Below are 576,716 nucleotides of genomic sequence, written 5' to 3'. Positions count from 1 at the left end.
AAAACCATTTACTTCTGACAACCCCTACACTTTCCCCCAATCACCTTAAAATTATTGTCCCTCATAGGAGAGCATAACTTTTTGAAAGGAAAAGTCTTCTTGTAGGGTAAATGCACTGGCTGTCCGCTTTATCTCTGCCTCTCATCAACGTGTACATCTCTATCAAGTCACCTCTCATCCTCCTTTACTCAAAAGAAAATAAGCCCTAACTCTTTTTAACTATCCTCATAGGACATGCTCTCTGGTCCAGTCAACATCCTGGAAAATCTCTTCTGCACCTTCTCCAAAGCCTCCACATTCTTCCTCTAATGAGGCAACCAGAACTGAACACAACAGTCATGTGGGGACTAACCACAGTTCCCTTCCCTTTGAATCAAGAGATCTTCCACCATTGTGGCCTCTACCCCCGAGAAGAAAGTCAGATCTTGATGATCATTCTCCATGGTCGCTATGATGTCAGAGCTGACCTGAGGGTGAAGGAAGATGGAGGGACAGGGTGGTGGACAGAGGAGACATTATTCTCCTGTGTAACTGGGTGTCTCCATGCAATAGTCTGCACCAATAGACCTTTAGCCCACAACTACAGTAAGAGGCAGTCAGTGTCAAAGTTATTTTATTATCAAAGCATATGTGTGTTTCTATGTATTACCAAGACCCCTCCAGGCCCTTACAAGAGAAATAAAGAAATACAACTGAATTTAGTGAAAACTAGAGATGAACAAACACTGACAAACTGCCAAAGTGCAAAAGAGGTTCAAAGTTCAAAGTAAATTTATTATCAAAGTGCATATAAGTTACCAAATCCTATTCTGAGATTTGTTTCCCTGTGGGCATTCACAGTAACTACAAAGAATCACAGTTAAATCAATGAAAAAATACACACAACGACTGACAAACATCTAATGTGCAAAAGAAGGCAAACCGAGCAAACACATCAAAAAATTATGATATTAATATATAAATAAATTGTAATGAATACTAAGAACATAAGTTGTAGAGTCCTTGAAAGTGAATCCATGGACTGTTGAATCAGTTCTGTGTTGAGATGTGTGTAGCTACCCATGCTGGTTCAGGAGGCTGGTGGTTGAAGGGTGTGGAAGGGTTCTGAACCTGGAAGTGAGGCACCTAGGATTCCTCTACCTCATGCCCAATGGCAGTAGAGAGAAGAGAGCATGGCCTAGATAATGGCGTCCTTGATGATGGATGCTGCTTTCTTGTTGCAGCACTAATAGAATCATAGTCAGAGAACACTCCAACTCAGAAACAGGCCCTTCAACCCATCCAGTCCATGCTGAACTATACATCTGCCTGGTCCCATCGATCTGCATCTGGACCATAGCCCTCCATACCCATTGGATCCATGTAGCTATCCAAATTTTCCTTAAATATTGCTAGCAATTTGTTCCACACTCTCCCCAGCCTCTGAATGAAGTTCCTCCTCATGTTCCTTTTAAACATTTGACCTGTCACCCTTAACCCATGAACTCTAGTTCTAGTGTCTCCTATTCTCAGTGGAGAAAGCCTGCTTGCATTTATCCTATTAATACCCCTCATAATTTTGTAAACCTCCATAATATCTTCCCTCGATCTTTTATGCTCGAGAGAACAAAGTTCTAACCTGTTCAGACTTTCCGTATAACTCAGATGCTCAAGTCCCAGTAACATCCTTACAAGTTTTTCCTGCACCCTTTCAAACTTATTGACGTCTTTCCTGTAGGTAGGTGACCAAAACTGCACTCGATATTCCAAATTAGACCTCACCCATGTCTTACACAACTGCAACATGTGCTGCTATGTGCTGAAACCATCCAGCACATAGCAGCAGGGTGCAAGATGCAGGCAGGGACAGCATACGCTGAACAGTTAAACCAAGTTGCAGGAATTGTGTACAGGAACATCTGTGCTGACTATGGATTGGACTCTCCCAAGTCCAAATGGGAAACACCCTAGAAGGTAGAGGAGAATGAGAGAGCTAAGATCCTGTGGGACTTCCAAATACGGACTGTTAAGCAGGTACTGGCCAACCAACCAGACATGGTAATACTGGACAAGGAACAGAAGAAAGCAATAGTAATGGATGTGGCAATCCTGAATGTCAGCAACATTAGGAAGAAAAAATATGAGAAGCTGGAGAAATACCAGGGTTTGAAAGAGCTGATAGAAAGGATGAAGGTTTAAGCCAGAGTAATCCCGGCGGTGATAGGAGCACTTGGAGCTGTGACATCTGGACTGGGAGAGTGATTCCAACAAATCCTAGGAACAACATCTGAGATCTCAGTCCTGAAAAGCACCCTACTAGGAACAGCAAGGATATGCCTAAGTCATTTGCACAGTACTGTAGTCATTTTATGTATTGAACCATACTGCTGCAAAAAAAAACTTTCATGAAATATCTGAGTGATGATAAACCTGACTCTGATATAGGTCTGTATTGTGGACAGAGATTGAGAAGGTGCAGGGAGAGGGAAAACATGGTTGGGAAAGGGCTTAAGTAGGGGGGAGGGAGCAGGAAGCACCAGAGAAACATTCTCTAATGATCAATAAACCAATTGTGTAGGATCAAATGACATTGCCTGGTGTCTCAGGGCTGGGTGTCTGCACCCATACCACCTCCAGCCCTGCCTCTCCTTCTCTGCCACCTGTCCCACACCCCTCGCATGGCACTCCACCCTCAACATTCCCAACATCCTTTTGCTCCTGCCAGATTTACAAACTCGCTCTCAGCTCCACGCTGACAAATACAGTACTATGCAAAAGTCTCGGGCATCCTAGCTATATATATGAGCTGAAGACTTTTTCACAATGTTATGATTATTAATTTGCTTATTATTATCACATGTACCAAGAATGAGTAAAAATGCTGTTTTGCATCTCTTCCATTCTGATTATTCCATCGAAGTAGTATAAAGGGAAAAACAATTGCCAAAAGCAGAATAGAGTGTTTCAGTTACAGAGAAAGTGGAGTACACGTATAGTAGTGTAATGGTTAGCACAACGCTTTAAAGCATAAGCAATCGGGGTTCAATTCCCACCGCTGACTGTAAAGAGCTTGTACGTTCTCCCTGTGATCACATCGGTTTCCTCCAGGTGCTCCGGTTTTCTCCCACATTCCAAAGGCATACAGGTGAGTAAGCTGTGGGCATTCTACGTTGGTGACACTTACGGGCTGCGCCCAGCGCAACTTGAGACTGTGTTTGTCTTTGATGCAAATGACGTATTTCATTGTATGTTTTGATGTCTCGATGTACATGTGACAAATAAAGCTAATCTTTATCTTTAAGGTCGACAACAAAGGTACAGGCCACAAAGATCTATGGTCTGGGTGCAGGTCCATGGGATGAGGTAAAATAATACTTTGGCATGTTCTAGATGAGCTGAGGGGCCTCTTTCTGTGCTTTAGTGCCCCAGGACTGTGACTATGATTATTGACAGTGTCGGTGAACTCTTTGGTTATGTTGGCTGTTTTCCCAATTCAGGCAGTGTAGACAATGCAGATGAGTGAAAATCTATAACCAGCAAGGATGCAGGCTGTAGACCAGTGCTTATCGAGCAAAAGGCACAGCCATAATAGGTTGAATGTTCAAAGTCAAAGTTGTGTTTATTTATTTATTTAAACCAGGGTTCCCAACCTTTTTTTTATGCTATTGACCAATACCATAAAGCAAGGGGTCCATGGACCCCACATTGGGAAATCCTGATTTAAAGATACAGTGCCCACCAAACCAGCTACTTAACCCTAGCCTAATCACAGGAGAATTTACAATGACCAATTAACCTACTAACTGATATGTCCAGGACTGTGGGAGGAAACCAGAGCACCCGGAGTAAACTCACGCATTCTTGAGGAGAATGTGCAAACTCATCCCAGAGAGCGTCAGAATTGAACTCAGAACTCTGACACCCCCTGAGATGTAATGGTGTTTCGCTGACCACTACGTCCTGGTGGCACCTAATATTACCAAATAAACAAGTGCAATGAAATGCTTACTTGCCACAGCATCACAGACACACTGTGTGAAATAAACAGTATGCTCAAGAAAAGCTGAGACTAAATATAAATTAAACACAAGTTTTACCAGCAAGACACAGTTAGAATAAAAATAAAATAAATGCGTTTTAGTGCAAAGTGATCAAAGTGATGTAGTGATTAGGGTTGTGCAGATTGGTTCAGGAAGCAACCGGCAGAAGGAAAGTAGCTGTTGAACCTGGTTGTGAGGGGTCCTCGGGCTTCTGTACCTCCTGAACGATGGCAGATGCAAGAAGATAGCTTGGCCCAGAAGGTGGGGATATTGGCACCAGGCCAGTTTGAAAAGATCAAGGTGTTGATGAGGCCCAGTTCAGGACGGGCCAGTTCAGTTCACTGCTCTGCTCTGAATTGAAGTGTGCAGGGCAGGGCAATCTTGGTGGACTTCAGTTCGGAACGCTATTGCTTGCAATTATTGCTCACCTGATTAGTTTTTTTCTCTCTCTCTGCTCATTGGGTGTTTGACGTTCTTCTTTCTTATGGTTTTTTTTGGGGGGGCGTTCTTTGTTTCATGGCTACCTGTTAGGAGACAGATCTCAAGGTTGTATGAAGTATCCATTCTTTGATAATAACTGTGCTTTGAACTTTGAACTTTAGAAACATAGCAACCAGCACAACCTCGGGACCTACTGGGGGCAGCCCGCAAGTGTCACCACACATTCTGGCGCCAACATACTGTGCCCATAATGTTCAGCAGAAGTACATGGAATGAAACAAAACAGAACACAGCAAGCACAAAACTCCTACGCATGCTACTAAGCAATGAGGCAACTGGAACAGAGTACTTCCAACAGTACATCTGTAGAAAGTTGCTGAAGCTTTAGGTGACAAACTGAACCTCCTTAACCTCCCAAAAGAAGCAAAGACTCTTATGCAATTCCCTCGTGAATGGCCACTTTCTCTGACAGCAATGGTCTTTGATTGATTTGCCCTCTAACACTCCAATGGTGGTTACTACTGTGAAATGGTCAAACAGAACTCCTTCGACAGCATATTTCTCATGAGCTCGTTGAATCTACAAATTAGGTCGAAGGTGCCAACACTTGTCACACTCTCTTCTCCACAACCTAAGCCCAAGATGGATTTTTTTTTTTGCTGCAGGGAAAAATGAGTCAGATTTCTAAACTGCAATGAGCTTAAATTAAAATAATCATCTGACGTGGAGCACCTGCCAGATCCATGCTTTCAAATTTCACCAGAAGCACTCGTGGGTGCTTCTGACACTCAGTAAGAATCCAAGCTATGCTCTTACGCTAAAGCAGTGTGTGATGTCTTGGGTAAGCAAATTTAAAATATTGTTTGCATATTTTATCAAAGCAACAGAATGCAGATAGTGGGTTGCACACCCACCGTGCATTGTTCACAGCTTACATTAATCTTATCCATCCTTCAACAGAGACATCAGCTTTAGAGTCTTTGACCTTGGCAGGAAGAAAGCAGGAGATGGAGCTGAGAGGGATAACAAATTGGTTGTAGACGGGTCATATTCTGCATGGAGGTTGGTTACCAGTGGAGTGCCTCAGGGATCTGTTTGAGACCCCTACTCATTGTGATTTTTATAAATGACCTGGATGAGGAAGTGGAGGGATGGGTTAGTAAATTTGCTGATGACACAAAAGTTGGGGGTGTTGTGGATAGAGTGAAGGGCGGTCAGAGGTTACAGCGGGACATTGAAAGGATGCAAAATGGGGCTGAAAAGTGGCAGATGGAGTTCAACCCAGATAAGTGTGAAGTGGTTCATTTTGGTAGGTCAAATACAAAGTATAATGGCAGAATATAGTATTAATGGTAAGACTCTTGACAGTGTGGAGGACCAGAGGGATCTTGGGGTCCAAGTTCATAGGCCACTCAAAACTGCTGCATAGGTTAACTCTGTGGTTAAGAAGGCATACGGTGCATTGGCCTTCATCAGTCGTGGGATTGAGTTTAAGAGCCGAGAGGTAATGTTGCAGCTATATATGACCCTGGTCAGACCCCATTTGGAGTATTGTGCTCAGTTCTGGTCACCTCACTACAGGAGGGTTGTGGAAATCATAGAAAGGGTGCAGAGGAGATTTACAAGGATGTTGCCTGGTTTGGGGGGCATGCCTTATGAGAATAGGTTGAGTGAACTCGGCCTTTTCTCCTTGGAGCGACAAAGATGGGAGGTGACTTGATAGAGGTATATAAGATGACGAGAGGCATTGATCATGTGGATAATCAGAGGCTTTTTCCCTGGGCTGAAATGGCTAGCACGAGAGGGCATAGTTTTAAGGTGCTTGGAAGTAAGTAGAGAGGAGATGTCAGGGGTAAGTTTTTTTATGCAGAGAGTGGTGAGTGTGTGGAATGGGCTGCCAGCAATGGTGGTGGAGGCGGAAATGATAGGGTCTTTTAAGAGACTCAGATAGGTACATGGAGCTTAGAAAAATAGAGGGCTATGAGTAATCCTAGGTAAGTTCTAAGGTAAGGATACGTTCAGCACAGCTTTGTGGGCCGAAAGGCCTGTATTGTGCTGTAGGTTTTCTATGTTTCTAAATCAGATGATGCAATGACAGAGCAGACTCAATGGGCCAAATAGCCTAATTCTGCTCCTATTGTCTTATGGTCTTGAAGCCAACACTGCACTGATGTACTGGCAGGTCCAAAGGGCTAGGAAAAACGTCCCACTCCAATGTCAAGCATCAAAGGAGAAATGAATCACCTACTAGCTAGCTTCCTTCCCCTCCACCCATCTTTTTATTCTGGTGTCTTTCCCCTTCCTTTTGAGTCCTGGTGAAGGATCTCGTCCCGAAACATCGATTGTTTTTCCATTTTCATAGATGCTGCCTGACCTGCTGAGTTCCTCCACCGTTTTCCAGTGTCCTGCTGCAGATGAATTGAAAGCTAACTGGTCCATCTTAGATCGACTCTGCCTGCCTTCCCACAGTCAGAACATACAGAAAATGAAAAAATTGAGTTGCAATGATCTAGAACAACGAGATAACGCTGGAGTCTGGAGCAGCAAACTATCTGATGTAGGAACTCAGTGGATCAAGCACCACGTTTGGCTGGAGGTGGTGCTGGTGGAGAAGGATTGTCAAGGCTTCCTGTTGATAGAGTGGACGTGATGAGGATGTTTCTTATGGTGTGAGTTCAGGATCATTGGGCATAGTTACAGACAAGAGAATGTCCCTTTAGAACAGAGATATGGAGAATTATTTTTAGCAAGAGGGTGGTGGACCTGTGGAATTCATCGCCACAGATGGTTGTGGAGGCCAAGACATTGGGTATATTTAAAATGAAGGTTGACAAGTTCTTGATTAGTAAGGATGTCAAAGGTTACATGGAGAAGGCGGAGAATGAGGTTGAGAGGGATAACAAATCAACCATGATGGAATGCCAGAGCAGACTCAATGGGCTGAATGGGATAATTCTGCTCCATGCTCTTCTGTCCATGCTAGTATCTTTCCTATAATACCAGGTGCTCTTATCTCGTAAAGCAGCCTCATGTGCGGCTCCTTCTGAAGATCCAAATCAACAACATCTCCTTTTTCTACCCTGTGTGTTATTTCCTCAAAGAATTCCAACAGATTTGCCATGTTGACTTTCCCTGTTTTATCATGTGCCTTCAAGTACCGCAAAACCTCATCCTTAGTAATGGACTCCAACATCGTATCTTTCGGGTTTCATTATTTGGGGTCCTGATTTAAAGCAACATAAGGTAATGTCATCACTCTATAGAAGTATTGTGGAGGATGGGAGGCAACTTTTATGATGGACAGGTCTAATTGGTTTCTTAAAGTTGTCATAGTCGGAGGAGGTAGTGGGGATCAGCTCCCACTGCCCATTAAATGCTCCCAACGGCGTATGTCTCAACTAGCCTCTGACGACCAAGATCAGATCTTGGTTTTCACGTGTGGCCTAGCCACTTGGCCCTGAGGAGCCATTTCTACTGACAGGAGAAGGGGCAATGGCAGGTTACCTCAAAAACAGTCGCTTCAGGCAGATGAGGCTTGTCAGCCACACTTAGCAGCTCATCTAGGAGAAGGAACACTCTGATCTCAAATCACTCCTGCCTTGTAGCTATACCCACTCACGGCGAAGGCTTTGGGAATAAACACCAAGGAAACGTCTAGAGCTGGAATCCCTATGTTGACTGACAACTCACGCGACACCGCTGGTGCTAAACTGTATCAGTCTCTGCCGTTCCTTTGGATTCATTAGCTGTGTGGAGAGGAGGAGCCTGCTATTTGGGCGGCACCTTGCTCTACACATATCAACCCTGACCAACGGACGGCCTCAGAGACAGGTCTAATGGAGAAAACTTTAAAGTGTGAAATGGGCTGTAGGAAATGTTGAGTAGGTCAGAGAGTGTAGAAGAGAGAGAAAAAAAACAGAGACAATTTACAGATGTGTGACCTGCACAAGACTCATAAATTCATTACAAACAGAGAAAGCAAGTTCTGTGGAACAAAAGATGAGATCTAATTTGGAGTATTCTGTGCAGTTCTCTTCACCTACCTGCTGGGAAGATATCAATAAGATTAAAAAAGTGCAGGGAAAACTTACAAGGATGCTATCAGAACTTGACCTGAGTTATAGGGAAAGGTTGAATAGGTTAGGACTTCTCTCTTAAGCGAAGGAGGTTGAGGAGAGATTTGATAGAGCTATACAAAATTATAAGGGGTATAGGTAGGATAAGTGCAAGCTGGCTTTTTCCACTGAGATTGGGTGGGACTACAACAATAAATCATGGGTGAAGGGTAAAAGATGAATATTTAAGGGGAACATGAGGGGAAATCTCTTCAGTCAGAGGGTGGCAAGAGTGTGGAATGAGCTGCCAGAAGAGGTGGTGGATGCGCTTACAATTTCAACACTTGAGTGAAACTTGGGTAGGTACATAGATGAGAGGGTTATGGTACGCTGTGGTCCAGTAGCAAGTTAAAGGGACTAGGCAGAATAGTAGTTTGGCAGAGACTAGATTGACTGAAGGGCCAGTTTCTGATGCTGTTGTGTTCAATGACTCCATGACAAGAGGTTCTTCAGATTCCAGAAATCCAAAGGAACACAAACAAGATGCTGGTAGAACTCAACAGGTATGGTCCCCGAATTTCCCGGGACTGTAGAATTTGAAGTTGAGTTCCAGGGATCTCAGAAACAATGTTGTCTGAGTGACACGTTTTGGGCAGAATACAAAGTTCAAAGTAAATTTATTATCAAAGGACGTATATGTCACCATATACAAACCTGAGATTCATGGTCTTGCAGGCATACTCAATAAAACCATGGTAGAATAGTAACCATAATGAAAGACCTCGCCAACCTGGGCATTCAACCAGTGTGCAAAAAGGCAACAAATTGTGCAAATACAAAAAGAAGGAAATAATAATAATAATAAATAAATAACCAATAAATATCAAGATCATGAGATGAAGACTCCTTGAAAGTGAGTTCATGGGTTGTGGGAACATTTCAATGAGGAGTAAGTGAAGTTGAATGAAGTTATCCCCTTTGGTTCAAGAGCTTGATGGTTGAGGGGTAGTAATTTTTCCTGAACCTGGTGGTGTGGGTCCTGAGGCTCCTGTACCTTTTTCCAGATGGTAGCAGCGAGAAGAGAGCATGTTCGGGGTGGTGGCGGTTGCTGATGATGGATGCTGCTTTCCTGTGACAACGCTCCGTGTAGACGTGCTCAATGGTGGGAAGGGCTTTACCCGTGATGAACTGCGCCATATCCACTGCTTTCGCTAGGATTTTCTGTTCAATGGCATTGGTGTTTCCATACCAGGCTGTGAATATCCACTCTCCTATGAAGCAGTGTAAGTGAGAGTTCACGCTACTGAAGGAGCTGTCAAGACTTTGGCTAAACTCTTCATCCACAGGGTAGTATCCATGATACTATGCCAGTCCCTCAATATTGCAGCCTGAAAAATGTTCAGACTATTCCTGAAGATATGGCTGGAAGATGGACGTCAGTGAATCAACTGATAAAAAAGATGAAGCTATATGTGAATGTCTAGTACGATAAGATAGTGGGCTCTTGGCCTCACGGTCTCCCATGTTATGACCATGCACTTCACTGAATACCTGCACCATGGCTGCTACACATTATTTTGCATTCTATACATTATGCATTATACTACTTCAATGTGCTGTATAGTGAATTCAAAGTTCAAAGTAATTTTATTAACAAACTACATTTGTGGCACCATATACAGCCCTGAGATTCATTTTCTTGCAGACATACTCAATAAATCCATAATAGGGTAATAGTCTTAATAGAATCAATGAAAGACCACACGAATTTGGGCATTCAGCCAGTGTGCAAAAACAAAAAGAAAGAAAGAATAATAATAAATAATTAAGCAATAAATATTGAGAACATAAGATGAGGAGTCCTTGAAAGTGAGGCCATAGGTTGTAGGAAATCTTAATGATGGGTCTGGTAAAGCTGAGGGAAGTTACCCCTCTGGTTCACAAGCCTGATGGTTGAGGGGTAGTAACTGTTCCTGAACCTGGTGGTGTGGGTCCTGAGGCTCCTGTACCCTCTTCCTGATGGTAGCAGAGAGAAGATAGCATGTTCTGGGTGATGGGGTCCCTGATGATGGATGCTGCTCTCCTGTGACAACGCTCCATGTAGAGGTGTTCAATGGTGGGAAGGGCTTTACCCATCATGAGCTGGGCCGTATTAACTACCTTTAGTAAGATTTTCCATTCAAGGGCAACGGTGTTTCCATATGAGGCTGTGATGCAACCAGTCAATATACTCTCCACCACACATCTATAGAAGTTGGTCAAAGTTTTAGATGTCATGCTGAATCTTCTCAAACTCCCGAAGAAGTAGAGGCAGGTTGATTAGTATGAACAAGCTTTTCACTGTATCTCGGTACATGTCATATTAATAAAGCATTTCCAATTCCTTTACATCAGAAGCAATTTGTTGTCTTGTTTGAACACTCTGTAATTTACAGGCAGAAGGCAGGAGAATAGAGTTGAGAGGGTAGATAAATCAGCCACGATGGAGTGACGAAGAAAACTCCCTGGGACAAATGACCTAATATTGCTCCTGTGTCTTATGGTCTTATAGATAAAACCAAATCTTCTCAGATGCGAAGAAAGTACATTATGCTGATCAGACAAGCTCCAGTTTAATGACAAAATTCTCCTCCTATGTCTAATATTGTTATAGCCTTCCATCTTTCAGCACAAGAGCACAATTATGAGTACAGTGTTGTACAAAATATGGCCTCCCAGTGTGTTATACAGAATGGACAGCAGTGCAAACACCCATTCTCCCTCGGCCTGTGGGGTTTAGACTAGGTTGCTAGACAAATGCTGTTCTTCTTCAGTGGGGATAAAGCATGACACAGCAGGCCACTCAGAGAAGTGATTTAGCCTTTTTGTCTGTGCCAGCTCTGCAGAGACCAATTCCAGCAGACAACTGGCTTCAGGAACTCAGCATCTGTGGGAGGAAAGGAATTGTCAACACTGCTTACCAAAACCTTGTGTAAAACTTTTTCATTCTATGGCTCTACCCACTTAAATCAGGGCAGAGTCCTGATGCACCGTTGTAAGACCATAAGACACAGGCCTCTCAATATTCGACAGGCTTCAGTGATATCGCTCCTCATTCTTCTAAATTCCAGTAAGTACAGGCCCAGAGCCATCAAACACTCCTCATATGTTAACCCTTTCATTCCTGGGAAAATTCTTGTGAACCTCCTCTGGACCCTCTCCAATGCCAGTAGATGCTTTCTTAGATAAAGTGCCCAAAACGGGTCACAGGTACAGTCTGACCTGTGCCTTACAAAGCCTCGGCATTACATCCTTGCTTTTATCTTCTAGTCCTGGACTATAAAAGGAAGGAAGGGGGCAGAACCCAGAATAGGAAGGTGGAGGAAGTGGAGAGAGTACAATCTAGCTGGTGATGGGAGATCAAGTGAGGGAGAAAGTGGGTGGATGGGTGGTGGGGTGGTGAAGCAAGAAGCTGCAAGGTGATAGGTGGCACAGGTAAAGGGCTGAAGAAGAAGGAATCTAATAGGAGAGGACAGTGGACCATGGGAGAAAAGGAAGGAAGAGGGGAATCAGAGGGAGGCAATGGGCAGGGGAGGAGAAGAGAGGGGATGAGAAAGTAACCAGAATGGGAAATGGAAAAAGAGAGAAGGAGATTTGGGGAGAAATCAGTAGAAGTTAGAGAAATCAATGTTCATGCCACCAGGTTGGAGGCTACCCAGATAGAATATGAGATGCTGCTCCTCCAATCCTAGAGTGGCTTCAACATGGCAGTAGAGGAGGATGTGGACCGTCATGTCGGAATGGAAATGAGATTAGGAAATCAAATTGAAAATGAATGCTGGATGTCAGGAATAGCAGGAGCTGGATTGAAAATAAAAGGAAACATAGGCCATCACAACCATAGACTTTCCGTGGAGCCTGAGTGCCCTGGAAGGCAGGCAGCTGAACGGGGTCAGCGATTACACTCATGAGTATGCACATTCCAGCTCATTAGTGTTTCGTTGTGGTTGTATTTAACTCCCGTCCTCTCATTTTAGTCTTTTTGAGTCTTGACCAAAGCACATTGACGTCAGTGCGCCTTGCTTACCTTTGTCCTTCATCTGGGACAGGAGACTACCATTTAGACTGACACTGTGAAGGAATGGAATTTAAGTAACTTCTTCCAAGCCACCGTGTCAGCGTTAGCTTTCAATTGAGAGCTTTAGTTAACAGCCCTGTTGGCCTGAAGTTTATTATTTTTCTTTTTGTCCTGCACAGTTCTTATTAAAATTCAGTGAACTGTCCGTCTGCTTCAGTATTTCTCCCTCTGCACATGGGCCCTAACTGCACACCAGTGTCAACAGCAGATATAAAGAATTGGCAGGACATTGGGGAGTAGAAATGTCAAGAAGAAATTATGAGGGCAAAGAAGGGGAGATGAATAGTTGTTGGCAGACGAGATTAAGGGAAATCCCAAATAATTTTATAAGTGTATTTAGGACAAGAAGCTAACCAGGGAAAGACTATGGCCTACTAAAGACCAAAGAGGCAACTTGTGCGTGAGGGCAGAGGAAGGAGGTGTGGTCTTAAGTGAAGACTTCACCTCTGTATTCACTGAGGATGATACTGTAGTCAGAGATTTCAGGGAAAGGGATGGTGAAATTCTAGAGCATCTTGTTATGAAAAAGATGGGATTAGATGTCTTTGCAGATTTAGAACATACTATAGAAAATTGCAACGGTGTGACAAATATTTAACCAGTTCTAAGATGGATAACCTACTTTAAATTGGATAAATTCTGATATTTTGAAGAAGTGTATCCCAGACTAATTCGGGAGGCAAAGGAAGAGTTTGCTGGAGACCTGATGATGATTTTTAAACCTTCAGAGCCACAGGAGAGGTGCCAGATGAGTGGAGGAACAAAAGTACTCAAGGAAGGTTCAAAGTCCAAAGATAAAAGTTCAAAGTAAATTTATTACCAAAGTGTATAAATGTCAGTATATACAACCATGACATTCACTTTTTTGTGGGCATTCACAGTAAATACATGGAACACAACAGAAGCAATGAAAGATCACACACAACAATCAATGTGCAAAACAAATCACAAACTGTGGAAATACATAAAAGTAGAGAGAGAAAAAGAAGTAACAGTAATAATAAAAATAACATTAAACAAAGAGAAAGATGCAATAGAATACAAAACAGAACAGCAATACAACCAGTGGATGAATAGGAAACCTCATATCTATGATATCTTCCATGCTCTTTCTAGGGACTGATGGTTGTCCTCATACCTGATGGTAACGTCAACTACAGCAGCTTTCCCTCTCTTAACAAAGATCGGGTCTGGCTTCCATAATGATCCATGCTCTGTTCTAATATGAGGTTCGACCTCATATCTGGGGTATCAACAAGCAGAGAAAAGAGATCATAGTGTGATAAAGGGAAAACTTTCGACAGAATTCACAAGGGTGAAAAAAATCTGCCAAGCAGAACTCTATAATAAAATTATAACAAAGGCAATAAACACTTTCACTATAACCATATTAACATTTTCTTTTGGCATAATATCTTGATCCAAAACTGAATTGGAAAATTTACAAAGAAAAATAAGAAATGGAATGACAAATTTTAGAAAAAACTATGTATAGTTGAATGCACTTAGCTTAACACTATCCAGGACAGAAAGAGAAGAGGAATAACAGACATAAAAAATGAACACAATAGTCAGATAAAACTTCTAAGGATATGTTTTCATCTACAAAAACAGGATTCAGCACTCCACCTGATATGAAGTACACACCACTAAACTTAAATGAAAGCACAACCCAGAAAAAATGAAGAAATTATCACTATGGAAGAGGAAGTTAACTAATGGAAGAGCATGACCCCCCCATGGAAGACAACCCCATGATCTCAGCAGACTAGCTGTAGACAGGGATGCACAGAACGCCTGGCTCAAATTTGGAAACCTCTTCCCAGAAATAGAAGGGTTCCTTGTGGCAGTACAGGACCAGCTTGTTACTACAAAAATGATCATAATAAAAGGCCAACTAATTCAAGACGATAAATGCAGAAAGTACCAAATGAAACCCCAAACAATCCAACACATTAGAAGATCCTGCAACAATTTAACTGAAGCTGCTTACTAACCCAGGCAAAATCAAGTGGGAAACATCATTCACCAAACTCATAAAAGAAACCATACCTTGCTATAAATACAAAGCTAATCCGGTTTTAGCATCAGAGTCCCACAAATTATATTATGACTGAATCCATTATACTGATAGGACAATCCATGATGATTGTCTGGATATATAATCCATAAGACCATAAGACCACAAGATATAGGAACAGAAGTAGGTCATTCGGCCCATCGAGTCCGCTCCGCCATTCAATCATGGATGAACAAGATAAACAAGATGGATAAACAATACAGGATAAACAAGCACAGTATCATAGTTGTTAGCACAATATTTTATACAGTATAGGCAATCCATGTTCATTTCCTACCGCTATCTGTAAGGAGTTTGTACGTTCTCCCCATGACCACTAGGGTTCTCTCCGGGTGCTCCAGTTTCCTCGCACAGTCCAAAGACGCGTTCAACTTGAAATCTGATAGGGAGAAAGTCTGACGCAGCAGTATTTCAGCGGAGTAAGGGAAATTGCAGTGGTATGAGAGAGGAGTTGGCCAAAGAAAATTAGAAGGAGCTGCTGGCAGGGATGTCAGCAGATCAGCAATGGCGTGCATTTTTGGGAAACATGAGGAAGATGCAGGACATGTGTATTCCGAAAATGAAGAAATACTCAAATGGTAAAATAGTACAACCGTGGCTGACAAGGGAAGTCAAAGCTATTGTAAAAGCAAAAGAAAGGGCATACAACAAAGCAAAAATTAGTGGGAAGATAGAGGATTGGGAAGCTTTTAAAAACCTACAGAGAGCAACTAAAAAAACCATTAGAAGGGAAAAGATGAAATATGAAAGCAAGCTAGAAAATAATATCAAAGCGGACAGTAAAAGTTTTTTAAGTATGTTAGAAATAAAAGAGAAATGAGAGTGGATATAGGACCGCTAGAAAATGAGTTAGGAGAAATAATAATGGGGGACAAGGAGATGACTGATGAACTAAATGAGTATTTTGCATCAGTCTTCACTGTGGAAGACACTAGCAGTATACCTGATGTTGTAGTGCGTGAAGGAAGAGAAGTGGGTGCAAGTACTGTTACAAGAGAGAAGGTGCTCAAAAAGTTGAAAGACCTAAAAGTACTTAAGTCACCCGGACCAGATGAACTGCACCCTAGGGTTCTAAAAGAGGTAGCTTTAGAGATTGTGGTGGCATTGGAAATGATCTTGAAAAAGTCATTGGACTCTGGCATGGTGCCGGATGACTGGAAAATTGCAAATGCCACTCTACTCTTCGAGAAAGGAGGAAGGCAAGAGAAAGGAAATTATAGACCAGTTAGCCTGACCTCAGTGGTTGAGAAGATGTTAGAGTCAATTGTTAAGGATGAGGTGATGGAGTACTTGGTGACACAGGACAAGATAGTAAGAAGTCAGCGTGGTTTCCTTCAGGGGAAATCCTGCCTGATGAACCTGTTGGAATTCTTTGAGGAGATTACAAGTAGGGTAGATAAAAGGGGATGTAGTGGATGCTGTGTATTTGGATTTTCAGAAGGTCTTTAACAAGGTGTCACACATGAAGCTGCTTACCAAGTTAAGAACCCATGGTATTACAGGAAAGTTACTAATATGGTTAGAGCATTGGCTAATTGGTAGGAGGCAGCGAGTGGGAATTAAAGGATCTTTGTCTGGTTGGCTGCCAGTGACTAGTGGTGTTCCGTTGGGGTTGGTGTTGCAACCGCTTCTTTTAATGCTGTACATAAATGATTTAGATGATAGAATAGATGGCTTTGTTGCCAAGTTTGCAGATGATACAATGATTGGTGGAGGGGCCGGAAGTGTTCTTTCTTTTCTTTTTAAATCTTTTTATTGAGTAAGTATACAAAAAAGGTAAGCCATATAAACATTAATACAATGTTAAAGTATAATAAAATTCCAAAAGATAACAATACCAAAAAGAAAATACTACAAACAATGTAATTTAAGCATAAGAAACCAAGATAACATAATAGTATACTAGATTTTATATATATCAATGGAAAAAAAGAAAAAAAAAACCCCAAAAAAAAAACCCACCGTGCAACTAACTAAAAGCAAAGCAAAGCAATGGGCTAACTTGAAACCAAACAGAGTTAAACTTAAAATCACGTCCTCAATCCCGACCTCCATTAAAACAGTGAAAAAAAAACAAGAAGGGTAAATATTACATTAAATGAAAATATCGAATAAAAGGTCCCCAAATCTGTTCAAATTTAAATGAAGAATCATAAAGGTTACTTCTAATTTTCTCCAGATTCAAACATAAAATCGTCTGAGAAAACCAAAAAAAGGTAGTTGGAGCATTAAGCTCTTTCCAATGTTGTAAAATACATCTTTTCGCCATTAAAGTAAGAAATGCAATCATTCTACGGGCTGAAGGGGAAAGATTACTAGAAATTTTAGGTAGTCCAAAGATAGCAGTAATAGGGTGAGGAGAGATATCTATATTTAATACCTTAGAAATAATATTGAAAATATCTCTCCAAAAAGTTTCCAAAGTAGGGCAAGACCAAAACATATGAGTTAAAGAGGCTATCTGCCCCGAACATCTATCACAGAAAGGATTAATATGCGTGTAAAAACGCGCTAACTTATCTTTGGACATATGTGCTCTATGAACCACTTTAAATTGAATTAGGGAATGTTTAGCACAAATAGAGGAAGTATTAACTAATTGTAAGATCTGCCCCCAATCATCCACAGAAATGGTAAGCCCCAATTGGAAGTGTTAAGGAAACAGGTAGGCTGTAGGAGGACTTAGACAAGTTAGGAGAATGGGCAAGAAAGTGGCAAATACAATACAATGTTGGAAAATGCATGGTCATGCACTTTGGTAGTAAAAATAAATGTGCAGATTATTTTCTAAACAGAGAAAATCCAGGAACCTGAGAGGAAGAGGGACTTCGGAGCCCTTGTGCAGAACACCCTAAAGGTTAACTTGTGGGTTGAGTCGGTGGTGAGGAAGGCAAATGCCATGTTAGCATTCATTTCAAGAGGTCTAGCATACATGAGCAAGGGTGTGATGCTGAGGCTTTATAAGGCACTAGTGAGGCCTCACCTTGGGTATTGTGAGCATTGTTGCCACATACAGCTGTGGAGGCCAGATTGTTGGGTGTATTTAAGGCAGAGATTGATAGGTTCTTGATTGGACATGGCACCAAAGGCTAAGGGGAGAAGGCCAGGAACTGGAGTTGAGACGGAGATAGAAAAAAAGGATCGGCCATGATTGAATGGCAGAGCAGACTCGATGGGCCAGATGGCATAATTCTGCTCCTATGTCTTATGGTCTTATGATGTACCGGTTAGTAGGTTAATTGGTCATTTCAAATTGTTCCATGATTAGGCCACGATTAAGTTGCAACATGGTTCAAAGGGACAGAAGGGCCCACTCTGTGCTGTAGCTCAATAAATTAAAATCACTTACTTAGTAGAAACAGCCATTCCAAACACACATAACATACAGAAATCAATAAGTGAAAAACACCAGAGATATGCTGAATTAAAAGACTTCGGAACATAAACAGGGTATAAACTGTCTTGATAGTAATATCTACAACTGGAGTCATCCCAAAGTCACTACACAATAGCTTAAACATAACCTACCCAGCAATTTTATGTAAATCTCCAGAAAGTCAGAATACTGAACACCTCTAGAACAGTCCGAAAGTTCGTAGTAATTGAGAATTGAGTGTGCTTGGCTATGCCCACACCTCAGATTTCATCAACTTGAGCTGAAAAAAAAATACAGCAATAATAATGATAAATAAATAAGCAGTAAACATTGAGGACATGAGATGAAAAGTCCTTGAAACTGAGTCCAGTTCAGTGGGAAAGATTCAGTAATCTGATGGCAGAGGGAAAGAAGTTGTTCCTAAAACATTGAGTGTATGTCCTCAGACTCCTGCCCCTCCTGCTGGCTACAATTATTGTCATGATTATGAACAAAACCATTAATTTTTGTATGAATCATATCTCTCATACTCATCTTCAAACCACTAATGTAAATAACAAGCACCTACTCCTGTAATAGGTCACAGGTCACCGGCTTCAAATCAGAAAATAAACTCTCCACCATCACTCTCCACTTTCGATCCTTATATAGAGGGTTCATAAACCAATGAACACTACCTCACTTAATAAGTTATTTAAATAGTTTGTATTGTAATTTGCAGTAACTTTTCTACGTATTGCACTGCTCCACAGCTGCAAAACTACAGATTTCATGACATATGCTCAGTAGCCACTTTACTACGTATCCTCCTTGTTAGTACAAATATTTAATCAGCCAATCATGTGGCAGCAACTCAATGCATAAAAGCATGTAGACATGGTCAAGAGGTTCGGTTGTTGTTCAGACCAGACGTTAGAATGGGGAAGAAAAATGTGACTTAAGTGACATTGTACACAATCAAGAAACTCACCAATGCCTCGTCTTTCTGAGGAAGCTGAAGCGAGCTGGACTATGCACATCCGTACTCACGTCATTTTACAGATACACAGTGGGGAGCATCCCGACAAGCGGCATCACTGCATGGTACAGAAACTGCACCACGATGGACAGGAAGGCTCTACAACGGGTAGTCAAAACCGCCAATGCACCAACAGCACCAGCCTACCCGCTATCAAGGTCATATATACAGAAAAGGGCCAATAACATCATGAAGATTCCCACCCACCCTGCTCATGGGCAGTTTGTCCCAATCTCACCAGGGAAGACACTATGTAATATCCATGCCAGGACCACCAGATTCAAAAAGTTACTTTCACAAAGTAGTAAGACTGACCAACACCTTCAACTACTAATCTACCCCATCACCACTAGAAACATAGAACATAGAAACATAGAAAACCTACAGCACAATACAGGCCCTTCAGCCCACAATGCTGTGCCAAACACGTACTTACTTTAGAAATTACCTAGGGTTACCCATAGCCCCCTATTTTTCGATGCTCCATGTACCTGTCCAGGAGTCTCCTAAAAGACCCTATTGTACCTGCCTCCACCACCATTGCCAGCAGCCCATTCCACACACTCACCACTCTCTGTGTTAAAAAATTACCCCTGATAGTGCCTCTATACCTATTTCCAAGCACTTTAAAACGGTGCCCTCTTATGTTAGCCATAAACTTCATCACTTCCATTCAGAGTCACTTTATCACAAGATCATAAGACAAAGGAGCAGAAGTAGGCCATTCAGCCCATTGAGTCTGCTCCGCCACTCCACCATGAGCTAAACTATCCTCCCATCTAGTTCCAGTTTCCAGCTTTTTCCCCACATCCCTTGATACTCTGAATAATTAGATACCTATCAATCTCCTCCTTAAACACCCTCAATGATCGGGCCTCCACAGCTGTATGTGGCAACGAATTCCACAAATCCACGACCCTCTGGCTAAAAAAATTTCTCCTCATCTCTGTTTTAAATGGGTACCCTCTAATTCTAAGACTGTGGCCTCTTGTCCTGGACTCACCCACCAAGGCAAACAGCCTTTCCACATCTACTCTGTCCAACCCTTCCGACATTCAAAATGTTTCGATGAGATCCCCTCTCATTCTTGTATACTCTAATGAATACAGTCCAAGAACTGACAAACGCTCCTCATATGTTAGCCCCTGCCTTCCAGGAATCATTCTCGTAAATCTTCTCTGAACTCTCTCCAACATCAGTACATCCCTTCTAAGATAGGGGGCCTAAAACTACACGCGGTATTCCAAATGAGGTCTCAACAGTGCCCCACAGAGCCTCATCAACACCTCCTTACTCGTATACACTATTCCTCTTAAACTGAATGCCAACATAGCCTTCGCTTTCCTTACTGCCGATCCAACCTGGTGGTTAACCTTTAGGGTATCCTGCACGAGGCCCCCCAGGTCCCTTTGCACTTCCAATTTATGAATTTTCTCCCCATATAAATAATAATCTGCCCAATTATTTCATCTTCCAAAATGTACAACCGTACATTTCTCAACATTGTATCTCATCTGCCATTTCTTTGCCCACTCTCCTAAACTGACCAAGTCTCTCTGCAGCCTTTCTGTTTCTTCAACACTTCCTGCTCCTCCACCTACTTTGGTGATATCTGCAAATTTAGCCATGAAACCATTTAATCCATAATCTAAATCATCGACATACGTTATAAAAAGAAGCGGCCCCAACACCAACCCCTGCAGAACACCACTGGTAACTGGCAACCAATCAGAATAGGATCCCTTTATTCCCACCCTTTGCTTTCTGCCTATCAGCCAATGCTCCATCCATTTCAATATCTTTCCATGGGCTGTCATCTTATTAAGCAGCCTCTTATACAGCACCTTATCGAAGACCTTTTGAAAATCCAAATACATAACATCCACAGCCTCCCCCTTGTCAATCTTATTTGAGATTACCTCAAAAAATTCCAATAGGTTGGTGAGGCAGGATCTTTCCTTCATGAAACCATGCTGGCTTGGGCCTATCTTGTCATGCACCTCGAGGTATTTCATAACCTCATCCTTGAGGATCGACTCCAATAACTTTCCAACTACCGATGTCAGACTAATAGGTCTGTAATTTTCTTTTTGCTGCCTCCCTCCTTTCTTAAACAGCAGAACTACATTTGCGACCTTCCAGTCCTCCGGAACCATGCCAGAGTCTATTGATTCCTGGAAGATCATTTCCAATGCCTCCACAATCTCCAAAACCACCTCCCTCAGACCTCGTGGGTGCACCTCATCCAGTCTGAGAGACCTATCTATTCTTAGTCCATTTAGCTTCCCAAGCACTTCCTCAAGTAATTTTGACTGTACTTAATTCTATTCCCTGAGACCTCTGGCTATCAGTTATGTTGCTAATGTCTTCCACTCTGAAGACCAATGCAAAATATTCATTCAGTTCCTCTGCCATCTCTTTGTTTCCCAGTATAATTTCTCCATCATCATTTTCAATCGGTCCTATATCTACCCGTGTCACTCTTTGACTCTTCATATATTTAAAAAAATTCTTAGTATCCTCTTTTATGTTAATTGCCAACTTCCTTTCATAATTCATCATTCCTGGGATGGCCGGACTTTCATATGATGAAAGACTGGATCGGCTAGGCTTATACTCATTGGAATTTAGAAGATTGAGGGGGGATCTTATTGAAACGTATAAAATCCTAAAGGGATTGGACAGGCTAGATGCAGGAAGATTGTTCCCAATGTTGGGGAAGTCCAGAACGAGGGGTCACAGTTTGAGGATAAAGGGGAAGCCTTTTAGGGCCGAGATTAGGAAAAACTTCTTCACACAGAGAGTGGTGAATCTGTGGAATTCTCTGCCACAAGAAACAGTTGAGGCCAGTTCATTGGCTATATTTAAGAGGGAGTTAAGTATGACCCTTGTGGCCAAAGGGATCAGGGGGTATGGAGGGAAGGCTGGGACGGGGTTCTGAGTTGGATGATCAGCCATGATCATACTGAATGGCGGTGCAGGCTCAAAGGGCCGAATGGCCTACTCCTGCATCTATTTACTATGTTTATATGTTTTTATGTTAATGAGAGAGGTCAGAGGAGAATGGCCAGTCTGGTTCAAGCTGGCAGGAAGGCGACAGTAATTAAAAAAAAACACATGTTACAACAGTGATGTGCAGAAGAGCATCTCTGAATGCACAACATATCGAACCTTGATGTGGATGTACTACAGAAAATGACAAACATACACTCAGTGGCCACTTTATTAGGTACAGGGGGTACTTACTTAAGAGATACCACATAGCAACAGATCCTTCCGGCCCAGTGAGCATGTGCCACCCATGTGAACAATTAACCTCCTACCCTGTACAGCTTGGGATGTGGGAGAAACCCGGAGCACACGAAGGAAATCAGTGCTGTCACAGGGAGAATGTACAAACTCCTGACAGACAGTGATAATAATTCTGATTCTGGTCAAGAGTCAGAGGATTTGAAGGGTTCTGCAGTGAGAAAAAAATAATCCGAAGGGTAGTTGAAAATTGGATCCTACTCAGTGTGTGTGATGTTTAAGAAGTGTCTTGCCAACCACTTGAACTGCCGAAGCACTGAAAGCCATGGACCAAACCTAGATAAAATGGGATTTGTGGAGATGATTTTCAGCGTAGTGTCAGTAGGCCAAAAAAACCGTATCTGTATTCATGCCTCCGTCCTTGACGTCTTCCCTAAAATATTCTGTACAGGACACTCTTGTCAAATCCTACCAGACAAATACTCAGCTGACCTTCATTGCTTGTATACATTTGGCTTTGCTTGTCAAACCCAAGGATTCTCCACAGTTTCTCAACAGTTCCAAAGCTCAAGGTTCAAAGTAAACTCATTCTCAAAGCACATACAGTGTACCTGACACCTGAGATTCATTTTCTTACAGGCATCCACAGTAGAACAAAGAAATACGACCGAATCAATTAAAAGCTACACACAAAGACTGACAAATAATCAATGTGCAGAAGACAAACTATGTGACTACAAAAAAAAAGATAAATAAATAATACTGAGAAGATGAGCTGTGTAGTCCTTGAAAGTGAGTCTATAGATTGTGGAATCGTTTCAGAGTTGAATTGAGTAAATTTATCCTTGCTGTTCCTGAATCTGGGCGGTGTGGGACTTAAAGTTCCTGTACCTCTTTCCTGATGGCAACAGCAATAAAGTGGGGTGGTCTTTCCTCGTGACAGACTGGTCTCTCTCCACCACTGTGTCTCTGCAGGCTTCATTGATTGTTGAGTATGAGCCTTTTCTCTATTCTCTGCTGGGATTTCTCACACCACTGCCAGCTCTTGCGACGGTGAGTCTCACGTTCCCATGGTACATGACTTCCTCTGGATCCATTGGTGACATTTGCCTCCACAAAGATTAAACGGTCCGATTCACCTTGAGTGCGGCATGTGCTCCTTTCCGAGCGTGAGCCCTTACACCAGGGGCTCTTGATGGTGGAGAGCATGAGAGAAGAATTGAATTGTCTGCCTACTGTGTTGACAGATAAAAGAATTTGTGCAAGCGAAAAATTATATCACTGGAGTCCAGGAGAAAGATAATAATTGAGTTCCACCTTCATATTTTGACAGTAATGGATTTTGTGATTAATGGCCAAAACACCCTTACTTTCATATATTTGTATTATTAGCATGCTTCATAACAGAACCAATCAGAAACTGGTTTAAGCTAGCAGTACTCAGCACAGGCTCATAGTCAAAGAAATGCAGTGAAAATGTCTTTAAAAGTCTTGCATTTGAAGAGGTTTATACTTCTATTAAAACAGGTGAATATTCACTATGTAATTCGACACAAATTGGAAAATCATCTGAATTACTTCACTCAGTGTGTCGGGGTATGATGGAGCAGTGACGGACTTACCAGACCGGCCAGATGCCTGAACTACTGCTCCCAAGATATGCATCCAAATCCTAGCAGAGCAGCTGGGAAGCTAAAGCTCTTGTAATTAAATAAATCCGGAGGAATGTGCTGGTAAATAGTAATAATGATGAGCAGCCACATTTTTGTAAAGTGTTGTTCGGGAAAAACAAATCATTATCTGGTCTGGTCTAAATTCGCATCAAGGAGTCTTAAATGCATGGAAACAGTCTGTTTCATCCATTTCACCCCATGCTGATTGTGTCAGCCAGAGAACTGGTCCCATCAGGCTGCATTTGGCCCACTGTCCTCTAAACCACTCCTAACTATGTACTTACTGAAATGGCTTTTAAAGACTGCTGATGTGATTGCTTCAGTCACTACTTCTGGCAGCTCATTCCAAATATGCATCATCCTTTGTGTGAAGAAGCTGCCCTTTTAAACCTCTCGGGACTGACCTTAAACCTATGTCCTCTTAGTAATATTAACCTTATTTTGTCAAATGTAGATCAAAATATTAAAACCTACTGTGAAATGTGTTATTTGCATCAGGTCAAGGATTGTGCTGAATGGCTAGCAAGTGTCACGATAATTCCAGTGCCAACATAGCAACTCACTGACCCTAACTGGAATGTGGGAGGAAACTGGAGCACCCAGAGGAAACACAGAGAGAACAGAAAACTCTGTACTGACCGCAGTGGGAATTGTACCTGATACTGTAATCGCGCTACGCTAACCACTATTCTACCACGGCTGGTTTTAAGCACCGCTCCCTGGAAGAAATATACTACGCGCTTTCACCCTGTCATTGCCCAAACCACCTGGGCCAGCGTAAGTTTTTATGTTCTTTAACCATGAACTTTACTTTGCTAGAAGGAAAATGATGATTAAACAGGTTTTACAATTTCAGACGGATACAGGACAAGAAACTGCAACAAAATAGAGAGGATGGTTGTACACAGTCTTTTTCAAATCAAGCACTAGAGGACAGAGGAAATATTTCATAGGAACCTGAGGGGCAACCATTTCACACAAAATTCAAATTCAAGTTTATTTGTCATTTAACCATATATAAAGACCCATGAATACAGCCTAATGAAGCAGTGTTCCTCTGAGATCAAGGTGCAAAACACAGTACCAACAGTCACACACAGCGCAAGGCACATATAAAACATATAAGATAGCAAACACAGAATCACACACAGAAATATATACATAGCTCAAGTCACTGAGTGACATGTCCTATAAACTGATGGTGCGTGCGTGTTATTGGCAAGAACAATCTGTTCTCAGCAGAAGGCAGGTGGGAATCTGGGTTGGCATGGACCATTTGAGCGGTTTGAATCTGCACTCACTGACCACTTTATTAGCTACCTCCTGCACCTAGTAAAATTGTCACTGAGTGTGTGTTCATGGTCTTCTGCTGCTGTAGCCCATCCACTTCAAGGTTCAACATGTTGTGTGTTTAGAGATGCTCTTCTGCACACCACTGTTGTAACGCGTAGTTATTTAAGTAACTGTCAGCTTCCTGTTACTTTAAACCAGTCTGGTCATTCTCCTCTGACCTTTCTCATTAACAAGGTGTTTTCACCCACAGAACTGCTGCTCACTTTGCACCATTCTCTATAAACTATAGAGATCTGTTGTGTGTGAAACTCCCAGGAAATCAGCAACTTCTGAGATACTCAAACCACCCTGTCTGGCATCAACAATCGTTCTACAGTCAAAGTCACTTGGATCACATTTCTTCCCCATTCTGATGTTTGGTTTGAACAACAATTGAACCTGTTGACCATGTCTGCATGTTTTTACACAATGGGTTTCTGCCAGATGATTGGTTGATAAGATATTTGCATTAATCAACAGGTGTACAGATGTACCTGATGGAATAGCCACTGAGTGTATATCTCTAAAATAATGATTGCAAGGGTATGTAGAGAAGATAAGAAGCAACACAATGAACTGGATTGTCCTTGCACAGATTTGCAGGGCGGGATCAATAAAGTATGACTATGACTATGACTATTGGTATTGACTTATTATTGTCTTATGCTAAGATACAGTGAAAGCTCGTCTTACATACATATCAATCGTTGCACAGTGCAGTAAGGTAAGGCAATTAACACAAAATAAAGCTACATGGGAAGTGCAGTACAGGTAAATGATGAAGTGCAAGATCATAATAAGGAAGCTTGGTGAGGTCAAGACTCCACCTCATCATACAACAGGTCCATTTAAGAGTCTGAATACGGTGGAATAGAAGTTACTTTTGAATCTGGTTGTACGTGCTTTTAGGCTGTTGTTATCTTCTGTCCAATAGGAGAGGGGAGAAGGTAGAATGCTTGGGGTGTGTGGGACCTGTATTTAGCCAGATGCTTTACTGAGAAAGTCAGAAGAGTATATATAATGGATGTAATGGAATTAAGGAACACCATAAGTCAAATGGCTCCCTTTGTTATTGAAACTTCCTGTCAATCTAACCGGCAAGCCCTGAAGATTGTAAATAAATCAGAAAATAGTGGCAGCATCTGTGGACCATTGGACTGTACAACTTCAGAGCAGATTTGGCTTATTCAGTCTGCTCTGCCATTCCATCATGGATGATTGTATGTTTCACTTTAACCCCATTCTCCTGCCTCCTCCCACAACCTGTGACACCCATACTAATCAAGAACAGATCAGCCATCTGTGAGAATGAATTCTACAAGTTCACCATCCTCTGGCTACAGAAATTCCTCATCTCTGTCCTAAAGGGACACCCTTCTATTCCAAGGTCATGAGCTCCTCCAGTCTTAGATTCCTCCACTCTGTCTAGGCCTTTGAACATTCAATAGATTTCAACAAGATCCCCTTTAATTCTATTCAAGCTCATTCTGACAGCCCAGTCAGTGGCAGGATCAGGCCACAGTGACAAGGTTTCTCGCAGGTCGGTGACATTTGTTTAAAAGCACAGAAGGGACAAGCGGGGCGGCCATTGATGGGTGTCGGCCAGTGATGATAGTAGGAGTGTTGGGCTTTGGCTCAGAAGAGGGATTGGCCCTGGGTAAGTTTCTGTTCCGGTTCCATTGTTTTTCTCTTTTACTATAGTTAGTGTAGTGAATGGCTGTTGTGTGTCCTTCATGCGGGATGTTGGGAGCCCTGGGAGACCCAGACTCTCCCAGGGCACTATATCTGCATGAAGTGCATTCGGCTGCAGCTCCTTGAAGACCACGATAGGGATCTGGAACAGCAACTGGATGACCTTTGGCTTGTACAGGAGAGTGAGGAGATCAATCGATCAGAGTTACAGGGAAGTGTGTGGTGTGTGGCCAAGTGGTTAGGGCATTGGACTAGCGATCTGAAGGTCATGGGTTCTCAGCTGAGGCAGTGTGTGTGTCCTTGAGCAAGGCACTTAACCACACAATGCTCCAATCTGCCCAGCTGAGAATGGGGACCGGCAAAAATGCTGGGGGTTAACCTCACGATAGTCTGGCGTACAATCCGCGGGGGAATCTCGTACTGTCAGTCGTTTCATGCCACAGAAACTGGCATAAGCACCGGCCTGATGGGGCTTGTGACAGACTTTAATCTTTTCTTACAGGGCAGTGGTCACCCCGAAGTTGCAGGAGGCGAGTAGCTGGGTGAATGTCAGGAGAAAGGGAAATGTCAATAGGCAGTTAGAACAGAGCACCCCTGTGGCCATTCCCTTCAATAAAAAGTACACCGTTTTGGATGACCACCTGGGGATTGACATGGAGACTGAGTTACAGGCACTGAGCATGGGTCCGTGGTGCAGAAGGGAAAGAGGGAGAAGAAAGGAGCAGTAGTGATAGGAGACTCAACAATCAAGGGAACAGACAGGAGATTCTTTGGACTGAACAGGACACCCGAATGGCATGTTACCTCCCAGGTACCAGGGTTAGGGACGTCTCAAATCACGTCCACAACATATTGGAGAAGGAGGGAGAGCAGCCAAATGTCTTGGTACATATTGGTACCAATGACATAGGAAGGAAAAGCAAAGGGGTCCTGAAAAGAGAATTTAGATAGCTAGGTAGAAAGCTGAGAAGCAGGACCTCCAGGGTAGTCATTTCTGGATTGCTGCCTGTGCCACATTCTAGTGACGGTGGAAACAGGATGATCTGGCAGATAAATGCGTGGCTGAGAAGCTGGTGAAAGTGGCAGGGCTTCAAGTTCTTGGATCTTTGGGATCTCTTCTGAGGGAGGAATGATTTGTTCAAAAGTGACGGGTTGCACCTGAACCCAAGGGGGACCAATATTCTCGCGGGCAGAGCTGTTAGAGCTGTTGGGGAGGGTTTAAGCTAATTTGGCAGGGGGGTGGGAACCAGCAGGAAGGGATTCAGAAAGGGCAGACAGATGACTGTCAGGAAGGGCAGGCAGATAATAGGACATAATTGCAGCCAGCAGGATGAGTATCACTGCATTAGGGATGCAGAATCAAAAACGGTAGCAGATACAGCACTCAAGTTGTTATATCTCAATGCACGGATGATCTTACAGGTCATCAGGTATGATGTTGTGGCCATCACTGAATCGTGGCAAAAGGACAGTTGTAGGTGGGAGCTAAATGTCCAAGTTACACATTGTATTGGAGGAATAAGAAGGTAGGCACGGGAGGGGAGGTGTAAGGCTGGCGTGCTCTGCTAGTAAAGAATGGCATCAAATCATTAGAAAGATGTGACATAGGATCAGAAGATTGAATCCTTGTGGATTGACTTGAGAAACTGCAAAGGTAAAAGGACCCTGGTGGCAATTATATACAGGCCTCCCAACAGTAGATGGGATGTGGACCACAGATTACAACAGGAAATGGAAAAGGTGTGTCAAAAGGGCAAGGTTCTGATAGCCATGGGAGAATTCAACATGCAGGTCGTTTGGGAACATTAGGTTGAAAATGGATCTCAAGAGAGTGAGTTTGTTGAATGCCTATATGATGGCTTTTTAGGAAAGTTTGTCATTCAGCCTACTTGGGGATCAGCTGTACTGGATTGGGTGTTATGTAAGGAACCAGAGGTGATTAAGGAGCCTAAGGTAAAAGAACCCTTAGGGGACAGTGACCACAATATGGTTGAGTTCGACTTGAAATTTGATAGGGAGAAAGTAAAGTCTGACGTAGCAGTACTTCAGTGGAGTAAAGAAAATTACAGTGGTATGAGAGAGGATTTGCCCAAAGTAATTTGGATAAAGATGCTGGCAGGGATGACAGCAGAGCAGCAATGGCCTGAGTTTCTGGAAAAATGAAGAAGGTGCAGGATAGATGTATTCCAAAAACAAAGAAATACTCAAATGTCAAAATAGTACAACCGTGGCTGACAACAGAAGTCAAAGCACATGTAAAAGCAAAAGAGAGAGCATACAGTGAAGCAAAAATTAGTGAAAATACAGAGGATTGGGAAGCTTTTAATTGACAATATTGACGAATTGACAATAAACTGGACTGGTCAAAGAACACTGAGGCTGTCTACAAGAAGGGTCAGAGCCGTCTCTATTTCCTGAGGAGACTGAGGTCCTTTAACATCTGCCAGATGATGCTGAGGATGTTCTACGAGTCTGTGGTGGCCAGTGCAATCATGTTTGCTGTTGTGTGCTGGGGCAGCAGGCTGAGGGTAGCAGACACCAACAGAATCAACAAACTCATTCGTAAGGCCAGTGATGTTGTGGAGATGGAACTGGACTCTCTGACGGAGGTGTCAGAAAAGAGGATGCTGTCCAAGTTGCATGCCATCTTGGACAATGTCTCCCATCCACTACATAATGTACTGGGTGGGCACAGGAGTACGTTCAGCCAGAGACTCATTCCACCGAGATGCAACACAGAGCGTCATAGGAAGTCATTCCTGCCTGTAGCCATCAAACTTTACAACTCCTCCCTTGGAGGGTCAGAAACCCTGAGCCAATAGGCTGGTCCTGGACTTATTTCCTGGCATAATTTACATATTACTATTTAACTATTTATGGTTCTATTACTATTTATTATTTATGGTGCAACTGTAACGAAAACCAATTTTCCCCGGGATCAATAAAGTATGACTATGACTATGACTATGACTATGACTAAAACCCTACAGCGAGCAACTGAAAGAATCATTAGGAGGGAAAAGATGAAATATGAAATATGAAAGTAAGCTAAAAACAATATCGAAGTAGATATAAAAGCTTTTTCAAGTATATTAAAAGTAAAAGGGGGCAGGTGAGGTCTGGGCCTGACGTCCCACTCATCCAGGGAAAGTGTACACACAATACATTGCCCCTCCTTTCCCAGTGTAGTGATCGCCGTGTGGTCACTGTCTGGTCTGTTAGGCAGGAGGCCACTGCAAATGGCCTCTCCTACATTACTGCGTCCGTAGCAACACCTTCTCGTCGGTGCCCCCCCGTTTCCACCGAGCTTGCTATGTCACGGCGTGACCGAGTGTCCAGCGGTGTAACTGGATGGGTAGGTTGGGCTCGTTGGCCTTGGTTGGAATTGGCAGCCAGCCTAAGAGAAGGACATCTCTGAATCCAAACCCAGGCAGGTGGGGCTCGTTAGCCTTGTCAGGCCATCCACCTCGGAGAAGGACACTCCGACGTAACTCCTACGACCTAAAGACCTCGCTGTCACTGTTCCAGCTTGCTAGGCTATGGCAGACGAACCCCAGGTGTACAGGGTGGGGCCAGTACCGCGCACACTGCACTCCACCTAAAATACCATTGCGCAGCCTGAAGGCCATGCCCACGTCTATGACAATCCTCCCTGACTTTCCCTTGCAGCCGCTGTGGCCGGGCCTGCCTGTCCCGTGTTGGCCTCGTCAGTCGCCAGCGAACCTGCAGCAGGCATGAGCAGCCCCCTTCTTAAATCTTCATTCGTGAAGCCAAGCCATGAATGAAAAGTAAAAGAGAGATGACCATAGATATAGAAACATAGAAAACATAGAAATCTCCAGCACATTACAGGCCCTTTGGCCCAAAATGTTGTGCCGACCATGTAACCTACTCTAGAAACTGCCTAGAATTTCCCTATCGCATAGCCCTCTATTTTTCTAAGCTCTATGTAAGAATCTCTTAAAAGGCCCTATTGTATCCGCCTCTACCACCTTCACTGGCAGCGCATTCCATGCACAAACCAGAAATAATAGCAGGGGACAAGGGGATGGCAGATGAACTAATTCAGTTTTTTGCATCATTCTTCACTGTGCAAGACACTAGCAGTGTGCCTGATGTTGAAGGGTGAGAGGGAAGAGAAGTGAGTTCAGTAACTATTACAAGGGAGAAGGTGCTCAAAAAGCTGAAAGACCTAAGGCTACATAAGTCATACGGACCAGATGAACTGCACCCTGGGGTTCTGAAAGAGATAGCGGTAGAGTTTGTGAAGGCATTAGTAACGACCTTTCAAAACTTATTGGACTCTAGCATGGTGCCAGGTGACTGAAAAATTGCAAGTGTCACTCCACTCTTTAAAAAAGGAGGAAGGCAGGAGAAAGGAAATTGTAGACCAGTTAGCCTGACGTCAGTGGTTGGGAAGATGTTCGAGTCAATTGTTAAGGATGAGGTTATGGAGTACTTGGTGACAGAGGACAAGATAGAACAAAGTCAACATGGTTTCTCTAAGGGAAAATCTTGGCTGACAAACCTGTTGGAATTCTTTGAGGGGATTACAAGTAGGATAAATAAAGGGGACACAGTGGATGTTGTATATTTGGAGTTTCTGAAGGTCTTTGACAAGGTGTCACACATGAGGCTGATTGCCTAGTTAAGAGCCCATGGCATTATAGGAAAGTTACTGGCATGGTTAGAGCATTGGCTGATTGGTAGGAGGCAGCGAGTGGCAATAAAAGGATCCTTTTCTGGTTGGCTGCCAGTGACTAGTGGTGCTCCGCAGGGGTCGGTGTTGGGACCACTTCTTTTTATGTTGTATTATCAACAATTTAGATGATGGAATAGATGGCGTTGTTGCCAAGTTTGTAGATGATACAAAGATTGGTGGAGGGGTAGGTAGTGTTGAGGAAACAGGTAGGCTGCAGAAGGGCTTAGACAGATTAGGAGAATGGGCAAGAGAGTGGCAAATGAAATACAATGTTGGAAAATGCCTGATCATGCACTTTGATAGTCGAAATAAATGTGCAGACTCTTTTCTAAGCAGAGAAAATCCAAAAATCTGAGATGCAATGGGACTTGGGAATCCTACTGCAGAACCCCCTAAAGGTTAACTTGAAGGTAGAATCAGTGATGAAGAAGGCAAATGCAGCATTAGCATTCATTTTAGGATGTCTAGAATACAAGAGCAGAGATGTGATGCTGAATCTGTATAAGGCACTGGTGAGGTTTTTCCTTGAGTATTGTGAACAGTTCTGGGCTCCTCGCCTAAGAAAAGATGTGCTGGCATTGGAGAGGGTTCAGAGGAGGTTCACAAGGATGATTCAAGGATTGACAGGGTTATCGTACAAGGAAGGTTTGATGGCTGTGGGCCTGTACTCACTGGAATTTAGAAGGATAGTTGGGGGGGGGGTGGGGGACTCATTGAAACCTTTCAAATGTTGAAAGGCCTTGACAGTGTAGATATAGAAAGGATGCTTCCCTTGGTAGGGGAGTCTAGGACAAGAGGGCACAGCCTAGGATAAAATAGAATAAAATAGTAATTTTATTCCTATTTCACTTTAAAATAGAAATTTGGAGAAATTTCTTCAGCTATAAGGTGGTGAATTTGTTGAGGCCAGGTCATTGGGTGTACTTAAGGCAGTGCTTGATCATTGCAGCATCACACCCTGGACATCACCGGTTCCAACACCTTCCTCCTGGTAGGCGCTTTAGATCACTGTATGCCAGGACAAATAGGTACAAGAACAATTTCTTTCCGTATGCCATCAGTCTTATGAACACTTGAATTTTAGTCTATTATAAATCAAGTCCACCTGTACATACACAGGTATACCTCATTGTATATAGTTCACGATTATTTGCACTATTGTTTTGTTTGCTCTTTGATTCTGTACAGCGAGAGCTCAGGGAAACCGGCATCAAATTCCCCGTATGTGTCCACATACTTGGCGATAATAAAGGATTCTGATTCTGATAGGTTCTTGATTGGACATGGTATCGAAGGTTTCAGGGAGAAGTCTGGGGAGTGGGGCAGAAGAGGGGAGAAAGGGATCAGCCATAATTGAATGGAGGAGCAGACTTGATGGGCCAAATGGTCTAATTCTGCTCCTATGTCTATGGTCTTATTGTCTTATTCCTGTAAGAGAGAAGCAGAATGAATATTGCAGGGCCTTTTCTCAGAGTTCTGAACTTGTGGCAATCTCTTCTATTTTGAAGCAATACCCATCCTTAACAGTAGCTGCAAGCAAAATGAGTTTGCACAGAGCTGTTTCTTTAGCCCACAGATCAGCTGGAGCATGTTAGCAGCAGTGCAGAAATGTACTCATAGCATCAGATGACTCATAAATTTGACATCAGCAAACTTCAGGGATTCGTTTTATCAACTGCCTCCTGTTTAATGAGTACGTGTAAGATAGTGATCTATCTGAACATTGAAATTAGTTTCCAAATAAAGAATCATAATTCAGTGCTACATAGTACTCATCACGGACTCATCAAAGAGGGGAGATTTGATAGAGGTATTCAAACGATTTGTTTGTTTGTATAATCGACTACACAAAAGCATTTGATAAAGTGAAGCACAATAAGTTATTTGAAATATTACAGGAAACTCTAGATATAGATGTGAAAGACTTCTGCCTAATCAGAAATCTGTACTGGGAACAAACTGCCGCTGTAAGAATAGATGGAGAGGTGAGTCAGTTTACGAAAATCAAGAGAGGCGTTAGACAAGGGTGTGTTTTCTCCCCTGATTTGTTTAACGTGTACAGTGAAACAATATAACAAAAAATAAGAGACATCTTGGGAATCAAAGTTGGTGGTGAAAACATCAATAATTTTAGATATGTGGGTGACACTGTGTTAATTGCAAGTACAGATGAAGAACTGCAAAACTTAATTGATATAGTTGTTGAAGAAAGTGCAAAAATGGGTCTATCTATCAATCGCAAAAAGACAGAATGTATGGTGATATCCAAAAAGAAGGAGAATCCTAACTGCAGGCTGAGAATAAACAGGGAAGACATAAAACAAGTACAGAACTTTTGCTACTTAGGAAGCTGGATGACATCAGATGGCAGGTGTGACATGAACATCAAAAGAAGAACAGGGATGGCAAAAGACACCTTTACGAGAATGAAGAGTATACTGACCAACACCAAACTAGGCATGACAACCCACCTCAGAGCACTGATATGTTATGCTTATCTAGTTATGTTATATGGTTCAGAATGTTGGACAATATCTAGTAACATGAGGAAACCAACTGAAGCAGCAGAGATGTGGTTTTTGAGGAGGATGCAAAGAATATCATGGACGAAACGAACATCTAATGAGGATGTCATGAACAGAGCAAGCATAAAAAGAGAAATAACGTAGGAGATCATGAAAAGGCAACGTGACTTCATTGGACATGTGATTAGGAAAGAGGAGTTAGAATGCACGGTAATTATGGGAAAGATTGAAGGGAAGAAAGCAAGAGGAAGACAAAGACAAATGAGGATGGAGACAGCAGCCAGAGAACTGGAAATGAATACCAATGAATTGACCCACTTGACCCGAAACAGGAGTGTGTGGCCCATGGCAGTCAAAGCTGAAACTGGGCACGGCACCTGATGATGATAATGATGATGATGATTCAAAACTATGAGGGGTAAAGATAGGGTAAATGCAACTTCTTTTTCACTGAGCCTGGGTGAGACTACAATTAGAGATCATGTGGTGAGGGTGAAAGGTGAAACTAGCCATGACAACCCGCCTCAGAGCACCGAAATGTTACGTTTATCCAGTTATGTTACATGCCTCAGAATGTTGGACAATATCTAGTGAACAGTGTAGATGTGTGTTGGACAATAACACGTGAATGAACTTCTTCATTTAGGGGGTGATGAGGTTGGGTAACAAGTTGCCAGCACAAGTGGTGTTGTGAGATCAATCTCAAAGGTTCGAAGGTTCATTTATTTTTAAAGTATGTATGCAGTATACAACTCTGAGATTCCTCTTCTCCAGATAGCCACAAAACAAAGAAAAACCGTGAAAGTCAGTTCAGAGAGAAACAGCAAACCCATCAACAGGATCGTCAACCCTCCTTTCCCTGCACAAAATGCAACGAGGACATCAGCCCCCACATCCCCCTTCCTCCACACAAAAAACAATAAAGAATGGTGAAAACACAGATATAAAAACTATAAAATTGAAAAGAAGCCCATAGACTGCAGTCCAAAATCCATACACAGAACCCTCAGTAACATTTACCAGCATTATCAACAGAGAGAGACTTCGGACACAGCAATAGGCTGCACAGGCTTCCTCTGTGACAGCAGAGTGATCCCACTAGCAATCAGAAGGCAGGTAGTCAGTGCTCGCCCTCTGCATTCGCCTCAATGGTTCAATCATTGTCATCACTTCCATCAGCGAACAATAGAAGATTTAATTGGTGAAATGGAGTTGAACATTGGCTCACGCTCTATCTCGTGGTTTCTTCACCTCGAGGTTCATGCCTGCTGCCTCCTGAAAGCTTCTTGGAGACAGCAAAGTGCTGGGTCACTGAATCTATCTCCAAACTGGAAATTACAGGCTCCAGCAGTTCCAGAAACACATTCAGGATGAAAAACGGACATAAAAGAAGTGAAATAAATGGGTTTGTGGTTCATCCAGAAGATGGCGACCAAAGGATTGTTGTACGCAGGCACCATTTTGACCGGATTTCAACATTTAAGAGAAATTTGGATAGGTACGTCAATGAGAGGAGTATAGAGGGTTATGGTCCAGGTGGAAGTCAATAGGGCACAGATTAGTAGCTTGGCATGGACTAGATGGGTCAAAGGACCTGTTTCTATGCTGCAGTGTTCGGGGACTCTAAGACTACTCCTGTACGTGACCCTACAGTACATATATCCCAGAGTACAATCCTTCCATTGATAGTTAAGTAAATATAATGGCTTCAATAATTTTGCAATGCATGTAAGTTACTTAGATAAAGGAATGAGAAATACAACTGCAAAATTTTTCGATGACACACAATGATAGAAAAGTAAATAGGTAGTGAGGTGAATATAAGGATGTTACAAAGGGATAGAGATAGGTTCAGTGAGTGGGCAATAATCCTGCAAGTGGAGAATAATGTGGGAAATGTAAAGTTGTCTGTTTTAGTAGAAAAACTAAGCTTTATCTAAATTTCGAGAAATTGCAAAGCTCTGAGGCACAGAAGAATCTGGTTGTCTTTATACATGATTCACCCAAAGCTAGTATGCATGTAAAGTAAGTAATTAGGGGAATTAAAGAAAGTTATCATTTATTGCAAGGAAATCAAATATGAAAGAAGACGGGTTATGATTCAATTATATGATGCATTGGTCATAGAGCCACAGAAAAGTATGGCACAGAAACAGGCCCTTCTAGTCTATGCTGCAACCATTTAAACTGCCTACTTCCATTGACCAGCCCCGGAACCGTAGCCTTCCATACCCTACTATCTATCAATCTATCCAAACTTCTCTTAAACATTGAAACCCGGTTCACATGCATCACCTGTGTTGGCAGCTCATTCCACACTCTCACAATGCTCTGAGTGAAGAAGTTTCCCCTCAGTTCCTCTTAAACTTTTCACCTTTCACCCTTAACCCATGACCTCTAGTTGCAGTCCCACCCAACCTCAGTGGAAATGCCTGCTTGCACTTACCATATCTATACCTTTCATAATTTTGTATCCTCCATCAAATCTCCCCTCAATCTTCTATGTTCCAAGGAATAAAGACCTGACCATTTCAATCTTTCCATTTCTATTTAGGTCCTCTAGACCAGTCGGAAAACACAACATGAGTTTATTCCCTTCTAATTTCTGGAAGCCTGTAATTGCATTTGGAAGCAGTTTGGAGAAGGTTTATTCATTTCTGGAATAGATAGTTTGTCTTATAGAGCCATAAGCCAGGACAGAAATAGGAGCATCAGCCTAACTGGTCCATGTTGACCAAAATATCCCATCCATGCTAGTTCCATTTGCCAGCATTTAGCCCATATCCTTATAAACCAGGGTTTCCCAACCTTTTGCTTGCCATGGAGGCCTACTATTAACCAAGGGGTCTGTGGACCCCTGTAATAAACCTTTCTAAACCATATACCTCTCTATCTGCACCTTGACATTCATTATTGTACCTGCCACAAACATTTTCTCTGATAGCTCACTTCATTTATATCGTGTCTTAAAAAAAAAGTTGCCTCTCAAGTTCTTATTAAATCCATCTTCTCTGACTTTAAGCCTATGACCTCTTGACCTTAGTATTGGTTTTGGTTTATTATTGTCACATATGTCAAGATACAGTGAAAAGCTTGTCTTGCATACTGTTCATACAGATCAAATCATTACACAGTACTTCGAGGTAGAACAAGGTAAAACAATAACAATGAAGAATAAAGTTAAAAGCTACAGAGATAGTGCAGTGCAGGTAAATAGTAAGATGCAAGATCATAATCAGGTAGATTGTGAGGTCAAGAGTCTATCTTGTTATACAAGAGGTCCATTCAAGGGTTTGATGACAGTGGGACAGAAGTTGTGTTTGAACCGGGTAGTATGTGCTTTCAGGGTTCTGTGTCTTCTACCTGATGAATGAGTGGGGCCTTTGATTATGCTGGCCGTTTTACCAGGGCAGTGAGAATCATACAGAGACTCCATAGAGGGGAGGCTGGTTGCCATGTTGGGCTGACCTGTGTCCATAACTGCAGTTTCTTGCAGTTACGTGCCGAGCAGTTGCCATAGAATGCTTTCTATGTTGCATCGATAAAAATTGGGAAGGCCTGACGTGGACAGGCCAAATTTCTCCAGACTATTGATGAGGTAAATGCATTGATGAGTTTACTTGGCCGTGTCATCTACATGGCTGCACCAGAGCAGGCTGCTGGCGATGTTCACATCTAGGAGCCTGAAGCTCTCAAACTTCTCAACCTCAACTCCACTGATGTAGACAGGAGCAAGTGCATCACCCACCCTCCTGAAGTCACTGACCAGCTCATTTATTGACATTGTGGGAAAGACTGTAGCCATAACACCATGCCACTAAGCTCCCTATCTCCTTCCTGTACTCCGACTCATCATTATTAAGGATGTGGCCCAGGCTCACTCAACTTCTCTCTATAAGACATGTTCTCTTGTCCGGGACCGTCCTGGTAAATCCACTCTTCCCACTCTCTCATCCTTCCCATTCAGCAGGGTGGTGGTTAGCACAACACTTTACAGTACAGGTGACCTGGGTTCATTTCCCACCGCTGCCTGTAAGGAGTTTGTACTTTCTCCCCGTGACTGCATGAGTTTCCTCTGGGATACTCTTACTCCCTCCCACAGTCCAAAGATATACTGACTGATCATTGTAAATTGTCCCATGATTAGGCTAGGATTAAATCAGAGAATTGTTGGGCAGTGTGGCTCAAAGTCCCGAAGGGCTTATTCTGTACTATAATCTAAATTAATAAATAAACAAATCTACCTCACAGACTCCTGAGGTTTACCTTTACTTTCAAAGGTCAATGTACAAACAATTTCTAATAAGTTCATTCCTCCGATGTATCCAAGACATCTTCAAGGAACGGTGGCTCAGGAAGGCAGCGTCCATCATTAAGGATCCTCAGCACCCAGGACATGCCCTCTTCTCATTGTTACCATCAGAAAGGAGGTACAGAAGCCTGAAGGCACACACTCAATGATTCAGGAACAGCTTCTACTCCTCTGCCATCCAAATTCTGTCTGGACATTGAACCCATGAACACTACCTCGTTACTTTTAAAAATTTATTTCTGATTTTTGTACTACCTATTTTTACTTAACTATTTAATATACATATTATAAATACTGTAATTCAGTTTATTTTTTCTATGTTTATTATGTATTGCGATGTAATGCTACAGCAAAGTTAACACATTTCACATCGTATGCCACTGATAGTAAAACTGATTCCAATTCTGATTCTAAAATTATTTCAAATATCACTCAGGGAATGATTTCCACAGACATCAATTGAAATCATTCCCTGAAAAGGATATTTCAGGTCGACAGGCTGGTGAAGAAGGCTTTTGGCACAACGCCTTCATCAGTCAGGGCACTGGGTGGAGAAGTTGGGATATTATGTTTCAAGTGTAGAAGATATTGGAGAGACTGTATTTGTTCAGTTTTGGTCACCTTGTTCCGGGAAAGATACCATTAAGTTGGGAAGAGTGCAGAGGAGATTAGCATAGATCCCAGGACTTGACGGGCTGTGTTATGGAGAGAGGATAAGCTGATTAGGACATTTTTCAATGAAGAAAAGGAGATTGAGGAGTGTGTAAAATCATGAAAGGATCACAGCAGTCTCTTTCCTCTCTCAGTAGCCTGGGATAGATCCAATCAAGATGTTCTAATCTATAAATATGAGACAACCTGCAGATGCTAGAGATCCAAAGCAATTCGCACAAAATACTGGACAAATTTAGCAGGTCACGTAACATCTATGGAAAAGATAAACTATCGACTTTTCAGGCCAAGACATTTCATCAGGACTGGAAAGGAAGGGCAGAAGTCAGAATAAGAAGGTGGGAGAAGGGGAGTCCTGAATGGTAGTGAGGGTGCCTGCCTCTACACCTCCTACCTCATTGTCATACAGGGCTCCAAACAGCCCTTCCAGGTGAGGCGACACTTCACCTGTGAGTCTGTTGGGTTCATCTACTGTAATAGTGCTCCCGGTGTGGCCTCCTGTATATCGGTGAGACCCAAAGTAGATTAGGAGACCACTTCATTGAGCACGTTCACTCTGTCCAACACAAAAAGTGGGATTTTCCGGTGCCCTCATATTTCAATTCTACTTTCCATTCCCATTCCGACATGTCAGTCCATGGCCTCCTCTACTGCCACGATGAAGCCACACTCAGGTTGGAGGTGCAACACCTTATCAGACCATAAGAAAATAAGATAAAGGGGTAGAATTAGGCCATATGGCCCATCGAGTCTGTTCCACCATTTCCTCATGGCTGATCCAATTTTCCTTTCGGCCCCAACCTCCTGCTTTCTCCCCATATCCCGTCATGTCCTGACCAGTCGAGAATCTATCAACCTCTGCCTTAAATGTACATAAAGACTTGGCCTCCACAGCTGCCTGTGGCAAAGAATTCCACAGATTCACCAGTTCCTGGCTAAAGATATTCCTTGTCATCTTTGTTCTAAAAGGAAGCTCTTCTATTTTGAGACTGTATCCTCTGGTCTTACACTCTCCCAGCACAGGAAATATCCTCTCTGCGTCCACTCTATCAAGGCTTCACCATTCAATAAGATTCAATAAAGTCACCCCTCATTCTTCTGAATTCTAGTTAATACAGGCCCAGAGTCATTAAACGCTCGTCATATGACAAGCCTCTTGTAATTTGTAGACAAAGTCCTTGCTACAGTTTGGTGGGGGTCTCAGTGCAACTCTCAACAGGGTCATTTTACTCTTACAGAGCCTTAGCTCTATCCACAGTGATCAACACTTCTAACCCTATTTCACCTTTTTCTAATGAGATGATTTCATTTTTTTACCAACAGAGGAATGCTGCCCCCTCTGCCTTCCTGCCTGTCCTTTCAATACAATGTGTATCGTTGGACATTAAGCTCCCAGCTATAATTTTTTTTCAGCCATGATTCAGTGATACCTGCAACATCATATTTGCTAATCTGTAACTGTGCTGAAAGTTCATTTACCTTATTCCATGTACCGTGCACACCCAAATACAACACCTTCAGTACTGTATTCACCCTTTTCGATTTTGTCCACCTTTTTCATTGCAACTCATCCTGTTGACCACAATGTTGCTCTATCAACAGCCTCTCCTCACTACACATTGCCTCAGTTTGTAAACCAGCTACCTCATCTTCAGCACTATCATTCCGGTTTCCGTCTGGGTATCCTCCAACCTGATGGTATGAATAATGATTTCTCAAACTTCTGGTAATTGCCCCCCCCCCCCCACTTTCCATCACCATTCCTCATTTCTGTTTCCTTCTCTCACCTTATCTCCTTACCTGCCTATCACCTTCCTCTAATGTCCCTCCCCTTCCCCTTTATTCCACAGTCTTCTGTGCTCTCCTATCAGATTTCTCCTTCTCCAATCCTTTATTGCTTTCATCAATCAACTTTACTTCACTCGTCCCCCCTTTCCCGGTGTCACCTATCATTTTCCTCCCCTATGTCCCCACTATCTTATTCTGACTTCTTCCCCCTTCCTTTCCAGTGCTGATGAAGGGTTTCCATCTGAAACGTTGACTGTTTACTCTTTTCAACAGATGCTGACGTCCTCTAGAATTTTGTGTAGGTGTATAAATTTTGATTTCCTTGCAAAGGTTGCTTATCCGATAATCTGTGCCTGTGATGTTGCTGCAAATAAGTTTTTCATTGCACCTCTGATAATATATATGACAACAAACTCATCTTTGACTTTGACCTTGAAGCCTCCTTGTACCATGACAGTTCTGGAGCAGGGGCTCATTGTCTCCTTATATTTCTACTTCTGATGTATATATGTCTACACTGGGAGTATGGTGGGTCGAATTAATATTGCCACTGTTTATTATTAACACATTGAGTTTCAACACTCCTGTGAGACTTTAATAGCCAACAATTTGCAGAAAGGGTTCAGGAGGATGTTGCCAGGGCTCAGGGGACGGGGTTACAGAGAGAGGCTGAACAGGCTGGGATTTTATTCCTTGGTGTCTAGGGGAATGAGGGATGAATTTACAGATGTGCATAAAATTTTGAGGGACATAGAGTAAATGCACATTGTGGGAGCCATCTACCTATTTTATGTCTGTCTGTGTTGTATTTTGTGTTGGGCGTTTATTATGGGTAATTCGTCACGTGGGTTGGAGCGTGGTAGAAGCAAAGTCTATAGTTACATATTCATGCTTTGTCTTTGTCTTGGGTCAGTTTTAGTCTGGTTAGAGCAGGGGATATTTTATCCTTGATCACTTAATGCTAATGCTTACATCTGTTTGAACACACTTAGACATCTTACATTGTTATATCGCTAATTTTAGTTTCATTAGTTTTTGTCGTTACAAATTTGTTCACCTTTACTGGTTTCTGAATAGTCTATGAACTCACGAACATTACCTCAATAATTTTTGCTCTGCTTATTTATTTTATATGTATAATTCTAACTGTAATTTGTAGTAAGGTTTATTTATTGCACAGTTCTGCTACTGCAAAATGACAATTTTCATGACATTTAATAGAGCTTTAACCATTGGAAGTTTGAGAAGAGATGATTTCACTCAGGTCGACCGCCCAAGTAGAAAAAGGGAGCAGTGGGTTGTGGCAGCATAATTGACCAGCAGCCAACCCGCATTTGGAATTGATTACCAAGAGGAAATTAAAGGAAGGCAGGGGCAAGCGCAGCGGCTGTCGTCAGAGTGGACAGAGTCAGAGTGGTGATCTTGAGGTTTCAGCTCTTCGAGGCTTCAGCGAAGAGAGGCTTCAATTAGAGAAAGCAAAGGAAATAAAAGCTCTAAGTTAAGTTTTACTTTCCTTCCCTTCTTTATATCTGCTCAGCTAGGATAGTAGAGATGCCAGGCGGGATAGTGGAATGCTCCCCTTACGGGATGTGGGAAGGCAGGGAAACCCCCAGTTTCCCTGACAATTACAGCTGTGAGAAGTACATCCAGCTGCAGCTTCTAACAAACTGCAATAAGGAGTTGGAGCTGGAACTGGATGAACTCTGGTTCATTCGGGAGGCTGAGGGGGTGACAGGTAGGACATAGAGAGGGGTAGTTACACACAAGGTGCAGGGCAGAGGAAACTGGGTGACCATCAGGAAGGGGAAAGGGGTTATGAAGCCAGAGCAGAGTACCCATGTGGCCATCCCCCTCAACAACAGGCATATCACTTTTCATACTGTTTGGGGGGGGGGAGGGGGAGGTTTGACCGAACAGAGGAAAGTTACAGTAGTCAGGTCCCTGGTTCAGTGACTCAGAAGGGAAGGGGAGAAGATGCACGCTGTACAGATAGGGGATTCATTAGTTAGGGTAACAGAGAGGAGATTCTTGAGGCAAGAATAAGATTCCTAGATGGTATGTTGCCTCCCGGCCATCAGGACCTAGAATATCTCAAATCGAGTCCACAGTATTCTTAACTGTGTGGGCGACAGGCAAAGGTCTTGGTTCATAATACCATAAGACCATAAGACAAGGGAGCAGAAGTCGGCCATTCGGCCCATCAAGTCTGCTCCGCCATTTTATCATGAGCTGATCCATTCTCCCATTTAGTCCCACTCCCCTGCCTTCTCACCATAACCTTTGATGTCCTGGCTGCACAGATACCTATCAATCTCTGCCTTAAATACATCCAATACACTCATGTAGGTACCAATGACATGGGTAGGATGAGGTTCTGCAAATGGAGTTCAGGGAACTAAGTGCTAAATTAAATGGCAGGACCTCCAGAGTTGTGATCTTAGTATCGCTACCCATGCCACACACTAGTGATGCCAAAACTCGGAAGATCATAGAGTTTAATATGTGGCTAAGGAGTTGGTGTAGAAGGGAAGGCATAGATTTTTGGATCATCGGGCTCTCCTCCAGGGAAGGTGAGACCTGTACAGAAGGGATGGTTTGCACCTGAACTGGATGGGGACTAATATCCTAGCAGGAAGGTTTGTTAATGCTGCACGGTGGGGTTTAAACTAGAGTTGCAGGGGCATGGGAACCAGAATGCCAGAACAGTTCGTGGAGAGGTGTAAGACCTCAGACAGTCAGGGGTCACCAGGTTGAGCATGGTGCAACTAATATCCAAAACTGAAAACTGCATATATTTCAATGCAAGAAGTATCGTAGGAAAGGCAGATGAGCTCAGACCATGGATCAACATCTGGAATTATGATGTTGTAGACATTGGTGAAACTTGTTTGCAGGAGGGGCAGGACTGGCAGCTCAATATTCCAGGGTTCCTTTGCATTGGATGTGTCAGGACGGGAGTGATTAAAGGTAGAAGGGTGGTGTTGTTATAGTACGTGATTTTAACTTTCCACATATTGACTGGGAATCTCATACAGTAAAAGGACGAGATGGGATAGAGTTTGTCAAACGTGATCAGGAAAGTTTCCTTCAGCAGTACGTAGAAGACCAAGCAAGAGAGTGTGCGATACAGGATCTGCTATCAGGGAACGAGACAAAGCAGGTAACAGGTGTTTGAGTAGGCGAACATTTTGCATCAAGTGACCTTAATGCCAATAGTTTCAAAGCAAATATACAAAGAGGTAGGTCTGGTCCATGGGTTGAGATTCTAAATTGTAGAAAGGCCAATTTTGATGTATTAGAAATGATCTGGCAAGTATGGAATGGCACAGGTTGTTTTCCAGGAAGCCTGTACTTGAAAATTGGGAGGCCTTCAAAAATGGAATTTGGAGAGTAGAAAGCTTGTGTGTGCCTGTCAGAATAAAAGGTAAAGATAACAAGTGCACGGAACCTTGGTTTTTCAAAAGATATTGAGGTCCTGCTCAAGAGGAAAAAAAGAGGTGCATAGCAGGTATGGAGAACTAGGAACAACCAAGATGCTTATGGAGTATAAGAAATGCAAGAGAACACTTTAGAAAGAGATCAGGAAGGCTAAAAGGCAGCATGAAGTTGCTCCAGCAGACAAAGTGAAGGAGAATCCTAAAGGATTCTACAGGTATGTTAAGAGCAAAAGGATTCCTAGGTACAAGATCAGTCCTCTGTGAAACCAGATTGGTATTCCATGTGTGGATCCAAAACAGATGGGGAGATCTTAAGTACATTCTTTTCATCTGTATTTACTCGGGAGATGGACACAGAGTCTATAGAGCTCTATAGGCAAAGCAGCATCAACTTTATGGACCCTGAAAAGAAGAGTGGATAAATCCTCAGGGCCTGACAAGGTGTTCCCTCAGACTCTATGGGAGGCAAGTGCAGAAATTGCCAGGGCCCTAGCAGAGATGTTTAAAACATACTTAGCCACAGGAGAGGTTTGAGAGGATTGGAGGATAGCCAATGTTGTTCCGTTGTTTACAACAGGCTCTTATCAGAGAGCAAGAAATTACAGGCCAGTGAGTCTGACATCAGTTGTGGGAAATTTATTAGAAGATATTCTAAGGGACCAGCTATATAAGTATTTGGAAAGACATGGACTGGTTAAAGATAGTCAGCATGGCTTTGTGTGTGGTAGGTCATGTCTAACCAGTCCTATAGAATTTTTTGAGGAAGTTACCGGGAAATTGAATGAAGTGGATGTTGTCTACATGGTCTATAGTGAGGCATTTGACAAGGACCCACAGGGGAGGCTGGTCAAGCAGGTCCAATTGCTCAGCACTCAGGATGGGGTAGTAAATTGGATTTGACATTGGCTTTGCAGGAGAAGCCAGAGAGTGGTGTAGAGGGTTGCCTCTCCTACTGCAGGCCTGCAACAAGTGGTGTGCCAGAGGGACCGGTGCTGCGTCCATTGTTGATTTCATCCGTATCGATGATCTGGATGATAATGTGGTTAACTGGATCAGCAAATTCATGAATAACACCTAATAGAGGGTATAGTGGACAGAAAGGAAGGCTCTCATGGCTCACAGAGGGATCTATATCAGTTGGAAAAATGGGCTGAAAAAATGGCTGATGGAACTTAATGCAGACAAGTTTTGCATTTCGGTAGGCCCAACCAGGCTAGGTTTTACACAATGAATGGTAGGGCATTGAGGAGTGTGGAAGAACAAAGGGATCTGGGAATACAGGTACATAATTCATAGAAAGAGGTATCATAGGTAGATGGGGTCATAAAGAAAACTTTTGGCACATTGGCCTTCATTTATCAATGTATTGAATATAGAAGATGGGATGTTATATTGAAGTTGTTAAAGAGGTTGGTGAGGCCTAATTTGGAGTAATGTGTGCAATTTTGGTCATCTACCTGCAGGAAAGATGTAAACAAGGTTTAAAGAGTGCTGAGACAATTTACAAGGATGTTGTCAGGTCTGGAGGACCTGAATGATAAGGAAAGATTGAATAGGTTAGGGCTGTATTCTTTAGAATATATAAGATTGAGAGGAGATTTGATAGATGTATACAAAATTATGAGGGGTATAAATACAGTAAATGAAAGAGAGTTTTTCCATTGAAATTAGCTGGGACTAGAACCAAAGGCCTTGGCTTAAGGATGAAAGGTGAAGAGTTTAAAGGGAACATGAGGGAAAACTTCTTCACTCACAGAGTCATGAGAGTGTGGAAGGAATTGCCAGCTCACATGGTATATGAAAGCTCAATTTCAACACTTAACTGATGTTTGGATAGGTACATGGATAGTAGGGATATGGAGGGTACAGGTCATTTGGAGTAGGCAGTGTAAATAGTTTCGGCATGGATTAGATGGAACGAAGGGCCTGTAGTTCTCTATAACTCTGTAATTCTATAAGGTTATTGAAAAGCACAAGTCAACAGATGGATACAAGGACATTTCCAAGTTACCGAATATCCCTTGGAGTACAGTTAAGTCAATCATCAAGAAATGGAAAAAATATGGCACAGCTGTACACCTGCTTTGAGCATGGTTGTCCTCAAAAGCTGAGTGACCATGCAAGCATTGGAGGCTACCTCAGTAAATATATTGAAGACAAGGTTGGGATAGATCTTTGCACAGAAGGGAAATTAAGGGTTATGTGGAAAAGGCAGGTAGGTGGAGATGAGTCCATGGCCAGATCAGCCATGATCTTATTGAATGGCAGAGCAGGCTTGATGGGCCAGATGGCAGACTCCTGCTCCTATTTCTTATGTTTCTTATGCTAAGGGGACTAGTGAAGGAGGCCACCAAGAGACCTATGACAACTCTGGAGGATTTACAAACTTCAGTAGCTGAGATGGGAGAAGCTGCACATATAACCGTTGCCCGGGTGCTTCACCAGTCACAGCTTTATGGGAGAGGGGCAAGGAGAAGTTCACTGTTTAAAAAAACTCATATGAAATCTCAGCTACAGTTTGCCAGAAGGCATGTGGGAGACTCTGAAGTCAGCTGGCAGAAGGTTCTATGGTCCGATGAAACCAAAATTGAGCTGTTTGGCCATCAGACCAAACACTATGTTTGGCGTAATTCAAGCATCGCACATCATCAGCAACACACCATCCCTACTGTGAAGCATGGTGGTGGTTGCCTCATGTTGTGGAGATGCTTCACTGCAGCAGACCCTGGAAGGCTTGTGAAGGAAGAGGGTAAAATGAATGCAGCAAAATACAGTGAAATGCAGTCTGCAAGAGAACTGCGACTTGGGAGATTTCTTTTCCAACAAGACAATAACCCCAAGCATGAAGCCAAAGCTACAAAGGAATGGCTTAAAACAATAACATTTTCTTTCTCTCTTACTGTACCATTTAAACAGCTGTGGTGTGTTCTTTGTGCCGGATGTTGGAGAACTGGGAAATCCAGAGTCTCCCGGGGAACTACATCTGTGTGAAGTGCATCCGACTGTAGCACCTTGAAGACCGTGTTAGGGATCTGGAGCAGCAGCTGGATGAATTTTGGCTTGCACGGAGAGTGATGAGATAATCGATCAGAGTTACAGGGAAGTAGTCACCCCGAAGTTGTTGGAGGCGAGTAGCTGGGTGACCGTCAGGAGAAATGGAAATAAGGCAGTTAGAGCAGAGCACCCCTGTGACCATTCCCCTCAGAAACAAGTATACCGCTATGGATACTTTTGTGGGGGGAATGACCTCCCAGGAGAATGCCACAGCGACTGAGTTACTGGCACTGAGCATGGGACCGTGGTGCAGAAGGGAAAGAGAGAGAAGAAGGGAATGGTAGTGATAGGGGACTCGATAGTGAAGGGAACAGACAGGAGATTCTGTGGATGTGAACAGGACACCCAGATGGTATGTTGCCTCCCAGATGTCAGGTTCAGGGACGTCTCGGATTGTGTCCACAACATTTTGGAGGGAGAGCGGCCAGATGTTTTGGTACATATTGGTACCAATGTCATAGGAAGGAAAAGCAAAGAGGTCCTGAAAAGAGAAGTTAGAGAGCTAGGTAGAAAGCTGAGAACCAGGACCTCTCAGGTAGCAATTTCTGGATTGCTGCCTGGGCCACGCACCAGTGAGGGTAGAAACAGGATAATTTGACAGATAAATGTGTGGCTGAGATGTCCCTGATGCAGGGGGCAGGGCTTCACATTCTTGGATCATTGGGATCTCTTCTGGGGGCAGTATGACCCGTTCAAAAGTGATGGGTTGCACCTGAACCCAAGGGGAACCAATATTCCTGTGGGCAGGTTCATGAAAGCTGTTGGGGAGAGTTTAAACTGATTTGGCAGGGGAATGGGTACCGGAGTGAAGGGGCTTAGGACAGGACAGATGGTAAAAAAGTAAAGAAAGCATACCGTCAGACTGTCAGGAAGGGCAGGCAGGTGATGGGACTTAGTCACAGCAAACAGGCTGAGTATCCGAACATTAGGGATGCAGAATCAGAAAGGATAGCAAATACGGTGCACAAGGTGTTGTATCTAAATGCGCGTTGAATAAGAAATAAGGTGGATGATCTTGTTGCACTATTACAGATTTCCAGGTATGACGTTGTAGCCATCACTGGATCGTGGCTGAAGGATGTTTGTAGTTGGGAGCTGGGAGCTGAATATCCAAGGTTACACGTTATATTGGAGGGATAGGAAGATAGGCAGAAGGGGTGGAGTGGCTCTACTGATAAGGAATGGCATCAAATCATTAGAAAGATGTTGTATAGGATCAGAAGATGTTGAATCCTTGTAGGTTGAGTTAAGAAACTGCAAGGGTAAAAGGATGTTGATGGCAGTTATATACAGGCCTCCCAACAATGGCTGGGAGGTGGACCACAGATTACAACAGGAAATAGAAAAGGCATGTCAAAAGGGCAGTGTTATGGCAGTCATGGGATATTTTAACACGCTGGTTGATTGGCAAAATTAGGTTGGTAACGGATCTCAAAAGAGTGAGTTTGTTGAATGCCTAAGAGATGACATTTTAGAGAAGTTTGTCATCGAGCCTACTAGAGGATCAGCTATACTGGACTGGGTGTTATGTAATGAACTGGAAGCTGATGTAGCAGTATTTCAGTGGAGTAAGGGAAATTACAGAGGTATGAGGGAGGATTTGGCCAAGTAATTTGGAAGGAGCTGCTGTCAGGTATGTCAGCAGATCAGCAATGGTGTGCATTTCTGGGAAAATTGAGGAAGGTGCAGGACATATGTATTCCAAAAATGAAGAAATACTCAAATGGTAAAATAGTACAATCATGGCTGACAAGGGAAGTCAAAGCTATTGTAAAAGCAAAAGAAAGGGTATACAATAAAGCAAAAATTAGTGGGAAGATGGAAGATTGGGAAGTTTTTAAAAACCTACAAAAAGCAATTCTAAAAATCATCATAAGAAGAGAAAAGATGAAAATTGAAAGCAAACTGGCAAATAATATCAAAGTGTATAGTAAATGTTTTTTCAAATATGTTAAAAATAAAAGAGGAATAAGAGTGGATATAGGACTGCTAGAAAATGAGGCAGGAGAAATAATAACAGGGGACAAGGAGATGGCTGATGAACTAAATGAGTATTTTGCATCAGTCTTCACTGTGGAAGACACGAGCAGTATACCTGATGTTGTAGTGTGTGAAGGAAGAGAAGCGGGTGCAGTTACTATTACAAAAGAGAAATTGCTCAAAAATCTGAAAGACCTAAAGGTACCTAAGTCACCTGGACCAGATGAACTGCACCCTATGGTTCTGAAAGAGGTGGCTTTAGAGATTATGGTGGCATTAGAAATGAACTTAAAAAAATCATTGGAATCTGGCATGGCGCCAGAGGACTGGAAAATTGCAAATGTCACTCCACTCTTTAAGAAAGGAGAAAGGCAGCAGAAAGAAAATTATAGACCAGTTAGCCTGACCTCAGTGGTTGGGAAGATGTTAAAGTTAATCGTTAAGGATGAGGTGATGGAGTACTTGGTGAAACATTTCAAGGTAGTACAAAGTCAGTATGGTTTCCTTCAGGGAAAATTCTGCCTGACAAACCTGTTGGAATTCTTTGAGGAGATTACAAGTAGGATAGATAGAGGGGATGCAGTGGATGTTGTGTATTTGGACTTTCAGAAGGCCTTTGACAACGTGCCACACATGAGGCTGCTTACCAAGTTAAGAGCCCATGATATTACAGGAAAGTTACTAACATGGTTAGAGCATTGGCTGATTGGTGGGAGGCAGCGAGTGGGAATAAAAGGATCTTTTTCTGATTGGCTGCTGGCGACTAGTGGTGTTCTGCAGGGGTCGGTGTTGGGACCATTTCTTTTTATGTTGTATATAAATGATTTAGATGATGGAATAGATGGCTTTGTTTCCAAGTTTTGAGATGATACGAAGGTTGGTGGAGGGGCAGGTAGTGTTGAGGAAACAGGTGGGATGCAGAAGGACATAAACAGATTAGGAAAATGAGCAAGAAAGTGGCAAATGAAAAACAATGTTGGAATATGCATGGTCATGCACTTTGGTAGTAGAAATAAATGTGTGGACTTAGGAGTCCTTGTGCAGAACACCCTAAAGGTTAACTTGCAGGTTGAGTCGGTGGTGAGGAAGGTAAATGCCATGTTACCATTCATTTCAAGAGGTCGAGAATACGAGAGCAAGGATGTGATGCTGAGGCTTTATAAGACACTGGTGAGGCTTCACCTTGAGTATTGTGAACAGTTTTGGGCCCTTCATCTTAGAAAAGATGTGCTGGCATTGGAGAGGGTCCAGAGGAGGTTCACAAGGATGATTCCCGGAATGAGAGGATTATCATACAAGGAACGTTTGATGGCTCTGGGTCTGTACTCACTGGAATTCAGAAGGATGGGGGGCGGGGGGGGATCTCATTGGAACCTTTTGAATGTTGAAAGGCCTAGTCAGAGAAAATATGAGAAGGATGTTTCCCATGGTGGGAGAGTCTAGAACAAGAGGGCACAGCCTCAGGATAGAGGGGCACTCTTTCAAAACAGAGATGTGGAGAAATTTCTTCAGCCAAAGGGTGGTGAATTTGTGGGATTTGTTGCCACATACAACTGTGGACCCCAAGTCATTTTGTATTTAAAGCAGAGATTGAAAGAAGAATGGGGAAAAATTGGAGTGTCCAGATGTGCAAAGCTGATAGAGACCTATTCACACAGACTCAAGTCTGTAATTGCTGCTAAATATATATCTACTAAATACTGACTTGAAGAGGCCAAATAATCAATTATTTTATGTTTTATATTTGTAATTGATTTAGATTACTTTGTAGATTTCTGTTTTCACTTTGACACGGCAAAGCCTTTTTCTGTTGACCCGTGTCAAAATATCCAAATTAAATCCGCTGTGATCCAATGTTGTAAAACAATAAAACATGAAAATTTCCAAGGGGGTGAATACTTTTTGTAGGCACTTTAATCACAGTGACGCTTGTGGGCTGTTCCTAGCCCATCTCACTGTATTGTTGCCTGAACACCTCATCCCTCCTCTCTGGCACCTCAACGCTCTACTTTCTGCCCCCAGCAACTCTTTCCCCCCCTTTGATCCCAGCTCTATTCCCTGATATTTCTTCACCGTTCCCTCCAAACTTCCTCTCTCTGAGGCAAAATGTTCTGTTCTCAGCAAGGGCCTTACCTTTGATCCCCTCCACCCACACCTCAGTTAGTTCTGCGCCAGCCACAATGCTGAGCACTTCTTCAGTTGCCTCCGTCTGCAAGCTCACTTCTTTGGCAAGGATTCCACACCACTCACCAACGGCCTGTCCTGACTCCAACCCTCCTCCTCTTCTTGGACAGCTTGCTCCGGTTCGCTGCCTGCTCTGGATCTTTTCATCTCTAATTGCCAGTGAGATATCAACCGGCTCGACCTCAGCACTCCTCTCTCCTGTTCGAACCTTACCCTCTCTGAACGCACTTCCCTCCACTCTCTTTGCAGCAATTCTAACCTCACCATCAAACCCCCAGACAAACGGAGTGCTGTTGCATCAGAGTGGATTGATCTCTACCTTGCTGAGGCCAGACAGCAACTTTCAGACGCCTCCTCATACTAGTCCTTTGAAAAGGACTCCACTCCAGATGATCAGACCATTGTCTCCTGCATCATCACCAGCCTCATCAGCTCTGGAGATCTCCCATTCATTGCCACCAACCTCATAGTTCCTTTACTCTACTCTGCTCATTTCTACCTGTTACCCAAGATCAACAAACCTGACCGTCCAGGTAAGCTCATTGTTCTTCTCTGCTCCTGCCCCTCTGAACTCGTGTCCACATAACTTCAGTCCATTTAATCCCTCTTGGTTCAGTCTCTTCCCAGCTACATCTGCAACTCTTCACATGCTCTTGATCTCCTTAACAACTTTCAGTTCCTTGGCACTGATCACCTCATTTTCACCACTGATGTCCAGCCCCTATACATTTCTATCCCCCATCAAGAAGGCCTTAAGTCTCTCCACTTCTTTCTAGACAACAGACCCGACCAGTTCCCCTCTACCAGCACCCTCCTCTGTCTGGCAAAGCTAGTCCTCGCCCTCAACAATTCCTCTTTTGGCTCTTTCACTTTCTCCAAGCTCGTGGTACAGCCCAGGGCACTGGCATGGGGCCCAGCTACGCCTTTTATTTGGCTACAAGGAACAGTCCATGTTCTAAGCCTTCCCTGGTAATGCTCCCCAATCCTTTTTGCACCACATTGACGACTGCACTGGTGCTGCTTCATGCTGAGCTTGACAATTTCATCGGCTTTGCCTCCATCTTCCACCCTGCCCTTAAATTCATCTGGTCCTTATCTGATAACTCCCCCCACTTTCTTGATCCCTCTGTCTCCACTTCTGGAGACAAACTGTCTTCCAATATCTTTTATAAACCTACTGATTCCCATGGTTATCATAACTATACCCCTTCCCATCCTGTCTCCTGTAAAAATGTCGTTCCCTTTTCTCAGTTCTTTCATCTCCACCACGTCTGTTTCCAGAATGAGGCTTCCTGTTCCAGGACATCCTTCTTCAAAGAACGAGGTTTCCCTTTCTCCTCAATTGTTGCTGCCCTCAGTTACTTGTGCTCCATTCCAAGACATCTGCACTCACCCCATCTTCCTGCCATTTTAACCAGGATAGAGATTCTCTTGTCCTCATCTACCATCCCATCAGCCTTCACATCTAACATATCATTATCTGCAACTTCTGTCATCATCAATGGGACGCTAGCACTCTTCACTTTCTGCAGGGATCATACCTTCTGTGATTCCCTTGTCCATTTGACCCTCCCCTCTGGCATATTTTCCTGTAAGTTGCCGAAGTGCTACATCTGCCCATTTATCTCCTCCATCACCTCAACTTAGGACCCAAACAGTCCTTCCAGGTGAGGCTACACTTCACCTGTAAATCTGTTGGGGTTATCTACTCTATCTAATGCGGTCTCTTCTACGTTGGAGGCACCCCCAACAAAGATAGGGGACCCCTTTGTTGAGCACTTCCACCCCACCTCCAAAAAAAATGGATTTCCTGGTGGCCAACCATCTTAACTTCCTATCCCCATTCCCATTCCAGCATGTTGGTATATAGCCTCCTCTTCCGCAATGCTGAGGCCTCTCTCAGGTTGGAGGAGCAACACTTCATATTCCATCTAGGTAGCCTCCAACTGATTACTCCAACTTCTCACAATTTTCCCCTTCCTCCTTCCCTTATCTTCCATTCCCCACTCTGCCCTTTGCCTTATCCTCACCTGCCTATCACCCCGCTTTCCTCCCTGGTAGCCCCTCCTCCTTTCCTTTCTCCCATGGTCCAATGTCCTCTGCTATCAAATTCCTTCTTCTTCAGCCCTTACTTTTTCTACCTGTCACTTCCCAGCTTCTTTTTTTACACACTGTTTATTTATTTTACATATATACAGAATATATATATATATATTTATTTCTCATTTAATTTGTAGTATATTTTATTTACTACACAGTACTGTTGCAATTGCAAAACAACAAATTTCATCACATATGTCAGCCACCCAAATCACCTGTCTTCACCTTCTAGCTTGTCCTCCTTCCAACTTCATATTCTGACTTCTTCCCCATTCCTTTCCAGTCTTGATGAAGGGTCTCAGCCCAAAAGATCAGCTGTTTAGATAGATAGATAGATATACATTATTGATCCGGAAGGAAATTGGGTCTCGTTACAGCTGCACCAACCAAGAATAGAGCATAAATATAGGAATACAAAAACCACAGACAATCAAACAACAATATGCAAACTATTCCAGGTGGAAATAAGTCCAGGACCAGCCTCTTGGTTTATTCACTACCATAGGTACCGCCAGACCTGCTGAGTTCCTTAGCATTTTGTATGGGTTGCTCCGGATTTCCGGATTCTACAGAATCCCTTGTGTCACTGTAATGTTTGATGTACATTTGACTAATAAGTCCAATCTAGAATCTTGATATGGGCCAAACTTGTGCAAGTGGGACCATCCAAGGTGAGTACCTTGATTGACACAGACTGCATGGGCGAAGGGCCTGGTCCCATCTATTAATTTTATGATTCAAATGTGTAGTAATTATAGGTGAGATGGGTTTCATTTTTTCAGGGACAGTATACATATGTGTCATCCTTAACTTTCTAGAATTACTGGAGCCAATATACACACAGTGATGACTTTATTGCATGCCTCCTGTACCTAATAAGGTGCCCTCTGAATGTATGTTCATGATCTTCTGCTGCGGTAGCCCATCCACTTCAATATGTTGTGCATTCAGAGATACTCTTCTACGCACCACCGTTGTAACGCGTGGTTATTTGAGCTGGTTTCCTTCCTATCAGCCTGAACCAGAGTGAGAATTCCCCTCTGACCTTCTCATTAACAAAGTGTTTTCAGGCACAGAAGTGCCACTCACTGGATGTCATTTTTTGTTTTTTGCACCATTTGCTGTAAAGTCTAGAGACTGCTGTGTGTGAAAATCCCAGCAACTTCTGAGGTACTCAAACCATACTGTCTGGCACCAACAATCATTCCACGGTCAAAGTCACTTAGGTCAGATTTCTTCCTCATTCTGATGTTTCGTCTGAACAACAAATGAACCTCTTGACCATGTCTGCATGCTCTAGTGCGTTGAATTCCAATCGCATGACTGGGTGTTTAGATATTTGCATTACTGAGCAGTTATGCAGGTGTACCTAATAAAGTGGCCACTGACTGTAGATCAATTGGTTAACGCCTCAGTCAGATTCAGAGTCTCTGTCGCCCCAGTGCCTAATTACTTTCGATGGCGAAGTTCACTATGTTTGCCTTTCATTATCCCCTCTTATTATTAGAAAATGGCCTCATTTGTAATGGGGAATCTCACATGTAAGATAACATTACCAGGCTAATGCGGTACGGCCTAACCCAATGATTTGGAAAATCGTCCTTTTCAATAACACATGCACTTTCATTCAGTCTTTTTTTAGTTTTTTCCCATATGGTGAATCTATCAGCTGCCTTTGCTTTCATAGTCGCCCCCATTGCTTGCTCTCATTAGTGTGAACAGCAGGAAGTGAATGAGACATTCTGCCAGCTGAGCTCTGAGTGTTAACCCTTTCAGTGATTCCACCTGTACCGTACACTCAGTAGCCACTTTATTAAATGCATCCTCTACCTGATAAAGTGGCCACTGGGTGTATTTCTGCACGCTTGTGCTCTTCGGCTGCTGCAGCCCATCTTCCTCGAGGGTCAACGCAGTGTGCGTTCGGAGATGCTCTTCTGCACATCACTGTTGTAACTCGTGGCTATCTGAACTTTTGTCGCCTTCCTGTCAGTTTGAACCAATCTGACCATTCTTCTCAGACCTCGTTCGTTGACAGTGTGGTGTTACCTGCAGAAGTGCTGCTCACTGGATGTTTTCCGTTTCTCACACCATTCTCTGTAACATTTTTTTAATGCCATGGACCCTTACCATTGACCGAGGTGTCTGTAGACCCCAGGTTGGGAACCCCTGCTCTAGAGATTGTTGTGCATGAAAATCCCAGGAGGTCAGCTGTTTCTGAGATACCCAAACCTGCCTTGTGTGGCATCAATAGCCTTTCCACACTTAGTCAAAGTCATTTGGATCACATTTCTTCCCATTCTGATGTTTGGTCTGAACAACCGAACGTCTTGACCATGCCTTCATGCTATAGGCATTAAGTTGCTGCCAATTGATTGGCTGATTAGATATTCACATTAATGAGCAGGTGTACCTAATAAAGAGGCAACTGAGTGATTGTCAATGCAGATCAGTTCAGTTGGTGAATAAGAGCAAGGCCACTTTAATGCTCCTCAATGCAGTGGAACATATTTTTCTGCTGCCCAATATTGATACCCCCATTGATTTCAACTTTCACATTTTCAATTAACCCCCAACATTCATTGTATTCTTGAAGTTTATTCTTTCACTGAAACAACACACAAAATGCTGGAGGAACACAATAGGCCAAACCGCATCTGTAGAGGGAAATAGACAGATGTCATTTTGGTTTGATACCCTTCTCCGGGGTGGGAAAGAAATTGGCGAAATAGCCAGAATAAAAAAGGCTGGGATGGAAAGGGTAGAGGAAGAACTGGTGGTGATAGGTGGATCCAGGTGAGAGGGGATTGATAGACAGGTGAGGGAGGGGGAGGAGGACACTGAGTATGAGGTATGAAGGTGACAATGGACTGAGAAAGACGGAATCTGATAGGAGAGAACTGCAGACAATGGAATATTGGGAAGGTGGTGTGGAATTATCTGGAGGAAGGAACATGTGGGTGATGGGGAGGACAGGAATATGGAACGAGATAGGGTGATGGGGGCCAGAGTGATAAGGCCTACCTTGAAGATATTTTCCACCAGATTTCTGGCACCTGAAGTCTCTTGCACCTCTTTGTTATTCACATTATGTAGCCAGCAGTATTCATCCCTAACAGCCCTTGGGAAGGTTGCAGTGAGCCATCATCATAAACTGCTGGTGTCCTTCTGGTGGGGGTGAACTAAAGGGTCTTGAAGTTTGCAATGCCAACAGCCAATGCATCTGCTAGTGTCATAGAGACATACATCATAGGACCAGGCCCTCAACGTTATGTTTGTGGTACTGGGAAGCTGGATGGCCGTGGAAGCTGGGTATGCTGCAGGGGTCAGTGCTGGCCCCACAACTGTTCACAATATACATTAACGATCTGGAAGAGGGGACCGAGTGTCGTGTATCTAAGTTTGCTGATGATACTAAATTGAGTGGAAAAGCAAATTGTGCAGAAGATACGGAGAGTCTGCAGAGAGATATAGATAGGTTAAGTGAATGGGCAACGGTCTGGCAGATGGAGTACAATGTTGGTAAATGCAAGGTCATCCACTTTGGAAGGAAAAATGAAAGAGCAGATTATTATTTAAATGGTAAAAATTGCAGCATGATGCTGTGCAGAGGGACTTGGGAGTACCTGTGCATGAATCACAAAAGGTTGGTTTGCAGGTGCAGCAGGCTATCAAGAAGGCAAATAGAATGTTGGCATTCATTGCTAGAGGGATTGAATTTAAGAGCAAGGAGGTTATGCTGCAACTGTACAGGGTACTGGTGAGGCCGTATATGAGGTACTGAGTGCAGTTCTGGTCTCCGTGCTTGAGGAAGGATATACTGGCTTTGGAAGTGGTGCGGAGGAGGTTAACCAGGTTGATTCCAGAGACGAAGGATTAGACTATGAGGAGAGATTGTGTCGCCTGAGACTGTACTCACTGGAATTCAGAAGAATAGAAACATACAAAATTATGAAAGGGATAGATAAGCTAGAGTTGTTTCCACTGGTAAGTGGGACTAGAACCAGGGGACATAGCCTCAAGATTCAGGGGAGTAGATTTAGGATGGAAATGAGGAGGAGCTGCTTTTCCCAGAGAGTGGTGAATCTGTAGAATTGTCTGCCCAATGAAGCAGTGGAGGCTACCTCAGTAAATATATTTAAGTTAAAGTCAGATAGATTTCTGCATGGTAGGGGAATTAAAGGTTATGGGGAAAAGGCAGGTGGGTGGAGATGTGTCCATGGCCGGATCAGCCATGACCTTATTGAATGGCGGAGCAGGCTCAACGGGCCAACTCCTGCTCCTATTTCTTATGTTCTTATGGGTAACACACATGAGAGACAGAGAGGTGAGGAAATGTGCTGCTCAGATTACTCTCTCATATTATGTTCAGTACATAACACCCAGGGAAGCTTGACGGGAGTCTGTAAGGGACAAAACATGAATGGAGTGGAGTGGTGGTGGTCCAGCATGTCTGACGATGACAGGAAACCTGTGTAAGAGAGTTTTTAAAGTGGAAAGACCATTGCACTGGGGTATTTTCACTCTCTCGTCCTCAGAAGTACAGGTCCAGTCGTACGAACAAGCATCGCAAACTGGGGTCTTCCTTGGTTGCAGAGGATGACCATAACGTCTTCTGTGCCCTCTCCATGAAGTGTGGCCGAACTGCCTGCTTGGCTGTTGGGTCTCACTGTAGATCTCATCCGCATAGTCTGCCAGAGCTGACTTTGCGTGCTCGGACAGGCCTGTCCCTATCTCACCAGGGTATAAGATAAGAAACAAAATATACATGAACACATAACATTACAGCCCACCAACCTTGCTCTAATCAGTACCATTAGTTGACAAGCTCCACAGTGTAGACCGAGCATTGTGGAAGGAAGGACAACACACTTTATTGTTCTACCTACACTGTACCCTTCTGTAACTGTACCACTGTATTCTGCATTCAGACCCCTCCTGATTAGATCACTGTACTTGGTAGGGAATGATCTGCCCGGTTAGCAGACAGACTGAAGCTTTTCTCTATATCTCAGTACCTGCGACAACACTAAGCCTATGTCAATGTGTTGAGTAACACACACATAATGCTAGAGGAACTCAGCCATCTCTGACTCCCCGACTGACACACTGAACAAGGTTGGAGTTGACAAGGACGAGAACGGAGGACGGATAGCGCTCAGCGCAGTCTGCCTGCATTTCACCGGTCTTCCTCGCACTCTCGCTAGCTGCTGTGGAGCGAAAGAGCAGGAGCCTCGAGATCCACATTGTCAGGATTGATCGGCGAGACTGTGGATTTGTTTTGGGGGACCTTCAGGTTCATGTTGCATGTGTTCCTAGTTTTAGGTTGCTCTTTCTTTTTACTATTTTTGAGTGGTTTGACCGGGGCGATCAATGTGACTGGACCAAGATTTGGAGAACAATGGCTCTGTGTCCAACATTGGCACTGCGTTGAACTAGACTGAACACTACTGGACTCAAAGATTGATTGTTGATTTTCTATGTGTTGGTTGCTTGCTTTTTGCCATTTGCACAGTTCATTCTCTTTTTTTTCACGTGTTGGGTGTTCAGTGTTTTCTTGAATGGATTCCTTGGTGTTTCTTTGTTTCATGCAGAAAGACAAATCTCAGAGATGAATTTTGTATACATACTGTGATAATAAATGTAATTTGAATCTTTTGAGTCTTTGGGTCTGTGGAAGAGAATAAACAGTCAACATTTCGGGCTGAGACCTTTCATCAGGACTGGAAAGAAAGGGAAAAAATGTCAGAATAAGAAGGTTGGGGGAGGGAAGGGTACAAGCTAGAAGATCACAGGTGGGTGGGAGGAGGGGTGGGGTGCAGAAAGAAGCTGGGAGGTGATAGGTGGTAAAAGGAAAGGGTTGAAGAAGAAGGAATCTGATAGGAGAGGAGCGTGTACCATGGAAGAAAGGGGAGGAGGATGGAAAGCAGAGGGAGGAAGTAAGCAGGTAAGGAGGAAAGGAGGAGGGAGAGGGTAACCAGAATGAGGAATGGGAGAAGAGAGAAGGGGAGGGGGAGAAATTAGCGAAAGTTCGAGAAATCAATGTTCATACCAGTATGTTCCCAAGATGGGATGCGTGTGACCAGGAAATATGTTGCAGGGTTCAGAATTCCTGAACACACGCTGGCTTTATCCTTCTTGTTGCAAATCTGAAATACAAAATTGAAACAATCATGAGAGCCCATTTGGGTGGTTGAAAATCAAAGTCAAGTTTAATGCACAAGTACCTTTATGCACAGGTGCAATAAGCAACTTACTTGCAGTAGCATTACAGACACATAGCATCATATCAGCAGTAGGAGAGGTTCGGGTTCAATCCTGACCCCAGTGCTGTCTGTATTCAATGTAAATTTATTATCAAAATATGTATATCTCACCATATACTAATCTGAGACTCACTTTCCTTCAGACATTCATAGCAGAACGAGGAATAGAATCAATGACAAGCAACCAGTTGGCAGAGGAAGAAAAACTGCAAATACAAATAATAATAATAATAATAATACAGTGGATTCCAGTTAATTGGTCCACTGGTTAATTTGGGCTGCTGCTTAAAGAACAAAAACTAATCAAGAAAATTGCCTGGATTTCCCTGCTTTATTTGGGACATTATGCTGCTTAATTGGGACAGGAATGGTTGCCAAAATAGTTCCAATTAATGTCAGTGGCACACACATGTGTAGCCGTTGGACACTACACCATCTTAAAGTGAACAACTTTTAAATGGCGTCTGTTCTCTGTGTTTGCATCAAAAAACAGTGATCTTTGTCACTGATAGTTAGCAAGAAGTAAGCAGTAAGACAATTCTGAACTGCTTTGCTCACCGCGGTTTCAAGCATTCAGGCTTGGAGATACCAGAAACAACCAGGAGTGCAAACTTTACTTTATACTTTATTGTCGCCAAACAATTGGTACTAGAACGTACTATCATCACAGCAATATTTGATTCTGCACTTCACGCTCCCTGGATTACAAATATTAAATATTAAAAATAGTTAAAATTAGTAAATATTAAAAATTTAAATTATAAATCATAAATAGAAAATAGAAAAATGGGGAGTAAGGTAGTGCAAAAAAACTGAGAGGCAGGTCCGGATATTTGGAGGGTAAGGCCCAGATCCGGGTCAGGATCCGTTCAGCAGTCTTATCACAGTTGGAAAGAAGCTATTCCCAAATCTGGCCGTACCAGTCTTCAAGCTTCTGAGCCTTCTCCCGGAGGGAAGAGGGACTAAAAGTGTATTGGCTGGGTGGGTCGTGTCCTTGATTATCCTGGCAGCACTGCTCCGACAGCGTGCGGTGTAAAGTGAGTTCATGGACGGAAGATTGGTTTGTGTGATGTGCTGCGCCGTGTTCACGATCTTCTGCAGCTTCTTTCGGTCTTGGACAGGACAACTTCCATATCAGGTTCTGATGCACCCTAGAAGAATGCTTTCTATGGTGCATCTATAAAAATTAGTGAGGGTTTTAGGGGACAGGCCAAATTTCTTTAGCTTTCTCAGTAAGTAAAGGCGCTGGTGGGCCTTCTTGGCAGTGAACTCTGCTTGGTTGGACCAAGTCAGGTCATTTGTGATATTGACCCCGAGGAACTTAAAGCTTTTGACCTGTTCCACTTGCGCACCACCAATTTAAATTTGGTCATGTGGTCCGCTCTCCTTCTGAAGTCAACAACCAATTCCTTTGTCTTGCTGACGTTGAGGGATAGGTTATTGTCTTTGCACCATGCCACCAAGTTCTTAATTTCCTCTCTGTAGTCAAACTCATCATTACCCGAGATACGGCCTACAATTGTGGTGTCATCAGCAAACTTATATATTGAGTTTAATGGAAACTTGGCTACACAATCATAGGTGTACAGTGAGTACAGCAGGGGGCTGAGTACACAGCCTTGTGGGGCACCGGTGCTCAGAGTGATTGTAGAGGAGAGCTTGTCCCCTATTTTTACAGCCTGGGTCCTGTCTGTGAGGAAGTTGAAGATCCAGCTGCAGATCTGAGTGCTAAGGCCCAGGTTCCGGAGCTTAGGAATCAGTTTATTTGGAATGATGGTATTAAAGGCAGAGCTGTAGTCAATGAAAAGGAGCCTTACGTATGCGTCTTTATTCTCCAGGTGTTCTAAGGAGGAAGGTAGGGCCAGAAAGGTGGCATCTGCCATTGACCTGTTGCTCCGGTAGGCGAATTGCAAAGCGTCGAGGTTGACCGGTAGGCTGTGGTTGATGTGTGCCATAACCAATCTCTCGAAGCACTTCATAGCTATTGATGTCAGAGCCACAGGTCAATAGTCATTCAGGCATGCCACCTTGCTCTTCTTCGGCACTGGGATTATCGTTGCCTTCTTAAAACACGACGGGATCTTAGACTGAAGCAAGGAGCGGTTGAAGATGTCAGCAAACACTCCAGCTAGCTCGCTTGCACAGGCCGGAGAACCAGTCCCGGGATGCCATCTGGGCCCGTCACCTTCCTTGGATTTATCTTCAGGAAGGCCTTTCTAACGTCCTCCTCGGTGACGATGAATCTCGTGCCACCAAGTCCAGTTCATCTAGAGGGAGCGGGACGATCCTCTTCTGTTCAAATCTTGCGTAGAATACGTTAAGTTCGTCAGGAAGAGAAGCGCCACAGTTTTTGATATTTCCAGCCTTTTCTTTGCACTCAGTGATTTCACTTAGACCCTGGCATAGTCTACTGGCATCCCTTTGGTTAGTCTGGGCTTCCAACTTGGCTCAATATTGCCTCTTGGCGCCCTGAATGGCTTTCCGGAGTTCACGCCTGGATTCCGTGTAGCGACTGGTGTCCCTGGACCTAAAAGCCACAGCTCTTGAGGTCTCCGCGGTCACTTCCATGTGATCGTCTGCTCTGGAGAGGTGCTGGTTGGAATGGGCCGTGTCTCCAAGCGCTCCGGCACGGTAGCGGACCGCGGGTCTCCGGGAACGCGGGGCGCCTCGTTGGTCGGGTCCAGGTGCGGTCCGGAGTTTAAGAAGCAGTTCTGGCGCGGTGGTCTCCAGCTGGGTCAGTAGCTTCGCCAGGGTATTGTTGATCTTTATCTTTCTAAATTGGAGGTTTAGAAGGGTTCCTTGGGTATAGGACAGTGGAGGGAGCAGTTTGCTTGGGAGAGCATGCACGAACTCGCCAGTTACCGGCACCATCTTTAACGTATATGATGATTTCACTATTTCAGTGTGTTAGGAACTACGAAGAATTTGAAGGGGTCAACAATCATCTTACAAATTACAATGAAAATGAAGATTTGGAGCATGCAATTTTCAATAGCATTGTATGAAGGCAATCCATTATCTGTACTCAGTGTAGGCACTGATTTTGTTCATTGTGTGCACTGGATGAATTCCTCTGACATCTATTAGAAACTAATACACAGCTGTATAGTACTGTAGTAGTGTTCTAATTTGTTCTGTATTGCATTTAAATACATAATTTGTTACTCAGTTTGTCTTTTTTATACCCTTTTAACTATTTCCATGAAAACAGCTAATTAGAGCAGCCACTTAATTAGGCCAAAATGTACTAGTCCCAAAGGGTCCCAATTACGCAGAATCCACAACAATAATAGTAATTAATAAGTAAATAAATAACTCTGAGGATGAGAGTTGTAGAGTCCTTGGAAGTGAGTACATAAGTTATGTTAATTAGTCGGTTCAGAGTTGATGTGAGTGAAGTTATCCATGCTGGTTCAGGAGCCTGATGGCTGACGGGTAAAGACTGCTCCTAAACCTGGTGGTGTAGGACCTGAGGCTCCTGTACCTCCTTCCCAATGGTAGGAGCAAAAAGATAGCATGGCCTAGATGGAGAGGTTCTTGACCTTGGATGCTGCTTTCTTGTGGCAGCGCTCTTTGTAGATGTGGTCAATGGTAGGGAAGGCTTTTCCTATGATGGGCTGGGCTGCATCCACTTTTTTCTTTTGCAAACTTTTCCTTTTTTTTTGGCATTTTTGCTTCCATACCAGGCCTTGCTGCAACCAGTCAGGAAACTCTCCACTATGCATATATTGAAGCTTGTCAGAGTTTTAGATGACATGCTGAATCTGCACAAACTTCTAAGAAAATAGAGGTGCCGTGTCCTTCTTTGAAATGGCAGTTACGTGCAGTTCCAGGACAGACCTTCTAATATGGAAAAGCCAAGGAATTTAAAATTACTGACTCTCTCCACCTCAATCCCATAATGAGGACTGACTCCTGGATGTACTGATTCTTCAGCTTTTGGTTTTGTTGATATTGAGTGAGAAAGGTTGTTGTTGTGGCACCATTCAACCAGACTTTCAATCTCCCTCTTGTGTGGGGTTTGCACCCTCTTCCTGCAACACAACTGGTTTCTCCTGGGTACCCTGTTTTCCCTCCTCATCCTACAGAAATATGCAGGTCGGTGATTATTCAGGATCAGAATCAGAATCAGGTTTATTATCATCGGCATGTGACGTGAAATTTGTTAACTCAGCAGCAGCAGTCAATGCAATACATAATCTAGCAGAGAATGAGAAAAAAATAATAATAAATTAAATTAAACATAATAATAAATAAACAAGTAAATCAATTATGTATATTGAATAGATTATTAAAAAATGTGCAAAAAAACAGAAATAATGTATATTAAAAAAAGTGTCGACTCTGTGTTGCTTTTGCTCGTCTTGTATCAGCGCGATTACAAGGTAATGTCCAAAGCTTCAAAGTCCATTCAGGAATTGGATGGCAGAGGGGAAGAAGCTGTTCCTGAATCACTGAGTGTGTATTTTCAGGCTTCTGTATCTCCTACCTGATGGTAACAGTGAGAAAAGGGCATGTCCTGGGTGCTAGAGGTCTTTATTAATGGACACTGCCTTTCTGAGACACCGCTCCCTAAAGATGTCCTGGGTACTTTGTAGGCTAGTGCCCAAGATGGAGCTGAATAGATTTACAACCTTCTGCAGCTTCTTTTGGTCCTGTGCAGTAGCCTCTCCATACCAGACAGTGATGCAGCCTGTCAGAATGCTTGCCACGGTACAACTATAGATGTTTTTGAGTGTATTTGTTGATATGCCAAATCACTTCAAACTCCTAATAAAGTATAGCCTCTGTCTTGCCTTCTTCATGACTATATCAATGTGTTGGGACCAGGTTAGATCCTCAGAGATCTTGACACCCAGGAACTTGAAGCTGCTCACTCTCTCCACTTCTGATCCCTTTATGAGGATTGGTATGTGTTCCTTCGTCTTACCCTTCCTGAAGTCCACAATCAGCTCTTTCGTCTTACTGACGTTGAGTGCCAGGTTTTTGCTGTGGCACCATTCCACTAGTTGGCATATCTCACTCCTGTACACCCTCTCGTCACTACCTGAGATTGTACCAACAATGGTTGTATTGTGGGCAAATTTGTAGATAGTATTTGAGCTGTGCCCAGCCGCTGTGATTTCTAGTTTTGCTGGTGCGTGATGTAATCCAGGAGGAGTCATGGAATCCTACAGCACGGAAACAGACTTTCTCATGCTGGTCCCACTCGCTGCTCAGGAGGTTTACTCGTTTCTGCACTGACCTGAACTTGTGGCCTGCAACAAATGGGCTCCTCAATCAGCTGCAGTGATGACTGACTTTCACGGCTGAGGAATCACTGTCATGAACTTCAGTTCTGAATGTTATTTGCTTACTTTTATTGTTTGCATGATTTGTTTTTTTTCTACAGGTTAGCTGTTGGACGGTCTTCGTTTTTTAAATGGGTTCTATTGGATATCTTTGTTTGGTGACTGCCTGTACTGAGATGAATCTCAAGGTTGTACATAGTATACATACTTTGATATTAAGTGTACTTTCAGCTTTGAACTTTTGGCCCAACCAGTCCATGCTGACCAGGATACAATCCAAGATAGTCTGATTTGCCAGCATTTGACCTGTATGCCTTGAAATTTTTACTATTCATGTACCTGTCCAAGTGCCTCTAAAATATTGTAAACGTCCCTGCCTCAACCACTTCCCCTTGCAGCTCATTCCACATACATACAGCCATCTATGTAAAAAAAAAGCCCCTGAAGCTCCTATTGAACCTTCCCTCTCGCCCCTTAAACTTATGCCCTCTAGTTCATAATTCCCCAATCTTGGGAGGAAGAAACTGAGTACATTTGTTTATCGCTGCTCCCTCATTCTTTTATACATCTCAATAAAATAAAGAAGTTGATAGGAATGTGTGGAGAACATGTAGAAATGTAGTCGCCTCATTATAGGAAGAATGCAGAAGCTTTAGAGAGGGTGCAGAGATTTACCAGGATGTTGCCTGGCCTAGAGAACATGTCTTATGAGAAGAGATAGAGCAAGGTAGGGCTTGTCTCTTTAGAACAGGGGTTCCTAATCTAGGGTCCATGGACCCCTCTGTTAATGATAGGCATCAATGGTATGAAAAAGGTTGGGAACCCCTGCTTTTCGTAACTTGATAAAGTTGTGCAAGAGGCACTGATTGTGTAGATAGCCAGAAATTTGTTCCTAGGGCAGATGTGGCTCAAATGAAGGAGCATAATTTTAAATATAAGGAGAATATCAGCCTTGGATTTATTTACACGCAGAGTGGTCAGCCTGTGGAAAACTCTGCCAGGGCGGTGGTAGAGGCAGATACATTAGGGACATTTGAGAACCTCTGTCATGAGCCCTGTGACTTGCTGTAGAGCAATGAGCTTCTGGGGTTTTTGAGCATCTACATTTGCTAATCAGTGCCTTAACTAGAGTTGTTAAGCCCTTGTGTTTTCAATTTGATCTTGTCAAGTTAATTCTGACTGGCACGTGTTTCCCGCAGACTATGATTATTTCAAGAGATCTCCCATTCAGTGACTTGGTGGGGTCATTGTGTCAGAGAGGATGAATTCTCATGGTGTCTCTTAGTCGCCCCTCTAAGGTTCTGATTCCAATGCTTAACCTCTTGTTTCAATCTCTTCCTGGGAATCCTGCCGTTCCTCCACACCTGGGTCCAATACTTTGTGGGTGTTCCATGACAGAATGATCTCACTAATATGGACCCAGCAGAGGTTCAGAGCTTCTCCAGTCTGTGTTCCAGACTTTTTCCAAGGTTCTCTAAGTCAACAGGGTTCATAAGGTATCCCATGTTGTGCATTTTTTCTGAGTTGCATGCTATGTTTTCAAGTCAAATGCAATGTTTCTGATCTATATGATCTTGCTATGCTTCCAAGTGAATTGCAATGTCTCTCAGCTATATGATCTTGCAATGTTTCCAAGGCATATGCTTTGTTTCCAAGTTATATGTTATGTTTTGAGGTCCAGGTCTGCCTTGTATTTTTTCAGATCTGCCTCGAGAGCTCCAGATCTGTTCCAGATTTACCAGCCCTGCCCCAAGCAATCTGCCTCACGTTTTTCAGATCTGCCGTCAGAGCAGCAGATCTGTTCTGGATTCAGCAGCGCTGCCTTGAGCACCAAGCTTGCCTTGTGTTTTTTCAGGCCTGCCTCAGGAGCATCAGAGCGCAGCCTCAAGCTCCAGGTCTACCTTGTGTTTTTCAGACCTGTCTTGGGAGCTCGCTGGGACGTCCAGTGCCGGCCTTAGTGCGGAGGGGGGCACTGTCATGAGCCCTGTGGTTTGCTATTCAGCGAAGAGCTTCTGGATTCTTCAGCAACTGTATTTGCTAATCAGCTAGAGTTGATAAGTCCTTATGGTTTTGGTTTAACCTTGTCAAGTTAACTGTGGCTGCCACATGTTTCCCACTGTCTATGAGTATTTAAGGAGGTCTCTCATTCAGTGCCTTAATGAGGTCATTGTGTCGGAGAGGGTGAATTGTCTCATGGTGTTACTCAGTCACCCCTCCGAGGTTCTGACTCTGAGGTTTAACCTTTTGTTTCCATCTCTTCCTGGGGATTCCAGCTGTTTCTCCGTACCTGGGGTCAATCCTTCATGAGTGCACCATGACCCTCTTAAATGGATGAAAGAAAATTAGAGGGCTATGTGGGAGGATTGGGTTAGAATGCTCTTTGTTCATTTCCTGTGCCGCTTGACGTGGGTGATCATGGTCTTTCCATCACCATGATTGTTCTTGGCAAATTTTTCTACAGAACTGGTTTTCCATTGCCGCCTTCTGGGCAGTGTCTTTACAAGACGGGTGACCCCAGCCATTATCAATACTCTTCAGAGTTTGTTCGCCTGGCTTCAGTGGTCACATGACCAGGACTTGTGAGCCTAGGTAGTTCTAAGGTAAGGACATGCTTGGCACAGCTTTGTGGGCCGAAGGGCCTGTATTGTGCTTTAGGTTTTCTATGTTTCTATATGCATCAATTGCTCATATGACCATCCACCACCTGCTCCCGTGGCTTCACGTGACAGCAATCGGAGTGGGAGGGGTGCTAAGCAGGTGCCATCCCTCACCCAAGGGTGACCTGCAGGCTAGCGGAGGGAAGGTCCACCTTACACCTTCCTTTGGTAGAGACGTGTCTCCACCCCACCACCCGACATTGATCTTAGAGTAGGTAAAAAGGTCAGTACAACATTGTGGGTGGAAAGGCCTGCACTGATCTATGTTCTATGACTCCACATTAAAACTCTGTAGCACTCCATCCATCCTTCACATCCACGTCAGCCCGTGACTGCATGGATCAGAGCTTCAAGCTAAGACCTCTATGTTCTAGAAGTCACCCAGGCCCTGAGATTCAATCACTAATCCTAGGTTAATTCCAATTATTTCATTTTCCTGAAAAGCCCCCAAGATTCCAACACTCACCATTGTCTGTCCATCTCTGTCGTGTGCAATTTTTCACTGATTCTATTGTTTTTCTTCTATTTAATGTGGACGCCCGCAAGAAAGTGAATCTCAGGGTTGTATATGGCGACATATCTGTACTTTGATAGTAAATTTACTTTGAACTTTGAGCACCTACACATTAGGGGCAGTCTACTGTAGAAAATTAACCTACCAGCCTTTGGGATGTGGGACAATAGCTGGAGCACCAGGGGAAACTGACACACAATCACAGAGAGGACGGGCAAACTCCACACAGACAGTACCACAGATCAGGAATGAACCTGAATCTGTGAGTTCACAGTTCTATGATCTGCACCAGTGTGCTCTCCGGAGATGTGGTCCAACTGAACTCAAATTGTCCTTAACTTGATTAAGAAGTGGCAGGATTTCCTTCAGCGTCGGGCAAGGGATTGGAATTCCTCCCCTCCTGGCCTTTTAAATTCCTCCTGATTTCCACCGCTCCTCCGTCAGCACCAGCTGCCAGTATCCTAAGCTCAGGAAACTTGCAGAATCAGGTTTAATAGCACTGTCATATGCTGTGAAATTTGTTGTTTGTGGCAGGCGTACAATGCAATACATGATTTAAAGAATTGTATATTATAGAAAGAAATATCTACGGCCTTTTCTCCTTGGAGTGACGGAGGATGAGAGGTGACCTGATAGAGGTGTGTAAGATGATGAGAGGCATTGATCGTGTGAATAGTCAGAGGCTTTTTCTCAGGGCTGAAAGGGCTAATACAAGGGCATAGTTTTAAAGTGCTTGGAAGTAAGTACAAGGGGGATGTCAGGGCTACGTTTTTCACATAGACAGTGGTGGGTGTGTGGAATGCACTGCCAGCCACAGTGGTAGAGGCAGATACAATAGACTCTTAGGTACGTGGAGCTTAGAAAGACAGAGGGCTATGCGGTAGGGAAATTCTAGGCAGTTTCTAGAGCAGGTTTCATGGTCAGCACAACATTGTGGGCCAAAGCGTCTGTAATGTGCTGTAGGTGTTCTATGTTCTAATGTGTGGGCATGTGGCCAAGTGGTTAAAACATTCAACTAGCGATCTGAAGGTCAAGAGTTCAAGCCCCAGCTGAGGCAACGTGTTGTGTCCTTGAGCAAGGCACTTAATCACACATTGCTCTGTGACAACACTGGTGCCAATCTGTATGGGTCCTAACGCCCTTCCCTTGGACAACATTGGTGTCGTGGAGAGGGGAGACTTGCAGCATGGGCAACTGCTGGTCTTCCATACAACCTTGCCCAAGCCTGCGCCCTGGAGAGTGAAGACTTTCCAGGCACAGATCCATGGTCTCGCAAGACTAACGGATGCCCCAATGTTCTAAATAAGCAGTGCTAAATGAGAGTAAAAGAAATAGTGAGGTAGTGTACATGGATCCCTTGTCCATTCATAAACCTGGTGGCGGAGGGAAAGAAGCTGTTCCTAAAATGCCATGTGTGTTGTCAGGCTCCTGTACCTCCTCTTTGACAGTAGCACTGAGAAGAGGGCGTGTCCTGGGTGGTGGAGGTCCTGAAGATGGATGCTGGTTTTTTTTGAAGGGTCACTGTTGGTAAACGCCCTCAATGCTGGGGAGACTAGTGTCCATGATGGAGCTGGCTAAGTTTGCAACTTCCTGCTGTTGAGTCTCGGGTTGTATATGGTGACACATATTTACATTGATAATGAATTTACTTTGAACTTTGAACTTTTCCCAATCCTGTGCAGTGGCCCCTCCACACCAGATGGCGATGCAACCAGTTCGAATGCTCGCCACAGTATATCTGTAGAAATTGACGAGTGCCTTTGGTGACACAACAAGCCTCCTCAATCTCCAAATGAAACATAGCCCCTGTTGAGCCTTCTTTGTAATGTTGAGTCCAGGATAGATGTACAGAGATGTTGAGAAATCAAATCAAGGAAGATTGTGCCGGGAAGGGAGTGGGGTCAGCCCGTAAGTGTTTGCCACACTTCCAGCTTGCCCAAAACTTACTAACCCTGACCAGGATGCCTTTGGAATGCAGACGGAAAGAGCAGCACCTGGAGAAAACCCAGTAGCAGACAGTGGCAGGAATTGAACCCCAGTCGATGTTCGCTGGTGTTGTCAAGCGATTGTGCAAACCGTTCTGTTATTGTGCTGCTCACAGAGCAATACCTCTGACCAAACAATTGGCCGTTAATCCTGACGGCTCTTCAAGACGTTCTCGTAAAATACAGCTTGGTAACAGTTCTGTGAAGTGCTTTGAGACATTTTATTGCATTAGCAGGACTTTATGGAGGCAATTTGTTGTTTTGAAGAATAAAGTGTCTGTTAATACTGCTAAATTGTATTTTCACACTAAGTTAATTGCAGCTATTAATATTACTGCCCATGTGGAACATATCCAATTAAACCAATAATGAAGTCATTAAAATTAAGCTCAATAAGAATGTATCTTCTGCATTTTGAGCTCTGTTTATGTTTATAAGTCAAAACGCACTTGAATTAAAATCTCTTCTTTAATTCATTGTAGGAATATGAATGTTGCCTGCAGGACCAGGATAAAATATCATCCCTAACTGAAGAGGTAGTTTTATAACACAACGCCAGAGGTCATTTGGGATTCTCAGCTGAAGTCCCCTGTATCCAGAGATTGAGGAGGTGGTGGTGGCCTCCAGCATTCTATGGTGGTTGAGGTTCAACTCCCGTTGCTGTCTGTAAGGAGTTTGTACGTTCTCCCCCTAACCACGTGGGTTTCCTCTGGGTATTCCGATTTCTTCCCACAGTCCCAAGAAGAGATACGGGTTAGCGTTAGTGAGTCGTGAGCCTGTTACGTTGGTGCCGGAAACATGGCGACACTTGCGGGCTTCTGCCAGCGCATCCTTGGACTGTGATTCAGAGAAAGCAAAGTTGTTCTATCAAGTTACACCATAAACAAACCTGTCTGTAACCCTGGAGAAAGTCAGCTGCATGAACCACTGCTCTCCTGGTTCCTGGTTCCATCTCTGTCATTCTCTAGGCAGCCAAAGAGCCACTTGTAAAGGTTAGTCTACCAGCTCCCACTCTCTCCATCTCTCTCCCTTTCTCTCTCTCATTTGCAGTCCCACACTCTTACTTTCTATCGCAAACACGAGGAATTCTGCAGATGCTGGAAATTCAAGCAACACACATCAAAGTTGCTGGTGAACGCAGCAGGCCAGGCAGCATCTCTAGGAAGAGGTAATGTCGACGTTTCAGGCCGAGACCCTTGGTCAGGAGCTTTCTCTGAATCACAGTCCAAGGATGCGCTGGCAGAAGCCCGCAAGTGTCGCCATGCTTCCGACACCAACTTAACAGGCTCACGACTCACTAACTCTAACCTGTACCTCTTCCTTGGACTGTGAGAAGAAATCGAGACACCCAGAGGAAACCAACGTGGTTAAGGGGAGAACGTACAATCTCCCCCTCTCACTTTCAAATCTCTTACTAGCAGTTAGTCCTGAAGAAGGGTCTCGGCCCGAAACGTCGACTGTACCTCTTCCTAGAGATGCTGCCTGGCCTGCTGCGTTCACCAGCAACTTTGATGTGTGTTGCTTACTCTCTACCTCTCACTCTCTCTTCATCTCTCTTTCTATCTATCTTTCTGTGCCCCTCTCTCACTCTCTCTCTCAGCCTACTTTATGTCTTTAATCTCTCCCCCCCCCCCACCTTTCTCTTTCTGTCTTGAAAGCAAATTTTCCTCAATGTTTTAGAAACAGCTTCTTAGCCTCTGCCAACAGATTTCTGAATGGACAGTGAGCCCATGAACTCCAGCCCCTTGTATTTTTGCTCTCTTTTCACACCACTTGTTTAATTTTATATAACACCAGTGCCCAATGGCTGTAAGACTGACAAGCCAGCCTCTGCGGTCTCCCAGAGGAAGAACCAGTCATCACAGCAGCAGATGTTCGGCAATGGGTCACGTGTATGAAGATCTGGACATCACCAGGGCCTGACATGATCCATGCCTACTGGCTGAAAAAACTAATAGCATTACATACACGGCTGGCAGCTCAAATGAACCAACTGCTTGAAGCAGACTCCCACCCTAATGTCCCTCAAAGGACAAAAGTTTAGGGGTAACATGAGGGGGAACTTCTTTACTCAGAGAGTGGTGGCTGTGTGGAACGAGCTTCCAGCAGAAGTGGTTGAGGCAGGTTCGATGTTGTCGTTTAAAGTTAAATTGGATAGCTATATGGATAGGAAAGGAATGGAATGGGCTGAGTGCAGGTTGGTGGGACTAGGTGAGGGTAAGAGTTTGGTACAGACTAGAAGGGCCGAGCTGGCCAGTTTCCGTGCTGTAATTGTTATATGGTCATATGGCTAACTTAAGGAAGGACTGTAGGCATAATGAAGGATCCTCTCAAAGGATCAACACCATCAAACTATAAGCCTATAAGCTGTCTGTCAACAACATGGAACCTCCTATCAGGCATCACAGCCAACAAGCAGAAGGAACGTGTGCGGTAATTTCTGAGCTCGACTCAGAGAGGGATCGGTAATGGAACCAGAGGCTTCAAGCACCAGCTATTGGTCGGCAAAGTAGTCATGCAAGACTCCGGCAAGACCAGGCAAACCAACCTAAGCACAGTCTGGATTGACTACCAGAAAGCATACGACTCAATGCCCCATACATGGATCCTGGAATGCCTGTTTCTGTGCTCGGTCAACAAGACACTAAGGACCTTCATCAAGAACTCAATGGGCCATTGGAGGGCAATGCTAGAGGTTAACTTAAAACCCATAGCGCAAGTGACCATCAGATGTAGATTATACCAAGGTGGTGCACTATCCCCACTGTTGGTCTGCATGGGCTTGAACTCCCTCAGCCAGATAATCTCAGAGAGTGGATATGGGTCCAGGTTCGAGAGTGGAGTGACCACCAGCCACCTCCTGTGCATGGATGACATCTAGTTGTATGCGAGAAATGAAAGAGACGTTGACTCACTAATCCACCTGTCAGAGGTGTACATCAGGGGCATCGGGATGTCATTTGGACTGGAAAAGTGCAGCCAGATGGTAGTGAAATAAGGCAAACTCACTGCTACGGGCAGAAGTTCCCACTTGCTTCAAAAAGGCAACAATGCCAAAGAAGAATTACATGGGCTGCCTTAACGACTATCGCCCGGTAGGACTCACATCCACAGTGATGAAATGCTTTGAGAGGTTGATCATGACTAGACTGCCTCAGCAAGAACCTGGACCCATTGCAATTTGCCTATCACCACAATAGGTCAACAGCAGACGCAATCTCCATGGCTCTTCACATGGCTTTAGACCACCTAGACAACACAAACACCTATGTCAGGATGCTGTTCATCGACTATAGCGCAACATTTAATACCATCATTCCTACATTCCTGATTGAGAAGTTACAGAAGTTACAGAACCTGGGCCTCTGTATCTCCCTCTGCAATTGGATCCTCAACTTCCTAACTGGAAGACCACGGTCTGTGCGGATTGGTGATAACGTATCCTCTTCGTGATCAACTCTGGCACACGTCAGGGGTGTGTGCTTAGCCCAGTGCTCTAATCTCTGTATACACATGACTGTGTGGCTAGGCATAGCTCACACACCATCTACAAATTTTCTGACGATACAGCCGTTGTTGGTAGAAACTCAGGTGGTGACAAGAGGGCGTACAGGAGTGAGATATGCCAACTAGTGGAGTGGTGCCGCAGCAACAACCTGGCACTCAACGTCAGTAAGATGAAAGAGCTGATTGTGGACTTCTGGAAGGGTAGATGAAGGAACACATACCAATCCTCATAGAGGGATCAGAAGTGGAGAGAGTGAGCAGTTTCAAGTTCCTGGGTGTCAAGATCTCTGAGGATCTAACCTGGTCTCAACATATTGATGTAGTCATAAAGAAGGCAAGACAGCAGCTATACTTTATTAGGAGTTTCAAGCGATTTGGCATGTCAATAAATGCAGTCAAAAACTTCTATAGTTGTGCCGTGGAGAGCATTCTGACAGTCTGCATCACTGTCTGGTATGGAGGGAAAACTGCACAGGAACGAAAGAAGCTGCAGAATTTTGTAAACCTAGTCAGCTCCATGTTGGGCACTAGCCTACACAGTACCCAGGACATCTTTAGGGAGCGCAGTGTCTCAGAAAGGCAGCATCCATTATTAAAGACCTCCAGCATCCAGGGCATGCCCTTTTCTCACTATAACCATCAGGTCCGAGGTACAGAAGCCTGAAGGCACACACTCAGTGATTCAGGAACAGCTTCTTCCCCTCTGCCATCTGATTCCTAAATGGTAAACACAAATTAATCTGCAGGTGCTGGGATCTTCCAGTAGCCACCCCTGCTTCCCACTCCCATTCGGATATGTCCATACATGGCCTCCTCTACCTCCATGATGAGGCTAAACTCAGGTTGGAGGAGCAACACCTCATATACCATCTAGGTAGTCTCCAGCCCCTTGGTATGAACATAGAGTTCTCCAACTTCCAGTAATTCCCTCCCCCTCCCTTCCTCCATCCCTATGTCACTCTGCCCCCCCCCCAGCTGCCTATCATCTCCCTCATGGTTCTGCCTCCTTCTACTACCCGTTGTGTTTCCCCCTATTCTTTCTTCACCTTTCCTGCCTATCACCTCCCTGCTTCCCCTTTATCTTTCCCCTTACTGGTTTTTCACCTGGAACCTACCAGCCTTCTCCTTCCCACCCTCCCCCCACCTTCTTTATAAGGCCTCTGCCCCTTCCCTCTACAGTCCTGACGAAGGGTTCCGGCCCGAAACGTCGACCGATCTTTTCCACGGATGCTGCCCGACCTGCTGAGTTCCTCCAGCGTGTTGTGATGATTCCTAAATGGACTTTGAAGCTTTGGACACTACCTCACTTTTTTTTGATATACAGTATTTCTGTTTTTGCACATGTTTTAATAATCTATTTAATATACATAATTATTTACTTGTTTTTTATTATTATGTTTTATTTTATTTAATATATTATTTCTCCCTCTGCTCGATTATCTATTGCTTTGAACTGCTGCTGCGAAGTTAACAAATTTCACGTCACGTGCCGGTGATAATAAACCTGATTCTGGTTCTGATCCTGAAGACTGAAGGAGTCGAGTTATCTGAAGGCCACATACCAGACATACAGGACAGCTACAAATACCTGGGGATCCCACAGGTGCATGGAAGCCACGATGAGGATACAAGGAAGTCTGCAACATCGAGGTACCTCCAAAGAGTGAGACAGGTCCTAAAAAGCCACTGAATGGGAAGAACAAGATCAGAGCCGTCAACACATTCGCACTGCCGGTCATCAGATACCCAGCCGCAACAGTGTGCTGGCCCAGGAACGAATTGGAAGCCGCTGACATTAAGACCTGGAAACTACTAACTATACATGAAGGATTCCATCCAAAGTCCAACGTCGAGCAACTGTACACCCGCCGGAATAAAGGAGGACAGCGACTTGGAAGTGTGCAGGTCACAGTCCTGGAAGAAATGCAAAACATCCATGAGTATATCAGGATGATGGCCCCTAAGGACGACCGGCTAGGAGAATACTGCTGACAACAGGCAGGGATATGGAAGTGGAAGTGGGTGAAGCAGAGCCAGAGGACCAGAGGCCGTGGCAGGATAAGCCACTGCACAGGATGTACCATCGCCAGATATCAGAGGTGGCTGACATAAGAAAGTCTTACCAATGGCTGGAAAGGCAGTGCTGAGGGACAGCACAGACCCACTGCTCATGGCTGCACAAGGGCAGGTGCTGAGCACCAGAGCAATAGGAGCAGGGGTCTATCACACCAGACAAGACCCAAGATGCAGACTGTGCATGGAATACACTGAAACCATCAAGCACATAGTAGGAGGGTGCAAGATGCAGGCAGGGACAGCATGCGCTGAATGGCATAACAAAGTGACAGGAATTGTGTGCAAGAACATCTGTGCTGAGTATGGATTGGACTCTCCCAAGTCCAAATGGGAAACACCAAAGAAGGTAGTGGAAAATGACAGAGCTAAGATCCTGTGGGACTTCCAAATACAGACTGATAAGCAGGTACTGGCCAACCAACCAGACATGTTAATACTGGACAAGAAACAGAAGAAAGCAATAGTATTAGATATGGCAATCCGGAATGACAGTAACATCAGGAAGAAAGAATATGAGAAGCTGAAGAAATACCAGGGCTTGAAAGAGCTGATGGAAAGGATGTGGAAGGTTGAAGTAATCCCGGTGGTGACAGGAGCACTTGGAGCTGTGACAGTTGGACTGGGAGAGTGGCTCCAATAAATCCAAGGATCAACATCTGGGATCTTGGTCCAGAAAAGCGCACTTCCGGGAACAACAAGGATACTGTGCCGAACCCTCACACTCCCAGGGCTCTGGGTGAAGACCCAACATTGAGGGGGAAATACACAAGCACACCAACTATAAAGGGTGAGGGGGGAAATAAATAAATAAATACATACATACGTACATACATACATACATACATACAATTATGTGTATACATAACAACAAATTTCATGACATACGTCTGCAATATTAAACCTGATTCTGATGCTGATTTCCAACACAGCAATATCAGCTAGATCTCCACAGCTACTGGTCCAAGATCTCCACCATCTCTGGACACTCCTATTCGCCATTTGAACTGTCCACTACTCCTCATCACTTCCAATCACCTGCTCAACCATTTGCCCAAGGAAATCCTGGCCTGTGGAATGGTCAGGCTGGAATTACCGAGGAAGACTTGAATTTCCGACTGCCCCGACTTATATCCAGGGTTAATCAGAACATGCACCGATGGCATATGAAGGAAATTACAGCAATCTATGTCGAACTGAAATCTCCAGCATTTGCAAATTCACTCTAGTTATCAAGTTTTCAATATCAGATTTTCCATTAGTAGAGATTACCTTTCGTGTAATGAATGATAAATTTGTCTCAGATGGAGAGAGCTGCCTGATAAAACACGTTAATACATTTCATTCCAACACTGATACCAAGGGCCACCTCAGGCAGAATCTCATCAAAATTACGGCCATTTGGGAATCCTGCAGAGATAAAATGAAGGCAGAACTCTGTTCAATAAAGTTCAGTGAAGCAGAAAAAGTTAATAACTTTCCCCTGTGTTTCCTTCCTATAGGTGGTGCAGTAGTGCCACCTTTCTCCTCTCCTGGTTTCTCCTTTTACCTGCCAGCTTACCACCCCACCTTCTTATTCTGCCTTTGATCCCCTTCCATTCCAGTCCTGATGAAGAGTCTTCGTCTGAAACATAGGATGATTGTTCTGCTCCATTGATGCTGCCTGACCTGCTGAGATCCTTCAGCATTTTGTGTGTTTGGTTATGCCTTCACTTTATTTTAGGATAATGGGAGACTGTTTTGCTGAGCAACTATGCTCCGTCCACCAGAACAAGCTAGATCTCCCAGTGGCCACCCATTTTAATTCCACTTCCCGTTCCCTTTCTGATATGTCCATCCATGGCCTCATATTGGGATAAGGCCACACTTGGGTTGAAGGAACAACACCTTATATTCCGTTTGGGTAGCCTCCAACCTGGTGACGAACATTGATTTCTCAAATGTCCAGTAATGTCTCCACCAACCCCGCCTTCATTTCCCATCCCCTTGTCCCTCTCTCATGTTATCTCCTTGCCTGCCCATCGCCACCCTCTGGTGCTCCTCCACCCCCCTCACCCACTTTCTTCTTTCTTCCATCATCTTCTGTCCCTTTCACCAATCAATTTCCTAGCTCTTTGCTTCATCCCTCCCCCTCCAAGTTTCACCTATCACCTGGCATTCCTCTCTCTTCTCCCCCCACCTTTCAAATCTACTCTCAGCTTTTATTCTCCAGTCCTGCCGAAGAGTTTTGACCTGAAATGTTGACTGTACTTTTTTCCATAGATGTTGCCTGGCCTGCTGAATTCCTCCAGCATTTTGTGTGTGTGTTGTTCAGATTCTGTCACTGTCTGTAAGGAAAATTAGATTAGATTAGATTAGATTAGATTATGGGGACATGCAGTCCTCTTTTATTGTCATTTAGTAATGCATGCATTAAGAAATGATACAATTTTCCTCCGGTGTGATATCACAGAAACACAGGACAGACCAAGACTGAAAAACTAACAAGAACCATATAATTATAACATATAGCTACAACAGTGCAACAATACCATAACTTGATGTAGAACAGGCCATGGGCACAGTAAAAAAGTTCAAAGTCTCTCAAAAGTCCCACATCTCACGCAGACAGGAGAAGGAAGAAAACTCTCCCTGCCATGCCCGACCACAGTCCAACTCTGAGTCGTCCGAAAACTTAGAGCTCCGATCAGCCCTCTGACACCAAGTACCGAGCACCATCTTTGCCAAACGCTTCGACCCCAGCCTTGGTCGCCAGCAGCAGGCAAAGCCGGGGATTTTGGGGCCTCCCCTCCGGAAATTCTTGATCGCACAGTAGCAGCGGCAGCGAACTGGGCATTTCAGAAATTTCTCCAGATGTTCCTCTGTGTTTTTCACGTCTGTCTCCATCAAATCAGTATTGTGCACGGCATCCTACTTACAAATACGATATAATTTCACCGGAGAGCTGCGCACACTGTGTCGCGTCGCCATTTTCTCTATGACCACATGGGTTTCCTCTGGGTGCTCTGGTTTCATCCCACATTCTAATGATCTACGGTTAGTAGGTTAATTGGTCACATGACGGTGAAGACAATATGAGTGAGGTTGATGTTCTGGAGCATGTTGATATTAAGGGAGAGGAGGTGTTGGAGTTGTTAAAATACATTAGGACGGATAAGTCCCCGGGGCCTGACGGAATATTCCCCAGGATGCTCCACTAGGCGAGAGAAGAGATTGCTGAGCCTCCAGCTAGGATCTTTATGTCCTCACTGTCCACAGGAATGGCATCAGAGGATTGGAGGGAGGTGAATGTTGTCCCCTTGTTCAAAACAGGTAGTAGGGATAGTCCAAGTAATTATAGACCAGTGAGCCTTACGTCTGTGGTGGGAAAGCTGTTGGAAAAGATTCTTAGAGATAGGATCTATGGGTATTTAGAGAATTATGGTCTGATCAGGGACAGTCAGCATGGCTTTGTGAAGGGCAGATCGTGTCTAAGAAGCCTGATAGAGTTCTTTGAGGAGGTGACCAGGCATATAGATGAGGGTAGTGCAGTGGATGTGATCTACATGGATTTTAGTAAGGCATTTGACAAGGTTCCACACGGTAGGCTTATTCAGAAAGTCAGAAGGCATGGGATCCATGTGTGTTTGGCTAGGTGGATTCAGAATTGGCTTGCCTGCAGAAGGCAGAGGGTCGTGGTGGAGGGAATACATTCAGATTGGAGGATTGTGACTAGTGGTGTCCCACAAGGATCGATTCTGGGACCTCTACTTTTCGTGAATTTTATTAAAGACTTGGATGTGGGGGTAGAAGGGTGGGTTGGCAAGTTTGTAGACGACACAAAGGTTGGTGGTGTTGTAGATAGTGTAGAGGATTGTCGAAGGTTGTAGAGAGACATTGATAGGTTGCAGAAGTGGGCTGAGAAGTGGCAGATGGAGTTCAACCCAGAGAAGTGTGAGGTTGTACACTTTGGCAGGACAAACTCCAAGGCAGAGTACAAAGTAAATGGCAGGATACTTGGAAGTGTGGAGGAGCAAAGGGATCTGGGGGTACATGTCCGCAGATCCCTGAAAGTTGCCTCACAGGTAGATAGGGTAGATTAGAAAGCTTATGGGGTGTTAGCTTTCATAAGTCGAGGGATAGAGTTTAAGAGTCACGATGTAATGATGCAGCTCTATAAAACTCTGGTTAGGCCACACTTGGAGTACTGTGTCCAGTTCTGGTCACCTCACTATAGGAAGCATTAAGATCAGAGATTAAGGGAACTAGGGCTTTACTCTTTGGAGAGAAAGAGGATGAGAGGAGACATGATAGAGGTGTACAAGATATTAAGAGGAATAGATAGAGTGGATAACCAGCGCCTCTTCCCCAGAGCACCACTGCTCAATACAAGAGGACATGGCTTTAAGGTAAGGGGTGGGAAGTTCAAGGGGGATATTAGAGGAAGGTTTTTTACTCAGAGTGGTTGGTGCGTGGAATGCACTGCCTGAGTCAGTGGTGGAGGCAGATACACTAGTAAAGTTTAAGAGACTACTAGACAGGTATATGGAGGAATTTAAGGTGGGGGGTTATATGGGAGGTAGGGTTTGAGGGTCGGTACAACATTGTGGGCCGAAGAGCCTGTAATGTGCTGTACTATTCTATGTTCTGTGTCTGTAGTTGGGTGGCATGGGCTCGTTGAGCTGTTAGATCCTGTTACTATGCTGTATCCATAATTAAAAAGAATTAATAAAGAGTAATGCAATTTGTAGTCAAATCTGTTTGAAGTGTGCTCGCTAAACTGGGAACTAAGACTGCTTGCTCATTCCAACAGAACCTTAAGACAACTTCACAGAAACGGATTACCACAGTGCACTGGCAGAGTCAGAACAAGAAGGTGGGGTGAAGCTGGCAGGTAATAGGTGTAATCAGGTGAAGAGGAAGGTGGATGAGTGGGTGATTGACACCGCTATGCCATCCACAGGAAGGAAACGCAGGGGAAGATCATTAATTTCTCCTTCACTGCTACAACAGATTGCCTGCTCCCTACCAGGTCCAAGTTCAAGTTCACATTCAACCGTACACATGTACTGTATATTGCCAAAAAGAAGCAATGTTCCCAGCGTGGGCTCCACGGCCCCTTTGCTTAATGGGATTGGTCCACGGCACAAAAGAGATCGGGATCCCCTGCTCTAGGCCGAAGTGCACAACACAGAACAGATATAACTCACACACAACATATAAAGCAATATTACCACAAATTAATTAACAAATAATAAGGTGCATTTTTCACACATGTAAAAAGTAAACAGTATAATGCCAGCGGTGCTTCATACGTGAGGAGATCTGGGTGGTGCCATACTTCTGTACAAAGGAGATAATTGTGGGGAGGTTTCTGTCATAAACTATCTTACACAACAAACAATGACTGCATTTTGAAAGTATTTCCTTTGTCTGTAATGATCAGATATATAAAACCTCACAATTCCTCCTCAATGTGCAATAAGCTTTCTTGCAGTTAGTGGCCATAAGACATAGGAACAGAATCAGACCATTCGGCCCATCTTGGCTGATTTATGATCCCCTCAACCCCATCCTCCTGTCTTCTCCCTGTAGGCTTTGACCCCCCGATTAGTCAGAACCTATCAACCTCCGCTTTAAATATACTCAATGACCTGGGCTCCACAGCCGTCTGTAGCAAAGAATTCTACAGATTCACCATCCTCTGGCTAACGAAATTCCTCCTTATTTCTGTTCAAATGGAACATCCTTCTATTCTTAGTCTGTGTCCTCTGGTCTTAGACTCCTCCACTACAGGAATCATCCTCTCTTCGTCCACTCTATCTAGGCCTTTCAATATTCAATCGGTTTCAATGAGATCCCAACCCTCTCATTCTTCTAAACTCCAGTGAAACTCAGGGGACATCAGGCACTCTTCATGCATTAACACTTTAATTCCTGGGATCATTCTCCTGAACCTCGACTACACCTTCTCCAATGCCAGCACATCCTTTCTTTGCTCACAATACTCAGACTGTGGTCTGACCAATTCCTTATAAAGACTCAGCATAACATCCTCTTGAAATTAATGCTAATATTGCAATTGCTTTCCTTACCATTTCTGACAACCCCCCTATATTTTATTCCTTAAAATTATGTCCCCGTGTATTATCTTGTTCTGTACTGGGAAAAAGTCTCTGGCTGTCAACACGATCTGTGCCTTTTATTATTTTGTGCACCCCTATCATGTCTCATCTCATCCTCTTCCACTCCAAAGTGTAAAGCTCTAGCTTACTTAACCTAACCTCATAAGACTTTAACTCTAATTCAGGCAGCATCCTGGTAAATCTCTTCTGCACCCTCTATAAAGCTTCCACATCCTTCCTGTAATGAGCGACCAGGACTATACATAGTATTCCAAGTCTGCTCTAACAAGGGTTTTAGAGAGTTTGAGCATTACCTCAAACATGAGAAAATCTGCAGATGCTGGAAATCTGGAGCAACACACACAAAATGCCGGAGGAACTCAGCAGGTCAGGCAGTGTCTATGGGAATGAATAAACAGTTGATATCTTGGGCCGAGATCCTTCATCGGGTCTGAAAAAGAAGGGGAGAAGTCAGAGTAAGTGGAGGGAGGGGAGGAAGAATGGCAGGTGATAGGTCAAACCGGGAGACAGGGAAGGGTGAAGTAAAGAGCTGGGAAGTTGATTGGTGAGTGAGATAATGGGCCGGAGAAAGGCATAGGGCATAGGAGAGGACGGAAGACCATTGAAGAAAAGGAGGGAGGAAGGAGATAAGGTGAGAGAGAGAAACAGGAATGGGGAATGATGAAGGAGAGGGGGATGTACTTACCGGAAGTTAGAGAAATCAATGTTCGTGACATCAGGTTGGGGGCTACCCAGACAGGATATAAGATGTTGCTCCTCCAAACTGAGTATGGTCTCATCGTGGCAGCGGAGTAGGCCATGGACTGATATGTTGGAATGGGAATGGGAGGTAGAGTTAAAGTGGGTGGTTACTGGGACATCCCTCTTTCCCTAGCAGGTGGAGCGTAGGTGCTCGGCCAATTTACGTCAGATCTCACCAATGTATAGGATTCCACACCAGGAGCACCGGATACTGTAGATGACTACAACAGACTCACAGGTAAAGGGTCGTCTCACCTGGAAGGACTGTTTGGGGCCCTGAATGGTAGTGAGGGAGGGGGTGTAGGGGCGGGTGTGGCACCTGTTCAGATTGCAAGGTGGGAGATCAGTGGGGAGGGAGGAGTGGACAAGGAAGTCACGAAGGGAGTGATCCCTGTGAAAGCAGAAAGTTGGGGGGAGGGAAAGGTGCTTGGTAGTGGGATCCCGTTGGAGATGGTGGACGTTATAGACACGGAGGCTGATGGGGTGGTAGGTGAAGACGAGGGGAACCCTATCCCTGGTGGGGTGGCGGATCGATGGGTTGAGGATAGACATGCACTTTTTAAACAGAGGCATGGCGGCATCAGTATTGTAATGATTAAATTGCCAGTCTTGTTGAAGCCGTGCCTGGGTCTGCTGTCATTGGAGAGAGTCCAGAGGAGGTTTACGAGGATGATGCCGGGAATGAAGGGGAATGTGTGGGGAAACCCACACACCCATGGGAAGAATGTACAAACTTCTTACAGACAGTGTCGGAACTGAACTCTGAAGTTCGACTCCCCGAGCTGTGCTAGCCATTATGCTACTGTGGGGCCTTATACCAAATTGTATATCGTTTTCACCCCAATTGCTCAAAAAATTATGACACAGCATTTCAATTTAGAATAAGATTTAGATTTGTTCATTAATCATGTGTGCATCAAACGTACAGTGAAACGTGTCATTTGCATTGACAATCAACATAACGTGAGAACGAGATTGAGGCAGCCCATAAGTGTTGCCACACATTCTGACGCCACCATAGCATGGCCACAATGGTCAGCAGAACAACACAAGCAACAATAACAGTAAAACAAGCCCCTTTCCTCCTTCCCATCCCCGCAATCACATACACAGACAACCCTCCAACTCTAGGACAGGGCCTATAGCCTCCAATGAACCCACCTCAGACACGCAGATACTGGACTTTGGCTATCAGGCCTTAACTTCAGGGCTTCCAACTGACTTTCGGGCTTCGATTTTCAGTATCAACCCCAGGACTCATTGATGACAGGCCCCAGGCTCCAGAACTCAAACTCTGGATTTGCCAATGATAGAACCCCAAACTCCAGGCCTCGAGCTCTAGACTTTAGTCTTCCTTCCTCTCTCCTGAAACCTATGTCCTGTGGTTCTAGACTCCCCTACTCTGAGACAAAGACTATTGACCTGTGTACATCCCTCATTGTTTAATGACAAGATCACATGAAACAGTTACTACACCTCCACAGTTTTGTAAATAAAAGTGTAGATGAGGGCCAATCAACATGAACACTTGGTTAGTGTTTTTCCCTAGGCAGGTACAATGGTACAGAGTAATGCTCACTGGCTGGTTTCCATGGGCTAGAAGCATCAGTGGATGTTGCATTGGTCAATAAAATATTGATACTGATGTACCAATAGAAGTTATTGTTCGTCAGTTTTCAAAGCTAATCTCTTAAGTAGCATTCTTCAATGAAGCCGACAACCTATATTCTTCAGAATCAGAAAATTGTTTATTATCACTGATGAACTGTATGTTGTGAAATTTGATTTTTTGTGTGTGTGGCAGCAGTAGAGTTCAAGACAGAGACACAGATAGAACATTGAGCAGTACAGTTCAGGAACAGGCCATTTGGCCCTCAATGTGTGCTGATCCAATTAAATTAGTAATCCAATGGGCAATGCAGCTTCTCCCCTCTGCTTACACAACATCCATGTCCTTCCATTTCCCTCACATCTAAACATCTCTTAAGAATTTCCAATGCTTCTGCCTCTTCTGCCACCCCGGGCAGCACATTCCAGACTCCCAGCTCCTCACATCTCTTTGAATTTATCCCCCCTCGCCTTAACTGCATGTCCTCTGGTAATAGACATTTTAATCTTGAGAAAATGATAATGTCTGTTCAACCTCTTGTTATGGCACATGCTTTCTAACCCTGGTAAACCTCTTCTACACCCTCTCCAAAGTCTCGACATCCTTCCTACAATGGGGTGACCAGAACCGTATGAAATACTCCCGATGCAGCCTAACTAGAGTTTTATAAACTTGCTGAATTTGAATTCAATGCCTCCACAACTCTACCTTCATCAAACACCCTTGTCACCTTGTTAAAAAAAACTCAATCAAGTTAGTAAGACATGATTTGCCCCACACAAAGCAAGCACACCAAGTGCTTTCTTAGCCAACCTATCAACCTGTGTAGCCACTTTCAAAAGCTATGAACTTGTCCTTAACAGTGTAATGTCTCTTTATATTTGACCTACCAAGATGCAACACCTCACATTTGGCCAGGTTAAACTCTGTCATTTATCTGCTCATATCTGCAGCTGATCTGTATTCTTTGCCAAGTCTTCTAAACTATTCACAACACCACTAACCTTCATATCACCTGCAAACTTACTAACCAACCAATCTACATTTTCATCCAGGTCATTTATATACATCACAAACAGCAGAGGTCCCGGTACAGATCCCTGCAGAACACCACTAATTACAGAACCCCAACTAGAATAAGTCATTCTATGGGCAAGCCAGTTCTGGATCCAAACAACAAATTCATTATTGATTCCATGCATCATAATCTTCTGGATGAGGGACCTTGTCAAATGCCTTAATAAAATTCACTGTAGACTACTGTTACATGCTCAAGGAGATCTGTTTTTTTTTGAGAATGCTGTAATGGTCTTTTGGAGGTCACCTGATGTGATTTTCCTGCCGATGTGAGGTAACGTGAAGACATGTGCCCCCGTGACTATATAAGAGTCGACTCAGGTGATGCAGTAGGATTCTTAAGTTTGTAGATTTCCAGGTAGAACGTGTTGTGCCTCCGTTTCTGTTGCGTGTTTGTTTTTGTGACGCAGTTTCATTTTTAAAATGGTTGTGCGTTCTGTTGAAAGATTCCATATTATTTGGACTGGAAATTTGTGGCTGGATGTGCTAATTTACTCAATTCCAACAGTTGAAGGAAGAGTGAAGAATTTATCGAAGGATCGAGAGAAGTCGGCATTGTTTGGCAGTTTAATAAAGCATCGACCTTATTGAGTCTTCATTGGAGGAGTACCTGCATCGAGATAACTCTTGCCAGAAAGAGCAAGGAGTTCATGCAAAAAGGTGCTCTCTCTCTCTCTCTCTCTCTCTCAAAGAATTTAAGGTCAGTTGATTTAAACTGTTTATTTTCGGCATCGTGAATCCTGTGAAGAGAACTGGCAGGAAAGTTGCGTCTGTGAAGAAATCCTTCTCCAGAGAAGTCTCTCCCAATTGAACGTGTAAAACTGGACTTTTGAAGTTATCGCTTTAAGAACTGTTTTCGCATTTAACGCTTTAAGAACCAGAGCCGAGTGGCGAGTTGGTGAACGGCTGCATATCTGTTAACTTCCGGTTAAAGTTTTCCTTTGTTTTTTTTTTCCTTATCATTTATACGTGTTTAATAAATGTTTGGTTGTTTTTATATAACCTGTCTCGATTGATATTCATTGTTGCCGTTTACGTAACACTACATCCATACCTCTACCTTCATTAATCACCTTGTCACCACATCAAGAAGTCTCGATCAAGTTAATAAGACACGGCTTGTCCTGCACAAAGCCATGCTGCCTCTCCCTAATTAACAATAGTTATCTAACTAGTCATAAGTCCTGTCCCTAAGAATTTTCTCCAGTAACTTCCCTGCCACCAACATGAGACTTGCTGGTCTATAGTTTCCAAGATTATTGCCGGTTCCCTTCTTATTGTCTGATTACTGATGGAAAGTTGTACGTATTCAAGACCGGTTCTCCTTTCCAGTTAATGACATTAATGGGATCTTGTTCATGTATTCAGAGTGTCTGTAAGTCAGGCATTTATAACATAGCAACACACACAAAATGCTGGAGGAACTCTGCAGATCGGAAAGCATCTCTGACAAAGAGTACAGTCGACATTTCAGGCTGAGATCATTCTTCAGGGTTGAGAAGGAAGGGGGAAGATGCCAGAATAAAAAGGTGGGGGGAGGAAATGGAGGATTGCTAGAAGGTGATAGGTGAAGCCAGGTGGGTTGGAAAGGTCAAGGGCTGGAGAAGAAGGAATCTCATAAGCGAGGGGAGTGGGCCATAGAGAAAGGGAAAGAGGAGGAATAGAGGAAGAGGGGAGGGGGAGGGAAATTTTTACTGGAACGAGAAATCAGTATTCATAAAATTAGGGTTGGGGATTACCCAGATGGAATATAAGGGGTTATTTCTCCACCCTGAGGGTGGCCTCATCTTGGCACATGGACTGACATGTTAGAATGGGAATGGGAATTGGAACTAATATGTCTGGCCACCAGGAGGTGACACTTTTGGTGGATGGAGCAGAGGTGCTCAACGAAGCGGTCCCCCAATTTATGACAGGTCTCCCGAATTTAGAGGAGGCTGTATCGAGAGCACTGGACACAATAGAGGATCTTCTTTCCCTTTTCCCCTTGGCCCACTCTCTTCCCCTACCAGATTCCTACTTCTCCAGTCCTTTATCTTTCCAACTCACCTGGCTTCACCTATCACCTTCTAGCTATCCTCCTTCCCCCCCCCCCACCACTTTTTTATTCTGTCATCTTCCCCCTTCCTTTTCGGTCCTGAAGCAGGGTCCCGCCCCAAAACGTTGTCTGTTTACTCATTTCCATTGATGCTGCCTGACCTACTGAGTTTCTCTGGCATTTTGTGTGCGTTACTCTGGATTTCCAGCATCTGCAGATTTTCTCTTATTCGTGACATAGGATGTTGAGGACCAGGCCCAGCCCCCCATGTAAACCAGCCTGCCCTCCAGAACAGTACAGCACAACCTTCTCCAAGGATCATCAGCTTGTCGTGGCGGAGAGGCTAGTGAGTTCCCGTGATCCTGTCTGGAGCTTAGCTCCTGGTAGGGTCCCCCAAGGTGGTGAGGCCAAGTGGGAGGTTCCAGACTAACTACGCAATCCAGCTAAGACCTCAATGTGGAGCTGGTAGAAGATGGTGACATGTGAAATCGGAGGACGGCTGCAGCCATGAAGGGTCCGTGCCACTGGACTCTGAACCTGATCTGTAAAGGACCATGTGGTGACCCATGCATCAGCTTTCAACATTAGACAAAGTCACACACAAGGGTTCTCCAATAAGGGACAAACCCCTTGGGAGAACATCATACTCGACTTGAGTAAATACTAAAGCAGCATATTGGCCCTTCGGCCCCAGATATTGTACATTTTACCTTCTCCAAGATCAATCTAACATTTCCCTCCCACATAGATTTCCCTTTTCCGTTCATCCACTTGCCTATTTAAGAGTCTCTTAAATGCCCCTAATGTTTCTGTCTCTATCACCATCCATGGCACTTACCACTCCCTTTGTGCTTTCCATATCCCCCCATACTTTGCTTAACTAACATTAAAATTAGGCCTCCTCGTATCATTCATTTCTGTCCTGGGAAAAAGTCTCTGGCTGCCCACACTTTTATGCCCACACTTTTTTGTACATCTCTATCATGTCACCTCTCCTCCCCTAACTTGCTCAGCCTATCCTCATAAGGCATGCTTTCTAATGCTCGCATTATCCTGGTAGGCTTCCTCTACACCCTCTCTAAATCTTCCATTTCCTTCCTATAATGAGGTGACCAGAACTGTATACAAAACTCCAAGTGTGGTTTAACCAGGCTTTTATAGAGCTTAAAAGCCCTAGAGCTTAAAACCTCAATCTTTCCTCAAGATATATTCTTTAATTCAGGCAGTATGCTGGTAAATCTTCTTTGCACCCTCTCTAAATCTTCCACATCCTTCCTATAATGAGGTGACCAGATCTGAGCACAATACTCCACATGTGGTCTAAGGAGAGTTTTATGGAGCTGCAACATTACCTCATGGCTCTTGAACTCAATACCCCCAACTAATGAAGCCTAACACCATATCAACTTGCACAGAAACTTTGAGGGTGTCATGCTCCAGTCCGTAAAGCCCACATTTTGGTTCATGGTCCGGTCCATTGTTCCTTATTCCAGGTTTTTCGGTTTTCTCTTGTTCTGTTGGGTGCTCTAATTGAGGCACCTGATTCTCATTTTGGGCTGGCTACATAACTAGCTCCTGGGTTCAGCTTCATTTGCTGCAGGGGCACAATGATTCTCACCCTGCTAAAGGAGTGTTGCAGGAGTGCTGGGAAAATGGGAGGTTTCAGAGGGATACCTTTAGTTGGGTAGGGAATGATATCGCGAAAGAATGCGGAGTGTTTGATCTGAGGATAAGTCCTTCAGTAGTTTATCCGGTTGTAGCTCTATGGAAGCTTGTATGGCCTGACATAGACTGGCATTTGTTAGAGGTAAAAAGGAAAGAAAGATATAAAATAGATTTGGTAAATGCATTTAACTGTCATGTGATGGAAAAGTATAGTAATTATACTCACATTTATGCAGATGGTGCTAAGGAACTTGAAACAGGAGTGACAGGGTTTGGGGTGGTTATACCAGCAAAAGAAATTGGAATCAGCAGAAGAACATCTAATAAGTTAGGAGTGTTTACAGTAGAGATGCTGGCGGTGTTGGTTGCGTTGCAATGGGTGCAGAAAGCCAGACAAGCCAAAGCATTGATATGCTCAGATTCATCTTCAGTTCTAGCAAGTTTAAGGTCTTTTCACACAAACAGTCGGCAAGATGTACTTTATGAAGTCCTTCAGTTAGTTACAAGAATTGCAAATCAGGGAGGTCAGGTAAAATTTCTATGGGTTCCAGCACATGTAGGGGTGAAGGGGAATGAGAGGGTGGATGAGTTGGCAAAGAGGGCGTTAAAGAAGGAAAATGTGGAAATGCACATTAGTATCAGTAAAGCAGAGGTTAAGTGTGTAATCTGGGAAAAAGTCAATCGAATATGGCAAGAAAGGTGGGACAGGGAGGGGAAAGGGAGGCATTTATATCAAATACAAAAGAGTGTTGCAGTTACTAGGGTAGTAATGGAAACAGAAGAGAGGAAATTGTGCGGACTAGGTTAAGGCTGGGGCATTGTGCATTAAACAAAACATTGAAAATGGTAGGGAAACACCAGACAGGATTGTGTGAGGAATGTCAGGAAGAGGAGTTAGTAGAACATGTAGTTTTTGTGTTGCAGGAAGTATGGGATACAGAGAGAGATGATGAGAATTAAATTAAGGGAGTTGGGGGTGCAGGAATTCACATTAAAATGGTTGTTGGGCATGGGTGAGAGAGCACAAGTCCGGGTATTTTTAGTGTTTTTAAGGGGTACAGGAGTTTTTTATAGGATATGACGGATAAACGGGAATAGGGTACAAGGATGGTCAAAGATGGGAGGGTAAAGTGTAGGATTGTGCGTGTGTGTGTGTGTGTGTGCGTGCACGACTGGGTGAAGGGATTTAGAATATATGTCTAGTGCACATTCCGGAGCAGAGGGTGGCGGTAATGTACCATTAAGCTGGATGCCAACCGCCATAAAACAAGATACAGACAGACAGCTTCATTTGCTGGACTGGTCCCTTCCCTTCACCTTTCTCATAAAGCCTTGCCTGTAACCTTGCTTGTGTCCATACCTTTGCTAGGTAGGTCTGGCTGTTTGCTGTTACCTAGTGTTGGGAACTGTCTCTGTGTCCGTGCCTCTGTTAGGTAGGTCTGGCTGTTTGTTGCTACCTTGAGTGGAGAACTGTCTCTCAGTGTTCTGTGTATGAGTCCTGGTCCTATGTCTTGCCCCCAAGGAGGGGTCCTGGCTCTGTGTTCCATGTCTCTGTGTTCCTGTTCTCCCCAGACTGAGGCCCAGCTTCGGGTTCTCATCCTGTCCATATGCCTTGTCCTGTGGAGGAGTTTCCTGTCCAGTCCTGTAGCCAAGTCCAGTTCTGCAGTCACTTCTTGTCCTTGCCTAGATCTGCAGTCTGAGCTAGAGTCAAGACCCAGGTTCTGGATCCCTGTCCAGTCTCTGGCTCGAAGTCCTAGCCCAGGCTCCTAGTTCCTTGTTCTTTGTCCTGGTTCTGCTTTCCTAGTCAAGTCCTAGCCTAGTCTTGTCCAGGGCCTGTCAATGTCCAGCATCATTTCTTCCCCACTTCCCTCGCTTTCTTGACAAACCTAGTCCTGTTCCTTGTACTTCAGTGCCTGTGTCTTGCATTTGGGTCTGCTCCCATTGCCCCCATTATGACAGAGGGATCTATGGATGTGTACCCAAAGTCCCTTTGTTCATTCACATTGTATTCTGCATTGAGGTGTGACCTTCCAACAATCACGGAAATCTTCTCTGCAAGGCCCTGAGGACCCACTGTTCCTCAAAAATAGTCCTATGGTCTCCTGGCAGGGTGGGCTAGGAATGGGGAAAACATGGTCTCCCCTCGTAAAAAGAAAACGCCCTCAGTACTGCAGTGGAGTATCAGCCAGTGTCGTCAGGAAATGGTTTCTTTTGTGGTTACCAAGGGAACAGCAACGAATGATGAGTGGGATTAGGTCGGGGGAGGAAGATCAGCAAAGAGAAACGTGTTGGGAAGCCTAGACTGGAAACTGTTTGCATTAAGGGACTCACTTGGGCCCCACAAAAGGAGAGGGACGACAATGGATGATGAACAAAACTAATTGTCCTTCTCTCCAGTTCTGCGTATTGCTTGGCAAGCAGCAGCCTCTGGAAGTTAGTACAACAAAACCCAATGTAATATTAATATCAGGTCGGAGGTCCCACATGAGTTCTAGCTTTTTAATGACTGTCTGGCTTGCTTAATTGGTTTGACAGATTGTCAGGCCAAGCTCACATTACACCAAGAGCCCTGGGTTAGTCAGCTCCAGCCTCTTTCTGTTAGCCCTGTGCTGTGCATTGTTTGCATTGTGCCTTGTAAAACATGGAATGGGGATTCAGGAATGTCATCAAATCTTCTGCAGTAACCCAATGTTGCTATTCGTCCTGGAGTCTAATACCCCCGGACCATGGGGAATTGGTACATTGTATTCATTAGAGGCAACTTGAAAGAAGTTTTCAATTAAAACCTTTTTTCTTGTATAGTAAGACAACTGTTCATTAAGGAACCATCAAATCCTCGGAGAAGCCCAAAGAGATCGCCAGTCAGTCATGTCCTTACTCAGAAATGTTTCCTCAACACTAGTTCTCCACAAGGTTGCGTCCTCAGCCCCCCCCCCCCACTTTACTCTCTGTACAGTCATGCCTGTGTGGCCAGATGCTGCTCAAACTTCATCCTCAAGTTTGCAGATGATACCACCATAGTGCATCATATCTCAAATAATGATGAGTCAGAGTGCAGGAAGGAGATAGAGCTTAGAAACATGGCTTCATGACAACATGCTTTCCGACAATGTCAGCAACACAGAAGAGCTGGTTATTGACATGAAGAAGGGAGCAGTTCACATGCCCCCTGCCTACATCAATATAGTTGAGGTGGAGAGGATTGAGGGCTTCATGTTCCTGAGAGTGAGCATCACCAATAACTAGTTATGTTCCAATTATATGGACACCATGGCCAAGAAACCTCACCAATGCTTCTATTTCCTCAGCAGGCTTAGGAAATTCAACAACACTGATCACCCTTACCAAGTTTTATTGCTACACCACATAGGAAGCATCTATCATGGCTTGGTATGACAATTACTCTGCCCATGACTGCAAGAAACTACAGAGAGTTGTGGATACAGCACATCATGGAAACCAACGTTCCCTCCAAGTACTTCATCTAAACTTATTGAATCCTCAGTAATGCATATGGCAAAATCAAACCCACCCATGCCATAGATTCACTAAGCACATCTTCCCCTCTCCATCCCTCTCCGCTTTCCCCAGAGATCAGTCCCTCCGCGACTCCCTGATCCGCACGTCCATCCCCACTGATCTCCCACCCGGCACTTATCCCTGTAAGCGTAAGTGCTACACCTCATCTCTTGCAACCATTCAGGGCCCCAAACAGTCCTTCCAGGTGAGGCAACACTTCACTTGTGAGTCTGTTGGGGTCATCTATTGCATCCGGTGCTCCCGGTGCGGCCTCATCTACATGTGAAACCTGACACAGATTGGGGGTCGCTTCGTCGAGCACCTCCGCTCCGTCCACCACAACAGACAGGATCTCCCAGTAGCCACCCACTTCAGCTCTGCTTCCCATTCCCACTCAGATATGTCCATACATGGCCTCCTCTACTGCCATGATGAGGCTAAACTCAGGTTGGAGGAGCAACACCTCATATACCGTCTAGGTAGTCTCCAGCCCCTTGGTATGAACATAGGATTCTCCAACTTCCGGTAATTGCCTCCCCCTCCCTTCCTCTATCCCTATTTCACTCTACCCCCTCCCCCAGCTCCCTCATGGTTCCGCCTCCTTCTTCTACCACCCATTGTTTTCAGGGCTATGACGTCAATGCTTCCCCTCCCCCACCCCTTTGCCTTTCAAATTACTGGTCTTTCAACTGAAGCTACAAACATTCTTCAAATCCTTCCCCACCTTTCATTCTTCAGTCCTGACGAAGGGTTCCAGCCCGAAACGTCGACTCGTCATTTCTAACTGATGCTGCCCGACCTGCTGAGTTCATCCAGCATACTGAAAGTGTTGCTTTGATCACAGCATCTGCAGATTACTTTGTGTTTACCATAGATTCTCTCTTCCCTCCCCTCCCATCAGGCAGAAGATACAAAAGTATAAGAGCTCATACCACCACTCTCAAGGATAGCTTCAACCCTGATGTTAGAAGACTAATAAATGGTTCCCTAGTATAATAAAGTGGACTTTTGATCTCACATTCAAAGCTCAAGGTAAATTTATTATCTAAGTATGCAGAGTATATGTCACCATATTTTATGCTGAGACTCATTTAGTTCCAGGCATTCACAGTGGAACAAATAAATACAATGCAAAACTATACACAAAGACTGACAAGCAACCAATGTGCAAAAGAAGAACAAATAATAATATTTATAGTAAATAATATTGAGAATATAAATTGCATAATCCTTGTAAATGGATCCATAGATTACAGAATCAGTTCAGTGTTGAGGAGTGAATTCATTCATGCTGGTTCAGGAGACTGATGGGTGAACTTGATCGAGGTATACAAAATTATGAGGGGCATAGATAGGCTAAGTGCAAGCAGGCTTTCTCCACTGAGGTTGGGTGGAACTACAACTGGAGGACATGGGTTAAGGGTGAAGTGTGAAAAATTTAAAGGGAACATGGGGGAAACTTCTTCACTCAGAGGGCTGTGAGTGTGTGCCATGAGCTATCAGCACAAGTAGTGCAAGCTATCCTTGTGCCAGGTGGTACGTGCTTTCAGACTTTTGTATCTTCTGTCTGATGGGAGTGGGGTGAAGAGAGAGTATCTGGAGTGGGTGGGATCTTTGATTATGCTGGTGCAGGAAGTGCAGACAGAGTCATGGAGGGGAGACTGCTTTCTGCTATGTGCTGAGCTCTGTCCACAACTCTACTTCTCTTGTATTTACAAGCAGAGTAGTAACACTTTACTCTGCAATATGTTACTGTTTCCCCTTGTACTACCTCAGTGCAGGTTGTAATGAAATAATCTTTATGCAAGACAAGTATTTCACGGTACCTCGGTACATGTGACAATAATAAGCCAATTTACCAATTGAAGTTCACCCCTCGGTTTTCTCTGCTCCAGGGAGTACAGCCCCAGCTTGGCAATTTCTACCAATTGCCTTTTGACCTTGACATCTCTGTAAGTGGTTAAGTGCGAGGGATGCAGCTACAGGGTTGGGCCGGACATAATGAATGCATTTGGCACGTGTAATGAGGACAATTTGTTGCTGGGTCCTCTGCCAAGTTATGCAAACGTGTTTGTACATCTATATCACCCTGCCTTAATCCCCTTCTGGGACTGAACTGGCCCTGAAATGAGATTGAATATCCTGCTATTCCCATTAAATATCACACCATTCCACATTGCTCTGAAACACAAGTGTGGTACCACTCTGGTTAAATTGTTGGACTGACTCCTGAATCTTCAACCTCTGACCCAGAGATAAGAGTCCCATAGGCCATCAGACGTGGGAAGAGAATCAGGCCATTTGGCCCATCGAGTCTGCTCCACCATTCCATTATGGCTGATTTATCATCCCTCTCAACCCTGTTCTCCTGCCTTCACCCGGTAATCCGACACCCATACTGACAAAGAACATAACAAACTCAACTTCTAATATATCCAATGTCTTGGCCTCCACAGCTGTCTGTGGCAATGAATTCCACAGATTCACCTCCCTCTGGCTAAAGGAATTCTTTCTCATCTACATTCTGAAGGGACATCCTTCTATTCTGAGACTGTGCCCTCTAGTCCGAATTCCCCCACTGTAGGAAACAACTTATATAGGCCTTTCAATATTCGATAGATTTCATTGAGATACTCCCCCACCTCATTCTTCTGAACTCCAGAAATTACAGGCCCAGAGCCATCAAACATCCTCATATGTTAACCCGTCCATTCCCAGAATAAATCTTATGAACCTCCTCTGGACCCTCTCCAATACCAACACATCTTTTCTTAGATAAGGTGCTTAAAACTGTTCACAATACTCCAAGTGCGATCTGACCAATGCCTGATAATATCTCAGCATTACAACCTTCCCCTTATACTCTAGTCCTCTGGAAATGAATGTAAACATTGCATTTGCCTTGCTCACCACCGACTCAACCTGGAAGTTAATCCTTAGAGAATCCATCATGACAACTCCCAAATCTCTTTGTACTACTGCTTTCTGAACTTACTCCGTTTATAAAATATGCCTTTATTCTTTCTACCATACATTCCCCCACACTATATTCTATCTGCCGCCTCCTTGCCCATTCTCCCAATCTGTCTAAGACCTTCTCCAGGCTCCCTGCTTCCTCAACACTACCTGCCCCTCCACCTGTCTTTGTGTCATTAGCCAACTTGGCCACAAAGCCATCAATTCCATCATCTAAATCGTTGACATATAAGTTAAAAGAAGCAGAACACCGCTGGTCAAGAGCAGCCAACCAGAACAGGTCTGCTTTATTCCTACTCTTTGTGCCCTGCCAGTTAGCCAATCTTCTCTCCATCTGGAATCTTTCCTGTAATACCAAGGGCTTTATCTTACTAAGCAACCTAATATGTGGCACTGAGGCACCTTCAATTACTCCAAAAGACTGAGGTTTGGTAAAATACTGAAAGGCTTTTATTCGCTGTACAATACAACCTCCACAGTGAGTGTCTGCCCCCGGACTGAGGGGAGAGGGGCAAGGCGAACACCTTTATACAGGACTCTGTGGGAGGAGCCACAGGGGCAGTCAGCAGAGGGGTGTATCCAGACAGATAACCGAGTTACAACATATATACATGGTTTACCACAGGCACCTGGTCCAAGGCCTACCAAAAATACAAGTAAACAACATTCACTGATTCTTTTTTGTGTATCCTGCCTGTTATTTCCTCAAAGAATTCCAATAGATTTGTCAGGCAAGATTTCCCCTGAAAGAAACCTTGCTGACTTTGGCCTATTTTATCATGTGCTTCCACGTAAACCCTAACCTCATCCATAATAGAATATAAGAGGCGGAGATAAGTAGTTATGGCACCCAATAGCGACTCCTTTGCTTGCATCTTCAAAAATAGTTCTATTTCATCTTTAATATCTCTAATTTTCCATTTCAGGGTTCTTTTGAAGACCCTGACCTGGAGTTACATGCTGACTACAGTTCTTTGTGGGAATGGGACCCGATCTCGGGGTTCCACAATTGGCCACTATTCACCATGCCAAAGTCTCGGCCTAAGATTTCAGCATGGATTCAGAAGCCTGGGATCTCAAGTAACTGGAGACGGGCGAATCAAGGGTCGGTGTCGCCACAGGAGACCCGCGTGTCGTTGGGGGAGTTGGAACATCTGCTGTGTGCCTGGAGACCCGGGATCCTCGCGATCTCCAGGCACAGAGCTCGAAAAAAGCGACGTTACGGACTTTTAACATCGTAAACCAGCAAGTTGTTTGTTATCTCTCCCGCTCATTGGAAAATGGAGTCACCTCTTTCTCCCTTATTAGGAGAGAGAGAGCCTGCAGCATGAATAATTATTGGGTGAACAATGTAGTCTTTGGGGTAACTGTAAGTCTGTGTCTTTGCTATTGCTTTGCTCACGCTTGAGTGCTGGTAGTGAGTGTGCTTTATTTTTGCCAGTAGGGGGAGGGGGATTGTTGCTTGTTGCCGCTTACACGCGAGAGGGAGAAGAGCTGGGGGGGTGACCTTGGGGTTCTAACATTTAACTGTCATTCATTCTTTGGGGCACTCCTCTGTTTTTCGTGGATGGTTGTGTAGCCCCCCCCGGCCACCCTCAGGATCACTCGGCTCGCTGTCGTCTAGGGAAACAGCCTCGGCCCCGCCAAACTGGGTAATTAGTTTGTGTGGATGCTGTGTGAGGTACCCCACCCCGCCCAAATAACAGACAATACACCAGATGCAATTAAATGATTTACAGTTTATAGATATTACTGGAACTATATAATTAAAAGAGAATAAAATATAAAAGGAAAATAAAAGGCGCCACACTTATCAAAGTTCAATCTCTTCGTGCACAAAAACCGTTGGAGCTCAAGGACCTTCTTCTTCACCCTGCGACCCCCTCGGACCACCTCGACCGGCCGCCTGGGACCAACAACGGTGGTTGACCAGACGCTCCACACGAGTCCGTCTCCGTCTCCTCGCCGAACGTCCCGCCCGGGGTCTGACCCCGTTAGCGGACTCACAGCACCTCGTCCATCCTCTGCCTCGCTCTCCCGCCTTCTGCCCCAAAACCCCGCGCATACAGTATCTTCAAATACACCAAAACCATAACAACTATCCCAATTGGTTAATAGCGCTCTCTTATCAGACTCTAAAGCAAAAACAAACTGTTAGCGCAAACTTTCTCAGTGTTTAACACAACAAAGCCGCATTCCCCAGATTAACATAACAAAGACGCCATTTTAATTAGCCTCCGCAGTAAGATAAAAATCAAAACCCCCTTACAGTTGCGAAGAAAAAACATTTCAGGATGTATATTGTATACATTTCTCTGACATTAAATTGTACCTTTGAATAGAAAAACAAAGGATGTAATGTTGAGGCTTTACGAGGCACCGGTGAGGCCTCACTTGGAGTATTGTGAGTAGTTTTGGCCCATTATCTAAGAAAGGATGTGCTGATATTGGAGAGGGTTCAAAGGAGGTTCACGAAAATAATCCTGGGACTGAAAGGTTTATCACATGAGGAGCGTTTGATGGCTCTGGGCCTCTACTCACTGGAATTCCAAAGAATGAGGAGGACAAGACTTAGACTGGGATGCAATTTGGGATAATGCTGCCGGTGCTTCGAGAAACCCAAATCATCGGTATATACACTTGAAATGTTGTCATAGAGCATATTTAACACCGAGAATTAGACATCAAATGGGACTGGTTCCTGACCCACATTGCTCATTTTGCCCCCATGGAACTGTTGGCTCTTTTATACATATTGTATGGGAATGTCCAGGGATTTTTGGTTTGTGGGGAAGGGTTATCAGTACTTTTACAGAACTAACAGGGGTACAATTACCAATGGACCCCGCTGTACATCTTCTAAATGGTGACTCCCACCTTTCCGTTACGGAAAAAACATGCAAAGTCTGGCTGGCAGGCCTGACTGCAGCTAAGAAGATTGTAGCCCAGCGTTGGAAACCTCCCCGTGATATTTCAAATATTCACTGGCTTCGGAGATTTTTGGACATTTCTTACCTGGAACTTTCATCAGCAAGAGTAAATGATGCACGACCAAACACAATCTTAATGTGGACAAATTTGATATCTAACTTAAAACATCTCTTGTTAAAATAGGAATGCTTTGTGTATGCAGTACTATTCAGTTGGTTGGTGGAGGGGAGAGGGATGGGGGGGGAGAGAGGTGGAGGGGGGATGGTGATGAAGGTTGGGGGGGTGGCTGGGTTAAACAGTCAAAATGTAATTGGCAATTGGTTGTATTGAATGTAATTTGTTGGTGTTGCAATAAAAAATTAGTAAAAATCAAGAATGAGGGGGGAGGATTTCATGGAGTGGATGTGGAGAGGATTTATCCTATGATGGGGGAGTCTAAGACCAGAGAATACAGTATCAGAGTACAGGAACTTCCAATTGGAACGGAGATGAGGAAGAATTTCTTTAGCCAGAGAGTGGTGAACCTGTGAAATTAGTTGCCACTGGCAGCTGTGGAGGCCAAGTCATTTGTTATATTTAAGACATAGATTGATAGGTGCTTGATTGGTTAGGGCATGAAGGGATATGGAGATTGGGGCTGAGAGGATGAAATGTCAGAGCAGTCTCAAATGGCCTAACTCTGTTCCTGTATCTTATGGTCTTATAGTGGACTACAACATCTTCGCAGCCACTGAGGGCAGGCTAGCTGGGAGTGGTAAACGGAGTGTGCGGTCAGAAACTTGGTGCTTATAGAAGCTGATGAGAATGAAACTGAACTGGCTGAGGATAAGATCACTGTTAAAATAGGTGGTGGAAGTTGGGAGCGGAGTCAGTGAGCCATGGGGCCTGTTTCTGCACTGTATCCCTCTGTGACGCTCTGAGCAACCAGCAGCTGCAGACTGACTGAGAGGCTAGGAGCCGCTCCACAGCCTGCCCTCGGGTCACCAAATCGTGGACCTTCGCAGGCTGGAAGCAATCTGTCACGTCTCACATTACCACAGCCTGTAGTACAGGGTGTTTACTCAGTCTCTGCAGTACACGGTGTAAGATGGATAAGTACACATGGTGCTTTATGAGAGGAGTATATCTTTCCCATTCCCCGGGGTTGCTCTACAGATATTGATATTGGCATTGGTTTATAAAGATTAGCTTCATTTCTCACATGAACAAACAAAACGGTGAATGTGTTTTCAGTGAACAGTGAACGTCAATGACCAACACAACCCAAGGATTGTGCTGTGGGCAGCCCACAGGTGTCACCACGCTTCCGGCATCAACATAGCATGCCCAAAGCTTACTAACCCTAACCCCTACATCTTTGGACTGTAGGAGGAAACCAGGGCACCCGGAGGAAACTCACACAACCATGGGGAGAATGTACAATCTTCTTACAGACTGCAGTGGAATTCAACTCAGGCGACTGGCAGTTATTTTAACTGCTGTGCTACTGTACTACCCTGTATTATTGTCTCACGTAACAAGGTGCAGTGACAAACTTGCCGTGTATACTGCTCATACAAGTAAGATTATTACACTGTGCATTGAGGTGGAAGAAGTTAAAACAATGACGGTGCAGAATAACATGTAACAGTTACAGGGGTAAGCACAGTGCAGGTAACAATGAAGTGCAAGATCACAACAAGGTAAGTGCAGGGATATGTGAACACAATCCTGAGGAGAGCAGGAACTCTTCACTGGACCAGGGAACGAGATCAGGGTGGAGACACGAGAGCATGAGAGACTACAGACACTGGAATCTGGAGCAACCATAAAACTGTGGAGGAACTTGACAGGTCAGGCAGCAACTGTGGAGGGAAATAGACCATCAGACATATGAGGAAAATTAGGCAGAATCGACTTTGTTCCGCTATCTGATTATGGCTGATTCATTTCCTTCTCATCTCCATTCTATTGCCTTCTCCCCATAACTTTTTAATAAAGAATCTATCAACCTCTGTCTTAAATACACCCAATTACCTGGCCTCCACAGACGCATGTGGAAATGAAATCCACAGATTAACAACCCCCTGGCTAAAGAAATTCCTCCTCATCTCTGTTCTAAATGGACACCCTTCTATTCTGAGTCTGTGCCCTCTGGCCCTAGACTCACCCATTGAGGGAACATCCTCTCCACATCCACTCAATCTAGGCCTCTCAAATAACCAGTTGACATTTTGGATTTGGAATTGGTTTATTATTATCACATGTACAGGTGAAAAGTTTTCACTTGTACAGTGAAAAGCTTGTCTTGCACACTGTTTATACGGATCAACTTATGACATAGCACACTGAGCTAGAACAGGTGTTCCCAGACTGGGGACCACAGGCCCCTTGGATAGTGGTCAGGGTCCATCGTATAAAAAAGGTTGGGTACCTGTGAGTTAGAATAAGGTAAACCAATTAACAATTGAGATTAAAGTGTAAAAGCTGCCAAAAGAGTGCAGTGCAGGTAAACGATGAAGTAGAAGATCATAACGAGGTAAATTGAGGGGCCAAGGGTCCATCTTATCATACAAGAGGTCCATTCAAGAGTCTAATAACAGTCGGGTAGAAGCTGTCCTTTAACCTGGTGGTGCACTTTGGTATCTTCTGCCCAATGGAAGAGGGGAGAAGAGAGAAGGTCCGGGCTGGGTGAGGTCTTTGGTTATAAGCTGGCTGCTTTACTGTGGCACGGAGAAGTGCAGACAGAGATTGAAATGTACTTTTTGTGTGGAACAGTGTCTAGTTAAATAACCAACCTGTAAGGATCATTTTGAGTTGCTGGAACGACTCTTGAATGAAAATTAGCAGCACTGTTTGTTAAGTATAAAGGAGATCTGTGGGGTATGTTTTTCACACAGAGTGGTGCGTGCCTGGATTGTGCTGTCAGTGGTGGTGCTGGATGTAGATTCGACAGAGGCATGTAAGGGGCTGTTGGGTACGCTCTTGCATACGCAGAGAATACAGGGGCATGAGCCTTGTTAGGCAGAAGTCGTGAGGTTAGTTTGGCATTTAATTAGTTCAGCACAAGATTGTGGGCCGAAGGGCCTGTCCCTGGGTCATACTGTTCTAAGTTCTATGTGTTTTGTCAGCCCCCAGCTCTGCTTTGGTTCACTCTTTTTCTCGGCGTCTGGTTTGATCCCAAAGGTTTTTGGAGGATACAAATGAAAGTGACTCCTGATTCCGCCAGTCAGGAAGTCCCAGACCCTTACGATCTTCTGAGTAAAAAGAAACCTATTGGCTCTGATTCCTAAATCCCTGGCCCCTATTTGCCTGAAGCCCTCTGTTGGTTTGGGTTGACTGTGAATGTTGTGTCTCTGCTCTCTACATGGCATGCGACCCAGCGCAGTATGATATGGAGAGGAAGCTGTTGCCCATGTAGCAGGCTGCCACGACCCTCTGAATGAAGAGGTTTCCCTCATGTTCCCCTTAAACTTCTCACCTTTCAGCCATAAGCCATGACCTCTGGTTGTATTGCCACCCAACCTCAGTGGAAATGTAAAATCACTAGGGGTAGAGTTAAGAAGCTACAAGGGTAAAAATGCCCTAATAGGAGTGATACACAGGCAGTGTCACGTGACCGGCAACAATGAATATAGAAATGAGTCAGGTTTTATAAGCAAATAAACATTTATTAAACTCTGCTCAAAATTAGTAAAAAGATAAACAAACGAAAACCTTAACCAGAAGTAAATTGCTATGCAGCCATTTAACAAACCGTCAAACTCAGTACTAGTTCTTAAAGCAGTAAATGTGAACACAGTCTTAAAGTGGTAAATTAGAACACAGAACGGTAAATTTGAAAGTCCAAGAGATTTATACAGTCAATTAGGAGAGACTTTCCTGAAGTAAAGAATTCCTTGAAGACTCGACATTACTGCTGATCCCTGCCTTGTCCGCAGGATACATGGTGACAGAAATTAAACACTGACACTGGTAGTTTAAAGGCACTGACCTTTTTCCTCCATAGACTAGATACTGCACAACCTTTTCCGCTGCTTTTAGCAGAGGTTATCTCATGCAGATCACTCTTACTTGAACAAATTCAATAATGGTCGATCATCTCCAAAACCGCCCAGCACCTCCTTCAGGTTCCCATTTTCACTCTCTAATACTACTGAAAAGATACATCAACAAACCTGGCAGCAATTGGTGAAACTACCGGCCCAACACTTCTGTACCTTACAATAGATAGTAAAACTCCGTTTTAAAACAAAACTGCATCATAAAAAAATTACGCAGCAATACGGAGTAACTGACCAACTAAACTTAAAACACAACTGGGAAAACTAACTGCGTCATCAGGGGTCTACCCTGTTGAGAGCAGGTCATCATGTGACCTCACATTGGCGGGAAATTTTACATCATGTGACCTCTGCAAGACCATTACATCATCCTCATAAGGCAGTCACAAGACATCCATGAGGTATGTAACACCAGGATGTGGGGTATAAATTTCAATAGGAAATAGAAAAAGCATGTTATAAGGGCAATGTTATGAATTTCAATGTGCAGGTAGATTGGGAAAATGAGGTGGTTGCTGGATCCCAAGGGAGGAAATTTATAGAATGCCTGGACTAAGTGTGTAACTATAGGAGGGGACTATGTTGAAAAATAAATGTACTAGGTTTTCTAAAGTTGATTCCTTCTGCCTTAGGCCATGAACTTATCAATCACCCCTCGTATTCTAAAGGGAGGATGAGGCAACCATGGCTGACAAGGGAAATCAAAGACAGCATTAAAAGGTCAGGAGATCAAATAGTTGTGTGAAGTTAGAGGATGCTGAAGCTTTCAAAATCCAACAGAAGGCAAGTGGAAAGGCCATAAGGAGAGAAAAAATGAAATATGAAGGTAAAATAGCTAATAATATAACAGAGGAAACCAAAAATATTTTCAGATTTTTTTCAGATATATAAAGAGTAAAAGAGAGTTGAGAGTGGATATTGGGCAGGAGAAGTAGTAATGGTGGACAAGGAAATGGCAGATGCACTTAATATGTATTTTTCGTCAGTCTTCAGGATGGAAGACACTAGTAGAATGCCAGAAATGCATTTGTGTCAGGAGGCAGAAATGAGTGTACTTGCTGTTACTGAAGAGAACATAGATAAGTAACCAGGACCAGATGGAGTACACCCACAGGTTCTGAAAGAGGAAGCTGAAGAGTTTGTGGAGTCATTAGTAATGATCTTTCAAGAATTATTAGATTCTGGAATGGTTCCAGAGGACTGGACAATTTCAAACGTCACTCCACTTATTAAAAAGGGAGGGAAGCAGAAGAAAGGAATTTGTAGGCCAGTTAGTCTGACCTCAATGGTTGGGAAGATGTTGGAGTGCATGATTAAGGATGTTTCAGGGTACTTGGAGGCACAAGATGAAATAGGCAAAAGTCAGCATGGGTTACTAAATGAGAAATCTTGCCTGACAAATCTGTTAGAATTCTTTTGAGTAAATAACAGGCAAGATAGACAAAGGAGAGTGAGAGGATGCTGTTTACTTGTTACACAAGGTGCCACACATGAGGCTGCTTATCAAGATAAGAGCCCATGGTATCACAGAAAAGATTCTAATATAGAAGATTGGCTGGCTGGCGTGAGGCAAAGATTTGGAATAAAGGAAGCCTATTCCATTTGGCTGCTGGTGACAAGTGGTGTTCTGCAGATTCAGAATTGGGACCGCTTCTTTTCATGTTAAATGTCGGTGATTTTTGCAGATAATACAGAGATTGGTGTCGGTGCATGAAGTGCTGAGGAAGCAGGGAGTCTGCAGAAGGACTTGGACAGAATGGAGAAATGGGCAAAGAAGCGGCAGATGGAATGCAGTTTCAGTAAGTGTATGTCATGAACTTTGGCGAAAGGAATAACGGCATTGACTATTTTCTAAATGGAGAAAATTCAATAATCAGGGGTGCAAAGGAACTTGGGAGCTCTCACGCAGGATTCCCTAAAGGTTGAGGCAGTGGTAAGAAAGACAAATGCAATGTTAGCATTCATTTTGAGAGGACTAAAATAAAAGGAGCAAGGATGTAATGCTGAGGCTTTAAAAGGCATTGGTCAGACCGCACTTGGAGTATCATGAGCAATTTTGGGCCCCTTATCACAAAAAAAGATGAGACCATAAGATATAGGAGCAGAATTAGGCCATTTGGTCCATCGAGTCAACTCTGACATTTCAACATGGCTGATCCAATTTTCCTCTCAGCCCTAGTCTCCTGCCTTCTCCCCCTAACCCTTCATGTCCTGATCAAACAAGAACCTATCAATCTCTGTCTTAAATATACAGTATGTAAAGACTTGGCCTCCACATCCACCTGTGGCAATGAATTCCAGATCCACCACTCTCCGACTAAAGAAGTTACTCCTCATCTCTGTTCTAAAAGGACGCTCCTATATTCTGAGGCTGTGTCCTCTGGTCCTAGACTCACCCACCAGAGGAAACATCCTCTTCACATCCACTCTATCAAGGCCTTTCCACATTTGATAGCTTTCAATCAGGTCACCATTCATTCTTTTGAATGCCAGTCAATACAAGCCCTGAGCCATCAAATGCTCTTCATATGTCGAGCCATTCAATCATGGAATCATTTTCCTGAACCTCCTTTGAACCGTCTCCAGTGTCACCACATCCTTTTTAAGATAGGGGGCCCAAATCTGCTCACAATACTCCAAGTGAGGCTGCACCAGTGCTTTATAAAGTCTCAATGTGACATAATTGGTTTTATATTCTAGTCCTCTTGAATTGAATGGTAACATTGTATTTGCCTTCATCACTATCAACTAGATCTGGAAATTAACCTTTAGGGAATCCTGCACAAAGACTCCCAAGTCCCTTTGCATCTCAGATTTTTGAATTTTCTCTCCATTTAGAAAATATTCAACCCTTCCATTTCTTCTACCAAAGTGCATGACCATACACTTTCCATCACTGTATTCCATCTACCACTTCTTTTCCCACTCTCCTAATCAGTCTAAGCCCTTCTATGGCCTCTCTAGTTCCTCAAAACTACCTGCCCTTCCACCAATTTTCATATCATCTGCAAACTTTGAACCAAAGCAATTACTGTAATACCATCATTCAAATCATTGACATAGAACATAAAAAGAAGTACTCCCAACATAGGCCCCTGTGGAACACCACTAGTCACTGGCAGCCAACCAGAAAAGGCTCCCTTTATTCCCATTCTGCCTCCTACCAATCAGCCACTGCTTTATCCATGCTAGAATCTTTCCTATAATACCATGGGATCTTAACTTGTTAAACAGCTGCAGATGTGGCACCCCGTCAAAGGCCTTCTGAAAATCCGAGTACACAACATCCCTCAATTCTCCTTTGTCTATCCTGTTTGTTATTTCTTGTCAGGCAAGATTTTCCCTTGAGGAAACTATGCTGAGTACAGCTTATTTTATCATGTGCCTCCAAGTATCCTGAAACCACATCCTTAACAATGGATTCCAACATCATCGCAACCACTGAGGTCAGACTATATGGTCTATAATTTCCTTTCTCTACTTTCTTGAAGAATGGAATGGCATTGATAATTTTCCAATCTTCCGGAACCATTCCTGAATCTAGTGATTCTTGAAAGATCATTACTAATGCCTGCACAATCTCATCATCAACCTCTTCCAGAATCCTGGGGTGTACACCATCTGGTCCAGGTGACTTATCTTCCTTCAGACCTTGCAGTTTTCCAACAAGCTCCTCCCTAGTAATGGTATCTTCACACACTTCTGACCCTTGACACTCTCAAACTACCAGCATACTGCTAGTGTCTTCCACAGTGAAGACTGATGCAAAATACTTATTCAGTTCATCTTCTATTTCCTTGCTCCTTCCTTACTATCTCTGCAGCATCATTTTCCAGTGGTCCAATATCCACTCTCACCTTCCTTTTACACTTTATACATTGAAGAAACTTTTGGTATCCTCTTTAATATTAATGGCTGGCTTACTTTCGTATTCCATCCTTTCCTTCTTAATGACTTTTTTGCTTGCCGTCTGATGGTTTTCTAAAGCTTCCCAATCCTCTATCTTCCCACTAGTTTTTGAGCCTTCTCTTTGGCTTTTATGTTGGTTTTGACTTCTCTTGTTAGCTATTGCTATTCTACTGTCATCCCTTCTTTTGCAATCAATTCTGGCCAACTCCTCTCTCACGCCTCTGTAATTCCCTTTACTCCACTGTAATAATGATACATCTAGCTTTAGCTTCTCTTTCTTAAATTTCAGGGTGAATTCAAGCACATTATGATCACTTCCCCTCAGGGTACTTTTGCCTTAAGCTCTCTATTCAATTCCAGTTCATTGCACAATAACTCAACCCAGGATAACTGATCCCCTTGTGGGCTCAACCACATGCTGCTTGAAAAAGCCATATCATAGGCACTCTAGAAATTCCCCTCTAGGGATCTAGCACCAAGCTGATTTTCCCAACCTTTCAGCATATTGAAATCTTCCATGACTATTGTAACGTTGCCCATTTGGCAAGCATTTTCCACCTCTCATTGTAATTTGTACACAACAAAATGTGCTGGTTTTGGAGAGGGTCCAGAGGAGGTTAATGAAAATTATTCCAGGAATGAAGGGGTTAACATATGAGGAATGTTTGACAGCTCTGGCCCTGTACTCCGAAGTTTAGAAGAATGATGGGGTGGGGGGGAATCTCATTGATACTTGTCAAACATTGAAAGACCTAGATAAAGTGGATGTAACCAATTTCCCCCGGGATCAATAAAGTATGACTATGACTACTATGTAGAGAGGATGTTTCCTATCCTGAGAGAGGCTAGGTTCAGAGGGTGCAGCCTCAGAATAGAAGGATGTCCATTTAGAACAGAGATGAGGAGTTTCTTTAGCCAGAGGGTGGTGAATCTGTGGAATTCATTGCCACATATGGCTGTGGGGGCCAAGTCACTGAGTATATATAAAGCAGAGGTTGATATCCTGTTGTTATCCGGATATGGAGTAGTGGATACAGCCCATTCCAAAGCCTTCCCCACCATGGAGTACATCTACATGAAGCATTGTCACAGGAAAGCAGCATTCATCGTCAGGGACCCCACCACACAAGCCATGCTCTCTTCTGGCTACTACCATCAGCAAGAAGGTGCAGGGTCCTCAGGACTCACACCACCAGATTTAGTAACCCCTCAACCATCAGGCTCTTGAACCAGACTCAACTTCACTTGTCCCATCAGTGAGCTGTTCCCACAACCTATGGACACACTTTCTAGACTCTTCATCCTATGTTTTTGATATTTATTGCTTATTTATTATTATTATTATTTTCTTTTGCTTCCTTTGGTATTTGCACAGTTTGTTGTCAGTTGCATACTGACTGCCCACCCAGTTGGTGTGGTCTTTCATTGATTCTATTATGGTTATTGGGTTTATTTAGTATGCCCACAAGTAAATGGTGAGATAAATGTATTTTGATAATAAATTTATTTTGAACTTTGTTAGGTTCTTGCTTAGGTCAGGTGTCAAAGGTTACAGGAAGAAGACAGAAGTATAGTGTTGAGTGGGATAATAAATCAGCCATGATGGAAGTCTGAGCAGACTCAACGGTACGAATGTCTTAATTCTGCTCCTATGTCTTTTGGTCTTATAGTATTATGACAGACAACAACAGGCCCACCCAGCATCGGTCCCTGTGGCACAACCCTAGGCACAGGCCTCCGGTCAGAGAGACAACCATCCACTACTACATTCTGGGTTCTCCTATGAAGCCTGTGTCTAACTGAATTTACTACTTCATCCTAACCCTTGTGAGAAATGCGCTGATCATTAAATGGAATATAGGAAACCTACAGCACAACACAGGCCCTTCGGCCCACAAAGCTGTGCCAAACATATCCTTAGCTGAGAAATTACCAAGGGTTACCCATAGCCCTTTATTTTTCTGAGCTCTACATACCTGTCCAGGAGTCTCTTAAAAGACCCTATCATATCCGCCTCCACCACCGTCGCCAGCAGCCCATTCCACGCACTCACCACTCGCTGCATAAAAACTTACCCCTGACATCTCCAAATCTTTATGTTTCAGAGAAGGAGACACAGAGTTAATGTTTAAGGTTGAAGAACAGATTTCCAGCAGCTTCAGTCTTTTCATAATCATTAGAAATAATGACCAATAAACTGCTGGATTCTCATCAAAATCACATCTGTTACTCTAATGTCCTTCAGGAGAGGGTAATCTCCATCCTTGTTCACTCTGGCACATCTGTGACCAACTACGCAGTTGAATCTGAAACAATATATCATGCCACATATAGTCATAGAGCAATACAGCTGGGAAACAGGCCTTTCGGCCCAACACAGGCATGCTGACCATGGTGCCCACCAAGGCAGTTCCATTCCAAAGTTCAAAATTCATCTGCCGTTTCTTTGTGCCCCATTACTACCTCTCCAGCATTACTTTTCAATGGTCCAATATCCACTCTCACCTCTCTTTTGCTCTTTATATATACGAAGAATCTTTTGGAATCCCCTTGGATATTATTGACTATCCTACCTTCATCTTTTCTCTTCTTATGGTTTTTTTCAGTTGCCTTCTGTTGGTTTGTAAAAGCTTCCCAATCTTCTAACTTCACATTAATCAACCACAGGAAAATAAAAGAATACATTAGAACCCGTGAAAAACCATACCTATAAAGGGAGAGTCCCTTAAAGTGAGTCTACAGGCCATGAAGGCCGTTCAGCACTGAAGCAAGTGAAGCCATCTACACCGGTCCAGGAACCTGAATGTGGTAAAGCTTTTGCTCATGTTTGTCCCAGACCCCTCTGAACCCCTTCTTACCACGCAGCTATCAAAATAACTTTTAAATGTTGTTATTTTACTTCAACTACTTCGTCTGGCAGCTCTTTCCATATACACACCACCCTCTGCATGAAAAAGTTTCCTCAGGTCCCTTATAAATCTTTCTCTCTCATCTGAATGCTATGCTCCCACATTTATAGTCTCCTTTTCCCTAGGAAAAAGTCTATTCTCTGTCTTTTGTGATTTTATACATTTCTGTAAGATCATCTCTCAACCTTTTCTATTCCATGGAATAAAATCTTAGACTGCCCATCCTCTCCCTTTAACGCCGGCTCCCAGGTCCTGACAGCATCCCCGCAAATCTTCTCAGCGCTCTCTCCATTTTAATAGGTCATTCCTATAACAGGTAAACAGGTTAGTTGGTCATTTGAACTTGTCCTGTGATTGGGCTGGGGTTAAATATGTGGTTGTTGGAAGGTGCGGCTCGTTGGGCCGAGAGGGCATGTTCCACACTGTGTCTCTAAATCAATAACTGGACTTCATATGGTTTCCAATCTGGTGGCAAAAACTATCAAACATCTAGTAACCACTCCCCCTTTACCCTTTTCCCCTTCTCTCACTCGTCCTGATCCAACTGATCCTCACCACCTTATCCCTTTCCCCTCCTCCACCCGCCCATCACCCACATACTCTTCGCACTGGTTGTGCTCCCCACCTCCCTCCCTTTATTCCACGTTCCACCATCCTCCCCTATCAGATTCCATCATCTTCAGCCCTTTGTCCCTTCCACCAATCACCTCCCAGCTTCTAACATCATTCCCACACTTCCCGCCCGGACTTTCATCCCGCACTAACTAGATCTACCTGTTACCCGCCAGCTCTTCACCCACCTTTATACACTCACTATTTCCCATCTTTCATTCCAGTTCAAACGCTGCCTGCCCACTATTCCCCCCAGCTCCTCTGTCTCTTGCAAAGGCAACAGATACATGGGAAATCCATCGATGACAGTCCCTCTCCAAGTCACAATCCGATGGAGAGGTTTATTGCTGGCTTTTCAAACGCACTGGTTCAGGTGCTGAAGGTTCAACACATCAGTGCTGTGGAGAACCTTCACCAGCAGGACCACGGCAGACCGTCTCCACATTCTCATTAGGGATGGAGCAATGAATTTTGGCCTGCCTGAAAGCACCAAGGATATTGCAGTGTAGTGGTTAAGCTATCAGACTAGAAAGCATAAGGCATTGAATTAGGAATGTGGTAAAAATCCCATCTGGGACAGGTGAAAATTTAAATCAAGGAATAAAGTTAGAATGCACAGTATGGGCTCTTTGGCAGCCTATATAAAACTACTCCATAATCAGTCTAACCCTTCCCTCCAACACAGCGCATGACCCTTCATGTTGAGGGCAGCACATTAACCCAGCAGTGAGCATAATGCTTTTAAAATACCAGTGATCCGGCTTCAGTTCTGCCGCCATCTGTAAGGAGTTTCGGTGTTCTCCCCGTGACCATGTGGGTTTCCTCTGGGTGGCCTGCTTTCCTCCCATGTTCCAAAGTCATATCGGCCAGTAAGGTCTATTGATCACTTGGGTGTAATTGGGTGGTGCACAGGCCTGTGACCATACTGTGTCCAAATAAAGAAAATAAATGTCCACTCTGTAAGTGGACGAGTAAGTTGGAGATTTAATGGAACCCAATTAATTAGTATATTTGGGGATTTGAAAGCAACTTTAAATTTGAGAAGTACTTCTATAGATGTACCATGGAGAGCATTCTGACAGGCTGCATCACTGTCTGGTATGGGGTGGGGCGGGGGGGACTACTGCACAGGACCAAAAGAAGCTGCAGAGGATTGTAAGTTTAGTCAGCTCTGTCTTGGGTACAAGCCTACAAAGTACCCAGGACTTCTTCAAGGAGCATTGTCTCAGAAAGGCAGCGTCCATTATTAAGGACCTCCAGCACCCAGGGCATGCTCTTTTCACACTGTTGCCATCAGGTAGGAGGTACAGAAGCCTGAAGGCACACACTCAGCGATTCAGGAACAGCTTCTTCCCCTCTGTCATCCGATTCCTAAATGGATATTGAACCTGTGAACAATACCTCACTTTTTAAATATATATTATTTCCGCTTTGCACTATTTTTAATCTAATCAATATACATATACTGTAATGGATTTACTTATTTATTTTTACATTTTTTTTTCTTCTATATTATGTATTGAACTGCTCCTCCTCGGTTAACAAATTTCACGACAGATGCCAGTGATAATAAACCTGGTTCTGTTTTGGAACTTTTTCCCATGGAGGCTGGTGGCTATCAGGAACAAGCTGCCAGAGGAGTTGGTGGAGGCAGCTACAGCTACAATGTTTAATTAGCATTCCGACAAATGCACAGATAGGAAAAGCAGAGACAGAAATAGGCCAAATGCAAGAAAATGGGATTGCTAGAGACAATATCATAGAAGGCATGAATGAGGTGAGACATGAGGGCCAGATAATCAATGCCCTCTGTGTGAACAACCTATCCCCACAAATTCTCAAATATATTGATTAATAGAGATCCATTAAATCTCCAATATATTTATTGATTGTGATCAAGGGTGCTTTTGGCAAGGCCAGAATTTATTTATTGCCCCATTCTATGATTCGAAATAATGTGTTAGAATCTTGTTTTGAAAGGAATTGTGCAAAGATTTCTCCTACGTTGCAGATAAAATTTATTCCTTCGGTCTTATAAATAAACCAAGTGTGGTTCTCTCTCTGAAGTTGTTACCATGGAAGTTCTGATGACAAAGTGGAAGAAGGTGAGGGGGAAGGGAACAAAAATCACACTGATGGCTTTGACAGCCTGGCATGTTTGTCACGTAAATGTATTTTTAATTTTTTGGTGATTTCAAAGCAGGTCTTCTGATGTGGAAGAACAGGGCATGCGTGGTTCCTGCTGGTGTAGGCATTAGTCCTGGACTGGAAGTGCTCTCCTGTCAGATGGACTGCCTTTCCGTCCAAAGCAGATAACACAGGAGCAAAGGCAGGGAAGGAGAATGGGAGGAAAGGACCAGAATGGATAACAGAACTATAAATACGCATTCAATTTATAGAGCTGTGTTAAAATGGAAAATGTAGGTCTCTCAACAGCCCCATTGAATTTGAGAGGCTGGGGTTGGAAGGGAAGCTGAAATCTGGCATCTTAATACTAATAACTTCCTCCGTTATTGTTTGGTTATTTTGCTTTCCACAGGAATGATGTTGAGTGAGTCCCAGCCCACAGACTGGAAACAGAGAATGGAGAGAAATAGTCAGAGGAAGGCCAGCGGTCGGAGAGGCAGCACTGCCACCTAGGGATGGGAGCTGAGCAGTGCAGTGCCCTGGGTCTGACATTGAACCCCCAAGCAGGAGACAATCTGATGGAGGAACTCCAGACTATAATTTTACGAGATTAATCTTGGAGTAGACTAAAATGTCAGCAGAATATTGCGGGCCAAAGGGCTGCACTGTTCTATGTTCCATGGCTATGAGAAACAGCTCCTTATAATGAAAGTAGGGCCACAATCAGAAGGTAGTTAACTTTAATATATTGCATTATACTATATTGTTACTAATAATAGTATATTATAATGAATATATTATTATGCCGGCTGGTGGCGTAGTGGCATCAGTGCCGGACTTTGGAGCGAAGAGTTCGAATCCAGCTGGCTCCCTCCCTTGCACGCTTTCCATCCGTACTGGGTTGAGCGCCGAGCTATCCCGATGACTCCACTCGGAGTTAAAGGCTTTCTTCTTCGTCTTCTATAATTAATATATTAGATGCAATATTAAATTATAAATAGTATAATCTTAAATTAATGTGCACATAACATATTGTAAAAATATAATAAATTATTTATTATATATATTAATTAATTAATAATCTAATTAATAATTAATTATTACAATGAAATACATTATGAATATAATTGCCAACCTCTTATGCAACCATTGATGTAACACCTGCGATTTTACCTCTTTCTGTGCAGTGCTCATTTGAAACAGTGATTCACCTGTGCCTCGTCCAGTTCAGCACACAGCTTCTGAAGCCCACATTGTAGACCGGCATAATCATATTAATCATATTGAATGGAGAAATCACATCTACGAGTTGAATAGTCTTACCCTTTATATTTCAGTTTGGTCCACTGTTATGTGGTCAACCCAATTTCCCATTGTCCACTACACTCAGTTTTGCAAGTTCTTTCTTCATAAGGTCCTATCCTACCAAACATCAATTTCTCAAACTTTTGGTAACTGCACCCTCCCCCCTTCACCATTCCCCTTTCCCATTTCTCTCTCTCACCTCATCTCCTTACCTGCCCATCACCTCCCTCTGGTAACATACATCAAAGTTGCTGGTGAACGCAGCAGGCCAAGCAGCATCTATAGGAAGAGGTGCAGTCGACGTTTCAGGCCCTCTGGTGCTCCCTTCCCCTTCCCTTTCTTCCATGGTCTTCTACTCTGTCCTATCAGATTCCCCCTTCTCCAGTCCTTTAGCTCTTTCACCAATCAACTTCCCAGCACTGTAATGCACCCCTCCCTCTTCCAGTTTCACCTATCACCTACCACCCTGTAATTCCTCCTCTCCTCCCCCCACCTTCTTACTCAGACTTTGCCCCTTTCTTTCCAGTTGTGCTGAAGGGTCTCTGCCTGAAACGTCGGCTGTGCACCCTTTTCCATGGATGTTAGCTGGCCAGCTGAGTTTCTCCAGCATTTTGTCAGTGCTGCTTTGGATTTGCAGCATCTGCTTGTGTTTGTTTTTTTTCACCCAGAGGGTGGTCCGTACGTGGAATGAGCTGCCAGAGGATGTGGTTAAGGCTGATACATTAACAACATTTAAAAGGCACTTGGAAAGCAAAGGTTTAGAACAATGGCTCCCAAACTGGGACCACGGACCCCTTGGTTAATAGTGAGGAGCCATGGCATAAAAAAAAGGTTGAGAACCCCTGGTTTAGAGAACTGTGAACCAAATGTGGGCAAAATGGGCTAATTTAGATAGACATCCTGGTTGGCCTGGACCCATAGAACCAAAGGAACTATTTGCCTGTGATTGCATCTCTGTGATAGAGTACAACATAATGATTACCTTAACAACCAGCAGAATAATCAGGATCAGAACATGATTTACTATCACTGACTTAGATGCGTGGTTTACTATTTTTTTTTGTTGACAATTGTTTTGTTGACAATGCAGTAACGGGGAGTAAAGGCCAAGTAAGAAATAAATGGAAACAGAAAGATGTACCCACAGATTTTCGAAAGAGAAATGTTGCAGGTACTTGAAATTGTTAAGTCGAAAATTGAGCCATGAGGGTTGCAGGGTCCCAGATCCGAATCCGGATCAGGTTTACTATCACTGACAGGGGAACAGTGCAAAACATTTTTTAAAAATACTATAACTTACAATAATATAAACAAAGAAATAAATAAATAGTGCAAAAGAAAGCAAGGTACTGAGGTAGATGGAAGTTCAAAATTCAAGATAAATTTATTATGAAAGGAAGTATACTGTACGTCACCATATACTACTCTGGGATTCATTTTCTTGCAGGCATTTACAGGAAAATAAAGAAATACAGATGAATTAATGAAAAATGGTGAGCAACGAAGGGTGACAAACAGCTGACGTGTAAAAGGAGACCAATCCTGCACATGATACTGTGAACATGAGATGCAGAGTGCTTGAAAGTGGGTCCAAAGGTTGAGGAATCAGTTCAGTGTTGAGGTGAATGAAGTTATCCACGCTCTGTTCAGGAGCCCGGAGGTGCTAGGGTAATAATTGTTGCTGTACCTGGTGGCGAGGGACCTAAGGCTCCAGTACCTCCTGTATGAAGTGATATTCAAAGTGAGCCAAAGTAAATTTATTTTCAAAGTACGTACATGCTACACGTACTACTGTGAAATTCATTTTCTTGGAGCCATTTAAATAAAAATAAAGAAATACAACATTGATGAAGGGTCTCAGCCCGAAACATCGACTGTACTCTTTACCATAGATGCCGCCTGCCCTGCTGAGTTCCTCTGGCATTTTGTCTGCATTGCTCGGATTTCCAGCATCTGCAGATTCTCTCCTGTTTACAATATTATTTGCTGTTCTACTGCAGCGATACAGTGCAAGATGCAACATTTGCTATAAGTTACAAAAATAACTAAATAATGCAAAAGACAAATAACGAGGTAATGTTCATGGGTTCGTAGACCATTCCAAAATCATGCTGGAGGGAAGGGAATAATGGTCGGCTCTCCTTGCTTTTAATGTTTGTATGTCACACATGGTAGAGGATACAGGAAGATATTGTTTTTCTGGCTGGATAGATTGAGACTATAAAATCATCAGTGGGCTCAAGCAGGATGGTCCACTGTGTGTGTATGAAAAATCTCACATTTAATTGACTTGTCAATAGTCATTTATCAGTCTTTCATTCAGTAAAAGCAATGCAAACATCAGTTCTCTACTCATTCTGCAAGGTTCCAGCACCTGCTTCATCCTTGTGTTGCCATCGTGTGGCTGGAAGATGTTACTGCATCTCTCACATCTTAAATTCAGAGCATTTTCTTATTTTTTCAGTACTGTGCAAAAGTCTTAACACATCTATGTAGCGAGGGTGCTCTGGCAGTGTGTGGGCACGTGGCCAAGTGGTTAAGGCATTGGACTAGTGACCTGAAGGTCGTGAGTTCGAGCCCCAGCCGAGGCAACGTGTTGTGTCCTTGAGCAAGGCACTTAATCACGCATTGCTCTGCGATGACACTGGTGCCAAGCTGTATGGGTCCTAATGCCCTTCCCTTGGACAACATTGGTGTCCTGGAGAGGGGAGACTTGCCGCATGGGCAACTGTTGGTCTTCCATACAACCTTGCCCAGGCCTGCGCCCTGGAGAGTGAAGACTTTCCAGGCGCAGATCCATGGTCTCGCAAGACTAACGGATGCCTTTACTTTGGCACAGTACTGTAGTAATTTTATGCATTGCACTGTTCTGCTGCCACAAAAAAAAACAAATATTCTGATATGGGTCTGAGAGTGGGAAAGGGGCAGTGAGAGGGGAATCATGGTTGAGAAGAGGGGGAGGGAGTGGGAAGCACTAGAGAGACATTCTCTAATGATCAACAAATCAATTGTTTGGAATCAAATGACCTTGCCTGACTTCTCAAGGCTGGGTGTGCCTGCAACCGTGCGAACATCCACCCTTGGCACTCCTCCTCTGCCACCTGTCCCACACCCCCTCACACGGCGCTCCAACCTCCCAACATCCTTTGCTCCCCCCAGATTTACAAACTCGTCTCCACTCCACATTGGCAAATACAGTACTGTGAAAAAGTCTTCGATGCACCAGCTATATATACTGAATATGCCTAATACATTTGCCTAATCTACTGTAGAAATATAAAGCTGAACAGGCCCTTCCTGCCCAATGAGCTGTGCTGCCCAGCAACCCACCTATTTAACCCTAGTCTAATCACAGGGCAATTCACAATGACCAATTAACCTACCAACCGGTACGTCTTTAGACTGTGAAGGGAACAGGAGCACCCAGAGGAAACCCATGCGGTCACAGGGAGAACGTACAAACTCCTTACAGACAGCACCAGAACTGAGCTCCGAATTCCAAAATGCCCTGACTGTCTTGCGAACCACCACGCTACCACAGCCCCACTTTTGGATTTGTGGATTACGAAATTAACCAAGAACAGGGATTGCAGTGGAATTCCCATCAATTCTGGATAATTTATGTCACCAAATGGTCAGGTGTGGACTCTTTCTGCTTCCTGACTGTAATTTTCAATCCAGGGTTGGTGTGTGATGCTGTTTATGCTGCTGTCAGTCCTCCTGTTTTCCCTTATCTAACTCCATGTCACCCAGTGCTCCCTTCCCCCTTATACACCAGTCAAATCAAACCAAAGTACATTTATTATCAAAGTATGCATAAATTATACAACCTTGAGACTCATCTGCTTACAGGCAGCTACTAAACAAGAAACCTGAAAGAAAAACAAACACAAGGAATTCTGCAGATGCTGGAAACTCAAGCAACACACATCAAAGTTGCTGGTGAATGCAGCAGGCCAGGCAGCATCTCTAGGAAGAGGTACAGTCGACGTTTCAGGCCGAGACCCTTCATCAGGACTAACTGAAGGAAGAGTTAGTAAGAGATTTGAAAGTGGGAGGGAGAGGGGAAGATCCAAAATGATAGGAGAAGACAGGAGGGGGAGGGATGGAGCCAAGAGCTGGACAGGTGATTGGCAAAAGGGATATGAGAGGATCATGGGACAGGAGGCCCAGGGAGAAAGAAAAGGGGGAGGAGGGGAAAACCCAGAGGATGGGCAAGGGGTATAGTGAGAGGGACAGAGGGAGAAAAAGGATAGAGAGAAAAAGAATGTGTGCATATAAATAAATAATGGACGGGGTACGAGGGGGTTGTGGGGCGTTAGCGGAAGTTTGAGAAGTTAATGTTCATGCCATCAGGTTGGAGGCTACCCAGACGGAATATAAGGCGTTGCTCCTCCAACCTGAGTGTGGCTTCATCTTGACAGTAGAGGAGGCCTAGAATAGACATATCAGAATGGGAGTGGGACGTGGAATTAAAATTTGTGGCCACTGGGAGAGAGTGCTTTGTTCACCTCGGCCACTCCCAGTGAGAGTGAGTTCCATGTCCCCACCACTGTTTGAGAAAACTGGTTAGTTCTGAATTCCCCAATGGATTTCTTGGTGACCCTTTAATACTAACTTACTATTACTTATATGAACACTGGTATGTCACCAAAGACTCTTGCAAGTTTCTACAGTTGTATGGTGGCGAGCATTCCGAATCACCACCTGCTCGGGTGGTTCCAATGCACAGGATTACAAGAGTTTGCAGAGGGTTGTAGACTGAGCCGTCTCCGTCATGGGCTCTAGCATTCCCACCGTCAAATTCATCTTCCAAAGCCAATGCCTCAAGAAGGCAGCATCTGTCACTAAGGACTCTCACCATCCAGGACCTGCTCTCTTCTCAGGGAGGAGGGACAGAGGCCTGAAGATTCACACTCAGAATTATAGGAACAGCTTCTTCCCCTCCGCCATCAGAATTTTGAACTGTCCATGAACACATGAGTGCCACCTCCTTCTTCAGGGAAAGGGGCCGTCCTTTCTCCACCATCAACCCTGCCCTCACCCGCATTTCTTCTATTTCCCACACGTCTGCCCTCACCCCATCCTCCTGCCACCCCACCAGGGATAGGGTTGTCCTTGTCCTCACCTCCCACCCTACCAGCCTCTGCATCCAGCACGTAATTCTCCACAGCTTCAGCCATCTCCAATGGGATCCCACCACCAAGAACATCTTTCCCTCCCCCCCACTTTCTGCTTTCCACAGGGATCGCTCCCTACGCAACTCCCTTGTCCATTCATCCCTCCTAGCGCCTACCCTTGCAAGCAGATCAAGTGCCACACCTGCTCCTACACCTCCTCCCTCACTACCATTCAGAGCCTCAAACAGTCCTTCCAGGTGAGGCGACACTTCACCTGCGAATCTGACATGATCATCTACTGTAACTGCTGCTCCTGGTATGGCCTCCTGTATATCGGTGAGACACGACATAAATTGGGATACTACTTCGCCGAGCACCTATGCTCCGTACGCCAGAAAAAGCAGGAGCTCCCAGTGGCCACCTACTTCAATTCTATTTCCCGTTCCCATTCTGACATGTCAGTATATGGCCTCCTCTACTGCCACAATGAGGCCACACTTAGATTGTCATCTTCCTTCACCATTCCCCCTTCCTGTTTCCCCCTCTCACCTTGACTCACCTGCCCATCAGTTCCCCGTGTTCCTCCCCGCTTCTCTTTCTTCCACAGTCTTCTGTCCTCTCCCGTCAGATTCCCCCTTCTCCAGCCCTTTATCTCTTTCACCTATCAGCTTCCCAGGCCTTTATTTCACCCCTCTCCTCCCGGTTTCACCTACACCTTGTACTTCTTCCTCCCCTTCCCCCACTTTCTTAAACTGACTTCTCATCTACTTTTTCCAGTCCTGATGAAAGCAATCAATCTGAAAATTTGACGGTTTACTATTTTCCACAGATGCTGCCCAGCCTGCTAAATTCCTCCAGCATTTTGTGTGTGTTTCTTTGAATTTCCAGCATCAGCAGATTGTTTCGTCTTTTGTACTTCCTCACTATTCCTTACTTGCACTATTTATTAATTTTTGTAACTCATAGTATAGAGGTCATGGGTTAAGGGTGAAAGGTGAAATTTTAAGGGGAACATAAGGGAAAACATCTTCAATCAGAGGTGGTGAGAGTGTGGAACAAGCTGCCAGTGGAAGGAGTAGATATGGGTTTGATTTTAATGCTTGAGACAGGTACATGGATGGGAGGGGATTGGAATTCTGTGGTTCGGGTGCAGGTTGATGGGACTATAAGATTAAATGGGTCAGCATGGACCAGATGGGCCAAAAGGCCTGTTTCTGTGCTGTACTTTTCTATGACTATAATTGCTTTATGTATTGCACTGTGCTGCTGCCACAAAACAACAAATTTTCATGACATATGTCAGTGATATTAAACCTGATTTTGATTCTGACGACCTTTTGCTATGCTCTTTTCCTAAACGTTTCCTGAAAGTGAAAACATCCTCTCTGCAAAGACCCTTTGCAATTTGACTTTTTTTTAACGTTAATGCTCAGCTTTATTTCTCAGAAGGAAAATGTTCCAACCTGTTCATTGTTTTCTGATCTCATATACCTCAGTCTTCTCCGTATCCTTTCTCAACATCTGGATTCTTTCTATAACACAATGAGCAGTAACGTACGCATCACAGTTCCAGCACAAATTTTCCAATTTCCAATTGTATTGTTCTTGGTCTTGATTTGATTATTGTCTCAGGCCCAAGATACTGAGAAAACCCTTCATTTGTGTGCCAGCTACACAGATCATGGCCAACATAAGCACATCAACTTATTAAAGAAGAATCAAAATCAGAATCAGGTTTATTATCATCGGCATGTGTCGTGAAATTTGTTAACTTAGCAGCAGCAGTTCAATGCAATACATAATATAGAATAATAAATAAATAAATAAATACAATGTACATATAATGAATAGATTAAAAATTGTGCAAAAACAGAAATAATATATATTTTAAAAGTGCGGTAGAGTTCACATGATCAATGTCCATTTAGGAATCGGATGGCAGAGGAGAAGAAACTGTTCCTGAATCACTGAGTGTGCGCCTTCAGGCTTCTGTATCTCCAACCTGATGGTAACAGTGAGAAGAAGGCATGTCCTGGGTGCTGGAGGTCCTTGATAATGGACGCTGCCTTTCTGAGACAACACTCCCTGAAGATGTCCTGGGTACTCTGTAGGCTAGTACCCAAGATGGAGCTGACTAGATTTACAACCCTCTGTAGCTTCTTTCAGTCCTATGCAGTAGCCCCTCCATACCAGACAGTGTTGTAGCCTGTCAGAATGCTCTCCACGGTACAACTATAGATATACTTCTCAAATTTAAAGTTTATTAATGAGAGTGGTCTGTGGAGAATGGTCAGGCTGATTCATGCTGCAGGAAGGGAACAGTATTTGAAATAACACCATGTTTCAACAATGATGTGCGGAAGAGCACCAGAAGAGACCTGACGAAGGGTCTCGGCCTGAAACGTCGACTGTACCTCTTCCTAGAGATGCTGCCTGGCCTGCTGCGTTCACCAGCAACTTTGATATGTGTTGCCCGAAGTTTGAGAGGAGGGGATTTCACCCAGGTCCACTTACTGTGTAATTAAAGTCATCGGCAGATCGCAGCAGCTTATTTGAGCTCTGACCAGTGAACAGTCCGGACATTGGAAGTTTGAGAGGAGGGGATATCGCTCTGTTCCACTGACTGAGTAGAGAAAGGTAAGAGCAGGTCACGGCTGCTTATTTAAGTTCTGACCAGCGAACAATTGGTGTTTGGGATTGATTAGCAAGAGCAAATTGAAGGAAGGGAGGGGCACGTGCAGCACCCATCATCTGAGTGGACAAAGTTAGAGTGTTGATCTTGTGGCTTCCGTGAAGAGAGGCTTCAGTCAGAGAAACCAAAAAAATAGAAAAGCTCTAGGTTAGTGACATCTGGTCTGTTAGGGCAGTCGAGATGCCAGGCAGGATAGATGAATGCTCCACCTGCGGGATGTGGGAAGGCAGGGAGACCTCCAGTGTCCGTGCTGACTACAGTTGTGAGAAGTGCATCCAGGAGTTGGAGCTGGAACTGGATAAACTCCGGATCATTCGGGAGGGTGAAAGGGTGACAGATAGGACATATAGAGAGGTAGTTACACCCAAGTTGTGGGACACAGGAAACTGGGTGACAGTCAGAAAGTGGAAAGAGGTTAAGGAGCCAGTGCAGAGTACCCCTGAACAGCAAGTGTATCACTTTGGATACAGTTGGGGGGTATGACCTAACAGAGAAAAATCACAGCAGTCAGGTCTCTGACACTGAGTCTGTCTCTGTGACTCAGAATGGAAGAGGGGAAAATAAGTGAGAATAGGGGGAGACTTGTTGGGGGAACAGACAGGAGACTCTGTGGGAGAGAACAAGATTCCCAGATGGTATATTGCGTCCTGGGTGACAGGGTGCATCACGTCGTGGATCGAGTCCTCAGCTTTCTTAAGTGGGAAGGTGTAGATGGTGAACAGCTAGAGGTCATGATCCATGTAGATACCAATGACATGGATAGGACGAGTGAAGAGGTTCTGCATTAAGTTGGGTGCTAAGTTCAAGGGCAGGACCTCCAGGGTTGTGATCTCAGGATTGCTACCTGTACCATGTGCTAGTGAGGCCAGAGCTAGAAAGATGATATAGTTTAACACCTGGCTAAGGAGTTAGAGTGGGCATGCGGGATAAGATTTTTGGATCACTGGGCTCTCTTCCAGTGAAGGTGGGACCCGTACAGAAGGAACAGTTTGTACCTGAAATGGAGGGGGACTAATATCCAAATGGGAAGGTTTGTTAATGCAGCACAGTGTGGTTTATACTAGAGTTGCGGTGGGGGGGGGGGAGCGGTGGTGGTGGGAAGCAGAATTCCTGTTGTTTACAGTTAGTTCAGAGACAGCTGTTGGTAAAACCTCAGACAAAGTCGGGAATCAAAAGGTTGAGCCTGGTGTGACTAATGTCCTGGGGTGCATATCTCTCAATGCAAGAAGTATGGTAGGAAAAGCAGATAAACTTGGGGCATGGATCAACACCTGGAATTATGATGTTGTAGCCATTAGTGAGACTTGGTTGCAGGAGGGCAGGACTGGCAGCTCAGTACTCCAGGGTTCCATTGTTTTAGGCATGACAGAATGGGAGGGATTAAAGGAGGAGGGGTGGCAGTATTAGTCAGGGAAAAGGTCACTGTAGTTCTCCATCAGAACAGACTGGAGAACTCATCTAGTGAGGCGTCATGGGTCAAAATGAGAAATAAGAAAAGTACGACCACATTAGTGAGGCTGTATTGCAGATCACCCAAAAGTCCACAGGAGTTAGAGGGAGAAATTTGTGAAGAAATTGCACACTGTTGCAAGAAACATAAGGATGTTACAGTAGGAGATTTTAACTTTACACATATTGATTGGGAATCCCATACTGTGAAAGGACAGAGTTTGTCAAATGTATCCAGGAAAGTTTCCTTCAGTATGTAGAAATCCCAGTGAGAGAGTGTGCGTTACTGCATCTGCTGTGAGGGAATGAGACAGAGCAGGTGACAGAAGTTTGTGTCGGGGAACACTTCACACCTGGTGACCACAATGCCATTACTTTCAAAGTAAATATGCAAAAAGGTAGGTCTGGTCTGCGGGTTGAGATTCTAAATTGGAGAAGGCCTAATTCTGATGTTATCAGAAATGATCTGGCAAGTGTGGATTGGGACAGGCTGTTTTCTGGAAATGGTGTACTTGGTAAGTGGGAGGCTTTCAAAAATGAATTGTGAGAGTACAAAGCTTACATGTGGCTGTCAGAGCAAAATGTAAAGATAGCAAGTGCAGGAAACCTTGGTTTTCAAGAGATATTCAGGCCCTGGGTAAGAGAAAAAGGGGTGCATAGCAGGTATAGGTAAGTAGGAACAAATGAGGTGCTTATGGAGCATAAGAAATGCAAGAGAACACTTAAGAATGAAATCAGGAAGGCTAAAAGAAAGCATGAGGTTGCCCTCGCAGACAAGGTGAAGGAGAATCCTAAGGGATTCTGCAGATATGTGAAGAGTAAAAGGATTGCGAGGGACAAAATTGGTCCTCTGGAAGACCAGAATGGTAATCCATATGTGGAGCCGAAACAGATAAGTGAGACGTCAAAGGAATTTTTTGAGTCTGTATTTACTGGGGAGATGAATACAGAGTCTATAGAAGTGAGGCAAAGCGGTATCAAATTCATGGACTCTGTACAGATTACAGAGGAGGAGGTGTTTGCTATCCTGAGGCAAATCAGGGTGGATAAATCCCCAGGGCCTGACAAGGTGTTCCCTTGGACCCTACAGGAGGCAAGTGCAGAAACTGCAGGGACCTAGCAGAGGTACTTAAATCATCCTTAGTGAAGGGGAGGTACCAGAGGACTGGACAATAGCTACCTGTTGCCCCACTGTTTTACAAAAAGGCTCTAAATATAAACCAGGAAATTGAGCTGATGAATCTGACATCAGTTGTGGGAAAGTTATTGAAAGATACTCTAAAGGACCTGGTATATTCATGTTTGGATAGACATGGACTGATCAAGGATAGAGAGCATGGCTTCATGCATGTTAGGTCATATCTAACCAATCTTAGAGTTTTTTGAGTAAGTTACCAGAAAAGTGGGGCAGTGGATGTTGTCTGCATGGGCTCTAGTAAGGCATTCGACAAGGTTCTGCCGGTCAAGAGAGTTCAGTTACTCAGCATTCAGGGTGAGGTAGTAAATTGCATTAGATATTGGCTTTATGGGAGAAGCAAGAGAGTGGTAATAGAGGGTTGCTTCTCTGACTGGAGGCCTGTGACCCATGAAAGGGATCAGTCATGGGTCCTTTGTTGTTTGCCATCTCTATCAATCTGGATGAAAATGTGGTTAACTGGATCAGCATATTGCGGATGACACCAAGATTGGGGGTGTAGTGGACAGTGAGGAAGGCAATCATGGCTTGCAGAGGGATCCGCATCAGCTGGAAAAATGGGCTGAAAAATGGCAGATGGAACTTAATTCAGACAAGTTTTGCACTTTTGTGGGACTACCCAGGGTAGGTTTTACCCTGTGGATGGTCGGGCACTGGGTGGGGAGTGTGGAAGAAGAAAGGGATCTGGGAATACAGGCACATAATTCATTGAAAGTGGTGTCACAGGTTGATGGGGTCGTAAAGAAAGCTTTTGGCACATTGGCCTTCATAAATCAATGTGTTGAGCACAGAGATGGAATGTTATGGTGAAGTTTTATAAGACATTGATGAGACCTAATTTGTAGCATTGTGTGCAGTTTTGGTCACCTAACTACGGGAAAGATGTAAACAAGGTTAAAAGTGTAGAGAAAAATTACAAGGATATTTCTGGGTCTGGAGGACCTGAGTTATAAGGAAAGATTGTATAGGTTAGGACTTTATTCTTTAGATTGTAGAAGATTGAGAGGAGATTTGATAGAGGGAGGTATAGAAAATGAAGGGATATAATGCAAGAGGCTTTATCTTTAGAGGTTGGGTGGGTCTACGATCGGAGGTCATGAGTTAAAGGTGAAAGGTGAGAAGTTTAAGGGGAACATGAGGGAAAACTTCTCACTCAGAGGGTCATGAGAGTGTGGAATGAGCTGCCAGCACGTGGTGCATGCAAGCTCAATTTCAACGTTTTAGGTGAGTTTGGATTGGTACATGGATAGCAGGGGTATGGAGGACTATGGTCCCGGTGCAGGTTGATGGGAGTAGGCAGTTTAAATGGTTCCAGTATGGATTAGATGGACTGAAGGGCCTGCTTCTGTGCTATACTTCTCTAGCTCTGAGATACAGAATGAACCTAATATAGTGGGCACTGAGTGTAAATGCCAACCTTTGTCAATTTTTAAAAGCAGAGTTTTTTCCCCGCCAATTTTAAAATGTTATTTGTACATCATGACCTGCTTTGTGTACTTAATTAAAACATTTGTAAGAACACTTCATATTTCATAACAGCATAGGAGGGCATTTGGCCCATTGAGTCTGTGACACCTCATGAGCTAGTTTTCCATGTAAGTTATTCTACCCTTATCCCCATCACTTCCCACCAGATTCTATCAGTCACCTGCATACTAGGGATACATACATTTACTTTAAAACTACCCCTCCCTCGTAAATTGTTGGGATTCTGGGAGGAAATCAAAGCATCCAAGATCAGAGGAAATCCAAATGGTCAGAGGGAGAGGGGACAAGCTCCATACTGACAGCTCCAGACTTCAGAATCGAACCCTGGTCACCAGAGCAGTGAGGGCAACAGTTCAACCAGCTGCACTGCTGTGTTCCCTGTATTTATTCAATTTGCAAACTGGGATCCAACAGAACATAGGGAAACAAAACTAGTTGGAGATATATAGACTTACACAGAAAGGAAACAGGCCCTTCAGCCCAACGTATCCCTGCAAGCCACATTTCCTTTACCCACATTTGGTCCATATCCCTCTAAACTAAGGGTTCCCAGCAAACCCCTCAATTAATAGTATGAGCCCATGGCATTAAAAAATGGTTGGCAACACTTGGTCTAAACCTTTCCTATTCAAATAGCTGTCCAGATGCCCTTCAAACATTTTAATTGTTCACACTTTTACCCCCTCCTCTGGCAGCTCGTTGCATAGAGCCAACCCCCTCTGTGTGAATAACTTCAGATTCAGGCTTAGATTATTTATTGTACGTATATCGAAACAGATAGTGAAATGCATGGTTTGCGTTAACAGTCATCAGCGGCCTAAGGATGGGCTGAGGCAGACCGCAAATGTTGCCACACATTCTGTGTCAGCATAGCACGCCCACAATGCTCAGCAGAACCACACAGAGCACAACAAACAATAAAACAACAGCAAAACCAGCCCATTCCTCCCTTCCACCCCTGGACAGTCCTCTCCTCGAACTCCAGGGCAGGCATCCAGGCCTCATGTCTCCAGTCTACGGCCATGAGATTCAACTTCCAGACTTCAATTCAACCTTTGGACTCTGTTCTTCGGTATCAACTCCCGGATTAGACGATGGCAGGACTCCGAACTCCAGGTTTGAGGTCCGGGCATGCTGACTGACCAACCCTCGTGCCATCTCATGTCTCCTGATTGCACGCACTCATCTGATCGGAGGACCCACCCGACCTGGAAAAGCTCAATATCCACGGATGCCCTTCATCACCCATTCACACATCACTGGACTTCAAGTGCAGAATGGAGGCATAGTCTCCAGATATCCTTGTCACCCATTGACATCACTTGCCAATCAGGTCCCTCTTAAATTTTTAAGGTTGCACCTTAAAATTATGGCCAGTGGTTTTAGATTTCCTGATCCTGGGAAAAGCTCCAAGAAACGCAGATAAAGCCGTTAGAGAAAGTGCGAAGAGAGGATTGACTATCAATTGCAAGAAGACCAAATACATGGTTGTCACAAAGAAAATAGAAATATAGAAATGCTCAACGAAACAAGCAAACCTGGGAGTTCAATTACTTGGAGAGCACGATAACATCTGACAGTAGGGCTGATGTTGAGTTTAGAAGGATTGGGATTACTAAATGCACACTCAAGCATTTGAGCAAGATATAAACAATAACATCAGTTCTATGGGTATGAAACTCATTGTGTTGCAGTGCTACATTCATTCCACTCTAACATATGGAAGCAAATATTGAAAAATATCAGAACAAGATAAGGGAGACTCGAAGCTGCAGAAATGTGTTTTTTGACAAGAATAATGAAAATATTGTGGAAGGACAAGAACAAATGAGGAACTGTTGTGAAAAGGTGGAAAACGCAGAGAGATGATTTCATCAATCAGGAAACAGCAGCTGCAATTTCTGGGACGTGTACTGAGGGGGAAATAAAACTCAAACATCTTGCAGTGACGGGAAAAACTGATGAAAGATAAAGTCGTGGTCGACAGTGCATGATATTCATGAGCTACATCAAGGGATAGACAGGTAAAGGTTTTGAAGAGCTTATTAGAATTTCTCAGATGAAAGACAGGTGGATGACCATGAGCATCCATGTCATAATGATGATGGTGAACTCTGCGGGGCGGGGGAAGACTCTGACCATCTACCGTGCCTGTGTCTTTATAAACTTCTGTTCGGTCACTCCTCAACCACCTTCACTCCAGGGAACAAACCCCAGCCCATCCAATCTCTCAATATAGCTCAGGTCCCACCATCCCAGTGTCAGCCTATGTCTGGAAACTCATCCTCTACCTCGGCAAAGGAAGTGGCAGATGTAGGTATAATGGCAATGTTTGAAAGACATTTGGGCTAGTATATAGATAGGAAAGGTTTACAGAGATATGGGTCAAATACAGTCTATCACATGGAAAGCCCTCCTCACCATTGAGCACATCTACAAGGTGTGCTGCCACAAGAAAGTAGCATCCATCTGGGTGCCACATCACCAAGTTCAGGAACAGTTAATACCCTTCACCCGTCAGGCTCTTAAACCAGCATGGATAACTTCACTCACCTCAATACTGAACTGATTTCACAATCATCAATTCACTTTTGAAGACTCTACAACTCACATTCTCATATGAATGTATGTATGTTTTATTTGTTTGTTTATGTACTTATTTATTTTTATTATAATTTTTTGTAATTGCACACTTTATCTTCTTTGGCACATTGGTTGTTTGCAAGTCTTTGTGTGTAGTTTTTCATTGATTCTATTGTATTTCTTTGTACTACTGTGAATTCCTGGAAGAAAATGAATCTCAGGGTAGTAGATGGTGGCATACAGTATGCATACTTTGATAATAAATTTACTTTGAATTTGAACTTTGAACTTTGATAGCCTTCTCTGCTTGGATGATTCAGATGTTCTACTGGACACGTCTTAAATGGTGTCAGTGACTCTGCTTCTGTCGCCCTCTCAGGAGAGTGTCCCAGGTTCTCACCATTCTCTTGGTAATAAAGTTCCACCTTGGATCTCCTCCAAGTCTCTTCCCGTCCACACAGTGGAATCAATGGTAAGGAAGGGCATGTTAGCATTAGTTTTGAAAGGACTAGAATATAAAAGCAAGGATGTAATATTGGTCAGGCTGCACTTGGAATATTCTAAGCGGCTTTGGGCCTCGTATTGGCATTGGAGAGGGTCCAGAGGAGGTTTACAAGAGTGATCCTGGGAATGTATGAAGAGCATTTAATGGCTCTGGGCCTGTACTCACTGGAGTTTTGAAGAATAAGGGTGGAATCTCATTGAAACCTATTGAATATTGAAAAGCCTGGACTGAGTGGATATGGAGAGAATGTTTCCTATAGAGGGAGAGTCTGGGGCCAGAGGGCACAGCCTTCAAATGGAAGGATGTCCCTTTAGAACAGAGATGAGAATACATTTCTTTAGCTCAAGCATGGTGAATTTGTGGACATTATCACAAATGACTGTAGAGGCCAAGTCATTGGGTATATTTGATAAGTTCTTGATTAGTCAGGGTGTCAAAGGTTATGGGGAAAAGGCAGGAGAATGGGGTTGAGAGGGTCAATAAATCAGCCACAATGAAATAGTTGAACACACTTGTTTGGCCAAATGGCCTAATTCTGCTCCTATGTCTTATGGTTTTATGGTATGTCCTCCTGTCTGATCTTCTGGTACAGGCAAAATTTGCTTGCACTCTATTGATATACCTCATAACTTTATACATCATTCATGTCTCATCTTAACCTCCTCGGCTCCAGGGGGAACAGGCTCAGACTTCCCAGTCCCTTCTCATAACTGAACTGTTCCGTGCCAGGAAAAACCCCAATGAATCTCCTCTGCACTCTCCCCGGCACTATCACAGAAAACAGAACAGTACTGCACAGACCAGGCCCTTCAGACCAGACGACAATGCCGTGCCAACCTTTTAGCTTGCTCTAAGATCAATCTAACAATTCCTTCATACATAGCCATCCATGTGCCTATCAGAGTCTCATAAATATCCCTAATGTATCTGCCTCTACCACCATCCCTAGCAGCACGCTCCATGCACCCCCACTCTCTGTAAAAACCTGACTCTGACATCCCCCTCACCCCCATACTTTCTTTCAATCATTTTAAACTTATGCCCTCTCATACCAGCCATATCTGCCCTACTGTCTGTCCACTTTATCTATGCCTTTTATCATCTCGTACAGCTCTATCAATTCACCACTCATCTTCCTTCACTCTAAAGAAAAAAGCCCAAGCTCACTCAACCTTTCCTGGTAAATCTCCTCTGTATTTTCACTAAAGTTTCCACATCCTGTGGTGACCAGGGCTAAACACAATACTACACATGTGGTACAACCAGCGTTTTATAGAGCTGCAAACTTGCTCATGGTTCTTGAACTCAATCCCCAACTAATGAAGGCTAACACACCATACCACCCTATCAACTTGTGTGGCAATCTTGAGGGACCTATGGATGTGGACCAAGTTCCTTCCCTTTGCCACAGTGCTCCCAGTCCTGTGATCATCACTTCCTACAGCACGATGCACAGAACTGCATGTGTTGCTGTAGCTGAGGTCTAACCAATGGTTTAAATAGACGGAAAGCAACCTTGTTATTTTGCACCCAAAGCATCCAGCCCAAGCAGGATAGCTGGCCAAGTACTAAAGACCTGTGTTGATCAGCTGGCTGGTGTGTTCACTGAGATCTTTAACCTCTCGCTTCGGCAGTGGGTGGTGCCCACACCTGCTTCAAGCAGGCTTCAATTATACTGGTGCCCAAGAAGACTGCGGTGACCTGTCTCAATGACTATCATCCAACAGCACTTACATCCACAGTGATGAGATGTTTTGAGAGGTTGGGGATGAAACATATTAACTCCTGCCTGAGAATCAACTTGGATCCACTCCACCGGAGCAACAGGTCCACAGCAGATGCCCTCTCACTCGACCCTGGAACTTCTGGACAGCAAAGGTGCATATATCAGGATGCTCTTTATTGACCACAACTGAACATTCAAAACCATCAACCCCTCAAAACTAATCAATAAGTTACAAGATCTCAGGCTCAATGCCTCCTTGTGCAATTGAATCCTAGATTTCCTGACGCAGACTCCGGTCATTTCAGATTGGCAGCAACATCTCCTCTAGGATCTCCATCAGCACAGGTGCACCACAAGGCTGTGTGCTTAGTCTTCTGCTCTCTGGTTGAATTCCCTACTTGGGCGTTCTTTCATTGATTCTGTTATGGTTATTTTTCTATAGATTTATTGAGTATTCCCACAAAAAATGAATCTCAGGGTCGTATATGGTGACATATATGTACTTTGATAATAAAATTTGCTTTGATCTTTGAAAGCTGGCAACCTATGTGGGTTCCTAACCATGTTACCTACCTGCATTGCCAACTGCAAGGATCCAGGGACCTGCACTCCAAGAAGCCTCTGAATCTTAATGCTCACCCTACCAACCCTAGTGTATCACCTAGCCTTTTAGTGGTTCCAAAACAATAGACAATAGGTGCAGGAGTAGGCCATTCAGCCCTTCGAGCCAGCACCACCATTCACTGTGATCGTGCCTGATCATCCACAATCAGTACCCTTTTCCTGCCTTCTCCCCGTATCCCTTCACTCCGCTATCTTTAAGAGCTCTATCTAACTCTAACTCTAATGTTTCCATTCACATTTGTTTGGATTCATAGAGATTTACAACAACACTTTGGCCCATTGTGTCGATGCTGTGCCAACTCTACATACCGAGGTCAGTGTTAATGGACTGGATGGTCTTTTCTTCATATAGTTATGGAGTACTATAGCAAAGAAACAGGCTCTTTGGCCTATCTAGTCCTTGCTGCATGATCTCCTAGCTAACCCCATCTACCTGCATCCAGATCATATCCCTCCAAACCTCCTCATCCTAACTTGTCTTAGAATTTAAGATTTACACATACAATGGCATGCAAAAGTTTGGGCACCCCTGGTCAAAACTTCTGTTACTGTGAATTGAAAGACTCTTAGCTGGCTACAAGAAGTGTTTACAAGCTGTGATACTTGCCAAAGGGGGTGTTATTAAGTACTGCCATGCAGGGTGCCCAAAATTTGGCTTCGTGCCCTTTTGAAACTGTAAAAGATGAAAATGAAAAAATAATCTTGCTTAAAATATTTAAAATAAGAAATGTGTCATCTTTAACTTTATGCCTTTTGGAAATCAGTTCATCTTTTACTCGCTTAGCTGTTCACAGTACCAGAAATTTTGACTGGGGTACCCAAACTTTTGCATACCACTGTATGTATATATAGCTAGGGTGCCTAAGACTTTTTGCAGTGCCGTATTTGCCCAAACAGAGTAGAGTACGAGATTGTAAATCTGGTGGGAGCAAAGGTTGGTGGGAATAGCAAGGGTCGAGTCCCACAGGTGGCAGAGATGGAGTGCCAGGGGTGGGGGTGGCACAGGTTCAGACAAACCCAGCCCTGAGACACCAGGCAAGATCATTTTATTCCAAACAATTGGTTTATTGATCATTACAGAATGTCCCTCTGGTGCTTTCTGCTCCCTCCCCTCTTCCTTCTTCTTTTCCCAACCATGATTCCCCTCTCCCTGTCCTCTTTCCCCTTTCAGTCCACAATGGAGACCCATATCAGAATCAGGTTTATCATCATGCACACTTGTCATGAAATCTGTTTTTCCTTTGCTGCAGTGGTACAATGCAATGCATAAAATTACTACAGTACTGTGCAAAAGTCTTGGGCACCCTAGATGATTGATAAGTTCGTGGCCTAAGGTAGAAGGAGTCAATTTTAGAAAACCTAGCATACTTAATTTTCAACATAGTCCCCTCCTACATGTACACACTCAGTCCAGCGGTCGTGGAGCATACGGATCCCTTCTTTGTAGAAGTGGTCCACAGCAGGGGTGGTTGATAAGTTCGTGGCCTAAGGTAGAAGGAGATGAGTTATACAGCTCTTGTTACATGCACGTGCAGTTTAACTCTTTGAGTGAAAATGCAGAAAGTTTGAAGTTAGTAATTCATCTCCTTCTACCTTAAGCCACGAACTTATCAATCACCCCTGCTGTGGACCACTTCTGGAGGTCCAAGATGCTGACTTCTACAAAGAAGGGATCCGTATGCTCCACGACCACTGGACTAAGTGTGTAAATGGAGGAAAAATAAATGTGCTAGGCTTTCTAAAATTGACTACTTCTACCTTAGGCCATGAATTTATCAATCACCCCTCGTGTGTGCCTAAGTATTTGCACAGTACTGTATATGTTACATCACATCTGCCCGCAACTTATTCCAGACTTGCACCACCCTCAGAGTGAAGAATTTCCCCCTTGGATATCTCACCCTTCACTCTAAACCTCTAGTTCTAGTCTCTCCCAATCTGAGGGGAAAGAGCCTTGTTGATTCTTCCCATGTACTCTCCTCATAATTTTACATATCTCTATCAAGTCTTCCATCTTTCTCCTGCACTCCCTAATGATATGATACTCACAGACAACCTGTGATAATATTAGACAGAGCAAATGTACTTGGCTCATGTATTAGTTTCCTTTATATGTTGGCAAACACTCATCAGCCAATGAAGTTAGTCCATCATTTTAGTTGGTTGTGAAGTGACAGTCTGTTTTGATTTCTCAAGCTGTTGATTCTAGCTTTTATCTCATTGGCAACTGCCACATCCAAAAATGGACTGGCATCAGCATTGAATAAGCCATTTTTTGACCTAATCCTCTCATCAATTCAAATTAACCACAGCACCTCAAACTATTGGGAGCAATTTCGGTCCCCATATCTAAGGAAGATGTGCAGGGCCCAGAGAGGTTTTCCAGAGGAGTTTCACAAAAATGATCCCAGGAATGAAAGAGTTAACCTATGAGGAGAACTTGATATCTCTCAGCCTGGAAACATTAATGTAATCGTGAACAAGGCATGCCAGTGGCTCAGCTTCATTGGCAGTTGAAGGGGATTTGGTATGTCACCAAAGACTCTAGAAAATTTCTATATATATACCATGGAGATCATTCTACAGGTTGCATCACCATCTGGTGTGGAGGGCCACTGCACAGAATCAGAAAAAGCTGCAGGAAATTGTTATCTCAGCCAGCTTTATCATGGCCACTAGTCTCCCCAGCATCGGGGACATCTTCAAAACGGTCAAAGTTAATTTATTATCAGTGTGCATCTATGTCACCATGTACAACCTCAGATTTGTCTTCTTGCAGGCATACTCGGTAAATCCATAGTAGAATAATAACCATAATAGAATCAATGGAAGACCATACAAACTTGGGTGTTCAACCAGTGTGCAGAAGACAACAAGCTGTGTGAATACAAATAGAGAGAAATAATATTAATAAATAAATAGGCAAAAGTATAAAGAACATGAGATCCTTGAAAGTGAGTCCATAGGTTGTGAGAATACTCTAATACCTCTAGAAGGAAGCCTCTGTCATTAAAGGCCCTCACAATCTGGGACATGCCCCCTTCTCATTTCTACCATCAGGGAGGAGGTACAGGAGCCTGAAGGCACACATCGTTGCTTTATGAACAGCTTCTTCCCCTCTGCCATCAGATTTCTGAACAGTCCATGAAACCATGAACACTACCTCACTAACAGCTGCTGGAAATCCAAGCAACACATATAAGGGTCCATGATGTTTCTGAATGTGTCCACAATATCCTAAAAAAGGAGGGTGAGCAGCCAGAAGTCATGGTACATATTGGTACCAATGGCACAGGTAGAAAAAGGGAGGAGGTCCTGAGAAAAGAATACAGGGAGTTAGGAAGGAAGCAGAGAAGCAGAACCTCAAGGATAGTAATCTCCGAATTGCTGCCTGTACCACACGACAATGAGGATAGGAATAGAATAAGGTAGCAGATAAACGCATGGCTGAAGAATTGGAATGGGGGCAGGAATTCAGATTTCTGGACAGTTGGGACTTCTGGGCCAGGTAGAAGCTGTACAAAAGGGATGGGTTGCACTTGAATCTGAGGGGGACCAATATTCCTGTGAGCAGGATTACTAGAGCTGTTGGGAGTGGTTTAAACTAATATGGCAGAGGGATGGGAACCAGTATGATAGAGCTGAGGATGAGTCAGCAGGTTTAGAAGCAGATGATTGGTATAACATGAATATAAGAAAGGACATGTCTATGATTGGGTACAAATGCGAACAGAACGAAGAGTTAGATTGTATCACAGAGGCAAAATTCAAAAGGGCGAAGAATGCGGGACTGAAGGTGCTGTACTTTAATGCGTGTAGCATTCAGAATAAGGTGGACAAACTCGTGGCATATTCAGAGATTGGTCTGTATGACGTTGTGGGCATCTCTGAGTCGTGGCTGAAAGAAGGCCATAGTTGGGAGCTTAACATCAAAGGATATACTTTGTATCAAAAGAACAGGCAGGAAGGTATAGGTGGTGGTGTGGTTCTGTTGGTAAAAGATGGAATTACATCTTTAGAAAGAGGTGACATAGGGTCGGAGAATGTTCAATCTTGGTGGCTGTTAAGAAACTACAAGGGTAAAAAAGTCATTAATAGGCCTCCAAATAGTAGCAAAGATGCAGGGTTGAGGTTGCAAAGGGAGCTGGAGAAGGCATGTAATAAGGGTAATGTCACAATTGCAATGAGGGACTTCAATACACAAGGGGGATTGAGAAAATCAGTTTGGTGTCAGATCGCAGGAGATAATTTATTGAATGCCTGTGAGATAGCTTTTTAGAGCAGCTGGTGTTAAGCCTACTCGGGGAAAGGCTATCTTAGATTTGGTGTTGAGTAATAACCCAGATCTTATCAAGAAGCTTAACGTAAAGGAGCGTCGGCTTGTAGACAGAAGGCAAAGAGTGGTTGTAGACGGGTCATATTCTGCATGGAGGTCGGTGACCAGTGGTGTGCCTCGGGTATCTGTTCTGGGACCCCTACTCTTCATGATTTTTATAAATGACCTGGATGAGGAGGTGGAGGAAAGGGTTAGTAAATTTGCTGATGATTCAAAGGTCGGTGGTGTTGTGGATAATGTGGAGGGCTGTCAGAGGTTACAGCAGGACATCGATAAGATGCAAAACTGGGCTGAGAAGTGGCAGATGAAGTTCAACCCAGATAAGTGTGAGGTGGTTCATTTTAGTAGGTCAAATATGATGGCAAAATATAGTATTAATGGTAAGACTCTTGGTAGTGTGGAGAATCAGAGGGATCTTGGGGTCCGAGTCCATAAGACATTCAAAGCTGCTGCACAGGTTGACTCTGTGGTTAAGAAGGCATATGGTGCATTGGCCTTCATCGACCATGGGATTGAGTTTAAAAGTTGAGAGGTAATGTGACAGCTATGTAGGAACCTGGTCAGACTCCAACTGGAGTACTGTGCTCAGTTCTGGTCGCCTCACTATAGGAAGGATGTGGAAACCATAGAAAGTGTGCAGAGGAGATTTACAAGGATGCTGCTTGGATTGGGGAGCATGCCTTATGAGAATAGGTTGAGTGAACTCGGCCCTTTCTCCTTGGAGTGGCAGAGGATGAGAGGTGACCTGATAGAGGTGTATAAGATGATGGGAAGCATTGATCGTGTGGATAGTCAGAGGCTTTTTCCCAGCGCTGAAATAGCTAACATAAGAGGGCACTGTTTTAAGATGCTTGGAAGTAGGTACAGAGGAGATATCAGGGGTAAGTTCTCTTACACAGAGAATGGTGACTGAGTGGAATGGGGTGCTGGTGGCAGTGGTGGAGGCGGACATGATAGGGTCTTTTAAGAGACTCCTGGTTAGATCCATGGAGCTTAGAAAACTAGAGGGCTATGAGTAACCCCAGGTAATTTCTAAAGTAAGTACATGTTCGGCACAGCATTGTGGGCCAAAGGGCCTGTATTGTGCTGTAAGTTTTCTATGTTCTATGAACCCTCAGGAGGCAGTGATCATAATATGATTGAATTCATACTGCAATTTAAGAGGGAGAAGTGTAAGTCATATGTATCAATGTCACAATGGAATTAAGGGAATTATAGGGGCATGAGAGAAGAGCTTGCCCAGGTGGATTGGAGAATGATACTGGCGGGGATGATAGTAGAGCAGAGATGGCTGAAGTTTCTGGGAATAGTTCACAAGGCACAGGATAGATATGTCCCACAGAGGAAGCTATTCTCAAAAGGTGGAGGTAGGCAATCATGGCTGAGAAGGGAAATCACGGACTGCATAACAGCCAACAAAAGGGCATATAAAGCAGCAAAAGTGAGTGGAAAGCTAGATGATTGGGAAGCTTTTAAAATCCAACAAAACGCAACTAAAAACCTATCAGAAGGGAAAAGATGAAAAATGAGGGCAAACTAGCCAATAATATAAAGCAGGATACGGAATGGGTTTTTTTTGGTTATATAGAGAGTAAAAGGGAGGTGAGAATTGACATTGGACCACTGGAAAATGATGCTGGTGAGGTAGTAATAGGGACAAAGAAATGAAAGATGAACTTAATGAGTATTTTGCATGTTTCTTCACTGTGAAAGACACTAGCACTGTGCCAGGGGTCTGTGAGTGACAGGGAGCAGGAGTGAGTGCCATTGTTATTACAAAGGAAACTCAAAGGGAAACTCAAAGTTCTTAAGGTGGATAAGTCAACTGGACCAGATGGACTACATCCCAGAGTCCTGAGAGAGGTTGCTGAGGAGATAAAGGATGCATTGGTCATGATCTTTCAAGAAGCACTTGATTCTGGCATAGTCCCAGAGAACTGAAAGATTGCAAGTGTCACTGCATTCTTTAAGAAGGGAGGAAGGCAAAAGAAGGAAACTATAGGGCAGTCAGCCTAACCTCAGTGGTTGGGAAAGTGTTGGAATCTATTATTAAGGATGAGGTTTGAGGTACTTGGAGACTAATGATAAAATAAATCAAAGTCAACATGGTTTCCATCAAGGGAAATCTTGTCTGACAAATCTGTTGGTGGTCTTCAAGGAAGTAACAATCAAAGTGGACAAAAGAGAGTTAGTGGATATCCTTTCCTTGGATTTTCAAAAGGCATTTGATATGGTGCCACAGATGAGGCTGCTGAACAATTTAAAATTCTATGGTATTACAGGAAAGATACTGGAATGGATAGAGGAATGGCTGACGGGCAGGAGACAGTGATTGGGAATAAAAGGGGCCTTTTCTGGTTGGCTGCCGGTGACTAGTGGTGTTCCTCGGGGGTCAGAATTGGGACCGCTGCTTTTCACAGTGTCCGTTAATGATTTGGATAATGGAATTGATGGCTTTGTGGCTAAGTTTGAGGATGATAATTAACCAGAAGGTTAATTTGCATGTTGAGTCTGTGGTAAAGAATGCAAATACAATGTTGCCATTTATTTCAAGGGGAATAGAATATAAAAGCAAGGAGATAATGCTAAGGCTTTATAAGACATTAGTCAGGCCGCACTTAGAGTATTGTCAACAGTTTTGGGCCCCGTATCTCAGAAAGGAGTAGTCATCGGAGAGAGTCCAGACGACATTCACGAGGATGTTTCCAGGAATGAAGATGTTAGCATATGAGGAGTGTTTGACAGCTCTGGGCTTGTATTCACAGGAATTTAGAAGAATGCATAGGGATCTCATTGAAACCTACCGAATAATGGAAGGTCCAGATAGGGTGGATGTAGAGAGGGCGTTTCCTGTGGTCGGTGTATCCAGGACTAGAGGGCACGGCCCAAACTTGAAGGGCAACCCTTTATAACAGAGTTAAGGAGGATTTTCTCTCGGCAGGGAGTGGTGAATCTGTGGAATGCTGTGCCACAGACCGCGGTGGAAGCCAGGTCCATGGGTATATGTAAGGTGGAAGTTAGCAGGTCCGGCAGCATCCGTGGAAAAGATTGGTCAACGTTTCGGGCCAGAACCCTTCGTCAGGACTGTAGAGGGAAGGGGCAGAGGCTCTATAAAGAAGGTGGGGGGAGGGTGGGAAGGAGAAGGCTGGTAGGTTCCAGGTGAAAAACCAGTAAGGGGAAAGATCAAGGGGTGGGGGAGGGGAGGCAGGGAGGCGATAGGCAGGAAAGGTGAAGAAGGAATAGGGGAAAACACAATGGGTAGTAGAAGGAGGCGGAACCATGAGGGAGGTGATCGGCCGCTGGGGGAGGGGGCAGAGGGACATAGGGATAGAGGAAGGGAGGGGGAGGGAATTACCAGAAGTTGGAAAATTCTATTTTCATACCAAGGGACTGGAGACTACCTAGACGGTATATGCTGACAATATCCAAGTGCGGCCTGATTAGTGTTTTATAAAGCCTTAGCATGATCTCCTTTCTTTTATATTCTATTCCCTTTGAAATAAATGCCAACATTGCATTGGCTGCCTTTATCACAGACTCAGCCCATAAATTAGCATTCTGGAAGCCTTGCACAAGAACTCCTGATTCCCTCTGCACCTCTGATGGTTGAACCTTCTCTCCATTTAAATAATAGTCCACACTATTATTCCTTTTACCAAAATGCATTATCATACATTTCCCAACACTGTATTCCATCTGCCACTTTTTTTGCCTATTTTCCAATTTGTCTAAGTCCTGCTGCAATCACATTGCTTCCTCAGCACTACCTACCCCTCCACCTATCTTGGTATCATCCGCAAACTTTGCCAAAAGCCATCAATTCCATTATCCCAATCATTGATAAACAATGTGAAAAGTAGCGGTCCCAAAACTGACCCCTGAGGAACACCACTAGTCACTAGCAGCCAACCAGAAAAAAGTCCCCTTTATTCCCACTCACTACCTTCTGCCTGTCAGCTATTCCTCTATCCCTGCCAGTATCTTTCATGTAAACGCCATAGGTTTTTAATCATGATCAGCAGCCTCATGTGTGGCACCTTAACAAATGCCTTCTGGAAATCCAGGTAAATGACATCCACTGCCTCTCCTCTCCTGCTTGTTACTTCCTCGAAAAGCTCTAACAGATTTGTCAGGCAGGATTTCCCTTTACAAAAACCATGCTGACTTTGATTTATTTTGTCAATAGTTCAAGTACCCCAAAACCTCATTCTTAAAAATAGACTCCAACACCTTCCCAACCACTGAGGTCAAACTAACCGGCCTATAATTTCCTTTTTTTTTGCCTTCCTCCCTTCTTAAAGAGTGGAGTGACATTTGCAATTTTCCAGTCCTCTGGGACCATGCCAGAATCAAGTGATTCTTGAAAGATCATGACCAATGTATTCAGTATCTCTTCAGCAACCTCTCTCATGACTCTGGGATGTAGTCCATCTGGTCCAGGTGACTTTGAGTTCGCCTAACACTTTTTCCTTTGTAACAGCAATGGCACTCACTCCTGCTCCCTGACACTCATGGACCTCTGGCACACTGGTAGTGTCTTCCACAGTGAAGAATCATGCAAAATGCCCATTAAGTTCATCTGCCATTTCTTTGTCCATCAATACTACCTCACCAGCATCATTTTCCAGTGGTCCAATATCAACTCTCACCTCCCTTTTACTCTTTATATAACTGAAAAAACTTTTAGTATCTGCTTTATATTATTGGCTAGTTCGCCCTCATGTTTCATCTCAAAAAAGCTTTTTTAGTTGCCTTTTGTTGGATTTTAAAAGCGTCACAATCATCCAACTTGCCACTCACTTTTGCTGCTTTATATGCCCTTTCCTTGGCTTTTATGCAATCTAATTCCCTCCCCCTCCCTTCCTCTATCCCTATTTCACTCTGTCCCCTTCCCCTGCTGCCTATCACCTCCCTCATGGTTTCGCCTCCTTCTACTACCCATTGTGTTTTCCCCTATTCCTTCTTCACCTTTCCTGCCTATCACCTCCCTGCTTCCCCTCCCTCACCCCTTTGTCTTTCCCCTTTCTGGTTTTTCACCTGGAACCTACCAGCCTTCTCCTTCCCACCCTCCCCCACCTTCTTTATAGGGCCTCTGCCCCTTCCCTCTTCAGTCCTGACGAAGGGTTCCGGCCCGAAACGTTGACTCATCATTTCCACGGAAGCTGCACGACCTGCTGAGTTCCTCCAGCGTGTTGTGAGTGTTGCTTTGATTCCAGTGTCTGCAGATTATTTTGTGTTTATCTTAACTTCCCTTGTTAGCCACAGTTGCCTTCCCCTGCCATTTAAAAACTACTTATTCTGTGGGACTCTCTTATTCCTGAGAGAGGGTGCAGAAGGAGTTTATACTGGGATGCTGCCTGGACTAAAGAGCATGTGATAGAAGGAGAAAGTGGACAAACTTGGGTTGCTTTCCCAAGGGTGGTGTGGAGACTGAGGGGAGACGGGACATAGGCAAAGGGTTAGATTAGATCTGGATCTCGGTCAGCATGGATCAGTTGGTTCAAAGCGCCTGCTGCAAAGCTGTATGGCTGTAGATTGCACAGTACTGTAGGAATTTTATGTATTGCACTGTACTGCTGCCATAAAACAAAATTCACAAACATGATTAAGTCTGCAGATGCTGGAAATCCAAAGCAACACACGCAAAATGCTCAAAATGAACTCAGGTAGCACCTGTGGAAATGAATAAACAGCCAACGTTTTGGACCGAGGCCCCTCTTCAGGACAGGACGCCAGAATAAAAAGGTGGAGGAAGGGGAAGGTGGATAGCTAGAGGGTGATTGGTGAAGCCAGGTGGGTAGAAAGGTAAAGGGTTCAAGAGGAAGAAATTGGATAGAAGTGGGGAGTGGACCATAGGAGAAAGGGAAGGAGGAGGGCATAGGTAGGTGAGGTGACAGACGTGAGTGATGGTAAACCTGATTCTGATATGAGTCTCCATTGTGTACTGACAGTGTGAAGGGGAATCACGGTTGGGAAAAGAGGAAGGGAGACGGAAGGAGCAGGATGCACAAGAGAGGCATTCTGTAATGATCGATAAACCAATTGTTTGGAATTAAATGATCTTGCCTGGTGTCTCAGGGCAGGGGGTGTCTGTACTGGTGCCACCTCACCTCCCCGCACTGCCCCAGCACCCCTTCTCTGCCAGCTGTCCCACACCCCTCCTGTGGATCTCCACCCTCGCCATTCCTAACATCTTTTGCTCCCATCAGATTTATAAATGCAAACATACAGTATTGTGCAAAAATCTTATGCACCCTAACTATATACAGTATATGTGCACAGTCATCTATTTCTCTCTGGAGACTCTGCAATTTTTGGTTGTATTGCAGGATTATTTTCTCATGACTGTTTGCCAACTTGGTGAGAAAGAGTTGGAGGAGATTTTAAGACTTGTTAGACTAGAGTCCAGTGTCCAACTTTTACATCAACTGCAGTCATCCTGACTGCCGTTATGTTTATTAAATTCCAGGGAATCCTGAGGGATGGGAGTGGTGATATGAGATGGTAACAGTGTCCAGCTGCTGTTGGCTTCTGTCTTGCAACGAAGTATATAGAATTTGCAAGTTCCAGAGGAAATTCCATCTCTCCCCCACACTCTATCTTCCAAGAAAATGCTCCTTATGATTACAGCTAAGGCGTTGGGAATGGAATTCCCAGCGGCATGTCCTCCTGGTCAGCCTCCTTGCTGGCAATGGGAATTTGGAAGATTGACCAGTTGGTTCTTAGCCATGGCTCAGGAAGTCACATGTTCTCCTCCAGGTCAAAGCCTAAGGCATCAAATTCCAGATTTGTTTCTCACGATAGACAAAGAAGCCACTCGGTCCATCAAGTCTATCACAGCTCTCAGAGCAATCCCAGCAGTCCCATTCCGCCCATTCATTTTCCTATATCAATTCCCTGGCATAGAGCAGTACAGCACAGGAACAGGCCCTTTGGTCCACAGTGTTGCGTCAGACTAATCAAACTAATGGTTAACTGCCTTACTGGACTAATTCATTCTGCTAACACAAGGTCCACATCACTCCATTCTCTGTATGTTCATATATTGTATTTCTGTATGTTCATGGTCTTCTCCTGCTGTAGCCCATCTACTTCAGGTTTTGATGTGTTTTGCGTTCAGAAGAGCTCTTCTGCACACTACTGTTTTAATGTGTGATTATTTGAGTTACTGTCACCTTCTTGTCAGCTTGAAACAGTCTGCCCATTCTTTTCTGACCTCTCTCATTCAAGAGGAAATTTTCACCACAGAACTGCTCCTAACTGATGTTGTTCTGACTTGCGCACCATTCTCTGTAAACTCGAGAGTTTGTTGTGTGTGAAAATCCCAGGAGATCATCAGTTTCTGAGATACCCAAACCACCCCGTCTGGCACCAACCATCATTCCACTGTCAAAGTCACTTAGATCACATTTCTTCCCCCCACTCTGACATTTGGCCTGAACAACATCTGAACCTCTTGACCATGTCTGTGTGCTTTTATGCATTGAGTTGCTGCCACATGATTGGCTGATTAGATATTTGCATTAACCAGCAGATGTACCTAATAAAGTGGACACTGAATGTATGTTGTGATATTTGTTTGGCATCAGCAGTACAGTGCAATACTGCAAATAGACTATGAATTATGATTGGAAATACACACAGTATTAAAAAGATAAATACGTAGTGCAAAAATAGTGATGTAGTGATCATGGATACAGTGTCTGTTCAGAAATCTGATGGCAGAGGGGAAGAGGCTGTTCCAAAAATGTTGAGAATGTAACTTCAGGCTACAGTACCTCCTCCCTGATGGTAGTACTGAGAAGAGGACATGTCATGGGGAATGGGGGTCCTTCATGTTGAATGCCGCCTATTTGAGGCAATACCATTTGGAGCTGTCCTTGATGGTGGGAGGCTAGTGCCTGTGATGGAACTGGCTGAGTTTACAACACTCTGCAGCTTTTTCTGATCCCATGCAGTGGCCCGTCCATACCATTCTCTGTGCTAAGAACTTGTCCCACATATCTCCTTTAAACTTGTTCCCCTTCACCTTAAATGCATGCCCTTTAGCGTTAGAGATTTCTATGCTGTGAAAAAGATGCTGGCTGTCTACTCTGTCTGAGGCTCTCCATTGGTTGGGGTGGACCATGGATGTTGAATTCTAGGTGTCTACATTGGATACACAAGCCAGGGCAGGACAATACGGAGAGCAAGCTGTTACTCATGTAGCAGCCTCCCCCTCTCCACATAGCTGATGAAACCAAAGGAGACCAACAGAGTTTGGCAACAGTGACATCACAGGAGATGCCAGTCACCACTGAATTCAACGTACGACTTCCGAATTCCAGCTGTGGAATTTTCCTCTGGTTTTTCTCCAGAAGCCATGAGTGGCTACAACAATGGTTTGAGATCAGAGTTTTCCTTCTCCTAGATGAGCTGCCAACCACAGCTGACGAGCCCCATCTGCCCAAAGTGACTGGTTTTAAGGCACCAGTAAATCACCTTTGTTCCTCCTCCTGTCGGTGGAAATGATTCTGCCTGGCTTAGTAGTTAAGCCACACGTGAGGGCCAGGAGCTGGACTTCGTTGTCAGAGATGCACGCCATTGGGAGCATTTAACGGGTAGTGGGAGCTTGTCCATATTAACTCCTTCAGCTATAACAACCTTAAGGAACAACTTAACGTTCCATGTGTTTCTCTGCCTCCCATAATCGTATGAAGTTCCCGTAGTTGCTGCCACTCTGGAGAATATAATTCATGTTTGTTCAGCTTCTCTTTATAACACCTTCCCTCTAATCCAGGCACCATCTTGGTGAAAATACCATCCTCCTGATCCTCCATCCAACCATGTACAGTACGGCAACTTACCGCCCAGGCCATCACAGGTGAAGCTCTCCCCACCATGGAGCACACCTACAAGGAGCATTGCCACAAGTAAGCAACAATCACCATCGAGAGCACCCACCATCCAAGCTATGCTCTCTTCTCACTGCTGCCATCGGGAAGGTGAACCACCAGCTGGGCACTTACACCAGTGCCCAGCTTAGAACAAATTTTTACAGCAATCATGCAGAAAGCATGTATTAGTTGTAGTCACACCCGGGCTACATAATGTTTCAAGCTCTCTTCTTGCTGCTGCCAGCAAGCAGAAGGTACAGGAGCCTTAGATCCCACACCACCAGTTTCAGGAACAATTATTACCCTGCAATCATCAGGCTCCTGAACCAGACTGGATAACTTCACTCACCTCAACACTGAACTGATCCACAACCTATGGGCTCACTTTCAAGGGCTCCACAACTCGTGTTCTCAACATTATTTATTTATTTGTGTTTTTTTTTTGTATTTGCACATTTGTTTTCTTATGCACATTGGTGCTTGTCGGTCTTCGTGTGTATTTTTTCATTGATTCTACTGCACTTCTTCGTTCTACTGTGAATGAGCCATAATAGAATGGTGGAGCAATGATGGGCCAAATGGCCTAAATCTGTTCCTACATCTTATGGTGATCAGTCATCTCCCCCTCCCATCTTTGTACCAGCTAATTCCATTCTCCACTCTCAGTCCTGATGCAGCGTTTTGACTCAAAACATCAGAAAATGAATCTCTGGGTCGTATATGGTGACATACACATACTTTGATAATAAACTTACTTTCAAATTTGAATTTAAAGCAATTAAATTAATGACGAGGATGTGAGGAAATCCACTTGGATTTAGGAAGACACCCAACCACCAGATGGATTTCTGAGTTTCCACTGATACTCACAGTGCTATACACATGGAGTGCCGCATTGTCAGCGGAGTCATCTGGCCATCCAAACTTTGGACTGATATCCTGCCTGACCCTTTAGGTGGATCTAAAAGCTCCAGAGAACTAGCTCAAAGGAGCACTGGATTGCCTTCTGGTTGTCTGACCAGTTTAAGCAGACAGAAAAGCACTTGAATGGGCAAGACATACAAAGCCATGGACTAAATGCTGCTAAAATGTTCCAGTATTAATGAGGATCAGCTTGATTCACCCTATGCATCTACATGTACAACTTAGTGACTTGCAGTGGAGTTTGAGGTGTTGAAGCTCAGGGATTTTTGTCTGCGGGCTCTGCGACTGTTTTGCTCAGCTGCGTGATGAACTGAGGCCGTGGGCCTGCTCCAGGCTTCGTGTCTGCGGACTCACTTTCGTTCAGAATGCTGTTCACTTGCTTATATTGTTTTCACAATTTGTGCTTTTGTTTCTCTCTCTGCACTTTGGGTGTTTGTAAATATTTTTATGGGTTCTTTTGTGTTTCTTGTTTTGCGGCTGCCTGTAAGGAGACAAATTTCAAGGAGGTATACTTTGATAGAAAATCTACTTTGAACATGCGACAACAAACTCAACGGTTATAAAGAGTGACGTAAAATAAAGTTAGAAGTACAGATTCCATAATATTATTCCATAATAAAAAGTGCAAAAGTACATGAAGACGAGCATGTATTTACAGTGTACAGTGCAATGACAAGCAATGAATTGCAAAAGGATATTGATTAGTTAACAAGATGGACTGAGGAATGGTATATGGATCTCAACTTAGATAAGTGTGATTTGATGCATTTTCGACAATGAAACCAGGGCACTGATGAGTGTTGTGGAATGGAACAACACGTGCACAGTTCACTGAAAGCAGCCAGGGAATTAGACAATGTGGTGAAGGTGTTCAGCATGCTGTCCTTAATCACTCAGTTCATCGAGCCCAGGAGTAGTGAGTAGGAAGTGTCTAGCAGTAGGGACATCACACTCAGTGGCCACTTTATTTGGTACACTTGTTCGTCAATGGAAATATCTAATCAGCCAATCGTGTGGCAGCAACTCTATGCATAAATGCATGCAAATATGGTCAACAGGTTCAGTTGTTGTTCAGACCAAACATCAGAAGGGGAAGAAATGTGATCTTAGTGATTTTGACCGTGGAATGCTTTTGGTGCCAGATGGGGTGATTTGTGTATCTCAGAAACTGCTGATCTCCTAGGATTTTCACACACAACAGTCTCTAGAGTTTACAGAGAATGGTGCAAAATTTTTTTTAAAAATCCAGTGAGTGGCAGTTCTGTGGGTGAAAATATCAGAGGAGAATGGCCAGACTGGTTCAAGCTGACAGGAAGGCGAGAGTTACTCAGTAACCACACTTTACAATAAATAGTGTGTACAAAAGAACATCTCTGAATGCACAACACATCAAAGCGTGAAGTGGATGGGCTACACAGCAGAAGACCATAAACATACACTCAGTGGCCACTTTTTCAGGTACAGGAGCCACCTAGTAAAGTTACCACTAAGTCTATACAGTCACAGAAGTTAATACAAGTAAGAAAGCAATTAACTATACTTCCTTTAAATATAACCCAGAAAATACTGGAAGGTCTTCAGAAAGAGAAACAGAATTAATGTTTCAATTTGAAGACCCTTTGTCAAAACTGGGAACATTGATTTTGGCATTAGGAAACTATTTGAAGTAATTCATTATCTTATTGTAAGACCTGGGAATTACGGTTATCTGGGAATTCAGAAGAACGTGCTGAAGAAACTGATCTGCTGGAGGAACTCAGCAGGTCAAGTAGCATCTGTGTGAGGAAAGGAATTACTGATGTTTTGAGTCAAAACCCTAAATCAGGGTGGAGAGTGGAGAATGGAATTAGCTGGTACAAAGGTGGGAGGGGGAGATGACTGATCACTATAAGGTATAGGAGCATAATTAGGCCATTTGGCCCTTCAAGATTGCTCCATCATTGTATTATGGCTGATTTATTTTTCCCTCTCAACCCAATTCTCCCCTTTGACAGCCTTACTAATCAAGAATCTATCAACCTCAACTTTAAATACAACCGATAACGTTGCCTGCTCAACTGTCTGTGGCAAATAATTTCACAGATTCACCTCCCCCGGCCAAAAATATTCGTCCTCACTTGAAGTGGCAGGGTTTCAACCTGAAGTATCGATAGTTCTTTTCCTCGCACAAATGCTGCTCGACCGACTGAGATCCTCAGGCAGTTTGCATGCTTCTCCAGAAACCAGTAATTGTGTGTCCTGTGTCAGCATGAACGAGGTGCTCACCGTGACGCAGAAGACGTGCACTGAGCCACAACAAACAGCAGGGGGCAGTGTTGCCCCTTGATCGATGGTCGGACTCCACAGCTGCTGTCACTGGGAATCAGAATCAGGTTTAATATCACTGACATTTGTCATGAAATATGTTATTTTGTGGCAGCAGTACAGTGCAGTACATTTTTAAAATTATGATAAAAAATATATATAAATTAAATTAAATAAGTAGTGCAAATAGAGAGCAAAAGAAATGAAGTGGTGTTCATGGGTTGGTCATTAAGGTGATTCACAGCGTTACCTCAGCCCAAACCCCAAAAGGAAAGACGATAAAACATTGCGCCGAATTGCCTAATTCTGCTCCTTCGAGACGGCTCTACCATTCCATTGTAGCTGATGTATTATCCCTCTCAAGCCCACTCTCTTACTTCTCCCCATAACGTTTGATGCCCCGATTAAGCAAGAACCTACCAACCTCTGCTTTAAACGTACCCAATAACCTGGCCCGCGCAGAAGTCTGTGGTAATGAATTCTACCGATTCACCAGTCTCTGGTGAAGGAGCTATTCCTTCTTCTCTATTCTAAGTGAACATCCCTCTATTCTGAAGCTGTGTCCTCTGGACATAGACTTCCCCATTCTCTGCACATTCTCTCTATCCATGCCTTTTAAGATTTGATAGGTTTCAATGATATCCCCCCCTCATTCTACTAAACTCTAGCAAGTAAAGGCCCAGAGTCATCTAATGATCCTCATTTGTTAACCCTTTCGTTTCTGGGATCATTCTTGTGAACCTTCTTTGGACCTCTCCAATGCCAATACACCTTTCCTTAGATAAGAGGCCCAAAACTGCTCCCAGTACTCCTAGTGCAGTCTAACTAGTGCCTTATAAAGCTTCAGGATGACATAATTGCTCTTATATTCTCGTCCTCTTGAAATGAATGTCAACATTGCATTGGTCTTCCTTACAACCAACACAACCTGCAAGCTAACCTTTAGGGAATCTTGCATGAGGATTCCAAAGCCCCTTTGCACTTCTGATTTTTGAATTCTAATATATGCCCTCTCTTTTGCTTTAATGATGTCTTTGACTTCCCTTGCCACTGATGGTTGCCTCATCATCTCTTTAGAATATTTCTTATCCTCGGGATGTATCTTTTCTGTGCCTTCCGAATTTCCTCCAGGAACTCCAGCCATTGCTGTTCTGCTATCATCATCCCTGCTAGTGTCCCCTTGCAAACTACTTTGGCCAGTTCCTCTCTCAAGCCTCTGCAATTCCCTTTACTCCACTCTATTATTGATACATCTGATTTTAGCTTCTCCTTCTCAAACTGCAGGGTGAATTCTATCATATTATGATCTCTGATGCTAATGGTTCCTTTACCTTAGGGTTCCTAATCAAATCTGAGTCATTACATAACACCCAATCCTAAATTGCCTTTCCCCTCATGGGTTCAACCACGAGCTGCTGGAAAAAGCCATCTTGTAGGCGCTCTGGAAATTTTCTCTCTTGGGATACAGCACCAACCTGATTTTCCCAATCTACCTGCATATTGAAGTACCTCTTGCCCTTTTTTTACATGCTTTTTCTGTCTCCTGTTGTAATTTGTAGTCCACAGCCTGGCTACTTTTCAGAGGTCTGTATATAACTCCCATCAGGGTCTTTTTACCCTTGCAGTTTCTTAACTCTACTCACAAGGATTTTACATCTCCTGATCCTATGTCACCTCTAAGGATTTGATGTCATTTTTACCAACCACAGCCACCTCACCCTCTCTGCCTACCTGACTGTGCTTTCAGTACAATGCGTATCCTTGGATGTTAAGCTCCCAATCATGATCTTCTTTCAGCCATGACTCAGTGATGCCCACAATGTCATAAACACCGATCTCTAATTGAGCTGTAACATCATCTACCTTATTCCATATACCGCGTGCATTCAAATATATCACCTTCAGTCCTGTATTCATCACCTTTTTCAATTTCGGCCCCCTGTTACACTTTTAACTCGCCCCTTTGACTGCAATTTTGCCCTTTCATCTGCCTGTCCTTTGTCACAGTTTCATTACACACTGCATCTAGTTGTTTATCAACTGCCCCAGTGTCAGCCCTATCACTCTCATTCCCAAACCACTGCCAAATTAGTATAAACCCTCCCCATAAGCTCTAGCAAGCCTGCCCAGAGGGATATTTGTCCCCCTTGGGCTCCGATGTAACCCATCCAATTTGTCCAGTGGATACCTTCCCCAGAAGAGATCCAAGTGATCTATAAATCTGAAACCTGCCCCCTGCACCAATCGTCAGCCACGAATTCATCTGGCAAAACATCCTATTCTTACTCTCACTGGCACGTGGCACAGGCAATGATCCAGAGATTACTACTCTGCAGGTCTTGCTTTCAGCTTTCTGTCTAACTCCCTATATTCTCTCTTCAGGACCTCCTCCCTTTTTCTACCTACGACTTCCGTCTACTCACCCTTCCCCTTTAGAATGCTGTAGGCCCAATCCTAGACATCCCTGATCTTGGTACCTGTGAGGCAACATCTGGGTGTCTTTTTCATGTCCACAAAATCTGCTGTCTGCTCCTCTAATTATGGAATCCCCTATCACTACCCCACTCCTCTTCTCCCCACTTCCCTTCTGAGCCTCAGAGCCAGACTCAGTGCCAGAGACCTGGTCTCTGCGGTCTTCCCTGGTAAGTCACCCCTTTCAACAGTATCCAAAGCTATATACTTATTATTGTGGGGAACGGCCACAGGGATACTCTGCCTTGGCTGCCCATTTCCCTTCCTTCTCCTGACCATCACCCAGGTACCTGCCTCTCACAATTTGAGTCAAAGGTTATCGAGTTGCAGCTCCAATTCCTTAACATGGTCTCTAAGGACCTGCAGCTCAATCCACTTTGTGCGGATGTAATTATCAGGGAAATAGAAGGTCTTTCAGAGTTTCCACATCTCGCACTAAGAACATATCACTACCTCCAGACCCAGTCTTAGTATGCTGTTGTGTGCTGGGGCAGCAGGCTGAGGGTAGCAGACACCAACAGAATCAACAAACTCATTCGTAAGGCCAGTGATGTTGTGGGGATGGAACTGAACTCTCTCACTGTGGTGTCTGAAAAGAGGATGCTGTCCAAGTTGCATGCCATCTTGGACAATGTCTCCCATCCACTACATAATGTACTGGTTGGACACAGGAGTACATTCAGCCAGAGACTCATTCCACCGAGATGCAACACAGAGCGTCATAGGAAGTCATTCCTGCCTGTGGCCATCAAACTTTACAACTCCTCCCTTGGAGGGTCAGACACCCTGAGCCAATAGACTGGTCCTGGACTTATTTCCTGGCATAATTTACATATTACTATTTAACTATTTATGGTTTTATTACTATTTAATTATTTATGGTGCAACTGTAACGAAAATCAATTTCCCCTGGGATCAATAAAGTATGACAATGACTATGACTATGACTACTAACAGGAAAAACAATACTTATTAAAAACTTACTTAGAACCTCTGCCTGTGGTTGCCCAAGCCTGTTGAACCAAAGCGTGACCACTCTAACACTGGCCCACTCACACAATGACTGCTCTCATAATGGCTGCACTGCTTACACTTCTCTTCTTTTATTGACCCTCTGCTGATTGCAGCCCACTGAAAACAGCCAAAAGCATCCAAGCTTTTTAAACCTTTCCTGCGTCACCAACAAATGATCTCTCGCGCTAATTGCAGTCCACTGAAAAAAATGGTGAAGCTTACCATTAGCAGTCGGGTCCACAATCAGGAAATAAAACAGGTTTAGGATTGTTGGTGGAGCAGGCAGGAATCCATTCAAAAGTGAAAGTCAAGTTTATTGTCGTATGCTCAGGTAAAGGAGAGCTGTATTTTAAAGATTAGCTCTTGCTTGTCACATGTGCATCTACGCACCATTTGTGTCCAGGACCAACACAGTCCGAGGATGTGCTGGGGGCAGCCCGGAAGTGTGGCCACACATCTGGCACCAACACAGCATGCCTACTACTTACTAACCCTGACCCGTAAGTGTAGGGAGTGTTGGAGGAAACCAAAGCAGCCAGCAGTCACGGGGAGAACATATAGGCAGCAGTGGGAATTGAACCCCATCGCTGGTGCTGTAAAGCATTACACTTACCGTTGCTCTGCTATGCTGCCCCCTGCTACTGTGTTGCCCTCTACGCTACTCTCCCATCCTCAATGCCACTGTGCCACCCCGTACACTAACATGCCACGAAGGGAAGTAGCTGTTCTTCAACCTAGTGGTGTGGGACTTCAGGCCAGATGGTGGAGATACCTGATGACAGACATTGCCTCCTGTAGATACTATTGATGGAGAGAAAGGATGTGTCTGTGATGCCTTGGAAGAATCCACTGCCATCTGAGCTTCTTGTGTTTCTACGCATTCGAATGACTGTACCAGACTATAACAATCTAAACGATGAGAGATTACAGAACTCCGAGACTGGTTGATAATCGTCGTCATCGTGGCTATCCCTCGAGGTCGAGGATGATAGTCTTCATTCTGAAGAAGTGGCCCGCAGAGCGAAGACGCCTGTGCGTGTATTTGTTTAATGTGTACTTGATGTTGCACTCCAAGAAGCACATGGTACTTCACAAATCAACCAACTGATTCCAATGGCATGGAAACCACGACGATTGGAGCCGATGGATTTGTTGCAGCCTTCATTCGCCTTCACAGCCGTTCAGTTCAAAGTAACTTCATCCATCTGTTCCACCGTTGAGGTCTTGGTTGGATTGTTCTTTGTCAGGGACCTCACCCTCGACCTTACCGCCATGGGTGACCCTACCAGGAGCATAGCTCCAGACGGCATTGCTCTCGGGATCACAGGACCACACCAGCTTCTCCACCACGACAAGGTGACAATCCATGGAGAAGTGGTTGATAATGATAAAATACTGAAACAGGCCCTTCAGCCCAACTTGTCCATGCTGGACAAGATGCAAACCAAAGCGAATCCTCTTTGGCTGTGCTTGGCTCACGTCTCCTCAAACCTTTCCGACCAAGCTCCAGCTCCGGTTTATTGTCAGCCAACCATGCACACGTATACAGCTAAATGAAACACTGTTCCTGTGGGGCCAAGGTGCAAAACACAGTGCCTGCAGTCACACCCAGCACATCTAGTTACGATCCCGCACACACAGACACAAAATAATACCAGCACCAGTACCTGAGTGGCCTGGCCTGAAGATTCGCAAGGTGGCATAAAGTTCGAGGTGCATAGTCATAGTCATACTTTATTGATCCCGGGGGAAATTGGTTTTCGTTACAGTTGCACCATAAATAATTAATAGTAATAGAACCATGAATAGTTAAATAGTAATATGTAAATTATGCCAGTAAATTATTAAATAAGTCCAGGACCAGCCTATTGGCTCAGGGTGTCTGACCCTCCAAGGGAGGAGTTGTAAAGTTTGATGGCCACAGGCAGGAATGACTTCCTATGACGCTCTGTGCTGCATCTCGGTGGAATGAGTCTCTGGCTGAATGTACTCCTGTGCCCAACCAGTACATTATGTAGTGGATGGGAGACATTGTCCAAGATGGCATGCAACTTAGACAGCATCCTCTTTTCAGACACCACCATCAGAGAGTCCAGTTCCATCCCCACAACATCACTGGCCTTACGAAGTGCACGCTTACATAAGACTGAAAAGAAGCAGTCATGTAAGTATGTGAAACAACAGCAATAAAAGCGGAAAAGCGATCAGTCCAGGATGAGAATGTGTCTGTGAGCTGAGGAATGCGGTGGGGGTGTGAGGGGAAGGGCATTCAGGCAGGGTGTACACGTGTGCTGGGTGGCGGCAGGGTGTTAAGAAGTCTTAACAGACTGGGGGAAGAAGCTGTTACCCAGCCTGACAGTTCTGGTTCTTATGTTGCGATACCGTTTACCTGACAGCAGGAGGTCGAAGAGATTGTGGGAAGGACGGGAAGTGTCTTAGACAATGCTGGATGCACTAAGTATGCAACTCTTCTGTAGGTCTTAAATGGGGCGAGAGAGACCCCTATGCTGTTTCAGCTGTCCTCACACTCTCTGTTGCAGGGTCTTGTGATCTGATGCATTGTATTTCCCATACCAGTCTTTTAAACCTTGTTTATTTATCTGCCACAAGTACTATGTCTGGCAGCCCATTCCATGAATACGCCACCCTTTGTATGAAGAAGTTACCCCTCAGGTCCCTTTGAAATATTCCCTCTCTCACATTAAACCCGTTCCCTCTCGGTTTGGTTTCCTTCTCCTGGGGAAAACCTGTGTGCATTCAGCCCATCCTTGCCTCTCATGATTTTATACACTTCTGTATAGATCACCCCAAAATCCCTTATACTGAACACAATTACGTCCTTGCACTAAGCCTAACCCTAATGCCCAACAGGTCACCTCAGATTCAGAGAGATCTTAGTGTGCAGTTCACAAGAGGCTAGGATTCAGGGACCGCATGTAAATTGATAGCTGACAGTGTGCTGAAGTGTACTGGAGATGCCAGATTGCAGATGCTAGGAGCCAAATCAGTAGATGCTGGGGAGTCTAAGACCAGTGGACGCAACCTCATAATAGAGGGACATCCATTTAGGACAGAGGTAAGGAGGAATTTCTCTAACCAGAGAGTGGTGAATCTATGGAATTTGTTGCCATGGACAGCTGTGAAGGCCAAGTCATTGGGTACATTAACAGCAGAGATTGATAGGTTCCTTCTTTCTTTTCAAATCTTTTTATTGTTCTATTATACAGAAAAAAATAACATGAGTACATCGAAGTAACAACACTTACAATGTCTCAAAACAGACATTATGATCCAATTCTTCCAGTCATCCCCACTCTCCTGCCTTTTCCCCATACCCTTTAATGCCCTGGCTAATCAAGAATCTATCTATCTCTGCCTTAAATACACTCAAAGACCTGGTCTCTGCAGCCGCTCATGGCAACAAATTCCACAGATTTACCACCCTCTGACTTCTTCTCCTGCCCCGTTCCTTTCCTATCTGCAGGCCTTCACCTATCGCCTTCCAGGTAGCCTGTTTCCTTTCTGGCCTCTCCCCGCCTCCTTTCCAGTTCAGAAGACGAGTCTCGGCCTAAAGCGTCAACTGTTTATTCATTTTCATAGATGCTGCCTGGCCTGCTGAGTTCCTCTAGCATTGTGTGTGTGTGTTGTTCTGGATTTCCAGCATCTCCACACTTCCTTATGTTTCTAGTTATTTGTACAATATGTTTTATAGGATTTCCTTTTTTTTGTATTTTTATTGCATTCTTTATGTTTATTGTGTTTTTTAATGTTGTACTGGATCTGGAGAAACAAACATTTTGTTCTCCTTTACACTCGTGAACTAAAGAACAACAATAAGCCATCTTGAATCTTCAAAACACGGTAACTGAAGAAGACGGCATCTGTCATGAAGGAAGCTCACTCTTCAGATATACGCTCTTCTCATTCCTACCATCAGGGAGAAGGTACAGGAATCTGAAGATCCACACTCAATAATTCAGAAACAGTTCCTTATCCCTCCACAATCCGATTTCTGAACACTGTCTCCCAATTCCTTTCTTTTTTGCATTATTTATTTATTTTTGTGGTTTATAGCACATTTGGAAAGCGGTGAAATGATCGGACAAAGTCAGCATGGATTTGTGAAAGGAAAATCATGTCTGACGAATCTCATAGAATTTTTTGAGGATGTAACTAGTAGAGTGGATAGGGGAGAACCAGTGGATGTGGTATATTTGGATTTTCAAAAGGCTTTTGACAAGGTCCCACACAGGAGATTAGTGTGCAAACTTAAAGCACATGGTATTGGGGGTAAGGTATTGGTGTGGGTGGAGAATTGGTTAGCAGACAGGAAGCAAAGAGTGGGAATAAACGGGACCTTTTCAGAATGGCAGGCGGTGACTAGTGGGGTACCGCAAGGCTCAGTGCTGGGACCCCAGTTGTTTACAATATATATTAATGACTTGGATGAGGGAATTAAATGCAGCATCTCCAAGTTTGCGGATGACACGAAGCTGGGTGGCAGTGTTAGCAGTGAGGAGGATGCTAAGAGGATGCAGGGTGACTTGGATAGGTTGGGTGAGTGGGCAAACTCATGGCAGATGCAATTTAATGTGGATAAATGTGAAGTTATCCACTTTGGTGGCAAAAATAGGAAAACAGATTATTATCTGAATGGTGGCCGATTAGGAAAAGGGGAGGTGCAACGAGACCTGGGTGTCATTATACACCAGTCATTGAAAGTGGGCATGCAGGTACAGCAGGCGGTGAAAAAGGCGAACGGTATGCTGGCATTTATAGCGAGAGGATTCGAGTACAGGAGCAGGGAGGTACTACTGCAGTTGTACAAGGCCTTGGTGAGACCACACCTGGAGTATTGTGTGCAGTTTTGGTCCCCTAATCTGAGGAAAGACATCCTTGCCATAGAGGGAGTACAAAGAAGGTTCACCAGATTGATTCCTGGGATGGCAGGTCTTTCATATGAAGAAAGACTGGATGAACTGGGCTTGTACTCGTTGGAATTTAGAAGATTGAGGGGGGATCTGATTGAAACGTATAAGATCCTAAAGGGATTGGACAGGCTAGATGCGGGAAGATTGTTCCCGATGTTGGGGAGGTCTAGAACGAGGGGTCACAGTTTGAGGATAGAGGGGAAGCCTTTTAGGACCGACGTTAGGAAAAACTTCTTCACACAGAGAGTGGTGAATCTGTGGAATTCTCTGCCACAGCAAACTGTTGAGGCCAGTTCATTAGCTATGTTTAAAAGGAAGTTAGATATGGCCCTTGTGGCTACAGGGGTCACGGGGTATGGAGGGAAGGCTGGGTTCTGAGTTGGATGATCAGCCATGATCATAATAAATGGCGGTGCAGGCTCGAAGGGCCGAATGGCCTACTCCTGCACCTATTTTCTATGTTTCTATGTTTCTATAATATATTTATGTATTGCACCATACTGCTGTTGCAAAACAAAAATGTCAGTGATAATAAACCAGATTCTGATTCTGTTTCAGGGGCTTCCTGGGCTCAAATTACCAGCAGTGTTTCTGCAAGGGTGAACATAGTTTGAAGTCACTTCATCAGCAGGCATCGTTCCCTCTATCTTTTTTACAGCTGCACAGTCTAACCTTTGCTCTGAGCGGGACATATTTACTCTGTCTGTAAACTGCACGGATTTTACATTAACATTTGTTCATATGGGATGCAGGGTTTGAGGGTCGGCACAACATTGTGGGCCAAAGGGCCTGTAATATGCTGTACTATTCTGTGTTCTATGTTCATTTGTTATGTGCCTTGTCGTATGACGTGGACGATCATGGTATTTCCATGACCACGATTCCTCGTGTTAAATTTTCCAACAGAAGTAGTTTGCCTTTGCCTGCTCCTAGGCAGTACCTTCACAAGACAGGTGAGCCCAGCCATTATCAATACTCTTCAGAGATTGTCTGCCCTGCATCACTGGTCACATAAGCAGGACTTGTGATATGCAGCAGCTGCTCAGACGACCATCCATCACCTGCTCCCATGGTTTCACGTGACCCTGATTGGTTGAGGTGGGGATAAGCAGGTGTTACACCTTGCCCAAGGGTGACCTACAGGCTAGTGGAGGGAAGGAGCACCTTACACCTCCTTTGGTATCCCCTCCCCGCCACCAGGTATTAACATTATATTAAAGAAAATTCCACTTGAGTGGTAATAAAGGCTATGTGTGTGGGAGCATTTCAGTTACCGTGTGGCTGCACACCTGCACAGTTTAGAGGGAACACAATGGGACGTGTGCTAGGGAGCCTTTCCTAGGAAGAAACTACTAAACGTGAGTCTTTACGTTTTCCATCTATCAGCTCCCAGCTTCTCAGTTCATCCACCTTCTCCTACCCACCGACCTTCCCCCTCAATCTGATTTTAACTCTCACTTTGTACCTTGTACTCCTTCCTCTTCGCCCCACCCGACCTTCTTATTCTGGCTTCTTCCCCGCCCTTTTCAGCTCTGATGAAGGGGCTTGGCCCCAAACGTTGACTGTTTAGTCATTTCCACAGATGCTACCTGATCTGCTGAGTTCCTCCAGCATTTGGTGCGTGTTACTCTGGATTTCCAGCAACCGAAGAATCCCCCGTATTTACCAAACGCGGCGGATTTTTGAAGTGGGAGGGGGCTGGAGAGAGGGAGGGGCCGCCGCTAATCCTAAATGATTTGACTCTCCGCTGTATTCATCATTTGACATCAATGAGTCGGCGCCTTTTCGAAATCCCAGCCCACTGAACCTATTCAACGAAAATCCACAGAGAGGCGCAACGCATTGGCGCAAGTTTTTGTTTTTGTTCGGTGAAGAAAGGCTTCCAAAGTTCACAAACTACCAAGAAGTTGGGCGGACAGTTTGAGGTGGCGTGCGTGCTTTGGAAAGAGAGAGGGCCGGGTTTCTGGCCTCTGGCCGAGAGAAGGTGGGATTTTGGTTGTAATAAACGCAGGTTGGACGACCGATTCACCCCCTTTCTCCCCTCCACTCTCCCTCGCAACCTGTCGCATCCGTCCGAAGGACACGCCAACCTGCACAAGGGAGCCAAAACAGTGAAGATGGAGCTGGTCAGAAGGGATTGAGAAAGGAACGAGATTCTGCTCGGGACAGGAGAAATAAAGAGAGAAGCCTGCCAGCAAACCGAACACCCCACCACAAATCCCTGGATTTATACAATGGGAAGCAGGCGCTTAGAGTTCCTCTGAGCTGACCCGGATTGCCCCAGCGAGAAATTAGAGGTACGTTTTAATTTCAGTCTGGCTGCAAAAACAAGATAGGCAGTGTGATTCCCTCTCTACCTTCGGCTCTCACAGACCCCCCCCCCCCTCTAATTGCTTTCTTTGTCGTAAAAATCCCCTACATTCTCTAATCTGAGAACAGCAGCTACACAGTTAGAAGGAGGGAGTCTCTTCGTGATAATAAATTGCTGGCTTGTTTATGTTTTTTTTCCACGCTGTTAATTCCAGACTAAATTGTTCTAAATCCGCAGTTTGACACATGTTACGGAATGTGCCCTTTCACAATATTTGTACCGAGAATATGGACCCCCACGCGATAGCTTATTTCTCTGACCGACAGCGCTTTTTTAAAAAAAAATCAAACGATTGTGGCGACTCTTATTAAACGGATTTAGGAACAAACTTAACCCATTCGCGCCCGCGCAGGAGATCAGGCTGCGTAGAACCAAAACTGAGGAGCGGTTTCCGCGTTCCCAGTTGATCGAAAGTTCAAGGTAAACAACATGAAAGTTGCAGTGTAGTCTGATTGTGAACTTCTTCTCAAATCGAGTCGAGCAGGCATTCTTCGTCCCCGTCGAGGCTATCTTAAAAAGGCGGCATCCATCATTAAGCACCTCTATCATCAGAACATGCCCTCCTCTAATTACTGCCTTTAGAGAGGAGGTACGGGAGCCTGAAGGTACACACTCAACATTTTGGGGGCAGCGTAACACACTCAAAGTGCCGGAGGTACTCAGCAGGTCAGGCAACATCTATGAAAAAGAATGAACAGGTCTCGGCCCGAAATGTCGACTGTTTACTATTTTCCATAGATGCTGCCTGACCTGCTGAGTTCCTCTAGGACGTACGTGTGTGTGTGTTACTGTGGATTTCCAGCATCTGAAGATTTTGTCGTGTTTGTTTTAGGATCAGCTTTTTCTCCATCACCGCCAAATTCCTGAATCTAGGAACACCACCTCACTATTTTCTCAAAGTTGCTGGTGAACACAGCAGGCCAGGCAGCATCTCTAGGAAGAGGTACAGTCGACGTTTCAGGACGACCTTCGTCAGGGTCTCGGCCCGAAACGTCGACTGTACCTCTTCCTAGAGATGCTGCCTGGCCTGCTGCGTTCACCAGCAACTTTGTGTGTTGCTTGAATTTCCAACATCTGCAAAATTCCTCGTGTTCACTATTTTCTCTGTTTCTTTCTCTCTGCTTTGTGTGTGTGTGTGTGTGTGTGTGTCTCGCTCTCTGCGTCTCTCTCTCATATATACTACATATATGTACTGAAATTGTAATTTAAAGTATATTTTACGTCTTGCGTTATACTAGAGCTGCTAAGCAACAAATCTCACGACATATGCCAGTGATGGTAAACTTGATTCTGATTAAATGTCATTCGACCGTCAGGTGTGTGTGTCCTTTCAGCACAGAGAGTGGGAACTTGAAGTCTAAGCTGAGACGGCAGTGCAGGGCGGAGAGTTGCTGCTGTGTTCCAGTGACAGTGACTGTAGGTTTCATGAGCTGTTGTGGTTCTTCTGATAGGGATGAGAACGGTGCTCTGGAAATGCAATGCTTAAGTCAATCAGTTTCATTAATACGGGGGGGGGGGAGACTCGTCTTCAACTCTTGGGTAATTAGTTTGATTTTGTCCCATGCACCAAGACAGTTTTAATCAGTTTTACATGGCATCCGTGCAGAACACTCCATTATAACCGTGCATTGAGATAGTACAGAGGGGAAAGCAATTAATGAATTCAGAATAGACACCCAGTGGCCACTTTATTAGGTACACCTAATGCAAATTTCTAATCAGCCAATCATAAGGCAGCAACTCAATAGGAAAAAGCATGCAGACATGGTCAAGAGGTTCAGTTGTTGTCCAGACCAAACATCAGAATGGGGAAGAAATGTGACCTCGGTGACTTTGAACATGGAATGATTGTTGGTGGCTTGAGTATCTCAGGAATTGTTGATCCCCTGGGATTTTTATGCCCAACAGTGTAGGGTGGGGTGGGGAACATCCGGTGAGCAGCAGTTCTGTGGGTGAAAACACCTCGTTACTGAGGGAGGTCAGAGGAGAATGGCCAGGCTGGTTCAAGCTGACAGGAAGATGATGGTAACTCAAATAACTATTACTTTACAACAGTGGTGTGCAGAAGAGCATCTCTGAATGCACAACACATTGAACCTTGAAGTGGATGGGCTACAGCAGCAGGAGACCACTAAGAAATACTCCACCTGTACTGAATAAAGTGGCCACTGAGTGTAGTATTGCGATGCAGGTAAACAAAGAAAATGTGTAAGTTGCAAGGAGGCTGATTAGGAAATTAAATTCACCTTCACAAGAAATTCTGCAGATGCTGAAAATTCAGAACAAGACACAAAGTGCAGGAGGAATGCAGCTGGCCAGGATGCATCTAAGGAAGAAACAGTCAACCGTTCTGTCTGAGACCCTTCATCAGGACTGGGAAGGAAGGGGGAAAGAGTCAGGATAAGAATGTGGTGGGGGAGGGCAAGGAGTTCATCTTTTAATTTGTGTGAGGTCCATTCAGATGTCTGATGACAGTGGGATAGAAGCTGTCATTGAAACTGATGTACAGTGATCTTGAGCTTTTGTGTTTTGTGCACAATGGGAGGGGGCAGAAGATGAGCTAACTGGACTGGGAAGGGTCTTTGATTATCACAAAGTGCTGGACGAACTCAGCAAGTCGAGCAGCATTTATGGAGGGGAATAAACAAGATGACGTTTTAGGCTGAGCTTTGATTAAACTGACTGCTTTACCAAGACAGTGGGAAGTGTAAAGAGAGCCTATGGAGGGGAGGCTGGTTACTGTAATGTAATTCTGTATTGCAATTCATTCTCTGGTATCGTGTTCTCTTGTCCCCGTCTACCCGTGGTTAGATTACAGTGACCAGTTTAATCTGTCAGTGTGCGCCTCTGTGGGATGTGGGGAGAGACCAGAGTACCAGGGGAAATGTTGCGGTTCTGGGGAAGAGCGTGCGGACAGCACCGGAGGTCAGGGTCGAAACTGGCACAGGGAGGCAGTAGCTCTTCATATTGCATCATTGTAGTTGCCTCCTGGTGGGTAGGTTTGGATCTCACACTTGTGATTAGACTATAAAACCAACAGACAGAGCAGCAGAATTAGACCATTCGGCCTATCGTGTCTGCTCCATTCTTCCATCATGGTTGATTTATTAACCCTCTTAACCCCATTCTTTTGACCTTTCCTTGTAAAATTAGATGCCCTTACCAATCAAGGGCCAGTCAATCTCCGCCTTAAATAGACCCAATGATTTGGCCTCCATAGCTGTCGGAGGCAGGGATTTCCACAGATTCACCACCCTCTGGCTTAAGAAATTTATTCTCATCTCTGTTCCAAATGGATATCCCTCTATTTTGAGGCTGTGCTCTCTGGTCCTAAACTCTCCCACTATAGAAAACATACTCTCCACATCCACTTTTAACTAGTTCTGTCAATATTCAAACAAGAGAATATCTGCAGATGCTGGGAATCCGAGCAACACACACAAAATGCTGGAGGAACTCAGTAGGCCAGGCAGCATCTAGGAAAAGAGTACAGTTGATGTTTCAGGCTGAAACCCTTTGGCAGGCCTTTCAATGTTCGATAGATTTCAATGAGACCCCAACTCATTCTTCTAAGCTCTAGTAAGTACAGGCACAGAGCCATCAAATGCTCCTCATACATTAACCCTTTTGTTCCTGTGATCCTCTGGACCCTGTCCAGTGCAAGCGCATCCTTCCTTGGATAAGGAGCCCAGAACTGCTCACAGTACTCTTGAGTGAGGTCTGCCCAATCCCTTATATACTCTCAGCATTACATCTTTCCTTTTAATCCTGCTGTATACTGCTACAGAAGAACAGTGGTGTGCTGATCTAGGAAAGAGGAGACTTGAAAACTTCTCCCTTTTATTTTTGTTCAGTGTTGACATGCTATGAATAGAAGTGCCCATGTTTCCACTTGGTTTACTGTGCTGTGTGACCTATTGACTGCAAACACAAATTTGCTTGGACATAATTAATGTTTCTCTGAAGGATATCCGCCCCATGGAGCCAGATTTCTTCTGGAGGATAGTCGGGTCAAGAGGAATGATCCAGCAATAAAGAACATTCGGAAGTATACACTAGGCCAATTAGTTGCTGAAGGATGATAAGGCAGGTTAATATTTCTGCTGGATCTTGTGTATGCTTTGAAAGGACTGCAGGCAAAATGTTAACTTGCCAGATCTCCTGATGGCTACTTGGATGGTCATTCTTGTTAGCGGGGCTACTAGTGATTGGAAACACAAGAGACAGCAGATGCTGGAATCTGGATGTAGAACGAATACAGATTGCTGAAGGGGCACCTTGGTAGCATGGTGGATTGCCCAATGCTGTTACGGCTCGGGGCGTCAGAGTTCAGAGTTCAATTCTGGAGCTGTCTGTACTAATTTTGTACATTCTCGCCATAAATGTGTAGATTTCCTCCGGGTGATCTGGTTTCTTCCAACAGTCCAAAGATATACCTATTAGTAGGGTAACACACATCAAAGTTGCTGGTGAATGCAGCAGGCCAGGCGGCATCTCTAGGAAGAGGTACATTCGACGTTTTGGGCTGAGGCCCTTTGTCAGGACTAACTGAAAGAAGAGCTAGTAAGAGATTTGAAAGGGGGAGGGGGAGATCTGAAATGATGGGAGAAGACAGGAGAGGAAGGGATGGAGCCAAGAGCTGGACAGGTGATTGGCAGAAGGAATATGAGAGGATCATGGGACAGGAGGCCCAGGGAGAAGGAAAAGGGGGAGGGGGGAAACCCCAGAGGATGGGCAAGGGGTATAGTCAGAGGGACAGAGGGAGAAAAAGGAGAGAAAAAAAGAATGTGTGTATCAAAATAAATAACGGATGGGGCTATACACACATTCTTTCTCTCTCTCTCTCTCCTTTTCCTACCCCTCCTGTCTTCTCCTATCATTTTGGATCTCCCGCTCCCCCTCCCACTTTCAAATCTCTTACTAGCTCTTCCGTCAGTTAGTCCTGACGAAGGGTCTCGGCCTGAAACGTCGACTGTACCTCTTCCTAGAGATGCTGCCTGGCCTGCTGCGTTCACCAGCAACTTTGATGTGTGTTGCTTGAATTTCCAGCACCTGCAGAATTCCTCATGTTTGCCCATTAGTAGGGTAATTGATCATTGTGAATTGTCATGTGATTAGATGACTTTTAAATAGGTGAGTTTCTGTGTGCTGTGGCTAGTTGGGCTGGAAGGGCCTGTTCCTTATTGTATCTTTAAATAAAATAAACTTTCTCTGTACTCTTTCAGGCTTTTTCATTTTTTTTCTGAGATCTGTGCTGCATCACTAAATAGAAATAAATAAATAAAATTAACTCAGCAGGTCAAACAGCATCCCTGGAGGTAAAGGGATGTTCAAGGTTTCTGACTGAGTCCCAATTGCGGGGTCTTGACCTAAAACCTTCACCGTTTCTTTCCCATCCACAGCCTCTGCTTGACCTGCAGAGTTCCACCATAACTTGTTTCTTTTTTCTCTCTGCACTTTTTATTGGCCTTCCCCAGTTATGTTTCTAAGGTGATGCTTTTTAGTGGGCACGTGGCCAAGTGGTTAAGGCATTGGATTAGCGACCTGAAGGTCGTCAGTTTGAGCCCCAGCCGAGGGAACATGTTGTGTCCTTGAGCAAGGCACTTAATCACACATTGCTCTGCCACGACACTGGTGCCAAGCTGTATGGGTCCTAATGCCCTTCCCTTGGACAACATCGGTGTCGTGGAGAGGGGAGACTTGCAGCATGGGCAACTGCCGGTCTTCCATGCAACCTTGCCCAGGCCTGCGCCCTGGAGAGTGAAGACTTTCCAGGCGCAGATCCATGGTCTCGCAAGACTAACGGATGCTTTTTTTAAAATAAATTGCTACATGTTAGACTGCCTAGATTCCAGTTCAGGGAACAAGTGTTCAAAGTACATTGATTGCCAAAGTACATACTGTATGTGTTACCATGTACTACCTTGAGATACAGTGGCTTGCATGATTTTTAGCTGAGAAAAAAATCAGTAGAATTTATAAAAAAAAAACCATAGACAAGCAAAGACTGACAAATACCAACATGCAAAAGAAGACAAACTGTTAACACGAGTTGAAAGAGAGTCTGCAGGTTGTGGAATGAGTTTGGAGTAGTGGTGGATGAGATTATCGCAGTGGTTTAGTAGCATGATGCTTGTAGGGTAATAACTGTTCTTGACCCTGGTGGTGTTGGACCTGATTGCAGTAGTGAGAAGAGACGATGACCGGGAGGCTGGGGGTCCTTGATGGTGGATGCTGCTTCCTTTTGGCATCGCTCTGTGTAAATGTGCTCATCTGTAGGGAGGGCATTGCCTGTGATGGACTGGACTGGGATGTTCTCCTAACTGCGTATGATGGGTTAATTCTCTTCCCTGGCAGATCGGTGAACAAGGCTGACCTTTAATGGTTGAGTTGAGGTTCAGCTTACTGTCATTCAACTGTACACACGTATACACCGCTAGACGAAACCTCGTTCCTCTGGCACCAAGGTGTAAAACACGGTACACATTGCGCATACAAGCACATAAAAAAAATTAATACAGCACCATAAACAGACAAAGATTATTCTGCAGATGTCCAAAGTGCCTATACAACATATAGTTAAATATACAATGTGTTATTGCTACTGAATATGTGCACTGGGGGTGGTAGCAGGTTCTTCAGAAGTCTCATAGCCTGGGAGGAAGAAGCTCTTACCTAGCCTAACAGTCCTTGTTCTCATACCGCTGTAGCTTCTACCTGACGGCAGTAGGAGTCAAAGAGTTTTGAGCTGGATGGAAGGGGTCCTTAACAATGCTGAGGGCTCTGTGAATGCAGTGCTTCTGTTATGTGTCCTGGGGGGTGGGGGGTGGAAAGAGACCCTGATGATTCTCTCACCAGTCCTCATAATCCATTGCAGGGTCTTGCAGTCAGACATCTTGCATTTTCCACAGCCGACAGTGATACCGCTGGTCAGGTCTCTGTTGATGGTCCTCCAGTAGAATGGGGTTGTGTCTCAACCTGAAGCGCTGACTGTCTATTTCCCTCCATAGATGCTGCCTGACCTGCTGATTTCTTCTGTTGAGTGTTGGTCTAGATTTCAGCATTTCCAGATTGATTTATTTAGGTATCGATGTACGTACTGCAGATACGGCATGGAATAGGCCCTTTCAGTCCAATGAGATACACTGCCTAGCAACCGATCTACTTAACACTAGCCTGATCACTGGATAACTTACCATGATCGATTAACCTACGAACCAACACGTGTTTGATCTGTGGGAGGAATCTGGAGCACTCGCAGGAAACCCACGTAATCCTGCTCTGGGCCGGCTGGTGACGCAACGACATCGGCGCCGGTCCCGGGAGCGGAGGTTCCTGGGTTCAAAACTAGTCAGGTCTGCTCCCGAGTATGCTTTCCATCTGTGCCGGCTTGAGTGTGGAGATCGCAACTCGACCTCGTACAATAAAGGGAAAATACTATGAAAATGTCTGTGTGAGGAGTGGTGTGTCACACAGTCTCTCTCTCACTCCGCGCCTTGTATAAGCCATGAAAGAGACATCATCACGGATGGACGCACAGACACGCAGGCACATGCCAGAAAAAAAGAATCAGAGTCAGGTTTATTATCACCAGCATGTGTCGTGAAATTTGTTAACTTATCAGCAACAGTTCAATGCAATACATAATATAGAAGAAAAAAAAGATAAGTAAATCAATTAAACATATATTGAATAGATTAAAAATTGTGCAAAAAAACAAATAATATATACTAAAAATGTGAGGTAGTGTCCGAGGGTTCAATGTCCATTTAGGAATCGGATGGCAGAGGGGAAGAAGCTGTTCCTGAATCGCTGAGTGTGTGCCTTCAGGCTTCTGTATCTCCTACCTGATGGTAACAGTGAGAAAATGGCGTGCCCTGGGTGTTGGAGGTCCTTAATAATGGACGCTGCCTTTCTGAGACACTGCTCCTTGAAGATGTCCTGGGTACTTTGTAGACTGATACCCAAGATGGAGCTGACTAGATTTACAACCCTCTGTAGCTTCTTTCGGTCCTGTGCAGTAGTACCCCCCTCCCCCCCCATACCAGACAGTGATGCAGTCTGTCAGAATGCCCTCTGCGGTACAACTATAGAAGTTTTCGAGTGTATTTTGTTGACATACCAAATCTCTTCAAACTCCTAATGAAGTATAGCCACTGTCTTGCCTTCCTTATAACTGCATCGATAGGTTGGGACCAGGTTAGATCCTCAGAGATCTTGATACCCAGGAACTTGAAGCTGCTCACTCTCTCAACTTTTGATCCCTCTATGAGGATTGGTATGTGCTTCTTCATCTTACCCTTCCTGAAGTCCTCAATCAGCTCTTTCATCTTACTGACGTTGAGTGCCAGGTTGTTGCTGTGGCACCACTCCACTAGTTGGCATATCTCACTCCTGTACGCCCTCTCGTCACTGCCTGAGATTCTACCAACAATGATTGTATCATCAACAAATTTATAGATGGTATTTGAGCTATGCCTAGCCACACAGTCATGTGTATATAGAGTGTAGAGCAGTGGGCTAAGCACACACCCCTGAGGTGCACCAGTGTTGATCGTCAGCGAGGGGGAGATGTTATCACCAATCTGCTCAGATTGTGGTCTTCCAGTTAGGAAGTCTTAGGATCCAATTGCAGAGGGAAGTACAGAGGCCCAGTCGATGAATAGCATCCTGTCATAGGTCACGGGGAGAATGTACAAACTCCTTACAGAGGACGCCGGGATTGAATTCAATGCCCATAGCTGTAAGAGTGTTGCACTAACTACTACACCACCGTAGTGCTCTTGTGTCTCTGTTTGGTGGCTGTCTCATAACTTTTTAAGTCAGCCTGCTGGCAGTTGGCATGTGGTGAGATTTAAGCTTATGACTGAGGGAGAATATTTGAGCTTTTCCTTTAAATGTGCTTTGCTGGAATGCAATCGGCCCCAAACCTTGGAAATGACCTTCACAAAGAGGATAATAGCACAGGTAATCAGAACACGAGATTCTACAGTTGCTGGAAATCCAGAGCAATACACTTAAAACATTGGAGGAACTCAGCAGGCCAGGAAACATCTATGAAGGGAATAAACAGTCAATGTTTCGGGCCAAGACCCTTCGCCAGAACATGATGTGGTGTCTCAGCCCGAATCTTTAACTGTTTGTGGCAAAGTTTAATTCAGGAAAGTAGGTTGCATTGGAGGCCTGAGAGAAGAGGCTTTAGGGAGGTAGTTCCAGTGTGTGGTGACACAGTGAGGCAGACAATGAGGGAATAAAGAGGAGGTGGGAACTAGGGAGGGCAGAGAACTGCCAAGGCTCTACAACCTGAGACAAGACAGGGAGAAGTAGAAGTGGAAACCAAAGAAATGTTTGATGGCAAGGATAAGAAATTTATAATTGAGCTGTTGCTCAATCAGGAACACTTGTCTTTTTTTCGGGCAATCTCATGCTTGAGATGAACTATTTATGGCTTCTTATTTTAATGTAACTAAGATGCCTAATGTGCTTTGTGGAAGGCAATCAGCTGCAAGCCCCAGACCCAGGTGTTTGATGGCTCTGGGCCTGTACGCTGGAGTTTAGAAGAAAGAGGAGAGGAGGCATCTCATTGAAACCTAATGAAGGCTGAAAACCCTTGAGGGAGTGGATATGTAGAGGATGTTTCCTATAATGGGTGAGTCTAGGACCAGACGGCACAGACTCCGAACAGAAGGATGTTCCTTTAGAATGGAACTGAGGAGGAATTTATTGAACCAGAGGGTGGTGAATCTGTGGAACTCATTACCACCAACAGATGTGGAGGCCAAGTCATTGAACGCGGAGGTTGATAGGTTTTTGATTAGTAAGGTTATCAAAAGTTACTGGGAGAAGACAGGAGAATGGGGTTGAGAGGGATGATAACTCATTCATGATCAAATGGCAGAGCAGATATCCGATGAGCCAAATGGCCTAGTTCTGTTCCCACATCTTAATAATCCTATGGTGAATCTCTCCGATCCAGGATCTCAAACATGTCTCCTGGAGAGCTGGTGGCTGAGGGGTGGCAGTCTCTGAACACAGGTTGTCCCTTTAGAACAGAGAGGAGGTGGAATTTCTTTAGCCAGAGAGTGGTGACTCTGTTCTGCCCATGGTGGTAGTAGATGCAGACTCATTAATGACATTGAAGGCATTTGGACGATAGAAAAATGGAGAGGCACATGGAAGGGAAGGGTTAGATTGATCTTAGAGTAGGTTAAAAGGTTGGCAAAACATAGTGAGCCAAACTACCTGTACTGTGCTGTACTGTTCTATGTTTTGTGCTCAGAAAAATAAGTCTTAAAGAAGTTTTTTAAAAAATCTTTTTTCTTTGACAGTACCTCATGATCAAGGATGTCTGTCTTCCACTCTGGGAGTGGAAGACTTGGGCAGACATCAAAGAAGAGACATTGGATAAGCCTGAGCTGTTTTCTGTGGAGAAGAGAAGGCTGAGAGGGGACCTTATGAAGTTTCTCAGATCATGAGGGGCACAGATAAGCTGAACAGTTACAGCCTCTTTCCCAGGGTAGAAAAATCAATAACTAGTTTTATGGTGAGATGGGGGGGGGAGGGGCAGGAAATTAAAGGTGATCTGAGGGGCAGGTTTTTCACACAAGTGGTGATGGGTTTATGGAATGAGATGTCAGAGGAAATGGCAGAGCTGGGCTCAATTCCATCATTTAACAGACATTTGGACAGCTGCATGGATGGAAGTGGGGGATGTAGGCCAAATGTGAGTAAATAGGATTAGCTCAGATAGTCCACGGCAACAAAGTTGTCTAAGGCCCTGTTTCCATGTTGTATAACACCATGACTCCAGATCTACAGTGGCTAACATGACCAATGTGGGACCTGCAGATCCTAATGCAATTGGGTACTCGATAGGGGCATCGTGTTTATGTGGTGGTGTACTTCTCAAAGCCGAAGTTGAGTTTATTGTCCAATGCACAAATGCAATGAAAAACATACTTACTGCAGCATCGTAGACCCATGTGTCAGAGGCACTGTCAAGAAAAATACATTAAACATCATGCAAGGAAGATCACAACTTAATACATCAAAATGGTCATGGTTTTACTGAACTGTAGTGATTAGGGTTTTGCCAATTGGTTCAAGAACTGAATGGTTGAAGGGAAGTAGCTGTTCTTGAATCTGGTTGTTTAAGAACATCTTCAGGTTTCTGTACCTCCTGCCCAGTGATAGCCGCTGGGCTTGTTCGTGTGTGTGTGTCTTCCTGATGCATGACCTCAGGTTCTCAAAGCCATTTGGAATGGTATAGCACTATTTAGGGAAGTTTTGAGTCATGAATAAATGGGAATGGTTCTTAGTTTCAAAAATAACATCCCTGGAATGTGCCCTCCATTCTCCTGGTAATCCCATACTGGGGTGGCACTCAGTGATTGTTTTGAGCATCTACCCATAGAAGCCTTGATATTGGGAGAGAGCTCAGGAAACATCCTGTCCACATCCGCTCTTTCTGGGCCACCATGACCCCTTTGAGGTTGCTCCAACCAGTAGGAAGTTCAAGATTGAACTTGGCCAACACTCCACTTTCTTGTCTGATCCCCAAAACTCTCAACTACCCTAAAGTCCAAGCAAACTCATCTTGAAAATATTTGGTGACTCCACCAAATGGGCAAAATTAGGCCATTCGGCCCATCAAGTCTGCTCCACAATTTCTTTATGGCTGATTTCATTATGCCTCTCAATCCCATTCTCCTACCCTCTTCCCCGTAATCGTTTATGCTCTTACTGATCACAAACCTATGTACGTTGTTTGAGCTTGAAGAGATTTACTACAATTTTTTCTGTCGTTGGACAGGGCATCTTTCCCGGTCTGGACGAGACTCAGGGTCCCTCTCTGCTGCCTGCAATGAGTGATGGTTAATGGGGCCTCCTGAGCTCAACTGTCGCTGATGCTTAACCTCGATGGTCAGAATGGATCAGGAGAGTGAAGTTGACTTGTCCAATCTCGCCATAACCCCGCTCTGGCGGAGGAGAAGGTCAACTCCCAAGTCGCCCGTCACCGGCTCTTTTAATCATCGGACTAAGACGAGGCCTTCTTCCTTGCAAGCCGATGGCGTCACAGTGACGGACTTCCCGCTCCACGGTGGTGTGCCCACTGTCCACACCAGTAATGGGAATATGGTAACATCTCCCAATGGCCAGCCCTTGCCGCAGATGCAGACCTCCACCCACTCACTTCCTGTGCCCGAAAAGAACCGCCCCATCCTGAGCACTAACAGTGCCGTCTCGTTGAAGAATGGCACCCAGCAGATCATCCCCAAAGACCTGGCGTCGGGAGTCAAAGTCAAGAACCACAGCCTGAATGGCCACAGCCGGCAGTTCAGTGCCAGAAACCGGAGAGTGCAGAGTATGCTGGAGACACCCAGTGCTCCTCTGGTGCCCAAACTGGACTTGGACGGAGACACTGACCCCGAGCCGGACAGTCCTGGACAGCTGTGTCGTGGCCTGAGGTCCACCTCATACAGAAGGGCAGTGGTTAGTGGCATTCATTTCGACAGCGCATTGAACATGAAGGCGAACAACCAGAGGTCCCAACTCAGCCTCAAGACCGTGGTCGAGGACAAGGAGAAATTCTCCTCATGGGGCAAAGTGAAGGTAAATTCTTGTTTGAGACAATGAATTAATAATACATTTTTTTTTGTTTTAATGGTCAATAATAGGTTGTGAAAATCTGGAAATCTTTCATTTGCCTTCATTTAGTGAAATGTAAAGTTGTGTAAATACAGTATTTAGTGTATATACAAGTTATATACAGAACATGGAACAGCACAGTACAGGCCTTTCAGCCCACAGTGTTGTGCTGACCCTTTAACCTATGCTAAGATCAATTCCCTCCATTTTTCTTTCATCCTTCTGGTTACCCAAGAGTCCCTAATGTATCTGCATCTACCACCACCTCTGGCTGGGCATTGCAGGAACATACCACACTTAGTGCAAGGAAAAAGCTAACTCTAACCTCCCCTAAATAATTACCTCCAATTGCCTTAAAATTATGCCTCGTTGCATTTGCCATTTCTGCCATGTAACAAAAATCTTTGGCTGTCCATTCTATCTATGTCTCTTTGAACCTTGTCCCTAATGTTTTTGCCTCTACCTCTACCACTACCTCGGCAGCTTCCGAAAAGATTGGTTCAGGATCAGAATTAGTCTTATTATCCCTGACGTTATCTAGAGAAATTTGTTGTTTGGCGGCTGCCGTGCAGTGAAAGAGGTAACTATTTCTATAAGTTAAAATAAAAAATAAATAGAGCAAAAGAGGAATAGAAACATAGAAACATAGAAAATAGGTGCAGGAGTAGGCCATTCGGCCCTTCGAGCCTGCACCGCCATTCAGTATGATCATGGCTGATCATCCAACTCAGAACACTGTACCAGCCTTCCCTCCATACCCCCTGATCCCTTTAGCCACAAGGGCCATATCTAACTCCCTCTTAAATATGGCTAATGAACTGGCCTCAACTGTTTCCTGTGGCAGAGAATTCCACAGATTCACCACTCTCTGTATGAAGAAGTTTTTCCTAATCTCGGTCCTAAAAGGCTTCCCCTTTATCCTCAAACTGTGACCCCTCGTTCTAGACTTCCCCAACATCGGGAACAATCTTCCTACATCTAGCCTGTCCAATCCCTCTAGGATTTTGTATGTTTCAATAAGATCCCCCCTCAATCTTCTAAATTCCAATGAGTATAAGCCTAGTCGATCCAGTCTTTCTTCATATGAAAGTCCTGCCATCCCAGGAGTCAATCTGGTGAACCTTCTTTGTACTCCCTCTATGGCAAGGATGTCTTTCATCAGATTAGGGGACCAAAACTGCGCACAATACTCCAGGTGTGGTCTCATCAAGGCCTTGTACAACTTCAGTAGTACCTCCCTGCTCGTAAGGTAGTGATCATGGATTCATGGGCCATTCAGAAATCTACTGGCAGAGGGGAAGAATCTATTCCTAACGTACTGAGTGTGTGTCTTCAGGCTCCTGTAACATCGTCCCCGATGGTAGTCATGAAAAGAGGGCAGGCCCCCGATGGGAAGGGTCCTTCATGATGGACGTTGCCTTCTTCAGACACTGTGATTTGAAGAATTCCCCAATGGTGAGAGAGGAAGTGGTTATACCCCTGATGGAGCTGGAGTGGGTACACCGCCCTCTAGAGCCTCTTTTAATCCTGTGTATTGGTGCCATTCAATGGAAAATTTCAGTCAGGAGACAGTCAATTGAAAATCTGACTGCAGGCAATAGGAGTTTGCCTGTGGAAAGTTACATAAACAAAGAGATGAACACAAGAGGCTGAGGCTGGAATGGTGAGAAAAAGACTGGCTGCTGGAAGAACTCTGCAGGTCAGGCAGCATCTGTGGAGGGAAAGGGGTAGTGGACATTTTGGGCTGAGACCCTCCATCTGTACTAGGTGAAGGGTATCCACCTGAAACACAGGTTGTCCATTTCCTTCCATAAGATGCTGCCTGATCTGAGTTCCTCCAGCATTTTGTGTTCATTGGATGTATTATTCTTAGACTTTTGTCTCCAATGCCCATCATCTCCAGCAAATTTTTTTTATTCTCCACATGACTCCATCCCTCAATGGCGCTCACCACATGAAAAGACAGCCCATCATTAGATTTTATTTATTAATCACATGTATGTTGAAACATGCTGTAAAATCAATAATGTTAACAACCAACACAATCTGATGATGTGCTAGAGACAGTCCGCAAGTCTTGCCACACATGCTGGTGCCAATGTAGCGTACCCAACATAGACAATAGTTGCAGGAGTAGGCCATTCGGCCCTTCGAGCCAGCACCACCATTCACTGTGATCATGGCTGATCATCTACAATCAGTATCTAGTTCCTGCCTTCTCCCCATAACCTTTGATTCTGCTATCTTTAAGAGCTCTACCCATCTCTTTCTTGAAAGCACCCAGAGACTTGGCCTCCACAGCCTTCTGGGGCAGAGCATTCCACATATCCACCACTCTCTGGGTGAAAAAGTTTTTCCTCAACTCCGTTCTAAATGGCCTACCCCCTATTCTTAAACTGTAGCCTCTGGTTCTGGACTCACCCATCAGCAGGAACATGCTTCCTGCCTCCAGCGTGCCCAATCCCTTAATAATCTTATGTTTCAATAAGATCCCCTCTCATCCTTCTAAATTCCAGTGTATGTTCAGCAGAACCAGCTGCAGCCAACATACACCATGCAACAATAGATAAACCAGGGTTCCCAAACTTTTTTGTGCCACTATCATTAACCGAGGGATCAATGGACCCCAGGCAGGGAACCCCTGAGCCCGATTTCCACTCCTCCAACAACACATACAGATGGTCCTCCAAGCCCAGGGCAGGCTGCATCCTGGCTGTCGACCTCCAGACTACATCCCCAGACTTACAGACCTAGAGCTTTGACCTCCAAATCTTCATTGCTTCTTTAAAAGAGAAAGATGTTCTAGGATGCTTTGGAAGGAGGATAACAAAGAATTGTCAACAAAAGGTTATAAAGATGAGAATTATCTGTTATATGAACATTGAAGCTAGTTGAGTGCTGTCGCAGCAACAACCTTGCACTCAAAGTCAGTAAGACCAAAAAGCTGATTGTGGACTTCTGAAAGGGTAGGCTGAGAGAACATGAACCAATCCTCAGAGAGGGATCAGAACTGGAGAGAGTGAGCGATTTCATTTTCTTGAGTGTCAAGATCTCTGGGGATCTAACCTGGTACGACATATCGATGCAGCTATAAAGAAGGCAAGATAACACCAAATTTCATTAGGAGTTTGAGGAGATTTGGTTTGTCACTTAAGACACTCAAACGTCTATAGATGTACAATAGAGACCATTCTGACAGGATGCATCACTGTCTGGTATGGTGGGGTGGGGGACTACTGTACATGAACAAAAAAAGTGATAGAAAGTTGTAAACTTAGTCAACTCCAACTTGGGTACTATCCTCCCTAAGGACTCCCCATCGCCCAGGACATGCCCTCTTCTCATTGTTACCATCAGCTAGGAGGTAGAAACTTCAAGGCACACACTCAGCGATTCAGGAACAGCTTCTCCTCTGCCATCTGATTCCTAAATAGACATTGAACCCAGGAACACTATCTCACTTTTATTATGTCTGGTTTTGCACTATCTTTATCTAACAAATTAATATATATATATATTTAACAGATTTCACGACATATGCTGGTGATATTCAATCTGATTCTGAAACATAAAGTGAAATACGCCAATGACCAGTACACTTGGGATGCGCTGGTGACTGCCCACAAGTATTGCTGTGTTTCCAGCAACAACATATCATGGCCATAACTGGCTGACCCTAGCCTGTACATCAGGGGTCCCAACCTTTTTTGCACCACGGACCGGTTTAATATTGACAATATTCTTGCCGACCGGGAGGAGGGGGTGTTCAAGTGGGGTTAAACTCACCTCAACATGTCTTTTACTTTCTCACTCCAAAATAAGGGACAAAAGTAGCAGTCAAACCCGGGACACTTTATCCCAGGAAAGACTACCATGACCATGAAGCCTTGCGCGGGCACCTGTGTGCGCATGCGATGTGCGCATGCGCGTACGTGCCGATTTTTCCCCACAAATCGGTTTTGACTTCATCTTCCTGACTATACTGTACATACATTATTTCTACTTTGTATAGACTGTACTTATCATCATTCCTGCTTTTACTATATGTTAGTGTTACTTATTTTCGGTTTTATGTGTTATTTGGTATGATTTGGTAGGTTATTTTTTGGATCTGGGAATGCTCAAAAATTTTTCCCATATAAATGGTAATTGCTTCTTCGCTTCACGCCATTTCAGCACGAAAGGTTTCATAGGAACGCTTTCCCTTAGCGGGGGAAATATGGGACAAACCAATTTAGCCCAATATACGGGATGTCCCGGCAAATACGGGACAGTTGGCAACCCTATGTTCAAGTTCAACAGTGCGTGACAGGGAATGAGGAGAGGTGCAGCTGACTCATATCATTTCCTCACGGTCCGGTAGCACCTGCTTTGCGGCCCGGTACCGGTCCACGGCCCAGTGGTTGGGGACCACTGCTGTACGTCATTAGAATGTGGGGGAAAACCCGAGCAGTCAGAGCAAACCCACGCAGTCATGGGGAGAAACATGCAAACTATTTACAGTAATCGGCAGGAATTAAACTCAGTCCTAAAGCTGGTACCATAAAATGTTATCTTACCCACAAAAGCTTGGTGTCCATAATTTTAAGGGGTCTCTTGAAGAACTGACAAACGGAGTGACAGATACTTGGGGGGGAATTCCATGGCTTGGAAGCTAAAGATGTGGACACCAGTGGGAAAGTTAGCAAGTGATCAGTTGGTTGGGATTGAAGCATTTCAGATCACTCTGAGGATGATTGGGATGGTGAAGATTAGAGATAGAAAGTGGGGAAGAGAGTTTTGGAGGAGTCACAAAATGAGGGAGAGAACTTTAAATTTGACTGTCGCTGGAGAAAATGTGGGATTATTGAACGTGGCTTCTCCGAGGATTGTCACCTTGTCATAGTGGAGAGGCTTGTGAGTTCCTGAGATCTTGAGATCTGTGTTGGTAAGGTCAAGGGGGAGATTCCTGGCAAAGAGTGATCTGACCAAGACCTCAACAGTCTGGTAGAAGATGCTGAAACATCACAGTGGCAGTGAAGGTGGAGGAAGGCTATAACTGTGATGGGTCCCCAGTCATCTTACCTCTGGACCCTGACCTCAATCCATGGTGGCTGCCCATTCGCCAGCCTTCCCGAGTTAGACAATGTCATGCACAAGCGTTCACCAATAGGGGAACAACTGCTTAGGAGAGCATCATACTCAATTTGAGTGATCACACAAATGAATGTAGGGATAGGAAATAAATGAGATATCTCTCTTCCCAACCTTCTCTTTTTGCCATTATTTCCTTGTCTCTGCTCTTATTCATTTCCAAACTCTTAATCTCCCCCCTCACCCCCCCGCCAACTGCAAGTTAAAATGGGCATCCTGCTTTTATTAGCTGAAGGAACCATGTAAACTAGTAATGTTCATTGATGTTCATTAACCACTAGTAATCTGTGGAATTCTCTGCCGCAGGAAACAGTTGAGGCCAGTTTATTGGCTATATTTAAGAAGGAGTTAGATATGGCCCTTGTGGCTAAAGGGATCAGGGGGTATGGAGGGAAGGCAGATACAGGGTTCTGAGTTGGATGATCAGCCATGATCATACTGAATGGCGGTGCAGGCTTGAAGGGCTGAATGGCCTACTCCTGCACCTATTTTCTATGTTTCTATGTTCCCGCTCTCCACTCCACCTCTTCTCTGGCACTTTGCCCATTGGAGAGCTTAAGACTGAGCATGCTTGAAACAGGCACTCCGCAAGAGAAAGTTAGTTCCCAGAATCCTTCCTGAGCCATCACCCACTGTTATTCCTCTTCATCTTCAATGTGAGAAACCCTGGATTTCGCCACGTTTTCAGCTGTGCCCTTTGCAAAGGGGTATTGCTGGAGGCAGCCTTTTTGCAATCTGAAAGGAAAGAATCTACCCTCTTCAATCCGGACAGAAAGTAGTCAGAAGCAGTGAAGATGCCACGATTAGCAGAACCATGGGTTGAAAAGAGAGAGAGGATAAAGGTTGTCACATACAGTACTGTGCAAATGTGTGTTGCTCTGGTCACTTCCTTTATATGGGATTTAAAATTTAATCTGAATCAAGGGTAAAACAAAGGACAAGGGTAAAATTCAGGCTAGTTACTTCTGATTGTACAAGGGAAGCCAAGTTTATCAAGAGATTTGTGTCTGGCTTTGGAACCAACTGAACGTATTTCAGTTTCATCTTCATTTAGTTTTAGGAAAGCATTGTTCATCCATTTGTTTATTGCAGTCAGATAGGAAGTCAGAGAAGTCGGTGTTATCACCATCAGGCTCAACGGAGATGTATAATTGTGTGTCATCTGCATAGCGCTGGAAATCAAGTTTATGTTCTCTAATGATGCCTCCTAAGGGGAGCATGTACAAGGAGATGAGCAGGGGACCAGGACAGCCTCCCTGAGCAACACCAAAATCTACATTGAACCTCGGTCTCCATCAGAGACAAAAAAAATTCTCTCTCAGATATATGAACACCATTTAACAACCAAGAGAAAATCTGCAGATGCTGGAAATCCAAGCAACACACAGAAAATGCTGGAGGAACTCAGCAGGCCAGGCCACATCAATGGAAAAGAGTATAGTCGACATTTTGGGCCGAGATCCTTCAGCAGGACTGGAGGGAAAAAAGATGAGGAGTCGGATTTAGAAAGTTGGGGGGGGTGGTGTGGATGGCGGGAAGGAAAAAACACAAGGTAATAGGTGAAACTGGGAGGGGGGAGAGGTGAAGTAAAGAGCTTGGAAGTTGATTGGTGAAAGAGGTACAGGACTGGAGAAGGGGGAATCTGATGGGAGAGGACAGAGGTCCTGGAATAAAGGAAAGGGGGAGGAGCTCCTGAGTGAGGTGATGAGCAAGTAAGGAGATCAGGTGAGAGAGGGATAGGGGAATGGGGAATAGTGAAGGAGGCTGGTAGGGGGGGAGCATTACCGGAAGCTCTAGCAATTGGTGTTCATTCCATCAAGTTGAAACCATTGAAGGGCACTCCCAGAGAGGCCAACACAGTTCTCTAGGCGATCTAGGAGAATGTTATGGTCAATTGTGTTCAGGGCAGCACTCAGATCTAAGAGAACTGGAACTGAGACTCTGTTGGCTTCATTGCTGAGCCTAAATTCACCAACAATTTTGGTAAGGGGCAGCTCCATGCTGTGACATGCCCTAAAACCTTTGTAAAACTTTTCTAGAATATTGTTGTTCAGATAGCTGTTGAGTTGGTTGAAAATGAACTTCTTAATAATCTTGGCCAGGAAGGGGAAGAATTGATAAATGTCTGAGGTTGGCTTGTACCTCACTATCGAAGTTTGGCTTTTTAGGTAAGGGTTTGACAGCCACAGTTTTGAAGACAGCTGGAAATCTCCAGTATCAGGGGATGTGTTAATAATTTTTCTAACAGAAAAACACTATTAAGAGTTGCTAAAAAGTGTGGTGGGGCAGGGTCAATTTGGCAAGTAGACTGTTTACTCTTTGTCAAAATCTTAGAGTTCTGAATCAGAAACACTTGTAAATTTTGACATGGTTGCATCCTTTTCAGAGATTGTATATAGAGGTTATCAGTATCTGTAGCTATGCCCTCTTCTAGATAAATATATGCTATATCTTACATAAAACGGAGGGCTGTGGGAGAGGGAAGGGTCAGATTGAGTAGATTGCAAGGTCAGCACAACATGGTGGGCCGAAGGGCCTGTACTGTGCTGTTCTATTCTTATGAAAATAATTTCTTTATCTCTAATTACACTTTACAGATATGGTTAATCCCGGGGTAAAATCCTCCTGTTTTACCAACTTTAATCATAATATAGTAACAGATGTATACCAGTATTTTCAGAAGCTAGATTGCATTGACATCAGGTGGAAATGAATTTCAATGTGTATGTGGTATTGAATGCCATGTGTAACACAAAAACGGATGATCGGTCTTACAGAAGCCATCAAAAAAGTTTATAAAGTTTTTGTTTTATTTTTGTCTCACTGAGGTACAATAGTACAGATCAAGTCTGTCACTGGATAACATGGGTATAGTACTACTGGGGGCAGGTCTGTCACTGTATAAACTGGGGTACAGTCCCACTGAGGACGGGTCTATCACTGTATAACACTGGGGTACGGTACCGGTGGGGACAGATATGTCACTGTATAACACGGGTACAGAACCAGTGGGGACTGGTCTGTCACTGTGTTACACTGGGGTATAGTACTGGTGAGGATGGGTCTGCAACTATATGACTCCGGGGGCTGTTGTGATTAAATTGAACCACACAGAAGCCATAGCTGGAAAATATAAAAGTCTTATTCACTCAGATGTTCAGGCGAACCCCGTGTTGCAAGAATCAGGTATATTATTACTGATGTACATTGTGGAATGTGTTTTGTGGCAGCAGTACATAGAAAGGCATACAAATTTCTGTAAGTTACAGAAGCTAAACTTTGCAAAAGAGGAATAACACTATATAAAAAACACTGGAGGAACTCAGCAGGTCGGTCAGCATCTGCTGAGGGGAATAAACAGTCAACACTTCGGGCCGAGATCCTTCATCAAGACTGGAAAGGAAGGGGACAGAAACCGGACTTGTAAACACAAGGATAACAATAAATAATTGGCTATAGTTTCATTGGCTATATTCACCTACTTTAACACTTTGAGTATAATTCGGTAACTGAAGGATTACATATTCACAATGGTAGCATATCCCAAATAGCTGAACCGTTTTGAATAATCAATAGGAAAACTGTTCAAAGAGCTTCTAGTATAGACACTCAAATCATACCCATTGGAAATGGTCCAGAGGAAATTCACGAGAATGATTGCAGGAACAAAAGGATTAACATATGAGGAACGTTTGATGGCTCTGGGTCTGTACTTGTGAGTGTTTAGATGAATGGGAGGAGGGGGGTCATCTCATTGAAACCTATCGAATGTTGAAATAAAGTAGGTATGGAGAGGGTATTTCCTATAGTGGCTCAGCCTAGGAACAGAAGGCACACCCTCAGAGTATTTAGAACAGAGACCAGGAACTATTTCTTCAGCCAGAGGGTGGACCTCTTCCTAGAGATGCTGCCTGGCCTGCTGCATTCACCAGCAACTTTGATGTGTGTTGCTGTGGAATTAATTGTCTCAGACGGTTGCACTGGCCAGGTCATTGGGTATATTTAAGGCAGAGGTTGATAGGTTCTGAATCAATCAGGGTGTCAAAGTTTACTGGGAGAAGGCAGGAGAAGGGTTTGAGAGGGATAATAAATCAGCCATGATGGAATGGTGGGGCAGATCCCTTTTGTCCAGTGGTAACAGATGATTCCCTTAATATGCAACCAGCCAGAATAGTAAAGAACAGAACAAAACAGAGCGGCCCTGAACTGAGCATTAAGTAATAGGGATGTCCCTTTAACAATGTGTGAATATAGGGGATGGTCACCTAATACCTTCCCTGACCTCATTCTGAAGATTTCAAAAGCCACCAATTAACAGGGCCATTTATTATTGTCTTCACCTGCCTGGATTCAGTGGGGTGGAATTGGGATGTTCCACACCCAATGGTTGGTTTTAGTCGACTTAATTTATCTGTTGGAGGCAAATTGTGAACGGGTTTTATTTCCTGAAAGCTGGTTCTCATTTTAAATCGATCCATAATTATGTTCTCCAATATTCCAGATTAATTCCAAACAGGAACACTGCTGTTTAACATGGGTAGTAGACCGGTGGGGACAACTCTGTCCATGTTTAACACTGGGATACTGTGACAGACTACTACAGTCGACCTTCACTAATCCGACTACCTGTAATGCGGTTCCTTCGATAATCCGGCACTGAATTCAAATTTTCTGTGCAACTGTAATTTCAAGTTTCCCGGGCTACCGTACCAATCTGCTGTGCGTTGTTTTGGTTGCGCTAGATCTGTTCACCTGTTGGTGCGCTCTTGTAAGCACAGACAGGCGATTCCTGCTTGTTTTCCTGCATTTATTATTATTACTGGCTCTTTTTTAGCCCCGATTATGGCCCCAGTGGGTAAAAGAAATGCACCTCAGAGCGTAGGTGTTCAGCAAAACGATCTCCCAGTCTGCGTTGGGTCTCGCCAATTTATGTAAGGCCACATCGGGAGCACCGGACGCAGTATATCACCCCAGCCGACTCACAGATAGGATCTCCCAGTGGCCGACCTACGCTCTGTCCACCAGAGAAAGCAGGATCTCCCAGTGGCCACACATTTTAATTCCATATCCCATTCCCATTCTGACATGTCTATCCATGGCCTCCTCTACTGTAAAGATGAAGCCACACTCAGGTTGGAGGAACAACACCTTATGTTCCGTCTGGGTAGCCTCCAACCTGATGGCATGAACATTGAATTCTCTAACTTCCGCAAATGCCCCACCTCCCCCTCGTACCCCATCCGTTATTTATTTATATACACACATTCTTTCTCTCTCTCTCCTTTTTCTCCCACTGTTCCTCTGACTATACCCCTTGCCCATCCTCTGGGTTTTCCCTCCCCTCCCCCTTTTCCTTCTCCCTAGGCCTCCTGTCCCATGATCCTCTCATATCCCTTTTGCCAATCACCTGTCCAGCTCTTGGCTCCATCCCTCCCCCTCCTGTCTTCTCCTATCATTTTGGATCTCCCCTCCCCCTCCCACTTACAAATCTCTTACTAGCTCTTCCTTCAGTTAGTCCTGACGAAGGGTCTCGGCCTGAAACGTCGACTGTACCTCTTCCTAGAGATGCTACCTGGCCTGCTGCATTCACCAGCAACTTTGATGTGTGTTGCAAGAAAAATTGCTATATTTTTTTTGCTGATAGTGGCTCAAAGAAACAGATGTGTGTAAGAAAAACAACGAAAGACGGAAGAAATTCGGAACTAGATAAAGTGCTGATAACGTGGTTTAATCTTTGTGTAAGCGAAGGTGTTGAACTATCTGCAGATACGGTGAAGGAACAAGCAAAAGTGTTTCATGAGGAACTAGGACTAAATCATGAGTGTGACTATAGTGAAGGCTGGCTTCATCGGTTCAAGCAGTTCAGGCTTACAGTTCCGTGCAGTGTATGGTGAAAGAAGTTTAGCAGACAAGGAGGCAGCAGCAGAGTTTGTTGAAGAAACTGTTGTGCCAGTTTCAGCACCAGTTCCTGATACTTCACTCATTTTTCAAGATGAAGATGTTGATGATCCTGACAGCCCCACCCTTGCAGACATGTAACTTTGCCTGAAGGTATATTAAACGTCTCACTTTAAAAGCGGAAGTGCTCAACTTTTCTGTCTGAGTTAATTCCTGTACATTTACCTGTACCCTTTATTTTATCTGTGCCTGTACAGTATATTACTATTAAAATTTCACTTGCTACTCATTTAATATTTATGCTTCATTATTATCTAACTTGTACTGATTTACATGATATTTTTAAGGTATGATGAGGAGATTAGCTATTGCTTAATGTGATCCTTCTGTAATTCGGGTATTTTCACTAATTGGGAGAAAAAGAAACCCGATGCGGATTGGGGGACCACTTTGTCGAGCACCTCCACTCCATCCGCCACAACAGACAGGATCTCCCGGTAGCCACCCACTTCAACTCTGCTTCCCATTCAGATATGTCCATACATAGCCTCCTGTACTGCCATGATGAGGCTAAACTCAGGTTGGAGGAGCAACACCTCATATACCATCTAGGTAGTCTCCAGCCCCTTGATATGAACATAGAATTCTCCAACTTCCATTAATTCCCTCCCCCTCCCTTCCTCCATCCCTATGTCACTCTACCCCCTCCGCCAGCTCCCTCATGGTTCCGCCTCCTTCTTCTACCACCCATTGTTTTCAGGGCTATGACGTCAATGTTTCCCCTCCCCCACCCCTTTGTCTTTCAAATTACGGGTCTTTCAATTGAAGCTACAAGCATTCTTCAAATCCTTCCCCATCTTTCATTCTTCAGCCCTGACGAAGGGTTCCAGCCCGAAACGTCGACTCATCGTTTCTAACTGATGCTGCCCGACCTGCTGAGTTCATCCAGCGAACTGAAAGTGTTGCTTTAATCACAGCATCTGCAGATTATTTTGTGTTCACTAATCGGGAACTCCTCAGGTCCCAATGGTGCCGGATTATAGAAGGTCAACCTGTAATGTACCTCACTGTTATACTGTGTACTCTTTCTGTATAACACTGCAGTACAGTACTGGGGGGAACGGGTCTATCACTGTATAACAATGGGGTACGGTACCGGTGAGGAAGGGTCTGTCACCGTACAACAATGGGGTATCGTACTGGTGGGGACGGGTCTGTCACCGTTTAACAATGGGGTACCGTACTGGTGGGGATGGGTCTGTCACTGTATAACTCGGGTACAGTACTGGTGGGGACAGGTTTGTGACTGTGTAACACTGGTACAGTACTGGTGGTGTTGGGTCTGTCTCTGTATAACACAACGGTACAGTACCGGTGGGGACGGGTCTGTCACTGTATAACATGGGTACTGTATCAATGGGGATGTTTCTGTCACTGTATAACACTGGGGTATAGTAGTGATGGGGATGGGTCATCTTCACAATAAATGGAAATGCAATCTCACTGGCTCCCCACTCGGCCTTGGATCACCTGGTCAATGGTAATACTGATGTCTGTCTGCTGTTTATTGATTACAGCTCAGTGTACAACACAACCATAACCTCAGTTCTTATCAACGAGTTCCAGAACCAGGGCTTCTGTACCTTCCTCTGCAACCGGTTACTTGACTTTCTCACTGCGAGACCACAATCTGTGCAAATCGGAAATATCATCTCCTCCTTGCTGACTATCAACACCGGCGCACCTCAAGGATATATGCATAGCCCACTGCTGTACTCTCTCTACACCCCTGACTGTATGTCTAGGCACAGCTCAAACACTATCTAATAGATTTGTCGGTACTATTGTCGGCAGAATTTCAAATGGTGATGAGGAGGCGTATAGGAATAAGACGGATCAGCTGGACAAGTGATGTCACAGCAACAACCTTGCACTCAACATCCGTAAGACCAAGGAATTGATTGTGAACTTCATGAAAGGGAATTCGAGGGAACACACACCAATTCTCATTGATGGACTGGAATTGGAAAGGGTGAGCAGATTCAAGTTCCTGGGTATCAACTTCTCTGTGCATCTACCCTGGGCTGAACATACTGATTCATTTACAAAGAAGGCACAACAGTGGCTATTTTATCATTAGGAGTTTGAGAATTGGTATAGAAACATAGAAACATAGAAAATAGGTGCAGGAGTAGGCCATTCGGCCCTTCGAGCTTGCACCGCCATTTATTATGATCATGACTGATCATCCAACTCAGAACCCCGCCCCAGCCTTCCCTCCATACCCCCTGATCCCTGTAGCCACAAGGGCCATATCTAACTTCCTTTTAAACATAGCTAATGAACTGGCCTCAACAGTTTGCTGTGGCAGAGAATTCCACAGATTCACCACTCTCTGTGTGAAGAAGTTTTTCCTAATCTCGGTCCTAAAAGGCTTCCCCTCTATCCTCAAACTGTGACCCCTCGTTCTGGACCTCCCCAACATCGGGAACAATCTTCCCGCATCTAGCCTGTCCAATCCCTTTAGGATCTTATACGTTTCAATCAGATCCCCCCTCAATCTTCTAAATTCCAACGAGTACAAGCCCAGTTCATCCAGTCTTTCTTCATATGAAAGACCTGCCATCCCAGGAATCGATCTGGTGAACCTTCTTTGTACTCCCTCTATGGCAAGGATGTCTTTCCTCAGATTAGGGGACCAAAACTGCACACAATACTCCAGGTGTGGTCTCACCAAGGCCTTGTACAACTGCAGTAGTACCTCCCTGCTCCTGTACTCGAATCCTCTCGCTATAAATGCCAGCATATGTCACCAAAGACTCTTGCACATTTCTACCATGGAGAGCATTCTAACTGGATGCGTCACTGTTTGTAAGGAGGGGGTTATTGCATAGGACTGGAAAAAGCTGCAGAAGGTTGAAAGCTCAGCCAGCTCCATCATGGACATGAACCTCCCCGGCATCAAGGACACCTTCAAGAGACAATGCCTCAGAAAGGTGGCATCTATTATGAGGGACCCCCATCACCAAGGACATGCCCTCTTCTCATTGCTACCATCAAGGAGGAGGTACAGGAGCCGAAAACAGACACTCAGGGTTTCAGACAACACACACAAAATACTAGAGAAACTCAGCAGGCCAGGCAGCATCTATGGAGAAGAGTACAGTCAATATTTTGGACCAAGACCCATCAGCTTGGATTTCCAGCATCTGCAGATTTTCTCTTGTTAATGTTTCAGGAACAGCTTCTTGTCCTTCACCATCAGATTTTTGAATGGACAATGAACCCATGAACACTTCCTCAGCATTTCTCCCCTCTTTTTGCACTACTCATTTTCTTTATTTTAATATATATATACTTATACTTTAGAGTATCTGTTACTGTACTGCTGCTGGAAAACAACAAATTTCACCACATATGCTGGTGATATTAAACTTGATTCTGATCCTGTAGAGCACTGGTGTACAGTACTGGGACAGAACATGTGTGATGGTGGTGCTGGTTTGGCAAGTGGAACAGTGAAGGGCGGTGTCTGGAGCAGCCTAAATAATGGGGTTTGTTTCATTAACACAAAAGCATGTTTTCTGTGAGCAGCCTTGGAAGCAGTTTGGGCTGTAAAACAACCTTTGTACTACCTGATATAAAGGATGTCGTGGGACAAGTCGGCTGTTTCCCGCCATCCTGCCCTGTTGTTATTACAGAGCGTGCATCTCCTGCCTGTCCTCTGGCCATGATCACATTACTCTTCCTGGGAGTTCACTGTGATCAAATTGGCCCCAACTCTTTCTGTATTGAAACAGTGACGACACAAAGGAAAGATGTCAATAAAACTGAGAGAGTACAGAGGAGATTTACTAAGATGTTGCCTGGGTTTCATCTCCTAAGTTACAAAGAAAGGTTGAACAAGTTAGGTCTTTATTCTTTGGAGCGTAGAAGGTTGAGGGAGGACTTGATAGAGGAGTTTAAAATTATGAGTGGAATAGATACAGTTGACATGGATAGGCTTTTTCCATTGAGAATGAGGGAGATTCAAACAAGAGGACATGAGTTGAGAGTTGGAGGGCAAAAGTTTAGGGGTAACATGAGGGGGAACTTCTATATACTCAGAGAGTGGTAGCTGTGTGGAACGAGCTTCCAGCAGAAGTGGTTGAGGCAGGTTCGATGTTGTCGTTTAAAGTTAAATTAGATAGATGCATGGACAGGACAGGAATGGGGGGTTATGGGCTGAGTACAGGTCGGTGGGACTGTTTCCGTGCTGTAATTGTTATATGGTTATATACAAACTGCTTTACTGTTGTAAATTGCTTAGGCATTCTCATGGATGAGAATGTTTCTATACAAATGCAAATCTTCAAAGTTAAAAGTAAATTTATTGTGAACGCAATAGAAAGGAAGGACATAAACTGGGAAGATGTGGAATCGATATGGGTAGAGCTGCATAACACTAAGGGGCAGAAAATGCTGGTGGGAATTGTGTACAGGCCACCTAACAGTAGTAGTGAGGTCGGAGATGGTATTAAACAGGAAATTAGAAATGTGTGCAATAAAGGAACAGCAGTTATAATGGGTGACTTCAATCTACATGTAGATTGGGTGAACCAAATTGGTAAAGGTGCTGAGGAAGAGGATTTCTTGGAATGTATGCGGGATGGTTTTTTGAACCAACATGTCGAGGAACCAACTAGAGAGCAGGCTATTCTAGACTGGGTTTTGAGCAATGAGGAAGGGTTAATTAGCAATCTTGTCGTGAGAGGCCCCTTGGGTAAGAGTGACCATAATATGGTGGAATTCTTCATTAAGATGGAGAGTGACATAGTTAATTCAGAAACAAAGGTTCTGAACTTAAAGAGGGGTAACTTTGAAGGTATGAGACGTGAATTAGCTAAGATAGACTGGCAAATGACACTTAAAGGATTGACGGTGGATATGCAATGGCAAGCATTTAAAGATTGCATGGATGAACTACAACAATTGTTCATCCCAGTTTGGCAAAAGAATAAATCAAGGAAGGTAGTGCACCTGTGGCTGACAAGAGAAATTAGGGATAGTATCAATTCCAAAGAAGAAGCATACAAATTAGCCAGAAAAAGTGGCTCACCTGAGGACTGGGAGAAATTCAGAGTTCAGCAGAGGAGGACAAAGGGCTTAATTAGGAAGGGGAAAAAAGATTGAGAGAAAACTGGCAGGGAACATAAAAACTGACTGTAAAAGCTTTTATAGATATGTAAAAAGGAAAAGACTAGTAAAGACAAATGTAGGTCCCCTACAGACAGAAACAGGTGAATTGATTATGGGGAGCAAGGACATGGCAGACCAAATGAATAATTACTTTGGTTCTGTCTTCACTAAGGAGGACATAAATAATCTTCCAGAAATAGTAGGGGACAGAGGGTCCAGTGAGAAGGAGGAACTGAGCGAAATACATGTTAGTAGGGAAGTGGTGTTAGGTAAATTGAAGGGATTAAAGGCAGATAAATCCCCAGGGCCAGATGGTCTGCATCCTAGAGTGCTTAAGGAGGTAGCCCAAGAAATAGTGGATGCATTAGTGATAATTTTTCAAAACTTGTTAGATTCTGGACTAGTTCCTGAGGATTGGAGGGTGGTTAATGTAACCCCACTTTTTAAAAAAGGAGGGAGGGAGAAACCGGGGAATTATAGACCGGTTAGCCTAACGTCGGTGGTGGGGAAACTGCTGGAGTCAGTTATCAAAGATGTGATAACAGCACATTTGGAAAGCGGTGAAATCATCGGACAAAGTCAGCATGGATTTGTGAAAGGAAAATCATGTTTGACGAATCTCATAGAATTTTTTGAGGATGTAACTAGTAGAGTGGATAGGGGAGAACCAGTGGATGTGGTATATTTGGATTTTCAAAAGGCTTTTGACAAGGTCCCACACAGGAGATTAGTGTGCAAACTTAAAGCACACGATATTGGGGGTAAGGTATTGATGTGGATAGAGAATTGGTTAGCAGACAGGAAGCAAAGAGTGGGAATAAACGGGACCTTTTCAAAATGGCAGGCAGTGACTAGTGGGGTACCGCAAGGCTCGGTGCTGGGACCCCAGTTGTTTACAATGTATATTAATGACTTGGATGAGGGAATTAAATGCAGCATCTCCAAGTTTGCAGATGACACGAAGCTGGGCTGCAGTGTTAGCTGTGAGGAGGATACTAAGAGGATGCAGGGTGATTTGGATAGGTTGGGTGAGTGGGCAAATTCATGGCAGATGCAATTTAATGTGGATAAATGTGAAGTTATCCACTTTGGTGGCAAAAATAGGAAAACAGATTATTATCTGAATGGTGGCCAATTAGGAAAAGGGGAGGTGCAACGAGACCTGGGTGTCATTATACACCAGTCATTGAAAGTGGGCATGCAGGTACAGCAGGCGGTGAGAAAGGCAAATGGTATGCTGGCATTTATAGCGAGAGGATTCGAGTACAGGAGCAGGGAGGTACTACTGCAGTTGTACAAGGCCTTGGTGAGACCACATCTGGAGTATTGTGTGCAGTTTTGGTCCCCTAATCTGAGGAAAGACATCCTTGCCATGGAGGGAGTACAAAGAAGGTTCACCAGATTGATTCCTGGGATAGCAGGACTTTCATATGAAGAAAGATTGGATGAACTGGGCTTGTACTCGTTGGAATTTAGAAGATTGAGGGGGGATCTGATTGAAACGTATAAAATCCTAAAGGGATTGGACAGGCTAGATGCAGGAAGATTGTTCCCGATGTTAGGGAAGACCAGAATGAGGGGTCACAGTTTGAGGATAAAGGGGAAGCCTTTTAGGACCGAGATTAGGAAAAACTTCTTCACACAGAGAGTGGTGAATCTGTGGAATTCTCTGCCACAGGAAATAGTTGAGGCCAGTTCATTGGCTATATTTAAGAGGGAGTTAGATATGGCCCTTGTGGCTACGGGGATCAGGGGGTATGGAGGGAAGGCTGGGGCAGGGATCTGAGTTGGATGATCAGCCATGATCTTAATAAATGGCGGTGCAGGCTTGAAGGGCCAAATGGCCTACTCCTGCACCTATTTTCTATGTTTCTATGTCAAATATGCTCTACTGAGATTAATTTTCTTGCGGGCATTTGCAGTAAATGCACAACAGAATCAATAAAAAACTGCACACAAAGACAAAAACAACCTACATGCAAAAGGCAACAAATTGTACAAATACAAAAAGGGAAAAAAACAATAATAAATATTGAGAGTGAGTTGTCGAGTCTTTGAAAGTGAGTTCATTGCTTGTGGTATCAGTTCAGTGAATTGATCCACACCGGTTCATTTTCTAGTGCACTCTGCTCTTTGTTCATCTTCTCCATTCAATAACTGCAGCATTTCCATTGACCCTCTGAGAGCATTTCTGACTCCAGTGTGTACATTTGTAGATGATACCACTGTAGTGGGCAGTACCTCAAATAATAATGAGTTGGAGTACAGGAATGCGACAGAGAGCTTTAGTAAGATGGCATCAAGAAACAACTTTCCCTCAAATGTCAGCAGCACAAAACAGTGGGTCATTAACCTCAGGAAGGAGCGGGGAGGGTGAGGGTTTGATGCACATACTCTTATCTACATTAACGGTGAGCTTCAAGTTCCTAGGAGTGAGTGAACATCGCCAACTGTCTGTCCTGGTTCCACCACATTGATCGGACGACCAAGAATACTCACCGACTCAAATATTTCCTCAGGAGGCTAAAGAAATTCTTTATGATCCCGTCGACCCAAACTTGTGCACCACAGAAAGCACCTGGTCCAGATGCATCACAATTTGGTATGTCAATTACTTTGCCCATGACTACTAAAAACTGAAGATAGTTTGGGCACAACTAAGCACATCCAAGAACCAGCCTCCTCTCTATGGATTCTGTATAAACTGCTTTCTGCCTCAGTAAAACAGCCAGCATAATCAAAGACCCCACCTACCCCAGGCATTCTTTCTCCTCCCCTCTCCCATCAGGCAGAAGATACAAAAGCCTCAAAGGACATCAGGCTGAAGGACCGTTTTAACCCCATGTTATAAGCCTATTAAATAGTTCCCTTATTATTTATGATCACTGCCTGATACGCCGCTGATGTTTAGGGTAGCAATGCAGGTCCTCCATCTCTGACCGTGTTCAGGGCTTCCTTCTTCTCAGGAGCTTCCTCTCGGTAAATGGTTCTCTAGTCAGATAAAATTAATCTCACAAGCTATCTTGTACTGCACTTTCTGGTCACCTACCTACGGGAAAGATGTCAATAAGACTGAGAGAATACAGAGAAAATTTATAAGGATGCTGCCAGAACTAAAGAACCTGAGTTATAGGGAAAGTTTGAATAGGTTAACACTTTATTCCCTAGAGCATAGGAGAATACGGGGAGATTTGATAGAGTTTGGGTGAGACTAGAGCTAGAGGTCATGGCTTAAGGGTGAAAGGTGAAATGTTTAAGGGCAACATTAGGGGGAACGACTTCACTCAGAGGGTGGTGAGAGTGTGGAATAACAGCAGAAGTGGTGGATGCAGGGTTGATTTCAACATTTTGGGGAAGTTTGTACAGGTACATGGATGGGAGGGGTATGGAGGGTTGAAATGCAGGTTGATAGGTCTGGGCAGATCAATAGTTTGGTATGGACTAGGTGGGCAGAATGGCCTGTTTCAATGGCTCTGTCTGGCTCTTGCACTTTATTCTGCATTATTAGTGTTTTGCCTTGTTCTGCTTCTATGCACAATGTAACAATATGATTTGTATAAACAATATTCAAGACAAGCTTTTCACTATATCTTGATCCATGTGACAATATTAAACCATTTCCATTATCCTGTGTGGTGGAGTAAGCTATCATCGATCCCGAATACTAACCATCGTTTTCTCTCCTTTTGTGGAAAGGAACAAGAAAAGAAGCAACTGACGATCCAGGGCCCATTCGACGGAAAAGGTAATTGTCAGTCTTTGTTTGTGTGTGGTTTTCCATTGGTCCTGTGAGTGCCCGCTGGGAAATGAATCTCAGGGTTGTCTATGTGTTGGCGCTTGGCCAAGTGGTTAAGGCGTTCGTCTAGTGATTGACTGAGGCAGCATGTGTGTCCTTGAGCAAGGCACTTAACCACACATTGCTCTGCTGTGACACTGGTGCCAAGCTGTATTGGTCCTAATGCCCTTCCCTTGGACAACATTGGTGGCGTGGAGAGGGGAGGCTTGCAGCATGGGCAACTGCTGGTCTTCCATACAACCTTGCCCAGGCCTGTGCCCTGGAAACCTCCCAAGGCGCGAATCCATGGTCTCATGAGACTAACGGATGCCTATATGGTGACATATACATACTGTACTTTGGTATTTACTTTGGTCATTGAGACACTTCAGTGATTTGCCCTCCCAGCACTTAAACCAGTCAAACTTTGCACAAATTGTTCTTGCAATCCTCATCCTTTTATTACCATTTGGAGCCAATGCCAAAGATCTGAGTTCCTCATTTGTGGACACACCAGTGCCACATAAGCGTTCGCGCTCTCTCCTTGCTGCTGCCATCGAGTGGGAGTACAGGACCCTTCAGGTCCCACATCACCAGCTTCAAGAACAGGTACTACCTTTCAATCATCAGGCTCCTGAACCAACGTGGGTAGCTTCTCTCACCTCAACACTGAACTGATTACACAACCTTTCAGCTTTCTAGGATCCAACAACTCATGTTGCCAGTATTAACTGATCTATCTGTCTATATTTGCACAGTTTGTCTTCTTTTGCACATTGGTTATTTGTCAGTCTTTGTAGTTTTTCAATGATTCTATCGTACTTCCTAGTTTTACTGTGAATGCCTGCAAGAAAATGAACCTCTGTGTTGTATATGGTAACATGTACATACTTTGATAATAAATTTACTTTGAATTGGCAGTCCCACATTTTGCATGGGGCCCAATTTCTCACGGCAGAAATTGAGGAGAGTTGGTTAATGATTGTTAACCGAGTAAATGCTAAATGCCGAGTAAATATAGCTGAGCTGATATACTACTGCAGTGCTAAAGGAGAGTTGTAGTGTCACGGGTAGTATCCTTTAGAAGACATGTTCAGCTGCTGCTCTCTCAGAAGAACCCATTGCAACATTGTGATCATAGAAATTTGCCCTTGTGATCAGAGGGTGGAGAGTATTTGCTCTCACTCAAGGAGAATTGATGGGCCGGATGGCCTGAATTCTGATCCTATCTCATGCTCATGTAACCTTACGCTACAGCAGCAATTGTTGCTTTGGAGTTGCGGGAACTTACAAAGATTAGCTTTATTTGTTGTGTGCCCATCGAAACGTACAGCGAAATGCATCACTTGCATCAAATTAAATCGGCCAGGATTGCGCTGAGCAAGTGTCGCCACACTTTCGGGACCAACGTAGCATGCCTATAATATACTAACGGCAATCTGAACATCCTGAAACCCACGCGGTCAATGGGAGAATGTACAAACTCCTCACAGACAGCAGCGGGAATTGAACCCTGACTGTAGAACGATTGCACTAAATTCTCGGTTACTGTGCTGCCCCAGAACTACTTTTGTACTCTGCAATAAGGGAAGATTGTAACATTGGAGCTGAGAGTTGCTGTTCTCCTTGTTGTAGGAATGACAGAGAGAGAGAGAGAGAGAGAGAGAGGGAGGGAGAGGGAGAGGGAGAGGGGGGAGCGAGAGAGAGAGAGAGAGAGAGAGAGAAAAAAAAACAAAACACCAACCTGTCTGACAATGTAGGTTTTGACTGACTCTGATCAAGGTCTCTTTGAGGGACTCCTGCTGTCGCGTGCATAGTTGTATAGTGGGAGGGGTGGGGTCAGTGCTTCTGCTGGGTGCATGTAGCGGGGGGTTGTGAGGATCGATACTGCTGCTTATGCAAAGGGAGGGTGAGGGGAGGCTTCGGTGCTTTGATCTTTCTGGATTTCATTCTGTGGGGTTTCTTGTTGCGTGGATGCCTGTGAAGAGAAAGAGTTTCAGGTTGTTTACTGTGTACATTCTCTGATATTAAAATGAACCTTTGAATTTGACAACCCATGTCACATCTGTAAGCAAAGCTGTAAAGTATTTTGGGACGTCCACAGAGATATGTACTGAATAAATGCTTGTTCCTTTTGATCCTTAGAAGGCCAGTAGGGTTCAAAGTTCAAAATAATTTTGTTATCAAGGTATATATATGTCACTATATAGAGTACAACCCTGAGATTTGTTTTCTTGCGGGCATATGCAATAAAGCTATAGATTATTAAGTGTAATAGATCTATGAAAGACCACACTAATTTGGGTACTAAAAGACATCAAACTGTGCGAATACAAAAAGAAATAATAACACTAATTATCACGAACTTGAGATGAATCCTTGAATGTGAGCCCATGGATTGTGGCTAAGTGTTAATAATGTGGCTATAAGAAGGTAAGACAGAGGAGCAGAATTATGCCATTTAGCTTATTGTGTCAGTCATTCCCTCGTGGCTGAGGTAGACCATAGGGGCATATAACTGGAGCATCAGTATCCTTGCGGGAAGGTTTGCCAGTGCTGCTCCGGGGGGGGGGGGGTTTAAACTAGATTTGCAGGGGGAGGGCAACCAGAGTGTTAGAGCAGATAGTGAGGTGGAGGAGGATAAAGGTCATGTGAGAACGCTTGCAGGATGTTATGGATAAATTTGTCCTGGTGAGGAAGATAAAGAATGGTAGGGTGAAGGAACCATGGGTAACAAGTGAGGTGGAAAATCTAGTCAGGTGGAAGAAGGCAGCATACATGAGGTTTAGGAAGCAAGGATCAGATGGGTCTTTAGAGGAATATAGGGTAGCAAGAAAGGAGCTTAAGAAGGGGCTGAGAAGAGTAAGAAGGGGGCATGGGAAGGCCTTGGTGAGTAGGGTAAAGGAAAACCCCAAGGCATTCCTCAGTTATGTGAAGAACAAAAAGATGACAGGAGTGAAGGTAGGACCGATTAGTGATAAAGGTGGGAAGATGTGCCTGGAGGATGTGGAAGTGAGCGAGATCCTCAATGAATACTTCTCTTCGGTATTCACCAATGAGAAGGAATTTGATGACAGTGAGGACAATATGAGTGAGGTTGATGTTCTAGAGCATGTTGATATTAAGGGAGAGGAGGTGTTGGAGTTGTTAAAATACATTAGGACGGATAAATCCCCCCGGGGCCTGACGGAATATTCCCCAGGCTGCTCCATGAGGCGAGGGAAGAGATTGCTGAGCCTCTGACTAGGATCTTTATGTCCTCGTTGTTCATGGGAATGATACCCGAGGATTGGAGGGAGGCGAATGTTGTCCCCTTGTTCGAAAAAGGTAGTAGGGATAGTCTGGATAATTATAGACCAGTGAGCCTTCCATCTATGGTGGGAAAGCTATTGGAAAAGATTCTTAGAAATAGGATCTCTGGGCATTTAGAGAATCATGGTCTGATCAGGGACAGTTAGCATGGCTTTGTGAAGGGCAGATCATGTCCAACAAGCCTGACAGAGTTCTTTGAGGAGGTGACCAGGCACATAGATGAGGGTAGTGCAGTGGATGTGATCCACATGGATTTTAGTAAGGCACTTGACAAGGTTCCACACGGTAGGTTTATTCAGAAAGTCAGAAGGCATGGGATCCAGGGAAGTTTGGCCAGGTGGATTCAAAATTGGCTTGCCTGCAGAAAGCCAATGGTGGAGGGAGTACATTCAGATTGGAGGGTAGTGACTAGTGGTGTCCCACAAGGATCAGTTCTGGGACCTCTATATTTCATGATTTTTATTAATGACCTGGATGTGGGGGTAGAAGGGTGGGTTGGCAAGTTTGCAGACAACACAGAAGGTCGGTGGTGTTGTGGATAGTGTAGAGGATTGTCGAAGATTTCAGAGAGACATTGATAGGATGCAGAAGTGGGCTGAAAAAGTGGCAGATGGAGTTCAACCCAGAGAAGTGTGAGGTGGTACACTTTGGAAGGACAAACTCCAAGGCAGAGTACAAAGTAAATGGCAGGATACTTGGTAGTGTGGAGGAGCAGAGGGATCTGGGGGTACATGTCCACAGATCCCTGAAAGCTGCCTCACAGGTAGATAGGGTAGTTAAGAAAGCTTATGGGATGTTAGCTTTCGTAAGTCGAGGGATAGAGTTTAAGAGTCGTGAGGTAATGATGCAGCTCTATAAAACTCTGGTGAGGCCACACTTGGAGTACTGTGTCCAGTTCTGGTCGCCTCACTATAGGAAGGATGTGGAAGCATTGGAAAGGGTACAGAGGAGATTTACCAAGATGCTGCCTGGTTTAGAGTGTATGGATTATGATCAGAGATTAAGAGAGCTAGGGCTTTACTCTTTGGAGAGAAGGAGGATGAGAGGAGACATGATAGAGGTGTACAAGATATTAAGAGGAATAGATAGAGTGGATAGCCAGCACCTCTTCCCCAGGGCACCACTGCTCAATACAAGAGGACATGGCTTTAAGGTAAGGGGTGGGAAGTTCAAGGGGGATATTAGAGGAAGGTTTTTTACTCAGAGAGTGGTTAGTGTGTGGAATGCACTGCCTGAGTCTGTGGTGGAGGCAGATACACTGGTGAAGTTTAAGAGACTACTAACAGGTATATGGAGGAATTTAAGGTGGGGGGTTATATGGGAGACAGGGTTTAAGGTTCGGCACAACATTGTGGGCCGAAGGGCCTGTACTGTGCTGTACTATTCTGTGTTCTATGTTCTATCGAAATAGCTCCATGATCCAGTTGGGTGAAGAGAGCTAAAGAAACATTGCAAATATTTGTTTGTTCACTATGTGCCATGACGTATGACATGGGTGATCATGGTCTTTTCATGTCCTTGATTGTTCTTGGCAAATTTTTCTACAGAAGTGGTTTGCCACTGTCTTCTGGCCAGTGTCTATACATGACGGGCAACCTGTCTTGAGACGCTGCCTCTTGAAGAGGTCATCGGTGGTGGTTAGCGTTGTGCCCATGATAGAGCTTGCTGTGTGTGAGTTATGCTGTATGTATTGTGTTGTGGTCTGGTGTCCTGAAGAGGGGTATCGTCCAAAAACATTGACTGTTTATTCATTTCCATAGATCTGCCTAACCTGCTCAGTTCCTCCAGTAGTTTGTGTGTGTTGCTTTGGTCTGGAGGAACATTGTTTTGTTTGGCGGTATACATATTTAAGGTTGTAATGACAACAAACTTGAACTTGACCAACCCTCTGCAGCCACTTGGAATCCTGTGCAATTCAGTTTCAAAATGTAGCAGCATTACCGTCTTTTGCAAACAATATGTATGAGCAGGCTGTTGTTTATATTGGAGCTAGTGACCCTTCAGTCTCCATGGCAGAAGCCCCTAACTGTGAATGTCTCACCAACCAGTGACGACCTGTGTCAGGTCCAAGAAACAGGTACTCTGTGTTCCCTTCCGTAGAACTCACACAGGAAATTCAGCAATGACGAACTGACGTATACACACTGGACACACATCCAATGTTGGCAGCAAGTATCAATTTGTTCCTTATCATTTGATTAATGCGGGTTTTAAAGTTCCTCTTACAATGACAGCCTTTATTACTGCTGATAACTCGGTCTCTTTTCACACTTCTCACGCTCTTAAACTTTTCGATGATTTTAAGTTCCCTGGCCCCCACCGCTTTATTTTCACCATGGATGTCCAGTCCTTATATACTTCCATCCCCCATCAGGAAAGTCTCAAAGCTCTACGCTTCTTTTTGGATTCCAGACCTAATCAGTTCCCTTCTACCACCACTCTGCTCCGTCTAGCGGAATTAGTCCTTACTCTTAATAATTTCTCCTTTGGCTCCTCACACTTCCTCCAAACTAAAGTTGTAGCTATGGGCACCCGTATGGGTCCTAGCTATGCCTGCCTTTTTGTTGGGTTTGTGGAACAATCTATGTTCCGTGCCTATTCTGGTATCTGTCCCCCACTTTACCTTCGCTACATCGACGACTGCATTGGCGCTGCTTCCTGCATGCATGCAGAACTCGTTGACTTTATTAACTTTGCCTCCAACTTTCACCTGCCCTCAAGTTTACCTGGTCCATTTCCGACACCTCCCTCCCCTTTCTAGATCTTTCTGTCTCTGTCTCTGGAGACAGCTTATCTACTGATGTCTACTATAAGCCTACTGACTCTCACAGCTATCTGGACTATTCCTCTTCTCACCCTGTCTCTTGCAAAAACGCCATCCCCTTCTCGCAATTCCTCCGTCTCCGCTGCATCTGCTCTCAGGATGAGGCTTTTCATTCTAGGACGAGGGAGATGTCTTCCTTTTTTAAAGAAAGGGGCTTCCCTTCCTCCACTATCAACTCTGTTCTTAAACGCATCTCACCCATTTCACGTACATCTGCTCTCACTCCATCCTCCCACCACCCCACTAGGAATAGGGTTCCCCTGGTCCTCACCTACCACCCCACCAGCCTCCGGGTCCAACATATTATTCTCCGTAACTTCCGCCGCCTCCAACGGGATCCCACCACTAAGCACATCTTTCCCTCCCCCCCCTCTCTCTGCATTCCGCAGGGATCGCTCCCTACACAACTCCCTTGTCCATTCGTCCCCCCCATTCCTCCCCACTGATCTCCCTCCTGGCACTTATCCGTGTAAGCGGAACAAGTGCTACACATGCCCTTACACTTCCTCCCTTACCACCATTCAGGGCCCCAAACAGTCCTTCCAGGTGAGGCATCACTTCACCTGTGAGTCGACTGGGGTGATATACTGCGTCCGGTGCTCCCGATGTGGCCTTTTATATATTGGCGAGACCCGACGCAGACTGGGAGACCGCTTTGCTGAACATCTACGCTCTGTCCGCCAGAGAAAGCAGGATCTCCCAGTGGCCACACATTTTAATTCCACATCCCATTCCCATTCTGACATGTCTATCCACGGCCTCCTCTACTGTAAAGATGAAGCCACACTCAGGTTGGAGGAACAACACCTTATATTCCATCTGGGTAGCCTCCAACCTGATGGCATGAACATCGACTTCCGCTAAGGCCCCACCTCCCCCTCATACCCCATCTGTTATTCATTTTTATGCACACATTCTTTCTCTCACTCTCCTTTTTCTCCCTCTGTCCCTCTGAATATACCTCTTGCCCATCCTCTGGGTCACCCCCGCCCCTTGTCTTTCTTCCCGGACCTCCTGTCCCATGATCCTCTCGTATCCCCTTTTGCCTATCACCTGTCCAGCTCTTGGCTCCATACCCCCTCCTGTCTTCTCCTATCAATTTGGATCTCCCCCTCCCCCTCCAACTTTCAAATCCCTTACTCACTCTTCCTTCAGTTAGTCCTGACGAAGGGTCTCGGCCCGAAACGTCGACTGCGCCTCTTCCTACAGATGCTGCTTGGCCTGCTGCGTTCACCAGCAACTTTGATGTGTGTTGCTTCAGTCTCTTTTTGTTGCTTTCTTTTTGTTAACAGGAGAATTAAAAATGATTCAATCATAGAATCATAGAGAGGGACAGCACAGAAACAGGCCCTTCAGCCCATCTAATCCATGCCAAAAACTATTTAAACTACCTGCACCGGGACTATAATCCTCAATACCCCTGCCATCCAAACATCTTTTAAACATTGAAATTGAGCTTGGCTGCACCACTTGCACTGGCAGCTCATTCCACACTCTCATGGACCTCTGAGTTGAGAAGTTTCCTGTCATGTTCCCCTTGAACTTTTCATCTTTCATCCTTAACCTATGCCTCTGGTTGTAGTCCCACCCAACTCAGTGGAAAAAGCTTGCTTGCATTTACCTGTCTATACCCCTCATAGTTTTGTTTACCTCTATCAAATCTCCCCTCAATCTTCTTTGTTCCAAGGGATAAAATGCTAACCTAATTCAATCTTTCCTTATAATTCAGGTTCTCCAGACCTGGCAACATCCTTGTAAATTTTCTCTGTACTCTTTCAACCTCAGTTACATCTTTCATGTAGGTAGGTGATCAAAACTGTACACAATACTCCAAATTAGAGTCTTTTTTTAAACAGCGGGGCAACATTGGCTATCCTCCAATCCTCTGGTACCTCTTCTGTCACTAAGGAAGATTTAAATATCTCTGTTATGTCCCTGGCAATTTCTGCACTTGCCTCCCATAGGGTCTGAGGGAACACCTTGTCAGCTCCTGGGGATTTATCCTCAGGATAGCAAACACTTCCTCCTCTGTCATCTGTACGGAGTCAATAAGGTTGATGCCACTTTGCCTCACTTCTGTAGACTCTGTGTCTGCCTGAGTAAATACAGATGCAAAAAATTATTTAAGACCTCCCCCATCTATTTGGCTGCACATATAGATCACCATCCTGGTCTTCCAGAGGAGCAATTTTGTCCCTTGCAATCCTTTTGCTCTTAAAATATCCGTAGAATCCTATAGGATTTTCCCTCACTTTGTGTGCTAGAGCAATTCCATGCCTTCGTTTAGCCCTCCTGATTTCTTTCTCAGCGTTCTCTTGCGTTTCTTATACTCCATGAGCACCTCGTTTGGTCGTACCTGCCTGTACCTGCTATGCACCTCCTTTTTGTTTCTCTCTTAACTGGTGCCTCAACATCTCTTGAAAACCAAAGTTCATTACACTTGTTATCTTTACCTTTTATTCTGACAGAGACATATATGCTTTGTACTCTCAAAATTTCACCTTTGAACGCGTCCCATTTACCAAGTACACTTTGCCAGAAAACAGCCTGTCCCAATCCACACTTGCCAGATCATTTCTGATACCATCAAAATTGTTTTTTCTCCAATTTAGAATCTCAACCCGTGGACCAGACCTACCTTTTTGCCTATTTACTTTGAAACTAATGATCACTGGGTACAAGGTGTTCTCCTACACAAACTTCAGTCCACCTGCCCTGTCTCATTCCCAAATAGCTGATCCAGTATTGTACGTTCTCTCATTGGGACTTCTATGTACTGATGAAGGAAACTTCCTTTAACGCTTTTGACAAAGTCAATCCTATTTGATCCTTTTACAGTACGGGTTTGCCAGTCAATACGTGGAAAGTGAAAATAACCTCCTATAACAACACACATCAAAGTTGCTGGTGAACGCAGCAGGCCGGGCAGCATCTCTAAGAAGAGGTATAGTCGACGTTTCGGGCCGAGACCCTTCGTCAGGACTAACTGAAGGAGGAGTTAGTAAGAGATTTGAAAGTGGGAGGGGGAGGGGGAGATCCAAAATGATAGGAGAAGACAGGAGGGGGAGGGATGGAGCCAAGAGATGGACAGGTGATTGGCAAAGGGGATATGAGAGAATCATGGGACAGGAGGTCCAGGGAGAAGGAAAGGGGGGGGGGGACCCAGAGGATGGGCAAGGGGTACAGTCAGAGGGACAAAAAGGAGAGGGAGAGAAAGAATGTGTGTATATAAATAAATAAGGGATGGGGTACGCGGGGGAGGTGAGGCATTAGCGGAAGTTTGAAAAGTCAATGTTCATGCCATCACGTTGGAGGCTACCCAGACGGAATATAAGGTGTTGTTCCTCCAACCTGAGTGTGCCTTCATCTTTGCAGTAGAGGAGGCCGTGGATAGACATATCAGAATGAGAATGCGATGTGGAATTAAAATGTGTGGCCACTGGGAGATCCTGCTCTCTCTGGCGGACAGAGCATAGGTGTTCAGCAAAGCGGTCTCCCAGTCTGCGTCGGTTCTCGCCAATATATAGAAGGCCCCATCGGGAGCACCGGATGCAGTATATCACCCCAGCCGACTCACAGGTGAAGTGTCACCTCACCTTGAAGGACTGTCTGGGGCCCTGAATGGTGGTAAGGGAGGAAGTGTAAGGGCATATGTAGCACTTGTTCCACTTACAAGGATAAGTGCCAGGAGGGAGATCAGTGGGGAGGGATGGTGGGGACGAATGGACAAGGGAGTCGCGTAGGGAGCGATCCCTGCGGAAAGCAGGGGTGGGGGGAGGGAAAGATGTACTTAATGGTGGGATCCCGTTAGAGGTGACAGAAGTTACAGAGAATAATATGTTGGACCTGGAGGCTGGTGGGGTGGTAGGTGAGGACCAGGAGAACCCTATTCCTAGTGGGGTGGCGGGAGGATGGAGTGAGAGCAGATGTGCGTGAAATGGGGGAGATGCGTTTGAGAGCACAGTTGATGGTGGAGGAAGGTAAGGCCCTTTCTTTAAAAACGGAAGACATCTCCCTTGTCCTGGAATGAAAAGCCTCATCCTGAGAGCAGATGCAGCGGAGACGGAGGAATTGCGAGAAGGGGATGGTGTTTTTGCAAGAGACAGGGTGAGAAGAGGAATAGTCCAGATAGCTGTGAGAGTCAGTAGGCTTATAGTAGACATCAGTAGTGCCTCGGCAAGGTAGAAGTCAGTATGCCAGACTACTTGGCGGGTTTAATAGTAAGGTTAGGATTAGTGCAGAGGGAGTGGAGTCCTCCAACGGGATCTCACCACTAAGCACATCTTTCCCTCCCCCCCCCCCCGCTTTCTGCAGGGATCTCTCCCTATGTGACTCCCTTGTCCATTTGTCCCCACCATCCCTCCCCACTGATCTCCCTCCTGGTACTTATCCTTGTAAGCAGAACAAGTGCTACACATACCCTTACACTTCCTCCCTTACCACCATTCAGGGCCCCAGACAGTCCTTCCAGGTGAGGCGACACTTCACCTGTGAGTCGGCTGGGGTGATATACTGCATCCGGTGCTCCCAATGTGGCCTTCTATATATTGGCGAGACCCGACGCAGACTGGGAGACCGCTTTGCTGAACACCTACGCTCTGTCTGCCAGAGAGAGCAGGATCTCCCAGTGGCCACACATTTTAATTCCACATCGCATTCTCATTCTGATATGTCTATCCACGGCCTCCTCTACTGCAAAGATGAAGGCACACTCAGGTTGGAGGAACAACACCTTATATTCCGTCTGGGTAGCCTCCAACCTGATGGCATGAACATTGACTTCTCAAACTTCCGCTAATGCCCCACCTCCCCCTCGTACCCCATCCGTTATTTATTTATATACACTCATTCTTTCTCTCTCTATCCTTTTTCTCCCTCTGTCCCTCTCACTATACCCCTTGTCCATCCTCTGGGTTTTTTTCTCCCCCTACACCTTTTCCTTCTCCCTGGGCCTCCTGTCCCATGATCCTCCCATATCCCTTTTGCCAATCACCTGTCCAGCCCTTGGCTCCATCCCTCCCCCTCCTGTCTTCTCCTATCATTTTGGATCTCCCCCTCCCCCTCCCACTTTCAAACCTCTTACTAGCTCTTCCTTCAGTTAGTCCTGACGAAGGGTCTCGGCCCGAAACATTGACGGTACCTCTTCCTAGAGATGCTGCCTGGCCTGCTACGTTCACCGGCAACTTTGATGTGTGTTGCTTGAATTTCCAGCATCTGCAGAATTCCTCGTGTTTGCGCTCCTATAACAACCTTATGTTTCTTGCAACAGTCTGTGATCTGTTTACAAATTTGTTCCTATAATTCTGGCAGACTTTTGGGTGGTCTGTAATCTAGCCCCATTAACGTGGTCATACCTTTTCTAAAATTTCATTTCCACACATAACGCCTCACTAAATGAGTTCTCCAGTCTGTCCTGACACAGCACTGCTGTGACACTTTCTCTGACTAGTAACACCACCCCGCCTCCTTTAATCTGCTGTCTCCTTTTGAATTTAACTAGTCCCACTCCCTTTCAATAATTAATACATTTTTCAAGGACCTTACGACACATATTCTTAGTATTATTCTCGTAATAACATGCACAGAACAACATAGAACATTGCCTCACAGGAACAGGCCTTCTGGTCCACAATACTATATCAAACAATTAAATTAATAATCAAATGGCCAACTAAATGTCTATATCCTTCAATTTTCCTCACATACACGTGCCTAACTAAACAGATCTTAATTGCTCATAATGTACCTGCCTCTTCCACCGCCCCAGGCAGCACATTCCAGGCAGCCACAGCTTTCTGTGTTTAAAAAAAAACTTGTTCCTCACATCGATTTTGAAATTACCTCCTTTCACCTTAATTACATGACCTCTGGTATTAGATATTCCCTCTAGGAAGAAAGATACTGTCTGTCTAATTTGTCTATGCCTCTCATAATTTTATTAACCGCTATCAGATCTCCCCTTAGCCTCCGTCGCTCAAGAGAAAACAACCCAGGTTTGTCTAACCTCTCTTTATAACACAACCCCTCTAAACCAGGCAGCATTCTTGTAAACTTCTTCTGCACAATCTCCAGAGCCTCAACATTGTTCTTATAATGGAGGGACCAGAACTGTATGCAAGAATCCAGAAGCAGCCTAACTAGAGTTTTATAAAGCTGCAACATAACTTCCTGACCTTTGAACTCAGTGCATTGACTAATAAAGGCAAGCATTCCATGGGCGTGTGGCCAAGTGGTTAAGGTGTCGGTCTAGTGATCTGAAGGTCGCTAGTTTAAGCCTTGGCTGAGGAATCGTGTTGTGTCCTTAGCAAGGCACTGAACCACACATTGCTCTGCGACGACACCGGTGCCAAGCTGTATGGGTCCTAGTGCCCTTCCCTTGGACAACATCAGTGGTGTGGAGAGGGGAGACTTCCAGCATGGGCAACTGCCGGTCTTCCATACAACCTTACCCAGGCCCGCGCCCTGGAAACCTTCCAAGGCGCAAATCCATGGTCTCACGAGCCTAACGGATGCCTATAAGGCCTTCTTAACCACCCTCTCAACCTGTGTAGCCAGTTTCATGGAGCCATGAACTTGGATCCTAAGATCCCTCTGCTCAGCACAGTGCTAAGGGTCTTGCCTTTAACAGTGTACTGTCTTTTTACATTTGACTTACCAAGGTGCAATACTTCACCTTTGTCCAGATTAAACTCTCATCTGCCATTTCTCTGCCCATATCTGTGACTGATATATATCCTCCTCTATTCTTTGCCAGTCAGTCATCTACCGTGTCCACACCACCACCAATCTTCATATCATCTGTAAACTTGTGAACTCACCCATCTACCTTTTCACCCAGCTCATTTATATACATCACAAACAAGGAGTGCCCAGTACAGATCTCTGTGGAACATCACTAACCACTTACCTCCAGCTAGAACAAGTCCCTTCTACCTCCACCCTCTGTCTTCCATGGGCTGTCCATGAGGGACCTTGTCAGTACTAAAATCTATGTAGGCAACATTCTCAGCTTTCTCAATCACTCACGTCAGCACATCAAAATAAAATCAATCAAGTTACTAAGACACAGCTGGCCCCTCACAGAACCGTGCTGGCAATCCTTAATTAGGCCGTGGCTTTCCAAATGCAAAAAAGAAGGTACCTCATGTCCCTAATAAAGAGGCCACTGAGTGTATGTCTATGGTCTGCAGCTGCAGTAGGCGATCCACTTCAAGGTTTGACACATCGGTGCGCAGAAGAGCATCTCTGAACGCACAATGTTGTAGCACATGGTTATTTGAGTTACTGTCACCTTCTTGTCAGCTTGAACCGTTCTGGCATTTTCCTCTGACTTCCCTCATTAACAAGGAGTTTTTTTCCCACAGAACTGACACTCACTGTTTTTATTTTTGTTCTTTGCTCATTCCTCTATGAGCTCTAGAGACTCTTGCGAAAATCCCAGGAGATCAGCAGTTCTGAGATACACAAACCCTGCCTGGCAACAGCAATCATTCCATGGTCAAAGTCACTTTGATCACATTTCTTCCCCATTCTGATGTTTGGTCTGAACTACAACCGACTCTCTTGACCATGTCTGCATGCTTTTATGCATTGAGTTGTTGCCACATGGTTGGCTGATTAGATACTTGCAGCGATGAGCAGCTGTACTTAATAATGTGGCCATTGAGTGGCATGCATTTTAAAATCTATCATTGAATCTGTTTGGACAGATCATACCAACTTGTTGCATTAAGTAAGTTACCTTCATCTCACCAGATTCTTGAGGCATCGCAGTGTGAAGATGTCTTCATTGGTTGGAGGGTTGTGCTGTGATTGATTTGGCATAGTAGAGTTCTTGGCTAATGTCTCTTCCCCTGGCTAAAGGTAATTACATGAGCTATAGAGAGTCTTGGCTAACGGCTTGACAAAAACTAATACACTCCCGTCATCTGGGCGCCAAGCCATAGTCTGTGTTAACAACCTTCCTTGGTCTCTCTACCTCAGCTTCATAATTCTTCACTCGTTCAAGATTATTGTCATTCAACCATGTCTACCGGCAAGCTAAACAATGTTCCTCGGAGCCAAGGAACACAACACGGTAGTTATAACTCATATGCAACACACAACGTAACATTACCTCAAATAAAGTTACAAATAATAAGGTGTATTTATGACACAAGTTAAAAAGTGAACAGTATTACAGTATCACTTTGTATATGATGAGACCTGGGCCATGTCAGGAAGGAGCTGTTTCCCATCTTAGCACTTCTTGTCTTAATGCTGCAGTACCCCCTGCCTAATGGCAGGAGGTGAAAGAGATTGTTGGATGAATAGAGGGATCTTTAACAATGCTTAGGGCCCTGTCAGAAGAGAGATGCCGATGATCAGCAGACTTCGCAAGGCTTAGAATCGTGTGTGATACAGCATGGTAAAATGTCAATTGGTCCAACTCATCTACGCTGACCACCGTTCTCACTGAACTGGTCATTTGCTTGCATTTAGTTCATTGCCCTCTTAAAACTTTCCAATCCATGTATGTATCAAGTTGCCCTTTGAATGATAAACACAAGAGATTCTGCAGATGCTGGAAATCTTGAGCAACACACAGAAAATGCTGGAGAACTCAGCAAGTCAGGCAACATCTGTGGAGGGGAATAAATAGTTTTCCTTTCAGGAGGACTGGAAAAGAAGGGTCTCAGCCCAAAACGTCCACTCTCTTGAAAATTGTCCTTGTTATTTACTGAAACCACATTTTCTGGCAGCTCCCCCACCTTCCATGTGAAGAAGTTGCCCCTCAGGTTCCTTTCAAATCTTTCCGCACTCACCTTAAACATAACACCAAGAGACATGAGAACAAGGTGAGACCATTCGGTCCATCAGGTCTGTACTGCCTTTCAATATTTGATAGGTTTCAATGAGATCCCTCCCCTAAGAAAGTAGAGGAGCCTTAAGTCCCACACCAACAGTTTCAGAATAGTTATCACGAGGAATTCCGCAGGTGCTGGAAATTCAAGCAACACACATCAAAGTTGCTGGTGAACGCAGCAGGCCAGGCAGCATCTCTAGGAAGAGGTACAGTCGACGTTTCGGGCCGAGACCCTTCGTCAGGACTAACTGAAAGAAGAGCTAGTAAGAGATTTGAAAGTGGGAGGGGGAGGGGGAGATCCAAAATGATAGGAGAAGACAGGAGGGGGAGGGATGGAGCCAAGAGCTGGACAGGTGATTGGCAAAAGGAATATGAGAGGATCATGGGACAGGAGGCCCAGGGAGAAGGAAAAGGGGGAGGGGGGGGAAAAACCCGGAGGATGGGCAAAGGGTATAGTGAGAGGAACAGAGAAAGGAGAGAGAGAGAGAAAGAATGTGTGTATATAAATAAATAGCGGATGGGGTACGAGGAGGAGGTGGGGCATTAGCGGAAGTTAGAGAAGTCAATGTTCATGCCATCAGGTTGGAGGCTACCCAGACGGAATATAAGGTGTTGTTCCTCCAACCTGAGTGTGGCTTCATCTTTACAGTAGAGGAGGCCTAGAATAGACATATCAGAATGGGAATGGGATGTGGAATTAAAATGTGTGGCCTGTTATTACCTGTTAACCATTAGGCTCCTGAGCCCATTTGGATAACTTCACTCACCTCAGTGCTAAACTGATTCCACTACCTATGGGCTCACTCTCAAGGACTCTGCAACTCATGTTCTCGATATTATTTAGTGCTTTTTTGTTCATTATTTTTGTATATGTACAGTTTGCTGTCTTTTGCACGTTGCTTGCTTGTCCGTCTTTGTGTGTAGTTTTTCATTTGTTTCTTTGTATTGACCGTGAATGTCTGCCAGAGTCAGTCTCAGTGTAGTATGTGGTGACATTCTGTATGTAAACTTTGATAACAAATTTACTTTGTTCTATGTTCGATGATATTAGAGTAAGTCGTGAAATGTAGAATTTCCTTAGAACTTCTCTGTTCATTAGTTGTAAATGTATAGATGGGCCGGGGTGGAGGGAACAAGAAGAATTATGTGGGAGTGATAATTTGATTAATGAAGACTTGCCCAAAGCTGAAAGGAAGTTAAAAGGTTGGCACTGGGAAAGTAATGGGGAGGGTAGCCCACGGGTGGGGGGTGGGGGGGCATCTAATTGAGTAAGGTGATCACGTGAGGAGATCTCTCTGATTTATTCACTCCGAGTTGGCAGCCCTAGGCCAGGAAAGCTGCCTGAGTGTTGCCATGGCGCTAAACCTTCTTTCATTTAAATGAGTTCGCAAGGAATCAGATTCAACAGACTGTGGAAATGACAATTGAACATTGCTAGTCCTAACACTCCTGGGTTTGTATCTTTCCTGGGTGCGAGAAGTCTTTTTTTTCACCTTGTTTTTTAAACTTGTAAAAATCTGGATGTCGGGGTGCCCCAGCAGAAGGAGGAGTGGAACTCATGTTAAGCGAGGTAGCATACTCACCACTGAATTATCAGCTCCAGAGACCTGTGAACGTAAACTTGGCTGACAGTCCAATACAGTATTGACGGAACACTATGCTAGCAGAGATGTCATCTTTTAGCTAGGATCAGTAAGCCAAGGATCTGTTTGCCCTCTGAATGGGAGGTACAGTAAACTCTTGGTGGTCTGCGTTGAAGTGGGGCAGGGTCACAAGACATCGCAGATACTGGAGTCTGGAGCCACGCCACCAGATGCTGGAGGAACTCAGCAGGTCAGGCAGCATCTGTGGAGCGGGGGGAGGGAAGCAGAGAGTCGATGCTTTTAGATCGATACGCTTTATTCAGACTGTAAGATGGAGGGGAGATGGTCAATTAAAAAACAGGTCGTGGGGGAGAGGTGAAACAAGCTAGCAAGCAGTAGGTGATAGGCAGATGGGGGGGGCGAGAGGTAAGAGTGATAAAGACTGGCAGGTGATCGATGGAGGTGACAATGTGTTGCAGATCGTAAACACGACATCCTGCCGATGCCGGAAATCACGAGTAACACACACAAGTGCTGGAGGTAGAGCAGTGCAGTACCGTGGTGGTTACCACAGTGATTTATCGTGCAGGTGACACGGACTCAGGTCCCGCCACTGCCCGTAAGGAGTTTGTACATTCTTCCCCTGATCCTGTGGGTTTCCTCTGGGTGCTTCAGTTTCCTCCCACAGTCCAACGTCGAACTGGTTGGTAGGTTAATTGGTCATTGTAAATTGTTCTGTGATTAGGCTAGAGTAAATCGGGGGGTGGGGGTGTTGCTGGGCAGCGTGGCCTGAAGGACAGGAAGGGCCCAGTCCGCACTGTATCTCAATAAATAAACACAGCAGGTCAGGCGGCATCTGTGCAGGGGAATTAACAGTCAATGTTTCAGCAGGTCAGTCAGCCCCTGTGCAGGGGAATAAACAGTCGATGTTTCAGCAGGTCAGTCAGCCTCTGTGCAGGGGAATAAACAGTCGATGTTTCAGCAGGTCAGTCAGCCCCTGTGCAGGGGAATAAACAGTCGATGTTTCAGCAGGTCAGTCAGCCCCTGTGCAGGGGAATTAACAGTCAATGTTTCAGCAGGTCAGTCAGCCCCTGTGCAGGGGAATTAACAGTCGATGTTTCAGCAGGTCAGTCAGCCCCTGTGCAGGGGAATTAACAGTCAATGTTTCAGCAGGTCAGTCAGCCCCTGTGCAGGGGAATTAACAGTCAATGTTTCAGCAGGTCAGTCAGCCCCTGTGCAGGGGAATAAACAGTCGATGTTTCAGCAGATCAGGCAGCATCGGTGCAGGGGAATAAGCAGTCGATGTTTCAGACCAAGACCTGTCATCAGGAGAATAGAATCTCATACAAAAGGAAGGCAAAGCTTGTCAAATAGGGGAATGGACACAGGATGAAGTGTGTTGGACATTTGGACTGTAGGAAGGCTTTTCCTTGGTCAACTATTTTTCATTCCAATAACATCTCTGGCAAAACAATTGACAAGTCATTATCATGTTGATGGGAGTAGGGGGCTAACTAGCTATGTGCAGATTGGCTATGGAGTTTACCACCCTGCATCCCTGATTGCTTTTCAGAAAAATTTATTTGCTTTATTTAGAGATTCAGCGCGGGAACAGGCCCTCTGCCACAGTGAGCTGTACCGTCCAGCAGCCCAGCTATTTAACACTAGCCTCATCACAGGACAAATGAGCTGTACCGCCCAGCAGCCCAGCTATTTAACGCTAGCCTCATCACAGGACAAATGAGCTGTACCCCACAGCAGCCCAGCTATTTAACGCTAGCCTCATCACAGGATAAATTGCAGTTAACTTACCAACTCGTATGTCTGTGGGCTGTGGGAGGAGACCAGTGCACCCAGAGGAAGCTCACGCAGTCTTGGAGAGAACCTACAAACTTCTTAGAGATGGTATTGGTATTGAACTCCAATTTCTAGAACACCCTGCGCTATAATAACGTTGGGCTAGCATGCATAGATACATGTGAAGTTTATGCACCTGTCTGCTACCAGGCAGTAGACTCCGATGCATAAAGACAAGAACGGTCTGGATGGGGAAGCAACTCTTTCCCTCAGGCCATTAGGCTTCTGAACGTTCTGCCGCATCGCTTTTGAAGTGTCACCGGATAATTTGTACAGCACCTTAACAATATTTAATTTATGCACTTTACTTTGTTTATCTAATGACTAATTCTTACTTTCCGAAGTTATTGTGTGTTATATAGCTACTATGTGTACGACTCTGCTTTAGACCCTGGCTCGGAGAAATGTCGTCTCGTTTGGCAGTATAGTGTCCTTATAGTTAAATGGCATAAACTTGACTTGACCTGAAGTGTTGAATCTGTTAAAAGTTGCAGTCCAAGTGCATTTCATTCTGTCTTCTAAATACCCTTTGATTTGCTTGCAGAAAATGCGGTTCTATATCAGAACTATAAGGAGAAGGCACTGACTCTGAATAACGGGGACTCGGATGAAGATTCAGATCAAAATGTCCAGTCAGAGGAAAAGATTGTTGTGCAGTTTAAGCCAATTCGCTCTTCCTGGAGCCAACTCTCTGTGGTAGGAGGATTAAACTTAACTCATCATTGCTGGTGAATGCCAGAGTCCAACAGCAAAAAATCAGCCCTTTGGCCCAACTTGTTAGTGCTGACCAAATTAGTCCCATTTGCCTGTGTGTTTGGTCCATATCATATCCATGCAGTTCATAGAACTTTTTCAGAAGTTTTTCCAACATTTGCTCATGTACCTGCCTCTACCCCTTGGGTCCCAAACCTCCAGGTTCAGGAACAATCATCACCCTACAACCATTGGGCTTTTGAACTGGTGAGGGAAACTTCACTCACCAGGACTCCAAACTGATTCTGCAACCTGCAGACTCACTTTTAAGAACTCTTACAAATCAGTTCTCAGTATTTTTTAATGTATTTGCACAGTTAGTCATCTTTTGCACATTGGTTGTTTGTCAGTCTTTGATTATAGTTTTTCAAAGTTCAAAGTACATTTATTATCAAAGTATGTGTACATTATACAACTTGAGATTTGTCTGCTTGCAAGCAGTCACAAAACCTTCATAGAGTCTATTGTGTTTCTTTATTTCCCTGTAAATGGCTGCAGAAAATGAATCTCGATGTAGTACACGGTAACATATCCAAAATTTGATAATGTATTTACCTTGAACTTTGAACTTCTGGCATATAATCAACCAGCTTCTGTGTGGAAAATGTTGGCCCTCAGTTTCCCTTTAAATTTTCCTCCTCTGTGCCGTTTATTTTCTTCCCAACAATTCACCTTCTCTATGCCCCTTATGTCAGCACGGTCGCGTAGTGGTTAGCACAAAGCTTTTCAATACTAGTGACACGGGTTCAATTCCCGCTGCTATCTTGTAAGAAGTTTGTACGTTCTCTCCGTGACCACGTGGGTTTCCTCCCACAGTCCGAACACCTACCGTTAGTAGGTCGATTGGTCGTTATAAATTGTCCCATGATTAGGCTAGAGTTAAATTGGGGGGGGGTGGTTGCTAGGCAACGCGGCTTGAGGAGCCAAAGGGGCCTGTTCCACCCCTGTATCTCATGAAATAAATAAATCTTGCTTGTGCCTTCTATAAAGTCAGAAAGATTCATTATGGAAAGAGGCCCTATGGCCTATTGAGCCCCAAGTTGACCATTAACAGGCCACTAACTGATCCTGTTTTTATTCACCCCACGTTCCTGTTAACTCTCTCCAGATTCCACCCTCACCTGTGCAGCAGGAGCGGTTTACAGAGGCCAGTTAATTTGCCAACCTACAAAGTCAAAGTTAAGTTTATTGTCAGGTGCACAAGTGCAGTGGAAAACTGACTTGCATCAGCATCACAGGCACATCCTAATCAGAGACCGGGGCATCGCGGTAGAGTGGTGGTTACCATAACGCTTCACAGTGCCAGCGCCCGGGGTTCAGTTCCCTGTGCTAGTGCAAAGTGATCAAAGTCGTCACGGTGTTGCTGTTCTGGGGAAGGGATTAGCGTGGTGTGGGACTTGAGGGGTCTCTGGTTCCATCCTGATGGCAGCTGCGAAAAGGTGGGCTCCTCAGATGATGAACGTTGCCGGCTTGAAGCAGCATCTCCTGTAGTTGTTGAGTGGAATGGCTGAGTCCACTATTCCTTGCAACCTCCTGTAATACTTCAGCTTGAAATTGCCGGACCAGACCGTAATGGAACCAGTCAGTAACTTTCAAAATTACAACTACAGAAGTCTGTTGGAGTCATCGGTGCCATGTTGAACCTCAAAGCTCAAAGTAAATTTGTTAACAAGATACATAGATGACACCATAAACAACACTGAGATTCATTTTCTTGCAGGCATCCTCAATAAATTTATAATAAAATATTAACCATAATAGTGTGGGCACGTGGCCATTGGACTAGCGACCTGAAGGTCGTGAGTTCAAGCCCCAGCCGAGGCAACATGTTGTGTCCTTGAGCAAGGCACTTAATCGCACATTGCTCTGCGACGACACTGGTGCCAAGCTGTACGGGTCCTAATGCCCTTCCCTTGGACACCATTGATGTCGTGGAGAGGGGAGAGTCGCATCATGGGCATCTGCTGGTCTTCCATACAACCTTGCCCAGGCCTGCGCCCTGGAGAGTGAAAACTTTCCAGGCGCAGAGCCATGGTCTCACAAGACTAATGGATGCCTTTAATTTAACCATAATAGAATCAATGAAAGACAGCACCAAACTGGGCATTTAACCAATATGCAAAAGACGACAAACTGTGCAAATACAAAAAGAAAGAAATATTAGTAATAATAATTAGTAATTAGTAGTAATAATAATTAGTAATTAGTAATAAATAAGCAATAAATATCGTGAACAAGAAATAAAGAAACCTTGAAAGGGAGTCCATAGGTTGTGGGAACAGTTCATTGAGGGGGCAAGTGCAATGTTGTGCCGGTTGGAAAATGGACCTCATTAACCTGATTGCGTGGATGTGTTGGACCCATGACAGGTCATCTGATATGTGAACACCCAGGAATGTGACCCTACTAAGCTTCACCATTTCCAATCCCCAGTGTAGGGTGTCTTATGTTCATTCTCCTTCCCTTCCTGAATTAGAAAGACAGGGCTTGGTTACAAATCCTCAGGCTCTTATAGAGAGTAGACTTGGGTTATTCTCTATCTATCTGTAAGCTGTGCATCCAATTGGAATTGTCCCAAGTACTGAGACATAGTGAGGAGTTTTACGCGATATCCAAGCAGAACATTCCTTCTGCAATTACATCCAAGTAGTAATCCATGACTGTGTGTGTTTCCTCCGGGTGCTCCAGTTTCCAAAGATGGACTTCTTAGGGTTAGTGAGTTGTGGGCATGCTATGTTGGCACTGGAGGGATGGTGACACTTGAGGGCTTCCTCCAGCATGTTCTTAGACTGTGTAGGATTTGAATAAAACAACGCATTTCACTGTATCTTTTGATATATTTGTGACAAATAAACCTAAATTTAAAAATCTTTAATCTTGTAAATGAGAACTGCGTGCAGAATATACTATTACAATTACAGAGAAAGTGCAGAGCAGGTTGGCCAAGTGCAAAGGCCATGTTGAGGTCGATAGGGGGATCAAGAGTTCATCTTTAGATCCAGCGTGGATAACTTCACTCACCTCAACTCGGAACTGATTCCACAACCTATGGGCTCACTGACAAGGACTCTAGAACTCATGTTCTCCATATTATTTATTTATTCATTTACACAGTTTGTCCTGTTTTTGCAGATTGATTGTTTGGCAATCACTGTGTGTAATTTTCATTGATTCTATTGTATTATTCTGTTCTACTATAAATGCCTGCAAGTACATGAAACTCAAGGCTGTATATGGTGACATATAGGTACTTTGAGAATGAATCTCCTTTGAACTTTGAGCTTCGATCTATGGCATATGATAAGTCCCTTCAATATAGTCCTTCAGCAGGATTGATGATGTTCTTGATTATTTATTGACATATAGCGTGGAATAGACCTTTCTGGCCCTTTGAGCTGCTCTGCCCAGTTATCCCTGATTTTATCCTAGCCCAATCATGGGACAATTTACAATGACCAATTAACCTACCAACTGATAGGCCTTTGGCCTGAAGGAGGATAGCGGAGCACCCGGAGGAAACCCATACGGTCAAGGGGAGAATATACAAACTCCTTACAGGCAGTGGTGGGAATTGAACCCCAGTCACCTGTATAGTAAAGTGTTGTGCTCACCACTACCGTACTGCCCGACGCCTATAGGTAGGTGCTCTCAAGCTTTTGCCCGATGGAAGAGTGGGAAAAGGGAGAGTGATTGGGGCGGGAGGTGCTCCTTATTACACTGGACAACAATTTTTTTCAGAAGTGTAGCTTCCTCAGATTTATTTTGTGGCTATGATAGACTACTTGAAGCTGAACACAAATATAATTTCAGACTACTTGTATCACATAGAAATTTTCAGGAACAATAAATTGACTTTTAATGTGTTTAATTGCATGAGGGTGCTGACCCTTTGCAATAATTCAACTAAGCTAAAAGTGTTTTGTTAATGATTTTTGTTTGTACTCTGTGTCTGAGGCTTCTTGCTAAGTGTCCAACATTAATCAGCCAGCATTGATGGATTCCAGTTGCCCTGATACAGTTTCTCCATGACCGCAATATCCTGGTGAATCCTTTCCCCACACTCGTCACTGTCAGCACCAAGATTTGCAGGGAGAAAGTCTGAATTGGAATGCAGAAAATGAGTCTTTAGTGACATGTTGCATTTCATGGTTTTCTGTGCTTGAAGCATATTGTCAGCCAGCTGCACATATTTTGGTGCTCTGTAGCTGCCAAGAAATTTTTCAGTCATATCCTTGAATGCCTTCCATGCGATTTTCTCTGGTCCCACTAGAAGTTCCTCGAATTGTCTGTCATGGATGACCTGTTTGGTTTGTGGACCAACATAAATGCCTTCCTTAATCTTGACAACAGTTATTCTGACATGAATTATGACTTGAAATTTTTTAAAGTGGCGATTTCAAAATTAAAATGGTGCGTAATAGGGAAATTTCATTGTGATTTTCATGATGAGCAGTCCAAAATCCAGAAGATACACCCAAAAGTATTCAGGAAGCAAAATCTTTGTTATCCGGTGTTATATTGGCTGTTTTCCTGAAGGAATGGGAAACACTGTCAGTGGCCATTTTACTATGTACCTCCTGCACCTAATGAAGTGGCCACTGGGTTATGTTCATGGTCCTCTGCCTCTGTAGCCCATCCACTTCGAGGATCGTCGTGCTATGCATTCAGAGAAGCTCTTCTGCACACGCTGTAGTAACACGGGACTATTTGAGTTATTGTCGCCTTCCTGTTAGCTTGAACCAGTCTGGCCATTCACCTCTCACCTCTCATTAACAAGGCATTGTCGTTCACAGACTGCTACTCACTGTTTCCTTTTATTTTTCACACCGTTCTCTGTAAAATCTTGAGACTGTTGTGCATGAAAATCCCAGGAGATCAGCAGTTTCTAAGACACTCAAACTATCCCATCTCGCACCAACAATCATTTCACAGTCAAAGTCACTCGGATCACATTTCTTCCCCATTTTGATGTTTGGACTGATCAACAAATGAACTTCTTGCAGTACACACAAAATGACGGAGGAACTCAGCAGGTCAGGCAGTATCTACAGAAATGAATAAACAGTCAACGTTCCGGGCTGAGAGCCTTCTTCAGGACTGGAGGGGGGGAGACACTTGAACAAAAAGGTGGGGGAAGGGGAAGGAGGATAGCTGGAAGGTGATGGGTGAAGCCAAGTGGGTGGGAAAGGTAAAGGGCTGGAGAAAGAGAAATCTGACAGAAGACAAGAGTGGAGAAAAGGAAGGAAGAGGGGCCCTGGGGGAGGCGATAGGCAGATGAGAAGTAGTAAGAGGCCAGAGTGGGGAATAAAAGAAGAGGGCAGGGTTTTTTTTTAAAACTGGAAGGAGAAATTGATATTAATGCCATCAGATTGGAGGCTACCTAGATGGAATACAAGGTATTACTGCCCCACTTAGAAGAAGTCTCAGCAAACTGTCGACCAACCCATTGCTGGACACAATCTTTCAATAGACATTGTTTATAAACCCACTGATTCCCATGGTTATCTTGACTATACCCCTTCCCAACCTGTCTCTTGTAAAAATGCTATTCCCTTTTCTCAGTTCCTTTGTCTATTCCCAAGAAGTGGCCTTCCTTTCCAGGACATCAGAGATGTTCTTCGTCTTCAAAGGACAGGGTTTCCTTTCCTCCTCCATTGATGCTGTCCTCACCCACATCTCCTCCATTTCATGAACATCCGCGCTCACCCCATCTTCCCGCTGCCTTACCAGTGATAGACTTCCTCTTGCCACCATTCCACGATCCTCTGCATCTAGCTCATCATTTTCCACAACTTCTGTCACATCCAAATGGATTCCACCACAAAACATGTCTTTTCCTTCCCCCACTCTCTGCAGGAATCTGTCTCTCCATGATTCATTTGTCCCTCCCCACTAATCTCCCTCCTGGCACTTCTCGCTCCGAGTGGCTGAAGTTTTACACCTACCCATTCACCTCCACCCTCTCCTCCATTCAGGGCCCCAAACAGTCCTTCCAGGTGAGTCAACACTTTACCTGTGAATCTGTTGGGGTTGTCTATTGTGTCCAGTGCTCCCAATGCAGCCTCCTCTACATTGGTGAGACCCCTCACAAATTAGAGGAATGCTTCGTCGAGCATCTCCATTCCATCCGCCAAAAGCAGAACTTCATGGTGGCCAAACAACTTAATTCCTATTCCTATTCCAGCATGTTGGTCCATGGCCTCCTCTTGTGCCAGGATGAGGCCACCCTTAGGGTGGAGGAGCAACACCTTGTATTCCCTCTGGGTAGCCTCCAACCTGATGGCATGAATGTCATAAAAAATACCTCCCCTCCCCTCTTCTTCTATTCCCAACTCTAGCCTCTTCCTTCTTCTCACCTGCCTATCATCTCCCCCGGGTCCCCTCCTCCTTCCTTTTCTCCTATGATCCACTCACCTTGCGTATTACATTCCTTCCTCTCCAGCCCTTTATCCTTCCCACCCACCTGGTTTCACCTATCACCTTCTAGTTATCCTCCTTCACCTCCCCTTCCTTTTTATTCCGACATCTTCCCTCTTCCTTTCCAGTCCTGAAGAAGAGTCTTGGCTGGAAACATCAACTGCTTATTCATTTCCATAGATGCTGCCTGACTTTCTGAGTTCCTCCAGCATTTTGTGTGTATTGCTCTGGATTTCCAGCATCTGCAGACTTTTCATGTTTATGATTAACTGAATCCCTTTACGAGTCTGCATGCTTTTATACATTGAGTTGCTGCCACATGATTGGTTGATGAGATATTTGCGTTAACGATCAGGTATACGGGTGTATCTCATAAATTGGCCACTGGGTGTAAAGACAAAGTTAATAAATCTTCAAGTCCCTTGCAGTGATGCAGTAATACTGTCTGCAAATCCATTGGAGGACTAAATGAACCAGTTCCTATATCCTAGTCTAAGATTAAAGAGACCGCATTACACCATGGGCCAAATGGTCCATATTGTGCTGTACTGTTAACCTCTCCCAGGCCAGGAAAATACACAAAGATCAATTGATATGGTCCTCTCAGTATGAATCACAAGGTAACATATTTCATACTTTGATAATAAATTTACTTTGAATTTTAAACCACTCCTCTCCGGTTTTGTAATGAAGACTTTCTTATCAAAGACTGATCAGAAAGGGCACTGACTAAAAGTAGAGAGAGAGAGAGAGAGGGAGGAAACTCGTTCTACTGTTTGTGGGAATGAGTATATGCATGTAGGTTGTACTTATGAATTTAGGAATATGAGAGCCTATCTGGATGTACAGTGATACTCACAAAATGCTGGAGAAACTCAGCAGGCAGGCAGCCATTTTTGGAGGGGAACGGATAGTGAATGTTTTAGTCTGAGGTCCATCGTCAGGACTGGAAAGCAAGGGGGCAGAAGTCAGCATAAGAAGGTGGTGGGAGCCAGAGGAGTACGGACTGGCAGGTGACAGGTGGAAACAGGTGAGGGGGAAGGTGGATTGGTGGGTGGGGAGGGGGGAAGATGTGAAAAGCCGGGAGGTGATGGGTGGAAGACGTAAAGAGTGGAAGAAAAGGGAATCAGAATCTGTTTTATTACCACTGACATACAGTATGTCATGAAATTGTTGTTTTGTGGCAGCTGTATAGAGTAGTACATATATGGATCATGATGCATCCATTTCCCTCCCAGGAGGTGGCAGCTAAGAGGGAATTAGATCAGCCATGATGTAGTGATGGAGCAAATTCGAAGGGCCAAAAGGCTTAATTCTGCTCCTGTATTTTATGGTCTTATAAAGAATTGCTATACTCTAGGTCCCAATGGAAATACACATTTAACTCCAATAGGAGAGGACATGGAATGGTTTCACATGACCCTGTTCTGGGGGCGAAGCAGGTGCTACACCTTGCCCAAGGGTGGCCTGTAGGCTAGCAGAGGAAGGAACACTTTACACTTCCTTTGGTAGAGACGTATCTCCACCCCACCTCTGCAATGTGCAGTCATTGTTACCAAAGTATGTAAACGTCACGATATACTATCCCGAGATTCATTTTCTTGTAGGCATTCACAGTAGAATAAAAACTTGTTGTAGTAATATCCTTCCAAAGGATATTAGAGTGAAGACTCCACACTCACACACACTCACTCTCTTACGCTCACACACACTCTACTGGAAATGTAGGCAGAAGCTCCCTGTTATGGGGAGAGGCAGGAGAATCAAGTTGGGGAATATAAATCTGCCATGATCTGAGTATTACGGTGGAGTAAAGGGAATTACAGAGGAACTGGCCAGAATTGATGGAAAAGAACACTGGCAGGGATGACGGCAGAGCAGCAATGGCTGGAATTTCTAGGAGTAATTCGGAAGGCACAGGATGTATGTATCCCACAGAGGAAGAAGTATTCTAAAGGTAAAATGACACAACTGTGGCTAACGAGAGAAGTCAAAGCCACTATAAATGCCAATGAGAGGGCAGATAATAGAACACAGATTAGTGGGAAGTTGGAGGATTTAGAAGCTTTCAAAAATGAACTGAACACAACTAAAAAAAATAGTTGAGAAGGTAAACATGGAATACAAAAGTAAGCTAGCCAATAATATTAAACAGGATACCAAAAGTTCTTATCAGATACGTAAAGTATAAAAGAAAGACAAGAGTGGATATCAAATTGCTGGAAAATGATGCTGGAGAGGTAGTAATAGGGGACAACAAAATGGCAGATGAACTGAATAAGTCTTCACTGTTGAAGACATTAGCAGTATGGTGGAAGTTCCAGTTGTTAGGGGGCATGAAGTGTGTGAAGTTACCATAACTAGAGAGAAAGCTCTTGGGAAAATGAAAGGTCTGAAGGTAGATAAGTCACCAGGACCAGATGGTGTACACCCCAGTGTTCTAAAAGAGGTGGCTGAGGAGAACATGGAGGCATTAGTAATTTTCTTTCAAGAATCTCTAGATCCTAGAATGGTTCCAGAAGACTAGAAAATTGCAAATGCCACTCTTTAGTCAGCATGGTTTCCTCAAGGGAAAATCTTTCCTGACAAATCTGATGGAATTCTTTGAAGAAATAACAATCAGGATAGACAAAGGAGAATCAGTTGTGTACTTGGATTTTCAGAAGGCCTTTACCAAGGTGCGACACATGAGGATGCTTAACAAGCTATGAGCCCTTGGTATTACAGGAAAGATTCTAGAGTGGATAAAGCAGTGGATGATTGGTAGAAGGCAAAGAGTGGGAATAAAGGGAAACTTTTCTGATTGGCTGCCAGTGACTAGTGGTCTTCCACAGGGGTCTATGTTGGGATTGTTTTTTTACATTATATGTCAATAATTTGATGACAGAATTGATGGCTTTGCAAAATTTGCAGACAATATGAACATAGGTGGAGGGGCAGGTAGTTCTGAGAAAGTAGATAGGCTAAGAAGGGCAGACAGATTAGGAGAATGGACAAAGAAATGGTGGATGGAAGATAGTGTCAGGAAGTGTACAGTCATACACTCTGGTAGAAGAAATAAAAGGGTTGACTATTTTCTAAATGGTTTAAAAGTGCAAAAAACTGAGATGCAATGGAACTTGGGAGTCTTTGTGCAGGTTTCCCTAAAGGTTAATTTGCAGGTTGTGTCTGTGGTGGGAAAGGCAGGTGCAATGTTAACATTCATTTCAAGAGGACTAGAATATAAAAACAAGGATGTAATGTTGAGACTTTAGAAAGCACTCAGAGTATTGTGAACGGGTTTGGGCCTCTTATCTCAAAAAGGATGTGCTGAAATTGGAGAGGGTTTATTGGAGGTTCACGAAAATCATTCGGGATTGAATAGTTTGTCATATGAAGAGCATTTGATGGCTCTGGGCCTGCATTCATTGCAATTCAGAAGAATGAGGGGTGACCTCATTGAAACCTATTGAATGGTGAAAGGCCTTGATAGAGTGGGTATGGAGAGGATGTTTCCTATGGTGGGAGAGTCTAAAACCAGAGGACACAGCCTCAGAATAGAGAGTTGTCCTTTTAGAATGGAGATGAGGAGCTTCTTTTCCCAGAGAGTGTTGAATCTGTGGAATTCTTTGCCACAGGCTGCTGTGGAGGCTAAGTCTTTACGTATATTTAAGGCAGAGGTTGATAGATTCTTGATTGGTCAGGGCATGAAGAGATACGGGGAGATGGCAGGAAATTGGAGCTGGGAGGAAAATTGGATCAGCCATGATGAAATGGTGTAGCAGAGTTTATTGGCCAAACGGCCTAATTCTACTTCCAAATCAGGAGTTTGTATCGCCAGATCAGCTGAAATGACAAGCTGACTTCAAGACTACCTCCACACTAGACCGGATAAATCCGTAACAGAAGCTTTTTCTCTTTGTTTTGACCCTCCGTCCACACTGAAATGGCGTTGTCCTCCCCCGAAAACGGAGCTTTTCAGAAACGCTCTCCAGAGTGAATAAATCTGAAAATGCCTAATATCCAGCCTAGTGTGTACGGGGTAACTGGCTATTTTTAAAACTGCAAACAACAGGAATTCTGCAGATGCTGGAAATTCAAGCAACACACATCAAAGTTGCTGGTGAACGCAGCAGGCCAAGCAGCATCTCTAGGAAGAGGTACAGTCGACGTTTCAGGCGGAGACGTCCAGCTCTTGGCTCCATCCCTCCCCCTCCTGCCTTCTCCTATCATTTTGGATCTCCCCCTCCCACTTTCAAATCTCTTACTAACTCTTCCTTCAGTTAGTCCTGACGAAGGGTCTCGGCCTGAAACGTCGACTGCACCTCTTCCTATAGATGCTGCCTGGCCTGCTGTGTTCCACCAGCAACTTTGATGTGTGTTGCTTGATTTTTAAAACTGCTGTCATGACATGCCGGAACAAATGGTGGTGGCTGCGCGGCGTTTCATTGTTTTCTTAAACACAACCTCCAACACCACAACATCTGACAACAGATGTGTAACAGCCTAATATAACATTGTATGGAAATACAAGATAACACTGATGCAGACATGTTTTATACATTTAACAAGGTACTTTATTAATGTATTGCTTGTGCAAATATTCAGTAGATCCAATCGTCACTTCTGCCCAGTAACTTGTTTTATTGCACATGTTAAATACAGCAAAGTAATACACAAAGACATGGCAAAAGTAAAGGCTAACAAATGAGGTAACAGCAAATTTCACTTTTGCCCAGTAACAAGCCTTATTGCATTTAGTTGTAGCTGTTGTCCCTTTCATCGGTGAAGAGACTATGGCTGCAGGAAATGTTTCTGGACAAACGCGCACCAAGTATACCATTTCCTCGTCGCTTGTTTTCTGTGTGTCCTGCGAGTGCTCAATAGGAGGAGATTCGCCCAAATATCCGTTTTAATGTGGACAGAGATATTTTCAAAAACGCCTGGTGTGGACGCCTATCGTTTTTACGCAAAACCGGCGTTTTCAAAATTATCCGGTCTAGTGTGGATCTTCCTTTTCTGCTGCCTATTTCCGACTGTGAATAAATTATTCATTGACACCCACTGTGCTAACGTGCCAATTTCACTTAGGTGGCAATCAGTCAACATTCACTTCCCGCCCTTTGTACTTTCTCTTGCTTTTTATGACCATGTTAACGTGCCTGGTATTGGAGATCCATTCATGCCCAACATGCTATCCCTGGGAATCAGAATCAGGTTTAATATCACTGGCGTATGATATGTGTTCATTGTCCATTCAAAAATTCTGAGTACTTGTAAATTCCCTGTATCCCAAAGACAGTTTGAAGATAACTGAAAAGATTAAGGATCATAAGGATTAGCTTTTTTTGTCATTTTTACACTACTGTGCCAAAGTCTTAGGCACGTACAGTATATATATATAATATATAGGGAGAGGGGAAGAGTGGGAAGCATCAGAGATACATTCTGTAATGATCAATAAACCAATTGTTTGGAATCAAGTGACCTTGCCTGATGTCTCAGGGCTGGATGTTTCTCTGCACCCCTGGCATTCCTCCTCTGCCACCTGTTCCACACCATTCCCGCTGCGCTCCACCCTCGCCATTCCCAACACCCTTTTCTCCCGCCAAATTTACAAACTAGCTTTCCGCTCCACATTACACAAGTACAGTACTGTGCAAAAGTCTTAGACATCCTTGCTATATATATGACTAGAATGTGGGAGCACCTACAGGAAACTCACACGGTTGGGGGAGAATGCACAGAATCTTGTTAGAAGGCGCGGGGGTTGAACCCTGATTGGTGCTCACTGGTGGTGCGAAGTGTTACTCTAACCGTTACGCTACTGTACTTGCCTGGTAGGCGGTAAGGTGACGAGGAGCTTCAAAACTAGTTGATCCTCTCAGTTTAGCAATTTTGCTCATTTCTCTGGGAATGAATGGCCGTGAATCTTAAGCAATGAATGGCCTAATTCTGCTCCAATGCCTCATGGTCTTAACACTTCCTCGCAACTGCACAACAATCAAACCTGGTTGCAGGGGCTTGAGCTGAAAGGAGATTCATATTCATCCTTTCTTGTTGCAGAGTAGGTCTTTCAGTCCATCAGGTCAATGCCAGACCTCAAGCTCCTTCCCATTCAACTAAGTTCCAGAGGACCTCAGTGGGTCAAGCTGAATCTGTAGAGGGAAATGGGCAGTGAGAGATCCTCCCACAAACTAAGGAAAAATCTCCAGATGCTGGAAATCCTCAGAGATTCTCTGCTACCCATCTGTGTTAGTGGCAGCTTCCAGCAGCCATTTAGTGCTCTGGTTTCTTCCCACCGTCCAACGATGTGCTGGTTGGTAGGGTAATTGGACATTGTAAATTGTCCTGTGGTTAGGCTAAAGTTAAATTGGGGGTTGTTGGGCAGCATGGCTCGAAGGGCCAGAAGGGACTATTCTGCACTTTACCACAATCAATCAATCAATTAATTAATTAGCACGTCTCTGGAATGTGGGAGGAAACAAGAGCATCCGAGCCAAAGCTCCCCACAGAGAGTGCTGGAGTTCAGAATCAATCCAAGGTTAACGGGAGCTGTGAGAGAGCTCACATGAGGAGATGCCACAGGGAGGCACAGTCATTACTAAGGACCCTCACCCGTCTGGGTTATGCCCTCTTCACATCACTACTGCTGGGGAGGTGGTCCCTGCCAACACCCAGGTCTCATGAAGTGCCAGTAGCATCATACTTCTGATTCTGAGATACTTCCTGCGGACGCGCTAGGACACATCATCAGTGATGTAACCCGGGATCCTCGGGTGTTTCGGGTCCTTCATCATCACAGACACCCTCACCCAGGTGAGCCTCTCAGGGTTGATCAGTCCCTGGCTTGCGTCCCAGTTGCATTCATCCACAGATCACTCCTCTTGATCCATCACAATCTGGAGACTCGCTCGGCAGCCTCTGCAATGGCCCTGATGGCCCGTTTCTTTGCAGCCCCCAGAATGCCAAGGGGAGAGTAGCTTCCCATCTTGTGTCATAAATGTACATTATTATTTGTTAAATTATTTCCAGTAGTATTTATTTATGTGCTGTTTGTGAGTTATACGTACTGTGTTTGCACCTTGGCCTGGAGGAACGTTCATTTGTTTGTAAGTATACATGTGTATGGTTGGAATGACGATGGACTTGGATTTGGTACAGGAGCCTGAAAGTACACACTGAATGTTTTAGGTGCAGCATCTCGCCCTCTGCCATCAGATTTCTGACCGCCTCGATATTCCTCTTTTGCTCTGTTTATACATTTTTGTAAATTTTAGGAATTTTTATGTTATGCTTTGTGGTGCTGCCACTTGACAACAACATATCATCAAACATGGAATACTTTGCACAATATGCGCCTTTCAGTCCATAAATGTTGTGTTAAGGTAGTATTAGTACAAATGTAAACCTCACAATTGATAGCGTCATAGAGAATCAGCTTGTGTCTGGCAACAGGTATCGGAATCAGTTTTATTAAAATTAATTTTATTAATTGGTTCTATGCCTCCATTTTGATGACAAGAAGCATAGACTGAGTGGACAGCCAGAGACTTCTTCCCAGATGGAAATGGCAAATACGAGAAGGCATAAATTAAAGGTGATTGGAGGAAAGTCTAACGGGGATTTAACCCCGTTAATTGTTATTAGAAAATTTTCTACAGAAGTGTCTTGCCATTGCCTTCTTCTGAGCAGTGTTTGTAGTGTGTGTTTTGCAGCCAGGTCTTTTCAATTAACACATTTAGATGAATAAAATCATAATATATATGAGCAGAATTAGGCCATTTGTACCATTGAGTCAACTCTGACATTTCATCATGGCTGATCCATTTCCCTCCCACTCCCAGTCGCCTGCCTTCCCCCCGTACCGCTCACCGTTACAGTGGTATATGGTGCCACTCAGAGCTGCAGTGCTTCATAACCAATGCAAAACATTTTGAATGACCTTGTAATACAGGTTTAGGGTCATGGGTTCTGTTTGCAAATTTTGTCTGAAAATATGCCAAAAATCATTTGTTACAGTAACCATACCTTCACGGTGTTCAAGTTTGAGCTTAACTTTATTGTCATTCAACCATATTCATGTATACTGTCAAATGAAATAAATTTTCTTCAGGAAAAGGGTACAGAAGCATCAGGACTAGGACAGCCAGACTGGGTAGCAGCTTCTTCCCTCAGGCTGCGAGACTAATCAATACCCTGTCACCACTGAGGTCTCGTCACTAGGACAGAATGCTGTTTACTGTTTAGCCATGCTGCATGCATTTTGAATTATATTTTATTAACTTATGGTAATATTTTGGTTTACGTGCTGTGTGTGATATATGTTTTATAGGTGCACTGTGGTCTGGAGGAATGTTGTTTTGTTTGGCTGTATACCTGTACAGTCAGATGACAATAAACTTGAACTTGTTCCTCCGGACCAAGGTGCATAACACACACAACTGACACAACAAATAAAGTAATATTACGACAAATAATTTACCAATAATAGGGTGCATTTACGACACAAGTTTAAAAGGTAAACAGTATAACAACATGCTTCATGCATGTTGAGACCTGGGTGGTGGCAGGGAGTTCAGTAGTCTCACGGCCTGGGGGAAGAGACTGTTTCCCATCCCAACAGTCCTTGCCCTAATGCTGCAGTATCTGCTACTTATTGGTAGGGGGTCAAAGCTATTGTTGGACAGATGGGAGGGATCATTGACAATGCTAACGACCTTGGTGTACACAGCGCTCCTGATAAAAATCTCGGATGGGTGGAAAAGAGACCCTGACAATCCTCTCAGCGGTCTTCACAATCTTTTGTCGTGTCTTATGCTCAGATGCCTTGCAATTCCCGTACCAGACAGTGATGCAGCTGACTCCTGACAGTGCTCCTGTAAAAACTAGTTAGAATGGGGAGGGGTGGGGGAGCCTCACACAACTCCATGTGGAAGAAAGATGTTCCCCTCTGCCGTCCTCACTATCCTTGGGGTCAGATGCCTTGTAATGGATGATATCAAAGTGAATGGCATCAAAAACAGATAAGAATGATAAGAAAGAACGATTAAGATAACTAATAAGAGAGAAAGAGAAGCGATCCTGCGGATGCTGGAAATCTGGAACCACACACTTACAAAAAGCTGGAGGAACTCAGCAACATCTATGGAGGGAACTGGGAAGTTGATATTTCAGGTTGGGCCCCTTCATCACTTCTGGTTTAAGATGGCACTAGTGAACCCCAGTGACTGCTGGCCGCTGACTGATGAAACAAGGAAAACATAAATACTTTGTTAATCACAGTATTCCTGGCAAGCGATCATCGCAAGTAACTTCCCTTTGGATTTGAAGGCAGTTCAATGTGACAGAAGCAAGGCAAGGTGAGGTGGCAGGCCTGTCACCAGGAGGGAGGAAGACCCAAGGTTTGATTGATTTAAGCACCGTGCTGAAGGCTCAGGTGAGGTGGCAAGGCCCAGGCACAGAGTGTACTGATTCGAGTGAACGCAAATGTTTGGATGGAGACCTAAGCACAGGGCTGTATTCGAAAGGTCAGTTTCAGGCTGAATCAAGGCAGTGAAGTCCGGTTGCCAGAGCAGATCAGGATGATTGAACTCGATACCTACATGGAGATTTAAGCACCGGGCCAAATGGCAAAGGTTGGGTAAAGGTCGAGTCAGGGTGGTGGGGACCAGGCCCCAAAGTGTATCGAGGTGGGGACAAGGCCCTGGAGCGTATCGAGGTGATTGAACCCGAAGTTTGGACATCGATTTAGGTGCTGGGCCAAACTGAAAAGGTCAGGATGTCGGGGCCTGAGGCGAGGGCGAAGGTGTGTATGCACTGTACATCAGAATTGATGCAATTATGAAGAAGGCACGTCAGCAAGTCACCCTTGGGCAAGGTGCAGCACCTGCTTAGCCCCCCCGACCAGGGTCACCTGAAACCATGGGAGCAGGTGGTGAATGGTCTGGTGCACATCACAGGCCCTGGTTATGCGACCACTGATGCCAGGCAGATGATCTCCGAAGAGTATTGATATTGGCTAGGGTCGCCCACCTTGTAAATCCACTATCCAGAAGAAGGCAATGGCAAGACACTTCTGTAGAAAATTTTCCAATAACAATTACAGTCGTAGACGATGATCACCTACATCATACGACATGCCACATAATAATGATGACCATGGAGAACATTCTAACTGGCTGCATCACCATCTGGTGTGCAGGGGCCATTGCACAGGATTGGAAAAAGCTGCAAAGGGTTCTAACCTCAGCCAGCTCCATCATGGGTTTCAGCCTCCCCAGCTTCGATGACATCATCAAAAGGTGACGCAACAAAATGGCTGCATTCATTATTAGCCCTGGCAGGATACTTGGTAGTGTGGAGGAGCAGAGGGATCTGGCGGTACATGTCCACAGATCCCTGAAAGTTGCCTCACAGGTGGATAGGGTATTTAAGAAAGCTTATGGGGTATTAGTTTTCATACGTCGAGGGACAGAGTTTAAGAGTCGCGGGGTAATGATGCAGCTCTATAAAACTCTGGTTAGGCCACACTTGGAGTACTGTGTCCAGTTCTGGTCACCTCACAATAGGAAGGATGTGGAAGCATTGGAAAGGGTACAGAGGAGATTTACCAGGATGCTGCCTGGTTTAGAGAGTATGCATTATGATTAGAGATTAATGGACTAGGGCTTTACTCTTTGGAGAAAAGGAGGATGAGAGGAGACATGATAGAGGTGTACAAGATAATAAGAGGAATAGATAGAGTGGATAGTCAGTGCCTCTTTCCCGGGGCACCACTGCTCAATACAAGAGGACATGGCTTTAAGGTAAGGGGTGGGAAGTTCAAGGGGGATATTAGAGGAAGGTTTTTTACTCAGAGAGAGGTTGGTGCGTGGAATGCACTGCCTGAGTCAGTGGTGGAGGCAGATAGACTAGTGAAATTTAAGAGACTACTAGACAGGTATATGGAGGAATTTAAGGTGGGGGGTTATATGGGAGGCAGGGTTTGAGGGTCGGCACAACATTGTTGGCCGAAGGGCCTGTACTGTGCTGTACTATTCTATGTTCTATGTTAATGACCCCCATCACCCAGGATGTGCTCCCTTCTTATTACCCTCAGAGAGGAGGTACAGGAGCTTGAAGACACATGCTCAACATTTTAGGAAGAGCTCCTTTGCCTTTGCCATCAGATTTCTAAATGGAAAATGAACCAACCCACAAACACTGCCTCAGTAATTTTGACTCTTTTTGCAATATTCCTTTACTGTTTGTGTCAAATTTCACCACATACAGTATGTCAATGATAATAAACCTGATTCTGATTCAGACTTTGAATTTAAGAATATTATGGCAGCTTGTTTGAATGTGGAAGTGGTCTGTAAATCAGCAGTTCATAATCCAGTGGTGTCTTTTTTAAGAAGTGCCGCAGATGAGTAGTGCAAAATCCCACAAGCTGGCATATAGTCAAACAACACAGAAACAGCCCAGTGAGTCTGTGCTCATCATAAACCAAGTCGGTTACACTGATCCTGTTAGGTTCTCCTGCCATTCCCACCAACTTCTCACAGGTTCTGCCTCTCACCACTCACTTACAGCCTGTCACCTTTTCTACCAATCACCTCTCAGATTCTTACTTCATTCCCTCCTCCCTCACCCACCTACTTCCCCCTCACCTGCTTTGTCCCATCCCCTGTTAGCTTATACTCCTCTTCACCTCCTCCTCCTTATTCTGGCTTCTAACTTCTTCCTTTCCAGTCCTGATGAAAGATCTCGGCACAAAACCCTGACTGTCTATTTCTCTCCATAGATGCTGCCTGACCTGCTGAGTTCCTCAGCATTTTGTGTGTGTTGCAATGAACTTTTAGCATCTGCTGGGGCCATCTATTGTGTTTGGTGCTCCTGATGTGGTTTCTTCATTGATGTGGATACAATAGGGTCTTTTAAGAGACTCCTGGATAGGTACATGGAGCTTAGAAAAATAGGGGGCTATGGGTACCTAGGTAATTTCTAAAGTAAGAACATGCTTGGCATAGCATTGTGGGCCGAAGGGCCTGCATTGTGTTGTAGGTTTTCTATGTTTCTATGAGACCCATCGTAAATTGGGAGACCGCTTCATCGAGCACCTCCATGCCGTCTGCCACAAGCAGGACTCCTTGGTGGCCAAATATTTTAAATCTGATTCCCATTCCAGTTCTGACATACTGGTCCATGGTCTCCTCTTGTGCCAAGGTGAGGCCACCCTCAGGGTGGAGGAGCAACACCTTCTGTTCTAACTAGGTACCCTACAACCTGATGGTATGAATATAGACTTCTCCATTCCGTGAACAACATTTGCCTCCCCCCCCCTTCCTGTATTCCCCACTCTGACCATTACCTTCTTCTCACCTCCCTCTGGGTCACCTCCTCCATCCCTTTCTCCTGTTGTCCATTCTCCTCTCCTATCAGATTCTTTCTTCTCCATCCTTTGCCCTTCCCCACCCACCTGGCTTCATCTATCACCTTCCAGCCGCCTCTTTCCCCTCCCCTCACTGTTTAATTCAGGCACCTTCCCCCTTCCCTGTCAGTCCTGGAGAAGGGTCTCTGCCCGAAACGTCGGCTGTTTATTATTTTCCATAGGTGCTGCCTGATCTGCTGTGTTCCTCCAGCATGCAGAGTGTGCGTTGCTCTGGATTTCCAGCATCTGCAGAATTGTTTATTCCCGACCTTGACGCTGCCTGACTTGCTGAGTTCCGCCTGCAGTTGTTCACTGTCACCACACTGGTCTCTTTTGTTAACTTCATTACTTGCATTAGAATTTTCCCAGCCACTGCTTAAACACATGCCTCTGTATGAGTGGTCTGAACCGCCAGATGCTGATCCCAGTAACTTAACGACCACACTAGCAAAACTTATTATACGAGGGCGCATAGCAATTGAACGCACTTGTTTTAAAGATAAACTATTCATTCCTGTGTCTTCGCTCTCGGCCAGGAGTTGGCAGCCATCTGTGAGCGGGCTTTGCGGTAGCCATGACAACCGGGAGGAGGTGAGCTTTGAGGAATTGCAGATCTTTCTGTAACATATAGTAATACTAGGAGATTAAGCAGAGGCTGACTGACACAGGAGTCTTCTGGTTCTTCAAGACGTTTCCTAGTTTGCCTATCAGGAGCCCGTGTCAATATGTCAATAAACATATTTATGCGGCTTACACGACAGCAATGAGATGCTAATGGATAAAGTAACAATCAACCACTCACATAATGTTTAATGTGCTTGGAAAAGAGTGGAGAATTCTTGGCAAGTGTGTAGGTCGGTAGGCAGGGAGAGTTGGGCCTTAATTTAATTGCGCCAAACGTTCAGCTGCCCCGGGATTTTCTGAAGGTTACCGCGAAGGCTGGAGGTTAGTTGTGATTTTTTTTTCTCCGTCTCTGCGAGAGAGGGAGATTACATAAAAAAAAAGGCCGTTAAACTGTGGTGCGGACGGTTCGGTCGGGAGCTACGGGCGTCTATGTGGGAGCTGGAGTGAGAGACAGCGAAGCGGACTGAACACGTACAGCGGGGAAGACTAGACAGGCATCCCGGCCATCCCCATGCATCTTCTCAACGCGTCTTGCCCTGACAGGTAGTCTGGCTATCAGTTCCACCACTATTGGAAATGAGGGCAGCAAAGAAGGTAAGGGTTTTAAATATCCTCTGGTTTTTTTTTTCCTGATGTGCACGGACAGTATTGGTAGAAAGTAAATTAATGCGGGGGTGGGGAAGGTTCAGATCATCCATCCCCGATCTACTAAACACGGAAGTCGCCTCATTAATCTTCTTTAGTAACTGTCGCGATGGGGCTGTGAAGGGCAAAGGCTGCAAAAAGATTTGACGCCCTGTCTTCAGCAAGGTAAAGGCAGAGAAGGGTCGCGTTTTCAGTCTCGCCAACGACCAGCACAGCATTTTTCAGGAGTTCTGAATGCGGCAGATTAGCCATTCAGGCCAGAATTGAGGAGAGATTTTTACCCAGCTGATTTACCCAGTGTTGATTTTTAAATCTCAGAGGGCTAGAGAAACTAAGTTGCTACCGACACTCAGTAGCCACTGTATTAGGCATCTCCTGTACCTGATAAAGTATCCGCTGAGTGTGTGTTTCTTGGTCTTCTGTTGCTGTAGAGATGCTTTGCTACACACACTGTTGTAAAGTGTGGGTATCTGAGTTACTGTCACCTTTCTGTGAGGTTGAACCAGTCCAGCCAGCCGATCTCCTCTGACCTCTCTCATTAACAAGGTATTCTCACCCACAGAACTGCCAATTACATCATGGTTTTTGTTTTTCGCACCATTCTTGTCCGTGAAAACCCTAAGAAATTAGTTTCTGAGATGGTCAAAGCACTCGGTCGAAGTCACTTAGTTTACATTTCTTGCCCATGCTGATGTCCGGTCAGAACTACTGAAACTCCTGTATGCTTGTATGCTTTGAATTGCTGCCACAAGATTGCCCAGTTAGATATTTGCATTAAGAGCAGGGGTGCAGGTGTACCTAATAAAGTGGCCCCAGAGTGTAGGTTTGAGATGGATTTTAGTGGATTTCTGGAAAATGAAGGAATTAAGGGAAATACTTTCGGTGTCTGCGATTAGCCACTTTGGACTGTATGTTGGGAGAGGTACAATGGATAGAATGACCTTCTCCCGCTTCTGTTTCTTATGTGTCAATCAATCTATATTTTAAATGAGTGGAGCGTAAATTGTGTAAGAAGAGATTAAAGTTTATGACTCACCAGCAAAATCAAAGTCAAGTTTATTGTCATACTCACCAGCACAGTACTGTGCAGAAGTCTTAGGCACATAGATATAGCCTGGACACCAGAGACTTTTACACAGTAATTTTATGTATTGCACTGTACTGCTGCAAGAAAAAACAAATTTCATGAGATATGTCAGTGATGATAAACCTGATTCTGATATGGGTCTCTATCGTGTAAGAGGCAGGGAGAGCAAATCATGGTTGGGAAAGGGGAGGAGCGGGAAGCACCAGAGAGACTTTCTACAGTGATCAATAAACCGATTGTTTGGAATCAAATGACCTTGCCTGGCGTCTCAGGGCTGGGTGTATCTGTACCCACGCCACCTCCCCTCCGCCCTGGCACTCCTTCCCTGCCACCTGTCCCAGACCACTCCCGCGGCACTGCACTCACTATCCCAAATATCCTTTGCTCCCGCCAGACCTACCAATTTGTTCTCCATTCCATGTTGACAAATACAGTACTGTGTAAAAGTCCTAGGCACCCTAGGTATGTATATGTGCCTAAGACTTCTGCACTGTACATGTATACTCTGGTGGGGCCGTATGAGCAGCTGGTGCATATCACAAGCCCTGGTTTTGTGAACATTGATGCTTGTCAGACAGTCTCTGAAAAGAACTGATAATGGCTGGGATTACCCGTTTTGCAAAGACACTGCCCAGAAGAAGGCAAAAGCAAACTACTTCTGTAGAAAAATTTGCTGAGAACAATCATGGTGACAGAAGGACTGTGATCGCCCACATCATACAACATGGCACATAATGAACAAATAGAAACATAGAACTAGAAACACAGAAAACCTACAGCACAATACAGGCGTTTGGCCCACAATGCAGTGCTGAACACGTACTTATTTTAGAAATTACCTAGGGTTACCCATAGCCCTCTATTTTCTAAGCTCCATGTACCTATCCAGGAGTCTCTTAAAAGACCCTATTGTATCCGCCTCCACCACTGTCACCGGCAGCCCATTCCACACACTCACCACTCTCTGCATAAAAAAACTTACCCCTGGCATCTCTGTACCTACTTCCAAGTACCTTAAAACTGTGTTAGCCATTTCAGCCCTAGGAAAAAGCCTCTGACTATCCACACGATCAATGCCTCTCATCATCTTATACAGCTCTATCAGGTCACCTCTCATCCTCCGTCACTCCAAGGAGAAAAGGCCGAGTTCACTCAACCTGTTTTCATAAGGCATGCTCCCCAATCCAGGCAACGTCCTTGTAAACCTCCTCTGCACCCTTTCTATGGTTTCCACATGTACATGTATGCACAGGTGCAATGAAAATCTTACTTGCAGCATCACAGGCACAGGCACAAACACAAGCACAAATTAAATACAATTATTATAAGGAAAAATACAATTAGAACAAATAAAGCTTTATTGTTTAATGTTGTCAAGATGGTCGTAGTGTGCTATACTGAGACAGTGACTAGGGTTGTGCAGCAGTGAGAAGAGAGCATGACTTGGGTAGTGGAGGTCCTTGATGATTGAAGCTGCTTTCTTGAGGCAGTGCTCCTTGCAGATGTGGTCAGCGATGAGGAGGATCTGAACTGTATCCAGCACTTTCTGCAGACTTCCCTGTTCTTGGGCATTGGTGTTTCCATACCAGGCTGTGTGCTTTCAACAGTAGCGCTGTAGTTGTTGGTTTAGAGTGTGCAGTGACATGCCAAAGCAAGGTACATCGCACCCTTTCCCATTGCGGTTCATGGTCTCTTGCTGTGGACAAACCGGCTGTTCTGATCGACTCTCGGAGAATGTGCAATCTTTGTGTGGAGAGCATCCAAGGCCAGGTCTGAACCTGTGCCATTGGAATGGTGTGGTGACAGCACTAGCTGCTGCACCACTGTGCCTATGTAGGTCGTATTGTGCTTTACTGGGGCAAAGTACCACAGCAAATATTTCCCTGCCAGCATCTGTATGAGGGGCAGAGATAAGGTAAATGCAAGGAGGCTTTTTCCACTGAGGTTGGGTGAGACTCATCCAAAAGGTCATGGGTTAAGGGTAAAAGGTGAAATGTTTAAGGGAAACATGAAGGAGAACTTCCTCACTCAGAGTGTGGTGACAGCACAGAATGAGCTGGCAGCGGAAGAGGTAGATTTGGGTTTGATTTCAACATTTAAGATACATTTGGATCGATACATGGATGGGAGGGTATGGAAAGCTTTTGTATGGGTGTGGGTCAGTGAGACTAGGCAGATTAATGGTTCAGTACAGAGAAGACAGGCTGAAGGGTCTGCTCTGAGGTGTAGCGTTCTATGACTATATAAGTATTTGACCCCTTCTTCCAGTCACCTAAGGTCTCAGCTCTGACAGTGCTGGACTCCCTCAGTGCGGGACCTGAAATCTCAGCCTGCATTATGCACTCTGACCTCTGGGGGGAAAAAATCATTGGATGGATTAGATTAGATTAGATTCAACTTTATTGCCATAACTCTTTATTGTATAACACTTGTGGCTGTGTTTTTGGTAACACACTTAACTCTGAGCAGGAAGATTTTATCTTCAAGGTCTTATGGCAGCACGGTGGCATAGCAGTCAGCATAATGCTTTGCAGCAGCATCTGTATGTTCTTCACATGACCATGTGGGTTTCCTCCAGGTGCTCCAGTTTCCTCCCACATTCCAAAGGCGTACTGGTTAGTGTTGGTAAGTTGAGGGTGTGCTATTCCAGAACTAGGGGGCACAGTCTCAGAATAGAGGGATGTCCATTTGGAATGCAGATGAGGAGGAATTTCTCTAGCCAGACGATGGTGAATCTGTGGAATTCAATACCACAGGTGGCTATGGAAGCCAAGTCTTTGGGTGCATGTAAGGTAGAGTTTGATAGGTTCTTGTTTAGTCGGGGCAGGAAAGGTTACAGGGAGAGGGCGGAAGACCGGAATCGAGAGGGAAATGGAACAGCCACGATGAAATCGCGGAGCAGACTCGAATGGCCTTATTCTGCTGCTATGTTTTATGTTGGTGCTGGAAACATGATGACACTAGTGGGCTGCCCCTAGCGCATCTTTGGACTGTGTTGGCCATGACACAAACAACACACGTTTCAATGCACGTGTGACAATTAAGGCCAATCTTTATTTAAATTAAACTCAATTTGTTTGTAATTTTCATATGTACCAACTACAGTGAAAAACTTGTCTTGTGTACTGTCCATACTGATCAATTAATTACATGAAGCACTGTATTAGGAGCAATGAACAGATCTGCGGAGAGCAATTTGTAATGAGTCACCACAGTCCAGCATCATCTTCACTAACATCTCAAACCCAAAAGTCTTCTGGCTCAGAGTTGAGTGTCTTACCAACCAAGGCTCAGCCTGCAGGATTTGGGCCAAAAGACCATAAGACAAAGGAGCAGAAGTAGGCCATTCGGCCCATCGTCTGCTCTGCCATTTTATCATGAGCTGATCCATTTTATCCTATTTAGTCCCACTGCCCCGCCTTCTCACCATAACCTTTGATGCCCTGGCTATCAATCTCTGCCTTAAATACACCCAATGACTTGGCCTCCGCTGCTGCCCATGGCAACTAATTCCATATATTCACCACCTTCTGACTAAAAAAATTTCTTCGCATTTCTGTTCTGAAAGGGCGCCCTTCAATCCTGAAGTCATGCCCTCTCGTACTAGACTCCCCCATCATGGGAAACGACTTTGCCACATCCACTCTGTCCATGCCTTTTAACATTCGAAATGTTTCTATGAGGTCTCCCCTCATTCTTCTAAACTCCAAGGAATACAGTCCAAGAGCGGACAAACGGTCCTCATATGTTAACTCTCTCATTCCCGGAATCATTCTAGTGAACATCTCTGTACCCTCTCCAACGTCAGCACCTCCTTTCTTAAATAAGGAGACCAAAACTGCCCACAGTACTCCAAGTGAGGTCTCACCAGCGCCTTATAGAGCCCCAACATCACATCCCTGCTCCTATACTCTATTCCTCTAGAAATGAATGCCAACATTGCATTCGCCTTCGTCACTACTGACTCAACCTGGAGGTTAACTTTAACGGAATCCTGTACGAGGACTCCCAAGTCACGTTGCATCTCAGAGCTTTGAATTCTTTCCCCATTTAAATAATAGTCTGCCTGTTTATTTTTTCTGCCAAAGTGCATAACCATACACTTTCCAACATTGTACTTCATTTGCCACTTCTCTGCCCATTCTTCCAACCTATCCAAGTCTCTCTGCAGACTCTCTGTTTCCTCAGCACTACCGGCCCCTCCACATCTTCGTATTGTCAGCAAACTTAGCCACAAAGCCATCTATTCCATAATCCAAATCGTTGATGTACAATGTAAAAAGAAGCGGCCCCAACACAGACTCCTGTGGAACACCACTGGTAACTGGTGTTACGTACCCCGTAACTGGGTTGCCAAACCAGCAGAAATGGATCACTCAGTTGAAGTCTGGATTACTAGAAATAAGAAAGTTTTATTAAAGAAACAAGCAACACAGTAATCGAAAGGATAATAAATGCAACAGTTCAGCAATGATAAACACACATGTGCACAGAATTAAGATAACAGGATCAACCAAGCTCTATTGTTGTCTAGGGGCAAATGACCAATTTCAAAGTGACACGAAGTCCAGTTCAATTTAGTTCAGTTCGCAGTAATCGTTGCCATGGTGATGGACAATGTGGGGGGAAGGAGAGAGAGAACAAGAACGACTGATCATTCAAAACGGCTTCCACACACAGACCGGCGATATTGCTCACAAGCAGCTTTCGGGCGGGTCCTTTGTGATGTCACCTGAGGTCACCGACTGTGACCCCTCCTCCAGATGCGGTCGATCCTCTGCAGTGAACCTGGCACCCAAGCGAGGGCGGACACACATCGGGTTCCCGCTGATCGTACCTTTCCACCCTGTGCGTCTAAGGCTGATCCCGCGATCAGCCGTCCAAGAGCTTTCCACTGACTTGTGAGAGGCGCACCGCTTCCAGGGTCTCGTTACCTCGGGGTGTCGTGTGTGTCTTGCCTTAGCGAACCTGTCCCTTTTTATCCCCCTGCTGGGGTATCGCCTGTCCATCATTTCAGACAGTTCAGGGTTCAAAGGGGGGAGCCGCTCTAGACAGCTCTCTCTCCCGTCCCTTCATTACACATCTCCAAATCGCCTGTCCATCACTTCAAACAGTTCAGGGTTCAAAGGGGGAGCCGATCTTGACAATACCCAGACTGATGGCTCCTTCATTAACATCTCCAAATGCTGCTTCATTGTGTTCCTTATCTCTCCCTCCCCTTAGGACAGGTGGCAGACCAACTGCTGATCACACAGGACAGCTAACATCTATGTGTATTCTTGTCACACCGGCAGCCAACCAGAATAGGATCCTTTTATTCCCACTCTCTGTTTCCTGCCAATCAGCCAACGCTCTATCCACGTATGTAACTTTCCTGTAATTCCATGGGCTCTTATCTTGTTAAGTAGCCTCATGTGTGGCGCCTTGTCAAAGTCCTTCTGAAAATCCAAATATACAACATCCACTGCATCTCCCTTGTCTAGCCTACTGGTAATTTCCTCAAAAAATTGTAATAGGTTTGTCAGGCAGGATTTTCCTTTAAAGAATCCATGCTGAGTTCTGCCTATCTTGTCATATGCCTCCAGGTACTCTGTAACGTCATCCTTGACAATTGACTCCAACAACTTCCCAACCACTGACGTCAAGCTAACAGGTCTATAATTTCCTTTTTGCTTCCTTGCCCCCTTAAATAGCAGAGTGACATTTGCAATCTTCCAGTATTCCGGAACCATGCCAGAATCTATCGACTTTTGAAAGATCATCGCTAATGCCTCCGCAATCTCCACAGCTACTTCCTTCAGAACACGAGGGTGCATTCCATATGGTCTGGGAGATTTATCGACCTTTAGCCTATTCAGCTTCCTGAGTACTTTCTCTGTCGTAATTGTGACTGCGCACACTTCTCTTCCCTGCCACCCTTGAGTGTCCGGTATCCTGCTGTCTTCCTCAGTGAAGTCTGATGCAAAATACTTGTTCAGTTCCTCTGCCATCTCCTCATCTCCCATTACAATTTCTCCAGTATCATTTTCTATCGGTCCTATATCTACTCTCACCTGTCTTTTACTCTTTATATACTTGAAAAAGCTTTTAGTATCCTCTTTGATATTATTTGCTAGTTTCCTTTCATAGTTAATCTTTTCTCTCTTAATGACCTTCTTGGTTTCCTTTTGTAAGGTTTTAAAAACTTCCCAATCCTCTGTCTTCCCACTAATTTTTGCTTCCTTGTATGCCCTCTCTTTTGCTTTAACTTTGGCTTTGACTTCTCTTGTCAACCACCGTTGCATCCTTTTTCCACTGGAAAATTTCTTCTTTTTTGGAATATACCTATCTTGCACATTCCTCATTTCTCGCATAAACTCCAGCCACTGCTGCTCTGCCATCTTTCCCACCAGTGTCTCTTTCCAGTCGACTTTGGCCAGTTCCTCTCTCATGCCACTGTAATTTCCTTTACTCCACTGAAATATCGACACATCAGATTTCGGCTTCTCTTTTTCTAATTTCACAGTGAACTCAATCATGTTATGATCACCTCCTAAGGGTTCCTTCACCTCAATCTCTCTAATCACCTCCGGTTCATTACACAATACCCAATCCAGTACAGCCGATCCCCTAGTGGGCTCAACAACAAGCTGTTCTAAAAAGCCATCTCGCAGACATTCTACAAATTCTCTCTCTTGAGATCCAGTGCCGACCTGATTTTTCCAATCTACTCGCATGTTAAAATCCCCCACAATTATCATAACACTGCCCTATTGGGTATGCCTGGGCAGTGTTGCCCTATTGGGTATGCCTGGGGTAGTCTACAAAGTGGATGTTGTGACACCATTGGGCAGAAGATCATTGGAATTATTCCCAATGTCATGGCCATCATTTAATCCTCCTCAACTGCTCAACTTTTTATCACTGTAGAATTATGGGAGCTTGCTGTGCAGAAATGGCCACCACACTCCCTATGATGCAACCGGGACCCCGTTTTAAAATATTTTTAAAGACTGTAAAGTGCCTCGGGATGTCCTGGAAGTGATGTGAAAGTGCCTCCCACTAAACCACAACCAACCTCTCAGCAGAGTGGAGAACCTGTGGGAAGGATGGGACTAGGCAGATTAATAGTTCAGCACACACTAGATGGGCCAAAGAGCCTGTTCTGTGCTGTAATTTTCCATGACACTATGACTCTAACTCTTTGGCCCTTTCCTCCAGCCACCCAAGGTCTCACCTTTGACAGTGCTGGGCTCCCTCACTGTGGGCCCTGGAATCTCAGCCTGCATTATGACCTCTGGAGAAACTCATGGAATAATTCTTGAGGCTGTGCCTTTGTTGGAGTGATGTAGTAATAAGATGGAGCAGTATTAGGCCATTCAGCCCATCGAGTCTTCTCCGCTATTCCATCATGGCTGATTTATTATCCCTCTCAACCCCATTCTCCTGCCTTCTCCCTGTACACTTCCATGCCTTTACTAATTACGAACCTGTTACTCTCTACTTTAAACATATCCAATGACTTGGTCTCCACAGTCATCTATGGCAATGAATTCCACACATTCACCTCCCTCTGGCTAAAGAGATTTCTCCTCATCTCTATTCAAAAGGGACATCCATCTATTCAGAGGCTGAAGCTACCCTGAGAAAAAGATTTTGTGCATTGACCATGTCTGTGCCTCACAAGATTTTATACACCTCTTTAAAATGACAGCTTATTTCCGTATGAAACAGTGAATGAAGTCCCAACCTAGTTAACTTCTCTTCAGGCCCTCGATTCTCAGTAACATCCTCATGAAAATCCTCTGCACTCTTTCCAGCTTGATGGTACCTTCGTGATCACAAAGTGTCCAGAACTGAACATAATATACCAAATGTGGCCTCACCAACATCTTGTACAACTCTGACGTGACCTCCCAGCTATCACGCTCAGTGACCTGACTGGGATAGGCTAGAATGCCAAAAGCATTCTTGACCACCCTGTCTACCTGTGACATGACAGCAGACAAGGAGATAACACAGTTGAGTTTTTATTAGGTGGGAGCAGTTTCAATTGGCACATCCAACTGGGAATTGCATAAATTTCCAAGTGGGAATAATTGTGGGTTTGTGGGGAAATATCAAGGAGCGTGAGACCAATAGACTAGCTTGCTCTCAGAAAGCTCAATGGCTCAGTTGGCATGGCAACCTGCTGTGACATGTAATTCTATTTCCCCATTATCTAGACAGAAGCTCTTTCTCCCTCAGAGTGATGTGAAAGTGCAGCCCAGAGAGGGGAATGAAAGACCGAGCATGAATTTGAAACACATTGGGGGTGGGTGAAGCTCTTTGTAGGTCGAACCTAAAGGCAGAGTACATGGTTAACTGTAGAATTCTTAGCAGTGTTGAGGAACAGTGGGATCTCTAAAACTTTGACAAACTTCCATAGATGTGTGGTGGAGGGTATATTGATTGGCTGCATTACAGCTTGGTATGGAAATATCAATGCCCTTGAATGGAGAATTCTTCAAAAGGTAGTGGATATGACCAGTCCGTCAAGCCCTCCCTACCATTGAGCGTATCTAGATGGAGCACTGTCACAGGAAAATAGCAACCATCATCAGGGACATTACCATCTAGGACATACTCTCTTCTCACTGCTGCCATCAGGAAGAAGGTACAGGAGCCTCAGGTCACACACCAGGTTCAGGAACAGTAATTACCCCTCAGCCATCAGGTGCTTGAACTAAAGGGAAGAACTTCACTCAACATCACTTGCCCCATCATTGAAATATTCCCTCAACTCACTGTCAAGGAATCTTCATCTCATGCTCTCAACATTTATTGCTTATATATTTACTGTTATTATTTCTTTCTTCTTGTATTTGCACAGTTTGTTGTCTTTTGCACACTGTACACCCTGTTGGTGCAGTTTCTCATTGGCTCTAATATGGTTTTTGGAATTATTGAGTATGCCCACAAGAAAATGAATCTCAAGGTTGTATATAGTGACATATGTATACTTTGATAACAAATTCGCTGTGAACCATCAAAGCTGCTGCACAAGTTAATAGGGTGATTAAGAAAACATATGGTGTGTTGGCCTTCAAGAGCCATGAGATAATGTTGCAGCTCTATAAAACTATGGCTAGACCACATTTGGAGTATTGTGTTCAGTTCTGGTCACCTGTTTACAGGAAGGACGTCAACACTGGCACACATCAAGAATGTGTGCTTAACCCACTGCTCTACTCTCTCTACACCCTGTGTGGCTAGGCGCAGTTAAAACACCAACTGTAAATTTCCCAAAGACACAGCAATTGTTGGCAGAATTTCAGATGGTGACAAGGAGGCTTGCAGGAGTGCAATAGATCAGCTGATTGAATGGTGGTGCAACAACAAACTTGCACTCAACATCAGTAAGACCAAGGGATTGATTGTGGACTTCAGGAAGAGGAAGTCAAGGGAACACACACCAGTTCTCATCAAGGACGTGGAAAGGGTGAGCAATTTCGAGTTCATGGATGTCGACATCTCTGAAGGTCTCTCCTGGGCCCAACATATTGCTGTAATTACAAAGAAGGCACGATAACGACCATATCTTATTCGGAGCTTGAGAAGACTTGGTATGCAACCAAACTCTCTCCAAAATTTCTAGAGATGTACCGTGGAGAGCATTCTCACTGGTTCCTTCACTGTCTGGTATGGAGGGGCCGCTGCACAGGATTGGAAAATGCTGCAGGAAGTTGCAAACTCAGCCAGCACCATTATGGGCACCGGCTGCCCCAGCATTGAGGACATCTTCAAAAGGCCATGCTTCAAAAAGGTGACATCCATCATAAAGAACCTCCATCACCCAGGACATGCCAGGGCATCAAAGGGTATGGAGAGAAGGCAGGGGCGTGGGGATGACTGGAAGAATTGGATAAGCCCATGATTGAATGACAGCGACAACTCGATGGGCCAAGTGGTCTGCTTCTGCTCCTATATCTTATGGTCTTATGGACATGCCCTTTTTTTCATTGCTATCAATGAGGAGGAGTTCAGGGAACCTGAGGACACACATTCAAAGTTTCAGAAACAACTTCTTCCCCTCTGCCATCTGAATGGACTAAGAATTCATGTTCACTACCTCACTATTGAATTTTTTTGTTCTCCTTTTGCATTACCTATTTAATTTTGATTTATATTTCTTATTGTAATTTATATCTTTTATTATTATGCATTGCAATGTGCTGGTGCAATGAAACAATTTTCATGACATTGGTCAGTGATATTAAACCTAAATCTGATTGTGATTGTGACTCTGACTTTAGAGAAGATGAAGAGATTTATCAGGTGCTGCCTGAATTTGAGAGCATATCTTTTGAGGATAGGTTGAGAGAGCTAGGGCTGTACTCTTTGGACCGAGGAGGATGAGAGGTGACAGTGGAGATGTATTAGACGGCAAGAGGCATAGATCGAGTGGATAGACAGAAGACTTTTTTCCCAGGGCAGGAATGGCCACTACATGTGAGCATAATTTTAAGGTGATTAGAGGAAAATATAGAGCGGGTGTCAGAATAGATTTTTTACACAGAGAGTGGTAGGTGTGTTGAGTTCTTTGCCGGGAATGCAGTAGAGGCAGATACACTCTTAGATTGGTACTTAGATCACAAAAACAGAGTTATGTGGAAGTAAGGGTTAGACTGTTCTCAGAGTAGCTTAAAAGATTGGCACATCTTCATGGGTGCAAGTTCCTGTAGTGCGCTGTACTATTCCACGTTCTGTGGCTGTTGAATGGGACTTTGGTTTCCCAACGAGGATCGCCCACCACTGCTAAGGAAGCATTCTGGAGAGTGCACACTGACTCTTAACGGCTGCAGTGTGTACCAGCGTTCTGACATTCCACACATTCTTCCCAATCAGGCCACTGGGATTGCCTCGGATTCCCTGGGGCAGGTGTAACTCCAGGACACTGGCAAATCCTCTCATGAGACGGCCAAGTCTGTTATTGCTGGCTGCGAGTGTTTTTCTGAATCTTTCTGGGCAAGTTCTCCCGAGCTCTCTGTGATCCTAGTTGCGGCACATTCACAGCTCTGCTACCTGGTTCAAGTAGAGTAAGCTGTTTTGTGTGGATATCTCAGCTTGCTATCAGTGACAGGTCCCCGCCCAACACCAACCTCCAGCTCCTGTGCTCAGGAGACAGCGAGTGTGCAATCAGTTGCCAGCGGAAGTGGTGGATGTTCAAAGTCAAATTTCAACGTAAATTTATTATCAAAGTTGGAACAGTACTCTGTAAAGTTCTTAGACATGTATATATAGCTAGGGTGCCTAAGACTTTTGCATAATAATGTATTTGTCCATGGGGAGTGGAGAGTGAATTTGTAAATCTGGCGGCAGCAAAGCTTGTTGGAAATGGTGAGGGTGGAGCGCCGCTGGAGAGGTGTGGGACGGGTGGCAGAGAAAGAATGCCAGGGATGGGGGTTGGCATGGGTGCAGACACACCCAGCCTTGAGTCACCAGGCATTTGATTTGAAACAATTGGTTTATTGATCATTACAGAATGTCTGACTGGCGCTTTCTGCTCCCTCCCCTCTCCCCTTTTCCCAAATCACGATCCCCTCTCCCTGCCCCCTTCACACTCTCAGAACACAATAGAGACCCATATCAGAATCAGGTTTACATCACTCACATATGTTATGAAATTAGTTTTTTTTTTGCAGCAGCAGTACAGTGCAATACATAAAATTACTATAATACTGTGCTAAATCCTTAGGCTTGTTATATATGTGCCTAAGACTTTTGAATAGAACTGTATATGTCACCATATACAATCCTGAGGTTAATGTCTTGTGGGCATACTCACTAAATCCATTGAATAATAACCATACCACAAGCAATTAAAGACTAAACTAACATGGTTGTTCAACCAGTGTGCAAAAGGCAACAAACTTTGCAAATACAAAATGATAGAAATAATAATAATAAATAAGCATAAGTATTGAGATGATGCGATGAAGATTTGAAAAGTGTGTGCATAGGTTGTGAGAATATTTCAAAGATGGGGCTTGAGTGAAGTTATCTTCTTTGGTTCAAGAACCTGATGGTTGAGGGGTAATAACTGTTCCTGAACCTGGTGGAGTGAGTCCTGAGGCTCCTGTACCACCTTCCTGATGGTAGCTATGAGAGGAGAGCATGTGTTGGGTGGTGGGGGACCATGCTGATGGATGCAGCACTCCTGCACCAGCACTCTGTGTAGATACGCTCAGTGGTGGGGAGGGCTTTACCCGTGATGGACTGGGAAGTATCCACCAAGTTTTAAAGGATTTTCCAATCAAGGGCTTTGATGTTTCCATTCCAGGCTGTGGTGCATCCAGGCAATATACTCTCCCCTACACAACTATGGAAGTTTGTTAAAGTTTAAGATGTCATATCACATCTTCACAAACTCCTAAGGAAGGAGAGGAAGAAGAGGTTTGATTGCAACATTTAAGAGAAGCTTGGATAAGTGCATGGATGGGACTAGGTGCAAGTTGATGGGACTGGGAAGAATAATATTTTGGCACTTACTAGATGGGCTGAAGGGCCACTTTATGTGCTGTATAACTGTATTAGGATAGAATTTCACATTTCCTATTTCTCAACCATCTCCCCTATCACCTCCACTCAGAGCTACAAACCATCATTCCAGATGAGGCAACATTTCACCTGCAAAGCTGTTGGGTCATCTACTGTATCAGTGACTTGACCTAGATTGGGGTTCCACTTCCTTGAGCACATTCCCTATGTCCATCACAAAAGGTGGGATTTCTGGATGTCTCCCATTCCAAACCAACTTCCCATTTTCATTCAAATATGGCAGTCCTTGGCCTCCTTTACTGCCAATTGAGGCACACTTGGGTTGGAGAGCAACACTTTATATTCTGTCTGCAAGATCATCAATTTGTCTAACTTTCAGCAATTAACTCACTCCTCCTCCTCCATTCCCTGTCCTGTTCCTTACCCCCTCACCCCATCTACTCACCTGCCCATCACCTCCCTCTGGTGTCCCTCCTCTTTCCCTTTCTTCCATTGTCCACCATGTGGGAGGAGGGGAAGGAGTAAAAACTGGCAGGTGAGAGGTGAGACTAGGTGAGGGGGAAGGTGGGTGAGTAAGGAGGGGTGCAGTTAGAAGCTGGGAGTTGGTAAGTGGAAGAGGAGAAGGGCTGAAGAAGAAGGAGGCTGAGAGGAGTAGAGAATGGATCATGGGAGAAAACGAAGGAGGAGGGGAACCAGACTGGAGCAATAGAGAAGAGAAGGGACGAGAGACAAACAGAGAATGGGGAATGGAAAAAGAGAGTTCTAAACTCCAGTGAGTAACAGGCGGAGGGAACTACAGTGGCAAGAGAGAGTACTTGGCCAGAATTGATTGGGAAAAGAACATTGGTGGGGATGACGACAGAGCAGTAATGGCTGGAATTTCTGGAAGCAACTGGGAAGTCACAGAATATATACATGCCAAAGAGAAAGAAGTATTCTAAAGGAAAGATGACACAACCGTGGCTGACAAGAGGTCCAAGCCAACATAAACGCCAAAGAGAGGGCATATAACTGAGGAAAAATTAGTGAGAAGTTGGAGGATGGGAAGATTTAAAGACCAACAGAAGACAACTAAAACAGCATTAAGAAGGTAAAGGTAGAATATGAAAGTAAGCTAGCCAATAATAATAAAGAAGATACCAAAAGTTTCTGCAGATACATAAAGAGAGTGGCTATCGGAACACTGGAAAGCGATGCTGGACAGGTAGTAATGGGGGGCAACGAAATGGCAGATGAACTGAATAAGTATTTTGCGTTAGTCTTCTCTGTGGAAAACTCTAGCAGTATGATGGAAGTTCCAGGTGTCAGGAGTCATGAAGTGTGTGAAGTTACTATAACTAGAGAGAAGGTTCTTGGGAAACTGAAAGGTCTGAAGGTAGATAAGACACCTGGACCAGGTAGTGACACCCCAGAGTTCTGAAATAAGTGGCTGAGGAGATCATGGAGGCATTAGTAATGATCTTTCAAGAATCAATAGATTCTGGAATGGTTCCAGAAGACTGGAAAATTACAAACGTCACTCTACTCTTCAAGAAGGGAGAGAGGCAGAAGAAGGGAAACTAGTTAGTCTGACATCAATGGTTGGGAAGATGTTGGAGTCGATTATTAAGGATGAGATCTCATGGTACTTGGAGGCACATAATAAAATAGGCCATAATCAGCATGGTTTCCTCATCAGAAAATCTTTCCTGACAAATCTGTTAGAATTCTTTGATGAACTAACAATCAGGATAGACAATGGAGAATCAATTCATGTTGTGTACTTGGATTTCTAGAAGATCTTTGACAAGGTTCCACTGATGATGTTGCTTAACCAGCTATAAGTCCATGGTATTACAAGAAAGATCCTAGCATGGATAAAGCAGTGGCTGATTGGCAGGAGGCAAAGAGTGGGAATAAAGGGAGTCTTTTCTGGCTGGCTCCCGGTGACTAGTTGTGTTCTACAGGTGTCTTTATTGGGGCTGATTCTTTTTACATTCTATATCAATAATTTGGAAGATGGAATTCATGGCTTTGTTGCAAAGTTTGCAGACAATATGAAGATAGGTGGAGGGAAAGGTACTTTTGAGGAAGTAGAGAGGCTACAAAAGGACTTGGCCAGATTAGGAGAATGGGCAAAGAAGTGGCTGATGGAATATGGAGTCGGGAAGTGTATGGTCATGCACTTTGGGAGAAGAAATGAAAGGGTGGACTATTTTCTAAATGGAGAGAAAATGCAAAAAAAACGGTGGTGCAGAGGATCTTGGGATTCCCTGACGGTTAATTTTCAAGTTGAGTCTGTGGTGAGGAAGGTAAATGCAATGTTAACATTCATTTCAAGTTTACTGGAATGTAAAAGCAAGGATATAATGTTTGGGACTTTATGAAGCACTGGAGTATTTTGAGCTGGTTTGGGCACCTTATCTCAGAAAGGATGTGCTGAAACTGGAGAGGGTTCAAAGGAGGTTCACAAAAATGATTCCAGGAATAAATGGCTTGTCCTGTGAAGAGCATTTGATGGCTCTGGGCCTGTATTCACTACAATTCAAAAAAATGAGTGATGACCTCATTGAAACCTATCAAGGCCTTGATAGAGTAGATGTGGAGAGGTTGTTTCCTATGGTGGGAGATTCTAAGACCAGTGGACAGAGCCTCAGAACAGAGGGGCTTCCTTTTAGAAAAGAGTTGCAGAGGAATTTAGCCAGCGAGTGGCGAATCTGTGCAATTCTTTGTCACAGGCAGCTGTGGAGACCTACTCTTTATGACAGAGGTTGATAGATCCTTGATTGGTCGGGGTATGAGGAAATTTGGGGAGAAGGCAGGAGATTGGGACTGAGAGGAAAATTGGATCAGCCACGATGCAATGGTGGAGCAGACTTGATAGGCTGAATGACCTAATTCTTCTGCTATGTCTTAATTTCCTATGGTCTAAATAGGAATCTGTAATAAACAGAGGGGCATACATTAACAGAATAGAAACAGAGTCGTACATCATGGTCACAGGCTCTTTGGGCCAGCTTGTCCACACTAATTGTGATTGATAAAGTAAATTCAGAAGATTAGTTTCACCCAAAGAATGACCTGTCTCCCTTTCTTCTTGCTACTATGTTCGGGTGGAGGGTTCAGGAGTCCTGGGTCTCTCACTGCCAGGTTTGGGAGCAGCTGTTGCTCTGTAGCCATCGGGTTCCTGGACCAGCTTCACTCACCTCAGCGCTGAACTGGTTTCGTGGCCTGTAGTCTCACCTTCGGGGGCTCTGTGGCAAACAGTCTGTGCATTGTTTATTCACTTCTTTTATTAGTTGCATGATTTTGTTCTTTTTTTTTCCGTCTTGGTTGTGTGTGGTTTCTCGTGGATTCTGTTCTGTTTCTTTTTTTTAGTGGATGCCTGCAAGAAGATGAATCTCAGGGTTGTACATGTTTTACATACTGTGAATGCTGAACTTTGCTGATTCAAAGTTCAAGTAAATGTATTATCAAAGTACAATCCTTGTGGGTATTCACAGGAGATTGTTTGAAGGGATGGTACGGGTAGAGGACCTCACCAAATTTATCTGTGTACTTGAAGATCTGTACCTGCTGCTGGATCAGATTAGAGTGGGGAACTATTTTTCAGTCAGCACGAACATGATGGCTGAGTGGCCAGGTGCATCATAGACCATCGGTGGTTCCCTGATACTTTGTGAACTGGATGTTAACTAAATGGTGAAAGATTGCAGCAAGCTGTTGTGCAGTGGGACTTGTGAGTGCTTGTGCATGAATCGGGAGAGCTTTGTTTCCTGGCGCAACAAGTTTTCAAGATGTAATGTTGACCTTCATTGCCAGAGAGATTGAGTTTAAAAGCAGGGATGTTACGAAGCATCTGTACAGGATCTTGTTGAGTCCACATCTGGAGAAATGCATGCAGTTCTCATCTTGTTACTTGAGGAAAGAGAAGCTTGCTTTGGAGATGGTACACAGCAGGTTCACCAGTTCTGGAGATAAAATGAGGGGATTAGCCTATGAAGGGGTTAGTGTCCATCATTAGGGAACCCCTCAATCCAGTCAATGCTCTCATCTCACTTCTGCCATCAAGAAGGAGGTACAGGAGCCTTAGGTCCAACACTGCCATGTTCAGAAACAGTTACTACCCTTTTACCATCAGGCTCCTGAACCAGAGTGGATAATTTCACTCACCACAATGCTGAACTGATCCCACAACCAATGGGCTCACTTTCAAGCACACTACAACTCATGCTCTCAATATTTTTTAATGTTTTTGTATTTACGTGAATTTTTGTTTTTTTGCAGTTTGGTTGTCTGTCTTTGTGTGCAGTTTTTCTTTGATTCTGTTGTGTTTCTTTATAGATAATGTGAATGCCCGAAAGTAATGAATCTCAGGGTAGTTATATGGTGATAAACACAGCGCTGTGCAAAAGTCTCAGGCACGTATAGATAGTGAGGGTGCCAAAGACTTCTGCGCAGTACTGTAGTAATTTTATGCACTGCACTGCACTGTACTGCTACTGCAAAAAAAAACAAATTTCATGACGTGTGATGATAAAACTGATTCTGATATGGTTCTGTATTATGAACTGAGAGTGGGAAGGGGGAGGGAGAAGGGAGTCATGGCTGGGAAAAGGGGAAGGGAGAGGGGAGGGAGTGGGAACTACCAGAGAGACATTCTGTAATGGTCCATAAACTAATTGTTTGAAATCAAGTGACTTTGCTTGGTGTCTCAGGGCTGTGTGCACCTGCACCACTCCCCGCCGCTGGCACTCCTCTGCCACCTGTCCTGCACCCCTTTGGCGGTACTCCACCCTCGCCATTCCCAACATCCTTTCCTCCCGCTAGATATACAAACTCGCTCTTCATTCCACGTTGACAAATACTGTACTGTGCAAAAGTCTCAGGCACACACATATGTGCCTAAGACTTTTGCACAGTTCTGTATGTACTTTGATAATAAATTAACTTTGAACTTTAAACTTTTGAATGAGGAGAGATTGAGTCGCTTGGGACTATGCTCCCTGGAGTTCAGAAGAATGAGAGGGGATCTTACAGAAAGATATTCAATTACGAAAGGGATAGAGAAGGTCGAGGCAGGGGAGTAGAGTTAGGACAGCAATAAGGAGAAGTTGCTTTTCACAAGCAGTAGTGAATCTGTGGATTTCTCTGACAGGGAAGCATTAGAGGCTACCTCATTAAATATATTTAAGACACAGTTGGATAGATTTTTGCATAGCTGCAGGATTAAGGGTTCTGGGGAAAAAGAAATTAGGTGGAGTGGAGATCATGACCAGATCAGCCATGATCTTATTGAATGGCAGAACAGGTTTGATGGGCCCAATAGCCACTGCTGCTACTGTTTCTTATGCTTAAGGACAGGTGCTGATTAATTAACCACATGTTGAAAGACAGGATTGGCTTGAGGGGCTGGACAGCCTCTCCCCGTACCTACTGCAGAGTGTATTAGTTAAGTTCTTGCCTCTGATACAAGAGCAGGGAGACAGTTCACCGAGCCGAACATCACACCTCCCATCGGGATACCTTCAGAAGAAGCAGAAAGAAAATCTCCGGTCTCTAACTAAATATGTAGCATATCAGTTGGTGCAACACTGTAAGATTTGGGTTCAATTTCTGTTGCCGTCTGCAAGAAGTTTGTGCGTTCTCCCCGTGAATGTGTGGGTTTCCTCCGGGTGCTCTGGTTTCCTCCCACACATATGGTCAGGGCTTGGCTTAGTGAGTTGAGGGCATGCTTTATTGACAACACTAGTGGGCTACCACCAGCACATCCTCGGACAGTGTTGGTCACTGTCGCAAATCACACATTTCACTGCACGTTTCGATGTACTTGTGATAAATAAAGCTGATCTTTAATTTATCAAAAACTGAGGCACTGGCCAAACCTCCAATACAAGTGCCTTGAGAAGGATCAGCGGGAAATTCTCTGGTCTCTCAGTAAGTATTTATCTCTCCACCGATATCAGAAATACGGCAATCTGGCCATTTCTACACTAGGGTTTGTTGAACACAGATCAGCTGACATGTGACCTTTATTTTCCAGTTATCCATCTCTGCAACTTTATTTAATTTTCTTATTTATTTAGAGATACAGCACGGTAACAGGCTCTCCCAATGAGCCCACACCGCCCAATTACATCCATTTGGCCACATAATCTCCTAATCCATACAGTTTTGGGATTTGGGAGGAAATCGGAGCACCAGAAGAAACCCACGCGGTCTCGGGGAGAACTTACAAACAGCCGTGGGAATTGAACCCAGGTCGCTGGCACAGTAAATACGTTATGCTAACTGTGCTGTCCCTTAACATACTAAAATATTTTAGTGGATCTACCTTCTCTGGACTTCTTTAGATCACATCCATTGTGAGTGGCAGTTTAAATGGTTTGGCACGAACTAGATGGGCTGAAGGGCCTGTTTCTGCGATGTACTTTTCTGTGGCTCTATGGAAACACTGAAAATGTATGAAGATGAAAGACATTGTGTAAATATAAACTATTACTTAATTTGGTCATCTCAAGACGGCCTGCTATAACAAGTAATCCCTGTAAGTTCCTCAATACTGTGAAATGCCAGGAGCAGAGTGCCAGAATTTTTCCCATTCCTATCCCTGTGGAGTTGCAGCCAACTGCACGTCACCTCAGCATGGACGTTGTCAAACCAGGGATTTATTTTGTTCTGTCTGCCTAGTTCAGTACATAGCAACCAAGTCAAGTAGGGACCTTTGATCTTTGAACTGTAACCTGAGGAAATTAATCGTAAGAATGGAACACATGCACCCCTCTTTACACAGGAAGATATCCTGAGGAATGAGCTGTGACAGATGTCTTGGCAATATCCAGCAGTGTCATACCTAAGTATTAAGCTCTAGAGAAAGTTCTAGAGTGTAACTTTGAACAAATATTCAAATAAAATGTATTAATAATCCAACAGTACTATAAACAAAGTATATAGTTATATTGCAGCTTTATAAAGCTCTTGTTAGGCCGCAGCTGAAGTATTGCATACTATTGTGGTTGCCCCATTATAGCAATGACATCGAGGCTTTGGAGAGGGTGCAGAAGAGGTTTACCAGGATGTTGCCTTGATTGGATGATGTGCTATACCGAGAGTTTGGACAAACTTAGTTTGTTTTCTCTGAAGCAGTGGAGGAGGTTTATAAGGTTATGAGAGGAGACAGACAATATCTTGTTCCCAGGGTTGATAAGTCTAATAGTATCATGCTGTCATCATCATGTGTCATAGCGTATGATGTGGGCGATCGTGGTCTCACGACCATTATTGTTCTTGGCAAATTTTTCTGCAGAAGTAGTTTGCCATTGCCTTTTTCTGGGCAGTGCCTTTACAAGATGGGTGACTCCAGCTGTGATCAATACTTTTCAGAGATTGTCTTCCTGGCGTCAGTGATCGCATAGCCAGGGCTTGTGATGTGCACCAGCTGCTCATACGACCATCCACCACCTGCTCCCATGGCTTCACATGACCCTGATCGGGGGGCAAAGCAGGTTCTACACTTTGCCCAAGGGTGACCTGCAGACTGGCAGAGGGAAGGAGTACCTTACACCTCCTTTGGTAGAGATGCATTTACAACCTGTCACCCAATTCTATAGGGCATACATTTACTGTGAGAGGAGGTAACTTTAAAGGAGGTGTAAGGGGCAAGTTTTTTTTTTCACATAGAGATTGGTGGGTGACTGGAATGCACTGCCTGAAGTAGTGGTCAAGGCAAGTATTGGAGGCGTTTGAATAGGCACACGAATGTGGAGAAAATGGAAGAATATGGACATTTGTGTTGGCAGAAGGGATTAGTGTAGATTGGGGACTATTAAGAGGCATAGATGTGGGAAAAATGGAAGGATATGTGAAGGATATGGATAGGCAAACTGGTCAGTTTAGTTGGCCATTAGATTCAGCACAACATTGTGGGCCGAAGGGCCTGTTGCTGTTCTGTATTCTCTGTTCTATCTAAAGTAGAAGTACATGATGTATTTGGTCTGTGGTGGGAAAGCTTTTGGAAAAGATTCTTAGAGATAGGATCTATGGGCATTTAGAGAATCGTGGTCTGATCAGGGACAGTCAGCATGGCTTTGTGAAGGGCAGGTCATGTCTAACAAGCCTGACAGAGTTCTTTGAGGAGGTGACCAGGCATATAGATGAGGATAGTGCAGTGGATGTGACCTATATGGATTTTAGTAAGGCATTTGACAAGGTTCCACACGGTAGGCTTGTTCAGAAAGTCAGAAGGCATGGGATCCAGGGAAGTTTGGCCAGGTGGATTCAGAATTGACTTGCCTGCAAAAAGCAGAGGGTCGTGGTGGAGGGAGTACATTTGGATTGGAGGATTGTGACTAGTGGTGTCCCACAAGGATCGGATCTGGGACCTCTACTTTTCATGATTTTTATTAATGACCTGGATGTAGGGGTAGAAGGGTGGGTTGGCAAGTTTGCAGATGACACAAAGGTTCATGGTGTTCTGAATAATGTAGAGGATTGTCAAAGATTTCAGAGAGACATTGATAGGATGCAAAAGTGGGCTGAGAAGTGGCAGATGGAGTTCTACCCGGAGAAGTGTGAGGTGGTACACTTTGGAAGGACAAACTCCAAGGCAGAGTACAAAGTAAATGACAGGATACTTGGTAGTGTGGAGGAGCAGAGGGATCTGGGGGTACATGTCCACAGATCCCTGAAAGTTGCCTCACAGGTAGATAGGGTAGTTAAGAAAACTTATGGAGTGTTAGCTTTCTTAAGTCGAGGGATAGAGTTTAAGAGTCACGGGTAATGAGGCAGCTCTATAAAACTCTAGTGAGGCCACACTTGGAGTACTGTGTCCAGTTCTGGTCGCCTCACTATAGGAAGGATGTGGAAGCATTGGAAAGGGTACGGAGGAGATTTACCAGGATGCTGCCTGGTTTAGAGATTATACATTATGATCAGAGATTAGGGGAGCTAGGGCTTTACTCTCTGGAGAGAAGGAGGATGAGAGGAGACATGATAGAGGTAAACAAGATATTAAGAGGAATAGATAGAGTGGATAGCCAGTGCCTCTTCCCCAGGGCACCACTGCTCAATACAAGAGGACATGTCTTTAAGGTAAGGGATGGGAAGTTCAAGGGGGATATTAGAGGAAGGTTTTTTACTCGGAGAGTGGTTGGTACGTGGAATGCACTGCCTGAGTCAGTGGTGGAGGCAGATACACTAGTGAAGTTTAAGAGACTACTAGACAGGTATATGGAGGAATCTAAGATGGGGGGTTATATGGGAGGCAGGGTTTAAGGGTCGGCACGACATTGTGTGCCGAAGGGCCTGTACTGTGCTGTACTATTCTATGTTCTATGATATTTACAGGACAGTTTTTAGAGGAGTATAAGATGATAGGAGGTATAGATAGACTGGACAGCCAGTGCCTTTTTCCCAAGGCGGATGTAGCTAAAATGAAAGGGCTTAATTTTAAGGTGATTGGAGGAAAGTATTGGGGAGGTAGGTTTTTTATGCAGAGTGGTGGGTGCATGGAACATATTGCCGGGTGGGGGGGGGGGTGTTGGGTGTAATAGAGCCAAATTCATTAGACATTTAAGAGACTCTTAAAATAGGCACATGGATGAAATAAAAATAGGAGGGTTATGTGGGACAGAAGCATTAAATTGATCTTGGAGTAGTTTTAAATGTCATAGGTTGAAGGCTGTATGTACTGTACTGTATGTTCCAGCTACTTGTGGAACTTAGGATCCAAGTCCATAGCTCCTTGAGAGTGGCCACACAAGTTGATAAGGTGGGGAAGAAGGCACAAGGCATGCTTTCTCTGATTTGTTGAGGTACTGAGTTCAAAAGTCAGGGAGTTATGTTGCAGCTTTATAAAACTCTGGTTAAGCCACATCTGGACTATTATATTCAGTTTTGATCACCCAATTATAGGAAGGATGTGATGACCATAAGACATAGGAGCAAAATTAGGCCATTTGGCCCATCAAGCCTGCACCACCATTTCATCACAGCTGATCCATTTCCCTCTCAACCCCATTCTCCAGCTTTTTCCACATAACCTTTCACGTCCTGACTAGACAAGAATCTATCAATGTCCGCCTGAAATATACCAAGTGATTTGGCCTCCACAGCCACCTGCATCAATGAATTCTACTGACTCACCACACTCTTGCCTAAGGAAATTCCCTCCTCCTATTTGCCCTAAATGCATGTCCTTCTGTTTTGAGGTTATGCCCTTGAGGGGATGCAAGTGAGGTTTACCAGGATGCTGTCTGGATCCAAAGTTGTGTGCTATAAGAAGAGATCGGACAAATTAGGGTTTTTTTTCCCTCTGGAGTGGTGGAGGCCAAGGGAAGATTGGATAGAAATTTGTATGAGAGGCATAGATGCACTCAATGTCCATTTTATTAGGTACACCTGCTCATTAATGCAAATATCTAATCAGCCAATCATGTCACAGCAACTCAGTGTATCAAAGCATGCAGACACGGTCAAGAGATTCAGTTGTTGTTCAGACCAAACATCAGAATGGGGAAGAAAAGTAATCTAAGTGACTTTTACCTAGAATGATTGTTGGTGCCAGATGGGGTGGTTTGAGTATCTCAGAAACTGCTGATCTCCTGGGATTTTCATTCTCTAGAGTTTACAGAGAATGGTGTGAGAAACAAAAAACTTCCAGTGATTGGTAGTTCTGTGGGTGAAAATGCCTTGTTAATGAGAGAGGGCAGAGGAGAATGGCAGAATGGTTCAAGCTGACAGGATGGTGACAGTAACTCAAATAACCACACGTTACAACAGTGGTGTGCAGAAGAGCATCTCTGAACACACAACACGTTGAACCTTGAAGTGGATGGGCTACAGCAGCAGAAGGCCATGGACATACACTGAGTGGCCAATTCAGTAGGCTCAGGAGGTGTAATGCCAATAATGTAGTGTAGGTATCTATTGAGGATAGCTGTTATCTTTTAATCTTTTATCTGTTAAATGTCTAATACTAGAGGGCTTCCATTTTGTATAAAGTTAAAGGAAGTGTATGGGTCAAGTTATTTACACAGATGGTGGTGGATGCCTGGACTGTGCTGCCTGGGGTGTCAGATACAATAGAAGCATTTAAGAGGCTGTTAGCTGTGTACATACATGTACTGATGCTTCTGGACACATCTTTAGCGATGTTCCTGGAATCATCGGGTGTTTCGGGTCTTTCAACATCACACAACCTCCTCCAGGTGACCCAGCCGGGGCTGATCAGACCCCAGCTTGTGCCCAGGTGGCTAGCTACTTATGACTCCATGGCTCCCCTCTTTTGAGCCACAGCCATCTTGAGGCCCTCTCTGCTGCATCGGTGGTACTGCGGATGGCTCTCCTCTTCCTCTGTCCCTCGATGCCCAAATTGCTGAAGGCTCGAACTAAGGAACAGGCTGCAAATCCCCTACAACCAACCTCCACTGGGAGGCACCTCGCTCTCCATCCAGCCTGCTGACATTTGCTGCTCCTGCCTGATGTTGTGGGTCCTCAATGCTGTTTGGTTCTTTGAGTAAGGTGTTTTGGAGCCTTCCTTCTCCTCTTCTCCGAACCGTTCAGCTGTGATACTGACAATAATTGTTGTCATGGATGGAGCTTCCTATCAACCTCTCCCTTCGCCGTTGCCTCCAGAATTTGGTTAACATCTTCATCAAACTGCTTCCACAGTGAAGTCATGTTAGCTGCAGGCTATTTGATCCGCCTCCTGTTAGACTTCATGTTAGAGGGATTAGTTTGCAACACTTGGACGTTCCGGGCACTATGGGGGACTCCGGGTCTGGCCCCTCCTTCATCTCACCAGTTTGGTTACCTGCGCGTTGTGCTGCTCCTGCTCCCGCCAAGTACTTGATCCTCACTTGGTGGATCTTCAAGCCGCGATCGTTCTTGCAGATTTTGCCACATGCACACTGCTTCCATTGTCGTTTGTTCATTGCCTGGGTCTGATGTCATTATGTCCATCTGACTGGGTGCTCCTCCTCCTCCCATCTCGGGCACCCCTGGGCGTATCTTTCCCTTAATTCATCGTAGCTTTTGTGGGGGTCCTCCTCTCAGAGGACACAGATTGGGTTGCCAGCCCGTTCTGCCCTGGTTGCCGTCTCTCCGGGCTGTCACTGACTCTCCAGTCGTCACCACTCTTTTCGCGGTTGTCACCCAGTCTTTCCTGGTTGTCACTGATGAATTCAGGGTGTAAGCTGTGTCCATACATCTATTGATGCTTCTGGACACATCTTCAGTGATGTTCCTGGAATCATCAGGTGTTTCGGGTCTTTCAACATCATACAACCTCCTCCAGCTGACCCAGCCGGGGCTGATCAGACCCCAGCTTGTGTCCAGATGGCTAGCTACTTATGACTCCATGGCTTCCCTCTTTTGAGCCACAGCCATCTTGAGGCCCTCTCTGCCGCATCGGTGGTACTGCGGATGGCTCTCCTCTTCCTCTCTCCCTCAGACATATGAATGTGCAAGGTATGGAGATGAATAGACATTGAGAAGGCAGAAGGGACTAGCTTAGTAACTAGTATTTAATTACTAGTTTAATTAATAGACCATACCCATTTTGAACCGAAGGGCCTTTTCCTCAGTTGTACCCGTCCATGTTCCATCTTCTAAATCACTAAACTGGGCATAGAAGATTCTGCAGATGTTGGAAATCCAAAGCAATACAAAGATGGTGTTGGTGAAGGGCAATCAAAAATTTGATGGTAGAGTGAAGAAGTTGTTGCTAAAACTTAGAGGGTGAGTCTTCAGGCTCCTGTACCTCCTCTTCAATGATAGCCATGCAGATAGGTTTATCACCCTTTACTGGCAGCAGTCCTTTGACCTGGAGTTCATTGCCTGGAATGCTGCCCACAAAACTTTGCTAAGATTTAATTTGCTTCTTCCCTAAAAATCATGCTGTCATCAACTCCCGTCCCTATTATTAATGTAGATAATGTGGGAAGTGCTTAACTTTCTAATGGTATAGTTCAGAAAAATGAAAATGGCATCACAGGTAGATAGGGTTGTAAAGAGAGCTTAAAGAGAGAGAGAGGGTTGTAAAGAGAGCTTTCGGCACATTGGTCGTCATACATCAAAGTATTGAATGCAAGAGTTGGAATGTTTTGTTGAAGTTGTATAAGATGTTGGCAAGGCCTAATTTGGGGTATTGTGGAAAGTTCTGGTCATCTGTCTGCAGGAATGACGTCAATAAGATTGAAAGAGTGCAGAGAAAATTTATGTGTGTTGCTGGAACTTGAGGATTTATAGGGAAAGATTAAATAGCTTAGGACATTATTTATGGGAGTGTAGGAGAATGAGAGGAGATTTCATAGAGGTATACAAAATTGTGAGGAGAAAAATCAGGTAAACACAAGCAGGCTTTTTCCATTGAGGTTGGGTGAGACTAGAATGAGAGGTCATAGATTAAGGGTGAAAAGTGAACTGTTTAAGGGGCACATGAAGGGGATATTCTTCACTCAGAGGATGGTGAGAGGGGTGCAACAAGCTGCCAGCAGAAGTGGTGGATTCAGGCTTATTTCAACATTTAAGAGAAATTTAGATAAGTACATGGTTGGAAGGGGTATGGAGGACTATAGACCCAGTGCAGGTCGATGGGACATGACTAAATAATAGTTTGGCATGGACTAGTTGGGTCGATGGGCCTGTTTCTGTGCTGCAATGTTCTGTGACTCTATGACTAATAGAATATTTGGAAATAAACCTTGCAACGTTTGTCTTTCAGGTGAGGAAGAGTGGGATTTTACAGACCGTCAGCCAAGAAGAGAGGAAACGACAGGAGGTACATTTCACTCTTTGGTTGATAGTTGCCTCCCACATGGAACATCAAGGCAATAACGATCACAAAATAGTATATATTAAGATGGAGATTTAAGGGTTATGAAAACCAGGCTAAAAGAATGGAGAAAAGCTGATATTAAGGCAGTAAATCAGAAAGGTGAAATGGACAATCATGGGAAACATTTGAACTGGTGTACAGGGGAATCATTCTGCTAAAAGGCGGCATGGCAGCATTGGGATTAGAGTAATGCCATTAGTGACAGTGACGCAGGTTCTGTTCCCGCTGCTGTCTGTAAAGAATTTGTACATTTCTTTCATGGCCATGTGGGTTTCCTCCAACATTCCTAAGATGCAAGGGTTAATTGGTCACATGGGTGTAATTAGACAGCATGAGCTTTGTGGGCAGAAGGGCCTGTGGCCGTGCTGCATCTCGAAACTAAATTAATCGTCATAGTCATACTTTACTGGTCCCAGGGGAAATTGGTTAAATGAACAAAGAACAAACATAATGAATGGTCTTGAGCCTCCAAGAAGGAATAAAGAAATAAGGATGATTATAAATGTAGAGAGTCCCCGATTAGAGATACTACAACGATATCAGGAGAGAGCAAAAATAAAAGATAGGATGATAAAGACAAATAATAAAATTAATATACCAATGAACATAAACCGTAATTGTGAAATGTGTAGCAAAATGCTTCAAATGAATTCAGAAGTGAACTATGCTGGAAGTATGAAATAAAATAGAGTTGTTATAAGATAAATACGAGGTAGGGATAAGAATGGGGCCATTAAGAAGTAGTTAGATTAATGCTCCCTTTCAGGGATTCTGCAGCTCATGTTCTGTGTGATACTTTGCTTTTTTATTGTTCGCATAATTTGTTCATTTTTTTCATACATTGGGTGTTTGAAGGTCTTTGTCGTATGGGGGTTTTTAATGGGTTGTATTGTGTTTCTTTGTTTTGTGGCTGCCTGCAAGAAGACAAATCTGAAGGTTCTATATAGTATACATACTTCGGATAATAAATGTACTTTGTACAACAGGAATAGAACATATTGTAGAACCTAGAACATTGAGCATTACAGCCCAGTTCAGGCCCTTTGATCCACAATGGGGTGCCGACGTTTTCACCCACTGTAAGATCAATCTCACCCTTCCCTCCCACATAGTCCTCCATTATTCTTTCAACCATGTGCCTATCTAAATTCCCCTAACGTATCTGCATCTACCAGCACTCCTCACTCTGTGTAAAAAAGACCTACCTTTGACATCCCCCGCTGTACTTTCCTCTAATTACCTTAAAATTATGCCCCCCCACCCCGTATTAGCAATTTGTTATTTTGCTTTAGTGTTTACCGAGGAGATGTGGGCAGACTGGAAGTGCTTGTTAACTTCAGATGTTCACCAGGAGATCCTCTGAGGAATTTTAGAAGAAACATCTTTCTCCAATGAAGGGATCAAAGTTCGAAGTAAATTTATTATCGAAGTATATATATGTCACCCTATACAACCATGAGATTCATTTTCTTGTGGGCATTCATAGTAAATAACACAATAGAATCATTGAACAAACAAAGAAACACAACAGAATCATTGAAAAACAGGACATAACAAAGACAGACAAATAACCAATATGCAAATGACAACATTCTCTGCAAATACAATAAAGAAAAAAATGTAATAATGATAATAAATAAAAAAGCAATAAATATCAAGAACATGAGTTATAGAGTCCATAGGTTGTGGAATCATTTCATTGTTGGTGAAGATAGCCACTCTGGTTCAAGAGCCAAAGGATTGAGGATTCCTGACCCTGGTGGTGTGGGTCTTGAAGCTTCTGTATCTCCTTCCTTGTGGCAGCAGCGACAAAAGTGCATGGCTTGCATGGTAGGGGTCCTTGGTGATGGATGCTGCTTTTCAGTGGCAGCGCCCAAGAATGGGGAACGAGCCAATGTTTGGTTGCTGGAGCGGACTTGGAGCTGATTCAAAGAGGCAAAACTGAAGCAAGGCAGAGTCAAAGCAGTGAGGCCCGAGACCAAGAGCAAGGAACAAGCCGAGGTTTGACTTATTTAAGCGCCGGGCCGAATTGGAAGGGTCGGGTACGGGCCGAATCAAACCGGCAGGTCCCGGGTCTGAGAACATTTTGAAGCATCAGATTAACTCTTCTCTGTGCTGAATTGAGGCTGTGACCTGCAACCAATCGGCTCCTAGATCGGCTGTGACTGGCTTCATGGCTGTGCACTCACTTCCATGAACTTCAGTTCTGAATGTTAATTGTTTTTTTTTGTTTGCATAGTTTGTCTTTTTTCTGCACATTTAGTGTTTGATGGTCTTTTTCTTACTGGGATCTATTGGGTTTCTTTGTTTTTTGGCTGCTGTAAGAGGTAAATATACTTTGATAATACATATTCTTTGAATGTACCTTGAACTTTATATCAGACTACACACTGGTTATGCCAAGATGGACTCTGGCCTCACAAAGTTCAAAGTGAATTTATCATCAAGGTACATGTATGTAACCATATACTATCCTGAGATTCATTCTGTTGCAGGCATATTGAATAAATCCAAGAACCATAATAGAATCAATGAAAGACCGCACCCAACAAACAACCAATGTGCAAAAGATAACAAACTGTGGGAATTGAAAAGAGCAAAGAAATAGTCATAATGCATAAAAAAGTAATAAATATCGACAACATGAGACCTTGAAAGTAAGTCCATAGGCTGTGGGAACAGCTCAGTGGTTGGGGGGGGGGGCAAGTAAACTTATCCCCCCCCCCAGTTCAAAAGCTAGTTCTATCTCATTGAGTACATGTTCGGCACAGCATTGTGGGCCGAAGGGCCTGTATTGTGCTGTAGGTTTTCTATGTTTCTATGATAGTGATTTTATTGTTTACCTGCACTGCACTTTTTCGGTATTTCTTGCACTTTATTCTGCATGGTTATGTTTAACCTTATTCTAGCTCAATGCACTATGTAATGAGCTGTGCAGAAACAGTATGTGGGACAAGCTTATCCCAGTAACCCAGTAAGATGGTTTATCACCTGGTAAAATGGTGCCATGAAGTGTCAACTCTGCATGCAGCTCCAATGGGAGTCATCATACTGCACATTCCCATTTGGGACTACAACAGATGAAATCCACAATCACAACCATAGGTATTTCAGTAAGCAGCATCGCTTTAAGATGTTTAAAATCACTTCCAGATGTTTAAGATTTTTATTTAGGTCTACAACAGATGAAATCCACCTTCACAACCATGGGTACTTCAGTAAGCAATGTCACTTTAAGATATTTTAAAAATCTATCGATACTCAAAATCAATGAACCTCGGATAACAGACTTGGACCGCAAGTGAAGTTCCCCTTTAAGAAAGTGGAAGTGGGGACGTCACGTACCTTAGTCTTCCACTCCCAACTATCCTACTGGTGAATGTACAGTTTCTAGAATGTAAAATTGAAGACCTCAGAGCAAGATTTCTGTACCAGAAGGACATCAGGGACTGCTGTGTACTCTGCTTTATGGAAATATGGCTCACACCAGCAAATTCGGATGCACCACTACAGCCCATTCTCCACAAAGACAGCACAGCTCTGTCCTTAAAGGTGAGTATGCTTTGTGATTGATTCATCATGCTGCATAAACATGGCGTTCTGTCTCAATCCTGCTCACCTGACCTGGAACAGAAAGTGGTCAAATGTCATCTAAATGCAAGGGAGTTTTCCACCATCATTCTGGTAGTGGTGTACATTCCACCTCAGGCCAATGTCAGGTAGGCACTGGAGGAGCAAAGCTCTGTAGTCACCAGTCACAAAACAGCACGCCCTAATACCTTCCCTATCATTGTGGGAGATTTCAACCAGGCCAGCTTGAAGAAGTCTATGAACAACTTATCACCTGTGGAACCAAAGGAGCCAACTCACTTGACCTCTGTTACACAACCATCAACCATCCTCCACCCACACTTTGGAAAGTATAATCACCTGGCTGGACTTTTAGGCAGAGTCTAAAGACAGCAGCACCAGTGGTGAAGACCAAGAAGGTATAGTCAGGAGAAGCGGAGGAACATCAGAGGACTGCTTTAAATTGGTAGACTGGATAATATTCAGAGGTTCATCTTTGAATCTGAATAAATATGCCACCATTGTTGCCAACTTCATCATGACCTATGTGGATGAGGGACGTACTGGACATACCCAAACCAGAAGCCATGAATTACCCAGGAGATTTGTAGCCTGCTCAGGGCTATATCTGTGGCATTCAAGACCAGTGATCCAGAACAAGACAAGAAGTCCAGGTACGACCTATGGAAGGCTATTTTAAGAGTGAAACAACAATTCCAATTGAAGTTAGAGAAGGATTGGATACCTGTCAGCTGTGGCAGAGTTTACAGGCCATTAATTTTTACAAAGTGAAACCTAACGTGATGAGTGGCTGTGATGCTTCACTCCCAGATGAGCTCAGTGCCTTTTATACACACTTTGAAAGGGAGAATCAAACTACACATGTACGAACCCCTGTGTCATCTGATGACCCTGTGATCTCTGTCTCGGCTGACATCAGAACATCTTTCAAGAGGGTGAACCCTTGCAAGGAGTCGGGCCCTGATGGTGTATCCGGTAGGGCTCTGTAGGTTGGCTGGAATCGGCTTTTGTCTAAACAAGGACCTAGACTCACTGCAATTTGCCTTTTGCCACAATAGGTTTATAGCAGATATAACCTGACTGGCCTCCGCTCAGTGCTGGATCACCTGCACAACAGTAATATTTGCTTAAGGCTGCTGTTGTTTTGACTACAGCTCAGTGTTGAACACAATCATACCCACAGTTCTACTAAAAAAAGCTCCAGAACCAGGGCTTCTGTACCTCCCTCTACAGCTGGATCCTTGACTTCCTCACTGGGAGACTACATACTACAAATCGGAAGTAACATCTACTCTCTCTGCACCCACAATTTTGTGGCTGGCCGCAGCTCAAGCACCATCTATAAATTTGCAGAGGACACTACCGTTTGCAGCATTTCAGATGGTGTCAAGGAGGTGTACAGGAGCGAGATAGATCAGTTGGCTGAGTTTCTCCAGCTCTGTTTAGTCTTACATGGGTTCCCAACATATGGTTAAGGATTAAAGATGAGCTTTATTTGTCCTATGTACATCGAAACATATTGTGAAATCCGTTGACGAGCATTGTAGTCTGAGAATGTGCTGGGGAAAGCCTGCAAGTGTTGCAGTGCTTCTGACATCAACATACCATACCCACACTTCCAAACCCTAACCTAAACCCATACGTCCATACCATACTCACATTTACAAACCCTAACCTAAACCCGTACGTCCATACCATACCCACACTTCCAAACCCTAACCTAAACCCATACGTCCATACCATACTCACATTTACAAACCCTAACCTAAACCCGTACGTCCATACCATACCCACACCTACAAACCCTAACCTAAACCCGTACGTCCATACCATACCCACACTTACAAACCCTAACCTAAACCCGTACGTCCATACCATACCCACACTTACAAACCCTAACCTAAACCCATACGTCCATACCATGCCCACAACTTACAAATCCTAACCTAAACCCATACGTCCATACCACACCCACATTTACAAACCCTAACCTAAACCCATACGTCCATACCATACTCACACTTACAAACCCTAACCTAAACCCGTACGTCCATACTATACCCACACTTACAAACCCTAACCTAAACCCATACGTCCATACCATACCCACACTTACAAACCCTAACCTAAACCCGTACGTCCATACCATACCCACACTTACAAACCCTAACCTAAACCCGTACGTCCATACCATACCCACACTTACAAACCCTAACCTAAACCCGTACGTCCATACCATACCCACACTTACAAACCCTAACCTAAACCCATATTTCCATACCATGCCCACAACTTACAAACCCTAACCTAAACCCATACGTCCATACCACACCCAATTTACAAACCCTAACCTAAACCCATATGTCCATACCATACCCACATTTACAAACCCTAACCTAAACCCATACGTCCATACCATACCCACACTTACAAATCCTAACCTAAACCCATACGTCCATACCATACCCACACTTACAAACCCTAACCTTAACCCATATGTCCATACCATGCGCACAACTTACACACCCTAACCTTAACCCATACGTCCATAAGATACAGCAGAAGAATTAGGCATTCGGCCCATTGAGTCTGCTCTGCCATTCCATCATGGCTGATTTATTGAGCTAATCAACCCCAATCTCCCGCCTTCTCCCTGTAACCATTGACACCCTTACTAATCAAGATCCTATCAACCCTTGCTTTAAATAGACCCAATGACTTGGCCTCCACAGCCATCTGTGGCAATGAATTCCACAGATTCACTATCCTCTGTCTGAAGAAATACCTCCTCATCTCTGTATTCTGAGGCTGTGCCTTCTGGGTGTAGAGTCCCCCATTATTGGAAAACTCCTTTCCATGTCCATTATACCTAGACCTCTCAATAGTCGATAGGTTTCAGTGAGGCTCCCCCCTTGTGAGTACAGGCCCAGAGTCATCAAGCATGAAATGTTGGAGGAAACCCATGCAGCCGCAGGGAAAACATACAAACTCCTTACAGACAGTGGTGGGAATTGAACCCCGATTGGTGATTGCTGGCCCTGCGTATAGTGCTCTATCCTCCACTCACCATTCCAACCATATCTACAGAAGGAAAGCAGAGGTGCAAAACAGCTGCCATGTCTCAAACCTGAAAGCCCTGTTCAGTGTCAGACACGACAAGATTATTAAGGGATTGGACACGCTAGAGGCAGGAAACATGTTCCCGATGTTGGGGGAGCCCAGAACTAGAGGCCACAGTTTAAGAATAAGGGGTAGGCTATTTAGAACAGAGATGAGGAAGAGTTGTGGATCTGTGGAATGCTCTGCCCCAGAAGGCAGTGGAGGCCAATTCTCTGGATGCTTTCAAGAAAGAGTTAGATAGACCTCTTAAAGATAGCGGAGTCAAGGGATATGGGGAGAAGGCAGGAACGGGGTCCTGATTGTGGATGATCAGCCATGATCACAGTGAATGGCGGTGCTGGCCCAAAGGCCCGAATGGCCTACTGCTGCACCAATTGTCTATTGCATCGCCCTGTGCAGTACATGCAGAGGAAGCAGCCCGCCCTGGAGGAGAAGTACCTTCATAACCAACTTGTGGAAACAATATTTCGTTGAGCAAGCAGCCAAGCCAAGGAGCAGCCTTGTGTGGGAGAGGCTGGATGCAATTACAGTTGACTTACTCAAATGTAGATTAGATAGATTTCTTTATGGAAGTAACCTTTTTGGCATTCAGAATTGGAGACATGCTGTGCGCTGATTGTACCGTGCTCAAGACAAAACACATAACTTTGAGTCTCTGATATCCAGCTTTCTCAATTGTTGCTTTATCCTCTGTGCTGGGTCTGTTCTAGACAGGTAGACCATGGAATAGTACAGCACAGGAACAGACCCTTCAGCCCGTGAAACCTCTGCTGAACACGATGCCAAGTCAAACTAAATATTCTGTGCCTTGGTGTGTGACCTACGAATATTCATGTAAGCTGATTTGTTATTGTCACATGGACCAAGGTTAAGTGAAAAACTTAAATCACAAGAGATTCTGCAGATGCTGGAAATCCAAAGTAACTCTCACAAATATTGGAGGAACTCAGCAGGTGAGGCAGCATCTATGGGGAGGAATAAAAAGTCGACATTTTGGGGTGAGACGCTTCATCACGACTAGAAAGGAAGGGGGCAGGGGAAGGAGTACGAGCTGACAGGTGATGGGTGAAGCCAGGTGAGGGGGATGGTGGCTGGGTGGGAGTGGTAATAGGTAGGAGAGGTAGAGGTGATAAATAAGGAGAAATCGTTAAAACAAAGTACGTTCAGAGATCAAGAGTTCATCTTTACCAAAATGTTGACTATTTATTCATCTCCATCATCAGCCTGACCTGCTGAATTCCTCCAGCATTTTGTGTGTGAAAAACTTTGTCTTGCATGCCATCCATACATTGCATCAGAGAACTGAGGTGGTGTAGACAAAGAGCAATAAAAGAATGTAGAATAAAGTGTTATACGTCAGTTACAGAGAAAGTGCAGTGCAAGGCCATAAAAAGTAGATTGTGAGGTCAGGAATCCATTCTTACTGTACTAGGAACCATTATTAATTCAATAACTGTGGGGCAGAAGCTGTCCTCGAGCCTGGTGGTACATGCTTTCAGGCTTTTGTATCTTCTGCATGATGGGTGGTGTGGGAAAGAGAGGATGGCTGGAGTGGGTGAGATCTTTGACTATGTTGGTTGCCTTACCAAGAGACACAAAGACTCCATGGAGGGATGACTGGTTCTCGCAATATGCTGAGCTGTGTCCACACAGCTTTCTGCTGTTTCTTGTGGTCTCAGGCTGAGAAGTTGACATTGAAGTAATATGCTGTATATGTGTGCTTGTATACAGTCTCTTAAATGCCACTATAATACCTCTTCCCATCGGCCATTTCAAGCAACCGTCCACTCTCTCTGTTAAAAAAAACTTACCTTGCACATTTCCTTTAAATTTCCCCCTCACCTTAAATGCATGTCCTCTAGTACTGGATATTTCTACCCCGGGATAAAGAGTCTGACTCTCTATCTATGCCTCTCATAATCTTATAAAACTTTTTAAAAGATCTCGGCTCAGACTCTGACACTCCAGACAAAACAATTCAAATTTCCTCTATCTGGAAGCTCCCTGTGCATCCTTCTCTACCTTGGTGACACCCATTGTAGATTGGGGGACTGCTTTGTTGAGCACCTTTGCTCCATCCGCAGGATTTCCCGGTGGCCAGCTATTTTAATTCCAATCCCCATTCCCATCCTTAGACGTCGTTGTCAGGTGGGAGGAGCAACACCTCATATTCCATCTGGTTAGCATCCAACTTGATGGCATGAACATTGATTTCTCTAATTCCTGGTAATTTCTACCTCTTCCCCCTCTTCTACCTCAGTTCTTCCATGCCCCATTCTGGCTCCCCTCTTTCCTCTTTTCTCCTCACCTGCCTAACACCTCATTCTGGTGCCCCTCCTCCTTCCTTTTCTCCCATGGTCCATTCTCCTCTCCTAACAATTTCCTTCTTGTGTTTACTTTTTTCCCCTTTAGCTTTTCCACCTAAAATCTCCCAGCTTCTCAATTCATTCTCCCTCCCCCAACCATCTACCTTCCCCCTCAGCTGGCTTCACCTATCACCCCTTCCCTTCCCCCACCTACTTCCCCTTTCTTTCCACCCTGATGAAGGGTCTCAGCCTGAAACATCAACTCTTCATTCCTTTCCATAGATGCTGCCCAACCTGCTGAGTTCCTCCAACATGTTGTAAGTGTTGCTCCAGGGTTGTCCAGCCATGGACTGTTGTAGTTTAGAGGCTATGTAGGTTATTCTCACCCAGTCTAGATGTGGAAAAGATTGATAGATAGCTCTTTCTCAATTCTGTGGGCAGCAGTGTAGAATCGATGGAGTAATTTTTCTGATTAATTGAAATAATGAACAAGATTCTCTCATGTAAACTAGTTACATGACCCCCAGACAGTTGGTATCCAACTTTCTGAGGGACAATTATTATGTAGCTACCTGAGATTACAGGGTAACACACACAAAATGGTGGAGGAAATCAGCAGGCCGGACAGCATCTAGGGAAAGAGTACAGTCCTGCCAAAGGGTTTCAGCCCGAAATGTCATCTGTACTCTTTTCCTAGTTGCTGACTGGCTTGCTGAGTTCCTCCAGCATTTTGTGTGTGTTGCTCAGATTTCCAGCATCTTCAGATTTTCTTTTGTTTGAGATTACAGGGTGGCAGGTTGGAGATGCGTCTTTACCAAATGAGGTGTAAGGTGCTCCTTCCTTCCACTAGCCTGCAGTCAATCTTGGACACCTACCTAACCCCCCCCCCGCCCCCCGCCACTCCTGGATCAGGGTCACGTGAAGCCATGAGGGCAGATGGTAGATGGTTATATGAGCAGCTGATACCTATCACAAGTTCTGGTTATGCAACCACTGATGCCAGGCAGACAATCTCTGAAGAGTATCGATGATGACTGGGGTCATCCATCTTGTGAAGACACTGCCCAGAACAAGACAATGGCAAACCACTTCTGTAGAAAAATTTGTAAAGAATAATCATGGTCATGGAAAGACCATGACTGCCAACAAGAGATTAAACAGGAAGGGGTCTGTGAAGTCCTTAGAGATATGGGGCTGCGCGCATATACACACACACACACACACACACACACACACACCCCTCCCTCCCTCCCTCCCTCCCTCTGAATGGATCTGTGTACAAAAGTACTACCCTTTCGCTTAACTCGTTCAAACACCTATCCACTTGGGATGAGAAGTTGGAATATTTCCCATGATTGATGGATTCCTAGTAAGGGTGGTTCTTAAGCTTGTATCATTCAAGCCCATCCTTGAAAATTTAGACATTGTACAGTAGAGTATTTTCCACTCAATTCCAGAGGCTAGGTTTCAATTCTATTACCACAAGTCCTACCCATGTGGAGTTTGCACGCTCTCTGGTGACCATGTGGGTTTGCCCCCCACATCTCAAAGATACGCAGCTGAGCGGTAGAAGGACAGAATGAAATGGGATAAGTGTAGATCGGTGCATGGGGGTTGGCATAGACACAGTGGGACAAGGTGGCTTTGTTTTTTTGAAGCTCTGTAGAACCACACTTGGAGTTCTGGTTGCTTCATTATAAGAAGAATATAGAAGCCTTAAGAGAGGGTGCAGAGGAGATTTGCCAAGGTGCTGCCTGGAATAAAGAGCATGTCTTATGAGGAAAAGATGAGCGAGCTGGGGCTTTTCCCTTTGAAATGAAGGGGGATGAGATGTGGCATGATAGAGGTGCACAAGATAATAAGAGGAAGAGAAAGAGTGGACAGCCAGAGACTTTTTCAATACAAAACAAGATACTTTTAAGGTGATTGGAGGAAAGTATGGGGGAGATGTCAGAAGTAGTTTTTTACACAGAGAGTGGTGAATGCATGGTAGTAGAGGCAGATCCATTAGGGATATTTAAGAGATATTTAGATAGGCACATGAATGAAAAATGGAGGACTACGTGGGAAGGAAGTGTTAGATTGATCTTGGGGTTGGTTTAAGGGTTGGCATAATATGATAGGTCAGGGATCCTGAATTGTGCTGTACTGTTCTATATTTCTGTGCTGTATGGCACCCTGACTCCCTGACTCCAGATCATTTCGCTGTGTAAATGTGTGCTTGATGTATTGCGGATTCAGTGGCCAAAGAGCCTGGTTTTGTACCAGATGACCCGATCACTCTGTGACTAGGTATCTACAGAAAGGACTCACATCCTGACACCCGCAAGTCATTCCTGACGGCAGTAAGGAATCTGTCAGATTCAGATTCATGTTCAGAATCATATATATTTCACATGTACATTGGCACATACAGTGAAATGCATTCACAGCCAACACAACCGCAGGATGTGCTGGGGCCAGTTGGCGAGTATCGTCACAAATTCTGGTATCAACATAGCTCTCCCACGGTGTTCAGCAGAATAACACAAACAACAAAAACAGCAACAAGACAACAACAAAACAAAACAAGAAAACAAGCCCAATTTATCATCAAAGTACATATATGTCACCATGTACAATCCTAGGATTTATTTTCTTGTGGGCATACTCAATAAATCCAATATAGAATAATAACTATAATAGAATTAATGAAAGACTTTACCTTCTTCCTGATGGCAGTAGCAACTTCAGCATTCAACCATTGTGCAAAAGACAGCAAACTGTGCAAATGCAAAAAAAAACCCAATTAATAATAATAAATAAATAAGCAATAAATATTGAGAACATGAGATGAAGAGTTCTTGAAAGTGAGTCCGTAGGTTGTGGGAACATTTCAATGATGGGGCTTGTAAAGTTGTTATCCCCTTTGGTTCAGGAGCCTGATAGCTGAGGGGTAATAACCATTCCTGAACCTGGTGGTGTGAGAAGTAGACTTCTGTACCTTCGTCCGGATGGCAGCAGTGAGAAGAGAGCATGGAGAGCATGTCCTGTGCGGTGGGGGGGTCCCTGATAATGGGTGCTGGAATTGAAAATAGGAATCAGAATCAGGTTTATTGTCACTGGCTTATGTAATGAAATTTGTTGTTTTGTGGCAGCAGTACAGTGCAAGGCATCAAATCATACTACAATTCACGATAAAATAGATGAATAACTAGAGCATAAGGAGAGCAAAATACTGAGAGTCATAGGATCGTGGACCATTGAGAACTCTGGCTGAGGATTAGAACCTTGAGTGTAGGTCTTCAGGCTCCTCTACCTCCTCCTTGTTGGTAGTAATGAGTAGAGGGCATGTGTGTAGTGAAAGTCCTTAATGGTGGATGTAGCTTTCTAGAAGTAGCATCTTTTGAAGATATCCTCGATGTTGGGGAGGTTTGTGTCCAAGATGGAGCTGACTGAGCTTACGACCCTCTGCGGCATTGGCACCTCCAGGACAGGCAGCGATGACGCCAGTCAGAATGCTCTTTGCGGTACGGCTGTAGAAATTTGCTAGCGCCTTCGGTGACATACTAAATCTCCACCAAACTTCTAATGAAGTATTGCTGTTGGTGCGCCTTCTTTATGATGAAGAAAAGGTTGTCTGTTTTTCTTGCAGCAGCCGTCTATGAATAATAAGAACCCTATAATTCACATTGACATTTTGTTATAATTTTGTGATGGAAACCATTCATCAAAGCAGAATTGTCTTCCTGTTGGCCACGGCTTTCTTTGGATAGAATGGTTTATGGTTCTGAACCAAGGATCAAATTCACCTTTATTTAGACTACAGTTATTAAAGGGAAAAACCCCAGAAGTGCTTTCAATCTCACACTACTTCTCCAACTACCCTGCTCCCAGCAGCCAGGTGAGAAGAATCTAGATGGCTTTTATGAACTCGTTATTAAAAAGAGATGTCCGTAATTTACACTATTTATATACTTAACCAGTGATCTTATAATCATGTGTGGAAAACCACCAGAAAGCCTAATGCTGAATGAAATTGGGACAATTTCACTGTACACTCAGTGGCCACATTATTAGGTACCTCTTGTACCGAATTATAAAGTTGTGCCAACAACATGCTACCGTGTTGCATTTGTACAAGGCGCTGGTAAAGCTGAGCTTGGAATAGTGTTCAGTTGTGATTTAGGTTCAGATTTATTTACTCCACATGCACATCGAAGCATGCAGTCAAATGGATAATTTGCGTTAACAACCGGCACAACCTAAGGATGTGCTGGGGACAGACCGCAAGTGTTGCCACACATTCTGGCGCCAACCTAGCATACCCACAATGTTCAGCAGAACAACACGTAACACAAGCGGCAAAAAAAAACAACAGCAGCAAAAACAAGCCCCTTTTGAACACCCACTCATTCACATACACAGACAGTCCTCCAAGCCCAGATCAGGCCTCTGGGTCTCCAGCCCCTCCAACCTCCAGCAGTCTTGTGGATTCACAGATAATGGGCTTCTGACTTTCCAGTGGAATTCAGACATGTAGACGTAGGCTATCGGCCTCTAATTCTGGACTTCCAACCAACCTTCGCTCTTTGATCTTCAGTATCAACCCCAGGACTAGCCATTGACATTTACCGTGTGATCGCAAAGATGCCATTAAGCAGAAAAGATTTAAGAGGATGACTGAGGGACTGAGTTGTGGAGAGACGTTGAGCAGACTGGGACTTTATTCCTCAGAGTGTAGGAGAATGAGGGGTGGTCTTATTGATGGATGTAAAATCATGAGGGCCGTAGATAGGGCGTGACCATCTGTTCCCCAGGGTCAGAGAATCATGGGCACAGTGTTTAGATGAGAGGGGAGAGATTAATATGAACCTGAGGGGCAACTTACCCAAGGAAGTGATTGAGGTAGGTACATTAAAAACATTTAAAAGGTGTTTGGATGGATACATAGAAAGGAAAGACAAATGGAACCATCTTAGATTGGCGCGGTCAGATTGGCCTGTATGTATGATGTATGACACTATGACTCCAAGCACTTAATTGAAAAATCACCCTATTACTCAAGGATGAAGGTTTATCTTTATTGGTCAGAAGTGCTGACATGTATTAGAAATTTGCTGTGGTGCGGTGTCGTGACAGGCAACAAAAAGACATCCTTCAACAATTATATAAAGAAATAAACAGAGGTCAAACTGCAGATGTGGAATAAAATGTGCATAACTACATAAAACCAGCATGTATTTACAGTGTAAACAGCATTATAAAAAGTGGTTTAAAGTGTTTACAGTGCAGTGACTGAGGTAATAGATAAAGAAGGGTGGGAGGGGGATCTAGCAAGAACGGTTGATTTCAAACTGGACAACCAGCTCATTTTTCCCAGGATGGAAATGACTAATACCAGAGGATTTTTTGAGGTAATTGTAGGAATGTTTTGGGAATATGTCAGATGTAGGTTTTTACACAGAGAATGGAAGGTGGTGGAGGCTGAAACATTAGGGACACTTAAGAGATAGGCACATAGATAAGAGAAAAATGGAGGGTTCTTGACTATGTAGGTGGGACGGGTTAAATTGATCGTGGAGTAGGTTAAAAGGTCGTCATAACATCATGGGCCAAGATGTCTGTACTGAGCTGTAATATAGAAACATAGAAAATAGGTGCAGGAGTAGGCCATTCGGCCCTTCGAGCCTGCACCGCCATTTATTATGATCATGGCTGATCCTCCAACTCAGAACCCCGCCCCAGCCTTCCCTCCATACCCCCTGACCCCCGTAGCCACAAGGGCCATATCTAACTCCCTCTTAAATATAGCCAATGAACTGGCCTCAACTGTTTCCTGTGGCAGAGAATTCCACAGATTCACCACTCTCTGTGTGAAGAAGTTTTTCCTAATCTTGGTCCTAAAAGGCTTCCCCTCTATCCTCAAACTGTGGCCCCTCGTTCTGGACTTCCCCAACATCGGGAACAATCTTCCTGCATCTAGCCTGTCCAATCCCTTTAGGATCTTATACGTTTCAATCACATACCCCCCTCAATCTTCTAAATTCCAACGAGTACAAGCCCAGTTCATCCAGTCTTTCTTCATATGAAAGTCCTGCCATCCCAGGAATCAATCTGGTGAACCTTCTTTGTACTCCCTCTATGGCAAAGATGTCTTTCCTCAGATTAGGGGACCAAAACTGCACACAATACTCCAGGTGTGGTCTCACCAAGGCCGTGTACAACTGCAGTAGTACCTCCCTGCTCCTGTACTCGAATCCTCTCGCTATAAATGCCAGCATACCATTCGCCTTTTTCACCGCCTGCTGTACCTGCATGCCCACTTTCAATGACTGATGTATAATGACACCCAGGTCTCGTTGCATCTTCCCTTTTCCTAATCGGCCACCATTCAGATAATAATCTGTTTTCCTATTTTTGCCACCAAAGTGGATAACTTCATATTTATCCACATTAAATTGCATCTGCCATGAATTTGCCCACTCACCCAACCTATCCAAGACACCCTGCATCCTCTTACCATCCTCCTCACAGCTAACACTGCCACCCAGCTTTGTGTCATCTGCAAACTTGGAGATGCTGCATTTAATTCCCTCATCCAAGTCATTAATATATATTGTAAACAACTGGGGTCCCAGCACTGAGCCTTGCGGTACCCCACTAGTCACCGCCTGCCATTCTGAAAAGGTCCCGTTTATTCCCACTCTTTGCTCCTGTCTGCTAACCAATTCTCCACCCACACCGATACCTTACCCCCAATACCGTGTGCTTTAAGTTTGCACACTAATCTCCTGTGTGGGACCTTGTCAAAAGCCTTTTGAAAATCCAAATATACCACATCCACTGGTTCTCCCCTATCCACTCTACTAGTTACATCCTCAAAAAATTCTATGAGATTCGTCAGACATGATTTTCCTTTCACAAATCCATGCTGACTTTGTCCGATCATTTCACCGCTTTCCAAATGTGCTGTTATCACATCCTTGATAACTGACTCTAGCAGTTTCCCCCCAACCGACGTTAGGCTAACCGGTCTATAATTCCCCGGTTTCTGTCTCCCTCCTTTTTTAAAAATTGGGGTTACATTAGCCACCCTCCAATCCCCAGGAACTAGTCCAGAATCTACCGAGTTTTGAAAAATTTTTGAAAAATTATGTTCAACGTGCTATGAAACTAATCTAATTGTTCTGTTTCTAGTCACTTATGATTACTAGGAAACCTTTCGTACTACTATTGCTTTTATTTTTTCTCAGCCATGTTAGTAAAACCTCAGGTATGGGCATAGCCAAACACACTCATTTCTCAATCGCTCTGAACTTTCCGATGATTCTAGTAGTGTTTAGTATTGTGGCCTTCTGAAAATTTACGTAGATATTACTGTGTAGGTCTGATTCTTTAATGCTATTGTGTACTGACTGTGGGATGACACCAGTTTTAGACGTTACTGTCGGGACAATGTATACCCTGTTCATGTTCCATAGTCTATTTTAATTCTGCAAATTTCTGGTGTTTTCACTTATTGACTTCTGTAAGCTATGTGTTTTTGAAATGGCTATATCTATTAAGTACGTTGTTCTTGTTTGTTTATCCTGTATTATTATATCCAGACAGTTATCATGGGTTGTCCTATCTGCAATAATGGATCAGTTATAATATAATTTGTAGGACTCTGACTCTAAAACTGGATTAGGCTTATATCTAGATTAAGATATGGTCTCTTTTAAGTGTTTGTATTTTAAAGCAAGATTTTGGTGAATGAAGTTTGCCACTTGATTGTAATCAGATTGAGTTAAACTGCTGCAGGATCCTGTAATGTGTTGGATTGCTTCTGGTTTCTCTTGGCATTTTCCGCACTTATCATCTCGAATTTGTTGGTCTTTTATTATGTATTTTTGATAATTTTTTTTGTGTTAACCACCGGGTCCTGTATTGCCACAAGGAATCCTGCTGTTTCTGGGAAGAGGTTTCCAACTCTGAGCCCAGGGGTTCGATGCTTCCTTGTCAATATCTAGTCTGCTCAGATCATGGGGATGTCTTCCAAGAAGGGTCATGCTCTTCTATTGGTTAACTTTTTCTTCAATTGTGGTAATTTATTCCTTTCTCTGGGTTGTGCTTTCATTTAAGTTTAGTGGTCTATACTTCTCAGAATTGTATACGTTTGTATGGAGTGCTGAATCCTGTTTTGTTGATGAAAATATATCCTCAAGTTTTATCTGACTATTGTGTAATCTTTTGATGTCTGTTACTCCTCTTCCTCCTCCTGTCCTAGGTAGTGTTAATTTAAGTATGTTCGAATGCATAAGGTGCTTTCTAAAATTTGTTATTTCAGTTCTTATATTTCTTTGTAAATTTTCCACACTAGTTTCAGACCAAGATATTATGCTAAAAATATGTTAATAATGGTGTAGCAAAATTGTTTATTGCCTTTGTTATATTTTTGCTACTGAGCTCTGTTTGGCAGATTTTCTTAAGCCTTGAAGTAAATTCTGTCAAAGTTTTCCCTTCATCACACAATGAGCTATTTTCTTTGTTTGTTGATAGCTAGATATGTGTGTGTTTCATATTCATTCATACATTATTATTATTACAAAGTTGAAAAATCTTTAGAAATGTATGAGAGAATTTGCATAAAGTTGAATTTCCATATATTACCTGGGAATCCCCTGGGCTGGTAAATGCCTCTACTCAAAAGGTATCATTCAAGGATTTACTTGGTGCTGCCAATTGTCTGACTGTGATCAACGTTCTGGTACAAATTCTCATCATTATCTTAAGGGAATTGATTCTGGTCAGTGGACTAGTTGTTAAACTGGAATCCAAGCAGGTTTATAGTTGTCACATATTAAAGGGGAATTATTTCTCTTTGTGTTCAGTTCCATTTGGTTAGTGAGCCTAGAAGTAGGAGAATTGGAATTGGTTTATTATTGTCTCATGTGCCGAGATACAGTAGAAAGCGTCTTGCATACTGTTATAGAGTCATAGAACACTACAGCACAGAAACAGGCCCTTCAGCCCATCTAGCCTGTACCAAACCATTAATCTCCCTGGTCAAATCGACCTTCACTTGGATCATAGCCCTTCACACCTCTCCCATCAATGTCCAAATCCAAGCGTCTCTTAAATTTTGAAATGGAACCTGCATCCACCACTTGCACTGGCAACTCGTTCCCCACTCTCACCACCCTCAGAGTGAAGAAGATCCCCCATGCGTTCATACAGATAAGATGAACAGACATTGAGGTAGAACATAGCAGAAAAAAAAGTTTTAACAACTACAGAATGCAGTGCAGGTAGACAGAGTGCAGGTCATTATGAGGTCAGTTATGGTGAAAAATTGGAGCTGGGACTGAAGTTGAGAGAGATACTTCTGAACACTGACAATGGGAGAATGCTCAAAGTGTCTTCAATCACTGATGCTTAATACATAACGATTGGCTTTATTTGTCACATATATAGTACTGTGCAAAAGTCTTAGACACATGTATAGCTAGGGTGCCCAAGACTTTTCCACAATATTGTAGTAATTTTATGAATTGCACTGTACTGCTGCTGCAAAAAAAAACAAATTTCATGACATATGTGAGTGATGATAAACCTGACTCTGATATGGGACTCTACTGTGGACTGAGAGTTGGGGCAGGGAGAGGGGAATCATGGTTGGGAAAGGGGGAAGGGAGAGGGGAGGGATTGGGAAGCAACAAAGAGACATTATGTAATGATCTATAAACCAATTGACCTTGCCTGCTGTCTCAGGGCTGGGTGTATCTGTATCTGCACCATCCCCCTGCCTCTGGCACCCCATCTCTGCCACCTGTCCCAAACCCCCCTGCAGCACCCCACCCTCACCACTCCCAACATCCTTTCCTCCTGCCTGAATTACAACACACCCACGCACCCACCTCTCTCTGTGTAAAACACCTTCCTCTGCCATGCTCCCTAATCATTCTTCCAGTCAGCTTAAAGTTATACCCACTTGTATACCCTGGTGCTGAGTGTCCATTTGATCTATGCCTCTTACCATCTTGGACATCTCTCTCAAGTCACCTCTCATCCTCCTTTGCTCCAAAGAGAAAAGCCCCAGATCGCTCGCCGTATCCTCATAAACCACGCTCTCCACTCCATGTTGACAAATACGGTCTCCACTCCACATTGACAAAAACAGTACTCTGCAAATGTTTTAGTCATACTACAGGTCGACATTCACTAATCTGGCACCACTGGGACCTGAGGAGTGCCGGATTAGTGAAAATATGGAAGTACAGAAGGATCACGTTAAGCATAATCAGTGCCAGATTGTCGAAGGAACCGGATTACAGGTAGTCAGATTAGTGAAAGTTCGACCTATACATGTGCCTAAGACTGTTGCACAGTAGTGTACAGCATAGCATCGAAATATACAGTGAAATGTGTCATGGGACAACCAACACATTCCAATCGATGTGCTGGTGGTAGCCCACAAGCTGCCAAAATAATCTCCCCACTGTTTATTCATCAACATTAGGGTGGATTTGCCAGGATGATGTCTGAATTAGAGAGCATGGTTTATGAGGATATGGTGAGCGAGCTGGGGCTTTTCTCTTTGGAGCAAAGGAGGATGAGAGGTGACTTGAGAGAGATGTCCAAGATGATAAGAGGCATAGATCAAGTGGACAATCAGCACCTTTTTTTCCGGGGCATACAAGTGGGCAAAATTTGAAGCTGATTGGAGGAATGATTAGGGAGTATGTCAGAGGTAGGTATTTTACACAGAGAGAAGTGGGTGTGTGGAACACACTGCTGTGTGTAGTGGTAGAGACAGATACATTAGGGACATTTAATAGATTCTTAAACACATGGATGAAAAAAGGAGGTCTACAGTATTTGGAAGGGAAGAGATAGATTGAACTTGGAGTGGGTTAAAGGTTGGCCCAGCATTGTGGGCCAAAGTGCCTGTACTGTTCTATTAACTGAATTCAAATTCAAGTTGATTGCCATGCATACAGCTAAATGAAACATTGTTCCTCTGGGGCCAGTGTGGAAAACACAGTACCTACATTCACACACAGCACATATAATTATGATAGCACATATAGTCACCAATCAATATCACAAGTGACATATAGTCACCAATTAATATCACCTGAGTGGCCTGGCCTGAAGGTTGATGGGGCGTGGGCTGCTGTTCTGGAGCCATGTCTCTGTAAAATAAGCCCTCAGCAGTTCCTCATCTCATGCTGAGTCAGTTGCAGACAAAGGTAATCCAGTTTATTTCCAGGGAGCGAATGGATGATGTATATTGACTTTTGTTACACAAGCTTTGTAATAGTTTATGTGGAAAGGAGTCGGGCCGCAGACACCATCTCATTGGGCAGCAGAACATACTCACGGGACTGAATGTCCTCCTCTGTTTCCTCACTTCCTCCCTCTGAACTGGGCACCCTCTCTTTATCCACAGGCTATTTTTGAAGTGATATCATCGGAGCACTCCTACATGCTGAGCCTGGAGATCCTGATCCGGATGTTTAAGAATTCAGAAGCGCTGAACTTAACCATGACCAAGACCGAGAGGCACCACCTGTTTTCCAACATCGTCGACGTGCACAAGTCCAGCAGCAAGTGAGTGGCACTTTCCATAATCCCCTTTCTCAGTGGCTTCTGTTCGTTGACACCCTTCCTTCTCGAGGAGGTTGTCTTCTGATGTACATCTGTGTAACTGATGGTGCAATCCCTGTTGAACTGCACCGGGTGGAAACATTTGTGGTAAAACTGGGTCAATGTCAGTTATTGGTTTATTGTGGTCATGTGATGAGATATAGTGAAAAGGTGAGTTCTGCAGGCCACCCATAGGGATCAGTTGAAAACATAAGTATGTCAGAGTGGCACAAAAGGTAGAGTAATAGAATCAGAAACAGATTTATTATCACTGTCTTACATGGTACGAAATTTGTTCTTTTAAGACCATAAGACAGGGGAGCAGATTTATGCTATTCAGTCCATCGAATCTGCTCCACCAGTCCATCATGGCTAATTAATTATCCCTCTGAATCTCATTCTCCTGCCTTCTCCCTGTAATCTTTTATGCCCTATCTAATCAAGAATTTATCAGCCTCCGCTTTAAATATACACAGTGACTTGGCCTCCATAGATATCTGTGGGAATAAATTCCACAGACTCATCACCCTCTGGCTAAAGAAATTCCACCTCATCTTTGTTCCAACTGGATGTCCCTCTACACTGAGGCTGTGCCCTCTGGTCCTAGATTCCGCCACTATAGGAAAATCTTCTCTATATCCACTCTGTCTAGGCCATTCAATATTCGATGGGTTTCAATGAGATCTCCATTCATTCTTCTAAAGTCCTCCAAAAGCCCAGAGTCATCAAACACTTCTCATTACTTAACCATTTCATTCCCTGGATCATTCCTGTGAATGTCTCTTGTACTTCCTCCTCTGGCTAAAGAGATTCCTCCTTATCTCTGTTCTTGGCAGCAGTACAGAGCGAAGGTATGAAATTACTGTAATTTAGAAAGATTAAAGTGCAAATAAAGAAATAACTTCCATGGACCATTCAGACATTTGATGGCAGCGGGAGAGAAGATGTTTCTGAATCACTTAGTGTGTGTCTTCGGGCTCCTGTACCTCTTCTGTACTGTGATGAGAAGACCGCATGTTCCAAATTGTGAGGGTCCTTAGTGCTGGATGCTGCCTTCTTGAGGCTCTGCCTTTTGAAGATCTCCTCGATGGTGGGGAGGGTTGTCCCCATGGCAGAACTGGCTGAGTCTACAGCCTGTTGTGAACTCTTGTGATCCTCTGGGCATTGGAGCAGGTTATGGTGCAACCAGTCAGAACCACAACTATAGTGATTTGTAAGAGTCTTTGATGACATAGCAAATCTCGTCAAGCTCCTAAGACAAAACGTATGGAATATACACTTGATTGCTACTTTATTAGGTACAGGAGTATACGTTTGTGGTCTTCTGCAACTGTAGCCCATCCACTTCCAGGTACTCTTCTGCACACCATCTTCTGTAACGTGTGGTTATTTGAGTTACTGTCACCTTCCTGTCAGCTTGAACCAGTCTGGCCATTCTCCTCTGACCTCTGTCATTAACAAGGCGTTTTCACCCAGAGAACTGCCACTCACTGGATGTTTTTTTTTTTTGTTTTTTTTGCACCATTCTCTGTAAACTCTAGAGAATGTATGCATGAAAATCCTATCAGCAGTTTCTGAGCTACTCAAACCACCCCATCTGGCACCAACAATCACTCCACAGTCAAAGTCACTTAGATCTCATTTCTTCCCCATTTTGATGATTGGTCTGAGCAACAACAGAGCCTCTTGACCATGAGTTTATGAATTGAGTTGCTGCCACATGATTGGCTGATTGGATGTACAGGTGTAGCTCGTAAGGTGGCCACTGAGTGTAATATTACAGTTACTGAGCAGAGTGCAGAGAAGCGATCCATTCAAGAGTTTATGGAGCATCCATGAAACAAAATTGCTGTTAAAAAGATAGTGCTAACAACTTTTGGGTGTCCTTCTATTTCTTGGAGATTTGCCAAACTGCATTTGCTGGAATCTGGAACAAGACTGGAAATGATTTATTGGTGTCACATGTACTGAGATGTGGTGAACAGTTTCTCTTGCACACTGTTCAAGCAGATTAGACCATTACACGATGCATTGAGGTAGAGCAATATAAAACTGTATAAAGTGTAACAGCTATAGAAAGTGCAGTTCCGGTAAACAATAAGGTGCCAGATCATAATGACATAGATTATGAGATTACTGGATTATTGGAGTACTGTGTGCAGTTTTGGTCCCCTAATCTGAGGAAAGACATTCTTGCCATAGAGGGAGTACAAAGAAGGTTCACCAGCTTGATTCCTGGGATGGCAGGACTTTCATATGATGAAAGACTGGATGAACTAGGCTTATACTCATTGGAATTTAGAAGATTGAGGGGGGATCTGATTGAAACGTATAAGATCCTAAAGGGATTGGACAGGCTAGATGTTGGAAGATTGTTCCCTATGTTGGGGAAGTCCAGAACGAGGAGTCACAGTTTGAGGATAAAGGGGAAGCCTTTTAGGACCGAGATTAGGAAAAACTTCTTCACACAGAGAGTGGTGAATCTGTGGAATTCTCTGCCACAGGAAACAGTTGAGGCCAGTTCATTGGCTATGTTTAAGCGGGAGTTAGGGAGTTAGATATGGCCCTTGTGGCTAAAGGGATCAGGGGGTATGGAGAGAAGGCAGGTACAGGGTTCTGAGTTGGATGATCAGCCATGATCATACTGAATGGCGGTGCAGGCTCGAAGGGCCGAATGGCCTACTCCTGCACCTATTTTCTATGTTTCTATTACGAGGGATCTATTTAATAGTCTTTTGACAGCTGTCCATGAGACTGTTGGGAGGATCTCATTGAAACCTATCTAATGTTGAAAGGCCTCTATAGAATGGATGTGGAGAGGATGTTTCCTATAGTGGGGGAACCTAAGACCAGAGGACACAGCCTCAGAATTGTGAGACGTCCATCTAGAATGGAGATGAGAGGAATTTCTTTAAGCAGAGGGTGTTGACTCTGTGAAATTCTTTGCCACAGGTGGCTGGGGAGCCAAGTCACTGGGTATATTCAAGGCAGAGGTTGATAGGTTCTTGATTAGTCAGGGCATGAAGGGTTATGGGGAGAAGGCAGGAGAATGGTATTGAGAGGGAACTGGATCAGCCATGATGAAATGACGGAGCAGACTCGAGAGGCCAAATGGTCTAATTCTGCTCCTATATCTTATGGTCTTATGGTGCTTGCTTAAAGGTTTTGTACCTTCTGCCTGATGAAAGAGGGGAAAAGAGGGAATTCCAGGGTGGGTTGGGTATTTGATTCTTCAGGCTGTTTTACTGAGGCAGTGAGAAGTATAGACAGAATCCACAAGAGGGGAGGCTGCTGTTAATAAACTTTGGAAAAACTCAGCAGGTCATGCAGCATCCGTGGAGGTGAAGGGATTGTCAAGGTTTCAGTCCAAGAATCTGCATCAGGATGTGAGCTTGTCCTGCTATTTATGTGTTGACTCTTCCAATTTTCCATTGGACCTATAGTTTGGAATGAACTAGATGGGCCATCACCCTGTTTCTGTGCTGCAGTGCTGTACGACTGTATGACTCGATCCATATGAAGAGTATCTTAATTTTAATTGGGCGGCATGGTCATGAAGCAGTTAGCGTGACCAGCGTTCAATTCCCACTGCACTCTGTAAGGAGTTTGTACGTTTCACCCATGACTGCATGGATTTCCTCCAGGTACTCTGGTTTTCTCCCACATTTCAAAAGACATATGAGTTAGTCAGTTGTGGGTATGCTACATTGGCGCTGGAAGTGTGGCCACACTTGTGGACGACCACCAGCACATCTCGGACTACGCTCAGCATTGATGCAAATGACTCGTTTCACGATATGCTTCGATGTACATGTCACAAGTGAAGCTTCTCTGCTTTATCTTTAAAAACTTCTTTTCAGAACGTTCCTTCATATTGCTTTGTGCAGAAAACAATTACACTTGTTCTGGAGGTCAGCGTGCTTACAATAGAATTTATTTACCCCTTTCATTAGCAGCCAGAATATCCCAAGGGCCGTCAGAGGGATTGTCAGTTAACAGCAACCTTTACACAAAATTGTACAAAGATCCTAGGGCAGATGGCCGATGCTTGCTTGACAACACAGTAGACAGACAATATCTTATTACCAGAGTTGAAATGTCTAGTGTGGTGGGATGGAGACAGGTCTTTACCAAAGGAGGTGTAGGGCACTCCTTCCCTCTTCTACCCTGCAGGTCACCGTTGGCCAAGGTGTAGCACCTGCTTAGCCCGCTGATCAGGATCATGTGAACCCATGGAAGCAGGTGGTGGACGGTCGTAAGAGCAGCTGGTGCATATCACAAGACCTGTTTATGCAACCTCTGCCACCAGGCAGACAATCTCTGAAGAGTATTTATAATGGCTGAGGTCGCTGTCCAGAAGAAGCAATGTCAAACCACTTCTGTAGTAGAATTTGCCCAGAACAATCATGGTCAAAAGATCATGATCGCCTACGTCATACGGCACGGCACATAATGATAAGGATGGTGATGAATTGTCCAATACCAGAGATGAGAGGGCTAAGTTCAAAGGAGATGTAAGGGTGAGTATTTTACGCAGAGAGTGGTGGGTTCCTGGAATGTGCTGCCAGGGGTGGTAGTAGACATACAGTAGATACGTTAGACACATTAGATACGTTAGGTGGTTGTAGACATACAGTAGATACGTTAGAGATGTTAGATACATTAGGTGGTCGTAGACATAGAGTAGATACGTTAGAGACATTAGATACATTAGGTGGTTGTAGACATACAGTAGATACGTTAGCGATGTTAGATACATTAGGTGGTCGTAGACATACAGTAGATACGTTAGAGACATTAGATACGTTAGGTGGTTGTAGACATACAGTAGATACGTTAGAGATGTTAGATACATTAGGTGGTCGTAGACATACAGTAGATACGTTAGAGACTTGGACTTTGAAGAGACGCTTAGATAGGCACTTCAATATGAGGGAAATGGAAGGATTTGGACATTGTGAAGCCAGAAGAGGTTAGTTTAGTTGGCTTTTTGATTACTAATTTAATTGGTTCAGCACATCATTGTGGGCCGAAGGGCTTGATCCTGTGCTGTACTGTTCCATGTTCTGACGGACAGAAGAGACTCTGCAGAGGCTGGAAATCTTGAGTAGCACACACAAAATGCTGGAGAGCTCGGGAGGTTTGATGCTGCCTGACCTGTTGATTTCGTCCGGCATTTTGTGTGACTGGCTTCACAAGCTAGTTCTTATGCTATCCTAGAGGATAAGTAATTCCCAGAGCAATACAGCACAGAAACAGGTCCTTCAGCCCAGTTAGTCGAAGCTGACTAAGACCTCCACATAAGCTGATGGCATTTGCCCTTGTTTGGCCCACATCCCTCGAAACCAGGGGTTCTCAACCTGGGGTTCACAGACCGCTTGGTTAATGGTCAGACTCCATGGCATAAAAAAGGTTGGGAACACCTGCTCTAAACCTTTCCTATCCCTGTGCCTGTCCAAATATCTTTTAAATATTGTCATGATATCTCCCTCAATCACTTCCCCTGGCAGTTTGTTCCATATGCTGACCACTCTCTGGGTGAAAACGTTGCCCCTCCGGTCCCTGTCTCTCTCCTCTCACCTTAAACCTTATCTTGCTAAAAATAAAGATTAACTTTATTTGCCACGTGTACATCAGAACATCGAGTGAAATGCATCATTTTGCATCAACAACAAATGCATTCTGAGGATATGCTGCAGTCATTTCAAAGTGTCACCGTGCTTCTGGTACCCACACAGCTTGCCCATAGTCTACTAGCCCTTACTGACCCGCATGTCTTTGTACTTTGGGAGGGAACTGGAGCACCCAGAGAAAGCCCACACGGTCATGGGGAGAACGTACAAACTTAAGAGACATGTTTGGGAATTGAACACGGGTTGATGGTGCTGTAAAGTGTTATACCCCAACCCTGGGAAACAGCCTAACTGCATTCACCCTATCTATGATGCTTCGTCTTTTTATAAGATCACCCCTCATTCTCCTGCACTCCAATATTTACTTCAGCATTCTAGGAAAGACAGTACTTCTCAGAGAGGCAGATGCACAAGCCTGCTTGGAGATGGATAGATATGGAATGAAGGGCTTATGGGAAAGTGGAATGTTGGGTCAACCACGCTCCTGTTGAAGGGTGCGACAGGCTTGAAGGGCTGAATGGCTTCTTGATTTGGTTCCTATCAGTACATGCGCCCAGTGACTGTAGGTTGTCTGTGTTACCTTTACTGCCTCGCATCATATAGCGTACATCTACAAAGAGCACTCGCACAGGAGAGCAGCATCGATTATCAAGGACACCTCCCCCCACCCGCCCACCAACCAGGGCATGTTCTCTTCTCACTGGTGCTATCAAGCAGGAGGTTCAGGAGCCTCAGGACCCACACCACCAGGCTCAGGAACAGTTATCCTTAAACAATCTTGTTCCTGAACCGAAGGGTATAACCTCACGCATCTCAACACTGAACTGATTTTGCAGCCTATGAACTCACTTTCAAGGACTCTGCAACTCATATGCGCAATATTTATTTATTTATTTATTTATTTATTTATTATTGTTATTTACTCTGAATGCCAGCAAGAGAACACATCTCAGGGGAGAATATGGTTACATATATGTACTTTGAGTAAGAAAAGAGCAGCAGATTATCAAGAGAAAATATAATTGAAGAAAGAACAAAACTAATCAGATGAACTAATTCTTAATAACCAGACACTAGTGTCCTGTTGTCATTGAGGACATGCTGGAGCCTGAAGACCCACACTCAACCTGTCAGCTTCTCCCCTTCATTATCAGATTTCTGAATGGACAAAGAACCAATGCACACTACCTCACTGTTTTGCACTACATATTTATTTTTTTCCCAATTTACTTCCTACTGTAATTTATAGTTTTTTTCAGTATTATTATTATTATGTACTGCAATGTACTCTTGCCACAAAACAACCAATTTCACAACATATGCCAGATGTACTGTGGAGCACATTCTAACTGGTTGCATCACTGTCTAGTTTGGAGAGGCCACAGCACAGGATTGGGAAAAAGCTGCAGAAAGTTGCAAACTCAGCCAGCTCTATCCCAGGCACTAGCCTTTCCAGCACCGAGGACATCTTCGAAAGATGATGTTTCAATAAAGCAGCCTCTGTCATTAAGAACCCCCGCTGCCCAGAATATGCTCTCTTCTCATTGCTATAATCAGGGAGGAGGTACAGAAGCCTGAAGACACACACTGAATGTTTCAGGAATAGCTTACTTCCCTCCACAGTCTTTCTGTACTAATTAATTAATTTAATTATGTATTGCAAAACAACAAATTTCATGATATATGCCAGTGCTATTGAACCTATTCTGATTCTGAAAGGCTTTATTAAATATAAGAAGATAACTTTAAGTGATTGTTCAACATTACCTCAGTCTGGGAACAGAGTCAAGGATTTGTTTGTTTACTATCTGCTCACTGCCCTCATCAATAATCCCCTGGCAGTCTCGCTGATGTGAATGGCCTTGATTACAATGTTCCCCTTGTACTCGTTCTTGTGGTCGTGGGGAATGAATGGGAGACAGATATATCCTAAATGATTACTGTGGGAAAGAAAGGGTTCTATCTCCAATAGCATAAAGAAGGAAATTATTCCATTCAGAGCAACGCAGACAGAGTGCTGGAGGAAATCAGCAGGTCAGGCAGCATCTATGGAGATGAACTAATCATTGACATTTTGGGCCGAGACCCTTCTTCAGGACTGGGCTAGGATTCCATTCTATCAAGAGCCCCTTTAAAATTCAACTTCCAGTTAGCTTCAATATTTGTCACTCCCTGCTCATGCAGCTGTTTTGAGGATGGACTGTAGGGCCAATATTATCAGGGGAAAAAATATCTTACAGTAAATCATTGACAGAATGGACAGCAACTGTACATCTTTTCCAAAACTAAATACCTTTCCAATGAATAACAATTCAATCCTTCTTGTTTAGCCATTCAATTAGATCATAGCTCATCGGAATCTTCAAAGTTCAAAGTAAATTTATCATCAAAGTACATGTATATATATTAATTTTCCTGCTGGCATTCACAGTAACTGCAAAGGAACACAATAGAATCAATGAAACGTGACACACAAAGGCAAACAACCCATATGCAGAAAATTTGACAAAGCATGCAAATATAAATTTTAAAATAATTTTTAATTAATTTAAAAAACATACATTCAGACTGCCCAAAAGTGAGTGGAGAGGTTGTGAAATCAGTTCAGTGTTGAGGTGAGTGAAGTTATCCATACTGGCTCAGGAGCCTGATGGTTGAAGGGTATTAACTGTTCCTGAAACTTGTGGTGTGAGGATCTTGGCTGCCATCCCTCTCTCTCCACTAATTTCCAAGTTTAACAAAGGTACGTCATAGGAAAGGAGTGTAAATTTAAGTAGTTGTTCTCCATAGCAAATTCCAGTCAACCTCAGATTTGAAGTTTTCAAGTGCAAGCAGGGTTCAGACCACACTGAGCATTGTGAGCAGTTTTGGGACCCTTTACAAAAGAAATGGTGTGCTGGTATTGGAAGTTCACACGAATGATCCTGGGAGTGAAAGGGTTAATGTAGGAGGAGCTTTTGATGGCTCTGGGCCTGTAATTGCTGGCAGTTTGGAAAAATTAGGGGACGAGCTCACTGAAACCTATCAGATATTGAGAGGCCTGGATAGAGTGGACATGGGGAGGATATTTCCTCTTGTGAGGGCGTCAAGGTCCAGAGGACACAGCCTCAGGATAGAGGGGTGTCCCTTTAGAGCAGAGATGAGGAGGAATTTGAGCCGGGGGGTAGTGAATCTGTGGAATTCATTGCTACAGACGTCTGTGGACAGCACGTCATTGTGCATATTTAAAGTGGTGGTTGATAGCTTCTTGATTAGTAAGGGAGTCCGGAGTTTTTAGAAGGCGGCGGGGGTTTGAGGGGTATAATACATCAGCCATGATGGAATGGTGAAGCAGATTTAATAGGCTGAATGGCCTAATTCTGCTCCAATATCTTATGGATAAGATCACTCATCACCACCACCTCGAGGACAATTAATAATTACTAATAAATGCAGATCTTTGCCAGTGAGCCCAGCATCACATTATAAACACCTAGCAGATCTTTGCCAGGAGTTTTGCTCTTCCAGTACTCTTGTACTTTCTGACTCCACCATTGAATGAACTGCTCTGTTTCGTTTCTGTTTCCATGTTTGTTCTGGACTCCCAAATGCAAATGATATATGTTCTTTATCACCTCCATTTATTGATCTGGATTTCTATAGACTTTATCACCTCCAATGCACAGGATTGAAAGAATCTACAGATGGCTGGGGGTCCTTCACTCCATCCGCAAACAGCAGGGTTTCTCGGTGGCCAACCATTTAATTTTCTATCCCCATTCCTGTTGCGACATGTCAGCCCATGCCCTTCTCTCCTGCCACGATGAGGCCTCTCTCAGGTTGGAGCAGCAACTCCTCAAATTCTGGCTGGGTATCCTCCAGCCAGATGGCATAAACATCAATTTCTCTAACTCTAACTTCCAATAATTTTACCACCTTTCCCTTAACTCTTCTTCAATTCTTCATGTACATATGCTCCCCTCTTCCCACTTCTCCACACCTGCCTATCACATCCCCTTGGTGCCCCCCTCTCCCTGCCATTTTTCCCACAGTCCATTCTCCTCTCCTATCAGATTCCTCCTCCTCCTCCAGCCATTAACCTTTTCTAACTAACACCTCCCAGCTTTTACTTCATTCACCACTCCCCACCCACCTGGCCTCACCTATTACCTTCTAGCTTGAACACCTTCCCCACCCCACCCCACCCCCGGGAACCTTCTTATTCTGACTTCTTTCCCCTTCATTTCAGTCGTGAAGAATAGTCTCGGCCTGAAACATCCACTGTTTACTCCCCTCCATAGATGCTGCCTGACCTGCTGAGTTCCTCCAGCATTCTTGAGCGTGTTGCATGGGTTGTAGACCCAGCCAGTTCCATTATAGGCACTAACTCAAGGACATCTTCAAGAGGTGATGTCTTGGAAAGGCTGCTTCCATCATGAAGGACCTCAATATCTGAGGAATCCCCTCTTTCTTATTACTACGATCAAGGAGGAAGTATAGGAGCCTGAAGACACACACTCAATGTTTCAGGTACAGCTTGTTCCCCTCCGCCTCCGGACTTCTGAATGGTCCAAGATCAACCATGGGGTGGTGCGGTAGGGTAGTGTTTAACACAACGTTTTATGGTACCAGCGACCCGGGCTCAATTCCTGCCCCTGACTGTAAGAAATTTGTACATTCCCCCTGTGACTGTGTGGGTTTCCTCCAGGTGCTCTGGTTTCCTCCCACAGACCAAAGACATACTGGTTGGTAGGTTAATCGGTCATTATAAATTGTCCCGTGATTAGGCTTGGATTAAATCAAAGGTTGCTGGGTGGCATGGCTCAAAGGGCCAGAAGGACCTATTATGCACTCTTTCTCAATAAATTAAACAAAGAAAGCCAAGAACTCTAACTCATTATTATAGTTATTGTAACTCGTGGCAATTTTTATGAATATTTGGAATATTTGGTTGGCACTGGTAGCTTGGAAAATAACCTTTATAATCATTATAAGCACACAGAAAATAAAGTACTTCGAGAGATTTCATATATTGATTACTTATATCCCAACATAATGGTGATACCAAAGTCCTGATGAAGGGTCTCGGCCCAAAACATCAACTGTTTATTCCTTTCCATACATGCTGCCTGACCTGCTGAGTTCCTCCAGCATTTTGTGTGTGTTGCTTTAGATCTCCAACATCTGCAAAATCCCTTTTGGTTTTGACCTGCAAGTACCATTGTATATGCAGTATATTTTATATGTGCAGAAAAGATTTACGACGATGTGGCCTGGACTGGAGATTTGTTTATTTGTCATGTGTACATCGCAGCATGCAGTGAAATGTGTCATTTTTGTCAACAACCAACGCAGTCAAGGGTGTGCTGGGGGCAGCCGGCAAGTGTCACCTCACAATCTGGTGCCAAAGGGCCTGAGTTTTAGGGACAGGTTGGGCAGGCTAAGTCTTTGTACCTTTGAATGTAGGAGAATGAGGGGTGACCTTAAACGGGTTTTAAGATCATGAGGGGCATAGATAAGGTAACAGTCTTTTTCCCAGAGTGCGGGAGCTAAAAACTAGGGGGCATAGATTTAAGTTGAGAGGGGAGAAGTTTAAAAGGGTCCTGAGGGGCAACTTCTTCACATAGAGGGCGGTGAGAATATGGAACGAGCTGCTAGAGGACATGGTCAATGCAGATATAGTAGTATCATTTTAAACAGCACTTTGATAGGCAGAATTATCTGCAGCTTAATGGGAAAAAGGCTAAGGAGCTGGTGGTAGACCTGAGGAGGGCTAAGGCACCGGCGACCCCTGTTTCCATCCAGGGGGTCAGTGTGGGCATGGTGGAGGACTACAAATACCTGGGGATACGAATTGACAATAAACTGGACTGGTCAAAGAACACTGAGGCTGTCTACAAGAAGGGTCAGAGCCGTCTCTATTTCCTGAGGAGACTGAGGTCCTTTACATCTGTCGGACGATGCTGAGGATGTTCTACGAGTCTGTGGTGGCCAGTGCTATCATGTTTGCTGTTGTGTGCTGGGGCAGCAGGCTGAGGGTCGCAGACACCAACAGAATCGACAATCTCATTTGTAAGGCCAGCGATGTTGTGGGGATGGAACTGGACTCTCTGACGGTGGTGTCTGAAAAGACGATGCTGTCCAAGTTGCATGCCATCTTGGACAATGTCTCCCATCCACTACATAATGTATCGGTTGGGCACAGGAGTACATTCAGCCAGAGACTCATTCCACCGAGATGCAACACTGAGAGTCATCGGAAGTCATTCCTGCCTGTGGCCATCAAACTTTACAACTCCTCCCTTGGAGGGTCAGACACTCTGAGCCAATAGGCTGGTCCTGGACTTATTTCCATCTAACATAATTTACATATTATTATTTAATTATTTATGGTTTTATATTGCTATATTTATACTCTATTCTCAGTTGGTGCAACTGTAACGAAACCCAATTTCCCTCAGAATCAATAATGTATGTCTACCTATCTATCTATCTAGCTGCAGTTACCATCCCCAACAGTGAGGCTGATCAACACCTCCACCCACTGACCCACTACATTATCATTTTCTGTCAGTCACCTTATGTACTGAGTATCACTTTATGTGTATATGTACACACACACACAGAGCTGTGAAATCTTTCTTTATTGTGTTGTGCTCTTTATCTTACTGTGTTTTCTTTTTGTGCTGCATCGGATCTGGAGTAACAGTTATTCTGTTTTCCTTTACACTTGAGTACAGGAATTAACATTGAACAGTTTTGGATCTTGGAATCAGGGCAGGGCTATAAGGGACATGGGTAGAACACTGGGAATGGGGATGGGCCAGCTGGGTGTCATGGTCAGTATGGATTCATTGGGCCGCAGGGCCTATATCCATCATGTATTGCTGTATGACCATGGATGAATGATTTTTATGTCTCCCACTGTACTACTGCAAACAACGAATTTCATGATGTGTGTCCAGTGGCCACTTTGTTAAGTACCTCCTGTACCTGATAGAGTTGCCACTGAGTGTATGTTCATGGTCTTCAGCTGCTGTAGCCCATCCACTTCAGGGTTTGGTGTTGTGCGTTCAGAGATGCTCTTCTGCGCGCCACTATCTGTGGTTATCTGAGTTTCTGTCAGCTTGAATCAGTCTGGCTATTCTCATCTGACCTCTCTCATTAACAAGGTAATTTTCACTACAGATCTGCTGTTGATTAGATTTTTTTTGTTCGCTTTGCACTATTCTCTATAAACTCTAGAGACTATTGTGTGCAAAAATCCCAGGACATCAGAAGTTTCTGAGATACTCAAACCGCCCCATCTGGCACCAACAATCATTCCACAGTCAAAGCCACTTAGTTCACATTTCTTCCCCATTTTGATGTTTGGTCTGAACAACAGCTGAACCTCTTGACCCTGTCTGCATGCTTTTATGCATTGAGTTGCTACTACACGATTGGCTGATTAAATATTTACAGTAATGAGCAAATGTTCAGGTGTACCTAATAATGTGGCCAGAGTTTATATCAGTGATAATAAATGCAGTTCTGATCCATCACCTCCATTTCAAAGCATTCTTTCGTTCTCATTTGTTTGATTTAAATTTATTAAAAATTGCATTCCTCAGCAACGGTATCGCTGTAAACTTTTCTATAATCATTAACGTGATGTAGAATTCACTTCGTACCTTTTGATCTTTCACTTTGTTATCCCTCCCAGTAATAGTCTGCAAATGAACCCGAAGGCTCTTGTCATTGTTGTCTCTCAGATAAGCTTCAATGATGGCATGAACATTGACTTCTCTAACTTCCGTTAATGCCCCATCTCCCCCTCGTACCACATCCGTTATTGCCTATCCTCTGGGCTTACCCCTCCCCCTTTCTTTCTCCCTAGGCCTCCTGTCCCATGATCCTCTCATATCCCCTTTGCCAATCACCTGTCCAGCTCTTGGCTCCATCCCTCCCCCTCCTGTCTTCTCCTATCATTTCGGATCTCCACCTCCCCCTCCCACTTTCAAATCTCTTACTAGCTCTTCTTTCAGTTAGTCCTGACGAAGGGTCTCGGCCCGAAACGTCGACTGTACCTCTTCCTATGGATGCTGCCTGGCCTGCTGCGTTCACCAGCAACTTTGATGTGCGAAGCTTCAGACTGTGATTCCAGAGTAACACATACAAAACTCTGGAGGAATTCAGACTGTGGTTCTGTGTCTCATTCCTGGTCAACTGTTTCCAATTCCGAAAGCAGTAACTGAACAGAATCACAGTTGATTTATGAAAGGAAAATCAGGATAGATTAATGTTCAGGAATCCTGCTAGGTTGTGCCTCATTGAATAACTCTCCAGGGAATCGGTGGATGTGGTGTACATGCATGTTACTACATGCATTTTGAATTATATTTTATTAACTTTTTATAGTACAATATTGTGGTTTATGTCTTGTGTGATGTATGCTGTGTGAGCACACTGTGGTCTGGAGGAATGTTTGTTGTAAATATGTACCATTAGATGATATGAAACCTGAACTTGTACTTGGATCTTTTAGCAGGCTATCGACTATACGCAGGATAGGTTAGTTAGCAACATTGGTGCACTTGCAGCTAAGGATAGTGTACAGATACGGATTGAGAACAAGATAGTGGACAGAAATAAGGAGAATCCTTGTCAGGTTAGCAGACTGTGACTGGCAGGCCATTTGGCCCATTGATTCTGGCCCACCATTCCATCATGGCTGATTGATTTTCCCTCTCAACTCTATTCTCCTGCCTTCTCCCAATAATCTTTGACACCCTTACTAATCAAGAACCTGTCAACCTCCAATAAGACCATAAGACATAGGAGCAGAATTAGGCCTTCTGGCCCAAAGTGAAAGCAAGTGCCCCATGAAGAAGAGAGAACTTCCTGTCTTTTATCAAGCTTTTGTGCATCTGCCCTAATGTGGCTTGTCATTTTAATGTGTTAAAGGTGGAAGGAAAATTGTTGTTGATGTAACAGTTTGTTCTGTAATCAAGGCAGCCTGACTCAAGGACTAAAACAGCAGGGTTAGTCTTGCAACATTCATCATACTGCAAACTACTGTGTACACGTAGGGCAGATGGGAGAGGCCAATTAAAGTGGCGGTGAACTTTAAAAGGGACGGGGCAGAGTTCTCATCGCTGCAGGAAAATTAAAAGGAGTTTATTATGCTTTGATTATGTTCAAATGCCTCAGGACAATGGGAACATAGCACTGTGTAACTATGTTAAAGAAGCATAATATCAACATTTTTAATCAGATTGGGTGAAACAGCTCAAGGAATTCCAGCACCATATCAAAAGACTGAGTGGCTCATGTGATTAAAATTGTGGGAATTACTGGCACCGCGTCTGAGTTATTTCAATGGTAACTCAACTAATGAGCTAATAAACTGCCAAAGTGAGTTCCGATCCCAAAATGGCTGGGATTAAGTAAACTAGAATTAACAGTGATGATAATTAACAACAGGAATTCTGCAGATGCTGGAAATTCAAGCAACACACATAAAAGTTGTTGGTGAACGCAGCAGGCCAGGCAGCATCTCTAGGAAGAGGTGCAGTCGACGTTTCAGGCCGAGACCCTTCGTCAGGACTAACTGAAGGAAGAGTGAGTAAGGGATTTGAAAGTGATGATAATTCTTTGGTTTACTGGCAGAATTACTGAGAGTGGTGAATCTGTGGAATCCATAGAAACATAGAAAATAGGTGCAGGAGTAGGCCATTCGGCCCTTCGAGCCTGCACCGCCATTTATTATGATCATGGCTGATGATCCAACTCAGAACCCAGCCTTCCCTCCATACCCCCTGACCCCTGTAGCCACAAGGGCCATATCTAACTCCCTCTTAAACATAGCCAATGAACTGGCCTCAACAGTTTGCTGTGGCAGAGAATTCCACAGATTCACCACTCTCTGTGTGAAGAAGTTTTTCCTAATCTCGGTCCTAAAAGGCTTCCCCTCTATCCTCAAACTGTGACCCCTCGTTCTGGACCTCCCCAACATCGGGAACAATCTTCCCGCATCTAGCCTGTCCAATCCCTTTAGGATCTTATACGTTTCAATCAGATCCCCCCTCAATCTTCTAAATTCCAACGAGTACAAGCCCAGTTCATCCAGTCTTTCTTCATATGAAAGACCTGCTATCCCAGGAATCAATCTGGTGAACCTTCTTTGTACTCCCTCTATGGCAAAGATGTCTTTCCTCAGATTAGGGGACCAAAACTGCACACAATACTCCAGGTGTGGTCTCACCAAGGCCTTGTACAACTGCAGTAGTACCTCCCTGCTCCTGTACTCGAATCCTCTCGCTATAAATGCCAGCATACCATTCGCCTTTTTCACCGCCTGCTGTACCTGCATGCCCACTTTCAATGACTGGTGTATAATGACACCCAGGTCTCGTTGCACCTCCCCTTTTCCTAAACGGCCACCATTCAGATAATAATCTGTTTTCCTATTTTTGCCACCAAAGTGGATAACTTCACATTTATCCACATTAAATTGCATCTGCCCATGAGTTTGCCCACTCACCCAACCTATCCAAGTCACCCTGCATCCTCTTAGCATCCTCCTCACTGCTAACACTGCCACCCAGCTTCGTGTCATCCGCAAACTTGGAGATGCTGCATTTAATTCCCTCATCCAAGTCATTAATATATATTGTAAACAACTGGGGTCCCAGCACTGAGCCTTGCGGTACCCCACTAGTCACCGCTGCCATTCTGAAAAGGTCCCGTTTATTCCCACTCTTTGCTTCCTGTCTGCTAACCAATTCTCCACCCACACCAATACCTTACCCCCAATACCGTGTGCTTTAAGTTTGCACACTAATCCCCTGTGTGGGACCTTGTCAAAAGCCTTTTGAAAATCCAAATATACCACATCTACTGGTTCTCCCCTATCCACTCTACTAGTTACATCCTCAAAAAATTCTATGAGATTCGCCAGACATGATTTTCCTTTCACAAATCCATGCTGACTTTGTCTGATCATTTCACTGCTTTCCAAATGTGCTGTTATCACATCCTTGATAACTGACTCCAGCAGTTTCCCCACCACCGACGTTAGGCTAACCGGCCTATAATTCCCCGGTTTCTCTCTCCCTCCTTTTTTAAAAAGTGGGGTTACATTAGCCACCCTCCAATCCTCAGGAACTAGTCCAGAATCTAACGAGTTTTGAAAAATTATCACTAATGCATCCACTATTTCTTGGGCTACCTCCTTAAGCACTCTAGGATGCAGACCATCTGGCCCTGGGAATTTATCTGCCTTCAATCCCTTCAATTTACCTAACACCACTTCCCTACTAACATGTATTTCACTCATTTCCTCCATCTCACTGGACCCTCTGTCCCTTACTATTTCTGGAAGATTATTTATGTCCTCCTTAGTGAAGACAGAACCAAAGTAATTATTCAATTGGTCTGCCATGTCCTTGCTCCCCATAATCAATTCACCTGTTTCTGTCTGCAGGGGACCTACATTTGTCTTTATCAGTCTTTTCCTTTTTACATATCTATAAAAGCTTTTACAGTCCGTTTTTATGTTCTCTGCCAGTTTTCTCTCATAATCTTTTTTCCCCTTCCTAATTAAGCCCTTTGTCCTCCTCTGCTGAACTCTGAATTTCTCCCAGTCCTCAGGTGAGCCACTTTCTCTGGCTAATTTGTATGCTACTTCTTTGGAATTGATACTATCCCTAATTTCTCATGTCAGCCACGGGTGCACTACCTTCCTTGATTTATTCTTTTGCCAAACTGGGATGAACAATTGTTGTAGTTCATCCATGCAACCTTTAAATGCTTGCCATTGCATATCCACCGTCAATCCTTTAAGTGTCATTTGCCAGTCTATCTTAGCTAATTCACGTCTCATACCTTCAAAGTTACCCCTCTTTAAGTTCAGAACCTTTGTTTCTGAATTAACTATGTCACTCTCCAAGTTAATGAAGAATTCCACCATATTATGGTCACTCTTACCCAAGGGGCCTCTCACGACAAGATCGCTAATTAACCCTTCCTCATTGCTCAAAACCCAGTACAGAATAGCCTGCTCTCTAGTTGGTTCCTCGACATGTTGGTTCAAAAAACCATCCCGCATACATTCCAAGAAATCCTCTTCCTCAGCACCTTTACCAATTTGGTTCACCCAATCTACATGTAGATTGAAGTCACCCATTATAACTGCTGTTCCTTTATTGCACACATTTCTAATTTCCTGTTTAATACCATCTCCGACCTCACTACTACTGTTAGGTGGCCTGTACACAACTCCCACCAGCGTCTTCTGCCCCTTAGTGTTACACAGCTCTACCCATATCGATTCCACATCTTCCCGGCTTATGTCCTTCCTTTCTATTGCGTTAATCTCTTTTTTAACCAGCAACGCCACCCCACCTCCCCTTCCTTCATGTCTATCCCTCCTGAATATTGAATATCCCTGAACGTTGAGCTCCCATCCCTGGTCACCCTGGAGCCATGTCTCTGTGATCCCAACTATATCATAATCATTAATAACAATCTGCACTTTCAATTCATCCACCTTATTACGAATGCTCCTTGCATTGACACATAAAGCCTTCAGGTGCTCTTTTACAACTCTCTTAGCCCTTGTATAATTAGGTTGAAAAGTGGCCCTTTTTAATGCTTGTCCTGGATTTGTCGGCCTGCCACTTTTACTTTTCTCCTTTGTACTTTTTGCTTCTACCCTCACTTTACACCCCTCTGTCTCTCTGCACTGGTTCCCATCCCTCTGTTGTGAACTAACCTCCTCACACCTAGCCTCTTTAATTTGATTCCCACCCCCCAACCATTCTAGCTTAAAGTCACCTCAGTAGCCCCTGCTAATCTCCCTGCCAGGATATTGGTCCCCCTAGGATTCAAGTGTAACCCGTCCTTTTTGTACAGGTCACGCCTGCACCAAAAGAGGTCCCAATGATCCAAAAACTTGAATCCCTGCCCCCTGCTCCAATCCCTCAGCCACGCATTTATCCTCCACCTCATCGCATTCCTACTCTCACTGTCGCGTGGCACAGGCAGTAATCCCGAGATTCCTGCCTTTGCGGTCCTTTTTCTCAACTCCCTTCCTAGCTCCCTATATTCTCCTTTCAGGACCTCATCCCTTTTCCTACCTATGTCATTGGTACCTATATGTACCACGACCTCTGGCTCCTCACCCTCCCACTTCAGGATATCTTGGACACGATCAGAAATATCCCGGACCCTGGCACCAGGGAGGCAAACTACCATCCGGGTCTCTGGACTGCGTCCACAGAATCGCCTATCTGACCCCCTTACTATCGAGTCCCCTATCACAACTGCCCTCCTCTTCCTTGCCCTACCCTTCTGAGCTACAGGGCCACTGTGGAGACCATGTAATTGAGTACATTTCAGGCAGAGGTTGATAGGTTCTTGATAGTCAGGTCATGATAGGATACAAGCAGGAGATTGGGCCTGAGAGGGAAAATGGATCAGCCATGATGAAATAGTGGAGCAGACTAGATGGGCCAAATGGCCTCATTTCTCCTGTATCTTATGGTGTTATGGTCTAAGACGTAACAAAGTGATGGAAATATTCAGCAAGTTGGGCAGCGTCTGTGGGATGTGAATCAGTGTTAATGTTTCAGGCAAAGCTCCTTTATCAGTCACTTGTGTCGAAGGATATCTCAGTCCCTTTGATCTCAACATCTCCCATTCTCTCACCATTCGAAAAAGAGTCCCACCATTTAGTATTGGGTAGCTTCACACACTTGTGCGTTTTATATATATCAGCGGAGCTGTCTGTCGAAGGATCTTAGCCTTACAATGGTGACACTTTTTAGCAAAAGCAGACAGAATAATCAAAGACCACATCAACACTAGATGGTCTCTTCCACTGGGCAGATGATACTAAAGCCTGAAAGCTCTTAACGCCATGCTCACGGACAGCATCTATGAACAGTGCTCTTGTACGATAAGATGGATTCTTGGCCTCTCAATCTACCTCATTATGATCCTATCTCTGACATACTCTGATACTTGCTTCCAATCACTTTAAAATTATGCTCCCTGGTATTTACCATTTCTGCTTCAGGACAATTAGGTGGATGCTTGGCCTCACAATCTACCTGATTATGAGTTTACACTGCATCGTTTACCTGCACGCCACTTTTTTTTCCCGGTAGATTTTGCACTTTATTCTGTGTTGCTATTGCTTTCCCTTGTTCTACCCCAATGCACTGTGCCTGATCTGATCTGTATGAACAGTGTGCACAGCAAGCTTTTCCCTGTATCAATAATAAACCATTACCAATACCAATACCAAAAGAAGGAAGCTAGCTGCTCAGACAGCCTCTGTGGAGGAAAAGAGGCGGTTGACATTTCAGGTCAGGACCCTTTACCAGGACTGAATATCTTTGACCGCGTCCTTCCTAAGGCACATCTTTGACCCTGTTTTTCTATATGTACTGTAACGTTGTTTCTGGAGAAAGAGCACTGACCTCAAATATTAACTGACTGCCTCTCTGCAGATGCTGCTTGACTTGCTGAGATGTTTCCAGCACTTTCCGGTTTTATTCATTTTGTGTGTGTTGTTCAAGATTTCCAGCGTCTGCAGACTCTCTCGCAGTTCTACTATATATTGTATTCTTTACTACTGATAATCGTGTCCTAAAAGCAAAAGTAAACATGATAAGCAAGTTGTACCTAATGCTGGTTGCGCAATGTCCCATGTTACTATTTAACTCAGTTTGCAAAAATACTTCCATGCAAAGTCGATGAGTGAGAAGGAAGTCCTAGGATTTGGGGGATAGAAATTGCAAGTAGCAGTACTAGTTAGACATGGCAGGAAACAGCTGGAAGTTATCAATAGCCACACTGCCTTTGACAGATGTGGCCAGCTGTGCATTCCTGCCCTCTCTAGTCATCCCATTCCCTTCCCCCCACCTCACCACACTGTCATTACACACGTTGCCTTTGATAATTCAGACACTGTAGGAGTAGGACTCAATGGACACAGTGTGGTCATCCCCCTTAGCAGACTGGCAGAATGCTTCATCACCAGATCTCACCAGCAGGCACCAAGACCTTGCCTGGCCAGCAGTGAGAGAGTCCCAAGCAGTGAGATTCTTCCTGCATATTCAGAGCCTCACTTCTACTGTGCCCTGCCCATGGGATGACTATCATGGGGATGAGATGGTCCCTCAACTCTTTTTTGCGGGCTGTAGATTTGCGAAGAGGGTGTGGAGAAAGATGCGAGGGTCTGCGTCACAGTTCATCCCAAGCAGCTTCGTGGCAGAGGACTCTCTGAACTACGGGCTGTTCCCAGGGACAGATACAGACACGGACACACACACACACACACATCAAGTGTTGCTGGCCGATCATCAACTCGGTGAAAGACCCTCTTTGATCTGCCCGAAACTTGTTGGTCTGTCAACACATAAAGGAGGAATGGAATGCCAGCTGGCGCACTCCGAACTGCAGGAGTACGTGCTGAGGGACGCACTGAAGTGTGGGAGAGCTGCTACAGGGGCTTAGTCGTGAAGGACCACAGTAAAGGTTCTTCAACTGGAGAGGGAGGAGCCGGGTTGGGTGTGGAAACCCCTCAATTATTGTAGCTGTGTACTACCCCAGAGGGCCACATGAGCAGCAACGGTTTAAGGTTTGAAGGGATGTAATAGAACACATTGACTGTGAATAAAAGATTGAAAAGGTATTGCGTGGAGCTAGAACGGTGATGGAGCAGGAGGATTAAGCATTTTTACTGAAGCACGTTAGCCACAGTAAATGCCGGGCAGCTTACAGTGCGCAAACGACAAACCAAACTCGCCAAGGTGAAAGCCCGCACAAAACACTCGAAATCCTGCACAGAACAAGAGAGCCTTCTGCGTGTAAGAGGGCCAATCAATTCACTATGTGATCAATCAGCCGCATGTGCACTTGACTTCAGCTGTCCTGGTGAAGGGTCTCAGCCCAAAACGTCAAATCTTTATTCCTCTCTATAGATGCTGCCTGACCTACAGAGTTCCTCCAGCATTTTGTGTGTGGTACTCTGGATTTCCATCATCTGCAGAATCTCTTGTGTTTACATAATTAACTTACTGAACTTCATATCCTTGCATTGCACAATCTTTTCTCTTCACTGTCTTGTTTAATTTACTTAAAGTGTAAATTCTGTGTGTTGTCGGAACCTATGTACCTGTGGCATTGATGCATTGTACCTCAACTTCGCTGAACTTGTACACGAGACAAACTTGACATGAATTTGTTCATCGTCGACAGCGTTAGCATTAATATCCTTACCTAGTTACACTTGGATTGAGATATTGATTGTACATGTCGGGATATTTACCTTAATAAGTAACACAGGGTAGGAATACGTTTCAATGAGTTCCCTCTCTCCCCCCACCCGCCCATTCTTCTAAACTCCAGCAAGTACAGGTCCAGAGCCATCAAACACTTTTCATATTTTAACCCTTACATTCCTGGGATCCTTCTTGTGAACCTTTTCTGCACCCTTTCAACTTTTCTGCACCCTCTCCAATGCCGGCGTATCTTTTAGATAAGCTGCTCACGGTACTCCATGCGGTCTGACCAATGCATAATAAAGCCTCAGCATTACATCCCTGCTTTTGTATTCTAGTCCTCTCGAAATGAATGCTAACATTGCATTTGTCTTCCTTACCACCAACTCAATCTGCAAGTTAACTTTTACAGAATCTTGGACCAGGGCTGCCTTTGCACCTCTGAATTTTGAATTTTCTTCCCATTTAGAAAACAGTCCATATCGTTATTCCATCTACCAAAGTGCATGGCCATGCACTTCTCTACACATTATTCCAACTGTCGCTTCGTTGCCCATTCCCCAATCTGTCTTAAGTCCTTCTGCAGACTCCCTGCTTCCTCAATACCCATCTCCTCCTATGTTCGTATCTACTCTCCTTCATCCAAACTTCATGGGCTAAAGGGATGTGGAAAGTGCTTTGGAAATGCAAGTTTGAATGGGCTTGTCAAGCTGTTCACTGATGAATTGATTTTCTGTGTGATTTATTGTGCTGCAAACACCGTGCTCTCCCTGTCACTGGCAGGATTCTCACTTGTTTCACGAGAGGACGATTGTCCCCGGAGAGGTCGGCGGCAGCCTCTCAGAAGGGGTTTGGACCTTTAGTGCAGTCTCCAACAATGCACGTACTGTCCTCTGCAGAATCCAGGCATATACATTCCAGTCAGGCATTGATACTGCAGTAGAATATGTGTCTTGTCCGCCGGTCAAGAGGGCTGAATGATGCATTCACTGGCTCTTTCAGCAATAAAGAGCAATCAGTATTGTCCTTGCCCAGAGAAGGGCTACCACACATTTATCAGAAACACCGGACAGAGGCAGCATTAATTTTCATGTTTAAATATCACAAGAGTATATTCAGTCTCAGAACCAGTTATGACCACAGAAGCAGCCAGCCTAATTAAGGACCCCTCCTACTCCGGATATTCTCTCTTCTGCCCTCTTCCGTGGAGCAGAAGGTACAAATGCTCATGAACACGTACCATCAGACTCAAGGACAGCTTCTGTTCTGGTGTTATAAGACTCCTGACGAATCTCAAGGTTGTATATTGTATACATACTTTGAAAATAAATGTACTTTGAACTTTGAATTGGCTCCTTATACGATAAAGAACTGATCTCCCAGTCTGCCTCCTCAGGACCCTTATGATTTATTGTCTGCCTTCACTACACTTTCTCTGCATCTGCAACACTCTATTCTGCATTCTCTCTGAAACCCTCCCCCCCGGTTTCCTTGGCTGCGTACGTCTAGGGAATACACACTCCAGTCCTGCCAAGCCCCTCAGATTGAGACGACTCTCCCACTGCAAACCCCGGTTTGTGTGGATGCTGTGTAATTTGTTACAACTCAGTACCAAGAGATAACAGACAGCACACTGCATATGTCCAAAAGAATTATATTTATGAATCTTAACTGAATGAGAGGGTTAGTAAACAAAAGAAAGAAAAAAACAACAAAAAGGGCCCATTGGAATTAAGCAGTCAAATATGCACAAGTTGGAGCTCAACTCTTCCAAAAGTCATAGTCACTGATCCTCAGTAGACCCCAGCACCTTGCTCCATCGAATCACGGTCCCCCACTGGGTCGAATCCTATGACTGGTTCTCTCCGGCCTCTTCTTTCTTCATCTCCTGATGATCAAAGGACTCCATCTCACACCAGTGTCAGGCACACAACACAAAAACCCACTTTCCTGATTGGATGGCTCACATTCCAAAACACCTGGTCTAACCATAACCCAAACACAGCTTCTACAAAGAAACCATTACGTTAGCAGTGAAACCTTTCCCGGGGTGGTACATCTCATCAGACCATAAGACATAGAAGAAGTAGGCCATTTGGCCCATCGAGTCTACTCCACCATTCTATCATTGCTAATTTTGATCCTTCTCAAACTTATTTTTCTGCCTTCTCCCCATAACCTTTGACATCCTTACTAATCAAGAAACTGTCAGTCTCCACTTTAAATATACCCAATGACTTGACCTCCACAGCCACCCAAAAAAAGAAAGAAAATCACCCCAATTCTACCTACAGCCTTTGTTTTCCCTCTCCTAAGTCTCTATGAGCCAAAGCTTCAAACCACACCCCCCCCCAGTCTAACACTGGCCCACTCACACAATGGCCACTCCCACAATGGCAGCTCCACCTAAACCTAACAATCTTGTTGGGTTTATTGGATTTCCAGCATCTGCAGATTTTCTCATATTTGTTCTCCTTATTGGTCCCTGCCATCTGCCTAATTGCCCTGAGAGCTGTGAGGCATAGAATGTTCTGACTGCCCCGATCACTTCTCTTCAAATCTCTCTCCCACTACGCACAACTCAGTGTCTCCTAATGACCTGTGGTGTGTAGAGTGTCCCAACTGCATGCTCGCTTGAGGAATTGCTGCTCACAAGGCACACAACACAAAAACCCGCTCCCCTGATCGGACGGCTCACATTCCAAAGCGCATGTTATCTCCAACCATAGACAAACACAGCTTCTACAGAAAGACCATTACATCAGCAGTGAAACGTTTCCCAGGGTGGACCCTTCATGTATGTAGATGAAGCTTATACAGTACCACTTATTTTTGTAGTTGTCACGGCAATGAAGAACAACAGCACATAGACATGCACTGGTATAAACTGTTCCAGTGCCCACACTAAACACATTTTACTTTCACCAAATTCCTACCAACTCTTCCCAATTTCTGCTGCTTCCTGACTGATTAAGGGCAATTCTCAGTGACCACCCAACCTACCTGTGTCTATTTACCTGGCTGCAGAATCTGGGTATATTTACAGTTTGGGCGGTGGGGTGGAGATGCTCCTCTACTAAGCTGGTCCTTCCCTCTGCTCGCCTGCAGCTCACACTTGGGCAAGGTGTAGCACCTGCTTAGGCACTCCCCCTACCAAATCAAGGTGACGCACAGATGGTGCACATCACAAGTTATGCATCCACGGACGGCAGGCAGACCATCTTTGAAGAGTATTGGTAACGGCTGGGGTCACCTGACTTGTAAAGCCACTGCCCAGATGAAGGCAATGGCAAAACCCACTTCTGTCGAAAAGTTTGCCCAGAGCAATCATGGACATGGAAAGACCATGATCACTACGTTGTACGACACGGTGGTCTACCAGCCTACATGTCTTTGGGGTGTAGGGAGGAAACATGGGGTGCCACAATAGCATTGTGGTTAGCACACCACTGTTAAGAGCTCGGGGCGACAGAGTTTAGAATTCAATTCTGACAGCATCTGTAAGAAGTTTGTATGTCTTTCATTTGGGTTTCCTATGCGTCCTCCTGGTTTCCTCCTGTGGTTCAACGACATACCGGTTAGTAGGTCAATTGGTCATTGTAAATTGGCCTGTGAATAGGCTAGTGTTAACTCGGTGGGTTGCTGGGTGGCAAAGCTCATTGGACCAGAAGTGCCTGCCCACACTGTATCTCTAAATAAATAAACAAAACTGATCACCCTAAGGAATCCCAGCTGGTCACGTGGGAAACGGGAAAACTCCACTGGGACAGCATCAGTGGTCAGGATTAGACCTGTGTCTCTGGAGCGGTGAGGTGGCACCCCTACTGCTGCTGCTCAGGAGTTCCAGGAATGCACGTTACTGCAGGTCAGGTGTAACCTCATTTGCCCTCTCACAGGCAGACACGTGAAATAGCCACTCAGACTTGGGAGAAGTTTTGACCCAGAAGGAGTTAATCCTGCAACCAAAGCGCCTTGTGAGTGGTATTGGCCCTTTGCCAAGTTCCCAAGTGCTCTGTTGTAGCAACCTTTCAGCAACGTAACAGGTGGCCGCTGCAGGCGGGATTCCAACACAGACTCAACCTGTACTTTGCACCGAAAGTCCGATGCTGCCTCACAGAGGAATGTTGGCTGAAAGGGTGCACTGTGGGAAAGGAATGACTCACATCTTACGTTGACACAGACACAAGAGACGCAGATGCTGGAAATCCAGAGCAGCGCACACAAAACGCTGGAGGAACACAGCCGGTCAGGCAGCATCTACAGAAAATAAATCAACAGTTGCTGCTTTGGGCTGAGAGCCTTCATCGGGTCCGGAAGAAGAAAGTTGGGGGAGGGGAAAGAGGACAAGCTAGAAGATGATAGGTGAAGCCAGACGAGAGGGAAAGGCATTTTATGTTGACAACAGGCTCAAGACACACATTCCCAGTGGAGAGATATGTGACCCTTCACACTGACAGTTTTGAATCACAATCATTGTCTCCCTCCTTCGGAATTAAATTCCTTTCCATGGAAATTCCCAACACTATTAAACTGGTGCCAGCCGTCATGGCCCAAAGGAGAACAGTCCCAGCCTTTCCCGTCTCTGCGAGCGAATACGCTCTGTGGCCACTTTATTAGGTACAGGATGGCCTAATACTGCTCCTATGTCTTATGAGTTAACTAATAAAGAAGTCACTGAATGTACAGTAACATATATTAGAAATTTGCTGTGGTGAGATGGCACTTCATGCAACAAAAAATTCAACAGTTATAAAGAATGATATAAAATAAAGTTAGAAGTATGGATATAGATTAAAATGTGCATAAATACATAAATATTGGCATGTGTTTACAATGTAAACAGCATTATCAAATGTGGTTTAAAGTGTTTACAGCACTGTATTCACTGAGGTAACAGGTAGAGTGGGGTGGGGGGGCTAACTAGATTGGTTATTCAGATTAACTGCTTGGGGCAAGAAACTTTTTAGATAGGGTGATCTTTTTGTTTTAATACCCTTTCATTCCAAACATACTCGTGTCTCTACCTAAAAACCTCTCGATCACCAGTATCGTAACTGCTTCCAGCACAGCCCCTGGCAGTCCATTTCAGGTGACCGCCACTCTTTCTGTAAAATACTTGCCTCCACACATCCTCCTGAAAACTTAGCTTCTCACCTTAAATGCAAGTCAGCCAGTATTATAAATTAGATTACCGATTTTTGTCATATGCACCTGTTACTGTGCATGTAATGTATGAAAATATATTCATGATGCTGTCGGGGTACAGATTAATAGGTTCCCTAAGTTGTTACAGCTGTGAGTGGTAGTGGGGATAAGCTCCCACTAACTATTAAATGCTCCAAATGGCATGCGTCTCAAATAGCCTCTGACAACCGAGTCCAGCTCCTGGCCTTCACACGTGCCTGGTGTGGCAGCAGTACATTGCAATACATAATAAAAGCACTATAAATTATTAAAACCATTATAACTTGTATAATTAAATTCAATAAGTAAAGGCATCCATTAGTCTTGCGAGACTATGGATCTGCGCCTGGAAAGTCTTCACTCTCCAGGGCGCAGGCCTGGGCAAGGTTGTATGGAAGACCAGCAGTTGCCCATGCTGCAAGTCTCCCCTCTCCACGACACCAATGTTGTCCAAGGGAAGGGCATTAGCACCCATACAGCTTGGCACCAGTGTCGTCGCAGAGCAATGGGTGATTAAGTGCCTTGCTCAAGGACACAACGCGTTCCCTCAGCTGGGGCTCGAACTCACGAACTTCAGGTCGCTAGTCCAATGTCTTAAGCACTTGGCCACGTGTAAATTAAATGATGAGTGTGAAAAGAGAGTAAAATAATAGTGAGGTAGTGTTCATAGTGTGTGTCTTCAGGCTCCTGTACCTCCCCTTTGATGTTAACAATGAGAAGAGGCCGGGTCCGGGTGATAAGAGTCCTTAATGATGGATGTTGCCTTTTTGACGCCTCACCTCTTGAAGGTGTCCTCGATGCTGGGGAGGCCAGTGCCCATGATGAAGCTGGCTGAGTTTGCAACCCTCCACAGATGTTTTCAATCCCGTGCAGTGCAGCCTCCAATGAGACAGTGTTGCAGCCAGTCAGAATGCTCGCCACACTACATCTGTGACTTACCAATTCCTCCTCAAGCTCCTAACGAAGTACAGCAGGCAGTGAGCCTTCTTTGTAATGACATCAACTGTTGTGCCAAGGACAGGTCGTCCGAGATGTTGCTGACACCCAGCAACTTGAAGCTGCTCACCCTTTCACTGCTGTCCCCTTGATGAGAACTGATGAGAGTTTTCCAAACTTCACTCAGCGGATTGAGCAGCATCAGTGGAAGGACAGAAATTTTTGATGTTGAAACCCTGCATCGAAACCTCGCAGGTCCTAAGGATTTTATAGGGGATTGTATCCTACAAAAGGTAGTGGATACAACCCAGTCCTTCACGAGTAAAGACCTCCTCACCATTAAGCTCAGGGACCCCCACCACGCAGGACATGCTCTCTTCTCTCTGTTGCCATCAGGAAGAAGGTACAGGAGTCTCAGGCCTCACACCACCAGGTTCAGGAACAGTTATTACCCCTCAAAGGGGATAACTTCACCCAACTTCACTTGCCCCATCATTGAAATGTTTCCACAACCAATGGACTCACTTTCAAGCACTCTTCATCTCATGTTCTTGATATTTATTGCCTATTTATTTATTGATTATTATTTCTTTCTTTTTGCATTTGTGAAGTTTGTTGTCTTCAGCACACTGATTGAATGCCCTAGCTGAGCAAGTCTTTAATTGATTCTGTACTAGTTACTATTTTGTAGATTTGTTGAGTATGCCCACGAGAAAATGAACGTCAGGATTGTTTATGGTGACATATATGTACTTTGATAATAACATTTACTTTGAACTTTGATTACATTGGGTGCAAAAGTTAAAATAGAGTAATTATGTGACTACATCGCAGTTCTTTTGTTTTGGAGCTGTGGACATTTCCCACAATGGCAAGGAAGTGCTGAGAGTCCCAATTATTGTAAGCAAGTTCCAACGGTTACCTTGTTAGCATTACAATGAAACACACCATCTCGGAAGCAACTGATGTCTTGTTTCGACACTGGTTTAGTGGGGGGGGGGATAGAAGAGGAAGGTGGATGTGGTGTGGGGAGGGAATGTAAATCATATCACAGGGAGGATGGAAAGAACCAGTATTGTGTAAGATAAACATGAGAAATTCTGCAGATGCTAGAAATCCAAAGCAACACACACAAGATGCTGGAAGAACTCAGCAGGTTAGGCAGATTCTATGGAAATTAATAGATAGTCAACGGTTTGGGCTGAGTCCCTTCTTCAGGACTGAGAAGGAAGGGGGAAGATGCAAGAATAAAAAGGTGGGGGCACAGGAAGGAGGCTAGTTGGAAGGTGATAGGTGAAGCCAGGTAGGTGGAAAGGTCAAGGGCTGGAGAGGAAGGAGAGGAAGGAAAGGAGAATGCACCATGGAAGAAAGGAAAGGAGGAGGGGACGCAGGAGGAAGTGATAGCCAGGTGAGAAGAGTTAGAAGGTCAGAGTTGGGGAAGGCGCCGGGGGGGGGGGGGGTGTTGTGCATAGTCTCCTTCTCAGACCTGAAGAAGGGTCTTGACCTGAAATGTCAACTATCTGTTCATTTCCATAGATGCTGCCTGACCTGCTAAGATCCTCCAGCATGGTCATAGTCCTAGTCATACTTTATTGATCCCGGGGGAAATTGGTTTTCGTTACAGTTGCACCATAAATAATAAAAAGTAATAGAACCATAAATAGTTAAATAGTAATATGTAAATTATGCCAGCAAATTATGAAATAAGTCCAGGACCAGCCTATTGGCTCAGGGTGTCTGACCCTCCAAGGGAGGAGTTGTAAAGTTTGATGGCCACAGGCAGGAATGACTTCCTATGACGCTCTGTGTTGCATCTCGGTGGAATGAGTCTCTGGCTGAATGTACTCCTGTGCCCAACCAGTACATTATGTAGTGGATGGGGGACATTGACCAAGATGGCATGCAACTTAGACAGCATCCTCTTTTCAGACACCACCGTGAGAGAGTCCAGTTCCATCCCCACAACATCACTGGCCTTTTGTGAGAGCTGCTGTTAGATTCTTTCATTCACAACACACCAAGGAAGCCTGTTTATGGTCATATGCACAAGTATTTGTAATGCAAGTACAGGTGTAATGCAAAACCTGCTTACTGCAGTGTCACAGGCACAGAGCATCGGAGGAGTAGCATTCACAAGGAAAACATAAGCTGAAGTTGTACACAACTTTAACACAAATAGAACAAAGCACAAGAGATTCTGCAGGAGCTGGAAATCCAGAGCACACACACAAAATGGCATCCTGAATAAGCAGGATGCCTACCATTTTAATTCCTATCCCCATTCCCATTCTGATCTGTTGGTACATTGCCTCCTCTACTGTTATGATGTGGCCACTCTCAGCGTGGAGGAGCAACACATCATATTTTGCCTGCTTAGACAGCAAACTGATGACATAGACATCGATTTCTATAACTCCTGGTAATTTTCATCCACCCCCTTCCCTCTTTTCCCATTCCCCATTCTGGCTCTTAACTCTTCACTTCTCCTCACCTGCCTATCAACTCTCCGTGGTGCCCCACCTCCTTGAATTAAAATGAAAGGGTTGATAATTTCTAAAGGAAGAGAAAATACAAAAAACTGAGGTGCAAAAGGACTTGGGAGCCCTTTGTGCAGGATCCCCTAACGGTTAATTTGCAGGTTGAGTCTGTGGTGATGACGGCAAATGCAATGTTAGCATTCATTTCAAGAGGACCAGAATATAAAAGCAAGGATGTAATGTTGAGACTTTATGAAGCGCTTGGAGTATTGTGAGCAGATTTGGGCACTTTATCTTAGAAAAGATGTGCTGAAACTGGAGAAGGTTCAAAGGAGGTTCATGAAAATGATTCCAGGATTAAATTGCTTGCCCCATGAAGAGCATTTGATGCTCTGGGTCTGTATTCAGTAGAATTCAGAAGAATGAGGGCTGACCTCATTGAAACCTATTGAGTGGTGTAAGTCCTTGATAGAGTGGATGTGGAGAGGATGTTTCCTATGGTGGGAGAGTGTAAGACCAGAGGTCAAGCCCTCAGAATAGAGGGGCATCCTTTTAGAACGGAGATGAGGAGGAATTTCTTTAGCCAGAGAGTGGTGAATCTGTGGAATTCTTTGCTTCAAGCAGCTGTGGAGGCCAAGTCGTTATGTATATTTAAGGCAGAGTTTGATAGATCCTTGATTGGTCAGGGTATGAAGGAATATGAGAGAAGGCAGGAGACTTGGGCTGAGAGGGAAATTGGATCAGCCATGATGAAATGGTGGAGCAGATGCGATGGGCCAAATGGCCTAACTCTGCTCCTATTGCTTATGGTCTTACAGTGTTTGTAATTGCATCAATTTGTGGGACCCAGGATAGAGGTTCAGGGAAGCTGATACCCGGGTGTTTGAAACTGCTCATCTTTTCCGCTGCTGATCCCCCGATGAATAGTGCCATTGGCAAATTTACTGATGGTGTTTGAGCTGCGCACGCCACACAGTTGTGGTTGCAGAGAGAAGAGAACAGTGGGCTAATGCTAACCATCTGCCTTTGTAATTTGGGAGGAAACAGAGCAGCTGGTCGAAATCCACACAGCCGCAGACAAAGCGTACAAACTCCTCACAGACAGCAGTGGGAATTGAACCCTGATGGCCTGGTCTGTAAAGCATTGCACTAACTGCTGCACCACCGCGTCATACCAGAACGAGTCCTAAAGTTAGGGAGACACAAGCAATAGCAGATGTTGGAATCTGAGGCAGTAAACAATTTGCTGGAGAAACTCAGCCAGTCAGGCAGCATCTATGGAGGGGATAGTGGGGGTCCTTCGTGATGAACGCTGCTGTCTTCTGGCAGTGCTCCATCGTTGTGGGGGGGAGCTTCACCTGCGATGGACTGGATTGTATCCGGCATTTTCCTTAGACTTTTCCATTCCTGGTCATTAAAACGGTAAGTCTAAATCAAGTTGAAAGCCTATAGACTGGACGTGGAGTAGATGTTTCCATTAATGGGAGGGTCTAGGAACAGAGAGCACAGTCTTAGAATAGAAGGACATCCCTTTAGAACACAGATGAGGAGGATTTTCTTTAGCCAGAGGCTGGTGGATGTGTGAAATTCATTGCCACAGATGTCTGTAGAGGCCAGATCACTGGGTATCTTTAAAACAGATTTTGATAGTTTAATTAGTTGGGGTGTCAAAGGTTCTGGGGAGAAGGAAAGAGAATGGGGTTCAAAGCGATAACGTATCAGCCATGATAGAATGGTGGAGCAGACTGCATGGTCTGATGGTTTAAAACTGCCGATGAGAATTGTGATTAAATAATGGTTGTAGTGAGGCCAGTGTGGATCCATGGAGAGAGAATCAGAGTTAATGTTTTGAGTCAGTGACTCCTACAATGTGGGTTCAAAGGCCAGCAGCCTCAAATATTTACTCGGTTGCTGTCCCTACTGGGAACACTTGGCCTGTTACTGCTGTGCTTTATTTTCATTTACCGAGCACTGATAACATTCAGCTTTTATGTTAGTGAGCTGTCAGTGCTCCAGTCTCTTCCCTCACGGAAACATTACTCAGTTGTTGAGACATAATCCTCCTTTCTGTGGGAGCACTTGGCTCAGCTGGTGGCTCTTCTCTTTCTCTTGGACTTCCATGAAAACAATGCCTTTCACTTGGAACCGGATCATGTTATGTTCCACAACCGTCTCTTGGGTATGATTAATACATCTTCATATGACTGGAATGCATTCCAAAGAGGGTGTAGTCTACCTTGATCAATGGGGACAGCCAACAGCTGAGGGTACTGCATATTCCTAGACTGTCTCTCTCTCTCAGTCTATTTCTCTTTTGTTTTCATTCTCTTTTTTCATTTTCTGTTTCCCTTACTATTCTACTTAGAGTCATAGACCAACACAGCACTTAAATAGACCCTTCGGCCCATTTAGTCTGTGCCGAACTATTAATCAGCCTAGTCTTATCAACCCACACTTGGACCTTAGTCCTCCATACTCCTCCCATCCATGTACTTATCTAAATTTCTTTTGAATGTTGAAGTCAAACCCGCATCCACCACTTTCACTGGCAGCTGGTTCCACACTCTCACCACCCTCTGAGTGAAGAAGATCCCCCTCATATTTCTCTTAAGCATTTCACCTTTCGCCCTTAACCCTTGACCTCTAGTTCAGGCCTCACCGACCTCAGTGGAAAAGGCCTTGTCGCATTTACGCTACGGTAACTTACTCCTCATAACATTGTATGCTTTGTATTCCTGTATCAGAATTCCCCTCTTTCTCCTCCTACTCACCAGGGAACAAATTCCTCGCCTAGTCAACTTTTTCTTATAACTCTTGTCCCCAAGTCCCAACAATATCCCTGTAAACATTCTCTGCACTCTTTTCAATCTTATTGACATCTTTCCTGTAGGTAGCTGACCAGAAATGCACACAATACTCCAAATTAGACCTCACCAACTTCTTATAAAACTTCATTTCTATTTCTACACTCAGTAGCCACTTTATTAGATACCTGCTGTACCCAATGGAAGTTCAGTCAGTACCTGTTCTATCCATTGTACCAAAGTCCTGTAACGTTATTAGTAATCAATAATCCAACAGTTGTCTCATTGAAATTGATCACAGGGAGAGAAAATTTGAGGACTCTGATGGAATAGGGTCCAGCTGGGAGATTATCAGGGAGAAACGACAGCTCACTGAGGTGTGGAAAGTCACTGAATACTCTCTGTTGTGTCCCTTTGACAGGTTCTTCAAGGAGCTTGAGGCCAGGCACCAGCAGGATGCGGTGATTTCTGACATCAGTGATATCGTGGAGAAGCACGCTGTTTGCACCTTCGAACCCTATGTGACATACTGCTCAAACGAAGTCTATCAGCAGCGGACACTGCAGAAGCTCCTGTGAGTGTGTGATGGTGCACACCGAGCTGCATCAAACTGCCAGTTACTTCCTGTATTGTGTTTCCTTATGTAGGAGAGAGAGAGAGACCATTCCTCGTACAGCACCTAAACCAAAAGGATTGTTTGGGCATTGTAAACCTGCTGCTCATTTGATTTTGCTATATACAACATGGTGCAACTGGCAACCTTACAATGAGTATGCTTAAACAACTGTCTGTCTTTGAATGTGAGCCATTCTGTAAAGAGGGTGTGAAAGGCTCTGTCAGAATACATTGCTCGTCGTTTCTCCCCCCCGCCCCCGCTTTTTCCCATTCCCCATTCTGGAATCACTCTTACTCCTTCTCTCCTCATCTGCCCATCACCTCCTTCTCTCCTCATCCGCCCATCGCCTCCTCCTCTCCTCATCCGCCCATCGCCTCCTCCTCTCCTCATCCGCCCATCGCCGCCTCCTCTCCTCATCCGCCCATCGCCTCCTTCTCTCCTCATCCGCCCATCGCCTCCTTCTCTCCTCATCCGCCCATCGCCTCCTTCTGTCCTCATCCGCCCATCGCCTCCTTCTGTCCTCATCCGCCCATCACTTCCTTCTGTCCTCATCTGCCCATCGCCTCCTTCTGTCCTCATTTGCCCCCTCCTCTCCTCATCTGCCCATCACCTCCTTCTGTCCTCATCTGCCCATCACCTCCTTCTCTCGTCATCTGCCCATCGCCTTCTTCTGTCCTCATCTGCCCATCGCCTCCTTCTCTCCTCATCTGCCCATCACTTCCTTCTGTCCTCATCTGCCCATCGCCTCCTTCTGTCCTCATCTGCCCATCGCCTCCTTCTGTCCTCATCTGCCCCCTCCTCTCCTCATCTGCCCATCGCCTCCTTCTGTCCTCATCTGCCCATCACCTCCTTCTGTCCTCATCTGCCCATCACCTTCTTCTCTCGTCATCTGCCCATCGCCTTCTTCTGTCCTCATCTGCCCATCGCCTCCTTCTCTCCTCATCTGCCCATCACTTCCTTCTGTCCTCATCTGCCCATCGCCTCCTTCTGTCCTCATCTGCCCATCGCCTCCTTCTGTCCTCATCTGCCCCCTTCTGTCCTCATCTGCCCATCGCCTCCTTCTGTCCTCATCTGCCCATCGCCTCCTTCTCTCCTCATCTGCCCATCGCCTCCTTCTCTCCTCATCTGCCCATCGCCTCCTTCTGTCCTCATCTGCCCATCGCCTCCTTCTGTCCTCATCTGCCCATCGCCTCCTTCTCTTCTCATCTGCCCATCGCCTCCTTCTGGCCTCATCTGCCCATCGCCTCCTTCTGTCCTCATCTGCCCATCGCCTCCTTCTCTTCTCATCTGCCCATCGCCTCCTTCTGGCCTCATCTGCCCATCGCCTCCTTCTGGCCTCATCTGCCCATCGCCTCCTTCTGGCCTCATCTGCCCATCGCCTCCTTCTGGCCTCATCTGCCCATCGCCTCCTTCTGTCCTCATCTGCCCATCGCCTCCTTCTCTTCTCATCTGCCCATCGCCTCCTTCTGTCCTCATCTGCCCATCGCCTCCTTCTGTCCTCATCTGCCCATCGCCTCCTTCTGGCCTCATCTGCCCATCGCCTCCTTCTCTCCTCATCTGCCCATCGCCTCCTTCTCTCCTCATCTGCCCATTGCCTCCTTCTCTCCTCATCTGCCCATCGCCTCCTTCTCTCCTCATCTGCCCATTACCTCTCTCCTCATCTGCCCATCACCTCTCTCCTCATCTGCCCATCACCTCCGTGTTGGTACATGACTTCGCCTACTGCCATAATGAGGCCACTCTCAGCTTGGAGAAGCAAGACCATAATACCATAAGATACAGGAACAGAATTAGGCCATCTGACCCATCAAGTCCACTCTGCCATTTCATCATGGCTGATCTATTTTCCCTCTCAGCCCCCACTTCTTGCCTTTTCCCTGTATCCCTTCATGTCCTGACTAATCAAGAATCTATCAACTTCTGCCATAAACATACCAAATGATTTGGCCTCCACAGCTGCCTGTGGCAACAAATTCCACAGATTCACTACTCTCTGGCTAAAGTAACTTCTCCTCATCTCCATTCTAAATGAGCGTCTCTCCATTCTGAGCCTGCGTCCTCTGGTCTTAAACTCTCTCTCCACATCCACTCTATCTAGTAATTTAAATATTCAATAGGTTTCAATAACATTACTCCTCATTCTTCTGAATTCCAGTGAGTGGAGGCCCAGGTCCTTCAAACGCTCCTCATAAGACAAGCCATTCAATACTGGAATCATGTTTGTGAATCTCCTTTGAACCCTCTCCAATGTCAGCACATCCTTTCTTTGATAAGGGGCCCTAAACTCCTCACAATACCTGAAGTGAGGCCTCAGTAGCGCTTTATAAAGCCTCATGTTCAATTGGGCAGCCTCCAATCTGATAGCAAGTACAATGATCTTTCTAATCATCCGGTAATTTTCCCCCTCCCCTTCTTTCTTTTCCCATTCCCCACTCTGGCACCCCTCTTATTCCTTCTCTTCTCCTCACCTGCCCATCACCTCTCTCTGGCTCCTTTCCCCATTCCTTTTCTCTCAAGATCCACTCTCTTCTTCTATCAGAATTTTTCTTCTTCAGCCCTTTACTTCTTCCTCCTATCACCTCCTGGCTCCTACCTCATCCTCCCACTCCCACCCACCCACCTTCCCACTCACCTGGTCTCACCAATCACCTGCCAGTTTGTACTCCTTCCATTCCCCCCTACCTTCTTATTCTGGATTCTGCCCCCTTCCTTTCCAATACCGATGAAGGGTCTTGGCCCGAAACATCGACTGTTTATTCCTCTCCATGGACACTGCCTGACCTGCTGAGTTCCTCCAACATTTTGTGTGGGTGTTGCTCTGGATTTCAACCATCTGCAGAATCTCTTCTGTTCATTTTAACAGCCTTGGTTGTGATGTAGGCTAATACCTAAAGAGTGTGGCTCAGCAGATGGTGTATGATGCAAATAAACCTAGAATGACAGATGAAGCCAAAGCCCATCAGGAAAATGAATAGTGACTTTTTTGTAAATTTAAATTGGCAGGAAAGTTCTAACTTGAAACTTAGTTTCTTGCTGATGCCATTCCGTTCACCATCTGTTCACCTCTTGGTTGTCACCACTTTCTTGCTTTACACCAACAGAAATACAAATCCTAACTTCAAAGAGATCCTGATGAAGATTGAAGCCCAGCCCGAGTGCCGGAACCTGCCCATGATCTCCTTCCTCATTCTCCCAATGCAACGGGTCACTCGGTTACCTCTCCTGATGGATGTAAGAAATGAATCAACTATTCCCCTCGTGAGTTGGGGGGCGGGTGAGGGAGGGAGGCTACAGCAAGACATATAATTTCACTTAAAAGTGGACGCCATGGTAGCATTGCTGTTAGTGGGACCCTGTATCACCTCCGGGCCTTTCGGAGCTCCACGTTCAGTTCCAGCGCCCTCTGTAAGGAATTGGTACACTCTGCCCATGAACTGCTTGAGTTTCCCCCAGGTGCTCCAGTTTCTTCCCCCAGTCCACAGATGTACCTGTTTGTTGGTTAATTGGTCATTGGAAATTGTCTTGTGATTAGGCTAGCGTTAAATAAGTCGGTTGCTGGGTGGAGCACCCCATTGAGCCTGAAAGCTGTGTTGCACGATGTATCTCCAAATAAATAAATAAATTTAATTAATTAATTAAACAGGTGGGTTGCTGGGTGGAGCACCTCATTGGGCTTTAAAGGTCTGGTCACGATGTATCTCTAAATAAATACATTTAATTAATTAAACAGGTGGGTTGCTGGGTGGAGCGCCTCATTGGGCTGGAAGGGTTTGTTCTGTGCTGTATCTGTAAATGAATAAATTAAAATCCAGCTATTATATAGCTTGAGCAGCTTTGAGCCCTATGTCTGTGAACGGATGTGTTGGCATTAGAGATGGTTCTCAGGAGGTTTACGAGAAAGAAGGGGTTAATGAATGAGGAATATCTGATAATCCTAGGCCTGTACTTGCTGGAGTTTAGAAGTATGAGGAAGGATCTCGTTAAAAACTACTGAGCAGTGAAAAGGCTAGAAAGAATGGAAGTAGAAGGGATCTTTCTCATGGTGGGAGATTCTAGCACCAGAGGGCACAGCCTCAGATTACGAGGGCATCCATTTAGAACAGAGATGAGGAGTAATTTCTTTAGTCAGAGGGTGGTGAATCTGTAGAATTCATTGCCACAGGTGGCTGTGGAAGCCTAGTCACTGGGGGTTTATTTAAAGCGGAGATTGATAGGTTTCTCCTTAGGAAATGTGTCAAAGATGACAGGGAGAAGGCAAAAGAATGGGGTTGAGAGTGAAAATAAATCAGCCACGGTCAAATTATGGAGTGTTGTCAATGGGCCAAGTGGCCTGACTCCACTCCTATATCTTATGGTTGTATGGCCTTATGAATTCTACATTGTAATCGTCTTTCAGAAGGGCCATGAGGCCCCCTAATGCTTCAGTTTTAACTTCCAGCATGTATCAGCTTTGGTATTGGTTTATTGTTGTCACATGTACTGAGATAGAGTCTTGTTTAGATAGATAGATAGATATACTTTATTAATCCCGAGGGAAATTTCGTTTCGTTACAGCCGCACCAACCAAGAATAGAGCGTAAATATAGCAATACGAAAAGCCCCAACAATCAAACGTCAAAATACAAACTATGCCAGATGGAAAATAAGTCCAGGACCAGTCTATTGGCTCAGGGTGTCTGACCTTCCACGGGAGGAGCTGCACGTTCAATGGCCACAGGCAGGAACGACCTCCCGTGCCGCCAAGTGTTGTATCACGGTGGAATGTGGCCGAAGTCCAACAGTAAAAAGTTCAGTATCCAGTCTGCAAACACGTTCCTCGATCGTAATATACCCCGGATTGCACCATCCGTTGTTAGCCAGAACAGTAAGCACCCAACTCCTTTACGCTTACCGCTCTCAGTGGACTTCCGGTCAGCCGGAACGGTATTACCCACCGAACTCCTCTTCTCCAAAAGTCTCTATTGTTTCGACCCGGTCCTCTTTCCTCGGCTTTGCGATCCCCCTCTGTGTGTTTTCCTCTGGATTTCAGCAGGGGTGTCCGCCGCTCTGTTCGCTAAGCCGGCCGGTCTTTGCTGGTCCGTGGAATACACAATGCGCCCTTGCTTCTGTCCCGCGTGTCGGGATGTAACCATTTCCAGCACTAAAGAAAACCCAAATAAAACTCTCTCGACCAGCATGTTAGGGTGCAGCTTCGATGTGTTACCGTGAGAAAAAAATACAAAAAAGTAACGTAAATTAAAAAGTAAGAAGAAGAAAGTAAGAGTAGATCGGAACAGCTGTACCAGGCTGCATGCACGACCGGCGCATGTGCACTAAGCAGATCATACCCAACATAATGATGACAAGGTAGTTGTTTGATCTCTGTTTAATTTCTGATCCTTAGGAATCTTCAGGGAGTTAAAAATGTTGACCAGTTTTATTTCAGTTTATTTTAGAGTACAAACAAACATACAAATAATAATAAAAACTAAAGAGCTGGGAAATGATGCTAAGAGGTGTAACACAAAAAATGGCACTTCTGAAAAGTTTATCATTTTTATAGATAAGATCAGAGAAATTCTTTAGAGATAAATTAATTAATAGGCTGCATAATTAAAATAATTACATCACATGGGTAATGTGCGAATACTTAGCCAATGAAAAATAAGAAAGGTGATAAACTGTTAGTTTAGCTGCTACACCGCTTTCTGCCAGTGAGTGTGAAAAATACATGAGTTTGTTTAAAGAGTACAAATCTTATAAAAAGTATTATTTAAAACAGACAATGTAAACAATGCATAATGTAGTGTTCGAGTTCAAGTGCAATCAGGGAAACAAAATGCTAGGGCCACCACAATATAGGGCATGGCATATGTGAGGTATTAAAAACTAGGCCGGAGAAACTCATCAGAAAGGAATTGTCATCATTTCAGGTTGAAGGTCTCCATCAGGGCCATCAGATGCTGCCTGATCCACTGAGGTCCTCCAGCAGATTGCTTCTTGCTCCAGATTGCGGCATCCGCCTCTTGTGTCTCCATGTGTGCGGTGTTCACTTCCCTTGAATTTGGTTTACTAAGATTAAGTGTTGTTGGCCTTCAGCACATGAAGAATTACATCCTGACCCAACACAGAACGGTTCAGTACAGTACATCCCCTTTGGCCCACAGTGTTGTGCTGACCTTTTAACCCACTACAAGATTAACCCTTCTTGTTTTAACCCTTTTCTAACCCTTCCTTCCATATAGCCCTCCATTTTTCTATTATACATGTCCTTTTCTAAGAGTTTCTTAAATGCCCCTAATGTACCTGCCTCTACCACTGACAGGGTAATCTGCGCACCCACCACTCTGTGTCAAAAAAACTTACCCTGACACCTCTATACCTTCCTCCAGTCACCTTAAAATTATGCCCCCCTCATATTCACCATTTCCGCCTTGGGAATAAGTCTCTGGCTCTCCACTCTATCAAGTTGTCTCTCATTCCCCTTCATTACAAAAAGAAAACCCTGGTTCACTTAACCTATTCATAAGACATGCTGTCCAGTCCAGACAGCATCCTGGTAAATCTTCTCTGCACCCTCGCTAAAGCTCCAACAGACAAAGTAGAGGCAGCACACTTACCCCATTGGACTTCATGAGTGAACTTGATTAGATTTCAGAGCATCCAGACTGTTCTGTGGATAAAGAACTGTCTGGATGCTGTAAAACAGTTTAAGTGAAGACATTCCCCTTACATGTTTCACCTTTTATTCTAAGTCTGTGACCTCTAGTTCTGGTCTCACCCAATGCCTGCTCACATTCACCCCTCGTAATTTTGTATACCTCCCCTCATTCTCCTGTGGTCCAGGGGATAAAGTCCTACCTATTCTACTTCTTGTTGCACTCAGGTTCTCAATTCCCAACAATGTTGTGTGTGTGTGTTTAGCAATAAATTTTCAGTGATTTACCAAATTTAAATTCCAGAGATACTGTGCTTTCATTTCTCGCAATTGCTAGACAGTTACTGCACCACTCGACCAGACCAATCACTGAACCAGTTACTGGACTAGTTACTGCACCACTAGACCAGACCAACTCCATTCACCCTATCTATACCCCTCATAATTTCCCCCAGTGCCCTCCTCTTTCCGTTTCTGCCATGGTCTACTCTCCTCTCTTTTCAGATTCCATCTTCTCCAGTCCTTTGCCTTCTCCACTGATCACCACCCAGCTTCTTACTTCATGCCCCCTCCCCCAACCAGCTAGCTTCACCTACCACCTGTTAGCTTATCCTCCTCTTCTCCCCACCCTTCTTATTCACCCTTTTTTTCCCAGTCCTGAGGAAGGGTCTTGGCCCGAAACATCAACTGTTTATGCACTTCCATCGATGCTGCCTGATCTGCTGAGCATTTTGTGTGGGTTGCTCTGGATTTCCAGCTTCAGCAGAATCTTTTGTGTTTATAATGCAAGAAAGACATTAGAGGTACATGAAATTATGAGGGGTATAGATATGGTGAATGCACATAGGATTTTTTTCCCCTCAGTTTGGATGAGACTAGAACTGGAGGCTGTAGGTTTATGGTGAAATATTTAAGGGGGTTTTGAGTGGGAATTACTGCACCCAGAGGTATGGAATGAGCTACCAGTGGAAGTGGTAGGCTTGTTAAGGTCAAAGCCAAAGATGGCAGTGGAGCTCCCACTACCAATTAAATGCTCCCAAAGGCGTGTGTCTCAAATAGCCTCTGACAACCAAGTACAATTCCTGGCCTTCACATGTGGCTTAGCTGTTAAGCCCAGTGGAATCATTTCTACTGACAGGAGAAGGGGCAAAGGCGGGTTACGGGTGCCTTAAAACCAGTCACTTCTGGCAGGTGGGCCCGTCAGCCTGGTTGGCAGCTCATCCAGAAGGAGAAAAACTCTGATCTCAAACCTCTACTGCCTTGTGGCTATATCCACTCATGAGGAAGGCTTCGGAAGTAAACCCCGAGGAAAAGTCGAGAGCTGGAGTCCCTAAGGCAGTCCTAAATTGAGTTCAATGCTGACTGGGAACTCCTGTGGCACTGCTGGTACCAAACTGTATCTCTCTGCTGTTCCTTTGGGTTCATCAGCTGCACGGAGAGGGGGAGCTTCCTACATGGGCAACAGCTTGCTCTCCATATTGTACTGCCCTGGCTTGCGTATCATGTAGACGTCTAGGATGCAACATCCGTGGTCGACCCTGAGCAATGGAGAGCCTTGAGTAAGTGGCAGATGCTGAATACTTTTTAGAGAAGATTGTGATAGATACATGGATGAAAGTGGTATGGAGGTCTGTGGTCTAGGTGTGGGTGGATGGACTAGATAGGTCAAGGGGCCTATTTCTGTGTTGCCGAGCTTTATGACTGAATGTCTATCACTGCCCATCTCACTGGACCACAAATTTTTTCTAATGTGTTGCTTTTCAGAAATCTTCTGTCACGTGAAGCTGAATACAAATAAAATTTCAGCTTATTGTATCACATAGGAATTTGGAATAACACAAAGTTAACTTTTATTGAATATAATGTGTCCCAAATGCATAATGGTCCTGACGCTTTGCAATAGTTCAACTAAGGTAAAAATGTACTGTTGATGATTGTCATTTGTACTCAGTGTCTGAGGCTTCTCCTGAAAGTATCCAGCAATAATCAGCCAGCATTGATAGATTCCAATTGCCTTCATACCATTTCTCCAAGACCACAGCGCCCTGGTGAAATTTTTCTCCATGCTAACCACTGACAGTGTAAAGGTTTGCAGCAAAGAAGATATCAAAATGGGAATGCAGAAAACTAATCTTTAGTGACATGTTGCACCTCATGGTTTTGTATACTTGAAGCATGTTGTCAACCAGCTGCATGTAGTTTGTTGCCCAGCAGTTTCCAAGAAAATTTTCAGTAACATTCTTGAATGCCTTCCCTGTGATTTTCTGCAGTCCCACTTGAAGTTCTTTGAATTGCCTGTCATTGATGACCTGCTTGATTTGTGGACCAACAAAAATGCCTTCCTTAATCTTGGTATCAGTCATTCTGACTTGAATTATGAAGTGAAATAACAAATATAGGTGATTTCAAACAAATCCGTAAGATATGCCCACAAGTATTCAGGAAGCAAAATCATTGTTGTCCAGTGTATTCATTTGCTGCATTGGAATAAAATATGACTTCTGAATTGTACTAATTTTCAGCAATGGAATGGGTTTTATACCTTGATCTTTTCTTCACAGACCATTTGCCAGAAAACTCCAAAGGACTCGCCTGAATATGAATGTGCCAAGAAAGCATTGCAGTCCGTTAGCAAGGTGAGGAACATTATTGCTTCATGGAAAGTCTCCAACACGATTATCTCAAGATACCATCTTCCCATCTGCCTGAAGGGAAAATATTTCCACCTGATACACGTTATTTTTGTCTTCTGAAAAGAGCACATTAGCTGCTCCTTCCACTGCACTCATTTACTCATCACTGACTGAATGAAAAATTGTATTCAGAACTTAAGCTGTGGCTTAATAGGCAACAGTGTATTTGAAATTACATATGTTAGGGATGGTAAAGAAGCATTTGGTGTTGGTATATAATTGCACACATATTGAGGTACAGTGAAAAACCTGCTTTTCATACTGTTCATACAAATCCATTCATAACATAGGACATACAGTTCATTGAGTTAGTAATAACAATGCAGAATAACGTATAACAGTGCGGGTAAACATTAAAGTGCAAGATCATAACGAGGGAGATTGTGAGGTCAGGAATCGGTTTCGTGTTTACTGTTTAATGGTCTTAGTGGGGTAGAAGTTGTCCTTGAGCCTGGTGATGTGTGCTTTCAAGATTTTTTATCTTCTGCCCGATGTGAGAGCAAGAACAAAGGATGTCTGGGGTAGGTGGGGTCTTTGATTATACTGGCTGCTTGCTGATCTCTGTTGCTGACTGTGGAGTTCGGAATTGACTTAGTATTCATGTGTATACCAAGATATAGTAAAAAAAACTGGTCTTGATAACTGCTTATACAGATCAAATCAATACTCAGTGCTTTGAGCTAGGATAAGGTAAAACAATAACAATAAAGCGAAAAAGCAGAATTAAGTGTACAAGCTACCAAAAAGTATGTCTATGTAAACAATAAAATACAAGATCATAACGAGGTCAATTGTGAGGCCGTGAGTCCATCCTATTGTACAAGTGATTCATTCGGAAGTCTGCTAACAGTGGCATAGAAGTTGCCCTCGAGACTGGTGATACTTGCTTTCAGACTTTTATATCTTATACCCGATAGGAGAGGGAGAAATGTCCAGGATGGGTGGGATCTTTGATAATGCTGCCTGCTTTATTGAGGCAGCGAGAAGTATATACAGGGCCAGTGGAGGGGAGGCTGGTTTCCCTGACACACTGAGTTGTGTCCACCACTCTGCAGTTTTTTGCAGTCACGTGCAGAACATTTGCTATACCAAACCGTGATGCAGCCAGACAGAATGCTTTCTGTGGTGCACTGATAAAATTGGTAAGGATTGATGGGGACATGCCAAATTTCTTTAGCCTCCTGAGGAAGCTAGGGGGTTTGTGAGCTTTACTGGCCATGGCTGTAAATTGTAATTTTAAAAAATGCAGAATATAGTGTAACAGTATGGACCTCTAGCGTCCAGGACATGCTTTCTTCTCGCTGCTGCCATCAGGCAGGTTGTACAAGAGCCTTAGGTCCCACACCACCAAGTTCAGGAACAGTTACTACACTTCAACTATCAGGCTCCTGAACCAGCGTGGATAACCTCAAATCTGAACTGATTCCACAACCCATGGACACACCTTCACTTGCACGTTGGTTGTTTATCAGTCTTTACATGTAGTTTGTAATAGATCCTATTGAATTCTTTACTGTGAATACCTACAAAAATGTATCTCAGGGCTGCATATGGTGACATATATGTACCTCAGGATTGTATATAGTGGCATATATGAATTTCAGGGTTGTATATGGGGACATACATGTACATTGATAATAAATTTATTTGAACTTTGAACTTGAGAGAGTACTCTATACATAGACAAGTAAGGTACAGGGTCAAAGACAAGATAAACTGAGAAATCCGAAGTTCACTTTGTTGGGTAAGAGGGTCTTCAGGAGCTTGACTACAATGGGATAGAAGTTGTCCTTATACCTGGTAAAATGTATTCTCAAGTTTTTGTATGTTCTGTACAAAGGAAGGGGGAGAAGAAAGAATGACTGGGGTGGTGAGAGGATTCCTTCATCATCTGTGCAATTGTCAGTGTCTGAGTGATTCAGTTGGCTCCAGTGGGCAGAGCAGATGGTTCACATTCCTGATACATTCCATCTGGAGCTTCTGTTGAGTGAGAAGATTACCAGGTGGACAGAGGAATACATTGCAAGACCTCCTTGCAGAATTGCACCACTCCCAGGGAATCCCGGGAGATTTCTGACCCAAGATTATTCAAAGTGGGGAATGAATACTAGTGCTAAGAACCATGGTTCCGTGCAGCAAACTAGACCTTCCCACCGACATGCCCGTCTGGAAAGGCAACTGCAAAGTCCCACACCAGCTGCTTACATCCCATGGAACCAGAGTGGAAGTAAATCATCTGGAAGGGCCTGAGTAGAAACTGTGGAGGTGTCTGTTCACTCTAATGGCCAATTACAGGGGCAGCAGCTACGGTATCGATTCAAAGAGCTGGTTCGATTCCACTGGTGAATCATTCCGCACACAGAGACAGGATCATTAGATTCGATCGACTCCTAATGGACTTGTAGGGATGATTTCAATATGATCAAGCAATGTGAAGACAATAAAACATCGGAGCAGAATTAGGCCAATCATCCCGCTGAGTTTGTTCTTCACGGCTGATTTATTATTCCAGGTGTGCTGCTTGTGGCGAGAAGGGAACACTTCAACATATCTTGAGTGCATGCAGAGTCAATCTTTCCAGCGGCATGTACACTTGGAGACATAACAACGTTCTCAAAGTTGTAACAGAAGCGGTTGAGCAGAGAGTACTGCAGCACAACTTACCTCATGCCCCATGCTGCACAGAACATCGCATATCATTTGTGAAAGAAGGCTCCAAGTCAAGGGAGTACAGCGCAGGCTCACGATCAAGCATACTGTCTTCAGCCAATGATTGGTGTGTCAAGGCTGACTTGGTTGGGAAAGGCGGTTTCCCGGAGCAAATAGCTTTCACAACATGGCGTCCAGATATAATCGTATGGTCTGACACCAGTAGAGAAGCGATGATTGGTGAACTCACAGTCCCCTGGGAAGACAACATTGATGAAGCCCATGAGCGCAAGTTAACCAAATATGCAGAGTTGAGATCAGAGTGCAGAGACAGAGGGTGGAAGGTCTCATGCTATCCATTCGAAGTAGGCTGCCATGGGTTTATTGCGTTCACTCTCCAGAAGTGGCTGCATGACCTTGGCTTCACTAGAAGAGAGATCAGGTCAACCAGCAGGGTTGTAGCTGAGGCAGCAGAGAAAGGATCAGCATGGGTGTGGACCAAGTATGTCCAGAGGGGCAGATAGACAGTGTATACATATCTTGCAAACCCTTCAGTAGTTGCATAGACACCTGAAGAGTAGACTATCTGTTGGATGGAAGTGACCAACAACTCTGATAGAGGCAGATGCCAAGTTTTTAAGCTCACCAGTGGGAGGTGGTGCTTTAGCACTGCTGGCCCACCACCTCAAGGGAGTCTTGATCATAAGCGGGCTGAAACTCCTGAAGACAGGTGGCAGATCAACTGATGATCCGACTGGTGATAGCACAGGACAGTTAACATCTTAGTCCACGTGTATTTTGTAACTCTTTGTAACTATTCCTCTCAGCCCCATTCTCCTGCCTTCTTCCTGTAACCATTGACGCCCTTACTAATCAAAAATCATCAACTTCCACTTTAAATATAACCAATGACTTGCCCTCCCCAGCCGTCCTTGGCAGTGAATTCACAGATTCACCATCCTCTGGCTTAAAAAATTCCTCGTCATTTCTGTTTTTAAAGGTGAGGCTATATCCTAAACAGCTCCACTATAGGAAACATCCTTCCCATGTCCACTCGATCTAAGCTTTGAAATATTCGATAGGTTTCGATGAGATCCACCCTCATTCTTCTAAACATCAGCAAGTACAGGCCCAGAGCCATCAAGCTCTCCTCATATTTTAACCCTGTCATTTCTGGGGTCATTCTCGTGAACCTTCTCTGGACCCACTCCAGTGCCAGCACACCTTGTCTTAGACATGGGTCCTAAAGTTGCTCTCTGTACTGCAAGTGTGTTCTGACCAATGCCCAGTAAGGCATTACATCTTTCCTTTACACTGTAGTCCTCTCAAAATGACTGCTAACATTGCCATTTGGAAGAGATCATGGTGTGGGTGTGTCACATAGCACTGTGATGACATCATTATTTTTAATTCTTTCTTTATGGAATCTGTTATCCGTACACTGGTTCCAAATTTAACTCTCAATGTGGTGGTACAGGTAGTGCAGCATTCAGAGTGGGGCGGACCAGTGTTTTTGAACTTGAGATGCAGGCCAGGTGACATTGGCTGAAAAACAAGCAATGCTGGAAATCTTCAGCAGGTCAGGCAGCATTCAGAGAAAGAGAAGGAGAAAGAGAAAACATCACGCTTCATATGACTGGCATAGAACATAGGAATTTACAGCACATTACAGGTCCTTTGGCCTACAGTGTTGTACCGAACATGTAACGTACAGCCGAAACTGCCCAGAATTTCCCTAGCACATAGCCTCCTATTTTTCTATGCTCCATGTACCTATCTAAGAGGCTCTTAAAAGACCCTATTGTATCCTGTAGGCAAGAAATTTGTCCTGAGTATGTCATGAAATTTGTTTCTTTGCGTCGCAGTACATTTCAATACATAATAATAAAAAATTATACATTGCCGTCTATTGCAATATAAATTGCAGTAAGAAGTAGATATAAAAAATATAAAACAAAGGAAAAAAGTGAGATAGTGTTCATGGATTCATTCTCGATTTATGATGACAGAGAGTAAGAAGCTGTTCCTGAAACATCGAGCATCAAGTGTGTGGCTTCATGCTCCTGTACCACCTCCTTGATGGTAGGAATGAGAAGAGGGACCCTTAATGATGGATGCTGCCTCTTTGAGGCATCACTTTTGAAGATGTCCTTGGATGTTGGGGCGACTAGTGCCTGTGATGGGGCTGACTGAGTTTTCAACTTTCTGCAGCTTTTTCCGATCCTGTGCAGTGGCCCCTCCAAACCAGACGGTGATGCAGCCAGATAGAATGGTCCCCATGATACATCTCTAGACATTTGCCAGTGTCTTTGCTGACATACCAAGTCTCCTCAATTCCTATTGAAATATAGCCGCGCCACTTCTTTGTAATTGCATCAGTGTTCAGCCCAGGGTAGATCTTCAGAGATGTCTCTATTTCCTGAGGAGACTGAGGTCCTTTAACATCTGCCGGACGATGCTGAGGATGTTCTACGAGTCTGTGGTGCCCAGTGCTATCATGTTTGCTGTTGTGTGCTGGGGCAGCAGGCTGAGGGTAGCAGACACCAACAGAATCAACAAACTCATTCGTAAGGCCAGTGATGTTGTGGGGATGGAACTGGACTCTCTGACGGTGGTGTCTGAAAGGAGGATGCTGTCCAAGTTGCATGCCATCTTGGACAATGTCTCCCATCCACTACATAATGGACTGGTTGGGCACAGGAGTACATTCAGCCAGAGACTCATTCCACCGAGATGCAGCACAGAGCGTCATAGGAAGTCATTCCTGCCTGTGGCCATCAAACTTTACAACTCCTCCCTTGGAGGGTCAGACACCCTGAGCCAATAGGCTGGTCCTGGACTTATTTCATATTTTACTGGCATAATTTACATATTATTATTTAATTATTTGTGGGTTTATTACTATTTAATTATTTATGGTGCAACTGTAACGAAAACCAATTTCCCTCGGGATCAATAAAGTATGACTATGACTATGTTGACACCCAGGAGCTTGAAACTGCTCACCCGTTCCCTGCTGATCCCTCAGTGAGGACTGGTGCATGTTCCCTCGACTTCCCCTTCCTGAAGTCCGCAATCAATTCCTTGATCTTACTGATGTTGAGTGCAAGGTTGTTGTTAAGGTTGTGCAAGCTGGTCTATCTTGCTGATGTATCTGCTTCCTCATCACCATCTTAAATTCTGCTAACTATAGTTGTGTCATTGGCTGATTTATCGAAAGTATTTGAGCTATGCCTAACCACACACTTGTGGGTGTAGAGAGTAGAACAATAGTCTAAGCACATATCCTCGAGGCGTTTTGATTGTCGGCAAGGAGGGGATGTTATTTCCAATCTGCACTAACTATGGTTTCCCGATGTCCGAAAGTCAAGGTTCCAGTTGCAGAGGGAGGTACAGACCTGTCTCTACGGTGAATGGTGAAGTCACTGGACTGAGGTGCTGCATTGGAAATGGAGGGGAGTGGCCATGTTTCCATGAAGCAAAGTACACAGCAGTCCCTGATGTCCCTCTGATACAGCAATCTTGCTCTGAGGTCTTCAATTTTATTTTCCAGAGACTGTAGACTTGCCAGCAGGATAGTTGGGAGTTGGAGGGGCCGGGTAGGGGGGGTTGTCTAAAACTTTTGTGTTTCAGTTGTATCTATATAACAGCACACCATCTCTACATCCTTTTTCTTAAAGGGAAAATGCACTTGCAACCAAGTCTACCATCCAGGGTCCATCGATGTTGAGTATCAGTTGATATTTAAAAAAAAATTTGAATAAGGCAGCTTACTGAAGTACCCATGGCTGTAATTGTGGATTTCAGCTGTAGCCATACTGAATGGAAATGTTTGATGATTCCCATTCGAGCTGTGCACAAAACATCAACACTTATCGGAAACATCTTAGGGTAAGGGAGGGATGGAGCAAAAGAGAGGGAAAGAGAAAGAAGGGAGAAGGGGGCAAAGAGGGAGATATATATATAGATAGATAGAGAGAGATGGAGAGACAGACAGAGAGGGGGAAAGGATGGAGGGAGGGGGAGGGAAAGAGAAAGTGGGTCAAACAGAAAGAGAGATAGAGAAAGGAAGAGGGGTAGTGAGGGAGAGGGAAGGAAAGAAAAAGGGGGAGGAAGGGAAAGAGAATGGTGAGAGAGTGAGAGAGATAGACAGAGAGAGGTGGGGAAGGAAGAGAGAGGGAGGCAAAGAGAGAAAGGATGGAGAAGGAGGAAGAGTGCTAATGCTTTGCATCAGCAACCTTTCACAAGTTCTACCTGTTCAGCAAGGGCCCATCAAAACGTTTGCCTACTCCAGAACACTCTCTCCTCTTACATCCACTGTTTTTTGTCAGCCAGGACTCATTTGCAGAACTCCCTGTTCCATTCTGCATAGACTCCTAGATTTTAGAATATTCTCGGTTTCAAATCCAGACTGGGATACCAGGGTCTAAATGACTACATAATCTCCTTGCTCCTCTACTTCCAACTCTTCAACATTCCAGAATTTAATCGGGGATTGGTAAATTGGTTTAGTACTGTCACGTGTATGAGACATCCTGTTTTTGCATGCCATTCAGAGCAGTCATTCCAGACATGAATACTTTGAGGTGGTCCAAAAGGAAAAACGATTACAGAATGCTGAATTTAGAGTCACAGTTACAGAAAAGTGCAGTGCAGTGCAGGCACCGGAGATTCTGCAAAGGCTGGAAATCCAGAGCAACACACGCAAAATGCTGGCAGAACTCAGCAGGTCAGGCAGCATCTGTGGAAGGAAATAAATAGTCGATGTTTCGGGCCGAGACTGGAAAGGAAGCGTTTTGAAGGCAGAATAAGAAGGTGGGGGGAGGGGAGGAGTACACGCTTGGAAGGTTAAGCCAGGTGAGTGGGGGACGGGGGATGAAGTGAGAAGCTGGAAGGGGATAGGAGGAAGATGTGCATCCATATGCCTACTTTGTAGTGGTGTTCCTTTCTTTTTTTCTCATGCATTTCTTCAGAGCATCTCTTTATTCCCCATTCAAACGTTTTGGTAGTTATTTGTGAGTTTGGTGAGGGGGGATCTCACTGAAACCCATCGAGTATTGAGAGGCCTAGATAGAGTGGATGTGGAGAGGATGTTTCCTACAGTAGGGGAGTCTAGGACCAGAGGGCACAGCCTCAGAATAGAGGAACCTCCATTTAGAATAGGGATGAGGAGGAATTTCTTTAACCAGAGGGTGGTGAACTTGTGGAATTCATTGCCAAAGGTAGCTGTGGAGGCCAGGTCACTAGGTGCATTTGAGGCGGAGGCCGACAGGTCATTGATTAGTCAAGATGTGAAAGGTTATGGGGAGAAGGCAGAAGAATGGGGTTGAGAGGGAAATGATCAGCCATCATGAAATTGCAGATCAGACTTGATGGGCCAAATGGCCCAATTCCACTCCTATGTCTTATGGTGTTATGGGTGAACTACTGTTACCCAAACTTCTGTCAAGTTATGAGGGGGTCCAGAGAAAGTAACAGGAAGAATGGTGGAAACTAGAGATTAAGTAATTAGGAGAAGGATTAGAGAGGAGATTCTTTGAGGGCCGAAGGGCCTGTACTGTGCTGTAGTATTCTAGGAGATGAGCAAAGATGTATTTTCTCCCAGAGGTAGTGGTGATTGTGGTGGTGGGTGGGGAATGTGGAACTCACAGTTAGAGATGGCAGTGAAGGGAGATCTAGACCAGATTTAAACAGGACTTTGGTGTGTAGGTTGAAGATGCTTGGCCAATAGTGTGGGAGCTGGGAGCTGGACGAAGACTAGTAACACAAGAGATTTGGCAGATGCTGCAAATCATGAGAGAGAGAGATATCTTTCTCTCTCACACACACACACACAAACACACACAGACACACACACACACAGATCTCAGCAGGTCAGGCAGTGTCTGTAGAGGGAAAAGGATTAGCACAGACCAGATGGGCCAATGGCCTCTTACTGCACTTTAATATGCATTCTGTTACTGTTTTCCCTTGTACTACCTCAATGCAGAGTTGTAATGAACAGATCTGTATGAACAGTATTCAGGGCACATTTTCCACTGCACCTTATTCATGAGAATAACAAACCAATTTACTGATATGTACTTTCCAGCTCTTATTACATAACCTGGAAGCTATTCAAGTGTTGGTCAGGCTGTGGTTTTTTTGACGATAACCAGGCCCTCAGAATCATCAGAGTAATATTTCTTCTGAACTGTCCTATAATTCTTTGACCAGTTCACTTAAACCTCCAGCCCCAAACTACTGACCTGTCCTCCAGAAAATATGACCATTCTGATTTTGCACTCTTATTTGTTATAGCAAGGGATCTTCATTATTTCCAATCTGAGCTGAAAATCTCCCGTAGTATTAGTTGAGAATTGTTTGTCAAAATATAAGACTGTAAAGCACTGCGCTAACTACTATACTACTGTGCTGCCCAACCTTGTTCTAGCTCAGTGCACTGTGTAATGATTTGATCTTTTAGCCAGAGAGTAGTAAATCTGGAATACTGTGCCACAGATTGTGGTGGAGGCCGTCTGTGGGTATTTTCAAAGCAGAGGTTGATAGATTCCTGATCGGTCAGGGCATCAAAGGATATAGTGAGAGGGCAGGTGCATGGGGTTGAGTGGGATCCAGAATCAGCCATGATGGAATGGTGGAGCAGACTTGATGGGCTGAAAGGCCTAATTCTGCTCCTATGTCTTATGGTCTTATGAACAGTGTGCAAGACAAGATTTTCACAGTACACTGGTACACATGACATAACAAATCAATTCTCTAGAATTCTGTGACCTCAACTTCATTTCTTGCCAACCAGTATCCATGATGATGATACACTTGGTCTTTTGATCTAAGCTATCCAGTACAGGTTGACTCAAGCTCCAGGTAGATAGGGTCGCAAAGAAAGCTTTTGGCATGTTGGCCTTCCTAAATCAAAGTGAGTACAGCAGATAGGATGTTATGTTGAAGCTGTATAAGATGGTTGTGAGGCCTAATTTGGAGTATCGTGTGCAGTTTTGCAGTATCGTGTACAGGAAAGATGGGACTACCACCTGAGGTCATGGGTTAAGGGTGAAAAGCAAAATGTTTACAGGGAACATGAGGGAAAACTTCTTCACTCAGAGGGTCGTGAGAGTGTGGAATGAGCTGCCAGCACAAGTGGTCCATGCAAGTTCGATTTCAACGCATAAGGGAAGTTTGGATAAGTACATGGATGGTTGGGATAGGGGGGGTTATGGTCCCAGTACAGGTTGATGGGAGCAGGCAGTTTGGCTCGGGCTACATGGACCGATGGGCCTGTTTGCATGCTGTACTTTTCTATTACTCTAAAGGAGCACACAAGATAGTTTATACACATAGATTGATTAAAGTGATGCTGGGCGCGGAGTGCCTGTACATAAAGGCGACTGTGACAGGAAATGATAAAGTAGTGGTGGTGGGGGTTGTGGTGGAGTAGGTTAGGGGTGAAGGTGTTGATCAGATGGTGGAATAGACGTCAGAGGTAGTTTTTTTTTACACAAGAGAGCTTGAAGCACACTGCCAGGGTGGTGGCAGAGGCCGATACATTAGGAACAATTTAAGAGACTATTAGATCAGCCCATGAATGAAAGAAAAATAGAGGGTTATGGTCAACATGGGATGGAGTAGCTTTACACAGGTTGGGACAATATCATGGGCTGGTGGGCCAGGGCCGTTCTAGATGAATTTCAGTGTGCAGGTTCTTCAGGCACAATATAAGTAATCAACCTCTTGCCCTGTGCTTTGTGTTAGCTGGTGCGACAGTGCAATGAAGGAGCACGGCGGATGGAGCGGACAGAGATGATGTACACCATTAACACTCAACTGGATTTCAGAATCAAGGTACCTGCTTTACCTCATACCTGAGAGCGGCTGGCGGAGTGCGGAGGTCCGTCCTATCACACCTGCGGCCTTCAGTCAGGAGGCATTCCCCTGTCAGCTACGGCTGGGTTAGGGGATTCCAGCTCCTCTTTTGGAGAGGTTGGCCTGTTTGTCTTTTACATTGGCCAATAAAAGAATTCCAGTCATCTGGAATCCCATTATTTGGAAATCCTGCTTGACCCAGGATTATTAATCTGGAATATGAGCTGGAGGGTGAGGAGGAGTGGGTGGCAGATGTGGATTGCCAGCACTGTGGGGTATAGAGGGCGGCTGGGATCCAGGCTCCTGACTGAGGCCAGGGTATGTAGCTGGAACCAGGGTGTCCAGAATGTGCGGAGGTTTGCAGATCAGGTCTGGAGTGCATTTCTTCACTTCCTTTAAACCAACCCAGTTCACTGCAAAATGTATCACTCTGTGTAACAGGTAAACATAAAAGAGTGTTTTAGTAATTTATTTATTTTATTTAGAGATACAATTGGAACAGGTCCTTTCCGCACAACGAGCTGCACAGCCCAGTGACCACCCCGCCTTATTTAACCCTAGTCTGATCAGAGGAAAATTTACAATGACCAACTAACCTACTAACTGAAACGTCTGTGGACTATGGGAGAAACTGGAGCATCCATCAGGTCCCAGGGAGAACAAACAAACTCCTTACAGACGGCACCGGAATTGAACTCCAAGCTGCGATGCCCTGCGCTGTAATGGCATCTCGCTCACCAGTGCGCTACCTTAGTGACCTTATGAGTGCCCAGCCATGGAACCCCTACATATGAGCAAACTATTTATAAAGATGAGTTATATTTAAAGCGGAAGTTGTCAGGTACTTTATTAGTATAGGATATCAAAGAGGATAGGGTTTTCATTTAACCCTATTGAATATTGAAATGGCTAGAAAGAGTGGATGTGGAGAGGGCTCAGTTTCAGAATAGCGGGACATCCCTTTAGAACAGAGGTGAGGAGGAATCTACTTAGCCAGAGGGAGGTGGATCTGTTGAATTGATTGTCACAGATGGCTGTGGAGGCCAAGTCATTGGGTATATTTAATGCAGAGGTTGATAGGTTCTTTGTTCGTAAGGGTATCAAAGGTTATAGGAAAGAGATAAGAGAATGGGGTTGAGAGTGATAATAAATCAGCCACAATCGAATGGCAGGGCAGGCTTGATGGGCCGAATGGCCTAATTCTGCTTCTATGTTTTATTCTGGTCCAATGCCTGGCCTGCATAAAGGAGCTGGGAAGAAGGTCGCTGTATAATTACACCTCCCCCCCCCCCCTGCCATTTTTAATCCCACATACACAGAACATACAAGAGAAGCTGCCTTCTCTAACACAAAATTCAACATTGCACTTCCGGTAATGGACCCCACTCTCCTTCACCATTCCCCACCCCCTTTTCCCTCGCTCACCTTATCTCCTTGCTTGCCCATTGCTCCTCTACCTTTTCTTTCTTCCATGGCCTTCTGTCCTCTCCTATTAGACTTCCCCTTCTCCAACTCTGTGTCTCTTCCACCATTCAACTTCTCAGCTCTTCACTTCATCCCTCCCCCTCCTGGTTTTACCTATTACCTCGTGTTTCTCTCTCCCCTCCCCCAACTTTTAAGTCTATTCCTCATCTTCTTTTCCTTCAGTGCTGCCACAGGGTTTCAGCGTGAAACATCGACTGTACTTTTTTCCATAGATACTGCCTGGCCTGCTGAGTTCCTCCAGCATTTTGCATGTGTTGACAAAATAGTGCATTTTGTTCAATAGGCACACAAGGACTGGAGGGCATTCAATGTATCTATGCACCTCGTGTTATTGATCACATAATCTGCATCCAATAATACTAATTGGTGGATAAGTATTGGATAACACCAGAGAAATAATTCTCTGATTGGTAGATAAGTTTTTGGTTAAGGCGTCAAAGGTTATGTGGAGAAGGCAGGAGAATGGGAAAGAAATTAAGTCAGCCATGATGAAATGGCAGTACAGATTCAATGGACTGAATGGCCTAATTCTTCTCCTGTGTTTTCTGGTCTAAATCTGGCAATGAGAACTATGATCCATATAATGAAAGTCGCGATGCTGCTGAGTGTCCATGGGGAGAGGAACAGAGGTAATGTTTGAAGTCGATGACTCTTCGTCGAAGCAGGTTCAAAAGCCGTCGACCTCAAACATTCATTCGGTTGCTCTCCCCACTGGCAATTCTGTAATATCAATTTAAAAAGTCTGATATGTGTGCACACACTGGTTCCTACAAGTGGCGGAACTAATTTCTTCTCTCTCGCTCCCTACTTTCACTAATTGTTCTTTTCTTACCAGCCTTGTGTGCTTTAGATATCATTTGATACAATGCTGTGGAGGTTTGGTTACCATATCAAATGATAATAGTCCATTTTTTGGTTTATGAACAGAATCCTCCTCTCTGGAAGCATCTTCCTGAATCCCAAGAGAGAGCCCAAAAGGAAGAAAATAATGCCTTTAGTAGAAGAACATAAAAAGATGGAGTATTTATTAAACAATAAGGGATTAAAAATGCACTGGTGCTGGGTGTCATTGTACATGAATGAATCAATTTGCAGGTATAGTGAGTACTCAGGAAGGCAAATTATATGCTGGCCTTTGTTAGAAGAGAAAGAGGGTATTATTGCACTGATATAGAACATTCAGCTGAATCTTGTACACAGATCTGATTACCTCAGGAGGGGTAAGCTTACGATCCAACAAAGTTTCAGCAGCTTGACCCTGGGATGGAGAGACTTTCCATGAAGGAGGAATTAGCAATATCTTCCTATACTCCCCGGGTTAGAAAAATGAGATCAAGGTTCAAAGTGAATTTATTTTTGAAGTACATATATGTCACCATATTCACTTTCAGTCCTGTATTCGTCACCCTTTGTGATTTTGTCCCACGTTACACTGCACCTCATTCCACTGACTGCAATGTTGCCCTGTCATTTGCCTGTCCTTCCTGACAGTCTCTGCTTGTATACCAGCTACCCCATCCACACAACTACCACTCGGTTTCCCATTCCCCTGCCAAATCAACAACTCTGAGGTCCATCTTCTTGCGGGCATTTACAGTCACAAAGGAATGCGATGGAATCAGTGAAGGAATGCGATGGGATCAGTGAAGGAATGCGATGGAATCAGTGAAGGAATACGATGGGATCAGTGAAGGAATACGATGGGAATCAGTGAAGGAATACGATGGGATCAGTGAAGGAATACGATGGGAATCAGTGAAGGAATGCGATGGGATCAGTGAAGGAATGCGATGGGATCAGTGAAAGAATGCTTTTCGGTTCATGGACGTTGATGTTTCCCTACCAGGCTGTGACGCAGCCAGTCAGAATAATCTCTATTGTGCGTCTTTAGAAGTTTGTCGAAGTTTTAGATGACATGCCGAATCTGCGCAAACTTCTAAGAAAGTAGGGGATCTGCCATTTCTTCTTTCTAATGGCAGTAGAGTAGAGTAGAGCTATTAGGACTTGATGTTTCAATCCCTATGGTAAGTTGGCACTCTCGATGTTGGCAGTGGGCTTGGAGTGGTGAGAAGGAGGGAGGGTAGGTACATCATCGGGGTCATCAGGTGGGCACCCTCCTTCTTTGACGTTTCGTTGATAAGCCCACAACGTCTCCAGAGGGCTCAATGGTGCTACCTGGCGTTCCAGATACACCCCCCCCCCCTCAGTTCCATACCCTCCTGTCTTCATCTTGCAGCCCAGTTGTTGTCTTTCCTTTGAATCCAAATACAATTGCTGCTTTCTTCTGCTGCATTTGACAAGGACTTGATTGCTTGTTGGAGGGAGTGACCCCTCACCCCCACCTTCTTCAATAGACTGGTCGTAGATGTCGCAATGAATCCCCTGCATCCCACTTCTACATGGAAAATCTTAGTTACATGCTGGTCCCAGAACAGACCCTCTGAAATGATAATGGCAAGGAATTTAAAGTTACTGACCCTCTCCACCTCCTGTCTCATGAGCCTCCGGTTTCCTCCTGCTGTCGTCAATAACCAACCGTTAGTTTTGCTGATTTTGAGTAAGAGGTTGTTGTTGTGGCACCATTCAACAAAATTTTAAATCTCCCTCCAGTATGCCGATTTGAAATCACCTTTGATTCGGCCAACAACAGTGGTATCATCAACAAACTTAAATATGACATTGGAGCTGTACTTAGCATCACAGTCATAAGTGTAAAGTGAGTAGAGAAGGGGACGAGACACACAGCCTTGTGGTGCTCCTGTGGTGATGGTGCCTGTGGAGGAGATGTTGTTGCCTATCTCTACCAGCTGGGGTCTGCAAGTGAGGAAATTGAGGATGCAGTTGCACAAGGAGGCGTAGGTGCTGAGGTCTTGGAGCTTCAAATTCGAATTCAAGTTTAATTATCATTCAGCCATGCATGAATACAGCCAAAGGAAACAGTGTTCCTCTGGGGCCAAGGTGCAAAATCTACACAGCACAAGGCACACAGTACATTCAATACAGTGAGCGCACAGTCAAGCAAAAGATATATATATATATATAGCCCAAGTCCCTAGGTTACATGTTCCTCAAATTGATGTTGCAGTTCCCAGCAGTCCACAGACAAACACAGGCATGCAATCCAGTCTGTTTATTCCACCATTCAAACACCGGAGGGCAGCACTGACAGGAGGGGCCAGCTTCCAACCAAGCATGAATGCCACGCTATACCACCACCGGTGTCTCATCTCCTGGACTGCAGCAGCAGGCAAGCCCGCAACTTGAGGCCTAGTGTGCTTAACCACTGGAACTGCGCGGCTCCCCTGGTGTCTCTTGTGCCACCAAACAAGGGAAACTGGCCTGCAGCATCTTACCATATCAATGTCCAACAGGGTAATCTGATTGCAAGAGAATCACCTGTGGTTAAACTGCACGCTGTCTTTGTGCACCAACTCCGATGCCTTCAGTGCCTTCCTGTAACAGGCAGCAACATGGTCTCCCCCAAGTCCAGCTCCTCCGCCAACGAGCAGCTTACTGATGCGGTTGACCTGCAGTACCTGAAGTTCTTGGAGTCCATCATTGTCTTGCAATCGTAAAGAAGACACTTAAAAAAGAAAAGTACCACCTTTGGTTGGCCCCTGAGAGGCTGCTGTGTCTGAGCATGCTGCTAGCTTACCAGAAGTTGACTAGTTTTGAGGTTATGATAGTGTTGAACGCAGAGATGTAGTCAATGAAGAGCATCCAATGATGAATGCATCTTCACTGTTCAGATGTTCCAGGGTTAAGTGGAAATCCAATAATATGGCATCTGCTATGGATCTGTTGTGACGGTAGGCAAATTGGAGCCAATCCATGTTTCTTATCAGGAGTTGATATATTTCATTGCCAACCACTCAAAGCACTTCATCACAGTGGATATAAGTGCTTCTGGATGATAGTCATCGAGGCAGCTTATCACATTCTTCCTGGGCACCGGTATGATTGAAGCTTATTGAAGCAGGTGGGTAACTTGGACTGCTGAATTGACAGGTTAAAGATGTCAGTAAACAGTCCAGCCAGTTGGATTAGCACAGGTCTTCTGTACCTGGCTATTCCCCTCCATAGATGCTGCCTGATCTGCTGAGTTCCTCCAACATTTTGCACCTGATGCTCCAGAGTTGCAGCATCTGCAGAATCTCTTGTGTCTTCTGTTTCATGTCCCCCTTGGATGTTGTGAGACTGGAGTGCACAGTAGTCTGTTTATATACAGAAAATTCCTGCTAGGTGTATTGAAATGCCTGGCCAACCAATTAATATTAATGATTTTCAAAGAGAATTTATTTTTAAAAAATTGAAGGGGTTTACAATGTCATTAACTTGAACACCGTTTGGAAAAAGGCCATTCCAACAATGCAACACTCATCTAGATTTCCTGCCGTGCTTTTGCCAAGACACAAGAGTGGGTTCACACTGCCCCCTATCAGAGGCAAGCATTCAAAGTTCAAAGTAAATTTATTATAAAAGTACGTATATGTAACCATATACTACTCTGAGCAAACAACAGGAATTTTGCAGATGCTGGAAATTCAAGCAACACACATCAAAGTTGCTGGTGAACGCAGCAGGCCAGGCAGCATCTGTAGGAAGAGGTGCGGTCGACGTTTCAGGCCGAGACCCTTCGTCAGGACTAACTGAAGGAAGAGTGAGTAAGGGATTTGAAAGTTGGAGGGGGAGGGGGAGATCCAAAATGATAGGAGAAGACAGGAGGGGGAGGGATGGAGCCAAGAGCTGGACAGGTGATTGGCAAAAGGGATACGAGAGGATCATGGGACAGGAGGTCCGGGAAGAAAGACAAGGGGTGGGGGGGGGGGGACCCAGAGGATGGGCAAGAGGTATATTCAGAGGGACAGAGGGAGAAAAAGGAGAGTGAGAGAAAGAATGTGTGCATAAAAATAAGTAACAGATGGGGTACGAGGGGGAGGTGGGGCCTTAGCAGAAGTTAGAAAAGTCAATGTTCATGTCATCAGGTTGGAGGCTACCCAGACGGAATATAAAGTGTTGTTCCTCCAACCTGAGTGTGGCTTCATCTTTACAGTAGAGGAGGCCGTGGATAGACATGTCAGAATGGGAATGGGATGTGGAATTAAAATGTGTGGCCACTGGGAGATCCTGCTTTCTCTGGCGGACAGAGCGTAGATGATCAGCAAAGCGGTCTCCCAGTCTGCGTCGGGTCTCGCCAATATATAGAAGGCCACATCGGGAGCACCGGACGCAGTATATCACCCCAGTCGACTCACAGGTGAAGTGTTGCCTCATCTGGAAGGACTGTTTGGGGCCCTGAATGGTGGTAAGGGAGGAAGTGTAAGGGCATGTGTTGCACTTGTTCCACTTACACGGATAAGTGCCAGGAGGGAGATCAGTGGGGAGGGATGGGGGGGACGAATGGACAAGGGAGTTGCGTAGGGAGCGATCCCTGCAGAATGCAGGGGGGGGGAGGGAAAGATGTGCTTAGTGGTGGGATCCCGTTGGAGGTGGCGGAAGTTACGGAGAATAATATGTTGGACCCGGAGGCTGGTGGGGTGGTAGGTGAGGACCAGGGGAACCCTATTCCTAGTGGGGTGGTGGGAGGATGGAGTGACAGCAGATGTACGTGAAATGGGGGAGATGCGTTTAAGAGCAGATTATACTATTCTGAGATTCATTTTCTTGTGGGTATTCATAGTAAAGGAACACAATAGAATCAATGAAAAACTATTCACAAAGACTGACAAACAATGTCCAAAAGAAGACAAACTGTAAATACAGACAGTCAGATAGATAGATAGAAAGGATGAATTGAGAACACGAGTTGTAAAGTCCTTGAAAGTGAGTCCATAGGTTGTGGAAGAGAGTTGAGTTAAGTGAAGTTATCCACTCTAGTTCAGGAGCCTGATGGTTAAAAGGTAATAACTGTTTGTGAACCTGGTGGTGTGGGACCTAAGGCTCCTGTACCTCCTTCCAGTGGTAGCAGTGAGAAGAGACCATGGCCTAGATAGTGGAGGTTCTTGATGATGGATGCTGCTTCCTTGTGGCAGCACTCTTTGTCAATGTGCTGAATGGTGAGGAGGTCTTTACCCTCCTACCAGCTGAGCCACAACTGCAGTGCATTGATAACTTTCCTCTCTCTTGCTTCATTCTTGGTTCCTCTGATCCTTGGCTCTTCAGTCAGCTTCTCACTTAGCAACAGCTTGGCGCTGTGTTGTGAATGTCACTAGCTCACTGAGTGCCAGATGGCTAGGGCTGATGCCAGCAGGGACAGACTGGGGTTGATTGAGAAAATATGATTCATCATTTGGTTCGATTGCATGCTGCGAGTAAGTTGTTTTCTTGTAACATTTATGTCATATGATTTCCAGCATTATTTAGGAGTTTTGTCCGAAAAACTTCCCAGGATATTATGTTTGGCTCTAATTCTCATGTACTTGCATTGATTAATTTCTATATTGAAAGGTGGAGACAGAAAGAGAGAGGAAAATGGACTGATAGATTGGACATTGGTAAATCGGTTTATCATTGTCACATGTACCGAAATACAGTGAACAGCTTTGTTTTGCATGCCAACGAAAGTTCAAGTAAATTTATTATCAAAGTACATATATGTCACCATATACAACCCTGAGGTTCATTTACTTCTGGGCATACTCAATAAATCCATAATGGAATAATAACTATAATAGAGTCAATGAAAAACTACACCAACTTGGGGCATTCAATGTCATCAGGTAGAAGGATTGATTCAATTGTGTGTAGCAGGGGATGGACTGGTGGGGCAGTGAATGTTGCTGGCTGTGACTCTTGGCAACAATGAGCTGTGTCAGTCTGCAACCAGGGAACTTCCAATAGTGGGAAGTGAGTGGGTGGAATCTGTGGATAAAGGGATTGGAGTCAGATTCATGGCATATTTTTGCCTGCACTGTACAGTTGAGTAGCCTTGGCAATGAAGTATTTCAGTGTACACGCATTGTCCAGAAGCCCTGTGGATCTCTATCCTGAAAATAAATGATGTCTTATCTTCCCAATTGCTTTTGATAGACAAGAGATTAAAAATAAGGTAGTGATAAAGCAAACAAAGGTGCTATGGAAAGATGGTGTTGGCAATATACAGTAAAGTTTTACTGAAAACTACTAAATCTGTATCAACTAGATATACTTCTGAACCATGATCACTGCAATTCACAGCCTGTAATTTCTCTTTAAGAAATGTTTATTTTAGTCGTCCACATGAGCTAGCAGTTTTACATCTCATGAAGGATTCGGTGAACTTGACTCCTGTGACTGCTGGTAAAGCTGGGACGCCGTCACTGGGTGCAGATGCTGCACTGAGACCCAAGAGCTAAAACACGATCCTGTGCTCAGCTCCATTACCCGCACCGAGTGAAGTGATGAGCTAGATTAAAGCAGAGGCTCGAGGGAAGAAAATAAACTGGTGTTCGGCGACGTCAACCGCGTTTGACCTGCTTCCCTCTCTTCTCGCTACGACCATCGGGATGGAAGTGCTGGAGTCTTGGGTCGCGTGCCACCAGGTTCGGGAGCAGTTGCTGCCCTACAGCCTTCGGGGTCCTGGGCCAGCTTCACTCACCTCAGCACTGAACTGACACTGCAGCCTGTGGACTTCTTAAAGACTCTGCACCTCATGTTCTCAGTGGTGTTTATTTACTTGTTTACCTCACAAAAGAACACTGTGAGGCAGGTCAGGATATACAACAAACTATCCAAAGCAAAGTGCAGCCATCCAAACAAATTGGACCCAGAAAGGCCTGACATCAATCAACCTGGGTAAAGCATCGACCAGGCGACTAGATCGGTCCCTGCCAAGGGGCTATACTTCATTCCAGTCCCCAGAGCTATACCTTATTCAGACTACACTGGCGGAGTAGAGCAAGCAATCTGAAAACTGCCACCAGATACTGTACAGGAGGTAAGGATAGGGCCTCAAAAGGGCCATGTTGCCAAAACCGAACGTTACAAAGGGAGAGAGACTGGCCCTCCAGGCACTACAGCGAAACCCAGACATCATGATTTTACCAGCGGACAAAGCAAATGCAACAGGCCTCATGTCCTCAGCGGAACAGCACCGGTAGTACCTGTATCAGGCTGGAAGCCTGAGAAGTTTACTTGTACATTGGATGTTTGTCCGTCTTTGTTATGTGTGGTTTTCCTTGGATTCTATTGTGTTCCTTTTTCTTATGTGGGTGCGTGTAAGGAGATGAGTCTCAGGGTTGTATGTGGTATGCATACTTTGATGATAACTTTGAGGTGTGAGGTGTTGAACTATGGTAGTAGGACTTACACAATGAATGGTAGGGCACTGAGGAGTGTAGTAGTACAAAGTGCTCTGGGAATACAAATCTATAATTCCTTGAAAGTGACACCACAGGTAGGTAAGGTCAAAAAGAGCACTCTTGATGTATTGGCCTTCATAAATCAGGGCATTAAGTACAGGAGCTTGGATGTTATTTTGATGTTTTGAGGCATAATTTGGAGTATTGCATGCAGTTCTGGCCAACTGCCTGCAGGAAAGATACCAACGAGCTTGAAAGAGTAAACACAGGATATTGTGCAGATGTTGGAAGTCCAAAGCAACACTCAGAAAATGTTGGAGGAACCCAGCAAGTCAGACAGTATCAATGGAAATATATAGAACATAGAACAGTACAGGCCCTTCGGCCCACAATGTTGTGGCGACCCTTAAACCCTGCTTCCTATATAACCCCCCACCTTAAATTCCTCCATATACCTGTCTAGTAGTCTCTTAAATTTCACTATGAATAAATTAATAAACATTTGTCATTTCAGGCTGAGGAACTTCTTCAGGACCAGAAAGGAAGGGAAAATGGCAGAATAAAAAGGTGGGGGGAGGGGAAGAAGGTTTCAAAGGTACATTTAATGTCAGAGAAATGTATACAATATACATCCTGAAATTGTTTTTCTTTGCAAACATCCACGAGAACAGAGAAGTGCCCCAAAGAATGAATGGCAGTTAAAAGTTAGAACCCCAACTCCCCCCCCACCCACGCACAAGCAGCAGCAAAGCAATGATCCCCCCCCACGCCCACCAGCAGAAAAGCATCATCGCCCTCCACCAAGTACTCAAGCATGCAGCAAGCCACAGACTTGCAGTACCCCAAAGACTATTCGTTCACTCAGTCATTCGACATACCACAGGCTCTCTCTCTCTCCCTAATAAGGGAAAAAGAAGTGTCCCCTTTTCACAGTGAGAGGGGAGACATGACAAACAACTCACTGATTTACGATGTTGAAAGTCTGTTGTGTTGCTTTTTCCATGCTCTGTGCCCAAAGAGTCATCCGCAGAAAGGCACAGCCCTCTGAACACACAACCCTCGGCAGCTAACCCACTGCTTCCAATGTTCTGTGTTCTCCCATGGCGCTTCAGTCAGGGGCAGTGGCCTAGAATCAGCCCGTCTCCAGAGGCCTGAGAATCCAGCACCCTGAAGTCACGCTGGTCTTTCAGGCTATCTCCTTGGGATATCAAAAAGTGGCCGGTCGTGAGGCCCTGAGAGGGGGTCCCACTCCTGCAAAGACCCAAAGTCAGAGTGTAACTTTAGGTCAGGGTCTTCAAGAGAACCTTGAAAAGGAAAAAAAGAGATGTCAAAGATAGAAATAGAGCTGTTTCCAAAGATGCAAGCAAATGAGTCGCCGTTTAGCGCCATCATAACCATAATAAGGTGATAGGTGAAGCCAAGTGGGTAGGAAAGGTAAAGGGTTGGCGAGGAAGAGAGAAAGGAATCTGATAGGAGGGCATAGGTGAAAGAGTAGGAAAAGAGAACTGGGGGTGGGGGTGATAAGCAGGTGAGAAGAGAGATGAGGGCAGAGTGAAGAACATGGTGGGGGGGAGTTATTGGAAGATAAAATCGATAATCATGCCATCAGTTTTGAGGCTACCCAAAAGGAATAAATATATATCATTGTTGCCGTGGGGACAATGAGTTTTTTAACGTTGAGTAGAAGGTGCCCGGAAGTGATTGCCATGGGTAGTGGTGACAAAAGACCAAGTTATCAGAAGATTGATGTTGATAAGAGAGACAAAGAGAGAAACATTCCAAATGTTAATGAGAGATGAGAGAGATTAACGAAAAGAAACACAGTTCCGAGTATTGTCAGACCGGTGGCTTTGAACCTGAATTGTTTGAAGTTTGACAGACAGGCGATACCCCAGCAGGGGGAAAAAAGGAACAGGTTCACTAAGGCAAGCGACACACTACGAGATAACGAGACCCTGGAAGTGCGGTGCCCCCCCACAAGTTGGTGGGAGTTTTGGAGGTCTGATCGCGGGACCGACCATAGACGCACAGGGTGAAAAGGTATGATCGGCAGGAACTTGGTGTGTGTGTCCGCCCTTGCCTGGGTGCCGGGTTCACTGCAGAAGAACGATCGTATCCGGAACGGAGGGGTCACAGTCGGTGACCTCAGAAGACATTACAAAGGGCTCGCCCGAAAGCTAACTGCGAGGAATATCAAAGGTCTGTTTGAATCCGATTCGAATATCATCATTTGCTCTCTCTCTCTCTCCCCAACGGCACAACAACGATTACTGCGAACTGAACTAAACTGAACTGAACTCTGCGTCACTTGAGACTGATCATTTTACCCCTAGACTGCGATAGAGCTTGATTGATCCTATTATCTTGGTTCTGTATACATGTGTGTTTTATCATTGCTAACCTGTTGCATTTATATCCTTACTATTAGAGTACTGTGTTACTTATTTCTTTAATAAAACTTTCTTAGTTCCAGTAATCCAGACTCCAACTAAGTGGTCCATTTCTGCTGGTTTGGCAACCCAGTTACGGGGTACGTAACATAAGTGGGGTTCTCGTCCGGGATTTTGAACGCTAAATTTGGGACTGGGTAAATTGATTGGGTTAAAATTCCCGAAGAAAGAAAAGGCAAACAGCAGAAATGGAGATTGAGGAATTTCTAAAGGTGCCGACCTTGGAGGCATTAGAGGATGCCAGGAAAGCGGAATTGGCAGCTGTGGCCAAACGGTTGAATCTTTTTAAGGGGAAGTCGACAATGAGGAGAGAGGAGATGCACAGAGCTATCATAGAGCATTATGTGTCTAAAGCTGTGTTTCCCCAAGGGGAGCTGGAGGTGATATCTATTGGAAAACCTGGTGGAGACACAGTACAGGTGCAGATTGAAAAATTGAGACTCGAGCACGAGTTCCGGGTAAGGCAGCTAGAACAAGAAGAGAAACAGTTAGAACGGCAAGAGAGAGAGAGGCAGTTGGAGCGAGAAGAGAGGCAGCTGCAGAAACAGAAGGAAAGGGAGTTCGAGCTGGAGAGGTTAAGGATGATGGCAGCGCAGGGGCCCATGTCGAACCAAGGTGGAGGGTTCAGGGCGACCCACGAGGTTAGGCTGGTTCCCCCATTTGACGAGACCGATGTTGATGGTACTTTCTCCATTTTGAAAAAGTTGCTGCAAGTCAGGACTGGCCGAGGGATAAGTGGGCTGTTTTGCTTCAGAGTGTACTTAAAGGAAAAGCCCGACAAGCTTACTCGGCCTTGTCCGCAGAAGATGCCCAGATGTATGAGGTGGTGAAAGAGGCCATACTCAGGATTTATGAGTTGGTCCCGGAGGCATACCGGCAGAGGTTCCGGAATGCGAGGAAGCAGTGGGGCCGCATGTATTTAGAGTTTGCCAGTAAGATGCAGACATATTGTGAGTGTTGGTGTGCCTTGAAAGGGATCAATGGGGATTATGACAGACTGCTACAGCTAATCCTGATTGAGCAGTTTAAAGGTTGTGTTCCTGAAGGTCTGAGACCCTACCTAGATGAGAAAGAGGCAGCCACGTTAGCTGCAACTGCTAAGTTAGCGGATGAGTACGCGTTGACACATAAAACGAAGATTACCCCGAGTAAAGGCTACCAGAAGGGTAGTCAAGAGGGCGGGGAGAGTCCGCCAGAAAAGTCAGAAAGTAAGCCAGGGACTAGTGAGAAGGATAAGGTAGACCGGGAGCAGTTTGGTAGGAAGTCTCCTGGGGTCGTATGCTATAATTGTGGGAAAGTCGGACTCTCTCTGTCCAGGTGCTTTGCCCCAAAGAAGGAGGCGGGGAAAGGAAAAACGGCGGTTCCGACTGGCTGTATTGAGCTGGTAAACAAACTGCTAGGGGAGAAGAGGTCTGATAAAGTTCAGGAAGGGCGCGAGATGTTTATCTTGGCCGGAATGGTGTCGGTGAAGGAGAGGTTAAACCCAGTTCCAGTACGGATCTGGAGAGACACGGGAGCTTGTCAGTCACTGATCTTAAGGAGTGTTTTAGACTTTAGTTCAGAGACCGAGACTGGGGAGGTCAGGGTCATAAAAGGCATTGGGAAAGGGACTGAAGCAGTACCTTTGCACCAGATACACCTAAAAAGCGACTTGGTCTCTGGACCGGTCACGATCGGGGTGAGGCCTAAACTATCGATGAAAGACGTGGAGGTCTTACTCGGTAATGACCTCGCCAGTGGAGAGGTGTACCCAGCAGTAAGATTGACAAGCCAGCCTGCCAGGATTGAGGCCCTGCCCATGGACTCACAGGTTTATCCCGTTCGCGCAGTGACTCGGGGCATGTCTCGAAAGGCTGCTGAAGTAAATATAGCTTTGGTTGAGACGTTTTTACCAGCCTTGTATCAGAAGGGGTTAGAAAGGGAGGAGCAGCGTAGTGAAATGAAAATTAACGTAGATTTATCATTAGCAAGGAAGGAATTTGTACAGGCACAGGAGTGAGACGAGGAGCTGATGGTTTTGACGAAGACAGTTCACTCCGAAGCAGAATTAAAAAGGGAGCCACTGGGCTATTGTGTGGAGGAGGGAGTACTAAGGAAGAAATGGAGACCAAGTACCGTGCCCGCAGATGAGAAATGGAGGGTGGTGCCAAAAATTTATGGGGATGAGATTCTTAACCTGGCCCACAAGATAACCCTCGGTGGACATTTTGGGGGGAGGAAAACAGTCGGTAGAATCATGAAAGAGTTTTACTGGCCACACAGGAGGAAGGATGTTATTGACTATTGTAGACGAGTGAGCTAACACAGTTAGAGGCTTTTGCTATGCTAACAGCTTGCCACGATAGGCGAACAGACCTAGTCGGTGTTATCACGAAAATTAATGAGGCTAGGGTGCCACCTGATAAGGGGAAAACCCATTTTGAAAATTTAAGTATGGTGCCGACCAGATGGGAGAAGTCTATTGTTTTGGCCAGCTTTGCTGATAAGGTCTCTCCCTTAATCCCCGAACAAAGCGACCCGCTAAGAGAGCTAATTAAACGGCACCCACACATATGTCCGGATGTCCCGAGGCGATGCAAAGAGCCGGGACATGGTGTTGTTGTCACATCAGGTCAGCCTAGTGAGCAACACCCCTATACGATGATTAATTCAGTGACAAAAGGGCTAAAGAACACAGAAGCATATATTGGCAATGTAACATACATCAAAGTTGCTGGTGAACGCAGCAGGCCAAGCAGCATCTATAGGAAGAGGTGCAGTCGACGTTTCAGGCCGAGACCCTTCGTCAGGACTAACTGAAGGAAGAGTGAGTAAGGGATTTGAAAGTTGGAGGGGGAGGGGGAGATCCAAAATGATAGGAGAAGACAGGAGGGGGAGGGATAGAGCCGAGAGCTGGACAGGTGATAGGCAAAAGGGGATACGAGAGAATCATGGGACAGGAGGTCCGGGAAGAAAGACGGGGGGGGGGGGTGACCTAGAGGATGGGCAAGAGGTATATTCAGAGGGACAGAGGGAGAAAAAGGAGAGTGAGAGAAAGAATGTGTGTATAAAAATAAGTAACAGATGGGGTACGAGGGGGAGGTGGGGCATTAGCGGAAGTTAGAGAAGTCGATGTTCATGCCATCAGGTTGGAGGCTACCCAAACGGAATATAAGGTGTTGTTCCTCCAACCTGAGTGTGGCTTCATCTTTACAGTAGAGGAGGCCGTGGATAGACATGTCAGAAGCCAGCCTGACAGTGAACCTCGCAAAAAGTGTATTCGGTCACGTGAAGGTCACTTATATGGGATTTGTGGTAGGACAGGGGCAGCTGGCTCCAATGCAAGCTAAGGTGCAGGCTATCTCTGTCCCCACCCCAACAGACAAGAGAGCCCTGAGAAGGTTCTTGGAGATGATGGGGTACTATCGGAAGTTTTGCAAAAAAAAACTTTGCGGATATTACCCACCCTCTTACTAAGCCCTTGCCAAAGAATACTAAGTTGGTGTGGGACGACCCTTGTTATCTGTGTCCGGGACGAAAACCACTGAGAAGTTACACTGATCACAACTCATTAGTGTTTTTGGCCACTATGAAGTTTGCTAAATTGGAGCCTGGTCCTGGTACATTATTAAAATAACACATATAAAAGGAACGGAAACTGTGATTGCTGACTGCCTGTCAAGGTGTTGACAACTTAAAGTTCTCCGTATTAGCCAAATAGCTGATGACCATGTATATTTGTGTGTATGTAATAGTGTATTCATGCCTATAATTTTTACCCCGGTAAAAATCCTTTGAAGGATAGGGGTGTGACAATAGACCAAGTTATCAGAAGATTGATGCTGATAAGAGAGACAAAGAGAGAAACATTCCAAATGTTAATGAGAGACGAGAGAGATTAACGAAGGAGACACAGTTCCGAGTATTGTCAGACCGGTGGCTTTGAACCTGAACTGTTTGAAGTTTGATGGACAGGCGATACCCCAGCAGGGAGATAAAAGGATCAGGTTCGCTAAGGCAAGCGACACACCACGACACCACGAAATAACGAGACCCTGGAAATGCGGTGTGCCCCCACAAGTTGATGGGAGTTTTGGAGGTCTGGTCGCGGGACCGACCATAGACGCACAGCGTGAAAAGGTATGATTGGCAGGAACCTGGTGTGTGTGTCCGCCCTTGCCTGGGTGCCGGGTTCACCGCAGAAGAACGATCGTATCTGGAACGGAGGGGTCACAGTCGGTGACCTCAGAAGACATTACAAAGGGCTAACTGCGAGGAATATCAAAGGTCTGTTTGAATCCGATTTGAATATCATCATTTGCTTGCTCTCTCTCTCTCTCTCTCTCTCTCTCTCTCTCTCTCTCTCTCTGCCCCCCCCCCAACGGCACAACAGCGATTACTGCGAACTGCACTAAACTGAACTGAACTCTGCGTCACTTGAGACTGATCATTTTACCCCTAGACTGCGATAGAGCTTGATTGATCCTATTATCCTGGTTCTGTGTACATTTGTGTTTTATCATTGCTAACCTGTTGCATTTATATCCTTACTATTAGAGTACTGTGTTACTTATTTCTTTAATAAAACTTTCTTAGTTCCAGTAATCCAGACTCCAACTAAGTGATCCATTTCTGCTGGTTTGGCAACCCAGTTACGGGGTACGTAACAGCAAGGAAGAGAGAAAGGAATCTGATAGGAGAACAGAGTGGACCATAGGCGAAGGAGAAGAGAACTGGGGGTGGGGGTGATAAGCAGGTGAGAAGAGGGATGAGGGCAGAGTGGAGAATATGATGGGGGGGAGTTATCGGAAGATAAAATCGATAATCATGCCATCAGTTTGGAGGCTACCCAAAAGGAATAAATTTATATCATTGTTGCTGTGGTGACTTGAGTTTTTTTACGCTGAGTGGAAGGTGCCCGGAAGTGATTGCCATGGGTAGTGGTGGAAGCAGATACGAAAGTGGCATTGAAGAGGCATTTAGACAGATACATGATTGCAGGGAATGGAGGCATTGCAGATCATCTGCAGGCAGCAGAGATTTAGGTTCAATCAGTATTGTGTTTGACACAGCTATTGAATGGTGTGTTCGTGCTGTACTGTTCTACGCTCAGTGGCTACTTTATTGGGTTCTTCCTGTACCTATTTAAGTGGCCACTGAGCGCATCTACATGGCCTTCTGCTGTTGTAGCCCATCCACTGCAAGATTCGATGTTTTGTGCATTCAGCGATGTTCTTCTGCACGCACTTGTAGGGTGTGGTCACTGTCTCCACCCTGTCAGCTTAAAACAGTGTGGCCATTCTCCTCTGTCCTCTCTTATTAAGAAGATGTTTCAGCCCACAGAACTGCATGCTGTTTGTTTTCCGCACCACTCTCTGTAAGTTCGAGAGAGTGTTGTTTGTGAAAATCCCAGGAGCTCAGCAATTTCTGAGATACTCAAACCACCCTGTTTGGCACCAACAATCTTTCCATGGTCAAAGTCACTTAGATCGCATTTCTTCCCCATTCTGATGTTTGGTCTGCACAGCTGAAACCTTTGACTGGGTCTGGGTGCTTTGCAGGACTGGGGTTTCAATCAGAATAGCTAACATTGCCCCTTGATTCCATAATCTGCTTTTCTTTTCTCGTTGTATTTTTGCTATTTATTCTCAACCCAAATCACAAACACAGTTGACAGAGTCATTGCCATTGTGGTTTGTCCCGTTGGCTGTGCTGAAGGAGAGCTAGATTTTTTACAATAGTCGCCACATTTAAAAACCACAGACCACTGGCTGTGAATTGTGTTGGAAGAGAATCTAAATCCGAATCAGAACTAGATTTAATCCCGCTGGCATATGTTGTGAATTTGTTGTTTTGCAACAGCAGTACATTGCAGTACAGAATAAAAGAGCTATATATTGCAATAAGAAATACAGAATATTTAAACATTAGGTTAAAGAAGTAGTGTAAAAAGTGAGCAAAAAATAGTGAAGTAGTGTTCGTTGATAGTGGAGTGGAGTGGGAGAAGCTGTTCCTAATATATTGAGTGTGTGTCTTCAGGCTCTTGTACCTCCCCTTTGATGGTAGCAATGAGAATATTGAGCAATGAGGGCATATTCTGGGGATGGGGGTCCTTAACGATGCTTTGAGAGCTTGAAATTGTTATTGGCACAATATAAGTTTGTCTTATCTTTTAAAAACAACTTGCCATCTCTTCATTGCATAACTTCTTCCATGGAACTACAGAGTCACACAACACCGAAATAGGCTCTTTGGTCCACTATGTCTACATCTAACCTAAGTCCTTGTCAAGATCACCCCTTAGTCTCTTACTGTGCAAGGAATAAAGTCCTATCCTGCTCAACGTCTCACTATAACTCAGTACCTCGAGTTCTGGCAACATCCTCAGAAATCTTTTCTGCAATCTTCCCAACTTCACGGCATCTTTCCTGAAGCTGGGTGACCAAAACTGAACAGAGTATTCGAAATGCAACCTCACTGCCTTGTGTAACAGCAACATAATGTCCCCACATCTAAATGCCCTGACTGAGGAACGCCTTTTGTAACGTTGCTCATATTGCATTTTCCGAACTACAGTCCAAGGCATGCACTTTATTAGGTACACCTGTACACCTGCTCCCCAATCATATGGCAGCAACCCAGTGCATTAAAGTATCCAGATGTGGTCAAAAGTTCCAGGTGCTGATCTGGAATTTTCAAACACAACACTACCTAGAGTTTACAGAAAATCGTGCAACAAACAAACAAAAACGTATAATGAACGACATGAGAGAGGTTAGAGGAGAATTACAAGAATGGTTCAAGCTGACGAGAAGGTGACAGTAACTCAAATAAGGACAAGTTTCAACCATGGTGTGCAAAAGAGCATCTCTGAACGCGCAACACATTGAACTTTGAAGTGGATGGGCTACAGCAGCAGAAGACCACAAACATACACTCAATGGCCCCTTCATTAGGTACAGGAGATACTTAATAAAGTGGCCACTGAATGTGTCTTCCCATTTGTGGGGTATCCATATCTCCAACTGGTTGGACCGTGTTGCAGAATCTAATGAAGCATGGTGATTCCCAAAATACGGAATGTGTTGTTGATGTTTCCCAAGCCTCAGCCAGTTATATCAGAGTCAGGGAGAGAGAGTGGCTCCAAGTTCACTCAACTTGCTTCAGCCTGGCTGTGCTGAAATGGTACAGACTTCCATTGAGAGTCCTGGCATTACAATGGAGCCCTTCTCTGGACCTCGAGGTGTCACTGGGTCAGAAGCTACTCTGTATCCAAGTTATGCTCTCTGGCAGTCCAAAAAAGGAAAAGAGCAATGAGTTCATGTTCCATTTCCCATTGAAATGGCTACATTCTTGACACTGTACCAAAGACTAATTGAAAACTCTCATTCAGAGGGTGCCTTGCTCCCAATTATTACTTCATGTTATGAGAATGACTTCAAATTGGAGTCAAACTTTTACAGAAGGGAAAATTGTGCTGGAGTTGTCAGTTTCATTCAGCCTTAATATCTAACTGAAATGGAGTCTTTTAGATGAGTTAACGTCGAGTTATTCATTCAATCGAGACACCAGAGTACATCTAATTTGGCGCTGGGTCAGATTTGGGCCACTATGTCCAACCCACAGAGACTTTGTTGAGAAGACATGGACGGGGGAGTTTCTCGGTGATCGACAAGCCTCTGAATTTCTAGTCTATAAGGAATAATAAATCAGTCATGATGGAAAGGCAGATCAGAATTGATGGGCTTTTTTTTTTGTGTGCCACACTCTGCCAGAGCCTCGGCGACCACTTTTTCAAGTGGTTGTCTTGGAGGAAAGATTCTGTGAGTGGTCCCCCACGTCCTTCTCACAGCGCAGTTTTTTTTTTTTACGAGGCCGAGTTGCAAGCTCGACACTCAACCCGACACGGATGGAAAGCGTGCCCGGGAACGGCCCGACTGGATTTGAGCTCGGGAACCTTCGCTCCGGAGTCTGGCACTGATGTCACTGCGCCACCGGCCGGCATTGATGGGCTAAATGGCCTAATTCTACTCCTATGTCACATGGCCCTTCTGATGGAAGCCACTTTCTTGAAGTACCCCTCTAGCTGCTTTGGAGGATGTTGGGGGGTGCAGAGCAACCTACCAGGGTGAAGCCATTATAACCAAGTCTCTGGCTCTGTGGTTCAGAAGGGAGGGAATGCAGTAGCAATTTGGCAGATGTTGTTTGGCTAAGGAACTAGAGCAGGATTCAGGGTTTCAGATTTCCGGATCATTGCCATCTCTGCTGTGGAAGGTATGATCTGTTAAGAGATCAGCTCACACCTAAACTTGAGGAGAACCAATACCCTTGCTAGAGCTGTTGGGGAGGATTAAAACCTAATTTGGCAGAGGATAGGAACAGGAGTGATAAAGCTGAGAATGGGACATTTGGTATACAAGTCAATGCATTGAGTAGTGAAACGGTGAGGAAGGACAGACAGATGACAGGGCAAAATTGCAGTTAGTGAGTTGAATTGAAGGACAAAATCAAAATGAGTAATGAATTTAGGACTAAAGGTGTTATATTTGAATGCATGCAGTGTTTGGAGTAAGGTAAATGATCTTGTAGCGTAGTAAGAGATTGGCAGTATGATATTGTGGCCATCTCTGAGTTGTGGCAGACAAAAGATCATAATTGGGAGCTTAAAATCTGAGAATACACATTGTATCAAAAGGACAAGCAGGTAGGCAGGTGGGGTGGGGTGGCTGTGGTTGGTAAAAAAATGAAATGAAATTTCTCAGAAAGAGGTGACATAGGATCAGAAGATGCAGTATCATTGTGGGTAGAGATAAGAAACATCAAGAGTAAAAGGATTCTGATAGGAATTATGTACAGGCCTCTGAACAGTATCAGGATGTGGGCTACAAATTACAATGGGAGATAGAAAAGGCATTTAAAAAGGGTAATGTTACAATAGTCATGGAGGATTTCAATATACACAGAGATTAAGAAAATCAGTTTGGTGCTGGATCCCAAGATTGGGATTTTGTAGAATGGCTACTAGATGGCTTTCTAGAGTAGTTCATGGTTGAGCACAAAAGGGAAAATACAATTCCGGGTGTTATGTAATGAACCAGCTTAACTTAAGGTAAAAGAAGCCTTAGGAGGCAGTATTCATAATATGATCAAATTCACCATGTAGTTTGAGAGGTAGAAGATAAAAGTCAGATGTATCAGTATTGCAGTGGAGTAAAGGGAATTACAGAGGCATGAGAGAGGAGCTGGCCAAAGTTGATTGGTAGGGAGCACTAGCAGGGTTGACTGCAAAACAACAATGGCTGGAATTTCTGGAGGTAATTCAGAAAGCAGGGGATAGATACATCCCAAAGATCAAGAAGAATTCTAAAGGGAGGATGAGGCAATTGTGGCTGTCAAAGAGCATAAAAGCAAATGGGAGGGGAGGGCATAGCATAAGGAATATTAGAGGGAAGTCAGATTGGGAAGCTTTTAAAAAGTAGCAGAAGGCAAGTAAAGAAGCCATAAGGAGTGAAAAGATTAAATATGAAGGTGATCTAACCAATAATATAAAAGAGGATACCAAAAGTTTTTTTCAGATATATAAAAAAAGTAAAAGAGAGGCAAGAGTGAAATATCAGACTACTGGAAAATGATGATGGAGAACTGGTAATGAGGTTGGGGGGGGGGGGAGACAAAGGAATGGCGGACACAATAAGTATTTTGCATCAGGCTTCACTATGGAAGACACTAGCGGTATGCCAGAAATTCAAGAGTGTCAGGGGACAGAAGTGAGTGCAGCTGCTGCTACTAAGGAGAAGGTGCTTGTGAAGCTGAATGATCTGAAGGTAGATAAGTCTCCTGGTCCAGGTGGACTACACCCCAGGGTTCTGAAAAAGGTAACTGAAGAGATTGTGGAGGAATTACCCATGATCTTTCAGAAATCATGAGGTTCCGGAATGGTTCTAGAGGACTGGAAAATTGCAAATGTCATTCCACTCTTTAAGAAGGGAGGGAGGCAGAAGAATGGAAATTATGTGCTATTTAGCCTGATTTCATTGGTTGGTAAGATGCTGGAATCTATTATTACAGATGAGGATTCAGGGTACCTGGAGGCAGATGGAATTCTTTGAAGAAATAACAGGCAGGATAGATAAAGGAGTGTCAGTGCATGTTCCTAACTTGGATTTTCAGAAAGTGACAAGGTGCCGTACATGAGGCTGTTTAATAAGGTAAGAGCCCATGGTATTACAGGAAAGATACTGACCTGAATGGAAGGTTGTCTAACTGACAGGAGGCAAACAACGGGTTTAAAGGAGTCTTTCTGGTTGGCTGCCAGTGACTAGTGATGTTCTGCTGGGGTCGGTGTTGGGACTGTTTCTTTTCTGAAAGGCTGAGGTAGAGTGAATGGGGAGGGGATGTTTCCTATAGTGGAGGAGTCTAGGACCAGAAGGCACAGTCTCAGAATAGAGGATGCCTGTTTAACAGTGCTAAGAAGGAACTTCTTTAGCAAGAGGATGGTGAATCTGTGGAATTCATTGCCATGGACAGCTGTGGAGGCCAATTCATTGGATATATTTAAAATGGAGGGTGATAAGTTCTTGATTAGTCAGGGCATCAAGGTTTATGGGGAAAAGGCAGGAGAATGGAGTTGAGAGGATAATAAATCACTCATGATGGAATGGCGGAGCAGATTCTATGGAATGAATGGCCTAATTCTACTCCTATGTCCTATGGTCTTACTGCGCTGAATCTCTGAATGAATAAAAATAAAATATCCCAGGAATAAATTCTTGAAAGAAAGTTCTGTTACCAATTAATTATCGGGCATGTACGTCACAGTAACAAGACTGGAAGAGTTTTATCACCATTATCTTGTCTCTGCCCACTAATAATGAGAATCTTTTAAACATCCTGCCACATTTAATTGACTAGTATCTTGTTGCAGAAATACCAGACATTAATTAACAATATACAGGACATGTTATTTCCCTGTATTACCACATTCCTTCTTACAGATATAGTTAATGAATAATTTGAAAATAGAAACAAGAGAGATAAAATACTGCAGATGCAGGGATTATGAAACAAAAGCAGATAATACAAGATGTCCATCCACCAAGAGCAGAATATCTGGGTTCCTACCATTTTAATTCCTATTCCCATTGCCATTCTGACTTGTCTTTTGCCGAGATGAGGCCACCCTCAGGGTGGAGGACAACATATATTCACCAACCTGATGGCATGGACATCAATTCTCGTGAATTTTTTCCCTCCACCTCCCCTCTTCTTCCATTCCCTGCTCTGGCCTCTTACCTCTCTCTTCATCTGCCTGTCACCTTCCCCTGGTGCCCCTCCTCCTTCCCTATCTCGCATGATGCACTCTCCTCCCCTGTCAGATTCCATCTTCTCCAGCCCTTTGCTTCCAGATTCTTACTTCATTGCCACTCCCCCACCTGTCTGGCATCACCTGTCACCTTCCAGCTATCCTCCTTCCCCGCTCCCAAATTTTCACTCTAGCACCTTTCCCCTTACTTTCCAGTAATGAAGAAGGGTCTAGGCTCAAAACCTCAACATCGATGCTGTCTGACCTGCTGAATTCCTCCAGCATTATTGTGTGTGTGTGTGTGTGTGTGTGTGTGTGTGTGTGTGTGTGTGTGTGCGTGCGTGTGTGTGTGTTGCACTGAATTATTAGCACCTGCAGACTCTCTTGTGTTTATAATGCAAGAAAAGCTTGGGGAGAGACTGTGGCAATTGAAACAGAGTCAATATTTCACCTCACTGATCCTTCCACCAGAACTGGAAGAGTGAGAAAACAAGCATGGTTTAAATTTTAGAGACGAGGGGGTTAGAGGGAACAGAATACCTGTGATAGGGTGGAGAGCAAGGCCGACCAGGTAGTGGTGACTTCTAACGCCTCTAATCCTAGAGACAAAAACAATGAACAAGGAAGAATGCTGTAACTACTTAAGTCATAGAATTGCAGAACACTACGGCACAGAAACAGGCCCTTCAGCCCATCAAATCTATACCAAACTATCAATCTGACTTCCATATCCTCCCATCCTTTTATCTATCCAAATTTCTCTTAAATGTTGAAATCAAACCCGTGTCCACCACTCCCACTGACAGCTCGTTCCACACTTTCATTGCCCTCTTGAGTGCTGGAGGAACTCGGCAGGCCAGACAGAATCTTTGGGAAAGGAAAAGCAGTCGATGTTTCAGACCGAGACCCTTCATCAAGACCAGTCCTCAGGAAGGGTGTGGCCTGAAATGTTGACTGTTTACTTTTTCCCATAGATGCTGCCTGGCCTGCTGAGTTCCTCCAGCATTTTGTGTGTGTTGCTTGGATTTCCAGCATCTGCGGATTTTCTTGTCTTTGGTCTACATAAGATAGCTTATATACAGTATGTAGATTGATTGTGTGTCCATAGAGTGAAACTAGACACACAAATGTCTGTACATATGTTGACTCAGACAGGAAAATATTTTATTTATTTATTTAGAGAGACAGCGTGGAACAGGCTCTTCCAGCTCAATGAGCCACACTGTCCGGCAACCCACCTATTTAGCCCTAGCCTAATCACAGGACAATTTACAGTGACTAATTATCCTACCAACTGGTATATCTTTGGACTGTGGGAAGAAACCAGAGCACCCAGAGGAAATCCACGCAGGCATCAGGAGAATGTACAAAGTCCTTACAGACCGTACTGGAATTGAACTCTGAACTCTCTGCTCCCCAAACTGTGATAGTGTTGTGCTATCTGGTATGCTACACAATCAAAGACAGAGCCGTGGTTGTGCAATGAGTGGTCCTCAGCTTTACGTTGCTGAGAGACGGTTAGAGTTCTTTGGGTCAGTTCATGAACCTGATGGTTATAGGAAAGTAACTGTTCCTGAACCTTGTGGTGTGGGACTTCAGGCTTTTGTACCTCCTGCCTCATGGTATGGTTGATTGTCTGGTGCCACAGTGGAAATGTTAAATATCAGAGGTGATGGCTTTAAGAGGGGAAGATTTGAATGTTTTTTTTACAGCAGGAATGATAAATGCCTGCATGCCCAGCAAAGGGAGATGGTTCAAAGTTCAACGTAAATGTATTCACCATTGCCCAGGAATGGGAAAGCCCACAAAAAGTGGTGATTACAGCCCAGTCTGCAATGGGAAAAGTCTTCCCCACCATTGAGCACATCTACAAACACAAGAAAGCAGCATCCATCATCGTGGATCCTCCCCATTCAGGCCATGCTCTCTACTTGCTGCTAACACCACGAAGGAGCTACCGGAGCCTCAGGTCCCACACCACCAGGTTCAGGAGCTGATATTACTCTTCAACCATTCGGCTCCTGAACCAGTGTGGACAACTTCACTCACCACAACAGTAAAGGACTCAAGAACTCTACAACTCATGTTCCCAGCATGCATTAATTAATTAATTATGTATGTAGATATGTGTGTGTATTTGTGTGTATGTTGTGCTGTTCTATATTCTATGTGGGACCAGCCTTGTTGCCTGTGATATTGTTGGTTTGAACATGCATCAAATGGCTTGAGACTTTGCTACCTGTGATTCTACACACACAGCGTGGCCACTTTATTACCTATCTCGTGTACCTAATAAAGTGGTCAATGAGTGTGTATGCATGGTCTTCTGCTGCTGTAGCCCTTCCACTTCCAGGTTCAACATGCTGCACGTTCCGAGATGACCTTCTGCACACCGCTGTTGTAATGCACGCTTATTTGAGTTACTGTTGCCTTCCAACTCAGCCTGAACCAGTCTAGCCATCCTCTGACATAAAACGAGAAAATCTGCCGATGCTGGAAATCTGAGCAACGCACACAAAATGCTAGAGGAACTCATAAGCCAGTCAGCTTCTATGGGAAAGAGTACAGTCCACCTTCCAGGCTGAAACCCTGAAGCAGGACCGAAACGTTGACTGTACTCTTTTCCTAGATGCTGCCTGGCCTGCTGAGTTCCTCCAGCATTTTGTGTGTGTTGCTCCTCTGACATCTCTCATTAACAATGTATTTTTGCCCACAGAACTGCCACTCACTGATGTATTTTATGCTTTTCACACAATTCTTTGTAAACTCTAGAGACTGTGTACGTAAAATATCCCAGGAGATGAGCAGTTTCTGAAATACTCAAACCACCCTGTCTGGCACCAACAATTATTCCACAGTCAAAGTCACTTCGATCACATTTCTTCTCCATTCTGATGTTTGATCTGAACAACAACTGAACCTCTTGACCATGTCTGCATGCTTTAATGCATTGAGTTGCTGCCACATGATTGGCTGATTAGATATTTGCATTAACGAACAGGTATCCAGGTGTACCTAATAAAGTGGCCACTGCATGGATAATTGCACATTTAGCTTGTGCAATAGGAAGAGGCTACTGAAAAGCTCTGCGAATCATCATGAAATTTTTAAAACTAAGAAATATTAAAAACTGCTGATGCTAGAAATCTGAGATAAAAATAGAAGGTTGTGAAAACACTCAGCAGGTCAGGCAACATCGCTATCTGCACTAGTCACATGTTCCGAAATACAGTGAAAAACTTTTGTTTGTCTTCCATCATTCTGCTCATTCATACATCACGGAAGTATGATGAAAAGTGAAGGCAGAATATCAACTTTCATAGTACCCTTCTCAAAAAAACTCTCAAAGATTGATTAGACATGACCTACCATATGCAAAGCCATGTAGACGCTCCCTGTCTATCCAAATACTTATATACTGTGTTCGTTAGAATACCTTCCAGTAATTTACCCACTACTGACAGCAGGCCGGCTAGCCTATAATTTCCCAGCTTACTCTTAGAGGGGTTCTTGAAAAACGGAACAACGTTAGCTATCCTCTAGTCCTCTGGCACCTCATCCATGGCTGAAGCTAGTTTAAACATCTCGGCGAGGGGCATGCAGTTTCTGCAGCAGCCTCCCACTGAGTGAACACCTCATCAGGCGCTGAGGATTTACCATCCTAATTCACCGTGAGACAGTTTGCATTTCCTCATCCGTCATCCGGATACAGTCCATTTAATCTATTTTTTTTTAATTGAGATACTGAGTGGGGTAAGCCCTCCCGACACTTTGAGCCTCGCTGCACAGCAACCCCCAATTTAACCCTAGCCTAATCATGGGACAATTTACAAAGACCAGTTAACCTACTAACCGGTGCGTTTTTGGACTGTGGGAGGAAACCGGAGCACCCGGAGGAAACCCATGCGGTCACGGGGAGAACTGCTTACAGGCAGCATCAGGAATTGAACCCGGGTCGCTGGAACTGTAAAGCACTGTGCTAACCACTACACCACCGTACAGTCCATGACCTCACCATTCTTTTCCCTCAGCACGTAGACTGTTCCTCTGCCCGAGCTGCCGGGTATTTCCACCACTTTCTGGTTCTGTTCATCTTGTTTGGTTATTTGCAATGAACAGTTGTCTCAGGACTCACCCCACACTGCACAGCCCTCCCAGTACTGGAAGAGGTTAAAGCCACTGGGATCATAAACACAAGAGATTCTACAGAGGCTGGAAGTCCAGAGTAGTACATAGAAAATGCTGGAGGAACTCAGCAGGTCAGGCAGCATCTATGGAGATGAATGAACAGTCAATGTTTAGGACTGGGACCCCTCATCTGTACTGGAAAGGAAGGCAAAGAAGGTGAGGGAAGGCAAGTCCTGATGAATAACCTCTTTGACTGTTTGTTCCTCCAGCAATTTCTATAAAAGCCACTGGGAGTGAGGTTCAGCAGGTGGTCAACACAATGCTCTGGGGTAAAGGACAACTTTCTCCACCTACCAACAGCCCAGCTCTGAGCCAAATGCGTGCGTAAACAGCTATCCTCCCCACTTGCTTCCTGACAGTCTGGCGTTTTCTCTCCACAGCCATTCCCCCTGGTCTCTTCATCCCGCTGGCTGTGTAAGAGGGGCGAGCTGATTGGCTTTGTCGAGGACACGGGAATCTTTTCCAAACGCACATCCAGGCAGCAAGTCTACTTCTTCCTGTTCAATGACGTCCTGATTGTGACCAAGAAGAAAAGGTGAGTCAGCATCTCTCCTCTCCCCCTTCTCTCCGAAGGTTGTGTCCAGCCTTGACATTGTGAAGATGAAGTTTAGACCAGTGAAGTACTGTGGGAATACTGCAGTGAGCGAGATGCACTCTTTCAGATGAAGTATTGAACTATATCCTCTGGGTGTTTGAGTTACTGTCACATTACTGTCAGCTTGAAGCAGTCTGGCCATTCTTCTCTGACTTCTCTCATTAACAAGGCATTTATGTCCACAGAACTGCAGCTCACTGGTTGTTTTTTTTTGTTTTTCACACCATTCTCTGTAAGCTCTTGACTAGAGACTGTTGTGTGTGAAAATCCCAGGAAATCAACAGTTTCTGAGATACTCAAACCACCCCATTTGGCACCAATAATCATTCCTCAATCCAAGTCAGTCAGCTCCCATTTCTAGCCAATTCTGAAGTTTGGTCTGAACAACAAATGAACCTCTTGACCATATCCTTGTTCTGTTAATGTAATAAGTTTCTGCCACCTATTTGGCTGACTAAGTATTTGCTTTAACAAGAAGGTAAACAGGTGTACCTAATAAAGTGGCCACTGAGTGCAGAGCGGTACAATACAGAAAAAGACCCTTTGGCCCATCTAGTCCATTCCAATCTGACCTCCTGCTTAGTCCCATCTACCTGCATGCTGACCATAGTCCTCCATACCCCTCCCATCCACGTACCTATCCAAACTTCTTTTAAGTGTTACAGTTGAACCCACATCCACCACTTTCTCCAGCAGTTCACTCCACACTCACGCTACCATCTGAGTGAAGGTTCTCCCTTAAATATTTCACCTTTCACCCTTAACCTATGACCTCTAGTTCTAGTCTCATCCAGCCTGAAGGGAAAAAGCCAGCATATGCATCTATCTATATCCTTCATAATTTTGTTAATATGATCTCCTTTCATTGTCTTGCACCCTAGAGAATAAAGTCCTAATTGATTCAAATGTTTCCTATAACTCAGACCCTGAGGCCTGGCAGCATCATAGAGCCATGGAAGAGCACAGCACAGAACCAGGCCCTGCAGTGCAGTAGAACAGCTTCTTGCTTCCTGAGCATCTGTCCAGTTTGGTCCTGTCAGACCTCCAGGCCACTGAGAGATCACTTTAAGCAGATCATAATCTGATTCTGCGCCTTGAAGCAGACAGATGGCCTAGCTGAATCCTTGAAGTTTGGTTTCCTCCATGAAGCAAGGGCACTGGCTTCCCAGAAATGTTTCTCAAAGGCAGGAAGAAGCCCCATGAACACTGTGTTCAGAACATGAGGAACAAATCAGCTGAAGATTCTTTGGGAATTGTTTACTTCCTTTGCCACTGTCAGGAATCGTGCGAAGAGAGGAGGACAGAAAATTCAGGAAGTCCAGAGGGCTTTCTGCCACGTGAGATTTATAAATCCAAGGCAGCGTAAGGGGAATTTTGTGAGGTTGGCTGACTGCTTGCGGCAGTGATGGGCTGTGGATCCAAAGTTAATCAGAACCAGATGTGTCCAGTGACAGTGATGAGGTCTGGGGTTCCTGCTCTTGTTTGTTGTTTGTACTGGAGTGTGGAGCTGTTGCAAAGACAGCAGCAGAGGAAGTGAGAATGGTGAGAAATGGCAGAGGTAGATCGGTTTGTAAAGAGCACGTGCATGAAGTATGCAGGGTCAAGGATCGGATTTCCTCCCACATCACAGAGATGTGCAGCTTGTAGACTCAGCCAGCACCATCACGGGCACTACCCTTCCCTCCATCATGGGCACAACCCTCCCTTCCATCACGGGCACAACCCTCCCCTCCATCACGGGCACTACCCTCCCCTTCATCACGGGCACTACCCTCCCCTCCATCACTGGCACAACCCTCTCCTCCATCACTGGCACAACCCTCCCCTCCATCTCGGGCACCACCCTCCCCTCCATCTCGGGCACCACCCTCCACTCCAGCACGGGCAGAACCCTCCCCTCCGTCACGGGCACAGCCCTCCCCTCCGTCACGGGCACAACCCTCCCCTCCGTCACGGGCACAGCCCTCCCCTCCGTCACGGGCACAACCCTCCCCTCCGTCACGGGCAGAACCCTCCCCTCCATCGAGTACACCTCTGAGAGATGATGCCTCAAGAAGGTAGCATCCATCAGCAAGGACATGTCCTCTCAGACAATAAGACCATAAGATATAGGTACAGAAATAGGCCATTTGGCCCATCGAGTCTGCTCCGCCTGATCCACTTTTCCTCTCAGCCCCAATCTCCTGCCTTCTCCCCGAATCCCTTCATGCCCTGACCAATCAAGAATCCATCGACCTCTGGCTCGGTATCGATGTGATGGGCTGAAGGGCCCATTTACATGCTGTACTATTCTGGCTCGTGGTGGTTGATAGTGGTCATTGATCACAAACTAGTGGGGTTCTTGCAAAGTGATATAATCACCCTATCATTTTGTGTTGGGTTCATGTTGCCTACATAGAAGCCAGATGTTCATGAAACGAGTAAGGAGTCTGGGGCTGAGTGGCCTTTTTGTGAAGGTGGTGCAGATTCATGTCTGCTCCTATACGTATAGTGAAATATGTCAATTGCATTAGCAACCAACACGGTGCAGACGGCAGGTGTCAAGGCATGCCCACAGTGTTCAGCTGAACAACACCAACAGCAACAACAAAACAAGACAACAGCAGCAGATCAAACCCCTTTCCCACTCTCCTACCCACGCATACCCTCACTCCACTCCCAGAGCGGAGCAGGCCACTTCCAGGCCTACTGTCCTCTGCTCTGGACTTCCAGATTCACAGACAATGAGTCTCTAACCTCCAGTCCCTGGCCTGGACTCAACCTCCAGGTCTGTACCTCCGGTCTCGCCAATTTCAGTCTTCAACCTATCAGGCTTTGTATCTCTGGACTTGCCAGATTTGGAATGTCAGTGCTAAATAAACATTCATCTGCTCGTGATATCTTGCAGGCCACTTCCTTTATGGTGTCACTGGGTGTCTGATGCATTGGTACTGGCAAGTGATACGAGGCCTCTGTTCTTTCAACAACCAATTCTGGTTCAAAATGTTCCAGAGATCCTTCATTCTCCAGGAAACTGGATTTGCCCAGATTCTTTTCTTTCTCTTGTGAGTTCTCCATGTACTGGAGCAGATTTACGGTTGAAGATTTAATGAAGAAATAATCTCTTCTTTGCTTACATCCGGTGACCTTAGACAAGCTGCTGTAACTTTCCAGTGATTAAACTTAAAAATGTACGGCTGAGTTCAATCTATGACAAACAGATTTCCAATCTGTCACTTGCGGGCTGTGCTGAATGTTAGACTGTTTATAACAACACTTGCGTTGTCCTCACTTCACTGACGGAGAACTGACATCCTGACTGCTCTGCTTCGAGACTGCTGCAAAGGTAGGCTTGTCACTCCTTTGTTAAATTAAGACCCTGCTTGGCATCTGAGGCCTTCCATTGGTCAGGGTTGGAATGGATTTTGCGTCCTAGATGTCTACGTGATACACAAGCCAGGACAGTACGATATGGGGAGTAAGCTGTTGCTCATGCAACAGGCTCCTCTTCTCCACACAGCCGATGAATCCAAAGGAACGGCAGAGACTGCTACAGTTTGGTCACATCGGCATCACAGGAGTTGCCAGTCAGCGTTCAATGCAACGTAGGGTTGCCTTCGGGACTCCAGCGCTAGACTTTTCCCTCAGGGTTTATACTCGAAGCCTTCCCCATGACTGAGTATAGCCACAAGGCAGCAGAGGTTTAAGATCAGGGTTTTCCTTCCCCTGGATGAGTTGCCCATCATGGCTGACGAGCCGCATCTGCACAAAACGATGGCCCAGGTAACCCGCCTTTGCTCCTTCTCCTGTCAGTAGAAACAGTTCCATCGGGCTTATTAGATAAGCCACAGGTGAAGGCCAGGATTTAGACTTGGTTGTCAGAGGCTGTTTGAGACGCACGCCATTGGTTAATGGGATCTTATCCACATTACCAGCCCTGGCTATAACAGCATTTAAGAACCTGCTTGGACTCGTGTAAAAAATTATGATGTAACACACAGAAACAGGCTCTTCAGACTATCATGTTCATACTGAACAGCAAATGCCCAAACTGCAGCAGTGCTTTGGACAAAGTTATTTATTTGTTTATTTAGCTTGTTTGTTTGTTTGTTTATTTTTATTGCTATATTCTCTGGCCTGGAATAGGCCCTTTTGGCCTTCAGGCCGCACAAACCAGCAACTCCCAATACAGGACAATTTACAATGACCAATTATCCTATCAAACAGTAAGTTTTTGGACTGTGGGAGGAAATCGTAGCACCCGGAGGAAACCCACATGGTCATGAGGAGGAGGTACAGTACAAATTCCTTACAATCAGTGGCAAGAATTGAACCCTGGTTTCTGTTACTGTATATCCTTCAACGATCAAGTTCCAGAACCAGCGTGGATATCTTCACTCACCACAACTCTGAACTGATCACTAAACACAGTGTATGGACTCACTTTCAAGGACTCCACAACTCACTTTCTCCGTAGTATTTATTTATTTACTCCTATAACTTGTTTCTTTCTGTATTTGCACAATTTCTCGGTCTTTGTGTGCAGTTTTACGTTGACACTATTGTAGTTTTTCTATTGAGAATGCCTGCAAGAAAATAAATCTCTATGTGGTATTTGGTGACGTACAGTATACTTACTTTGATGATTGCTGAGCCTCTGACGATGATCTTTGGGGACGGGAGAGGTCCAGAGGGTTGGGGTGTTACAGATGTTGTTCTATTATTCAAGAAAGGGAGTAGAGATAGCCCAAAAATTATAGACCAGTGACTATTACTTCAATGGTTGGTAAGTTGATGGAGAAGATCCTGAGAGGTAGGATTTACGAACATTTAGAGAGGTGTAATATGATTAGGAATAGTCAGCATGGCTTTGTCAAGGGCAGGTCGTGCCTTACGAGTCTGATTGAATTTTTTGAGGATGTGACTAAACACATTGATGAAGGTAGAGTAGTAGATGTAGTGTACATGGATCTCAACAAGGCATTTGATAAGGTACCCCATGCAAGGCTTATTGAAAAAGTAAGGAGGCATGGGATCCAAGGGGACATTGCTTTGTAGATCCAGAACTGGCTTGCCCACACAAGGCAAAGAATGGTTGTAGACGGGTCATATTCTGCATGGAGGTCTGCACACCAGTGGTGTGCCTCAGGGATCTGTTCTGGGACCCCTACTCTTCGTGATTTTTATAAATGACCTGGATGAAGAAGTGGAGGGATGGGTTAGTAAATTTGCTGATGACACAAATGTTGGGTGTGTTGTGGATAGTGTGGAGGGCTATCAAACATTATAGCGTGACATAGGATGCAAAACTGGGCTGAGAAGTGGCAGATGGAGTTCAACCCAGATAAGGGTGAGGTGGTTCATTGTGGTAGGTCAAATATGATAGCAGAATATAGTATTTATGGTAAAACTCTTGGCAGTGTGGAGGATCAGGGGGATCTTGGGGTCCGAGTCTATAGGACACTTACAGCTGCTATGCAGGTTGACTCTGTGGTTAAGAAGGGATACGGTGCATTAGTCTTCATCAATCATGGGATTGTGTTTAGGAGCCAAGAGGTAATGTTGCAGCTACATAGGGCCCTTGTCAGACCCCACTTGAAGTACTGTGCTCAGTTCCGATCACCTCACTACAGGAAGGATGTGGAAACCATAGAAAGGGTGCAGAGGAGATTTATATGGATGTTGCCTGGATTGGGGAGCATGCCTTATGAGAATAGTTTGAATGAACTCAGCGTTTTCTCCTTGGAGTGACGGAGGAAGAGACGTGACCTGATAGAGGTGTACAGATAATGAGAGGCATTGATCGTGTGGATAGTCAGAAACTTTTTCCCAGGGCTGAAATAGCTAACACATGAGGGCACATTTTTAAGGTGCCTGGAAGTAGGTACAGAGGAGATGTCAGGGGTAAGTTTTTTACGCAGAGAGTGGTGAGTGCGTGGAATGGGCTGCCGGCAACAGTGGTGGAGGCGGATATGATAGGGTCTTTTAAGAGACTCCTGGATAGGTACATGGAGCTTAGAAAAATAGAGTGGGCTATGGATAACCCTGCGTAATTTCTAAAGTAAGGACATGTTTGGCACAGCTTTGCGGGCTGAAGGGCCTGTATTGTGCTGTAGGTTTTCTATATTTCTATAATAAATTTAGTTTGAACTTTGTACTTTGGGAATTATTTCTCTGGTGTTGCCTGATACTTATCCATCAACCAGTATTATTGAATGCAGATTATGTGATCAATAACACATGAGGTGCATAGATACACTGAATGCCCTCCAGTCCTGGTAACACCGTTGTGCGACTTCCAACTAATGAACTATTTTGTCTGTATACTGAGTTCTGTTGGGAGCAGGCAGCTGACAGACATTTTTCTTCACGAACCTAAGGAAATTCAAGCAACACACACAAAACGCTGGTGGAACGCAGCAGGCCAGGCAGCATCTATGATGCTGTTTGATGCCGCCTGGCTTGCTGTGTTCCACCAGCATTTTGTGTGTGTTGCAGACATTTCTCTTGTAAGGTTCGTGTTTTTGGGGTCATTATACATCGGTCTTCTTCCCAGCTCCTTTGTGTAAGACAGGCATTGGACCAGAATAAGACCATAAAACATAGGTTTCAGAATCAGGCCATTCAGCCCATCAAGCATAACTATGCTATTCGACCGTGGCTGACTTATTACCGCTCTCAACCTGATTCTCCTGCCTTTTTCCCGGAATCTTTGACACCCTAACAAATACACCTAATGACTTTGTAAACACGAGGAAATCTGTAGATGCTGGAAATTCAAGCAACACACACAAAATGCTTGGGAACGCAGCAGGCCAGACAGCATCCATAGGAAGAAGCACAGTCGACGTTTCGGGCTGTCTGGCCTGCTGTGTTCCACCCACATTTTGTGTGTGTCACCTAATGACTTGGACTCCACAGGCATCTGTGGCAATCAATTCCACAGTTTCTCCTCTCTTTGGCTAAAGACATTTCCCCACATCTCTGTTCTAAAGGGACATCCTTATATTCTGAGTCTGTGCCCTCTGGTCAAGGATTCCCACATTATTGGAAACATCCTCTCCACGTCTACTCCATCTAGGCATTTTAATATTCAATAGATTTCAATGAGATCCCCCTCATTCTTCTAATCTCCAGTGAGTACAGGCCTAGAGCCATCAAATCCTCCTCATACATTAACCCTCTCATTCCCAGGATCATTCTCATGAACCTCCTCTGGAACCTCTCCAATGCCAGCAGATCCTTTCTTAGATAGGGGGCCCAAAACTGCTCACAATAGTCCAAGCGCAGTCTGACCAATGTCTTATAAAGCCTTAGCATTACATCCTTGCTTTTATATTCTAGTTGCCTTGAAATGGTTAACTACATGCCGTGGTGTAGCTCCATAATCAGCATTCAGCCATGGGCAGCTTGTTGAAGAACAGCTTTCCAAAGTCAACAAGATTTTAGAAAAGAGTTCATTGTCACGTGTACAAGTGGAAAAACTTCACTTGGAGCAGTATCTCAGGGACAAAGAGTCAAAGAAGCACCATCCGCAACAAAAGTATAAATTGAACATAAATTATACATCATTTTAAAAAGAAAAACACAATTTACGCAAAAGGAAAATCCACATTATTGCAAGGTGGCCATGCTGTTGCTATGCCGAGGTAGTGATTAGGGTTGTGATGGTGAGTTCAAGAACCAAGTAGACACATAGAGACATAGAAAACCTGCAGCACAATACAGGTCCTTCAGCCCACAAAGCTGTGCCAAACATGTCCTTACCTTAGAACTACCTATTAAATGTTGATTCTAAAGTTTTTTCCAAGTTATTAGCAAATAGACTAGAAAAAGTACTTCCTTCTATTATTTCGGAAGACCAAACGGGTTTTATTAAAGGTCGTTACTCTTTTTATAATATTCGTACATTGTTAAATATCGTTTATACTCCCTCACAAAATGTTCCTGAGTGTGTTATTTCTTTAGATGCCGAGAAAGCTTTTGATAGAGTAGAATGGCCTTATTTATTTAAGGTGCTTGAAATGTTTAATTTTAGCTTGAAATTTATATCCTGGATTAAACTGTTATATCACTCCCCTGTAGCCTCGGTTCGTACTAACTCCTTAAACTCACCTTTTTTTCCTCTCTTTCGTGGTACTCGACAAGGCTGTCCTCTTAGTCCCCTATTATTTGATATTGCATTAGAACCTCTTGCAATTGCTATTCGAGAATCTTCAAATATTACTGGGATAACTCGGGGATTAAAGTCCCATAAATTATCACTCTATGCTGATGATTTACTTTTATATATTTCTAATCCTGAGAGATCCATTCCTGCTGTTTTAGAGTTATTAGCACAATTTGGTCTTTTCTCAGGTTATAAATTAAATCTTAGTAAGAGTGAACTTTTTCCGATTAATAAACATCTTCCCTTATATTATAAATTTCCATTTAAATTGATTAATAATTACTTTTCATATCTTGGGATTAAAATTACTTGTAAACATAAAGATTTATTTAAGACTAACTTTTTACCATTAATAGACCATATTACTCAACTTTCATCTAAATGGTTTCCCTTATATTTAACTTTGATTGGTCGTATTAATGCAGTTAAGATGTTTTTTTTGCCAAAATTTTTATATGTGTTTCAGGCATTACCAATTTTCGTTCCTAAATCTTTTTTTGATAAAGTTGACTCTAAAATTTCTTCATTTATTTGGCAGAATAAGAATCCGAGACTGGGTAAAATACATTTACAGAAAGCTAAGAGAGATGGAGGTTTAGCATTACCTAACTTTAGATTTTATTATTGGGCTATTAATATTCGACATATGAAATTTTGGTTACTTGACCGGGACATACTATCTATTCCTAAATGGGTAGCATTGGAATTACAATCTGTTCAGGGTTATACACTTGGTTCTATTTTAGGTTCCTCTCTTCCTTTTGATTCGAAACGCCTTAAGCAGGTCTCTAACCCGATAGTTAAATATGCTTTGCGCATTTGGTTTCAATTCAGAAAATTTTTTGATCTTAATCAATTCGGGTTAGCGATTCCTATTTTAGGTAACATATTTTTTCCTCCCTCTTTTACGGATCGCGCTTTTCAAACTTGGAAGACTAAGGGTATTTTACGGTTTTTGGATTTATTTTTAGATGGTTCCCTTATGTCTTTTGAACAATTATCTAATAAATATAACTTATCAAGAATACATTTTTTTAGATATTTACAAGTTAGAAATTTCCTAAGTACTATACTTTCTTCCTTTCCAATGCTTCCTCCTATATATATTTTAGATTCGATAATTAACCTTAATCCATGTCAGAAAGGTGCATCGGCTATGATTTATAATATTATTATGAAACTTAGGAAAGCTCCATTTGATAAGATTAGGGTAGATTGGGAACAGGAATTGGGGCTTACCATTTCTGTGGATGATTGGGGGCAGATTTTACAATTAGTTAATACTTCCTCTATTTGTGCTAAACATTCCCTAATTCAATTTAAAGTGGTTCATAGAGCACATATGTCCAAAGATAAGTTAGCGCGTTTTTACTCGCATATTAATCCTTTCTGTGATAGATGTTCGGGGCAGATAGCCTCTTTAACTCATATGTTTTGGTCTTGCCCTACTTTGGAAACTTTTTGGAGAGATATTTTCAATATTATTTCTAAGGTATTAAATATAGATATCTCTCCTCACCCTATTACTGCTATCTTTGGACTACCTAAAATTTCTAGTAATCTTTCCCCTTCAGCCCGTAGAATGATTGCATTTCTTACTTTAATGGCGAAAAGATGTATTTTACAACATTGGAAAGAGCTTAATGCTCCAACTACCTTTTTTTGGTTTTCTCAGACGATTTTATGTTTGAATCTGGAGAAAATTAGAAGTAACCTTTATGATTCTTCATTTAAATTTGAACAGATTTGGGGACCTTTTATTCGATATTTTCATTTAATGTAATATTTACCCTTCTTGTTTTTTTTTCACTGTTTTAATGGAGGTCGGGATTGAGGACGTGATTTTAAGTTTAACTCTGTTTGGTTTCAAGTTAGCCCATTGCTTTGCTTTGCTTTTAGGTAGTTGCACGGTGGGTTTTTTTTTGGGGGTTTTTTTTTTCTTTTTTCTTTTTTTTTCCATTGATATATATAAAATCTAGTATACTATTATGTTATCTTGGTTTCTTATGCTTAAATTACATTGTTTGTAGTATTTTCTTTTTGGTATTGTTATCTTTTGGAATTTTATTGTACTTTAACATTGTATTAATGTTTATATGGCTTACCTTTTTTGTATACTTACTCAATAAAAAGATTTAAACACACACACACACCTTAGAACTACCTAGGCTTACCCATAGTCCTCTACTTTTCTAAGCTCCATGTAGCCATCCAGGAGTCTCTTAAAAGACCCTTTCGTTTCCGCCTCCACCACCGCCGCCGGCAGCCCATCCCACGCACTCACTGCTCTCTGCATAAAAAAATTTACCCCGACATCTCCTCTGTACCTACTTCCAAGCACCTTAAAACTGTGCCCTCTCGTGCTAGCCATTTCAGCCCTGGGAAAAAGTCTCTGACTATCCACATGATAAATGCCTCAAATTATCTTGTGCACCTCTATCAGGTCACCTCTCATCCTATGTCGCCCCCAAGGAGAAAAGGCAGAGTTCACTCAACCTATTCTCATAAGGCAGGGGTCCCCAACCTTTTTTGCACTGTGGACCGGTTTAACATTGGCAATATTCTTGCGGACCCACCGACCCGGGGGGGTGGTGTAGGGTTGCCAACGGACAAGAGTAGCAGTCAAATACGTTGTGTTTACCCAGAGAAAGACTACAATGACCATGAAGCCTTGCACGGGCACCGGTGCGCATGCGTGACCTGCACATGTGTGTACCTGCCGATTTATTTTCCTGCAAATCGTTTTTGGCGATTCTGTTCGGGGGAGGGTGGGGGGGTGATGTTAATCACAACCGGAATATAGCTGATAAGTGGCTAATACACTCAATTTCGTTTCTAAAAGGGTTCATCTAACGAATTTAATATTAAACACACAGCGCATATTTTCCTCGCATGAATATAGTGATAAGTCGATTATCAGGGGAGGGCAGGGGAGCTTGAAGTAAGTGTTGAACGAACTTCCAGTAGAAGTGGTAGAGGCAGGTTCGATATTATCATTTAAAGAAAAATTGGATAGGCATATGGACAGGAAAGGAATGGAGGGTTATGGGCTGAGTGCAGGTCGTTGGGACTAGGTGAGAGTAGCGTTCGGCACAGACTAGAAGGGCAGAGATGGCCTGTTTCCGTGCTGTAATTGTTATATAGTTATATAAGTAAGTCAATAGCACCATACCATTTTAAGTAACGTTTGGATATTAAACACACAGCACATATTTTCCCCATATGAATATATAAAATCATTGCAACACACCAATATCGCTGAATCAGTGGGAGCTCTGGGCTTGTTTTCCTGCAACAAGACGGTCCTATCGAGGGGTGACGGGAGACAGCGATACTCGCAGGGGCTTCCTTATGTCCAGTCTATTCCGCAGTTTAGTTTTCGTTTCCATTCATTGCAGAAAACTCCGCTTCGCAGAAAAATGTTGGAAATGGAAACAACGTTTTCAGTGCTTTCGTGGCTACCTCAGGATATTTAGCCTTGACTTTGATCCAGAATGCCAGCAGAGATGTTATGTCAAACATACTTTTCATCTGGCCGTCATTTGCAAGCTCGAGGAGTTGATCTCCTTCCCGCGCTGACATGGATGACGCCTGGGTAATGACCTCGCGTGCGTTCAAGCTCAACAGGAGGTGACAGGGAATGAGGAAAGGTGCAGCTGACTCATATCATTTCCCCACGGCCCGGTAGCACATGCTTTGTGGCCCGGTGGTTGGGGACCGCTGTCATGAGGCATGCTCCCAAATCCAGGCAACATGCTTGTAAGTCTCCTCTGCACACTTTCTATGGTTTCCATGTCCTTCCTGTAGTGAGGCGACCAGAAATGAGCACAGTACACCAAGTGGGGTCTGACCTCGGTCCTATATAACTGCAACATTACATCTCGGCTCTCAAACTCAATCCCACGATTGATGAAGGCCAATGCACCGTATGCCTTCTTAACCACGGAATGCTGAAAGGGAAGTAGCTGTTCTTGATTCTACTGGTGTGGGACTTAAGGCTCCTGTACCCCCTGCCCAATGGGAGCTGGGAGGAGATGATGTGGCCCAGATGGTAGATGCTGCCTTCTTGAGTTAGTACCTACTCTAGATACTACTGACAGTGAGGCAGAATGTGTCTGTGATGTATTGCGCAAAGTCATTATTCTCCGCAGATTCTTACCTTCCTGTGCATTTTGAATTTCCATACCAGACCATGATGCAACCAGTCAAGGTATTCTCAACAATACATCTATAGAAATTTTCAACAAAAGATGTATTCTCAACAATACATCTATAGAAATTTTTGGTGACAAAGCTGAGCCTCCTTAATCTTCCAAGCAAGTCAAAACATTGGCACTCCTTCCTTGTGGTTGTATCTATGGGTGAACGCACTCGTAGATAGAGTGAATGGCCTCAGCCTTTTCCTCGGTTCGCGGAACATCAACTAGAGGACGTGGATTTAAGGTGAAAAGGGAGAAACAGGAAATTGTGATGTGATTTTATCATAGGGAGAGAGACTTTTACATGGAATGAGCTAAACTATGTGTGGAACGAGCTGCCGGAGGAACTGGTTGAGGCAGGTACAATAACAACTTTTAAAAGCCACAAGAATGAGAAAATCTGCAGATACTGGAAATCGATCTCAGCCCGAAACGTTGACTGTTTACTCTTTTCCATTGTTGCTGTCTGGTTTGCTGAGTTCCTTCAACACTTTGTGTATGCGTGTGTGTGTTTTTTCAAAAGACAATTGGGCATGTACATGCATAGGAGGGGTTTAAAGGCTCTGGGCCAAATGTGAGCAGCCTGGGTAGAACTCCTTGGTCAGCATGGATAGATGGGCTGAAGGGCCTGGTTTACATGCCCTATAACACTATGAACACTTTGAATGATGTGCTGGGCCCAGGACAGTTATTGGTATGTGGTTTATTATTGTCACATGTACCGAGATACTGTGAAAGTCTGTCTTTCATTCGTTTTAATCCAATATGTTAAAGCTGCTGATTCATTTCACTGCCAATCCCCAATGTAGACTGGCGCATGCTCGCCCACCTTCCTCTTCCTAAAGTCAACCATCAGCTCTTCAGTTAGTTCAGACAAACCACGGGGCTTGTCTTATTGGTATTTCAAAGACTGTTGAAAGTTCAAAGTAAACCTATTGTCATGGCACATATCTATTGCCACAACCTACCCTGAGGTTCATTTTCTTGCAGGCATTCACAGTAGATACAAAGAAATATAACAAAATCAATGAAAAACTACCCACAAACAGACTGACAAGCAACCAATGTGCAAAAGAAGACAAAAATAAATAAATAAATAGGTAGATAGATAGATAAATAATTTAATTGATTAACTGAGAATGTGAGTTGTAGAGTCCTTGAAAATTAGTCCATACATTGTGGAATCTGTTCAGCACAGAGGTAAGTGAAGTTATTCCCTCTGCTTCAGGCGCTTGATGGTTGAAGTTTAATAACTGTTCCTGAAACTGGTGGTCTGGGACCTAAGGCTCCTGTACCTCCTTCCCAATGACAGTAGGTATAAATCTTCACGCATCTCCTTGGGAACAGTCCAGGACAGAAATTTACATATCTTTCTCCATACTACCTATGCCAAAGGACTTTCCAGCAGAAGTGGCCATGGTGCTAATTCCTTGGAGGCATTGTCTTCACTGACAGCCGCCTATAAGTCACATGTCTCCATGTAGCTGATCGGATTCCTTTGATACACATTCGGAGCCAGTGAAAAGAGGATGAAATACACACCACGAAGGCAAGTACTGGTTGCTGGTGGAGAAAGCAGCACTTTAGAACATAGGGCACCACGGTAGAGCAGTGGTGAGTTCAACGCGAGGGCATCGGAGTTAGGAGTTCAATTCTGACACCGTCTATAAGTGTTTGTATGTTCCTCCCTGTGAACCACGCAGATTTCCTCCAAGTACTCTGGTTTCCTCCCACAGTCCAAAGAGTCAGTAGGTTACTTGGTTATTGTAAATTTTCCTGTGGTTAGGCTAGTGTTAAATAGATGGGATGCTGGGCAGTGAGGCTCGTTGGGCTTCAAGAGCCTGTTCCGCGCCTTATTTCTACAGAAAAAACTAAATAACATCAACACAGTTGAGAAAAGTGGAAATATGTGGACATTATGTAGGCGGAAGAGATTAGCTTATTTGCCCATTTGAATACTAGCACAACATTGCAGGCCGAAGGGCCTGTTCCAGTGCAGTATTTCTAAAAAAAAATTAAAATAAAACATTTGCTGCACCATGTAGGCTCTTCGGCCCATCGCGATGTGCGGATCCAAGGGCAGCTTTTAGGGAGGCACAGTAGCTCAGCGGTTCACAGAACACTTTACAGCACCAGTGATCGGTGTTCAATTCCTGTCACTGTCAGTAAGCAGATTGCTCATCCTCCCTGGACTGCGTGGCTGTAACCAGGTACTCTGCTTTCCACCCATATTCCAAAGGTATACTGGTTAGCTTTGGTATGTTATGGGCATGCTATGTTGGTGCTGGAGGCCCGGTGTCATTGCAGGCTGCTCCCAGCACGTCCTCAGATGCTGTTGGTCATTGATGCAAATGGCACATTCCATAATCTTTTATGGCCCTTCCCTGAATGCCAACTTTGATGGTCTTGTGGTTTTATAAACACATTTCACTCTGTTTTGATGCACATATGACTAATAAAGCAAATCTTCTTTCTCTTTAAAAAATACCTTCTGTCGTTTCAGTGAGGAGAGCTACGTTGTGACTGACTATGCCATGAGGAGTCAACTGCAGGTGGAACCCTGTGAAGCGGACGAACTGAATCTGTCGCCCATGAAGACAGCATCCGGCATGCTGTATTCCCGGCAGTGCTCCGTCAGCTACCTCTTCCGGCTCACCATGCTCGGCAACCACGCCGGCGACAAGGTGGTGATGGTGTTCGGGGCGGATTCGCCGTGAGTACATTTTGTTTGGGAATTCTCCCCCTCCCCACAAAACCCGGCGATTAAAAGGTTAGCTTTATTTGTCGCGTGCACATCGAAGCATGCAGTGAATTACATCAATGTGCTTCTAATCAAATCAGTGATTTCGTGCTGGCAGCCTGCAGGTATTGCCATGCTTTTGACGCCAACTTACTAACCAAGGTTTCTTGATTAGTCAGGGTGTCAAAGGTTATAGGGAGAAGGCAGGAGAATGGGGTTGAGAGGGATAATAAGTCAGCCATGATGGAATGGTGGAGCAGACTCAATGGACTGAATGGCCTGATTCTGCTCCTGTGTCTCATGGTCTTATATTATGGTTTAACAGTACGTATTTGGAGTGTGGGAGGAAACCAGATCACCAGGAGGAAACCCACGTAGTCACAGGGAGTATGTACAAACTCCTTACAGACAGTGGCTGGAATCGCACCCCAATCTTACAACTGGCACTGTAGATTACACTAACCGCTACACTACCGTGCACCACAAATCTAATCCATCTGAACCTAATGGTAAACACAAGAGATTTTGCAGATGCCTGAAGTCCAGAGCAACACGCACAAAATGCTGGAGCAACTCAACGGGTCAGGCAGTTCCCCTGTTCTCAGGCCTCTAAGACTAATGGTCTTGGTCATTCTCACAGCCGCCCTTTCTTTGGTTTGGGTGACTGTCGTCAGGCACAGGGTGATCTGGATGACTGCCTCTTGCAGTGAGGATTTTTTGGTTTGACAGGAGAAACCCTTTAGTCCACTCCTCAGTTCATCGAGATCTACGTTCATCCACTTGCCATATAATCAACCATGGAACGATTGCCATGGAGCTTTTGGAGGCTTCCTGAGCCTGCCCCATTTGCCCATGATTGGCCCATATCCCTGTAAAGCAGGAGTTCCTAACCTCGGGTCCATGGACCCCTCGGTTAATGGTAGGGGTCCATAGAATAACAAAGGTTGGGAACCCCTCCTCTAAACCTCTCCTGTTCATATACCTGTCCAAGTGATTTTTAATGTCGTAATTGTACGGCCTCTACCACTTCCTGGGGCAGCTCCTTCCCTACGCCCACCACCCTTATCCTCTTTGAAAAAGGTCCCCTTTGAATCTTTCTCCTCGCACCTTAAATGCATATCCTCTAGCTTCAGACACCCCGACCCTTGGAAAAAAATACTATGACCATGCTCTTTACCTATGGCCCTCATGATTTTATAGACCCATATCTTGGAGAGGCCTAATTTGGAGTATTGTGTGCAGTTTTGGTCACTTATCTGCAGGATAGATGCAGATAAGGTTGAAAGAGTGCAAGGATGTTTCTGGGTTTGGAGTACCTGAGTTATAAAAAAAGATTGAATAGGTTTGGACTTTATTCCTTAGAATGTAGAAGGTTGAGAGGAGATTTAATAGAAGTATACAAAATTATGAGGATTAAACTCCGAACATCCTATGACCTGAGCTGTAATAACATTGTGCTAACCGCTACGCGACTGTAGCACCCATGGATGGGCCTAATGTCTTTCTTTTTAAGTCTTTTTATTAATTTTCAAAATTATAAACACAGTAACAATGTTGATACAAAGAGATTGGAATAATCTTAATAAACATATACAAAAAAGATATTAAGTAACATAGGTATAATAGACTTCCGAACTCATAATGAAATTAGTCATAAAGAAAAAAAAGAAATAAAAAGAAAAAAATATATATATAAACAAATAAAAACCCCCAAAAGAAAATGAAAAAAAACTAAATACTAAACCCAAAAAAAAAACAGAACAAAACAGGGCTAGACCAATATCTTGAATCAGACACGTTCAGTAATGTCATCAACTCCACTCCTCTATTCATATAATTTAAGTTAATAAAAAAGATTCGGAAAGGTCAAATTACAGGATGGACCTAATGTGGGCAAATGGAATTCATATCTTCATTGAAACCTATCAAATATTGAAAAGCCTAGATATTGAGAGGATGTTTGCTGTAGTGGGGGAGTCTAGGACCAGAGGGCACAGCCTCTGAATACAAGGACATCCCTTCAGAACAGAGATGTGGAGGAATTTCTTTCACCGAAAAGTGGTGAATCTGTGGAATTCATTGCCACCAATGGCTATGGAGGTCAGGTCATTGGGTATATTTAAAGTTGGGATTGATAGGTTCCTGATTAGTAGGGGTATCAAAGGAGAAGGCAGGAGAGCTGGGTTGAGGGGGATAATAAATCAGCCATGATGGAATGGCGGAGCAGACTCAATTGGCCAGTTAGTCTAATTCTCCTCCTATTTCATATGATCTTACTGTCTTACGGCACAGGTGGGCAGATTTTTGCATAGTAGGGGAATTGAGGGTTATGGGGAAAAGGCAGGTAGGTGGAGATGAATCCATCATCAGATTAGCCATGATCTTATTGAATGATGGAGCAGGCTCAACGTCCTTCCTAGAATAAGGCAATCAGAACTGAACGCACTTCTCAAATACCGTGCTGGCTAGTATGTTAATCAGTCACTGTAAATTGCCTTGAGTTCATAGGTAGGTGGTAGATACTGGGAGGAATGAATGGGAATATTCGGAGAATTGAGTGTGTTAGTGTGGAATTAACGATACGTGTGCCTAGTGGCCAGAAGGGGGCTTGATGGGCTGAAGAGCCTGTTTCTGTGCTTTATCTCTCTAACTGAGAACCACAAGAAGTCCAGTCATTCCTTACAGTTAAGGCAGATAAGAGGGGGTTTAATAGAAGTGTCAAAAACAGATAAATAAATAAGATTATACTGTGGAGGTAGAAGGTATATAGAACACTGATCACATCACATCTAAGCTGGCTTGATAGCTTTCCAAACTGCACATTACCTTGAAATCTCCATCAGGTGTTTGCTCAAATCCCTTTTGAATGTCACTTGAATGTATTTAGTGACAGATTCATTGTCAGTTCCCAGTCTCATGGTTGTAGATTCTGACATAGATGTGCTTTGATAATAAATTTACTTTGTACTTGGTACATAATTCTTTTATCCACTAATGTTGTGGATCTTAGAGAGGTAAAGCTCAGAGACCAGCTCTTCAGCCCATCGAGCCCCCTACTAACCACCAGGCAAATGTTTGCGTTACTCCTACACTAACGCACTTTCTGAACATTCCCATTCATTCCTCCCATCCTCGACCACCTACCTGCACACTCGAGGCAACTTATCAAGCACTTTATCTGGGAAGTGTGTTCCCTTCTGAATGCCTCATTATAGGAAAGATGCAAAAGTTTTGTCAAAGGTGTAGACGAGATTTACCAGGATGCTGGCTGGATTAAAGAGCATGTCATATGAGAATAGATGAAGCAAGCTAGGGCCTTTCTCCTTGGGGAGAAGGAGGATGAGAGGTGACCTGCTGGAGGTGTATAATACACTAAGAGGCATTGGACAGCTCCTTTTGCCCAAGGCAGAAGTGGCTAATACAAGATGGCATAATTGAAAGTGATTGGAGGGAAGTATAAGGGGGAATGTCAGACATAGGTTTTTCATACAGAGAGTAGTGAGTAAGTGGAACACATTGCCAGGTGTGGTTGTAGAGGCAGATGCCTTAGGGGCAATTCAAAGACTTTTAGATAGACACATGGATGAATGAAAAATTGGAAAGTGGTGAACACCGATAGAACACAGGTAAACACATCACAGGGAGAACATCGGTAGAACACAGGTAAACCCCACATCACAGGGAGAACGCCGATAAAACACAGGTAAACCCCACATCACAGGGAGAATATTGATAAAGCACAGGTAAACTCCACATCACAGTGAGAATATCGATAAAACACAGGTAAGCTCCACATCACAGGGAGGACACTGATAAAACACAGGTAAACTCCACATCACAGTGAGAATATCAATAAAACACAGGTAAACTCCACATCACAGGGAGAATATCGATAAAACACAGGTAAGCTCCACATCACAGGGAGGACACCGATAAAACACAGGTAAACTCCACATCACAGGGAGAACGCCGATAAAACACAGGTAAACTCCACATCACAGGGAGAACGCCCATAAAACACAGGTAAACTCCACACAGACAACACTCGAGTTCAGGACCGAACTTGTCTTTGTGCTCACTGAGTGTAGCTGTCGCTGGTGAGGTTGCAATTTAATTCCTATTGATGTGACCTTGTGTTGAGCAGTTTGCTGGACCTTTTCAGAAGGCAGTTAGCAATCCATTGTACCTGGAGTCCCCCAACGTCACAACATCCTCCTGTTCAGGGGAAGGACAAGCACCTTCCACACCAATGTTCTCAGCACAGAGACCTCTGTATCGGCCCTAGGGTGGGAAGCAAGGCGAAGCCAGGTGTACGACATTTAAGATGATGTAGTGTAGCGGTTGGCATACCACCTTACAGCAGCAGCAATTAGGGTTCAATTCCCACCGCTGACTGTAAGGGCTTTGTGCATTCTCTCCATGACCAGGCGGGTTTCCTCTCACATTGCGAAGGCGTTTAGTAAGGATTAGTAAGTTGTGGACACGCTATCTTGGTGCTGGAAGCACGGCGGCACTTGCAGACTGTCCTGTGGCACATCCTCAGACTGTGTTGGTGGTTGACACAAACGACGCCTTTTCGCTGTGTGGTTCAAGGGGTCGATGTACATGTAAAAAGTTGCTTTAAAGTTTAAGATCCTTCATCTTGAGTTAGGCAGATGAATATACAGAGAATGGACACTGTGTAGACAGAAGGAATTAGCTTAGGTGGGCATTTGATTACAAGTTTATTTAATTTGATATCGGCACCAGCCTGTCCTCGCGCTATGACGGAGGTTAGTGAGTCAGATGAACTTATAACAGTGTATCAGAGCATTTGTTTAATTAGTTAAGCCCATCACCCTTACTTGGGCTGCCAACAGCAACTCACCAAAGGTCCTCTGTCCTGTACCAGCTACCACCAGGTATCTCCCAGGATTGAGAACCCTGGACCTTCTGCTGATGTTTCTGTAGCTCTGGCTTTTTACGGGGTGGGGTTGCTAGCCCCGTGCCAACCCTCCTCCTCCTGCAGCCAGGCTTGAGACCATCCATGGCGCAGTTATTTATTTCATTCCCTGCAATTGAATTCCCCAACTATCTTGGGAAGATTTGAACCTCTCAGTCCTTTGCAAAACCACTTGGCCACCGTGCAGTACGGAGGGCACACAGTGATAGGCGATGCAGTTTTCTGGGTGGGACATTACCCGGAGGCCCCAGGGGACGCAGCTGTGGTCAGGCAGGAGACTGACCTACGTTGTGGCCAGTGTTTGTCGCTCAGGCTTACAGGTGAGCTTTTATTTGTCACATCGAAACATACGGTGAAACCTGTCGTTTTGGGGGTAGCCCACAGAGCTGCCACACTTCTGGCGCCCCACAACTCAATCACCTTAAGCTGCGTGTCTTTGGAATGTGGGAGGAAACCAGAGCACCCAGAGGCCACGGGGAGAACGCACAAACTCTGTACAGACAGCAAGGGGAATCAAACCCCAGTCAGTATTTGATGTTACCACGAAATGATTGGGCTACCATGTCACCCACCACCAATCAACACCACAGGTCATTAGGCCTTTTTGCAACGCTGCTGTGTGTAACTAGGGTGAAGATTTTACGCTCTGACACAATAGGGTTGACGCTGAAGTAATTGATTTGCTGGGACTTTCACAAGGATGAAACGTACTGCCTATTACGCTGCTGGTGTTTAGGGCAGCAATGAAGGTCCTCTATTTCTGTCTGACCCTGGCCATCTTCTCTATTGTGGTTCAGAGCCCTCAATCACACACAGATGTAGAAGGATTCTTCATTACTGTTTCTGTAACAGTTTTGTTTGACCATTCAGGGTTGTGAGCCCTGAGCCAAACCATGAACTTGCACGACCAGTGGATCACTCTTAGTCTGACCTCTAACCTTTGACCTGGCTGAGAGCAAAAGCACAAGACCCTGACTCCAGCCAACTCCAGGTCATTGAGGCACACAAGCCTCCAAACCCTCCATCAAGGCTGTGGTCCTCTTGGAGGACAAAGCTGAAAGGTAATATATAAATGCAAATCACTTGTTAAGTGAGAGGATGAGTGAAAACAGCTTGAAGGTTTGGAACAATTTTTTTTTAGATTAAATTAGATATGAGGACACTCAGTCCTCGTTTATTGTCATTTAGAAATGCAATGTCAATTTATTCCTTGACGAACAACCAGCTATACCACCCCACCCTGCTACCAGGGCATCTCGGTAACATAGCATTAGCACGATGCTATTTTAGCTTTGGGTGTCAGAGTTCAGAGGTCAATTCTGGTGCTGTCTGTACATTCTCCCCTGAACTGCGTAGGTTTCCTCTGGATGCTCTGATTCTTCCCACAGTCCAAAGACGTGCCGGTTACTTAATTGTAAATTGTCCTGTGATCAGTCTAGGGTTAAATAGGTGGGTTACAGGGCAGTGCAGTTCATTGGGCTGGAAGGACCTGTTCCGATTGTATCTCTAAATAAAATAAGTAATAAATAAAAGTTCCCATGTGTCAAGGCTGCCAGTGATTAATGAACCGTCTGTCAGTGAGGCAGTCAGGGTGTTAAAGAAGCCTGCAGCTCTTTGCTGTTGATGGATTGCTGAGTGACACGACTTGGTGAATCTCCTGTGATTGTCAAGGGATGAGAAACAGTTCAAGGCCTTGGCAGTGGCAGTTCATCTGAAATAAAACTTCTAACGACTTTAGGGTATAATCCCCAGTTTCACAACTGGCCTTCTAGCTTATTCAGTCTGAATTGTAAGTTAACACAGAACTTTCATGTACTTTACAACTCATGTTCTCAATATTTATTGCTTATTTATTTATTATTATTATGTTATCTTTTTGCATTTGCACAATTCATTGCCTTTTTCATATTGGTTGTCTCAGAGAGTGGTTGGTGCGTGGACTACACTGCCTGCGTCAGTGGTGGAGGCAGATACACTAGTGAAGTTTAAGAGACTATGGAGTCTCTTAAACTTCTCTTAAACAGGTATATGGAGGAATTTAAGATGGGGGGTTATATGGGAGGCAGGGTTTGAGGGTCGGCACAACATTGTGGACAGAAGGGCCTGTAATGTGCTGTACTATTCTATGTTCTTCTATGTTCCATCTTTGTGCGTGGTTTTTGATTGATCCTATCGTGTTTCTTTGTATTTACTGTGAATGCCCGCAAGAAAATGAAGCTCATTTTAGAATATGGTGACATATACTGTATTTAATTTGATAATAAATTTACTGTGAACTTTGAACCTCTTGTAGCAGAGTACAGGGTTCCCATACTGGCTGAATGTAAGGTTGTGTGTTTGATATATATTATAATGGATACGTCTATCTCAGTGTGTGTGTCTGAGATGTGTGCCATAGAGGGAGTACAAAGAAGGTTCACCAGATTGATTCCTGGGATGGCAGGTCTTTCATATGAAGAAAGACTGGATGAACTGGGCTTGTACTCGTTGGAATTTAGAAGATTGAGGGGGGATCTGATTGAAACGTATAAGATCCTAAAGGGATTGGACAGGCTAGATGCGGGAAGATTGTTCCCGATGTTGGGGAGGTCTAGAACGAGGGGTCACAGTTTGAGGATAGAGGGGAAGCCTTTTAGGACCGAGGTTAGGAAAAACTTCTTCACACAGAGAGTGGTGAATCTGTGGAATTCTCTGCCACAGCAAACTGTTGAGGCCAGGTCATTAGCTATGTTTAAAAGGAAGTTAGATATGGCCCTTGTGGCTACAGGGGTCAGGGGGTATGGAGGGAAGGCTGGGTTCTGAGTTGGATGATCAGCCATGATCATAATAAATGGCGGTGCAGGCTCGAAGGGCCGAATGGCCTACTCCTGCACCTATTTTCTATGTTTCTATGTTTCAGTGGTGCATCCATGTGTGTGTGTGTGTGTGTGTGTGTGAGAGAGATCTCAATAGCATTATAAGTGATATATTTCTCAATGGATTTGTCTGAATGTATGTGCCTCAGTTGGTGTGTCCATGTGAGTGTGTTGTGATACCTCATCCTGTGTGTCATCTAAGTGTGTGTTTGTGATATGTGTCTCGGTTGGTGTGTCCATGTAAGTGTGCGTGATAGACATTCAGTGGACACTTCATTAGATACACCTGCTCGCTAGTGCAGATATCTAATCAGCAACTCAGTGCATAAAAGTTTACAGACATGGTCAAGATGCCACGATGTATGCCAGCAATGTTGGAACCCACGTGCAGAGGGAAGACAGACTGCAATACAGAGATGGTGACCAAAGTTTATTCATAATTATTCCAATACAACACCTGTGGTTCAGCCAAGCAACACCACAAGACGTAACATTCTCAAAACTAGGACCCTGCGATTAGCGCTAATCAGGCGTCCATTTAGATAATAAAAATAATGCGGAATTCTCGAGCCTATCAAAATAAACTTTACAATTTTGAACTGAAGGCACTGGGAGACCGCATTACAAAAAGCAAGTTGCTTGAGAAAAAATACAAGGAAATCTAAACAATTACCAACTGTAATTAAACAACAATTAACCCATCCAGGTGCTCTAAAAACCTTGGAGCCCATTGCTCTGTGGCACCTAATGGCGCAGGGAGAGGGATGCTGTAACGATCCCTACGGGCCTGTGGGGGGAGCTGTGTTACTTGAATTACTTAAGATGCCCAATTAACACTAATTGTGGGATCGTAGTTTAGAGAGTGTTATGTCAATACTCCATCTTTTTTTCTCCAGTCCTGAGGAAGGGTCTCAGCCCAAAACGTCGACTGTACTATTTTCCATAGATGCTGCCTGGCTTGCTGAGTTCCTCCAGCATTGTGTGTGTGTGTGTCAGTGTTCCAAACATTGATTTCTGGTGTTTTGAGAATGTTACGTCTCATGGTGTCACTCATACCAGCCACCGATGTTCATTTAGAAATATTATGAATAAATTTTGGTCACCGTCTCTACACCAGAGTCTTTTCTTTCCTACACACTTGGGTCCGATATTGCCAGCATACATTATGACAGAAAGGGTTCAGTTGTAGTCAGACCAAACATCAGAATGGGGAAGAAATGTGACCTAAGTGACTTTGACCATGTTGTTGCCCGACGGGGTAGTTTGCTATCTCCAAAGAAGGCTGATCTCCTGGGACTTTTACACACAACGGTCTGGAGTTTGCAGAGAATGGTGCAAAAAACAAAAAAAAACATAGTGAGCAGTAGTTCTGTGGGTAAAAATGCCTTGTTAATGAGAGATGTCTGTGGAGAATGGCCTGATTGCTTCAAGCTGACAGGAAGGTGACGGTAACTGAAATAACCACACGTTACAACAGTGGCGTGCAGAAAAGCATCAGAAGAGACAAAACATGTCAAACCTTGAAGTGGATGGGCTACAGCAGCAGAAGACCATGGACATACACTCAGTGACCACTTTATTAGGTACAGGAGGCCACTGAGTTATGTCTCAATGGATTTATCTAAAAGTGTGTGTGTATGAGAGAGAGAGATGTCTGAATAGATGTATGAATGTTTTAACTGAACCAGTCTTTCTCAGAAATGACAGATTTGAAATCACATATTGCTGTGATATTTATGAAGCAATACTTTTGTCATAGTTTGTATATGAAAGAAAATTCCAGCTACATGGCAAGAAAGGCTATGTGCAGGGGAGCATTTCAGTTACTGCGTGGCCGCACACCGGCTCAGTTCAGAGGGAACAGTGAACATTAGATTAGATTAGATTATGAGGACACTCAGTCCTCATTTATTGTCATTTAGAAATGCAATGCATTAAAAAATGATACAATGTTCCTCCAGAATGATATCACAGAAACACAGGACAAACCAAGACTAAAACTGACAAAACCACATAATTATATACTGTAAGCCTCAATGGATTTGTCTATATGTGTAAATGTGGGCGTGTCAATGTGAATGTGTTGTGAGAGCTCAATGTGTGTGATGTGTCTGTGTATGTCCACGTGTGTATGCTCAGTGGATGTTTACTCTGTGTGTGTGTATGTGTTTATGATAAACTTCAGTTGGTGTGTACACACGATCTAAGGATATATATCTCAAAGCATGTGTCTACTGTGTGTGTGTGTGTGTGTGTACACCAGAGACTTCTGTCACTCAATGGTTATTCCGGCATAAAGTGTGTGTGTGTATATGTATATATGTGTGTGCAGTTTACCTATAGGTGGGTGTGTTTGCATGGTTCACCGACATAGATCGATGTGTGTCTGCTTTGTATCTCGATGGTGTGTGCGCGCGCACTTTAGTCGCGATTTTGGCGAGTGAGTTGATGGTACTGCATTTCCCCAATTTTCTTATGGTGTAACCAGTCTTTCATTAAAAGCTACTGTAAACTGGGAGGGTTTAACATTTCATCCCTGCTGCCCGCGGCACTTTTGTTCAATCTGTTTGTACGTCAAACAAGGCGGAAAGGGGAAGGTGTTTGCGTGCGACAAGTACTGATGTAATAATCTGCGCTACTCTTCGCAAGACAGAAACACGAGAGATTCTGCAGATGCTGGAAATCCAGTGTAACACACACACACACACACACAATGATGAAGGATGCTCTATGGAAAGTTGCCTGGCCGCTGAGTTCTTCCAGCACTTTGTGTGTCCTGAGCAAGACGTTGTTATCAGAGCAAAATTCACAATCCCGAATGTTGGACAGCAGATAGTAGCCCGTGAAATACTGGTGTAAAATGCAAGCGCCGTTGCCAATACACACTCGGCTAGCTGAACTATCTCATCCCAATATCCCCGCAACGTTCTTTTCATCCAATTCGCTTTTAATGCTTCCACACTCCAGCACCCAACCATTCCGGATCCTTAGCCGCAACGCGCCCGTAGTCTGGGATGTATCTAAAAGGACGGTGACATTCAGAATGAACAGAGAGAAGGTTATTTAAGGACTGGCCAGCGTTGTGTAGTCAGGAGCAGAGAGGAAACGGGACGATTGCTGGGGGGAGGGGGGAGGTGGGATTTACTCTGCGGCGCTCTTCCAAAGCCAGCAGAGGGTCACCTAAACTGTCCGTCGGAGGGAAGCGGGGTGCGAGTAGGGTGGAGGGGGGCGGAGGTTGCAGACACCGAGAGCCACTGGGGTGAGAATGCAGTTTAATATGTCTCGGTTGTCTCTGTGCAGGAGTGATCGCGCTCGCTGGCTGACGGCCCTGGGGCAGAGCGGCGCCGAGAGGCAACACCCAGACAGGACAAGTGAGTATCCGGTCAGGGTGTGGGCTGGGTGGGAGGATGGGAGGGAGTTGGCGGTGGGCGGCGATGTTCAGGGGACTGGCCAGCGTTGTGGACTCGGGGAGCCGTCAGGCGGCTGTTGGCGAATACGCACTGCCGCCAAATGGCCTCCAAGGTGAACTGCAGCTCTGCCTCCATCTCACGCTCACACACTCTCTCTGTCGCTCTCTCACATGCACACTCACTCTCCTCTTTCTCTTTCCCCCCACACGCGCGCGCGCACACTTCCTTCCCCACCCCCACACAGTAGCATTTCACAATGGCCCCTTCTGTCGGAGGATGGTGAGCGCATGGGACACTGTGCAAGAGGCAATGGTTGAGACAGGTACCTCGGGACAATTCAGATGACTCACATGGATGGAGGGTTCTGTAGGAGGGAAGCCCAAGCGTTAGAACCCAACACTTCCTTCCCAGCAACACACACAAAAGTTTGCTGGTGAACGCAGCAGGCCAGGCAGCATCTCTAGGAAGAGGTACAGTCGATGTTTCGGGCCGAGACCCTTCGTCAGGACTTCCTTCCCACATTGGTTAAAAGATTGGCACAACAATGTGGGCCAGAGTGCCCGTACCGTACTGTAATATTCTATGTCGGTCAGAATAAACCTGATTCTGATGGCGTAAGGGTCAGTAGGTTAACTGGACAATGCAAGTCACCTCTAGTGTCTCGAGTCACAGAGTATTACAGCACGTTAACAGGCCCGTTGACGCAGGTGAGTTACAGAGGCTGAGTATAGAACTGAGCTTATTAATGAACAGGTGAACCAGACAAAGTGGTCACTGAGTGATAGGTGAATAGTCACAGTCTTCTTTCCTGGGATACAGGAGCTTTAGTTCCTTAAGGTTGTTATCGCTGGGGATGGTAATGGGGACAAGCTCCCAGTACCTATTGAATGCTTCCGATAGCACGTGTGACATCGGCCTGGCAGAATCGTTTCTACTGACAGGAATGCTGACTGGTGACTCCCGGGATGACGCTGGCGCTAAGTTGTGTCCATTCTCAGCGTTCCTCTGGATTCATCAACTGTGTGGAGAGCAGGAACCTGCTACATGGGCCACAGCATACTGCCCTGGCTCGCGTATCACGTAGACAGCCGGGAAATAAACACTCATGGTCGGCCCCAACCAAAGGTGGACCTCCCAGAGGTCTAAATCTAGAGGGCATCGACTTAAGATGAGGAGGGAAAGATCTAAAGGAGGTGAAAGAGGCGACATTTTCTCACCGGGGGGTGGCTGTGGTGGGACTATGGAACAAGTTGCCAGAGGAAGTGGTAGAGGTAGGTGCAATTCAGACATATAGTGACATTTAGACAGATATATGGAGAGGAAGGGTTTACAGCAAGGGTTCCCAGCCTTGTTTATACCATGGAGCCTTACCATTGACTGAGGAGTCCATGGACTCCGGGTTGGGAACCCCCAGTTTAGAGGGTTATAGACCAAATGGGAGCTAATGAGACAACACGAGTAGACAACTTGGTCAGCCTGGATGAGGTGGACCAATGGCCTGTTTTCATGGCGTTTAGCTCTTTGACTGGAGTAAACATTATAAATCTGGGTGGTGGTTGTTGGTGTTAGGTGTGCTGTCATTTGTCCCTGCAGCACAGTCAGCAGTTTGCTCAATCCTCCCTGCCAATGTACCATCCCTGGGATCAATACTTCTTACAAATTGCATCACGTCTTTCTGCAGATCTTCCGCAAGGAAGCCAGAACTGTGTGCTCTTTCCTAGCTGAGGTCTCAGTATCAGAATCAGGTTTAACGTCACTGACCTATGTCATGAAATTTGTTGTTTTGTGGCAGCAGTCCAGTTCAATACAATACTACAAACTACAATAAACTATGATTAAATAAATCGTGCAAAAGAGAGCATAGATACTGAGGTAGTGTTCCTGCATTGCTTCATTATCCATTCAGAAATCTGATGGTGCAGAGGTGGAAGCTGTTCCTAAAATGTTAAGTATTTGTCTTCAGGCTCCTGTACCTCCTCCCTGATGGTAGCAATGAGAAGAGAGCACGCCCTGCATGTTGGGGTCCTGAACGATGGACACTGCCTTTTTGACACATCATCTTTTGCAGGTGTCTTCGGTGCTGGGAAGGCTGGTGCCCATGGTGGAGCTGGCTGAGTTCACAACTTTCTGCAGCTTTTTCCAAGCCTGTGCAGTAGCCTCCTCCCAAACCAGACAATGATGCAGCCAGTTAAAATGTCCCCCACGCTATATCTGTATGAATTTGAAACGGTCTTTGGTGACGTACCAAATCTCCTCAAACTCCTAATGAAGTTTAGCCAGTGTTGTACCTCCTTTGTGATTGCATCAATAAGTTGGGCCTGGGATAGGTCCTCAGCAAGAGCTAATGCAAGTTGAATGACTCCTGTCTACTCTTGAATTCTTTATACATAACACCTTACCTTGTTTTCTCATTTCCTCCCTCTCCCCAACAGCTCTGACGCAGGTGGAGATCACCAGAACCTACCCAGCCAAGCAGCCTGACGAGCTGTCCCTCCAGGTGGCCGATGTGGTGTTACTGTACCAGAGTCTGGAGGACGGTGAGTACCACACTGTGTGTGGCCATAAGACATAGCAGCAGAATTAGGCCATTCGGTCCATCGAGTCTTTTCGGCCAATCCATTATGATTGATTTATTTTCCCTCTTGACCACCTTCTCCTGCCTTCCAACTAATGAAGAAACTATCAGCATCCACTTTAACTATACTCAATGACTTTGTCTCCACAGCTGTCTGTGCCAATGAATTCTATAGGTTCACCATCCACAGGCTCAAGAAATTCCGCCCTGTCTCTGTTCTAATGGGGCAACTTTCTGTTCTGAGATTGTGCCCTCTGATCCTATACTCACCCATTATACGAAGCATTCTCTCCACATCCACTTTATCTGACCTTCCAAAATTCAATATGTTTCAATCAGATTACCCCTCATTCTTCTAAACTCCAGCGAGTATAGGCCCAAAACCATCGCACGTTGTCCCTCTCATTCCAGGGATCATTCTCGTGAACTTCTGGATCCTCTCCAATGCAAGCACAGCCTTTCTGAGACAGGGGGCCCAAAATTGCTCACAATACTCTTAAGTGCAGTCTGACCAGTGCCTTATAAAGCCTCAGCATCACATCCTTACTTTTAGTTCTTGTCCTCTCAAAATGAATGCTAACATTGCATTTACCTTCCTCACTACTGATTCAACCTGTGTGCTGGTGGAACTCAACTTGAAGGGAGGGCAAGGCTCCATCCAAGGGAGAAGACTGACTGGAGGATATTAGTCATAATCATAGTCATAGTTATACTTTATTGATCCCAGGGGAAATTGGTTCTCATTACAGTTGCACCATAAATAATAAATAGTAATAAAACCATAAATATTTAAATAGTAGTATGTAAATTATGCCAGTAAATTATGAAATAAGTCCAGAACCAGCCTATTGGCTCAGGGTGTCTGACCCTCCAAGGGAGGAGTTGTAAAGTTTGATGGCCACAGGCAGGAATGACTTCCTATGACGCTCTGTGTTGCATCTTGGTGGAGTCTCTGGCTGAATGTACTCCTGTGCCCAACCAGTGCATTATAGAAACATAGAAAATAGGTGCAGGAGTAGGCCATTCGGCCCTTCGAGCCTGCACCGCCAATTATTATGATCATGGCTGATCATCCAACTCAGAACCCCGCCCCAGCCTTCCCTCCATACCCCCTGACCCCCGTAGACACAAGGGCCATATCTAACTCCCTCTTAAATATAGCCAATGAACTGGCCTCAACAGTTTCCTGTGGCAGAGAATTCCACAGATTCACCACTCTCTGTGTGAAGAAGTTTTTCCTAATCTCGGTCCTAAAAGGCTTCCCCTCTATCCTCAAACGGTGGCCCCTCGTTCTGGACTTCCCCAACATCGGGAACAATCTTCCTGCATCTCGCCTGTCCAATCCTTTAGGATCTTATACGTTTCAATCAGATCCCCCCTCAATCTTCTAAATTCCAACGAGTACAAGCCCAGTTCATCCAGTCTTTCTTCATATGAAAGTCCTGCCATCCCAGGAATCAATCTGGTGAACCTTCTTTGTACTCCCTCTATGGCAAAGATGTCTTTCCTCAGATTAGGGGACCAAAACTGCACACAATACTCCAGGTGTGGTCTCACCAAGGCCTTGTACAACTGCAGTAGTACCTCCCTGCTCCTGTACTCGAATCCTCTCGCTATAAATGCCAGCATACCATTCGCCTTTTTCACCGCCTGCTGTACCTGCATGCCCACTTTCAATGACTGGTGTATAATGACACCCAGGTCTCGTTGCACCTCCCCTTTTCCTAATTGGCCACCATTCAGATAATAATCTGTTTTCCTATTTTTGCCACCAAAGTGGATAACTTCACATTTATCCACATTAAATTGCATCTGCCATGAGTTTGCCCACTCACCCAACCTATCCAAGTCACCCTGCATCCTCTTAGCATCCTCCTCACAGCTAACACTGCCACCCATGTAGTGGATGGGAGACATTGTCCAAGATGGCATGCAACTTGGACAGCATCCTCTTTTCAGACACCACCGTCAGAGAGTCCAGTTCCATCCCCACATCACTGGCCTTATGAATGAGTTTGTTGATCCTCTTGGTGTCTGCTACCCTCAGCCTGCTGCCCCAGCACACAACAGCAAGCATGATAGCACTGGCCACCACAGACTCATAGAACATCCTCAGCATCGTCCAGCAGATGTTACAAGAAAGAGATCAATAAAATTGAAAAGAGTACAGTCAAACTTAACACAGATTTTGCCAGTTTCTTGAGGACTTAAGACCAAAGTTATAAGGAAAGGTAGAATAGATTAGAACTTCATCTCCTAGGGTGTAGGAGAATGGTCTTAGAAGTGTAAAATATTATGAGGGGTATAACACATGCAGACTTTACCCCCTCAGGGTGGGTGAAAACAGAAGTTATAGTCATAGGTTATGGATAAAAGGTGAAATATTTTAAGGGGAATTTGAGGGGGAACAACTTCTCTGAGAGAGCGATGAGAGCATGGACCGAGCTGTCAGCAGAAGTGGTGGATACTGGTTCAATTGTAATGATTAAGAAACGTAAGTACAGGGATGGCAGGGGTTTGGAGTGATATGATCGGGGGTAGGCAGACGGGAGTAGGTAAAAAATAGGGTTGGTACAAACTAGATGGGCTACAGGGACAGTTTCTGTGCTGTAGTGCTGTATGGTTTTGAAGTCAGCTTGAGCTGGGTGGACAGAAGGACCTCTTTCTGCCTGTAGATCTCAATGACTGATCAGGTCAGCATGGATTACATTGGTGAAAGGTCCTGTTTCTACATTTCGTGCACTATGACTCTATGAGTTTGGTACGACCTGGATGGACAGACACAAGGGCTCTATCTGTGTTTAGTGCTCTCTGACTATCAGTTTGCATGGTCTAGGTTGGTCAAAGGGCCTGGTTCTGTGTTTAGTGCTCTTGACTCTTCCAGGTCAGCATCGACTAAATGGACTGAAGGGCCTGCTTCTGTGCTGTGGTGCTGTATGACTAACGGACAACTTCACTTTGCAGGCTGGTGCGAAGGGGAGCGACTGCGAGACAGTGAGATCGGTTGGTTTCCTATGGAGTGTGCCAAGGTCATCACATGTCAGGCCACCATCAGCAAGAACATGCAGCGTATGGGACGGCTGCTGGGACTGGAAACACACGTCTAGACAGTGGGAGAGCCAGAGCGAGCGGGCCTGGGCTGGAGCAGAGGTTGGGCATCCTACTGTCAGCGAGGAGAAACACCTCTCCCCCACCCACCCACCGCCTTGTATGGGGTCTGCCACAGACCTCTTGGGCATTAAGCCACCCGCTGGAACGCTTGGCAGCAACACCGCTGAATGAACGGTTGAGAAAGGGTGAGGTGGAGGTGTCAGGGATCGTGTAAATAAATCGTGGTCGAGGAAATCCCTGGAACCCTGCCTTGCTCGATGTTGGACTCGGGGCCCCTGTGAATCATTTCTTTTGAGATGACCCATGAGTATTGGGTGACCTTGTTCTATGAAGGAGAACAACTGTGACAGGAATACCCTTCGGATAGTAGGCACAGCAGCAGACCCAGAGCTTAGCTGTGTTCAAATGTAGTAACAGGCACGATCATGCAAATAACACGTCTTTTAAGTTAAGGTTTCGCTGCTGAATCTTTGATTAAATATTCAGAGTTATGGAAACCACTGACTATGAGTTGGTCTGTGGTAATGTTTAATGTGATTGTATTGCACTGAATAAAATGCAGTTTATTACAGAAAACTATAACAAAGAGTGAAGCTGTCTCACAAAATCCACTCAGGATTTCTCCACTTTTCTGTCTGATTACACAGAGTTGTCATCATCTCCACATCTTCCACCATTCGGAAGGCCAAGCCAGGGTATGACTTGCACAGTAACGCACAACAGCATTGCTGGCACACCTCTGCACGTCAGGCAGCCTCTATGGAGGGGAACAAATGGTCGATGTTTCGGGCTGAGACATAAACAGTGAATATTAGGGCAGCGAGGAGTGCAGCAAAATGAAAATGATATGGGAATACAAATCCATAGTTTCTCGAAAGTGTCATCACAGGTAGATAGGGTTATATAGAGTGATCATAAGACATAGGAGCAGAATTAGGCCACTTGGCTGATCAAGTCTGCTCCACTTATTATCCCTTTCAACCCCATTTTCCTGTGTTCGCCCTGTAACCTTTGACACCCTGACTAATCATGAACCTATCAACCTCCAGTGACTCGCCCTGCTCAGCCGCCTGTGGCAATGAATTCCACAGAATCACTAAGTTGGCCTTCGTAAAATCAGAGCAGTAAGTACAGGAGTTGGGATGTTGTGCTGAAGTTGTATATAACATTGGTGAGGCTGAACTTTGAGAGTGGTGTGAAGAATTGATATGTGTGGTTGATAAGATTGGTGTGGCGCGTGGCCAAGTGGTTAAGGCGTCGGTCTAGTGATCTGAAGGTCGCTAGTTCGAGCCTCAGCTGAGGCAGCGTGTTGTGTCCTTGAGCAAGGCACTTAACCACACATTGCTCTGTGATGACACTGGTGCCAAGCTGTATGGGTCCTAGTGTCCTTCCCTTGGACAACATCGGTGGCATGGAGAGGGGTGACTTGCAGCATGGGCAACTGCTGGTCTTCCATACAACCTTACCCAGGCCTCAGTCAATATCGAAAATTGATGGACAGTCGAAGAAGATCAATAAGAATAAAAGAGTGCAGGGAAAATTTACAAGGATGTTGCTGGGACTTGAGTACCTGAGTTATAGGGAAAGGTTGAATAGGTTAGGGTTTTGTTTCCTGTCATGCAGGAGAATGGGGGAGGGGGATACTATAGAAGTATACAGAATAATGAGAGGTGTAGATAGGGTGAATGCAAGCAGGCTTTTTTTCCCATCATGTTGGGTGAGACTAAAACTAGAGGTCACGGGTTGTGTGAAGGTGAAATATTGAGTGGGATCTGTAATGTATGGATCTATTTCTTTTATAGCAACAACCCCTGCCATCATTACATATTTGATCTGTTGTCTGTGCATGCGCTGTTATCTACACTTGCACATTGTTCTCTCTCTCACTGCAATATGAATACGTTAATTAAAGCCATCTGCCACATCCGTGATTTTTATTGAATATATATGTAGCTGTGCACAGACACAACAAACAGGTGATGAGTACGAACCTGAATGTCAGAAAGTATCACAAACTGCACGGTCAGTTACAGGACAAAACAGTGAAGTTAAACCACAGGAGAAGGCCATCACAAACGCTAACAAACGCGTGAGTACAGCATAGTAACAGTGGAAGAAGTGCTGAACTTAAAGTGAAAATTACGCGGCTATGGCTTCAGTTGGGAAAGATGATGAATTTGACAGCGCTAATGAAGGCTGGGAGTCATATATTGAGAGGTGGAAATGCATTGGAATGCAAACAACATGGAGGAACTAAAGAAAACCCCAACTCTTCTTAGCTTAATGAACCCAAGAATGTACACTCTCATATGCAACCTAGTAACTCCTGAAAAGCCAACAAGCAAGACGTTTGATGAAATTGTTACAATTTTTCTTTTAAATCACTTAAACCACTGGCAATAGCTGAGAATTTTGGATTTTACAAAAGGAGCTGGTCAAAAGATGAAAGTATTCCTGAATACATTACAGAACTGCACAAACGTTCCCAGTACTATGACTTTACAGATGGACTTTCTGATGCATTAAAGGACAGATTTGTATGTGGCATGCATAGACAAAGTACTCAAAAGAGGCTACTGTCCAAAAGAAACTGAACCTTACAACGGGCATTATCCATGGCAATATTGTTAGAGACTGTAGCAAAGGATGCAGCAGAACTACAGAAAAGGAGGATAGAATGAGAAATGCACAAATTGTCCCTGAATGGTGCAAGCAGCCAAAAATGTTCTGGATGTGACAAATCCTCCATGATGCAAATGACTGTTGGTTCAAAGAAGAGGTCTGCAGGAAGTGTCACAGACAAGATGAAGAGTCTCATCTGGAGCTACGTATGGTGCTGGGAATAGATAAACAGATTGAAGACTTGGCCAAAAGCTGTTTGGGATGCCAAAAAAGTTCAAAATGTGACCCCACAGGCAGTGTTATACCCATGGGAGTGGTTATTGTCACATTGTCAAAGAGTACATAATGACTTTGCTGGGCCATTCATGGACTCCATGTTTCTGATTGCTGTGGATGCTCATTTGAAGTGGCCAGAGGTTACACCAATGAAGTCAACCATCTCAGCAAAGATGGTCTCTGCTCTGAGAACAATATGCATCAGAAACAGCTTAGCAGAACAAATTGTGCGTGACAGTGGACCACAATACCTGTCAGAAGAATTCCGACTCTTCGTGAGGAAAAATGGCATCAGACTTTTCAAGTCATCTCCTCACCACCCAGCACCAAATGGGTTAGCTGAAAGGTTTATCTAAACCTTCAAGAAGTCCATTAAAGCTATGAACAAGGACATCCTTTCTCTACAGCACAAGATGGACAACTTCCTTTTTGTGTATCAGAACTCTGTTCACGTGAGACAAATTAAATACCCGCAATGCTGTTCAATACAGGAATCTGAGATCTCGCAGAGACCTCCTGAAACCAGATCTACTGAGGGAAGTGCAGAATAAACAGTTCAGCCAGTTGTCAAGTGAAGCAGCAAGGAGCGTTGAGATTGGACAGGAGGTCCTAGCATGTGACTACCAAGAAGACAAGTGGAGACTCAGTAGGACAGCTACAAGAACTAGATGTACACAGCGGATGTTGGAGATCAGACATGGAGATGTCATGTGGACCAGATACTGGATGCTCAACTGAAGAACACATCTGAGTCGATTGCATCCAACAAGACGGACACATTACAGTCACTGGACTTACCTCTTAGTGATGATATCTCTGACAGCAACGTGGAACCGGAAACTGAGAACGTTGCCTTAGACAAGATACCTGCCAAACCTGATGCCACTCCACAGGACCAGAGCCACCATCCTTGAAGAAACAGAACACCACCCAAAAGGCTGAACCTTTAGAAGTGTGAAGTTAATTGAGAACTGTTACTGTGAAAGCATGCTTACTTGAATATGGTTTATGAAAGGGAAATTGAATGTTTTGTATATATACAGTTTTATGTTACATTAATCGAAAGAAAGAGGAAGTGTAATGTATGGATCTATTTCTTTTAGAGCAATGATTACCCCCCCACCCTTAGCACTACGTATTGATCTGTTGTCTATGCATGCACTGCTCTCTCTTTTACTGCGATGTGAATACACCCACTAAAGCCATCTTCCACATGCATGCTTTTTATTTAATATGTAGTTGTGTACAGACACAACAGGATCTTTTCCCTCTCAGAGGGTGGTAGAAGTGTGGCACGAGCTTCCAGCGAATTTGGTGGTTATTGGTTCAATTATAGCATTTGAGAGAAGTGTGGATAGGTATTTTGATGAGTGGTGTATGAGTGCTTGGTCCAGGTGCAGATAGACGGTACTAGGGAGAACAGTCTTGCATGGGCTAGTTGGGCTGATGAGCCTATTTCCATGCAGTAGTGCTTTTAAGACTTGAGGCTAAATTATATTTGATTTGGAGATCAAATGTAAAGTGCGGGTTTGATATTGTGGGCATCTTTGAGTCATGGTTGAAAGATCATCACAGTTGAGAGGTTAACATCCAAGGATAAACATTGTATTGAAAGTTCGGGCAGAGAGTGTGAGGTGGCCTTGTTGGTCAAATAAAATGAAATCAACTCCATAGAAAGAGGTGACATAGGACTGGAAGATGTAAACCCTTGTGGGTAGAGTTAAGAATCTGGAAGGGTAAAAAGACCCTTATGGGAGTTATAACCGGTAGCCAGGATGTGGGCTACTAATTACAACCGGAGATAGAAAAGGTATGTAAAAAAGGCAATGTTGCTATAATCATGGGGGATTTCAATTATGCATGTAGATTGGGAAAATCCAGTTGGTGTCGGATCCCAAGAGAGGAAGTTTTTGGAATGCCTATGGAATGGCTTTTTAGAGCAGTTTGCAGGGCAATTCTGGAATGGGTGTTGTATAGTGATCCAGATTTGATAAGGGAGCTTAGGTAAATAAATACGATGTTGGAAAATGCATGGTCATGCACTTTGGTAGTAGAAATAAATGTGCGGTCTATTTTCTAAATGGGGAGAAAATCAGGAATCTGAGATGCAGAGGGACTTGGGAGTTCTTGTGCAGAACACCCTGAAGGTTGAGTCGGTGGTGAGGAAGGCAAATGCCATGTTAGTATTCATTTCAAGAGCTCCAGAATACAAGAGCAGTGATGTAATGCTGAGGCTTTATAAGGCACTGGTGAGGCCTCGCCTTGAGTATTGTGAACAGTTTTGGCCCCTCATCTTAGAAAAGATGTGCTGGCATTGGGGAGGGTCCAGAGGAAGTTCACAAGGATGAGTCCAGGAATGAAAGGGTTATCATACGAGGAACGTTTGATGGTTCTGGGTCTGTACTCGCTGGAATTCAGAAGGATGAGGGGGATCTCATTGAAACCTTTTGAGTGTTGCAAGGCCTAGACAGAGTAGATGTGGAAAGGATGTTTTCCATGGTGGGAGAGTCTAGGACAAGAGAGCACAGCCTTAGGATAAGGGGCGCCCTTTCAAAACAGAGATGCAAAGAAATTTCTTTAGCTAAAGGATGGTGAATTTGTGGAATTTGTTGCCACATGCAGCTGTGGAGGCCAGGTCGGGTGTATTTAAGGCAGAGATTGATAGGTTCTTGATTCGACATGGTTACGGGGAGAAGGCCGGAAATTGGGGTTGAGGAAGAGATAAAAAAAAGGATAAGACATGATTGAAGGGCAGAGCAGACTCGATGGGCCAGATGGTCTAATTCTACTCCAATGTCTTATGGTCAAGTAACCCTTAGGAGGCAGTAATTATAATATGATAAAATTCACCCTGAAGTTTGAGAAGGAGATGTTAAAATCGGATGTATTCGTATGGCAGTGGAGTAAGGGGTATTACAGAGGTATGAGAGAGGAGCTGGACAAACTTGATTGGAAGGGAATATCAGCAGGGATAATGACTGAACAGCAACAGCTGGTGTTTCTGAGGGAAATTCAGAAGACATTGAAAAGGCACATCCCAAAGATGAAGAGGTATTCTAAAGGGAGGATGAGGCAACAGTGGCTGATAAGGGAAGTCAAAGCATAAAAGCAAAAGGGAGGGCATATAATCGAGCAAAAATTAGTGGGAAGATAGAGGATTACACGCTTTTTAAGACCAATCGAAGGCAACAAAAAAAGCCACAAAGAAAGAAAAGATGAATTATGAAGGTAATAATATAAAAGAGGATACATTTTTTTCAGATATTTAAAGGAGAAACAAGAGTGGATATTGGACTGATAGTAATGGAGAAATGAATATGTATTTTACTCACTGTTCACTGTGGAAGACACCAGCAGAATGTCGGAAATGCAACCGAGTCAGGGGTCAGAAGCAAGTGTTGCTATTCAGGAGAAGATGCTTGGGAAGCTGAACAGTCTAAAGGTGAGTAAGTCAGCTAGACCAGGTGGACAACACCCCAGGATTCTGAAAATATTGTGGAGTAATGATCTTTCAAATATCACTAGATTCTGGAACGGTTCCAGAGGACGGGAAGGTTGCAGATGTCACTCCACTCTTTAAGAAAGGAGGGAGGCAGAAGAAAGGAAATTATAGGTCAGTTAGCCTGACTGCAGAGGTTGGAAAAATATTGGAGTTATTAAGGATGAGTTTTTGGGATGCTTGAAGGCACATGATAAAATAGACCAAATTCAGCATGGCTTACTCAAGGAGAAATCTTGCCTGTCAAATCCGTTGGAACTCTTTGAGGAAATAATGGCAGGATGGACAAAGGAGAATCGATGAACTTAGTTTATTTGGATTTTCAGAAGGCCTTTGACAAGGTGCCACACATGAGGCTGCTTAACCAGGTAAGAGCCCATGGTATTACAGGAAAGGTGCTAGCTGCGATAGAAGATTGGCAAGAGGCAGCAGTTTGTAAAAACTGGGGCCTTTCCTGGTTGGCTGCCAGTGACTACTGGTGTGCCGGGGGGGGGGGGGGTCTTTGTTGCGACTGCTTCCTTTCATGTTATATGTCAGTGTTTTGGATGACTGAAATCATGACTTTGTGCCAAGTTTGCAGATGATACAGGATAGGTGGAGAGGTAGGTAGTATTGAGGAAGCAGGGTGTCTGCAGGGGACTTAGATTAAAGGAATGGGTAAAAAAATGTCAGATGGATGGAATAATTGTGTAGTGTAGTGCAAGGTCATGCAGTTTGGTAGAAGGAATAAAGGTGTGGACTATTTTCTAAATGGGGAGAAAATTCAAAAGTCAGAGATGCAAAACCATCCACTGTTGGTCCAACCAATTGGTCTCCATGCTCCAGGACTGCTTTGATGACGTCAACTGGAATGTCTTTTGTGATGAGGATGTCTCCGAGTTCATGGATGGGGTCACGAGCTTCATCCGGAAGCGCAGCGAGGATGTTGTCCCCCAAAAATCGGTCAGGGTCTATCCAAACGAGAAACGCTGGATCAACAATTCCTTGCGTGCTGCATTAACCACGCGAGGTAGAGCTTACATTGCCAGTATCCAACGGGAACTCAAGAAATGCAGCTACGATCTACACAAAGTCAGCAAAGCAGTGAAACAACAATACAGGGACAAGATCCAAACACAACTCTCCACCAACAACACACACAACTGATGGCAAGGTCTGCACACCATCACAGACTTCAAAGCTAAGTGTAGGGGTGCCGCCTCTCTCCCAGATGAACTAAACCTTTTTTATGCTCGGTTCAATATCGCCAACACTGAACCCCGGGGGAGAGCTGCCGAAGCAACCTGCACCTTGGTCATCCCTGAGGCCTGAAGTACGCAGGGGTTTCCAACGAGTGGACAGTCTCAGGGCTGCGGGACGGGTCGGCATCCCAGGGCGGGTACTCAGGATGTGCGTGACACAACTGGCAGGTGTGTTTACAGACATTTTTAATCTCTCCCTCTCCCAGTGTAGAGTGCCCTCCTGCTTCAAACCATCCACCATTGTTCCTGTACCTTAAAAGACCAAGGTAACATGCCTGAACGACTGGCGTCCAGTCGCACTCACCTCAATAATAAGCAAATGCTTTGAGAGGCTGGTCAAGGGTTACATCTGCAGCTTGTTGCTACCCAAACTGGACCCCCTACAATTCGACTACCTCCACAACCCACCAACGGATGACACAATAGCCACAACTCCACACACCGTCCTTACACACCTGGAGAAGAAGGATGCTTATGTGAGAATGCTGTTCTTGGGCTACAGTTCAGCATTCAACACCGTAGTTCCCTCCAGGCTTGACAAGAAGCTCAGAGACCTTGGCCTTCACCCAGCCTTGTGCAGCTGGATCCTGGACTTCCGGTCAAATCGCTGGCAAGTGGTAAGAGTGGGCTCCCTCACCTCTGCCCCTCTGACCCTCAACACAGGTGCCCCTCAGGGCTAAGGCTATGCCCACTCCTTTATTCTCTGTATACCCATGACTGTGTCACCACCCACGGCTCCAATCTGCTAATTAAATTTGCTGACGATACTACATTGATTGGCCTTATCTCAAATAATAATGAGGAAGTCTATCGACAGGGAGTCATCACCCTGACACAGTGGTGTCAAGGGAACAACCTCTCCCTCAATGTCACAAAACAAAGGAGCTGGTTGTGGACTACAGGAGGAATGTAGACAGGCTAACCCCTATTGACATCAATGGACCTGGGTTTGAGAGGGCGAACAGCTTTAAGTTTCTCAGCATACACATCACCTAGGATCTCACGTAGCCTGTACATACCGAATGTGTGGTGAAAAAAGCACAACAGCGCCTCTTTCACCTCAGATGGTTTAAGAAGTTTGGCATGAATTCTCAAATCCTAAGGACATTCTACACGGGTGCAATTGAGAGCATCCTGACTGGCTATATCACTGCCTGGTATGGGAACTCTGCAGAGAGTGGTGCGGACAGCCCAGTGCATCTGTAGTTGTGAACTTCCCACTATTCAGGACATTTACAGAGACAGGTGTGTCAAAAGGGCCAGAGGGATCTTTGGGGACCTGAGTCACCCCAACTACAAACTGTTCCGGTTGCTACCATCTGGGAAAGGGTGCTGCAGCATAAAAGCCAGGACCAACATGCTCCAAGAGAGCTTCTTCACCAGGCCATCAGACTGATTAATTAACGTGGATATAATTGTATTTCTATGCTATATTGACTGTCCTGTTGTACATACTATTTATTACAAATTACAATAAAATTACACATTTAGATGGAGAATTCATGTAAAGAGTTTTACTCCTCATGCATATGAAGGATGTAAGAGCTAAAGTCAATTCAATACAAAGGGGGTATTTGTGCAGGAATCCCTAAAAGTTTACTTGCAAGTTGAGTCAAATGTAATGGCAACATTCTTTTAGAGAGAACTAGACTAAAAAAAAAGCAAGAATGTAATGCTGAGGCTTTATAAAGTATTGGTCAGACCACACGGAGTATTGTCAAAGAAAACATCTGTTGGCATTGGAGAGGGTCCAGATAAGATTCACAAGAATGATCCCAGGAATGAAAGGCTTAACATATGAGGAGTTTTTGATGGTTCTGGGCTGGACTTTAGAAGAATGAGTGGGGATCTCATTGAAAATTGAAAGGCCTGGATACTCTGGATGTGGAGAAGATGTTTAGTGGTGGGGAAGTCTAGCATCAGAGGTTACAGAGAGATGACCATCTAGAGGAGAGATGATGAATACATTCTTTGGCCGGGGTAATGAATCTGGAATTCATTGCTACAGTCGGCCACGCAGGCAGCTTATTAGGTATATTTAAGGTGGAGGTTGGTAGATTATTGATTAGTAAGGCTGTTAGTGGTTACAAGGAGAAGGCAGGAGAATGGGTTTGAGAGGGGTAATAAATTAGCCATGTAATGGCAGAATAGACTTGATGGGCCGAATGGCCTAATTCTGCTCCTGTGACTTATGGTCTTAATGATGGAAGCCACCTTTTTTGAGGTATCTCCTTCTGCAGATTCCCTGATGTTGGGTAGGCTTGTGCCCATGGAGATGGCTAAGTTTACAACCATCTGCTGCTTTATCTGATCCTGTGCAATGTCCTCTCCATACCAGATGGTGATGCAGCCAGTTAGAATACGTCATTCCCCCAGGGTTGAAATGTCAAATTTTAGAGGACATACATAAGCTGAAAGGTAAGATTGGATAAGCTGGGTCTTTACTTCTTAGACTGTGGAAAAATGAAGGGCCACCTGACCTTATAGAGGGATTTAAAATTATGAGAGGCATAGATTTGGTGGATAGTACAAAAGGAAAATCAAAATAGCAAATACGATATGTCAGAGAGTTTGAAGTGTGTATATCTTAATGTTAGGAGTATTATGGGTAAGGGTGATAACTCGGCGTATGGATCAGTACATGGAACTACAATATTGTGGCCATTACTGAAATTTGGTTGAGAGGGGGGCAGGAATGGGTGATTCATGTACCAGATTTTGGAAGTTTTAGAAAAGATAGAGAAGGAGGTAAAAGCGGTGGGGAGGGGAGTTCCACTACCAATCAGAGGCTGTATCGCAGCTGAACTCAGGGGAGACATAAAGAGGGGTCAGCCACTGAGTCTATTGGGTAAAACTCGGGAATAGGAAGGGTGCAATTACACTGACGGGATTGTACCACAGACCCCCAATAGCCACTGAGACATTGAGTAACAGATATGTAATCAGATTAAGGAAATATGTAAAAATAATAGGGTTATTGTCATGGGGATTTCAAACTCCCTAATATAACTGGGATACTTTTAGTATAAGTTGCTTAGCTAGGGCCGAATTTGTTAAATGTATCCAGGAGGGTTTCTTACATCACTATGTGGATGGTCCAACAAGAGTACTAGAGTGAGCCTGGCCGGGGGAACTGACCTCTCAGTGGGTGAGCAGTAAAGGAACAGTGACCCCAACTCCTTAACTTTCAGGATAGCTAAAGATAAGGATTTGTATGGTCCTTGTGGGAGAGTTTTAAATTGGAGTAGAGCAAATTTCGGGGGCATTAGGCACAAACTAAGAAGAGTTAATTGGGAACACCTTTTTTTTCTGGGCAAGTCCACATCAAAAATATGTGGAGGGCATTTAAAGAACAATTACACAGAATACAGAAAAGGTATGTTCCTGTTAGAAAGAACGACAGGGACAGAAAGATACAGTAAGAAAACTTCGGATGTCCGGGGAGGTGATGAATTTAGTCAAGAAGAAAAAGGAAAAATATGTAAAGCTTCAGATGTTAGAATCAAATGAAGCAAATGAGGAGAATAAAAAAGCCAGAGAAGAACTAAAGAAGGGAATTAGGAAAGTCAGGAGGGGCCAGGAAAAGTTCTTGGAAAGTAGGATTAAATGAATCCCAAAGCATTCTATACATACATCAAGAGCAAATGGATAACTAGGAAAAGGGGGATCACTTAAGGCTAAAGCGGTAACATCTGCTTGGATGCAGAGAATGTGAGCGAGGTACTTGATGAGTATGTTGCTTCAGTACTTACCAAGAGAAAAGGATATGGAGGACAGGGAGATCAGTGCTGAGTGCATATTGGGTTCTTTCAGGTTCCGTGCTTTGTGGCTACCTGTGAGCAAGCAAATCTCAAGATTGTATAATTTATACATTACTTGATAATGAATGAAATTGATAGGGCATTTGGAGGTCAAGGCAGAGGAAGTGTTGGGCCTCCTAGTGAGTGTTAAAGTAGATAAGTATCCAGGGCTTGATGGGATTTACCCCAGGTTATTGAAGGAGACAAGAAACGAGATTTCTGGGGCCTTGACCAGTATCTTTATGTCCATAAGTCATAAGACTATAAGATATAGAGGCAGAATTTGGCCATTCAGCCCATCGAGTTGCTCTACCCTTCCATCGTGGCTGACCCTGGATCTGACTCAACCCCATACACCTGCCTTCCCGCCATATCCTTTGATGCCCTGACCGATCAGGAAACGATTAACTTCAGTCTTAAATATACCCACGGACCTGGCCTCCGCCGCAGTCTGTGGCAGAACATTCCACAGATTTACTACTCTCTGGCTAAAAAAATTCTTCCTTACCTCTGTTCTAAAAGATTGCCCCTCAATTTTTAGGCTGTTTCCTTTAGTCCTGGATACCACCACCATAGGAAATGTCCTCTATACATTCACCCCATCTAGTCCTTCCAACATTCAAGAGATCTTCCTGCATTCTTCTAAATTCCAGTGAGTACAGGTCCAAAGCCGCCAAATTCTCCTCAAACGTTAACTCCTTCATTTCTGGAATCATCCTTGTTAACCGCCTCTTGAATCTCTCCAATGACAACTCATCCTTTCTGAGATATGGGACCCAAAACTGTTGACAATACTCCAAGTGCGGCCTGACTAGTGTCTTATAATGTCTCAGCATTATCTTCTTGCTTTTATATTCTATTCCCCTTGAAATAAATGGCAACGTTGTGTTTGCTTTCCTTACCACAGACTTAATCTGTAAATTAATCTTCTGGGACTCCTGCGCAAAGATTTCCAAGTCCCTCTGCACCTCTGATGTTTGAACCTTCTCCTCATTTAGATAATGGTCCGCACTATTGTTCCTTTCACCAAAATGCATGATCATACATTTCCTAACATTGCATTCCATCTGCCACTTGTTTGCCCATTCTTCCAATTTGTCTAAGTCCTGCTACAAACGCATTGCTTCCTCAGCACTACCTACCCCTCCATCTACCTTGGTATCATCCACAATCTTTGCCACAAAGCCATTATCTAAATCATTGACAAACAATGCGAAAAGTAGCGGTCTCAGTACTAACCCCTGAGGAACACGACTAGTCACTGGCAGCCAACCAGAAAAGACCTCTTTTAATCCCGCTTTCTGCCTCCTGTCGGCCATTCCGCTATCAACGACAATATCTTTCCTGTAAGGCCAAAGATTTTATCTTGTTAAGCAGCCTCATGTGAGGCACCTTATGAAATGCCTTAAAAAATCCAAGTAAATGACATCCACTACCTCTCCTTTGTCTACCTGCTTGTTACTTCCTCAAATAACTCTAACATATTTGTCAGGCAAAATTTCCCTTGGCAGAAATCATGCTGACTTGACTTATTTTACCATTAGTCTTCAAGTACCTTGAACCCTCATCCTTAATAATAAACTCCAACACTTTCCCAACTGCAGAGGTTAGGCTAACTGGTCTATAATTTCCTTCCTTTTGCTTTGCTTCATTCTTAAAGAGTGGAGTGACATTTGTACTCTCTAGACACATAGAAACATAGAAAACCTGCAGCACAATTCAGGCCCTTCGGCCCACAGAGTTGTGCCGAACATGTCCCTACCCTAGAAATTACTAGGCTTACCTATAGCCCTCTATTTTACTAAGCTCCATGTACCTACCTAAAAGTCTCTTAAAAGACCCTATCGTATCCGCCTCCACCACCGTTGCTGGCAGCCCATTTCATACACTCACCACTCTCTGCGTAAAAAACTTACCCCTGACATCTCCTCTGTACCTACTCCCAAGCACCTTAAACCTGTGCCCTCTTGTGGTAGCCATTTCAGCCCTGGGAAAAAGCGTCTGACTATCCACACGATCAATGCCTCTCATCATCTTAATCACCTCTGTCAGGTCACCTCTCATCCTCCGCCGCTCCAAGGAGAAAAGGCCGAGTTCACTCAACCTGTCTTCATAAGGCATGCGGCCCAATCCAGGCAACATTCTTGTAAATCTCTTCTGCACCATTTCCATGGTTTCCACATCCTTACTGTAGCGAGGTGACAAGAGCTGAGCACAGTACTCCAAGTGGGGTCTGACCAGGGTCCTATATAGCTGCAACATTACCTCTTGGCTCCTAAATTCAATTCCACGATTGATGAAGGCCAATACACCGTATGCCTTCTTAACCACAGAGTCAACCTGCGCAGCTGCTTTGAATGCCCTATGGACTCGGACCCCAAGATCCCTCTGATCCTCCACACTGCCAAGAGTCTTACCATTAACCTTCTTCAGCTGTCCATCGATTTCCGATGTTGACTGAGGCCTGGGCAAGGTTGTATGGAAGTCTGGCAGTTGCCCATGCTGCAAGTCTTCCCTCTCCATGCCACTGGTGTTGTCCAAGGGAAGGACACTAGGACCCATACAGCTTGGCACCAGTGTCATCACAGAGCAATGTGTGGTTAAGTGCCTTGCTCAAGGACACAACACGCTGCCTCAGCTGAGGCTCGAACTAGCGACCTTCAGATCACTAGACCGACGCCTTAACCACTTGGCCACGCACCACACATTAGTACTATATTCTTAAGTCATATTTGACCTACCAAAATGAACCACTTCACACTTAAACAAAAACAACAGGAATTCTGCAGATGCTGGAAATTCAAGCAACACACATCAAAGTTGCTGGTGAACGCAGCAGGCCAAGCAGCATCTATAGGAAGAGGCGCAGTCGACGTTTCAGGCCGAGACCCTTCGTCAGGACGAAGGGTCTCGGCCTGATACGTCGACTGCGCCTCTTCCTATAGATGCTGCTTGGCCTGCTGCGTTCACCAGCAACTTTGATGTGTGTCACTTCACACTTATCTGGGTTGAACTCCATCTGCCACTTCTCAGCCCAGTTTTGCATCCTATCAATGTCCCGCTATAACCTCTGACAGCCCTCCACACTATCCACAACACGCCAACCTTTCTGCCATCAGCAAACTTACTAATCCATCCCTCCACTTCCTCATCCAGGTCATTTATAAAAATCACAAAGAGTAAGGGTCCCAGAACAGATCCCTGAGACACACCACTGGTCATCGACCTCTATGCAGAATATGATCCATCTACAACTACTCTTTGCCTTCTGTGGGCAAGTCAATTCTGGATCCACAAAGCAATGTCCCCTTGGATCCCATGACTCCTTACTTTCTCGATAAGCCTTGCATGGGGTAACTTATCAAATGACTTGCTGAAATCCATATACACTACATCCACTGCTCTTCCTTCAACAATGTGTTTAGCTACATCCTCAAAAACTTGAATCAGGCTCATAAGGCACAACCTGCCCTTGACAAAGCCATGCTGACTATTCCTAATCATATTATACCTCTCCAAATGTTCATAAATCCTGCCTCTCAGAATCTTCTCCAACAACTTACCAACCACTGAAGTAAGACTCACTGGTCTATAATTTCCTGGGCTATCTCTACTCCCTTTCTTGAATAAGGGAACAATATCCGCAACCCTCCAATCCTCCGGAACTTTTCCTGTCCCCATTGATGATGCAAAGATCATCGCCAGAGGCTCAGCAATCTCCTCTCTCACCTCCCACAGTAGCCTGGTTCACATCTCATCTGGTCCCAGCGACTTATCCAACTTGATGCTTTCCAAAGGTTCCAGCACATCTTCTTTCTTAATATCTACATGCTCAAGCTTTTCAGTCCGCTGTAGCTCATCCCTACAATCACCGAGATCCTTTTCTGTAGTGAATACTGAAGCAAAGTACTCATTAAGTACCTCTGCTATTTCCTCCCGTTCCATACACACTTTCCCACTGTCACACTTGATAGATCCTATTCTTTCACGTCTTATCCTCTTGCTCTTCACATACTTGTAGAATGCCTTGGGGTTTTCCTTAATCCTGCCCCGCCAAGGCCTTCTCATGGCCCCTTCTGGCTCTCCTAATTTCCTTCTTAAACTCCTTCCTGTTAGCCTTATAATCTTCTGGATCTCTAACATTACCTAGCTGTCCAAACCTTTTGTAAGCTTTTCTTTTCTTCTTGACTAGATTTATTAACAGCTTTTGTTCACCACGGTTCCTGTACCCTACCATAACTTTCCTGTCTCATTGGAATGTACCTATGCAGAATTCCACACAAATATCTCCTGAACATTTGCCACATTTCTTCCGTAGCTTTCCGAGAACATCTATTCCCAATTTAAGCTTCCAAGTTCCTGCCTGATAGCCTCATAATTCCAATTAAACGCTCTTCTAACTTGCCTGTTCCAATCTTTCTCCAATGCTATGGTAAAGGAGATAGAATTATGATCACTATCTCCAAAATGCTCTCCCACTGAGAGATCTGACACCTGACCAGGTTCATTTCCCAATACCAAATCAAGTACAGTCTCTCCTCTTGTAGGCTTTCTGCATATTGCGTCGAAAGACCTTCCTGAACACACCTAAAAAACTCCACCCCATCTAAACCCCTTGCTCTAGAGAGATGCCAATCGATATTTGGGAAATTAAAATCTCCCATCACAACAGCTCTGTTCTTATTACACCTTTCCAGGATCAGTTTCCCTATCTGCTCCTCGATATCCCTGTTACTATTGGGCAGCCTATAAAAAAAACACCCAGTAGAGTTATTGACCCCTTCCTGTTCCTAACTCCACCCACAGAGACTCTTGTAGACAATCCCTCCATGGCGTCCACCTTTTCTGCAGCCATGACACTATCTCTGATCAGCAGTGCCAGGTCCCCACCTCTTTTGCCTCCCTCCCTGTCCTTTCTGAAACATCTTAAACCCGGCACTTAAAGTAACCATTCCTGTCCCTGAGCCATCCAAGTCTCTGTAATGGCCACCACATCATATCTCCAAGTACTGATCCACACTCTAAGCTCATCTGCTTTGTTCACAATACTCCTTGTGTTAAAATAGATGCATCTCAAACCTTCGGTCTGAGCGCGTCCCTTCTCTATCACCTGCCTATCCTCCCTCACACACTGTCTCCAAGCTTTCTCTATTTGTGAGCCAACTGCCTCTTCCCCAGTCTCTTCAGTTCGGTTCCCACCCCCCAACGATTCTAGTTTAAACCCTCCCCAGTAGCCTTAGCAAACCTCTGCGCCAGGATATTGGTCCCCCTGGGATTCAAGTGCAACCCGTCCTCTTTGTCCAGGTCACACCTGCCCCAAAAGAGGTCCAAATGATCCAGAAATATGAATCCCTGCCCCCTTCTCCAATCCCTCAGCCACACATTTATCCTCCACCTCATTCTCATCCTATACTCACTATCACGTGGCACAGGCAGTAATCCCGAGATAACAATCTTTGCGGTCCTGCTTCTCAGCTTCCTTTCTAACTCCCTGTAGGCTTTTTCAGGACCTCTTCCCTTTTCCTACCTATGTCATTGCTACCAATATGTACCACAACCTCTGGCTGTTCTCCCTCCCACTACAGGATACCATGGACACAATCTGAAACATCCCGGACTCTGGCACCTGGGAGGCAAACCACCATCCACGTTTCTTTCCTGCGTCCACAGAACTGCCTGTCTGACCTCCTAACTATGGAGTCCCCTATCACTGCTGCCTTTCTCTTCCTTTCCCTGCCCTTCTGTGCCACTGGGCCGGACTGCCCGAGGCACGGCCACTGTTGCTTCCCCCAGGAAGGCTGTTCCCCCAACAGTATTCAAACAGGAGTACTTATTGTTCAGGGGGACAGCCACAGGGCTACTCTCTAGTACCTGACTCTTCCCCTTCCCCCTTCTGACTGTGATCCACTCATCTGTCTCCTGTGGCCCCGGTGCGACCATCTGCCTGTAACTCCTCTCTATCACCTCCTCGCTCTCCCTGACCAGGTGAAAGTCATCGAGCTGCAACTCCAGTTCCCTAACGCAGCCCCTTAGGAGCTGCAGCTCGACGCACCGCGTGCAGATATGGCCGTCCGGGAGGCTGGGCGACTCTAGGACTTCCCACACTTGACACTGAGCACAGAACACCGGCCTCACACACATACTTCCTTCCCGCAATTAACACAGGTAAACCTACCTCACCTCGTCGCGTTACCGCCTACGCCTGTTGAGTCAAAGCCCTGTCACTGTATTTCTAAAATAAAAAGAATATAAAAATTAATTCACTCAGAAAACAGGTGATCAGCAATACCTGCGGGTTAATTCTTTCAGGAAAATACTGCATCAAAGATAAAGATTCATCAATAAGCTTCCAGACCTGGGCTTTGGTTTCTTCCTGTGCAACTGGGTCCTCAATTTCCCCATTTGCAGACCGATAAGGTAATAACATCATCTCCACAATCACCATCAGCATGGATGCACCACGAGGCTGTGTGCTTAGCACCCGGCTCTACTCGCTTTATACTTATGACTATCAGGCTCCAATGCCACATTCAAGTTTGCTGACGACACCATTTTTTATAGACTGAATCAAAGGTGGTGACAAATCGACAGACAGGAGGGGGACTGAAAATCTAGTTGAGTGGAGCAACAATAACTTTACACTCAATGTCAGCAAAACTAAGTAGCTATTTAATGACTACAGGGTGAAGAAATCAGAGGTCTACGAGCCAGACCTTGTGAGGGTAACAGAACTGGAGAGGGTCGGTAACCTTAACTTCCTAGCCATTAACACATCACAAGTTCAGTTCTGGGACCACCGCGCAAGTGCCATCACAAAGAAGGCAAGGCAACACCTGTATTTTCTTCAAAGTTTGCAAAGATTTGGCATATCACTATTACAGGTACCACCAACTGTCTGTCCATCACAGGTAAAGCCCTCCCCACCACTGAGCACACTTAAGTTTGTGCGTCAAATGTACGCCATAGGTACGATGTAGCCATGTACCCTATGCTGTACTCTACGCCGAACCCTACGCCGTAACCTAATACGCACCTCTCCCAAAATGTAACTATACGTCGTGGCGACGCAGGCCAAAACAACTGTGATTGGTTCGCTTGGTAGCATCGCATTTTCTCCTACGCTGCAATAGCTTCCCATTGGGCAACTGAAGGGCAGGGAAGGAACTCTGGCTGCAATGCTTTCCGTAAAGCTTTACAGACCTCCGAAATTATGTAGGACCCTGTACTTGACGCCAGTTTGAAGCTAGCTGTTACAGCCTGTTGACTTCCATCTGAAGCTAAAACTCAAATGGTGATTGCCAGTATACTGTGCGTACACTGATGCGAAATAAATGGTTGGAGACGATGAACCAAATCATCAAATCTACCTGCCGACATCCGAAAATATTTGAAATGCATTTCCTCGTCCATGTCTCTCAGTGGTCGGACAAGCACAGAAAATTCACCCTCCTTCAGTTTCAGTCACCATTGTTTGAAGTTTCAGTTTCTTCGTGTTGAGTTTCAACATGAAGAAACTCAACACAGTGGCTTAGAAACCCCACCGCCAACTAGCGTTTTGGCGGTGAATTGCAGAGCGACGCAGACACACCAACGCACAAGTATAAATGCTCACAACAGCGTAGCCCACTTGCATAGGCTACGGCGTAAGCTAGCACGCACAAGTATAAATCAGCCTTTACATGGAGCACGAGAAGAAAGCAGAATCCATCATCAAGGACACCCACCATCCAGTCCATGTTCTCTTCTCACTACTACCATCAGGCAGAAGGGACAGGAGCCTTAGGTCCCACACTACCATGTTCAGGAATAGTAATTATCTCTTTCAACTCCATTCTCCTGCCTTATCCCTGTAACATATGACATGACAGCCTGACTAATCAAGAACCCATCAGCCTCCGCTTTAAATATAACCCCAATGACTTGGCCTTCACAGCCATCTGTAGTGATGAATTCCACAGATTCACCATGATCTGGCTAAAGAAATTCCTCCTTATATTTCTGTTTTAAAGGGATATCCTTATATTCTGAGGGTGTGTCCTCTGGTCCTAAACTCCCCAACTATAGGAAACATCCTCTCCATATCCACTCTACCTAGGCCTTTCAGTACTCGATAGGTTTCGAATATTTTCTGAAATGTCGGCACTCAGAAACTTGAAGCTGCTGACTAGCTTCAAGACGACCAAAAGGCATAGAAGCAGAATTAGGCCATTTGGCCCATCAAGTCTGCTCTGCCAATCAATCTCTTTTTTCTTCTCCTCAGCCCCAGTCCCCGGACTTCGCCCTGTAACCTTTGATGCCGTGACCAATCAAGAACCTATCAATCTTTGCTTTAAATACACCCAATGACCTGGTCTCCACAGCTTCCTGTAGTAATAAATTCCACAAATTCACACCCTCTGGCTAAAGGAATTTCTCCGCACCTCTGTTTTAAATGGACGCCCCCTCTATCCTGAGGCCGTGCCCTCTTGTCCTAGACTCCCCCACCATGGGAAACATCCTTTCCACATCTACTCTGTCGAGGCCTTTCAACATTCCAAAGGTTTCAATGAGATCCCCCTCATCCTTCTAAATTTCAGCGAGTACAGACCCAGAGCTATCGAATGTTCCTAGTATGATAACCCTTTTATTCCTGGAATCATCCTTGCGAACCTCCTCTGAACCCTCCCCAATGCCAGCACATTTTTTCTTAGATGAGGAGCCCAAAACTGTTCACAATACTCAAGGTGAAGCCTCACCAGTGCCTTATAAAGACTCAGCATCATATCCCTGCTCTTGCATTCTAGTCCTCTTGAAATGAATGCTATCATTGCATTTGCCTTCCTCACCACCGACTCAATATGCAAGTTCTGCACAAGGACTCCCAAGTTCCTTTGCATCTCAGATATTTGGATTTTCTCACCGTGTAGAAAATAGTCTGCACAGTTATTTCCACTACCAAAGTGCATGACCATACATTTTCCAACATTGTATTTCTTTTGCCACTTTCTTGCCCGTTCTCCTAATCTAAGTCCTTCTGCAGTCTACCTGTTTCCTCAACACTACCTGCCCCTCCACCAATCTTCAAATCATCTGCAAACTTGGCAAGAAAGCCATCTACTTCATCATCTAAATCATTGATATACTGCATACAAAGAGGCAGTCCCAAAACCGCTTTCAGAATCGGTCTTTATAATCAGATTTATTATCACTGACAGAAGACATGAAATTTGTTGTTTTGCAGTGGCAGCACCATGTAAAGACATAAAATTACTACAAATTAGAAATATCAATAAACAGTGCGAGAAGCGATAATGAGGTAGCGTTCAGGAGCTGTTCAGAAAGCTGATGGTAAGGAGAGTATGCCCCAGGGAAGAAGCTAGATTGGTCTGATCTATCACAGACAAGAGAAAGTCTGCAAATGCTGGAAATCCAAGCGACACACACAAAATGCTGGAGGATCTCAGCAGGCCAGGGTCTCGGCACAAAACATTGACCCTACTTTTTTCTATAGATGCTGCCTGCCCTGCTGAGTCTCTCCAGCATTTGTGTGTTGCTTGGTCTGATCTATCTTGCCTGCAAGTATCTGAGAGTCACCCTTCGTTATATTGCATTGTTACATTCTCACCAGGTTGTTATCTTTGTATCACACAGTATTTTATCTTATTTGTTCTTGGATGAATGCTCTAATCAGGAATGAATTGCCACTTGTTCGAATGTTTGTCTTCATACATGCAGTACTCCTGCCACCTAGTGGGCCAGTGGCGCAATGGCTAACGTGTCCGACTATCGATCATAAAATTGTCTGTCGCGGTCCCTCGCTCGTTGACTTCCCTTCCCATTTATTCTCACATAGAACAGTACATAACAACATAAGCAATAGGAGCAGGAGTAGGCAATCTGGCTCCATCATTCAATAAGATCATGGCTGATCTGACCATGACCATGAACTACTGCACGGAGTCTTGTCATCTTCAGAAGTTTTCAGATGACTCTGCCATAGCTGGATGCATCAGCAAGGGAGATAAGGCTGAGTACAGGGCTACGGTAGGAGACTTTGTCACATGGTGTGAGCAGAATTATCTGCAGCTTAATATGAAAAAGACTAAGGAGCTGGTGGTAGACTTGAGGAGAGCTAAGGTACCGGTGACCCCTGTTTCCATCCAGGGGGTCAGTGTGGACATGGTGGAGGATTACAAATACCTGGGGATACGAATTGACAATAAATTGGACTGGTCAAAGAACACTGAGGCTGTCTACAAGAAGAGAAAGAGCCGTCTCTATTTCCTGAGGAGACTGAGGTCCTTTAACGTCTGCCAGACGATGCTGAGGATGTTCTACGAGTCTGTGGTGGCCAGTGCTATCGTGTTTGCTGTTGTGTGCTGGGGCAGCAGGCTGAGGGTAGCAGACACCAACAGAATCAACAAACTCATTCGTAAGGCCAGTGATGTTGTGGGGATGGAACTGGACTCTCTCACAGTGGTGTCTGAAAAGAGGATGCTGTCTAAGTTGCATGCCATCTTGGACAATGTCTCCCATCCACTACATAATGTACTGGTTGGACACAGGAGTACATTCAGCCAGAGACTCATTCCTCCAAGATGCAACACAGAGCGTCATAGGAAGTCATTCCTGCCTGTGGCCATCAAACTTTACAACTCCTCCCTTGGAGGGTCAAACACCCTGAGCCAATTGGCTGGTCCTGGACTTATTTCATAATTTACTGGCATAATTTACATATTACTATTTAACTATTTATGGTTCTATTACTATTTATTATTTATGGTGCAACTGTAACAAAAACCAGTTTCCCCCGGGATCAATAAAGTATGACTATGACTATATACAGCACAGGAACAGGCCCTTCAGCTCACAATGAAGGTAACACAAATGAATTAATAATCAAATGACCTGTCCCTACACCTCCTCTCTTGCCACCATTCAGGGCTCCAAACAGTCCTTCCAGGTGAGGCAACACTTCACTTGTGAGTCTGTTGGGGTCCGGTGCTCCCGGTGCGGCCACCTCTACATCGGTGAAACCTGACGCAGATTGGGGGACCACTTCGTCGAGCAGTTCCGCTCCATCCATCACAACAGACAGGATCTCCTGGTTGCCACCCACCTCAACTCTGCTTCACATTCCCATTCAGATATGTCCATACATGGCCTCCTCTACTGCCATAATGAGGCTGAACTCAGGTTGGAGGAGCAACACCTCGAATACTGTCTAGGTAGTCTCCAGCCCCTTGGTAAGAACATAGAATTCTCCAACTTCCAGTAATTCCCTCCCCCAGCTGCCTATCACCTCCATCATGGTTCCGCCTGCTTCTACTACCCATTGTGTTTTCCCCTATTCTTTCTTCACCTTTCCTGCCTATCACCTCACTGCCTCCCCCCCCCACCCCTTTATCTTTCCCCTTACTGGTTTTTCACCTGGAACCTACCAGCCTTCTCCTTCCCACCCACCCCCCACCTTCTTTATAGGGCCTCTGCCCCTTCCCTCTTCAGTCCTGACGAATGGTTCCGGCCCGAAACGTTGACTGATCATTTCCACGGATGCTGCCCGACCTGCTGAGTTCCTCCGGCATGTTGTGAGTGTTGCTTTGACCCCAGCATCTGCAGATTATTTTGTGTTTACGACTAATTAAACTAATTCCTTATTCCTACACAATATCCATATCTTTTCATTTTCCTCACATTAATGTGCCAATCTAAATATCCCTTAAAAATACTTAATGTACTTATCTACCACCACCCCAGACAGCACATTCCTGGCACCCACCACTCTCTGTGTGTGTAAAAAAACTCACTCCTCACATTTCCTTTGAAATTTCCCCCTCACCTTAAATGCCTGTTCTCCGGTATTAGACATTTCAACCCTGGGAAGCAAATACTGTCTACTCTATCTATGCCTGTTATAATCTTATAAACCCCTTTAAGATCTGCTTTCAGTCTCTGCTGCTCCAAATGACATCCTTAATAGTAGACTCCAAAATCCTTCCAACCACTAAATTTCCTTTACTCTGTCTCCCTCCCTTCTCAAAGAGTGGAGTGACAAAAGGAATCTTGACTTTCGGTCGAGAAGGTGCCTGCATACGGTCAAAATCTTCTGGATAGACCATGAAACCACTTATTTCACTTATTTTATCTCTTTTACATGTTTTTCATCTTGAATGTGATTCTGGAACTGTTGGAGCCCGTGATTTGCAGTTTGGAGATTGTTTGGGTGCTCCAGCGCTCTGCAGTCTCCGAGACGATTCCAGGAGGCAGAGGCAACGAGTGCGAACCTCGTAGCGAGGAGACCAATGAGCCGACGTTTGGCTCCATTTTGCTGATTAAAGTTTCCAATGTTTGCCAACTAAACAACGAGGGCGATTGAAACATCGAGGCGAATGCAAAGGATGAGCACCGACTGCCTGCCTTTGGATCGATTGTGGGATCGCTCTGCTGCCAGAGAGGGGAGAGGCTGCCGCTGTGCCTGGAGAATATTATCCAACTTTTCTGCATTTTGAGCATGGACTTGACTATGGACAATGGATATCTTTTCAGTCCTATAGTATTTTTTATATTACTTTTTTCACCAGATCTTTCTCATTTTTTTGTGTGGGGAGGAGGATTTGGGGTTTGATGTGCCTGTTCAGTTTTTGTTTGGGGTAAGGGGGATTTAGAATTGATGATCATGCTGCCATTCTTTTCTTTCTTGGTTTCACAGCTCTCTGCAGAAGTATTTCAGAGTTGTGTACTTTGGTAATAAATGAACCTTTGACATTTGCAATTTTTCAATCCAATGATTCTTGAAAGATCATTACTAATGCCTCCGCAAATCTCTTCAATAACCTCTTTCAGAATCCTGGGGTGTAGCCCATCTGGTCCTGGTGATTTATCTATACTTGGACGTTTCAGTTTCCTAACCTCATTACCGATTTTATTAAAACCTGTGTGGATGAGCGTGTGCCTTCAAAGACATTCCCAAACCAAAAGCCGTGGATGAACCAGGAGGTACGTCGTCTGCTGAAGGCCAGAACTGTGGCATTCAAGGCTGGTGACCTCTCATCCTCCGTCACTCCAAGGAGAAAAGGCCATGTTCACTCAACCTATTCTCATAAGGCATGCTCCCCAATCCAGGCAACATCTTTGTAAATCTCCTCTGCACCCCTTCTATAGTTCCAATATCCTTCCTGTAGTGAGGTGACCAGAACTGAGCACAGTATTCCAAATGGGGTCTGACCAAAGTCCTATGTAGCTGTAACATTACCTCTCGGCTCTTGAACTCAGTCCCACTGTTGATGAAGGCCAATGTACCATATGCTTTCTTAACCACAGAGTCAACCTGTGCAGCAGCTTTGAGCGTCCTATGGACTCGGACCCCAAGATCCTTCTATTCCTCCACTCTGCCAAGAGTCTTACTATTGTGTGCATGCGCCAGTCATGCATGCAGCCTGTTACAGCCGTTCCGATCGTATTCTTACTTTTTTCTTCTTTCTTTTTAACTTACGTTATTTTTTGTATTTTTTTTCCACGGTAACACGTCGAAGCTGCACCCTCTCTAACATGCTGGTAGAGAGAGCTTTATTTGGGTTTTTAGCGCTGGAAATAGTTACATCTCGACACGCGGGACAGAAGCATGGTCACATTGTTCATTCCAGGGACCAGCTGCTTGCGCTTATGCCGGCCGGTTTAGCGAGCAGAGCAGAGGACACCCCTGCTGAAATCTGGAGGAAAACACACAGAGGATGCAGAGGGGGATCACAAAGTCGAGGAAAGAGGACCGGGTCGAGACAACAGAGACTTATGGAGAAGAGGAGTTCGGTGGGTAATAAAATGGACGAGTTCACGGTGCTAGCCAGGCGTCAGAGAATATTTTGTGTTTCACTGGAACGGGGCTGCACGAGGACATACCCGATCAAAACTTCTCCATGGACGGCTTCCAGACCATTCCGGCTGACCAGAAGTGCACTGAAAGCGATAAGCGTAAAGGAGTTGGGTGTTTACTGTTCTGGTTAACAACAGATGGTGCAATCCGGGTCATATTACGATCGAGGAAAGTTTTGTAGACTGGATATTGAACTTTTTACTGTTGGACTCAGGCCATATTCCACCGAGATACAACACTGGGCGTCACGGGAGGATGTTCCTGCCTGTGGCCGTCGAACTTGCAGCTCCTCCCGTGGAGGGTCAGACACCCTGAGCCAATAGACTGGTCCTGGACTTTTTTCCATCTAGCATAGTTTGCATTTTGTTGTTAGATTGTTAGTGGTTTTTGTATTGCTATATTTATGCTCTATTCTTGGTTGGTGCGGCTGTAACGAAACTCAATTTCCCTCGGGATCAATAAAGTATATCTATCTATCTATTAATACTACATTCTGCCATCATATTTGACCTACCAAAATGAACCACCTCACCCCTATCTGGGTTGAACTCCATCTGCCACTTCTCAGCCCAGTTTTGCATCCTTTCAATGTCCCGGTGTAAACTCTGACAGCCCTCCACACTATCCACAATACGCCCAACCTCTGTATCATCAGCAAATTTACTAACCCATCCCTCCACTTCCTCATCCAGGTCATTTATAAAAATCACAAAGAGAGGGGGTCCCAGAACAGATCCTTGAGGCACACCACTGGTCACTGACCTCCATGCAGAATATGACCCGACTACAACCACTCTTTGCCTTCTGTGGGCAAGCAGTTCTGGATCCACAAAGCAAGGTCCCCTTGGATCCCATGCCTCCTAACTTTCTCAATAAGCCTTGCATGGGGTACCTTATCAAATGCCTTCCTGAAATCCATCTACACCTACTGCTCTACCTTCATCAACATGTTTAGTCACATCCTCAAAAAATTCAATCAGGCTCGTAAGGCACGACCTGCCTTTGACAAAGCCATGTTGACTATTCCTAATCATATTATGCCTCTCCAAATGTTCATAAATCCTGCCTCTCAGGATTTTTTCCATCAACTTACCAACCACTGAAGTAAGACGCACTGATCTATAATTTCCTGGGCACATACATCTGCACCCCTCCAATCCTCTAGAACCTCTCCCGTCCCCATTGATAATGTAGAGATCATTGCCAGCTCAGTTCCTGAGTGTCAAGATCTCTGAGGACCTAACCTGATCCCAACATATCGATGTAAATATAAAGAAGGCAGGACAGCGGTTATACTTCATTAGGAGTTTGAAGAGATTTAGCATGTCAACAAATACACTCAAAAACCTCTATAGATGTACCATTGAGAGCATTCTGACAGGCTGCATCACTGTTTGGTATAGGGGAAGGGGGGGAGGGGCATGCTACTGCACAGGACCAAAAGAAGATGCAGAGGATCGTAAATTTAGTCGGCTCCATCTTGGGTGCTGCCCTATAAAGTACGCGGGACATCTTCAAGAAGCGGTGTCTCAGAAAGGCAACGTCCATTATTAAGGACCCCCAGCACCCAGGGCATGCCTTTTTCTCACTGTTGCGATCAGGTAGGAGGTACAAATACTTGAAGGCACACACTCAGCGATTCAGGGACAGCTTCTTCCCCTCTGCCATCCGATTCCTAAATAGACATTAAACCTGTGAAACACTACCTCACTTTTTAAATATATATTATTTCTGTTTTTGCACGATTTTATAAATCTCCGATATGTATTTATTTATTCATTGATTGATTATTATTCATTGCATTGTACTGCTGCTGCTCAGCTAACATATTTGATGATACAGCATGTGATTATAATTCTGATTCCTTCTCTTTAGTAATAGCAACTATACTCACTTCTATCCTGTAACACACTCACATTTTTGGAATTCTACTAGTGTCTTTCATAGTCAAAACCAACATAAAATACTTATTAAGTTTATCCTCCATTTCTTTGTCCCGCATCACTGTCTCTCCAGTGTAATTTTCCAGCTGTCTGATATCCACTAACATCTCTCTTAATCTTTATATATTTGAAACAACTTTTTGTATCCTCTTTAATATTAATAGCATGCTTACCTTCATATTTCATCTTTTTCTTTAAGGCTTTTTCAGATGCCTTCTGTTGGTTTTTAAAAGCTTCCCAATCCTCTAACTTCACACCATTTTTTTCTATATTTTATGGCCTTTCTTTTGCTTTTCTGCTATCTTTGACTTCCCTTGTCAGCCAGTTACTTCATCCCCTCCCATTAGAATACTTCTTCATCTATGGGATGCATCTTTCCTACGCCTTCCGATTTCCCCCCAGAAGCACCAGTCATTGCTATTCTGCTTTCATTCCTGTTTATGTCTCCTTCCAATCAATTTTGACCAGCTCGTCTCTCATCCCTCCGTAATTCTCTTTACTCCACTGTAAGACTGATATATCTGATTTTAGCCGTTTCTTCTCAAACTGCAGTGTGAATTCTAACATATTATAAATAAATATAAAGAGAAAGGAATAAGGAGGCAGTATTCACGGTGCAGCCAGAATCTAGGGAAAATGTAAAAATCTGCAATTAGACCTTAACATATAGGAGGAAAATTAGGCCATCCGGCCCATCCAGTCTGCTCCGTCATTCCATCATGGCTGATTTACTATCCCTCTCAACCCCATTCTCCTGCTTTCTCCCCATAACCTTTGACACCCTGACTAATCAAGAAACTATCAAACCTCTGCTTTAAATAAACCAGATGACTACTTTCACAGCTGTCTGTTGCAATGAATTCCAAAGTTTCACCACACTCTGGCTAGAGAAATTCCCCATCTCTGTTTGAAAGGAAGACCCTTCTATTCTGAAGCTGTGACCTCTGGTCCTAGGCTGTTCCACCATAGGAAACATCCTCTCCACATCCACCCTTGGCCTTTCAATATTCAGTAGGTTTCAATGAGATGCCACCACCCGCCCCCCCTTCTTCTAAACTCCAGGGAGTATAAACCCAGAGCCATCAGCTGCTCTTGAATGTTAACTCTTTCATTCCAGGATCACTTGTGAACTTCCTCTGGACCCGCTCCAATGTCAGCACATCCTTCCTTAAATAGGGGCCGAAAACTGCTCACAATACTCCAAGTGCACTCTGACCAAGGCCTTATAAAGTCTCAGCACTTCATCCTCAGCAATAGTGTAAATGGGTTTCACAGTGACAACTGCGTTTGAAAGACCTGATTTCATCCTATATCTCTCTAATAGTTACTGACCTGCTGTACACTTACAGGTTGTTGCAGCTCTCTTCTTGGACTCTGACTGGCAATGGGCTTCCTCTGGGTGCTCGTTTCCTCCCATATTCCAAAAATGTTCAGATCAGGGTTAGTAAATTGTGGGCAAACTATGTTGGTATCAAACATGCGATAACACTTGTGAGCTGCCCCCAGCACATCCTTGGACTGTGTTGGTCATTGACACAAATGGCACATTCACTTCGCTCCGATGTGACAGATAAAACAGATCTTTAATCTTTACTAGCAATAAAAAGTTTGCCTCATGTAGTGTTTTTAGATCTAGCAATTGAAAGGTAACAGAACACTCTGTATTTCTTGTTTACAAGAACGAAAGAACTGCCACTCTACTCCTCAAAACGCCCACCAATCCCTTCAAGCCTAATCATTTGAGACAGGATTACCTGAAGACATAGGAACAGAATTAGGCCATTTAACCCATTGAGACTGCTCGACCATTCCATCATGGCTAATCCCGGATCCCACTCAACCCCATACACCTTCCTTCTCACCATATCCTTTGATGTCCTGACTCACTCCAATGACAACACATCCTTTCTGAGATATGGGACCCAAAAATGTTGACAATACTCCATGTGGCCTGACTAGTGTCTTATAAAGGCTCAGCATTATCTCCTTGCTTTTATATTCTATTCCCCTTGAAATAAATGCCAACACTGCATTTGCCTTCTTCACCATGGATGCAACCAGAAAATTAACCTTCTGGGATTCTTGCACAAGGACTCCTAAGTCACCCTGCACCCCAATGTTTGAACCTTCTCCCCATTTAGATTTCCTTTCACCAAAATGCATTATCATACATTTCCCAGCACTGTATTCCATCTGCCACTTTTTTGCCAATTCTTTCAATCTGTCTCAGTCCTCCTGCAATCACGTTGCTTCCTCAGCACTACCTACCCCTCCACCTATCTTCGTATCATCCGTAGACTTTGCCACAAAGCCATCAACTCCATTATCCAAATCATTGACAAACAACATGAAAAGCAGTGGTCCCAATACTGACCCCAAAGGAGCACCACTAGTCAGCAGCAGCCAACCAGTCTGTATTCAAAGCAGATGGTTAACCGACACTACAAACTGTTGGTAGGCAAAAGACATACAAGTCTGGGTATAGCAAGTAGTTTAATGGGTGAAAATACACACACATTACTTAAAAAAAAAACAGCTCTTGCATCTTATAAACAGTCAGAGAAATAAATACTATTTGGAAAACAAAGGAACATTCATGCCAGAACATCTACAAAACTACAAAAACAAAATGTTTGTCCACTTAACAGGAATGATCATGGCAACTTTGGCTAAGGCATTGGACACCTTGACAGCACCAAACATCACTGCAGTTGTATGTATTTTATTGGTCTCAGCTCCTCTTGGACAAGCAGATGGGTCATTGCAAGCAGTAACCCTCATCAAGCTCTTAGTCACCCTGGCCATTACTAATGTTGCTTTTTTCCTTTGCCTGTCCTCAAGTACAAGGTGACAAGGGCTCTCCCCTCCAGTGTCTTTTCTGCACAATCTCTCTGCAAATGGCTGCCTAGCTATATAGTTACCTGTTGACAAGCCACAGCCTATTGCCAGATGATGTTGTTCCAAACGTCCCGACAACCAGAATGGAAAATGTTTTGTCTACCTGCTCCTTTGAAAGATCAGCTTCCTGTCACCAGATAACCGAGGCAAGGAAAAGATTCCAAAGCTCAGAGTCTCTATCTTCAAACTGACATTAGGTACACTTGGCTAACCATAAAAACAGGCACTGGCTAAGGGGTAGATAACATGGTTAGTTTCCACTTGCAATAGTGGCCTACTGAGCCAAATACCACCTTTATATCAACACCTACTACTTCTCTGACTGCCTATGTGAAGTGGTGGTGCTGGGGTGAAAGCGATACTACACAGAGATATTTACTGGGATTGTGCAGGACGCGACTTTCGAAGCAGCCCTCGATCAGAAGACTTGGAAACCACCAAAGCAGCCCGTTGATCAGACTCAACAGATTCACTTAGAGGTGCGCTTAAACAACAGCTTATTTATAAGTAGCACCTCCATTTCTTAGGAACAATCCTAAATGTTTAAATTGCTATACACGATACTAGTACATGGATTTGTTCAGCAGCCACTTTGCACATAGTGCGATCCCACAAAATGCCATTGAAATGAACATTAATTTAAGTATTTGCTTGGTGTCACTGTTATGTCAGCCACCGCACCAAAACTCTGTTCTCCAATGACATCCAAAAGAACCACAAGCAAATGAACACATCTTCTACAACACATCTCCCGGGTATTCCCCTCCCACAATTGCCAAACTACACAGATGGTGAAGACTGTAAGCTTCAGGACTGTGACAACGGTCGTGCAGTTGTTCAGACCCCATGCCGAGTTATATAGCCAAACTCCACAAGACTCAATGCAAATGGACGTTCCCATTAGCAGGCAATATTCCTGCTGAAACACGAGCCATGATGATCCAGGCTGCACATGTGCACCCACAACAAAGCAAGTCAAGTCCAGTTGAGACAAAAACATTTGCCTGACAATTTAACTTCCCAATGTGTGAAAATAATTTTCTTTTATAGAACTCAGGAGTTTAATTGTATGGCATAATTATACACAACTGCTTCATATCCACTAGAATTTAATCATACCTTACAATGTTAAGGGAAATTGACTGGGTAGAGAAATGTAATCAATCACATGGGGAAAGAAGAGTAAAGAACAGTCTCAGACCAGGGACAGTCTTTCAAGTGTAATTCATGGGACAAGTTTGGAACTCTTTTCTGCAAACTTACAATTGATAATCAAATTGGAGTTCAGTGAACTCAGGGACTAAGGGAGATGGGGTAATGAAGGAGGGTATCTGTTCGGTCACTGATGGACCATTACTACACTGAATGGCAGAACAAGTTGGAGGAGGTCAGCTTCTAATTCCATATTTACGAATGAAATTGGGACCAGTCAGCGTCATACAACACGGTAAAAGGTCTTTGGAGCCTCCGAGTCTACACTGGCAATTAAACACCCATTTATGGCTATTCTAAACCGATTCCATTTTGTTTTTGTCTAAACACTCTCATCACTTCTTCCTCAGAATGAACCAAGACAACAATTTTAACCTACAGTGTCCATCAGAAAACTGACCAGATTGAATAAAATGTGAAGAGGTTAGGATACAAAAGCACTTCCCACAGGTTAACCGGCAAATTAAGTTAAAATGAGCACCTCCAACCCCCATGGTTTCTGCCAAAATAAATCAAACTGGGGGCCCATACAGGATATTTCCCTACAGTATAGGAAGAGTGGCTACAGACATAGTCCAACAGTCCTCTAAGATAGTTACACACATGATTTTTACATTGGGAGATAAGTGTGCGGGAGAAAGAAAACAGAGCCCATATTTTTTCCCTAAAAAAAGTACATGATGCAAAAGTTACTCTGAGATAAAAATCAAGATTAAGAAGTTCTGAATGATCTAAACTCACAAAGACAAACCGTATAAATGGAAAGGAAACCACACTGGAAGTACAGACGAAGCAAACTCTGGCCACATCTGTGCAAATGGGTTAACGTTATGGATACTAATTTACTTTGGTCTAGTTCTGTTCAAGACCTTGCACAATACTAAGCCTTGCCTTACTTCTGACACTGTTAGACCCACTGGCTTTATTCTGAAGGAGAAGGCGTTCAGGTCCTCTCCAGAATGGGAAACCACAGCATTTTCTGTATGTATTCCAGTGATGATGCAGTGAGATTGCCTGTCACTGCACTCTTCTTTCCGAAAACCTCCCCCACCTTAACGTCCCCTACACTACACTAGAATGGAATTAGACTTCTGAACATGCCAGCCATTTTATTCTATGGCTACAGACCATCGCCATCTCATTAGTGAGACCCTCGGGCATACTTTCCAAACATCTATTCAAGAGAGCAAAAAAAGGGGTTAATGATACAAAACAACTCAGCAGCTGTGAGCTTGAAACGCTGTTTCAGGCAGAACTTCTCAACCTGCTGAGGATCACAGCTTCAGTAGCCCTGGAACCGAGGCACGTAGTTCTTGGTGCCTGTGTCATCCTGTGTGGTTATCAAGTCTATGATCGCTGACAGGACCGCAAAGTCTTTCGAGCGGTTGTTCCAGTCTACCGGCCGTGGTTTCTTAATTTTCTCTTGCAGAAGGGTATCCAGCTCCTTCTTCAGGTCCTGTGATAAGAACATAGAACATTACCATAAGACATAGGAGCAGAATTAGGCCATTTGGCTTATCGAGTCTGCTCTGCCACTTTGTCATGGCTAATCTATCTTTCCTCTCACCCCCAATCTCCTGCCTCCCTCCCTGTATCCCTCCATGGCATGACCAATCAAGAATCTGTCAAACTCTGCCTTAAATATACAAAGATTTGGCCTCCACAACTGCCTGTGGCAACAAATTCCACAGACTCACCACTCTGCCCAAATAAATTCCTCCTCACCTCCATTCCAAAAAGATCCTCTTCTGTTGGAGGCTATGCCCTCTGTTCCTAGACTCTCCAACCATGGGAAACATCCACTCAACACACACTCTATCAAGGCCTTTCACCTTTCGATAGGTTTCAACTAGGTCGCCCATCATTCTTCTGCACTCCAGTGAATACAGGCCCGAACCATCAAACGCTCTTCATATGACAAGCCATTCAATCCCGGAATCATTTCAGTAAACCTCTTTTGAACCCTCTCCAGTTTCAACACATCCTTTCTAAGGGGATCAAAGCTGCTCACAATGCTCCAAGTGAGACCTCACCAGTGCTCACTTGGAGGCCTCACTATTACATCCTTGCTTTTATATTACAGTAAGGTACAGTCCCTTTGGACCACGATGTTGTACCAACCTATTAATCTACTCTAAGGTTAACCTAATTCTTCCCTCCTATATTGCCCTCCATTTTTCTTTCATCCCTGTGTCTATCCAAGAGCCTCTTAAATCTCCCTAGTTTCAAAGGAAATGACCAATTAACAAAATTTAAAGGAAATTAATTATCAAAGTACACGTACAGAATGTCACCTGGGACAACTGTGACAGTCATATACCTACTAACCTTTGGAATGTGGGAGGAAACCAGGGATATAAAGTATATAAAGGGTGAAGATACTAAAAGCATTTTTAAGTACATAAAGGGCAAAAGAGAGTCGAGGGTAAATATAGGACCAACAGAAAATGACGCTGGAGGTATTGTAATGAGAGATGCAGAGATGGCAGAGGAACTGAATGCGTATTTTGCATCAGTCTGCACAGTGGAAGATGTCTGCAGTATACCGGACATTCAAGAGCGTCAGGGAAGTCAAGTTTATGCGTGAAAATTACGACTGAGAAGGTGTTCAGGAAACTTAATGGTCTGAGGGTAGATAAATCTCCTGGACATGATGGAATGCACCCTTGGGTTCTGAAGGAAGTAGCTGGAGAGATTGCAGAGGCATTAACGATGATCTTTCAAGAATCGATAAGATTCTGGCATTGTACTGGATGACTGGAAAACTGCACATGTTACTCCACTATTTAAGAAGGGTGGGAGGCAGCAGAAGGACCTATTAGCCTGACATCAGTGATTGGGAAGTTGTTGGAATTGATCGTTAGGGATGAGATTACGGTGTACCTGGAGGCACGTGACAAGATAGGCCAAAGCCAGCATGGTTTCCTGAAAGGAAAATCCTGCCTGACAAACCTACTGCAATTCTTTGAGGAAATTACAAGCATAGGTATAAATTTAAGGTGAGAGGAGAAATATTTAACAGGAACTTTGTTTTTTACTTTCAGAGGGAGGTATGTATGTAGAATGAACTGCCAAAGGAAGTGGCTGAGGCAAGAACAATAAGATTTAAAAGGCACTTGGACAGGAACATTGATATGAAAAGTTTAGAGGGATATGGGCTAAATGCGGGCAAATTGGATTAAGATTAGATGGGCACCTAGGTTGACATGGACCAGTTATTCTGAAGAGGCCGTTTCTGTGCCTTAGGTGTCTATAATACCTAATCTTTCAGATGTGCAACATAGATGAATCTGGAAAAGCACAACACACCAGTGACGAGAGCTTGGTTTCAACCTCAATTACGCTGGGAAGGAGGCGCCAGAGGTGGCGTGAGACAGAAGCACGGTGGGCGCACTGGGCTGAGAGCAGGCCGGCTCTCCCATCGCGGTTGCTCTCCAGCATTCGAACTCTGGAAGACAAGCCAGAGTGCCGTCATCTGCGGCTCTGCGGCTGAACCAGTGTGAGATGAGAAACTGCTGCGTGCTTGTTCTTGCAGAAACATGGCTCCAGGCCATCGTTCCATGCACCATTCATCTTCAGGCCATGTCACTGAGGAACTTGTGCTAATATTTTTTGTGACTGTACGTACTATCGTAACTCTATGTGCAGTCACACTACTGTGTATTGCACCTTGGCCACAGAGGAACGATGTTTCATTTAGCATATACATACATATGTGCGTGTGTGTGTGTGTGTGTGTGTGTGTGTGTGTATATATATATTTTAAAAAATTCCAATTAAGCTTAAATTTGATCAATTGGTAATAGAATACTTTTTACCTTTACTAAATGGGCTATTCTGGATGGTGACTGGAACACAATCCATTCATCGACAGCGATCGTCTCTTGGTCTTGTTCTTTCTGTATCGAGATATCACCCCCAAAGAAAAGGAGGGAATAAGGGGACACCTCAGTGCAATCATATAGGTAGATCTGGAAAGAAACGAATTGATATTGTCACACATATTCAGGCAGTGAAGAAGATCTCCGTGCTTGCCATACAGATAACATATCAAAGTGGTAAGAAGAAAACGGAATACAGAATATAGTGTGGTATTGGGGTTACGAAGAACTGTGTACCTGGAAAAGCGTTTACTGTACAGGATCATGGAAGGCTCTAGAGGGTTGTAAACTCGGCCAGCTCCACAAAGGGTCTAGCCTTCCCACCATCAAGGACATCTTGAAAAAGGAGATGCCTTCACAAGATGCCATCCATCAGTAAGAAACCCCACCACCCAGGACATGCCCTCTTCTCATTACTACCATTACAGAGAGAGTACAGGAGCCTGAAACCACACACCCAACATTTCAGGAACATATTCTTCCCTTCCGCCATCAGATTTCTGAACAGACAATTACTCATGAACACTAGCCCATTACTTTTGCTCTCTTTAGCATTAGCTATTTAATTTAATATTGTTGAGTTTCATATTTATGATAATCTGTAGTATATTTTTATGCATTGCAGTGTACTGCTGCTGTAAAACAACAAATTTCACAACACATAATAAACCTGATTTATAATAAAGTGATAATAAACATGATTCAGATTCTGTAAAAGTTAAAGTAGGCAGTTAACATGCAAATTCTGCAAATACAGAAGAATCATTTAAGAGACTGTTAGGTAGATGAATGTGCAGACAATTAAAGGATATGGTCATTGTGCACTCAGAAGGGATCAGCTCAGTTACCAGTTTAATTAATTCAGCACCACATTGTTGTCCAAAGGGTCTGTTCCTGTGCTGCACTTTTTTATGTAAGCAGTCAAAGTACCACGTACCATTAGCAATATTTTACAGAAACCCCATCTATACTTCACCAACATCAATATTCCAGAGTTGCTGAGATGGCGAGGAACAAACATACTGTGCTCTTAAATATATGTAGTGACATGACATGGACAAAGAAAACAACCTAGGAGAAATATGACTTCTGGATCTTAGCAAGTCATGTTAATCAAAGCCGTCATTAGACTATGAAGGCAAGGAAGAATATCATAAACTTGGATGCAGTGCAAAGTATTTATCAGAATGACATCAGGACTCTATGATTAAATTCTAAAGAAAAATTACCAACTGGGGTTGTAATGCTATAGAAGCTCTATCAAAACCGAGTTATCTCAAGGATTAAATGTAGGATTTTGTGAATAAAACATGCAAGAGTCATTTTATCTGTTTTAACAAAAGCCGCAGCCCTTTATTTCCATTACAGATAAAGCAAAAGCAAGTTACATAAACTGTGGCTTTAGTCCTTGGAATTTAGAAATTAAAGGAGGTTTTGATCAAAGATTTCCAAATGCCAAGGGGAAGTTAGTGGGCAGGAAGAGGGAAACAAAATCTGTTGGATGTTAGGTTGGGATATGTGGGAGAGAGTACGGCCAAAAAAATTAAAGCCGAGCCAGACATATGTGAAATTGAGAAGCATCACTACACACAAAGGACATTAGGAACTTGGAACACTGCGTATGTTAAGTTACTGATAGCATTGAGAATTTAAGGTCCAAGGTTAGTCATCATCCCAACGAATGGGCAAAAGGACTCCTGGAAGTGACTCAGTTCAGTTACAATATTCTTAATAAGCAACCAAAAGTGATGAGCCTTGTTCCATTAACTCTGAAATTAGAGCTCCATTCTTTTACAAGGGATTGGATAAAATAACTGCAGAAAAGGGAGAGTAGGATGGTGGTGTAAAACTCTCTGTGGGAAATAGACAGCTTGTATTCCTCACATTGCCCGATATTTTTCTTTTGTGGACATTTCTGAAATGCCTGGTTCGTTGCCGTTGCTACTGTGCGATCGAGAATCTCCGGAGGGAAGGCCCTAAAATCCCCGGCCTTGCCTGCTGCTGGCGACCGAGGCTGAGGTCAAAGCGTTCGGATAGAGACGGTGCTCGGTACTCGGTGTCGGAGGGCTGATCAGAGCTCGAAGTTTTCGAACGACTTAGAGTCGGACTGTGGTCAGGCATGGCAGGAGAGTTTTTTTCCTTCTCCCGTCTGCGTGAGATGTGGGACTTTCGAGAGACTTTGAATTTTTTACTGTGCTAATGGCCTGTTCTTCATCAAGTTATGGTATTGTTGCACTGTTGTAACTATATGTTATAATTACATGGTTTTTGTTAGTTTTTCAGTCTTGGTCTGTCCTGCGTTTCTGTGATATCACACCGGAAGAATATTGTATCATTCCTTAAAGCATGCATTACTAAATGACAATAAAAGGGGACTGCGTGTCCTCATAATCTAAAAAAAAATAGAAACAAATAGTTGTGGCGTGTTATGTTAGTGCCGGAAGCGTAGGAACGCATGCAGGCTGCTGCCAGTGCATTCTTGACGTAAATGATGCATTTCACTGGATGTTTCGACGTACAATACTATGCAAAAGACTTACATGCACATATATACAGCAAGGGTGCCTAAGACTTTTTACACAGTACTGTATTTGCCAATGTGGAGTGGAGACTGAGTCTGTAAATCTACCGAGAGCAAAGGATGTTGGGAATAGCAAGGGCAGGGCGCCATGTGTGACAGGCAGCAGAGAAGGAGTGCCGGGGCAGGGGGCGGAACAGGTGCAAAACACACACACAGCCCCAAAACACCAGGCAAGGTCACCTAATTCCAAACAAATAGTTCATTAATCATTACAGAATGTCTCTCTGGTGGTTCCCACTCCCTCCCCTCTCCCAAACCATGATTTGCCTCTCCCTGCCCCCTTCCCATTCTCGGTCCACAATACAGACCCATATCAGAATCAAGTTTATCATCACTCACATATGTCATGAAGTTTGTTTTTTTTTGTGGCAGCAGTACAGTGCCACACATAAAAATATTACAATACCATGCAAAAGTCTTAGGCACCCTATCAATATGTGCCTAGACTTATGCACAGTATATGTGATAAATAAAGCTAACCTTTAGCATCAGGCAGTTTGCCAAATCATTATTGGTCTTGACATGTGTTCAAGACCAACTTCAAACCCTTAAATTATTTCAATTCTCTGAATAAGATGGATGGCCAGCACGCTTTTCCCCAGAGCAGCAATGGCTAATACCAGAGGACATCAATTTAAACAGTGAAGGAAAGTTTAGCGGAGATAAAAAATTGCTTCATGCTGCTGTGCAGAGGGATTTGGAAGAGCTTGTGCATGAATCACAAAAGGTTGGTTTGCAGGTGCAGCAGGCTATCAAGAAGGCAAATGGGATGTTGGCCTTCATTGTTAGGGATATTGAATTTAAGAGCAGGGAGGCTCTGCTGCAACTGTACAGGGTAACTGTACCTGGAGTACTGCATGCAGTTCTAGTCTTCTTGAGGAAGGATATACTGGCTTCGGAGGAGGTTCACCAGGTTGATTCCAGAGATGATGGGGTTAGACTATGAGGAGAGATTGAGTTGCCCAGGACTTCACTCATTGGATTTCAGAAGAATGAGAGGAAATCTTATAGAAACATATAAAATTATAAAAGGGACAGATAAGATTGGGGTAGGGAAGTTGTTTCCACTGATAGGTGAGACTAGAATTAGAGGACATAGCCTCAGGATTCGGGGGAGCAGAGTTAGGATGGAGATGAGGAGGAACTGCGTTTCCCAGAGAATGGCAAATCTGTGGAATTCTCTGCCCGATGAAGCTGCGGAGGCTACCTCAGTAAATATATTTAAGACAAGGTTGGATAGATTTTTACACAGTAGAGGAATTAAGGATTATGGGGAAAAGGCAAATAGGTGAAGAAGAGTCCATGGCCTGATCATCCCTGATCTTACTGAATGGCAGAGCAGGCTCGACTGGCCAGATGGCCAACTCCTGCTCCTATTTCTTATGTAGCCCTTGCAGGAGAGTATATTGTAATTGAACTGCAATTCTTTGCCAGTTGAAAGGAATACAAAGAAGAATCATATGCGCAGAATCCAAAGCCCAGCTCCAAAATAAGCATATTTGAGAAATCAGGTATATCAAATGGAGCACAACACAGAGGAGTGCTGGTGGTAGAAAGGATCCAGAGGAGGTTCATGCCAGGGATTAAAGCATACAGGACTTGCTCAATTTGCCTCTCTCTCTTGGCACTTAGCCTTGCAAGTGGAACAGGTTCTACACCTGCCTCCATACCTCCTCCATTGCTATCATTCAGGGCCCCAAATAGTCCTTCCAGGTAAGGCAACAGTTCACCTGTGAATCTGTTGAGGTCCGCTACTGCATCTGGTGCTCCCGGAATATGTTGGTGAGACCTGACACAGATTGGGAAATTGCTTTGCCATGCACTTACACTTCGTTCGCCTGAAAAAGCAAGATCTCCCAGTGGCCATCCATTTTAATTCTAACTCCCATTCCTATTCTCAGACTCGGGTTGGAGGAGCAACACCCTATATTCCATCTGGGTAGCCTCCAACCTGATGGCATGAACATCGATTTCTCGAACTTCCGGTAATGGCCACCAACGCCCTGTCCCCACTTCACCATTTCCCACTCTCACCTCATCACCTTACCTGCCCATCAACCCCCTCTGGTACTCCTCCCCCCTCGCTTTCTTTCATGGCCTTCTGTCCTCTCCTATCAGATTCACACTTCTCTAGCCCTTAATCTCTTTCACCAATTTACTACCCAGTTCTTTACTTCACCCCTCCCCCTTTCCTGGTTTCACCTATCACCTACTACCATGGATTTCTTCCTCCCCTCCCTGCACCTTCTTACTCTGACTTCTCATCTTTTTTCTCCAGTCCTGATGAATGATAGACGGGCTGAATAGCCTAATACTGCTCCTACTCGATGTCTTATGGAGGGTACGGGCAGCCAATGTCTTTCAGATAGATACTCACACTGCTTGTTCGCATCTTCAGGTGGTAGATCAGCCAGCTGTGCTGAAATTCCCCTTCCTCCGCATTCACCGACTTCGGGTGAATGTTGACTCGCCCATCTGACTTGGTGAAGACTTTTACCCTGAAAGTGTACAAGATAGCACCATGAGGCTCCAACAATTGCAACAGCGAGCTGAGTTAAACTGCTGGAGGAGTAGGGGTACGTGGGCCTCTGCAAAAAGAAAAGCTCCACTGATTTTCATCAGAATCAATTTGTTCTCATTGTGACCGGCCACAGCACCAAGCTTCATGTGAGCGGGCAGAATTCCCACTGGAAATCATTAAACCTCTGGAAGTAACACACAAAAAATGCTGAAGGAATTCTGCAAGTCAGGGAGCATCTATGAAGCGGAACAAATATGGAACGCTTTACCAATTTGAATAAGATTTAATATCACTGGCATATGTTGTGAATTTTGTTTTGCGCCAGCGGTACAGAGCAACACAGAATAAATAACAGTATAAATTACAATAAGAAATATTCACACACATACATACACTGACTTATTATGGTCTCTCTCACCACCTACCATCTCCCAGTTTCTCACTTCAGACCCATCCCCCACACACCTACTTGACCCCCCTCACTTGATTTTACCTATCACCTTCTATCCTGCCCGCCTTCCACTTTCTTATTTCAGCTTCTTCCCCTCTCCAGTTCCAATCAAGTGTCTGAGCCTGAAATTTATTCCTCTCCAGATGTTGCCTGACCTGCTGAGCTCCTCCAGTATTTTATATGATTGCAACATGACTTTCTTAACCAACGAAGGTAATCAATAAGTTGGTAAATTGGCTTATTATTGTCATTTACATAGGAACAGGCCATTCAGCCCACAATGCCTCTGCTGACCATAATATCAAATTCTTCTTTTATCAATCTTTTTATTAATTTATAGGCATCCGTTAGTCTCATGAGACCATGGATTTGCGCCTTGGAAAGTTTCCAGGGCGTAGGCCTGGGCAAGGTTGTATGGAAGACTGGCAGTTGCCCATGCTGCAAGTCTCCCCTCTATACGGCACCGATGTTGTCCAAGGGAAGGGCATTAGGACCCATACAGCTTGGCACCGGTGTCGTCGCAGAGCAATGTGTGGTTAAGTGCCTTGCTCAAGGACACACACATTGCCTCAGCCAAGGCTCGAACTAGCGACCTTCAAATCACTAAATGAACGCCTTAACCACTTGGCCACGCACCAACACACTTTATTAATTTTAAAAAGTACATATATACAAAGAGGAGCATTATCTCAGATATCTATATCAATAACGATACATATAAAAAGGTAAAATAAATATTATCAAGATCATACATAGTATTAATCAAATAGTATATAATAAAAATAAGATAATCAATTCTCCTCTTATCATTTCATAAAAAGAAAAAAGATAAAGAAACATTTATAATTTTTATATATATATATATATTAAAAAAACACTATTCTCTATAAACAAAAACAAAAAAGAAAAAAAAAGAAAAAGGAAAAAAAGGGGACTGGGCAGCCCATACTGAGAGTAAAAGCAAGAAAAAAGAAAAACTTTCTGATCAAATCCAAAGTTTCGCGAAAGTAACTGGAAGAGCAGTAAATCAAACCATATGAAAATATTGAATAAATGGTCGCCAGGTTTCTTCAGACTTAAAGGATGTATCAAATGTCCGACTTCTTATTTTCTCTAAACTTAGATAGGACATAATGGAGGAAAGCCAATAAAAAAAAGTAGGTGGATTAGAGTCCTTCCATTTAAGCAAAATGGCTCTCCTAGCCAATAAAGTTGTAAAAGCTATCATCCGTTGAGCAGAAGTAGGAACATATCTTGCTTCTGGTGGAATGACCCCAAAAATTGCTGTAAATAAATTTGGTAGTAGGTCCAAATTCAAGACTTTTGATAAAGTTTTAAAGACATCTTTCCAAAAATTATCTATCTTGATACAAGACCAAAACATATGAGTTAAAGTAGCCACCTCAATATTACATCTGTCGCAAATAGGATTAAGTAATATCAAATTCAGTCCCTTCTGTCTGCACACTATCCATTCATGTGTCTATCTGGAAACTTCCTAAACTCCATCTCTACCACCTTCCTTGCCAGCCCAGCCTGTCCTAGGCAACCACCACCCTGTGCAAAAAACAACTCGCCCCACTCATCTCCTTTAAACTTGCCCCCTCTCACCTTCAATGCATGGTCTCTTGTAAGATACATTTCAAAAACACAAGGGATTCTGCAGATGCCAGAGATCTTGGAGCAAAACACTAACAAAAAATGCTGGAAGAACTCAGTAGGTCAGGTAGCATCTATGAAGGGGCATAAACAGGAAGAGTCTTGGCACTAAAAGTTGACTGTATATTAACTTCCACAGATACAGCAAGACCTGCCGAGTTTATACAGCATTTTGTTACTCTGGATTTCCAGCATCCGCAGAATCTCTCGAGTTCATTTCACATGTACAACATGAGTTAACAATTATGAGTGCATGCCGAAAAGCAAATCATCTCACATTTTCCGTTTCTTGCTGAAGCTCGGCCGGATTTTTGCCACCTTGGGATACAGGCCCGCACACACGACAGCTTTGATCAGCTTCTCGTTTTCTGAGAAAAGAAAACAGACATTTATCTAGGATGATGGTAGGATGGGAATAATCCTGTTAATATTTTAATGGACTTTGTTTCCATTCATTACCTGAGTTGATGTTTGCCTTGGGGTCTTTGGGATTCTTGCTGCTGACAAAGCCAGCCACCAGCAGATGTTCAGTAAACTGTCCTTTCATGTTATGAAGCATCTGCAGTGATGTAAAAAGCCACAGGTTCTTTTCTAAGAATAAATTTCAATCACCATGAAGGAGACCGCTACCCACAATACTGAGCGGGCAGTGCAGTAGTGTAGCAATTAGCCTAACATTTTTACAGCACCAGCAATTGGCGTTCAATTCCACCCACTATTTGTAAGGAGCTTGTGGTGAATTTGTAGAATGCACTGCCCCAGACAGCTGTGAGGGCCAAAGCATTGTATATATTTAAGTGCAGGTTGATTAGCTCTTGATTAGTAAGGGTGTCAAAGATTACAGGGAGAAGGGAGGAGAATGGGGTTGAGAGGGATAATAAATCAGCCATGATATAATGGCAGATCAGACTTGTGGACTACCCAGCACATCCATGGATTGTCCTAGTCATTGAATGTATATGTATGTTTCAATGTACATGTGACAAATAAAGATAATCTTTATCTAACTCTCAATCCCTGTTCGCTATAGACAATGCTACAGATCACTGGCCACCAAAATGATGACAATTTACTTGCTCACAAGGCTGTGCTATTATTTATTCATTTAGAGATATTGCATGGAATAGGCTCTTTTGGCCTTGCTGCCCAGCAACCCGATTTAATCCTAGCCTAATCACAGAACAAATTTTTTTTTATAGTCATAGTCATACTTTATTGATCCCGGGGGAAATTGGTTTTCATTACAGTTGCACCATAAATAATAAATAGTAACAGAACCATAAATAGTTAAATAGTAATATGTAAATTATGCCAGTAAATTATGAAATAAGTCCAGGACCAGCCTATTGGCTCAGGGTGTCTGACCCTCCAAGGGAGGAGTTGTAAAGTTTGATGGCCACAAGCAGGAATGACTTCCTATGACGCTCTGTGCTGCATCTCGGTGGAATGAGTCTCGGGCTGAATGTACTCCTGTGCCCAACCAGTACATTATGTAGTGGATGGGAGACATTGACCATGAATGCATGCCACTTAGACAGCATCCTCTTCTCAGACACCACCGTCAGAGAGTCCAGTTCCATCCCCACAACATCATTGGCGTTACGAATGACAATGACCAATTAACCTACTAACCGGTATATCTTTGAACTGTGGGAGGAAGCCAGAGCAAACTTGGAGAAAACCACTGTTGCACAGGGAGGACATACACACTCCTTACAGAGGACAATGGGACTGAACTCTGAACTCCGACACTCCAAGGTGTAATAGTGTCATGCTTACAGCTACACTACCATGGTGCCCAATGTTCTATATTCTAAAATGATACTTTCTCCATAAATGCCAATAGAATGGAGCAAGTAACCAACTCTACAAGTCCATTGGGGAAAGGTGAAGCCCGATGTCTATAAATCCAATCCGAGTCCTCTGGAGACTGGAGGTTGGAAAACAAAGCCCTTCCTGAGGAGAGGAGCTTGCTTGGATATTGTTGTTTTGTTGCCAAGTATTGTTTGCACGGTGCGTTGGCGCCGGAATGTGTGGCGACACTTGTGCACTTCCGCCAGCGCACCCTCACATGTTGGTCATTAACGGGAAATGACACATTTCGCTGCATGTTTCAATAGACACATGATAAATAAACTTTAAGATTTCTCAAACGTTGATGAAATAGCACCTTAACTTCCCTTTTAAGAAGATTCTTTCATCGCTTCTAGAGTCTATTTACCTGAAGATTGTTTGGAGAAAGGAAGTACTCCCAGCAGTAATCCTTCTCTGATCGGAAACCTCGCCTTTTTGCTTCTTCCCATCCCTGGAAACAGAAGCACTCATCAAAGAGAGCACACTTCAACGGATTGCAACACCAAGCATCAACCGGCTCACATTCAGGAAGAATACTTCAAACAGCACAGTTTCCCCAGTTAAAGAGAGCAGGCAAAAGGTTAAAACAAAACAGCAGAGAAAATCAAATCTATGCAGGGAGAGGGAGGAAGAGAGGAGTTCGACCACCCACACTTGGAATATGGGAGAAATTTTGGGCCCCTTATCTAAGAAAAGATGTGTCAGTATTGGACAATGTCCTGAGAAGGTTCACGAGAACGATCCCCAGGAATGAAAGGGTTAATGTACGAGAAACATTTGATGGCTTTGGGCCTGTTCTCGCAAGAGCTTATAAAAATGCGAGGGATCTCACTGAAACCTATTGAAAGGCCTACATAGAGTAAATGTCAAAAAGATGTTTCCTGTGGGGGTGGAGTCTAGGACCAAAGGCCACAACCTCAGAGTGGGAGGACACCCCTTCAGAACGGAGATGAGGAAGAATTTCTTTAGCCAGAGGGTGGAGAACCTGTGAAATTTATTGCTACAGATGGCTGTGGAGGCCAAGTCATTGGGTGTCTATACAGGGAGGTTGATAGGTTCTTGATTAGTAAGAGTGTCAAAGGTTACAGGGAGAAGACAAGATGATGGGGTTGAAAGGGATAATAAATTAGCCATGACCAAACGGCAGAGAAGATTTAGATGGCGAGAGAATTCAAAATGTTCTATGTTCTATGTTCTAAATGCAGAGATGGAAAAGGGACTTGGGATTCTTTGTGCAAGATACCCTAAAGGTTAACCTCCAGGCTGAGTCGGTTGTGAAGAAGGTGAATGCAATGTTGGCATTCATTTCTAGAGGTATAGAATATAAGAGCAGGGATGTGATGTTGAAGCTCTATAAGGCACTCGTGAGACCACACGGAGTATTATGTGCAGTTTTGGGCTCCTTATTTTAGAAAGAGTATACTGACATTGGAAAGGGTTCAGAGAAGATTCACAAGAATGATTCCAGGAATGAAAGGGTTACCGTATGAGGAACGTCTGGCAGTTCTTGGGCTGTACTCCCTGGAGTTCAACAGAATGAGGGGGGGATCTCACAGAAACATTCTGAATGATAAAATGCCTGAACAGATTAGATATGGCAAAGTTTCCCATAGCAGGGGATTCTAGGACAAGAAGGCATGACTTCAGGATTGAAAGACGTCCAATTAGAACTGAGATGCAGAGAAATTACTTTCGTCAGAGGGTGGTAAATCTGTTGAATTTGTTGCCATGAGCGGCTGTGGAGGCCAAGTCATTGGGTGTATTTAAAGCAGAGATAGATAGGTTCTTGATTAGCCAAGGCATCAAAGGGTATGGGGTGAAAGCAGGGGAGTGGGGATGACTGGAAGAATTGGATCAGCCCATGATTGAATGACAGAGCAGACTCAATGGGCCGAATGGCCTGCTTCTGCTCCTGTATCTTATGGTCTTAAGATTCAGTGGGCCTATGTCTTATGGTCTTAGGGTCTTAGGGGAAATAATGTATTTTTTTTTTAAAAAACAGAAAAGTGAGCCAATAATTTGCAGCCAAGGATGCAAACTTCAGATGACTATTTTGCTCTTCAGATGCTGACTCATCTTTTTCTACAGCATTGAGTGCTCTGATTTTAGCCCTATAGTTGCAGCAACTGTCATACCAACCTTAAATGCATTGACTACAGTCAGATGGTCGCTACGGGACTGCTTGGACAACTCTCGACGTTTTGCGTCTGCCACTTTCTCTTTACCCTGCCACCAACATAAAACACCAGAAGGTTAGACAGGAGGCATTTACTTGCCAGAGAAACCTCTCCAAGCCTTTTGGTTGAGAAAACTCAGAGAAAAGATTAAAGCTAAAATATCAGATGACAATGATCCACAGAGTATCCCCCTCTACTATTCAATTACATTAAAAACACCACAAAAATAATTCACAGCCTTAATAAGATCATTATTTATTTTGAGATGCAGTGTGGAACTGGTTTTTTCAGCACAATGAGCCAAACCACCCAGCAACACATATATTTAACCCTCGCCTGATCACAGGACAATTGACAATGACCAATTCACCCACCAAGTGATACATCATTGGACTCTGGGAGGAAACCAGAAGAAAATGCAGAAAACTAGTGTCCCCATCTGCGTACATTCCAATGCAAGAAGTATTGTAGGAAAGGCAGATGAGCTCAGGGCATGGATCAACACATGGAATTATAACGTTGTAGCCATTAGTGAGACTTGGTTGCAGGAGGGCAGGACTGGCAGCTCAGTATTCTGGGGTTCCATTGTTTCAGGCATGACAGAGTGGGAGGGATTAAAGGAGGAGGGGTGGTGTTACTAGCCAGGGAAAAGGTCACGGCAGTGCTCCGTCGGGACAGATTGGAAAACTTGATCAGTGAGGCTTTATGGGTGGAACTGAAAAATCAGAAAAGTATGACCACTCTAATAGGGCTATATTGCAGACCACCCAACAGTCCTAGAGATTTAGAGGAACAAATTTGTAAAGAGATCACAGACTGTTGAAATTAACAGAAGCTTATCATAGTAGGTGATTTTAACTTTCAACATATTGACTGGGAATCCTATACGGTAAGGAGGAGTGGATGGGATAGACTTTGTCAAATGTGTACAGGAAAGCTTCCTTCATCAGTATGTAGAGAAAATGCATTACTGGATCTATTAGGAAATGAGACAGGGCAGCTGACAGAAGTTTGTGTAGGGGAACACTTTGCATCCAGAAATCACAATTAATTTAGATTTTATTTAAATCTTACATCCATTCCACAATGTGAGGGAGTAAAAACCTTTGCATTATGACTCCGTTGTAATGTATAGACATGTGAATTTAAAAGTCTAATGGTTTGTAGAAAGGAGCTGTCCCGTAGCCTGTTGGTCCTGGCTTTAATGCTGTGGTAGTGCTGGCAAACGGAAGCAGGTGAAACAGTTTATGGTTAGGGTGACTGGCATTAGTTTCAAAGTAAATATGCAAAAAGATAAGTCTGATCTGCGAGTTGAGATTCTAAATTGAAGGAAGGTCAATTTTGATGGTTTCAGAAATGATCTGGCAAGTGTGGATTGGTACAGGCTGTTTACTGGGAAAAACAAAATTGTGAGAGTCCAAAGCTTGTATGTGCCTGTCAGAGTAAAAGCTAAAGATAACAAAGGTATAGAACCTTAGTTTTCAAAAGATATTGATGCCTGGTTCTCCTTATGAATCAGTTTCCTCCGGGTGCTCTGGTTTCCTCCCACATTTCAAAGACATACCAGTTAGTAGGTGAATTGGTCATTGTAGATTGTCCTAAGGTTGGGCTAGAGTTAAGTAGGTGAGTTGCTGGGCAGTGCATCTCATTGGGCTGGACAGTTCGCATGGTCACTCTAAATTAAATAAATAATCCTGTAAAAATGTGCATGTTCTCCACATCACCATGTGGGTTTTCTCCAGCTTTCCTTCCACATTCCAGTAGACATACAGATTAGGGTTAGCAAGTTGTGGGCATGCTATGCATGGTGACACCTGTGGGCTGCCCCCTGTGCACCCTTGTACCGTGTTGGTTGTTGACACAAACGATGCCTTTCGCTCCAAGTAGGTTAACTGGTCATTGCAAATTGCCCTGTGATTAGGCTAGGGTTGAATTGGTGAGTTGCTGGGTGGTGTGGCTCGTTGGACCTGTTCTGCACTGCATCTCCAAATCAAATTAAAAATACACATTACCAATGGAATGACAAATGGATCCTTGAAGCTGAGACTGGCCGCAATGGTGAGCACAGGATCCAAGCAGCATAACAACGCCCCAAACAGAATCATCTTCCCAATGTGGGGCTCGACTGGTAGTCGGGCTAAATGGACGCCAAGTGGCGTGAGCTCTTCGTTCTTATCCAAGGCGTTCTGAAAGAAAAGGAGAGAAAAAAAACTGAAAATTTACAGACTTCAATACGCCCCATACAATACTGGACAAAAGGAGAGACAGAGCAAGCTATCTGCCCATCAGGGTCAGAATCACCAACAAAATAGGCCCCTAAAGGTCTTTCCCCCCACCCCACGCACAACATTCTCTAGAGTTTACAGAGAATGGTGTGAAAAACTAAAATAAAACATCTAGTGAGCAGCAGTTCTGTGGGCAAAAATGCCTTGTTAATGAAAGCAGTCAAGCTGACAGGAAAGTGACAGTAACTCAAATAACCATGTGTTACAACAGTGGTGTGCAGAAGAGCATCTCTGAATGCAAAGCACTTCGAACCTTGGAGTGGACAGGCTACAGCAGCAGAAGACCACAAACATGCACGCAGCGGCCACATTATAAGGGATACAAGACACCTAACAAAGTTGTCACTGACATTATCTACAAAATAAATATTTATTAGGAACAGAGGGAGGCTAATATTATGCTTTCATTTAAAAAAGATTTCCAAAGAAAACAATTTCTTACCAGCTCTTTCAGGTGGGTCACAGCGAGATGAACCGCTTCCTTTGATGGAGGCTGCATTGCCTTCCCTAGGAATTGGGCAATTGGACCAAGATGCAAAATCTACAATATTAAAAACAGCAATTAAAGAACCATAAATGAAAATCAATATAACAAGCAGAAAATGCTGGAAACACTCAGCAGGCTCGGCAGCATCTGTGGGGGAGGGAGAAACAGTTCATATTTGAGGTGCAGGGTTCCGTATCCATTATCACAACTGGGCTAAGTAGAAATGAGCAACTTGGTTTCTCTTCTCACCTCCCCTTACCCAAATCCTTAGGAATCCCTAATATGAAATGTTAACTGCTTCTCTTTCCACAGATGCAGCCTGACCTGCTGAGTGTTTCCAGGATTTTGTTATCTCTGTTTTAATATCATCACCCTTCAATGAAGTAACACAGTGAAATTATTATTATTTATACAAATGCAAAAATTCTTGTTTTTCACATGGGAATGCTTCAAATATTTAAAACTAAATAGTTACTTAAGTAGACAGAAAGAAATTGCAAATTCACATGTAAATAATTTTGTAATCATGTTTATATAAAGAGATAAACAGAGGATCATAATCTAAGTGTATAGGGTGACATTTAAGATGGTGGGTAGTGGCTCCATGTGTCACTACTACAGGGCGTGACGACCCTGCCTTACGCGAGTCCCGGGCTCAGCTGGCTCCGGCTGACAGATCCCGGTATGGGCCCCTATCCAGGGTTATGGATCCCACTGCCTTGTGGGTATCTTCGGGAGAAGAGAAGGCTGAGGAGTAAACCCTACATAAATCCAGAGTGGAGGCCCTAAGGCGGTTGGATGACGTATCACATCACCTCCCGGCAGCTCCTGCAGCCAAGCTGATGCCAAATGTACTGCTTCACGTTCCTTTGGACCACATCCGCAAGGCCGAGAGGGGCATCTTGATGTCTGGGCAGCCCAAGATCTCCTTATTCATCACCCAGGTCTGCGCCCCGAGGGACGCATCCATTGTCTACTTAGACAGATGGAGCCATTAATAGGGTGACATTTATATTAAAGACCAGAACAATGAAAGCATGATTTACTGGTTGGTTAGCAACAAGGTATTATATCCAATGATCCTACATCAAACAATAAGACCATTAGATATAGGAGCACAATTAGGCCAATTGAGACAGCTCCACATTCAATCATAGCTGATTTATTTTCCCTCTCAACACCAATTTTCTGCCTTCACCCTGTAACCTTAGATGCCCAAGAAACAATCATCCTCCATTTTAATTACATCTAAAGACTTGACCTCCACAGCTGCCTGTGGCAATGAATTGCCACAGATTCACCACCCTCTGGCAAAAGAAAAATTCCTCGTCTTTGTTCTAAAGAGACGTCCTTATATTCCGAGGTTGTGCTGTTGGGTCCTAGAGTCTCATACTGTTGGAAACATCCTCTCCATTCCATGTAGTTCTTTCAATACATGGTAGGTTTCTATGAGATCCCCCGTCATGCTTCTAAATTCCAGCAAGTTCAGCCCCTGAACCATCCAAAGCTCGTCATACATTCACCATTATGTGCCATGTCGTATGGCATGGGCAATCATGATTTATCCGTGACAATAACTGTTCTCGGCAGATTCTTCCACAGAAGTGGCTTGCCATTGCCTTCTGCTGGGCAGTGTCTTTACAAGACGGGTGACCCCAGTCCTTATCAGTACTCTCATATACACCTATAAACTTCTAGAGAGGTGATGAGCTAAGGATGAAAGGTAAGATTTATAAGGGGAATATGAAGAAGAATTTCTTCACCTAGGGGATGATGAGTGTATGGAACGAGCTACCCGCAAAAGTGGTGAATACAGGCTCAATGTGAACATGTAAGAGAAGTTTAGCTAGGTACATGGATGAGAGGTGTATGGAGGGCTATGGTCCAGGTGCAAGTTGTTGGGACAAGACAGAATAACAGTTCAGCACAACTAGATGGACCAAATGAACCATTTTTTGTGTTGAAGTGCTCTATGTAAGTCCTCTTACCATCTTGTAAATCTCTAACAACTCAGTGAGATAGAACAATTTTCTTTTCCTGGTGCTATATATTCCCACCAAAGGAACAAATTAATCCTATGCTATGGCATTTACAATAACATTTTTATTTTGCTGAAAATGGGAACTCCGGAAGGTTAAACCAGTTGAACAGCAATTATTTTTAACCTTGATTTGTAAGCAAAGTTCTTCAAGTGGCGTCCTCATGATTTCAGGTAACTGATAGTCATCCAGAAGGCTCTCTCGCAATCCATCGTACAAGTGGTAACAGGAACCTGGCTGTACCCTGGAGGAAGACACAATGAAGTTTAACTAGTGCTGACCAAATGGATGCACCAGTGCTGCTAGCAGCAGTTTCCCCATTATATTAAGTACCTGTAAAAAGATATCTATTAAAATGTCTGTATGGCAAAAAGTTGTTTTATGTGCTGCCACTTGCAAATACAGCACAGACAGTGCTCAAAGTTGAAAATAAATTATCAAAATACATATGCAGTACAGTGAAAACGTCTTAGGCACATATATATAGCTAGGGTGCCAAAAACTTTTGCACAGTACTACATTTGTCAACATGGATCGTAGAGCGAGTTTGTACATCTGGAGGGAGCAAAGGATGTTCGGAATGGCGAGGAGCACCATGAGAGAGGTTGGGGACAGGTGGCAGAGGAGAGCCAGGCACTTGTGGGGGGGAGGGGGGGGTGGAACAGGTGCGGCTACAACCAACCCTGAGACAGCAAACAAGGTCTGATTCCAAACAATTAGTTTATTCTTCTTTCCTTATTAATCTTTTTATTGATTTAAAAAAAGCATAAATACAATCAAGAGGAGAATTAGTTCAAATACATATATCAGTAACAATATAAACCAAGATTAAGACAGATATTGCCAAAATCTCCAGAGGAGAGGCCCCAAGTTGTCGGCTTTGCTTGTTGCTCGGTGGGCGGGGCGGGGTCGAAGCGCTCGGCAGAGGATGGTGCTCAGGAAGCTGCATCGGAGGGGCTGGTCAGAGGCTCGAAGATTTCAGACGGACTCAGAGTCGGCTGTGGTTGGGTGCTTCCAATGCATCGGCAGTTGTCGGTGCCTGCAGATTTATGGCAAGGAAAGTTTCTCCCTTTTGCCGCCTGCTATCGGGACTATCGGAAGTCGATCGGAACTTTGAGACTTTTTTTTACCATGCCCATGGTCTGCTCTTTATCAAATTATGGTATTGCTTTGCACTGCTGTAACTATATGTTATAATTACGTGGTTTTGTCAGTGTTAATCTTCGGTTAGTCCTGTTTTTTTTGTGATATCACTCTGGAGGAACATTGTATCATTCCCTAATGCATGCATTTCTAAATGACAATAAATGAGGACTGAGTGTCCTCATAATCTAATCTAATCATAGATATTGTTAAACTAGTATAAAATACATAATTTAAAAAAATGGAAATAACAATTCTCCTCTTACCAGTTTATGAAGAGAAAGGATAAAACATTGGGTTTTAAATGAAAAGGAAAAAAAAACCCACTATGCTATATAAAAAAAAAACAAAACAAAAATAAAGGGACAGGGCAGTCCATTTTGAGGATACAACCAAAAAAAGAAAGAAAGGCTTTCTGATCAAATCTAAAACTTCGAAAAAAAAGACTGAAAGAGTAATAAATCAAATTAAATGAAAATATTGGATAAAAGATCGCCATATTTGCTCAAATTTAAAGGATGTATCAAATCACCGACTTCTTATTTTCTCTAAACTTAAAAAGGACATAATGGATGAGAGCCAATAAAAGACCGTAAGTGGATTAGAATCCTTCCACTTCAATAAAATGGATCTCCTAGCCAGTAAGGTCGAATAGGCTATCATACATTGAGCGGAAACAGGAATGTTTCCTGCTTCCGATGGGATAATCCCAAAAATTGCCGTAAGCAAATTAGGTTGTAGATCCAGATCCAAAACTTTTGATAGCATTTTAAAAACATCTCTCCAAAAGTTATCTAGCTTTATACAAGAGCAAAACATATGAGTTAAACTGACCAGCTCAGTATTACATCTGTCACAAATAGGATTAATATTAGAGAAAATACGCGCTAGTTTATCCTTTGACATGTGGGCCCGATGCACTACCTTGAACTGTATAAAGGAATGGCAGGCACAAATAGATGAGTTATTAACCAAATGAAAAATTTTACTCCATTGATTATCTGAAAATGACTCTTGAAGTTCCAATTCCCAAGTGCATTTAATTTTATCATGAGATATCACTCGTGAACTCAACAACCATTTATACATTATAGCTAGCAACCCTTTCTGAAATGGTTTAAACTGAAAGGGAACATCTGTCATATTAGGTGGATAAGTAGAAGGGTAATTTGGTAACAAACCACGTAAAAAATTCCTAATTTGTAAGTATCTAAAAAAAGTGTACATTAAATAAATCATATTTATCCACTAACTGAGAAAAAGACATTGAACAGTCCCCTAAAAACAAATCTGAAAAAGTTATTATTCTCTTGGTTTTCCAAATTAAAAAGGCCTCATCCAAAATTGATGGTTTAAAAAAATAATTGACATAGATATTACTAGAAAGAATAAAATTATTCAACTCAAAAAATCTACAAAACTGAAACCAAATTCTTAATGTATGTTTAATAATGGATTAAATTCTTGTCTGCTAATCTTAAAAAACAAAAAGGGAAGAGGAACTCCCAGTAAAGAGGCCAAAGAGAATCCTTTCACAAAGTTTACCTCTAGATCCAACCATGAAGGACATTCATGTATATCTGAATAGTGAATCCAAAAAGTAATATATCGAATATTAATTGCCCAATAGTACATTCTAAAGTTAGGAAAAGCCATACCACCAGCCTTTTTTTAATTTCTTCAATAGGGTTTACTCAATCTAGGATGTTTATTGTTCCAAATATAAGATAAAATTATAGAACCTATCCTGTCGAAGAACTTTTTAGGAACAAAAGAAGGAACTGCCTGAAATATATATAAAAATTTCGGTAAAACTATCATTTTAATAGCGTTAATTCGACCTATTAATGATGATGTCATAGGCGACCATTTAGAAAGCATTTGTTTGGTGTAGCCAATTAATGGAAAAAAATTATATGTATAGAGATCCTTAAAATTTTTTAGTAATTTTAATACCAAGATAGGTAAAGTAATTTTTAGCAATACTAAAAGGTACTTGATGATTTGGATCCGAGTAATTATTAATAGGAAATAACTCATTTTTATGTAAATTTAATTTACACCCAGAAAAACTACTGAATTCAGAAAATATAGATAACATAGAAGGAATACATTTCCTAGGATCTGAAATATAAACTAACAGGTCATCTGCATTTAATGAAACCTTGTGTACTTTGTCCCCTCTCTTAATACCCTGAACTGTGTTAGAATGTCTAAGAGCAATAGCGAGGGGTTCTAAGGCCAAGTTAAATAATAAAGGGCTAAAAGGGCATCTCTGCTGAGTACCCCTATGTAATCTAAATTTCCTCTTGTTTAATAGGTGCATCTAATCTATTCATATCTTGAATAGAGATTTCAGGTATATTCACTTTTTGCAAAAAAACCATTCATAAAAGTAATATTATCTGAAAATTGAGACTCAAAGATTAGAGCAGAAATCCATAAATATCTTATTAATTTCATAAAGATCTACCGTTGCAGTTCTATCAGGTCTTCTTATTTTCAGGATCTGTCTTCTAGCCATATTTGCTTTTAACTGGCCAGCTAATAATTTGCTTGATTTGTCTCCATGTATATAAAATTGGCTTTTGGATTTAAAAAGTTGCTGTTCAATGGGAAAAGTCTAAAGCAAATTACACCGTGCTTGGAGTTCCATCCTTTCCTTAAAGAGATCTTCACTAGGCATTACTGAATAGAGTTTATCTATTTCTTTAATCCTTTAATATGATCTTCAAAAGTTCCACCTTTGTTTTCCTTCTTGAACCTACTGAATGTGAAATTATCTATCCCCTAAAAGATTTCATCATATCCCACATAACCAAATTTGACATTCCCTCAGTTGTATTCAATTCAAAAAATAGAGAAATTTGTTCTTTAATAAAATTTACAGAAGTTGAATCTTGCAACAATGAAATATTAAATCTCCACTGAGGTATGTGAATATTATCAGAGAATGCTGAAGTTAGTTTCATAGGTGCATGATCTGACAATGCAATCACATCATAGGCACACTCAACAACAGAGGGCACTGATCGCGTATCCAAGAAAAAATAATCAATTCTTGAATATTTATGGTATACATGTGAAAAAAGAGAAAAATCTTTTTCTTTAGGAAAGTTAAATCTCCAAATGTCGACCAGACCATATTCTAATAAAAAAGAATTAGTACAAGTCACAGCTTTATTAGGAAGTGACGGATTGGTGAACGATCTGTCAATCAATGGGTTAAGACAGCAGTTAAAGTCAGCGCCCATAATCAACTTATATTCATTTAAATTTGGCAATACAGAAAATAGCTCCTTAAAAAAATCAGGGCTGTCTATATTAGGTGCATATACACATACCAAAGCCACCTTTTGACCACACAACAAACCAGTAACAATTAAATATCTTCCAATTAAATCAGTAACAGTATTAAAATGAACAAAAGGGATTTTAGAATTAATAAAAATAGATACCCCTCTTATTTTATTTACTGATAAATAATGAAATAAGGGTCCCTTCCAAAATTTGAAAAAGCGATTTTCATCTTGTCTATGGATGTGTTTCCTGTGCAAAAATGCTATCAGCATGAAGTGTTTTTAATTTCATAAAAATCTTTCTGTGCTTAATAGGTTGGTTCATACCATTTAAATTCCAAGATATTATATTGATTTTATTAAGATCCATATTTAAAATTTAATTAAAAAATTTATAAACTAATCTAACGCACAGGCGCAGCCTAAATTGGAAGAAAGGGCAAAGCTTGACTCGATCAAAGAGAAATGCAAGATGATTGACAAAGGAAAACCCCTCAGGACTGCCCAGTCAAAAAAAAATAACCTAATAGACCCATCCACCTCCCCCAAAAGCCCAGAAATCGTCCAACAGGCGAACGACATGCTCATCTGTTGACCCTTAACCCCCGTCTCCAGTTGGCAGCTCCATTTACAAAGTAAAAAGTTACCGCCACCAAAAAGACATAACTAAGAATACATAAAGTAAACAAATTCCAAATATTTTCATATTATGTCAAATAGTAGTTAAGACCGAATTAACGACGGCCATCTTAAATCCATTTAATATGCGCAGGCATGTATTCAAAAAAAAAGGAGAAATCCTATATACTACAACTAATATTAAAGACTTACCAATCAAAGAAAAAATAAGTAAATATATATGTGTTAAATTCAGAACTACATTAAGTGTCAAAGCAAACAACAGATCTAACTAAGTCAACCAAGTCTGTATCTGAACATAGATAAAACGAAGAGCGGACTTTCATCAATGGCGTTACAAACCACTCCCAGCAAAGGATCAACTGCATCTCTGTGTAGTATCTCAGTTGTACAGCAGCTGACAGGAAAGCACTTCAGTGGGTGGTCTCTAGCGCGCAGAAGATCATCGGAACACAGCTCCCAGCCCTGGAGGACACCTACAGCTCTGGCTGCCTAAGGAAAGCTACAAGCATTTGTAAGGACAATACACACCCATGCAATCAGCTGTTTGAACCTCTTCCATCTGGCAGACGTTATAAGATTTTCTATGCACACACTTCCAGACTGAAAAATGGCTTTTTCCCCAGAGCTATAATTGCTCTGAACCAATCGATCAAGCATCATCCATAAATTTGTTAGATTGCTACCTTAATACTGGTTTTATGGCTGTCATGCATCTGAGTTGTGCTTTTGTACTGCTGGACGTTGCTTGTACTGCCTGGTTACTTGATTTTATTTATTGTTTGTTTATTTTATTTGTTGTTTTATAGCATAGAGTATGAGAGTTGCAAACTCATTTTCACTGTATTGGTGCATGACAAATTGTACTATGCAATGACAATAAAGATATTTCAAATTTCAATTCAAATTGCTTACGAAGTGGACTTAAACTCCAACCATCTTCTGGAGAGTCAATCCATTTTGGACGAGCATTGGGTGGAGTAATCATCAGACGTGCCGGGTAATGCAGTGACGGGTGACAGCTCATTTTAAAAAGTTCCACCATCACTTCCCGATATTTAATTCTTTCGGCATAAATCTCTGGGGAAAAATCTTCCACTATACGAAATCTGAACTTCATTATAGATTAGTTTATCCCTTTTCCTTGCATTCTGAAGAATAGCTTCTTTAGTTGTAAAATAATGCAAACAGAGAATTACAGGACGTGGTTTAATTTTGGCTGATGGTTTAAAACGCCGAATTTAGTGGGCTCTGTCCAATATCAGACAGGCTCTGAGAATGTCACTAAAAGGTGAATGCAACATTCAAAAAAAACTTTAATGGCTCACCGGTTTCCGTATTTTCAGGCAAACCCAGTATACATAGATTCATCCTGTGATTTCTACTTTCCAAATCTATCGGTTTCTTCTTAATTCTTGATAATTCCAAAGTATCCTCATTAATTTTCTTTTCCATAAACTCCTATTCATCTTCAAATCCTGTTCCTAAATATAATGATCCATTAATTCAAATTCCCTTTCAATTCTATGAGTACTCTGCTTAAGCGTCTGATATCGATCTTCCAAATCCTTCAAAGACTCCTGAATAGCGATGATGGTTTTTTCATTCATTAGCTTTCGCCAATTTATCCATTTTGGTATCCAGCGTACCGATCTTCACATTAATAGCTTCTATTAAAGAGAGCATTCTTTCTGAAGTAGAAACTTCCTGATTTCTCTGTTCGCTGTGGCTCAGGAAGAGTTTTGCCACTCCGTAATTTGGTTCCAGCCATTGTAAATAAATCGTAAAATCCTTCAGCAAATATAATAAATCTTCAAACTTGAAACGGATCGAGCAGTGGAAAGTAAGTTGTGAAAGACGGAGCTGAGACAAAAAAGCATCTTACTCCATACGCTGCCAAATGGAGACTACTTGGTTTCTTGATTATAGAATGTCTCGCTGGAGCTTCCCGCTCCCTCTCCTCTTTCCAAACATTCCCTCTCCCTGCCCCCTTCTGACTCTGTCTACCATAGAGACCCATATCACATATATTATACACACACACACATATTGCCCAAAACCGTTGACAATATTCCAAGTGCAACCTGAGTAGTGTCTTATAAAGCCTCAACATTATCTCCTTGCTTTATACTCTATTCCCCTTGAAGTAAATGCCAACATTGCATTTGCCTTCTTTACCACAGACTCAAATTGTAAATTAATCTTCTGGGAGTCTTGCACAAGGACTCCTAAGTCCCTCTGCACCTCCGATGTTTGAGCCTTCTCCCTATTTAGATAATGATATGCGCTATTGTTCCTTTTACCAAAATGCATTATTCTACATTTCCCAACGCTGTATTCCACCTGCCACTTTTTTGCCCATTCTTCCAATCTGTCTCAGTCCTGCTGCAATCACATTGTTTCCTCAGCACTACCTACCCCGCCACCTATCTTTGTATCATCAGCAAACTTTACTACAAAGTCATCAATTCCATTATCCAAATCAATGACAAACAATGTGAAAAGCAGCAGTCCCAATACTGACCCCTAAGGAACACGACTAGTCACCGTCAGCCAACCAGAAAAGCCCACTCGCTGCCTCCTGCCTGTCAGCCATTCCGCTATCCATGCCAGTATCTTTTCTGTAAGCCATAGGATTTTATCTTGTTAAGAAGCCTCATGTGTAGCACCTTATCAAACACTTTCAGAAAATCAAGTAAATGACATTCATTGCCTCCCCTTTGTCCACCCTGCTGTCACTTCCTCGAAGAACTCTATCAGATTTGTCAGGCAAGATTTCCCTTTACGGAAACCATGCTGACTTTGACTTAGTTTATCATTAGTCTCCAAATACCTCGAAACCTCATCCTTAATAATAGATTCCAACACCTTCCCAGCCACTGAAGTTAGGTTAACTGGCCTATAATTTCCTTTCTTTTGCCTTCCTCCCTTCTTAAAGAATGGAGTGACATTTGCAATCTTCCAGTCCTCCGGGACCATGCCAGAGTCAAGCGATCCTTGAAAGATCATGACCAATGCATCCATTAACTCTTCAGTAACTTCTCTCAGGACTCTGGGATGTAGTCCATCTGGCCTAAATGATTTATTCACTTTAACACCTTTGAGTTTGCCTAGCACCTTTTCCTTTGTAATAGCAATGGCACTCACTCCTACTCCCTGATACTCACAGACCACTGGCACACTGCTAGTGTCTTCCACAGTGTAGACTGATGGTATTCACCTGCCATCTCTTTGTCCCCCAATACTACCTCACCAGCATCATTTTCCAGTGGCCCAATATCAACTCTCCCCACCCTTTTACTTTTTATATAACTGAAAACCCTTACAGTATCCTGCTTTATATTATTGGCTAGTTTGCCTACAGATTTCATCTTTTCCCTTCTTATAGCTTTTTAGTTGCCTTTTGTTGGATTTTAAAAGCATCTCAATCATCCAATTTCCCACTCACTTTTGCTACCTAAAATGCCCTTTCTTAGGCTTTTATGTAGTCTTTAACTTCCTTTGTCAGCCACAGTTGCCTGCCGCTGGCATGTGACAACTTATTCCTCGGTGGGACATATCTATCGTGTGCCTTGTGAACTACTTCAGCTAACTCTGCTCTGCCGTCATCCCCACCAGTATCCTCCTCCAATCCACCTGAGCAAGCTCCTCTCTCAAGGGTCTGTAATTTCCTTTATTCCATTGTGATACAGATACATGTGAGTTATGCTCCTCCCTCTCAAACTGCAGTATGAATTCAATCATAATATGATCACTGCTTCCTAAGGGTTCCTTTACATTAAGCTCCCTAAGACTTTGGCACAGTACTGTATGTCAACATATAGTACTCTGAGATTCCATTTCTTGTGAGCGTTCACTGCAAATAAAAAGAAGCCCAATGGGATTAATGAAAAAGCACACAACAAATATGAACAAGTAATAATGATAATAAATAAGCAATAAGTATTGAAAATACGAGTTCTAGAATCCTTAAAATTGTGTCCATAGGTGTGGATTCAGTTCAGTGTTGTGGTGAGTCTAGTCATCCACACAAGTTCAAGAGCCTGATGGCCGAGGGTTAGTAACTGTTCCTGAACCTGGTGGTGTGAGTCCTGAGGCTCCTGCATTTGCTTCCTGATGGCAGCAGCGACAAGACAGCATGACCTGGATGGTGGGGGTCCTTGATGATGGATATTACTTTTCCGAGACAATGCTTCATGTAGATATGCTCAATGGTGGGGAGAGCTTTAACTGTGATAGGGCCTTTAGCATTGTCGATGATCCCTCCCGTCCATCCACCGATCTCTTTGACCCCAAACATCAGGCAGGAGGTATCGGAGCATTAGAACAAGGACTGATAGGCTGGTAAACTGCTTATTCCCCAAGGCTGTGAGACTACTGAACAACGTTCCCTCTAACTTTATTCCAGCTACAAGGGCCAACAAGCGCTCTGAGCAGGAAATTTTTACATGGCCTGGACACTAAGCAGCATTTTAAATGTAGATTTTTGCAATATACATATTATGGTGCCAGTGCTCATTGAGCTGGCGGCTTATTAACAATGAGCCACCAATTTCTATTCTGTGTTTATTGTAACAATTTGTAACAGTGTTGCAAATTTAAACTGACAAATGTAAATACATTGAATGTCTCAAAGGAAAAGTTGTAGTACATCTATTATTTAGAAAATTTACGGATAATATTCATTAAGACATAATTAATAAGATGGTATTTTGCAATATAACAGATCTCAAAATTATATCAGCATTCTAAAATTATATTAACATATTAAAAAATTCCAGCTGCTCGTGCCCGAGGGTATTTCAGTTACTGCGCAGCCTCACATCCCTGCAGCTTAGAGGGAGCAGTGCTACTGAAACTCCTGCCACCACCCATGTTCCACCACCTACGAGGCTCCAGTAGCATAATCTTGTTTACTTTTTGAACGTGTCATAAATACCACTTATTATTTGTTAATTGTGTTATTATATCTTTATGTGTTGTACACCTTAGTCTGGAGGAACATTGTTTCACTCGGCAGTTACAGATTGCAACAATAAACACAGAATGGAAGTTGGTTGCTCATTGTTAATAAACTGCTGACCCGCTGAATGGTTGAAATGACAATAAACAAACTTGAAGACCATCAAGTATAATTCTTTGGGATTCTCTGTACACAACATGATAAACCCCAGATACAAAATCGTACCTTGACTTACTTGTGTTGCTGCTCATGTTTACTGATGAGCAGTCCTTAGTAACAGACCACTAACACTCCAATGAAGTGATGTCAGCTTCCAGTTTCACAAGTTTCAAGAGCAGAAAGAGGTTGCAGGGACAAATAAAATGGGATTATTTTCTATAAACACGCCAACTTGTTATGAACTTGAACAAAGTACCTGGAATTAAGGATAAAGATTCAACAGCAGCTTTCAGAAGTAAATTGGAAAATAAGTGGAACTGTGTTGAAGAAGGTCAACAAAATAGAATTAAAAGGGAAGTACATCTAATGACAGTTTAAGGGAATTAGATCAGCAGAATCCGTAAACACCATTAGACCATAAGATACAGTAGCAGAATTAGGCCATTTGGTCCATTGATCAAATTTAACTCTCAGCCCCAATCTCCTGTCTTCTCCCCGTATCCTTTCATGCCCTGAACAATCAAGAATTTATCAACCTTTGTCTTAAATATACAAAAGGACATGGCTTCCAAAGCTGCCCATGGCAAAGAATTCCAGAGATTCACCACTCTCCAGCTAAATAAATTCTCATTTCCATTCTATTCTGAGGCTGCCTCCTCTAATCTTAGACTCTCGCACCATAAGAAACGTCCTCTCCACATCCACTCTATAAAGCAAGGCCTTTCACCATTCGGTATGTTTCAATGAGGTCACCCTTTATTCTTCTGAATTCCAGTGAATTCACGCCCAGAGCCATCAAACACTCTTCATATGACAAGCCATTCAATCCTGGAATCATTTTTGTGAACCTCCTTTGAACCCTCTCCAGTTTTAGTACGTCCTTTCTAAGGGGCCCAAAACTGCTCACAATACTCCAAGTGAGAGCTCACCAGTGTTTTATAAAGTTTCAACATTACATATTTGCTTTTACATTCTAGTCCTCTTAAAATCAATGCTTACATTGCATTTGCCTTCCTCACCACAGATTCAACCTACAAATTAACCTTCAGGAAATCCTGCACAAGGACTCCCACGTCTCCTTGCAAGTCAGTTTTTAATATTTTCCCTTCATTTAGAAAATTGTCAACCATTTCATTTTCTCTACCAAAGTATAGGACCATACACTCCCCAACATTGCATTCCATTTTCCATTTCTTTGCCTATTCTCCTAATCTAAGTCCTACTGCAGCCCCTCTACTTCCTCAAAACTACCTGCCCCTCCACCTATCTTCATATCATCTGCAAACTTTGCAACAAAGCCATCAATTCCATTATCCAAATCATTGACATATAATTTAAGAAGAATCAGTCCCAACACAGCCCCTGTGGAACACCACTAGCTACCAGAGCCAGCCAGGAAAGGCTCCCTTTATTCCCTCTCTTTGCCTCCTGCCAATCAGCCACAGCTTTATCCATGCTAGAATCTTTCCTGTAACACCATGGGCTTGTAAGCTAGTTAAGCAGCCTCATGTGTGGCACCTTGGCAATGGCCTTCTGAAAGCCCAAGTACACAACATGAACTGATTCTCCTTTACTTATCCTGCTTGTTAGTTCAACAAATTTGTCAGGCAAGATTTTCCCTCGAGGAAACCATGCTGACTTTACCCTGTGCCTCCAAGTACTATGAGATCTCATCCTTAATAATCAACTCCAACATCTTCCCAACCGCTGAGGTCAGATTAACTGGCCTATAGTTTCCTTTCTCCTGCCTCTCTCCCTTGTTGAAGAGTGGAGTGACATTTGCAATTTTCCAGTCTTCCAGAACCATACCAAAATTTATTGATTCTTGAAAGATCATTACTAATGCCTCCACAATCTCTTCAGCCAACTCTTTCAGAACTCTGGGGCGTACACCATCTGGTCCAGATGACTTATCCACCGTCAGACCTTTCAGTTTCCCCAAGAACCTTCTCTCTAGTTATGGTATCTTCACACACTTCATGGCCCCTGACATCTGGAACTTCCTCCATACTGCTAGTGCCTTCCACAGTGAAGACTGATGCAAAATACTTAATTCAGTTCATCCGCTATTTCATTGTCCCCTATTACTACCTCTCCAGCATTGTTTCCAGCGGTCCAATATCCACTCTTGCCTCTTTTGCACTTTATGTATCTGAAGAAACTTATGGTATCCTCTTTAATATTATCGGCTAGCTTACTTTCATATTCCATCTTTACCTTCTTAATGACTTTTTTAGTTGGTTTTTAAAAGCTTCCCAAATCCTCTAACTTCCCAATAATCTTTGCTTTATTATGCGCCCTCTGTTGGGCTTTTATGTTGGCTTTGACTTCACTTGTTGGCCACGTGTCCCCTCTCCTTTAGAGTACTTCTTCCTCTTTGGGATGTATATATCCTGTGCCTTGTGAATCTAGAAATTCGAGCCACTCTGCTCTGTTGTCATCCCTGCCAGTGTCCTTTTCCAATCAATTCTGGCCAACTCCTCTCTCATGCATCTGTAATTCCCTTTACTCCACTGCAATACTGATACATCTGACTGCAGCTTCTCAAATTTCAGAATGGATTTGATCATATTATCATTACTTTTACCTTAATTTCTCTAATCGATTCTGGTTCATTGCACAACATCCTATCCAAAATAGGTGATCCTCCAGTGGGCTCAATCACAAGCTGCTCTAAAAAGCCATCTCATAGCCACTCTAGAAATTCCCTTTCCTGTAAAGGAGACGGAGGACACCCACTATGAGTAAGTTTCAATGATTTATTAATAAAACCAAGACATGCACTAAGACATTCACTGAAACATTCCAGTTACACAAGGACATCACAAGAGGGCAACTTCTTCGAGCTCATCTGTAAACCAGCTTAATTTCTTCCCTTTAATGTCTCTTTTTCCCTTTTCAAGGTAGATAAAGTTCTGTCGGTGTCTGTGCTCTACAGCTGCACTCAAACTGCAATTCTTTATGGCATTGTTTCCCCGCTCTCGGGCTACTGATCGGCAATTTTTCGATATCCCCAGGATGCAGCCTGAAAGACGCGTGCCTTCAGGGCAAGGCCCTGCGGGCAAACGTATTTCACGCCAGTGTAGCCGACAGAGGTGCTATGGAACATTGCAAACAGCGGATCAACTGACTCGGGCAATCACTCTCTCATTCTCATTGCTGTCAATTCTCAAGTTGGACACCTCCCTGTCCCTTATTAGGAATGGAGAGAGAGCATGTGGCATGTCGAATTGTCGGGTGAACAATTAATTTTTGTTGGACTGTTGATCACAACCTCTCTTTGTGGGCTTTGCTATTGCTTGCTTGGTGGATGGTGAGTGCTGATGCTTCCAGCTGAAGAGTGAGTGTGTGAGAGAGCGTGAGAGAGCGAGAGAGAGAGAGTGTGGTTAATACCTTGCTGTTGCTTATGCGTGGGAAGAGAGCATTTTGCGGTTCTAGTGTTTTACTGTCATTCGTTCTTTGGGTTTATCCTTTTACCTCTGAAAAAAATTAGCAGGCACGAAATGAGGAACTAATGCTCACACACTTAGATCAACTGCCCTAGCGCTCTGCTATGCACCTGCAGAATACTGTGCATCTGTGTGGGGCAGATCAGCCCATGCGAAGAAAATAGACCCGTTGCTTAGCGAAGCCTGCTGAATAATCACGGGTACACTGCGCCCCACACCCACTAACATCACTTACAGACTTGAAGGCATTGCTCCCCCCAGAGATCTGAAGACACACTACTACAAAAACCGAAAAAGGTAAACAGAACTCGGATCCACAGCACCCACTACATCATCATGTGCCAGTTTCCAACCGCCTAAAATTGAGGAAAAGCTTTGCTACAGTGGAGGAACTACCGCACGGAATGTCCCCCCAAACATACAGGATTGACCTCTGACAACAAACAGAAACCAGAACCCCACCAAACAATACAGTGCAAGACCCCACAGAAATGTTACCAGACGGGGCACTGCTTGACAGACGGAAGTGGTGCACTCTCAACAGAGCGAGAGCGGGAGTTTGTAGGACGGGAGACAATATGGTGAAGTGGGGTTTAAAGACCAGCGAATCCTGTGAGTGTGGCAAAAGGGTGCAGAACATTGAACACATTCTGCGCAACTGCCCACTCTCACATGATTTAGCTGACACTGACCTGCTCAACATCAACCAAACAACACTAGAGCGGCTGGCTGTCCGGTGTGACAGGCTATGATGATGATTCTTTGGGTTCTCTTCTGTTTTTGTGGATGTGACACAGTGGTGTCAAGAAAACAACCTCTCCCTCAACGTCGCAAAAACAAAGGAGCTGGTTATGGATTACAGGAGGAATGGAGACGGGCTAAACCCTATTGACATCAATGGATCTGGGGTTGAGAAGGTAAACAGCTTCATGTTCCTCGGCATCCACATCACTGAGGACCTCATGTGGTCAGTACACACCAGCTGTGTGGTGAAAAGGGCACAACAGTGCTTCTTTCACCTCAATCGGTTAAGGAAGTTTGGTATGAGTCCCCAAATCCTAAGAACTTTCTGCAGGGGCACAATTGAGAGCATCGTCACTGGCTGTATCACTGCCTGGTAGGGGAACTGTACCTCCCTTAATCACAGGACTCTGCAGAAAGTGGTGTGGACAGCCCAGCACATCTGTAGTTGTGAGCTTCCCATGATTCAGGACACTTACAAAGACAGGCGTGAAAAAAGGGCCCGTAGGATCATTAGGGACCCAAGTCATCCCAGCCACAAGCTATTCCAGCTGCTACCATCCGGGAAGCAGTACCGCAGCATAAAGCCAGGATCAACAGACTCAGGGACAGCTTCTTCCACCAGGCCACCAGACTGACGAACTCACGCTGATCTGAGCGTACTCTATATTACATTGACTGCTCTATTTATTATAAATTACTATGATTGCACATGGCACATTTAGATGGAGACGTAACAAAGATTTTTACTCATGTAAGTGAATGACGTAAGAAATAAAGTCAATTCAATTCAATGTCTGTGAAGAGCAAGAATTTCAGGTTGTATACTGTATACACTACCTGATACTGAATGGAACCATTGAATGATAAGTGCATGCCTGGGCTCTCTATCTGCAGAACATTTCCAAATCTTTCTGTGGAACTGTTCGTGCGAACCCCAGTCCACGGTGACCCAGACAGCAGATGCTGCACGTGCATTATAGCAAGACGCTAGCAGTACTTTGATGCCGGAAGCCAGTACTGTGACACCAAAGCAGTCAATGAAAGGGCTGCAGTAGTCCTGAAATGGGCCAGCCGATAACTAATAGAGCACCAGCGGCTTTCGACCGGCAGAATGTGTTAACCATTCATACTGCAATGACATTTTTATAAACCCTGTGATTGCATGGGGCATGGATGACACTGGCCAGACCTACTGTCTAATTTCAGCCGGCCCCTGAACTAAACGTGGTAGCATAGTGGTTAGCATAATGTTTTACAGCAGGCGAGGTTTGACTTCCGTTGCTGTAAGGAGTTTGTACATTCTCCCTGAGACCACGTGCTTTTCCTCTGGGTGCTCCAATTTCCTTGCACATTCCAAAGATATACGGCTTTGTAAGTCGCGGACATGTTTTGTTGGCGCTCGAGTGATGGCGACACTTGCAGGCTGCCCAGTACAAACCTCGCTGACTTGATGCAAAAGGTGCATTTCACTGTACCTTGCTATGTACAGGTGACAAACAAAGCTAATCATTCTTTCAATCTTTTAAACACCTTGCTGGGAAATTTCACACAATGCAGTTGCAGGGCTGGAGTGATACAAAAGCCAGATAGGGCAGGGGATAGAAGAATCCTCTGCCTGAGGTGCGACAGCAGCGTAGCAGTTAGTGCAACACTATCACAGCTCAAGGCATTCCAGAGTTTTTGTAGGGAGTCTCTTTACATCCTCTCCATGGGATGTGTGGGTTTTCTCTGTTTATTCCCACAGACCAAAGATGTACCGGGTAGATTAACTGGTCATTGTAAATTTTCCCATGACTACGTTAAGGTTAATCGGGGTTGTGGGGTTACTGGGGCGGCCTGGTTCAAAGGGCTGTAGCACTAAATAAATACCTCCTCTGACAATCCTTAAACTTCCCCATCTTTGCAAATATTAAAGTCAATTTGAAATATGCCATGAGAAGTTTTAGATGCAGAGTCCTAAATCAATAGCAGAATTACAGGAATCAATACAGGATTGGCAGCTGGATTACAAACTGAAGGGTCTGGGCCTGTAAGAGAGTGAGTGTGACAGAGTATGTGCGTGTGAGAGAGAGAGTGTGTGTGTGTGTGTGTGTGTGTGTGTGTGTGTGTGTGTGTGTGTGTGAGTGAGTGAGTGAGTGAGTGAGTGAGTGAGTGAGTGAGAGAGAGAGAGAGAGAGAGAGAGACAGAGAGAGAGAGACAGACAGACACACAGAGACAGAGACTGACTCTCTCTGCATCCGTATTAGTTATTCTTGGATTACAAACTCCCAGGTTACGAATGCCTGACTCACAGACACCCTGTACATACAAAGCAGCATTTGGGAGAACAGGAGGGATAGATGGGAATGAATTTACTGGCCGCTATAGCTATCTTCTATCCAGGCGGGAGCAATGCATTTCTGTGTGCCCTCTCTCTGACCCTCTTCCTGAGCCACAACAATCAGGGGCTGGGACTAGTCAGGCAGAGGTGGGAGCGCTACACAGGCTGAGTCAGTGAGGCCAGCTGGTGGCTGCTCTTCACGTGCATCGTCGCACTCTCACATGCTGATGTTACAAAAATGTCAGGATATGAGCAGCTGTCAGGAATAAACCCCCTGTTGTAACCTCGGGATCGCCTGTGTCACTCTGATACTATAAAAGGTTTAATAGGATGAGTGATCCAGTAACAATTTTCCGTAAAAAAGAGGAGAAGGTGGGACCTAGAATGGGTGGCATGGTAGTGTGGCAGTTAGCTTAACACTGTTGTAGCACCAGTGACAGGAGTTCAATTCCGATCGCTATGCTTCTCCTAGAATTATGGCCAATGTAAATGTCCCAAACCGAGTGTTTGGGGCCTTGTCATTGGCGAGCTCAGAGTCCAAGGCCGAGGATTCGGTGATTGACTTGACCTGGGTTGATGCCAAAGATCCAGGCCCCAGGGTCAACTGAAAGTTCAGAAGTCAAGGCCCGAAGGCCAGAACCCACCCCCACCCCCCAAAATCTGTGAATCCCTGAGAGTCCACTGGGGATGTTAAAGCCCACTGTTTGAAAAGCCGAGTTCTAGTCCTCCTAGTGGAGGACTTGGTGTGTGCGTGGGTGGGTGGGAGGGAGGAATGGGGCTTGTTTTGCTGTTGTTTTGTCACCCGTTGTGTTCTGTGTTGTTCTGCTAAGCATTGTGGGTATGCTACGTTGATACCGGAATGTGAGGCAACAGTGGGCACACCCTCGGATGCATTGGGTGTTAACACAAAAGACGCATTTCACTGTATGTTTCGATGTGCACGTGATAAATAAACTTGAATCTTGAAAACTTGACTCAGCTTTACCCCCGTCCCGACTCAGGTCCCAATCTGCATTCAGGCTGTGTGTGGCTGCGAATGTTTTTGTCAAACTACAGCAATCACCGTCACTCATCTAGCTGGAACCACTTAGACTATGCATGTCCATTTACGACTGACAACCACTACAGGCAATTTTCTATGAATAACGCTTTTATTTACCTTATTAAGTCACTTTCCTTTCAAAGCTGCTTCTATTAAAGTTCAAGGTTCAAGGTAAATTTATTATTTTATTTTTATACTATTTAGAGATATGGTGAGAAACAGGCCCTTCCAGATCATTGAGGCACACCACCCAGCAACCCATCTATTTAACCCTAGCCTAAGCACAGGACAATATACAATGTCCAATTAATCTGCCAAACAGGATACCTTTGGACTGTGGGAGGAAACCGGAGCACCACAGGAAACCCACACAATCACGGGGAGAGTGTACGACTTCTTACAGACAGTGTCAGAACTGAACTCCAAACTCCGACACCCTGAGCTGCAACAGCGTTGCGCTAACCGCTACACTACCATGGCCCCAACTTATCAATGTACGGTTTCCATATAGAACTTTGAGATTCATTTTCTTGTAGGAACCCACAGGAAAATAAAGAAATACAACAGAATCCATGAAAAACTACACATAACAAAGACCAACAAGAGGACAAATGGTAAAAATAAACTAAAAAATGTAAAATAATACTGAGAACACGAGCTGCAGACTTTCTGAAAGTGATTCGACAGGCTGCTGAACAGTTCAGTGCTGAGGCGAATGAAACTGGTCCAGAAGCCCAAGACAGGATTCAAGACTCAAAGTACACTTATTGTCAAAGTATGTATGCAGTAAACAACCCTGAGATTTGTTCCCACAGGCAGCCATAAACAAAGAAAACTGTGAGCCCATTCAAAGAAAAGCATCAAACTCCACCCCCACGTAAAAAAAACAAATCACACAAACTGCAAAAAACAAAATCGAAAGAGTCCAGGCATATTCAAATTAGCACCTTTAGACAGAATGGTATATGAAAATGTAAATACCTGCAATACACAGTCAAATGACTAATTCGGCAATGTGATTCTCCGACACAATTAATGGATAACTGATATTCCTCATTCCTCCGAGATGCAGCACAGAGCGTCATAGGAAGTCATTCCTGCCCGTGGCCATCAAACTTTACAACTCCTCCCTTGAAGGGTCAGACACCCTGAGCCGATAGGCTGGTCCTGGACTTATTTCATAATTGACTGGCATAATTTACATATTACTATTTAACTATTTATGGTTCTATTACTATTTATTATTTATGGTGCAACTGTAACGAAAACCAATTTCCCCCGGGATCAATAAAGTATGACTATGACTTAAATGACAATGTACTAGGGCAAAATACTGAATGTACCTACATGCTATATGAAAATAAAGTAAAAGGCAAGATCAAGCTTTCTTCTATTAGCAAAGTCTCTGTTACGGGATTATACACTCAGTAGCTACTTTGTTAGGTATACCTGTACATCTGATTATTTATGCAAATATCTAATTGGCCAACTATGTGTCTGCAACTCGATGCGTAAAAGCATACAGACATGATCAGTTGTTGTCCAGACCAAACATCAAAATGGGGGCGAAATGTGATCCAAGTGACTTTGACCATGGAACGATTGTTAGTGGCACACAGGGTGGTTTGAGTATCTCAGAAACTGCTGATCTCCTGGGATTTTCACACAAGAAAATTTCCAGAGTTTACAGAGAATGTGCAAAAAACAAAAAAAAAACATCCAGTGAGCAGCAGTTCTGTGGGCCAAAACGCTTTGTTAACGAGATAGGTCAGAGGAGAATGGCCAGACTGGTTCAAGCTGACAGGAAGGCGACAGTAAATGAAATAACCATATGCTACAACAGTGTGTAGAACAGCATCTCTGAATGCACAACACGTCGACACTTGAAATGGATGGGCGACAGCAGCAAAAAACCACCCTGGTTTCCACTCCTGTGGTCATTCTGTTAGGTACACTCCTGTACTAATAAAGTGGCCACTGAATGTATAAATGGTTAAATTATTTCATCCACTGCTGCTTTTCTTATGACTGTTAGCTCTCACAGATTCCTTACATCTACCATCTACACACTGCACAGTCAGTATAACAATGGCCACACATGCACACAAATGACGTATGAGATTGACAAACCAGTCAGTTCAATTGCACCGTTAACTGCAGCTATTTAACTTACCAACTTAATTCTCTATAAAATACATCATCATTTGGGATTGTACATTGTGTGTCGGCAATGGTACACAATACAAAAAAAAGTACCCTTTCAAAATCCACAATTATGCTAAAGATTGTAGGAAATTTCCATACATTATTTCAGACTTAAATAACCTTGTCTGGAGTTTGCCTGACTTAGGGTGACACAAATCTGATCCTCTTGTCTCAAAGTGAGAATGCGCGAAATCATAAATAAAAATGCCCAAAAGTACGTCACAGTACAGGCTCTTTGGCCCATGATATTGTACTGACTCTTTAGCCTACTCCGAGATCAATCTAACCCTTCCTTCTTACATAGCTCTCCATCTTTCCTTTAAACATGTGTCTAAGAATCACCTAATTGTCCCTAAAATAACTTCCTCTACCACAACCCTTGGCTGCGCGTTCCACATACCCACCACTCCGTATATTAAAAAAAACACTACTTTTGACATCTTCCCTGTACTTTCCTCCAAACACCTTAAAATTGTGCCCCCTCGTATTAGCCATTTCCACCCTGGAGGAAAAAACAGTCTCTGACCACTGTATCTATGCCTCTTATCATCCTGTACATCTCTATTAAGTCACCTATCATCCTCCTTCACTCCAAAGAGAAAGGCCTGAGCTCACTCAAGCTATCCACATAAGATATGCCCTCTAATACAGGCAGGATCCTGGTAAATCTGCTCTGGACCCTGTCTAAAGCTTCAAACTCCTTCCTATAAGGAAGTGACCAGAACCAAATACAATACTCTTAAGTCTGGTCTAACCAGAGTTTTATAGACCTGCAACATTACCTCACGCCCTTTGTTACACAATCAATCAAAAAAACTGTATCTTATGTACTTTGAACAGAAAGCAATACTGGTTTTTACCATAATCATTTTACCATAAGCAATTTAAGATCCGTAATGAAGATGTTAGCAGTATATTTTCGGTTGAATAATTAAAGCACGAAAACTAGTTGCAGAAAAATGAATGAAAAAGTGTTGCTTGCACCAGAGCATTTAATATCAGGAGGCAAATGGTAAAAAAGCCATACGGTCTGTGAATATCTGTAAGAAAGCAGACTGCTGCTAGAACTTAGCTGGCCGGGTAGGATCTGCTGGGAGTGATGGGGAAAGGAAGGGAATTGCCGATGTTTCTAGAGACGCATAGTGGAGAGTTAGAGTCATTGAACACAACAGCACAGAAATAGGCCCTTTGGCCTATCTAGTCCATACTGACCTGTTTGTCTGCCTAGCCACATCTACCTGCACCCATACCCCTCTCATCCACGTACCTACTCAAACTTCTCTTAACTGTTGGAATTGAACTAACATTCAGCACTTTCACTGCCAGTTTGTTCCACACTCACCTCCCTCTGAGTTGAGAAGTTCCCCCTCAGCTTTCCCTTAAATCAGGGGTTCCCAACCTTTTTTATGCCATGGACTCCAGGTTGGGAACCCCTGCCTTAAATATTCCACTTTTCACCTTAAACCTGTGACTTCCTAGTTTCCAGTCTCATCCAAACTCAAGGGAAAAAAGTCTGCATGCATTTACCCTATCTATAGCCCTCATGGTTTTGTATATTTCTATCAAATCTCCTCTCATTCTCCTACACTTCGGGGAATAAAGTCCAAATCCAGTCAACCAAGACCTGGCAACATTTCTCTATACTCCTTCAAGCTTATTGATATCTTTCCTGTGGGTAGGTGGCCACATCAGCACCCAATACTCCAAATTCAGCCTCGCCAACATTTCATACAACCTCAGTATAACAATACTCTGAGTTCCTTGTCACCTCCTTAAGTACTCACAATCCCATCTAGTTTAGTGTCCCCAGCAAACCTGGACAAATGTCATTCGATCCTGTCAGGGAAATTATTGCTATTGGGAATACATAAAGCATAAAACCCTATGATATCCCACTGGTCAAAGCCTGCCAACCAAGGAGGACCCATTTACTTCTACTTTTCACTTTCTACCTAATAAGCAATTGTAAACGTACACCAGTAGATTATTCCTTGTTCTATTTGCAATAATCACTGTCAGAAGCTATCAAAAATTCCAAAGGCACCAAATCTACTCATTCTATTGAGTACAATCATATTGAACTCGAGCAGATTTTCCCATCATTGTTATTCTACTCTTGAAAAACAAGATGAGTGTCTTCATCCCCCGCTGCAGAATTCAAAAGTACTGACTGTTATTTTAGTATTCTGACTGATTGCATCATGGCCTGGTATGGATACACCAATGCTCAAGAATGGAAAAGCCTACAAAAAGCAGTGGGTACAGCCCAGACCATCGCAGGAAAAGCCCTCCCCACCTCTGAGCAATTTACAAAGGGGGGGGGCTGCCACAATGAAGCAGCATCCATCAAAGACGCCCTCCAACCAAGCCATGCTCTCTTCTCGCTGCTAGCATCAGGCAGGAGGTACAGGAGCCTTCAGTCCCACACCAGGTTTAGGAACGGTCATTACCCTACAACCAACAGGCTCCTGAACCAGCACTGATCAGTTCTTTCACCTTAACACTGAACTAATTCCGCAATTTATAGATTTATTTTCAAGGACTTTAGAACTCATGTATGTTCTCAGTATTATTTATTTTACACTCAGTGACCTTTTTATTCTGTACATCTGTTCATGAATGCAAATATCTAATCACCCAGTGATGTGGCAGAACGAGTCTGTGGTGGCCAGTGCAATCATGTTTGCTGTTGTGTGCTGGGGCAGCAGGCTGAGGGTAGCAGACACCAACAGAATCAACAAACTCATTCGTAAGGCCAGTGATGTTGTGGGGATGGAACTGGAGTCTCTCACGGTGGTGTCTGAAAAGAGGATGCTGTCCAAGTTGCATGCCATCTTGGACAATGTCTCTCATCCACTACATAATGTCCTGGTTGGGCACAGGAGTACATTCAGTCAGAGACTCATTCCACCGAGATGCAACACAGAGTGTCATAGGAAGTCATTCCTGCCCGTGGCCATCAAACTTTACAACTCCTCCCTTGGAGGGTCAGACACCCTGAGCCAGTAGGCTGGTCCTGGACTTATTTCCTGGCATAATTTACTTATTACTATTTAATTATTTATGGTGCAACTGTAATGAAAACCAATTTCCCCCGGGATCAATAAAGTATGACTATGACTATACTATGACTATGACTAAGAACATGCAGACATGGTCAAAGGGTTCAGTTGTTGTTCGGACCAAGCACCAGGAGGGGAAAAAACGTGATCTAAGTGACTTTGACCATGGAGTGATTGTTGGTCCCAGACGGGACAGTTTGATTATCTCAAAAACTGCTGATCTTCTGGGATTTTCACACACAACAGCCGCTAAAGGTTACAGAGAATAGCGCGAAGAACAAAGAAACATCCAATGTGCGACAGTTCTGTCAGTGAAACTGCCTTGTTAATGGGGGAGGTCAGAGGAGAATGGTCAGACTGGTTCAAGCTGACAGGAAGCGACAGCAACTCAAATAACCATGTGCGACAACAGTGTTTAGAAGAGCAACTCTCAGCGCACAACACGTCGCAGCTTGAGATGGATGGGCTACAGCAGGAGGTAACTAATAACGTGGCCACTGAGCATATTATTTTTTTCTATTTGCACTATTTGCCTTCTTTTGAACATTAGTTGTTTGTCAGTCTTTGTGGTTTTCACTAATTCTAAGGTATTTCTTTGTTCCACTGTGAATGCCTGCGTGAAAGTGAATCACGCATATGGTGACGTGTACATACTGTGATAATAAATCTGCTTTGAACTTTGATGTTTCAGATCAAGACCCTGCACCTCTCCTGAAGCATCAACAACTCCCATTCCCCCTGCCAACAGATGCTGCCTGACATACCGAGTTCCTTCAGCAGGTTATTTTTTGGGTCCAAATTCCAGCATCTGTGTTCTCTTGTATCTCCCTCTGTAAGATGGTGGCAGAAACTCAGAACAAAAGATGGAAGTCTCCGAAAGCTATGCACCTTACTGAAGTACCCATGGTCATGACTAGCTGAAGTAGTCCTAGAAAGGAATACCTGATGATTCTATTTGGAGCGGCACACAAGGTCACCACTCTTTGGCACCATTTTTATCTTCTTGTAATTCTTGCTTCATACTAAAGATGGAAAGCTTAACCAGAGACCAGAAAGTCCCAGTTTATGACCAACAAACTTCGACTCTGTAAGCATCCACTGACTGCCCTCTATAAACAGTGCTTCAGTGACTCAATGCTATATATTATGCATACCTGTCGACAGGTGCAGAAAACTACCTTACCTTCCAGCTCGACCTTTCCGCTGCTTGGCATTCGCTTTGCTAACCCACTCTGCAGCCATCGTGCTGATATTGTTTTGAGTGTCAAAGTGAGTCTCCTTTATCTTCCCCCCATCTATCACATGGACCACGTCATCTATGGTGATACTGGAAGATAAAAGATTTTTAAGCATTATTTTTTGCTGTGCGTTTTATCAATACTAATGCACTTCAATCACACCCCCTCATACATTAGCAGTGCTTTCATGAACAATGATAATCCTGGGTACAGACTGCATTGTTGAAGGTCTAATATCATCATATGTCAACGTCTGGAGGATGGATTTGATGGTTTGCTGGCCAAGTTTGTGGATGACACAAAGAAAGCATGAGGGGCAGGTAGCCTTGAGGAAACAGGGAATCTGCAAAAGGACTTGAACAGATTTAGAAAATGGGCAAAGAACTGGCAGATTCAAGATTCTTTGTCATTCTTCAGCACACTGTAAAGGAAAACAAAATGATTGTTATTCCAGATCCGATGCAGCAAAAAAAAACACAAGCATAGAGAACACAATAAAAAAAAGGAAAAGGTGTTAGTCAGCCTAAGAGCTTGGAGAAAGTAAATGCATTTGAGTCTGGTGGTCTTGGTATGGATGCTGCATAGCCTCTTCCCTGATGGGAGTGAGATAACAGTCCATGAGCAGGGTGGGTGGGATCCTTCATGATATTGCTGGCCTATTTCCAGCAACTCTCTGTATGCATGTCCCTGATGGTGGTAAGGCTGCTGCTAGTGATACAAAGGAATAAAAATGTAATATCGTGTGAATAAAGGGACAAATGTTCTAAATGGAGAGTGAATTCAGAAACCAGATGTTCAAAGGGACTGGGGATTCCTAGTGCAGTATTCCATATAGCTTAACTTGCTCTTTGAGCCAGAAGTAAGGAAGGCAAATGGAATTACATGAGGACTAGAATATAAAAGGAAGAATATCAGGCATTAGTCAGACCACATTTGGAGCACTGTAAGCAGTTTTGGGCTCCGTATCGAGGGAATGATGTGCTGGCATTGGAGGTGGTCCAGAGGTGGTTTACTAGAATGATCGCAGAAATCATCTGGTCATCTATTCCCTGGAGTTCAGGAGAATTAGGAGGTGATTCTCACTGAAACCTATCAGATGTAGAAAGACCTAGACAGAGTAGACATGGGGAGAATATTTCCTATAGTTGGAGTGTTATTAAGACCAGATGGCACAGCCTCACAATAGAACATCTCTTTACAGCAAAGATTAGGAGGAATTTCTTTAACCAGAGGGTACTGAATCTGTGGAATTCATTGTTCCCTGACCACTGTGGAGGCCAAGTCATTGAGAATATTTAAAGCGGAGGTTTCTTGATTAATAATGGTGTCAAAGGTACAAGGAAGCACATACACAATGCTGACAGAACACAGCAGGTCCGGCAGCATCTATGGAAAGAAATAAAGTGCCAATGTTTCAGGCAGAGTCGCTTCGTCAGACCTAATGAAGTGTCTTGGCCCAAAATGTCATCTCTTTATTCTAGTCCATAGATACAGCCTGACCTGAGGTCTTCCAGCATCGCCTGCATGTCACGCTGGAGCTGCAGCGCCTGCAGAAACTCCTGCATTACAGGTTACAGAGAGAAGACAGGAACATAGGGTTGCAAGGGAAAATAAATCAGCCAACATCAAATGGCGGAGCAAACTCAATGGGCTGAATGGCTCCTCCATTTTATTGGCTTTTCATCTTAAGGGGGCAGCTATTCGCATCTCTGAGAACTCAGTGCTTCACAGGAATTATTTGCTTTTAGTTGCACAATGCAGCAGTTAGAAAACAGATCTTGTTGGTGAAAGTTTCTTTTGTACAGGACGTTTCTGTGAGCAGGTTCCTTGCAACACAATACAACTTCAGTGACGTGGGCTATGGAAGGGGGTAAATGTTTGTCCCTTGATGGAGGGACTAATCCACCTGTTAATTCTATTATCACCAGCTCCTGCATTCTGTCACCGATTTCATTCTGTACTCCATCTATACTAACGTGCAGAATTATCAGTCTGGATGGCATGCACACAAAACTTTTCATTGCATAGTCACATATCACATCCTCCTCACGACCAATTTTAAGTTTGTATGATCAGTACACTTAACTTCAATAAAATGAGTGTTCAGTTACCCATTCTATTAGTCATAGAAACACTGCTAATAGTGTTCCATGACTAAAAGCAGGTAAATGTAAACTGGTCCTTTGGTCCAGCAATGATTGGCTCTTGATAAGTAAGGGCATCAAAGGTTATGGGGAAAAGGCAGGAGAATTGGTTGAGGGGTAAAATAAATCAGCCATGATCGAAGGTGGAGCATACTTGTTAGACCAAATCTCCTAATTCTGCTCCAATGTCTTATGGTCTAAATCCATGCTGATCATAATACCCAGCCAGCTAGTCCCATTTCCTGCATTCAACCCTCAAACCTTCATGTAGCTATGCAAGTGTTTTTTCTTAAGTGAGTGATACTATTCTATCTGCATCAACCACTTCCTCAGGCAGTTCTTTCCATTTACCCACAGTGAAAATGTTGCCCCCCAGCTCCCTTTGAAACCCTTCCCCTCTCACCTCAAGTCCATGCCTAGTTTTGGCTTAGTTCAATAAAATTGTAATATTTTCACCAATATATTTAATTGACATTTTATTTCTCTGTGGGAGTTTGGTAAAAAAAAAATCAGTTGGAGGCTTAACCCAGGGGTTCCCAACTTTTTTTTATGCTATGGATCAATAGCAAGGGGTAGCACCAGTCTTATCATGTGTGACCAGGCGTCGCACTCTGTCGAGAAAATCAAATTACACTAGGTGCTAATAGGCCATCAGAGGAATCCAGATATCGGAAGGAGGCAGCGAATAGAAACCACACACTTTTGAAAATAAGGTTTTGTATATAAGAAAAAAAACAATACGTACAAAATATTTACGTCAGCAAGAACAATACAAAATTCAAAGATTTTGTTTAGATTCCAAATCTTAGATATCAAACCACAACAAATTCCTTTTTACTTATCCCTAGTTAGTGAGAAAACCAAATATAATTCCTTTTCTCAAGTATTATAATTAACTCAGTTTCAGTTCCAGGCAGTATATCTACAAGTTTAAATTCAAATTCAAAAATTATATATACACAGTTTAACTCCTTTCATGACAATTCTCCAACATCACAACTCTTAAACAAAGTAAATTTCACTCAGTAACTTAAAGCCTTTGTAAAAATAATCAGTTCTTGCAGAAAATCAAATTCGGATTCTTTGAATGAAAATAAACTTATACATCCTACCATATCAAATCCTCTACGTCATTACTCATTTTGTTCCTGTGCTGGGTGGCTCGCCATCTTGTTTCTTAGTTCATTGGAATGAAAAAGTTGATCTTCCACAGAAAGTCAATTCACAAACTTGTACAAAAACTTGACCAAATCCTTTGGTATGACTTTACCAAACTAATTCCCGACTACACTGATTTTGGACACTGGTCTCTGCTGATATTGTCTCGTTAAAGCTGCTGCGTGCTATAGCCGTAGCTTCAATCAATCCTTTGTCGCTATCATCTCTCCTCCAGGGGTTTCACCCTGAGGGTTTCAAGTTACAAGGGTAAAGATACTCACTACTAATTCCACTTTTAACAGTTCACGTCTTCAGCTTCTAGTTATTGCTGCATTTCTCTCCTTGTCCGTCCTGTGTCCAGCCCGCAACACCCCGCCCCCGCATATTATTTTTCTCAGTAAAAAAAGAAATCGGTAAACCTTGTTTTCATCTCTCCACAGGTAGAACTTTCTAACATTACAGCGTTGGGTTTAATTGACCTGGGTTACAGCTGGCTTAAGGCAATTGTAAAACGCGAGTTCATCACAGACGTGCCCTGAAGGGTCTCAGCTCGAATTGGCGACTGTTTATTCCTTTCCATGGATGCTGCCTGACCTGCTAAGTTCCAGTATCATTTTTTGTGTGTTACTCTGGATTTCCAGCATCTGTAGAATGTCATGTGTTTTAGACTTCAACCAATATTTACAATCCTCCAAGATGCAACATGGCTGTGTGTGTCTTCGCGAACACATAAGCAATTCTGGAAGGCACAGTTCCATGCTGCACTCTACATGAAATTAATTTACAGCAGGGTCCCTTTACAATGCAACAGGGAATCCTCCTTACCAAACCCAAGCTGTTAAAGCCAATATAAAACATGGAACTTGATTCACATCCTCACCCCGGCTATAAATAAGATTCATATTACCCGTCTCATTGCTTCATTGAACTTGGGAAAACAACACATGGGAGCACTCCAGAAAATTAGATGTTTAATTACTCCTCCTTTGAAGAGTCAAAATTCAAGATCATTTAATGCCATTTCCAGTGCACAGGTGAAAAGGAGAATGGAGAAGTAATTGCTACTCTGATCCGATGAACCACAATAAAACAGAAGGTAAAGAACACAACAAATATAAATACATCATCATGTGCCATGTCACATGATGTAGGTGATCATTGTCTCAGGACTATGATTGTTCTTGGTAAATTTTTCTGCAGAAGTGGTTTGCCGTTGCCTTCTTCTGGGCAGTGTCTTTACGAGGCAGGTGACCCCAGCTATTATCAATACTCTTCGAAAACTGTCTTCCTGGCATCAGTGGCCACATAACTAGGACATGATATGCACCAGCTGTTCATACAACCATTCACCACGTGACCCTGACTGGTGAGCTAGGCAGATGCCAGCCCATGGCTGCCTTTTACCTCAATAAGGCCACCCTCAGGGAGGAGGAGCAACACCTCACATTCCATCTAGGTAGCCTTCAACCTGATGGTATGAATATCGACTTCTCCTCTTGGTAATTATTCCCCCAGCCTGCCCGTGTTTTTCCTATTCCTCACTCTGGCCTCTTACCTCATGTCCTCACCTCTCTCTGGGTCCCTTCCTCCTTCCCTTTTTCCCCATAGTCCACTCTGCTCTCCTATCAGATTCCTTCCTCTCCGGCCCTTTACCTTTCCCACCCACCTGGCTTCACCTATCACCTTCCTAGCTAGCCTCCTTCCCCTCCCCCTGCCTTTGTATTTTGGTGTCTTCCCCCCTTCCTTTCCAGTCCTGAAGGAGGATCTCGGCACGAAACATAAACTGTTCCCTCATTTCCAAAGATGTTGGGTAACTTGCTGAGTTCTTCCAAGCGTGAGTGAGTGGGTGTATATATATGTGTGTGCATGTGATTGCCAGTATTTGCAAAATCCCTTGTGTTAACAAATTAACTTGTGCTTTAAATCCCTGAGATAGTTGTCACATCGCTGTTTTATACACCAACATAACGATCCTGTTGCCCCGTTGTGAAAAGTCAATCAAACAATAAAGGCCAATTCTATTCAATGCTAGAGTGAACAGAATATTTATAGCAACCCATTTTCAATTTTAAAGAATAAAATGAAGATTTTTAATAAAAATATTCAGCAGAACATTCATTTCAAGAGGACTAGAATATAAAAGCAAAGATATAACACTGAGGCTTTATAAGACATTGGTCACACAGCAGTTTTGGGCCCTTTATCCAAGAAAAGATAAAATGGCATTGGAGACTATCCAGAGGAGGTTCACAAGGATGACTCCGGGAATGAAAGGATTAAGGTATGAAGCACATTTGATGGCTCTGGGCCTTTAGCTGCTGCAGCTTAGATGAATGAGATGGAATCACACTGAAACCTTTTGAATACTGAAAGGCCTAGACACAGTTCATATGTAGAGGTTGTTTCCGAGAGTGGGGGAGTCCAGTGCCGGAAGGCACAGCCTCAGAATAGAGGGACATCCATTTAGAACAGAGATGAGTTGGCATTTCTTTAGTCAGAGGTTCACCACAGATTGCCACAGATTCACCACAGAAAGTCACTGGGTATATTTAAAGCAGAGGTCAATAAGTTCTTGATTAATAATGGTATCGAAGGATACAGGAAAAAGGCAGGTGAATGGGGTTGAGGGGGATAACAAATCAGCTATGATGGAATGGTGGGGCAGACTTGATGGCCCAAATGACCTAATTCTGCTCCTATGTTTTATGGTCTACTTCTTGCAGCAGTTGGTAAAATTTCATCTTTCCCAGAACATTCTGGTACTATTCCACATTACTGTCTCGGTTTGATGCAGCATCCTCTCACAATATACAAAGACTACAAGGAACTGTCAGGTCAGCAGAAAAGGTCAATGGCTGCAGTCTGCCATCACTGCAGGGCTTGTATGTGTCCAGGACAAAGAAGCAGGCAGGAAAAAAATATTGCAGACACTACGGACCAGCAAACTGCCTTCCAAAGCTCCCTTCTGTAAAACACTATAGGGCTATTAAAACAATTACTTCACACCATTAATTTTATCAACCATTCTATTTGCGCACCCCCCCCCCCATCACTGCGCTGTAAACACATTAAACCAGTTTTTATTATGCTGTTCTCCTTGCAAATACATGCTGGTATTTATATACTGTTGCATGTTATACACACAAACACAGCAAATAAAGTTGATCATTGATCCTCAAAAGATCCAGGTTCCAATGGTTTCGAGTGCACTGAGTGACGGTTGAAAGCAGACACAATACTAACAGAAGCAAACTATACACTTGGAAAAGAAAACCAGTGAAGACGTAGGGAAAAAAAAGAGGGGTGGCTATTCACATCTGCGATCTCAAAATCTATAGTCTGGATTGCACTGCATTTCTGATTAAAGGTAATTATGGCAGTACTGAGCTACAGCCAGTAGAAGCACACAAAAACATCGGAATAGTATTTTTGTTCACAGTGATAATAATGCACCCTACCAAAACATCTCATAATTATTTATGCACTAATAGCCTTGCAAAACCTTCTCCCACACAAAAATGTAGCACATCTCAAGCAGTTTTCAAGAAAACATTAACAGATAACAGATGTGCATTTAGAACAGAAAAAATATATTGGATTAGGTTTGTATGTCTAATTTTGATTATTGGTGCAGGATTGTTACTAAGTGCTAGAGAAAAAGATATCCCAAATAACTTTTCAGATATACTGTACATTTCTGGACCCATATAGACACTATTTTCAACCTGGGCAGACCAAGAGTTATGTAACAAAAAATTCACATGTACTGTACACCACAAGAGTTGGCAAATGATAATGAACAGTCATAAGGACAGAGTTACAGAGTGTAGGTAACAGGCTCTTCAGACTAATGACCATGCCATCCAAGTGTCCTACCTCAACTAGTCTTAGTTGCCTGCACTTGGCTCATACACCTCTATAACCTTCCTATCATATATCTGTGTAAATGTCTTTTCAAATGTACCCGCCACTACCATTTCTGGTAGTTCAATCCAAACACCCACCGTCTTTGATGTGTGAAAAAGATGTCTTTTTTTTTAACCTTTCCCCTTTTACCTCAAATCTATGCCCTTTAATTTTAGACTCCCCAAACCTGGGAAGATTGGATGGCAGGATGGAGATACATCTCTACCAAAGGAAGGGTAAGGCACTTCTTTCCTCCACTAGCCTGCAGGCCATCCTTGGGCAAGGTATAACACTGGCTGAGCCCCTCAATATCAGGGTCACGTGAAGCCACAGGAAGAGCTGGTGGATGGTCGCTTGAGAACTGATACGCATCACATCCTGGTTATGCAACCACTGATACAAGGCAGACAATCTCTGAAGAGTATTGATAATGGCTGAGGTCACCCATCTTGTAAAGACACTGCACAGAAGGTGGCAATGGCAAACCACTTTTGTAGAAAAATTTGCCAAGAACAATCATGGTCGTGAGATCATGATAGCCTACGTCATACAACACGGCACACAATGATGATGATGACGATCGTGGTAAGAAGACCGTGATCTTATGTATGCCCACAAAAATATTCTGAGGATCCTTTTTGGCTGAAAGAACACAGTGACAATCATCAGCACCATGAAGTCCTCTGAGCGCTATGTACCAGTCTAAGCCGAGGATCGAATGCACGTTACTGATAAAGCAGATGAAGACAGGATTTTGCCTGAGACCAACATCTAGAGCTAAGCAGCTGGATCCTAGACTTCCTATCAGATCGCCCGTCGGTGGTAAGGATGGGCTCCCTCACCTCTGACCCTCAACACAGGTGCCTCCCAGGGTTGTGTCCTGATTCCCCTCCTCTACTCCCTTTACACCCATGACTGTGCTGTCACACACAGCTCCAACCTACTGATCAAATTTGAAGATAACATGACATTGATCAGTCTTATTTCTAGCAGTGACCAGACAGCCTACAGAGGAGAATTTAAACATAGTTGTGTTCAAGATAACACTCCTCCTTCAATGTCCAAAAAACAAGAGTTGAACGTGGATTAGAGGAGGAATGGAGACAGGCTCATTCCAATTAACATCAATGGGACTGCAGTTGAGAGGGTGAGTAGTTTCAAGTTTCTTGGTATGCACATCAATTAAGATCTCACCTGAACTGTACACACAGGCTGTGTGGCAAATAAAGCACAACCAGCATCTGTTCTACCTCAGGTAACTGAAGTTTGGCATGAGCCACCAAATCCTCAAGGCTTTTTACAGGGACACGACTAAGAGCATCCTGACTAGCTGTATCATCACCTGGAAGGGGAACTGTACCAACCTCGATCACTGGGCACTGCAGAGAGTGGTACAGGCATCCCAGCGCATCTGTAGATGTGAACTTCCCTCCAATGAGAACACTTATGCAGTAGGTGCGTAAAGAAGGCCTGGAAGATCATCAGGGACACCTGTCACCCAACCAAAAAACTGTTTCAGCTGCTTCCATCTGGCAAACAATACTGCAGCATTAAAGCCAGGATCAACAGGCTAAGGGACAGCTTCTTTCTACAAGCCATTAGACTTTTAAATTCACATGTCTGTACATTGCAGTGGAGTCATAACATAAAGATTTTTACTCCCTCACATTGTGGGATGTATATTAGATTTAAATAAATTCAAATTCAAAATATTTGGACTTCACAAATTTCCTTAATGTGAGATATTCTTTTAACGAATGGTTTTTATTTCTATTAATTACAATTTTTATTTTATTGCCCGCTAAGTGAAGTGATGCCTCTGATGGCCAGGACAATCACTCTCTTCTTACTACCGAGATTCAGCTCATTGGTTCACGTATTGTCCAAGGCTACAATAATCTCTGGAGCAGACAGAACCTGCTGCGATCCAAAATGCATTTTTCCAAGCAGGTTATTGATTACTGTTGAGGACACTGGTATTACGCTGAGTAACACACACAAAATGCTAGCCGAATTCAGCAGGTCAGGCTGCATCTATGGAGAGGAATAAAGAGTCGATGTTTTGGGCCGACCTCCTCCATCAGACTGTTATACTGATGACTAAGAATTCACAGTTGGAGTAATAATTAAATTGATTGGATTAGTCACAGGACCTGAGCAAATTTTCTGTTAGATGGTGGCTGCCGATTTTTTGACTATACTGCAATAGCTTGGCCGGAGTAAGACAACTTTTGGAGTGCCAGTATTTGGGGTTGTGATCAGGATGCTCTAGCCTATGCTGTATCTAGCACCCAACTGTTTCACAACCTCTCCTGGAGATGAAGTGGCTTGAGACTGGCTTCTGTGCCAACGATGGACCTCACCCACTCAGCACTTATGACAGTGAAGAACTGAGTCTCAGTTTTGGTCCCTTGCCTTCAGCAAGGGTGGTAAAGTTCTTACAACCTCCAAGATGCTGCTTTGTACAGCAGCAGCATTCATAGCTGATCTGAATTGATCTGATTCACTGATTCCACAATCCCTTAGCTTTTCAAAGATACACCGATTACACCTTTAATTAAATAGGTATGTAGTCCTGTTGTGATTTCACCAGGTTAGTTTTCATTTTGGAACATACTTGGTGTTATCAGCTTAATAGTCATTACCAATATTTTACTGTTAAAGAATTCCATAGTAATTTTATTAAACTTAAAAAACTCTAGGACTTCAATCCAGCCCTCTAGACCAGGGGTTCCCAACAAACCCCTCGGTTAATTATTGAAGCCCATAGCATCAGAAAGGTTGGGAATCCCTGCTCTAGACTATTAGTCCAGTTGCATTATCACCATTCCATGGCTCCCAACAGCCCTTCCAATGATCTCATGGAGTCATAGAACACTACAGCACAGGAACAGCCCCTTATGCCCAGCTAGTCCACGCTGAACTATTAATTTGCCTCGTCCCATCAACCTGCACCCAGACCATAGCACTCCATACATCTCCCATCCATGTACCGATCCAAATTTTCCTTAAATGTTGAAATCAAACCTGCTTCCACCACTTGCACCTGCAGCTCATTCTACATTATCATCACCCTCTGAGTGAAGACGTTCTTCCTCAGGTCCCACTTAAATATTTCACCTTTCATCTTTAATCCATAACCTCAAGTTCTAGTCTCATCCAACCTCAGTGGAAAAAAACATGCATTTATCCTGTCTATAGCCCTCATATTTAATATAACTATTAAATCTCCCCTCCTTCTCCTGTGCTCCAGGCACCTAACCCATTCAACCTTTCCCTATAACTCAAATCCTCATCCCAGCAAAATCATTGTAAGTTTTCTCTGCACTTATCATCACTCTCTGAGCGAAGACATTCCCCCTCAGGTCTCATTTAAACATTTCACCTTTCATCCTTCATCCATACTCCTTCAATCTTAATGGCGTATTTCCTGTAGGTAGGAAACCAGAACTGCATACAATACTCTAAAACTGGGGCTCACCGGTGCCTTAGACAACATAACATCCCAGCTCCTTTTTACTCAATACTTTAATCTGTTCAATCTTCTCCATCTGAGATGCAAATACATAGCAAGCAGGACTATAAGGCAGGATTTGTGTATGTGGGAAATAAAGCGGACAGCCACTCTGCCTGCAGACTCAAGCAGTTCAGAAGCTGAGCCTGCCTCCAAGATTTAATCACAAGTACACAAATGAATCTGCATATGACTCATTTTCCATTGCTATTTCGATAGCCTTCGGCCACTGCTTGCCCTAACCAAGAATGAACTTTACATCCTGAATTGAGTACCAGGTTCATACTGGATTGGAGGTTCTAAATTCAAAATAAATTTTACTATCAAAGTACATATACAGAATGTCACCATATACAGCTCTAAGATTCATTTTCTTGTGGGTAAATAAAAGGACAATATTTCTCCTGGTTAGAAAGTTGCAAAATAACGGGGTGACAATTCAGGATGAAGAGACAGTTTCTTCATCTGGAGGTTAATGAAGATTCAGTTGCACAAATGTTAGAAGACTCTAAACAGTCAGAGGGCAATTTATTCTTGAAGCCATGTATCTATCTGGCTGGTCCAGCCTTGGTTACTTGCAACCCCTGAATATGCATAGTGGGGTGTGGGAGGCTTGGAGATGGTAATGTCATTGAATGTCTAAGGTTGGTGGTTTGACTCTTCTGCTAGAGTTGGTCCTTGCTTAGCTTGTTAATGACACAAAGACTACTCGCTATATATCAACCCAAGCCCTCCAAGCAAGATCATTTGTTGAGAAGAAACGAAAGCAATTCCATATTGTGTAATCTCCACTTCAGATCTTATAATGGAATGGTGATACAACAGAAGATGGTTGGACATGGGACTCTGTCATGAAGAGCCCCTACAGTCACGTCTCAGGGCAAAGTCCATGATCGTTGACCTCTACCAACCATGACAACCTTACTCTGTAATGAAATGTGATTACAACCATTCAAGTGTTTTCCTTTATTTTACCAAGATTCCTGGGCAACAATTATACATTTCCTTAATATCAATGGCAATTATCATCACCCCATCACCTCCCTTCTAGAATTCAGCTCCGGTACACATTCAGGCTAAGGCTGGGATGAACTAAGGATTTCATGAAAGCTTTGTCTTCACTCTTTTATTCTTAGTGATAATGAATACAAGGACACAGGATTTACAATTTCAGAGACAGTATTATTTTGCAGTACTGAAAGTTCAAATGGCTTTGTGAGCTTACTTACAGTCTTTATCTTTAGTTTTATTTGTGCAATCATTCAAAGCCGTGCTGATTCATTCCATTCTAAACAATTTAATGAACCTTCTTCACCTCCATTCTGTAAACACCCCACGTTAGTTGGGTTCTTGAGGTTTGATAGGCTCTGGCACCTAATGCCATAGTATAGCTTTTCTTCACGTCACAAGCAAACTTGCGTACATACTGCTTCAGAGTAGGAGTACGTCGCTTGGCAACACTGGTCCGCTCCGCCATTCAATTAGATCACAACTGATTTGACTGTAAACATCAAGTGCGTATTAAAAAAAACACTAACTGCTGGAAGAACTCAGTGGGTCAGGCAGCATCTGTGAAGTTAAATGGGCCGTCGGTGTTTCGGGTCAAGATCCTTCGTGTGAACTAGACCTGGACTCTTCATTTAGTCCAGATGAAGGGTCTAGATTCAAAAAAAACATCAACAATCCATTTTCACCCACATTTCCCTCCAGCAGTTTGTTTTTTTTTTAAACCTAGATTCTGGCATCTATAGTCCCTTGTGTCCCTGCTCAATTCTATGTTGCTGCTTACCCTACCCCTTCCTTGTCATGAATGTGTTAGTATTAGTCATAGAGCAACAGAGCATGGGTATAAGACCTTCAGACTAACCAGTCCATGCCAACCCACAGTATCCACCCAGCTAATCCCAATTTCCTGCATTCGGTCCGTATCCCTCCCAACCCCTCCAGGCGCCTCTCCAAGTGGTTTGTAAATGATACTGTTGTGCCTGCCTCAACCACTCCATCTGGCAGCTCGCTCCATATACTCATCACCCTCTTCAACAAAATGTTGTCCCTCAGCTCCCTTTGAAATCTTTCTCCTCTCACCCAGGGTGTATGCCCCTAGTTTAGGATTAGTTGAATAAAACTGTAATACATTAAATATAAAGACATCTGATTTAGTTGATAATTTATTTCTCTACAGGAGGTTGGCGAAAAGCAACAAATGGCTTCAGCAGATTGTAAAACAGAGCTCGTCCAACATTTACATTCCTACAATCTGCAACATGGTTGTGTGTCTTCCTGAACATGCAAGCAATTATGGAAGGCACACAAGGGCCGGATCAGTTTTGAGAGCCTTGTTCATGCTGCACTCTAGATGAACCTGATTTACAGCAAGGTCGCTTTGCAATCCATCAGGGGATCCTCCTTACCAACCCCAAGCTGTCAATGCCAATATAAAATATAGAACTCATTCCACTTCCTCCCTCCTGGTTATAAATAAGATTCAGATTACCCATCTCATTGCTTCATTAAACTTGGAAAAACAACATATGTGAGCACTCCAGAAATTTAGATGTTTAATTACTCCTCCTTTCCATCCGGTCAGAGGTTTAATTTCTCCTGCTTTTTCTTTCACCTGACCACATTTTCTTAAAAGATGTCAGGTATCTACTTCTATTTTAAAAATATTCAAGAACTTCTCTTTTGCTGTCCTTTGAGGAAGGGTTTCAGACACTCAATCCCCAGCAAATAAACTTCACACACCTGCCTTATAGATGACATTTCACTTTAGTCCACAAGAGATAGCAGCAATAACAAGGTATTATATACAATGATTTTTCCATCAGATAATAAGACACAAGACACAGGAGCAGAATTAGTTCATTTGGCCCATCAAGTCAGCTCTGCCATTTCATCATGGCTGATCTATTATCCCTCTCAACCCAAATCTCCTGCCTTCATCCGTGTAAACGATGATGCCTTTATTAATTAAAAACCTATCAACCTCTGCTTTAAATATATCCAAGGCCTCGGCCACCATAGCAGTCTGTAGAAATGAATTTCACAGATTCACCACCGTTTGGCCAAAGGAATTCCTCCTCATCTCTACTCTAAAGGGATGGCCTTTCATCTTAGGCTGTGCCCTCTGGCCCTAGACTCACCCACTATAGGAAACATCCTCTCCGCATCCACTCTACCTAGGCCTTTCATATTCAGTTTGTTCCAATAAGACCCCCTCTCATACTTCTAAACTCCAGTGAGTACAGGCATGGAGCCATCAAATGTTCCTTATATGTTAACCCTTTCATTCACAGGATCACTCTCGTGAGCAATCTCTGGACCCTGTCCAATGCCAGTACATCTTATCTTAGATAGGGGGACCAAACTGCTCACAATATTCTGTGCGGTCTGACCAATGTACCATGAAACCTTTAAACAGTGATTCTCCGGTACTAGATTCTCCCATTAAACAAATCATTTTCTTTGCATCCAACCCTCAGGATCTTTTATGTTGACCAGTTTTTAAGTAGTTTTCGTAAATTCTACTGTATTTCTTTATTTTCCTCTAAAAACTTGCAAGACAATGTATCTCAAAGTAGTGTATAGTGGTGTATCCATACTTTGAGAATAAATTTGCTTTGACTTTAAGGATTGGTTCTCAGGTACACTTACTGAATAACCAGTCTGGAAGGAAATCAAGAAATGTCATAAGGTGTAAACTTTCGAAGCACAAATAAAATAATGAGAGCTCACACAAATGGAGCCACGGCAGTGTACATTGTCCTGTGATTAGGCTAGTGTTAACAGGTGGGTTGCTGAGCGATGCAGGAGGGCCTGTTCCACGCTGTATCTCTAAATGAAATGAAATATATAAATAAAGCAGGAGATTTCTAGGACAGTTGTTGAGGAAGAGAAACTCACTCCGTACTGAGCAAAAGCATTTTGTAAAGAGTTATTTGTAGAACAATTTTCCCTCTGCAGGAAGTGATTATGTGTGTTCCATTACCTTGTCTCAGCGATGTTAGTTGCAATTACAATCTTGCGAACTCCTGGAGGTGGCTTCTTGAAAACCTGCGAATATAACCATCTAAATTATACCAAACCCACATCTCTAACAGACAAATTATCCTCTGACAGAGTGTAATTTAAGTACATTGTGAAGTGCATCAGAAATAGGATTCACTTTTTCCATCCATTTGCCTTCAAATGCCTAAAGGTTGAGGATGACAATCATTGCCTTTCTTCCTGGCCAGTTTTAGACTTTAGTTGCCTAAATATTCTTTCAACAACCAATAAGTATACCTTTTAAAATTTGCAATTTCTCCCATTATTTCTGCAGTTTATGCAGAAGAGGTTTTTAAACAGAGAACTTTGTCTGTAAACTGTCAGTAACAGAGATATGCTTCAATTGTAAATGAAAGATTGAGTAGTATTTCTGGGCAAATTTTCCAATGTTTGCAGATGAAGTTAACGCAATGTTGTCCCTTATGGTTTCCCTACTGAAGAAAATCTTTGGGTTTCTTGTTCATTGGCTTATTAAACACACAAGGAGCCCATTTTTGGAATATTTCTGAACTGATTCTACAACCTAAGGACATCTTCAGTCACCCCATAACACTGATTCCACTACTATGGACTCACTGTCAAGGACTCCACAACTCATGCTCTCGGAATTATTTAGTTATTTATTTATGTATTTGCACAGACCGTCTTCTCTTGCACATTGGTCATTTTCAGTCTAAGTTTGTGTGTAGATTTCATTGATTCTAATGTACTTCTTAGTTATAAATAAATAACACATAATATGTAACATTATGCTGAGGTACATCCTACAATGTTCTGGGACACATCAGCGATGTAACCTAGGGTTATCAAATGTAATGTAACATAAATAAAATATGCTTTATATAGTATATAATGCAGATATATATTAAATGTAGATACAATATTTAACATACCTCTGTCTGATTCACTGAAGGCATCAGCGAGTGAAGGGGAATGATCACAAAACGATCTGTTAGGGCAATGAGGTACAAATTAAAAAGGGATTTCTGATTGAAAATAACAAAAGACAAGAGATTCTGCAGATGCTGGAAATTTTGTATAGCACACACAAAATGCTGGAGGATCTCAGCAGGTCAGGCAGCATCCATTGAAGGGAATAAAGGATTCGGTGTTTCAGGCCAAGACCTTTCATCAGGACTAGGAAGGATGGGGAGAAGTCAGAGTAAGAAGGTGCGGGGAGGGGAGGAAGTAGTACAAGGTGACAGGTGATAGGTGAAACCGGGAGAAGGGGAGTGGGCGAAGTGAAGACCTGGGAAGTCAGTTAGTGAAAGAGATAAAGAGCTGGAGAAGGGGCAACCTGATAGGACAGGACAGAAGACCATGGAAGAAAGGGAAGGGAGAGGAGCACCAGAGGGAGGTGATGAGCAGGTGAGGAGATGAGGTGAAAGAGCGAAACAGGAATGGAGAAAGGTGAAGAAGGGTGGGGGGTGGTGCAATTATTCGAGAAATCGATGTCCATACCAACAGGTTGGAGGCTACCCAGAGGCTTCTCATTCCAAAACAACTCAGATATCCTCCTCCTTCAAAGGGGCTCCCCATTCTCCATCATCATTGTTGCCCTCACTCCACCCTCCTGCCGCCACACCAAGGATAGGGTACCTTTTGGCCTCAACCTACCAACCCACTAGCCTCCCCATCCAGCACATAATTCCCCGGAACTTCCACCATCTTCAATGGGATCCCACCACATCTTTCCCTCCCCCCCACTTTCCACAGGGATCACTCCCTACATGACTCCTTTGTCCTCATTGATCTTCCTGGTACTTAGCCTTGCAAGCAGAACAAGTGCCATACTTGTCCCTACACCTCCTCCCTCATTACCATTCAGGCCCCAAACAGTCCTTCCAGGTGAGGCAGCACTTCACTGAAAGTGTGTTGCCGTCACCTACTGTATCTGGTGCTCCAGGTGTGGCCTCCTGTGTATTAAGATCTGACGTAAGTTGGAGACCACATCGAACACCTTTGCTCTGCACGCCACAAAAAGCAGGATCTCCTGATGGCCATCCATTTCAATTCCACTTCCCCTTCCCACTTCAACATGTCAGTCCATGGCTTCGTCCATGGCTTCCTCTGCTGCAACAAGGAGGTCGCACTCAGGTTGGAGGAACAACACCTTATATACACCTTAGTCCTGCTAGTCTCCAACCTGATAGCATGAATATCAATTTCTCAAACTTCCAATGACTACCTCCCACCCCCTCACCCGTTCACCATTCCCCATTCCCGTTTACCTCTCTCACCTTATCTCCTTACCTATCCATCACCTCCCTCTGGTGCTCCTCCCCTTTCCCCTTCTTCCATGGTCTTCTGCCCTCTCCTGTCAGATTGCCTTTCTCTGGCCTTTTATCTCTTTCACCAATCACCTTTCCAGCTCTTTACTTCACCCTTTCCCCTTCTCCGTTTCACCGATCACCTACCATCTCGTACTTCTTCCTCTCCCCCACCCACTTTTTTAATCTGACTGCTTTCCCCCTTCCTTTCTAGTCCTGCTGAAGGGTCTCGACCAGAAAGGTTGATTGTTTACTCTTCTCCATAGATGCGCCTGGCCTGCTGAAACAATCTCTGAAGAGTATTGATAATAGCTGGGGTCCCCTGTCTTGTAAAGAAACTGTCCAGAAGGGAATGGCAAACCACTTCTGTAGAAAAAATTGCCAGGAACAACCATGGTCGCCTACATCTAACAACACGGTACAAAATGACGATGATGATGATGAGATAGGGAAAATGCAATTAGGCTTTTTCCACTGAGGTTGGGTGAGACTAGAACTAGAGGTCATAGGTTAAGGGTAAAAGATGAACATATAAGGGGAAAATAAGGGTGAACTTTTTCACTCAGAAGGCAGTGAGCGTGGAATAAGTTGCTGGCAAAAGTGGTGGATACGGGTTTGAGAGAAATTTGGATAGGTACATCGGTGGGCCAGATATGGAGGGGCTATAATCTGGGTGCGGGTTGATGGAATTTGGCAGATTAATAGTTTGGCATGGACTAGATGGAATGAAAAGCCAGTTTCTGTGCTGTATGACTCCACAACATTGTGGGCTGAAGGAAATGTACTGTGTTGTATTGCCTTATGTTATGTAGTAAATCTGATTCCAATGCACTGCCAGGCTGAACTGTTTCCTTCCATGATACTCGTCCTGGAATCCAAACGAATGAAGGAATACAAGCACCAAATGGAAACTAGAGGATGTTTACGATAAATCGCAATCTTAAAACAGAAAATACTGGAAATTCTCACGTCAGGCTGCTCTGTGGGAAATGAAACAGGGCTGCTGATTTCAGGTTGAAGGCACTTTGTCAGGACTGGGAAAGAGACAGTGGGCTCTGGAGAATGACGTTAGCTCTGTTTCTCTTCCCACATATATAATCTGACCTGCGCACCTCCATCAGTTTGTGATTTTATTTTACATCTGCTTTTTTTTAATTTTTACTTAAATCACAATCATGCTGAATAGGAGCATACTGAAAATCACCACCAACTGTTTCCTAAGTTTATTACCACAGGAACATCAATTAGCTATAAATCAAGTTTGTTCCATCCTCCACTGTCAAATTCTATCCACCCACACATTCTGGCTCCATATCCTTTCATCTGGGCAAAGGTGAAGAGATTTTACCCGAAATGTCGGAAGTCTCTTATCAGGTTGTTGTTGAGTGACATTGAGTTGTCGACTCATGGGGACCCTATGGACAGTGCAGTTGTCCATAGGGTTTTCATGGCAAGATACTGAAAGAGATTGCCATGCCTTTCTTTCGTGCAGATATAGCTTCTGCCTAGGTCAGGGTCCGGCTGGATTCGAACTCAGGACCATCCACCATGAACTCCAGTGCTTATGCCACTACACCACTGGCCTTATCAACTTATAAACCTCCAATAAGTTTCCTCTCATCTTCCTTCACACCAAAGAGAAAAGCCCTAGCTCACTCAACCTATCCTCATAAGGTATGCTCTCTTATCCAGTCAGCATCCTGGTAAATCTCCTCTGCACCCTCTCTAAAGCTTTCGTATCCTTCCTATAATGAGGTGACCAAAACGGAATACAATAATCCAAATGTGGTCTAACCAGGGCTTTATGGAGCTCTTGAACTCAGTCTCCTGACAAATGAAGGCTAACACATGATACAACTTCTTAACAACCTTATCAACTTGCGTGGCAACTGGGACAAAATTAGTGTTTTCTAATTCTCAAAAACAAACATTGCAAGAAATGAAAAATTCATAAAAAAAGAATATAGCTTGTCTGGAGCACTGGTGCACCCATGAAGAGGAAGGGCTTTAGAGAGGGTGCAGAAAAGGTTCAACAGGGTGCGGCCTGGATTAGAGGATATGAACTCCCAGGAGAGGTCAAACTTGTGTTGTTTTCTCTGGATTGGCAAAGGATGAAAGGAGATATCATAGAAGTTCATTAAATTATGAGAAGATAGTCTTTTTCCCCATTGTTAATGCCAAATATTAAAGGACATAGTGTTAAAATAAGAAGGGAAATGTTTAAGGATCAATGAGGAAGTTTTTACACAGAGAGTGGTGGATGCCTATAATGCATTGCCGAAGAGGCGGTGGAAGCAGATACAACAGAAGTATTTAAGAGGCATTTAGATAGACTCATGAGCGGGCAGTAAATGGAAGACCTGAACCACGGACAGGCAGATGGGGTTAGTCTGTTGGTCCCATGATGGTCACAGACTACATGGCTGAAGGCCTGCTTCTGTGCTGTACTGTTCAATGTTTATATTCAAACAGCATTTGTTTCACCAGAACCCACAACAGCCAAAGTAGCCCATTTCTCAACATGCTATAAGCCTAAAGCACTGCGTGCACATCTACACCATCGTGGAGATAGTCTTACAGCATAGCATCAGGCCTTTCAGCCCATTCAGCCATTTACATCATTTATTATATTGTAATTTATCCCTTACCATGCCTATTGTCTTGTTTATTAATTATTGTACTGTCATGCACTGGTTTCTGCACTTTATATAGCCCTGTGTAGTTCTGAAGTCTAATTGTGTTGTTTCACGTAGTCCAGTGTAGTTTTGTGTTGTTTTATGTGGCACCATGGTCCTGGAGGAACATTATTTCATTTTTACTGTGTACTGTACCAGCAGTTATGGTTGAAATAACAATAAAAGTGACGATTTGATTTCTAAGATGTAGATGAAGCTGCACACTGAGTATTGTGTACAGCCACGCTGTTGGAAAGATGTCAGTAAATTAGAAAGAGTGCAGGAAAAATCTACCAAGAAGTTGCTGTGTCCAACACACAAATCAACCTCCCCTCCACTGAAAGACGTACCAGGAAATTCCCAGGTGCTTTGCACAAACGAAGCATCCTTCTATTGACTTTATCTACACTTAATAAAAATGAATCAACAATTTCTCCACCCTTGTAATTCTCCTCTCTCCCTCCAGTTGGGAAGAAGGTAGACAAGGCTGGAGAGTATAAACCACCAGACTGAAGGTCAGCTCCTGGTGAGGAAACAATGCCCAAGAATGGAAAAGTCTTCAAAAAGTGGTGGATACAACACAGTCCATAAGGGGGGCTGGCATGAGAAAGCAGCACCCATTACCAAGGACTCCCATCCTCCGAATCCAGGCCATGGTTTCTTCTCACTGCTGCCAGTTGGGGAGGTGGTACAGCAGCCTCAGGTCCCACACCACACCAGGTTTAGGAACAGTTATTACCCCTCAATTATCAAGCTCCTGAACCAGCGTGGATAACTTCACTCAACTCTGAACTGATTCCACAACCTATGGACTCACTTTCAAGGACTTGACAACTCATGTTCTCAGTTTTTATTTGTAATTATTTGTTTTTTTGTATTTGCCCAGTTGAGTTATTTTGCACATTGGTTATTTATCAGTCTTTGTGTGTAGTTTTTCATTGATTCTATTGTATTTCCCTGTTCTACTGTGAATGCCTGCAAGAAAATGAATTTCAGGGTAATATATGGTGATATATATAGTATGTACAGTATATAGGTACGTATGTTGGAAAGATGTCATTAAATTAGAAAGAATGCAGGGTATAGGTGCTTTAGACTACCTAGATAACAGAAACACCTACGTCAGGATGCTGTACATCAACTATGGCTCAGCATTCAATACCATCATTCCCACAATCCTGATTGAGAAGTTGCAGAACCTGGGTCTCTGTACCTCCCTCTGCAATTATATCCTCCACTTCCTAACCGGAAGACCACAGTCTGTGTGGATTGGTGATAACATATCCTCCTCGCTGACGATCAACACTGGTGCACCTCAGGGGTGTGTGCTTAGCCCACTGATCTACTCTCTATATACACATGACTGTGTGGCTAGGCACAGCTCAAATACCATCTACAGATTTGCTGATGGTACAACCATTATTGGTAGAATAATGATGACAAGAGGGCGTGCAGGAGTGAGATATGACAACCAGTGGAATGGTGTCGCTGCAACAATTTGATACTCAACATCACTAAGACGAAAGAGCTGATTGTGGACTTCAGGAAAGGCTAGATAAAGGAACACATACCAGTCCTCAGAGGGATCAGAGGTGGAGAGAGTGAGCAGCTTCAAGTTCCTGGGTGTCAAGATCTCTGAGGATCTAACCTGGTCCCAACATATCGATGTAATTATAAAGAAGGCAAGACAGCGACTATACTTTATTAGGAGTTTCAAGAGATTTGGCACGTCAACAAATACACTCAAAAACCTCTATAGTTGTACTGTGGAGAGCATTCTGACAGGCTGCATCACTGTCTGGTATGGAGGGACTACTGCACAGGACTGAAAGAAGCTAGTCAGCTCTATCTTGGGTACCAGCCTACAAAGTATCCAGGACATCTTCAGGGAGCGATGTCTCAGAAAGGCAGCGTCAATTATCAAGGATCTCCAGCACTCAGGGCATGCCCTTTTCTCACTGTTACCATCGGGTAGGAGATACAGAAGCCTGAAGGCACACACTCAGTGATTCAGAAAAAGCTTCTTTCCTTCTGCCATCCCTAAATGGACATTGAAGCTTTGTACACTACTTCACTTTTTTAAAAAAAATACAGTATTTCTGTTTTTGCAAATCTATTCAATATATGTAATTGATTTACTTGTTTATTTATTATTATTATTTCCCTCTGCTAGATTATGTATTGCATTGAACTGCTGCTGCTAAGTTAACAAATTTCACATCACATGCCGGTGATAATAAACCCGATTCAGATTCTGTACTTTGATAATGAATTTACTTTGAACTCATTCCGCCATTCTACCACATCATGACCCTTGTACGTTACTGAACTGTCAACATTATTAGAGTTGTGGATGTGGAAGCTTTAACAAGGGTGCAGAAGAGATTTACCAGGATGCTACTTCCATTAGAGATCATGTCTTATGAGGAAAGGTTGAATGAACTTGCATTTTTGGAGAGAGAGAGAGAGAGGAGAGAGAGGAGAGAGAGAACGAGAACACGCGCAAGGCTGCATAAGACCTATGCACAGTACTGTATTTGTCAACGTGGAGCAGAGACCAAGTTTGCAAGTCTGGCAGGTGCAGACAGGTTGGGAATGGGAAGGGTGAGCACCGCGGGAGGCTGTGTGGGACAGGTTGCAGAGGTGTACCAGGGGCAGGGGTGGCACGGGTGCACACACCCAGCCCTGAGACACCTAGCAAAGTCATTTGATTCCAAACAATTGGTTTATTGATCGTGACAGAATGTCTGTCTGGTGCTTCCTACTCCCTCCCCTCTCCTTTCCCCTTTTTCCCTCCACAATAGAGACCCATATCAGAATCAGGTTTATCATCGCTCACAACATAAAATTACTACAGTGCTGTGCAAAGGTACCCAAACCTTCAGACTTTCGTGCAGTCTTGTATACGCAGCATTGTTTTGTTTCTTCTACCTCAAGGCAGCTAATGGCACACAAAACAAAAGCTTTTCATGGTACATGATACTCCACTTTACAAGAGATGGTGCCTGGCTCTATTGATGCACATCTAAAATGGAAGAATTAGATAATATCCACACCATCAAGATCACCCTTTGTTACAAAGGCCCAACAGCAACAAGCGTCATTACCTGATTTAAACATTGGTTGTGCAGTTAGCAGGTCGTTCAAGGTGCTGATGTTGTCCCAGCCAGGCAGGAAAACCAAGATGGCACCATCCTACAAAATCGGTTACAATTCAGGTGTCACTGCAGTTTGCACATTGGTTAGAGACAAAACAGAAGCTACGCAAGTTGTTTGACCAATTTGCATAAGAGACATTTTTATTTTATATTAGAATACAAGGAGCACACATTCAGTATCAGAGGTAAAACAAATCCATAGCTATGGATGAGAAATAATAATTAAAGCTAACCGTATCTCCAGAAAAGGCTGGCTGGCTTGCCCATTGATAAAAATGGTCTACACATTAAGAATTTAACGCAAACAACAGGAATTCTGCAGATGCTGGAAATTCAAGCAACATACATCAAAGTTGCTGGTGAACGCAGCAGGCCAAGCAGCATCTATAGAAAGAGCTGCAGTCGACGTTTCAGGCCGAGACCCTTCGTCAGGACTAACTGAAGGAAGAGTGAGTAAGGGATTTGAAAGTTGGAGGGGGAGGGGGAGATCCAAAATGATAGGAGAAGACAGGAGGGGGAGGGATAGAGCCGAGAGCTGGACAGGTGATAGGCAAAAGGGGATACGAGAGGATCATGGGACAGGAGGTCCGGGAAGAAAGACAAGGGGGGGGGGTGACCCAGAGGATGGGCAAGAGGTATATTCAGAGGGACAGAGGGAGAAAAAGGAGAGTGAGAGAAAGAATGTGTGCATAAAAATGAGTAACAGATGGGGTACGAGGGGGAGGTGGGGCCTTAGCGGAAGTTAGAGAAGTCGATGTTCATGCCATCAGGTTGGAGGCTACCCAGACGGAATATAAGGTGTTGTTCCTCCAACTTGAGTGTGGCTTCATCTCCACAGTAGAGGAGGCCGTGGACAGACATGTCAGAATGGGAATGGGATGTGGAATTAAAATGTGTGGCCACTGGGAGATCCTGCTTTCTCTGGCGGACAGAGCGTAGATGTTCAGCAAAGCGGTCTCCCAGTCTGCGTCGGGTCTCACCAATATATAAAAGGCCACATCAGGAGTCACCAATATATAAAAGGCCACTCCCGATGTGGCCTTTTATATATTGGTGAGACCCGACGCAGACTGGGAGACCGCTTTGCTGAACATCTACGCTCTGTCCGCCAGAGAAAGCAGGATCTCCCAGTGGCCACACATTTTAATTCCACATCCCATTCCCATTCTGACATGTCTGTCCACGGCCTCCTCTACTGTGGAGATGAAGCCACACTCAGGTTGGAGGAACAACACCTTATATTCCGTCTGGGTAGCCTCCAACCTGATGGCATGAATATCGACTTCTCTAACTTCCGCTAAGGCCCCACCTCCCCCTCGTACCCCATCTGTTACTCATTTTTATGCACACATTCTTTCTTTCACTCTCCTTTTTCTCCCTCTGTCCCTCTGAATATAACTCTTGCCCATCCTCTGGGTCACCCCCCCCCCGTCTTTCTTCCCGGACCTCCTGTCCCATGATCCTCTCGTATCCCCTTTTGCCTATCACCTGTCCAGCTCTCGGCTCTATCCCTCCCCCTCCTGTCTTCTCCTATCATTTTGGATCTCCCCCTCCCCCTCCAACTTTCAAATCCCTTACTCACTCTTCCTTCAGTTAGTCCTGACGAAGGGTCTCGGCCTGAAACGTCGACTGCACCTCTTTCTATAGATGCTGCTTGGCCTGCTGCGTTCACCAGCAACTTTGATGTATGTTACACATTAAGAATGGTTTATTAGTTCTTAATAATTTATAATAAATAATAACATGTCTTTGTATTTGCACAATTTCCTTTCTTTTGCACATTAGTTGCCTGTCAGCAGTTTTTCAATGATTCTATTGTATTTGTTCTACTGCAAGGTTTACTCGTCTCTCCAATAAACTGAGTCTGAGGCCTGCAACTAATGGGCTTCTGAATCGACTGCAGGGATGACCAGATTTGTGGCTGTGGACCGACTTTTGTGAACTTCAGTTCTGAATGTTATTTGCTTACTTTTATTGTTTGCATGATTTGATTTGTTCTGCACATTGGGTGTTTGACGATCTTTTTTAAATGGGTTTCTTTGTTTTGTGGCTGCACTTGAGGAGACAAATCTCAAGGTTGTATATAGTATAAATACTTTGATAATAAATATACTTTGAACATGCTAGCTTCTTGAGTGAGCAAACAAATCCTCGAGATTATGTTAGAGAACAGCTGGTGAGCATGGCATTGAAAAATAATGATCTCTTCTCAGTGGCAAGCTACGGATTGGATTGACCTGCAAACCAAGAACCACAGCTGCTGATGACACTTCAAATATATTGAAATATATAGCATTTCGAGATAAATTATCAATCAATACTTTATTTAGACTCACTGTGCAAATTCAACCCTGCACATGTATTCAGCTAAATGAAACGTCTTTCCTCTTGGACTACAGTGCAAAACACAGTACATGTAGTCACACACAGCACATAATTATGATCCAACACATACAGTCACAAAATGATATTTGCACAATTCCCTGAATGACATGGCTGAAGATCAATGGGTGATGTGCACGTTTATATAAGACAGTACAATGTTACTGACAGTAATATTATTAGAACAGTCATATACAGTGGTATGCAAAAGTTTGGGCACCCCGGTCAAAATTTCTGTTACTGTGAATAGTTAAGTGAGTAGAAGATGAACTGATGTCCAACAGTCATAAAGTTAAAGAAGAAACATTCTTTTCAACATTTTTAGCAAGATTAGTGTATTATTTTTGCTTTGTACAATTCTAGAGTGAAAAAAAGGAAAGCAGCACCATGCAAAAGTTTGGGCACCCCAAGAGATTTGAGCTCTCAGATAACTTTTACCAAGGTCTCAGACCTTAATTAGCTTGTTAGGGCTATGGCTTGTTCACAGTCATCATTAGGAAAGGACAGGTGATGCAAGTTTCAAAGCTTTATAAATACCCTGACTCCTGAAACCTTGTCCCAATAATCAGCAGCCATGGACTCCTGTAAGCAGCTACCTAGCACTCTGAAAATTAAAATAAATGATGCCCACAAAGCAGGAGAAGGCAATAAGAAGATAGCAAAGCGTTTTCAGGTGGCCATTACCTTAGTTCGTAATGTAATTAAGAAATAGCAGTTAACAGGAACAACGAAGGTCAAGTTGAGGTCTGGAAGACCAAGAAAACTTTCCTAGAGAACTGCTCATAGGATTGTTAGAAAGGCAAATCAAAACTCCAGTTTGACTACAGAAAACCTTCAGGAAGATTTAGCAGACTGGATTGGTGGTGCACTGTTCTACTGTGCAGCGACACCTGCACAAATATGACCTTCATGGAAGAGTCATCAGAAGAAAACCTTTCCTGCGTCCTCACCACAAAATTCAGCGTCAGAAGTTTGCAAAGGAACATCTAAACAAGAACATCTGAACATCTAAACCTGTGGACTGATGAAGTTAAAATAGAACTTTTTGACCGCAATGAGCAACGGTACGTTTGGGGGAAAAAAGGGTGCAGAATTTCATGAAAAGAACACCTCTCCAACTGTTAAGCACGGGGTTGGATCGATCATGCTTTGGGCTTGTGTTGCAGCCAGTGGCAAGGGGAACATTTCACTGGTAGAGGGAAGAATGAATTCAATGAAATACCAGCAAATTCTGGAAGCAAACATCACACTGCCTGTAAAAAAGCTGAAGATGAAAAGAGGATGGCTTCTACAACAGGATAATGATCCTAAACACACCTCAAGACTACCTCAAGAGGCGCAAGCTGAAGGTTTTGCCATGGCCCTCACAGTCCCCTGACCTAAACATCATCGAGAATCTGTGGATAGACCTCAAAAGAGCAGTGCATGCAAGACGGCCCAAGAATCTCACAGAACTAGAAGCCTGTTGCAAGGAAGAATGGGTGAAAATCCACCAAACAAGAATTGAAAGACTCTTAAGCTGGCTACAGAAAGTGTTTACAAGCTGTGATACTTGCCAAAAGGGGTGTTACTAAGTACTAACCATGTAGGGTGCCCAAACTCTTGCTTCGGGCCCTTTTACATTTTTGTTATTTTGAAACTGTAAAAGATGGAAATAAAAAGTAATCTTGTTTAAAATATTAAAGAAATGTGTCATCTTTAACTTTATGCCTTTTGGAAATCAAGTCACCTTTTACTCGTTTAGCTATTCACAGCAACAGAAATTTTGACCGGGGTGCCCAAACTTTTGCATGCCACTGTAAATATGTGAAACAGCAGCAATAAAAGATGAAAAGTGACCAGTGCGGGATGAGAGTATGTCCGCAAATTGAGGAGTGGCGAGAGCGGCAGGGAATTCAGACTCGTGCTGGGTAGCAGCATGGTGTTAACAAGTCTAACAGCCTGGGGGTAGAAGCTGTTACACAAGTAAATCTGCACATACTGGAAGTCCAAGCAACACACACACACACACACAAAATACTGGAGGAACTCAGCAGGCCAGGCAGCATCTATGGAAAAGAGTAAACTGCTGACGTTTTAGGCCGAGACCCTTCATTAAGACTCATGAGGGCTCCCGGCCTGAAACTTCGACAGTTTACTCCTTTTTTTGGAAGCTGCCTGGCCTGCTGAGTTCCTGCAGCATTTTGTGCCTGTCGTTACCCAGCCTGACAGTTCTGGTTCTTATGCTGCGTTACCTTCTGTCTGGTGGCAGGAGGTCAAAGAGATTGTGGGAAGGGTGGGAGGGGTCTTTGATAAGCATTTGCAGTGCTTCTGATACATGTTCTGAATGGGGGTGGGGGGGAGAGAGAGGCGAGAGATGAGAGACCCCTGTATCTATTTCATACCAGTCTCACTGGATCTAAAAGGGAACATCAGATCATTAGCAACTGATGTGCTGATGTGTAACACACTGTACATTACTATTGTGTCTGGCTCCACTGCTCCTTATTTCTTAAGGTTTCATCTGCGGTGGAGAAGGTTGTTTATAAATGGATGCGTGCAATATCCTAAGAACACCCAGTGGGTACCGATGAGGGAATTTTTAGCAAATATGCTGATCAACCAGCTAATGGTACCTTCTGCCTGCCAGCTGTTTGTATAACATGTATATATAACTTCCCTTTTAACAAACATCAGCTGTTGACAAAGGAAACAGGGAAACAATTAGTTTGTTTAATGTTGTAATTTGCAGCTCTGTAGACCAGTGTAGGATGAGTGTGTGTCTGTAAGTTGGGGAGCATGATGCAGGGCAGTCAGACAGTTCGTCATCAAACTGGATAGATTACAGCTCAAAATATTTTGCATCTGCCGATTAAAATAAAAATCTTACCTCCCCAGAGAAAACAATATGCTTTATAAGAGCCACAATCAGATTTAGGTCTATCTTATCATCGTTGTGCAGAATTTCCAAGGCCTCGATTGTACTGTCAGAATATCTGAAAGGAAAGAGGGAGATTAAATCAAATGCCCTGACTGAGGCATCATGTTCAATAAATGGACACAAGGTTTTAGAAACAGTTTTATATTTTTAAAAAGAACATTGACAAGTGGTTCATTGGTATTTTGTGATAAGTGATGGAAATTTCTCTGCACAGTTCAATGATTGTAGTTCCAATAACATTCAGATGTTCAGCACCATCCATGATAAAGTAGCTTATTTAACTGGAACCCTATCCACCATCAATATAATTTGTGTACAGTGAGTGACACGTTCAAGGTCTAACGATGTCACATAGAACAATATAGTTTGGGATCAGGCCCTTGGATGCATGATGTCTCTGCACACCATGTCAATTCAATCGCCAATACTTCTTCCACCACACCTTCCCCATCTAACCTCGGATAACTAGGATAATGGCAGGAGTCTGAAGAGACACAGCTTCCAACAACTTCTTCATTTTATCCACCTTGAATCAGCATCTCTTTATCATTGCTGAATAAAAATCATGGAATTTCTTTCAAAATACATTGGAAGAACTGGTTAAATACCCCAACAAGCAGCACCCACAACTGTCCAGCACACCTTGCACACCCCTCTCCTGGCCACCACCCCCCCACCCCAGGGCAAAATGGATTGTCAGTCTGGATGACTGTGCCAAGATCTCGAGGGTGACCTCACTTTAACTTTCTGATTCATCACTGAGACAAATATATATATTCTAACGATAGATCACCATCCTGCATAGTTAAATTGTTCTCTCCACAGCTGCTCCGACCTGTGTAGCTCACACTTTGCCTGCGCTGTAATGTAAACAGTGAACAACGCCCGCACCGTCACGACATACCTTCCTTGCAACTCTCTCATATACACTGGCCACTGTTGCTGGTATTCTTCTTCAACTTGTTCCTTCTCTGGTCGAAACATGCAGCCTTGCATGAACCTTCTCCTAGAGGATGGTCTTCGAACTTCCTGGTTTTGTGGACGATAGCTGATGAGAAATGCAGATACAGAAATATTTTTTTAAAAAGACTCATCAACTTTAAACACGAGATTTTGCAGATGCTGAAAAAATAGAGCAACACATGAAAAATGCTGGAGCAACTCAGCAGATAAGGCAGCATCTATGGAAAGGAATAGGGAGACCATAAGACACAGGAGCAGAATTAGGCCATTTGGCCCATCATGCCTGCTCCACAATTCTATCATGGCACTCATGGGGAAAGCATCAGGAGTAAACCCCAAGGGAAAAACCAGGAGCTGGAAGTCCTACACTGAGTTCAATACTCCTGTGATGCTGGTGGTGCTAAAATGTATGGGTCTCATTTGTTCCTTTGGGTTTTTCAGATGTATAGAGAGGGTGACCTCACTTTAACTTTCTGATTCATCACTGAGACAAATATATATATTCTAACGATAGATCACCATCCTGCATAGTTAAATTGTTCTCTCCACAGCTGCTCCGACCTGTGTAGCTCAAACTTGCTACATGGGCAACAGGTTGCTCTCCAAATTGTACCGCACCAGCTTTGCATACCCAGGTAACGAGGACACAACATCCATGATTGACCCTGACCAACGGAGGCCTCAGAATTTTAAGTTGATTGGAGGAGAGTGGGGGGGGGGGGGGAGTAAATATCAGGTAAATATCAGAGGTAGGTTATTTACACGGAGAGTGGTGGGAGCGTAGAGTGCGCTGCCGGGGGTGATGGTAAACACATATACGTTACGCACATTTAAGAGACTCAAGGATGATAGAAAAACAGAAGGCTATGTAGCAGAGAATTAGATTGATCTTACAGCAGGTTAAAAGGACAGCACATCATGGGCTGCAATATCATCTCTTCATGTTCAAACTAATTAAGCGGATCAGTTTTTGAACCAACTGGCACAACTTTAATCACTAGCAACACAACATTTCTTATTTTATTGTAAACCATTTAGACTTACTTAAGTAACTCAATGACATCCTCCAGAATGTATTCTTTCACTGGGAAGGTAAACCCTGGGATATGCAGCATAGGGCAGCTCCCTGCAGAAGAATAAAGCATGAGGATTCCAAACAATGAACAACATCTGTCACAAAGGTTCAAAGCCTTTAACGTTACTCAGACTGCCACAGGGTTATATATTGCCTCGAATGCCTGCTTCACATTTCTGAATGAGATTTGTCTTGATTCAACAATTCGGTTAGGTTACATGGGAATGACACAAAAGGCTGCAGAATTTTTAACTCAAGTGAATCACATTGATAACCACTTTATTGTCAAGTATCCACAAATCTTAATGCCAGATTTAGAAGTCAACAGATCCCCCAACTAAGGTGAAAAAGATGAATTAGACCATTAGAAATAGCAGTAAAATTAGGCCTTTCAGTCCATTGAGTCTGCTCCGCCATTCCATCATGGCTGATTTATTACACCCCCACCATAGGGGCCATAGCCTCAAGATTCGAAGGAGTAGATTTAAGTCTGAGATGAGAAAGAACTTCTTTTCCCAGAGAGTGGTGAATCTGTGGAATTCTCTACCCAATGAAGCACTGGAGGCCACCTCAGTAAATTATATTAAAGACAAGGTTGGAGAGATTTTTGCATATTAGGGGAGTTAAGGGTTATGGGGAAAAGGCAGGCAGGTGGAGATGAATCCATGGTTAGATCAGACATGAGAGGAGAGGCTGTACTTGATCCAGTATTGGGATATGAACCTGGTCAGGTGTCAGGTCTCTCAGTGGGAGAGCATTTTGGAGATAGTGATCACAATTCTATCTCCTTTACCATGGCATTGGAGAGGGATAGGAGCAGACAAGTCAGGTAAACGCTTAGTTGGAGTAAGGGGAAATATGAAGCTATCAGACAGGAACTTGGAAGCATAAATTGGAAGTAGATGTTCGAGGGAAATATATGGCAGAAACGTGGCAAACGTTCAGGGGATATTTGCGTGGTGTTCTCCATAGGTACATTCCAATGAGACAGAGAAAGGATGGTAGGGTACAGGAACCGTGGTGTACAAAGGATGTAGAAAATGTAGTCAAGAAGAAAAGCAAAGCTTAGGAAAGGTTCAAAAAAAAGACTAGCAACACACATCAAAGTTGCTGGTGAACGCAGCAGGCCAGGCAGCATCTCGAGGAAGAGGTACAGTCGACGTTTCGGGCCAAGACCCTTCGTCAGGACTAACTGAAGGAAGAGCTAGTAAGAGATTTGAAAATGGGAGGGGGAGGGGGAGATTCAAAATGATAGGAGAAGACAGGAGGGGGAGGGATGGAGCCAAGAGCTGGACAGGTGATTGGTAAAGGGGATATGAGAGGATCATGGGACAGGAGGCCCAGGGGGAAGGAAAAGGTGGGGGGGGGGGAACCCAGAGGATGGGCAAGGGGTATAGTCAGAGGGACAAAGGCGTGAGAGAGAAAGAAAGTGTGTATCTAAATAAATAATGGATGGGGTACGAGGGGGAGGTGGGGCATTAGCGGAAGTTAGAGAGTTCAATGTTCATGCCATCAGGTTGGAGGCTACCCAGACGGAATATAAGGTGTTGTTCCTCCAACCTGAGTGTGGCTTCATCTTTACAGTAAAGGAGGCAGTGTATAGACATACCTGGTCCATTTCCGACACCTCCCTCCCCTTTCTAGATCTTTCTGTCTCTATCTCTGGAGACAGCTTATCTACCGATGTCCATTCTGATATGGCTATCCACGGCCTCCTCTACTGTAAAGATGAATCCACACTCAGGTTGGAGGAACAACACCTTATATTCCGTCTGGGTAGCCTCCAACCTGCTGGCATGAACATTGACTTCTCTAACTTCTGTTAATGCCCCTCCAATGCCAAATTCCAGTTGGCTGGTGACATCATTAGGCTGAATCAAAGGGGGTGATGAATCAGCATGTAGGAGGGAGATTGAAAATCTGGTTGTATGGTGCCACAACAACCATCTCTCACTCCGGATCGGCAACACTTAGAAAGTGATTATTGACTTCAGGAGTAGGAAACCAGAGGTCCATGAGCCAGTCCTCAGAGGATCAGAGGTGAAGATGGACGGCAACTTTAAATTCCTCCGTGTTATTATTTCGGGGGATCTGTCCCAGGCCCAGTATGTACGTGCAATTACAAAGAAGGCACAACAGTGCCTCTACTTAGAAGTTTGCAAAGATTTGCATGACATCTAAAATGTTGACAAACTTCTATAGCGTGCAGTGGAGAGAATACATGTACTGGCTGCATCACAGCCTGGTATGTACACACCAATGCCCTTAAACGGAAAAGCCTACAAAGAGTAGTCGATATGGCTCAGTCCATCATAGGTAAGGCCACCCCCACCACTGAGCACATCTACATAAAATATCCACCACCTAGGACCTGCTCTCTTCTTGCTGCTGCCATCAAGGTGATGGTACGGGAGCCTCAGGACTCACACCAACAGATTCAGAAACAGTTATTACCCCTCGACCATCAGGGTCCTGAACCAGAGGAGATAACTTCACTCGCCCTATCAATGAACTTTTCTCACAACCTATGGACTCACTTTCAAAGACTCTTCATCTCATGTTCTTGATATTTATAACTTATTTATTATTATTCCCAATTTCTTTTTGTATTTGCACAATTGGTTACCTTTGAATGCCTAAGTTGGTGCAGTCTTTCATTGATTCTGTTATGACTATTATTCTATATTATATATTTATTGAGTGTGGGCACGTGGCCAAGTGGTTAAAGCATTGGACTAGCGACCTGAAGGTCGTGAGTTCAAGCCCCAGCTGAGGCAGCGTGTTGTGTCCTTGAGCAAGGCACTTAACCACATAGTACTCTGCGACAACACTGGTGCCAAGCTGTATCGGCCCTTGCCCTTCCCTTGGACAACATGGGTGTTGTGGAGAAGGGAGACTTGCAGCATGGGCAAATGCTGGTCTCCCATACAACCTTGCCCAGGCCTGCGCCCTGGAGAGTGAAGACTTCCCAGGCGCAGATCCATGGTCTCGCAAGACTAACGGACGCCTTAAAAAAATATATTTATTGAGTATGCCCGCAAAGAAATGAATGGTGACATAAGTACTTTGATAATAAATTAACTTTGAACTTTATGTAACTATGCTCCAATCATAACATTTTCTTATAAAAAATTTGCATTTTTTTGTAACAGAAATGTGATTTCTTCTTGTTTGATATGCTTATTTTGGATGGATTGCAATCCAGAAAAGAGTGAAGGTCAAACCTTGAAGGCAAAGTACAAGACAAGAAAATCTGCAGATGCTGCAAATTGGAGCAACACACACAAAATACTGGAGGAACTCTGCAGGTCAGGCAGCATCTTTGGAGAAAAGTATAGTTGATGTTTCAGGCTGAAACCCTTCGGCAGGACCCGAAGTGCAAGGTTAATGCCAGGATTCATAGTATTCTGGAAGAACAGAGGGATCTTCAAGTCCAACTCCACAGACCCTTCAAAATTGCCATACATTGTTCGGGTGGTTACAAATGTGTAGGGTGTGTATTCATTCAATAATTGGGATTGAGACCAAGAGCCCCAAGGCTATGCTGCAGCTCTATAAAGCTCATTTAGAAACAGAGTATTGTGTTCAGTTCCGGTCGCCTCATTATAGGAAGGATGTGGAAGTTTTACAGAGGGCGCAGAGGAGATTTACCAGGATGCTGGCTTCACTGGAGAACATATCATGTGAGGAAAGGTTAAGCTAGGGCTTTCACCTTTGGAGAAAAGGAGGATGAGAGGTGACTTGATAGAGGTGTACAAGATGTTAAGAGGCATAGATAGATGAACAGCCAAAGTCTTTTCCCAAGGTGGTAATGACTAATGCGAGAAGACATACTTTAAGACAGAGGTTCTCAACCTGGGGTTCACGGACCCCTCAGTTAATGACTGGAGCCCACGGCATAAATACAACTGGGAAGCCCTGCTTTAAGATGATTGGAGGAACGTATAGGGGGTATGAATGTCAAAGGCAATTTTTTTTTTGTTTTTTTTTAAATAAACAGAGTGGCAAGTGCATGGAGTACACTGCCAGGGGTGGTAGTAGAGGTAGATCATTAGGGATATTTAAAAGGCACTTAGACAGGCACATGCTTGAAAGAAAAATGCAAAGCAATTTGGGAGCGAAGGCATAGATTGATTTTAGATAAGGTTAAAAAGTCAGCACAACATTACAGACTGCAGAGCCTGTACTGTGTTGTACTATGTTCGGTGTACAATAGCGACTACAAGTCACATTCCAGTGCTGCTCTATGTTCTATGTTCAGTGTGAATAGACAACTACAAGTCATATCCCAGTACCATTCTATGTTCGGTGTGCAATATACGACTACAAGTCATATCCCAGTATGTTCTATGTTTGGTGTGAATAGATGACTACAAGTCGTATCACAGTACTACTCTATGTTCTATGTTCGGTGTGCAATAGACTACTGCAAGTCATATCCCAGTACTGCTCAATGTCCTATGTTTGGTGTGCAATAGACTACTGCAAGTCATATCCCAGTACTGTTCTATGTTCTACATCATATCCCAGTACTGTTCTATGTTCTATGCTCGGTGTGCAATAGACAACTACAAGTCATATTCCAGTACTGCTGCATGTCCTATGCTCGGTGTGCAATAGATTGCTACGTCACACTCTCAATAGCAGTGCTAATAGTGGATAACAATCGATTACTCTGAGATCCCAGTAGAAATTTTCTATACCACTCACCAAAATAGTCTGAAAACTGTTCAGCATTGAGAGTTGCACTCATCAATATCACTTTCAAATCCGATCTGAAAGCCAAAACGTCCTTCACGATGGTCATCAGCACATCGGACTGCAAGCTCCTCTCGTGAACTTCATCCAAAACAAGGTGGCTGATGGTAGACAAAAGTCTGCAAAGAGGTTTTTAAACCTGTTAACAAGACCAGGTCAGGAGCAGCATCTGACTAAGTACAGCAACACCCGTTCATAGAAAAGCCTACACAAAGTAATGGATATAGCTTTGTGCATCATGGTAAAGCCCTCGCCACCTTTGAGCGCACTTACACAGAGCACTCTTGCAGGAAAGTAGCATCCGTCAAGGACCCCTACAATCCACGCCATGCTTTCTTCTCACTGGGGCCATCCAAAAGGAGGTGCAAGAGCCTCAGGGCTCAGGTTCAGAAGCAGTTATTACCCCTAAAACATTAGACTCCTGAACCAGAGGGGATAACATCACATAGCTTCACTTGTCCATCATGGAGCTGTTCCCACAACCTACTGTACGGCCTCACTTTCAACGACTCTTCATCCCATGTTCTTGCTATCTATTACTTATTTATTTTTCCCCCCTTCTTTTTATATTTGACAGTTTGTTATCTTTTATACACTGGTTGTTTGCTTCTCCTTCTTGGGGACAAGTCATTGCTTCTGTTGTGTTTCTTGTAATTACTGTGAATGCCCGCAAGGAAAAGAATCCCAGGGTTGTATATGGTGACACATGTTCTTTGATAATAAATTTATTTTCAACTTTGAACTTGGGAACTTGACAAATCAAGACCATTTAGAAAAAAAGATTAGCTTCATTTGTCACACACACATCAACGCATACAGTGAAATGCTGGCAGTCCGCAAGTGTCGCCACACTTCCAACATCAACATAATACGCCCACAACTTACTAATCCTAACCTGTACGCCTTCTGAACGTGGGAGGAAACCAAAGTGCTGGGAGGAAACCCATGCATTCACTGGAAGAACATACAAACTTCTTAAAGACAGCAGCAGAATCGCACACCGATTTTAAAGCTAGCGGTGCAAAGCACTGCATTAATCACTACTCTACCATCACGCTGCACTATCATGCTGCCCTTTTACAACTTTAAATACATTACTAATGACTTTATGCTCTTGCAATTGGATCAAGTTTAATATAGATTAAAGTGCAATAACATACTAATTAAATGCATACTTACGAATCTGACTGAAGCCACTGGAGAATAATTCCTGTAGTGCAGTACAAAATGGAACCTTGTTTGCGTGGAAAGCGACTGTGAAGCAAGGGAAGTGTGAACGTTAAAAAAGCAAAACGCTACCTTTCAGCCAGCTATTTATAATTCATGTAGCTCAGAAATGGACATCCAATAACACCATCAGCAATTATATATCCCTTCAACATTTTCCATTCAGTTCTCAAACCAACCTGCATGACCTTAATAGCAATGCTTGTCAGAATAGCAATGCTGACTATTTGCACTAAGACTGTCTTGGCTTGCTTGTTTTTTCCCTGGATAATTTATGTTGATGTTTACCTTGTGAATGGTGCATCTCTCATGCCATGTGCCTGTGATGCTGTTATAGTGCACAAGAATAAACTTGACTTTAACATTCTTTTTTTAAAAATTAGGTATGCTAATATATACACACAGTAATCTAGTGCCTTTAAAACAGAACAGTACAGGCCCTTCAGCCCATTATGTTGAGTTTTAACCTACTCCACAATCAATCTAACCATTCCCTCCTCCCCCATAGCCCTCCATTTCCTTTCATCTGTGGGCCTATCAAAGAGTCTCTTAAATATCCCTATAATGGATCTGCCTCTACCAGCAGTTATGTCAGAACATACCACACATTCATTCATTATATGCTGTTTCGTATCACATCGTGGGCGATCATGGCCTTTCCATGATCATGATTGTTCTTGGCAATTTTTTTTTCTACAGAAGTGGTTTGCCATCGCCTTCTTCTGGGCAGTGTCTTTATAAGGGTAAACCCAGCCATTATCAACACTCTTCACAGAATGTCTGCCTGGCATAACCGGGACTTGTGATATGTACCAGCTGCTCATATGACCGTTCACCGCCTGCTTCTAATGTTTCACGAGATCCTGATCGGGGGGAGGGGGGAGCTAAGCAGGGGCTACACCTTGCCGAAAAGATGACCTGCATGCTAGTGCAGGAAAGGAGCATGTTACACCTCCTTTGGTAGAGATGCATCTCCATTTCACCATCCTACACACCTATTACTCTGCATTTAAAATTCTGACATTCCCTCTGTTCTTTCCTTCGATCATCTAAAAATTATGCCCCCTTGGTATTAGCCGTTTCCACTCTGGGAAAGGTTTCAGGCTGTCCACTCTATATATGCTTATCATCTTGTATAGCTCTTTGAAGCACCTCTCATTCTCCTCCTTAAAAGGAGTACTCTTTAAAAGGACATTTCCCAGAGCACTTCAGAGGCTACAAGATGACAAAGAGCAGGTTCAGGAACAGTTGTTACCTCTCAACTATCTGGCTCCCGAAGTGGCAAACTTCAGTCACCCCAACATTGAAATGATTCCACAACCTATGGACTCACTTTCAATAACTTTATAACTCATGTTCTTAGTATTTATTTACTATTTATTATTATTAATTTGTATTTTCACAATTAATCTTCTTTTGCACATTGCCTGTTTGTCAGACTTTGTGTGTCGTTTTTCAATGATTCTATTAAATCTTTGTTCTACTGTGAATGCCCACAAGAAAATTAACCTCAAGGTAACATAAGGTGACATAAATGTACTTTGATAATAAATTTACTTCAAACTCTGTTGCCTGTGGTGCCTAGATTTGCCTTGTTTCATGATGTTCTGGTGAAGTGCATTGGGATGTACTTTGAAGTTTGAAGGCTTTCAAAAGAGAACACATTAGGCCAAGTCAGGCAATTGAAGCATTTTGCAACAAGGAGGAGACAAGAGAAACTGCAGATCTGAAAGTCGAGCGACACAAAAAAATGGTGCTAGAGCAATTCCACGGGTTGGGTAGCATCTGGGAGAGGAAAAGGATAACTAACGTTTCAAGTCAAGATCCTTCATTAGGACAGAAGGAAAGAAGGGAGATAGCCGGTATAAAAAGGTGGGAGAGGGGGAAATGAGAGCTGGTGGGTGATAAGTGGATCCAAGTGAGGAAGGAGAGAGAGTGAGAATGATTCAAGAAAGTAGGAAGTGACTGCTGGCAATTTCAACAGGCGTAATAATGAAATCTAAAATTAATGTCTGATGGAATCTGAGTTTTATAATGGTGGTGGCTGACATCAATCTGTCTCAAAGGACAACGGGTGATGATGATCATCACAAGCCTGGACAGAAGGTATGGAGATCCTGAGATATCCAGTCATCAAGATCCTCCTCACCCTCTCCAGTGTAGTCTAAAGGATGGCTTATGAAGCAATACATTTGGCACCAGTTTGGCTACAGGAGCTGCTGGAAAGATGCTCAATGACATCCAGCCATCTTAGGGGCTCCACTCCAGGTCTGTTGTCTGGGTGTACTCCCGCAGCCTTCGTCTCTCCTGAGCCTGGTCACAAAGCAGTGTGGCTATTTTACCATAGCTGGAGATCTGTTTCACAAGCACCAGGGTATGTCCACACACCGCTGGACCTGCTTGTTATGTGTGCAGGGGCCAGACCTCCTCTCCGTCCTCTGTAGTTTAGCCCAAGTTCAAAAGGAGTTCAATTTCCATGTGTTACCAGTGAGGAGGCATAAATGATTTACTTTTTAGCTGATCTGCACAACATTGTGCACCAAATGGCCTATTCCTGTGCTGTACTCTGTCTACTTAGAAAGAAGAAGAGGCAGAGATGATGGCGCTAAACGACGACTTCTTTGGCTACATATTCCGAAACAGATTTCTATCTTTGATCTCTTTTTTCCCTTTCAAGCTTCTTTTGAAGACCCTGATCTGGAGTCCTTCCTTCCTAGTGTGTCATACCAGACAGTCAGCCATTCTTGTCTGGGGCGTAGTGTAAGGATTGGTCTCCTTTCTGATTAACCAGGTCACGATACGAACGTTCCTGACTCGACCCTTGTTTTTTTACAAGGCCAAGTGGCTAGCTCGACGCTCAACCCGGCACAGTTGGAAAGAGTGCTCGGGGGTGGCCCAACTTGGATTCGAATTTGGGAGCCTTTGCTCCGAAGTCTGACGCTGATGCCACCAGGCCACGAGCCGATCTGGAGACAAACTCTGACTTAGGTTCTTTGCGGGAATGGAACCCACTCTCAGGGCCTCACGACTGGCCACTTTTCGATACGCCAAGGCCTTTAGGGGGCCGAATTTTCGTGGCTCTGGAGTTGTGCTGATTCAAGGAAGACTGATGCGCGCGGGAGAACACAGAAGATCAGAAGCAGCGAGGTTGCTGTTGGCTGTGTGCCCAGAGGCAGAGAGCTCGGAAAAAGCGACGCAACAGACTTTTAACACCATAAATCAGCAAGTGTTTTGTTATGTCTCCCCTCTCTCTGCGAAGACTAGGACACCTCTTTTTCCCTTATTAGGGAGAGAGGGAGAGCCTGTGGTATGTCGAATACTGGGTGAACGAGTAGTCTATGGGATACTGCAAATCTGTGTCTTTATTAAGACTTTGCTGCATGCTTGAGTGCTCGGTGGAGGGCGCCAGTGCTTTTTGCTGGCTGGAGAAGGGGGGGTCATTACCTTGCTGCTGCTTGTGTGTGGGAGACTTGGGTTCTAACACTTAACTGTCATTTATTCTTTGGGGCAGCCCTCTGTTTTCATAGATGTTTGTAAAGAAAAAGAATTTCAGGATGTATATATGTATAGAGAGGCGTTAGACAAGGGTGTGTTTTTTCCCTTGATTTATCTCATGTGAAACAATATTACAAAAAATAAGAGACATCTTGGGAATCAAAGTTGGCGGTGAAAACATCAATAATTTCAGATATGCAGATGATGCCGTGTTAATTGCAAGTACGAAGGAAGAACTACAAAACTTAATTGATATAATTGTTGAAGAAAGTGCAAAAATGGGTCTACCTATCAATTGCAAAACAACAGAATGTATGGTGATTTCCAAAAAGAAGGAGAATCCTATCTGCAGGCTGAGAGTAAACGGGGAAGACGTAAAACAAGTACAGAACTTTTGCTACTTAGGAAGCTGGGTGACATCAGATGGCAGGTGCAACTTGGACATTAAAAGAAGAATAGAGATGGCAAAAGACACATTTACGAGAATGAAGAGTATACTGACCAATACTAAACTAGGCATGACAACCCGCCTCAGAGTGCTGAAATGTTACATTTATCCAGTTATGTTATATGGCTCAGAATGTTGGACATATCTAATAACATGAGGAAACGAATTGAAGCAGCAGAGACGTGGTTTTTGAGGAGGAAGTAAAGAATATCATGGACGAAATGAATATCTAACATGGATGTCATGAACAGAGCAAACACAAAAAGAGAAATAATGTATGAGATCATGAAAAGGCAATGCAACTTCATTGGACATGTGGTTAGGAAAGAGGAGTTAGAATGCACGGTAATTATGGGAAAGATTGAAGGGAAGAAAGCAAGAGGAAGACAGAGACAAATGATGATGGAGACAGCAGCCGGAGAACTGGAAATGAATACCAATGAATTGAGCCACTTGACCCGAAACAGGGGTGTGTGGGCCATGGCAGTCAAAGATGAAACTGGGTATGGCACCTGATGATGATGATGATGATATTATATACATCTCTCTGACATTAAATGTACCTATTGAAACTATTGAAAGGAAATTTAAGGCATAGTTAACTGAAAGTCATAACTGCCTATCCCAAGGTAGAGAAAATATCTTGGAAAACCTAGGCTGGAAAAGCAATGAATGTCAATTGGACGGCATTGAATGATAAGTTTGAGGGATACAATGAGGTTTCATGTAGAACCTGAAGAGATAACATGGGTGACTGCAATTACACCAGAGAGACATTAAAGTTGACCCTATGATTTGAACCTCCAATAATGAAGACACAAGATTCTGCGAATGTTTGAATCTGGAGCAGAAAACTAACGACTGGAGGAACTATTTGATTATGCAGTATCTGTGGAGGGAAGCGGATAATCTGCATTTCGGACCAAGAGCCTACTTGGTGAAGGGTCTTCACTGAAAACATTGACTGCCCATTTCATTGCATAGGTGCTGCCCGACTGCTGGGCTTCTCCAGCCCATTCTCTTCTGGCCTACAGAAGATGGTGGGACGTAGACCAGAAGAGAGAAGAGAGAACATCCAGTATGAGTGAGCGCGCGCTTTGATTATGTTGGGTGCTTGATCAAAGCAGCAATCTGCTCCCTGCAGATCCACTCAATACCTCCTAAAAGAATCTGTATTTATATAGGGCTTTCAACAAATCTCCTCTAAGGCATTTTACAGTAATACTATCAAACAAAATTGCCAGAGCCACTACACTAAAAGAGGTTTTCAAAAGCAACTGAAAAATTGTTGAAGCCTTGAGATGGAAAAATCTGTTCTAAAATAAATCATGACTTTCCATCACATCTTTTGTAATATATAGTTTTGATTTATGCTTGCATATCTATATACCCTCAGTGGGCATTTTATTAGGTACCTCCTGCTCAAGATCTTCTGCTGCTGTAGCCCATCCACTTCAGGGTTTGACATGTTGTGCATTCGGAGACGCTCTTCTGCACATCACTGTTGTAACACATGGTTATTTGAGTTACTGTCGCCTTCCTGACAACATGAGCCAGTAATCTGGCCTCTTTCCTCTAACTCCTCCCATTAACAAGGCACTTTTGCCCACAGAGTTGCCACTCATTGTTTTTTTTTCCATTTTATGCACCATTCTCTGTTGCGTGTGAAAATCCCAGGAGATCAGCAGTTTCCCAGATACTCAAACCACTCCATTTGGCACTGACAATCATTCCAGTGTCAAAGTCACTTACGTGGGTGATTGATAAGTTCATGGCCCAAGCTAGGAGGCAATCTTAGAAAACCTAGCACATTTATTTTTCAACATAGTCCCCTCCTACATTTACACAGTCCAGCGGTCGTGGAGCATACGGATCTTGGACCTCCAGAAATTGACCACAGCAGGGGTGATTGATAAGTTCGTGGCCTAAGGTGGAAGGAGATGAGTTATACAGCTCTCATTACATGCACGTGCAGTTCAACGCTTTGAGTGAGTATGCAGAAAGTTTGAGGTTGATAACTCATCAGGGGTGATTAATAAGTTCGTGGCCTAAGGTAGAAGGAGATGAATTATTAACTTCAAACTTTCTGCATAACCACTCAAAGAGCTGAACTGCACGTGCATGTAACAACAGCTGTATAACTCATCTCCTTCCACCCTCGACCACGAACTTATCAATCACCCCTGCTGTGGGCACTTTCTGGAGGTCCAAGATCCGTATGCTCCACGACCGCTAGACTAAGTGTGTAAATGTAGGAGGGGACTATGTTGAAAAATAAATGTACTAGATTTTCTAAAATTGACTCCGCCTACCCTAGGCCATGAACTTATCAATCACCCCTTGTACATGTTTGACCACGTCTATATGCATTGAGTTGCTGTCACATGTCTGGCTGACTAGATATTCGCATTAACAAGCAGGCAAACAGGTGTACCTAATAAGGTGGCCAGAGAAGAAAAGTGCCCAAGGCTTAGCGATCAGTAAACCAAATAAACTGTATGTACTGAGGAGGAGCACAACAAATATAACAATTTCACCAATTAGTTGAAAGCACTGCAATTTAAAATAAACTGTTCGATGAAGAACACAATTAGTGTGCAGAAGAAGAATTTTTACCTGTAATTTATATAATTGTATTGAGAAGGTGTTAGCAGCAGCTTGGCAGAAGACAGGGAACCAAATATAGCTTTATAAGAAGGTCTCACCACTGCACAGGATGCAAAACAATGAAAGGCAAGTATGTGCTGCTCACTAAAAGCACATGAACAGCATCTTCGAGTAGTCGTGTTTAAGATAAGGTTTATTCCAAATAGTTTTATTTGTCACATGTACATCAAAACATATAGTGAAATGCACTGTTTTAGCTTCAATGACCAACTCAATCCAAAGATATGTTGGAAGTAGCCTGCACGTGTCACCACACTTCAAGCGCCAACACAGCATGCCCATAACTTACCAACCTAACCTGTATGTCTTTGGAATGTGGGAGGAAACCAGAGCACCCAGAGCAAACCCACATAGTCGTGGGGAAAATGTACAGTCAGCGGTGGGAATTGAACCCTGATCTTACAGTTAGCGCAGCAAGCGTTGCACTCTATGGTAATTTAAAGTATATATGTAAAGAGCAAAAGAGTGAGCTAACGGTGTTTCAAATACATTTTTGTTCTGATTCCTGTACATTCTCCCTGTGACAGTGTGGCTTTTGGAACAATAATCTATCACATAACAACAATTTTTATCTGACAATTCTGACAGCTCATTGTGTTCTATGCTTCCTACTTTACAACACTTCAAGGTTACGAGTGCCTTGGGACCTCTTTAAATCATGAAAAGTGCAATGTAAATGTTCGGTGAGCCCACCTCAATGTGGAACACAGCTAGAACTGGGAAAAAGTTTTCGGCGGGAAGAGTTCTAAGTTTCTAGAAAGTTTTTCTTTTTTGTTGGTGCATAGCTAGTGCACTGATAATGAACTTTAAAGTAAATAGAAAGTTCCTTGTGTGATATGTGGAAACTTTGGGAGACCTCCAGTCTCCCTGATAAATACATCCACATCAAGTGCACCGAGCTTCAGCTCTTTAGAGAACGTGTTAAGGAAGTGGAGCTGCAGTTGAATGACCTCCAGCTGACACAGGAAAATAAGGAGGAGATAGATAGGAGCTACAGGAGGCAGGTACCTGGGTAATGCCAGGAGAGGGAAAGGGAAAAAGCAGCTAGCACAGAGTACCTTTGCGGCTGTTCTCTTCAATAATAAGTATTTCGCTTTGGATAGTGCTGTGGGGAACGAACTACTGGGGGAAGCCGCATTGTTGATCTCTGTAGTTCATGAGGGAAGGAGGGAGAAGAGGAGCACAGTAGTGATAGGAGATTCCATACTTGGAGGAGCAGACAGCAGATTCTGTGGATGTGAAAAAGACACTTGGGTGGTATGTTGCCTCCCATGCCAGGGTCAGGGATGTCTTGGGTTTGGTCCACAGCATTCTAAAAGGGGGAGGGCGAACAGCTAGAGGTCGTGGTATAGTCCATATTAGTACCATTGACATAGGTAGGAAAAGGGAGGAGGTCCTGAAGGGAGAGTTGGGTAGAAAGCTGAAAAGCAAGACATTCAGGGTAATAATCTCTGGACAGCTGCTTGTGCCATGTATCAGTGAGGGTAAGAATAGAATGATTTGGCAAATGAATGCATGGTTGAGGAATTAGTGAAGGGGACAGGGTTTCAGATTTCTGGATCATTGGGATCTCTTCTGGGAAAGGTATAAACTGCACAAAAAGGACTGGATATACCTGAACCCAAGGGAGACCAATATCCTTATGGACAGGTTTGCTGTTTGGGAGGCTTTAAATTAATTTTGCAGTGGGATGGGAACTAGAGTGATGGGGTTGAGGATGGGGAAGTTGGTATACAGCTAGATGCAGTGTATAGAGAGACTCTGAGGAAGGACAGGGTAAAATTGCAGTCAGGAGAATGAGTTAACAGTGTAAGCAATGGCCAAAATTGAAAAAGGTGATTAATTCAGGACCAAAGGTGTTATAATTGAATGCACGCAGTATACGGAATAAGGTAGATGATCTTGTAGCAGAGAGACTGGCAGGTATGATGTTGCGGGCATCATTGAGTCGTAGCTGAAAGAAGATTATAGTCCGGAGCTTAACATCCAAGGATACACTTTGTATCGAAAGGACAGGCAGTAGGCAGAGGAAGATGAGTGGCTCTGTGAGTAGGAAGGTAAAGAATTCAGAAGCTTTTAAAAATCAACAGGTAACTTTAAAAAAAGCCATAAAGAGTAAAGAAGAAAAAAGAAGGTAAGTTAGCCAATAATATAAAAGTGGATGAGGGATTGGAGCTGGGGGTAAGGATTCAGATTTCTGGATCATTGGGACCTCTTTTGAGGCAGGTGTGACCTGTACAAAAAAGACGGGCTGTACTTGAATCTGAAGGGAACCAATATCCTGGCACAGAGGTTTGCTAAGACTATTGGGGAGAGTTTAAATGAGAATCGATGAGGGGTGGGAACCAAACTGAAGAGACGGAGGAAGGGGTGGTTGGCTCACAAATACAGAAAGCTTGCTGGCAGTGTGAGAGGGAGGATAGGCAGGTGATAGAGGAAGGATGCGCTCAGACTGATGGTTTGAGATGTGTCTATTTTAATGCAAGCAGTATCATGAACAAAGGGGACGAACTTAGAGCCTGGATCAGTACTTGGAGAAATGATGTGGTCATTACAGAGATTTGCATGGCTCAGGGGCAGGAATGGCTACTTAGAGTGCCAGGCTTTAGATGTTTTAGAAAGGACAGGGAGGGAGGCAAAAGAAGTGGGGCATGGCACTGCTGATCAGAGATAGTGTCACGGTTGCAGAAAAGGAGGAAAACATGGAGGGATTGTCTACAGAGTCTCTGTGGGTAGAAGTTAGAAATAGGAAGGGGTCAATAACTCTAAGGTGTTTTTTATAGACCACCCAATAGTAACGGGGACATCGAGGAGCAGATAGGATGACAGATTCTAGAACAGCGCAATAATAACAGGGTTGTCATGACGGGAGACTTGAATTTCTCCAATATTGATTGGTATCTCCCCAGAGCAAGGGATTTAGATGGGGTGGAGTTTGTTAGGTGCGTTCAGGGAGGTTTCCTGACACAATATGTAGATAAGCCTATAAGAGGAGAGGCTGTACTTCATCTGGTATTGGGAAATGAACCTGGTCAGGTGTCAGGTCTCTCAGCGGGAAAGCATTTTGGAGATAGTGATTACAATTCTATCTCCTTTACCATGGCATTGGAGAGGGATAGGTGCAGACATATTAGGAAAGCGTTTTAATTGGAGTAAGGGGAACTATGAAGCTATCAGGAAGGAACTTGGAAGCATAAATTGGGAGTAGATGTTCTCAGGGAAATGTGGCAAATGTTCAGAGGATATTTGCGTGGCGTTCTGCAAAGGCATGTTCCAAGAAGTCAGGGAAAGGATGGTAGGGTACGAGAACCATGGTGTACAATGGTTGTAGAAAATCTAGTCAAGAAGAAAAGTTTATGAAAAGTTCAAAAAACTAGATAATGATGAAGATCTAGAAAATTATAAGGCAGCAGGAAGAAGTTTAGTAAATTAGGAGAGCCAGAAGGGGCCATGAGAAGGCCTTGGCGAGCGGGATTAAGGAAAACCCCAATGCATTCAACAAGTATGTGAAGAGCAAGAGGATAAGACATGAGAGAATAGGACAGATCGAGTGTGACAGTGGAAAAGTGTGTATGGAACTGGAGGAGATAGCAGAGGTACTGAATGAACATTTTGCTTCAGACTGTGGTGATTGTAGGGATGACTTGCAGCAGCCTGAAAAGCTTAAGCATATAGGCATCAAGAGGATGTGCTGGAGCTTTTGGAAAGCATCAAGTTGGATAAGTCACTGGGATCGGATGAGATATACCTCAGGCTACTGTGGGAGGCAAGGGAGGAGATTGCTGAGCCTCTGGCAATGATCTTTGCATCATCAATGGGGACGGGAGAGGTTCCAGAGGATTGGAGGGTTGCAGATGTTGTTCCCTTATTCAAAAAAGTAAGTAGATATACCCCAGGAAATTATAGACCAGTGAGTCTTACTTCAGTGGTTGGTAAGTTGGTGAAGAAGATCCTGAGAGGCAGGATTTATGAACATTTGGAGGCATAATATGATTAGGAATAGACAGCATGGCTTTATCAAAAGCAGGTTGTGCCTTACGAGCCTGTTGAATTTTTTTTGAGGATGTGACTAAACACATTGACGAAGGTAGAGCAGTAGATGTAGTGTATAAGGATTTTAGCAAGGCATTTGATAAGGTACCCTATGCAAGGCTTATTGAGAAAGTAAGGAGGCATGGGATCCAAGGGGACCTTGCTTTGTGGACCCACAATTGGCTTGCTCACAGAAAGCATAGAGCGGTTGTAGACAGGTCATGTACTGCACGGAGATATGGAGATCAGTGACCAGTGGTGTGCCTCAGGGATCTGGTCTGGCACCCCTTCTCTTCATGATTTTTTTAAATGACCCGGATGAGGAAGTGGAGGGATGGGTTAGTAAATTTGCTGATGACACAAAGGTTGGGGGTGTTGTGGATAGCGTGGAGGGCTGTCAGAAGTTACAGCGGAACGTCGATAGGATACTGGGCTGAGAAGTGACAGATGAAGCTAAACCCAGATAAGTGTGAGGTGGTTCATTTTGGTAGGTCAAATATAATGGCAGAATATAATATTAATGGCAAGACTCCTGGCAATGTGGAGGATCAGAGGGATCTTGGGGTCTGAGTCCACAGGACACTCAAAGCTACTGCGGAGGTTGACTCTGTGGTTAAGAAGGCATACGTTGTATTGGCCTTCATCAACCGTGGGATTGAGTGCAAGAGCTGAGAGGTAATGTTACAGCTATATTGGGCCCTGGTCAGACCCCACTTAGAGCACTGTGCTCATTTCTGGTCACCTCACTACAGAAAGGATGTGGAAATTATAGAAAGGTGCAGAGCAGATTTACAGGGATGTTACCTGTATTGGGAAGCATGCCTTATAAGAAGAGGTTGCATGAACTCGGCCTTTTCTCGTTGGAGTGACGGAGGATGAGAGGTAACCTGATAGAAGTGTACAAGATGATGAGAGGAATTGATCGTGTGGATAGTCAGAGGCTTTTTCCCAGGGATGAAATGGCTAGCACAAGAGGGCATAGTTTTAATGTGCTTAGAAGTAGGTACAGAGGAAATGTCAGGGGTAAGTTTTTTTTACACAGAGAGTGGTGAGTGCATGGAATGACCTGCCAGCGATGGTGGTGGAGACGGACACGATAGGGTCTTTTAAGAGACTCCTGGATAGTACATAGAGCTTAGAAAAATAGAGGGCTATAGGTATCTCAAGGTAATTTCTAAGTACATGTTCAGCACAGCATTGTGGGCTGAAGGGCCTGTATTGTGCTGTTGGTTTTCTATGTTTCTAAGAGGTATTTTCAGATACATAAAGAATAAAAAAGAGATGAGAGTGGATATCTGACTGCTGGAAAATGACACTGTACTAGTAGGAATTGGGCGGACAAAGAAATTGCAGACTAACTGAATATTATTAAGTAGATGTACAGGTGTATCTAATGAAGTGGCCAGTGAGTGTATGCCAGGGATAATAAATGTGATTCCAATACTGACCTTTGTAACCGGATCTGGTAGCCAGTGCTGTTTCCTTCACCACAAACTTCAGCTCTTTCTGCTGCCACTCTCTCAGCGATCTGAAGGTGCAGAAATGGTCAACATTAAACGTAGGCCATTCAGCCCCTCAGATCTGTTCCAGCCCTCAACTGGATTATGGCCAATCTGTACCTCAACTGGTTACCCACCTTGTGTCAAAATCCTTTGACACTCAAAAATTCACTCGGTTGCAATTAACCCCCCCCAAGGTCTATTGCTCATCAGGAGACAATCCTATGAAAATAAGCACTTCTTGATATTCCTTCTAAATAGCTCTAATGTCCTTTTCTTCTTAATTCCCCCCTCCCCAATAATCATCTCAATAACCTGTCTATGATGATTCTCAGTCATCCAGGTCATTGCATATCAAGCAGTAGTTAATCAAGGCAACGTGGCTTGCTGTTTCTAGACAACACAGCAAGTCCAGTTGCCTTGACTTACTACTGCTTGATAGATCTCAATAATCTGAAATACAAGACTACACAGGATTTACTTGGAATACTGCGTTCAGTTCGGGATGTGGATGCTTCAGCAAGAGTGCAGAGCAGATTTATCATGATGCTGCCCATATTAGAGGTCATGTTTATTTTTTCATTGAGTGTGGTAGCAGGCCCTTCCAGCCTGAGTCTATGCCGTCCAACCAGACCCATGTGACCAATTAACCTACTCACTCAAAGATCAAGAGGGCAAAGTGGGCGGGGGGGGAGAAAAGGGAATACAGAAGCTGGGGGAGTGGAGACAGAAGGGAGTAGTAACCAGAATTTATGGTTAGTCATCCAGGATACACCCTTTTTCTCATTAAAAACCATAAGGAAGGTAGTAGGGAGTCTGAAGACCTACAGTCAGTGATTCAGAAACAGTTTCTCCCGTCTCCATCAGATTTCTGTATGGTCCATGAACGCATGAACACTCATTATTGCTTTTCTTGCACTACCATTATAAATTTGTCTTTGCACTGCACTGTGACTGCAAAACATATTTCACATCATCTAAGACAGTGATAATAAATCTGATTCAACCAGGTGAGGTGTTCTTGTCAGCTCCAATGTGTGTACACCCAACTTGCTCAACAATCCCTCATTAGGAACTGCTTCACTGCAGAAATTCACCATGAAATATTTCTGAGGCGTCCCCAGTGGAAAGCATTAGTCACTGCCCATTACATCACTGGCGTTTAGGGAAGCAATGAAGGTCCTCCATCTCTGGTGACGTTCAGGGCTTCCTTCGTCACATCAGTAGCCTCCTCGGTTTTCACTCCTGTCAGTCACGCAAGTTCTGGGTGGAGATTCAGGAATACCACCACACTCAGGTGTAGAAAGATTCTTCATTGCTGTTTCCAAAACAATTTTGTTTCACCAGTCAGGGTTGTTAGCCCTGAGCTGAACCCCTAAACCTAGAGGACTGGCGGACCACTCTTAGCCTGGCCTCTACTTATTCGGCATGGATGACCCAACCAAGAGTCAAAGCATAAAGCCCTGACTCCAGCCAACACAGCTCTCCAGGTCATTGAGATATGCCAGCTTCCAAACCCAACGACAAGATTGTGGTCCTCTTGGAGAATGAAAAGCATGTACAAGGCATTATAACATATATAGGGGTAATGATTTTTTAAAAATTATTCATGAACAGCACTCTTTTCTTCAGGTAGTTTCTATACTCTTCCTCTCTCCCCTCATTCATAAACACAAGAGATTGTGGATGCTGGAAATCCAGAGTAACACATACAATACGCTGGAGGAACTCAGCAGGTCGGGCAGCATCAATGGTAGTCAATAAAGCCGATGGTTCAGGCAACATCCCCTCATCAGGACCTTTTATGAGCTCTGATGAAGGCAATCGACCCGAAACGTTGACTGTGTATTTATTCCTTCACACAAATGCTGTCTGAACTGCTGAATTCCTCCAGCATTTTGTATGTGTTTCTTTCCCCTCACACTGAACTTACTTGGTTTGTCTCACAATATTTTGCCCGGTGGCATAACAACTAGAAACACCAGTGGAGTGAGCGGACTTACAGATATGGCACTGATCCGACGAGGCTGGGTGCACACAATTCTGCACAGCGAGCCCATTCCCCTCTCGATGTAGTCGTCCAGAATGAACTGGGTCACCTGCGTGGTTTTGCCACAACCCGTCTCTCCACTTATGACAACCACCTGATTCGTGTTGATCAAGTCTACCACCTCCTGCAATTTAGATTTTTTAGGAACATGGTCAGGAACAGATGACAGTGACACATCAATGCTCTCGATTTTTTAAATACAACTGAAGGAGTTGCAGAGGCTGAGGGGAGATCTAATAGAGGTTTATAAGATTATGAGAGGCATGGATACAGTTGACAGTCAGTATCTTTCTCCCAAAGTTAAAATGTCTAATACCAGAGAGGATGCATGTAAAGGGAGACGAGGTAATTTCAAAGGAGAAGTGAGGTGCAAGTTTTTTTTAAATATAAACACAAAGTGCTGGAATGTGTTGCCTGGGATGGAGAAAGAGGCAGAACACACTAGGGACCTTTAAGAGACATTTAGATAGGCATATGAATGTGAAGAAAATGGAAGGATATGGATATTATGTAGGAAGATAAGGTTAGTTTAGTTGGTCATTTGATTACTAATTTAATTGGTTCAGCACAACATTGTGGGCCGAAGGGCATGTTCTGTACTTTATGTTCTATGATTAGTGTGTGTCACTGCAACCCTGAACACATTTAAATCTTCTCTTTGACAGGAGTTTAGTAGGACACTCCAACCGCTTTTGGCTGAGATGTCAAACAACGGTCAGACTGTATATGAGAAGCAACCACAACGGAGTGATCTGCAGTCACCTCCATGTCGTACCGGGAAACTTAGGTAGATTTCATTCCCAGACACAAAAGGTTCTGCTGTTGGCCATGGCAGATTTCAAATGTGGAAGAAAATGCCAAACTTAAATGGGTCAAGGATGGCAAGTCTCATTTTGTGAGAATGTGCATGCAGTCTCTCCCCCCCCGCCCCAACCACCTTGTGGGCTCTGCTCTGAACTAATACTTACTGTGGGATAATCTAATCGGAACAACTGAATGTGGACACAAGGAGCTTCAGGTAATGACCTGCTACACTGGAGACCAATCTCTGACAAGTAGCTATTTATGATGTAAAGTGCCAGACTTACTGAAGAAACAGTCTGTAATTATGTTAGACTCGGTGTCTGGGTCACCTAGTTTGACTGCTTTGGACCAGTCAGAGTTGAAAGGAACAAGGCTGGGGGTTGGAAACCATTGAACAACAGGGGTTGTAGCCCTGAACAATAGCCAATAAAAAGGTGTTAAGGGTCAACCAGGTGATGTGTATCCAATGACACTGGAACACTACATTTGATTTGAAAAAAATGAATATAAAAGTGGACACTTCAATTGCTCTATCAGTGATAACTCCGGAGATCACCACTGTGAGGAAGAATCCCTACGCCAGGGGCTGGGAGAAGAATGCTGGCCAATGGAGATCTCCTATTTCGGTGTTATAACCTGGAAAAGTGGTCTGAGTGAGTATTGGTACAGAGGAAACAGTAGAATTCATGTGCTAGGTTGTTGACCCGGGATCAACATAGTTACGCCGTTGATCGTGCAGAGGCTATGAAGTGCAAGCTTTGATTAATTACAAGATGCACTTCAAGTTTCCTAACTTAGTTCCATTGATGAACGGTCAACACTGCAGATGCCGGAAATCACAAGGAACACATTCAAATTTCTACCGAAACAGGTAAGGCAACATCTGTGGAGGAATAAATAGTCGACATTTTGGGCTGAGAACCCCTCATCCTTTAAAAATATCGATGTAATGCTGAGGCTTTATAAGCTACTGGTGAGGCCTCACTTGGAGCACTGAGGGCAGTTTTGGGCCCCCTATCTAAGAAATGATGTGCTACCATTAGAAAGGGTTCAAAGGAGGTTCACAAAAGTGATTCTGGGACTGAAAGCAACACACAACATGCTGGAGGAACTCAGCAGGCCAGGCAACATCTAGGAAAAGAGTATAGTCCACATCTTGGGCTGAAACCCTTTGGTAGGACTGGAGGGAAAAAAGCTGAGGAGTAGATTTAAAAGAAGGGGGAGGAGAGAGAAAGGTGATAGTTGAAACCTGGAGGGGGAGGATGAAGTAAAGAGCTGCAAAGTAAATTGGTGAAAGAGACAGAAGGCCATGGAAGAAAGAAAAAGGGGGAAGAGCGCCAGAGGGAGGCGATGAGTGGGCAAGGAGATAAGGTGAGAGAGTGAAAAGGGGATGGGAAATGATGAAGGAGGTGGGGTGGGGGGCATTACCGGAAGCTCGAGAAATTAAATGTTCTGCTATCAGGTTGGAGGCTACCCAAATGAAATATAAGCTGCTGTTCCCCCAACCCAAGTGTGGCCCCATTAGCTGGCTCTCAGAATGGGAATGGGAAGTGGAATTAAAATGGGTGGCCACTGGGAGATCTCACTTTTCCTGGCGAACGGAGCATTGGTGTTCAGCGAAGTGGTCTCCCAATCTACGTCGGGTCACACCAATATACAGGAGGCTACATTGAGAGCACCGGACACAGTACATGACCCCAACAGACTCACAGGTGAAGTGTTGCCTCACCTGGAAGCACTGTTTGGAGCTCTGAATGGTAGTGACAGAGGAGGTGTAGAGGCAGGTGAAGCACTTGTTCTGCTTGCCAGGAGAGGGATCAGTGGGGAGGGACAAATGGTGAGGAGAAGATGGAGTCTCTGAGGACCCAAGAGCTAGCATTGGGACCTGGCAGACACGGGACTGCGGAGTGTTCACGGGGGAAGGGGAGACAAGGGGAGTCCCAACGGCAGCTCACGAAGACCCAGCCTTAAGGTCAAGGCTGGAGTCAGAGTTCGAGGTTGCGCAATCGGCACTTTGGAGGTGCCCCAGTTCGCTGGAACCCACGTCGATAGCGGTGGAGACTGGGTTTAGAATCTGCGCTGGACTATTAGAGCTGTTGTGGTCAGTGGCAGGGGTTACCGTCTGGAGGCATTCTGGCCTTCCGGCGTTGGAGTCAGCAGGTTCTGTGGTCCGTAGACTGGCGACCTTCCATCCTTACTATACTGGGAATGAAAGGCTTGTCCTCTGAGGGCAAAGCCTAGATATAGTGGAAGTGGAAAGGATGTTTCCTATAATGGAGGAGTCCAGGACCAGAGCGCACACCTCAGACTAGAGGAATATCCATCTAGATTAGAGATTAGGAGGCATTTCTTTTGCCAGAGGGCGGTGAAACTGTGGAATTCGTTGCCACAGGTGGCTGTGGAGGCCAAGTCATTGGGTGTTTTTAAAGCCAAGGTTGTTAGATTCTTGATCAGTCAGGCCATGAAAAGTTACAGGGAGAAGGCAGGAGAATAGGGTTGAGAGGAAAATGGATCAGCCATGACCAAATGGTGGAGGAGACTCAATGGGCCAAACGGCCTAATTCTGCTCCTACATCTTATGGTCTATCAGAAAAACAGGAGTTGTCAAATTCTTGAAAGTGAGTCCATAGGTTGTGTTCAATGATCGGTTCAGTGTTGTGGTGAGTGAAGATGCCCACGCTGTTTCAGGAGCCTGATGATCAAAAGGTAATAACTGTTCCTGAACCTGGTGGTATAGCTGATATTAGGGTAGGGCAGGATCTTCCGGTCATGTTTAGCTGTTGATGCACAATGTGCACTGTGCAACAACTGAGCCAACACAATCGAAGACCAATCCCACCTTGGGCTCACCCTCTTCTACCATCCACAGGGCACAAAAGTTTGAAAGCAATGCCATAAGGTTCAAGGTCAATTTCCGCCTCACTGTTGTAAAACTATTGAACAGACCTCTTACACAATAAGATGGACACTTAACCTCACAATCTATTATGGGAATATCAGTAAGGCAAGGGTTAAAGATAACATCCAGGCAAGAAAAGCGTGGGGCGGTTGTAGTCAACTCAGACAAGTGGGGCCTCAGAAGTGAGACCTTTTCTAGAGAAGTTTCTGAAGCACAACAGCAGGAGGTGCTGGAGACAGAAGAAATAGTAACATGATGGCAGGATGTGACACACACCCAATAATTAAAGGACAATTGCTTTACCAACTTCAAAGTGTCATCACTTGTCAGCTTGTAGTTTCTATTGACTTTTAACACCTCCGCTGTGAATGGTGACTGATCTTGCACGCAAGGAATTCAAGCATACACAGTGCACCAAATGGCCAATATATGTAACTTATTTGCCAACTCTGTATTATAATAGCACTCTTCTGTCTTAGCTTAAGTGTGGGTGATGGGGGGCCATGCTGTTCTCCTTGTAAACAAGGAAAATAAATTATGATTTAGGAGTAAATATGTGTATGCTCTAAGCGCAGCTATCAGCAACTACACTACAATGTTTCGGTCTTGCACCTTATTGTCCATTTATACTGCACTTTCTCAGTAACACTTCATTCTGCATTGCATCTTCCCTTTGTACTATCTCCACGTAATTAAACAACCTGTATCGACGGCAGGCAAAATGAAGTTCTTTCCACCGTACCTTAGTACAAGAGACATCACATTAATTACTACAAATTTAATTACTCTATAAACCATTATTCCAAAAACATCACTTACATGTTTCATGGTATAGGAGGGGAGTTTTTCCCGAAATTTCTGAGAAAATAAAGAGATTAAACCAAGTTAAAAAAAAGTTATTATCAATGTTAAAGAACAGCAATTATATTAACAAAATTAGATTGTTCAAAGTACCCCACAGATTCAATTGCAGTGTGTGGCATAAATTGTCTGTGCTAGGTTATAGCTATAAGTCAGAGGTTCCAACCAAGGGTCCTCAGACCCCTCGGTTAATTGTAGGAGTCCATGGCATTAAAAAAAGATTGCGAACCCCCACCACAAAGCATTTAATAGGAACAGTGCAGAAAGCAGGTGCTAAAACAAAACAAAATGGAGGAAACACTCAGGTCAGGCTGCATCTGTGGAAATAAAAATCAGTGTTAACACCTTTGTTGAGGAAGAATTCTATTTCAAAGATACAGCACGGTACAGGTCTTTCCAGCAAAACAATCCCATGTCACGCAATTATATCCCCATGACCAATTAACCTACTGATCCACACTTCTTTGGAATGTGGGAAGAAAACAGTGCACCCGGAGGAAAGTCACCAGGAGAACATACAAACTCCTTAGACAGTGGCGGGAAATGAACCCAGGGTGCTGATGATTTACGGTAATCGCTGCATAACCATGCCACCCACATATTTGTTCAAAATATAGTTGTAACTAATTCTCTATTGCACGCTTCTTGAGAATCAATGACTACTTTCCTCATGCAATGGTGACCATTCCTCCAACAACAACCATATCTGAATCTCTCTTCCCTCTTAAAATATTTCTTGAATTACCTTTTCAACATTGTTTTTAACAACCTGGCCTTATGAGGCTCAGCACTGTGTCTTCAGGTGTTATTCCTACTCACTTGGAGTACGGTTAGCAGTCTTGAGCCCCTTATCTAAGAAAGGACGAGCTTGAATTGGAGAGACCCCAGAGGAGGTTCGTGAGAATGATTCAGGGTGTGAAAGGGTTAACACATGAGGAATGTTTGATGGCTCTGGGCCTGTACTTATTGGAGTTTAGAAAAATAAGGGGAGCAATCTCACTAAAACCCCAAATATTGAAAGGCCTAGGTAGAGTGAAGAGGATGTTTCCAATAGCAGGGGGGTCTAGGACGAGAGGGAATAGAAGGATGTGCCTTTAGATGAGGATTTTTTTATTCCAGAGCACACAATTTAAACAATCACAGTCTAGGTTCCAACAAAGTATGTGAACCTCTGGGGGTAAAAACTACTTGGGGTCCGGTATTCCAATCAATGAGATGAGATTGGAGGTATGGGTTGTAGAGGTGCCCTGCCCTATAAAAAAGACACACAAAGTCAGATTACTGACAGAGCCTGCTCTTATCAAGATAGATCTGTTTACGAGCTCCATGCTTTGATCAAAACAGCTTTCAGAGGACATTAAAAGAATTGCAGAGATGAAGATCAGACCACATTTTATGAATAATTAATGCAGAAAACCAGGTAATTGCAAAGGGTTCACAAATTTATTCTTGCAACTGTATAATTGATATCTGGCCTCAAAATGTTCATGAGTAATAAAAAGATGAATGTAACCCAAAAAAACACAGAAACACTATAAATCAGGGGTTCCCAACCTGGAGCTCATGGACCCCTTGGTGAATGGCAGAGGTCCCTGGTATAAATAAGGTTGGGAACCCCCATTATAGATGTAAATCTGAAAACATTCTGATCAAATGACTTTCCGCAAATTATTAAAGCTACCATTGGCACAGGGGGCTCTTTATGCTAGTTTGCCTCCTTTCTGGCATTCTACCTTTACAATTGTAAATAATTTGTTATAATTAGTTCATTCTCTTTTACAATTGTATACTGGAAATGACATTAAACAATCCTGAATCTTGAATCTCAAGACTGGAAGTAGCTATATAATAATTTTGATTTTAATGTATCATATCAAATTTTCATGGGAAGATGAAAATAGCAAGTGAGGAGTTAATTAGATAGTGTAGGGTACCATGGTCCCAAGATCTGCTCGTCTAATTCTAGTTGAATAGGTGCCTTCAAAAGCTCAAAGTAAATTTATTAGCACAGTGTGTATACAACATAGAACCTTGAGATCCATTTGTAGGCACCCCAAAGAAAATAAATACATAGAATTCATGAAAAACCAGACAGAATCCCTGAAAATTAGTCTAAAGATTGTTTAGTCACTTGCTGAGACAACTGAAGCCATCCATCCCATTTGTAGGGCAACAAATGTTTCTGAACCTGGTGGTGTGGGACACAAGACTCCTGCAACTCCAGTCCAATAGTAGGAGGAGGGAAGGGGAGGGAGATGGGTCAAGCGCAGGCAGCCAGGACGGGCTCAGGTGGGGGATCTCGGCTTGTACAGAGTAGTGGAGCTGAACACCGGTTTGTTTTCTGCTCTAGGGCCTCAACACTTCAATCTGGCTTGAAGCCTGGCCCAGCATTCTCTCTTCCGGCAATGGCCGAACTTCATCCACCTCATACCTACATTCCTGAGAATCAAGTTGACCGAATCCTTCAGGAAATCGTAAAATTGCTACTTCATTTACACTGTTCCAAAGCCTGTTTCTTAAAGGGAAATTACAGCTGCGTATTGCAGCGATTGTAGTTACAAATATATCTAGTAGAATATAGTAAGACCGGGCAAGGCAAGTTTATTTGTCCAGCACTTTTCAAACACGACAGTTCAAAGTACTTTACATGAAACGAAATATAAAAATCAACATCAAATTTCAGACAATATAAAGAGAATAAAATCGCATATAAAAACAAAGGAATACAAGTTACAGCGCAGGAGATTCTAATTAAAAGCTACAGCAAAAGGAAAAGTTTTAAGCCTTGATTAAAAGAGCTTAAAAGTTTGGCAGACTTCAGATCATCTGGAAGGTCATTCCAGATACGTGGAGTATAGTAACTAAAAGCTGCTTCACCATGTTTAGTTTTGACCCTGGAAGCGGTAAGCAGACCCACCCCAGAAGACCTGAGAGCTCAGGAAGGTTCATAATTCAGGAAGAGATCAAAGATGTACTTTGGCCCTAGATCATTCATGCTTTATAAACCAGTAGTAATATCAGAAAGCCAGCGTAGTGATCTGAGAAATGCAGTGATGTGTTCTACTTTCTTGGTCTTAGTGAGGATTCAAGCTGCAGCTGTCTGAAGGATTTTTTTTAGAAATCTGTGAAAACACCATTGCAGTAGTCAAACGTACTAAAAATAAATGTATGGACGAGTTTTTCTAGATCTTGCTGAGACATTAACTCTTGCTAGATTTTTAAGATGGTAGTAGGCAGACTTTGTAATTGTCTTTATGTGGCAGTTAAAATTTAAGTCGGAGTCCATCACAATACGAAGGTTTCTGACTTGGTTTATGGACTGTAACAACTGGGATTCTAAGTAAGCACTGACTTTTAATTGTTTTTTTTTGGCGCCAAAAACAATTATTTCAGATTTCTCTTTGTTTAACTGTAGGAAATGTTGGCACATCCAATCAGTGATTTTGTTCAATTCAGTCTTTTAATGATTGTATGAGATCATAACCACTTAATAACACTGTTATACAAATCTGAGTGTCATCTGCAAAATTATGGTCAGATATTTTGTTGCTTACCATGATTTGAGCTAGAGGGAACATGTATATGTTAAATAGAAAAGGCCTGGTATGGACCCTTGAGGGACTCCACATTATCATTTTTGTTTGGTCAGATACGTAGCTACCAATCAATACAAAATAGTCCCTGTCCTGTAAATACAATTTATACCACTTTAGGTCTGTACCAGAAAGTCCCTCTCAGTTTCCCAGTCTGTCCAGTAATATGTCGTGATCAAATGTGTCAGAAGCAGCAGTGAGATCCAGTAGAATCAAAACTAAATTTTACTATCATCGGCCTTGAGAATCTGTACTCCCATTCTGGGTGCTCTGAATGAGACTTACTAAATTACAAGCAACTTTGAGTGCAGTACAAAAAAAAATCTGTCCCAATGATCTGGGTTGGAGTTAAATTCAAGCTCCGTCCTGGTGAGATACAAGTCACATTAAACAAACCACACCACCCCAAACATCCACATATGCTTTCAACTGTCATTAGAAACATTATATAAAACACAGCAGATAACAGGGAAGGTGAAAATTCACAGAAAGGAAAAGGTAAAAATGATAACAACAGGACTTTGTTTTTATTGATTACGTCTCAGCTAGGTTAAATTTGCAGTTTGTTCTTGACATCCTGACACTAATCTCGAGAGCAATACCTTCATCTCCAGGTATCTTGAATTTGTCATCTTCTTCGAAAGCTCTTCCCTCAGCTCCTCATCCAGGAACACATCCCGAGTAATCGTTTCAAAGAGGTACTCCAGGTCAGCACTGGTCTCTGGTTTAAGTTCCTTGGTGACTAAAGTGGACGAACTTGGATTTCTACGATTGGGAAAAGGACCGTTACGACCAGAGAGAAATAAGAGAGTTATAAACTGGCCATAGACAGCAACAGGGTAAATAATCAGTTAATCTTTACTCATAATAAAACTTAAAATAATTTGCAGTTCCATGATGAAGCATTGGCTGGTCGGCAGAAAACAGAGAGTGGGAATAAAGGGATCCTATTTTGGCTGACTGCCGGTTACCAGTGGAGTTCCACAGGGGTCGGTGCTGGGACTGTAACTTTTTACGATGTACGTCAGTGATTTGGACTATGGTACTAAGGGACCTGTGACTAAATTTGATGATGATACAAAGATAGCTGGAGGAGCGGGTAGTGTTGAGGAAACAAAAGCCTGCAGAGAGACTTAGATAGTTTAGGGGAATGGGCAAAGAAGTGGCAAATGAAAAACAATATTGGAAAGTGTATGGTCATGCACTTTGGTGGAAGAAATAAATGAGCAGACTATTATTTAGATGGGGAGTCCTTGTCAAGATACTCTAAATGTTAACCTGCAGGTTGAGTCGGTTGTGAAGAAGGCAAATGCAATGTTGGTATTCATTTTTAGAGGTATAGAATATAGGAGCCGGGATGTGATGTTGAGGCTCTATAAGGCACTCGTGAGACCACACTTGGAATATTGTGTGCAGTTTTGGGCTCCTTATTTTAGAAAGGGTATACTGACATTGGAGAGGGTTCAGAGAAGATTCACAAGAATTATTCCAGGAATGAAAGGGTTACCGTATGAAGAACGTCTGGCAGCTCTTGGGCTGTATTCCCTGGAGTTCAGGAGAATGAGGGGGGGATCTCATAGAAATATTCTTAATGGTAAAAGGCCTGAATAGATTAGATATGGCAAAGTTATTTCCCATGGTAGGGGATTCTAGGACAAGAGGGCACAACTTCAGGATTGAAGGACATCCTTTTAGAACCAAGATGCAGAGAAATTACTTTATTCAGAGGGTGGCAAATCTGTGGAATTTGTTGCCACAAGCAGCTGTGGAGGCCAAGTCATAGGGTGTATTTAAGGCAGAGAGAGATAGGTTCTTGATTAGCCAGGGCATCAAAGGGTATGGGGTGAAAGCAGGAGAGTGGGGATGGCAGGATGATGTGGATCAGCCCATGATTGAATGGCAGAGCAGACTCAATGGGCAGAATGGCCTACTTCTGCTCCTCAATCTTATGGTCTTATGATCTCAGGGTACTGGGCTGGACAGTAACATGGCGGTTAGTGCAACTGCTTTACAGCACCAGCAAAGCCTGATCAGGGTTCAATTCCTGCTGCTAGAAGTTCTCTCCTTGAGTGCGTGGGTTTACTCTCACATTCCAAATACGTACAGGTTAGGGTTAGGGTTCGTGGCTTGTGGGTATGCTATACTGGCGCCTGAGGTGTGGCTACACTTGCTGACTGCCCCCAGCATGTCCTCGGACCGTGAGGGTCATTAATGCAAATGACACATTTCACCAGGTGTTTCAATGTACAAATAAAGCTAATCTCTTTACCTTTTATCTTAAAGGAAGCACAGCTGCCAACGTGCTAACAACAAGAATGAAGAGGTAATCACTTCAAATGAGTAGGGATAATTATTTGCCACGACCTACCATATCTTTGAAATTAAACTATGTGTCTCGAGTTTAACATCTCAGCCAGCGTGAATGCCTCCCAGCTGGGATTAGAATAAACCTGTGGTACTTTGCAACACAGTGATGAGTACTCTTCAAAGTCCTTTGTATTAATATTTCAGAGCACCTGTCCTGGGACCAGCAACATAAGTTTAATCACAAACGACACATGACAGCACCTCTACTTGTTTTGAAGGTTGTGTAGATTCACCAAAAATTTTTGACAAACTTCTACAGATGCATAGTGGAGACTATCATAACAGGTTGCATCACAGCCTGATTTGGAAACACCAATGCCCAGGAATGGAAAAGACTATAGAAAGTGGTGGATGCAGCCGAGTCCATCACAGGCAAAGCCCTCTCCACCACTGAGTACAGTTACAAGGAGCACTGCCAACAAGAAAGCAGCATTTAAGGAGCTCCCACCATCCAGGCCATCCCTCTCTTGCTACACCATCTAGCAGGAGGTATAGGAGTCTTAAGTCCCACACCACCATGTTCAGCAACAGCTATTACCCTTCAACCCTATTTCAGCTGAGGTCGGGTAAAGCTGGAACCAGAGCAATGTTTAAGGAGAGCAAGGGAAAATTCTTCACTCAAGAGGGTGGTGAGAATGTAGAACGAGTTGCCAGAGGAAATGGTGGATGTGGGTCCAATTTCAAGAGAAATTTGGATAAATACATGGATAGGAGGGGTAGGGAGGGCTATAGTCCGTGGGTGCAGGTCGATGGGACTAAGCAGAATAATAGGTCAGTGCAAACTGCATTCCTGGCAACACATTTGCATCAGTGCTTGGTCATCGTTACAGCACTAATCTGACAGTAGTTTCTGCAGTATAAGTTAGGTCATTTCTAACAGATTCCAACACAACACAAGCTGTTTTGAAAGGGGGAAGGGGGAGGCGGAAGGGGCAGGATATTCAGAAGATACTGAAATGAATTAGGCACATGTGAGAGTTTGAGCAAACAGTCAAGATGGGAAAGAGAAATGGGACTTCAAAATCAAAGTTCCAGTAAATTTATTATCAAACTACAAATATATACTGAGATATGTTTTCTTCCGGATATGCTCAGTAAATCCAAGAACCACTGAATCAAAGGAAGACTGCAGCCAACAACGCAGACAACCAGCGTACAAAAGACAACGCACTGCAAATACAAAAGTGAAAATTATAATAATTAATAAATAAGCAATAAATTTTGAGAACTTGAGATGAAGAGTCCTTGAAAGTGACTTCATAGGTTGTGATGAGTCAAGTGAAGTTGAGTGGTGTTTTCCCTTTTGGTTCAAAAGCCTGATGGTTGAGGGGAATTGTTGTTCCTGAACCTGGTGGTGTGAGTCCTGAGGCTCCTGTACTTCTTCCTGATGGCAGCAGCCAGAAGAGAGCATGTCCTGGGTAGTGGGGATCCCGAATGATGTATGTTTTCCTGTGACAGCACTGTGTGGATGTGCTCAATGGTGTGGAGGGCTTTAACCCTAATGGACTGGGCCATAACCACTACTTTTTACAAGATTTTCCATTCAAGGGCAATGGTGATTCCATACCAGGCTGTGGTGCAACCAGTCAGATATTCTCCACCCCATATCTATAGAAGCTTGTCAAAGTATTAGATGTCACACCGAATCTTTGCAATCTGCTAAGGGCTATTTAGTCAGTTTATTATTCAAGTATATACATGTCACCATATACTACCCTGAGATTCATTTTCTTGTGGGCATTTATAAGGAAAATAAAGAAATACAACAGAATTTTTGAAAAACTATACATAAATGACTGACAAATAACCAACGTACAAAAGAAAATAAGTTGTGCAAATTTAAAAAAATGAATAATACTGAGAACATGAGTTGTAGAGTCCTTGACAGTGAGCCCATAGGCTGTGGAATCAGTTCATTGTTGAGGTGGGTGAAGTTATCCACTCTGATTCAGGAGCCTGATGTTTGAAGGGTAATAACTTTTTCTGAACTTGGTGGTGTATGACCTAAGGCTCCTGTATCTCCTTCCCTATGGTAGTAGCAAGAGCCTGAATGGTGGAGGTCCTATTCTGGAGATACAGATGGAGATTGAGGGAGGTGGTAGTTGGGGGTAATGTAATTGGGGGAAATGTACATCATGCACAACCACCAACATTGAGTTGAGGTTTCACTTAAGAGGCTGGTCCGACATGATGACATGATTTTTAGCACACTTTCATGTTTAGGTTTTGGGGTTTAATAAAATGGGTTATGGGTTTCATTACACATAAAATGACTCACTTCATTTTATTTGCAAAAACCTACTTTGTGACCCCAATGCTCGAGGACAACTCCAAAGTTATTGAACATGTCAGCCAACAACGTCGCTTTGAAACTACTGGAATTATGGGAGCAAAATTTGTTTCTTGGTTGTGTTACGTACCCCGTAACTGGGTTGCCAAACCAGCAGAAATGGATCACTCAGTTGGAGTCTGGAGTACTAGAACTAAGAAAGTTTTATTAAAGAAACAAGCAACACATTAATCGAAAGGATAATAAATGCAACAGTTCAGCGATGATAAACGCACATGTGCACAGAATTAAGATAACAGCATCAATCAAGCTCTATCGTTGTCTAGGGGTAAATGACCAATTTCAAAATGACTCAAAGTTCAGTCCAGTTAGTAGTTCAGTTCGCAGTAATCGTTGCCATGGCGGTGGACAACGTGGGGGAAGAGAGAGATAGAATAGGAACAACTGATCATTCAGAACACGGCTTCACTCACAGACCAGCAAGATGGCTCACAGACCAGCGAGATGGCTCACAAACAGCTTTTGGGCGGGTCCTTGGTGATGTCACCTGAGGTCACCGACTGTGACCCCTCCTCCAGATGCGGTCGATCCTCTGCAGTGAACCCGGCACCCAGGCAAGGGCGGACACACACCGGGTTCCCGCTGATCGTACCTTTCCACCCTTGTCGTTGTCTGGTACTTCTCATCCACTCGTGAGAGGCGCACCGCTTCCAGGGTCTCGTTACCTCGGGTGGCGTGTGTGTCGCCTTAGCGAACCTGTCCCTTTTTATCCCCCTGCTGGGGTATCGCCTGTCCATCACTTCAAACAGTTCAGGGTTCAAAGGGGGGGAGCCGCTCCAGACAGCTCTCTCTCCCACATCCCTTCATTACACATCTCCAGACGCTGCTCCATTGTTCCTTATCTCTCCTTCCCCTGAGGGCAGGTGGCAGACCAACTGCTGATGCCACTGATGCTAGCCCAGGCCAGCAAACATCTTAATTTTATGTGTATTCTCGTAACAGTTGGTACAAGCCAAGGTGCAATTCACTCTGCGAGAAATCACCGCCAAGGACACCAAATTCTACTACATTGTAGCATTGCTCAGCGATTGCACAACTGAGAATAGTGATTCTGCTTGAACACCCGCCTGCGTACGATAAATACCCACCGCTGAAAACTCAACTTTTACAGACTTTCAGACTATCAAGAGTCTGAACACACCAAGCAGTTGTTCTCCTTGCTTGCCCTCGATAATGTTAGGCCTTCAGAGCTAATGGACCATCTGCTGTCTCTCCTGGGATATTTCTTTTATTGTTAAAGAAATCTTTACGCAGCAAATGCCTGATCAAGTTCGCATAGCCGTCGTTAATGCACTCATGAAGGACTCTAGGGAGCTTGCTAAATTGGCTGCTCGTCTATTCTCAGCCAGGCAGAGATGCACAATTCCTTCTCTTTTCCTGGCCTCAATAAGACCGGTCAGCAAGGCCCCTAACACAAGAATGCCCGCAGCTGCGATAGAGATAAGGCCAAGTCTGTATTTTTACCATGCTCATTTTGGTATGAATGCAGCTTTGACAGTGCCACCACATCAAGACATCAGAGGTGTGTTATCACTATGGGTTCCAGCTGCCAGGGTCATCTACTGTTCATAACCAGCACCCTTTCAGGGCAACCCTTCTTGTGTGACACAGGTGCTCAAGTGAGGGTGTTACCAACATTGCCTATTGACGAGAAGGCACAGTGACAATGCCAACATCAGCAGGATCCAGATGTACAGGACAAGACAGGTGACACTCTGCTTTAGTCAGCAACATTACACATAGGACTTCTTTCAGGCTAGAGTGGCTACACTTCTGCTTGGTGCAGATTTCCTGTGTGCTCGAGGACTGTTAGTCTATCTTAAGAATTGCCGGTTTGTGGATGCCAAGGAATTTTAGGTCGTTACCCTGCTCTCCCAGTAAGTTCCCCACAACGACTCTGTCCAGCACATACACCATCATATGAGTTTACTTGCCTGCGAGACCTCACAAAGCCCACATTCTCCACTAGAGTCACAAAACATTGGGCTGAGTACCATATTTCTTCAACTGGCCTGTGCCCGTAGACTGGACCCAGAAAAGCTGGCAGCTGCAAAGGCTGAATCTGCCAATATGGAGACTTGGCACTGTACACTGGTCGAACAGCCCCTGGGCTTCACCCCTCCATGTGGTCCCCAAGTCCAATGGTAGTTGTCACCCTTGTGGTGATTACCTATGCCTTAATGAGGCAACCACCTCCAACCACCACGGTCCCACACATCCAAGACTTTTCAACTTGTTTGGCCAGCAAGTTCATCTTTCCCCCAAAATTCATCTAGTTAGGGACTACCATCAGGTGCTTGTGTGCCCCCATTTGGCCCTTTTGAGTTTCTACGCATGCTGTTTAGACTGGAAAATGCAGCACAGACTTTCCACTGGCTGATGGACTCTGTATTAAAAGACGTCTTTTTGTTTACCTGGATGAAATACTTGTCACTAATGCATCCAAATCCGAACATGTAACACATCTCTACACATTTTGAGCGTTTAAACCAACATAGGTTGATTACTAACCTTGATAAATGCTAGTTTGGGTTATCAACCATTGGTTTTCTCAGCCATCACATCTCTGCAGAAGGTGAGAAACCCCTCCCATCAAAAGTAGCGACTAGAATCGACTTCCCACACCACGCACTACAGAAAAACTGTAGGAGTTTTTAGGTACGGCAAATTTCTATCACTGCTTCATTCCACGAGCTGCTGAACAAGCTCCCCCTGTATAGTGTGTTTGAAGGCAATACCCCTAATCAAATGCTTGACTGGTCAACGCACATCACCAGATACTAAACAAACCCTTTTTAACACAACCATACAAGCGCATCCGCTCCCCAACACACACACAGCCATTCTTACTGATGCATAATCTGACCATATTATGGATGCTGTGAATGAACAGTATATTTGGAGATGTGTGGCAGTCGTTCACCTTCTTCACCCGACAGCTCTGTCCCCCGAAAGGAGGTACAGCACTTTTGACCGTGGCTCCTGGGTTTCATTCTGGCTGTCTGCCATTTACACTTTCTTCTGGAGGGTCATCAATTGACAGTGTTTGTTGACCACATGTCCCTCGTGTACACAATGGCCAAAATATCAGACCCTTGGTCTGCATGGCAGAAAGCCACTTGGTGTGTGTGTGTGTGTGTGTGTGTATGTATGTGTGTGTATATATGCAACATATCAAGGGAAAAGTAATGCCATGGCTGATTACTTCTCACGGCCAGCCGTTGAGACCATACACATAGGGGGTGACTATGCTGGTATGGCAGCCGACCAAACTACTGACCCAGAGGTCCAGGCTTATTGAACAGCAGTCACAGGCCTACGGTTGGCTGACAATAAGTTCGGGACATAGCTGTGGCTTCTCTCCTGTGCGATGTCTCAACCGGTCACCCTCGCCCCATCGTGCCCGCAAACTGGAGGCGGGACTGTTTTCGACACTATATGTGGCGTCTCACATCTGGGCTGGAAGGCCTCACAGAAACTGGCTGCACTAAAGTTTGTTTGGCATGGCCTCAGAAAGGACGTGCGTGATTGGACTGCAGCCAGAGTGGAGTGCCAGTGGGCAAAAATTAACCGTCATTTTCAGGCACCATTTGCACATTTGAGGTTCCCGAGAGACGGTTTAACCATGGCAATGTCAACCTTTTGGTCCTCTTAACCCCTTCCCAGGGTTTCATTCACGTCCTTACCATGGTGGACCATACCCCAGGTGGTCAGAGGTCATCCCTCTAGCATTGACAATGGCTGCAGATGTGGCTCAGTCATTTATCAGCACCTGGGCTGCTCGGTTTGGCACCCCATCTGATATTTCCTCTGACCGCAGGCCCCAATTCACATCAGACCTCAGGGGTGCTGCGGCCCAGAATCTCAGCATTAGGCTACATCACACCAAGGTCCAAATGGCCTATGAGAGCAGTTTCACTGCTCCTTAAAGGCTGCTCTGAGAGCTTCCCTGACCAATGACTGTTGGCATCATTGTCTCCCATGGGTCCTGCTGGGGCTGAGAATTTGTCCAAAAGAGGACCTGCAGTTGTCCCAAGCTGGGCGGTTCATCTAAGGGAGGGAAGGAGGGATGCCAGTTTTAGTGAATTCTGGGGAACTTGTGTAGGGTGTAATGTAATTGGGAGAAATGTACATAATTCACAACCACCGACATTGAGTTCGGGTTTCACTTAAGAGCCTAGTCTGACGTGATGACATTAGCACGTGAAGAATTTTAACGTGCTTTTGTGTTTAGGCTTTTGGAATTCAATAAAATGTGACACAGGTTTGGTTAAACATAAAATGCCTCACTTTGTTTTATTTGCGAAAACTTACAGAGGCAACAGTGTTTAGATTGCAAACAGGATTGTTGCTTTCGCCATGACTGCTCTGAACTCATGCTCTCTAGAAACTGGCACGAGACCATCCAATGGAACAGAACACAAGTGATTCCATGTTTAATACAAGGTTATTTCAGAACAGCAGTTCTCAACCAATTTGCCACGGTCAGCAGCTCCTGTACTTCTCAACTGTTCAAGTGCACAGCCTGCAATCAAGTTCTGCGCCACCCGGCCAATGAGGAAAATATTTACATTCTCGGACAGTAATACAACTTAATATTCTACAATACTTCTCATTATGTATGGTCAAATTTCTACAAAGCACACTAAAAAGCAGTGAATGGACTATTCAAAAATCTGGGTTGACGCTTATATTATCACCCTTCAAAGATCAGCTTCTTGAACCAGAGGGGATAACTTCATTCATCCCCATCTCTGAACTATGGACTTACTTTCAAGGACTCTTCATTTCATGACCTTATTGCTTATCAGAATCAGGTTTACTATCACCAGCAAGTGACATGAAATTTGTTACCTTAGCAGCAGCAGTTCAATGCAATACATAAAATAGAAGAGAAAAAATAATAAATAGAATAAAAATAATAATTACAGTATATGTATATTGAATAGATTAAAAACATGCAAAAAACAGAAATACTGTATATTAAAAAAAGTGAGGTAGTGTCCAAAGGTTCAGTGTCCATTTAGGAATTGGATGGCAGAGGGGAAGAAGCTGTTCCTGAATCACTGAGTGTGTGACTTCAGGCTTCTGTACCTCCTTCCTGATGGTAACAGTGAGAAAAGGGCATGCCCTGGGTGCTGGAGGTCCTGAATAATGGACGCTGCCTTTCTGAGACACTGCTCCTTGAAGATATCCTGGGTACTTTCTAGGCTAGTACCCAAGATGGAGCTGAGTAGATTTACAACCCTCTGCAGCAGCGCCCCCCATACCAGACAGTGATGCAGCCTGTCAGAATGCTCTCCATGGTACATCTATAGAAGTTTTTGAGTGTATTTGTTGACGTACCAAATCTCTTCAAACTCCTAATGAAGAATAGCCGCTGCCTTGTCTTCTTTATAACTATATCGATATGTTGGGACCAGGTTAGATCCTTATTTAATTACTATTCTTTTTTCTCTTCTGTATTGTCAGCTTATTGTCTTTTGCACATTGGTTGTTTGTCCACACTGTCGGGTGTATTATATGATTCTACTGTGATGCTTGGATTTACTGTGAATGCCCTTAAGAAAATGAATCCTCAGGATAGCATATGGTGACATACATGTACTTTGATAATAAATTTACTTTGAATTTTCATTACACTATGACAATTCTGTTATTCATTGACTTTATTTTAAGTTACAACACTCTTTCACCCAGTGATTCCAAGCCACCCAATTATACCCACATGACCAATGAACCTGCTAACCTGTATGTCTTTGGAATGTGGAAGAAAACTGAAGCACCCGGAGGAAACTCATGCAGTCATAAGAAGAATGTTCAAACTCCTTAAAGACTGTTGGGGCTGGGATAGTGTTACACTATCTACTACATTACTGTGCTGCCCCCTGAATTTATTTATTTTTAGTTATAAAAAGACGATATTTGTTCTACTTCTGATAAGTTAACGAACATCTCAGCTCCATTCTAACAAAGTACAGGGCGGTTGAGGGGAGTAAAACTTGCGTGTTACTTCAATCAGCATGACGTCCAGGCATCATCAAAGTGCTGACTGGGCCACAGGTTGAGAAATAATGCTTTTAAAAATAAATCATTTAGATTAAAATCCAATGGAGTTACCTCCAGTTCATGCTCGAGTCGGCGGAGAGTGACGAGCGCTGGTCTTTGTAGTCACTGCGTGCCTGGACTGAGTTCAGTAGTCGGGTGATGTGCTCCTCTCGTTTTTCATCCATATGCACTACAGCCCTCTAAAAGGAGGGAAAAAATGTTGTGCATGAATTCATTTCATTCAAGATATCATAGCTTAAGTATTAATTAAAAGATCATAACTATTGAATTAAAAATAAGGTCCACGAGTTGTGGAAGGTTATAAATCGAAGTCAATAACTGTTTCGTCCCACAGATGTCTCCTGTGGAATAAAGAACCGACGTTTCAGGCCGAGACCCTTCATCAGGACACGATGAACAGTCTCAGCCCAAAACATCAGCCCTCTAATCCTTTCCATAGATGCTGCCTGACCTGTTGAGATCTCCTGCATTTTGCATGTATTACTCTGGATTTCCACCATCTGTCAATTTTTCATGTTTAAGAGCTCTTCCCTGATGTCCCTCTCAAACCTTTTCCTATATCAAATTCCTAAAATCCACTATTTCAGCTTTAGGGAATAATTAAATGATCAATTTACCAAGTTACTGAAACACCAGCAAAGGATTCATTAGGTCCAATAGGACAATGTAATCCAAGAATCTTATTAAAAAGAATAAACACAAGAGATGAAGCAGAAGTTGGAAGTTTTTCTTTCTGTTTTGACCCTCTGTTCCTTCAACATGTTGAAGTATCTACCGGTGAGAACATGTACAACAACCACCCTATTGTCCACTATTTAATCTCCTCAACAGAGAGAAACACACACAAAATGCTGGAGGAATTCAGAGGGGTCAGGCAGCATCTGTGGCAATGAATACAGAGCCGTTTGTGGCAATGAATTCCACAGATTCTCCACACAGTGGCTAAAGAAATTCCTCCTCATCTCTTTCTAAAGGAGCGCTCATCAACGCCAAGCATTCTGGGTATGCTATGTGACGATACTTGCAGGCAGCCCCCAGCAGACTTTCTGGTGTGTTAGTTGATAATGCAAATAAACACATTTCACTGTATGTTCAAATGTACACTGATGAATAAGCTTGAATCTTGGGGAAAGATCTACTTCCTATTTTTCAGCAACATCCAATTTCAAACTAAAACTGAGTGGGGAAAAAAGGTTGAGATTCCAGAAAAAAATTCAGAATGCCTACCACAAATACGTGCTCATAATGAGCAAAATGTTTGCAAATCACAGTTGCACAAAAATGAATGGCTGAATTATCTAAGTATTGTTATTTGAAAGTCACCTGTTACTTGATCAAATTTCAAAATCTGCTGTCTCAAGCATCTAAAATATTACATTAATTCTCTTGTGTAGTAGAACTGTCATTGTAATCTTCATGTATCATATCATATGATGTAGGTAAATCTTTGCCACTTGTGGCAAATTTTTCTACATAAGAGGTTTGCCATTGCCTTCTTCTGGGCAGTGTTTTTACAAGACAGGTGACCCCAGACATTACCAATACTCTTCAGAGACTGCCTGCCTGGTGTCAGTGGTCGCATAACCAGGGCTTGTGTCCTGACGAAGGGTCTCGGCCTGAAACATCGACTGCACCTCTTCCTAGAGATGCTGCCTGGCCTGCTGCGTTCACCAGCAACTTTGATATGTGTTGCTTGAATTTCCAGCATCTGCAGAATTCCTGTTGTTTACTTGTGGTATGTACCAGGTACTCATACGACTATCCACCACCTGCTCCTATGGCTTCACATGACCCTGGTTGGGGGCTAAGCAGGTGCTACATCTTGCCCAAGGGTGGCCTGCAGGCCAGCGGAGGGAAGAAACACCTTAAACTTCCTTTAGTAGAGACTTATTTCGACCCGCCACCCAAGTAGAACTGTACTGGAGATCAATTACAGAACTAAAATATTTAAATAATATTCAATAACAAAACTCTCTAAACTCACAATTAATTTCACTGATATTTACATTTATTTATTGGGAGGTGTAGGCCCTTCCAGCCATGCCTCTTAGCAATCCCCCAATTTAATCCTTGCCTAATCACATAATTAGAGCACAACAAGACACAGAAGATGTCCTGGTCATCCACTGCACCTAGTCCCATCTCCAGCCGTCTCGACTCTGTCTCGCCACTGGATCCAGATGGGACTTGGGAAGAGAGAGTGAGGCTGACACTGTGCAACTCTCCCTCAGTTAAATCCAAATCATGCGTTAGTCTTGATATCATCAATGGTGTCCAGGTCTTAATCAACGACAACAATAGACGAACAACAATCACAAAACAATTTCCAATGACCAATTAGCCTTTGGACTGTGGGAGGAACCTGTAGCATACATATAAAATGCTGAAGGAACTTAGCAGGCCAGGCATCATCTATGGAAAAACGTTTTGGCCGAAACCCTTCAGCCGGACAGGAAAAACAAAGGTGACGAGTAGATTTAAAAGGCGGGAGAGGGGAGAGAGAAACACAAGGTGATAGGTGAAACGGGGAGGAGAAGGGATGAAGTAAAGAGCTGGGAAGTTGATTGGTGAAAGAGATACAGGGCTGGAGAAAGGGAAGTCTGATAGGAGAGGACAGAAGGCCATGGAAGAAAGAAAAGGGAGGAGCACCACAGGGAGGTGATGGGCACACAAGGAGATGAGGTGAGAGGGAAAAAGGGATGGGGAATGGTGAAGGGGGGAGGGCGTGGCATTACCGAAGTTCAAGAAATTGATCTTCACGCCATCAGGTTGGAGGCAGAAACATGTTGTTCCTGAAACCACAGTGTGGCCTCATTGCAACAGTAGAGGCAATAGACTGACATATCGGAATGAAAATGGAAAGTGGGATTAAAATGGGTGGCCACTGGGAGATCCTGCTTCTTCAGGTGGACGGAGCGTAGGTGCTTGGTGAAGCGATCTCCCAACCTATGTTGGGTCTCACTGATAAACAGAGGCCACACCAGGGGCACTGGACACAGTACACAACACTAACGGACTCACAGGTAAAGTGCCACCTCACCTGGAAGGACTGTTTGGGGCCCTGAATGGTGAGGCAGGAGGTGTAGGGGCAGATGTAGCACTTGTTCCGCTTGTAAGGATAAGTGCCAGGAAGGAGATCAGTGGGGTGGGACGAATGGACAAGGCAGTCTCATCGGGAGCAATCCCTGAAGAAAGCGGAAAGTGGGGCAGGAGGAAAGATGTGTCTGGTGGTCAAATCCCGTTGGAGATGGCAGAAGTTCCAAAGAATTATGTGCTGGACGCGGAGGCCGGTGGGGCATGAGGAATCCTATCCCTGGTAGGGTGGCAGGAGGCTGGGGTAAGAAAAAACATGCGCAAAATGGAAGAGATGCGGTTGAGGGGAATGTTGATGGTGGAGGAAGGGAAGAACCTTTCTTTGAAAAAGGAGGAAATCTCCTTTGTTCCGAAATGAAATGCCTCATCCTGAGAGCAGATGCAACAGAGACGGAGGAATTGAGAGAAGGGGATGACGTCTTTACAAGGAACAGGGTGGGAAGAGGTATAGTCCAGGTAGCAGTGAGATATCAGTAGGTAAACTGTCTCCAAAGATTGAGGCACTGAGTTTGAGAAAGGGGTGGGCGGTGTTGGAAATGGACCAGGTAAATTTGAGGGCAGAGTGCAAGCTGGAGGTAAAGTTGATGAAGTCAACGAGCTCCACATGCGTGCAGGAAGCAGCATCAATGTAGTCGTAGACGTAGCATCAAATCCTGTGTCTGGTGCTCCCGGTGTGCCCTCCTGTACACCGGTGAGACCCAACATGCATTGGGAGACCGCTTCGCTGAGCACCTAGGCTCTGTCCACCAGAAGAAGCGGGTTCTCCTAATGGCCACATATTTTAATTCATTTCCCATTCCAACATGTCAGTCCACAGACTCCTCTACTGTTGTGATGAGGCCACATTCAGGTTGGAGGAACAACACCTTATATTCCATCTGGGTAGCCTCCAACCTGATGGCACGAACATCAATTTCTTGAACTTCCGGTAAAATGGCCCCCCCACTCCCTTCACCACTCCCCATCCTCCTTTCCCTCTCTCCCCTTATCCCCTTGCCTACCCATCGCCTCCCTTCGGTGGTCCTCCCCCATTTTCTTTCTTCCACAGCCTTCTGTCCTCTCCTATCAACTTCCCTTTCTCTAGCCCTGAATCTCTTTCACCAACCAACTTTGCAGCTCTTTACTTCATCCCTTCCCCAATCACCTTGTGTTTCTCCCTCCCCCCCACCTTTTAAACCTACGCATCTTTGTCTCCACTCCTGCACCGAACAGTCTCAGCCCAAAACGTCGACTGTACTTTTTTCCCACCAATGCTACCTGACCTGCTGAGTTCCTCCAGCATTTTGTGTGCGTTGCTTGGATTTCCAGCATCTGCAGATTTTCTTGTCTGCTCCCCATCATGGCTGATTTATTATCCCACTCAACCCCATCCTCCTGCCTTCTTGATGACTTTACCAATCAAGAACTAGCAATCTCCACTTCAAATGTCCTAATGATTTGCTGTCTGTGGCAATGAATTCCACTGATACACCACCCTCTGGCTACAGAAATTCCTCCACATCCCTGTTCTTGATGGACGTCCTTCTATTCTAAGGCAGCGCCCTCTGGTCCTAGACTCACCCACTATGGGAAACATCCTCTCCACATCCACTCTATCTAGGTCCTTCAATATTTGATAGACTTCAGTGAGACACTCCCCCCGCCCCCCAATCTTCTGAGCAGGTGATGATGCAAGCTTATTCAGTGAGTGCAGAAGCCCTGGGTCCAGTCTCAGACTATCCAGAGTCAATTACCCTTAGCTTGCAGAGTAGATGAGGTGCAGCTTTTGACAACTGCATTCTCTCTAGGAGTAGGGAGAGCCAGGCCAGAGTTCCTGCTTCCGATGACTATACAGAACGGACAAGAGGCAGGCAACAATCATTCTCGACTCTGGTAGCAATCAAACATCCCGTGGATTCTGAGGCTATCTGTGGGAGGGAACTCAGCAAGTAGTATTCAATTGATATCAAGATTAAACCGCTCTGCAATATCGTCCCACCCGTGGAATGTGTGGGTTTCGTCGGTACCCCCATTTCCTCTCACAGTCCAAAGGCATACCAGTTGTTGAGCTAATGGTCCGGTGATTCAGTTTAGGCTAGGGGTAAAATCGGGGATTACTAGGCAGAGTGGCTCAAAGGCCAGAAGAGCATATTCTGAGCTGTATTTCTAATTCAAAATATATAAAATTTATTAGTATGGAGTTTGACAAACAGAAATCCAAGAGATTTGTTCTAAATCTCAGAAAAATTAAACACAATCGAATTACAGTGGGTATCCAGTCCCTGTATGACATCACTTGCTCTCACTGAAGCAAACATTCAGAAACAGGATTTTTGTCAGTTGTATGGTGCAATTTGCCTTAAATCAGTCAAACCAGTTCAAAAGATGAAAGTATTTTAAGTTCCCTACATCCAATGCATGTCTAGTTTCCATGACCCTTCATACTGGTGTGCAAAATCCAGCTATGGATGTTAACCATATCCACAAAACTAGCCACAACCCAAAATGTCGACTGCACCTCTTCCTAGAGATGTTGCCTGGCCTGCTGCGTTCACCAGCAACTTTGATGTGTGTTGCTTGAATTTCCAGCATCTGCAGAATTCCTCGTGTTGACAAGATTGGAGGATGCATTACCCTAGTCTGCAGGTGGCTTTCAAATAATTGAATTTGCTTGGAGAACAACATGCGAGAGCTTTTACATTATCTTTCTGTTTACAGTCACAAATCAGATCAGAATCTGGTCACTGACACGTCGTGAAACTTGTTGTTTTGCACTAGTAGTACGGTGCAATACACAAAAGTACTATCAATTTCACTAAGAAATGCATACAAATACAAGTAAAAAAAAATATAAGAAATAAGAAAAAAATTGAATTAAATACACGTTATTATTTCAGAGGACCTGTCCTGGCATACAAGTGCAATTACAAAGAACGCATGGCAGTGCCGCTAATTCCTTAGGAGTTTACGGAAATTCAGCATGACATCCAAAACTTTGCCAAACTTCTATGGAAGTGTAGTAGGATATATGGACTGTCTGCATCACAGGCTGGTATGAAAACACCAATGCTCTTGAACAGAAAATCATACAAAAAGTACTGGATACAGTGCAGTCCTTCATAGGTAAAGCCTTCCCAACCATTGAGCACATCTTGCACGGAAGATAGTTGCTGGAAAGCAGCTTCCATCATCAGGGACTCCCACTGCCCGGGACATGATCTCTTCTCACTGCTGCCATCAGGAAGGTGGTACACAGCTCCAGGACTCACTCCGCCAGGTTCAGGAACAGCTTACTCTCAGGTTCTTATCAGGCTCTTGAAGGGGCTACCTCCACTTGCCCCATCATTGAAAGGCTCCCACAACCTACAGACTCACATTTTCAAGCACTCTTCATCTCATGTTCTCGATATCTATTGCTAATTTATTTACATTTCTTCTTTTTATATTTGCAGCTTGTTGTCCTCTGCACGCTGGTTGAACGCCCTACTTGGGCAGTCTTTCATTGATTCTTTTCTGGTTATTATTCTGTAGATTTATTGAGGATGCCCACAAGAAAATGAATCTCAAGGTTGTGTATAGCGACATATATGTACTTTGATAATAATTTTACTTTGAACCTTTAATGCAAAAGGAAAGCAAACATAATGAAGTAGCATTTATGGGTTTATTGTTTGTTTTCAGAAATCTGATGGTTCAGGGGAAGAAACTGCTCCTAAAATATTAAGTGTGCGTCTTCAGGCTCCTGTACCTCCTTCATGGTAGCAATGAGAAGAGGGCATGTCCTGGGTGATGCGGGTCTTTAATGATGGCTGCCAATTTTTTGAGGCATCTTCTGAAAACACTTATTTGAAAACAACTCTGCACAAATACAATCAATAAAAGGTTCTTCCTAGATCTTAAATGTTGGATTCTGTATTTAAAATCAGATTATTCCACACTGAGGTATACAGCTTGGAAAACTTAATTTTAATTTTAAATCTAAATTCAGTTGCAATAATGCTGTCAGATTATCAGGGATATTTTTTTTTTCAATTTTAGAAATGCGCAAAAATATTCTCCTACAAGGAGGAATTTCTTCAGCCAGAGAATAGTAAATCAGTGCAGCCCAAATAATTGTATGTGTTGCAGAGGTCGATGAGTTCTGAAGAAAGGCCTCGCCCTGAAACATTAACTGTTTATTTCACACTATAGATTCTGCCTGACCTGCTGAGTTCTTCCAGCATTTTGTGTTTCTTGCTCTAGATTTCCAGCATCTGTAGAATCTTTTGTATTGATGTGGTCTTGATTCCTTATTGGAAACATCCTTTCCACATCCACTCTATCTAAGCTTCTCAATATTCTATAGATTTCAATGAGATACCCCCCCCCCCATCTAGCTAAACTCCAGCAAATACAGTGCAGTCATCAAACACTCTTCTGTTAACCCTTTCGTTCTCAGAATCATTCCTGGAAACCAATTCCGGACCTTCTCCAATGCCAACAGATCCTTGCATAGAAACATAGAAGTCTACAGCATAACACAGGCTACAATATTGTGCTGACCATGTAACCTATACTAGAAGCTGCCCAGAATTTCCCTACCACATAGCCCTCTATTTTTCTAAGCTCCACATACCTACCCAAGAGCCTATTCTATCCGCCTCTACCACCTTCACTGGCAGTGCATCCCACGCACCCACCTGTCATCCTCCTTGTACCTACTTGCAAGCATCCTTTCCTAGTTTCCAAAACTGCTCACAATACTCCGAGCATGACCTGAAGAATGCCTGAAAACCATTACATTATATCCTAGTCCTCTCGAACCGAATGCCAACGTTGCATTTGCCTACCTTACAACTGACTCAACCTGCAAGTTAACCTTCAGGGAATCCTGCATAAGGACTCCCAAGTCCCTTTGCACCTTTGATTTCTGGTTTTTCTCCCTATTTAGAAAATAGTCTTTGCATTTATTTAAGTCCTTCTGCAGATGCTCTGGTTTCTCAACACTACCTGCCTCTCCACTAAGATTCCAATCTATGTCTTCGTTGGATCTGTACTAATCTCTCGCTAGTTCATCGACAGTGTTTCCAACACAAGGAACCACTGGGTCACAGACAATTCTTGGGATCCTCCAGCTTGCAATTCCCACCATTGTCCTGCCATACTTACAGAGAACGTGGTCTGGGTTTTCTGCGGCTCAGCAACAGTTTCAACATAGACTTTCAATTGGTATTCAATGCATTAGTGAGCTTAAAACACCAATAATCCAGTAATTTGTTCAGAAATCCCAAAGGCTCAGCAGTATTAGTTTTGCTCTACTATCTCTAGATCTTGGGTTGGGGGTGGTGAAGGTACATCTCTACCAAAGGAGGTGTAAGGTGCTCCTTCCCTCCGCTAGCCTAAAGGTCACCCTTGGGCAAGGTGTAGCACCAACTTAACCTCCCCCCCCCCGCCCAATCAGGGTCAAGTGAAGTAATGGAAGCAGGTAGTTGACAGTCATATGAGCATGCTGGTGCATACCACAAGTCCTGGTTATGCGACCACTGACACCAGGCAGGCAATCTCTGAAGAGCTGGGGTCACCTGTCTTGTAAAGACAGTGCCCAGAAGGCAATGGCAAACAACTTTGGTAGAGAAATTTGCTAAGAACAATCATGGTCATGGAAAGACCATGATCACCCACGTCAATGCGACAAGGCGCATAATGATGATGATGATGTCTAGGTCTGAGAGATTGCTGTGTATTACAGTGTGGGGTTGGAGACAATTGAGGTGCGGTCTTTCATTACAATTTGGAGTTAGAGTCAGGTGAGGTGTGGTCTTTCACTGATTTTATTGTTTCTTGTATCTACTGTTTAGATACAAGAAAATGAATGCCATGATGACATAAACTGTATGTACTTTGATAATAAATTTACTTTGAACAAGCTAGAACTTACCCAGTTTCTTTCCTATGCACCTTTCAAATACACATCACTGAAAAATAGTACCACAATAGTACCAATAAGAGCGGAACTTGAGCAACACACATAAAATGCTGGAGGAACTCAGCAGGCCAGACAGCATCTATGGAAAAGAGTGCAGTTGATGTTTCGGGCCAAGACTCTTCAGCAGGTCTGTCCTCTTTTCCAACAATGCTGCCTGCTGTCCTGCTAGGTTCCTCCAGCATTTTGTGTTCTGCTTGGATTTCCAGCATCTGCAGATTTTCTCTTGTTTAAGAGTGAAACCTGACCCAGAATCTACTTCATTATGATCTTTAACTTTATTGTTCACCTGCACTGCACTTTCCCTACTTTGTTCTGCATTCTGTAATTGTTTTACCTTACAATATCGCAGTGTATTGTGTATGAGTAGAACACAAGGCAAGCTTTTCATTGTATCTCGGTACGTGTGCAAATAATAAACAGTAAGATCCCATGGTTCAGAAAATCTTCAAGTCTTGCAGAGGCTAAAAGTCTCTAGATTATCAGTTTCACTGTAAATCTGAGCTTGACCATCCCAGTTCACCCCTCACACTGCACCCAAGCCGATACCCCTCACAACTCACCCCTCAGTCCCTACCACACACCTCACCTCCGTCAATGATTCCCCTCCCCTATATCCCCGCTGTCCCTCACCTCTTTACGCTCCATATCCTTGCTCTTCTGGCCCTGCCGCTTCGCGTACCACAGCCCGATGTCTTTGCCCTTCAGATGGCCCGGGTGCCGGCCGCGACCACCGCCACCTCCTCCGCCTCCCCTCGAGCTGTTGTCCCATCCTCCGGCGGCCGAAGAGCCGCCACCGGCCCGCCAGTCCCTGCGGACACCCGAACTCATGGCTCTACTCTCCGGAACCGTTTGCTGACCAACACCGACCGGCGCCGCCCGATGGCGTCACAGGCTGCCGTCCACCGCTGATTACGTCACAGACAGTCCCGCCCCAGCCGCCTGACGTCACCAACACTGAGGAACATCCCAGTACAGACCAGCTGATGTGGAACTTAACAACGATTGCGGCGCAGAGCAGCGGGGGATGTCGGACCCAACAGTCCCATCACAAACCAGTAGCGGGTGTAAAAAATAACAATAAATCCTTCACGGACCAGCAGGTGCTGCCGGATATGACAGCCCCAACACAAACCTGCGCTGAGCATCGGGGGATGTGGGATATTAAGGATTGTAGAATATAACAACAATCCCAGCAGATACCATCAGGCTTCAGAATAGAAGGCAGACATCCCACCTCTCCTGGAAGTTCTCGGAGTCTCCTGCATATCAATAGTGGCTCCCTGATGCCCGCAAATTATATGCAATATCACGGAAATCAACTTTTTTGAGAGCGAGCGAGAGAGAAAAAGCAAGAGAGAGCACGAGAGCGACCGTGAAAGAGAGTGTGCGCACCATGGCAGAGTGTTCCAAAAAAAAAGAAAATATAAAACGTATGTCACCCCAGACTACCCTAAAGTGTACCCCTGCCTAATAGGGGTCCAAATAATGACCTATGCAGTGTTGCTTGCTGTGCTGTTTGCAACAGTGACTTTTCTATTGCCCATGGTGGGTTAAGACTGTAAAAGACAACTTCTTCTTCTTCTACTTCCGGCTGTTTAGACACAACTAGATGTATTACAGCCCTCCGCAGGATGTACAATTAATTATAGAACTTCAAAGAACTCAAATTCTCGAATACAACCTAGTCTCACGTATAAACTGAATAATAGACTCTTCAATCAGATGTTCATTCTCTTGTTGGCCAAACAAAGATTTAATAGAAAACCAAAATAAATTTAAGCCAGATAGCCTCTTGACCAACATGCTTCTTTCAATTTTGTATCGATTACAGCTCAGCAAAACATGGACTGTTTCTGGACTACCACAGTCACATAATCCAGTAAGATGTTTTCCTATTATCTTTAAATAATAATTTAGCCCACAATACCCCAACCTAGGTCTTGTAAATTTCACCATATCTCTACGACTTAAAAGGTAACAGTCTGAGATCTTTGTAACTAGTGGCTGACTAGAAAAATAATGGCTGCCCTTTAATTCATTTTTCCAATCCTCTTGCCACTTCTTCTCTATGCCTTTTTTAATCCTACTTCTCAATTCTGCTCTGCCTAGGGGAACTCTAATTTCTACTTGCCTGCTCTGTAAGGAAGACGTTGCAATGCCATCCACAATTTCATTTCCCTCCACCCCAGCAGGCCCAGGTATCCATGACAATCTAACTGCACAACCCATCTTCCCTACTCTGAACAACACTAAGAGAATCTCAATAACTATGTCAGGACGAGCTTTTGATTTACTCCCTTTTATAGACTCTAAGGCAGCAGCAGAATCCAAACAGATGATAACCCTACGTGGTCGAGAGTCTTCTATCCACCATAAGGCCCAGAGGATCGCTAATAATTCTGTTGCAAAGACAGAAATGCCATCTGAAACCCGGTGACCAATCTTAACTCCAAGTTGAGACATATACATCCCAAATCCTGCCCTACTGCTCTCTGGGTCCACTGAGCCATCAGTAAAAATCTTCCGATAAGATCCCCATTTATTATTTAAATATTCATTTGTGATCAACGCTGATGAATAAAAGACATGTTGAGGTGAGTTTAACAGGTGTCATTCGTTCATTAGCATAGCTAACATTATTTAAACTAGCTGGCTAGCTGCTAAGGAGCAACTCTATTACAGACATCCCACCTCTCCCGGAAGTTCCGGGAGTCTCCCGCAAATTGATGGTGCTACCTCCCTGAAATGAGTTTTTGCAGGGTGGGATGTCTGAGAAGGATATCCTTCTAAACAGAAATAAGGAGGAAGTCCTTTAGCTAAAAGGCGATAAATCTGGGAATTGATTGCCACAGAGGGCTATGGAGGCCAAGGCATTGAGTATTGTCAAAAGTTTTGGGCCCCATATCCCAGAAAGGATGTGTTATCAATGCAGAGAGTCCAGAAGAGGCTGACGAGGATGATTCTGGGAATGAAGGGGATATGAGAAGCGTACGGCAGCTTTGAGCTTGTACTCACTGGAATTTAGAAGAATGCAGTGGGGGGGGTGGTCTCGTTGAAACCTATCGAATGTTGAACGGACTAGATAGGGTGGATGTGGAGAGGATGTTTCTTCTAGTGGGGGTATCCAGAACTAGAGAGCACAGCTTCAAAATTGAGGGGGAGGGTTAGGTTTGGCTTTTTAGAATGGAGGTAAGGAGGAATTTTTTTAGCCAGAGAGTACTGAATCTGTGGAATGCTCTGCCACAGACTACAGTGGAGGTCAAGTCCATATGTATATTTAAGGCAGAAGTCGTTAGCCTCCTGATCGGTCAGGGCATCAAAGGATATGGGATTGAGTGCGATCCAAGATCAGCCATGATAGAATGACGGAACAGACTCAATGGTCTTGATTCCAAAAACAAAGAAATACACAAATGGCAAAATAGTACAGCCGTGGCTGACAATAGACGTTAAAACTAATGTAAAATAAAAGAGAGGGTAGCGGACACCAACAGAATCAACAAACTCATTCATAATGATGTTGTGGGGATGGAACTGGACTCTCTCACGGTGATGTCTGAAAAGAGGATGCTGTCTAAGTTGCATGCCATCTTGGTCAATGTCTCCCATCCACTACATAATGTACTGGGTGGGCACAGGAGTACATTCAGCCAGAGACTCATTCCACCGAGATGCAACACAGAGCGTCATAGGAAGTCATTCCTGCCTGTGGCCATCAAACTTTACAACTCCTCCCTTGGAGGGTCAGACACCCTGAGTCGATAGGCTGGTCTTGGACCTATTTCCTGGCAAATTACATATTATTATTATTTAATTATTTATGGTTCAGTATTGCTATATTTATACTCTATTCTTGGTTGGGGCAACTGTAACGAAAATCAATTTCCCTCGGGATCAATAAAGTTTGACTATGACTATACAACAAAGCAAAAATTAGCTGGAAGATTGAGGACTGAGAAGCTTTTAAGAACCTACAGAGAGTAACTAAAAGAATCAATAGGAGGGAAAAGATGAAATATGAAAGCAAGCTAGCAAACAATATCAAAGTGGATAGTAAAAGCTTTTTCAAGTATGTAAAACATAGAGATAAGGGTGGATATAGGACCGCTAGAAAATGAGGCTGGAGAAATAATAACTGGGGACAAGGAGATGGCAGATGAACTAAGTATTTTGCATCAGTCTTCACTGTGGAAACACTAGCAGTGTGCCAGATGTTGAAAGGTGTGAGGAAAGAGGAGTGAGTGCAGTTATTACAAGGGAGAAGATGCTCCAAAAGCTGGAAGACCTAAGGGTACATAGTCACCTGGACCAGATCAACTACACCCTAGGGTTCTGAAAGAGGTAGTGGTAGAGACTGTGGAGGCATCAGTAATGAACTTTCACAAATCATTGGTCTCTGGCATGGTGTCAGAGGATTGGAAAATTGCTCATGTCACTCCACTCTTTAAGAAAGGAGGAAGGCAGCAGAAAGGAAATTGTAGACCAGTTAACCTGACCTCAGTGGTTAGGAAGATATTAGAGTCCATTGTTAAGGATGAGGTGATGGAGTATTTGGTGACACAGAACAAGATAGGACAAAGTCAGCGTTATTTCCTTAAGGGAAAATCTTTCCTGTTGGAATTCCTTGAGGAGATTACACTTAGGATAGTTAAAGGAGCTGTAGTGGATGTTGTATACGTGGACTTTCAGAAGGCCTTTGACAAGGTGCCACACATGAAGCTGCTTACCAATTTAAGAGCCCATGGTATTACGGGAAAGTAAGTGGCGTGGTTACAGCATTGGCTGATTGATAGGAGGTAGTGAGTGGGAAAAAAAGGATTCTTGTCTGGTTGGCTGCCAGTGACTAGTGGTGTTCCGCAGGGGCCAGTGTTGGGACTGCTTCTTTTTATGCTGTATATCAATGACTTAGATGCTGGAGTAGATGGCTTTGTTGCCAAGTTTGCAGATGATACATAGATTGGTGGTGGAGGGCAGGTAGGGTTCTGGAAACTGGTAGGATGCAGAATGACTTAGACTGATTAGGAGAATGGGCAAGAGACTGGCAAATGAATTTCAATGTTGGAAAATGCATGGTCATGCACTTTGGCAGTAGAAATAAATGTGCAGACTATTTTCTAAAAAGGGAGAAAATACAAAAATCTGAGATGCAAAGGAACTTGGGAGTCTTTGTGCAGAACATCCTAAAGGTTAACTAGCAGGTAGAATTGGTGATGAGGAGGGCAAATGCACAGTTAATATTCATTTCAATACAAGAGCAGGGATGTGATGCTGAGGCTTTATAAGGCACTGGTGAGGCCTCTCCTTGGGTATTGTGAACAGTTTTGGGTTCCTCATCTCAGAAAAGATGTGCTGGCATTGGAGAGGGTTCAGAGGAGGTTCACAAAGATGATTCCGGGAAGCATACAAGGAACATTCGGTTGCTCTGGGTCTGTACTCGCTGGAAATTAGAAAGATGAGGGAGGATCCCATTGAAACTTTTCGAATGCTGAAAGGGCTAGACAGTGGAGATGCTGAAAGGACATTTCCGATGGTGGGAGAGCCCAGAACAAGAGGGCATAGCATCAGGATAGAGGGGTATCCATTTGAAACAGAGATACAGAGAAACTTCTTTAGCCAAAGGGTGGTAATTTTGTGAAGGCAGGTTGTTGGGTGCATTTAAGGCAGAGATTGATTGGTTTTTGATTAGACACGACATCAAAGGTTATGGGGAGAAAGCTGGGGAGAGCGGCTGAGGAGGAAAAAAAGGATCAGCCATGATTGAATGGGCCAAATGGCCTAATTCTGCTCCTATGTCTTATGGTCTATGGTCATATAGATTAGAGAACATGTCTAATGAGGAGAGATTGAGTGAGTTAGGGCTTTGCTCTTTTTCTCTTTGGAACAAAGGAGGATGGGAGGTGACTTGATAGAGGTGTATCAGACGATAAAAGGCACAGAAGGTTGTCCCTTTGAACAGAGATGAGGAGGAAGGTGGTGAATCTGTGGAATTCATTATCACAGATAGCAATGGTGGCCAAGTCATTGGGTGTATTTAAAGCAGCGGTTAATAAGCATACGGGGAGAAGGCAGGAAAATGTAGTTGAGAGAGATAATAAATTAGCCATGATGGAATGCCAGAGCAGACTTGATGGGCCAAGATGTTCACATTCAAGTTTATTGCCAGGGTACAAATGCCATAAAAATTCTCTTTTCTAGGGAGTCCTTGAAGTCATCTGCCAATTACACAATGCTCAAAATGAAGGGAATATTATTCTACCAAAGAACTGCCTTGGTATTGTGTCACAGAACAACAATTTTTAAATCCTTTTTCATAGTTAACATGAAAACCTAGCAACAATAATACATCTGACAATTAAGTCCACATTCTTTTGGTCTATAATGTGATTTGCTGTCAAAACACTCAGCTAGAAAGAATTTCCTAAGAATTGTGTGCATGCCTTTTATTCAAGGCCATGTACAGACTCTCTCTAAATCTGTCTCTTGGCTCCTGCTGCATTTAAGTCTGCTGTGTTCTCATACACTTCATTAACTGGGCAAACGTGTATTAATGGATGTAGTGAGAGTCAGAGCTCGTCCACCTAAATCAAAAGCGGGGTTTGATTGATCTAAGTGCCAGGAAGATTTGGAAAGATCAGGTATGGGCCAGAACGTGGCCGCAGGGTCCAAGCTCTGAGCATATAGATGCGGCAGGACCCGGATCCTAGTGCGAGTGACAGCCCAATGTTTGGATGATTTAAACACCAGGCTGGGTGGACTGAAAAGGCAGTGTGTCGGGACCGGAGGCGAGGGTCAAGCCAGTTCTGCTCGCTGCTCCACCGCTTTTACCCGGCTCTCTGCGACGCTGAGTCTGAGGCTGTGAGCCTGCACTGGCTGCTCCGGGCTTCGTGTCCATCAACTCACTTTCATTCTGAATGCCATCGCTTGTTTTTATTGTTTGCATGATTTGTATTTTTTCTCTCTCTCTTGCACATTGGGTGTTTGTGCGTCTTTCTTTAATAGATTCTTTCAAGTTTTTATGTTTTGTGGCTGCCTGTAAGGTGACAAATCTCAAGATTGTATAGTTTATATGTACTTTGATAATAAATGTGCTTAGATCTTTGGCACGAGTGTCTGCAGATGTTGGAATATGGAGTAATAAAAAACTACTGGAGAAACTTAGCAGGTCCAGCAGCAAATGTGGAGGGAGATAGACAGTCAACGTTTTAGGCTAGGTGAGGAACACAGTCTGGACCTGAAGCGTCAACCATCCATTTCCCTCCACAGATGCTCTTGGTACATTGGCCTTCAATAAATCAGGAGTTGGGATGTTAAGTTCAAGACCCAGATGAAGCCAGATTTGGAGTATTTTGTGCAGTTACGGTCACCTACCCGCAAGACAGATATCGATAAGTTTGAAAGAGTGCAGAGTAATTTACAAGGATGTTTCCAGGGCATAAGGACCCCAAGGACCCCAGTTATAGGGAAAGGTTGAATAGGTAGGACTTTATTCCCTGGACTGTAGGAGAATGAGGGGATATTAGGTATATAAAGATATGACGGGAATAGATAGGGTGAATGCATGCAAGCTTTATCCCCTCAGGTTAAGTGAGATCAGAGCTAGTGGTCATAGGATTAGTGTGAAAGATGAAATACTTAAGAGGAATCTGAGGGAGAATGTCTTCACTTAGAGGATGGTGCAAGTGCGGAACTAGCTACAAGTCCTATATACATCTTCTGTTGTAACATTTAAGAGAAATTTGGTTAAGTACGTGGGTGGGAGGGCTATGGTTCAGGTGCAGATATGTGGAACTAGGCAGGCCAGGTCAGCACAGGATAGATGGGCTAAAGGACCTGTTTCTGTACAGTAGTGCTTTATGGCTCTATGATGCTGTCTGACCCTCTGAGTTCCTCCAGCACTTTGTTTAATGGGTACAGTGCTGTTCCTGATTGCATCTTCAGCAGGACTGGAAATGGAAAGCTGATGAGTAGATTTATAAGGTGGGAGGACGGGAGGGAGAAACATAAGGTGACAGGTGAAACCTGAAGGGGGAGGGATGAAGTAAAGAGCTGGGATGTTGATTGGTGAAAGAGATACAGGGCTGGAGAAGGGGGAGTCAGATAGAAGAGGACCGAAGGCCATGGAACACCAGAGAGAGGTGGTGGGCGGGCAAGGAGATAAGGTGAGAAATTGGGAAAGAGGCTGGGGAATGGTGAAGGAGAGGGGTGGGGCATGGCCGGAAGTTCGAGAAATCGATGTTCAGATTGGTGGCTAAGGTGCTGTTCCTCCATCCTAGGTGTGGCCTCATCCCGACAGTGGAGGAGGGCATGGATGGACATATTGGAATAGGAATGGGAAGTGCTTGGTGCTCGGCGAAGCAGTCTCCCAATCTATTGCCCTCAGCTGCATCTCTTCCATTTCATGCACGTTTGCTGTCACTCCATTCTCCCACCACCCTATCAGAAATAGGGTTCCTTTTCTCATCACTTACCATTCCACCAGCCTTCATGTCCAGCACGTACTTCTCTGCAACTTCCACCATCTCCAATGAGATCCCACCACCAAGCACATCTTTCCCTACCCCCCATTTTCTGCTTTCCACAAGAATCACTCTCTACGCGACTCCTCATTCATTCTCCCTCCCCCACTGATCTTCCTCCTGGCACTTATTCTTGCAAGCAGAACAAGTGTCACACCTGCCCCTACACCTCCTCCCTCACTACCATCCAGGGCCCCAAACAGTCCTTCCAGATGAACTGACTCTTCACCTGTGAGTATTTTGGGGTCATATACTGTGTCTGGTGTGGCCTCTGTATATCAGTGAGACCATTGTAGATTGGGAGACCGCTTCGCCGAGCATCTACGCTCCATCCACCAAAAAAAGTGGGATCTCCCAGTGACCGCCCATTTTAATTCCACTTCCCATTCCCATTCCAATATGTTCATCCCTGGCCTCCTCCACTGTCATGATGAGGCCACACTCTAGTTGGAGGAACAACACTTTATATTCTATCTGTGTAGCTAACCTCCAAACTGATGGCATGAGTATCGATTTCTCAACTTTACGGTAATGCCCCCCACTTCACCATTCCCCATCCCCTTTTCCCTCTCTCACCTTATCCCCCTTCCTGACCGTCACCTCCCTCTGGTGCTCCTGCCTTCTTTTCTTTCTTCCATGGCCTTCTGTCCTTTTCTGTCAGACTCCCCCTTCTCCAGCCCTGTATCTCTTTCACCAATCAACTTCTAAGCTCTTTACTTCATCCCTCCCCCTTCAGGTTTCACCTGTCACCTTGTGTTTCTCCCTCCCCTCCCCCTACCTTTCAAAACTACTCCTCAGCTTTTTTATCTCCAGCCCTGCCAAAGGGTCTCTGCCCAACTGTACTCTTCTCCATAGATGCTGCCTGACCTGAGTTCCTAGATGAACAGATTGTGTTACCATTGTGGCTGGGGCTCACATGCACCAGACCAATGCAGGATTAAAGGCAAAACTTGCAGAAAATGCAATGACGTATGACACCTACAAAGGGCATGTTGGGAAGACAAAAATGAATGGACTACACAGGGAAGAGAAAAAGATACAAAATCAAGTTTCAGTTTCAAAAAGATCACTAATCTGAATGCTGTTGATGAAAAATCTGATAAGGATGAGAATGGCACAAAGCTGTGTAGCCTAGGTACTTAACAGTGTGAAAACTAACACAAGACAAGCAATATGGCTTATACCAGAAGTGAACCATAAATTAGTTAAAATAAAATTGGACGATGGCTCGGATGGTTCTGTCATTCCACTAAATGAGTTTGAACAGCATTTCAAAGATACTGGACTGAAATCTGCAGATATCCAACAAAGGACTTGTACCAGAAAAAGTATAATCCCTGTTGTGATGCCTTGCCATATGTTATACGTACAGCCATGTCACATTATTAGTTGATTGAAGAAAATGGCCCGTAGACTTTGCATCATTTTCCCTTACTACTGCAGAGAAAAATTACGCACAGATTAGCAAAGAGACCTCGAGTCTGGTTTGGGGTGTAAAACATTTCAGCCAGTATTTGTATGTTTACTCTCATTACTGACCATCATCCATGAGCTGCATTAAGAACCCACAAAGGGTGCCCCACTAGCGGCAGCAGCATGCATGCAGAGATGGGCTCCGTTTCTTGGTGGCTACAATTAGACTGAATTCAAGAGGAGGAATAATCAGGGAAACGCTGATGGATTGTCCCATTTACTCTTGGAAAAGGAACTACCTGAAACATTTACAAAAGAGGACACTCCTTTTGATGTATTCTAATGCAAATTGAAAGTCTCTCTATTACAGCAGAGATGATCGTTGATTGGAGCACTACGCAGATGCAACAGGAGCGTTCCCACTCAGGTCCGACAAAGATTTTCGATGGGAAACCCAGTCTCTATAAAAGAAAGGTACCAGCTAGCAGAGCGGCCATTGTGGGAGCGGTCATCGTCGGTGTAACCTGGGGCAAAGTAGGAAGGCTTTGGCTCAAACGAGGCTTCAATGCGAACAGGAGGAGGCAAGGTAAGTTCATTCTTTATTTTTTATTCAACTCTAGAGAGAATAGCGGGTATGGCTCCTGATGGCCACATTGGCACTGGGTGCATCGAGATGCAGCTCCTTAGAGACTGTGTTAGGGAACTGGAGCTGCAGCTCGATGACCTTCAGCTTATTAGGGGAAGTGAGACTGTGATAGACAGGAACTACAGGGAGATAGTCACCCCAAGGCTATAGGAGACAGATAAACTGTCAGGAGAGGAAAGGGGGAACATCAGATAGTGGAGAGAACCCTGTGGCCATTCTGCTCAACATTAAGTACTCATTTTGAGTACTGTTGGGGGAGCAGGGGGTGGGGGGATGACCTACCTGGGGAAAGCAATATCAGCTGTTCCTCTGGCACTGAATCTGGCTCTGTGACTCAGATGGGTAGGGAACTGGAGAGGATGGCAGCAGTAATAGAGGACTCCATAGTCATGGAGCAGATAGGTGATTCTGTGGACATAAGAAGAAAAGGGAGGGGAGCAGCAGAATTTGTGGTGCATATTGGTACCAATGGCATAGGAAGAAAGAGGGAGGAGGTCCTGAAAAAAAAGAATACGGGGAGTTAGGAAAGAAACTGAAAAGCAGGACCTCAATGGTAGTAATCTTGGGATTACTGCCTGTGCCATGTGACAGTGATGATAGGGATAGAATGAGGTGCCAGATAAATATGTGGCTGAAGAATTGGAACAGGGAGCAGGGATTCAGAATTCTGGATAATTGGGACTTCTTCTGGGGCAAGTGGGACCCGTACAAAAGGGTTGATTTGCACTTGAATCTGAGGCAGACCAATATTCTTGCAGGCAGATTTACTAGAGCTATTGGACTGGTTTAAACTAATATGGCAGGGGGATGGGAACAAGTATGATAGAGCTGAGGATGAGCCAGCAGGTTTACAAACAGATGATGGATGTAACATGAATGTAAGGAAGGAAGAGCTAATGATTGGGTACAAATACAGACAGAACAAAGAGTTAAATTGTACCACAGAGGCAAAATTCAAAAGGGCGAATAATGCAGGACTGAAGGTGTTCTATTTAAATGCATGTAGCATTCGGAAGAAGGTGGAATGACTTGTGGTGCAATTAGGGATTGATCGATATGACATTGTGGGCATCACTGAGTCATGGGTGAAAGAATGCCATAGTTGGGAGCTTAAAATTAAAGGATATAGACAAAAGGGCATCTGGTGTGGCTCTGTTGGTTTAGAGATGGAATTACATCTTTAGAAAGAGGTGCCATAGGGCTAGATAATGTTGAATCTTTCTGGATGGAATTAAGAAACTGCAAGGATAAACAAAAATCATTATGGGAATCATATATTGTCCACCAAATAGTAGCCAAGATGTGGGGTTGAGATTGCAAAAGGAGCTGGAAAAGGCATGTAATAAGGGTAATGACACAATTGTAATGGGGGACTTCAATATGCAAGGGGATTGGGAAAATCAGGTTGGTGTCGGATTGCAAGAGTGGGAATTTGTCGAATGCGTACGAGATGGCTTTTTAGAGCAGCTTGTGCTTGAGCCTACTCGGGGAAAGGCGATCTTAGATTGGGTGTTGTGTAATAACCCAGATCTTGTTAGGGAGCTTAACGTAAAGGAACCTTTAGGAGGCAGTGATCATAATATGATTGAATTCATACTGCAATATGAGAGGGAGAAGCATAAGTCACATAGATCTGTATCACAATGAAATAAAAGGAATTACAGAACTTGTCCAGGTAGATTGGAAGAGGATACTGGTGGGGATGACGGCAGAGTAGAGATGGCTGAAGTTTCTGGGAATAGTTCACAAGGCGCAGGATAGCTATGTCCCACAGAAGAAGTTGTTCTCAAATGGCAGGGTTAGGCAACTGTGACTCACAAAGGAAGTTAAGGACTGCATAAAAGCCAAGGAAAGGGCATATAGGGCAGCAATAGTGAGTGGGGTTGGATGATTGGGAAGCTTTTAAAATCCAACAAAAGGCAACTAAAAAAAGCTATAAGAAGGGAAAAGATGAAATATGAGGCCAGAGTATCTAATAATATAAAGCAGGATACCATAAGTTTTTTCAGATATATGAAGAGTAAAAGGCAGGCGAGAGTTGATACTGGACCACTGGAAAATTATGCTGGTGAGGTAGTAATGGGGGACAAGAAATAGCAAAAGAACCTAATGGGTACTTTACATCCGTCTTCACTGTGCAAGACACTAGCAGTGTGCCAGAGGTCCATGAGTGTCAGGGAGCAGGAGTGAGTGCCATTGCTATTACAAAGGAAAAAGTGCTAGGCAAACTGAAAGTCTTAAGGTGGACAAGTCACCTGGACCAGATGGATTACATCCCAGAGTCCTGCTAGAGGTTGCTGAAGAGATAGCTGATGCATTGGTCATGACCTTTCAAGAATCATTTGATTGCGGCATGCTCCCGGATGACTGGAAGATTGTAAATGTGACTCCACTCTTTAAGAAGGGAGGAAGGCAAAAGAAAGTTATAGACCAGTTAGCCTAACCTCAGTGGTTGGCAGTGGATGTCATTTACTTGGAGCTTCAGAAGGCGTTTGATAAGGTGCTACACATGAGGCTGCTTAACAAGATAAAATCCTGTGGCTTACAGAAAGGATACTGGCATGGATAGTGGAATGGCTGACAGGCAGGAGGCAGCGAGTGGGAATAAAAGAGGCCTTTTCTGGTTGGCTGATGGTGACTAGTGGTGTTCCTTTGGGGTCAGTATTGGGACTGCTGCTTTTCACATTGTTTGTCATTGATTTGGGTAATGGAATTGATGGCTTTGTGGTAAAGTTCGCTGATGATACAAAGATAGGTGGAGGGGTAGATAGCGCTGAGGAAACAATGTGATTGCAGCAGGACTTGGACAAATTGGAAGAATGGGCAAAAACGTGGCAGATGGAATGCAGTGTTGGGAAATATATGAAAAAAACATTTTGAGAAACGAAACAATAGTGCGGACTATTATCTAAAAGGGGAGAAGGTTCAAACATCAGAGATACAGAGGGACTTAGGAGTCCTCGTGCAAGACCCCAGAAGGTTGAGTCTGTGGTAAAGAAGGCAAATGCAATGTTGGCATTTATTTCAAGGGGAATACAATATAAAAGCAAGGAGATAATGTTGAAGCTTTATAAGAAACTAGTCAGGCCGCACTTGGAGTATTGTCAAAAGTTTTGGGCCCCATATCTCAGAAAGGATGTGAGTCATTGGAGAGAATCCAGAGGAGGTTCACGAGGATGATTCCAGGAATGAAAGGGTTAATGTACAAGGAGCATATGGCAGCTTTGAGCCTGTATTCACTGGAATTTAGAAGAATGTAGGGGGATCCCATTGAAACCTATCGAATGTTGAAAGGACTAGATAAGGTGAATGTGGAGAGGGTGTTTCCTCTGGAATGGGTATCCAGAACTAGAGGGCACAGTCTCAAAGTTGAGTGCCGACCCTTTAGAACAGAGGTAAGGGGGAATTCTTTTAGACAGAGATTTCTAAATCTGTGGACTGCTCTGCCACAGACTGCGTTGGAGGCCAAGTTCGTATGTATATTTGAGGCGGAAGTTGATCATTTCCTGATTGGTCAGGGCATCAAAGGACATGGCGAGAAGTCATGTGTATGGGGTTGAGTGGGATCTGGGATCAGCCATGATGGAATGGTGCAGCTGACTCGATGGACTGAATGGCCTAATTCTGCTCCTATGTCTATTGGTCTTAAAGGGAGACCATACTGTCTCAGGTCAACATTGCAACCCAAAATGGCTGGAGGCTGGAATATGCAGCAGAAATTCCAGTTCCCCCATTTTTATCAGTGCCGGGATGAACTTGCCCTTGACAGGGGTTCTCTTATGTGGGGATTGAGAATTGTTGTACATTCCAAGCTGAGAGCTAAAGTGTTGAAGGGGCTACAGATCAAATGAAAGCATTGGCTCAAAGCTTTGTCTGGTGGCCACGAATAGATCAGCAAATCGAGGAGTTTGCCATGCGCTGTCCGGGATGCCAGCCCATCCAGAAAAAAAGGTATTTGGAGCTGTTAGAACCACTTCCTGCAGTCACAGAGTCAACTCCTGCAACTGCCAGTGAGGAGGCCCCCGAACCTGATACTGTTTCACAGCCACAAGTCTTACCTGCCATGCAGAATGACTTCTCTGGTCAGGAAAGATGTTATCCCACAAGAGTAAGAAATCCTCCACAGTGGTTACACTATAGGCCTGAATGAGGCAACTTAAATTTAAAATTTACAATGCTGTGGATGTCCATATTATAATTTTATTATATAGTACACAATGTGTGTGTATATAGATGACTAGAGAGCAATACATTACATATTTGAGTCTATTGTCCCTTTTCGCGCCTTTTGGCGTCTTTTGCTGTTTCTATAGCATTTGACTGTTTTTTTATGAGGTTGAATTGCTAGCTCAATGCTCAACCCAGCATGGATGGAAAACGTGGAAGGAACTGGCCAGATTCGAACTTGGGGCCATTTCCCTCAAAGTCCGGTGCTAATGCCACTACACCACCAGCCAGCTTATATTTAGAACCATAGAAACTATAGAAACTCCAGCACAGAAACAGGCCTTTTGGCCCTTCTTAGCTGTGCCGAACCATTTTCTGCCTAGTCCCACTGACCTACACATAGACCATATCCCTCCATACACCTCCCATCCATGTATCTGTCCAATTTATTCTTAAATGTTAAAAAAGAACCCGCATTTACCACCTCGTCTGGCAGCTCATTCCATACTCCCACCACACTCTGTGTGAAAAAGCCCCCCCCTAATGTTCCCTTTAAACTTTTCCCCCCTCACCCTTAACCCATGTCTTCTAGTTTTTTTCTCCCCTTGCCTCAGTGGAAAAAGCCTGCTTGCATTCATTCTATCTATACCCATCATAATTTTATATACCTCTATAAAATCTCCCCTCATTCTTCTACGCTCCAGGGAATAAAGTCCTAACCTATTCAACCTTTCTCTGTAACTGAGTTTCTCAAGTCCTGGCAACATCCTTGTAAACCTTCTCTGCACTCTTTCAACCTTATTTATATCCTTCCTGTAATTTGGTGACTAAAACTGAACACAATACTCCAGATTCGGCCTCACCAATGCCTTATACAACCTCATGATAACATTCCAGCTCTTATACTCAATACTTCGATTAATAAAGGCCAATGTACCAAAAGCTCTCTTTACGACCCTATCTACCTGTGACGCCACTTTTAGGGAATTTTGTATCTGTATTCCCAGATCCCTCTGTTCCACTGCACTCCTCAGTGCCTTACCATTAACCCTATATGTTCTACCTTGGTTTGTCCTTCCAACGTGCAATACCTCACACTTGTCTGTATTAAACCCCATCTGCCATTTTTCAGCCCATTTTTCCAGCTGGTCCAAGTCCCTCTGCAGGCTCTGAAAACCTTCCTTGCTGTCTACTATACCTCCAATCTTTGTATCATCAGCAAATTTGCTGATCCAATTAACCACATTATCATCCAGATCATTGATATAGATGACAAATAACAATGGACCCAGCACTGATCCCTGTGGCACACCACTAGTCACAGGCCTCCACTCGGAGAAGCAATTTTCTACTACCACTCTTTGGCTTCTTCCATTGAGCCAATGTCTGATCCAATTTACCACCTCTCCATGTATACCTAGCAACTGAATTTTCCTAACTAACCTCCCATGCGGGACCTTGTCAAAGGCCTTACTGAAGTCCATGTAGACAATATCCACTGCCTTCCCTTCATCCACTCTCCTGGTAACCTCCTCGAAAAACTCCAATAGATTGGTCAAACATGACCTGCCACGCACAAAGCCATGTTGACTCTCCCTAATAAGTCCCTGTCTATCCAAATGCTTGTAGATTCTGTCTCTTAGTACTCCTTCCAATAACTTACCTACTACCGACGTTAAATTTACCAGCCAATAATTTCCCGGATTACTTTTCGATCCTTTTTTAAACAATGGAACAACATGAGCCACTCTCCAATCCTCCGGCACCTCACGGGTAGACAGCGACATTTTAAATATTTCTGCCAGGGCCCGTGCAATTTCAACACCAGTCTCCTTCAAGGTCCGAGGGAACACCCTGTCAGGTCCCGGGGATTTATCCACTTTAATTTTCCTCAAGACAGCAAGGACCTCCTCCTTTTCGATCTGTACAGTTTCCATGATCTCACTACTTGTTTCCCCTAATTCCATAGACTTCATGCCAGTTTCCTTAGTAAATACAGATGCAAAAAACCTATTTAAGATCTCCCCCATTTCCTTTGGTTCCGCACATAGGCGACCACTTTGATCTTCAAGAGGACCAATTTTATCCCTTCCAATCCTTTTGCTCTTAATATACCTGTAAAAGCTCTTTGGATTATCCTTCACTTTGACTGCCAATGCAACCTCATGTCTTCTTTTAGCCCTCCTGATTTCTTTCTTGCACTTCTTATACTCCTCAAGCACCTTATTTACTCCCTGCTTCCTATACATGTCATACAACTCCCTCTTCTTCTTTATCAGAGTTGCAATATCCCTTGAGAACCAAGGTTCCTTATTCCTATTCACTTTGCCTTTCATCCTGACAGGAACATACAAACTCTGCACTCTCAAAATTTCCCCTTTGAAGGCTTCCCACCTACCAATCACATCTTTGCCAGAGAACAACCTGTCCCAATCCACGCTTTTTAGATCCTTTTTCATTTCTTCAAATTTGGCCTTCTTCCAGTTAAGAACCTCAACCCTAGGACCAGATCTATCCTTGTCCATGATCAAGTTGAAACTAATGGTGTTATGATCACTGGAACCAAAGTGCTCCCCTACACAGACTTCCGTCACTTGTCCTAACTCGTTTCCTAACAGGAGATCCAATATTGCATCCTCTCTAGTTGGTCCCTCTATATATTGATTTAGAAAACTTTCCTGAACACATTTTACAAACTCTAAACCATCTAGACCCCTAACAGTATGGAATCAATATATGGAAAATTAAAATCCCCTACCACCACAACTTTATGTTTCCTGCAGTTGCTTGCTATTTCCCTGCAGATTTGCTCTTCCAATTCTGGTTGACTATTGGGTGGTCTGTAATACAATCCCACTAATGTGGCCATACCTTTCCTGTTCTCAGCTCCACCCATAAGGACTCAGTAGACAAGCCCTCTAATCTGTCCTGCCTGAGCACAGCTGTAATATTTTCCCTAACAAGCAATGCTACTCCCCCACCTTTCATTCCTCTGCCTCGATCACATACGAAACATCGGAACCCTGGAATATTAAGCTGCCAGTCCTGCCCCTCCTGTAGCCAAGTTTCACTAGTTGCTACAACATCATAATTCCACGTGTCAATCCACGCCCTCAACTCATCCGCCTTCCCCGCAATACTCCTAGCATTGAAATATTGAAATATATTTGAGTTTAGATGCATTCTATATTGAGTTGGAGTTTATAGTGGAGCTGGGGGGAGTGTTATGTATTTAATATTTCAGTAATATTTGAGTAATATTGTAAACATATTGTTGGATTAAGCATTCTTTGTTGTTTACATAATACATTATGGGGTATATGTAAAAGTATTTGAATGGCATACATTATTACCTCACTACATCATATGTACGTACATCACTGAAATAAAACAAAGTAGACACGTTTTATCCTGGGCTCCCATGTTTTTTTTCCGATTACTTCTATGTACATTTGTTATCGGAGTATGTATACAGTATACAATCCTGAGATTCAACTTCCCACAGACAGCCACAAAACAAAGAAACACCATGTAACCCATTCAGAGAAAAACATCCAACACCCCACATGAAAAAATAAAACAACAAATCATGCAAATGGCAAAAAACAAACAAATAACACACAGAATATTAAACACCAAACTGCAGAGTCATTGAAACAGTCTAGGAATGTTCAGTTTAATCTGTAGCTGCATCATTCATTGATTACAGGTTGCAGAGCCAGCCTGTCCTGATCAAAATCAAGGAAAATAGCAATAAAGAAGGAGTAACCAGAAAACAGAAACACATATAGCATGAACTGCAGAGTCCTCTAAAAATGAGTCCAATCCACAAACCATGCCATTTAAACCTTACCCAAGGCTGAAGACTCCTGTGCCTTCCTCTGGCTGCAGCAAGCAAGAGGAAGGGGGACGGGGGGAACATCGACTCAGACCATGAGAGGCCTGCGTCGGGCATTTTCATGCCTTACAAGGCGCAGATTGGAAGTCTGTGTGGGGCGCCACTCCTCGCACAGACTAGAGCAATGTGTGATTAAGTGTCTTGCTCAAGGGCACAAACAAGCTGCCACAGCTGAGGTTCGAACTAGTAACCTTGAGATAACTAGACAAACGCCTTAACCACTTGGCCACGTGCCCAACACGAGAGGACGAGAGAGACTGGTCAAACATAGGTAGACAGTGCTGAACACTGGCTCCCCTTCCGTTCTCATCCTCGTTGATTTCAACCCTGCTCGATGCTTTAATCGACGAGTTGATCGAGAATTTGTGCCGATCATGGGTTCGTGTTTTGCCATGAAGCCGCACACTCTGTTCTCAACCAGGCGGAGACAGGAAAAGCACCAGATCACTCTGTTTGCCTGGAGAACAGGTTATCAAAATGTAACTTTCAGGCTCCAATCACACACAGATTAGTAGTAAAAGTATATTTAAAAGAAAAGGAGAAGAAGAAGTAGTTTTGTGAACTGTCTGATGGTCGCATTGCTCACTAACGCCACCTTGCCCATGTAGTTGCCCTTGGAGTTACAAAACTTAACCAAAGAGCAGCAGGACAAACCAAGCTTTCAGGTAAACGACACAACATGTTAAATACAGTCCTGTACAAAATGGTAGGTTAAAACCCAGCAAGAGCAATCTGTAACTCACGGCAGGACGCCAAAATTCACTGAATGGTCAAGATTGAACACACAGCTCTAATTATGAAAAGAATACAATTTAAAAAAAAATAGCTCTTCCTTTCTAGTTTGGACGAGGGGTCTCATCCCAAAATGTCAACTGTTTATTGCTCTTCATAGATGCTGACTGATCTGCTGAGCTCCCCCAGCATTATGTGAGTGTTACTCAAGATTTCCATTATCTACAGAATCTCTTGTGTTTAAGTGTGATGGTATGATTGCACACCAAATTGGCATCAAAATCTGAGACAAAGTTACTTACCAAATGTCAGTTTAGAGCAGGGGTTCTCAACCAGGGATTCACGGACCCCTCAGTTAATGTTAGGGGTCCAGGGCATATAAAAGCTTAGGAACCCCTGATTTAGATTTCTACAACAATATTTCATGAGTACAAGCCCTTCTGCCCAACCAGCTAGTCCCAATTTCCTGCTTCCAGTTTATATCCCACCAAGTCCTGCTTCTCCATGCATCTATCCAAGTGGTTTGTAAAAGACACTATTGTACCTGCCTCAACCACTTCATCTGGCAACTCGTTCCAAACACTCGTCACCCTATGTGCAGAATAGTTACCCTCCACAGGTTTCTGTTATATCTTTCCCCTTTCACCCTAAACATACATGCCCAAGTTTTGTACTCCCCTCCCCTGGGGTTAACTAGTCCTCCTTGTCATCTTTCTGGAACTAGTCATCCTCCATGCCCAAGTTTTGTACTCCCCTCCCCTGGGGTTAACTAGTCCTCCTTGTCATCTTTCTGGAACTAGTCATCCTCCATGCCCTCTTCCCAATTACCAGCTGGACTTGCGTGGTTATTGATTAATGAGCAAAGTAAACTGTTACCGATTGTACTGCACTCAGGAAGTGCTCTGAAAAATTCCTAGTGTAGCCCCCTGGTAACCCTCAGGCTGGCTCAGCTGGCTTTCGTCTCGGAGGAGCAGCCTTCGGCCCTGCCAAACTGGGTAATCAAGTTGGTGTGGATGCTGTGTGAGGTACCCCACCCCACCCAAATAACAGACAGTACACCATATGCAATTTACAGAATACAATTTATAGATCTTACTGGACTATGTACTGTAATTAATAGAGATACAATACAAAAGGAAAAGTAAAAGGCGCCAAACTTATCAGAGTTCAACCACTTCGTGCACAACCATTGGAGCTCAATTAACGGGGTCTTCTTTCCACCTTGCGATCTCCTCCGACCCCCCTCGACCCGCCGCCTGGGACCAACCACGGTGGTCGACCAGACGCTCCACATGACTCTGTCCTCGTCTCCTCTCCTTGCTGAAGACCCTGGGCCTCGGATTCCAGCACGGCGTCCGTTCCGTCGCCCAGCTTACAGCATCACGGTTCCTCTCCCTGTCCCCATCGCGCCTTCTGCTCCAAAGCCTGCAAAAACAATGGCTTACAGACACACAAGATAGAGTAACATCTATCCCAATCGGTTAGCAAATGAATATAATTCTCGTTATCAGTAATTATAACCCAAAACAAGCTGCTAGAGACGGAACCACTGTCACAGCAATTAACATCACAGAGAAGCCATTTTATTTTAACATAACAAAGAAGCCATCTTGTTCACCTTAGTAGTAACATAAAAGAAGAAACCCCTTATGCTAGTAAGTTTGGGCCCCTTACATAAGAAAAAATGTGCTGGCTTTGGAGAGGGTCCAAAGGTTGTTCAGAAGAATGATTGTGGGGACGAAAGGGTTAACGTAAGAGGAGCATTTGATGGCTCTGGGCCTGTACTCAGCGGAGTTCAGAATGATGAAGAGGGATCTCATTGAAATCTATTAAATATTGAAAGGCCTTGATAGAGTGGAGGTGGAGAAGATGTTTTCTATAGTGGGGAGCCTAGAACCAGAGGCTATATCCTCGAAATAGAGGACATCCTTTATAACAGGGATTAGAATCAGAATTAGAATCAGGTTTATGTCATGAAATAAGTTAACTTTGCAGCAGCAGCAGCACTACGCAATACATGATAATTACAGAAAAAAATAAGTGAATGATAGTAAGTATATATATGTATATTAAAGAGTTAAGTTAAAATAAATGGTGCAAAAACAGAAATAATTTTTTAAAGTATATGTGTATTAAATAGTTATAAAATAAATGGTGCAAAAACAGAAATAATTTTTAAAGTATATGTGTATTAAATAGTTATAAAATAAATGGTGCAAAAAAGCAAAAATAAATTTTAAGAAATAGTGAGGTAGTATTCATGGGTTCAATGTGCATTGAGGAATCAGAGAGCAGAGGGGATGAAGCTGTTTCTGAATTGCCGAGTGTGTACCCTCAGGCCTCTGTGCCTCCTACCTGATGGTAACAATGAGAAGAGGGCAGGCATGTACTGGGTGACAGGATCCTTAGTAATAGATGCCTCCTTCCTGAGGCACCATTCCTTGAAGATGTCTTCGATACTATGAATGAGGAGAAATCAGGGTGGAATTCTTTGACACAGGCAGCCAAGTCATTGGATATATGAAAAGTGGAGGTTGAAAGGTTCTTGATTAGTCAGGGTGTCAAAGGTTACATGGAGAAGGCAGGAGAATGGCTTTGAGAGAAATAAAACTGAGCCATGATGAAATGGCAGAGCAGACTCAATAGGACAAATGGCCTAATTCTGCTCTTATGTCTTGAGGCCCTCCCTATGCTAATCAGCTCACTGTTCCCCCTCCATTAATTTGCAGCAGCTTAGCTTTCTCTTACACCCACCTTTCTTGTTTTTGGGCACTAAATTCCTACAGTAAGCTCCCAAAACAAAACAAGATAAGATCCAGGTGACTGCAAGGAAGTCTGAGCTCCCACACCACCAGGACGAGGAACAACTACTGTCCTACAACCATCCATTCTTCAACCGACCTGCACAACTTAAACCTACCTCAGCAATGGGACACGACAGACCATCTCTTGCACGATTGACTTGTCTCTGATTGAGGTTTTTTTTCACTAATGTTCAGTTTGACAGAGTCTTTTTTCTTCGCTATTCTGTATAATTGATGCCTTAGCATTGTCAATGATCCTTCCCATCCATCCAACAATCTCTTTGATCCCCTACCATCAGGCAGGAGGTACTGTAGCATTAGAACTAGAACCATTAGGAAGAGAAACAGCTTTCTCCCCCAGGTAGTGAGACTATTGAAATCTCTGCCACCACCCAGGTCTCATTATGTATGGAGCGCTAGTAGATCGTAGAGTCATAGAACACTACAGCACAGAAGCAGGCCCTTTGGCCCATCTAGTCTATACTGAACTATTAACCTGCCTAGTCCCATTGACCTGCACCCAGACCATAGCCTCTGTACCCTTCCCATCCAAGTATCCAAATTTCTCTTAAATGGTGAGATCAAACCCACATCCACCACTTCTTCTGGAAGCTCTTTCCACACTCTCACCACCCTGTGGGTGAAGAAGTTTCCCTTCATGCTCCCCTTAAATGTTTCAACTTTCACCCTTAAACTATGACCTCTAGTTCTAGTCTCATCCAACCTCACTGGAAAATACCTCCTTGTATTTAACCTATCTATACCTCTCATAATTTTGTATATCTCAATCAAATCTCCCCTCATTCTCCTATTCTCTGGGGAATAATGTCCTAATCTTTTTAATCTTTCCATATCACTCAGGTCTTCAAGTCCTGGCAACATCCTTGTAAATTTTCTCTGCACTCTTTCAATCTTATTGGCATCTTTCCAGTAGGCAGGTGACCAAATCTGCACACAATACTCCATATTAGGCCTCACCACATCTAATTGCATTTCAACCTAACATTCCAACTCCTGTACTCTAATTTGAATTATGAAGGTCGATGTGCCAAAAGCTTTCTTTATGACCCTATCTAACTGTGACACCACTTTCAAGGAATTGTGGATCTTTATTCCCATATTCCTTTGTTCTACTACACTCCTCAGTGCCCTACTCTACAACATGTAGGTCCTACCCTGACTTGTCCTCCCAAGGTGCAATTCCTCACTGCATTGAATTCCATCTGCCATCTTTCATCCCATTTTTCCATCAGATGCAGATCCCTCTGCAAGCTTTGATAGTCTTCCTTGCTCTCCACTATACCCATAATCTCAGTGTCATCCACCAAGTTACTGATCCAGTTTACTACATTAACAACCAGATTGTTGATCTAGGTGGCAAATAACAACAGACCAGCATCATTCCCTGTGGCTCTCCACAAGTCACAGGCCTCCAGTGAGAGAGGCAATCCTTTACTACCACTCTGGCTTCTCACACAAATCCAATGTCTAATCCGGTTTACTGCCTCATCTTGAATGCTGAGTCACTGCACTTTCTTGTCCAACCTTCCATGCAGGACCTTGTCAAAGGCCTTGTTATAGTACATCTAGACCACATCCTCTACCTTACCTTCATCAACTTTCCCGGTAACTTCCTCAAAAAACTCTACAAAATTGGTTAGACATGACCTACCACACGCAAAGCCATGCTAACTATCCTAAATCAGTCCCTGTCTATCCAAATACTTAAACATCCAGACCTTTAGATTACCTTTCAATAATTTACCCATTGCTGATGTCAGGCTCACTGGCCTATAACCTCCATGTTTATTCTTGGAGCATTTCTTAAACAATGGAACAACATTAGCTATCCTCCAGTCCTCCAGCACCCCACCCATGGCTAAGCACATTTTACTTACCTTTGCTAGGGCCCATGCATTTTCTGCACTTGCCTCCCACGGGGTCCGAGAAATCAAATTGTCAGGTCATGGGGATTTATCCGTGCTAATTTGCCTCAAGACGGTAAGCAGCTCTTCCTCTGTAATCTGTACACGGTCCACGACATATCTACTGCTTTGCCTCACCTCTACAGATCCCGTGTCCATCTCCTGAGTAAATACTGATGCAAAATATCCCGCAGCATTATATGTTAAGTATAGCATTTGCTCTTTAACTGGTGTCATAAATGCACCTTATTAATTGTAAACATATTTGTGGAAAATTAGTTTATGTGCTAAGTATGTCCTGTGTTGTGCATCTTGTTCTGGAGGAACAATGTCTCGTTTGGCCATATATATAAATGTACACACAAAATAATCTGCAGATGCTGGGGTCAAAGCAACACCCACAACATGCTGGAGGAACTCAGCAGGTGTCCTGACAAAGGGTTCTGGCCCGAAACGTCAATTGATCTTTTCCACTGATGCTGCCCGACCTGCTGAGTTCCTCCAGCGGGTTGTGAGTGTTGCATATAAATGTACAATACTGAATGACAATAAAATTGAACTTGAACATATAGGACATAGAACACACAACATAGAACATAGGACCTTTGGCCCACAATGTTGTGCTGACCTTTAACCTAGTCCAATTTCAATCAAACCTTCCCTCTTTCATTGCCCTCTATTTTTCTATCATCCATGTGCTTATCTAAGAGTCTCCTAAGTGATCCTTAATCCACCTACCTCTACCACCCCCCCCCACAGTCAGTGTGTTCCACACCCCTACTACTCTCTGTGTAAAAAAACTTACCTCTGCCACACCTCCCCATACTTTCTTCCAATCACCGTAAAATGATGCCCCCTCATATCAATCATTTCCACCCTGGAAAAATTCATGTGTGCTGTTTGTGTCCACGTGCCTGTGATGGTACAGCAAGTATTTAATTGCACCTGTATCTCACTGACTGCAGACTTGTCTTGCTCTTTACCTGTTCACATTTATCTTTTGTCTCAACTTGCTCCTAATTGGAAAGACTTTCAAGAACATTTCAGCAGATATTTCGGAGTCACATTAAAGCCTGTCTGTTTAAGGATGATAAACTTCCTTGTTGATGACAAAGATTTTACCACAGCATGACAGTATCCCAGCACCCTTATAGAATTCTGATTTTATTTAATTACTTGAATTTATATTCACCAGGAACCACGCAAAGATTCAAACAAGTCTCAAGATCAGTACTGTGTATTTAACCCAGCAACTTATTCCCTTTTGATGTTACATATCCGCTGGAAGATAACTAATGGGTTAACATATGAGAGTGTTTGGCAGCTTTGGGCCTGTGCTCACTGGAATTTAGAAGAATGTGGAGGAATCTACCGAACATTGAAAGGACTAGATAGGGCGGATGTGGAGAGGATATTTCCTGTGGTGGGGGTATCCAGAACTTGAGGGCACAGCCTCAAAATTGAGGGGCGACCCTTAAGGACAGAGGTAAGGAGGAACTTTTTTTAGCCTGAGAGTAATAAATCTGTGGAATGCTCTGCCACAGACTGTGGTGGAGGCCAAGTCTGCGCGTAGATTTGAGTCAGAAGTTGATCATTGATAAGACTTTGGCACGGTACTCTATTTGTCAACGTGGTTCAGACAGCGTTTGTAAATCTGGCGGGAGCAAAAGTTGTTGGGAACGGCGAGGGTGGAGTGCTGCAGGAGGGGTGTGGGACAGGTGGCAGAGGAGGAGTTCCAGGACTATGCGGCAGACACACCGAGCATGGAGACACCGGGCAAGGTTGATAGATTCCAAACAATTGGTTTATTGATCATTACAGGTGCTTCCCACTCTCTTCCCCTTCTCCCAACAATGATTCTGTTCTCCCGGACCCCCTCCCACTCTCTGTCCACAAAAGAGACCCATATCAGAATCGGGTTAATAATCACTCACAGGTGTTATGGAATTTGCTTTCTTTTGCAGCTGTGAAGATCGCTGCTGCACCTGATAACCCTGTGATCTCTGACTCAGAGGCCAATGTTAAGCTGTCTTTAAAGAGGATGAACCCTCGTAAGGCAGAAGGTCCCGATGGAGTACCTGGTAAGGCTCTGAAAACCTGTGCCAACCAACTGGCGGGAGTAATCAAGGACATTTTCAACCTCTCACTGCTATGGGCGGAAGTTCCCACTTGCTTCAAAAAGGCAACAATTATACCAGTGCCAAAGAAGAATAATATGGGCTGCCTCAATGACAATCGCCCGGTATCACTCACATCTACAGTGATGAAATGCTTTGAGAGGTTGGTCATGACTAGACTGAACTCCTGCCTCAGCAAGGACCTGGACCCATTGCAATTTGCCTATCGTCACAATAGGTCAATGGCAGGTGCAATCTCAACGTCTCTTCACATGACTTTACACCACCTGGACAGCACAAACACATATGTCAGGATGCTGTTCGTCGACTATAGCTCAGCATTTAATACCATCATTCCCACAATCCTGATTGAGAAGTTACAGAGCCTGGGCCTCTGTATCTCCCTCTGTAATTGGATCCTTCACTTTCTAACCAGAAGACCACAACCTGAGCAGATTGGTGATAACATCTTCTCATCGCTGACGATCAACACCAATGCACTTCAGGGGTGTGTGCTTAGCCCACTGCTCTACTCTCTCTATACACATGACTGTGAGGCCAGGCATGGCTCAAATACCATCTATAAATTTGCTGATGATACAACCATCGTTGGTAGAATTTCAGATGGTGACGAGAGGGTGTACAGGAGCGAGCTATGCCAACTAGTGGAGTGGGGTCACAGCAACAACTTTGCACTCAGCATCAGTAAGATGAAAGAGCTGAGTCTGGACTTCAGGAAGGGTAAGACGAAGGAACACATACCAATCCCCATAGAGGGATCAGAAGTGGAGAGAGTGAGCAGTTTCAAGTTGCTGGGTGTCATGATCTCTGAGGATCTAACCTGGTCCCAACATATCGATGCAGTTATAAAGAAGGCAAGACAGCAACCATACTTCATTAGGAATTTGAAGAGATTTGGTATGACAACAAATACACTCAAAAACTTCTATCGATGTACCATGGAGAGCATTCTGAAAGGCTGCAACACTGTCTGGTATTGGTGGGGTGGGGGGGCTACTGCACAGGACCGAAAGATGCTACAGAGAGTTGTAAATCTAGTCAGCTCCATCTTGGGCACTAGCCTAGAAAGTACCCAGGACATTTTCAAGGAGCAGTGTCTCAGAAAGGCAGCGTCCGTTATCAAGGACCCCCAGCACCCAGGGCATGCCCTTTTCTCACTGTTACCATCAGGTAGGAGGTACAGAAGCCTAAATGCAGACACTCAGTGATTTAGGAACAGCTTCTTCCACTCTGCAATCCGATTCCTAAATGGACATTGAACCTTCGCACATTACTTCACTTTTTTAATATATATTGTTTCAGTTTTTCGCATGATTTTAAGTCTATTCAATATACATATACTCTAATTGATTTACTTATTTATTATTATTTTATTTTTTTCTTCTATTTTATGTATTGCAATGAACTGCTGCTGCTAAGTTAACAAATTTCATGACACATCCCGGTGATAATAAACCTGATTCTGATTCTAAGCTTTAGTACAATGCAATATGTAAAACTACTACAGTACTGTGCAAAAGTCTTAGACACCCTAGCTATATATACGTGCCTAAGAGTATTGAAGAGTACTATATGGGTTCGGACTAGTAAACTGTGGTTATGTGATATTGGCCACGGACATATGGTGATACTTATGGGCTGTTACCTGCATATTTCAGACCGTGCTGGTCTTTAACGCAAACAGTTCATTTCAGCATTAGCTTCGATGTACATGTGACAAATAAATCTAATCTTTAATTTTTATCTTTATCTAATCTTTATATTGTTTTTGCAGTAGGAATTGAGAACCACACCAGTGATGCTGTAGTGAATATTACTCACACCTTGTAAGATCATTGAATGTTAGAAATACTCAGCAGCTGAGACAGCATCTGTGGAGAAGGAAACAAGGGTTTGAGATCACTGACTTTTCATCAATCCTGCAGAGTATATTTCATCAATAGTGTCATAGAGTCATAGAAATGTACAGGACAGAAACAGGCCCTTCGGCCTATATAGTCTGCGCTGAACCATTTAAACTGCCTACTCCCATCAACATGCACTGGGACCATAGCCCTCCATACCCTACCATCCATATACCTATCCAAACTTCTCTTAAACATTGAAATTCAGTTTCTATGCACCACTTGCACTGGCAGCTCATTCCACAGTCATGACTTCTTCGTGAAGAAGTTTCTCCTCATGTTCCCCTTAAACTTTTCACCTTTCACCTTTAACTGATGGCCTCTAGTTGTAGTCCCACCCAACCTCAGTGGAAGATGCCTACATTTACCCTCTCTATACCCGTCATAATTTTGTATACCTCTATCAAATCTCCTCTACGTTCCAGGTAATAAAGTTATAACCTATTCAATCTTTCCATATAACTCAGGTCCTCCAGACCTGGAAACATCCTTGTAAATTTTCTCTGTATTCTCTCAAACTTATTTACATCTTTCCTTTAGATAGATGACAAACTGCACACAGTACTCCAAATCAGGCCTCACTAATGTCTTCTACAACTTCAACATAGCAACCTACCTCCTGTACTCAATACATTGATTTATGAAGGCCAATTTGCCAAAAGCTTTCTTTATGAACCTATCAACCTGTGACACCACTTTCAGTGAATTATGGACCTATATTCCCAGATCCCTTTGTCCTACCACACCCTCCCTGGTTGGTCCTACCGAAGTGCAACACCTCGCACTTGTCTGTATTAAATTTCATCTGCAATTTTTCAACCCATTTTTCCAGCTAGTCCAGATCCCACTGGAAGCCATGATAGTCAATCTCGCTGTCCACTACACACCCAGTATTGGTGTCATCCACAGATCTGCTGATTCAATTTTCCACCTTATCACAAAAGTCATTGATATCGATGACAAGCAACAATGGACCCAGCATCATTCCTCGTGGCATACCACTAGTCTCAGGCCTCCAGTCAAAGAGGCAGTCATCTACAATAAATCTCTAGCTTCTTCCACGAATAAAACATTTAAAGAATATATATATATATTTTTATATATTTGCACAGTTTGTCTTTTCAACATTCGTTATTTGACAGTCTTTGCTTATGGTATTCTTACGTTCTCCCCATAACCGCACGGGGTTCCTCTGGATGGTTCAGTTTCCTCCCACATTCCAAAGGCGTACAGGTTAGTAGGATAGTCTATAAGTCCTACTATATTTCTATATTTCCCTGTAAATGTCTGCAAGAAAATAAATCTCAGGGTAGAACGTGGTAATATATCCTTAGGAGCCACTTTATTAGGTACCTACTGGACTTATAATTTGACCACAGGGACTTGGGAGTCCTCGTGCAGGATACCCTTAAGGTTAACCTCCAGGCTGAGTCAGTGGTGAAGAAGGCGAATGCAATGTTGGCATTCATTTCCAGAGGAATAGAGTATAGGAGCAGGGATGGGATGTTGAGGCTCTATAAGGTGCTGGTGAGACCTCACTTGGAGTACTGTGGGCAGTTTTGGTCTCCTTATTTAAGAAAGGATGTGCTGACGTTGGAGAGGGTACAGAGAAGTTTCACTGAAATGATTCCGGGAATGAGAGGGTTAACATATGAGGAACGTTTGTCCGCTCTTGGACTGTATTCCTTGGAGTTTAGAAGAATGAGGGGAGACCTCATAGAAACATATTGAATGTTGAAAGGCGTGGACAGAGTGGATGTGGCAAAGTTGTTTCCCATGATGGGGGAGTCTAGTACGAGAGGGCATGACTTAAGGATTGAAGGGCGCCCATTCAGAACAGAAATGCAAAGAAATTTTTTTAGTCAGATGGTGGTGAATCTATGTAATTTGTTGCCACGGGCAGCAGTGGAGGCCAGGTCATTGGGTGTATTTAAGGCAGAGATGGATAGGTATCTGAGTAGCCAGGGCATCAAAGGTTATGGTGAGAAGGTGGGGGAGCGGGACTAAATGGGAGAATGGATCAGCTCATGATAAAATGGCGGAGCAGACTCGATGGGCCGAATGGCCGACTTCTGCTCCTTTGTCTTATCGTCTTATGGTCTTATGTTCTTGGTCTTCTGCTTCTGTAGCCCATCTCTTCAAGATCTGGCATCTGTGCATTCACAGATGCTCTTTTGCACTCCACTGTTGTAACGTGGTTATTTGAGTTACTCCCATGTTCCTGTCAGCTTGAACCAATCCGGCCATTCCCCTGCTATCTCTCCCATTAACAAAGCTTTTCACCCACAGGACTGCCACTCACTGAATGTATTTTTGCACCATTTCCCGTAAACTCAAGAGATTGTTGTTCGTGAAAATCCCAGGAGATCAGCAGTTTCTGACAAACTCAAAGAACCCGTTCGCCACCAACAATCATCCCATAATCAAGGTCAC

At 44.0% G+C, this 576,716-nt stretch overlaps 2 protein-coding genes across 2 annotated transcripts; one reads left to right on the top strand and one right to left on the bottom strand.

The window, feature by feature from the left end:
* Window positions 1–157,695: 157,695 nt before the first annotated feature.
* Window positions 157,696–393,119, top strand: LOC134345131 (rho guanine nucleotide exchange factor 26-like). The gene is made up of 15 exons (XM_063045315.1): window positions 157,696–158,218; window positions 170,105–170,904; window positions 190,846–190,894; window positions 209,890–210,041; window positions 257,487–257,543; window positions 278,034–278,194; window positions 311,939–312,091; window positions 315,235–315,364; window positions 321,332–321,406; window positions 331,865–331,954; window positions 360,039–360,193; window positions 375,105–375,314; window positions 386,439–386,509; window positions 388,981–389,085; window positions 392,088–393,119. The coding sequence occupies exons 2-15, from the start codon at window positions 170,212–170,214 to the stop codon at window positions 392,228–392,230; spliced, it is 2,244 nt and encodes a 747-aa protein (XP_062901385.1). The 5' UTR covers window positions 157,696–158,218; window positions 170,105–170,211; the 3' UTR covers window positions 392,231–393,119.
* A 28,020-nt stretch (window positions 393,120–421,139) lies between these two features.
* On the bottom strand, window positions 421,140–547,009 carry dhx36 (DEAH (Asp-Glu-Ala-His) box polypeptide 36). The gene is made up of 25 exons (XM_063045313.1): window positions 546,771–547,009; window positions 537,155–537,282; window positions 526,920–527,082; window positions 522,683–522,721; window positions 518,114–518,284; window positions 516,060–516,139; window positions 503,922–503,996; window positions 502,695–502,861; window positions 497,954–498,035; window positions 496,851–496,994; window positions 495,896–496,001; window positions 490,594–490,681; window positions 483,435–483,490; window positions 482,483–482,547; window positions 467,718–467,861; window positions 443,636–443,753; window positions 441,426–441,524; window positions 440,711–440,884; window positions 438,661–438,747; window positions 436,889–436,972; window positions 435,127–435,226; window positions 434,945–435,035; window positions 432,414–432,534; window positions 427,393–427,545; window positions 421,140–425,030 (listed from the first exon to the last, which is right to left on the bottom strand). The coding sequence occupies exons 1-25, from the start codon at window positions 546,966–546,968 to the stop codon at window positions 424,857–424,859; spliced, it is 2,907 nt and encodes a 968-aa protein (XP_062901383.1). The 5' UTR covers window positions 546,969–547,009; the 3' UTR covers window positions 421,140–424,856.
* Window positions 547,010–576,716: the final 29,707 nt, after the last annotated feature.

The sequence above is a fragment of the Mobula hypostoma genome, chromosome 4 (genome assembly GCF_963921235.1).
Source record: "Mobula hypostoma chromosome 4, sMobHyp1.1, whole genome shotgun sequence".
NCBI classification, from domain to species: domain Eukaryota; kingdom Metazoa; phylum Chordata; class Chondrichthyes; order Myliobatiformes; family Myliobatidae; genus Mobula; species Mobula hypostoma.
This window is presented reverse-complemented; position numbering and strand designations above follow the sequence as displayed.

Excerpts from the sequence above, each read along its gene's own strand:
- LOC134345131 (XM_063045315.1), top strand. The coding sequence starts at position 170,212 with ATGGTCAGAATGGATCAGGAGAGTGAAGTTGACTTGTCCAATCTCGCC. Across the intron at positions 210,042-257,486 it reads CCTGGAGCCAACTCTCTGTG|GTGAGGAAGAGTGGGATTTT; the intron begins GTAGGAGGATTA and ends TTTGTCTTTCAG. Across the intron at positions 312,092-315,234 it reads CGGACACTGCAGAAGCTCCT|AAATACAAATCCTAACTTCA; the intron begins GTGAGTGTGTGA and ends TTACACCAACAG.
- dhx36 (XM_063045313.1), bottom strand. The coding sequence starts at position 546,968 with ATGAGTTCGGGTGTCCGCAGGGACTGGCGGGCCGGTGGCGGCTCTTCG. Across the intron at positions 441,525-443,635 it reads AACTTTGCTTACAAATCAAG|ATTTTGCATCTTGGTCCAAT; the intron begins GTTAAAAATAAT and ends TTAATATTGTAG. Across the intron at positions 432,535-434,944 it reads TTCAGCAAGAAACGGAAAAT|GGTAAAAGTCTTCACCAAGT; the intron begins GTGAGATGATTT and ends GTACACTTTCAG.